Source organism: Suncus etruscus, chromosome 12 (assembly GCF_024139225.1).
Source record: "Suncus etruscus isolate mSunEtr1 chromosome 12, mSunEtr1.pri.cur, whole genome shotgun sequence".
NCBI classification, from domain to species: Eukaryota; Metazoa; Chordata; class Mammalia; order Eulipotyphla; family Soricidae; genus Suncus; species Suncus etruscus.
Genome location: NC_064859.1, coordinates 40,295,069 through 40,847,119, shown reverse-complemented (window position 1 = coordinate 40,847,119; position 552,051 = coordinate 40,295,069). Strand labels below are relative to the sequence as shown.

At 39.7% G+C, this 552,051-nt stretch overlaps 4 protein-coding genes, 5 non-coding genes and 2 pseudogenes across 14 annotated transcripts; 5 read left to right on the top strand and 6 right to left on the bottom strand.

Moving 5' to 3' along the window:
- Positions 1–77,539: 77,539 nt before the first annotated feature.
- LOC126024955 (uncharacterized) lies at positions 77,540–77,728 on the top strand (annotated as a pseudogene).
- An 11,132-nt stretch (positions 77,729–88,860) lies between these two features.
- Positions 88,861–329,572, top strand: VWA3B (von Willebrand factor A domain containing 3B). The gene is made up of 28 exons (XM_049784589.1): positions 88,861–89,056; positions 99,266–99,360; positions 102,117–102,367; positions 115,299–115,458; positions 126,088–126,254; positions 127,648–127,763; positions 174,746–174,871; positions 188,724–188,920; positions 193,102–193,256; positions 204,924–205,062; positions 209,787–209,918; positions 215,541–215,639; positions 220,367–220,549; positions 226,180–226,307; positions 227,024–227,026; positions 231,979–232,136; positions 242,899–243,015; positions 244,135–244,219; positions 244,462–244,609; positions 265,449–265,567; positions 269,861–269,911; positions 289,102–289,303; positions 305,649–305,760; positions 314,158–314,282; positions 315,245–315,382; positions 318,394–318,494; positions 329,060–329,261; positions 329,414–329,572. The coding sequence occupies exons 1-28, from the start codon at positions 88,861–88,863 to the stop codon at positions 329,570–329,572; spliced, it is 3,864 nt and encodes a 1,287-aa protein (XP_049640546.1).
- Positions 95,239–95,300, bottom strand: LOC126025342 (U7 small nuclear RNA). Its single transcript, XR_007501353.1, has one exon. It is a non-coding gene; the product is annotated as a U7 small nuclear RNA (small nuclear RNA).
- On the bottom strand, positions 127,013–127,119 carry LOC126025055 (U6 spliceosomal RNA). The gene has a single exon (XR_007501104.1). It is a non-coding gene; the product is annotated as a U6 spliceosomal RNA (small nuclear RNA).
- LOC126024837 (small nucleolar RNA SNORA51) lies at positions 277,122–277,254 on the bottom strand. The gene has a single exon (XR_007500936.1). It is a non-coding gene; the product is annotated as a small nucleolar RNA SNORA51 (small nucleolar RNA).
- Positions 329,573–360,534: 30,962 nt separating the features above from the next.
- On the top strand, positions 360,535–397,736 carry CNGA3 (cyclic nucleotide gated channel subunit alpha 3). Its single transcript, XM_049784588.1, has 8 exons — positions 360,535–360,635; positions 366,063–366,176; positions 369,060–369,239; positions 372,900–372,950; positions 391,154–391,225; positions 392,355–392,456; positions 394,097–394,203; positions 396,331–397,736. The coding sequence occupies exons 1-8, from the start codon at positions 360,535–360,537 to the stop codon at positions 397,734–397,736; spliced, it is 2,133 nt and encodes a 710-aa protein (XP_049640545.1).
- On the bottom strand, positions 388,787–390,148 carry LOC126024381 (tubulin alpha-1C chain-like; annotated as a pseudogene).
- A 6,185-nt stretch (positions 397,737–403,921) lies between the features above and the next one.
- INPP4A (inositol polyphosphate-4-phosphatase type I A) lies at positions 403,922–542,946 on the top strand. 6 transcript variants are annotated; one of them, XM_049784769.1, is made up of 26 exons: positions 403,922–404,062; positions 464,566–464,636; positions 465,845–466,052; positions 466,520–466,564; positions 493,620–493,738; positions 496,936–497,052; positions 497,515–497,594; positions 498,963–499,074; positions 499,947–500,037; positions 500,459–500,606; positions 503,806–503,936; positions 505,735–505,839; positions 506,298–506,406; positions 508,878–508,895; positions 511,724–511,907; positions 513,370–513,588; positions 514,409–514,547; positions 518,060–518,092; positions 522,720–522,892; positions 523,665–523,788; positions 525,064–525,190; positions 525,464–525,604; positions 528,735–528,832; positions 530,261–530,373; positions 532,686–532,840; positions 537,403–538,303. In XM_049784769.1, the coding sequence occupies exons 3-26, from the start codon at positions 465,947–465,949 to the stop codon at positions 537,581–537,583; spliced, it is 2,868 nt and encodes a 955-aa protein (XP_049640726.1). In that variant the 5' UTR covers positions 403,922–404,062; positions 464,566–464,636; positions 465,845–465,946; the 3' UTR covers positions 537,584–538,303. The 6 variants fall into 6 exon arrangements, with proteins under 6 accessions (XP_049640726.1, XP_049640727.1, XP_049640728.1 ...); XM_049784772.1 differs by lacking the exon at positions 537,403–538,303 and adding an exon at positions 542,409–542,946 and having other exon boundaries at positions 403,923–404,062; XM_049784770.1 differs by lacking the exon at positions 508,878–508,895.
- On the bottom strand, positions 435,691–435,819 carry LOC126024826 (small nucleolar RNA SNORA51). The gene has a single exon (XR_007500925.1). It is a non-coding gene; the product is annotated as a small nucleolar RNA SNORA51 (small nucleolar RNA).
- On the top strand, positions 473,378–473,484 carry LOC126025033 (U6 spliceosomal RNA). Its single transcript, XR_007501084.1, has one exon. It is a non-coding gene; the product is annotated as a U6 spliceosomal RNA (small nuclear RNA).
- A 2,460-nt stretch (positions 542,947–545,406) lies between the features above and the next one.
- Positions 545,407–548,612, bottom strand: LOC126024388 (cytochrome c oxidase assembly factor 5). Its single transcript, XM_049784797.1, has 3 exons — positions 548,396–548,612; positions 547,065–547,148; positions 545,407–545,697 (listed from the first exon to the last, which is right to left on the bottom strand). Exons 1-3 carry the CDS (start codon positions 548,492–548,494, stop codon positions 545,656–545,658), a joined length of 225 nt encoding a protein of 74 aa, XP_049640754.1. The 5' UTR covers positions 548,495–548,612; the 3' UTR covers positions 545,407–545,655.
- Positions 548,613–552,051: the final 3,439 nt, after the last annotated feature.

The following is a 552,051-nucleotide window of genomic DNA, read 5'->3' as shown; positions in this document are numbered from 1 at the left end:
AGAGATTTCTGACTTTGAACTTATTAAAGATATTAAGACCAAGAATATAAGTGACTGAATGCCTAAACTGGTATGCAGGATCAAAAAGTCAGCAATCCTTCCCTCTTACCCAGGTTCAGGACAAACTGCTTGTCCAACCATAAAATATTTTCTTGCATTAGAAATAAACACATCGGGGCCGGGCGGTGGCGCTAAAGGTAAGGTGCCTGCCTTGCCTGCGCTAGCCTTGGACGGACCGCGGTTCGATCCCCCGGTGTCCCATATGGTCCCCCAAGCCAGGAGCAACTTCTGAGCACATAGCCAGGAGTAACCCCTGAGCATTACCGGGTGTGGCCCAAAAAACAAAAAAAAAAAAAAAAAAGAAAAAAGAAATAAACATCTTCTGATTAACCCAGGGCTCAAGAGCCTCATGGGAAATAAATCACCTATGTTTATACTTGGAACTTAGACATATACAGACAAGTCTGATAAAAGATTATTTTCCCATGAAACAAATTTTAGAGGCCTCTTACACAAATTTCTTACAAAGCTTTGTACCCAATAGTGTATTTATAAGCTTATATTCCTATTCTAAACCAACCTGCTCGTCCCACCATATTTGTGTTTGGAGCTTCTATAGCTGAATTTCCCCTGTATCTAATAAACATTCTAAACTGTGTAATCATGAAAGTTTACTTCCAGAAAAGGACTGTGAGATTACAGGGTGGGTTTGGGTGGGGTGGGGGGGTATAAAAGAAGGGTTCTACAGCCAGTGTGATGAACTGCATTGCATAAAAAATTGAAGTGAGCCAATTTCATCTCCTCTCTCCAACACCATTTTGCCTTAAGAAAGAGCTGTTAACTGCACTAACAACTATCATGACAATGGTAATGAGTGAGAGAAATAGAATCCCTCACTGTCTTGAATACGGGCAGGGGTTGGGGAAGGAGGGTGATGGGGACATTGGTGATAGGAAGGTTTCACTGGTGAAGGGTGTGTGTGTTCTTTTCTATAACTAAAACCCAACTACAAACATGTTTGTAATCATGGTGATTAAATAAAGATGCTATTTTTAAAAAGGTTGAAAGACTTATCACTAAGGTCCCTTCAGAAATCTTGATTAGCTGCAATCAGCTGTGATTACCTCTGGTTCACTTTTGAGAATTTAGATACCTGAGTATTTGGCAGGTGGAGGCAGGCTATTTAGTTGCTAGAATCGGGGAAAACATCTAAGCAAGGTTTTCAAAGTGCCATCCCCTGACTAGCATCTGAAAACCTGTTTTAGATTTACATTGGCAGAATACATGCATGCCTGAGGAATCTGTCACCTGGATGAGACTATAAAAAAGTTAGGAAACTATTATACTAAATCACTGTATCTTGTTGGGACCAGAGAGAAAGCACAGCGGTAGGGTGTTTGGCTGTCACAGGGCCAACACAGGACTGACTCAGTGGTTTGATTTCTGGACCCCATATGGTCCTCTTGCACAGAGTAAGAGTAACCCAAGTGCTGCTGAGTGTGACCCAAAAACAAAAACAAAAACAAAAAAAAAAAGATGTTGATAGTCTTTGTCTACTCACTTTGATTGCTACTAAGTTTTACTAGATTAATCTACTATTAAAGGCAGAGTCAAAAGGACTTCAGACAAATTTGGATTTAAGTCCTAGTGTTATCTTTTTGAGTTACTTAATATGAGCAAAACAACCAACTCAGCTACCACTGAGAACCTATATTTTTTAAACGCACAACAAGAGTTCTATAGATCATTGGTTGGCTTATATATATGCAATCCACAAGCTATTTTAGAAATATTACAAGAGGGCCCAGAGAGATAGCACAGTGGTGTTTGCCTTGCAAGCAGCCAATCCAGGACCAAAGGTGGTTGGTTCGAATCTCGGTGTCCCATGTGGTCTCCCATGCCTGCCAGGAGCTATTCCTGAGCAGACAGCCAGGAGTAACCCCAGAGCACCGCCGGGTGTGGCCCAAAAACAAAAAAAAAAAACAACAAAAAAGAAAGATTACAAGAATATTTTTGCTACAGTGGAAATATCGATTAATTAAAATAAGAGACTTGGAAGACCAAGTACTGTTGGAGTCTCCAGGACTTATCTCCCTGATTTTCCAGGCAGATACGTACAGTCTCCTCATGTATATCCCCACTCTTTCATGTCCCAGCTTTATGCCACCATCCACATCTTTAGACACAGGTCTCTGTGTAGGTATATGTATATATAATATAGGCATCTTTATATATATAATGTCTTTATTTAACCACCATGGTTACAAACATGTTCGTAATTAGGTTTCAGCCATAAAATGCACACAACCCCTTCACCAGTGCAACTTTCCCACTACCATTGTCCTCCATTTCTCTCTTCCTTCAACCCCTGCCTGTCAGGCATTCTATTTCTCTATCATTAGTGTAGTTATTTTTCTGTATAAGCATTTTAAACTCACATGAACTCCTCATCTTTTGCCCAGATCTATTTCATCCATAGCATTTTCTAACTATAGGGCAACTCAAATAATTTAGTTGCCCTGCCAAAAAACTAGAAGTCACTTCTTATTCAGCTCCAAGTAAGTCCAGAATTTAACTTCTTGCCATCATTGTAGTACCTGCTACTACAACCCAAATTCCTTTATACTTATGCAAGAGCTTCCCTCTAGATTTCCCTGTTTCCAACTGTAAAAGGAAAAGTTTCCACTTAGAGCTTGCTAAGGATATGCAAAAATGAATGCTGTACCTTGAATGATTGGAACTGATAAAGGACTGTAAACTTCAAGTGACCCTTTGCCAATTAAACCTAACAACACTCATTCCTGTCCAGTGAGCAAGGAGACTTACTCCACCAAACTTCTGTGAAGTTTTGGTTTTCAATCACTGATTAACATAACAAGCACGAACTTCTTTATTCTGCCTTTCTAATGCATGAGTTACTCTGAACTTTTCCACTGGTGTGTTTCCTTGCTAGGCAACTGTATAAACTTAACTTTTTTTTTTTTAATTCAGTTGGTCTTTGCTTTATTTGGGCGTATATATTTGCATAGTTAATAGAGTTTGTCCATACATTAACCAGAAGGATCTTTAAACAATATGACATCTTTGGGAATTGAGTATTTGGCATGTGTATGACCCTGGGTTGATTCCCAGTACTATAAAGAAAAAACAAAGATATCTTGGGACCAAGGTGATAGCTCAAGTAGTAGAGTACATGCCTAGCATGTGCCAGGCCCTGAAACTCCCTCTCCTAGCAATGTTGATGGAGTCCTGGTTGCCCCTATTTAACTGAGTGATCCTGAACACCAGCCATTACGATTGTACATTAGCTGAAAATTGTTGGGAGTGGCCCCAATCACCCCCACCCTCAATTCCCTGATCTGCATTGCTAGGGATAGATCCAGTGAAAAATAGCATTTTATAATCTCTTAAAGGGACTCCCATTTAGGGTTAAAAAAAAAAAAAGAAGAAGAAACAAAAAACAAAACTTGTTATTTCCCCTGACTCTCTATATGATCTGGCTCTCCATAGACTTTGATTTCATTTTCCACTGTACTCCTCCCAACTCAGACTATTTGAGATAAACTCACCACCATTTTGTCCCTATGTATATCTCTAACATTTGTGTCCCAGCTCTTCCTTTCTTTGAACTGCTTGTTTCTCTCCCAGTTCTTTGTTTTACTCACTTTCAATTGACTTAATAATCACCTGTGGGGTAAAGCATACTCTGGTAATTTTACAGCTTTGTGTATTCACCTCCAAGTCCTAGAACTCCTTCTCTTGTTTACTTTTAAATGTTTACCATAAACATATCACTTTCTATAATACTACAATTTATTCATTAAGTGCATTATTGTTTGACTTTCAATACCTCCTGTTTAATTCAATAACATAGGATGGATGGATGGATGTGTAGATCGATGGATAGATGGAGCAAAAACGTAAAGTAGTTCATGATCCTGCCCCCCTCTAAGGTATTTAAAATTAAGTGGGCAGGATATATGTGTGCAAAATAGAAGAGTTATCCAAAAGAGAAAGAGGGTATATTAAATGATAATAACTGGATTTCTACAGTTATTTATTTTATTTAGTCTTTCAGTTTTAGCAATTTTTCATTCAATTTTTCATTTAATGTCTCTTTTCTTCAGTAGGGAGTATAAAGACAACAGAAATCAAGTGAATAAGGACTATGTCATAAACAAACGCAGTCAACTTACAAACTCAAGGCTTTTGTCAGCTGAACTTACTGGCTGAATTGTTGAAACATAATGTAGGACAAATAAACAGCAGATAGCTTCACAATATAAAAGAATAGATCTTGTGAGGTGGTAGACTGAGATTTCTGTGTGAATTCCAACATATACGATATTCTGCTCACTTGTTCCTCAGAAAATTAGATTCCTTTACAGTCTTCAAAATCACTTGTAGCACCTTAACTGCTATAATATATTCTTCTGCATTTAGAAACTAGTATTAACAATGTTGTATTAAGTATTTTCTTTCCATTTTGGGGGTGGGCCACACCCAGTGAGCTCAGGGGTTACCCCTGGCTATGCACTCAGAAATTGCTACTAGCTTGGAGAACAATATGGGATGCCAGGGGATCCAACGAAGGTTCGTCCTGGTCAACCGCGTGTAAGGCAAATGCCCTACCACTGCGTTATGGCTCCAGCCCCTAGTATTTTCTTTTAGAGCTAACACATTCTACAAACTGTAGTTACTCTTTCCAGAATTTTTAAGACATTTTTAAAACAAATAATCCAGTTTGAAATAAACAAAAACTTAATTTTCCTAGTTTCAAATGATCTTCAATAGATCCTAGTAAAAAATAACTCATTCCCACCAACAAGGCCTACTTTTTATATTATAACTCTTTTAAACTTACTATTTATACTATGACTAAAATATTCAATGTGATAGTAGTCTTTCCCATTCAAAGGGGGGGGGGAATAATATTATTGAGAACAGAATATAGTTTTTTCCTTATTTGTCTCAGTGCCTAACCACCATTATTGTCTCTAGAATTCGATATGTACTTTTTACATTAATTTTAGACTGCCTTAAGTTTCTAAAGTTTGATAAACACCAATGTTAAAGAAATCTGCACCAGCTGTCAGTTAGTGGCATTATGTTAAGGGTTGGAGGTAATTAACAGCCTTGGAAAGTCATTCAAAGAAAGATACTGAATGGTTTAAGGAACTTTGAAGTTCTACCTCTCCTATTATGGATTTGTTTATAACTCTAAAAATTCTGATGATAGCTAGAGAAATAGTATATAAGGTAGGGTTTTTGCTTTGCATAAGGTTTACCCAGGTTCATTCCTGAACCACATAAGGAACCCTGACACAGACACACACACACACACACACACACACACACAATCACACAACAGTGTTTTCCATAATGTAAATTCTATGTTTTCTAAAAGTCATTTTTAAAATTTCTGATATTTTCATCATGATTTACATTTAATATTTTAAATCTAGTATTTTAAAATCACATAAGATGGCTGATAAAATGTCAGTAGGATCATATATTACTAAGTTTCATAATTACTATTGAAAGAAAAATGTCAACAAAGATATAGACTCTGCAAGTTGTCAAGGGCATGGTTAGCATAATAGTCTGCCACACTGGCGGTTGCTCAGAAGCCTTCTGGTAGTACAAGGCCAGTGAACATTATTAGAAAAGTCCTTGCTCCTCATAAAATAAATTTTTTTACATGATGAAAATATAATTACAAAAATAAATGAACAATTCTATGTCTGGGCCAGAGTAATAGTACACTGGGTAATGTATTTGCTTTGCAAATGGTCAACCTGGATCCTCTGCATTCCATATGGTCCTCCCAAGCACTGTCAGGAGAGATATGGAGCACGGAGCCAAGAGTAAGCCCTGAGCACTATCAGTTGTGCCAAACACACAAACACGCACACACATGAAAAAAAAGTTCTTTGTCAGACAACATATTTTCTTATTGACAATATGGCTTTGTTGCTGGATAATCAAAAAAAAAAGTTCATAGAAGTCTGGAATATGAAATGGGTCTTATATTTTCAGCTATGTCAAACTTTGAAAGTACCCCCTTTACTCTAGCTACTACCGGGCAACTTACTCAGCCTCTATAAAAGTCAGCTTCCATAGATTCCTGCGTTAGAAAATGATATAAAAAAAATAGCTACTTAGGGCCTGGAGAGATAGCATAGTGGCGTTTGCCTTGCAAGCAGCCGATCCAGGACCAAAGGTGGTTGGTTCGAATCCTGGTGTCCCATATGGTCCCCTGTGCCTGCCAGGAGCTATTTCTGAGCAGACAGCCAGGAGTAACCCCTGAGCACAGCTGGGTGTGGCCCCAAAACAAAAACAAACAAACAAACAAAAAAGCTACTGAAGACTGCTTCTAAGGATTTGAATAAAAAGAGTCCTGTGGAGCTGTTTATGAATAGCAGATGTTCAAGAATGTCACTACTGTAGTAATGATTATTACTATAGAAATGGCAGGACAATAGAACTTGAAAACTGGTCTAGAGAACTGAACTTTATTAAGGAAAGGGAGGGGGTAAGGAATGAAATGGTCGGGGGTGGGGCAGACCCTGAGATTGTGGCTGGAGGAAGCAGACACTCTGGTGGAGGGGGTGATGTTAGAATATTATATGCATGAAACCATATAATTAATAGCGTGATACCCTTCATTAACACTACTGAAAACCACAGTGCCTGAAACGAATAAAAGGGAGAGAGAGAGACAGAGTGAGAGAGAGAGAGAAGAGAGAGAGAGAAAAGAGAGAAGAGAGAGAGAGAAGAAAAATAGAGGCAAGTGGGGAGAGGCAGGTGGGAAACTGGGGACATTGATGGAGAGAAATGTGCACTGGTGAAGGAATGGGTGTTGGAATATAGTATGACTGAAACTCAATCATGAAAACTTTGTAACTGTATACCTCATAGTGATATGATGAAAAAATTAATTAATAAAATTAATTAGAACAATACTAAAATAGTATTGTAATTCACATGTAAAATTTCATTTTACTGTGAAATAAATTGAGATTTAATAAAATGTCAGGATAGAGACATGGCTCCAAGCTCAATGTTTCATTGTTAGATCTACTACACTTAACATAATAGTATGCTTATACTGTTTTATTTGGCAGTATGCTTTAAAATTTAAAAAGATTAATCTTATGTCAAAGCCAAAAGAATTAAAATTACACAATACTATCTCAATGATAGCACAGTTTAATTCAATAAAAACATTAGAAGTTAATCATATGATTCCTCAAGAGGGCTTCACTAAAAAGTTGTTATCTATAGGGTCGGAGGTAGCACAGCAGTAGGACGTTTGCTTTGCATGCAGCTGACCCAGGACAGACATAGGTTCAATCCCTGGCATCCCATGTGGTTCTCCGAGACAGGAGCGATTTCTGAGCAAAGAGCCAAGAGTAACTCCTGAGCACCACTGGGTGTGCCCTCTTCAAATAAAAGTTGTTAGCCATAGTTCTGAACCCTGAATTCACCAACCGAAGTCTAAGTATGAATCCAAGATAATCCAAGACATACTGTAATAACAAGAAATGTCAATATTTCAATGTTTAAAACAACAGATTTGCTTCTCCCAACTACTGCCTGCTTGTTCAAAGGGAAAGAAAAGCTCTGCATTATCTCATACAGCAATGGAATTATCTGTTGGAAATTTCAACACTTACACTTACAACTCATTGGTCAGATAAATTAACTGGACACAGCTCATTTTAGTGGGCTGGGAAGCATTATGCTTCAACACAGTTGGAAGGAAAGAGGATTAGACTATTTAAGACTCATAAACCTAGCCCAGGTTTGAGCTTAATTTCTTGTTAAAAACTAAGAAACAGAGAGCCTGAGAAAAGATGATAGAAACTGTTTTAAATTCCTCTTGAATTATTAAGTCAAAAAGAGCAATGGTAAGTTGCTATCATTTATACTTTTTATCAGTTGGTTTAATGTTTTTATTGAGTGAAGTGCCTAATGAAAGAGAAATGTTTTTAATGTGGGAAATTAATCTTTTAATTTTTAGATTGTGCATCAAAAAGTTGTAGTAGGGATATTTATATAATGACTGTATTACTTATTTGTTTACTTATTTTGGTTTTGGGGCCACACCCAAGGATGCTCAGGACATACTCTTGACTCTGCACTCAGGAACCTACACTCCTGGCAGTGTTCAGGGGACCACATGGAATGTTGGCAATAGAAACCACTTTAGCAACATAAAGGGCAGGTGCCCTACCCATGTGCTATCTCTCCACTTCAGACTGCATTTTTTATTTTTTTGGTCTTTTTTGGGCCACACCCGTTTGATGCTCAGGGGTTACTCCTGGCTAAGTGCTCAGAAATTGCCCCTGGCTTGGGGGGACCACATGTTACACCGGGGGGTCAAACAGCAGTCTTTTCTTGGCTAGCGCTTGCAAGGCAGACACCTTACCTCTAGTGCCACCTCACCGTCCCCAAGACTGCATTTTTATGAGGAATGATCTCAAATGTGATAATGGTTATTATAGATTTTAAAAAATATTTAAATATTAATGACTGAAGTGATTGATGGGATTGCTTCAAAATAATTTATATGGTAAGCATGGGCAATGAGTATACTGTTGATCAAAGATTAGCTATGAATTGGTAATTACTATAACTTAGTCATTGATACATGGGAATTCATTATGCTTGTTTCTCTACTTTTAGATATGTTTGAAATTTTCCATGATAAAATTCTTTTTCTAATGAATAAAGTATTCAGCTATGTTTGCCTTTGATCTACTTTTTCTTGAGATACTAGCAAGGAGTCCTAGACTGTTGAGGCTTGACCAGAGAAACTAGCCCATCAAATCCTGGAAAATATGTCATACAAAGAACTTTTGCATTTGCCAAATACATGAAATAACCAACCTTAATCAAAAATGATTTCAGATAATACCCATGCCTGCAACCTTTGGCTGGATCTCAGAAACAACCTACTTTTGGCTCCTTCAGTGGCTGAGTTCTCAAAACCTTCTGAGACCACTATACTTGTATAGTATACAGAGTCTGGAATCAAACTTCTTTTTTCTGTTTACTCTCCCAATCTAGCAATATGCTATAGTTTTGCTAGTATAGAGATATTAATAACTTTGATATGTGCATAAATGTGAGGAACATGAGCCACACAGAGATGTACAATGTGACAGAAGGTAAATACAATCTCTGGGCTTCATTAACTATTTCTAGACCTATCTGAGGATGATGCCTGGAACACAATTTACCTTTCCTCTGTGGTTACAACTCTCTTGCCCACAGTGGGAGAGCTCTGGCACAGGGATTTATTCGTCAGTCTTCTTTTTCTCTAGCCAAGGCCATTCTAATAAAATTACCTTGAACTTTTTTTTTTTTTTTACTAAGAGCAATGGACATTGAGTTCCAAGTTAGGTAAATGGCAGCACTTACATTTGACCATTGACACATCTTGCTACAGAATTCCCAATGCTGTACTCAGTTCCATTCTCCTTAGGGTCTGTTTACTATTCAACATTTCATTATATCATGAAAGAGAACCTTCTCTTGATCTCTCTCTCACACACACATATGCACAAATATCCTACATAACATATAGAACTAAGGTGTTTAATTTTTTTTTCAATTTAAAAAATAATTTTAAATTGGAGGGAAGGGGAGTCACACCCATCAGTGCTCAGAGGTTACTTCTGGCTCTGAACTCAGGATTTACTCCTTGCAGACTTGGAGGAGCATATTGGATGCCAGGAATTGAACCTAGGTCAGCTGCATGCAAGGCAAGTGCCTTACTCACTGTACTATATAGCTACAGTCCCTAAATTTTTCTAAATTTAATTAAAGAACTTTGATTTATTAAGTTATTGATATTTGAGTTGTAGGCATATAATATTTCAGCTCCAATTCCACCACCAATGTTAACTTTCATCACCAGTGCTCTCGTATTCCATCATCACCCACCCCCAACTACTTTCCATTGCCAATGGCAGGCACATTACAAAGTGTGGTAGTTGCAGTTTAGATCTCATGTTTTTAGTATTGTTGAATCTATACATCTATAAATCTGTAATTTTCTCTTATCACCAATTTAACTGAAGTCCTGATCTTTGTTCCCTCATTACTTTCCTTTCTCATCTTTTTCCTTCCTGCCTTAATTTCCTTCCTTTATTGTCCTTCTCCTTCTTAGGCTCTGGGAACTTTACTACGTTACATTTCCTTATCCAGTTATTCAATATATCACAGATAAAGAAGATTATCCTGTGTTTGTCTTTCTTCTAGCTTACTTTACTGAACATGATATCTTTCAGATCCAATCAGGTTTCAGCAAATGGCATGATGTCATGATTCTTCTATCTTCATAGTATTTCATTGTGTATATGTGCCATATATTCATAATCCACTTGTCTATGGTTGGACATGTATGTTTATTCTATATATTAGCTATTGTACTAATTAAAGCAATGAATAGTGCCATGCAGAGGTCCTTTTGAATAAATGCTTTAAAGGACTAAGTTTCCTTTCTTTTTTGTGTCTTGAGGGAGTGTGGTAAGAAGTCCTTAAGATGCTTTCCAATGATCCTTTTTTTGTTTGTTTGTTTGTTTGTTTTTGGGGGGTCACACTCGGCAGTACTCAGGGATTCCTCCTGGCTCTATGCTCAGAAATCGCTCTTGGCAGGCTCAGAGCCGGAATTTGAACCACCGACATTCTGCATGCAAGGCAAACAAACACCTTACCTACATGCTATCTCTCTGGCCCCTGATCCTTTCTTTTATACATACTTTTCTCATGAGATATGAGTAGCCAAACTTTCCATTTTCTTGCCCTGCAGTTCCTTGCTGCATTCTGGGGAATTTCCTCTCTCCTCAGATCAGATTGAGGTCTGTGGTTTATGAATACAGGAGACAGTACTACAAACTGTCCTGTCTCCTAGATTTCAGTGACCTCCAGGACATCCACCAATGATTTCAGTGTTAATTTTCAAAACTCCACTGGCCCAAAGTTGAGCAGTTGGACTAGATTGTTAAACAATTAACAACAAACACAGGTAAAAAGAAAAAATATCAATAGATGTGACAGTGTATTCTACAAGGCTTATGCTCTAAGTTTCAAAGATATCAAAGCACCAAAGAGAACAAAAGAGTATTCTCCAAGACCTATGCTCTAAGTTTCAAAGATATCAAAGCACAGAAGAGAACAAAAAGAAAGAGCCTTTCTTGGCAGTGTTAAGTGGATACTGAGGGAAGATATCTGTCTCCTTCTGTGGCCAACTTTCTCCTGAGAATAGCAGATACAGATATAAGAATTCCAAATAATGATGTTACAGGTGATACTCATAAAAAAGCTTTTTGGGCCAGTGAGTAAGAAATGGCTGGATGTGGGGGTTTTCAGGCAGAGTGCTGATTGCTCTACCTGCAGAGTCTCCACCCGGCTGTGCTTCTTCTGAGGAAACTGAGGACCTGAAGGGAGCCCTGTCCTACTCTTCTCTGTCTTTCCTGAACTCTGGAAGCTCTCCTCAGAGCCCTGGGAAGCGAACCCCAAAGAAACTACGTTCGGAAGCTACCCAGCGAGCCAGGGAGTGAGTAAGAAATGGCTGGATGTGGGGGTTTCCAGGCAGAGTGCTGATTGCTCTACCTGCAGAGTCTCCACCCGGCTGTGCTTCTTCTGAGGAAACAGAGGACCTGAAGGGAGCCCTGTCCTGTCTTTTCTGAATTCTTGAAGCTCTCCTCAGAGTCCTGGGAAGCGAACCCCAAAAATACAGCATTCTGAAGCTGCCCAGCGAGCGAGTGAAAACTATGCCTGTCCAGTGGGGCCCGACTGTGAAAAACTGTGAGTGCTGCCTATGTGTGTCTCTCTACTATCCTGTTGTATGAACCTCTTGAGAGTGGGCTGAAAAGAGGCTCCAGAAGGCACTTAGCTCCACTTCGCTACGCAGCCGTGCGCTCTTTCTTAAAAAAGAACACCATCACAAGAAGAAAAAAAAAAAAAACCACACTAAGAACTGTGTTGGATCACAGAAGCAAGAATTTCTCTCCAGACTGTCTTCTCTGCTGCGTGCTCGGGCCTAAGATTTGACCCTGTGTGAGGCTTCATCCACGGAGGACTCCCCTACCTTGGAGGCAAGCAGGCCCATCCAGAAAGGGCGGACCCAGAGAAGTGTGCTGCCTGCATCATATAACCAATGAATACTACCACAACACGTAGAAAAACCCACAATATAAGTGTGACAATGGGGAAACAACGCAGGCCAGCATCAGACATAGAGAATGAAGATGACAATTCTGATGACCAGTTAATGACCAACCAACTAATCAACCTCTCAGATAAGGACTTTAGAGTAGCAATATGGAAGATGCTCAAAGACCTCAAAGAAACCATGGATAGAGTGGAACAGAACACTAATAAGAATCAAGAAAATATGAAGACAGAAATCACAAAACTCCAAACTGAAATAACATGTCAACTAACAGGCCTGAAAAAATCAGTAAACGAAGTGAATGACAAAATGGATAAGCTCTGGGACAGGGTATCAGAAGCTGAGAATAGACTTGGTGCTGTGGAAGATGAGATACATAACAATTCCATACAGCAGGAGAGATTGGAAAAAAAAACTTAAAGCAAATGAACAGACAATGGAAAAATTAGTCAAAGAATGGGAACAGATGAAAAAAGCTTTTTGGCCTATTCTTTACTTTTCTCTTTATAGATATTTGTAAACATTTATATCTAATTGAAATTATCTATTTTTATGATGCCAGAAAATGATCTAGGGCTTCAGATATGCAAAATTCATCTCTACAGCTGGATTACAACTTCCAGCTCCTAGAAGTTGGTGTTTTAATAGAAACTTGTGGGACTAATAAAGTAATTTATTTTTCTATATTGAGTTTAGTTATTTTCTTTCTTGTGTCATAAGTTAAAATAATAAATATATTCTAAACTTGGGCCAGAAAGATAGCACAGCATAGGATGTTTGCCTTGCACACAGCCGATCCAGTGCAGTGTGGTTAGTGGTTTGAATCCCAGCATCTCATATGGTCCCCCATGCCTGCCAGGAGTGATTTCTGAGTACAGAGCCAGAAATAAATCCTGAGCGCTGCCAGGTGTGACCCAAACTTACTTTACGTTAAATCTGTTCTTCTTGTCTACCGAAGAGATAATCAGAATATCTCAGAATAACAGGAACATTTAAATAGCCTATTGTTTAATTAATCCCTCAACACATAAAACATAACCACCAGCTTAATCTTGGACCTCAGACTCCTGAGATTTTTGAGTCATTTAAATTACTTTTATAATAGTGTTCATACATGATTATAAACACAAAGACCAGGAGTAATTCTTAGATCTTCTCGTTTCCACCAATGATACTTTTTTTTTTTTTTTTGGTTTTTGGTTTTTGGGCCACACCCAGTGGTGCTCAGGGGTTACTCCTGGCTGTCTGCTCAGAACTAGCTCCTGGCAGGCACTGGGGACCATATGGGACACTGGGATTCGAACCAACCACCTTAGATCCTGGATCAGCTGCTTGCAAGGCAAACACCACTGTGCTATCTCTCCGGGGGGGCCCCCCAGTGATACATTTTGAAGAAACAGTATACTGTTAAAAGTAGAAAACTGAGGGCTGGAGCAATAATATAGCAGGTAGGACCCTTGCCTTGCACATTGCCAATCCAGGTTCAATCCCTGACACCTCATATAATTCCCTAAACTGCCAGGAGTGATCCCTGAATGCAGAACCAGGAATAATACCTGAGTTTTGTTGGGTGTGCAGCCCATCCCCGCTGACACCTTCCCCCTTAGGAAATTGACATTAGAAGAGCCACAGAACTTTTTCAGATTTAACCATTTTTAATGTGTGTATGCTTGTGCATTTGTATTTTTACATGTGTATGCAGTTGATTCCATCTGGTTTTATTACATGCAGATCATTGTGACCACTTTCATGATCAAGATGCAGACTATCCATCATCACTAGGATCTGCACAGTATTCCGCACTAACTGCAGCACTAATTTGTTTTCCACATCTGTGATATTTTAAGTTTCTAAAGTATTATATAAATGGAATCAGACTATCTATACACATTTTTTTTTTCAGTTTTGGTCTACACTGGTAGTGCTCAGAGATTACTTCTTGCTCTGTGCTTAGAAATCACTCCTGAGCAGGCCAGAGATGCCTGGGGTGCCAGGATCAAACGTGGTGGCCATGTGCAAGGCAAACCTGTCCCTGCTATGCTATTGCTCCATCCCCAGTCTATACACTTTTGAGATGAATATTTTCCCTACTCTGCACAAGTCCCTTGAAATGTTTGAGTTTTAATCCTGGCACGTGCTTTGTTTGTACACAGTTCCTGTTGAATCAAGTTTCATCTGATATCAAAGTCTCACTGTCTTGGCTGTGCCATCCTGACTTTCGCATGTGGTTGACAAGAGGCTTTTCAATGAACTGTATTGTCTATTTACCTTTGGAACATTGGAAATTGTCTGGAACCATAAATTTCAAAATCATCTCTCAACATTTTCCTATCAATATAGTTTGAGGAAATGCACTATTTGGAAATGCCAATTAGATAGTTGTGGGTATATTGGTTGTGTCATAATTTTATTCTTTTGTTAATTAATTTTATATGTGTCAAAAGAACACTGTTTTGAATGGATGCTCATTTTTTGCTATTACCTTTTATTTTAATTTGTCTCATTTCATTGCCTCTATTAATACATACTTACAGATGGCATTTACAAATCTTTTCAAGTATTTTGATTTATCCTTTGATTGTGGCAAGGCTCTGAGTATATTTTTGAGAATCAGTTCCCCTGCTGTGCCAGGTGATTTATTATCTGTGTTTATTATGTGTATAGAGCTTTCCACTCTTACTCAAATGTCAACAAAGAGGCCCCCTGACCATCTCTCAAATATCCTCTGTATCCTAGGCATCTTCATTCCTTTTACCTGCTATATTTATCCTCAGAACAACTCTTGCCATTTGATGCATTATTTATTTAAGTATTGCCTCTATGTCTCTCACCTTCAGAACACAATATTTAGTAGAGAAAAGGAGTCCATCCATTCCCTGCTCTGTGCCTGTTACCTAAAGTGACATTTTTGGAATGAATAAGTGAAGGAATGAGTGAACCAATTCTCCCACTGTTCATGAAAGAAGAAAGGGACTATCTTTATCTACAGAGATAGTTAAGTTGAGGAGAAAGAAAGAACACAATATATGTTCAGTGATCTCAAAATGTTATTTTCCAGGGGGTCAGAGAGTTAGTACAGTGGATAGAGTGCTTGCCTTGCAAATGGCAGACCAAAGTTCCATCCCCTGTACCTCAGATGGTCTCCTGAACCCTGACCAAGAAAGAGTCATAAATAATCTCTGAGAACCTCTAGGTGTAGTAAAAACAAACAAGCAAAAACAAACTAACCCACCAACAACTAATAAAAAATGCAAAATGTTATTTTCTTATAACCCAGACAAGTTTCTATTTTGAAATTTTTGTTCTCTAGTCTTGATGGAAGCACTAAGCCACAGCAGAATTGGTCTCCAACCTCCAAATACAGTCATTTGCTGAGAGTTGGACAGTGGGGATGAGCTTCTATTTCTAGAATTGGGATGGGAGGAGCATTTGCATCATTCAAAGATAACAGGACAGGCCTTCTACCCAGCATGAGAGAACATGGCTTACCAGCATGCTAAGTCTCTTCAAATGAATCTTTCTGACTCATTCATCCGTGCTATGAGCAAGTCGTTTCTGTGCCACTGTTCTGCTTTTCAGCCATAACTGTAATTTCTGTTCTCTATTCTGTAACAAGTTTCACTTCTATGTGCTCATTCCCAGTAGAAGACCTTTACTATACTTCTCATGTCAAATGATTTGCTGATAAAATAAGGTCACTTTGCCTGCAGACTCCTATGCTGCCCTTTTCCTGCCTGAATGTTAGAGAAAATTTCCTAAGACATTGCTGAGTTATATCCAGGAGTTTCCTAGATATAACCTAAAATCACACCTATCACCTTCCTCCTGCTACTCAAAGATAAGACCAAAAGAAAGTCAAGACCAAAAATAAAAAAGAGACCCAAGAGATAGCACAGTGGTAGGGCATTTGCCCTGAACACAGCAGATTCAGGCTGGATGGTAGTTTGAATCCTGTATGGTCCCCCATGCCTGCCAGGAGAGATTTCTGAGCTCAGAGCCAGGAGTAACTCCTGAGTGTAGCTGGGTGTGACCCCAAAACAAGCAAACAAACAAAAAGACCAAAGAAAAAGACAAATTACTCCAGATTGGTTGGTGGCAATTTCATCTTTTTTTTTTTTTTGGTGGGTGGGGGGAACAGGAGACATGCATCCAGCAGCATTTAAGTCTTACTCCTGGTTTTGTGCTCAGAGATCACTCCTGGTTGGGTCCAGGGGGCTATAATAGGTGCAAGAGATTCGAATTGGACTAATACTGTCCAATCTCCTGGGGGATTGTATCCACATGACACATGTTCAGGATGGGAGGCACCCTTCTGCTATAAAAAGTGAATTCTTATTCCTAGAAGATAAGATCTTGTTTCTGTGTCTATGGTTTTCCCTTTTTTTACTATGCCCATACAAAAAACGTATGATGTAATACTGTGCTGCTGGTGCTATTCTGGGTAAGGATGACAGGCTGCACACATAGTCTCTATCGTCTGGTTTTGTTCTGAGCTTTTATCCCAGTCAAGGCTTTTTGTACCAAGCAGCACCAAAAATGGTAAGGATAGAGAAAAAATGCATATATTAAAATAGAAAAAATAAATAAAACTGAGTTAAAAAGAAAAGGTATTCGAATAAAACAAGTGGTGGAGGAGGCTACTTGTATATTTAGGAATACACATCTTAAGATGTATTGTTATACAGGTATTGAGCTTCCATAGGCAATATAAGACTCCCAATTAAGTCTTTTGATATATTCTTGTGGGGAGTAAAAGCCAAGGTACTTTTTGATTCAAAGGCCTTGGAATTGAGTTTGAGAGATGCTTTGCTGCATTACGAGACCATATAGTGTCTTTAATCTGGGAGTTTTGCTGAGGCCGATTCCTGTATCGTGCGGGCGCATTTGCACCTATGCAGTTATAAAAATGAATATTAGTAAGAAAAGACACCGCTGCAGGGCGTCCAGTATGAATACAGGAGGAGTTTCCTTCCTCCCCTCTCCCCCCAGAGCCCAGTTGCCAAACCTGACCCTGAAGACCAGTTTGGCATGGGGGGATCTCGGTCTCCAGGACTAACTGGTCAGTCCTGGAGGCCTTTGGCCAGCTGTCTGTCCAGATTCCCAGCCATGTCAGTAGGAGAGGAACAGGAATCCTGGCATGTGGGATCGTCTGGGTCCAGCTTCAGCATCCCTCCCCAGTATGAAAAAGCATAGGGGAGGAGTTTGCCTCCTCCCCATCCCCCAGAGCTCAGATGCCAGACCTGGCCTTAAAAGCCAGCTTGGTGTGGGGGGCTCTCGGTCTCCAGGACTAACTGGTCAGTCCTGGAGGCCTTTGGTCAGCTGTCTATCCAGATTCCCAGCCATGCCAGTAGAAGAGGAGCAGTAATCCTGGCATGTGGGATCTTCTGGGTCCAGCTGCAACCTTCCTCTCCAGTTTGAAAAAGCATGGGATTGAAGTTTCCCTCCTCCCCCCTCCCCCCAGAGCCCAGTTGCCAAATCTGGTCCTGAAGACCAGTTTGGCATGGGGAGATCTCAGTCTCCTGGACTAAGTGGTCAGCCCAGAAGGCCACTGGCCAGCTGTCTGCCCAGATTCCCAGCCATACCCGTAGGAGAGGAGCAGGAATCCTGGCATATAGGATCATCTGGGTCCAGCTGCAGCCTCCCTCCCCAGTATGAAAAAGCATGGGGGAGGAGTTTGCCTCCTCCCTATCCCCCCAGAGCTCAGATGCCAGACCTGGCCTTGAAAGCCATCTTGGCATGGGGGGGCTCTCGGTCTCCAGGACTAACTGAGTCCTGGATGCCTTTGGCCAGCTGTCTGTACAGATTCCTAGCCATGACATAATTTAAAATTTAAAGTACTAGAATCCTCATTTTCCAGATGAGGAGTTGAAGGCTAATTATTTGACCCAAATTATACAAGTGACAGTGGATCAAATACACTACTGAACCTTGGCAATCTCACCCCCAAATATGTATGTATTCCAAATACTAAAGAAATGGTGTACATCAAATTATCTTAAAGACTTGTCTTTTTGCTACTAAATATGGAAGTTTGTATCATGGTGCAGCTTTTCCTTGGCAGCCATCTTCTGAAATAATACATTGCTGACTCAGCAAACACTTATGCAAACACTTGGTTTCTAGCCTTACAGTGTTTGCTGAGGACATCAAGATGAGTCAAATTGATCACTGTCCTCAAGGTGGCAACAGTTCCCATAGGAAGTTACCTGAAGATGACTTATGTAAACACAGGACAGGGCAGTACTGCACATGATGATGTGCACGTTTCTACAGTGTACAAAGGAGCCTCAAAAGATTAAGCCTGTAAAAGGAAGATAGAGAAGGCTTCAGAAGTAAGGGAATATTTCAAAGAAATGTTGAATGATGAATAGTAAAATTCATGTATTTTTGGGTATAAAACACTTCACAGCAGAGTAAATATTGTGCAAGGGATGTATGGGAATGGGTGGAAGAAGAGAAATGTAAAAAGCTAGGAGAGAGAGGAGGATTGGCATTGAAGGGTATCATGAAACAGGTGCTGTAGATCAATGTTCATGGTGCCCAGGGAAAACATATGAAAACATTGTGTTCTTTATTATCTTCTGAATGCATCTTCTAACATGCATGTAAGCATGTTAAAAACTTTGAAAAGTATCTCAGTAAGCCAAAACATTTTTTACAGGTGTGGCTAGGCAATTTCCAACAGTGTTTGAGGGCTCCCAGAGCTATGCCTGCTAGAACTCAGGGGCGATGCAGTGCCAGTGATCAAATTCAAAACCTAGCAGAAGCAAAGCATACACTCTACACTTGAGGCATATATATATGGCCCTGTTCAACTCTTTCTAAACAAGTTATTCATTTCAAATGTTTATAGAATTTTTTTAGATCCAAAACATTTTTACCTTTTTATTTCAAGATTTTTCCCTTTTTCTGAGGAGCCACGGCAATAATGCAGTGGGTAGGGCATTTTCCTTGCGCAGTGCTGACTTGGGTCCAATCTCTGGCATAACATTTGGTCCTCGCACCTGCCAAGAGTAATCCATGAGGCCAGCTCTATAGATGAATTTAATTCTCAAAGGAGAGGCAAATTAAGCCACACACACACACACACACACACACACACACACACACACACACACACACAAAACAGGGTGTACTGGTCTCAGAGCTAATATCTTTGGGATGCCTTGGGAAAAGGGTAAGCCAAATCCCAACCCTGCTAAAACCTCAGCAGCTGCGCATACACCTCACAGCCACTGCCACATCAATGGTCTAACTTCACTGTTTTTCCACTTATTTCTGCAGACACCTAACCACCAAAAACTCCAGGTATGCTGCTGGCTTAGGGGCTAGAACTCTGAGGTCTTCGAATTAGGGTGGGCAGCCTTCCAGTGCCTCTGTATTTCCAGAAGCCTGGGAAGCCTCACCCATGACCCACAGCCACTTCAATGTCAGCTCATTGGTTCAGTTCCACAGATCACAGAACTACCTGAGAATTTAGCTGAAAAACACAGTCACACAATACTTCCATATTTTTCAATACTGACATCTCAGTAGAAACACACCGAAGTAGAAGTGAAATTATCATAGGAAGCTCAACAACCTAAGCTCAACAAATAGAATCAATAAAACAGAATGCTAAACTAACAACAAACAGCATCAGAGAATGACTTGAATACCCAATTTTCACAAATTTTCTTTAATTGACTCTTTTTTTACAATAGTTCATTTACCATTTAGTTGTAACAAGCAACATTAAGTAAATTTTTCATACCTGCCAAGGAGCAGGCTTGGGGAGGGTAAGATACAGGTGACAATGGTGGAAAGAATACTACACTAGTGGTGGGATTAGTGTTGGAACATTGAATGCCAGAACTAGCGGTATAATGAACATCTTTGTAAGCCACAGTGTTTAAATAAAGGCATTTTTATAAAAAAAAAACTTTCGTTTTTATTGTTGCTTTCCATTTTTATGTTGAATTCTTCTATTTGTTTACTTATTTTTTTTAATTGGGTCACACCTAACAGCACTCAGGGGTTACTCCTGGTTCTAAGCTCAGAAATTGCTCCTGGCAGGCTCAGGGGACCATATGGGATGCCGGGATTCAAACCACCGTCCTTCGGCATGCAAGGCAAAAACCCTACCTCCATGCTATCTCTCCGGCCCTATTTGTTCACTTTCTAAGAAAATATTTATCTATAATACTTTAAATAGATGTTGCATTAAAGTATTTTTTGCTAATTCTTTAATTAATTAATTAATTAGTTTGACTAATAATTTAATTGGTTTCTATTAACTACTTTTCAAAAAATTTCTATGGAGCAGTTATCCTATTTCTTTGTGCCTATAGAAATTTTGATTGTTTACTAGACTTGGTGATAATCACAGGTCAGTTAAGAACAGAGATATTGCATGAGATAATGGGTCACGAGGTGATGTCATAGAGGTAATTACACACACCTAAATGAGGTATCTAGTACATATTTAGGATAAATGGCATAGCCTATATGTGGTCCATTGCTGACTGAGACTTTATGGAGTGACATATGACTGTATCACATTCTAGAGCATGTGGCCTGCTGAGGACATTTATCCAACCTGTCTCTGCCTGTCCAGCTTAGCAGCCAACTTGTACTGGCCCTCAGTGCTCATGTGTAGGATGTGTGCCCTTACTTTCTGACTTTTCTCCTGTCTCTCAACTCCTCTCAGTCTTGGACAGGGATCCTCAAACTACAGCCTGCCAAAAGCAGGGCCATAGTTCCCATTGAAATACTGATAAGCTTACTAATTTAATTTTACTTGTTCTTAATTTTAAATGTTGTATTTGTTTCTATTTTGTTTTTTAACCTCAAAATAAGATAAATGCAGTATGCATAGGAATTGTTCATAATTTTATTTAACTACAGTCTAGTCCTCTAGTGGTTTGAGGGACAGTGAACTGGCCTCCTATTTAAAAAGTTTGAGAATCCCTGATTAAGAGTCTCTAGACTCTTCAGATTCTTATTTTTGTGTTTATGAATTAATGAATGATCACTGTGAGCTTATACAGGTTCAATTTTATACCCAGCTCATGCTGATATATAGATGATAGGTATTTTAAAGAGATGTAAACAAGTTCTTTTCATTTTGGCAATGCCAGTTACAACATACTCAAGTAATGTTCAACTTCTAATATCTCAGTGTAACTCTCAAGACCATAATTCTCAACAAATAACTGTCAGATGAGCCTCAGAGGCTTTTCCTGGGTATAGAAAGCCCATCTCCATGTATGCACTCATGAATCTTGCACTTCTATGATCCCCATTTTTTTATATCTCCCTTCTTTATAGTATTCCACCCCACAGATTCTAACTACTTCAACTATACCATTATTTCTAACTTTACAGGTAAAGTAGACCAAACTGCTCTTTTTTTGGGGGGGTGCTTTCCTGGGCTACACCCAGTGATGCTCAGGGGTTACTCCTGGCTATGCGCTCAGAAATCGCTCCTGGCTTGGGGGACCATATGGGACACTGGGATTGAACCATAGTCTGTCCTAGGTTAGAGTGTGCAAGGCAGACACCTACTGCTTGCGCCACCACTCTGGCCCCAAAGTGCTCTTTTTAAAATGTAACTCTCATCTGTGGTTAGTTGACAAACTTTCCCTGGGCAGAAAAGTAATAAATCAAGATGCTCTCCTTGTAAGTTTCCTTTCACCTATTGTCCACTGTTTGGAAATAACTGCCTATATGTTTGTCTATATTGACAAACACAATTATTTATAATTGTGAAAGTAGGGTTAGTCTTGAATCAATTGCCCAACATGGCCAGAAATGGAAAGTCAATATATTAATATGTAGTGCAAGTTACAAACAGCACAAAAACCATACTTTCAGAAATACTATGCTATTTATGTTTAATTTTTATCTCTCACTCTATATTTTTGTTAGAAGAACTCAAATATTCTTGATGATTTATTTGAACTTTCACTTGGATATACAAAAGTTCTCTAAATCAAGTCTTAATTTCCAATAACTTTTTCCATACCTCTTTTTTCCCCAGTATTTGCCATGGAAACAAATGGCAAATTTGCTCACTTAGTTTCTAAGGTTCAAACCATTAGTGTTGATGTTATCATTGACATTTTTATTTCTCTTTCTCCTAACTTACCATTAACGAATCAACAAATTCTGTAGTATTAAAAAGTAAATCTGATCATTTCTCAACATTGGGACACAACTATCACCTCTCATCTGCATGGTTGTAATAGTTCTCAGTTCTCTTTGCTTCTTTTGTAACTTCTTCAGTCTATTTTTCTGGGTGATATAAAAATTAATCCTCTTTTTGTCTTATTGTTTTTTTAAAATTAAATTTATTTAAAAAACATGTATCAAATAGTTGCCAAAATTGATCATATTACATTTGTTTCCAGGTAAATGGGAACGAAATTATTTTAAAAGGGAAAAAATTGGGGCCAGACTGCTGCCCAAGTGGCTTAGGAGGGGAGGAAGGGAGGGAGGGAGAGGGAGAGAGAGAGAGAGAGAGGCCTGAGAGGGGGGCAGAGAGAGAGGGGGGCAGAGAGAAAGGGGCAGAAACTTTGTTGCCTTTTATTTCTACACATTTCCTGAAGTTTGCTGGGTGGGGGTGGGGGAGTAGGGGGATAAAACTAGAGAGAAAGAACCAGGAGGAGGAGGAAGCCTGTTGCTGGGGTGGGGGAGAGGGAATAGGTGAGGGAAAAGGGAGAGAGAGAAGAGAAGGGGGTATGTTGCATAGTGAGCAGCATCTTGCAATGTGTTATCTCATGCCCGGCTCTGCTCTAGTCTTTACCCTAGCCCCCCTCCCCTGCAACTGCCAGACTTTACCTTTTTATACTTAGGGCAGTTGTCTGTTACAGAGGGAAATGTTCTAGTCTAGAGGGGAGTGTCTCAGTTCAACTGCCTTTAGAAGGGAGGCACCCCTTAAAGATACATTGACTAATTTATTTAAAAACACCAACAGTGGGCCCTTCAAATCCCCCTCCCTGCCTGTCTCTAAGGCCTTTGCCAGGAGCTGAGCATATGCCCCACCTGGAGACAAGGAAACCCTTGTGAGTCCAGTGCAAGCAGAGTTGCTAAAATTCCACCTCACTCCTTTACACTCATGGGACATCTTAGTAATGGATTGACCTTTGTCAGGATGTGTCAGCAGGGTCCAGCAGGTAGCTGCAGACCCACCCACACAGTGACCCATAAGCTACACTTTGACTGTTTGCCAATGAAGATTAAATATAACTTGCAGAAATTCCTTAATAAGCAATTATAGAAATGTCTGAAACATACACAAGTAGAAAATATAGTTTTTTAAAAAAGATCCAAATGGAAATTGAATTCTAAACCTAAAAGGATTATCAGCCTAGGGTTTGTTGTTGTTGTTGTTTGATTGTTTTTTGGTTCTTGGGTCACACCTGGTGGTATTCAGGGTTTATTCCTTAGAATGAGCCCAGAAATCACTCCTAGTGGACTGGGGGACCAACAAGGATGTCCAGGATTAAACCCGGGTTGACAGCGTGCAAGGCATATGTATGCCCTTGTACAAAAACTGTACTATTTGTACTATTGCTCCAGTCTCTCAACCTAGTTTTTTTTGTTTGTTTGTTTAAAGTTAACAAACACATTGAATAGAATTAATACCTGAAAATAAAGAGAAATGACTATTTGTTTAAATGATTCAGATTATCACAAAATTGCCCAATCTGCAGGGGACAGAGAAAATACAATGAAGGGAGACTGAAGAGAGTCCAACAAGCTGAGCACATACTTTGCATATGGGAGGCCTAGATTTGATCATTGACACTGTAAAGGCCTCCCAGCACCTCCAGGAACTACTACCAAACACAAATCCAGGGTAGACCCTAAACACTGCTGGGTTAATCCAGAATCAAAATGTTTGGAACTAAAACCAAGCACTTAGGAGAAAATATTTATCTCAGGAACCTGTAGACTTTAATGAAAAAATTTAGTCATATATATGAAGGCTATTTGACAAGAAAAAGAAAAAAAAGTTTTTCTTTTTAGAAGATCACTCAGTTTTGAAGGTGTCATTTATAATTTTTCCAAAAATGGTAACTCTCAGTCATTATTGCTTCAAAATTTTATCTAAACTTTCTTCATGTTTTCTCTTAAAACATAATAGAAAACGAAATGCTTCTTTTTACAAATATACCTTACCAAAATTTATATTATTCAATCTGCTTTTGTATATTTAATATAAAAAAGAATGTCAACTTGCAATAGAAATGACCCTCTGTCACAATACTTATTACCAACATTGTATTTAATTTTTTTAAATATAGGTCATATCAGGGCTTATTCCTGGCTCTTCATCCAGGGATCACTCCTGGCTAAGCTTAGGAGATAATATGCGATGCTGGGTATTGAATTGGATCAGCTGCTTGCAAGGTTAGTGCTCTACGTGCTCCAGTCCTATCATCACTGCCTTTTGTTAGAAGACTTTAAACTGAAAAAAAATTTATAACTTCTGATAGATAATAATACGTATTTTATACTTTACAATAAATTTACGATAGATATGTTAAATGTCCTTACCACAATTACTAATTATTTAAAAATAAGACAAAACATCATCAGCATAGCTGTGTATTATATATGTATGACAGATAATAGCCATGGTCTATATGTATAGAACATAAATCTTACATATGAATTTACAATAGATTGGGAGCCCCCACTCGATATTCTTGCCAACTCAGCAAAAGGTGAGAATATGATGTGGCTTGGGACCTGCAGTTCCTGGATACCTGGACTACCATCATCCACCACCATTCCTTAGCCCCCACCACACCTAGTGGTGTTCTGGGGCCTCCAGAATTGCACCTAGTGAAGCTCATGGGACTATGAGATGTCAGAATCAAATCTAGGCCACATGCATCTTAACAGTTGAACTATCTCAAGACACTTATATTTTTTTTCCATTGGCCATAAACAGACCATACATATTCTGAATAGTAGGGAAAAAAATCAACATATTTAGAAGACTTGGAACCATTCAAAATAAGTTGAAGACAATAGTAGGAGCCAGTAAGAAGTCAGTAGAAAAATTTCTAAATAATTGAATGTAAAATAGCAGAATTCTAAAATATCTCTGGGTAAATGAGGAAGTATTACAGGGAAAATAGATGTATATAACTGAATGAAAATAAAGTTAATATATCAATATTATGGGATTCATCTAAAGTATGTTGAGAAAAAAATATTAAGGCCAGAAGTTAATAAAATTAAGTAATGTCAGCAATGGTGGTAGAGCAAGGATTTGAAAACCTTCATAAAAGCAATAAGAAAGATAGCCAACTCTTTGGAATAAATTCTTTTTAGAACTTTGGAAATTAATCAAAGTTTCTTTTGGCAACTCAGGTGGTGTTTATTAAATTAAAAGTGGTTGAATTGGAGAAGGAACTGTGATTTTTTTTTTTTATCACATAGCATTTAACCTGACTTTTCCCATTTTTGTTCTCTCCTCCCCACTATACTATGACAGCCTTGAAAAATCAAAAGCCCTGTACTCTGGTGTTAATGACATTAAAAATTTATTTTAAATCTGTTCAAAGAATTACAGAAAATCATGTTTACATAGCTAAGTATGACAATGGGAACTTGAGTTATAATACAATGAGGAGGCACTGGCCTTGCATTTTGCCATCAGGTTTGTTCTCTGATACCACAAAGGGCTCGCTGAGCACCACCCAGTTAGTCCAGATAGGCCTGGCCATCACTGAACCCAGATCTCTGTAATCTTCATGGGATAGTGACAGATTGGGTCCCCACCCTGCCAAAGGCCCAGCACTATATTCACCCACCCATGTTGAGCTCCTGTTATAGCCAGAGAATCAGTCCAGCTTCATTACTGACCTCCGAGATACACCAGAAACTGATTGTTCCAGCTCCAATACTCCTGACACACTTGGCCACATATGCAATCATGTGACAGAAACCTCCAAACTTCACAAAGCTAACAGCCCAGTAGAGCACAGAAAATTAAATGGGAAAATTGTGCAAAAGCACACTAAGTTCAATGACTGAAAACAAGAATAGAAGGCTCACCTGGCATTTAACAAATAGATCAGTAAATCTTCAAACAATGATGTTATTGACATCATTACAATATATATGTTGAAGTAAGCTATATAAAGGAAATTATTTTGTGCCTGCTAGGGATCAGGTTGGGGAAGGGAGAAATTGTGAACATTGGTGGTAGGATTGGTCCTGGAACATTGAATACCTGAAACATCTTTATAAATCACGATGTCTAAATAAAGTGTTATATACACACAAAAAAAGGACACGTATATACCCAACTGTTTTTTTTTTTTGGGGGGGGGGGAACATTTGGTAGTACAGGGACAGGGTACTGGGTGGCTTCTGCAGGCAGAGCATACCAAACTTTCACTCAATGGTGACATGGTGATTCTGAGAAAGGCAGTGCCAAGGAGCTCTCCTGGATTTATAAGTGCATAAAACAAGAACCTCTGGGTTAAATTGTGCCTCCCAGCTCCCCGAAGAAAGTTGTGCTAAAAACAGCATTTGGAAATAGTGTCTTTGTAAATATATTCAAGGTAAATTTAGGTTAATAGGATGGGTTCTAATTCAGAAAGTGTTGTGCTATGAAAAGCAGGGTTTTGACACAGCTATGAGGAGACAGAGCTTCAAGAGCCAGGAAGGCTATAATGATGTGCTTGCATGTCCCAGGAACTGCCCAAATACTAGCAGTTATTAAGAAGCAAGGCAAAATCCAGGGAGTTGAGATCTACCAACTGTTACACCCCACTCAGGAAGGGCACACATCAGAAGTGCTTTTTAAACCTTCTTAGGTGTAGTGCACTCCTGAAAAAGAATTATTTGCCAAAAAGGCCCGCTTAGAGTAGTCAAATCAGTTGACCCTTTGCGTGGATTGTTTGGCTATAATTCTAAACGTGGCTGTAACTATCTCTCTCTTTATTTTTGACCATTATTAGAAATCAGGCCTCAGTATTTCTAACAAAGAAAATACAGTTGCCAAAGCCCGCCAAAAGTCTCCTACTGAGCTCCTTAGTGATCTCTCTTTCTCCCCCCATTTCCTTAAAGGTATCTGATTTCCTTTTACCTGTCTCTTCACATGCTAATTCTAGCTCTGATCTCATTGGTTTATCTCCTTTTCCTTTCTCCCTGGCTATGCCCCAAATATCCGTCTATATAAAGGCCCAATAAAGCCTCTGGCCTCTCTCTCTGGCCTCACCTCTTGTTTTCACTATGTAATTCTGTGTGGTCTCATTTATTTCATATTTCATAATTCATATTTCATATTCGCCGTTTCATGCTTCCGCTTGATTCCCAGTGGGAAAAAGAACCCACTAAGGTTTGCTTAGGGACTTTTTATCTTATCAGGATAAAAGGTCCGCAGCAACCAACAATATGATCTTGGATTCTAGACTTGACCAGTATAAGACAATGAACTTCTATGCTTGTGAATCTCCTGTTCTAATAGGATTAGGGTACCTGTGAGAAGAATGACCTAAAACATGCAACTTAAAAGGTTGTTGGGAGTGTATAAAGTTTTGAACCTGTGAGGTTAGGGGACATGGGAAAGTGCAATACTGGTGAGTCTGTGCTTTAGATACTCTCTCCAGCTCTACTACCCTTCTCTATTATCATTACTATTATTATTAATATTAATATTAATATAATAATATTATTATTATATCTAAAGAAACAGGTAAGCGAGCAGGCACAAATGCACAAAGACACATGCAAAAGAGTGGTGAAATCTGAATAAACTGTGTATGCCCCAAAGTAAATTTCCTGGTTTTAATAATATTCAATAAGATGTTAGTTTTGAGATGTCATATAGACAATATAATATTGTACAATATAGAATTTGATCTTCTTTCCTTCCAGGTAATGTTTTTACAATCCCTTCAGGTTGTTATTTATATACGTATCAATAGTTTACTTTTTTTTTTTCTTGGTTTTTGGGCCATACCTGCTGATGCTCAGAGGTTACTCCTGGCTATGTGCTCAGGAATCACTCCAGGCTTGGGGAACCATATGGGATTCTGGGGGAATTTAACTGTGGTCCATCCTAAGTCAGCTGACTTGCAAGGCAAACACCCTGCAGCTGCACCACCGCTCTGGCCCTTAGTTTACTTCTTTTTATTGCTTTTTATTGTGTTCCATTTTTGAGTATGCCACCTTTTATTTAATTACTCACCTTTCTGAAGGGTGTCTAGATTAATCTACTCTGGAACTATCATGAATCAAGCTGCTATGTATAGGTTTTGTGTAAATTTAAGGTCTTATTTCTCCAAAATTTACCTCCTGAATTATGATTGCTAGTAATTGCACATATTTTTATATATTAAAAAAAAAACCTGCCAAACTGTTTTTTCAAACTGGATAAACTATTTTACATTTCTGCCAAAAAATACATGTGTGATCCAATTTCTGTAATTCTTGCCAGCATTGGCAGTTATTTTCATTTTATCTATTCTGGTAAATAGAAGGTAATAGCTCATTTTTATTTTAATTTGCATTTCCATAGTGGCCATTGATATCTAACAGCATTTCTGAGATTAATTTAACTAATTATATGAAAAGATGGGTTAAATTCTAGATAAACCTCTTTTGTCATTCTTATTTGATTTTTTTTTAACTTGTGAATGGGGTTGTGTTTAGGGTCAATCTCAATATTACCTTAAACAGTAACACGAAAGGCTCAGCCCAGTAAATCCCTTAACACCGACTTTTGGTAACACCATGCAGAGATATAGCAATTATTTCAAATTGAGTCTTGTTGATATGTTTTAATAATTCTACAAATAATTTGAATAAATTTGTGCCTGCATTGAGTCAGGCTATGGTGGTAGAAGGGAAATTGAAGACATTGGAGAAGAGAAATTGCTGATATAAATTTTGATAATTCTATAAACAATATAACTAAATTTGTGCCTGCATGGAGTCAGGCTATGGTGGTCAGAGGGAAATAGGAAACATTGGAGAAGAGAAAGTGGTGATATTGGTGTTCGAACATTTAATGGCTGAAATGTAATATGAACCACTTGGTAAATCACTGTGTTATAATAAAATCTTATAAAAACAACAAATGCTTCACTGAGCTCAGGTTCTTGTGTTTTGCTATTATAAAATTTTTTTAGTGATTTAAGTCTGCAATTTTTTTAAAGTTAATTTTTGTATGAGTTTTAAGATTAAGATTTATCTTATTACACATGAGTGTCTAATTGTTCTAATACCATTTACAGAAGACTATTCTTCATCCACTGAATTTCTTTTATATCTTTGGAAAAATAAAACACAGTTGGGGGCCACTACTATACAATGGACAGAGTCCCTGAAGCTAGTAAAGTAGATCAACTGGAAACTTAGAGATGCAATCCAACTCCAACTCAGACCTACTTGATCAGAAATTTTGACATTTAGCACTCACCAGATGTCTCTGTATGTAGTTTGATTTAAGAATCACTGGTTTTCATGGGGCTGGAGAGAGCACGGAGGTAAGGCATTTGCCTTTCCTGCAGAAAGACAGTGGTTCGAATCCAGTATCCCACATGGTTCCCCGAGCCTGCCAGAGCGATTTCTAAGCATTGCGCCAGGAGAAACCCCTGAGCGCTGCCGGGTGTGACCCCCCCCCCCCAAAAAAAAAAAAAGAATTACTGGTTTCCTCCCTCAGACTTTACCATATAGCCTTTATTTATTAATATAGATTTATGGATTTGTTTGTCATATGTGGATGAAACTAGATATTAACTATAAAAACACTCAACTCAATGCCCAGCAAGTAGTGGATTCTATGGTATTCTGGGATGTTGTAATAGAGTAGCAGGTAGGACACTTGTCTTGCACACAGCAAAAAGAAAACTCAATCCCTAGCATCCCACATGGCCCTCTAAGCACCACCAGGAGTGATTCCTGAATGCAGAGCCTGGAGTAACCCCTGAGCATCACTGGGTGTGGTCCGAAAACAAAAATAAATAATAATAATTTATAAAAGTAAAACAACTACTTTGAGTATGCGTGGGATTCTGGGTAGAGTCCATCCTAGGAGAAAATTTCTATCTGTGGGCTTGTGTCATCTAGAAAATAAATTTTCTTCTCATGTTTACTGATGGGACAGCCTAAGAGTAGACAGGAGTCATAGTCAACTGCCATAGGACTGCTGCTATCTGACCTTTGAAATGCAAAATGTCAAGGAGTAGAAGGCAGCAAGTAGGAAAATCATTGCTGCTTTCTAGTTAGTTGATAACTTTTGTGTTCTAAGTCTCCTGTTAATATGTCTAAATAAGGAAACTTAAATCACATGTTTTCTCATTTTTGTCTGTTTTTTTTTTTATAAGTGCTTGAAATGAACTGGGAGTGTACTAATGAAGCATTGATTGTATCAATCTATTGTATATTTGTACAAAAGTTTGTGAATCACAAAATCTTGCTACTTTCCAGTATATTTCTCTGGTTGGTGCATGCTTTTGGTACTGGGTATTCAATTTGTCTATGATAAAGAGTGAATTACACTTTCCTCTCATTTACCTTTGTATTTTTTTTTTTTTTGTTTTGTGGTCACTATGAAGTTACATAATTTATTATTAGGTTTATTTATTGAATAATTAATTTAAATTAATAATAAAATTCTTATATTTTATATTTTAATAACTTTGCCTTTGAACTTCCTGAAACAAATATAATAATAAACAATTAATTTGTTCATAAATAACAAATAATGGATTTGTTCATTATTAAGTTTCAGGCATACATTACTTCAACATTGATCCTTTCACCAATGTTCAATTCTCCCTCCACCAGTACCCCCCTAATTTGCCTCTCACCCACCAGTCTGCTTCTATGAGTTACCTTTTATTTTTTTTTTTTTTTAAGTTTTTGTGATGTGGTCTATAGTACAGTTGCTGATAGAATTTCATGCATAATGCTTTACTACCTTTTAGCATTTCCTCCTCATCCTGGTTGAATTCCAAAATTGTTGAACCCTCTTTGCCCTATCCCCTCAAGTGCAGTGTTTCCTACAAAATATCAGTTTTCATATTCTTTGTTGCCATTATCTTTGAACTTCCTTTTATGACATCATTATGTTTCTTTTTGTGGTTGACATATGAGAGAGACAATGTTGAGTTGGTCTTTCTCCCTCTAAATTTACTCACCGAGTAGTTGCAAATTGCATTACTTTATCTTTTCTTATGGTCAAGTAAAGTTTCATTGTGTATATGTACCATAATTTCTTTATCAGGTTATCTATTCTTTGACATTTAGGTTGTTTCCAGATTTTGTCTATTGTGGAAATTAGAACAAGGATCATAGGGATGCAAATGTCTGTCATTCATTTGGTATGGGGATTCTTGGAGACTATTCTAAAAAGTGAGGTTATTGTGTCAAAAGAAGCTCAATTTCTAAGTATTTTAGAAATGTCCTTATTGTTTTCCAGAAAGACTGGACTGGTTGACATTTCCACTATAGTGAATGAGGGCCATTTTTTTCCTGCATCTGCACTATCTCCAGTTGCTCATTTTTGATGTCTGCCAGTCTGTGGTATGAGATGATAACCTTTGTCTTTTTGACCTTTGCACATTGCAAAGCAATTTGATTTCAGCCTTAGTACATTGTTATTAGTAAGTTCGTGTTTGCAGGTATTTTTATCTGTATATTAGCAAGTAGGTCTTATTTTCTGTAATCAGCTATTATTTATATTTAAAAACGAGAGCCATGGGACCGAAGAGATAGCATGGAGGTAAGGCATTTGCCTTGCATACAGAAGGAATGGTGGGTTTGAATCCTGGCATCCCATATGTCACCCAAGCCTGCCAGGAGCGATTTCTGAGTGTAGAGCTAGGAGTAACCCCTGAGTGCTGCCGTGTGTGACCCAAAAATAAAAACAAAACAAAAACAAACAAACAAACAAACAAACAAAACGAGAGCCAAAGGGCTGGAGAGATAGCACAGTGGTAGGGTATTTGCCTTGCAAGCAGCCAATCCAGGAAGGAAGGTGGTTAGAATCCCGGCATCCCATATGGTCCCCACGCCTGCCAGGGGTGATTTCTGAGTGCAGAGCCAGGAGTAACCCCTGAGTGCCATTGGGTGTGACCCCCCCCAAAAAAGAGAGAGAGAGCAAGCCAATATTTATTTAATTAATTAACTCTTCATCTCAATTATGTTATAGTTTTTGTTTTGATTATTTCTTTTTATTTATTTGTATTTTATTAGTTTTCTTGAAATGGATGCTAACATTCTGATTTCAGTCTTTTATTTCTACATTCTACACATTTAAAGCTATAACTTTCTTGCTAGGCATGGTTTTAGTTTAATGCATATTACACATTTTCATTGTCATCTAACTTTAAATATTTCATCATGGGGGGGGTCACACCCGGCAGCACTCAGGAGTTACTCCTGGCTCTGAGCTCAAAAGTTGCTCCTGGCAGGCTCAGGAGATCATATGGATGCTCTGATTCAAACCGGGGTCTGTCCTGTGTTGGCCTTGTGCAAGGCAAACACCTTACTGCTGTGCTATCGCTCTGGCCCCATATTTAATCATTTTAATCATGATTTCTACTTTTGTTTTATAAGTAATTATTTTTATTATTAATGTTATTTGAAGGCTACACTTGGCTATACTTACACGTGATCTTACTCTGAGCTCTATGCTCAGTTATCATCACTTCCTGGTGGTGCTCAGAGTACCATGTGAGATATCAGGGATCAAATTGGGTCAACTACATTCAAGAAAATTTCCTTACCTTCTGTACTATCTCTCCATCCCTTTTTTTGTGGGGCTGAGGGAGAGGTTGTACTGATGGCGCTCAGGGATTACTCCTGGCTCTGTGCTCAGAAATAGCTCTTGGCAGGCTCAGGGGACTATATAGGATGAAGGAATTTGAACCAACTTTTATCCTGGGAGGCAAAAGCCCTACCGCTGTGCTATTTCTCCAGCCCTCCACCCTTAATTTCTGAGTTATTTTTTAGAATAAGCATATTTTTCTGTTAAATTGATTGTTATTATTAGGAAATGTCTTCTTTTTTATTATGACATTTTCTTTTTTCTTTTCTTTCTTTTTCTTTCTTTCTTTCTTTCTTTCTTCTTTCTTTCTTTTTCTTTCTTTCTTTCTTTCTTTCTTTCTTTCTTTCTTTCTTTCTTTCTTTCTTTCTTTTTTCTTTCTTCTTTCTTTCTTTCTTTCTTTCTTTCTTTCTTTCTTCTTTCTTCTTTCTTTCTTTCTTTCTTTCTTTCTTTCTTTTTCTTTCTTTCTTTCTTTCTTTCTTTCTTTCTTCTTTCTTTCTTTCTTTCTTTCTTTCTTTCTTTCTTTCTTTCTTTCTTTCTTTCTTTCTTTCTTTCTTCTTTTTTTTTTTTTGTGGTTTTTGGGTCACACCCAGCAGTGCTCAGGGGTTAGGGGTTATTCCTGGCTCCAGGCTCAAAAATTGCTCCTGGCAGGCTCGGGGGACCACATGGGACCCCGGGATTCGAACTGATGAACCGTTTGCATGAAAGGCAAACGCCTTACCTCCATGCTTTCTCTCCGGCCCCTTATTATGACATTTTCTAATAGTAGTTCTTGTCCAAAAGTTTGTTTTGATACTATTGTATAGCTATTATTTTAAAGCTATTGTAGTTTATTTAAAAAATAGTCAGTTCTTTTTAGTGAGACATTTTGTATTACAAAAATACTAACAGTATTTTACATTGTAGTGCTACACCAAGCCAGATTCTTAATATTCCTTCACTGGTATCTCAAAGTCTTCTTCCTCCTCTTCTTTGCTTCCACAACACATAGCAGTTGTTTCAGGAATATCTTAGAGTTTGCTTTTATTGGAAATTGTCTATTATCTTGCATAACTTGTTTTTGGTTTACATATTTTTCTACAACTTTAATTTCAACATTCCTAATTTCTTATTTTTAAAATGTCTGTATTTAGCAGTATAAAATTTGTTGTTTTTATTTTTGAATAACTTAATTTTAGTCTCTTCATATTTAATGTAATAAATGATACATTTGTGTTAAATAAATCAACTTCTGATTCATTTTTCTTTTTGTCCTATATTTGTTTCTTTATATTCTTTTTATTTTTCCTTTTTGCTGGGGAGGCCATAACTGTCAGTACTCAGGGGTCACTCCTAGCTTGGTGCTCACAGTAAATTGCAATTCTGGAGGTTGAACCCATGCTTTTCTTTGACTAGACAAAGTTTTTTTTTGAGGAGGGGAGCACAGCCAGTGACGCTCAGGGGTTACTCCCTGCTATGCGCTCAGAAATCGTTCCTGGCTTGAAGGACCATATGGAATGCTGGGGGATCAAACCGCAGTCTGTGCTAGGCTAGCGCTGGCAAGGCAGATGCCTTACCACTCTTGCCATTGCTCTGCTCCACTGCTCTGCACCACCGCTTCGGCCCCTGAGCTAGGCAGAGTTTTAAATTTTTACTGTCACTTCATGTTCCTTTTTTCATTGTTAGTTACATATTCTTTTATCATTCAGTGAACTTTGATATTGTAACATGCTACAGTGACTTTTTAGAATACTCTTAATACTTTTACTACTTTCCAGGCAAATGTTGTCATGTATTTTAATAATATTTTTTAATCTTTTTGTTTGTTTGTTTGTTTGTTTTTGGGTCACACCCGGCAGTGCTCAGGGGTTACTCCTGGCTCTACACTCAGAAATTGCTTCTGGCAGGCTCGGGGACCATATGGGATGCCAGGAATCAAACTACTGCCCTGCATATAAGGCAACGTCATACCTCCATGCTATCTCTCCGGCCCCATATTTTTAATTCTTAAAAATTATTTAAACTTGGGCTCGGAAGAGATAGCACAGCGGTGTTTGCCTTGCAAGCAGTCGATCCAGGACCAAAGGTGGTTGGTTCGAATCCCGGTGTCCCATATGGTCCCCCGTGCCTGCCAGGAGCTATTTCTGAGCAGACAGCCAGGAGTAACCCCTGAGCACCACCAGGTGTGACCCAAAAACCAAAAAAAAAAAATTATTTAAACTTGTAGATTAGCAAAAAAGCTGTCTCCCCTCCCAATTTGTCTTTGGCAAGAGATATTTCACATTTTATGTAAAGGCCACAAAGTTCTTAACATTATATCTACTTGTAAATTTTCTCTGTAAAGGGATCTCCCTTTCTGTATAGAGGAAGATGCAATATTAATTCTTGGTTTTATTTATTTAATTTTTTAATAGTAGTCACACTTAGAAGTGTCAGGGTATATCTGGCTACGAAAGTTATTTGGGCAATGCTCCTGGTAATTCAAGGAACCATACTGTGGCTTTGCTGGGTACTGACAGTATTTAACAAGAAAAAAAAAATCTGGGGCCAGAGTGATGGCACAAAAGGTAAGGTGTCTGCCTTGCTTGTCTAGCCTAGGACGGACCACAGTTTGATCCCCTAGCATCCCATATGGCCCCCAAGCCAAGAGCTATTTCTGAGTACATAGCCAGGAGTAACCCCTGAGCGTCACCAGGTGTAGCCCCCCAAAACTCTAACCCCATCAATAAATGGGAAGAAGAAATGAACAGACATTTCCTCAAAGAAGAAATACAGTAGTCAAAAGACAAATGAAAAATGTTCCACATCAAAATCATCAGAGAGATGCAAATCAAAACAACAATAAGGTATCATCTCACACACTACAGGGAACGACACACATCACAAAGAATAAGAACAACAAGTGCTGATGTGGATGCAGGAGAAAGATATTCTCATTTGCTGCTGATGGGAATGTTGTCTATTCCAGCCTTTCTGAAAAACAATATGGATATTCCTCAAAGAAGTGGAAATTGAGCTTCCTTATTATCCAGCATAACCACTTCTAGGAATATATCATAAGAACAACAACAACAACAAAGCCCCACAATACAAAAATACTGGTTCACATCCATGGGCCATTGCAGAGGCTATTTACAATAGCCAAAATCAGGAAATAACCCCAGGTGCCTAACAACAGATGAGTGGCTAGAAGAAACTGTGGTACATCTATACAACAGAATACTTTTCAGCTGTTAAGAAGAAAAATGAAGTCATGAAATTTGTCTATACATAGATGGACATAGAGATTATTATGTTGAATGAAGAATGAGGTCAGAGAGAGAGGAAAATGACATGAGTCAAAGAGAGAGAAAAGATATAGAAAAATTTCAATCATCTATGGGATATAAGGAAAATAAAAGAGTGTGGTGATAATATCCAGAGACAATAGAGATGAGGATTGGGAGGATCAGTCCGTGGTAGAAAGTTTGCCACAAAGCTTGGGAAAGTGCAGTTAGAGTAGAAAAGGGTCTACTAATAAAGTGATTAGTTGGAACTAATCACTGGGGGACAAGAACTGGATGTTGAATGGGGATAAAGTGGCATGTAGGGTAGCCCCCTTCATTAACAGTAGTGCAATCTACAGTTTTATGAGAAAGAGAGAGCAAGAGAGAGAGAGGGAGAGAGGGGAGAGAGAGAGGGGGAAAGAGAGGAGAGAGAAGAGAGAGGGAGGAGAGAGAAGGGAAAGAAGAGAGAGAGAGAGAGGAGAGGAGGTAAAATGCCTGACACAGGAAGCAGGTGAGGAGGGGTAGAGACGAAGGACATCAAGGAGGGTGAGAAGAAAAGAGTTGACTTTGGTGTGGCACGGGAAATGCATACTGGTGATGGTTGTACATTGTTTAACTGTAACTCAATCATGAATAACTATATCTGTAAAAAAAAAAAACCCTATAGTATTAACAACCTTGTAACCATGGTGTTTGAATTAAAAAATAAGTCATGGGTATTGGTTAAGGGTCTTCTGTAGCTTTTAATGTGATTTGGCAAGTTCTTTTCTGAACAATGGAGATATACAAATTTGCTTCAATTGCATCAAGAAGGGGAGGTCAGGATTATTGTCAGCTGGAAGGCTTGTACTGCAGTTGGGAACTCAGCTTTTCACTGTAGGCAGCTCCTGGGGCTGCTGCAGACACCTTCAGTTTCTGCCTCGTGAGGTTTTTTTTTGCAGAGGTTTGAGTAACCTGGTGTCATAGCTAATGGTTCCTAAGAGCAAGCAGTTCCTGAGAAGAGAAGGCAGGAAGCAGCATGTCTCTTCTGACCTGGTCTTAGAGAGGCTAACACTTAGCCACTATAGAAAACAGAGAGTCCAGCAGCAGTAAAGACCTGGAACAGGGTCTTTGGACAAGTCTGTGGAAGTGGGCTGCTAGAACCTATATGGCCTTGGTTAGTCTGTAAGTCAGTCAATTTCTCTAAGCCCCTGTTCTATCTTATAAAAAACAATAGTACTTATGCCAGGGGGACCCTGGAGAATTAAAAATTTGTACAAATGCTTTGAGTCATTCTAAGGTTCAGCATCCTTGTATACACATTCCTCAGGACTCTGCATAGGAAACAATGGGTCTCATCCCTGACTCTACTCTTCATTCCCATCATTCCCTATTATCCTGTTCTCTGTGCACAGTTGGGAGAATTATTTCACAACTGGTAGGATGAGGTGAGAGTCTCCTGCTTCAAACCTTCATTTTCCCCAAACATTATTGTGTCCTGCTTCAGTCCTCCAAATTCCCCTGGGGAACTGGGCTTTGGAGAATCCAAATTCTAGAAAGAATATTGCTGGTCTTGCTCTCCCCTATCTCATCACACCTTATCTATAGCCAGGGGGGCCACTTGGCTATAGTCCATTTCTTGATAAGAGTCATTGCTTGGTAAGTCTTATTTCAACAAAAGAAAACAAAAAAAGCTTTCATAAAGAGTGATTCCTGTCCTGACTGGCTTCCTGGAGGAAATGACATCAAACACAAATGAGAGTTCTCTGTCCTGGTATTTTATTCAAAGGGATGACTTCAGAAAGCACCGAAAGCTAAAAGATTAGAAAATAAAAACAAACCAACACCAACACATAATAATTTATTTTTTTACAATCCTAGAGCCCAAGATAAGTATTGGCAGGACAAAGGGCAGAACCCAAAGGGAAATTAGTTCTTCCTCTCTTCTAAATTTCTGGCAGTTCCCTGGTTACCTTGTGTTGCTTGTCATGACACAGATTCATATCTGCCTATTTTGTAACATGAAATTCCACACAAACCTGGGTCTTCACATGGTTATTTCACTGTTCCTTTTTTTTGAAGGAGGGGTAGAGAAGAGATTGTCTTCCAAAAGGCCCAAGGCTCCTCTCTGCACTTATCAGTCCAAACTGGTGATTCACCCAGTGGTGTTTGAGGGCTATGTTGTGCTGAAGAATGAACAAGGAGGGTTGAAAGCACCTTAACCTCTATACTGCCTCTCTGACCTAACACTTTTTATACAGTCTACTCCAGTCTGACCCTATCATAACTGTAATCATTTGTAATGACTTTATTTCCATGGAAAGTCTTACTCAAAAGTTCTAGAGGTTCCAGAGGTTAAGACTTCAACAAATGTGTGTGTGTGTGTGTGTGTGTGTGTGTGTGTGTGTGTGTGTAGCAGGGTAAACACAATTTATTTATAATAATGTAAGGAGCAAAGAAGCCCCTGATTAGGCAAGTGCCTCTTGAACTGAACACTCTTTATAAACTTCTATAGGTGTAAGACATTTATGCATCACTCCCCTTCCCCTTACCCCAGTAAGAATGGAATTATTTATGGATGACTTGGGAAGAATTGGTGGGATGGAATCCTAATGTGAAGATAGACGAGGGCCTCTGGGATCTGGGTAACCAGAGCTGGCTACAAACAGTGCTAAGGCTAAAAGGAAAGACACTACCTACCATAAATGGGAATGAAGGAGTCAAAAATTGAGCATGCTTAATCACTCTTTCACTCTTTCATATGGAAACTCTTGGGAAATTGTACTGAAGGGAATAGCAATAACTTGATTTAAGGGCAGGTTGCCCTACTTTGGTACATAACGGTGAGATGAAATTATAGAACACTTTGTGACACCTGGCTTTGTCCTAGGATCTGTTCGAAAACCAAGATCTCTAATTACAAAAGATTGACGTCAACAATTGTGACTAAACAGAACTTTTCCTGGGACCATAAAGAAAGACCTTGGGGTTGGACAACTAGCATGTCTGGAGCCTGTTGTCGGTCTTATGATAGTAGGCTTCATGGGAAGAGACATTCTGTATTTCTTAGGCCAAGGAAATTTTCTTTTTAATTTCCCCAATGTTTACTGGGCCAATGCAAAAAAAAAAAACAAAACAAAAACAAAAACAAAGAAACAAAAAAAACTCTTGCCACATCTCCCCCCTTTTATCTTTTTCTTTTTTAATTTTATTTATATCTTATAGATAGGGGCTCCTGCCTTTTTTATTTCTTTTTTTTTCTTTTTTTTTATTAATTATTTTTTTATTATTTTAATTATGACAACAAAGATGCAAAGAGAGAGGACAGGGTAAAGTTACAGTGGAAGCCCAATCACCCATAAACAGGATTCTCAGTAGTTCCATCGATGATATCCCAGCCTTGAACTTTCAGCCAAAGAACATTAAGAAAAACAAAACTGAACCCATGTACAATACAATTACTTTGTCCCTTAAATCCCCAGTTGTAGTACATATTGTTTCTTAGCAGCACACCATATAATCTAAAGATATTAGACTTATGTAACTCTTTAAACATTGAGGGCAAAGTACATTTATCTAGTTCCATGCACATGCTTTCCTGCCTTTTTTATAGAACATGAATTATTTTTTCTGCCTCACATTTCTTTATCTTCCTACAAATTGAGAAAAGAAAAGAATAAAGTGGATGGGCCTCAGGAGCCAAGTGGTCTCAGGTACATTGAGTGGAAAAAAACTGGTCAGATCTAAATGCCCAAGCCAAAGTCAATGACTGTAGGATCAAGAGACCCAAATTATAATAAGCTAAACACAAAATGGACCTGTTATACTGGTAGACCAAAGGACTATGGGTGGAGGTATGGGTGCATGCTGGGAAATATGGTTGAGGGAAGTCAACATTGGTGGTGGGAATGACACTAATTTACTGTCACTGTATAGCTGAAATACAACTGTATTAACCCCTGGACCCTTAAAGTATTTGCATTCATACAGCAAACCCCAATTCAAATCCCAGTACCACATATGGTACATACCATCTCCACTCCCAGTTCCATCAGGATTGAACCTTGAACATAGAACTAAGAATACAGCTGGGTATAGATTCCCAAACCAATATATAAATAAATAAAAAGGGTTTTTGTTTGTTTTTAAATCCATTTCAATATCATTTGGGAGATGACGGATGTCTCACAGCTACAAACAACTTTGTTAGTGGTGTCTGCTGCCTGTGACTTGCATGATGGCACTTGGGAGCCTGGGAGATGGCTGTTTTGGGTGAACCTTCATATCTGGCCTCATTATGTTCCCAATGGCAGGCTTCAAAGAGGTATGTAGAGTGACATTGGAAAGCCCCAGGATCCAGTGCCCTTTACTGGGACATTTTCAAGTTCTTGGAAAATAATTATTTCAAGAGTGAAAACTTATACTCTTTGGCTAGCCTGACCTCTTTTCCCCCATCTTTCAGTTCCTAATTACCACCATTCTACTACCTGCTTCTGTAATTTCAACATTTTGTTTCTAGATTTCATGTGTAAGTGAAATATAATGCATTTCTCTCTGTCTGACTTAACACCTTTCAAGTTTATCCATGCTATCGTAAATGGCAGAATTTCCTCCTTTCCTCCCATCTTATTATTTCTGATATTTCCTTCCTCTTACCTATCCTTTTTAAAAATCCTTCTTGATTGATATTTATCCTTTGTTATTTCTGTCCAACTTTTTACTAGTAGGATTTGTACCAAATGTACTGGAAATTCCTAGAATTTACTCCCAGGAGTATAAAGCACAACAAAAGAAATATACTAAGATTAATTCATTAGGCTGTAGAAAAAGCACAAAATATTAAACAAAGCTGAGTTGATGTGGTTTTCCTAATTGTTTTTTTCTGGAAAAACTCTATCTTTAAAAACTGTCATAAAATTAGCAGGCAATTAAAAGTGGAAATATGTTTATTCAAGGCCAAAGGTTGTAATTCTGGACACACAGCTTTAGGAAGATACCCTAAAATGTGTTCCAAGGAGGGATAAAGTCAGGTTTTTGCTGTTATAGATTTTTTTTAATAAGAAGAAATGTGGCAGTTTATAAGAATTGACTAATATTAACAGGTTTATGCTATCTAGGCTATACATAATTGGTTAGACTTAGCATCCAGAAAGGATGTAAAGGGAACAGATTGATTCTTTCTGAACCAATTGTTTGCTTGATAGTTTCTTGAAACAATCACATTAGGCTCACTTCAGAGCTCTTTGGTTCAGTTCAAATAATAATTAATGCAATTTCTCTGTAATGGCTTTTCAGCTCTATCAAAAACTGTCTTTATTCACATTGACTTTTTATGTTTAATTTCCCTCATCTATATAATGGGCAAGCTAAGTTTCTCTTCAGAGGTGTTATGAGGCTTAAATGAAGAAAATACATAAAAGTAAATGTTCTGGAGTCAAAGCGATAAGGCAGCAGTAGGCCGTTTGCCTTACATGCAGCTGACCCAGGATGGAAGGTGGTTTGAATCCCAGCATCCATGGTCCCCCAAGCCAGGAGCGTCATAGGGTGTGGCCCAAAAACCAAAAACCAAAAACCAAAAACCAAAAAAAAAAAAAAGTAAACGTTCTGATCTTACACTTTTGAGTCTGGCATTAAGTCAGATGCTAAAACTTGGGACAGAAATTCATCCCACTTTGCTCCCCGTTTAGAGGCAGTGCCAGCCTTGTGCAGTATTTTCATTCAGCTGCTTTTCTTCCAAGTCACCTTTCTTCTCTCACACTCTGCCCCTTTGTTTCTGTGATATCTTTCAGTGGTTTCCACCTGGTTGTCCAGGCTGTGAGCTGGGGGTCAATTCTCATTAAAGGTTCAATCTGCTTAACACTCCACAGGGTACTGAGTGAGATTATGTAACGATGCAATTTGAGTTAATTTTCCATTGCTTTTAGTAGACTGGTGTTATTTACACTTGAGTAAATAACTTTAATGTTTTATTCCAATAAGTAAATCAAATGGGTTTCAAATCAATTGGTTTCAGAACCAATAATTCTCTATTTCCACCAGGAGCAAGTAGAAGGAATATTTATGAACAGTTTGAGGACATTGGGCAACAGTCTTGCACTTAAATCTGGCCTGTCTTTGGAGAGAGGAAACTTGATCTCAGAGACCATGTGTAACCTGAAACGCAGAATCAGTTGGGCTGAGTACTTGGGGAATTTCTGGGCCAAAAGTAGAGCTTGCAGAACCTTAAACTGAATTTGGTCCTAGGACACACATTATTTAGTTTGCTTTGCTTCTTCCTTTTATTTGTAATGTAAACATTTTAGTTAAGCAAGGTCAGCCTATATGGGGCAAAGGAGGCCCCACCCTTCCTATTGTCTGGCCATCTCCTTCCGGGCTGGGTCATTAGTCACTTGCTAATTTTAGAGAGGAGAAATTGATTTGAAGAACTCACCGAAAGGTCAAGTCCTGTGCATGTGCTCAACCAGAATCTACTTTTGCCTTTCAGATCCTTGATCAATTTTTATACCTGTCCAGGTATGTCTTTCTTAAAAAATTTCCATGACTAGTGGATTCCTGCTCTATGATATGAAAATATTAGAGGAGTAGCTAAATATGTAAGTGGGAGATACCAGGACCTATAGGGAAGATAGCCAAGAAAAACTTCTTAAAATGCCATTTCTGGACCCCAATTCCCAGTGCCAGCACCGAATCTTCTCTCAACTGGTGTCCTTCCTTAACAGTCCTCTTTTCCCATATCCCAAACTACTACTATAGCTAATTTACCATGATAACATAATGCTCATATTTTAGATTGTTTCTAGGAAAGGAAATGGGATGCCCCAAGGCCCTCTGGATAATACTCCATGGTATATATTCCGTATATAGTGCTCAATACCATACCACATAGATTTCTAGAATGCTTTATACACAATTCAGTTCAGAAAGCCTTTCCCCAGTAAAGTTTACCCTCACCAACCAGGATTAGTCCAGAAAATGGATTACCTTTGCTGGCTTTAATTTCTTTTCCCTTCTCACTCCCTTTTCATTATTTACTTATTTATTTTTATTTATTTTATTTTATTTTTATTTTATTTTTACAAAGGTCCCCATTTCACCTAGGTCAGCTTTTCTTTTTTTTCATTATTAATGCCTTTATTTATACAATTTGATTACAAACATGATTGTAGTTGGGTTTCAGTCATATAAAGAACTTCCCCCTTCACCAGTGCGACATTCCCATCACGATGCCTGCGTCAGCTTTTCAATGGTAGCCCACTGATTGGTCCTTAGAGTTTGTTGATATATAAGCCTAACTGTATATGTTCGCCATACCAATGGCTGTTAAATGCTCATCTGTAATAGATATAATATCAATATAATATAATGTCATAGTGTAGTCTCCCCATACAGTGCGCATTACCATATCACTTCACTTTTTTTTGAAACTGATTGTTTTTAAGAATCCTCTATTCACAATTTAATCAATGAAACCTTTCTCCTGTCAAGTTCACCCTCACCAACCACGATTAGCCTAAGAAAAAAAGAAAAAAAGAAAAACCTTTACATCAACTTGCCAGCTTTACTTTTTTTTTAATTTCTTCTTTTCTATTTTATTCCCGTTAAGTGTTCTGTCCCATATCACCTGGTTCAGCTTTTCAAATGTAATCAATCCATGGATCAATCCTCTGTGGCTGCCAATGTATGCATATGAGAGCATGTGTTCACCATACCAATGTCTAATGTCGGTCTGTAATAGATATAATGTCTATGTTGCATAGTGTTCTCCCCTGATCATAGATAGGCCACCTTCCCCCCTTTGCTCACCTCCTTACAAAGCCTCTTCTAGCCCTTCATGTTATTTCTTCACATTTAACCCTTTTCACCTCAGTCCTTAATTCCTCACGAAGCAGAACATTCTCCCCAGCCCCGCCAGATGCCAATCAGCTCCCAAGTGAAAAGATAGATACTCAACATGAAAAAGAATCCGACATTCAGCTGCTATTGATTTGCTCTCAGTGGTACCTCTTCTTTCACTTCGCTTCACCATGAACCTTTGGTTGCTACCAGATTCGGGGGCTGAGAAGTCCCCTGTTTGAGGATACTTCCTGATATGTGACTGCTAGGAGCTCTCTTCCATAGACTCCACAAAACCAAGTCACAGGCTGAAGCTTCACTCCAGATCTTACTCTTTCCCTGCCTATTTCAAAAGACTTAAAGAGGACATACAAATCTCCTTTGAATATCTCTTTAGATACATTTCTTTAATAGGCATAACCGTTATTCAATATCTTCTTATGTAGCAGTAATTTCCCCCATCCTCGGGATATGTTTAGTTTGGAATTAGTAGGTAAGTCTCTGTTTAGAGTTCATGTAAGCAAAAGGTTCTGGGGATTGTTGATCTTGATACCTTGGTCCCCACATGCACCAATAACATTTTGTGGCATTATTCTTTTTTGCATAGGCACATTAAAATGGGAAAAGTTTACATATACAAACAAGTTCTTATTTAATAGAGATAAGAACACAACATTTTATACTGCAGTGAGATCTTACATCCTGAACACTTGGCATAGTGGCTTGGCTTAGACTTCAGTTGATCGGACACGGATACCATCTACTGAAGCAAGCAGGGTCTCCTAAACCATTATCAGGAATAAAAATTCTACCAAGGAAGGCTCCACTACTGCCATAGTACTGACTTACTCCAAAGACGGTTCTTATGACACCCTTACAACCTAGAAATAGCAACTGTCTACTTTCAGGGCAGAATTCTCTGCAATGCTACCTAATGGTGAGACCAAACCAGAAGACGCTACACACCACCTGGACTTCAACATAGGACCTGTACAGAAACCAGGATCTATAACTACAGAAACCTGACAGCAACAACTGTGATGGTGAAGAGCTGTTGCTGGGACCACAGAGAATGACTAAGGGGTTGGACAACATCGTATGCCTGGAGCCTGGAGTTGGTCTTATGCCAAAATACTTCAGGGATAAGATCTCCCTGTTTTTAGGCCAAAGGTTGTTCCTTCCAATTTCTTCCATATTTTTCTGGGCCTATGTAAGCAACAATAACTGCCACAAACACACATCATTTTCTTCTTTTGGTGTACCTCCTACTTTAAAAAAAGAACATTCTAAACCTTCTGCTATTCTATTAACAACTTTATTGGTGATACAACAATTTTCATGAATATAACAGCTAATGAACTCTCCTCTTCTTTTTCCAATTCTTTTTTAAGATTTTCTAATTTCTTTCTATTTTTCAATAACTTCGCTTTCTATCATTCTGAAACAAATGTATTATGATCCAGTTATGTCAACTATGTGATACATTTTCTTTAGATAAATAAATTTATTAAAAATTAAAAAAAGAAAAATGAACAAAATGCTATTTCTGCAATGTGTTCAATAAAAAACTTTTTTTTTTTTTTAGTTTTTGAGTCACACCTGGCAGTGCTCAGGGGTTACTCCTGGCTCAGAAATCGCTCCTGGCAGGCTCAGGGGACCATATGGGATGCCGGGATTTGACCCACAGACCTTCTGCATGCAAGACAAACACCTTACCTCCATGCTATCTCTCTGGCCCCTAAAAAACTATTTTTAAGTCAAAATTTCAGTCCAATTTTATATATGGGATATGAAGTGTATACATTTAAATTTTTTAAATTGTTGGTGAGGTCACATGGTTACAATAGTATAACATTTATGGTTTGGATGAACAAAGTTATTGCATCTTTACCACCACTTAAGTGTCTAAGATACCCCCCTACGATCTTCATTTTACTTCTAGTCAACCTCTTCTTTCTTTCTTTCCCTTCTGCAACTGCTTGGTAATCTTAAATTTTGTAGTCCACGCCCAAGGGTTTGTCATTTTTGGATACTATCTTGATTTGCCTCTCTGTTTACACAGATGAGTGAGATCATATGGTATTTATTATGTAACTATGAAGGATCATTTCTCCTAATGCTCAAGGGACAATCAAACAAGAGACTATGGTCTAGAAAGAGCTTTATTAGCAACTTCCACCAGCAGGTGGAAAGATGGCAAACTATTTTCTCTAAACAACAATATTGTATAAATGGTCACAAGAATAGACTAAGATCAGGGAAGAATGGGTGGGCTGAAGAATAAACAATAAAATTCCAAGACATGCTTCAACTTAGCTACAAACCTAAATAAAATAGACTCAGGGCCAGAGCAATAGCACAGTGGTATAGTGTTTGCCTTGCATGTTGCGGACCCAGATGGACCCGGGTTAAATTCCCTGCAACCCATATGGTCCTCTGAGCCTGCCAGGAGCAATTTCTGAACACAGAGCCAGGAATAAATCCTGAGCTCTGCTGGATGTGGCCCAAAAACAAACAAACAAACAAACAAACAAAAAATAAAGATACTCTACAGGAAGAATAAACTGAAGATAATGATTTTCCCCTTATCTTTAGGCTTTGAGGCAAGAATAGCTGTACTTGTCTAATATAATTTTGGCCTAGTTTTACTTCTTCCCTGACTTATTTCACTTAATGTGATGCCTTCTAAATCTATCTAATTTACAGTAAACTGCATGGTTTCTTCATTTGGTATAGCTGTGTAAAATTCCATTGTGATTGAACATCACAACATTTTTATCCATTTATCTGTTGTTGGACATTTGATTTTTTTCCATATCCTGAATATTGTACTTAGTGCTGTGATAGATAGCTGTGCATATATATCCTCACTAGCACTGGCTGTTTCCAGTTTTCTTGATATAGGTCATTTTCACTGATATAATATATTTTGATTTGCATTTTCTGTTAACAAGTAGCAATGAATATTTTTTCATATGCCAATTGGCTGACCTATATCTTTTTTGGGGAAATGTCTGTTCATCTCTACTACCAAATTGTTAATGCAGTTGTTTTTCTGTTGTTGTTGAGCTTTGTGTTGAAGCTTATATATCTAAGTTACTAGTCCTTTATCTGATGTATAGTTTCAAAGTATTTTTTTTTTTTGGTTTTTTGGGCCACACCCCGTGGTGCTCAGGGGTTACTCCTGGCTGTCTGCTCAGAAATAGCTCCTGGCAGGCACGGGGGACCATATGGGACACCGGGATTCGAACCAACCACCTTTGGTCCTGGATCGGCTGCTTGCAGGGCAAACACCGCTGTGCTATCTCTCCGGGCCCAGTTTCAAAGTATTTTCTCCCCCCTTTTTTTATTGTACCCAGTTTCTTTAGCCATGCAAAAGAGTTAATCTAGTTATAGAACACTTATGTATTTGTGTGGTTTTCTCTGTCAATGAATAAAATCAAAGAATAACTAAACATACCTTTGATGTCCATATTCTGGAGAATTCTGACTATGTTTGGTTCAATGTATTTTATGGATTCTGGAATAATCTTGATATCTTTGATTTGAAATTCACTTTTGTGTATGATATAATATAGGGATTGAATCAGGCAAGCAGATAGGGAAGAGCCCCCAAGATAAGGACTTATTCTAGGGAAGTGATAAAACTAATAGCCCTATAACTGCTAAAAATTCACCTTGTGAACACAGGAACTGATTGATGCTTTATAAGATTTAACTGATGCCTTTGCTGACCCAGACCCCTTACTGAGAGTACAAAATTCAGCAGAGACAATGACTGTAACAAGGACATGAAGGATCACAAAAGCTCAAAGTTCTTACTTTATGACAATACCATGATCAACTCATGTAGTTGTAGAAATCTCCAGGCTAAGGCAACCTGAAGAATACCCATATAAAAGTAGTTCCTAAAAGCCTAAAAAAAAAAAAAAAAAAAAAAAAAAAAAGTAGTTCCTAAAAGCCATTCAAGGCTTTCTCTGCCTTTGGAGAGTCCATGTTGAATATGTTGCTCTCTCTCTCTCTCCTCTCTCTCTCTCTCTCTCTCTCTCTCTCTCTCTCTCTCTCTCTCTCTCTTCTCTCTCTCTCCTGTCTTTCTTCTCTTTGTCTCTCTCCTCCCTCTCTCTCTCTCTCTCTCTCTCTCTCTCTCTCTCTCTCTCTCTCTCCCCTCTCTCTCTCTCTCTCTCTCTCTCATCCTTTCCTCAAAATTTGTAAATAAAACCTTTCTTTACTTTACTGTTAGTGATGAACCTAAAAGGCCCGGACAAAGTCTAGGACTGACTGACTTTCTTTTCCTGCAAAGAAAAATTCCTTATTCCAGTCTGAGTTCATGGCTCCCAGAGGAGGTAGGAATTACCCCTGAAGTGCAGAACAAGTGGAAGCTGCTTGACAGATGCCTCATAGGATGTAAAGTGGCTCACTGCAGACTTTATCAGTACTAGACTTCCTCAATTATTCCCTGGGAGGCAAAGGTGGGAAGAAAAAAAACATTCCCTTCTCAAGGTTGCTGGCTCTCTTTTCCCCACTTCATATTAGTCACCCAGGGATTCCCATTGGCATAAGGGGTTTGGTATTTATTTTGCATATAACCATCCAGTTTTCTCAACACCATGTGTTGAAAAAATGACCCTTGCAACAGCAGATTCTTATCTCAGGGACAGGCTCAGGCTGAGACATAGGTCTCCATTTAATGGCCTGACCCTTAGAAGGCAAGCTGGGAACTGATGATTTAAAAGTTCAGTTTCCACCTATGGGGAAGGGAGAGATGGCTATTATTTGGAAAACTTTTTGTTCAACTTCCAACTCTGTGGCCATGCCTGGTTAATGTAACCCAAATATTCACACCTGATGCTAATAAGGGTCTTTGATACTGACAATGACAAGGAGTAATAATATATATATATTATTATAAGATGTTAAATTTAGTGTAATAAATTTTGGCTTTGCTTTTGGGCCACACCCAGTGACGCTTAGGGGTTACTTTTAGCTCTGCACTTGGAAATTCTTGCTGGCAGGCTTGAGAAACCATATGGGATGCTAGAGATAAAACCAAATTGGCCACAAGCTATCACTTTGGCCAGTAATACTATATTTTAACAGCCAACATCATGGTGAAATACTAAGGCCTTCATTTTTAGGAATCAGTACTTGAAGTCTACTGATAGTTTTCCAACTGCTCTTACAATCTAGATAGCTGTAAACAACACAAATTTATTCTATCACATTTGAGGTGATTGGAAGTCAGAAATCTAAGTGTCTCAGGATTAATTTGTTTAGTGGTCCTAAGGGAAAAATTATTTCTAGCCTCCTTCTGGCTTCTGATTGATTGCTAAAAATGCTAACTGTTCTTTGGCTTGTATCAACTTTACTCCAGCCTCTGACTCTGTCCAGCATTCTTTTCAGAAGAAGCATGAATATCTGAATATATCCTTTCTTTTATGAGGATAATAGCTATTGGGTTAGAGCCCACTCAAGTCGAGTATGACATCATTTTAATGGATCATATCTGCAAAGACCATATTTTTAAATAAGACCACATTCTGAATTCTGGTGAACATAAACTTGGGAGGCACTTTGTGAAACTAAACACAGAATAGAGAGGAACCCAGAAAAAAGCCAAGAAATTTTCATCCTTCAGACTCCCATGTTGGGAGGAAGAATATAATTTCAAACTACTTCCTACATCATTTGTAAGGTTTACTGCAAAATTAAAACATAGTAGCTTTGGTTTTAAACGATGAAGTACTTCAAGATGGCACAATCAGAGTATTGCCTAAGAAAGGAAAACTTCTGTGTGTGAGATCCCCTGTAAGTGTGGACTTTTGGAGGCTGGCCCTGATCTCGTCTCTGATCAAGACATTTCAGGAAGAGATGTTGGTGCTGTGTCCACTACTATACCTGTGGAAATGCACCTTGCCTACCTCCCTCACCTCCTTGTTCCATCTCCTCACTTCTCTACTAATTATTAATTTACTGACACACCCCATTCACATTTCTACGTTAGTCTACTTCTAGGAACTGAATGTCAAGCAGGTTGGACCCATAAGTTCTAATGAAATGACCATAAAAACAAAGATCATTGCCACGGCAACCTGGTCTGAATGCGGGGAAGGCTGAGTTTCTGTTCCTTTTCTTATATAAAGAAAAACTATCAAAATTATAAAGCAAACACATGTACCAAGGACTTCTGGGAAGATAAAGAAAATGTACTTTACCCATTTCTGCCATTAAATGCAACAGAAAAACCACTGACATTATATTAAAACAAGAAGACTCTGTAGACTTCCGGCCTCCCAGCTTCTTGAAGGATCTCTTTTCTTCCTGGGAGCCGGGAGTTTAGCAGCATGGGGTTCGGCAGGCCTCTGCCATGCCAGAGGCCTTCTTAACCAGGCCTGGGGGTGGGGGGTTGCAGGACTTGGGTAACCCCAGCACCCCTCTACCGCCTTGCCCCAGATCTCCAGGGCTTCCCCAGGCCACATGCCTGGGAAAGCCAGCGAGTTGGGTCCCTTGGCGGAGCTTGAAGGTACCCTAGGATTTCCCCCATTAGGCTCCTTAGGGAAGGTCTGGGTGGGGCTCTGAACTTCTGGCCTCCCAGCTTCTTGAAGGATCTCTTTCCTTACTAGGAGCCAAGAGTCTAGCAGCATGGAGTTCGGCAGGCCTCCGCCATGCCAGAGGCCTTCTTAACCAGGCCTAGGGGGAGTGCGGGACTTGGGTAACCCCAGAACCCCTCTACCGCCTTGCTCCAGATCTCCAGGGCTTCCCCAGGCCACATGCCTGGGCAAGCCAGCGAGTTGGGTCCCTTGGCGGAGCTTGAAGGTACCCTAGGCTTTCCCCCATTAGGCTCCTTAGGGAGGGTCTGGGTGGGGCTCTGAACTTCCAGGTCTCCCAGCTTCTTGACGCAGTCACTGGTAATCTGTTTCCAGTCTATACTTTCACCAGATACATTTATAGTACTCACTATCATTGAATTATGTTTTTATGTATGCATAATGTCCATTTTGTACTCTGCCCTTTCACACACCCTACAAAAGATCATTTTTCTCTTTAACTCTCTTAACCCCTATCATCATTACTCCTCATTTAACCTTTTTAACTTAAGTACTGTAGAGTCCTAAGTCACAGACCAAAGTGGTGCCCTGGAGTTAACACCCACCCAACTATTCCAAAAGGCACAGAAAGGACACATATGTCTTTTCAACATTTTATGTATTTTTTTTGTTTGTTTGTTTTTTTGTTTTGGTTTTTGGGCCACACCCGGTGACGCTCAGGAGTTACTTCTGGCTATGCGCTCAGAAATCGCTCCTGGCTTGGGGGACCATATGGGACGCCGGGGGATCGAACTGCGGTCCGTCCTAGGCTAGCACAGGCAAGGCAGGCACCTTACCTCTAGCGCCACCGCCCGGCCCCTTATGTGTGTTTTTTGATGGTTATAACTTTTGCTGAATATTCTCTTAGACAGTGATGATCCCCCCTTCTTTTTTATCTTCTCTTTGTGAACTGTTCAATATGGAATTTGGTGTGAAAGAATCCCTCAGTTTAATGCTTATGTTTGAACCAAGTCATGGGTATTGTTAGACGTGTTTTTACGCCCCCATATACTCTGATAATGCCACGTGGCTTTATTTCTTGTTTGCATAGGCACACTAAAACGGGAAAATACTATACATACAAATAAGTTCTTATCTAATAGAGATGGGAACACACAAATCTTGTAGTGCAGTGGGACCTTACACCCTGAACATTGACATAAAGACCTGGCACAGGCCTCAGAAGAATGGGCATTCTCCATTCACCCCTGATCTAGAGAAGACATCTATAAAACATCCAAGGTTGTCTATAACATCACCTGGAGGCAATCCTCTACCGCTGCTCTGACATCGACCTACTCAAAAGAGACTTCCCTTAACACTGAGAAGACTTGATAACAACAATGACCTGCTTACTGGACAGGGCTTTCTGTATTGCCCTTTAATTGTGAGGTAAAACTAGAGGATACTCCACACCAGCCTGACTTCAATGTAGGATGTGCAGATTCCAGGATCTTTAATACAGAAACCTGATGCCAACAATAGGACTGCGTAAAAAATAAAACTGTATTGGCACTACAGACAATGACTTGGATTAAATAAACTAGTTTGCCTGGAGCCTAGAGTTGGTCTTATGCCAGGAAACTTCAGGGGTAGGGGTCTCCTTGTTTTAGACCAAGGCTTTTCCTTTCCATGTCCCCCATATTTAGGTGGGCCTATGCAAACAATATTTGCCACTCTAACACCGTTTTTACTGTGCCCTTTTGACTAACCATTAAAAAAACCCTCTTAAACTTTTGATGTTAACTTAAACTAATATGTATGCGCATGAAAATATAAAAAAATACTATGCCTTTAATGTTTAAGGAGTCACATAAATCTCATGGCTTTAGGTTGCTTTGTGTACTGCTAAGAAATGTTATAATGTACTACAATCTGGGGACTTGTGGACAAAGTAATTGTACGTGGGTTCTGCCTTATTTTTCTTAATGTTCTTTGACTGTAAGTACAATATTTAGGTGTCAGCAAGGGGATTTCTTCTGAGAACTCTGTTTATGGGCAATTGTCCTTTCACTGTAACTTTACCTTGTCCTCTTTGCATCATTTTTCTCATAATTAAAAATAAAAAATTAAAAAAAAAGATGACTGTAAAGCAAAAAAGAGAAGGAGGACTAGTGAGTTTAGACTTAAAGCACAATTGGTGACTTTCTCTTTAAACCTTGAACATTGCTTGCTTGTCTCAATATTTTTATGCTTTCCTATTTCCACTGTAAAAAAGCCCATGTTCGTTCTTAAACATGTACTTCTTCTACCTTTCTCTCCCCTCACATCTTCATAAATGTTTCATAAAAGCTTTCTTGCTTCATCAAAGCATAATAAAATAAATAAAGCAAAATCTGGAAACTTAAAAAATACTTCTAGTGGGACCAGAGTGATAACATACCAGTAGGGCATTTGCCTTGCATGCGGCTGACCTAGGACAAACCTGGTTCAATCCCCAGTATCCCATATGGTCCCTAAGCCAGGAGTGATTTCTGAGCACATAGCCAGGAGTAACTCTTGAGCATCACTGGGTGAGGCCCTCAACCCCCCAATACTTTTAGTGTTGATGCTAATTCATGGGAAGAGAAAGGAAGAAAGTAAAAAAAAATGAAAGGAAGGAAGGAAGAAAAAAAGGAATAAAGAAAAGAAAGAAATTAAGAACCTTAAATTAAGGTTCTTAAGAAAGGCGTTTCATGGAGAGATAGCACAACGATGTTTGCCTTGCAAGCAGCCGATCCAGGACCTAAGGTGGTTGGTTTGAATCCCGGTGTCCCATATGATCCCCCGTGCCTGCCAGGAGCTATTTCTGAGCAGACAGCCAGGAGTAACCCTGAGCACCACCAGGTGTGGCCCAAAAACCAAAAACCAAAAGAAAAAAAAAGGTGTTTATATTTAGAAAGAAATGATAGGATAATAGCATGTGAGACATAAGATTTTTAGACTGCCTTGCTACTAGAGCAAAATGTTTCCACAAAATTACTTGGCACAACTTCCTTTAAGGAAAACTGTGGAGGACCCTTCAAGGTGCTCCACTCTCTTTGCCTAAGTGGTATAGAAGTCTAGTGAAGAGTCAAGCAGAACAATCTGAGGGTAGTACATTATTTTCATCAGAATCTTAGCAGGCCAGAAGAAAGTTTGTAGTATTTTTTGTTGTTGTTGTTGTGGTTTTTGGGTCACACCCGGCAGTGCTCAGGGGTTATTCCTGGCTCCATGCTCAGAAATTGCTCCTGTCAGGCACGGGGGACCATACGGTACACTGGGATTTGAACTGATGACCTTCTGCATGAAAGGCAAAAAATGCCTTATCTCCATGCTATCTCTCCAGCCCCTGTAATATTTTTTTAATGCACTGAAAGTGAAAAATTATTAACCCCAAATACTATATTCAGCAAAAAGTCTTTAAAACTGCAAAAAATCAAGTCTTAAATATTTGTTTTTCTGTTTTGTTTTTGTTTTTGTTTTAGTACCTGGTGTGCTCAGTGTTTATTCCTGGCTCTGTGTTCAGGGATCACTCCTGGTAGGACTCAGGAGACCAAACATTGTTCTGGGATGAAATCTAAGTTGGCTGTGAATGAGGTAGTATTCTACCCACTGTACTATCACTTCAGCTCCCAAGACATTTTTCAGATGAATAAACTCTTTCTTGCCAGCTCTAGTTTAAAAGAATTTTAAAAAGGAAGTTTTTGAAACAACAGAAAACATAAAAGAGGAACTACAGGCACACAGGAAAAGAAACAACCTAGTAAAAACTCAGAATATTTTCTTTTACTTCTTGATTTTCCTAACTTATAATTGATGACAGAAGTCAGAATTATCTATCTGGTATGGTCCTAAATGTATATAGAGAAAATATTAAGATAGTTATATTAGGGGCTGGAATAACAGTACATCAGGTAGGATACTTGCCTTCCATGCAACTGACTTTGGGTTTGATCCTCAGCATACCATATGGTGCTTCTGAGTCCCCTGGGAGTGATTCCTAAGTGCAGATTTAGGAGTAACCCATGAGCATCTCTAAATGTGACCCCAAAACAAAACAAAAAGGTAAATTATACTATTAGGAAAGAGGTACAAGAAAAGAAAGGAAAGAACATTTTCTCTCAAAAGGAATTTATGAATCTATAATATACTACCTAGAAATTTATTGTATTAAATGTCTTGAAGTCAAAAGTCCAAACAAAATTAAGATTTCAGAAGGACTATACTCCCATGAAGCTGCAGGGAAGAAGTGTTACTCTAAGACTCATAGTTTCTGCTAGTTCCTTGGCATATGGCAGCACATTTTCAGTTCATTTGGAGATCAACATATGCAATGACCAACACCAACTTTCCTGCAACAATAATATTCTAAACAAGGTCACATACTGAAGAACTGATGCTTAGAAAAACTGTAACACTTGAGATTACATGCTTCAACCAATAGTCTTTGAGAAGCCTTAATTATAATATATAATATGTATACACACACATATATATATACACATATATATGCTTTATATATAAGTTTTAGATAGAGCAGACTTCAAACTAGAAATTAGAAATAAAACAGTAATAGGAAAATCACTAAATACTTGTAAACTGAAAACAGACTTCTAAATAAATTACATGTGAAAGGACAACTAAAAGAAATAAAAAAAAATACATTAGGGACTGGAGAGATAGAACAGCGGTAGACGCAGAAGGACAGTGGTTCGAATCCCGGCATCCCATATGGTCCCCCGAGCCTGCCAGGAGGATTTCTGAGCTTTGAGCCAGGAGTAACCCCTGAGCGCTGCTGGGTGTGACACCCCCCCAAAAAAAACAAAACAAAAACAAAAACAAACAAAAAATACATTTGATTGAATGAAAATACAACTCAAAACTTATGGGACACAAAGCAGCGCTGTGAAGGAAATTTATAGCACTAAAAACAAACAAGAAAGAAAATAAAATGCCTCAAGTAAGCAATCAAAATAGCACCTATTAATTAACCTAAGTAAAGAAGAGTAACATAAACCTGAAGCATTTAGAAGGATCTAATATATCATAGCAGAAACCAGTGAAATTGAAATAGAAAAAAATAGACAAAAAAATCAATGAAACAAAGATGTTTTTTCAAAAACATTAATAAATTTTAAAGCATCTGACAAGACTTATAAGAGAGATAAGACAAAAAGATAAGACAAATAATATAAGAAATACTATTGAAACCCAGCACATATTTAAATAATGTTAAAAATTATACAAGCAACTCTTCCTACATACATTTGACAAGTTAGATGAAGTGAGCGTATTTCTCAAAATACACTGCCACGGGCCGGAGAGATAGCATGGAGGTAAGGCGTTTGCCTTTCATGCAGAAGGTCATCGGTTCGAATCCCGGCATCCCATATGGTCCCCTGTGCCTGCCAGGAGCAATTTCTGAGCACGGAGCCAGGAAAAACCCCTGAGCACTGCCGGGTGTGACCCAAAAACCACACACAAAAAAAAATACACTGCCACAACTCAGATTTATAAGTCATCTATTTGAAGAGCCTTGAAAATGTCTTGTTTAAAAAATAATAAGAATTTGGGGCTGGAGAGATAGCATGGAGGTAAGGCGTTTGCCTTTCATGCAAGAGGTCATCGGTTCGAATCTGCCAGGAGCAATTTCTGAGCATGGAGCCAGGAGTAACCCCTGAGCACTGCCGGGAGTGACCCAAAAACCACAAAAAAAAAAAAAATAATAATAAGAATTAGGGCCCGGAGAGATAGCACAGCGGCGTTTGCCTTGCAAGTAGCCGATCCAGGACCAAAGGTGGTTGGTTCAAATCCCAGTGTCCCGTATGGTCCCCCATGCCTGCCAGGAGCTATTTCTGAGCAGACAGCCGGGAGTCACCCCTGAGCACCACCAGGTGTGGCCCAAAAACCAATAATAATAATAATAATAATTAATAAAATTTTCATCTAAAGGTATAATTTAAATAATTGTACAAAAATTTTAAATCTTTAAAATGCTAATATTTAACACCAACTCAACCCAATTTATGTAGAGCATGAAAAAAAGGGGGACATTCTTATGGAAATTAGAAAAAGACATACAAACACAAAATTAAAACACATTAAAATAATAGGGTCTATCAGTAAAATGTAAAAGAAATCAGACACCTAAGGTTAAATCCTAGGAACACAAAAACATAATACAAAAATACCTTCTGCACACCTATATTCATTGCAGCACTTTTTACAATAGTCAGAATCTGGAAACAACCTAGTTGCCCTTTAACAGGTGAATGGCTAAAAAAAACTGTGGTACATATACACAATGGAATATTATGTAGCCGCCAGGAGAGATGAAGTCCTGAAATTTTCCTATTCATGAATGGACATGAAAACTATTATGCTGAGTGAAATAAGTCAGAGGGAGAGAGATAGATACAGAATAGTCTCATTCATCTATGGCATTTAAGAAAAATAAAGATATTATTGTAATAATACCCAGAGATAATAAAGACGAGGGCCTGAAGGACTGGCTCACATTATGAAATTCACCACAGAGTGGTGAGTGCAATTAAAGAAATAACTACTAACAACTATCATGACAATGTTAATAAGTGAGAGAAGTAGAATACCTGTCTTAAATACAGACAGGGGGTGATGGAGGGGGGAGATGCGGGCATTGATGGTGGGAATGTTGCACTGGTGAAGGGGTGGTGTTCTTTTTATGACAGAAACCCAACTACAAACATGTTTGTAATCATGGTGCTTAAATAAAGATATTATTTAAAAGAAAAATATTCCAATCCCTTTGGCAAAATAAAATTATAGAACAATGAGTGTTTATTCTCAGGATGTAAGATTGTTTCAATATTTTAAAATAAATTCAAATATCTAGCCCCCAACAAAGAATGTTTTATATGTAGACCTGGACAGGACAAGCTCAGAATAGCCTGAGCTATCTAACCTTACTATGTCCTTTCTGCCCACCTGGGGGTGGTCTCTGTATTCAATAAAAACAGTTTATATATATTTTATATATATATATATATATATATATATATATATATATATAGCATATATATATAAGCTACCTGCCAGAACTGTTTTATTGAATACAGAGACCACACACACACACACACACACACACACACACACACACATATATATATATATATATATATGGTAGAAGATTGCCAAACTACCGTGTTTCAGCCTCAGCCTAGTCTGGATTATTTCATATGCCACCCAGCTTTAGATTTGTTCACTTTGGGTTGGAGATACTGTGCGTGGGTGATTTTACAAACATGAGCTTAGAGAATTCATAGCCAGAGTCTGAAGCCCAAGAACAAAAGGGACCTCAGTTAAACACCTCTGCAAGCATTGTTACAGAAGCAGGAAACAGAATTATACTAGACATAGCCCCTCATCTCCATTACACCCCCCCCCCCATTGGTTGGTGTGATAATGGTGCCCAGGAGTTCTTTAAACTTTAGATTCCAGTAAGGTCTACATTGCTTTACATTCCCACATTCCACATTTCTGGGGATTCCTACTATGGGGAGATAATACAGGGTTGTAAGAACACATGGAGGTTCAATCCCTAGCCCCACATGGCCTCTGAGTATCACCAGGTATAGCCACCAACACTGTGGCCCTGATCTTTTCCTACACTGCAGGGCCTTAGCAGCACCACATCCTCAGGCCCCAGATTAAGAAAGAAGGATAAACTGACCACAGACTCTGAGGAAACAAGGCCCTACGGGAGAAAATAGCTGCTGACCTCTAATCCCCAGAACTGGAAAGAATACATTTTTGTATTGAGACTGTGGTGTTTTGTGCAGACTCACGGAATGAAATTAGGGAATACCTGAATGTCAGGGTTCCTTGGTAGGTGTGGGAGATATAAACGGAAGGCATAAAATTGCTTGCATGACTTTTGGGGACTCATTGCTAAGGAAGTTTTTGCATAGAACAGAATCTGGTTTGAGCCTAATTTACATACCGTCTGATTGTGGGGCTTCAGGGGAAGGAAATAGTAACAGTCACCCACTCTCAACTGGCAGAACCTGGAGATACCAAAATTAGCACTATTTGTTGGGCCTGGTGATTAGCTGTGGTCTGCTGAGAACAGAATGCCTCCCTCTCCACCCTTAACTCAGCAAAAGTGACTCCATCTTAGGAATGTTTCTCTTCCTTCCTCCTTCCTTCCTTCCTTCTTTTCTTCCTTCCTTCTTCCTTCCTTCCTTCCTTCTTCCTTCCTTCCTGTTTCTTTTTCTTTCTTCCTTCCTTCCTTTCTTCTTTTCCTTCCTTCCTTCCTTCCTTCCTTCCTTCCTTCCTTCCTTCCTTCCTTCCTTCCTTCCTTCCTTCCTTCCTTCCTTCCTTCCTTCCTTCCTTCCTTCCTTCCTTCCTTTCTTTCTTTCTTTCTTTCTTTCTTTCTTTCTTTCTCTCTCCCTACCTTCCTTCGTTCCTTCGTTCCTTCGTTCCTTCATTCCTTCGTTCCTTCGTTCCTTTCTTTCTTTCTTTCTTTCTTTCTTTCTTTCTTTCTTTCTTTCTTTCTTTCTTTCTTTCTTTCTTTCTTTCTTTCTTTCTTTCTTTCTTTCTTTCTTTCTTTCTTTCTTTCTTTCTTTCTTTCTTCTTTCTTTCTTCCTTCCTTCCTTCCTTCCTTCCTTCCTTCCTTCCTTCCTTCCTTCCTTCCTTCCTTCCTTCTTTCTTTCTTTCTTTCTTTCTTTCTTTCTTTCTTTCTTTCTTTCTTTCTTTCTTTCTTTCTTTCTTTCTTTCTTTCTTTCTTTCTTTCTTTCTTTCTTTCTTTCTTTCTTTCTTTCTTTCTTTCTTCTTTCTCTTTCTTTCTATCATCTATCTATCTATCTATCATCTATCTATCTATCTATCTATCTATCTATCTATCTATCTATCTATCTATCTATCTATCTATCTATCATCTTTCTTTCTCTCTCTCTCTTTCTTCTTTCTTAATATCTTTATTTTGGCACCATGTTTACAAACATGTTTGTAGTTGGGTTTTAGTCATAAAAATTATACCTCTTTCACCATTGCAATCTTTTCACTACCAATGCCCCCCATCTTCCTCCCTCCCCACCTCCTGCCTGTCTTTGAGACAGGCATTTATTTCTATCACTCAATACCATTGTCATGATAGTTGTTAGTGTAGTTCTTTTTGTTTGTTTGTTTCTGGGTCATACCCAGCAGTGCTCAGGGATTACTCCTGGCTCTACACTCAGAAATCGCTCCTGGCAGGCTCAGGGGACCATATGGGTGTACCCCAATTTGTACTAGAATCCACAGGACTGCTTGTCACCACTAAAAAGAAATCCTTGTCCCCATTAGCAACGACTTTTAACCCTACTCTCCTGATAAGCGCTCATTTCATTTCCTTCCCTCTACATTTGTCTGTGCCTTTCATTTTTGCAGCTCTTTTCCAAATCCATGTTTTTGTTCTACCAAAGTAATACTTCGGGGATGTGTATGTGTGAAGGCTTACCAGGTGGGACATTCTACTTTGAAAGACAATTGATATTGAGCTCTCTTCTATCAAGTATAAATAGAAGCAGAAGGCCACATACACTCAGGAGGTATTGGAAGCTAGAGTTGTGGCTGTAGCTATTATGAAGAATACCCAACTTCTGACTTGGTTTGCTTAAGTCACACATGATATGTTAGCAACATTTTGATAGCCATGGAGAATGTTTGCCAACCTCAGAAATCTTTGTTTCTAATTCCCAGTGAGTTAATGAAGACAGTTGCCAGCTTTTAGTGTAAACTACAATGACCTTAAACGTTCATGAGTGTCTGGAAACTTGACTCTCATTGACACAAACCACTTGGGTTTCATTTTTCCTCACAGCAACTATTTATTAGGATGGGGTGTCCCACAGTCAGGCCCTACGTTCTGAATGGGGGAATGCCATTTTGTAAAGGACCATATGTTGTAGACATCTTGGGCTTCTCTTTTCCAAGCCTAAATCTTCATTAACACTGCACCGAGATACCTATCTCAGTAGCCTATCTGGGAAAGACAGGAGGGAGCTATAGGAAGGTACTGTAGACAACAGCCAATCATCTTAAAAATCATCAGAAGCAAGAACCTCCTTTTCCTCTTCCTATATAAACTGGCTTGTGACTTTGGCCTCCTCCAGGAGGCGGCCCTGGCAGGCTAGCTTGGGACTTGTGATAGATGGAATAAAGTCTTGCTTTGCTTTATTTCAACTGTGCAGTCTAGTGTTTCGGCTTTGGACCCTAACTATTATTACATCAACCTTACAAGATGGAAAGAGATTTTTGTTTGTTTTGTTTTTGTTTTTGGGCCACACCCGGCGGTGCTCAGGGGTTACTCCTGGCTATCTGCTCAGAAATAGCTCCTGGCAGGCACGGGGACCATATGGGACACCAGAGTTTGAACCAACCACCTTAGGTCCTGGATCGGCTGCATGCAAGGCAAACACCGCTGTGCTATCTCTCTGGCCCCGATGGAAAGAGTTTTAAAGAGAGCTTTGGAAGATGCAATTTAGTCTAAAAAAATAGGCATATTCATTTTGCAAAAACATTTTTCTAAAATAATTTATAGTAACAAATCAAATGCTCTTTTAATGTTGAAACTATAATGCATTTTTACATATTTATTGTTTTATTAATTTTATTATTCTATTAGATTTTTGGTTTTGGGGACACATCTCACATCTGATGGTATTCAAGGCTTACTCCTGGCTCTGTCCTCTGTGCTCAGGGATCACTCCTAGTAGAATTCGTGGGGCCACATGTGGTGCTGAGGATTGAATCTGGGTCTGTTTTGTCTAAGATAAATGCCTACTCACTGAACTACCTCTCCTGCCCAAGTGTTTGCTTTGTTTTGTTTTGTGTTTTTTTTTGTTTGTTTTTGGTGATGCTCAGGGGTTACTCCTAGCTATGCACTCAGAAATTGCTCTTGGCTTGGGGGACCATATGGGACACTGGGGATAAACCCAAGTCTGTCCTGGGTCAGCTGCATACAAGGCAAATGCCCTACCACTACACCATCGCTCTGGCCCCAAGTATTTGTTGTTTTAAAATAGAGCTTCAAATAATTTTTTGCAGTTTTTTTTCTTTTGTAAGTGATTAATTTTTTAGCCTGACTGTTTTTTGGGGGGACAAGGAGAATACAAACAGGTTTTGTTCAGAGGTACTGAGAAAGAGGAGGAAGAGGATAAAAAAAAAGAGTAATGTGCTCAAGAGAGAGCATGGGACTTCTCCAAAGGTCAAGAGAGCCCCTGTACGTGTCCCAGAGTTAAAGTAGGAAAGTAAAAAAGTACATGTCATAAGAGGGAAGATGCAGAAGACATGTGCAGTGGGCCTAGGGAACACATGTACCTATCCTGACTTTTAAAAAATTCAATTAGTCCCTTTTTGTTTATACACTCCCATATTATGTCCTCATTATCATCTCAAACTTAGAGCAATATTTACATTTTATATTTCTCAATATTTATCATAAATCTATCATATACATATATACATATCATATACATATCATGTACACATACATATATATACATATGTATATTATATACATATATAATACTATGTATCATAGACATATAAAATAATAGCTTTGTACATGTGTCACTGTTGTCTGAGCACTGGGTGAAGTAGTATCCTGTCATTTTGACTTAGCTCTCCAACCTACAAGCAAGCATGGGCCAAATAATAATGAGTCTTCTATTCCTCTGCCTCTCCTAGTAATGAAATGCCTCTCCATTTTATGAGTTGAGTCTGAGTACAGCAAGGCTATCTAACCTTTTGCCCACATTATCTAAAAATTGAGCCTCTTGAACTGAGATTGGAGGGGACTAGAAATGCTGATAGCTTATTCTTCCCTGAAAGATACTGCATGCCTTGAAAGGGATTTGAGTGAAGAGAAATCTCCACTTTCCTGTCCATTTTCATCTCTGTGACAGGAATTTCTATAAATTAACTAGGGCAGGAAAGAGCAAATAATGATTGACAGGCCACAAACTTATTCTTCTTAACTTATTTGGTAGGTCTGTTGAATACACATATCTTCACTTGATGTATGCCCCCAGGACAACTTTCAAAGAACTTGTATAATTGTTTTATTATAGTTTTTATCTGTTAAGCTGCTATGCCTGGAAGTAGATCTGCAGAGCTCTCAATGTTGTGAATCTTAAAATAGGATTCTCTTTCATCTTCCGTTTTCAATCATTTGACATAAGAAGAAAAACTGTCAGCCCCCAGTTATGTAGCAAAGAGAACAGTATTTCAGTATTTGTAGATAACTGTGGATATTCTTTGATGCACCTAAATCAAATTCTTTTTTTTTGAGAGGGGGTCAACCCCGGTGGCGCTCAGGGGTTACTCCTGGCTCTACGTTCAGAAATTGCTCCTGGCAGGCGTAGTGAACCATATGGGATGCTGGGATTCAAACCTCTGTCCTTCTACAATGCCCTACCTTCATGCTATCTTTCCGGCCCTGATGCACCCAAATTCTATATGTGGTAGTTTGTTATGGGGTTGATGATATGAAATCTAAAACCACAGCAATGAAATTTTTGTTCTCTGCTGTAGTAAATCCACTGGGTCTCTTTGTCATGCATACTTGGCATATTCTTGGTCATTTGGAAAATACCATTATTAAGTATATGGATCTTGACAGTTTAGTATGCAATATTTAAAATGATCACAGCTATTATGTCCCATCAAAAATATTTCAATAAAGAAAAGCTATCAAATTCATGATGATGGAAACTAATTTTCCAAATTCTTATTTTAGTTGAAAGGAAAAACATCATCATAAATAGAAATACTGTCAGTTTTTTCTTATAGTGATAGTCCATCTCCATCATTTTGAGACAATATTTTTCAAGCCTAAAAATCATAATTGTCCTTTCACATTAATGTTTCACGAAAAGATTAGCTAGTTCAGCTAATTCACTATTTAGCAACACAGATATCATAAGAACTTTTCCTTAAAGCTACCATTTTAAGAAAAATAACATTATTTGACAAATAATATTTCAATATTATTGTAAAGATATTTCTGAGCTTGTGTACCCCTTAAAAGAATTTCATCTAAAGAGATAGTATAAAATTTAAGGCATATCCTTGCACGCAGCTAATCCAGGTTCAGTCTCCAACACCATATATGTTTCCCCTGAACACCATCAGGAGTGAAACTGAGCACAGAGCCAAGAGTAAGTACTTAACAATGTTGGGCATACCCTCCCAGCCAAAAGAATTCCAAGAGGGGCTGGATCGAGCAGTGGTGCAGTGGTAGGGCGCCATTTTGCCTTACACACAGCTGACCTAGGGCAGACTGCGGCTTGATCCTCTGTCGTCTCATATGGTTCCCCAAGTCATGAGCAATTTCTGAGCACATTGGCAGGAGTAATCCCTGAGCATCACCAGTGTGGCCCTAAAACAAAACAAAGTGAAAATAACAACAACAAAAAAGAATTCCAAGAACCACTAGGAGAATAAGTATCGCATTTTAAAAACAAATTCTTCCTGAGTGTTATAAGTAAATATAATAAATTACCTGTATAAAATCAACTTTTCTCCAAAACTTGTTTAGCTGTCACTGCTCTAATAATAATTAATAATCAATTCAATTATAAAATGCAAGTTTGATTGGTACAGTCAATAATTTCTAAAGTTTATTCTGATCCTAAAAAGTCAGATTTTAGTATGTTTTCACACAACTGTAATGACTACACATGACTTCAAGCCAGTCTTGATTTTTAGTGTTTTGCTGAAAGTGTAAGAGTTTACTTACCTTACTGACTATAATAGCTCTACAGATGGAAAGTTCAAATAGAGAAATAGGCCAGGTTGCCTAAACAAGAAACTTTCAGAATCCATTTGTTTTCTGAGACATTAAGGATGAGAGCAAATGCATGTAAGTTATTTTTATACTTTTTGTTTGCATTTTATTTTTTACTACAGAGAATATTCATTTCAATCATTTCTTTCTTTGGGTGTACCCCAATTTGTACTAGTAGAAAATTCACATTTAAACTATAAAGTCCTTGTTGCATTATGAAAAAGAATACCTTTGATCTTATGACAAGAGCTTAAAATATGTAAGTATATTGTTCATACCCATGTATAATAAGAATGATAATGACAAGATTATAAGGAGCTAAAATTTTTAGGTATAATAGAATGTTATGCAAGCCATACCTATCTTGAACAGTAACATTTTTAAGGAGGCATAATTCTGAAGTATAAAATATAATTACTGTCATTAAATATTTATCAAAATTGAGAATATTTTTTAGCAGCAAAAAGTGATGAATATAATTCAAGTATAAAAGGAGTCCAAATACATGGTTAATATCTATTAGTTAATAAACTAATAATTTTATTAGTTTCTCAGATTATTCTTATTCTTTCATTACTGGGAAAAAATGATGAGAAAGCCTCCAGTTCCTAGGTTTTTATGTTTTTGTTCAAGAAAGAATTTTAGGATGGCCAGTGTAGATAATAAAAGAGATTTATTTAAAAAGATAGTACACACACTCAACATATGAGTGCAGGTACAACTGAGTTTGGGGCAAGGGTTATTAAGGGGTGCACTACTAATAAAAGTGGGTATCTAGTTAATCTGTAGCCACAGAACAATTTACTAAAGTATTTGGACTAAAGTGTTTTGATTACACCGAGGTCTGAAGGATTAGCAGGGCCAGTTTGTTATTGTTGTTGTTGTTTGTTTTTAATGTTTATCCTCTCTTCTCTCTCCTCTAATTTCTCCTCTGGGTCCATGGCATATGCTGACAAGCACCTGATAAAATTGATGGTTCATGCTCTTAGAAAAATAATGGATGTGCTGACAACAGGGGATGAGTCTTCTTAACTTTATAAAAATAGCTGTCAGTGTAGATTATGATAATAAAAACTGTTCTTTTTTTTTTTTTTTTTTGGTTTTGTTTTTGGGTCACACCTGGTGACGCTCAGGGATTAATTCTGGCTAAGCACTCAGAAATCACTCCTGGCTTGGGGGACCATTTGGGACACTGGGGTATCGAATCGCAGTCCATCCTAGGTTAGCGTGTGCAAGGCAGAAGCCCTACCACTGCATCAGCACTCCAGCCCCTCATAAAAACTATTCTTAAACTGTATTTATGACTATAATTATCACTGAACAGTGAGATACTGTTTAAGGCTTTTTAAATCAATACATTTTACAAAGAATAATGTGACGAATAGTTTTGAGGAATAGACTTAAAGATAGCTTTATTTGTAGCTAAGAAAAAAACTCAAAGGGTTGGCATTCTTGCTTTACATGTTTGTCCCCAAATCTCTCACATCACATGGCCATCTGGTGACCCCCATGTATGACAGGATGGTACACACAAAAATATCCATTGAAAAACTCTAGTGCTCTATATATTGAGGTGATAATATAATAATAATAATATCTGAAAATTAAGTTCAAACGCATTTCCTTCACTCCTTCTCTTTACCTAAGTGAGCCATTGAACTGTAAAGCAAGCAGAATGAACAGGCTGATTGCTTTGTCAACTATAACCCACAGACCACATTAGACTTGATATTTTACCCACAGCAGTCAGGTTCCTAGAAACAGTAGCCATGATATGCTTTTAGAGTGTGCACCCCTATTATATGTTACTAAGTGGATCTTTAGAACCATCATCTTCTTTCACAAGTGTGGTGAGATTCTGTATTGCTTTCTTATTGTGACCTTTACAGTGTGGTGGTGTTTTTATGTGTTGCCGTGTGGTTTACTCACTGAAGAAATGTCACGGCCATTCTACTTTCTTAGCAGCTATGCTTTTCTTGGGTCTCAATGATTTGCGGTGAATATGGTGCTTATGAGTCATAAAAAAATCTTGCTGCCAGTCTATTTGCTTTCATTTCTTGGGACTCCGTAGATGTGCGAAGCCCAGTTTGGGTGTCTGGAAGACCTCTCCTCTTGTCCTGGTGCTTCTCTTTCTCTCTGGGAAGCCTGACTTAGGGTGAAATGACTCTTCCCTTTCTGACTTCCTTCACTTAACATGAAAGCCTCTAGTTCTATCCAAGTTGCAGCAAATTGCATGTTTTCATCATTCTTTGTAGAGTAGAATTACATAGTTTCATTTCCTTGTGCATATATGCTCCTACATCGTTATTCACTCTTCTTTAGTTAGTCACCCAGGTTGTCTCCACAGTCTGTTATGCTCTAAGTGCTGAAATGAACATAGATAAACACAGATATTTGAATGAATATTTTTGCATTTTTTGGTAGATACCATGCAGTGGGATCACCAGATCATATGATAGCTCTACTTGTTTTTTTGATAAATCTCCATAATGTTTTTCATAAGGGCTGGATTTGACAACATTCCCACCACCTCTGAGTGAGTTACCCCCAACCTTTCACCCCTGCTCCCCACCAGCACAGATTCTTCATATATTTTCTGAGAGGTGTCATTCTCAATGATATGATATCTCATTGTTTTAATTTGGACGCTTCTGATAGTAATCATAGCCAGAAATAAATCATAGGTTCGGAGTGATCATAGGTTCATAGGATCATGGTAGTTCCTGGTAGTGCACTGCCACGAACAACCATTCCTCACCCTAACAGTTAGTCAGGTGTAGTTCCTGATCACTGCTGGGTGTGGTCTGCCTTCAACCCTCAAATATTCCTTTTAAAAATTTTTATTGGGGGCTGGAGCAATATAGTACAGCGGTAGGATGTTTTCCTTACATGTGTCTGACCTGGGATGGACCTGGATTCGATTCCCAACATCCATTTTGGTTCCCCGAGCCTGCCAGGAGCAATTTCTGAGAGCAGAGCCAGGAGTAACCCCTGAATGCTACTGAGTGTGGACCCCCAAAAATCTCCAAAATTTTATTGAATCACTGTGAGATACAAATTAAAAAAGTTGTTGATATTGAGTCATACAATGTTCTAATAGTCATCCCTTCACCCATGTTCATTTCCTGCCATCTATACTTCAATTTTCCCAGTTTCCTCCAGACTTCTCTTTTCCCTTTCACTCTTTCTTCCTCTCCTCTGACTTCCTCTTCCTTTCTTTCTCTCTCTATTCCCATTTTTTTTGTTTTGTTTTGTTTGGTTTGGTTTGGTTTTTGGGCCACACCCGGCATTGCTCAGGGGTTACTCCTGGCTGTCTGCTCAGAAATAGCTCCTGGCAGGCACAGGGAACCATATGGGACACCGGGATTCGAACCAATCTCTATCCCCATTTTTTCTTTTAAGCACTGTTGTTAACAATACTGTTACTGAAAGTATATCATATGTAATTATTTACCTCCTGATAAATAATCATATGATAGATCTACTTGTTTTTTTGAGAAATCTCCATAATGTTTTTCATAAGGGCTGGTTCAGAGTAATCATTTTCAACTATTATTGTTATAGTGATATCCCTTCTCTGTCCTAACTTTACCCCCAATTTTCATTGTCTTTAGGTATTATTCTCAGATTGTATTTTTTATATCCCACAAAATATTGTGATTTTTCTATGTCTATCCCTCTCCCTGTGATTCATTTCACTCAGCATGATACTCTCCATATAAGCTAATTTCATGATTTTATTTTTCCTCACACCTGCATAGTATTCCTTTCTGTAGATATACCATACTTTCTTTTTTTTAATTATTTTTTCAATTAATTACTTTATTTAAGCACTGTAGTTTACATAGTTATTCATAATAGAGCCGTTTCTGACATTTAGCATCACATGTCTTTTTTTTTTTTTTTTTGTGGTTTTTTTGGGTCAGGGGTTATTCCTGGCTCCAGGCTCAGAAATTGCTCCTGGCAGGCACGGGGGACCATATGGGGCGCCGGGATTCGAACCGATGACCTCCTGCATGAAAGGCAAATGCCTTACCTCCATGCTATCTCTCCAGCCCCCATACCATACTTTCTTTATCCACTCATCTGTTCTTGGGCACTTGGGTTTTTTCTAGATTCTGCCTATTGTTAAAGGTGCCATGATGAAATAGGAATACAGAAGCCTTTTCTGCATTGTTCTTGAGCTAGTAGGGTATATTCCCAGGAGAGGTATTGCTGGATCAGATAAAAGCTCAATTTCCACTTTTTGGAGAAAAGTTTAGATTGGCCAAAGATTCCTTTAGTTAAAGATAGTAGACAAAAGGACATGTATATAATAACTTCATGAGAATTTTGCTTGAAAGTACTGAAGTTTAAAATAAATAGTTCTAATATTTTTTAGTAATTAGAGAATCTAGTTATTTCCTTGATCCAAAGAAAGCACCAACTGTGAAGCTGATCTCTAACACCAGGGTTCTAGAACTTGGAAGGTGGAAACTTGCATCTGGAGGTGGGGAGAGGTATCTTCTGTGTGGAGCCTGGGAGAAGGAGACTCAGTTTAGCTTGCCCAAAGGAAACATTACTCACTGACATATTCTCTATCTCCAGCAGCTGGGGAACTGGGAAAGAAAGATGGATTGAGCCCTTTCTCCTTCCAACTGAGCTCTAAAATATGTTTGATCATTGCCCATTTTTAGGAGCTGAAGCCCCCTTGTGTGCCTTCTTGCTAACAATTTTTGCTCAGAATCTCTAGAAACCATGCAGTCTCTGGAAGACACTGTGCTCTAAGATTCTAATTTTTTAGAATGAGTTTTTATTTCTTCTCTATGGGACTTATTTAAAAACATAAAGATATATTTAAAGACCTATACCATAGGCTCAACCCATAACATGTCTGACCAAAGTAGATTGTACCTGAGAGCTGAAGGAGGGGAAGTGACTAATGAGATCAGAAAGATAGTCTAGGTCAGTGGTTTTCAATTTTTTTAAATCTACAGACCAGTGAAAATATTTTGTCAACCACTAAGGTAGAAATACACATCATTTTTAAAAAAGTATATATATGTTTAAATTTTTTAAATCTAATTATAAAATGAAGCTCATGTTTTAAATGGCATCAACTTTCTTAGGACCTGGCAGAAAATTTCTGAGGACCTCTATTAGTCAAATATAGCTGGTTGAAAGCTATGGCTCTAGATAAGCATAAAGCACAGCAAAATACACAAATCAAGAAAAAAAATACTATGAACTCAATTAAAGGCACATATTTCCTTAGCACTAAATTCCTAGAGAGTTTTGTTGATCATTGAATCATGGCAATATAGAGCTGTCCTGAGAAGATACTTTGAGAACATATTATCTAAATATGATATTTTATTGGCATTTTACAAAAACATTTGATATACAATTTCATGCACTCTGTCTCTGACATTATTTTTATATTATTTTATTTATAACAAAATAAAAATTTCCCTCTCCTTCTCTTTCCTTCCTCCCTTCCTTACCATTCATTTTTTTTTCTTTCCTGTCTGATACCTTTCATTCAGGAGAAACCCAAATTACCTACAGTACTTACCAGCTGAACTTCTGCCAATTGAGGTGTTATTTCCTATGTGTTATCTGAAACTCTTCAACTCTGCTCATCCCCTTCCAAGAAGCCAGCTTTAGAATCCACGCCAAACACACAAAAGTATTTCCTTTGAAAAAAGAGACAAGTTGTAGTAAATTTCAAGATGTTAAAGTCTGACAATTCTTCTAAATAACAGAACCGATTTTATTTTATTTATTTTTTTGTTTAGTGAATCTATCTGGACCTGGGTTTTTGTTTTTCAAAAGACTTTTGATTACCATTTTAATTTCCTAATACTGATTGGACAGATCAGATATGCTACATCATCCTGATTCAACTGTGGAAGATTACAAGAGTCCAAGAATTTATCCATTTTCCCCAGGTTCTTACATTATGTTGCATAGAGTTTCTCAAAGTATTCTCTGATTACCATTTGAATCTCTATTATTTGTAGTGATCTCCTTTTCATTTTTAATCTCTTTCTTTGTGAGTGTTGCTAGTGGTTTATCAATCTTGTTTATTTTCTCAAATAACCAACTTTCGCTTTTATTGATCTTTTGGATTGTTTTTTGGGTTTCTACTTCATTAATTTCTGTTCTAAGCTTTGTTATTTCCTTCTGCCTACTTATTTTTGGTTTATTTTATTGATCACTTTCTAATTTTATAATCTGTGTCATTAAGCTATTCTTTCCTGATGTGTGCTTGCGAAGCTATAAATTTTCCTTTTAGTACCACTTTTATTGTGTCCCACAAATTCTGATAATTTGTGTCTTCATTGGAATTTGTTTCTAAGAATCTTTTGATTTTCTCTTTAATTTCATCTCTGACCCACTGGTTGTTCAGCAGTGAGCTGTTTAACTTCTAGGTTTAAAGTTTTTCTTCTGTGTCCCTTTGTAGTTCATGTCTAATTCCAATGCCTTGTGATCTGAGAAGGTAGTTTGCACAATTTCTATCCTCTTGATTTTATGGAGGTATGTTTTATGGGCCAGCATGTGGTCTATCCTGAGAATGACTCTGGTGCATTGGAGAAGAATGTGTATCCAGTTTTCTGGAGGAGTGCCCTATATTTATCTATGAGGCCAATTTCTTCTATGTCTCTTTTCAGAGCTAGTATATTCTCATTGGTTTTAAGTTTGGTTGATCTATAAAGAGGTAACAGGGCAGTATTGTGGTTTCCCACTACTATTGTGTTGCTATTGATGTCTTCTTTCAGATTTGTCAAAAACTTTATTAAATATTTTGCTGGTCCCTCTTTGGGTGTGTATATGTTTAGGAGTGTAATTTCTTCTTGTTGTACATACCCCTTGATTATTAGGAAATGTCCATTTTTGTCCCTTATAACTTTTGAGTATAAAGTTTATGTCATCTGATATTAATTTGGCCACTCCAGCTTTTTTAAAAGGTGTTGTTTGCTTGATTGATTGTCCTCCAACCTTTGATTTTGAGTCTATGTTTGTTCTGACTATTCAGGTGTGTTTCTTGTAGGCAGCAGAATGTTGGATTTAGCTTTTTGATCCATTTTCCCACTCTGACTCTTAACTGGTGCATTTAATCCATTGACAGACATTGAGAGAGATAATTGTATTGGGGTTTAGTGTCATCTTGGTGTAGACGTTTGGTGTATCTTTTAATCTATCTTATCTTAAAGTAGACATTTTAGTTTTTATATTAAAGCTGGTTTTGAGTGTGTAAACTTTCTGAGCTGTTGTTTATCTGTGAAGTTATGTATACTTCCTTCAAACCTGAAAGTGAGTCTGGCTAGGTGCAGTATTTTAGGCAAAGCATTGATTTTGTTGAGTTTTGCCACTATATCCCACCACTGCCTTAGGGCCTTGAGGGTTTCTTGTGACAGGTCTGCTGTAAATCTTAAGGATGCTCCTTTGAATGCAATTTCCCTTTTTGATCTTGCTACTTTCAGTATTCTATTCCTATCTATGGGATTTGTCATTGTGACTAGGTTGTGTATTGAGGTGCTTTTTTTCTGACTCTTTTAGCTGGCACTCTTTGGGCATGCAGGATTTGGTTGCATGCAGTCTTTAGCTCTGGGAGTTTCTCTGTAATGATTTCCTTGACTGTTGATTCTTCCTGGGGATTTCTTCATGGGTCTCTGGGACTCCAATTATTCCTGTGTTGTTTCTGTTGAATTGATCAAAGACTTCTATTTTTGCCTGTTCATATTCTTTGAGAATATTTTCATTGTCTGATCATTTGCTTAAAGGCTTTTTTCCAGGCTCTTTTGCTGTATGGAGTTATTCTCCATCTCATCTTCCAGCTCACTGATTATGTTCCCAGCTGCTGTTACTCTGTTGGAGAGGCTTTCTATTGAAGTTTTTATTTAATCTACTGAGTTTTTTAGTCCTGTTATTTGAGTTTTCTATTTCTATCTTTGTGGTCCGTTCATCTTGATCTATGATTTCTTTGAGTTCTATGAATATCCTCCATATTTCTTCTCTAAACTCCTTATCTGAGATGCTAACTAGCTAGTTGATACATTTCGGGTCATCAGAGCTGCCATCATCATTCTCTATGCATGGTTGTCCTGCATTGTTTCCCCATTGACATGCTTGTAGTGTGGTATTTACTACATGTTGTAGGGGTTTCATGGGCTAGAAGATGCACGTGGCTGCGGAGCAAAGTGGAGTGATCACACTCCTCTGGCTCCACCCTTCATGGATAGAGACAGACAACCTTGTGATAAACCCTGAAGAGATTATGTTCACGAAGGCCTTTTTTAACTGCCTCATGCAGGAAAATAGAAAACCAAGCATGGAGCAAAGCAGCAACCCTTTATACTGTCTCTTTTTGTGCCCAAGCACAGAGGAGAAATCAACCTCCAATTTTCGTGGGCAGTGACAGCCTACTCTGTGATGAGACTTGAAGAGATTATATTCACTAGGGCCTTTCTTGGCTGCCTCATGAAGGAAAGCAGGAAACCAGGCAGGGAGCAAAGCAGCAGCCCTTTATACTTTACCTTTTGTGCCCAAGCACACAGGAGGAATCAGCCTCCATCCTTCATGGGTGGAGACAGCCTACTCTGAGATGAACCCAGAAGCGATTATGTTCACTGGGGCCTTCTTTGGCTGCCTCACTCAGGAAAGCAGGAAACCCCTTTCTTACCATTCTTCCCCTCCCTTTTCTTTCCACTTTTAGCTATGATAATTGCTGGGAGAGGGTTGTTACAAACTTGTGTTATGGTATTTGTGTGCACTTTGGGATGCAGTGTTCTGCAGGGTAGCTCTGTCACAGGTATCATACTTAGGCTGAATGTGATTGATCTTGCAGCAGTGCATGTAGTTTACCACTGAGCACATATCCAGGCCCTATGAAAATATTTCCATTTTATCCATAAAATATTTGCATGCATAGCATAGCGGCGTTTGCCTTGCAAGCAGCCGATCCAGGACCAAAGGTGGTTGGTTCAAATCCCGGTGTCCCATATGGTCCCCCGTGCCTGCCAGGAGCTATTTCTGAGCAGACAGCCAGGAGTAACCCCTGAGCACCGCCGGGTGTGGCCCAAAAACCAAAAAAAAAAAAAATTTTTTTTTGCATGCAGAATTAAATCTGTAAAGGAACACTGTATATAAGTTTTCTTTTTTTCTTTTTTTCCCTTCTTCTTCATAAGTTTTCTTTCTGATTTCCACATATCCCACAAATTCTTCCCACTGAGATCCATCAGGTAGTCTATTCCACAGGTGTATGTACTTCCACATATGTATGTATACCACAGTAGAAATAAGAGTGCCTACAACTCTTTCTAGTTATTTTATAAAAGCCTAAATATTGGTGGAGAGGCCAAATTATCATTGTCCAGGAATCATTATGCCCTGCCAAATTCTCCAAATTTTCTTGTTCTTAGTAGCAGTCATATGACTTTCTCTGGGCAAGAATGGCCTGTGAGTAAAAACAAACATGAATATTTCTATATTTTTGGGTATGTCTTTAAAAATAAAAAAATATACTGAACTGGAGAGATAAGTAAGAAGTCTTTGTCTTGCATGCAGCTGACCCAGGTTCTATTCTTAGTTCCATATATGACTCCCCAAATACTACCAGGTGTGATCCCTGAGAATAGAGCCAGAAATAAGCTGGCAGTGGTTGTTATGACAACAATAGTTGGAAATGATCACTCTGAACAAGAACTGAATGCTCAAAGGATATGCACACTGCCCATTCATGAAAAGTGCAAATTACAGTCTCTAAAGTGAAAAAAATGGAGAGAGGAAGAGAGAGAGGTATGAGGAGGGAGAGAGAGGAGAGGAAAGAGAAGTAAAATGGAAAGGAGGGAGGGATAAAAACTGGGGATATTGATGGCAGGAAATGTGCATTGGTGAAGGGTGGTGTACATTGTAAGACTGAAACTCAATTGTGAACAGTTTTGTAGCCAAGGTGTTTAAATAAATAGGGAAAATTAAGATCTTGAAAAGTGAGGACATAACTCTACCAGTGCACATGCTTTGCAGATAGGAGGCCCAGGACAAATCCCTGGTACCACAAGAGTCTATTTGCTAATTTTATGTCTCCTATCTTTGTGGACACTGTTGAATTAGAATTCTTATTTTCAGAGAAGGGGAATGTACTTTCATCAGGCACAAAAATAATACTTTTTTTGGAGCCAGAGAGACAGCATGGAGGCAAGGCATTTGCCTTTCATGCAGAAGGTCATCGGTTCGAATCCCGGCGCCCCATATGGTCCCCCGTGCCTGCCAGGAGCAATTTCTGAGCACGGAGCCAGGAGTAACCCCTGAGCACTGCCAGGTGTGACCCAAAAACCACACAATAAAATAATAATAATAATAATAATACTTTTTTGAACTCAGAATTAAACCTGATCACTTTGAATTCCTCATGTCTGTAAGTTAACAGAAAAATATGTTAACTATATGTACTGAAAAAGCTAACTAACCCTGGTTATAAGATTGTTGTTATATGACTAGGATAGAGTTTGAAATTTGAAAGACCCATTGGAGCATCCTATGGTGCTTCTATTCTGAGTGAATATTAAAGAATAATTGGATGTAGTAACTTTGGCCTGGTGAAGTTATGATAACTCGGGCTTATTCCCTCCAAAGATCTAGACTCTAGATCATTTCAGCAGGCAAGAACTGCAGAGTGGATGAAATACTATTAAGAATGAAGAAATTGGGGCCAAAGAGATAGCATGGAGGTAAGGTGTTTGCCTCGCATGCAGAAGGACCGTGATTCAAATCCTGGCATTCCATGTGGTCCCCTGAGCCTGCCAGAAGCGATTTCTGAGCTTAGAGCCAGGAGTAACCCCTGAGCAAAGCTGGGTGTGACCCAAAAACCAAAAAAAAAAAAAAAAAAAAGAATGAAGAAATATAAAATGGATTCTGGGGGAGTAAGTTAAAGAACATTGATTATGGTCTTGGGAACAGCTAAAGAAACTGGGACTACGGTTTGTTCCACTGATCTTCCCATTTTATTTAGATATTACTGCCTAGCCCTTGAGAGTTATCTATCAATAGAGCCTATCTCAGTGGTATTAGGGCAGATTGTTATAGACATTTATGATGCCTTACATATATATTCTTGATTCATTAGATGTGTTTATATCTAGGATGAAAAAATTCTACTTAGTGTTTCTCTCAATTGTCTTTCAATGATCTGTGGCTAAATGATATGAAAGTATAAAAATCTTAATTTTTTTTGTACAATTGCTAATGAGGATGTTGAGAATAAAAAATTAATATTCAATATCTTAGTGCAGGTCAAACATTACGTAGAAAGATCAATTGAACATTTACATTAAATTTTGTTTGTTTTTCGTAGTGCTCAAGGATTACTCCTGGTTCTGTGCTCAGAAATCACTACTGGGGCTGGAGCCATAGCATAGCAATAGGGTGTTTGCCTTGCACATGACTGACCCAGGACAGACCTAGGTTCGATCTCGAACATCCCATATGGTCCCCCAAGCCAGGAGAGATTTCTGAGCACCTAGCCAGGAGTAATCTCTGAGTGTCACAGGGTATGACTCAAAAACAAAAAAAAAATCACTTCTGGCAGTCATGGGGGACCATATGAGATGTTCGGGATCAAACTCAGGTTAGCTATGTGCAAGGCAAATGCCCTAACAGCTGTGTTATAGCTCCTGCCCCACATTAAATTTTATTTTATTAAAAATGGAACAGGCAGTGGTCCAATCACCACTACCCCTCTCCCACCCCATTTATTGTACTACATGGATTTGTCTTTCCACTGCATAATTGCTGTACCCTGGTTTTTCTCACTAGTACCAGTACACTGAAGAAAAATGTTTATTGGGTCACACTGAGCAAAGCTCAGGGCTTACTCTGCCCTCTGCCCTCAGGAATCACTCCTTACAGGATTCTGGGACCGTACTTGGTGTCCTTGATGCAAGTGCCCTACGACCTGTACTATCCCTCTGGCCCCTGTACATATGCATTCGGGAAAAAAAAAGATTTCACATAATGGTCACATTTCATTTATTAAAAGGAATTGCCATAACATTTGCAACAGTTTTGCAGTTTTGAAATGTAGATTAAGATAAACTCAACAATATCTTAGAACACTATATTATCACAAATAATTGAGACTATACTATAGTTTATCCCATACTGCAAAGCTTGATGATACCATTGTCTTTCTATTGTAAAAATGCTCTTGTATTGTCTTAAACCTCAAAGTGAAATTGCAGGCAAAAAATATGAACTTCGATAAATTATAAAAGTGACTTAAAAGTTTTATATTTAATTTACTGGTGTTCTATGCTAGGATTACCTAGTTTATAATGAGATTAATCAGCGAGAGTGTGCTAATTCTTCTACTGCTATTCCCTTTCCTTCTTTTCTGTCTTTAATTCCTAAAAAAAAAAGCAGACATGCTAATCTCTTTGGATAAGAGCCAAGGATTTGATGCAAGTTGCTGCTTGCAAAGTTATCTACTGGGTTTGGCTCTCCTGTGGGCATTTGGCTCTTTCTAAAATGGTGAGAGAGCAAGTCATACCTTTCTTTCCCCTTACACAGACCAGACCCTCTTTTTCCTCCTTTTCCAGTAAATGCAGCAGTGGTCATACTTGCTCTTTCCAGGCCAACCAGCTTTCTGGGCAAAAGATCTAAGTTCAAAAGGAGAGAAAGGCCCTATCTTGAAATCAAGTCCTGCTCACACAGGCTTACCAGCCACTCTGAAGAGTTGGGGGAACTAAATTAGGAACTTGCAATCCTGACCCTGCCAGGATTCAGGGTGTGTCCTCCTATCTTCAGGAACCACAAGGACCAAGTGACCAAGTGACCAAGCTAGGCAAGTGTCAAACCTGTTTCTAAGTATAACTTTTCATGTGATAGCACCCAAAAACATAAAGCACAAATGGAATGAAGAATATCACGATAAAGAGAAATGTTTGGATATTGCCTTATCTCATTCCCACCTGCTTTTCTGAGGGCAGTCAAAATACCTAGACCAATAGGGCTAATACCTAGATTATAACAGGGCCAGAAACTCTCAAAGCTTAATAGAGAGTGTATACTGATTTACTGCTCCACTCCCTCCCTTTCTTGCTTATTTCTGGAGTGCTTCTGTTTCAATTCCATCTCTGATTTTCTCAGTCATGCCTGTCACATCAAGACTCTTGCCTTATACTTACCTGGCAGGGGAGATACCATGATCACGAAGGTGGTTTCCCCAGGGCAAGGCTCACCCATTGCACTCCGGGTGTGCTGACCCCTGCGATTTCCCCAAATTAAAAAAAAAAAAAGACTCTTGCCTTACCGTTCGATATTCTCAGGGTTAGATTTTTATGGTGAGGAAAAACTGATTTCTCCTCCTCTTATTTTATAAACCCCTTTCTCTCACTTTTACCCTCATATCCAGATTGGAATCATGATCTAAAGTCCAAGGAGTGTCAGTGACAGATTTGCTCAAAGGAAAAAAATACGTTATTCAACCTGCAGCATAACAACACAAAGGTTGAGGAATAATGGAAGTATTGTTGCAAGGCAGTATAACTGCCAGGAGTGTGGCATAGGCCACTTCTACCTGAGTCTGGACAGGTGGAAAGATATTATGGATGTCCAAGTGTCCAGAGGAAACTTAGTGAATAGAGAAGTCTGAGCTGAGTCTGAAGGATTTGAAGAGGAGAGGTTAGATGGTGGACTAGGTTAGGCTTTCTGCTGGAAGGCCTGTGCTATGGAAAATGGGCAAAGAGTTAGAAAATATAATCTAGATCCTGAATGGTAAAATCAGGAAAGATACTGCCTCATCCTGGTTGGCTGTGATACAATGAATGCCAATCAGGGTAGGATACAATAATAAGTAAGATGAAAACAAATTCATCTTACTTTGCTGCAATTATCTAACACAACTCATGCCAAAGATGTTCTTATTTAAGATTAGTCAACAAGCAAAAGTGAGGAAAACCATCCAGTGGCTGGCTGAACTTCAGTCTGTTTTCAGCTCTTAACTTCTTGTAAATGACCTTGAGGGGTCAGAAAAAGAGCTCAATGGACATGAGCTGTTCATGTAAAAAATGAACATGTTGCATATAGAAGCCCTATATTCCACCATCAGCACTGCATGGTCCCTGAAGTGATTCCTGATCTCTGGATTTGGCCGACCCTAGCCACCCCCATGGCCTTAAATACTTGTTCATTTACAACTTTTTTTTTTTTTAGTTTTTGGGCCACACCCAGCGTTGCTCAGGGGTTACTCCTGGCTGTCTGCTCAGAAATAGCTCCTGGCAGGCATGGTGGACCATATGGGACACCGGGATTCAAACCAACCACCTTTGGTCCTGGATTGGCTGCTTGCAAGGCAAACACTGCTGTGCTATCTCTCCGGGCCCTCACTTACAACTTTCAACTTAGGCAATATGGTAAATAATTTTATAAGAACTTAGAAACATATAACTCAAATTGGCAGAAACAGTCACCTGCAGCATCCTGCAGACATAGGCTGAGTGTCCCAAGGAAGGAAGGAAGGAGGCTGTGTAAAATGAAGGTGGGGACAGGAGTGATGTGTATGATGACGTGGGGCCTTAGAATTGGCCCTGGGGATGCTACAAGGTCATCCACATATCTTACACATGTGCCTCATGAGTCATACATTAGTGTGCCAGGTGTGGCAGCAAGGATTAATGTGGAGCAAATATGGGTGTGGCTTGTATCCTCTTCTGATCAGCATCTTGAGTGTGTGTGTGGGGTGTGTGTGTGTGTGTGTGTGTGTGTGTGTGTGTGTGTGTGTGTGTGTGTGTGATTTCTGGACCAATAACCTACAGCCAGGTATTTTTATAGAATGGTTTGTTATGAGTAGAGCTTTCCGTGCATCTGTAAAATGTTATAAAGGCATTAAAAGATTGTGGGAAAATTAGAGGATGAGGTAAAGTGCATACCTGAACACTTGAGACTTGGGTTTGAGCCCCATCACTGAAAAGAGAGGAAAATGCAGAGAGAAAAGAGAAAGGAGAAAGAAATAGACAGAGACAGAGGGGCAGAAAAACAGAAAATACTTTTGGGGATAAAATAATGTATTTTAATGTTAACTGTTATTAGATTTTTAGCTTCAAAATTATCTATTAACTTCTTGAGTTATAAAATCCCTCCCATATGCTAAAAAAAGACTCCTTGTGAATTTTATTATAGATTTGTAGTAAATTTATGGCTAAAAGAAGAGTGGGGGTGGGGGAAATGGGTGAAGGCAGTCAATATATAAAACTTCCAGCTATAAAATAAACAGGATTAGGGATACAATATACAACGTGATAATTATTCAGTTGTCATGGTTGATTGGTATATAAGATCATTTTTAAGAAAGAAGACCCTAGGAGGTCTTTACCACAGAAAGAAACCTTTGCTTTTCTCTTTTCTAATTAAACTTATTATGATAATCATTTTACAATATATAAAAGCCAAATTACACTGTACATCTTAAACTTACACCTCACTGTTCATCACTTATAGTCAATATATCTGATGGGTGGGAGCATTGCTGACCTATTTTAGTAAGAGATACATCATAGGCATATATTTTGAGCTCTTTGCTGACTTGGTGAAACTAAAGGAGGATTAAAATAAAGCTGCATAGAGAAAATAATGCCTACAGGAGTGCTCATACATTATAGATAAAATTGCTTTTGGTTACTACAACCTACCACAGTCTCTGGTCTCAGGACTAAGTGATCTACAACTGCCTCGCTAGTAAGCTTTATTCCTCAAGTGCAAAATGAAAGTTTCTCTATACAACTTTTTTTGGGGGGACGAGGTGTCACAACCGGTGATGCTCAGGGGTTACTCCTGGTTATGGGGCCCATATAGGATGTGGGGGATCCATCCTGGGTCAACCCTATGCAAGGCAAAGGTCCTACTGCTGTGTTATTGCTCCGGCCTCATCTCTACACAACCTTGAGGTGAAAAATTAGGCCAAATGGACCATGATTAAATGCGGTGCAACCTAAAAAAAAATGTAGGCGCAGAAATTAGTTATTAACCTTCCCCACATAACATAGGCTTCGTTCCAATCTTTGCGACTTCCTCAGCAATCTACTGGGCCTCGAACACAGGCTCCTCAGGTTCTTGTTTTCCTAAGCAATGAATTTCCCCCGACGGCAGTGGGGTTAGGGAGCAACAATACCCGGGCCCAATTCCCCAGCCCCGGGCCCTGACTCAGTCATGAGGTCAGAGTGAGTCAGTCAGGTCCCTGGAGACCCGACTCTCGCTCCTCAGGCCCAGCTCCGGAAGCGCCGCCAGCTGAGGCTCTGTGGGCGGGACGGCTCTGCAAGTCGCGCCGTGATTGGCTGTAGCCAGGTAACCTTGACGACGCCGGTCCAAGGACGAGGCCCTGGGATGGCGTTGCGGTCAGAGAGAAGCAACTGTCGGAAGCCTTCGCGCCAAACGCGGGCCTTTCGCTCCTTTCTCCACCGGCCCGATGCTTCCTGGGCCCTCCTGCTCGGGCCGGGCGGGCCCTTGAGGATGGGAGGGCGGCTGCCCACCTGGAACCGCTTTGTAGCTCCTTGACGGATTGCCCAGTAAGTGTGGAACATGCCATCCCTTCGTGTCAGAAGCCTCGCAGAAGGTTTCTTCAACGAGCTGCCTAGGGAAGTCTCTAATTTGACAGTTCATCCTAGCTCCATTGCTCTTTGAGATGCGCATACTGCAGTGCTCAGAAAAGACTTGCTCAGGTTTCTTAGCCACTAGATGCTAGAAACCAGCCACCAGACCTTTCTTTCCTTAGAACTCTTTCCACCACCTTTCCCCTATAATACAAAACAAGACAAAACAAAACAAAAAGTAAGCATTTCTTCCTCCTCACCCCTCTCCCCCTTGCTGACATCCAACCCATGCAAGGCTTGTGTTTGGTAGCCGAGCCACATTCCTGTCCCAGTTCGACATCTACTTCTAAGAAGCAGCGATGCTAGAAACCTACAGTGATTTATTGGCTTGAATGAAAATTTTCAACAGTTTTCTGTTCTGGAAAAGTCTTACTGGTTCTCCCACCTTTTCTCTCATTCCTATATACTTTTTCACCAAAAAAAAAAAAAAAAAAAAAGTTGATTCCCATTTCCCCATTGGTTGATTCCCATTTTCGTTTGCTCTCTTTTATAGGAATGTCCAAATTGAAAGGTGGCTAGATAGAAGAGGTAGAAGCAGAGACAGCTTTGACCAACTGGCGTCTTTATTGGGGAGGCACGCTTCCTGGTGAGGTCTGACAGTCTCCACAGAGGCTGCCAAAGTTGCATCTGCAACTATACCAGGATTACTTATATCTCGTTCCTGGTGGGAAAGAGCATACTTACGTGTTGCATGTCCCTTGTTAGGTTATAAAATTTCTATTGACCCTGCAAACAGGTCAGTTGGGGTCTTGCCACTGTCAGTCCTTGTGACTTAATGGTATGGGTCTTTTTTTCTTGCCTAGTTCCAACCATTATTTGGTGTTATGAATCATGACTGATCCTTCTCTTAGTGGAGGTGGGGACTGCCTGATTTTTAACCCTAGCAAGCCTTACACAAATTAGGTTTATTTTCCACTTGGTAGAGTTTTCTTTTAATCTTTTTGAAGTACTGGTTTCTTCTCAACGTGATTTTTCTCCTAAAGCACCCCAGATATTCCCAGATTTTCTTTTTTTTTCTTGTTCCCCTCTCATATTGATCTTTTCTTGACCCTCCCACCCTTTTTTTTTACCCCGCCCCTCATATAGTATTTCTTTGTTTGACTCTATTGACATTGTTCATTTCCTTCTTCTGACCTCAGCCCAAATTATTTGAGCTGATGGCCACATCCTAGCTTTATTGTGCAAGGGCAGAAGAATGGTAGGAGAAGGGAGCTAAAGGGAGAAAAATACAAATAGCAAGATACACATAAGACTTTATTCTAGCTTGCTTCCTGGAACAGTCATAATTTAAAATTCACATGAATCACATTGCCTACAGTTTTCCCCAGATACAAACAAGAAAACAGAGAGTACTAGATGTTGATAATGTAGCAGTAGAAGTGGATCAAATATTTATATTCAATTAATGTACTCTAAGTCATGCACTTTCCCCTTAACCCTTGACCAAATAAAACCTGCTTAAGTTTCTATTACCCCCTCCCCTTCCCCTCCCTGTCTTCAGGACATTCTACTTCTCTATCATTGTCATGGTCCTTGTCAGTGCAGTTAGTGCTCTAACTGTACTCACTGCTCTTTGTGATAAGCTTCATATCATGGGCTGGACCTTCCGACCCTCCTCTCTATTGTCTCTGGATATATTACTACCATATTATCTTTTACTTTTCTTATATCCCACAGATATAGTTTACATGAATATTTGTCTGAGGATAGAAATGGGTATCTTGGCTGTCCTAGCAATATGGGCTGTACGTGGAATTCCTAGTTTCTTTGGTTGGGATCTTTGGATTTATACCACTTCTTTTTTAAAATCTTTGATAATTTCTTTAAACATTGTGATTACAGATATGTTCTTAGTTGGGTTTCAGTCGTCAAATGTATACTACTCTTTACCAGTGTAACTTTCCACCACCAATGTTCTCCATTCCCCTTGCCTGTCTTCAGGACAGGCATTCTACTACTCTCGTTATCATTGCCATAGTAGTTGTCAGTGCAGTTAGTGCTCTAACTGTGCTCACTATTCTTTGTGATAAGTTTCATATCATGGGCTGGTCCTTCTGATCCTCTTTTTTATTGTCTCAATATTACTACCATACTGTCTTATTTTTCTTATATCCCACAGATGAGTGAGACTATTCTATGTCTATGTCTCTGACTCATTTCACTCAGCATAATAGTCTGATGTCCATCCATGTACAGGTAAATTTCATAATTTAATTTTTCCTAATGGCTGCATAGTATTCCATTGTGTATATGTACCACAGTTTCTTTAGCCACTCATCTGTTGTTGGACATCTGGGTTGTTTCCAGATTCTGGCTATTGTAAATAGTGCTGCAATGGATATAGGAGTGCAGAGGACATTTTTGTGTTCCTAGGGTATATTCCTAGGAGTGGTATTGCTGAATTATAGGGAGCACAATTTCCAGTGCTTTTTTTTTTAATGAATATCCATATTGTTTTTCAGAATGGCTGTATTAGATGACATTCCTACTAGTAGTGAATGAGTTACTTTCTTCCTGCATTCATGCCAGCACCAATTGTTTGTGTTCTTTATGATGTGTGCCAGTCTCTAAGGTATGAGATGATATCTCATTGTTGTTTTGATTTTCATCTCCCTAATGTAATCCCATTTGTTTATCTCTGCTTCCACTTGTTTGAAGAGTGGTGTTTCTTCCTAGAAGATACCTTTAGTCTCAAAGTCATGGAGTGTTTTGCCTACGTCTTCTTCTATATACCTTATAGTTTGGGGTCTGATATCAAGGTCTTTAATCCATTTTGATTTGACCTTTGTGCATGGTGTTATATAGTGATGTGAGTTCACTTTTTTTTGCATATGTATGCCATTTATTCTAGTCTCCTCCCTCATCCCCACACTGTCTGGCCTTGCCTATACTTACTTCCATTTAAAAAATATTTCTATTTTGGCAATCTTCTTATATTTCCCCAAACTTGGACTTTTAGAATAATTTTGAAAATTTAAGGCACTGCTCAACTTGGATTTATTATATTTTTTCAATCTTGCTTTATTTCACAATTTCACCTTCATGAAAGAAAACCTGCATCATAATAGTAAAGCTAATAGCATAACAGTAAAAAAATAAAAAGATCCAGCTTATGACTGGATAAAAGTAATATGTCTATTTCAAAAGAAAGCTATTTTCTGATCTCTGTCTCATTAGAATTTACTAATTTTTTAAATTTGAAAATTCAGGATTTTTTAATACACTACATTTCACTTAACTATAGCATCATATATTAAGAGTTATATCCCCCTGGGGCCGGAGAGATAGCATGGAGGTAAAGCATTTGCCTTTCATGCAGAAGGTCAGTGGTTGAATCCCGGCATCTCATATGGTCCCCTGAGCCTGCCAGGAGCGATTTCTGAGCATAGAGCCAGGAGGAAACCCTGAGCGCTGCTGGGTGTGACCCAAAAATAAAAACAAAACAAAAAAACCCACAAAGAATTATATCCCCCAAAGGGGATTTTGTTGTGATATGAACATCATAGAGTTCACTTGCACAATTTAGATCTTATAGTCTACACATGTAGGCTCTATACAGGGACCACAGTCATATATGCTGTCTGCCACTGACTAAAATGTCATATTAATATGATATCTGATTATAATTTGTAGTGATTGATTCAACTTAGTACCCTTAAAATTCCTGTTCTACATAGTTTGTCTCTGTGGCTATTGAATATTCTTTCAATCTAAAGAGTATAGATGTTCCCTGTCCAAGGCCTCACTAGTGAAGTATCAAAGCAAAAGCCAGGTCTACAGGGAGAGTTGTAAAAGGTTTGGAAAGGATTGAGAGAGGGTAAGAGGGTAAAGAAATGGTCCTTGAAGGGTGTATTACTCAGAATAATTTTCTAAGACCAGCCTGGAGATGGGGAAGTATGTGGCTGCATGGGGAGAGATCATACTGTGAGTAACATTGTACCATGGCGTTGGCAGGATTCTTTCTCTACTAGTGCAGTTTTGTCCTAGTCTACTGAATTGTAAGTGCCTTTATCTCTTTCCTCCCCTTTTTTCCTCTGGATAAGTATATTTTCCATTTGCATTCATTTTTGTGTTTATTTTGGGGTCATACCCAGCAGTGCTCAGGGCTTATTCCTGGCTCTTCATTCAAGAATCACTTCTGGTAAGCTTGGGCAACAATATGGGATGTAGGGATTGAACCTGGGTCAGTTGTGTGCAAAGCAAATGCCCTATCTGCTGTATTGCTGCTCTGGCATTCATTTTTGATAATGTGGGTATTCTCAAGCTAGAGAAGCTTAAAAGTCAGAAACTTGATCATATTTACTTATATAGATTTTAGAGCCAATTGAGCCAATCAGAGTTTTTAAAACATGTAATTGTGTTTATTTTTTTAAGTCAGGTGAATAAAGGGCTGGAGAGAGTATAAGAATTAAGGCCTTGAATGCCTGAGCACCACATGTGCCACCACAAATAGTCATCCTTAGCACACAGAACAAGGAGAAAGTACTGATCATAACAGGGAATGATCTAGGCCTCCCCGTACCCCCAAAAAGTTGAGTGTAAAAGATACTAGGAAATGCAAGTTAGAGGAGCCATTGGTTGTGTTGTTGTGTGTTGTTTTAAATAAAGAACATGTCCCTTTGGCTTAAAAACAAAATTTTTGAATCTTCAGAAAACTTCATTTCTAAAATCCAATTTGGAGATTCTTTTTCCTTTACCAATGCTGAAATGGTGGTATGCAAGGCAAGCGGCCTATATGCTATATTATTGCTCTGTCCCCATTATTTGATACACTTAAATGTTCTTCAGTAGAAAGTCCTACTCAAAAGTTTACAAAAATAAAATTAAAGCTTGCTAGCCTGAATTTTTTTTGTTGTTCACATATTTATTACTTTAAAGTAGAGAAAAAGAGGAACCCAAACTTTGTATCTCAGTATGGCTAGGGATTTATGTATTTAAAGAAGTTGCCTGGCATAAAAATTGTGTATGAAGAATAAACAGTTACAAAAGTCAAATGGCTTTTAAGCAGCTTATTTGTATAGCTATGCCCTTTTCAATGTGCCAAGTGCTTGTTCCCATGTCGCTCATGTATCACCATGTTCACTATTTGCAGTAGCCTTGGGAATTAGGACTCACAGGTGGTGTTACCATTTTAGGGAGGAGGAGTCACATGCCTAAAGTGGAGGAACAAACCTACATAGAGTTTTCATTGTAAACATTCCTACTCCTTTGTCATTCCAAATAATTCTGTCACATCAAATTTAAGCCCTTGTAAACGAAGGTAAGCCCTTCAACCAGATGAGTTTGTGTGCCTTTAGAATTTGTTTCTATAGACACTATGAATTTACATAAAGGAAACATTTCCTTAAAAAAGGAAATGTCCTTAAAACACTAAAAAATGATGTGCTAGGAACTTACTGAGCCTGAGCCCTAAAAATAGAAGTTAGTGTTCTGTCTTCAGTGAGGGCTCCCAAACATGGTGGAAAGTAGTCATACTGGAATGTGGTCTTGTAGGCTGAGGAAGTCTGTTATAATGAGAGTAGGATGATTGAGAAATGACATTTTCTTCTACCATTTAATGACTGGGGGATATGACATGTTCTTCAAATTCTTGAACTTTCAGGTTTCTTAAATGTAAGCTAGGTATTACAAGGGTACAACACATAGTCATAAAAATATTGTGTGATAGCATTTATTAAAAGCTTAGCCCAATGCAAAAGTACCCCTGAAGCCAAAGTTGCAGCTGTTGTGTCATAATAAAGGCTATATACAGATCCTAGAGCATGACAATCTGACTCAGCATTTTAGCTTTATCTCCTTCCAGCTATGTGATTTCAGACAATTTAATTTGTCATTCTCCATTTTGATTTCATTATCTGTAAAATTGAAAAATGTAATACCTCATACTGTAGTAAAAGCTATTAGAAGGATTCTAATATATACTATACAGAATATGCATGAAGTTAAATATGGAATTGTTAATAATACATTTGACTTCTCTGTTCAAAACTCTTTAATTTGGATTTACTTGATTTCTCCATTTGGCTGAATTTTTATTTCTGGACACTGATACTCTCAGCTAAAAATATAGAATTTCTTTTTTTTTTTTTTTTTTTTTTTTGAGGTGTGGGTCACAATTGGCAGTGCTTGGGACTACTCCTGGCTTTATGCTCAGAAATTGCCCCTGACAGACTCGGGGGACCAAAATGAATGCCGGGATTCGAACCACCATCTTTCTGCATGCAAGGCAAACGCCCTACCGCTCTGCTATCCCTCTGACCCAAAAATATAGAATTTCTAAATGTGAAAGGGAGTATTGAGGTTTCTATATTAACAACAATGAAATGGTCATATGAAGCCTTTTATAAACTGAAATGACAAATAATGAAGAGATAACTATTATCATATACACATTTTTTTGAGTGCTTTCAGACCCCTTCCCAATAACCAACCAATCATTTTAAATAGCACAGATAACCTAAACGTTGTAAAAGTAAGAATGCTTTGGTTCACACTCAGTCTATTGAACAGAGCTTGGCTAGGCCTGTCTTTGCTGCATATGCTGATATTACCTCTAGACTGGCCACCTTAAAGTAAGTGGAGTGTTTTCCTCTCTTTGCCTCTCCTATGTTGCAAAAGTGGAAGTCCTTATCACATTTTTGGGTTTTTTTTTGGGGGGTAAAATAGCCACTCAGCTAGGTTTTTCAAAAAATGTGGGTCCCTTATACTTGCAAAAAAGCAAGGAATACCAGTATTTTGGTGGTAAATTGTCTCAGACTATGGAGTTAACATATATGCATTGCACACTTCAGATATAGAAATAAATAGAGCTTTCTTCTCTTTTGCCACAGTATTATAGGTTGTAGAAAGTGGATCAAAACTGCATTAGGAGTTCAATCACTCCTTTCCTCTGTATACTAGTAATATACATGCAAGTCTAGGTATATTTAATATACTGCAGATTGCCTTGAGTCTGGATATCTCAGAGTAAGAATGTTTATGCCCACCTTTAAAGACTTGGAAGATTAAATGTGCACTTGGTGAGTGAATATTGCATCAGGACAGAGCACAGTATGTTCCCATGCTGTCACTAACTCCCTGTTAACCCTCCTGCATGCCAGGAATGTTTCCTTTTAGGGTTTTATCTTCTTTTTTTTCTTGGTTGTGGTGGTGGTGGTGGTGATGATGATGGGTGAAGGTTTTATCTTTTATGGACAAAAAATGTGAGTTGTGATTATAATTTGAATTAAGATGTGTAGGATAGATCTAAAGAGAAATGTTTGATTTCCAAAATGAAAGCACTTTGTGTTTTTATTATTATAAAAATCAATCCTGTTTTATACATCTTTAGTGCAAAAAACAGAAACATCAAGAAAGCATAATTATGTTACTGTCTCCCAGATCCAGAAAAAACAATCCTCAACCTTTGGTGGTTTTTCTGTCTAGGTGTTTGTGTAAATAAAGATATTTACATATAGGTGATGAATTTTAGGATACTTCAGCATACATATGATTATATTATTTATCAGCAAGTAGAAATACTTATAATAATTTTTAACTGATAACAGAAATCCACTTTGTGGGTATACTGTAAGTGCATGCTAAACCAACCTTTTTGATGTTAGATTGTTTCCAAGTTTTTGTTTGACAATTTGGGGGTGGGTGGGCCATGCCTGGCAATGTTCAGGGGTTACTCCTGTCTTTGCTCTCAGGAATGACTCTGGCTATGCTCGGAAGATTATATGGAATGCTAGGGATCAAACCTGGGTCAACCGATGTATGCCTTACCTTCTTACCTTCTGTACTATTATTTGATTGCCCTTAATTGGTAATTGCCCTTTAAATCGTTCCTGTGACTTAGATCCTCCTGCAGAGATGAAAGTGGCTGGTTCACCTCCTACCATCTCTAAGAAGCAGCAGCAGAGTCAAGAGAGACTGAGCAGCACCAAAGCAGACTTGGCCCAGCAGAGTCTCATCTCATCCAATGACTGGCTTCAACTACATGGACTAAAGAGCAACAAATTGACCTTGAATCAGATTTTGTCACACATTGGATTTCCACATTGTGAAGGTACAGTATTTGCAAACAGTGTGGCTGGGAAATACAACTTGTTTATTGGAGACTTCCAGTTTTTTTTTATTAAATATATTTTTTTATTTAAGTAACATGATCATATTTGGGTTACAGTCATAACCAGAACACCCCCCTTCACCAGTGCAACATTACCCCCCTCCCCCCTTCCCATCCCCTACCTGCATTCGAGGCAGGCACTCTACTACAGTAATTTGTTTTTAAGTTCAGTAAATTGTATTTTTTTTCCTTAAAGGATAAGAGTAAATTATATATATAGTAAAGGTGTGATAGTGGCAATCGCCAATGTTTGCATAGGTCCAGAAAAATGGAGAAAATGAAAAAAAAGTCCTTGACCTGATTGAGACTTCCAGTTTTAAAGGCTCCACAGAGCCCCAGAGATCTGAGGTGGATTTGATTTTCCATCCTGAGTGGTAAAAATTGATTATGCAAAGGGGTCAGGAGATCACTCAAGTAGTGGAACTCTTTCATTCTTTCATAGTATGTCCTTGAATTTTATCATGGCCTTTTATGACCCTGCTAGGACTTCCCTGGAAACCTCTTTTCCCCAACTCCTTTAGTTGTGATCAGTATAAAGATATTTTGTACAGAAACCCTTACTATACATGTGTTTTCTAGATATACAGTTGTCACCCCACATATTAAATATTAGTAATGTTTCATTTCATTCTTTTTCAGTGGTAAATGTAAATAAATTTGACTCGTATCCCAGAGGATGTCATACTCCTCCCTAGGGTGGTGCTGTGTCTGTTTAGAAGCCATTAGTTACAACATTAGCTGAATGGAGTTTCAGGAAGAATATCCTGTTTTCCTGGTGTAGCCTGCCTTATGTTCTGGTTTCATTTATTTAAATCTGTAGTTAGAATTTTAATCTCACCAACTCCTAGTCATTCTCTCCTCCACCCCAGCCTGAGGTTGAAAACACATGTGAAGTTTTCCTTGGATGTATTAAATAAGGCTATTAATATATTACTAGGTTAGGGAATTGGGGATACTGATTGTCTTATAATGTATGAGACAGCCTACCTTTCTAGAGCATCTTGTCCAACAAGTTAGTTACACTGATGCTGAGGACATTCAATATACTGTCACAGAGCAAAATATATTGATATACAGGAAATTGAGGTAATGTCTGCTGCAGTAAAAACAAATATTCATTAAACAGCCATTATTACTGTTTTATAGATTTTTTTCTAATTTTTGCTAGTTACCTTTTCATTTCTGTTCCATGCTGGTAATAAGAAAGGTCTGGAGTGTGCACACAGATTTTATAGTGGGCAGGGTGCTTGCTTTGTATGTGGCTATCATGTGTCCCCACCCCTAACCCCTGTGCATGCCTTATGTTCACCTAAACCTTACCAAGAGTGATCCCTGAGTACAGAGCCAGAAGTAAACCCCAAGACACACGGGGTGTGACACCAAAACAACTGAACAAAAACAAACCAAATAAAGATCTTGGGAATGTGGTGGTTAAAAAAATGTATCTGCAACTTCTCTAACTTCATGCCTCTAGCTAAAGTAACTTAATCCTAATTTATCTTTCCATAGGGCTGGCCAAGCCCTTGGGCATCTAAATATCTTGTGAGGGGGTGTCCGGGGTATGTCAGGAAAAAAACTGGAAGAAGTGGTTATATTTTCTATTGTAAATAATTATAAATTATTCATTATTGTTAGCAAAATAGCTATGCCTTACTGATTTGATTATAGAGTTTGCATCATTTCTGTTCTTCAAGACTTTTTCGTTTGTATTTAATAGAAACATTTTGGAATAAAAACCCAGGCATATTGTCCTTTGGTGATTATATGAACATCAACATATATATATATATATATATGTTGTCCTTTGGTGATTAAATAAACATGACATATATATACATATATATATGTCTTGTCCTGATTTACTGTTGTAAAAATATGAGCAAAGGCTAAAAATATTTGGATTGTTGCAAAATGTTTAAAAGTAATGGTATTTAAAATCAACACTTTTAATCATTTTCTCCATCAAAATTGAAGTATATAGTGCTATGAATGAGTCATTTAGCTGGAGGGGTTTTCTTTTGTTCTTTTTCTTTTTGAGGGAGGAAGGTAGTTTTCTATTTTATGGGCTCCACCCCTCCCTTATGGTTATCAACTGCTTTGCTTAAAAGTAGTTTATCAGTTTTTTAGTTCTCTAGCCAAGTCTATTTTATTTAGACACTACTGTACATGAACAGGCTTGTGTATTTGAATATCTTTTTTTGTGCTTAATTTGCTATTTTTCATCTTTTGTGAAATAAATGCTTTTGTGTGTATTGTGATCATTTTCAAATTATGTTAAGTTTTCATTATGGTTGAGTTAAGAGTCCAGTATACATTCTAGATGTGAGCTCTTTCTCATCTAGGTGGTTTGCAGATACATTTTCTATAGGTTGTCTTCTCTACTTTATAGGATTGTTTGTCTGAATACAGAGGAACAATTTGTTAAATTTTTTTCTGTATAGAACTTACTAGCATTATCAAACATTTTTTCTATATTGATTTTTTGTTTTGTTTTGTTTTGGGGTCACACCCAGCAGTGCTCAGGGGTTACTCCTGGCTCTATGCTCAGAAATCACTCCTCGCAGGCTCAGGGGACCATATGGGATGCTGGGATTTGAACCACCATCCTTCTGCATGCAAGGCAAATGCCTAACCTCCATGCTATCTCTCTAGCCCCTATATTGATTTTTTTTAAACATTTTATAATTCACATCTTACATATCTATGATCTAACATTGAATTAGTTTCCTTATCAATTTCGTTCTGTTTTGGGGTGTGTTCAAGACTTAACTCCTGTTTTTATACTCAAGGATCACTTATGGTGGTACTCAGGAGACTGTATAGGTGCCAGGGATCAAACCTAGGTCAGGTGCATGCAAATCAAGTGCCCTGTTCACTGTAATATCTGTTCCTATTGGGTTCATTCTTCACTGTGGTTATCTATTCATTGCTTGAGAACTTTTATTTATTTATTTTCCCCCCAATCCCTTATTTATTTATTTTTAATTCTTCTTTTGAATTACTTTGTTTAAAATAACATGACTGACCAAAGAGAAATTTGGGAAACTTATTTTTAGGTGAAAGAAACAGACAAAACTTAAGCAAATAAACATAATAATTAAATTTACATAGTAAATTTTAAGCTAATATTTTCTATTTTAGAAAAGAAAAAGAAGGGAGCCAGAGAAATAGTACAAAGTGTAGGGTGCTTGCTTTGCATGTGACTTACCACTGGAAAAAATAAAATAAAATTAGTAGAATGGCCAGAGATAGTATAGTGGGCAGGAAGACCTGGGTTTGATTCTTGGCATGCCATATGGCCTCCTGAACTCAGCCAGGAATGATCTCTGAACACAGAGTCAGGTATAAGCCCTGAGATAGACAGGCAACAGGGTCCTCTTTGTGACTCAAAAGCACCATTTTCTCACCAAGGTCAGTGCCTGGAGGAAAAGAGAAGAGCCAGGATGAGAAGAATCTTTGAACCACCCCAACTGGGCTTTACCAGCCATGTGAAACCAGGAAACTGAGGTAGACAGAATGGTAACAGGCTTCTTTTATGACTCAGAGGCACCATTTTCTCACCTAGGATAGAGAACTGGAGAAAAGAGAAGTGCCAGGAGGAGGAGAGGGGTGATTGAACTTACCCCAGCTGGGCTCTGCAGTCCCAAGAATCTGAGACAGACAGACAGACAGGATGGCAGGGATTCAGCAGCACCATTCTCTTACTCAGGTCAGCATCCTGAGAAAAGCGTGGTAGTCCTACTTCACTCTGTGGCCATGTATTTTTTTTTCAAATAACTTAGCCACATTGCAACATAGAATAAACACCTCCAGATTGCAATGACTGTAATGTGAAAGAAACATGGAATCCAATAACTATTAGTGAGTGAAGATGGTAGCTCTTAAGATCCAACAAGTATCAGCCAAATAGAAAACCTCTCAGATAAGGACTTTAGAGAGAAAATATTGAGGATGTTTAAGGAACTCAAAGAAACCATGGAATGGACAGCCAATAAGATACAAGAGGATATGAAAACAGAAATGAGAAAACTTCAAACAGAAATAAAAGAACTGAAAAAATTGGTGAAATGAAAAACTCATTGGAAAGCCTCATAACAGAGTAACAGCTGCTGCAAATAGAATCAGTGAGTTCACGGATGAGCTTCATAGCACCTGCAAACAACAGAGGAAGATGGAAAAAAGTATTACAATAAATAAAAAGCTGACAAGAGAACCTTGGGATGAATTTAAGTGGAACAACATAAGAATAATTGGCATTCCAAAGAGCCAGGAAGACAACCCCTATGAAGAAGCAACAGTCAAAGCTATCATTGCTGAGAAGTTCTTAGAACTGAGAGTGCATATACCTGCATCTTGGTTTCTTGAAAGAGACAGCTAAAATAGATCTAAATAAAAATACTCCAAGATATATCCTAATCAAAATTATGAAAACTCTACATAGAGATAGAATATTGAAAGCAATATATCAAAGAAAGAAATCACATACAAAGATTTGAGATTTACAACAGATTTATCAAAGGAAATCTTTCAGGCCCAAAATCAGTGAAGGGATATAGTGAAAAAAATCAACAAAATAAATACCTCAATAAGAATATTGTACCCAGTCAGTATCATTATAGTACCTGGTATATATATACACACACATATATACATATATGTACATACATGCTATATACATGCATGCATACATATGTATATATATGTGGCCTTTCACTCCCAAAGCTGAATACACATTCTTTTTTTCCCATTTAGATCCCTTATACATTTTTTTCTTTTTTTTTCTTTTGTTTTCTTTTTCTTTTGTTTGGTTTTTGGGTCACACCTGGCAGTGCTCAGGGGTTCCTCCTATCTCACTGTCTCCACGCTCAGAAATCTCTCCTGGCAGGCTCGGGGGACCATATGGAATGCCAGGATTTGAACCACCATCCTTCTGCATGCAAGGCAAATGCCTTACCTGGATGCTATCTCTCCAGCTCCAATATATATTTTTCTTTTTATTTTTTATATAAATCTTTATTTAAGCACCATGATTAAAAGCATGTTCGTAGTTGGGTTTCAGTCATAAACAGAATACCAGTGCAATATTCCCACCACCAATGCCTCCTCTTCTCCCCAACCCCTGCCTCTATCACGACAGGCATTCTACTTCTCTCATTCTTTAACATTGTCATGCTAGTTGTTAGTGTAGTTATTTTCCTAACAGCATTCACCACTCTTTGTGGTGAGCTTCAAATTGTGAGCCAGTCGTTCTGGCCCTTCCAGCCCTCAACTCTATTGTCTCTGGGCCTTATTACAGTAATGTCTTTAATTTTTCTTAAAACCCATAGATGAGTGATACTATTCTGTGTCTATCTCCCTCTGACTTATTTCACTTAACATAATAGATTCCATGTACATCCATGTATAGGAAAATTTCATGACTTCATCTTTCCTGATGGCTGCATAATATTCCATTGTGAATATGTGTCACAGTTTCTTTAGCCATTCCTCTGATGAAGGGCATCTTGGTTGTTTCCAGAGTCTGGTTATTGTAAATAGTGCTGCAATGAATATAGGTATGATGAAGGAATTTTGTATTGTATTTTTGTGTTCCTATGGTATATCCTTAGGATATACCTAGAATACACATTCCCAATGCACATGGGATATTTTCCAAGATAGTTTATATACTGGGTTACAAAATATAACTCCATAAGAGAATAGAAATTGAATCTTATAGAACCATGATGCACTGAAAAATAGAAGTGAATTACAAACAAAAATGGAAAAATAACTCTAATACCTGGAAAATTAAACAGCTCACTACTGAACACTACTGAGAGGAAATCAAAAGCTTTTTAGAAACAAATGAAAATGAGGACATGAGCTACCAGAATTTGTGTGCCACAACAGAAACAATATTAAGAGAAAAATTTTATTCATAAGGATGGAAGAAATAGTCAACATGAATAATGACTACACATTTAAGAAATTGGAAAAGGGGGGCCAGAGAGATAGCATGGAGGTAAGGCAAACGTTTGCCTTGCATACAGAAGGTCGGTGGTTCAAATCCCTGCATCCCATATGGTCCCCGAGCCTGCCAAGAGCAATTTCTTTTTTTTTTTCCTTCCTTTTTTTTTTTAATGGGCCTTCTGGTGGAGACCAGAAAGCCTGCTGGACAAATTCTAAAAGAGCTGTAACACTGCCAAGAGCAATTTCTGAGTGTAGAGCCAGGAGTGACCCCTGAGCGCTGCCAGGTGTGACCCCAAAAACAAAAAATAAAAAAAAAATCAAATAAATTGGAAAAAGATCATTATGCAGATGGAAGGAAATAAAACTTAGAGCAGAAATTAATGAATGGAAACAAGCAAACAAAACAAACCAAAAGATCAACAAATACATTTTTTTGAAAAAATAAACAAGATCGACAAAACATTAACAAAACTCACGAGAGAAACCTAATAAACCATATGAGAAATAAAGGGGGATCCAGAGTAGACACTACAGAAATTCAAAGGATAGAGATTATTTTGAAAATCTTTATGCATGAAATCAATCTTTAAAAAAGGATAGATCCTTGACTCTTATAACCTTATAAAGTTGAAAAATAGGTGATTTGGGATAAATGAAGAGTCCTATCATATTGAGGAAATTAAAGTAGTAATCAAAGGTTTCACCAAAACAAAAGCCCAACCCCAGATGGATTCATTAGTAAATTCTTTCAAATATTTAAAGAGGGCCCATTGCTAATCCTTTTAAGACTTTTCCAGGAAATTGAATAGAAATACTCCCAAATGGTTTCTATGAAGCTAACATCATCCTGACACCCAAACAGACAAAACATCACATGTAAAGAGAATTGCAGGCTGAACACAGATGCAAAGATCCTCAACAAAATGTTAGTAAATAGAATCCAACAATTCATCAAAAAGATCATACACCATGACCAAGGCATGCAAGGTTGGTTTGGCATATACAAGTTAATGGACATAATACACCATATCAATAAAAGAAAATAAAAATGATGTCATCTTATAAATAGATGTAGAGAAAGTATTTGACAAGATCTAGCACCCATTCATGATTGAAAAACTCTTAACAGGATGTGAATTAAAGGAGCTTTCCTCAATATAGTCAAAACCATTTACCTAAGCCCACCATAAATATACTCAGTGGGGGAAAATTGAAAGCCTTTCCTCTAAGATCTGGCACAAAACAAGGCTGTCCACTCTCACCATTGCTATTCAATATAGTACTGGGAATACTTGCCATAGCAATTAGGCAAGAAAAAGATATCAAAGGCATCCAGATAGGAAAGGAAGAAGTCAAATTCTCACTATTTGTGAATGACGTACTATATTTAGAAAATCCTAAAGACTCTGACAAAAATATATTTGTATAGTAAAGTGGCAGGCAACAAAATTAATATGCAAAAAATTCACATCTTTCCTAGATACAAATACCAAGAAAGACATATTATAAAAATAATCTCATTCACAACTGTGCCTCAGAAAATTTAGTACTTTGGGGTCAACTAAAGAGATGAAAGACATAAAAATTATAAAATACTATTTTAAGAAACAAAGAGGACACAAGGAAATGGAAACACACCCCTTGTTTATAGATTGGAAGGATTAATGTTATTGAAATGGCAATACTTCCTAAAGCATTGTACAGACTTAATGTAATCCCTACAAAGATACTCATGATATTTTTCAGAGAAATACTTTTCAAAGAAAGATCAAACATTCCTGAAATTCATATGGAATAATAATAAACATCCACAAATAATTAAAGCAATCCTTGGGACAAAGAAGAGGGAGAGATTCACTTCCCCCATTTTATAATACAGTACTATAGAGCAGCAGTAATTAAAACAGCATGGTATATCCCCTCAGATCAATGGAATAGAGTTGAATATGATAATAACATACAAAGGCAATAGAGATAAGGGTCAGGAAGACTAGTCCTTGGTAGTATGCTTGCCACAACGGGGGATGCATTTAGGGCAGAGAAAGAACCACTACGCACTATGATAGTTGGAAATGATCATTGGGTGCCGAAAGTATGTAAAGTGATATGCATGCTACCCATTTAGTAACAATATTGCAAACCACACTGCCCAAAAATTAAAAAAGGAGGGATCAAGAGGGCGGGAGAGAGGGAGAGATAGATGGAGAGAGAGAGAATGTCTACATGTCTACAGTCTACAATAGAGGCAGTTGGGTTGGGAGAAGGAAAACTAGGGACATTGATGTAGGTAAATGTGCATTGGTGAAGTGACTATTGATGGCAGGAAATGTGCACTGGTGAAGGGATGTGTGTTGGAGTATTGATTCATTCAATCATGAATCACGTGGTGATTCACTTAAAAACTTATTAATTCAGAATGGCTTTAACTTTTCTTTTTTATGTAGATGTTCCTTCACTTCCCTTTGTTATTGTTATGGTATTGGTGATGCACACCACAAGCCTCACACTGGGCTCTGTGTGTGCACACTTTAGTTGCAATGCCTGTTGGGAGCAGTCCCACACTTTAACTGAGGTTCACACAAACTTGGCTGGGTGTGGGTAGAGATCGCACACGTTGTTGTGCCACCAGGATCTCATTCAATACTTTGGGAGGTGCTGGGGTTTGAGCTTACTGACTCACACAGGTTTTCTATCCTCTGAGAAGTCCTCGGCCTCTTTAGTAGTATTTTTAAAATTTAGGTTGAGTAAGGTCCTTTCTATTCCTAGTTTTCTTAGAGTTTTTGTCTCGAATGATCATTAAATTGTTTTTTTGATTGGGCTACACCTAGCTGTGCTTAGGAGCTACTTCTGATAATACTCATATGTAGTGACTTGGTTTTAAACTGGGATTGGCTGTTTACAAGGGAAATTCCTTAACCCCTTCCTCTCAAATGCTTTTCCCATATCAATGGAAAAAATTATGATTTTTCTTCTTAAGCCTGTTAACATGGTTGATTTCAGTTTTCTTTTTTTTTTAAGTCACATATTGTTTGGTGGTGAGGATTGAAGTCAAGGCCTCACACATGCAATGCATATCCTTTACCACTGAGATGCATTCTCAGTCCTCACTGGAGTTTCAGTATTGAACTAGACCTGTATCTCAGATTTCACTTGGACATGCTATATACTTATTTTAACTTTTGTGTTGCTGATTTATAGTAATTGTATTAAGTATTTTCACCTGAATTCATGAAGGATGTTGGTCTAAAGCAGGGGTCCTCAAACTTTTTAAACAGGGGGCCAGTTCACTGTTCCTCAGACCATTGGAGGGTCTGATTATAGTAAAAACAAAACTTATGAACGAATTCTTATGCACACTGCATATATCTTATTTTGCACTGAAGAAACAAAACAGATACAAATACAATATGTGGCCCGCGGCCATAGTTTGAGGACCACTGGTCTAAAGTTTTTACTGCACCCTCTTTTTACTTGTTTTATTTCTATTTTCAGTATCACGTAATAAATACTATAGTCAAAATGATACAGTTTTGTGAAATCTTACCTCACCATCTATCCCACAAGTCATAACTATTCCTTGACTTCTGTTAATTGTTTGAAAAAGCAGAAATATGTTCAGGCAGAAATATGTTTCAAGTACTAGAAATATGTAGTCAGGTACATTTCTAGTACCTCTTTTCTAGTATCTCATTAATACAAATATGGGCAAACACTGTGTATTAGTGCAATTGATGATGAGCAACTCAGCATACAATCTAAAAATAAAAATGTGTGGTTTTGACATTCTGTAAAAAGTCTGGATTTATCATCTGTTTCCTTAATTCACTATCAATCTACCTCTACTTGGGAGAATTATAATCTTTGAGTTTAATTTCTGAAATTTGGAAAACTAAATCTAAGTTGCAGGAAATAAACATGGTCTGTGTTGTCATTTTTATTTAATAATCGTTCTGCACAAAATCAACAGAAAACCAAAAGGAACAATGTTCTTTATATTTATTGAGCTATGAAAATTTACTGTAGATATCATAGTTTATCAGAGAACTAGAAATACTGCATTCTTAAGAACATAGTACAAAGCATCACAATTGTTGGTGTTATTGGGATATAATTGGAATAGTGTTACTGAAAAAGTATTTTGAAATCATAGGATTTGCTGAGGCAACATTTTGTTTGCTTTTATTCCTAACAATGTAGAATATGTGACATCTCTTGGAAGACCTGTGGCTTCCAGGTATGCAGATGGCCTGTTTCCGCAATTCTGTAGAGTGGAAGATGGCAAAAAATTCAATGTAAGTGGAAATTCCCTTCTTTAAAAGTTCCCTTAACACACTACTGAGAGCTGTAAGTGGTCTCAGGAGAAAGACATTCATGCTGCTTTGCATGATATGGGCAACCTTATGGGTCAGGAAGGTTTTCTCTTTCAGTACAGCAATGACAGTGTCTGCTCCAATGTAGGAGGGAAGCTCAAACTGTAATGACTGACTTTGGCTGGCAGAGGACCATGGAGAGTGACTTACTTCTAATGCAGAACCCTTTGTTCTCAGCCTTCAGCCCTGATTCTCTTGTTCTATGCACAGCTTGATCCAGTGCACAAGCACTGTGTGCCCGACATACCTGAGCCAGCATATTGCTTTGTGGGTATCTGTTCATGTTTGGGGACATTCAGGTAACCTTGGACTGTTAGTATTTTAAAATACTTTATTTTTGTCTTCTAATTGGTGTTAAGAAGTTCCTCCTTATGACTTGGGTGGGGTATGCCAGCAATGCTCAGGGCTTACTTCATGTTCTGTGCTCAGTGATCATTATTGCTGGGGTTTTGGAGGGATCATATGGGATACTGGGAATTGAATCTAGGTCAGCCACATGCAAGGTAATTGGTCTACATGCTGTACTATTGTTTCAACCCCCTCCCTGTGATTCTTGGCAAACCAGGCCAAAAGTTTATTGCAAGATTCTGAGGCTGTTTTGGGGGTTCACCTGTGCCACCCCAGTTGATTGAGTCTCTAGGTGGAACCTAAGAGAGGCTCAAGTCACCAGGTGTTGTTAAGGATCAGATAAGAACTGCCCATTCACTTTAACCTCTGTACTATCTCTTTAGCCCCGGTGATATTTTTTCTACTGAGCCTTATCCTAAGTGGTAATATCTGTGCACCTTGTGTTGGTCTCCTAAGTAAGTCTGAACAATGCTCATATCAGTGCAGTGCAGTGGAAAATCTGTTTTCTACATCTAGTTCCACCCCACACCCCCTAGAAACACTCCCAACTTCTTTCTTCATTCCCAGGATTGTAAATGCTGGAGAAGGGGTCAGGAATTCTGCCTTCATGGGCCATGGAAAGTGTAGAAAGTTACGCTATATCTTGAGAAATAAACTCAAAAGATGCAAGCAGATGGAAGAACAGGAATTTAAGGCAGAGGGACATGTACAAGCTAAGAAATGAGCAGGTGGAATTAGCTGGTGTATGCAGAAAACAGTTTTCTTCAGAATTCAATTTTTTTAGGATATGTAAAATTTGTTAGCATTTTTTTTTTTGGTTTTTGGGCCACACCCAGCGATGCTCAGGGATTACTCGTGGCTGTCTACTCAGAAATAGCTCCTGGCAGGCACGGGGGACCAAAATGGACACCGGGATTCGAACCAACCACCTTTGGTCCTGGATCGGCTGCTTGCAAGGCAAACGCCACTGTGCTATCTCTCCGGGCCCTTTTTTTTTTTTTTTTTTGTATTTTTTTAACCACACCCGGCGATGCTCAGGGGGTATTCCTAGCTTTGCTCAGGATGCCTTCCTGGCATGCTCAGAGGGCCATGTGGGATGCCGGTGACCGAACTCAGGTCGAGTGCGTGCAAGGCAAGTGCCCTACCCGCTATTCTATCGCTCCGATCCCTTGTTAGCATTTTTTTGTTTTGTTTTTGGGTCACACCTGGCAGCACTCAGGGGTTACTCCTGGCTCTATGCTCAGAAAATCGACCCTGGCAAGCATGGGGGACCATATGGGATGCCGGGATTCGAACCACTGCCCTTCTGCATGAAAGGCAAATGTCTTACCTCCATGCTATCTCTCCGGCCCGATTGTTAGCATTTTTTTAAAGCACCTCATCTTTTAACTTTTGATTCTTTACAAAAAACATGCTCTATTTTTCTTTTTTCTTTTTGTATCTCTTACCTCCCACACCCTGACAAATTTTTCTTTATTAACAGAATGATGTTCTCTTTTTGTTTATAAGAAGTTGACCACAAGTTACTGTCACATTTTAATATTAGCCCCTCAATTTGGTGGTAATGATTTGGGTCCAGGGGCTCTTATCCCTAGAGAAACAGATTGGAATCAGTGGGGAGACATCCTTGAAGATTGGGTATTATAATTCCCCCCAAAAGTGCCACCTATCATTTTTTTGTTCAAGATAGTCCTATAAATATAAAGATAAAATATACTCTTGTAGGACTGGAAGGAGAGGATCCATGTGTTTGATCCCCATTTAATTCTCAGTGCCCATGTGATCCCCTGAGCACAGAAGTTGCAGTACCATTGATGTGACCCTCAAACAAAACAATCTCCCCTAGGGGCTGGAGAGATAGCATGGAGATAGCGCATTTGCCTTGCATGCACAAAATCTCGGCATTCCATATGGTCCCCCGAGTCTGCCAGGAGTGATTTCTCAGCGTAGAGCCAGGAGTAACCCCTGAGCGCTGCTGGGTGTGACCCCCCCAAAAATACAAAAAACAACAACCTCCCCTAATTAAAAAAATACAATTCAATCTGTATGCACCCTTTTCCTCCTCATGTGCTCTATTTTGAATAGATTACATCATTACCTTTTATACTATGGGGAATCAGCTGAGTATGAAACACTTGAAAGGTTGGAGTGCTTCCTCCTGGATACTACAGGGCTTAAATAATCATGATACAACTATTATCGTGCATGGTGCCTGGGTGGAGGAACCATGTGGCCTTGTCCCCAACTGCACTGTGCTTCAAATTTGTGTTCTGATAGTGGCTCATAACTTCTTTGACCAGTTTTAATTTTTTATGTTTACTTTTATTAAGTTAACAGCAAACTCAGAACTGCTTTCTCAGTTTGTGCAACAACTCACAAAAGCTGTGGAGAGTTACAAGCAACGTATGGACTGGCTCACTAGCAGAAGTAGGCAGATTTTTGGTGTCATCTTGGAGCAATGCATCACCATTGTGCTGGATCTGAGTGGTATGCTGGAGCAGGAGCTTAATCTGTGCCAAGATGCTCTGATAATGGTCCTCCAAGAACAGGTGGCTCACATAGACAAGTTCAATATTATATGGTAAGTTCCCAAGGGAAAGTGCCAGATCACAGAAATTTTATATATAATGTTCATGTATCTAGGAGTTAAGCTATCTATGTGGGGTGGGAGGAGGTCTTATCTTATAATTTTCCAGAATACATAATATATAATTCCAGCAAAATTTTTTACTATAAATAAATTACAGAAAATAATGACCTACTCTGTACCTTGCAGCTTAGTTTTTAACTTAGAAAATAGTAAGTGATAGTAAAGCAGCATGATTTAGATTGAAGACAGACCAGCAGATCAATGGAATAGTCTTGAATATCCTAAGACCTTTAGTTATATGACCAATTAATCTTTGATATTGACAAGAAATATTAAGGAGAAAAAGGAAAGCCTCTTCAATAAGTGGTGTTGGGAATAATTGTCAGCTACATGTAAAAAAAATGAACTTAGGCTGGAGCGGTGGTGCAGTGGTAGGGCATTTGCTGACTTAAGTGGCTGACCTAAAACAGACTACAGTTCAATCATCTGGCATCCCATATGGTTTCCCAAGCCAGGAGCAATTTCTGAGTGCATAGTCAGGAGTAACCTCTGAGCATCACTGTGTGGCCCAAAAACCAAAAACCAAAAAAAAAAAAAAAAAAAAAAGAACTAAAACTTCTTTAATACCATGCATAAAAGTCTAATAAAACCTTGATATCAGGGGCCAGAGAGATAGCATGGAGGTAGGGCATTTGCCTTGCATGCAGAAGGATGAGATGATTTGATCCTGGCATCTCATATGGTCCCCCAAGCCTGCCAGGAACTATTTCTGAGTGTAGAGCCAGGAATAACCCCTGAGCACTGCCGGGTATGACCCCCCCAAAACAAACAAACAAAAAACAAAACAAAACAACAACAAACACCTTGATATCAGGCTTAAAAGTAAAAGGTACATAGAGGAAGCTGTGGGCAGAATTCTCAATAACATTAAAGCTAAAGGCATCTAAAGGAGGAAACACCACTGATCAAGCATTTGGGAGCAACAATAAACAAATGGGACTACATTAAACTAAGAACCTTCTGTACCTCAAAGGAAATGGTGGCCAAGAAACAAAGAATGTCCACAAAATGGGAGAAACTATTAATCTAATACCCATCTGATTAATATCTAAGGCATGGTAGAGCTTAACAAGAAGGAAACATCTAACCCCATCCAAAAATGGGAAGAGATGAACAGACAGTTTCTCAAAGAAGAAATGCAGATAACCAAAAGACACATAAAAATTGCTTCATCGGGCCTGGAGAGATAGCACAGCGGTGTTTGCCTTGCAAGCAGCTGATCCAGGACCAAAGGTGGTTGGTTTGAATCCTGGTGTCCCATATGGTCCCCCGTGCCTGCCAGGAGCTATTTCTGTGCAGAGAGCCAGGAGTAATTCCTGAGTGTGACCCAAAAACCAGAAAAAAAAATGCTTCATGTAAATATCAGGGAGACTTGATTGAAAATAACAATGAGATATCTCATACCATACAGATTGACACAAATAAAAAGAACAAGACCAGTGCTGGTGTTGATTTGGGAGAAAGGGACTCTCATTGACTACTGGAGCAATGTCAACTGGTCCAGCCTTTTGGGAAAACAATATGGACATTCCTCAAAAAAACTAGATATTGAACTCCCATATGACCCAATAATACCACTCCTTGGAATATACCCTCAGGCCCTAAAATCACAATGCAGAAAAGCCCATTGTGTTCCTCTGTTCCTTCCAGCATTATTCACAATATCCAGAATCTGGAAGCAACCCAAGTCCCTGAGAACAGATGAGTGGATAAAGAAGCCATGGTATATCTACACAATGAATGGAATACTAAACAGCTATTATGAAAAATGAAGTCTTTAAATTTGCTTATACATGAATAAGGAGAGTATTGGGCTCAGTGAAATGAGTTAGAGGGAGAGAGATAGACATAGATACTCATTTGTGGGGTGTAAAAAAAGATGGTACTGTAATAATATCTAAAGACAGGGGCAGAGAGATAGCACAGCAGTGCGGCATTTGCCTTGCATGCAGCCAATCCAGGATGGATGGTGGTTCAAATCCCGGCATCCCGGTGGTTCCCCATGCCTGTCAGGAGTGATTTCTGAGCACAGAGCCAGGAGTAATCCCTAAGCACTGCTGAGTGTGACCCAAAAACAAAAACAAAAAATAATATCTAAAAACAATAAAGGCTATTCCATGGTAGGAAGCTTGCCACAAATAGCAAGGGAGTGCAGTTAGGGCAGAGAAGGGATTACTATGACAATGATAGTTGGTAATGATTGCTCTGGACAAAAACTAGGTGCTGAAAAGGGATAACAATATTGTGAACCACAGTGTCTAAAATAAAAAAAGGAAGAGAGAGGGGGGGAGAGAGAGAAAGAGAGAGAGAAGAAAAATGTCTGTTTCAAAGGCAGGCATGGGGGGCTTGGGTAAGGCAAAAGGGAAACTGGGGACATTGGTGGCAGGAAATATATAGTGGTGAAGGAATGTATGTTTCACATTTATGATGGACAACTTGTGACTGTATCTCATGGTTATTCAATTAAAGAATTTATTTTAAAATATAGAAGATGTTTAGGGGCCAGAGTAATAGCACAGCAGTGGGGCATTTGCCTTGCATGCAGCCGATCTAGGACGGACCTTGGTTCAATCCCCCAGCGTCTCATATGATCCCTCGAGCCAGGAAATGAAAATTAGCAATTTTTGAGTGCATAGCCAGGAGTAACCCCTGAGTGTCACCTGGTGTGGCCTAAAAAGAAAAAAAAAGATAAAAAGAAAAAGAAGATATTTAGAAAATTTTTTTTCTTCAATCCATGGCAAGGTATAAAAATATAAATTATATTGAATGTACGCTTATGACCACAGGAACCCTTCACTTATTTTAGATTTTGACTCACATAATGAATGTGAACCTGTCACAAATTTCTGTTCTTCATACTGAGTTTATAATTTAATTGTATGTTGACCCCTTTCTTAAGAACTCATGTGTTTCACTTTATAGGATTTCTTATATTTGAGTTTTTATAAGCATTTATTTATAGATTCTTATATTAAGATAGGTTGGACTTTAGAGTTCACTTTATCATTAAACATTTTTTTTTTATTTCGGGTCACACCCAGCAGCAGCACTCAGGTGTTACTCCTGGCTTTGCGCTCGGGAATTGCTCCTGGGAGGCACGGGGGACCATATGGGATGCCCAGGATTTGAACTACCTTCCGTCCTGGGTCGGCTGCATGCAAGGCAAACACGCTACCACTGTGCTATCTCTCCGACCCATTTAAAATTTTTTTTTACTTTATTTAAACAACTTGGTTTACATAGCTGCTTATAATACATTTGTTTCTACCATGACATGTTCCAATACCAATCCCACCACCACTGTAAAATTCTCTCCATTACTATTTTCAGATTCTCACCCATATCCAAGCCTGTCCCCTTTGCAGGCACAAAATAATTTATCTTATATTGCTTGTTTACAACTGAGTATTAATGAAATTATAGATAAAAACTAGCGCAAAAGAAAATTTGTGGAAATTGTTATATATCTCATAATTGGGTCATCAAGTCATTGTCTGAAGATTTGCTAAGCTGTTTTTGTTTGTTTTTTTTTGCCCGTTGATTTTTCTGTTTTTGATTTGTTTGGTGGCTTCTATGCTATCTTGACATGTAAGTTGGTGTGTTTCTTCTGGGGTGTCAATATTGAAAATTTGGAGGTGTCACATGATTCCGGAATTTCAAGTTTGGAAGCTGATATGTGGCTGTAGGGTGTGTCTATGGCTGCCAGGGCTGCTAGACGTGTGATAAGGCAGGAAGTGGCTGCTCACACTCACTCCAGACAAAACCCTGGAGATCTCAGCTTAAATACTAGCATACCTGGAGTTTTGGTGGGTTGAGCATCTCTGCAGAGATCTGTGGTAAACTGGTGAAGTTGGGCCATTGGCATGGCATTGGTTATGGATTGTGGCTGCAATTGTGAATATCCCTCCTTCTGAGAGTGCCCTGATTTTCAACTGTAAGCCTGGTGTTCCAGGGTTTTTTGTTTGTTTGTTTTTGTTTTTTTGCAGCTTGAAAAAAAAGACAAGAATAAAATGAATTTGGAGCTGGCTGATGAGCAGACATAGTGTTGCCCCTGGGGCATGGCACTAAGATCACTTTCATGTGGATCAGAGACTGCATCTTCCTGTCAGAAAACATCTGGAGTAGTTTTCTTTCAGGGAGACTATCTCCTAAATTTTTCTTTTTAAAATGATTGTCATCTTGGAGTTGGAGCAATAATGCAGCAGTTATGTTGCTTGCCTTGCATATAGCTAATCCAGATTTGATTTGACACCATATATAGTCCCCTGAACCCTTCCAGGAGTGATCCCTGAGCACCTCCAGATGTGACCCTATAACCAAAAGCCAAAACAAAAGTAAACGAAAGATTTTCAGCTAAATGGATATCTTTTTAGCTACTGCCTAATCACATTCTGCTCCAGATGATTTCTTTGGCTAATGAATTTATTAACGAAGGTTTAAGTGCAATACTTTAGCATTCTTGGAAATATAGTGACAGAATTTCAGCTGGATTTTTCTCTCAAATGGCAAACAGGGAGAGACAGAGGGATGCTATAGAAGGGACAAATCGGGCTTGTTCATTTAGTCCATGATTTGCGGGGTCCTGCAAGCCCCCCGGAGGGGCCCGGCCAGCAGGAATCAGTCGAGAGGCTCACGGACGACCGCACCTTTATTTAGCAGGGCTAGAAGAACAACCACACCTGTAAAAATCTAAGAGAGGTTAATAATAATGACCTTTGGCGATCAGACCGTTCAAAGGTGACTTTATTGTGGTCCTGCATCTCTTATATAGAGAAGGAGAAGGGGGCAGGTAAAAGATGGTGTCAATCATACATTTTGGCGCGAAAGCCATGAGACAAAGGCAGTAAATCATCTTCCAGAAGGGAGGGAGAAGCAGTGACAATTTTACAATCATTCCTAAGTCAGCAGTTTTCAAGGAATTGCCCTATGACCCTAAAGTAGGGTTTGAAGACTACTTTCCCGGAACTCTCAGCAGGTTTTATGGTGGGGCAAGTTCTGTTACATAGGGCGATGAGGTTTAGATATTAACTCAGGAATGTAAGTTAAGGGGAGACTTGGCTCCATGGTATCAGGCAGTGTCTTCCTCCCCTAGGCTGAGAAGTTACTTATTACTTGAAGGTTGCCTTTTTCCTGTTGGTATATGGGCTTATAGCAAACAGCACTTAGCACTGAAAAAATGGCAGGGAGTTTTGCAAAAGTAACCACTGAGTCAGTCACGGTAGCCAACAATGATTCATCTCATTCTTATAATTATGAATTTATATATGACTTTTAGGTCAAAGACCTAAAAATACAAACAAAAACCTGCTGATCTTAAAGCTATATATATATATGTGTGTGTATATATGTGATGTGTGTGTATATATATATGTATATATATGTATGTATATACACTGCACTCAGAAATTACTCCTGAATGGCTTGAGTGACCTTACAGAATGCTGGGGATCAAACCTGGATCCACTGCATCCAAGGCAAACACCCTACCCTCTGTGCTATTGCTCTGGGCCCAAAATCAAAATTTTTTGATTCAAAAAAGATAACTGATGATAATATTTCAGGACAATAAAAATGATGTCATAAAAAGTTAGAAATAAAATTTTAGAGATGAAGAGCATAAAAACCGGCTAACCTTTGCAAAAGCTGGCTCCCTGTGTGTGACACCAGGCGGGGAAAATCCGCGAAAGTACACTGGCCCAGTGGGGCTCAGCTGTGAAAGACTGTGAGTGTGACCTGTCTATGTCTGTCTACTGTCCTCTTGCGTGAAACTCTTGCGAGTGGGGCAAAAAGAGGCTCCAGCAGAGCACGGCCGCTCCGCTTCGCTACGCGGCCGTGCACTCTTTCTAAGGAAAGAACTCCATTGCAACAAGAAGGAAAAATCACACTAAGAACGGCGCTATATCACAGAAGCAAACATTTCTCTCTGGACTGTCTTCTCTGTTGCATGCTCGGGCCTAAGATTTGACCCAGTGTGAGGCTTCATCCACGGAGGACACCCCTCCCTTAGAGGCAAGTCAGCCCATCCAGAAAGGGAGGAGCCAGAGGAGTGTGCTGCCTACATCATATAGACAATGAATACCACTACAACACGTAGAAAAACCCACAATACAAGTGTGACAATGGGGAAACAACGCAGGCCAGCATCAGACATAGAGAATGAAGATGACAATTCTGAGGACCAGATAATGACTGAACAACTAATCAACCTCTCAGATAAGGACTTTAGACTAGCAATATGGAAGGTGCTCAACAGACTCCAAGAAACCATGGATCGAGTTGAACAGAACACTAATAAGAACCAAGAAAATATGAAGGCAGAAATGACAAAACTCCAAACTGAAATAACATGTCAACTAACAGGACTGAAAAAGTCAGTAAACGAAGTGAATGACAAAATGGATAAGCTCTGGGACAGGGTATCAGAAGCTGAGAATAGACTTGGTGCTGTGGAAGATGAGATACATAACAATTCCATACAGCAGGAGAGATTGGACAAAAAACTTAAAGCAAATGAGCAGACAATGGAAAAATTAGTCAAAGAATGGGAACAGACGAAAATAGAAGTCTATGATAAGATCAACAGAAACAACTTAAGAATCATTGGAGTCCCAGAGACCCAGGAAGAAAATTTCCAGGAAGAATCAATGGTCAAGAACATCATTAAAGAGAAACTCCCAGAGCTAAAGAATATATGTGATCAAATCCTGCATGCCCGAAGAGTACCAACCAAAAGAGACCCCAGAAAAACCACCCCAAGACACATCCTAGTCACAATGACAAATCCCACAGATAGAGACAAAATTCTGAAAACAGCAAGATCAAAAGGGGAAATCACATTCAAGCAAGCTTCCCTGAGATTTACAGCAGACCTGTCACCAGAAACGCTCAATGCCAGAAAGCAGTGGTGGGATATTGTGACAAGACTGAATGAAATGAATGCTTCACCCAGAATACTATACCCAGCAAAACTCACTTTCCGGTTTGATGGAAGAATACATGGTTTCACAGACAAAAAACAGCTCAGAAACTTCACAGACACAAAACCAGTCTTAAGAGAAAAACTGAAAGACCTAATCTAAGACAAGACTACCCAAAAGACACACCAAATTTTGAAATAAAGATGGCGTTAAATCCCAGGACAATTCTTTCTCTCAATGTCAATGGACTAAATGCACCAGTTAAGAGACACAGAGTGGCTAAATGGATCAAAAAACTCAATCCAACCTTCTGCTGCCTACAAGAAACGCACCTGAATAGTCAGAACAAACATAGACTCAAAATAAAAGGCTGGAGAAAAGTTATCGAAGCAAACAACACCCATAAAAAAGCTGGAGTGGCCATACTAATATCAGATAATGCAAACTTTATACTCAGGAAGGTGGTAAGGGACAAAGACGGACATTTTATATTAATCAAGGGGTACGTAGAGCAGGAAGAATTCACTCTCCTAAACATATATGCACCAAATGAGGGGCAAGCAAAATATTTAATACAACTGTTGACAAATCTGAAAAATAATATCAACAACAACACAATAATTGTGGGGGACCTTAACACGGCTTTGTCAACACTGGATAGGTCAACCAGACTGAAACCCAACAAGAATATACTAGACCTGAGGAGAGAAATGGAAGAAAGAGGCCTAGTGGATATATATAGGACACTCCATCCCCAGAAACCTGGATACACATTCTTCTCCAATGTACATGGGACATTCTCCAGGATAGACTACATGCTGGCACATAAAACATACCTCCATAAGATCAAGAGGATAGAAATTTTGCAGACTACCTTCGCTGACCACAAGGCTCTGAAATTATTTGTGAACTCCAAAGGGACTCAGAAGAAACACTTTAACACCTGGAAGTTAAACAGCCTCATGCTCAATAACCAGTGGGTCCGAGATGAAATCAAGGAGGAAATAAAAAGGTTCCTGGAAACAAATGACAATAAAGACACAAACTATCAGAACTTATGGGACACAGCAAAAGCAGTACTGAGAGGAAAATTTATAGCTTTGCAAGCACACATCAGGAAGGAAGAAGGAGCTTACCTGAGTAGCTTAATGACACAGCTAATAGAACTAGAAAATGCTCAACAAAAGGACCCAAGAATAGGAAGACAGAAGGAAATAACAAAGCTGAGAGCAGAAATCAACGAAGTGGAAACTCAAAAAACAATCCGAAAGATCAACGAAAGCAGAAGTTGGTTCTTTGAAAAAATAAACAAGATTGATAGACCACTGGCAAACCTAACAAAGAAAGAGAGAGAGAGAAACTTGATAACTCGCATCAGGAATGAAAAAGGAGAGATCACTACTGATATGACAGAGATTCAAAGGGTAATCAGAAACTACTTTGAAAAACTCTACGCCACTAAAAATGAGAACCTGGAAGAAATGGATAAATTCTTGGACTCTTATAATCTTCCACGGTTGAAGGAAGAGGATGTAGCATATCTAAACACCCCCATCACCATTGATGAAATTAAAACAGTAATCAAATGTCTGCCGAAAAACAAAAGCCCAGGTCCAGATGGATTCACTAATGAATTCTATCAAACTTTCCAAGAGGAACTACTGCCAATCTTGGCAAGACTCTTTCATGAAATTGAACAAACAGAAACACTTCCAAATAGCTTTTATGAAGCCAACATCACCTTGATACCTAAACCAGACAGAGACGCTACCAAAAAAGAAAATTACAGACCAATATCACTGATGAATGCAGATGCAAAGATCCTCAACAAAATCCTGGCAAATAGGATTCAATGCCTCGTTAAGAAGATCATCCACTACGATCAAGTAGGTTTCATCCCAGGAATGCAAGGCTGGTTTAACATCCGTAAATCTATCAACATAATACACAACATCAATAACAAGAAAAATAAAAACCACATGATCATATCAATAGATGCAGAGAAAGCATTTGATAAGGTCCAACACCCATTCTTGATCAAAACTCTCAGCAAGATGGGAATGGAGGGAACCTTTCTCAATATAGTGAAGGCCATCTACCACAAGCCAGTGGCAAATATTATCCTCAATGGAGAAAAACTGAAAGCCTTCCCTCTAAATTCTGGCACAAGACAAGGCTGTCCTCTCTCACCACTCCTATTCAACATAGCACTGGAAGTACTTGCTATAGCGATTAGGCAAGAAAAGGATATCAAGGGAATCCAGATAGGAAAGGAAGAAGTCAAGCTCTCACTGTTTGCAGATGACATGATACTCTACTTAGAAAACCCTAAAGACTCTATCAAAAAGCTTCTAGAAACAATAGACTCATATAGCAAGGTGGCAGGCTACAAAATTAACACACAAAAATCAATGGCCTTTCTATATACCAATAGTAATAAGGATGAAATGGACATTAAGGAAACAACCCCATTCACAATAGTACCACACAAACTCAAATATCTTGGAATCAACTTGACTAAATATGTGAAGGACCTATACAAAGAAAACTATAAAACTCTGCTCCAAGAAATAAGAGAGGACACACGGAAATGGAAACACATACCCTGCTCATGGATTGGCAGGATTAACATCATCAAAATGTCAATACTCCCCAAGGCATTATACAGATTTAATGCCATCCCTCTAAAGATACCCATGACATTCTTCAAAGAAGTGGATCAGACACTTTTGAAATTCATTTGGAACAATAAACACCCTCGAATAGCTAAAGCAATCATTGGGAAAAAGAATATGGGAGGAATTACTTTTCCCAACTTTAAACTGTACTACAAAGCAACAGTTATCAAAACAGCATGGTATTGGAATAAGGATAGGTCCTCAGATCAGTGGAATAGGCTTGAATACTCAGAAAATGTTCCCCAGAGATACAACCATCTAATTTTTGATAAAGGAGCAGGAAATCCTAAATGGAGCAGGGAAAGCCTCTTCAACAAGTGGTGTTGGCACAATTGGATAGCCACTTGCAAAAAATTAAACTTAGACCCCCAGCTAACATCATGTACAAAGGTAAAATCCAAATGGATTAAAGACCTCGATATCAGCCCCAAAACCATAAGATATATAGAACAGCACATAGGCAAAACACTCCAGGACATTACAGGCATCTTCAAGGAGGAAACTGCACTCTCCAAGCAAGTGAAAGCAGAGATTAACAGATGGGAATATATTAAGCTGAGAAGCTTCTGCACCTCAAAGGAAATAGTGCCCAGGATACAAGAGCCACCCACTGAGTGGGAGAAACTATTCACCCAATACCCATCAGATAAGGGGCTAATCTCCAAAATATACAAGGCACTGACAGAACTTTACAAGAAAAAAACATCTAACCCCATCAAAAAATGGGGAGAAGAAATGAACAGACACTTTGACAAAGAAGAAATACGCATGGCCAAAAGACACATGAAAAAATGCTCCACATCACTAATCATCATGGAGATGCAAATCAAAACAACGATGAGATACCACCTCACACCCCAGAGAATGGCACACATCACAAAGAATGAGAATAAACAGTGTTGGCGGGGATGTGGAGAGAAAGGAACTCTTATCCACTGCTGGTGGGAATGCTGTCTAGTTCAACCTTTATGGAAAGCAATATGGAGATTCCTCCAAAAACTGGAAATCGAGCTCCCATATGATCCAGCTATACCACTCCTAGGAATATACCCTAGGAACACAAAAATACAATACAAAAACCCCTTCCTTACACCTATATTCATTGCAGCTCTATTTACCATAGCAAGACTCTGGAAACAACCAAGATGCCCTTCAACAGACGAATGGCTAAAGAAACTGTGGTACATATACACAATGGAATATTATGCAGCTGTCAGGAGAGATGAAGTCATGAAATTTTCCTATACATGGATGTACATGGAATCTATTATGCTGAGTGAAATAAGTCAGAGAGAGAGAGAAAAACGCAGAATGGTCTCACTCATCTATGGGTTTTAAGAAAAATGAAAGACACCCTTGTAATAATAATTTTCAGACACAAAAGAGAAAAGAGCTGGAAGTTCCAGTTCACCTCAGGAAGCTCACCACAAAGAGTGATGAGTTTAGTTAGAGAAATAACTACATTTTGAACTGTCCTAATATTGAGAATGTATGAGGGAAATGTAGAGCCTGTTTAGGGTACAGGCGGGGGTTGGGTGGGGAGGAGGGAGATTTGGGACTTGGGTGATGGGAATGTTGCACTGGTGATGGGTGGTGTTCCTTTTATGACTGAAACCCAAACACAATCATGTATGTAATCAAGGTGTTTAAATAAAAAAAATTATGCATTAAAAAAAAATTTTAGTGACTGAAAGAAAATTAGGAACTTTGCATGTAACTATCAAGGCAAACCATGGAGGCAGTTGTCTCCTCCACCATCTTCAGTTTCTTTGGAGAAGTTTGTATACTTAAATTAGGATGACAAAAATAAAATTTTATTCAATAAAAAAATAAAAAAATAAAAAAAAATTTTAGAGATGAAAAGTTGCCCATCTTAGTGGTTTTTTGTTTGTTTGTCTGTTTTGTTTTTGGGCTAGACCTGGTGACACGCAGGGGTTACTTCTGGCTATGTGCTCAGAAATTGCTCCTGGCTTGGGGAACCATATGAGATGCCAGGGGATTGAACTACGATTTGCCTTAGGCTAGTGCGTGCAAGGCAGATGCCTTATTGCTTGTGCCATCGCTCTGGCCCCTGTTTTGAATTCTTTTTTAAAAAAAAACACAGTGATTTACAGAGTTACTCATAACAGTTTTGGCATTCAGTATTCCAACACCAATCCCATCATCCATATAACATGCCCTCCACCCTTATCATCAGCTTCCCAATATCCCTGAAGCCTGCCCCTTGGCAGGTATGGATAATTTACTTAGTATTTATTGGTGATGGAATTATAAAAAAATTTCATTAAAAGGAAAATTTATGAAGATTGTCATATCTCACAATGAGATTAGTATGTCATTGTCTGAAGGTTTACTAAGCTGTTTAGCTAGTTGAACATTCTGTTATTGGTTGTACTTGTTGAGCTCATGTGGCTTGTATGATCATTTCATATCTAATTTGGTGTATTCCTACTAGGAAGTCAGTATTAAAATTATGATGGTGTTGCATGGCCATATAAGTGGTTACTGTGGTTCAGGAATCTAAGTATTGAGTTGGGCAGAAAATCTCACATGGTGACAGCAATGGTTCATAGGTGTGGTTGCTGAAACTTATGGAAAGACAGAGGCTCAGGAGGGGCATGGAGGCCACCTATTCTGGCTTCAAACAGTCTCTAGAGATGTTGCCACAAAACCAGCACATCTGGAGTTTTGCCTGCTAGGAATATCTGCAGAGATTTGTGGAAAGTGGGCGAAGCTGGGCTATTGATGTGACAGTTATAGGGTAGATCTGTGTGTGCAGTGGACAGGGCTTCAGTAAGACAGGAAAGTTGCCCTGCTCCCTCTGGAGAGGCTCTAGTATGATTGGCTGTGAGACTGGTAAATCCAAGAATTTTTATTGCTAGTTTTGCCCTTTTTTAGAGTTAGATGAGTTTATGGCAATGGGTGCTTGGGCAAACATGGAGGTCAGCTATGGATTATGGGCATGAGTCAATGTATTGAATTCTTCCAAATTTATTTTTCACATTAGTCAAAGCTAAATTTACTTGTTTTTAGGATCAATGCAATCAATATTTTTAAAGCATCTGTCACTGTGAGATCCATTCATGGGGTCTCTTATTCTCCCTTATTTTCCCGAGTCAGTGCAGTTTATAGAAAGAAAAGGTCTATCTCAGATAGTATGCCACTTTAGCATTTTTTTTGGATGGTGCAGTGTTTATCTTTTGTCAGCTCTGGTGGCAATAGCTGTGTGATGGATACCAGAATGACTGCCCTTATGATTCTTTGCAGGGTTTCTAAGAAGCCTGTGAAATTGCATGAAAATGCCACTCCTGTGACACAACAATCAATAGCTGCTGCCATTAATTGGGTTAAGGAACTGACATTCATGCTGCCAATAGGTCCAACTAGTTGCCTGGATGCTCTACTGGAAGCTGGCAAGGATAGAACAGTGAGTGTGTGTTGGACTAAGCCCTCTGAATCATTCTGCTGCATTCAGTCCTTTCCCATAAATAGCCTTTCCCATTTCCCAGAGGCCCAGTTGTTAGCATCAGAGAACCCCATAATGAGCATTAATCTTTTTTACCTCTGAATTTGGAAGCCTCAGACAAATAGGTAGCTGTAGGTAACAACCCCCTGAGGGGCATCTACATAGCCATGCACATAGCCAACTTAAGTTCCATCCTCCAGCATCCCATATGTTCCTCTAGCATTGCTAGGAGTGATTCCTGAGTGCAGAGCCAGGAGTAGCCCCGAAACATCATTGGATATGGCCCAATAAACATTCCAAGGGGGGGATCACAATGGCCCTATCCACAAATTGGACAAGGAAATGCACTGACACTTTCTGAAGGAAGACATACAAATGTTTAATAGGCATATGAAAAAGTGATAACGTCGGGAATTTCACACGCACTCCTCTAATGACTCCAAGAGGCAGAGACCATGCAAAAGCAAGGTTTTTTTTTTTTTTAATTATACAAGCATGCAGGGGCCCTCTCAGAGAATGAGAGAGCCCCTGAACCAGATTTAACAAGCCTTTATATAGCTTTCAGAGAGTGGAAAATTGCAGTAGGGTGGTTCATTTCAGGTAGGGTGGTCCATTTGACATTTGCTCAGCTACATTTTTGCAAGATTTAGATAACCACAAGTCACAAGGTTTGCAACAGTTAAAATGTATCTTTTGGTCAAGGGCAGGTTCTTGAGATTTAGGAAGAGATGGGGTCCAGGAGATTAAGGGCGAGAACTCGGGAAGCTGCAGAGAAAAATTATTTTATTTCTTTTACCTTTCAAAAGTTCTCATCAAGAGTCATGATTAGGGAAATTAAAATCATCATTGAGATATCATCTCAATGATATGAGATATCAGTGAGAATGGCTCATATCAAAAAGTGTGGATACAGCCCACATTACAAGGGTTCAGGTGAAAAGGAACCCTCATCCACTATTAGAAATGTTCAGCCTCAGAGCCGGGCGGTGGCGCTGGAGGTAAGGTGCCTGCCTTGCCTGCGCTAGCCTAGGACGGACCGCGGTTCGATCCCCCGGCGTCCCATATGGTCCCCCAAGAAGCCAGGAGCAACTTCTGAGCGCATAGGCAGGAGCCAGGAGTAACCCCTGAGCATCACAGGGTGTGGCCCAAAAACAAAAAAACAAACAAACAAAAAGAAATGTTCAGCCTCTGTGGAGATCTCTAAAAAAATAGGTATAGAATTCTCATAATGACCCAGAGATACCACTTCTTAGCATCTCTCTAACGAACACAAAATAATTCATTTGAAAGGATATATGTACACTACAGAGAAACTAAGACAGCATGTAACCAAATCCTGCATGCTCGAAGAGTACCAGCTAAAAGAGACCCGAAGAAAAGCACCCCAAGACACATTATAGTCACAATGACAAATCCCACAGATAAAGACAGAATACTGAAAGCAGCAAGATCAAAAGGATAATTGCATTCAAAGGAACATCCTTAAGATTTACAACAGACCTGTCACAAGAAACCCTCAAAGCCCAAAGGCAGTGGTGGGATATAATGACAAAGCTCAACAAAATGAATGTTTCACCTAAAATACTTCACCCAGCCAGACTCACTTTCAGGTTTAAAGGAAGTATACATAGCTTCGCAGATAAACTAGCAGCTCAGAAACTTTATAGACTCAAAACCAGCCTTAAAATAAAAACTGAAAGGTCTACTTTAAGACAAGACAGACCAACAGACAGAACAAATTTCTACATAAAGATGACACTAAATGCCATGACAATTATCTCTCTTAATGTCAATGGACACAGAATGGCAAAATGGACCAAAAAGCTGAAGCCAACATTGTTGCCTACAAGAAACACATCTAATAGGCAGAATAAATATAGACTCAAAATTAAAGGCTGGAGAAAAATCATCCAAGCAAACAACTCCCTTAAAAAAACTGGAGTGGCTTTTCTTGATCTGGAGGCTAGCTCTAGCTGCCATGGGGTTTGGGGAGACCCCATGTCGAAGGCCCTTCTCCCTAACTTGGGTTGCTGAGGGCCTTGATAGGCCCCCAGCCATCCACTCTTCTGCCCCCGGCCTCCAGGCCTTCCTTCCCTGGGTGCCAGCCCAGACAGCCAGACAAGGTGGGTGTTGGGTGGTCCCTCCTGGATAGGGTCCCAAGCTTTCCCCGCCCTTCTCCCAGCACTAGGTAGGAAGGGCACAGGGTGGAAGGCGGGCAGATCCTGGCTTCCGGCTCTCTACCGAATCCTTTCTTGATCTGGAGGCTAGCTCTAGCCGGCATGGGGTTTAGGGAGACCCCATGTTGAAGGCCCTTCTTCCTATCTTGGGTTGCTGAGGGCCTTGATAGGCCCCCAGCCATCCCCTCTTCTGCCCCCAGCCTCCAGGCCTTCCTTCCCTGGGTCCCAGCCCAGGCGGCCAGACAAGGTGGGTGTCAGGTGGTCCCTCCTGGATGGTGGGTCCTAACTTGGGGTGTGCTGAGATTTGCTCGGTTGCACTAAGGTTGTCACTGGCAATTTCTTACCAGTCTACATGTTCAAAACCGTGCGGGGGCTATTGCCCCTGCATGTGTATATATATATATATATAAAGAGTATTCCCTATCCTAAAAGTTATGTTTTGCATATGTAGAATGTCCATTTTGTATTCTGCCCTTTTGCACACCCCTACAAAGCTCATTTTTACTCCTTAACTTTCTCACACACACCCCACCGTCAGTAACCAACATTACTCTTTTTAACGTCGTTACCACAAAATCCTAATCACAGACCAAAGCCGTGCATTGGAACTAACAACCCCCAACTATTTCAAAAGACATAAAATGGACACGTATGTCTTTTGAATATTTTTGTGTTTTTTTTCTCTGAAAGCTATAAGTCTTACTAAAAATTCTCTTATACAGTGACTATTCTAACAAATTTGTATCTTTTCTTTTCTTTGTGAGCTGTTCAATAAGGAATTTTGGTGAAAGAGTCCCCAGTTTAATGCTTATGATTGAACCATGTCATGGGGATTCTTGGACTTTTTCTTATGGCCCCCATATGTGCCGATAACATCACGTGGCATTGTTTCTTGTTTGCATAGGCACATTAAAATGGGAAAATACTATACATACAAATAAGATCTTATCTAATAGAGATTGGAACACACAAATCTTATAGTGCAAAGGGACCTTACACCCTGAACATTGACATAATGACCTGGAACATGTCTCAGAAGAATGGGCATTCTCCATTTACCCCTGCACCAGGGAAGCCATCCACAAAACATTCAAGTTTGTCTATAACATCACCTGGAAGCAATCCTCTACCAGGGCGGACCCTACCGCTGCTCTGACTTTGACCTGCTCAAAAGAGACTTCCCTTAACACTGAGAAGACTTAACAACAATGACCTGCTTACATGACAGTGCTCTCTGCATTGCCCTTTAATTGTGAGGTGAAACTAGAGGATGCTCCACATCCTGACTTCAATGTAGGATATGCAGATTCCAGGATATTTAATACAGAAACATGATACCAACAACAGAGACAGTGTGAAAAATAAAAGTGTGTTGGTACTACAGACAATTTCTTGGATTGGACAAACTAGCTTGCCTGGAGCCTAGAGTTGGTCTTATGCCAGGAAACTTCAGGGGTAGGATCTCCTTGTATTTATGCCAAGGTTTTTCCTTTCCATGTCCCTCATATTTTGGTGGGCCTATGCAAACAATAATTGCCACTCTAATACCGTTTTTACTGTGCTCCTTTGACTCTAGTCTTTAAAAAAACCCAATTAAACTTTTTAGGCTAACTTAAATTAATATGCGTGTGCATAGAAATGTAAAAAAAATACTATGCCTTTAATGTTTAAGGAGTTATATAAGTTTTATGACTTTAGATTGCTTTGTGTGTTGCTAAGAAATATAATGTATTACAATCTGGGGGCTTGAGGTACAAAGTAATTGTACATGGGTTCTGTTTTATTTATCTTAATGTTCTTTGGCTGAAAGTCCAAAGTTAAGATATCAGTAAGGGGACTTCTTCTGAGAATTCTGTGTTTAGGTGATTATCCTTCCATTGTAACTTTACCTTGTTCTCTTTTTTTGCATCTTTGTTCTCATAATTAAAAAAAACTAGAGTGGCCATATTAATATCAGATGACACAAACTTTAGACTCAGAAAAGTTATAAGGGACAAAGATGGTTATTTCATATTAATAAAGTATATGTACAGCAGGAAGAAAAAAATTCTCTTAATGAGGGACCAACAAAATATTTAATACAATTGTTGACAAACCTGAAAGAAGACATCAATATCAACACCATAATATTGGGAGACCTCAACACTGCCCTGTCATTCCTTGATAGATCAACCAGGCTGAAACTCAACAAGTATATACTAGCTCTGTAAAGAGAAATGAAAGAAAGTGGACTAGTAATCAAAAGTCTTACCAAAAACAGAGGCCGGAGAGATAACATGAAGGTAGGGCATTTGCCTTGCATGCAGAAAGATGGTGGTTCGAATCCTGGCATCCCATATGATCCTCTGAGCCCACCAGGAGCTCTTTCTGAGTGTAGATCCAGGAGTAACCCCTGAACATTGCTGGGTTTGACCCAAAAACCAAAAAATAAAAAAGTCTTCCCAAAACAAAAGCCCAGACCCAGATGTATTCACTAACGAATTCTTTCAAACCTTTCTAGAGAAACTACTCCCAATCCTTTTTAGGCTCTTTAGTGAAATTGAAAAATTAGGATCACTCCCAAATAGTTTTTATGGAGCTAACTTCACCCTGATACCAAATGATATCAAAACCAGACAGAGATGTTGCAAAAAAAAAAATAATAATAGAAAAAAAAAAAAGAAAACTACAGACCAATATCCCTGATGAATACAGATGCAAAGATCCTCAACAATGGGCCCAGAGAGAGAGCACAGCAGCCGATCCAGGACCAAAGGTAGTTGGTTCGAATCCCGGTGTCCCATATGGTCCCCTGTGCCTGCCAGGAGCTATTTCTGAGCAGATAGCCAGGAGTGACCCCTGAGCACTGCTGGGTGTGGCCCAAAAACCAAAAAAAAAAAAAAAGTCCTCAACAAATAGGATCCAATACCTCTCTCTCTCACCACTCCTATTCAACATAGTGCTGGAAGTTCTTGCCATAGCAATTAGGCAAGAAAAACATATCAAGGACATCCAAATAGGAAAGGAAGAAATCAAGCTCTCACTGTTTGCAAATGACATGATACTATATTTAGAAAACCCTAAAGTCTCTACCAAAAAAGCTTCTAGAAACAATAGATTTCTATACCAAAGTGGCAGGCTACAAAATTAACATGCAAAAATCAATGGCCTTCTTATACACCAACAATGATAGAGAAGAAATGACATTTAAAAACAACCCCATTCACATTAGTGTCACAAACTCAGATATCTTGGAGTCAACTTAACTAAAGATCTGAAGGACCTATACAAAGAAAACTACAAAACCATGCTTCAGGAAATAAAAGAGAACACTAGGAAATGGAGAAACATACCCTGTTCATGGATTGGCAGAATTAACATAATTAAATAATTAACATTATTAAATAAACTATTATTTATTATAATATATAATTTATATAATTATATAATAATATAAATACTATTATATATGTTATATAATATAATAATTTGCACAATAAATTATATAATAATTTTATAATTTATAAAATATGATTTATAAATAATTATTAAATAATTAACATGATTAATAATTAACATTATTAACATAATTAAAATGGCAATACTCCCCAAAGCATTGTACAGATTTAATGCAATCCCTCTAAGGATACCCATAATATTCTTCAGAAGTAGTGGATCAAACATTCCTAAAATTCATTTAGAACAATAGACACTCATGAATAGCTAGAGCAACCCTTGGGAAAAGGAGTATGGAAGGTATCATTTTCCCGAACTTCAAATTGTATTACCAAGCTATAGTAATTAAAACAGCATGGTACTGGAATAAAGCCAGATCCTCAGATCAATGGCATAGACTTGAATATTCAGAGAATGTGCCCCAGTTATACAATCAATTAATCTTCGATAAAGGGGCAAGAAATGCAAAATGGAGCAAGGAAAGCCTCTTCAACAAGTGGTGTTGGAGTAATCTAACACCATGCTCAAAGGTCAGATCCAAATGGATTAAGGACCTGGATATTAGATCTGAAACCATAAGGCATATTGAACAACACTTAGATAAAACATTTTATGACATTGAGACTAAAGGCATCTTCAAGGTGGAAACAGCACTCTCCATACAAGTGATAGCAGAGCTAAATAGATGGGACTATATTAAGCCGAGAAGCTTCTGCACCTCAAAGGAAATAGTACATAGGATACAAAAGCCACCCACAGAATGGGAGAAACTATTCACCCAATACCTGTCACACAAGTGGCTAATATCTTTTTTTTTCTCTTTGTTTTTTCTATTTTATAATAGCTTATTTTTATTGAGGATCAGAAGTTAATATACGGTTAACATTATTTCTGCACACATCTTTCCAACAATACCCCCATGGCCTGAGCACTTCTTACCCTAATATCTAAGATATATAAGTTACTGATGGAACTTAACAAGAAAATAACGATCTAACTCCATCAAAAACTGCGGAGAAGAAATGAACGCTTTTTCAAAGAAGAAATACAAATGGCCAAAAGACACATGAAAAAATGTTCCACATCTCTAATTATCAGAGAGATGCAAATCAAAACTACAATGAGGTACTGTCATGCCACAGAGACTGGCACACCTCACAAAGAACAAGAAAAATAAGTTCTGGTGAAGATGTGGGGAGAAAGGAACTCTCATTTACTGCTGATGGGAATGCCATGTAGTCCAACCTTTATGGAAATCAATTAGGAGATTCCTCAAAAAACTGGAAATTGAGCTCCCATATGATCCAGCTATACCACTCCTAGGGATTTACCCTAGAACACAAAATTCAATACAAAAATTCCTTTCTCACACCTGTATTCATTGCAGCACTATTTACAATAGCCAGATGCTGGAAACAACCAAGATACCCTTCAGCAGATGAATGGCTAAAGAAACTGTGATTCATATACACAATTTAATATTTTGCAGCTGTCAGAAGAGATAAAGTCATAAAATTTTCTGATACATGGATGGACATGGAAACTATTATGCTGAATGAAATGAGTCAGAGGGGGAGAGAGACATATAGAATAGTCTCACATATCTATGGGCTCTAAGGAAAATAAACGGCATTATTATATTAGCACTTAGAGATGTGAGCCTGTAGGACCAGATCACGATATGAAGCTTACCTCAAGGGTGGAGGCACTAGTGTCATTTCACTTTCTATCATAGAATTCCTGACAGATTGGATCTAGCACTTCTTTCTTTTAGAAAATATACAGCTCAGGGGCTGGAGCGATAGCACAGTGGTAAGGCATTTGCCTTACATGTGGCAGACCCAAGACAGACCTGGGTTCCATTCCCTGCATCCCATATAGTCCCCTGAGCCTGCCAGAGTGGTTTCTGAGTGCAGAGCCTGGAGTAACCACTGAGCCCTGCTGGTTGTGTCCCAAAAATAATAACAACAACAAAAAGAAAATATACAGCTCAAAGATCAGCTGAACATATCAATAAACTAGTATGCAATAATTTTTATCATACTTAGACAACCTTGCTAGTTTAGAAAATTAACCTCTAAGAAGATATACCTTGAGCCACATTTCTTTTTTTTATTTTATAATTACTTTATTATGAGATAATCTAATGATTGGTCTATTTGTGAGCCGAAGCCGAATGTTACAGATGAAATTGGAATTTTCCCCGTGGCACACCAGACAATATCTCACAGCACATTAGTGTGCTGCAACACAGTGATTGAGAAATGCTGATAGAGAGTGCCAAAGATTGAACCCAGGGCAGCCACATGCAAAGCCTTACCTGCTCTACTGCTCTCACTTCTTTATCTGTATCGAGCCACATTTCATACAAAGAAAGTGGAAGTTTCACAGATTCGTGTGTTTGTGTGTGCATGCATGGATGCACATATGTTCATGTGTGTCACCTCCCTGTTGAACTAACAAGCCTGAAAAATACTCTTCGTCTCTGTTCCCTGTTTTAGCCATGTTGATTTTAGGTTCTAGGAGAAGACAAGCCCATCCTCATGATAAAACTGGGCACTCAAATCTCAAGACTAACAATTAGTCCAGTAAAAGCCCACCAATGCATTTTAAGCTAATTAATGTGTAATTCTGGGAAAATAAATTGGAAGGCATTTCTGGAGGAACAATTCACTGTCCAAAAAATAATCGGCAGAAAACAGTGCCTTCCTTCTTAGTTTCTGCCTTTTGGGTGACTGATGGGAAGGAATGAGCAACATTCTCACAGTAAATAAATTTTAAACATTAGGTGTTTTAATGCCCAGAACTGCATACTACTAGGTACTATACTGCATACTGCACAGTATACATACTGTATTGCACTCTGAACACTACTAGGAGTGATTTCTGAGTGAGCACTGAGCACTGACATGTGTAGACCCACAAAAACTAATGAACACCAAAAATAAATACAATAAATAAAATAAATGTGATCAAAGGCCTAAGAGGAGACAGAGTTGGGTGTTGCTTAGGGGTTTCCTTTGTGAACCCCACTTGGGTAATTGCTATTGTTGGAGTAATATGGTGTCAGCTCCCAGTCTGGCCTGACTCCCTTGGGCTCAGGTGGTCTCAGCCTTCCCCGTGTCCTGGTTCACACCCCAAGTTTGAACACAAAGTGAAGTCACAGACACTTTACTGTCTGCTAATAAGGTTTATGAATAGAACAGAGAGAAACTGATCCCTGGAGAATGGTGATACATTTATCCTCTACAGTACAGCTCAGGGACTTCCTCACCAACTTTATCTCTGAACATAATCTGGGTGTTTACAGTGGCAGGCTGATGTGATACTACTTTTTTCTCAGTGCATGCTTGCTTTCTGTGATACACATAAGTATAAATCATATAAATAAGTATAAGTCATCTGGTTTAAGCTCACTCATGAGGTAAACTGCATTACTTCCCTTTTTACCAGTAATGAAGTAAGTTCACTCACTTGCCAGAGGTGGAAGAAGGTAGTGACAGGTCAGAGGAACACTTTGAAAGACTCTCCTTCAAGCTTGAACAGGGACTCTACTTGAGCTTGGGAGGGTGCCTATTGTTATGGCCCTTGATGTAGGGCAATCTCACTTTCCAGGGGTGTGTTGCCTGTGAGATGAGACCAGAGAATGAATCCCTTTCTGCACTTTATCTATGACTGTTTGCATTGTAGAATCAGGCACCATTCTGGGAATGTTAAGAAGCCTCTTATGCACAGTGGCTCTGCTCCCATTTTCTGCTTTCCTTGAGGTAAATTGAGCCACTGCTGAGTGTGTGATGACTCTGGGCTTACAGGCAGCTGTTCCGCACTGCCTGCCACTACCTTTCGTGCACTACCTGTATCTGAAGTCACTACTTGTAATAATAGTTTTTAGTGTCTCAATTCCTTACTTTGGCCCCACTGTCTGCAATAAGCATTAAACAGAGCTCTGTTTGCAAAGGCCTGTTCTTTTTTTTTAAATTTTTATTTTGACCGTCTTGGTTTACATATCTTTCACAGTAGTATTTTATGTACATATTAACATTGAATCAGGGGAATTCCCATCACCAAATTTGTCCTCCCTCTACCCCCATTCCCTTCCTGCAACTCATATTTCCCACCATCACCCCCCGGGCTTCTAGAATAAGTGGTCCCCTCTGTGTCTAGCTTACTACTAGTGATCATATATCTGTTTGGCCTTGATACCCTCCCTTGTTTCCCCCTTTATTTGAGAGGCGGGGCTAGAAGTTTGAGTTATTTTTTTTTTGAAGGAAAGAAAAGCAATAGAACGGGGTAAAAAATCAAATAAGCTGAAAATGGGTGGGGTCCTTCTAGAGGCTTTCAACCTCAGTTTGAAAGAGGACAGGAAAAAGGTAATTGAAACACTGCAACAATACAGAAAGAAATATCAAATAAAATATCCAGTGAGCACTACAGCAATAAAGACAAGCACCACACAATAGTCTCGGTCCTGAAATCAAACCATGCCGGAGTGCAAAAAGAAAAAGATAAAATAAAATAAAATTGGAGACATCAACGTCCATATCTACACCAAAATAGAAGTAAAATAAAATCAATCAATCAATCAATATATAAGTGGCTAAAAGGATTATTCTGTGCTTTTGTTTCTTTTCCTTCTGTATAAACACAGTAACTATTGGGGACATTATAGAGGGAATTCCCTTGGCCTAGGAGATACAGGGTTTCTCCCCCCTTGAAGTATACCGTCATGGGATTAACTATAGACTCCTTGAATGATCATTTACTCTCCTCTCGGTATTTTTGTGGTGTATGGAAGACTTCTGCTTCATCATGGATGGTAATATCAGACCTCTGTATCTAGAGATCTTAGTGTCCGTACAGCTTAAGGAATGGAGCTTATGGCAAAGGCCTGTTCTTAAAGAGAGTGCTTTGTCCAAAGTTCATTGCCCTCAGAGGAAAGCTTGTCAGGAGGTAAACTTCTGGTGTCACTCTTTTGCAGATTGAAGCCATTTACTACTTTGTGGTGGGGGACGTTCCTGAGGAATCCAGGAATGTTCTTCAAAGTGCTCTGGAGATTCCAGGCCTCGTCTGCACTGTGTCCTTCAACTCCCGAGGAAAAGACACTATAGATTTCTTAAAGGAGCTGAGTGCCAGGACCAATAGCAGGTAGGTAGACTGTGTGTGCCAAAACACAAGTGAGTTCCTGCTTGCACAAGGTCTGTATGTGTCTTGAACTTTCTCTGATCTCCCATCTTTCTTGTAGGATATAGTCTTCGTGTACCTTGCTTCTTAAACTTGAGTCAACCCTCCTCCTCCTCTGGAATTCTGATATTTGACACTTGCTGACCTGAAGGAAGGTCCCTCCTTGTATTAGTTGATTCCAGAGCCCCAAAGACTCTTTCTACAGGCAGGGAAGCTGATTCAGGGACCACTCTTTGGGGGCCAGAATTTAGGATCTACTTTTGGCTCTTAACTCAAGGTCACTCCTAGCAGAGTTTGGGGATTGAACATGGTCCAGCTCTGAGCAAGGCAACCACCTTTTACACTATACTTTCACTCCAGCCCCCTAGACCCATACTCTCAATGGGGTTTTCAAACTCATTTAGACCTAGTAGTCCCCTGGTTTAAGCACCCAGGCCCAGCTAGCACATGATTTGAGACCACCCCACAGCACTCACTGAAATCACTCAAACTAGCACTCCAAAGCCTTTGTGTTTCCTGCAGAATCAACAGTGAAGAATCTTACCCCTGTTTTACTCTTACTCCTGTAGCCTTCTAACCTCCTAGATGCTTCCCTGTGTGTTCTGTGTGCTGTGGCATGCTTCCACCTCTACCACGACAAAATGCCATATACTGGATGACTTAGATAACAGAAATTTGCTTTGGACCATTCTTAGGGCCATAAGTCCTAAATTTTTTTTAAAAAAAATATGGAATGCTTCACGAATTTGTGTGTCATCTTTGTGCAGGGGCTATGCTAATCTTCTCTGTATCATTCCAATTTTAGTATATGTGCTGCCGAAGCAAGCACCATAAGTCCTAAATTAAGTCATCTTTTGATTATGTTCTTGTGAGAGCTCTTATGGCTTCTAGATGTTTATCTTTATATTGTGGAGAAAAGGAGCAGGGTGAGGGCAAAGGGAGGAAAAGTGAGAGAGGGAAAGTCTGAAGGAGGATAAAGGAGAGAGATAAGGAGGAAAGAAGGGGAGAGAAGAGATGGGAAGGGAAAGGTGAGGAGAGAGGAGAAAGGCAGAGTAGGGAAAGGCAGGGGAGAGGTTTTTTTCCCCAGCATAACTTGGTCCCCAAGCACTGAATGTTGTTGAGTATATAGTCCTGGATATCTAGCAGAAAATATAATCACCATGTATTTTTAATTCTCTGTTTATTGCCTGTCTGCTTTGTGCTTTGTGTGAATTGATAAGACTCAGAGAAAAGTGTGAGCCTGACTAAATGCCATTCAGGCATTTTCAGAACAAATCTGTAGTTTTTGGAATGTTAATAGATAGGAGCATAAATACCATATATTAACCTAAACGTGGTCCATCTCTTTCTGTTTTAGATTCCATGCATTTGCAGAGAGAACACAGTGTGTGGAATTTCCTGATGTCTCCATAAAGGATGGTGACCATGTGAGAACTTGGAATGAGAGAAAATTGAAAGGAAAGCTCCCTCCAGGTACTCAGGAGGGAAAAAGCAAGGATGTGGCTTATAAGTTAATAGCCTCATATCATTAAAGAGAAATTTGGATCTTTAGGAAGAAAAAGCAATATGTAGTTTAACCATATCTTTGTATTATTTATGTGATATAAAGATGATTACAAATGTAAATGGTGAATATGTAAGCCTAGCAACCAATTTCATTTCTAGAGAAATGACCTAAATGACATGTTTCCTTAATCAGGAACCTTTTGTAGATGTGGCTCCAGCCTCATGTTAGCTGGACTTAGTTCTCAGCAAAGATTGATGTTCTCCAGCTGGAGCTAACCAGGCCTGCAGTGTGTCCACTGAGTCCAGTGTGAAATTTACTTCCTGTGATGTCATAGCTACAGTGGAGCAAATTGATGCTGAGCAAATGTCCCCATTTAGGCTAGAGATGTGATGAAAGTTTAACAAGTATAGAGAAGGAGACCACAGAATGAGAAAGTCTGGGATTTGGGCAAATAAAGCTGGAAGGTTATTTAGAAATGGGAATCTCTTGCAGGCTGATAAAATCGCTGAGTGACAAAGAGTGAATAAGAAACTCATGTTTGATGGGAAGATGGTGTGGAAGGGTGCTTGGGGCTTGTCAGAAGTTCCAGAAATATTCTCCTGTGCATTTCCAGTAATGGGTAGAGCTTTCTGACTTTAGTACAAGGCAGAAATTGCTCTTGAGGTATAGGTGAGAAGAAGCAGTTGACCATTGCCTGAAAGTTTCCTGTTTTTGTGATGGTATTGCAAAGTTGAGAGATATTGGGATGGATAGGAGGTGGTTCTGTTACTCACCTAGGAGGAAAGTTGGAGATAAAGACAAAAGGAAGAGTAAGAAAGACTTTCCTAAGAAATATGGGGATTTCTCCATAAAGTAGGAAAGAACTCCCATACAACCTAGCAATACACTTCTTGGCATCTCCCCCCACTTCTAACACAAAACCATTCACAGCATTTTGTACAATAGCAAAGATATAGAAACAACCCAAATGCCATATTATGATGAATAGACCAAGATGTGGCATATATACACAACATATGACATACATGGAATATATATACACATGATACTATACAGCTGTAAAAAAGGACAATTATACAATTTTCTGGGACATGGATGTTATCATGCTGAGTAAAGTGAGTCAGAAGAAAAGTGATAGTTACAAAATCATTTCATTCATATGAGGGACCTAAAGGTGCATAGCAAAGTAGCAACAAAGGGTGAGAGTTGTTCCACAGAACTGAGCTCACATGAGGCTGGGGATGCCAGGAGGAAGAGGATTGAAAGGTAGTGTCCTTTGGGATTTTGGTGGGTTTAACAGGTGGTGATGGAAGTATTGAACTTCCATTGACAGTATTGTAAATTATAGTAGCTCAATAAAGATTAAGAATAAAAGAAAGAAGGCCTTTTTACTGACACATATTTTGTAAATTCAGATTCTCGGTGGCCAAAAACAGAGCTCTGGGAACTGAACGTTTTTAAGGAATTTGAGAAAAATTTTAACTATGGTCAGAGATTGATATGAATCTTAGAAAATAATTCAGTTTATAGGTTGTGCTTACTGTTAGTAATTTTCAGCAATAAATCTAGTGTGAAGTGGCACAATATAGCACAGAATGCAAGATGTCACCAACTTCTCAGACATGTCAGTTACTATAAGCAGGATTCAATCCTGGCAGTTATACTCCTTGGCAACAGTTATAAAAAGAAACGTATTTAACTTCATTGTGTACATTTTCAGCAACTACCATATTCTCTGTGACTAATACAAATTAAATTAGAGCTAAAAAAAATTTTCTTAGGTAGAAAAGAAAAAAGAAAAAATTTTTTTTCCTTAGGCTGAAATGCTTCTAGTATTTGTTGTCAATCTAATGCCACTTTGGAAATTATATGTTATGAAATTGGGGAGAGAATCCTAAAGAACTAAAAATGTTATTTTGTCTTCTCTTACTCATCTAAGTATCCCAGACTTGTCAATGACCCATGCCCACACCCTCCTACTCAGATACTACTCAGAAATCCTGGACTGTTCTGGTTTGGGAAATGTATTGTTTCCAGCCCAACCAAGGTCTAAGAAGCAATCTTTCTTATCATCCTCACCAGTTATTTCTCCCCACTGCCTATCTTCTATCTCAACTGATAATCTCAGTTATCGATTTCCTAAGGCCCTTTCTGGTTTGGAAAGGCAATATTCCTCCAGAGCTTTTGCCTCCCATTGTGTAATAAGGGAAACAATAAGTGAGGTCTTTGGGAATTATTGTACCTGAAAATACAAAGAAATTTCCTGTTGCTGTTGATTTTTTTCTTTAATTTTGGATCAGTGTTTTTTATTGGATAACATTCTCTAAAATAGTTGTGTTATCCCTTGCACTAAATCAAAACACATATACACATATGAACACATACATTTATACATCCCACTATATCAAGACAAATGCAAGTTTTAGTAGTTGTAGTAAAAATATATAATGATCATTTTACCCCCTTAAGTGTGGTAGACATTACCCCTTGTGTAATATTCTCTAAAACTCTTTACATCTTGCAAAACAGGAACTCTTTATTACAGGCAAATACCTACTCTGTCTCTCCCTCTGGTATCCACCATTCTATTTTCTATTTCTTTTTTTTAATAATTTTTATTGTGACCAAAAGTGAATAACATCTTTCACAGTAATATTTGTGGTACATAGTGACAATTAATCAGGGCCATTCCCACCACTAGGGTTATCCTCTCTCCACCCCTTTTCCCAGCATGTATCCTATATCTCCCTCCTTTGCCTCATGGAGTGCTAGTGTAACTGTTTCCCTGTGATAGCTTATTGTAGATGGGGTATCAATTCTATTGTTGACTTTGGGTTTGGTGTTTAAATCTGATCATTTTTTTATTTCCACTCAATGTACATATGGCTGTTTGGTCCTGATACTATTCGTTTTTATTTCCCCCCTCAATTTATGAGGCAGAACAAGATGATTCAAGTTGTGTGGTTCTGCTTGGAGAAGACAAAAAAAAAAAGAAAAAAGAAAAAGAAAAAGAAAAACATAACATAAAAAAACAACAAACAACAGTAAAAAAAAAAAAGACAGTAACTACCAAAAAAATAAAAAGCACCCAGCAGCAACAACAAAAAAAGCCAAATTACCAAATAAGAGCCACAAGAGTGAAAAAGAAAGGAAAAAAAGAAGGAAAAAGAGAAAAAGAAAATAAATAAATAAAAAGAAAAACCCAAACCAAAAGAAAACAAAAAACAAAGGAAGGAGTGCTGATGTGGCAAGGTTTTGTGCTTTCCCCCCTTCTTTTTTTTTTTTTTTTGCGTAGGTAGGCACCGTAAGTATTTCTTAAAAGGGAATTCCCTTGGCCTAAGAGATTCAGGGTTTCTCTGCCCTGGAAGCATTCTGCCATGGTAACAACTACTGGCTTCTTACATGCTCATTAACACACCATAAAATCTTTCTTTGATGCCAGGAAACTTTCTGCTCAGTCGTGGATGATAAAATCAGGCCTCTGTAGCTAGAGATCATGGTATTTGCACAGGTCAAAGGACAAAGTCTAGGAAAGAGTCTTTACAGTTCTAGAAGTTCTGTTCCATCATTGTTATTGTAATCAGTTCTGTAATAAGTTGTCTTGGTTTTTGCTCAGAGCCTCGGCCGAAGCCTAGGATAGAGTCTTTATTATGGTTGCAGAAGTTCTGTTCAGTCTTAGCTGTCAAAGTCAGATCTCTGGAATTAGAGATCTTGATTTTTATACAAGTCCTAGGCTAAAGCCTAGGGTAGGCTCTTTCTTATTGGTCCCAGGATAAGTTCTGCCCAGTCATGGTTGTCAGAATCAGCCTTCTGTAGTTACGGCTCTTGATTTTTGTACAGATCAAAGGATGGCATATCTTCTGATTTCATCTTACTGATAGGTGAGGAGATAGGACAACTAGCTCTTAGATCAAAGTTTTGCCATTTCCTCATTGTCAGGATGTCATATCAAAACTGGCACAAGTTGGTTCTAGAGCAGTATTAGGAAATTTCCCAGGGGGGAGTTTGGTTCCTGGTGTTGTAGCAGAGAACTATATTGGTCCTACGTCTGGGTTCTGGGATTCGGGTTGGACGATCACTATCCAATCTCATGGAGTTTAAGTTAGATTCACATGAAACATGTTCAGCGTGGGAGGTGCCCCTGTATTATAAAAACATATGAGTTCTTATCCCTAGAAGATAAAATCTTGTTTCTGTGCATACGGTTCCCCCCTTTTTACTGTGCCTATACAAAAAGCATATGGTGTCATATTATATTGCTGGTGCATTTGGGGGTAAGAATGACAGGCTGCACAATCTATGTACTCTGGTTTTGACCTGAGCTTTTATCCCAGACACAACTTTCTCTTCTCAGTTATTGTACCAAGCAGAACCAAAACAGGTGAAGTAAAAGAAAATATTAATTTATATAAAATATAAGAAATATATAAAAATGAACTTTTAAAAAAGTAATTAAAGAAAAAATGATGGAGGAGGCTGCCTTTATGTTTGGGAATTAACACCCTGAGAGGCATTATTATAGAGATATTAAATATACAAAGGCAATATAGACATCCCTATTAAGTCTTTTGAGATATTCTTGTGGGGGTTGAAATCCAAGGCACATTGTCATTACACACTGTGGTCTTGTTGAGTTTGAAAAATGATTTGCAGCATTATGGGATAATGTGGTGTCCTTGAGCTGGGGGTCCTTCTGAAGCTGAATCTGGTACCATGCAACAGTCCACATTGGAGGGGTGAGAAGGGCCACATAACATGAGTCAGCAGGTATGTTGGTTGAAATTTCTTGCTGGAGAACGAGATGTGGGACTGTGAAGGTGTCTTTTTGTTTTGGGAGCTGGGTGGTGGTTTGTTGGGGCAGGAGGTCTGTATAGGTGCCTAATGAGTTAAGAACTGAGGGTAAGTAGGAATAACGGATCAGTATTGGGGGATGAGAGGATAGAAGGATTTCTGAAGGGGATGGAGGGATAATATATAGGAGGGGCTATATACATATAGACATGGATTGTTTACAGTTTTAGGTTTGGCAATCAGAGAGAAGACCACTGTATACAAACTCATGCACACATATAGACAGACTTTAGAGATCTATTTGAGTTATTGTTGGAGGCCTAACCCTTATAGGTTGGGTCTGAGCTAAGATATAGATTAGGAGAGAAAAAAAGGAAAAACAAGAGGGAAGATAGAAGAGAAAAGAAAGAAGGAAATACAGTACAAATAAGTTAAATTTAAAAAAAATGGGACCGGTGTGTCGGTATTGGAAGGTTTTCCAATATCTAGCCAGTGGTCCTTAAACTATGGCCCGTGGGCCACATATTGTATTTGTATCTGTTTTGTTTCTTTATTGCAAAATAAGATATATGCAGTGTGCATAAGAATTCGTTCATAAGTTTTGTTTTTACTATAGTCAGATCTTCCAATGGTCTGAGGGACAGTGAACTGGCCCCCTGTTTAAAAATTTTGAGGACCCCTGAATTCTAGGCAGTTTGTTCATGACTGGGGTGGGCTTTGCTAAGTGAAGGTTTCAGGGTTAGATAGTGGCTAGAGCATTTTAGTATAGCTTAATTTTCGTGTCTAGAGTACTAAGCAATATGGTAGTAAGGTCTATAAGAGGTGACTACCCTATGTAGTATCATCCACCTCATCTTATGTATCGAGGTTTCTTTCCTAAAGAGAAACTGACAGTGTGCTCTTATTTAGCATAAATTGAATATATGAAGAATCTACTTTCTATTTCTGAATATGACTCCCTCAGCACCTAGTAAGTGGAATTCTACTGTATTTGTCTTTTTTGGCTTGTTGGCTTCACTTATAATGTCCTGAGTCATTGATTTTGTATCACATGCCAGACATTCTTTCCTTTTATGGGTGAATTAAAAATAGGTATAAATGAAATATACATTATGCATATAAACATATTTTGTTAACACATATATCCATTAATGTACCTTTGAATTATTTCTACTGTTTAAGTATTGTGGATAATGCTGCTCTGAACATTGGTGTACAAATAGAGCCTACTTGCCATTATTTTGAATCTATACTCAGAAGTAGAATTCTAGAACACAAGGTCAATTTATTATAAATTTTGAGGATTTTTATATTTTTTCATACTGGCCATACCAAATGTATGTTTATTTTCTTTTAAAATTAATTTATTTAAACACTGTGGTTACAAGGTTGTTGTAATAACAGTAATACAGTTGGTTATTTCCCACAGATATAAAGTTATGATTGAGTTCCAATCATACAATGTACAATTTCTGCCAGCAATGTCCCCAGTTTCTTTCCAGCCCTCACTCCTGCCTGCCTCTGGGGCAGAACATATTTCTTCTCTCTCCCTCTCTCTTTCTCCCTTTTTCTCTTCCATTCTTTAACCACTTTTAGATATGGTAGTGTGCAATATTGTTACTAAGATGACTCATGCTTATCACATTATCCCCATTCAGTACCCATATTTTGTTCAAACTGATCATTTCCAACTATCATTGTCATTGTGGTTTCTTCTCTGCCCTAAATATACTCCCCCCTATTTGTGGCAAACTTTCTATCATGGACTGATCCTCCTGACCTCATCTATAGTGTCTCTGGATATTATTATCACATTCTTTGTATACCACAAATGAGTATGATTGTTCTATATCCCTCTCCCTCTAACTCATTATGCTCAGTATAATACTCTTGCTAGCCATCCATGTATAAGCAAGTTTTATGACTTCATTTTTTCTAACACATGCATAGTATCCATTGTGCAGATGTACTACAGTTTCTTTGTCCACTGATCTATTCTTAGGCACGAGCATTCTTTTGATATTCTGGCTATTGTGAATAGTGCTCTAATGAATATAGGAATACAGAGTACTTTTCTACTTTGTGTTTTTGGGTTCGCTGGTGTATTCCTAGGTGTGGTACTGCTAGGTGTGGTACTCAATTTCTAGTTTATTGAGGGATGTTCATATTCCCAAAGGGTTGGACAGTCAATATTCTCATCACTCCTTTTCTCCCCGCCTCTGTACCGGTATTGGTTGTTATTGTTCTTTTGTGGTATGTGCCAGTCTCTGTGGTGTAAGATGATATCTCATTGTTTTAATTTGTATCTCTCTAATGATTAATGATCTGGAATATTTTTCACATGCCTTTTGCTCTCCTGTATTTCTTCTTTGAGGAAATTTATTTTCTTTTTATTATTTATCTTTATTTATTTATTATATTTATTCCTTCCCATTTTGGATGGGGTTAGATATTTTTTTCTTGTTAAGATCTGTCAGTACCTTGCATATCTTAAGTATTAGCCCCTTATCTGATGGGTATTGGGTGAGTAGTTTCTCCCATTTCATGAGGAATGTCTGTATCCTTTTCACCATTTCTTTTGAGATGCAGAAGTTTTGTAGTTTAATGTAGTCCTCTTTATCTTTGCTTCCATTTGCTTGGCCAGTGTTGTTTCATACTTGAAGATGTCTTTTGCTTCAATATCATGGAGTATTTTGCCTACATTTCCTCCATGTAGCTTATGGTTTCATTTCTGATGTCAAAAAATATTTTAATCCATTTTGATTTGAATTTTGTGCATGGCATTAGAGAAAGGTCTGAGTTCACTATTTCACATGAAATTTACAAGTTTTTATCACACCATATTTTAAGAGGCTTTCTTAGCTCCACTTTATATTTCTTGCCCTTTATCAAAAATTAATTGACCATATACGTGGGGTCAGTCTCAGAATATCCAAGTCTATTTTATTTATCTGATTGTTTTTATTCTAATACTATGCTGCTTTAATGACTACTGCTTTATAGTACAGTATTAGTATGAGAAAGTCTACTTCCCAACTCTTCCCCCAAGCATTCATTGAGCTATTCTAGGAGATTTATTGTTGCATATGAATTTCAGTAGTGTTTGATCTATTTTTTTGAGAAATGTCCTGAGTATCCTTTAAGGGATTACATTAAATTTATACAATGTTTTTGGGAAGTATTGCCATTTTAATGTTAATCCTCCCAATCCATAAGCTGGGGATGTGCTTCCACCTTTTTTTTAATTTTTTTTATTTTTAATTATGAGAACAAGGATGCAAAGAAAGAGTATAAGGTAAAGTTACAGTGGAAGGACAATCACCCATAACATAATTCTCAGAAGTCCCCTTGCTGATATCTTTGAAATTTCAGCCAAAGAACCAAAGAACATTAAGATAAATAAGACAGAATCCATGTACAATTACTTTGTCCCTCAAGTCCCCAGATTGTAACACATTATAATATTTCTTAACAGCATACAAGGCAATCTAAAGCCATAAAACTTACATAACTCCTTAAACATTACAGGCATAGTATTTTTTTACATTTCCATATACATGCATATTAGCTTAAGTTAACCTCAAATTTTAAGTGGGTTCTTTTTAAGGATTAGAGTCAAAGGAGCACAGTAAAAATGGTGTTAGAGTGGCAATTGTTGTTTGCATAGGCCATCAAAATATGAGGAACATGGAAAGAAATAACCTTGGCCTAAATACAAAGAGACCCGACCCCTGAAGTTTCCTGGCACAAGACCAACTTGCTAAGCTCCAGGCAAGCTAGATCGTCCAATCCAAGACATTGTCTGTAGTGCCAACACACATTTATTTTTCACACAGTCTCTGTTGTTGGTATCATGTTTCTGTATTAAAGATCCTGGAATCTGCATATCCTACATTGAAGTCAGGATATGGAGCGTCCTCTCATTTCACCTCACAATCAAAGGGCAATGCAGGGAGCCCTGTCCTGTAAGCAGGTCGTTGTGGTTGTTAAGTCTTCTCAGTGTTAAGGGAAGTCTCTTTTGAGCAGGTCGATGTCTGAGCAGTGTAGGGTCTTCCATGGTAGAGGATTACTTCCAGGTGATGTTATAGACCAGCCTGGATGTTTCGTGGATGGCTTCCCTGGTTCAGAGGTGAATGGAAAATGCCCTTTCTTCTGAGGTCTGTGCCAGGTCAATGTTCAGGGTGTAAGGTCCCCTTGCACTACAAGATTTGTGTGTTCCAATCTCTATTAGATAAGATCTTATTTGTATGTATAGTATTTTCCCATTTTAATGTGCCTATGCAAAAAAGGAGCAATGTCACGTGGTGTTATTGGCACATATGGGGGCCATAGGAACAATTCCAACAATTCCCATGATATGGTTCAATAATAAGCATTAAACTGGGAGACTCCTTCACCAAAATTCCCCGTCAAACAGCTCAAATAGAGAAGACAAAAAGTGGTTAGAATCATCACTGTATAAGACAACATTCAGCAAGAATTATAGTCGTCAGAGAAAAAACACAAAATATTCCAAAGAAATACATGTCCATTTTATGTGTCTTGAAAGAGTTTGGGGTTGTTACACACAATGCATGGGCTTTGGTCTGTGATTAGGATTGTACTCTACTGAAGTTAAAAAGAGTAATGTAGGTTAGTGACGTTTGGGGGGGTTAGAGAGTTAAGGAGTAAAAAAGAGCTTTGTAGGGGTGTGTGAAAGGGCAGAATAAAAAATGAACATTCTAGATATGCAGAACATACTCTCAATAAATGAAGTACATGTGGGGGCTCATGCCCCCGCGCGGTTCTGTAGTTTTTGGATGCATAGGGAGGAATTTCTCATCCCTCCCTCCAGGGCCCGATTAACCAGGCGTGGCCCTGAAGACCCGCCTGGTGTGGGGGGGATCTTGTTCCCCTGGACTAAGTGGTCAGCCCAGGGGGCCTATGGCTAGCTGTCTTGCCCAGAGCCCCCAACATACCAGTCAAACACCCCAGAAATCCTGGCATGTGGAGTGTTCTGAGCCAGCTGAGCCTCTGTAGTTTTTGGATGCATAGGGAGGAATTTCTCATCCCTCCCTCCAGGGCCCGATTAACCAGGCGTGGCCCTGAAGACCCGCCTGGTGTGGGGGGGATCTTGTTCCCCTGGACTAAGTGGTCAGCCCAGGGGGCCTATGGCTAGCTGTCTTGCCCAGAGCCCCCAACATACCAGTCAAACGCCCCAGAAATCCTGGCATGCGGAGTGTTCTGAGCCAGCTGAGCCTCTGTAGTTTTTGGATGCATAGGGAGGAATTTCTCACCCCCTCCCCCCAGGGCCTGATTAGCCAGGCGTGGCCCTGAAGACCCGCCTGGTGTGGGGGGGATCTTGTTCCCCTGGACTAAGTGGTCAGCCCAGGGGGCCTATGGCTAGCTGTCCTGCCCAGAGCCCCCATCATACCAGTCAAAAGCCCACGAAATCCTGGCATGTGGAGTGTTCTGGGCCCAGCCGAGCCTCTGTAATTTTTGGCTGCCTAGGGAGGAATTTCTCACCCCCTCCCCCCAGGGCCCGATTAACCAGGCGTGGCCCTGAAGACCCGCCTGGTGTGGGGGGGATCTTGTTCCCCTGGACTAAGTGGTCAGCCCAGGGGGCCTATGGCTAGCTGTCTTGCCCAGAGCCCCCAACATACCAGTCAAAGGCACCAGAAATCCTGGCATGCGGAGTGTTCTGTTGCTTCCATATTTTTGAGTTCTCTTTTATATCATGAAGCAGTGTTTTAGTTTTCTTTTCTTTTCTTTTCTTTTTTTCAGTTTTCTTTGTATAGGTCTTTCACCTCTTCAGTTAAGTTGACTCCAAGGTATTTGTATTCCTGAGACACAATTATGAATGGTATTAATTTTAATATCTCTTTATTCTCTTTCATTATGGATTTTTACATAATAATTTTGTAGTCTGCAACTTTACTATACATATCTATTGTTTCTAGAAGCTTTTTGGCAGAATCTTTAGGATTTTCAGTATCATGTCATCTGCAAACAGTGAGAGCTTGATGTCTTCCTTTTCTGTCTGGATGCTCTTGATATCTATTTCTTGCTTAATTGTTATAGCAAGTACTTCCAGTATTATACTGTATAGGAGTGGTGAGAAGAAGCAACCTTATCTTGTGCCAGATCTTAGAGGAAAGGCTTATAGATTTTCCTCATTGAATATGATGTTTGCCATGGGCTCATGTAAATGGCTTCGACTATATTGAAGTTCCTTCAATTCCCATCTTGTTGAGAGGTTTTCTTTCTTGGGGGGGGGAATCACATCTGGCAGCTCTCAGGGGTTACTCCTGGCTTTATGCTCAGAAATTGCTCCTGGCAGGCTCAGGGAACCCATATGGGATGCTGGAATTTGAACCACCGTCTTTCTGCTTGCAAGGCAAATGCCTTATCTCCATACTATCTCTCTGGCCCCTTGTTGAGAGTTTTTATCATGAATGGTTCTAGACATTGATAAATGCTTTTTCTGCTTCTATTGCTATGATGATATGAATTTTTTATTGATATTATGTATTATATTGATTGATTTGCATATATTAAGCTATCCTTGCATTCTGGTATGAATCCTAACTTGGTCATGGTGTATAAGCTTCTTGATGAGTTGTTGGATTATATTTTCTTGAGGATCTTTGAACATGTGTTCTTCAAGGATACTGGCCTGTAATTATCTTTTTGCTGGTGTCTCTGCTTTTGGTATCAGGGTAATGTTAATTTTATAAAAACTGTTTGGGAGATCTCAGCTGACAGCCTCTCCAGTCACTGCTGCAGGTTTTGAGGCCTACCCCGCCCAGAAGTGTCTGGGAAGCCACATGATCAGATATAAGCATGTACTGCCATGAAGGGTGAAGCCTGATCACAGCTAACTGCCTCTCAAGCCACGCTGCAAAATGTGGGTACAAATCTTCCCAGAAGTGTTTGCGGAAGCCACGTGTTTGAGGTGAGCTGGTACCACTCAAGAAGTGCGGAGGAAGAGGATCCTGGCAGCTCTGCTTCACTACATGGCTATGCCCATCTCCTAGTCAATGAATCCTAGTACAACACGGAGAAAACATCACACTACAGACGCAAAAATGGGGAAACAATGCAGGCCAACACCATATATAGGGAATGAAGATGGCAACTCTGAAATAAAACTCCTTACTTAGTAGGTAAAATGAAAACCCCACTGGAAAGCCTCTTCAACAAAGTAATAGCAGCTGAGGACAAAATCAGTGAGCTGAAAGATGAGATGTGTAACAACTCCATACAACAAAAGAGAATGGAAAAAGAGTCTTAAAAGAAATTATCAGACAATGGACTAAATCCTCAAAGAATGTGAACAGATAAAAATAGAAGTCTTTGATAAACTCAACAGAAGTAATGTAAGAGTCATTGGAGTCCTAGAGACCCAGGAAGAAAATCCCCAGGAAAATCAATAGTCAAGGAAATCAGTGCAGAGCTAAAGACTGCATGCAACCAAATTCTGCATGCACAAAGAGTACCAGCTAAAAAAGATCTGAAAAAGGCAACCCAAGACACATCAATAATCCCACAGATAGGGATAAAATACTAAAAGCAGCAAGATCAAAAAGGAAAATTACATTCAAAGGAGCATTCTTAAGCTTGACAGCAGACCTAAGACCAGAGAGATAGCATGGAGGTAGGGCATTTGCCTTGCATGCAGAAGGTTGGTAGTTCGAATCCCAGCATCCCATATGGTCCCTGAGCCTGTCAGGAGCGATTTCTGAACATAGAGCCATGAACCTGCCAGGAATGATTTCTGATCATAAAGCCATGAGTAGTCCCTGAGGGCTGCCAGGTGTGACCCAAACAATAACAACAACAAAACAAACAAACAAACAAAGATTTACAGCAGACCAGTTACAAGTAACCCTCAAGACCAAGACAGACCATAAGACACACCAAACTTTTACACAAAGATTGTGCTGTATCCCTTCCCCCAATAGGATTCCATTTTATGTTAATATCAGATCCTCCTATACCTGGGTTGGGACAGTCTATTTTGAAGAAAGAAAAGATAGAGTCTGGCTATGGGAAGGGAAGGTAGAAAAAGAGGCAGAAAGCCATAGGAGGAGAAGCATACAACAGCTTCTTGGAAGAGAGAACTTAGAATAGAAGCCATGAGAAAAAAAAAAAACATATAGTGGTTAGGGCTTAAAATAAAGCAAGCTGATACCAAAGAAACTCTGACTGCTTGTGAATTAATCTCTTAGCCATTACCCTGAAATTTTCAGACACATCTACTGAAGGGGCTAGAGGTGCCATGCCATGCCAAGACCAAACAGTGGGCTTTAGACATTAAATTTTATATTAAAAAAACAAAAGATGGGGCCAGAGAGATAGCATGGAGGTATGGCATTTGCCTTGCATGCAGAAGGACGGCATTCCATATGGCCCCTTGAGCCTGCCAGGAACAATTTCTGAGCATAGAGCCAGGAGTAACCCCTGAGCGCTCTTGGGTGTGACCCCCCCCCCAAAAAAAAGATGTCACTAAATTCCATGACTATTATCTCTCTCAATGTCAATGAACTAAATGTACCAGTTAGAGGCACAGAGTGGCAAAATGGATTTTAAAAAGTTGAATTCAACATTCTGCTGCCTACAAGAAACACATTTGAATAGTCAGAACAAACATAGACTCAAAAATCAAATATCAGAGGACAATCATCCAAAGAAACAACTCCTTAAAAAAATCTGGAACGGCCATATTAATATCAGATTACACAAAATTTAGACTTAGAAAAGTTATGAGACAAAGATGTACATTTTGTAATAATCAAGGTATATGTACAACAGAAAGAAATCACACTCCTAAACATAGATGCACCCATGAGGGACTAGCAAAATATTTAATACAATTGTTGACAAATCTGAAAGAAGACATCAATAGCAACACAATAATAGTGGAAGACCTTAACACTGCCCTGCCATCCCATGATAGGTCAACCAGGCTGAAACCCAACAAGAATATACTAGTTCTGAAAAGAAAAATGGAAGAAAGTGGACTAGTGTGTGTATATATATATCCAGAAAGCTGGATACACATTCTTCTTCAATGCACATGGAGCAGTCTCCTAGCCCATAAAACATACCTCCATAAAATCAAGGTAATAGAAATTGTACAGACTACCTTCTCAGATCACGGGCACTGAAATTAGAAGTCAACAACAAAGATATATAGTAGAAAAACTTTAAACCTGGAATTAAACTACTGAACATGTGCATTAGAGATGAAATCAAAGAGGAAATCAAAAGATTTCTAAAAACAAATGCCAATGAAGACACAACTTATGAAAATTTGTGGGACACAGCTAATGTGCTACTAAGAGCAAAATTTATAGCTTTGCAAGCACACATCAGGAAGGAAGAAAGGGCCTATATAAATAACTTAATGACATAGCTTATAAAGTTAGAAAATGATTGAGAAAAGTAACCAGAAATAAGTAGGAATATGGAAATAACAAAGATTAGAGTAGAAATCAATGAAATAGAAATCAAAAAATTTATCTGAAAAACCAACAAAAGCAAATTTTGGTTCTTTGAAAAAATAAACAAGATTGATAAACCACTGGCAAAACTCACAAAGAAAGTGAGAGAGATAGAAACTTGATAAACTGGATTAGAAGTGAAAAGGGGAAGATCACCTACAGATATTGCAGAGATTCAAAGGGTAATCAGAGACTACTTGAGAAACTCTAGGCCATAAAACCTGAGAACCTGGAAGAAATGGATAAAATCTTGGATTTTTATAAGCTTCCATGGTTGAATAAGGATAAGGTAGTATATCTAAACAACCCCATCGCTATTTAGGTAATTAAAATGGTGATCAAAAATCTTCCACAAAACAAAAGCCCAGGCCCAGATTGGTTTGCTAATGAATTCTTTCAAACCTTTCAAAAGGAATTTCTACCAATCCTTTTCAGGCTCTTTTATAAAATTGAAGAAACAAGAACACTTCCAAATAGTTTCTATGAAAACATCATCACCTTGATACCAAAACTAGGCAGAGATGATACCAAAAAAAAATTACAGACCAATATCTGATGAACACAGATGCAAAGATCCTCAAAAAATCCTGGCAAATAGAATCCAATGCCTCATCAAGAAGATCATTACCACAACCAACTAGGTTTCATCCCAGGAATGCAAGGATGGTTTAACATCAGCAAATCAATCAACATAATTCACCATATCAACAAAAACAAAAATCATATGATCATATCAATAGATGCATTCAATAAGCTCCAACACCCATTCTTGATAAAATTCCTCATCAAGATGGGAATGAAAGAAACTTTTCTCAATATAGTCAAGGCCATCTACCACAAGCCAATGGAAAATATTATCATCAATGGAGATAAACTAAAAGCCTTTCCCCTAAAATCTGGTACAGTACAAGGCTGCCCTCCTTCACTTTTATTCAACATATGGCAAGTAAAGTACTTGCCATAGCGATTAGGCCAAAAAAAATATATCAATGGCATCCAGATAGGTAAGAAAGAAGTCAAGCTCTCAGTCTTTGCAGATGACATGATACTATATTTAGAAAACCCTAAAGACTCTGACAACAAGATTCTATAAATAATAGATTCATATAGCAAAGTGGCAGGCTACAAAATTAACAGGCAAAAGTCAATGGCCTTTTTATACACCAATAATGATAGAGAAGAAATGGACATTAAAAACAATCACTTTTACACTAGTGCCCCACAAACTCTACTATATTGGAATCAATTAAAGAGGTGAAGGACCTATACAAAGAAAAGTACAAAAGCCTGCTTCAAGAAATAAGAGAGGACACAAGGAAATGGAGACACATTCCTTGATAATGGATTGGTAGGATTAATATAATTAAAATGACAATACAACCCAAAGCATTATACATATTTAATGCAATTTCTCTAAAGATGCTCATGACATTCTTCAAAACAGTGGATCAAACACACCTGAAATTCATTTGGAACAATAAACACCACAAATAACTAAAACAATCCCTGGGAAAAGGAATATGGGAGGGATTGCTTTCCCAATTTTAAATGGCATTACAAAGCAATAGTTATCAAAACAGCATGGTATTGGAATAAAGACAGATCCTCAACTCAGTGGAATAGACTTGAGTATTCACAGAATGTTCCCCAGACATTCAATAAACTAATCTTTGATAAAAGGGCAAGAAATCCAAAATGGAGCAAGGAAAGCCTCTTCAACAAATGACGTTGGCACAACTGGTTAGCCTCTTGCAAAAAAGTGAACTCAGACCTCCATCTACCACCATGCACAAAGATCAAATCCAAATGGATTAAAGACCTTGATATCAGGCCTGAAACCATAAGTTATATAAAACAACATGTGGGCAAAACATTATAGGACATTCAGACTACAGGCATCTTCAAGTAGGAAAGAGCATTATCCAAACAAGTGGAAGCTTGTTTGAGATAAACAAATGCAACTATATTAAGCTAAGAAGCTTCTGCACCTCAAAGGAAATAGTGCCTAAAATACAAAAGCAATCCACAGAATGGGAGAAATTATTCACCCAATACCCATCAGACAAGGGGCTTATATCAAAAATATACAAGGTACTGACAGAACATAAGCAAAAACATCTAACCCCATCAGAAACTGTGGAGAAGAAATTAACAGACATTTCCTCAAAGAAGAAATACCAAAGGCCAAAAGACACATGAAAAAATGCTCCACGTCACTAATCATCAGGGAGATGCAAATTATAATAACTATGAGGTACCATCTCACACCACAGAGACTGGCACACATCACAAAGAACAATAACAACAGTGCTGGCTGGGATGTGGGGAGAAAGAAACTCTTATTCACTGCTGATGATAATGCTGTCTACTTCAGCCTTTATGGAAAACAATCTGGGGATTCTTCAAAAAACTGGAAATTAAGCTCCCTTATGATCCAGCTATACCATTCCTAGGGATATACCCTAGAAACACAAAAATACAATTCAAAAATCCCTTCCCCACACCTATATTCATTGCAGTGCTATTTATTATAGTCAGACTTTAGAAACAACCAAGATGACCTTCAATAGATGAATGGCTAGAGAAACTGTGGTACATATACACAATGAAATATTATTCAGCCTGTAGGAGAGATGAAGTCATGAAATTTTTCTATACATGGATGTACATGGAATCTATTATGTTGAGTGAAATAAGTCAGAGGAAGAGAAATAGACACAGAATAGTTTCACTCATCTATGGGTTTTAAGAAAAATTAAAGGCATTATTGTAATAAGGCCCAGAGACAATAGAATTAAGGGCTGGAAAAGCCAGAAAGACTGCTCACAATTTGAAGCTCACCACAGAGTGGTGAATGCTGTTAGGGAAATAACTACACTAACACATAACATGACAATGTTGAAGAATGAGAGAAGTAGAATGTCTGTCACGAATACAGGCAGGGGTGGGGAAGTTGTGGGCCATTGGTGGTGAGAATGTTGCATTGGTGAAGGCGAGTATTCTGTTTATGACTTAAACCCAACTACAACATGCTTTTGATCATGGTGGTTAAATAAAGATTTATTTAAAAAAAACAACAAGAATAAAACATCTAACCTCATCAAAACATGGAGAGAGAAATGAACACTTTCTCAAAGATGAAATACAAATGGCCAAAAAGCACATGAAAAAGTGCTCCACATCACTAATCATCAGGATACTGCATATCAAAATAATGAGGTATCATCTCACACCACAGAAACTGGCACACATCACAAAAAATAAGAACATTCAGTGCTGGTTGGGAAATGGAGAAAAAGGAACTCTCAGTCACTGTTGGTGCAAATGTCATCTAGTCCAGCCTTTACAAAAAATAATTTGGAGATTCCTCAAAAACTGGAAAAAGAGGTACCATATGATCCAGCTATACTACTCCTAGGGATATACCATAGGAACACAAAAACTCAATACAAAATTGCCTTCTGCACACCAATATTCATTGCAGCACTATTTACAATGGTTAGAATCTGGAAACAACCCAGATGCCCAACAACAGATGAGTAGCTAAAGAAACTATGGAACATATACAATAGAATACACATATGCAATAGAATAATTTGCAGCCATCAGGAAAAATAAAGTCATAAAATTTTCCTGTAAATGGATGGCATGGAAACTATTATGCTGAGTGAAATAAGTCAGAGGGAGAGAGATAGATGCAGAATAGTCTCACTCATCTATGGGATTTAAGAAAAATATAAGATATTATTGTAATAATACCCAGAGACAATAGATATGAGGGCTTGAAGGACCAGCCTATGATATAAAGCTTACTACAAATAGTTGTGATTTTAGTTAGAGTAATAACTACACTAACAACTATCATGACAATGGTAGTGAGTGAGAGCAATAGCATGCCTGTCTGGCATACAGGCAGGGGCATGATGGAGGGAGATGGGCAGCATTGGTTGTTGGCATGTTGCACTGGTATTCTTTTCATGACTGAAATCCAACTTCAAACATGTTTGTAATCATGGTGCTTAAATAGATATTAATATTAGAAAAGAAACTGGGAGTGTTTTTGTTTCTTCTATTTTCCAGAAAATTCCTATAAATGATTGGTGAAAGGTCTTCTTTAAAACCTTGAAAAAACTCATTTGTGAATCCATCTGGTCCTGGTCTTTTTTTTTTTTTTTTTTTTAGGAAGCTTTTTTTTTTTTTTTTTTACCATTTAAGTTTCCTCAATAATGATAGTTCTGTCCAGGTATTCCAGATTATTTTGTTTAAACCTTGCAAATTTATAGGAGTCCAAGTTTTATCCATTTATTACAGGTTCTCTTGTTTTGCGACATAAAGATTTTCAAAATAATCTCTGGCATCCTTTTCATTTCTGTAGTATCTGTAGTGATATTATCCCTTTCATTTTGATTCAGTTTATTAAGTTTTCTCTCTTTTAAACTTTACATGATTACAAAATTGTTAATTTTTGGGTTTTATTCATAAAATGTACACCATCCTTCATCTGTAAACCCTTCTAGTCACCAATGTCTCTTGTTTCCTTCCCACCCTGACCCCTGCCTTAGTCTAGTGTAGACAAATTGCTTTTCTCTCTATTTTTGACATTGAGGTTTGCTCAATTGTTAATGGAGGGGTGCCATGCCCATTAATTTCTCTACTTTTAATGCATAGTTCTTGTCCAGAGTGATAAGTTCCATTTGCTATGGTCCTAGTAAACCCTTCTCTACACTAGCTATGTTCACTGCTCTTTCTGGTGAGCTTTCTACCCTGAGCTGGACCTCCTGATTGTCTTGTCTCTTGCCTTTGGGTATTATTACCACACTATCTCTTGTTTTTCTTATTCTCTTTTTCTTTATGAGTCTTGCTAATGGTTTATTGATCTTGTCTATTTTTTTTAAAGAACCAACTCTTGCTTTCATTGATCTTCTTGATTTTTGGGGTGTGTGTCAAGTTCATTAATTTCTGCTCTAAGTTTATTTCCTTCAACCTGCTTGAATTTGGCTCATTTTGTTGATCATTGAATTTCTTAAGCTATGCCATTAAATTATTTATGTAGACCCATTCTTTCTTTCTGAAGAATGCCACAAGCCTATACATTTTCTTCATAGTACTGCTTTTTCTGTGTTCCACAAATTATCATAATTCATGTCTTCATTTTCATTATTTTCAGTAATCTTTTGATTTCTTCTCTACTTGGTAGTGAGCTGTTTAATTTTCAGGTGTTAAAATTATTTCTCCATTTTTGTTAGTAATTTGATTCTATTCTTATGCATTATGGTATGAGAAGATAGTTGACACAATTCTATCCTCTTGATTTTATGAGGTATATTTTATTGCCCAGCATGATCTGTCTTGGATCATGTTTTATTTGCATTGGAGAAGAATGTATATTCAGCATTTGGGAGTGAAAAGCATTATATATCTAAGCCTCTTGCTTCCATTTCTTCCATCCTAGCCAGTATATCCTTTGTGAGTTTTGGCCTGGTTAAATTATCAAGAGATGACGAAATAGTGTTGAAGTCTCCAACTACTACTTTGTTTTTATTGATTCAGTGGTGTTGAGAGAGATTATTGTCATGGGATTTTGTGCCATGTTTTTGTAGAAATTTGGTGTTTGTGGAGTTTTGCCTTAAAGTAGATCCTTAAAGAAGTTATTCTTTTAAATTTGGTTTTGAATCTGTAAAGTTCTTCAGCTGTTGTTTATTCATGAAGCTATATATCCTTTTTTGAAATCTAAATGAAAGTCTGCAGAGTGAAGTATTTGTGGTTAGGTGTTAATTTAACTGATATTTTTCTATATATACCACCACTGTCCTCAGGCCTGGAGGGCGTCTTGTGAAAAAATTTCTGTAAATCTTAAGGATGCTTCTTTGTATGTAATTTACCTTTTTGATCTTGCTATTTTCAGCATCATTGTGATGAGGATGTGCTTTGGCTGCTTTTATTTGGCTCTCTGTTAGCTGGTACTCTTTGGGCATCAAGTATTTGGTTGCAAGCACTCTTTAGCTTTTGGAACTTCTCAGGAATGATATCTTTGACTGTTGCTTCTCATAGGGGTCTTCTCTTGGCTCTTTGGGACCCCAATAATTTTTATGTTGCTCATATTGTAGACCTTTATCCCAAAGGTCTGTTGTTAGTTCACTTATTTTGAGGATCCCCCTCCCATCTTTTGTTCATTTAGTCAAAAGCTTTTTTTCTAACTCTACTGTTATATGGAGGCATTATGCAGCTCATCTTACAGCTCACAGACTTTGTCCTCAGTGGCTGTTACTCTGCTGGTGAAGCCTTCCAATAAGTTTTTCATTTCACCTACCAATCTTTTTAGTCCTTTTATTTATGGTTGACATTTTCTCATTTTCTACTCTCCTATCTTCTTAGTTCATTAATTGTCCATTCCATGGCCTCTCTGAGTTCTTTGAATATCCTCAACATTTCTCTTTAAAGTCCTTATCACAGAGGTTACTGGTATATAGGTGGCTGGTACTAGTTGGGTCTTCAGAAATGTTATTTTTGTTGAGCAAGTGTGGAGGGATTCTGTGTTGTATTCCCATTGTGACCCTTGCACTGTGGTGGTAGTTTATAGGCTTAGTGTTGGCACTCCTTGACTAGAAGAAATGTGCAGCCTTGGAGTAAAGTGGAGAGGTTACACTCTTCTCTGGTTCTTTTGACCCAAAAGCTGCCTAGCTCTGTTGCTCTTGGTCACTAGTCCAGTTTGCTTGTGACCACACTCTTTGAGTACATTAATTTGAGGTAAAATGACTCTTTTTTCCCTCCAATCAAAACCACATAACTTGAACCATCTTGCTCTGCCTCATAAATTGAGGGGGAAATAATGGAGTGTACCAAGACCAAACAGGTGTATTAACATTGAGTAGAAATAAAAAATGATCATACTTAAACACCAAATCCAAAACCAATAACAACAGAATTGAAACTCAATCTACAACAAGCTAGACACAGAGGGGACCACTTATACTAGTATCCCAGGAGTCAAAGGAGGAGGGGATATGAGATGCATGCTGGGAACAGGGGTGGAGGGAGGACAACAGTGGTGGTGGGAATGTCCCTGATTCAAAGTCACTATGTACCTAAAATATTACTGTGAAAGATTTGTAATTCACTTTGGTCAAAATAAAAATTATTTAATTAAAAAAATGACTCAAGATGGATAAAAGAGAAAGGATTTATTTACAGGAACTAAGAGTTCAGGTAACACCTCCAACTCTTGGTTCAAACAAAAGGTCAACTCTATTTTTATATATTCTTCTATGAAAATAAACAAGCAAGCTGTCTTACACAAGTTACATTTCAGTTAAAGCTGATGTGACTTTGAAGAATAAAGGGATTTGCTAAACTATTTTGGTATATTTTCTATGCTCTGATGATTCAGGCCTTTTTGTGCTTGGGATTCTTCATCAGCTTCCTTCACTCATCCTTATGTAGGTAAATCTGCCAGTTTACCTAATATTCCTAGATTTCTATAAATTTTTCTTACAGTCTCCCCATCTTCCCTTAGTTTATATTTTCACTCCCTTATGAGCAGTGAATCGCTGCTTCCTTCTCCCTTCATGGGCCTGTGTCCTGTGTTCTTTAGCTCCTGGTTGCTTCCTTTTCCAAACTTGGATTAACCCTTTCTTGGTACAGGAAGGCCAGCTTTGCCCACATAATCTAGTCACTCCCATAATCAGTCTCTAGGAATTATTAGAAAGTCACTGTACCACATTTAAAAGCATGGTACCATGCTAATTTCTAATTTCTCTAAATTCTTTTTAAAATTAAGGCCAAAGTGAGTAGAGCACTTATTTTGAATGTAGTTGACCAGCTTTGATTCCAGGTACCTTATATGGTCCCCTAAGCCCCACTAGGGGTGACCCCAGAATGTAGAGTCAGAAATAAATTCTGGACACTGGTTGTTATGCCCCTCCAAAAATTGTTCTTAAAAATTATACTGAATTACTCAAAAAAGATCTGGTGTAGACTCCTGATATATTTAATCCAGTGTGCTGTGATTTAGGGCTGAGAGATTCACTACATCTTTATTATTTGAAAGTCAAACATTGTGCTGAGTGCTGGGACACAATGATGAAAAAGGAGGCTCCTCATATCAAAAATCTTATTTTTTGGTACAAAATAATTAAATTCTATAACCAGACCTAAAATATATTCCTAGGAGATTGGTTTCAAAAAGAGGATAAATATAGTTCTATATTCAAGGAAATCCCAATCAGATAGGGAGACAAATGTTCAGTCAGTAGCTGTGAGAGCTTTTCAGAGTTTATAAACCCCTGGTTGTCCTGTATTTGTCTTGTTGTGGCTGCTAAACTCACTGCAGGCAGATTGCAACTAAACTACAGATATGTTTTGCTACTCACCAGAATGTCACATAAGGTTCTGGCTGGGAATATGGCTCTTTAGCCATTATTATCTACATAGCAAAATTATACTCTGGGTGGTTTCTGTCCCAAGAATACAGGGATACTTGAACAGTGTTTCCCAAGGTAATGCTTTCCCCTACCTCAGTGGTGACGGAATGATCCAGGAGACTGGTATTGACCTTGAGTACAATTGGGTGTCACAACTGTGTACAACTTAAGATAAATTCTCTTTTATTTTCTAAAAGGGAAGGGAAGGTCAAGTAAGCCCTGAAAGGAAACTAGAACCAACTATAGTTAACAGATGAGATTGCCTCCATAGATCTCACATTGTGATAATCTGTGAGGCTATCTGGGCAAAAGTTCACTGTGGAAAGAGGGTGTAGGGCTTTGGTGAAAGACTTATGGCTGAATCCTGACAGCCACTTGGCAGATGTGTGACCTTGAAAGAGGTTCTATTTCCTCTGAACCACAGATTTCACATCTTTAACATGGAATGATGATCTCTATGCATGGTATTTGAGAATAAATGAGGCAATAAAACCCTAGTAAAGTGGTTGATGTATGGCAATGAGTTAGTAAATATTAGTTCCCCCTTTTTCTTTTCTGTCTTAGCAGAAAATAGTCACTGTAAATTTATCTAAAATAAAGGACACCTTAGAAACAACAGAAAGTTAGGACACATAACCATAAGTAGGTGTCTAGATGATGTTAGGACTCCTCAGCACTCTGAAGGGGAAAAGATCTTTTGCGGGGCTACACAGGTAGAAACATCATGGTTTGAGAATTTGTCTCCAGAAATCACTGAACTTAAAATTTTTTCTCTAATAATATTTTGAATAGAATTTATTTAGTGCCACTCTCATTTATTAGACAAAATGCAGCAAACATTTGTTGGATCAGACTCACTGAAATGCTTTTTAAAAAATTTAATTATAAAAATTTAATTATGGTATATTACAAAGTTACTCATGATTGAGTTTTAGGCATACAATGTTCTGACACTAATCTTTGCACCAGTGTCCATGTCCCTCCACCAATGTCTTCAGTTGCCTTCCTACTTCCATTTGCCTCAATGACATGCACTTTTTTTTTCTTCTTTTAACGCCCCCTTCTCCTTCATAGTGACCATTTCCCTACACCATTATCCTAATGTTCCCTTCCATGACCAATCCTTCTCCCTCAGTGACAAACTTTCTACTAAGGACCAGTTCTCTGTCTCTTTGTTTCTATTACCTTTGTTATCACCCAACTATGTTTTTTTTTTAACCATGGTATTTAAATAAAGTTTTTTTAAACATAATTTTTATTTTAATGGTAGTGGCTTACATATCGTTCACAGTAATATTCCAGGTACATATTTACATTGAATCAGGGGAATTCCCACCACCAAATTGTCCTCCCACAATCGCTCCCATCCTGCCTCCCATATTCTCCACTCTTCCTCCCAAGGGCTGCTAGAATGTGTGGTCCCCTCTGTGTCTAGTTAATTACTTAGTGGGCTTATAACTGTTTGGTCTTGGTGCCTCCATTATTGCCCCCTCTAGTTGGGAGGCGGGACTAGAAAGATCAAGTTATGTGGATTTGTTTGAGGAAAAGAAAGGTATTATAATGGGGTAAAAATCGACTATGCTGACTATGAGCGGAGTCATTCTAGAGGCTCTTGTCCTTGGTTTGAGAGACGATGGGGAAAAGAAGAAGGTGAAACACCACAGCAGTTCAAAAAGAGGAATCAAATAAGATATTCAGTGAGCACTGAAGCCATAAAAACATGCACCACATAGTTGCCATGGTCTTGAGATAGGAAATATGACAAGGCGCAAGGAGGAAGAAGAGAAAAGAAGAAAGAAAAAGTAAATATACAGTTAAAAAATGAACAAATACTTCAATATTTACCCCAAAACAAAGAATTTGGTCAAAACTAGATAAAAAATAAAAAATTTAAAACATTTTTTAAAAAAGGATTATTTAGTGTTTTTTTCCTCTCCCCCCGCCCCCGCATAGGCACAGTAAATGTTGGGGTCATCCGAAACGGGAATCCCCTTGGCCTAAGAGATACAGGGTTTCCCTACCCTTGGAATATATTGTCATGGGATTATCTATAGACTCCTTTCACGTTCATTTACTCACCCCTTGGTGTTTTTGTGCTGTATGGAAGACTTCTGCTCCGATCTGGATGAAAAAGACAGACCTCTAAATCTAGGGGTCTCAGTCTGTGCACAGGTCAAGGAGTGGAACTTATGATGATGACTTTCTTTGTGATTTTAGAAGTTCTGTTTCCTCAATGTCATTTTAATCTGTCTTCTGTGGTTAGTGGTCTTGGCCCTTGTGCTGAAGCTCGGATGGAGTCTGGGATATCGTCTTTTGTTATGATTCCAGAAGACCCATTCAGTTGCAATTGCCTCAGTCAGGACTCTGGTATTGGAGGTCATGTTTGTTATGTAGGACGTAGACCAGACCCTAGACTAGGGCTTTCTTGTTGGTCCCAGAATACATACTGCCCAGTCATGGTTCTATCAGCCAGTCACCTGTAGATCACATTCTTGGCTTTTGCACAGCCCATAGTGTAGTAAGTCTTCCAATTTGGTTTATCATTAGTTGGTAAGGTAGGATAACCTGTTCTTATGTCCATTTGTTCCCAAGTTTCTCATTGTCAGGATTTCATACTAGAACTGGCACATGTTGGAGATCGAGTAGTATTCAGGATGTCCCAGGTGGGCTTTGGTTCCTGTGGCTGTTGTGAAGAACTGTGTCAATTCTATGTCTGGGGTTCAGGATTGAAGTCTGGATGGTCGGTGTATAATCTTCTGGCGTCTAAGATGGATCCACATGACATATTTTCAAGGTGGGAGATTCCCCTGTATTGTAAATAAGTATGAGTTCTTATCTTTAGTAGATAAGAGCTTGTTTATATACATGGGATTTCCCCTTTTTTAGTGTGACTTTGCAGGAAGAAATGGTGCTTCATTATATTGCCAGTGCATTTGGGGGTGAAAAGAACAGAGAAACAAGTCATGCACTCAAAAAATAGAAATAAAATAGAATATAAATAAATATAAATAAAAGTATATATATAAATATAAATAAAATAAAAATAGAAATAAAAAATATATATTTGCTCACATATGTATAGTGAAAAATGATTGTAAGTAAAATGAAATAAAAATAAAGAGCTAGTGTTATACAGGTCTTATACTTATGATGGAAGTAAATGTTTCCCCATTGCCTTTTGAGATTTTCTTGTGGGGTGTAGGCACCTTTTCATCATACACCCTGCTCTTCCTGAGGTTGGTAAATGATTTGAGGGGGGTCTTGTGTAAAGTTCTTGCAATGGGATTCCTTTTAGGGCTAAGTCTGGTATCCAGCAAGAGTCCACGATAGGATAAGTTGGTAGGGAGAGTCACACAGCATGAGTCAGTTAGGGGTGTTGGTTGTCTTTTCCTACCGGGGACAAGGTGTGGGTTTGAGTGGATGTCCCTTCGCTCGGGTGCTGGGTACTGGTTCGTTGGGGTAGGAGGTCAGTCTTGATGCCTAATAGATTAAGAACTGAGGGTGAAGAGTTTTAATAAATTGGAAAATCTGGATGGGATTGAGGGGTGAAGGGGTAGTCGGATTCCTGGGGGGGGGAATAGGGGAAAGTATTTGGCAGGGACAGAAAGGAAGAAAGAGGAAAATAAGATTAGCTAGGGAATTAAAAAGGAAGAGGGAGTAGTGAGAAGAGAGGTGAAAAGAGTGGGGGCATGTCATTTTGCTTTAATATGTATGATGAGTGGGCCCCTTAGTATAAGTCTGCAGGTCACTGTTGCTGCTTTGGTGGTCTGGCTGGTCACATGCTTCAGGTCCTAAAAGAAGGTATGCCCTAGAGATAAAGGGTGTGTTAAAAAGTTTTGTCCAGACAATTTTGTAACGCAACCTGGGCATGGTATCTCGTGTGGCTTAGCTCTTAGATGCCATCTTAGGTTGTCCATCCTTTGTATCCAAGAACACCTGTGGACAGAAAAGCTGAGAGGTTATTTTGAATATATTAAGCTTAAGGCATTAACACCTATTATTTTGAAATACTTCGGTTGTAGTCAGTGATTTCCATGGTATTCTTTACCTGTAACCTTGTATAAGATCCCTAAGATATTATTATGAGCCTTTGCAGTATCAGGTTGATTACATACCTGTTCACTCTACGCTGCTGTTTCTGCAGATGTTGGTTTCTTTATGGTTTAATGTGTGGTCGAGAGTTTATGATGTTCCTCTTTCATGTGTTCTGGGCACTTCTGCCCAGTATATGTGTGGTATTTCAGTGTTTGGAGTTTCTACCCTGTTAAATCCTGTTATTTGATCTTTGAATATTAGTTGTATATATGGTATAGTTTCTAGGTGATTCAGAATAGTGCTATCATTCTGTGTTTATCTTTCATCTTCTGACTTACTTTGTTTAACATAATATGTTCAAGGTCCATCCATGTTGCTGCAAAGTCTGTGATTGAATCATTTCTTACTGCCATGTAGTATTCCATTGTATATAGATACCACATCTTAATGATCCACTCATCTGTTGTTGGGCATCGAGGTTGGTTCCAAGACTTGGCTATTATACTGAGTGCTGCGATAAATAGTAGGATGCACACATATTTGGGGATGAATGTCCTTCCAGTTTGCGGGTAGATACCCAGGAGAGCAATTGCTGGGTCAAATGGCAGCTCAATTCTGAGTTTCTTGAGCACTCTCCAGACTGTTCTCCATAGGGGTTGGACTAGGGGGCATTCCCACCAGCAGTGGATGAGAGTGCCTTTCATACCACACCCCCGCCAACAGAGATTGTTTCCATTATTTTTTTTTTTTTGGTTTTTGGGCCACACCCGGCGGTGCTCAGGGGTTACTTCTGGCTATCTGCTCAGAAATAGCTCCTGGCAGGCGCGGGGTACCATATGGGACACCGGGATTCGAACCAACCACCTTTGGTCCTGGATTGGCTGCTTGCAAGGCAAACGCCGCTGTGCTATCTCTCCGGGCCCTGTTTCCATTATTTTTAATGTGAGCCATCCTCACTGGTGTAAGGTGGTACCTCATTGTTGTCTTGATTTGGATTTCCCTAATGATGAGTGAAGGTGAACATGTTTTCATGTGTTTGTTGGCCATCTTTTGATCTTCTTCAGTGAAGTGTATTTTCAGTTCATCTCCCCATTTTTTTTTATGGCTTTATTTGGTTTTGTGGAGCTCATCTTTCTGAGTGCTTTGTATATTCTGGATATCAGCCCTTTATCGGACATGTTGAGTGCAAAGATTTTTTTCCCATTCAGTTGCCTGTTTTCTTGTGTTGAGTATGGTTCCTTTTGCCATGCAGAAGCTTTTTAGTTTGGTGTAGTCCCATTTGTTTATGTTTGATGCTAAAGTTCTTGCCATTGGCAATCTATCATCAAAGACTTTTTTGATATATAGGTCTTCGAGTGTTCCACCTATTTTTTTCTCAATAAACTTTGGTTTCGGGTCTGATTTCGAGGTCTTTGATCCATTTTGAGTTGACTCTTGTATATGGGGTGAGGTATGGGTCAATTTTTAATTTCTTACAGGTGGTTTTCCAGTTGTACCAACACCATTTGTTGAAAAGACTTTCTTTGACCCATTTCAAGTTCTTGGCTCTTTTGTCAAATATTAGCTGACTATATGTCTGGGGGCTTATGTCTGGAAATTCTGTTCTAACCCACTGGTCTGAGGCTCTGTCTTTGTACCAGTACCATGCCGTTTTGATCACTATGGCTTTATAGTATAGCTTCAGGTTAGGTAGCGAGATGCCACCCAGCTTCTTGTTTTTTAGTATGTGTTTGGCTATTCTGGGTCTTCTGTGGTTCCAGATGAATTTTATTATTGATTGTTCTAAGTCTTTAAAGAATGATGTCTGAATTTGGATGGGGATTGCAATAAATCTAGATAGGAGTTTGGGTAGGATGGTCATTTTGACTATATTGATTCTACCTACCCATGAGCATGGGATGTTCTTCCATTTCCTTGGATCCTCTTCAATTTCTTTCTGAAGTGTTTTGACGTTTCCCTGGTATAAGTCCATCACTTACCTTGTCAGATTGATCCCTAGGTAATTAATGTTTTTTGTTACTATTTTAAATGGAATTGAATTCTTAATCTCTCTTCTACTTCATTGTTTGTGTAGAGAAATGCTGTTGTCTTTTGTGTTTCACTTTGTAGCCAGCCACTTTGCTGTATTGGTTAATTATTTCTAGGAGTTTTACTGTGGACTCTTTAGGATTTTCTTTTTTTTTTTTTTTTCTTTAGGATTTTCTATGTATATCATCATATCATCTGCAAAGAGGGATAATTTGAGTTCCTCTTTCCTAATTTGGATTCCTTTGATTCCCTTCTCTTGTCGGATTGCTATTGCTAGGACTTCTAAGATTATATTGAATAAGAGTGGAGAGAGTTGACAGCCTTGCCTAGTTCCTGACCTTAGTGGAAATGTTTTCAGTTTTTCGTCATTGAGGATAATGTTGGCTGTGGGCTTTTCATAGATAGCTGTAACTATCTTGAGGAAGGTTCTTTCTAAGCCTATTTTGCTGAGTGTTTTCCACATGAATGGGTGCTGAATTTTGTCAAACGCCTTCTCTGCATAGATTGATATGATCATGTGGTTTTTGTTTTTCTTGTTGTTGATGTGGTGTATAATGTTGATTGATTTACGTATGTTGAACCAACCTTGCATCCCTTGGATGAAACCCACTTGGTCATAGTGTATAATCTTTCTGATGCAGTGCTGGATTCAGTTTGCTAAAATTTTGTTGAGAATTTTTGCATCTATGTTCATTAGGGAGATTGGTCTGTAGTTTTCTTGCTTGGTGCTGTCCTTGCCGTCTTTGGGGATGAGTGTGATATTAGACTCATAAAAGGAGTTGGGGGGGTTTGTCTTTTCTATGGTTTGGAAGAGCCTATGGAAGAGTGGTAGTAAGTCTTCTCGGAATGTTTGATAGAATTCACCTGTAAAACCATCTGGACCTGGACTTTTGTTCTTAGGGAGTTTCTTAATTACCTCTGCGATTTTCTCTGAAGTGATTGGCCTGTTTAGATTTTCTAGATCTTCAGATTCCAGTCTTGGTAGCTGGTATTTTTCCAAGAATCTGTCGATTTCTGCTGGGTTCTCTAGTCTAACTGAGTATAGTTGTTCATAACATGACCTCATGATATGTTGTATTTCTTGGGGTTCTGTTGTAATCTCTCCCCCTTTTATTTGTGATCCTATTAATTTGGGTGGTTTCCCTCTTTTTTTTGGTGAGTCTTGCCAGTGGTTTGTCTATCGTGTTGATTTTTTCAAAAAACCAACTCCTGGACTCATTGCTTTTTTGTATCGTTTTCTTGGTTTCTATGTTGTTTATTTCTGCTCTGGTTTTTATTATTTCTTGACTTCTCGTTGTGGTTGGATTTCTTTGCTGCAGTTGTTCCAGTTCCTTAAGGTGATCCTTTAAATTGTTGATTTTGTTATTTTCCTCTTTTCTGACATAAGCCTGTATTGCTATGAGTTTCCCCCTAATTACTGCTTTTGCTGTGTTCCACAAGTTTTGACAAATTGTCTCTTCATTATCGTTTGTCTCAAGGAATCTTTTTATTTCTTCCTTGAGTTGCTCTTTAATCCAATTATTGTTGAGTAGCATGTTGTTTAATCTCCAGGTGTTTGGTTTTCTCCATTGTTTCTTCTTCCAATCAATTTTGACCTCTGTTGTATAATGATCTGATAGGGTGCTTCTGATAATCCTTACACTTGTGATTTTATATAAGTTAGATTTATATCCTAAAGCATGGTCTATTTTGGAGAAGGTTCCATGTGGGCTGGAGAAGAATGTGTATTCTGATTTTGGGGGGTGGAGGGCCCTATATAAGTCTACTAGCCCTAGATCTTCTAATTTTTCATTTAGGGCTCTTATTACTTTGCTATTTTTCTGCCTGCTGGATCTATCCAGTGGTGATAGTGGAGTATTGAGATCCCCTACTACTATCACATTTTCTTTCATGTGTTTCTCCAGGTTTGTGAGTAATTGCCTCACATGTTTTGCTGAGTCTACATTAGGTGCATAAATATTTACCATGGTTAGTACTTCTTGATTTATTGTTCCCCTGATCAGTATGTAGTGACCTTCCTTGTCTCTGATCACTTTTTTGAGGTTGAATGCAATTTGGTCTGATATTAGCATGGCCGTCACTGCTCTTTTTTTGTTTTCCATTGGCCTGAATAATTGCTTTCCATCCTTTTATGCTAAGTCTGCCTGTCCTGCATTAGTAAATGTGTTTCTTGTAAGCACCAGAAGTCCGGCTTATGTTTTCTAATCCAGTTCTCTAGTATATGTCTTTTATTGGGAGAGTTTAGACCATTAACATTTAGGGAGATTATTGACAGAGAGGGCTGTTGTGTAGTTGTTTTGTGTAGGGTTGTTGTTGCTGTTACAATTGGGGATTTGGATTGTGTAGTTCATCTCTGAGTAGGTAATTTAAGATTGGTTTAGTTTGCGCAAATATTGCTAGATCGTTTTTATTTGAGGATGTTTTTAGTTTTCCTTCCCATATGAATGAGAGTTTTGTTGGGTATTGGACCCTAGGTTGGAAATTTCTTTCATTCAGTGGTTTAAATATGTCGTTCCACTGTCTTCTTGCTTGAATTGTTTCAAATGGGAGATCTGGTTTGATTTTTATGTCCCTTCCTTTGTATTTGAGGGTTTTTTTCTCCCTTATGGCTTTTAAGAGTTCATCTTTCTCTTTGTTTTATGCCAATTGGATTACTATATGTCTTGGTGTTGGCTTATTAGGGTCTATTTTATTAGGGACTCTTTTTACTTCCTGGAGTTGCATCTAGGTCTCTTTCCAGAGGGTTGGAAAATTTTCTGCTATTATTTCCTGGACCACTTGTTCTTCCCCTTTCCCTGTTTCCTCCCCTTCTGGTATACCTTCAATTCTTAGATTATTTCTTTTGTCTTTGTTTATTAAGTACTGGACTTTCTCTTCCAGTGCTTTGCCTTTTATTTCCTTGTTGGTTTCCTGAATGGTTTTTGATTGCAGTTTTTCTTTGAGTTGTTCTATACACTTTTCCAGCTGTGAAATTCTACTCGTATAGCTTTTTACATTATTTATTGTTTCCTTAAATTACATTTGTATGGAATTTCTCATATTCTGTAGCAGTTCCTCTTGGTTGGTTGATTTTTTTCATCCATGGTTTTCTTGTACTTACTGGCTAGTGCTTCTTTCAATACATTTACCATGAGTTGCATTTCTTTTTTCATGGCTGTTTTCAGATCTTCATCTCTTGGATCTGTTCCTTTTGGTGGACTTGAAAGCTTCTTTATGTTTCCATCCATATCTCCAGATTTTAGGGTCTTTCTTGGTTTACCCATATTTCTTTGCAATTCTTGTTGTTGCCTGGTTTGCAGGGCCTTTCGATTAGAGTGTGCTTTTGCCACCTGCGTTGTTTGATTTAGGTATTTCTGGTTTGTTTGATATTTTGTTTCCAATTTTATGGGTTCTTAATTATTTAAGAAATTTGGGTGTTAGGTCTGAGCTGGCTAGACCTATATGTTGTGTTAGGCTATTTTCGCAAGGTCAGCATGGTGAGTGGGGCTTCCCTACCTGAGACAGACAGGAAAAACCCAGCAGGGAGGAGCTAGGGCCGTTCGCACGGTTGGCGTGGTTGGGCGGGGCTTTCCTACTTGAGACAGACAGGAAAAACCTGGCGGGGAGGCCCAACTATGTTTCTTTATAACCCAAGAGAGACCATTCTTGGAATGCCCATTCTCTCTTCTTTTGATTAATATAACTAATAGTGATACTTTCCAGATCCATTCATTCATGTAGCATAAAATTTCATGATTTTGTCTTTTCTTACATCCAAGTAGTATTCCATTATTTAAATGTATCATAGATTCTTTATATAGTCAACTGTTCTTGGGCACTTGGGTTGTTTTCATATTTCTGCATTGTGTTGCAACAAACATAGGAATGCAGATGTCTTTTCTGCATTGTTTTTTTTTTTTTTTTTTTTTACCCTTTGGTCAGTTCCTAAGAGTGGACTTACTGAGTCATATAGAAGTTCAATTTCTATTTTTACAGAATGTCTATATAGGCCAAGACTGGACCCCCAAAGCCTAGACTAGTCCCACTAGCAGAAAATGAAGGTCTCTTCTGAGACAACTACCCCAACACTAGTTGCTCTTATTCTTTTTGATGTGTGCCAGTCTTTCAAGTAAGAGGTGATATCTCATTGCTGTTTTGAATATTAGTCCTTTATTGGATAACTGGTGAGCTAATAATTTCTTCCAGTATCTTTGTATTCTGGTCATCATTTCCTTTGAGGTGAAGATGCTTATTAATTTAATGTAATCCAATTTCACTTGGCACTGAATCCTTAGATGTACCTCTAGTTTCAATGTAATGGAGAGTTTTGCCTATGATTTTATCTATATAACTTAATATTATATGGCTTTATAAAAGCAGAATACATTGATTTTTCCTGAAAATATTCCTGTGGGAGCTATGTTGAATCCTTCTGACCTGGGGCTTAACAGGTCAGACACAGGCCACACTGGCTGGTCCTGTTCTTCAGAGGAGCTCTAGTCCTGGGCAAAGGGCCACAAATGCAGGAGTCTCATATCTGTGGGAGTGGTTTGGATTGTGAATGACCAGGGTGGTATTATTTTTGAATTGCCTTCTCCCAGGATGCCATGGAAATGTCCTGTGAGTGGTGCTACATTGAGAGTCTGTATGATTGTTCCCTACTGCCATTGGGAAGTTAATGTTCTGGTATCTAAAGGGTGATTACTCTTTTGTACCTGATAGTGTTTGATTACCCAGTCCCAAGCTCCAAAGTTCTGATCCTATTAGACGCCTTGGAAGAGTTGCTGGCAAGGTCAATTATAAGGCAGAGCAATTCCTTAGGAAATAATTCATTAGGTGCTAGATAATTCCCTCTTTTCATACCCAGCAGCTCAAGGTTATTCCTAGCTTTGGATTCATTAGTTATGCCTGGGGGTACTGAAGGAACCACTGGTGGTGCCAAGGATTTAACTGAACTTGGACTCATGCAAGGCAAGTGCTTTACTCCTGTCTTTGGTCTGACATTTATTTGTAATAAGGAAAAGTAAAAACAGGATAGAAATGGATAACCTATGGAAAACACTGAACTGGATTCTGTGCTAAGTGCTAGGGAGGATATCAAGAAGAAAAATAAATAAATAAATGCCCTTTTACTGGAAGTGGAAGTGATTGTGAACACAGGACAAAGTCCAGCCATACAAACGAGCAGTAAACCCTGATGGCATTTGATACCACAGGAGTGCTGCAGATCACTGTGTTGGACAGCCAAATGGCCTGAGCTCACTGCTGAGCAGTTGAATCTTGTATACAGCTGCATACTAAAAATAAAGCAACTTGTTTATGAAGGATTAAATTAGACTGGATTCAAATTCCCACAGTAACTCAGCATCACCAACTAAGTCTTCTTTGCATTTTTTGGAATTAGAATTAAGATGCAGTGGGGAATGGTGTGCACGGCTGTTGTGTCTGATGGTGTGACCCAAGAACATATACTACAAGTAGAACGGAGAACCATGGTGGAGTTCCTGATGATGTGTTGTGGGTAGCAGGACAAGGTTGAAGCTGCTGTGAGTGAAGATTGAGGTCCATGTGTATGGTGGAGGGCAAGGAGACCCCCTGGTATGGAGGATTATGGAAGAACAGGGGCCCTAGCGGCAGACTTTGGCAGCATGTTTGTGTTGGTGGCAGGCTACAGTGAACGTTATGTGCCCTGAACTCAAGAGCCAGCTGTTTCCTGCTGTAACACCAGGAAACTACCTGGCATGTCTACTACCTTCTAATCTGCTCAACAAACATTTACTAAATGAAGAGATGCATAAATTTGACTCTGACAACTGGGCTTTTTCCTGTAGGGGAGATATAAAAGGTCAAATGGGAAGGTGGTAATTTGTGTCATGTACTTGGCTTTGCCATAACACAGTGGGATGCGTCTAACTTGGGGTCTCATTCATTTGTTCCACTAGCCTGTCAGAGAAATCAGTGTAGCAGTTTCAGTGACAGCCTTTCCAGCTTTGGTTTCATCTGTGAGCTTTGAAATGGACACCATTGGCGGGTGTTGGAAGAGAGGCATGTGAATCACCCTTTAAGCTTTTCACGTAACTCAGATGTGTCTCTAAGAAAACCTATTCTGCTGGGTGTTGTTCAGGGTAAAGTCCCAGAATCCATCAGTGTTGTTTGGGTTCCTCTTATTTAATCTAGAGAAATTCAGTTTCAGAGCTCAGTGAACTTGGAGATTCCCCGTGTCTTGTCTTCTTTCCTCTTCTGCCTTAGTAAGGCTGATTATTCCCAGCTGAGGCCCTGTAGAGTGACTGACCATGTGAAAATGATGCCTTTCATTTCTTCCTTTCTCACTACCTAAGAAATCACTTGAAAGAAAATCTCCACATTCTAAACTGTAGAATTTAGTACCCTATTTCTTTTTTTCTGACAAGCTGGTAGAGTTTATTGTCACTTAAATAGTTTGGACATTTGATTGTAATGTACTGTTATCACACACCTCGCCATTGCCAAAATACCCACTATGCTCCACCAAGGGTTGTTGTTTGAAAGTCAAACTAGTCAAATGGATAGTTTGAGTTGTTTTGTTTTCTGATTACTAGCTCAAGTATCTAGCTGCCTAATTCCATGACTGAATGTATAGCGATGGTCTAACCTAATTGATATCTGCATGGGAGCCAGTATCAAGTTGTCCTTCCCCTTTAGCACACTCCAGTCTGTAGAGCAAGAACAACCAACTTCCCTTCCCTTGGAAGAATTTCCTTTGCTACCCAACCTGTTAGGATGCTATTGACAAGATCAGGGAAAATGGGAAGCCTCAACTCATGTGAAATTTTATAGAGAGAATTCTGCTACTTTACATTTCTTTGCTGAAACTAGCAGCTGGATTTCTTTAGCAGTCAGAAAATCCCCTGGGCTTACAGTTTGCACTTGGCAGCATTTTGAGATATTTGTGATATTTTTAGAGTCTGACATGGAACTAAGTATACTCACATTTCACCCCTTTGGCTAGATGGCTGCAAAGCTGTGGTGGCCATTTGTCTCTGTCACAGCTTGTCTCTAGTTTCTTCCATCTTCCTGACCTGGCTTACATTGAATTCTGGTGTCTCTTAACTTCTGCCTGGCTCTGCTAAAAGTCAGAAACATGCTAAAAGTCATTAACTGCCCTGATGGCAGTTTTGGAGGCCAAAGGTCAGTCCTTTTACCTCAGTGAGAGTCTCTGGGGACAACCCCTTCAACTACTGGTAGAATCTCATTCTTTTTGACTATGAGGCCTTAAGGACTGTTAGGGAAGCAGGCCTGGTAAGCAGGACTCCAACAGTTGGGGTAGGTATTCAGTATTCTTTATAACCTTCTGTTCTTTCCCTGGAAAGTAGCCAGGCAATAAGGTTTGTGTGACACACTAATATGGATGTCTCTCTTCTCTGCCTTTATTGGTGGGTTGACCCTGGACTTGCTCTGCCTTTTTTACCCATTTGTAAAATGGGGACATGAATTGAATTTGCCTTCAGAGTTGTGGTGAGATATGAGAAAATGTTTGGGAGGCCCAAGCATAAAGCAAAAGATATTTTTTATCACTAGAGAAGTTGTATCCAGTTTACTTTAATAGCATCACCGATATTTTTTGAGCCAGTTGTAATAGCCTAAACAATTGTGTGGTTTGTTTTTGTTGATTGAGTACTACTGGTTCACAGTATTTTACAACACTGAAAATTTCAGGTATACAGATTCTGGCAATATGTCTGGTATATTGTCGCACTATACCCATTATCAAGTATACAATTACCATCTACCACCAACCAATCAACTTCTTTTACCTGTTCAGTCTAAATATTTCCTCTTGCTTTGCTTGATTCATTTATCACTTATGAATGAGATTGCATGGCATTTGTCTTTAAATTTCTTATTTCACTTAATATACTGTCCTTAAGTTTTACTCATATTGCTACAGATGTCAATATTTCATGTGTTGTCAAATTAGTATTTTCATATTGTAAAATAAATACCCAGAGGAGAAACTGCTTGAATCACATGGTAGTTCCTATTTTTAGTTTATTGAGGAGCCTCCATACTGTTTTTCTATCAAAACTGCTCCAATTTACATTCCCACTAAGTTTCTTTTTTCTACACAGTTCTCCAAATTTACTTAGTGTTTCTTGACTTTTTGATAATAGTGAAATCTTAACTGTGGTTTTTTTGGTTTGCATTTCCTAACTGACAATCATTTTTGCATATGTCTGCTGGCCATCTGTAGATCTTCTTTAGTAAAAGGCCTGTTTAGATTCTCTGCCCATTTTTTAATTGGGTTTTTTTTCTTATTGATTTGTTTCTTTGTTTTTGGATATTAACTCCTTGTTTTATATGTGGTTTGAAAATATCCTCTCTTCTTCATTCTGATGCTGTGTGTGTGCATAAGGATCACATTCAGGGGGTACTCAGGTATTTTTTATTTTCAGGGATTTTTAAAAATTTTAGTGCAATCATTCTATGTGTACAGTCATTTATTTTTTCCTCAAATTAATAAAAATTAACTGCTGTATTCAAACATCATGAATACAGGTTGTTCATAATAGTTTTTTTCACAGATACAAAGTTATTCATGATTGAGTTTCAGTCATGCAATATACAATACCCTTCACCTGTGCACATTCCCCACCACCAGTTCCTCAGTTTCCCTCCCATCCTCTTCCGGGGCAGACAGTTTCTCTCTTTCTCTCTCTCTCTCTCTCTCTCTCTCTCTCTCTCTCTCTCTCTCTCTCCTCTCACTTCTCTCTCCCCTCTCTTTCTCTCTCTTTCTTTCTTTCGTTCTCTCTCTCTTTCTCTCTCTCTCTCCCCTCTCTCTCTCTCTCACTCTCACTCTCTCACTCTCCTCCCCCTTTTGGACACTGGGGTTTACAATATTATTACTAAGAGGTATCATGTCTATCCCTCTCCTTTCAGGAACCAATTCTTGTCCAGAGTGATCATTTCCAAATATTGTCACAGTGGTCCCTTCTCTTCCCTAACTGCACACTCCTGATATTTGTGGGAAGCTTTGTACTATGGATTGGTCTGTCAGGGGTCTTGACACTATGTTCAGGGGTTATTCTTGGCAGTGTTCAAAGAGACTATATGGTTCGAGGGACTTGAACTGTGATTAGGAGGGTGGAAAAGCTCACTTGCTCCTATATTTTTATTTTAATGATGTTTCCTTCTGTGCACACATACTTAAATTTGATGTTGCCCCATTTATTTACATTATTTTTTTGCTTCTCATGCTCTTGGAGGTAAGGTCATAAATTATCACTGATGTGAAAGAGCTATTATCTGGGACTGAAGAAATAGTAGAGTGGGCAGATAATGCCTTGCATTTGGCTGATCTGGATTTGATCATTGGCATCCATCTGTTGCCCGATCCCTGCCAGCAGTGTTCTTTGAGCACAGAGGTGGGAGTAAGCCTCAAACTATGCAGAATATGGCTAAAAATAAATAAAAAAAATAAAGAGAGAACTTATCAACTAATGTATTTTCCATGTATTTTATGGTTTCAAATTTTATTCAAAGCTTTATACTTAATTTTTTAATTTATTTTGTTTTTGGGTCACACCTGGCAGTGCTCAAGGGTTACTCCTGGCTCTGCACTCAGAAATTGATTCTGAGAGGCATGGGGGACCATATGGGATTCTGGGATTAAATCACCATCTTTCCTGAATTGGCTGCGTGCAAGGCAAATGCCCTATCACTGTGCTATCTCTCTGGCCCCATATATTCAGATTTTCTATAAAATTGAATGTTGAATGAGTTTTGTATTTTGAGTAAGATAATGGTTTAATTTAAATCTTTTGCATGCACCTATCAATACAGCTCTTCCAATGTCACTTTATTTATTTATTCATTTATTTATTTATTTATTTGTTTAGGTTTTTAGGCCGCGCCTGATGATGATCAGGGTTACTCCTATCTATGTGTTCAGAAATCACTCCTGGCATGCTGGGGGGGGACCATAAGGGATATCCAGGATCAAATCCAGATTGGCCGTCTACAAGGCAAATGCCCTACCCACTGTACTATCGCTCTGGTTCCTCCCAGTGCCATTTATTAAAGTCTTCCCTTGGCTCTTTGTTCATAGATTTTTTATATGTGATTTTATTATTTTTTTAATTTAAAAAATATTAGATGTTTAGTATTTATAAATCACTGGGACCCTCCCTGTTGCAATTCTTTGTCAAATGGGCCTGTGGTTCAGTGATAGGGCCTGAGAAAATTGGTATTACGTGGGCCCTACAGTGCAGGAGTAATCAGTGGTGATCAAAGCCCTCTAGATCTGCATGAAGTGATGTTCAGGGGTCCATGACATGTGGAAAATTGACTCAGGGTCAAAATATGCATATTAATCACTAATCCTTCTTCTATCTCCCCAGACCTATCTGTAGTTTTATTTCTGGGCTCTTTATTCTTTCCCATTCAGCTGTGAGTTGTTTTTTATTCTAATACCAGACTTTTTATAATTATATATTTGCAATGCAGTTTGAAGCTCATAACTTATACCTCAATTTATGATTTTTTCCCCTTGGGATTGTTTAGGCTTTTTTGTATTTTCATTTTGTATTGTTTTGTTTTTTGTTTTTGGGTCACACCCGGCAGCACTCAGAAGTTACTCCTGGCTCTATGCTCAGAAATCGCCCCTGGTAGGCTCAGGGGACCATATGGCATGCCGGGATTTGAACCACCGACCATCTGCACGCAAGGCAAATGCCCTACCTCCATGCTATCTCTCCAGCCCCTTGTTTTGTTGTTTTGTTTTTGGGGTCACACTCAGTGATACTCAGGGGTTACTCTTGCCTATGCGCTCAGAAATTGTTACTGGCTTGGGGACCATATGGGATGCCAGAGATCTAACCATGGTGTATTCTGTGTTAACTGTGCAGCTCCGTGCAAGGCAAACGCCCTACTGCTGCACTATCTCACCAGCCCCTGTTTAGGCTATTTGAAGTTTTTATGTTCTCATACCAATTTCTTAGTTTTTTCTATTTCCAGAAATAATTCTTTGGGGTTTTATTACAGTCTATTGTGTTCTATTAAGTAAAATAATTATTTAGTTTTCATATATAAGATATACAGAAACACAGAGAGCTGGTAAAAGATTAAGATGTTTGTTTTAGATAGAGCCAATCCAGTTTTGATACAAAGAACCCCAGATGGTGCCCTCAGAGCTTCCAGGATCTTCACTTCCTTTGTTTCAATTTACTAGATATTTGGCCAGGGCAGTAATATAGTGGGTAGAGCACTCACCTTGCACACAGATGGCCTATTTTCAATCCCTTGCACCCCATCAAGTCCCCTGAGAATCCCAGGAGTAAACCTTGAACACTGCTCAATGTGACCCCAAAGACAAATAAATAAATAAATAATAAAAATAAATTAATTCACCAATATTTTATTATTTTTGATACAATGCAACTCTATTTCAAGAAAAAATTTTGAATAAAAACTTATAAAAAAAGAGAGATTTTCCACATATAAACACTAGGAATACAATTGCCATATTATTACTTCATGGCATATATCCCCTAAACACAAAAATATTAATTTGTAATAATATATAAATACCTATGTTCATTGCCATCATTAGTACAATTACCAAGATATGAAAACAGCCCAATGACTGAGTCAGACCCAGATTATTATGTCAATAAACTGGTTTATATATATAATACTATTGACTTTTTTATGTTATTTTTTGAAACTTTTTTTCTTTATTTAAAGATCTTGATTACATATATATTGTGATTAGGTTTCAGTTGTGTAAAGAACACCCCCTTCACCAGTGCACCATTCCCACCACCAATGTCCCAAATCTCCCTCCATCCCACCCCAATCCCACCTGTACTCCAGACAGGATTTCCAGTTCCCTCATTCATTCACATGATTATGGTAGTTCTCTGTGTAGTTATTTCTTTTTTCTTTTATTAAGTATTTATTTATTTAAGCAACAGTATTGAAACACTTTCAGTCTGGCTTCTTTTTTTATTTATCTTCATTTTTTTTATTTAACCAACTTTATTACATACATGATTGTGTTTGGGTTTCAGTCATGTAGAGAACACCACCCATCACCAGTGCAACATTCCCATCACCAATGTCCCAAATTTCCCTCCTCCCCACCCAACCCCCGCCTGTACTCTAGACAGGCTTTCTATTTCCCTCATACATTCTCATTATTGGAATAGTTCAAAATGTAGTTATTTCTCTAACTAAACTCATCCCTGTTTGTGGTGAGCTTCCTGAGGTGAGCTGGAACTTCCAGCTCTTTTCTCTTTTGTGTCTGAAAATTATTATTGCAAGAATGTCTTTCATTTTTCTTAAAACCCTTAGATGGGTGAGACCATTCTGCATCTTTCTCTCTCTCTCTGACTTATTTCACTCAGCATAATAGATTCCATGTACATCCATGTATAGGAAAATTTCATGACTTCATCTCTCCTGACAGCTGCATAATATTCCATTGTGTATATGTACCACAGTTTCTTTAGCCATTCATCTGTTGAAGTGTATCTTAGCTGTTTCCAGAGTCTTGCTATGGTAAATAGTGCTGCAATGAATATAGGTGTAAGGAAGGGTTTTTTGTATTGTATTCCTAGGGTATATTGTGTTCCTAGGGTATATTCCTAGGAGTGGTATAGCTGGGTCATATGGGAGCTCGATTTCCAGTTTTTGGAGGAATCTCCATGTTGCTTTCCATGAAGGTTGAACTAGACGGCATTCCCACCAGCAGTGGATAAGAGTTCCTTTCTCTCCACATCCCCGCCAACACTGCTTGTTCTCATTCTTTGTGATGTGTGCCAATCTCTGGGGTGTGAGGTGGTACCTCATAGTTGTTTTGATTTGCATCTCCCTGATGATTAGTGACGTGGAGCATTTTTTTTTATGTGTCTTTTGGCCATTTGTATTTCTTCTTTGTCAAAGTGTCTGTCATTTTTTCTCCCCATTTTTTGATGGGATTAGATGTTTTTTTCTTGTAAATTTCTGTCAGTGCCTTGTATATTTTGGATATTAGCCCCTTATCTGATGGGTATTGGGTGAATAGTTTCTCCCACTCAGTGGTGGGCTTTTGTATCCTGAGCGCTATTTCTTTTGAGGTGCAGAAGTTTCTCAGTTTAATATATTCCCATCTGTTAATTTCTGCTTTCACTTGCTTGCAGAGTACAGTTTCCTCCTTGAAGATGCCTTTAGTCTCAATGTCCTGGAGTGTTTTACCTACGCATTGTTCTATATATCTTTGGTTTCGGGTCTGATATCGAGGTCTTTCATCCATTTGGATTTTACCTTCGTACATATGTTAGCTGGGGGTCTAAGTTCAATTTTTTTGCAAGTGGCTAGCCAGTTGTGCCAATACCACTTGTTGAAGAGGCATTTTTGATCCATTTAGGATTTCTTGCTCCTTTATCAAAAATTAGGTGATTGTATGTCTGGAGAACATTCTCTGAGTATTCAAGCCTATTCCACTGATCTGAGGGCCTGTCCTTATTCCAATATCATGCTGTTTTGATAAGTATTGCTTTGTAGTACAGTTTAAAGTTGGGGAAAGTAATTCCTCCCATATTCTTTTTCCCAATGATTTCTTTAGCTATTCTAGGGTGTTTATTGTTCCAAATGAATTTCAAAAGTCCTTGATCCACTTCTTTGAAGAATGTCATGGGTATCTTTAGAGGTATCTCATTAAATCTGTACAATGCTTTAGAGAGTATTGCCGTTTTAATGATGTTAATCCTGCCAATCTATGAGCAGGGTATGTGTTTCCATTTCCGTGTGTCCTCTCTTATTTCTTGGAGCAGAGTTTTATAGTTTTCCTTGTATAGGTCCTTCACATTTTTAGTCAAGTTGATTCCAAGATATTTGAGTTTGTGTGGCACTATTGTGAATGGATTGTTTTCTTAATGTCCATTTTCTTCCTTATTACTATTGGTGTATAGAAAGGCCATTGATTTTTGTGTGTTAATTTTGTAGCCTGCCACCTTGCTATATGAGTCTATTGTTTCTAGAAGCTTTTTCATAGAGAATTTAGGGTTTTCTAAGTAGAGTATCATGTCATCTGCAAACAATGAGAGCTTTACTTCTTCCTTTCCTGTCTGGATTCCCTTGATATCTTTTTCTTGCCTAATCACTATAGCAAGTACATTCCAGTGCTATGTTGAATAGGAGTGGTGAGAGAGGACAGCCTTGTCTTGTGCCAGAATTTAGAGAAAAGGCTTTCAGTTTTTCTCCATTGAGGACAATATTTGCCTCTGGCTTGTGGTAGATGGCCTTAACTATATTGAGAAAGGTTCCTTCCATTCCCATCTTGCTGAGAGTTTTGATCAAGAATGGGTGTTGGACCTTATCAAATAAATTTTCCTCTCAGTACTGCTTTTGCTGTGTCCATAGGTTCTGATAGTTTGTGTCTCCAGTGTCATTTGTTTTCAGGAAGGTTTTGATTTCCTCTTTGATTTTATCTCAGATCCACTGGTTATTCAGTATTAGGCTGTTTAACTTTCAGGTATTAAAGTTTTTCTTCTGTGTTCCTTTGTAGTTCACATATAATTTCAGGGTCTTGTGGTCAGAAAGGTAGCCTGCAAAATTTTTATCTTCTTGATATTATGGAGGTATGTTTTATATGCTAGCATGTAGTCTATCCTGGAGAATGTACCATGTACATTAAAGAAGAATGTGTATCCAGGCTTCTGGGGGTGGAGTGTCCTGTATATATCTACTAGGCCTCTTTCTTCCATTTCTCTTTTTAGGTCTAGTATATTCTTGCTGGGTTTCAGTCTGGTTGACCTGTCAAGTGTTGACAATGCCATGTTGAGGTCTCCCATAATTATTGTGTTGTTATTTATATTATTTTTCAGATTTGTCAACAATTTTATTAAATATTTTGCTGGCCCCTCATTCGGTTCATATATGTTTAGGAGAGTGATTTCTTCCTGTTGTACGTATCCCCTGATTAATGCAAAATGTCCATCTTTGTTCCTTACAACTTTCCTAATTATAAAGTTTGCATCATCTGATATTAGTATGGCCACTCCAGCTTTTTTATGGGTGTTGTTTGCTTGGATGATTTTCCTCCAGCCTTTTATTTTGAGTCTATGTTTGTTCTGACTATTCAGGTGTGTTTTTTGTAGGCAGCGGAAGATTGGATTGAGTTTTTTGATCCATTTAGCCACTCTGTGTCTCTTACCTGGTGCATTTAGTCCAATGTGAGAGAAAGAATTGTCCTGGTAGTTGGTGCCATCTTTATATTAGAGTTTGGTGTGTCTGTGATCAGTCTGTCTTAAAGTAGGTCATTCAGGTTTTCTTTTAAGAATGGTTTTGAATCTGTAAAGTTTCTGAGCTGTTGTTTGTCTGTGAAACCATGTATTGTTCCTTCAAACCTGAAAGTGAGTTTTGCTGGGTGCAGTATTCTAGGCAAAGCATTTATTTCATTGAGTTTTGTCACTATGTCCCACCACTGCCTTCTGGCCTTGAGTGTTTCCAGTGACAGGTCTGCAGTAAATCTCAAGGATGTTCCCTTGAATGTAATTTCTCTTTTTGATCTTGCTGCTTTCAGAATTCTGTCTCTATCTGTGGTATTCGTCATTGTGAGTAGGATGTGTCTTGGGGTCTCTCTTAGTTGGTACTTTTGGGCATGCAGGATTTGATCGGATGTATTCTTTAGCTCTGGTATTTTCTCTTTAGTGATGTTCTTGACTGTTGATTCTTCCTCGAGCTTTTCTTCCTGGGTCTCTGGGACTCCAATGATTCTTAAGTTTTTTCTGTTGATCTTATCATAGACTTCTATTTTCATCTGTTCCCATTCTTTGAGTAATTTTTCCATTGTTTGATCATTTCCTTTAAGGCTTTTTTCCAATATCTTCTGCTGTATGGAATTGTTATTCATCTCATCTTCCAGTGTACTAATTCTATCCTCAGCTGCTGTTAACCCATGGGAAAGCTCAACCATGTTTTTCTTCAATTCATCTACTGAGTTTTTCAGACCTGTTATTTGACCTGAAATTTCAGTTTGGAGTTTTCTGATTTCTATCTTCATATTCTCTTGATTCTTATTAGTGATCTCTTCTATATTTTCTTTGAGTTCTTTGAACATCTTCCATATTTCGATTCTAAACTCCTTGTCTGAGAGAGTGACTTGTTGGTTGGTCATGTTCAAGTCATCAGAGTTTCCTTCGTCATTCTCTATGTCTGGTGCTGGCCTGCGTTGTTTCCCCACTGTCACACTTGTATTATGGGGTTTTCTACGTGTTGTGGTTGTATTCATTGGCTAAATGATGTGCACAGCCACGAAACGAAGCAGCAGTGCTCCTCTGGCTCCTCCCTTTCTGGGCATGTAGACTCACCTCCACGGAAGGCTCCAGGGAAGGCGGGCCATCCGCGGATGAGCCACACACAGGATGAAATTGGGCCGAAAATGCAGCACAGCACAGAATAGAGGCAGATAGGGGTGCTGGCATCTGAGTTCAAGAAGAGTTCAGTGGCTCCTCCCTTTCTGGGCGTGTAGACTCACCTCCACAGATGGTTCCAGGGAAGGTGGGCACATAGGGGTGCTGGCATCTAAGTTCCTCTGTCTGGCTTCTTTTGTTGGCAATGCACATAAAACCTTCAGGTTGACAGGTCTGATGAAGCAGGATAGTGGTGGAGAAATAATACACCAAGCAGTCAGAAAAGAAATTCATTGGAGTCAGCTTGCTTTATTCCTCATGGCCTTCCTCTGCAGTGAGTCTCTCTGCCACCTGTTTTCTTTGCCAAACTCTCCCTGACCTGTGCTCCTAAGCCATGTCTTTTACCCTGTCCTGCCTGTCCTATGTGTGTGAAGTTATTTCTATAACTGCACTCACCACTCTTTGTGGTGAGCTTCATGAAGTGAGGTGGAAGTTCCAGCCCTCCTCTCATTGTCTCTGAGGATTGTTGCACTATTGACTTTCTAAGGAAGAAACAAATCATGCAATTTGCAACAACATAAAAGGAAGTAAACGATATCATGCTGAATGAAGTTAGTCAGAAGGAAAGAGATAGATACACAATGATTTCTTTCATATGTGGAACTTAAAGATACATCACAAGGTAGCAACGAAGGTCCAAAGCACCATAATGGGAAAACTGGCCTGTGCATACAGCAAGCTCTGGCTGAGATGCATATGGAAATTACTGTAGATTCACCCGAAGTTATAAGAAGCATTACGAGTAATCAGATATACTCATGTATTCCTTTTCCAATTTCCCCTTTCCTATGAAATAAAAATATAGACAATATCATAAGCAGAATTTTGACATTGATACTATGCAGATTCTCCTACAAGAACTTCTTATATTACATGTTTGTAGTCACCGCTCTTTCACTTCTGCTCCTGTGCCCTCCCATCAAACCCCCACCTTCTGGAAATTACTGATATATTTGAACCTGGATTCTGATGAGGGTAGAGACCAGCCTGGGCATATTCTGAAACAGATTTTCATTGATAAATTGATTGTGAGGGGGATATACATTAATTGTGGTATATAATTATTTCAAATGTTTATATAACTAAACCTATTCTTTAGCTTGAACAACAGAGGTTCAGGAAAAGAAACTCATACTTACTATTACATTAAAGGGAAATCAAGATTTGTAAAGGGGTTTTAAAGAAAATCTAAGCTAAAACAGGATAGAATTAGGGTTATTTCCTTTCCTTTATATACCACTAAACTTACCTTCCTATAGTAGTCACCTCAGCTTTTGTTTGGTGCTTTTGCATATTTTTTCTTTCTCTTGTATGAGGATTTTTAATAATTTATCTAAGATATTTGGACTGCTCCAATACCTACTCAAGGATTAATTGCATCTGAAATCTACTCTTAAGATTTGCAGATAACAGCACTTTATTAGGGATTTCTATTCCACTTTCAGTAAAGAAATTAGTGGGGTATGAAATAGAATTTGATGTTCAGAAATGTTTTGTGGGCTGGAGAGATCAAAGGGCCAGAGCACATGTTTTGTATATAGGTAGTCCCACGGTAATTCCTTGCTCTGAATGATCCTCCAATACTGCCAGTAGTGATCATTGAGCTCATTGTTAGGAGTATCTTCTGAGCATCACCTGTTGTTCATCCACAAAACAAAAACAAAGCAACAAAGACAAAAGAAAAAAAAAGTTCCAGTAATGTGCCAGGCCTGTTTGACTCCCAAGTGGTCAAGGTCTGCTACAGCTGCCACTCACACTGCTTTATATTTTTTTTCCACAGGAGCCAAGGTCAGAGAGGATGTGTTTCTCATTTGGAGGGAGATGGAGGAAGCCTGCAGCACCCTAGCCCAGGTTCAGATGCTGGTGTCCAAGTTTCCCAAGTCCAACGTGTCCTTAAAAGACTGTGGTGGGTCTTGTGTCTGTTTGTGGGCACTTATGCCCTCTCACCAGTGGTACTGTTTCCATGTTTCTTACCAAGAAGTGTATTACAGATCAGCTGTGAGTAGTTCCTGAGAAAAACCTGCAGAGCTGTGCTGAGTGTATGTATGTGTGTGTGTGTGTGTTTATGTAAGTGTGTGTGTGAGTTTATGTGCGAGTGTATATGATCATGTATATATATGTGTGTTTGTGAATGCATATGTGTACACGCATGTGGGCCCATGTGTGAAAGAAAAAATAGTAAAAAGAAAAAAATGGAACCTCATAGCAGTTAAAGTAGTGACCAGTGATTTTCTTTAGGTGTGAATACAACGGGAAAGTGTCCCCTGTGTAGAAAAGGACTTAGTTGTGAATGAACTAGATAGGGCGGGATATACAATCAAGGAGAATGGTAGGAGGTTGTGGATAGAAATTACTGAGAAAAAGCAAGGTGGGTGGCTGGGGGTGCTGGTGGATACTGGCTAAACTGACTTAACAGGATTTTTGCTGAAGGCAGGCAGGCACCACCTCAGTGAGTGGTGGTGGTAGTGGTATGAGGTGAGATTAAAGAATTTGATCTGATATCCAGGGTTGGGGAGTCTGGCTAAACTGACTTAGCAGGATTTTTGTGAATATTGATCAATGCAAAGGCATAAATGAATGTCTAAGAGTTGGTATCCAGCTGAGGAGATAATTCAGAGAAGCCTGCACTGGAATGAGAAAGACCTGGTTTTAAATCCTAGCTCCATTGCTTAGTTAATCTCTTTAATTCCTGACTTATTCTTCTGTAAAAATGATTCTAGTAATAGCAATCTCAAGGGATTATAGTAAAGATTAAGTAAAATCATGCATGCTTTGCCCTCAGAAGGTGCTTGATCTACATTAAGTCACTCTTTTCAGATAAGGGAGTTAGTATACTGATTTTCCTATGTAAACTCTGGAGTTAGTAAAGAACTTTTCTCTGAAGGGCATGGAATTCTTTTAAGGTCACCTTGGTGAAAAACAATGCTGAACATATTCTTCTCCTGTTAGGTATAGTTCTAGGTTTTGCACAGCCTTTCATTTATTTATTAATTCCCACACTCTTTAAGACAGGCTCTACTAGTATTTCCTTTCAGGGCAAGACAATGTGCCCAAGGGTATAGAGCTACAAAAAACAAGGAGACAGAGGGTTTAATACTCATACTTTGCATGTAATCAATTACACTTACATCCCCAATATTACATGGTTCCTGAGCATTACCAAATGCTATCCTGTAGGCCTCCCACTCTGCTAGAATGACTGTGGAAGCCCCAGATTAACCCTGCCACCACAGAGGGCCCAAGCAGCACTTTATCCTCAGACTATTGTATTGAATCCCCAGCTTAGTTGACTTAGTATTGTTGGGAGCAGTGCTCAAGTTTTCTGAGCACCACTTGAGAGCCTCCCACCCTTAAATAGGAATAAAAAAGCCAGGATGAAAACCTAGTCAGTCCATAAAAATACCAATACCTTGACCTCTCTGTATTTTATATTATCCTTTTGGATATGATTAGGACAGTGGGTTTTGGAATTCTCTTAGGTGACCCTAATGCAGTTTGGGAGCCTATGTGGGTGGTATTGTCTAGATCCCCTGCCTGTATTATAGAGGTCCTGATGTGAGAGAGGAGCTAGGAGGCTGTGCTGGCTGGGAATTGGGATGCAACAGAAAGAGAGAAAAGAATGAGTTTGCTTTTTGTGGCCTAAAAATTCTTGATGGCAGTGACTTTCTCCTACCACTGACTATCTTGAGGGGCCTGGGTCCAATTATGTAATTATTTTGCCAGGAGCAGTAACCTGAGTTCCTATGGAGGGATGAAATCAGGCTTTAGAGTAATGCTGTATTCCCTGCTTAAAGGCAGGAGTCCCAGTGGTCCTCAAACTTTTTCAACAGGGGGCCAGTTCACTGCCCCTCAGACTGTTGGAGGGCCGGACTATAGTAAAAACAAAAACTATGAACAAATTCTTATGCACACTGCATATATCTTATTTTGAAGTGAAGAAACAAAATGGGAACAAATACAATGTGTGGCCCCTGGCTGTAGTTTGAGGACCTCTGGACAGTCCACTGTCATCTGAGGGAGGGAAAAAGCATGAGTGTGCAGGCTTGTGGGAGCAAAAATGTGACTATTTGCAGATAGTACTTAGGAGGAGTTAAATAGAAGAGGAAGGATGAGGCTCTAACCTTCGAGGACTGGTGTCCTTGTACCAAGAGGACAGAATACCAAAAGCACAGAAGATGAGCCTGATGACCAAACAGGGAAGGACACAAGGACATGGGGGACAAATGATAAGGACACAGGGAGCGGATGGCTGTGTGTAGGCAAGGAGAAAATGCTGCTCCAGACACTAGCTGCCTGGTCCCTTCATCTTAGTCTTCAAGCCCAGATCTGTAAGACAAATGCATTTAGGTTGTTTAAGCCCTTGCTTTGTGGTATTTTGTTATGTCAGCTTGGTCAGCTTAATAAAAAGGAACATTTGAACTAAAAAAAATTATAAATATATAATATTAACAAAAGTTATATTCCTTTGTGAACCAGTAGCACTAGATTATTGTCCATTTGTTTCAGTGTGAACACACATGTTTACTAGTATACACAGCTCACACACTTATATAGATAGTCACAGATTAGTTCACATACACATATTCAAACTCACAGAGATATATAATACATGCTCACAAAGTCACACTCATATACAACTCCTCTATACTCACACACAGACACTCATACTTGGACACACACATAGGCACTCAGATACACACAGACACACACTTATATAAAAAGTTTCAATGATTGCTGCTGCCAATAAATTAAGGGAAACTGTACAAGGGCCATTATAATCAAATTTGTCAAGTAATAAAAATAAGTAATGTAGAGGAAATATTCAAAGCCATCATAATCAATTTTCTCAAATAATAATAATAGTTAATATAGAGAAAATATTCAAAGCAAAGAATAAAGAGTGTCATATATAAAGGAACAAAAATAAGCTTGAGAAAAGTTTTCTTGTTACAAGTGAAAAGATACAGGATTAACATTATTTTTGTTTTCTTTCTCTATCTTCAATTTTTAACCTAGAATACTATATTCCACAAAAATGTCTTTCAAAAGCAAATGACATAGATATTTTCAGACCAACAGAGTTGGAATAATTTATTATCAGCACAGCTGTACTGCAAACAAAAGGACATGTTCAAGCAAGAGAAAAAAACAATCCCCTTAGATAGAAAAATGAATTGAGCTAGAAAGCCACACAAAGGGACAAACAACACTAGAAATAACAACATGGATAATGTGTAATGTCTTTTTACTTAGATATTTTAAGATAATTGAGAAAAATAATAACATTCTTCTATAGAGCCTATTATATGCATATACATAATCAGACACATAATGACAAAACTCAGCAAAGAAAGAGCATTATAGGTCCTGGAACGATAGCATAACAGGTAGGGCATTTGCCTTGCATGTGACCTACCTGGATTTGACCCCTGGCATCACATATGGTCCCCGAGACTGGCAGGAGAAATTTCCGAGTGCAGATCCAGGAGTAATCCCCAAGCACCACTAGGTGTGGACCATCTGCCTCTCAAAAGAAAAAGTAACACTATTCATAATTTCCAAAGATGAAAACAATCCAGATATCTGTTGACAGGCAACTAGATAAGCAAACATGACAGTCACAGTATATCCAAGACATACAATATTTTACCTTAAAAACAAATTAAATTCTCATGTATTTTACAAGATGAATAAGCCTGGAGATAAGCACAGCAAAAGTGATCAGTATTTTTTTAATTTTTAATTTAAACTATTGTAATTTACAAAATTTTTATAGTTGGGTTTTAAACATACAATGTTTTAGGACCAATCCCACCACCAGTATCAACTTCCTTCCCCACTATTCCCAAAGTATATCCCATGCCACCACATTCTGCCCCAGCCTGCAATCATAATAGGCACCATTTTAAGTTTGGTTATTAATGTTTGGGTCCCATGATTTAATTGTTGTGGTGGTGGTTATTTAGTTCTGTCCTTTCTTAACACCACCAATACACTTGAGTCCCTTAGCCCCTGTTCCTTGGCCTTTCATATTTGACTTTCTTCTCCCCCACTCAATTTCTTTTCTTCTCCTCACTATACTCTGGTGCCTAGAGTGTTCTTGGCAACCCCATTTAAACCATTGCATTTATTCATACAGTTATAATACTCAATTGCCTTGTACATGTTTTACAATGTTTGGGAAAATACTGAAAAAAATAAAACCAGGGTTAGAGATGTAGTTCAACAGCGGAGAACATGTGTGTTGCATATGTGAGACTTAGGTTCAATCCCCCCAAAAATGCAAAATCAAAATAAGACAGAAAATACATCTAGTATTTCTTTCTTTCCTTCTTTCCTTCTTTCCTTCCTTCCTTCCTTCCTTCCTTCCTTCCTTCCTTCCTTCCTTCCTTCCTTCCTTCCTTCCTTCCTTTCTTTCTTTCTTTCTTTCTTTCTTTCTTTTTTCTTTCTTTCTTTCTTTCTTTCTTTCTTTCTTTCTTTCTTTCTTTCTTTCCTTCTTCTTTCCTTCTTTCTTTCTTCTTCTTCTTTCTTTCTTTCTTTCTTTCTTTCTTTCTTTCTTTCTTTCTTTCTTTCTTTCTTTCTTTCTTTCTTTCTTTCTTTCTTTCTTTCTTTCTTTCTTTCTTTCTTTCTTTCTCTCTCTTTCTTTCTCTCTTTCTTTCTCTCTCTCTCTCTCTTTCTCTCTCTCTCTCTCTTTCTTTCTTTCTTTCTTTCTTTCTTTCTTTCTTTCTTTCTTTCTTTCTTTCTTTCTTTCTTTCTTTCTTTCTTTCTTTCTTTCTTTCTTTCTTTCTTTCTTTCTTTCTTCCTTCCTTCCTTCCTTTCTCTCTTTCTCTCTCTCTCTTTCTTTCTTTCTTTCTTTATTTCTTTCTCTTTCTTTCTCTTTCTCTCTCTTTCTCTTCTTTATTTCTTTCTCTTTCTTTCTCTTTCTCTCTCTTTCTCTTCTTTCTTTCTTTCTTTCTCTTTCTTTCTTTCTTTCTTTCTTTCTTTCTTTCTTTCTTTCTTTCTTTCTTTCTTTCTTTCTTTCTTCCTTCCTTCCTTCCTTCCTTCCTTTCCTTCCTTCCTTCCTTCCTTCCTTCCTTCCTTCCTTCCTTCCTTCCTTCCTTCCTTCCTTCCTTCCTTCTTTCTTTCTTTCTTTCTTTCTTTCTTTCTTTCTTTCTTTCTTTCTTTCTTCTTTCTTTCTTCTTTCCTTCCTTTCTTTCTTCTTTCCTTTCTTTCTTTCTTTCTTTCTTTCTTTCTTTCTTTCTTTCTTTCTTTCTTTCTTCCTTCCTTCCTTCCTTCCTTCCTTCCTTTTTGCTTTTGGGCCACATCCAGTGGTGCTCAAGTGTTACTCCTGGCTTCAGGGAACAATATAGGATGCCAGGGATTAAACTTGGTTCTGTCCTGGGCCAGCCACATGCAAGGCAAATGCCCTACTTCTGTGCTATCACTCTAGACCCACATCTAGTATTTTTTATTTAAAAGGACATAGGGGAGGCCGGAATGGTGGCTCAGCAGTAGGGCATTTGCCTTGCATGCAGCTGTCCTAGAACATACCATAGTTCAATCCCCCAGCATCCCATACGTCCCCCAAGCCATGAGCAATTTCTGAGCACAGAGCCAGGAGTAACGCCTGAGCATCACTGGGTGTGGCCTCAAAACAAACAAACAAAAAGACATATTGGGAGAAATATGTACTCTATTGGGAACTTCTCATACTCTGTGAAGTTGTTAGACCACAACTAGTTAAAGATGTGTATTATAAACCTAAAATAATTAACAAAAAAGCCAACCAAAGAGTTGATATGGAAATAAAAATCTTTCAGGACAAACAGAGGGACCATAAAGAACATATAGGGTCCAGGGAGATTACTCACACAATAGAAGATACATTGAACAAGTGAGGTCCTGAGTTTCATCCCTGGCATCTCCTGCCTTGGCCCATGCACACAACTGAGAGCCCCTAGGAAATTAAAGAAGTGAGGAACTAGTAGATGAGAGACACTTTCTCACCACACATAAGAAATAACTTGGCACACTTTAAATGTACACAGTTCAGTATATGTTAAGGATGTCTTTATGCATCAGTTACTAAAGGAAAGAGGAGAATGTGAGTCACTCCTGAGACATGAGCTATTCAGAGACATTGGGCAGGTATGTCTGGATATCCTCCATGTAACTCAAATAAGAAGGTGTTTTTGTCACAAAACATTAGAATTAGTCTAAATTTAAGAAGATTTTACCCTTTTCTGGATGCGGCTGAAACTCAGAACATTTAGGAAAACTCTCACATGGAATAACCTTCTCAGCCATTTTATGATTTATGTAACCCAGCAATTCTACTCACAGAACTTAAAAACTTTCCTTCAAAAGGATATATACATACCTTTATTCATTGCTGCAATAAGTAAGGTAGTTAAAATATGGACTCAAGCTAGGTGTCCAACCACAAATGAATGAAGATGTATATATACAAAGCTGCAAGGAACAATGAAGTCATTCCATTTGCTGCAACCTGTTTTGAACTGGAAGATATCATGTTGAGTGAAGTGAACCAGAAGAAGAAAAACAAACATAGGATGATCTAATTTATCTATGGATATAGAAGAAATGGATGAGGAAATGTAATGGAGCAAAGGGGTGATGCCTAGATCACTCATGACCCCAGAGCTTAGGAAGGAGGACAGAGAAGGAAGGAAATCAAAGCACAAAGAAAGAAGATAAAAAAGGAAATTAATGAGAAACCAAGGATCAGGGTTTTCATTATATTGGTGTTGAGGGAGAGTGGTATAACTATAATCCAAAGCACAAACTCAATAATACTGAAAACATGAGATCTAAGATATAACCATCAAACTTTGTAATCTGCCTGCCAGATGGCAGGCAGGGGATGGCTGTATGGGTGGTATATGAGGTTAGATGGGGGATGATAGAGTACTGGGACACTGATGATGGAAGTTGTCACTGGTTGTGAGATTGGTGTTGAAATATTATATGCCTAGAACTCAGCTATCAATAACTTTGTAAATCACATTTTTAACTAAATTAAAAAAATTAAAAAGCAGAAAAAGAAAAAAAGCCAGGATTTTAACAACACAATAAAGAGCTAAACTTGCTCTCCATAAACTAGTCTGTATAAACATCAGTAGGATACATATACATTTTTCTCACATATTTGCAGATTACTTTCCAAAACAAAGTACAGATCAGGCCATAAAACAAGTCTCAACAAATTTTAAAAGTTTTGATAATCCAAAATGATCCCTGTAACTGTAAATACCTATATTAATTTAAAAATATTTAATATTTATTGTCAGTTTCAGCTTAATGTATTAACAAAAAAGGAAAACTAAGGTTAAAAACATGCAGGAGAAAGAAAAAAAACACATACTTGAGAAAAATAAGCAAAAACAAAGAATAGAAAATAATAGGGGCCAGTCAGAATGATGGTAAAGTGAGCCAGGCACTTGGCTTACATTCAGGTGACCTGGGTTCCACACCTTGCACTAGATATGGTTCCCCAGTCTGCTAGGACTGATCCCTGAGGGCTGAACCAGGAAAAATACTGAGAACAGCCAAGTGTGACTCAAAAAGAAAAAAGAAAAGAAAAACAATAGGGATAATTGAAGAAAAATATTGATTATTTTAAAAGATTGTGAAAATTCAAAAAAATTCAAACTAGTCAAAAGAGTTTATATTACTAAAACCAGGAATGGAAAGGGTAGCATCACTATCAATCTTGCAGAAATAAAAGTAACAATAAGGGAATCCTATGAACAATAAACTAGGAAACATAGGCAAAATCCCTTTAAAAAACACTTCACAACTGAAACAGATGCAGGAATAAATGGGAAATTTTACTGGACTTATCATAAGTAAGAATTGAATTAGTTAATTGTTCTGCCACCCTCAAAGAAAGAAACATGACTGGATTACTTAATTTGTGAATGATCAAGTGTTTAAAGAATTTTATGTTTGAAGAATTAACATCTAAGAAAGGACAGAACTAAATATCCAAGCCATAGTCAACAATGGCATCATGAGATCCAAACTTTAACTACCAAAACTTAAAATGGTCCTGTTATGCTGGCAGTTTGTGGGTAGAGAGTGATGGCATGCGTGCACTCTGGAATCACTGATGGAGAGAAAGGTAATACTGGTGGTGGGTGGGACTGGTCCTGAAATATTGCATGTCTGGAACCCAACCATGAAGAACTTTATAAAAGCACAATGGTTCCAATAAAAAATGAAAATAATAAAGAATTAACAACAATTCTTAACAAACTCTTTCAAAACATCATAGTAGTGAGGGAAATACACTCCACTTATTCTATGGGACCAGTTACGTTAGGGACACCAAAACCAGACAAAGACCATGTATGTACATATCTGCTATTGGGTCTATATTTAGAGCTCTAGTTTATTCTGTAGATGATAGTCTTATTATGGCAGAAATGAGATTCCAGATAAGTACTTTTCAGTGAAGAGAGTGAACATCTTAGTCAGGGTTCCTCAGTCAGAGTTTTCTCCTTAGAGAACCAGGAGGGTGTTTTATATGTGCATGGAGGAAGAGACAGCCTGTAAGCAGTGAGAAGGGAGGAAGAGAGGGAGGATGGGGAAAGAGAGAGATTTAAGGAATTGGCTTGCATAACTGTGAGACTAGCAGCCAGTCCAAAACTGTGTAGGACAAGCCAGCAGGCATGATTTTCAGGGAAGAGCTGTATGTAGTGTGGATTTATGAAGGCTGTCTGCAGTCAGAATTTTCTCTTCCTGGAGGGGCACTAACCTTCTGTTATGATCATCATTTGAGAAACTGAAGAGATAGTACAGTGGGCAGGATGCTTGCCTTGCAACTAGCCAACCTAGGTTCTATCCCCACCATCAACTATGGTACCTGAACTCCAAGAGTAAGCCCCAAATGCAGATCCAGGAGTATGCCAGGAGCACCACCCAATGTGGCCCAGTCCCCTCCCCCAAATTATATTATTTGAATGAATAAATCCACTTGAGCAATATGGTTAATAATTTTCTTAAAAAATCTACAGATATAAATATTAATCTCATTCAAAAAATACCACTCCAAAAAGTCACAACGAGTAAAGTTTTACTTTGGTATGCATGATAACAGCAGTACCTATAACTAAAAACAAATAAATTTTTTAGAATATCATCTACCCAAATGTACAGCACAAGAGACTTTTTAAGATCTCTTAAGGTCATTGATTAAGAGGTCCAGGTAATTTCCATAAGTCTTTGACATATTAAAAATAAAAGTCTTTGACATATTGATTAATTTATTCTGGTTTACTTAAATCACTTGTATACAGCTGGATCCCTCATGTCATCAACTCCAGATTCTGAAAACAATACTTGAAAAAAAAAGATTGCATCTCAGACCAGCTGGTTCATTGTAAAATGATATACTAAGGGATTATGCTCAGTAAAAAAAAAAATTAGCCAAATTAGGAGGAAAGAATGTGGCTTTCTCTTGTTTCAAGCCAGAGACTGTTTGTAAATGCCAAGTACTTCAATTAGTTTTCTTTACTTAACATATGCCCCAGGCAAGGAAAACTTTAAGATTATACTAGACTGGTCAGTTAGATTGCAATTGGTTAAGGAGTACCTAAACTTCCAGCTTTTGCTTGTAGAGTGCCTCCTTAGAAAAGCAAACCTTCTTTGGACTCTTCCCCTCCCTTGTTTTCAGATACTAATTGAGACTCAGTCAAGCCCTTAAAATGGCAGCAGTCTAGCTTCTGGTGCTTAGAGTCAAAAGTTCACTTCTTTGTTAGAAGGGCCTTGTCCTGTTTTTTTTTTTTTTTTTTTTTTTTTTTTTTATGAAGTTATTTTATGGCATACCTGAGTTTCTAATTGATAAATAAATATTTTTTAAAGAAGGCAACACAGCAGAAGGACATGATAGTGTATATCATTATAGAAATAACTGAAGGAAAATTTTATTTCCCCAAAAATCTATTTGACAGAAAGGAGGGAGAATAATGTAGGAATAAAGATAAGACAAAGGCTTAAATGTAATTAATACTTGAGGAAAAATAGTCATCCAAAAATTTTCTTCAAGGAGACTGACAGATTTGGTCCCATTCTCCTTCTGCTGCTTCCCTGTAATGCAAGCCAACTTCAGAACAACCTCTGGAATAAGAGCCTTAGAAATTCACTCATTCAAGTTCCCTGGGCTTTGTGAATAGACTAGCTGGTGGTGACAGTGCCCTGGGTGCCTGTGATAGAGGTTGATTTAAGTTCATAAACCAAGAATAAGCTTCTTTGAAAAGTTTGACTCCAAAAGATTTTGGTGTGCAATATTTTAAAAACATTCTATTAACATGTTTTAAAATGTTGGGGATTTTTAAATGCTGGAGATGCTGGGGATTTGTCTGTCCTGGGCCAGCTGCATGCAAGGCAAATGCACTACCAACATGCTACCACTCAGGCTCCAATTTTATTTATTTTTTATTGGAAGATAGGGGTATAGCTTTATATACCTCCTTAGTAAGTCAGCACTCCCAGCCCTAACATTTCAGTGCCATCCCACCACCACAAAGACCCTTCTCATCCCTTCTAGCCCTACCCTGCCCCTGGTAATTAGTAAAATTTGAAGTATATAGTGAATTATTTATTTAAGTTTTTGGGCCATGGCTGATGATCCATAGGGGGTATTCCTGGCTATGAACTCAGAAATTTATCCTGGTGGGGCTCAGGGACCATATGGGATGCTGAGATTGAATCCGGGTAGGCCCTGTGCAAGGCAAATACCTTGCCCACTGTTCTGGCCCGCATAATATTTTTTTTAAATCCTGTGATTTATAATACTTTAAAAAAATAAAAAATTGGACCACCATGAGCTACAAAGTTGTTTATGATTTAGTTTCAGTCATACAATATTCCAACATCCATCCTTCTCCCACCATTTTTTCCAGTTACCTTACATCCCTCCCCCTCTATCTCTCTCTCTCTCCACCCTCTTCCTTTATTTTCTTTTAGAAAGGTGGTTTGTAATATTGTTACTGAAAGGGTATCATGATATATAACCTTACCTCCTTTCAGCACCAAGTTCTTGTCCAGAGTTATCAATACTTTTTTTTACTATTTCGGGTCACACCTGGGACTGCTCAGGGGCCACTGAGCTCAGAAATTGCTCCTGGCTTTGGGATTATATGGGATGCCGGGGTATCGAAACATGGTTCGTCCTGGGTCAGCCATGTGCAAGGCAAACACCCTACCACTGCGCCATCGCTCAGGTCCCCAGAGTTAGCAATACTTTTAATTCTACTTTTCATACATTCATTATTCTAACACCACACCCATCACCAGAGAGCCCAATTCCTTCCGTCAGTGTCCCATGGATTCTTTCCATTCCCTCCATTTTCCTCTGAGACCTCAATTCTAGATATAAAATCTTCAGTTTTGATCTTTGGCCATTTATTATTCTCATACTATAGACATATAGTGTTAATGTTCACATATAGAATTAGATTAATCTAATGTTCATATTTGTAACTATTAATATGTGAATAGTATAATACATTAATGGTTAACATAATTATAATGGACTAATCCTTTATGTATTAATAAGAAGTACTTTTCATTATGGTTTTTTTTTGTTTTTGTTTTTGTTTTTTTTTTGTTTTTGGGCCACACCCGGCGATGCTCAGGGGTTACTCCTGGCTGTCTGCTCAGAAATAGCTTCTGGCAGGCACAGGGGACCATATGGGACACTGAGATTCGAACCAACCACCTTTGGTCCTGGATCGGCTGCTTGCAAGGCAAACACCGCTGTGCTATCTCTCCGGGCCCTCATTATGTTTTATATTTTCAAATCTTGTTCTAATTATACATCCTCTTACATATATAGTAATAGATAAGCATGGATAATATATTTTTCTCTAAACAAAATGTAGTGAGTGATACTTTAAAAAAATTTAAAGCATAACTTTAAAATTACTTAAAGCATAACTGATGTGTTTATCAAGTCATAATTTGTCAAAATTTTCCCATCTTACCTTAATTGTAAGTCTTGACTGCACAGTATAATCACCCAGGAAGCTATTTTGAAAAGTCTTAACAAAATTACTAATGTCCAGACCATTTAGAATCTGAGTTGGCCCCTATCATAAGTATTTTTAAAAATTCCTCAGAGAATTACACTATGCAGGGTGATGACCACTTATCTCAGTAGAAATGAGATCTGTAGGTCTAGTGAACTTGATTTGTGAGAGATTATATTATAAAATGCCATTTCTCAGGGAAGGAGAGATAATATGAGAGTCAAGGCACTAGCTCGGCTTCATTCTCAGCATCATATATAGTCCCCTTGAGCACTGCTGGTATGACCCAAAAAACAAAAGCCAAAGCAAAATGCTTTTTAATTTTTAGCACTCCCTTCAGGTCCTCTGACTCTGCTCATCCCAGTGGAGCTAAAGGTACAAGTCCTTTTATACTTGCCCTCCAGAAGTAGTTAGATAAATGTCTAAAATTTTATTTAAATATTTTACAGTTCCCTGATTTGTGACATCTGCTGATTTTCAAATGCTGAAAATATTTTGTGTGATCACTTCTACAGTACAGATGTTTCTAGGTAGTAGATCAGTAACTGGATGTATATAGTAGAGAGGCACATGGTTCTCTTTCATGAACCAGCTCTAGGCATCAGTGCTGCCTTCTCTGATTCATAGTTATATCTTCCTCCTCTGAGCCTACCTCTCATAGGCAGTAGTGGAAGGTTGAGACTCCTAGACAAATTGCTTAACATTGGTTCATGACAGCTATCTCTCAGTAAAATAAAGTATAAGGAAAGCATGTCCTTGAATAATGTCATTCAATTTAATATGATGGTGATCAATTTTTCTCATCAACATTATAATGAAATGACACTAAACTGAACAACATAATTTGAGCACTTGCTGTACTGTTTTCCATCTGTCATTGCTGAATTCTAGAGAGATTAAGTGGAGCATTTTATCCCAGTTTGAATCACTTTCCCAAACTAGTAAATTATGGAGCCAGGATTTAAACCTGGATTTTCTTTTCTTTTCTTTTCCTTTCTTTTTTTTTCTTTTTTCTTTTTTTCTTTTTTTTTTGTGTGTAAGTGTTTTTGGGGGGTCACACATGGTGGTGCTCTGGGGTTACTCCTGACTCTGCACTCAGAAGTTGTTCCTGAAGGCTCCGGGGACCATATAGGATGCCAGGAATTGAACTGGAGTTCGTCTTGTGTTGACTGCATCCAAGGCAAACACCCTACTGCTCTGCTATGGCTCCAGCCCCTGAACCTGGATTTTTTTGTTTGTTTGTTTGGTTGGTTGGTTTTTGGTTTTTGGGCCACACCCGGCAGTGCTCAAGGGTTACTCCTGGCTGTCTGCTCAGAAATAGCTCCTGGCAGGCATGGGAGACCATATGGGACACCGGGATTTGAACCAACCACCTTTGGTCCTGGATCGACTGCTTGCAAGGCAAACGCTGATGTGCTATTTCTCCAGGCCCTGGTTTTTTTTTTTTATCCCAAATTTAATGTTCTTCTAACATAGTCTGTTTTCCATCTTCATTTATGTAAATGAGGCCTGTCAGTTTGGTGGAGGCTAAAGGGAGATGAAAAGTACAGTAAGATTCCTGCCATCTGTTTTGTGAATTAGTTCTGTGTCAATCCAAAAGCAGGTAAGCATACTTCTTAAAATTTGTGTGGTCTAACAGAGCACACCTTGATAAAAATCAAGGTGGGCAGAACTAGGGTGGTTCATTTAATACAATTGGCTGATGAATTGTGATTCCAAAAATAGAACCAGGAATTGAGTCTGTGGATAACCAGTCAAATGTGGAACACACCTGGGACTCAACACAGTGGCTAAGGAAATACGGCCTGAAAGCACAGAAGCTGTCATTTTATGATGTTCTTGCTGACTGCTCTTTCCGCCATGTTGATGGGATTGTAGATATAAAAGTCAAACCAGACAATGAGTTCCTGTGCACCAGTGCGGTAAGTAGCAAGTTCCTGGTGAGAAGCTTGCTTATCCCTCAATCTCCTGGTTTCATTTAATCCAAGGACAGGACCCAGGATGAAGATAGTATGCAAAGAGGCCTGTGAGGGTTTCCATGAAGAAGGATGCTTCTGTTTCTCATCCTTATATTCCCTAAATGGTACTGAAGGGACTGGAGGCCAAGTCTTGATTCGTTCCTAAATACAATTGAGCTATGCAATAATTACGAACTAGATAGCACTGTAGATAGGGCTGTAGAAGTTTGGGCATTAAGAGTCTCAGATTAGTCAAAATTATGCCACTTGCTGAAATAAACTGCTGATGAATATGCCCCAAACAGGCATTTCTATTGTGCTCTTATCATCTTAAAATGCATTAATCTAAAACTGAAGTTAGCATATAGTAAGTATAAAATTGTATCCTAAGAGCATCAAAAGAATGGACATAGAAAACCTTCTACAACTATGGTTACATTAGTGACAAAGATTCTGAAAGAAATACTTCTCAAAATCCCAACTCTACCTCACTTTGGAAGGATAATGATTTACAACAGAAACACTCAGCTTTAGAATGTTCATGGACCTAGGATTAGGTCTCCTGGACAAAACTTTGCCATTCTCAGATGAGGACACTTTGAGAAACACTGATGTGTAGGACAGGAATTAGAAGACTACTTCACAGATTTAAAATTATAGAAAGATTGCAAAGTATTGCAGGAAGAAGTAAAATTAAGATAATGTCTATTTTAAATATGCAAACAGGAAGGCAAGCTTTTTGGAAAAGCAATATAAACTCAGGTACCTACATGAAGTGAAAATAAAAATATGTGGGGCCGGAGAGATAGCACAGCGGAAGGACATGCATGCAGAAGGACAGTGGTTCAAATCCCGGCATCCCATATGGTCCCTGAGCCTGCCAGGAGTGATTTCTGAGCATAGAGTCAGGAGTAGTCCCTGAACACTACCGGGTATGACCCAAACCCCCCCGCCCCCCCAAAAAAAGAAAGAAAAATATGTATGGCAGAGGAGATGGGTTAGTAGAGGTGAGTGTTACAGGAAATGAAGAGCAATCTCAAATGCATGGTCACTTCATACAGTCTTGTTTTGTTTTGGTTTTTTTTTTTTTGAGTCATACCCAAAAACATACCCTGTGGTGCTCAGGGGTTACTCCTGGCTCTGAGCTCAGAAATCACCCCTTGCAGCTCAGGAGACCATATGGGGTGCCAGAAATTGAACTCAGATTCGTCTTGGATCTGCCTTGTGCAGGGCAAATACTGTACTGCTGTGCTATTTCTCCTGTCCGCTTCCTACATTCTTGAAGGTGCCTATTAAAATCCAAAATAATGTTGACATGCCTTTGGGTCCCACAGGTGAAAACCCCATTCTCTCTCACTCCTTATGCAGTTGGTTAGGTGAGAGAGAGAGAGAGAGAGAGAGAGAGAGAGAGAGAGAGAGAGAGAGAGAGAGAGAGAGAGAGAGGAGAGAGAGAGAGGAGAGAGAGATCAGTGAAAAGAGAGAGCATGTGTGTGTGTGAGAGTGTATGAGAGAAAGAGACAGAGAAAGAGACAGAGAGAAAGAGAGAGAGACAATATGTGTGTTTAAAAGGGCTCTTGAGAAAGTACATTGCTAGGAGATGCTGTTTTTGCTCTCTTGCATCTGTGTTTACAACGAGGACTAGAAATGAGGTAAATTGAGAACTTAAATTAGAAAAATGCAGAATTAACTCAGGATTTGCCTCCTGGCTTATATCCTGAGATGCAGAGTAATTGTCCTAGCACAGGGAAATTCTTATTTCCTCCCCTAGCACAGTTTTCTGGTTCTGTGGTCATTATAAAGTAATGTTATTAGTTCAGGAAATTGTTAATTTAGGAAATAGCTATGGCTTTTTAATGTATTAGATCCCAGATATTTAGAAATGTTTCTTCTTTCCCACTTGGCCATAACTCACTGCTAGCAAGTCACAGTGTTGTCCATACAGCTGCAGTTCTGGTTCTGACACTTTGTTACTCTTTCTTAATCATTTAAAGTATGATTTTGAAGGGCCCATTTGAAATTTTTGTTTGTCAGCGGTAATTTTATCGCAAATATTTTTTTGATACTTCATACATACTAGTAATTTTCACAATTAGACCTCCAATCTCAAGTCCTTCATTGATCTTCACCCTGATACCTGTGTTATTGGATGTCTAGTAGACATCTCAAACCTAATGCATCACGTGTTCAACTTTGACCTCTAATGTTGTAAAGAGCATGATTACAACTCCATTTTGTTTAGTTCTGTGGCCCAAAACTTAAGTCATGACTCCTTTTTTTCTCTCATATTCACATCAGACCTTCCATTAAATCCACTGTTTCATCATCATAATAATTCAATAATTCAGTATCTGCTCATTTGTTACTCATTCTGCAACCAAATCTAACTCACTTCCAACTCTGCTTCTGACATTTGCTATATATTCCCAACAAAACAACTAGTTTTCCTTGAAAAAATATGGTTTTAGAAATGCTGCCTTAAAACTATGAATTGTCATTGCTCTAAGAAAGACAATGTTAAATTCTCAATGGACAAGAAATGTCTAATTACATGTGGCAATTGAAGATTAACAGAATGTATTGGGGTATTATTTTACAATAAATAAAAATACAGAACCATTGTTGTAGTCTTAAAATATTAACAATATCACATGTCAGTTATACCCAATTTACAAAATTGTGCTCTCTTTTTATTTTTTAGTTTTTGGGCTACAGCTGACAGTGCTCAGGGGTTATTCCTGGCTCTGCATTGAGGAATTATTTCTGGTGGGCTTGAGGAACCATATGGGATTCTGGGAATTAAACCTGGGTTGGCTGCATGCAAGGCAAATGCCATGACTGCTGTACTATTGCTCTGCCTAGTATCACCTGTCATGTTGAAGGCTTTGGAAGGCTCCCTTTTCACTGAGAGGAAAAGCCACACTTATTTCCATCTGCTGCCAACTTTATAGAATCTGTTTCCTACTCCTCTACCTCCTTATAGCTGTATTTATTGCTTTCCTCATTGTTTCTGATACACCAACCTTAAAATTCTACAGAGGAGTGTTCCCAAACTTTCTCTAATCTTCTGCATGACCTTGCTCTATTCCTCCAGGTTTTTTCTCAGGTTTCAATTTTCTTTGAGATTCTTCTACATTTTTAGTATCTGGCATTATAGTAATATAATACTTGACAAATTTAGAAATCAGTTGGATTAGTAATAGGTAGTGGTAGATGTTATAAAAGCTCTCTTTTGGAAATTCTTGTCTTTGGACCAGTTCTGAGGGTCCCAGTAGAGGGTGCAGGATGTGGAATGGAGTTCTTGGCTACTCTCCTCATTTAAAGTAAGAAATAATAATGATATGGGGCTGGAGCTATAGCACAGCTGTAGGGCATTTGCCTTGCATGTGGCTGACCCAGGACGACTTTGATCCCATCCCCGGTGTCCCATATGGTCCTCCAAGCCAGGAGTGATTTCTGAGCCAGGAATAACCCCTGAGCATCACGGGGTGTGGCCTCCCCAAAACAAAAAAAAAATACAGAGATAATAATGAAAGATATTTTCTGAGTCTCTAGTTCTACCTCTAGATGATCAACAGACTCTCTAATCCACATGAGCTCACTGTTAGCATAATTTTTGCATATTTATTATTGTCCCTATTCAGCACCCCTGTCAAGAACTCTGCATCACAACTATGTGTGACAGAAAGACAGACAGTCAGATATAATAGGAAGTGAGAGACAGAGTTTACCTGTGGCAAACATTGGCTTCTCTAAAACACTGATAGTATTACATGTTTCTTTCTTACCATTACTATGGTACATGTTTTTATTAATGATTAAAAGTTTTTTATCATGATAATACTAAGAGCTTTATAAATTAGGCAGAGAAATGTCTAGAGACCTTTCATCTTTTTTTTTTTTTTTTTTTTTTGTTTTTTTTTTTGAGCTATACCTAGTGGTGCTCAGGACTAACTCCTGGTTTGGTTCTCAGGGATGACTCCTAGCATGTTCAGGAGACCATTTAGGGTGCTGGAGATTGAATCAAGGTCTGCTAGGCTAGATGTAAAGTCCATGTCCTACCTGCTATACTATTACTACAGTCCTTTTTTCTTTGGAAACTGTCTGACTTCTCTCCTTTTTTTTTTTTTTTTTTGTCTTTTCCTTAGGAAACCAACAAGAAGACAGTTCATGCAAAATATTGCAGTAAATTTGTTCATGCTCCCTGGAAGGATGGGAGTTTGGTTCATGTATGCATAACCAAGGAAAAGTGCACATGGTACACAGAGAGAATTCGTGCAGTTCTGGCCCAGATCCATAGGAGGTTGGTATATTTAAAGAGTGTAAATATGGTGTAGGTATGACTGAAGTTCCCTAGAAATTTATTTCTGCTTGACTTTTGGGTTAAAAAAAAAAGCTCAATGAAGAGCAAAATGGGCAATAAATATTCAGTCAATATCTGTGGTTAGCTTTGTTACTATATATAATATATTATATATCAATATATAAATCTTTATAATTATAAGCTTTGTTATTTGTAACAAAGGAGGATGTTTGGATTTAGTCTAAACTGCTTCCATGCTAGTTGCAGGATTGATAATGCTGACTTACTTTATCACTGGGAGGCTAGAGAACGTTCACTTTATACTTGTGAGCTTAGTGTACAAATGCAAGTTCACATGCTTGTGAGTTTAGAGTACAAATGCTGTGCTGCAACATCACTTTAGGATGGATGATTGACCTTAAAGTACCAGGATGACACTACACAGCTTTAAACCATGAAATTCATCTAGGTATACAGGCTCTTAGGTCAGATAAAATTGGATTTTAATCCCTGCTCTGTCACTTGTGAGGCATGTAGCAAATCTATTTCATATTTCTTGCTCCAATAAAGCTTAAAGGAATGGTAATAGAATTATCAGAAAATAAATAAATAAAAGTCAATTTATGAGTATTGATTGCTGTATGTTTTTAATATTTCTTAATCTAATGTTGGTCAATTTCCCTTGTCCTTTAAAAGAGTTCTTTTAATGCTTCTTGCAAAAACTGCTTTCAAGGCTATGAATTCCCCAAGGTGTTGTCTGTTCAGGAAGCTTTGTACCATTCTTTCTAATCTGAATAACTTTTCTATTATTCTTGGTGAGGTGTTATTTCATTGAGTTTTGTACTAAATCCTTCCATACTCTTTTGAATTTTCCTTGTAAGTAGGTTCCTTTCTTTGATCTTGCTGCTTTCAATATTCTGTCTCTATCTTTGGATTTTGTCATTATGACTATGATGTATCTTGGAGTTGTCCTAGTTGTGTCTATTTTTGCTGGGGCCATTTGGGCCTCTTAGATCTTGGTGACTATGCTGGGAAATTCTTATTGATGATTTCTTTTACTGTTGTTTCTTCATTAAGTTTACATCTTTATTTTTCAGTAACTCTGATGATTCTTACATTGTTCCTCTTAAGCTCATCCCATAGTTCTCTGGTATGCCATATTCATTTCTTGTTTAGTTGTTTTGGGGTCATACCCAGTGGTGCTCAGAACTTACTTGTGGCTCTGTGCTTAGAGATAATACTTAGCAGGGTTTGGCAGACCATATGGGATGCCAAGGATCAAATTGAAGATCAAACTCTGGTCAGCTACACGCAAGACAAGCTATTATGTTCATTCATTTTCATAATATTTTCTACTTTCTATTCCTTTCTATTTCTATTTTTCTACTTTCTGTTCTACTTTCTATTCCTATATAGTAGTCTTCTATTTCTTATTTTAAAGCTCATTGATCTTTTGCCCAATTACTATTATTCTGCTTTTCAGAATGTCTATTGAGTTTTCGATATCATCTACCATGCTCTTCATTTCTTTCATTATACTTGCAGTTTTTTCACTTTGATTTTCATAATTTCTTGTGCATTGCTGACTACCTGTATTATTGTTTCTTTGAGATCATCGATCATCTTCACTCATCATTCAACATTATCCTCAACATCACTAAAGATGTTGTCTGAGGGTTTACTGAGCTGGTTGGTGTTGCTTATATCTTCAGTGATACTATATTTGCTCACTGAGCTTGGTGGGCTTCTGTGTATTTTCTCTTTTGGTTTTCTAGTGTTCTTGCTATACTGGGGTAAGTCTTTGTTGTTAACCTCCCTGGAAAATGCTGAGAGATTTGGTTGGAAGTTGCCCTCTTTCTTCTCTTCTTGTTCTTGCAGCATAACAGAAAGCATAACTGAGAGCAGCTTGTAATTTGTTGTGTAGTTCTGTCATGTGGCCTGCATGCATGCCTCAGGAACTATGGTGTGGCCCCTTACTAGAGTGTAAGTCAGGTGTGGGGTTGCTGGCTCTTACCCGATCACAAGGGACTGTACCTCCTGTTTTGAAATTGCCCAATGATGTCAGTCTTACTTGGGATAGCAGAGAAACAAACACAGGTCAAGTTTAAGAATTTTTGGGTTTTGTTTTTAGGAAGGTTTTTAATTACTAATTAAATTTCTTAAAAACATAAATAAATGATCCTGTCATATTCATTTTCTAATCAGTTTGGCTATCCCATGGAGCCTTTCAAAGAATCTTTTACTGTCACAGGGATTTTTTAAATCCTATATACATACATATATGTATATATACATATATATGTATATATAAAATTATAATTTAAGATGAACATATATATGTATATATACATATTGTTTGAGGGCCACACCTGGCAGTGATCAGGGTTTGCTTTTGGCTCTGCCCTCAGAAATTACTCCTGGCAGGTTGAGGCACCATATGGGATGCTGAGGATCCAATTCAGGTTGGCCATGTGCAAGGCAAAATTTCTCTCCACTGTGCTATCATTTCAGCACCTGTTTTATATATTTTTGAGTGAGTATTGAGGTTTCTTATAGTAGTTGTGTCCTTTTTCTTTCAGTTTTGTAAGTTTTTTTTCTTTAGTTATTTTGAGTTCTATTAGGTCCATGAACATTTAGAATTATTATGTTATGATAAACTGACTTTATTATAACCCTGAAATTTCTGATAATATTAACTCTGTTCTGATATCCACTTAGTCTCATATAAATTAACCTCCTCAACTTACTTTAAATTCTTCTTTTTGGGGGGTCCATACCTGGCAGTGCTTGGGGCTTACTCCTATCTCTGGACTTGGGGGACTATAGGATATGCCATGTCAGCCACATGCAAGGCAAACTCCCTGCCAGCTGTATTCCTGCTTTTGATTTTTTTTCTGTCCTTTTCTGCTTTTACCTATCCTTGTTTTATGATGAAAAGGCCTCCTTTAATTAGTCGTAAGATCACCTATGTTTTATGTGTTTTTTTTCCCCTTTGGATATAAACCTAAGATATTGCTATTTGTATTATATTTGCCTCACTGTTTCTTATGTTAAACACTTTTCTGCCTTTTTTAACTTAAAAACTTTTTTTTCACTTTTTTTTATTTAAACAACTTTATTACATACATGATTGTGTTTGGGTTTCAGTCATGTAAAGAACACCACCCATCACCAGTGCAACATTCCCATCACCAATGTCCCAAATCTTCCTCCTCCCCACCCGACCGCCACCTGTACTCTAGACAGGCTTTCTATTTCCCTTGTACATTCTCATTATTAGGATAGTTCAAAACGTAGTTATTTCTCTAACTAAACTCATCCCTGTTTGTGGTGAGCTTCATGAGGTGAGCTGTTACTTCCAGCTCTTTTCCTTTCATGTCTGAAAGTTGTTATTGCAAAGTATCTTTCATTTTTCTTAAAACCCATAGATGTGTGAGACCATTCTGCGTCTTTCTCTCTCTCTCTGACTTATTTCACTCAGCATAATAGATTCCATGTACATCCATGTATAGAAAAATTTCATGACTTCATCTCTCCTGACAGCTGCATAATATTCCATTGTGTATATGTACCACAGTTTCTTTAGCCATTCATCTGTTGAAGGGTATCTTGGCTGTTTCCAGAGTCTTGCTATGGTAAATAGTGCTGCAATGAATATAGGTGTCAGGAAGGGAATTTTGTATTGTATTTTTGTGTTCCTAAGGTATATTCCTAGGAGTGGTATAGCTGGGTCATATGGGAGCTCAATTTCCAGTTTTTGGAGGAATCTCCATATAGCTTTCCAAAAAGGTTGAACTAGACGGCATTCCCACCAGCAGTGGATAAGAGTTCCTTTCTCCCACATCCCCGCCAACACTGCTTGATCTCATTCTTTGTGATGTGTGCCAATCTCTGGGGTGTGAGGTGGTACCTCATAGTTATTTTGATTTGCATCTCCCAATGATTAGTGATGTGGAGCATTTTTTCATGTGTCTTTTGGCCATTTCTATTTCTTCTTTGTCAAAGTGTCTGTCCATTTCTTCTCCCCATTTTTTGATGGGATTAGATGTTTTTTTCTTGTAAATTTCTGTCAGTGCCTTGTATATTTTGAAGATTAGCCCCTTATCTGATGGGTATTGAGTGAATAGTTTCTCCCACTCAGTGGGGGGCTCTGGTATCATGGACGCTATTTCTTTTGAGGTGCAGAAGCTTCTCAGTTTAATATATTCCCATCTGTTAATCTCTGCTTTCACTTGCTTGGAGAGAGCAGTTTCCTCTTTGAATATGCCTTTAGTCTCAATGTCCTGGAGTGTTTTACCTATGTGTTGTTCTATGTATCTTATGGTTTCAGGTCTGATATCGAGGTCTTTCATCCATTTGGATTTAACCTTCGTACATGATGTTAGCTGGGGTTCTAAGTTCAATTTTTTGCAAGTGGCTAACCAGTTGTGCCAACACCACTTGTTGAAGCGGCTTTCATTGCTCCATTTAGGATTTCTTGCTCCTTTATCAAAAATTAGGTGATTGTATGTCTGGGGAACATTCTCTGAGTATTCAAGCCTATTCCACTGATCTGAGGGCCTGTCCTTATTCCAATACCATGCTGTTTTGATAACTATTGCTTTGTAGTAAAGTTTTAAGTTGGGGAAAGTAATTCCTCCCATTTTCTTTTTCCCAATGATTGCTTTAGCTATTCTAGGGTGTTTATTGTTCCATATGAATTTCAAAAGTGCCTGATCCACTTCTTTGAAGTATGTCATGTGTATCTTTAGAGGGATCACATTAAATCTGTACAATGCTTTGGGGAGTATTGCCATTTTAATGATGTTAATCCTGCCAATCCATGAGCAGGGTATGTGCTTCCATTTCTACATGTCCTCTCTTATTTCTTGGAGCAGAGTTTTATAGTTTTCTTTGTATAGGTCCTTCACATTTTTAGTCAAGTTGATTCCAAGATATTTGAGTTTGTGTGGCACTATTGTGAATGGGGTTGTTTTCTTAATGTCCATTTCTTCCTTATTACTATTGGTGTATAGAAAGGCCATTGATTTTTGTATGTTAATTTTGTAGCCTGCCACCTTGCTATATGAGTCTATTGTTTCTAGAAGCTTTTTGGTAGAGACTTTAAGGTTTTATAGGTAGAGTATCATGTCATCTGCAAACAGCGAGAGCTTGACTTCTTCCTTTCCTATCTGGATTCCCTTGGTATCTCTTTTTGCCTAATTGCTATTAGGAAGTATTTTCAGTGCTATGTTGAATAGGAGTGGTGAGAGAGGACAGCCTTGTCTTGTGCCAGAATTTAGAGAAAAGGCTTTCAGTTTTTCTCCATTGAGGACAATATTTGCCTCTGGCTTGTGGTAGATGGCCTTAACTATATTGAGAAAGGTTCCTTCCATTCCCATCTTGCTGAAAGTTTTGATCAAGAATGGGTGTTGGACCTTATCAAATGCTTTCTCTGCATCTATTGATATGATCATGTGATTTTTATTTTTCTTGTTGTTGATGTTGTGTATTATGTTGATAGATTTACGGATGTTAAACCAGCCTTGCATTCCTGAGATGAAACCTACTTGATCATAGTGGATGATCTTTTTAATGAGGCATTGAATCCTATTTGCCAGGATTTTGTTGAGGATCTTGCATCTGTATTCATTGTTGTGTATGTAAATATTTTAGGGGATTACTATGTTACTCACCCTGAACTGATTGGTGATTGTGCCCTACCCTAGGGTGTGACCTGGCATTCTGCCCCCACCCTAGGGTAGTTCCTGATTCTGCTTCCACCATTGGTTGGTATCTGATCCCACCATGATTCTGGGGAATAAAAACAAGGGTCTGTGGAAGGCCAGGGCTTTTTGCCTGGAACTGAAGCTGAGTCTTGGGACTTCAGTTTTGTCCACCGAATAAAGCGAATATTTCCACGAGCCTGACTGTCTGCGAGCTGTTTACCCGCCATTTCAACTCAGAACCGTGGGCTAGACAGGGTGGCAGACGCGTGCTCCAAGCTGGAAGAAAAAGGCCTCATCCTCCATCAGTCAACCTCTTCAGGGGCTGACTTGCTACATTCATCAGCGATATTGGTCTGTAATTTTCTGTTTTGGTAGCATCTCTGTCTGGTTTAGGTATCAAGGTGATGTTGGCTTCTTAAAAGCTATTTGGAAGTGTTCCTGTTTTTTTGATTCATGAAAAAGTCTTGCCAGGATTGGTAGAAGTTCCTCTTGAAAAGTTTGAAAGAATTCATTAGTAAATCCATCTGGGCCTGGAATTTTGTTTTTGGGCAGACATTTGATTACTGTCTTAATTTCCTCAATAGTGTTGGGTGTGTTTAGAAATGCTGCATCCTCTTCATTCAACTGTGGAAGATTTTAAGAGTCCAAGAATTTATCCATTTCTTCCAAGTTTTCATTTTTAGTAGCATAGAGTTTCTCAAAGTAGTTTCTGATTACCCTTTGGATCTCTACCATATCAGTAGTGATCTCTCCTTTTTCATTCCTAATACGAGTTATCAAGTTTCTCTCTCTCTTTCTTTGTTAGTTTTGTCAGTGGTCTATCAATCTTGTTTATTTTTTCAAAGAACCAACTTCTGCTTTCTTTGATCTTTTCGATTGTTTTTCAGGTTTCCACTTCATTGATTTCTGCTCTCAGATTTGTTATTTCCTTCTGTCTCCCTATTTTTGGGTCCTTTCGTTGAGTACTTTCCAATTCTATGAGCTGCGTCATTAAGTTATTCAGGTTTGCCCCTTCTTCTTTCCTGATGTGTGCTTGCAAAGCTATAAATTTTCCTCTCGGTACTGCTTATGCTGTGTCTCATAGCTTCTGATAGTTTGTTTCTCCATTGTCATTTGTTTCTAGGATTGTTTTGATTTCCTCTTTGATTTCATCTCGGGCCCACTGGTTATTCAGTATGAGGCTGTTTAACTTCCAGGTATTAAAGTTTTTCTTCTGTTTCCCTTTGTAGTTCACATATAATTTCAGGGCCTTGTGGTCAGCAAAGATAGCCTGCAAAATTTTTATCCTCTTGATATTATGGAGGTATGTTTTATGTGGTAGCATGTAGTCTATCCTGGAGAATGTCCATGTACATTAGAGAAGAATGTGTATCCAGGCTTCTGGGGGTGGAGTGTCCTGTATATATCTACTAGGCCTCTTTCTTCTATTTCTCTTTTTAGGTCTAGTATATTCTTGTTGGGTTTCAGTCTGGTTGACCTGTCAAATGTTGACAATGCCGTGTTGAGGTCTCCCACAATTATTGTGTTGTTATTGATATTAGTTTTCAGATTTGTCAACAATTTTATTAAATATTTTGCTGGCCCCTCTTCGGTGCATATATGTTTAGGAGAGTGATTTCTTCCTGCTGTACATATCCCTTGATTAATACAAAATGTCCATCTTTGTCCCTTACAACTTCCATAAGTATAAAGTTTACATCATCTGATATTACTATGGCCACTCCATCTTTTTTATGGGTGTTGTTTGCTTGGATGATTTTCCTCCAGCCTTTTATTTTGAGTCTATGTTTGTTCTGACTATTCGGGTGCATTTCTTGTAGGTAGCAGAAGGTTGGATTGCGTTTTTGGATCCATTTAGCCACTCTATGTTTCTTAACTGGTGCATTTCGTCCATTGACATTGATAGAAAGAATTGTCCTGGGAGTTAGTGCCATCTTTATATCAGAGTTTGCTGTGTCTGTTGGTCAGTCTTGTCTTAAAGTAGGCTGTTCAGTTTTTCTTTTAAGAATGGTTTTGAGTCTGTAAAGTTTCTGAGCTGTTGATTGTCTGTGAAACCATGTATTGTTCCTTCAAACCTGAAAGTGAGTTTTGCTGGGCGCAGTATTCTAGGCAAAGCATTTATTTCATTGAATTTTGTCACTATGTCTCACCATTTCCTTCTGGCCTTGAGTGTTTCCGGTGACAGGTCTGCAGTAAATCTAAAGGATGTTCCCTTGAATGTAATTTCTCTTTTCGATCTTGCTGCTTTCAGAATTCTGTCTCTATCTGTGAGATTCATCATTGTGACTAGGATGTGTCTTGGGGTGTTTTTTCTGGGGTCTCTTTTAGTTGGTACTCTTTGGGCATGCAGAATTTGATTGCATGTATTCATTAGCTCTGGTAGTTTTTCTTTAATGATGTTCTTGACCGTTGTTTCTTCCTGGAGATTTTTTTCCTGGGTCTCCGGGACACCAGTGATTCTTAAGTTGTTTCTGTTGAGCTTATTATAAACTTCTATTTTCATCTGTTCCCATTCTTTGAGTACTTTTTCCATTGTTTGATCATTTGCTTTAAGACTTTTTTTCCAATTTCTTCTGCTGTATGGAGTTGTTATTCATCTCATCTTCCAGTGTACTAATTCTGTCCTCAGCTGCTGTTAACCCATGGGAAAGTTCAACCATGTTTTTCTTTAATTCATTTAATGTTAATCTTTAATTCATCTACTGAATTTTTCAGACCTGAAATTTATTATTTGACCTGAAATTTCAATTTGGAGTTTTCTGATTTCTATCTTCATATTCTCTTGATTCTTATTAGTGTTCTCTTCTATACTTTCTTTGATTTCTTCGAACATCTTCCATATTGCGACTCTAAACTCCTTATCTGAGAGACTGACTAGTTGGTTTGTTATGTTCAAGTCATCAGAGTTGCCATTGTCATTCTCTATGTCTGGCACTGGCCTGCATTGTTTCCCCATTGTTATACTTTTATTGTGGGTTTTTCTACGTGTTGTGGTTGTATTCATTGGCTAAATGATGTGCACGGCCAGGAAGCTAAGCGGAGCAGCTGTGCTCCTCTGGTTCCACCCTTTCTGGGCTTGTAAACTCACCTCCAGGGAAGGTGAGCCGTCCTCAAATGAGCCACACACAGAATGAAATCAGGTCGAAAATGGAGCACAGCACAGAAGACAGGCAGATAGGGGTGCTGGCATCTGAGTTCCAGCAGAGTTCAGTGGTTTCCCCTTTCTGGGCATGTAAGCTCAGCTCCAGGGAAGTCTCCAGGGAAGGCGAGCCTTCCGCAGATGAGCCACACACAGGATGAAATCAGGCCAATAATGGAGTACAGCACAGAGGACAGAGATAAGAGTGCTGGCATCTGAGTTCCTGCAGAGTTCAGCCTCCAGCACAGTTCTTAGTGTAATTTTTTCTTCTTGTTTTAATGGCATTCTTTTGCGGCCGTGCTCTGCTGGAGCCTCTTTTTGGCCCACTCCCAAGAGGTTCAAGCGACAGGACAGGAGACAGACACACACAGGCAGCACTCACAATTTCTCACCGTTGGGCCCCACTGAGCAAGCGTAGTTTCATAGATTTTCCCAGCCTGACGTCACACACAGGGGACCTGACTTTGGCAAAGTACTGCTTATAGAGGAGACAGACACACACAAGCAGCACTCACAATTTCAACTTAAAAACTTTTTATGGTTCCACTTTCTCTATATGACATATGTTACCAGTTTGCTTTGCTTAGGATGGATACTCCTGAGTACATCCCTGGCACCTCTTTATTCTTTGCCCAGCATTGCTATGTGTGATCCTGGTGATTCCTGAACACTTGTCAGTCCCTTACAACCTGGAATGGCAGGATTCCTGGGTACCTACTGGGTATGGCCCCTCTGGGAGTCGGATGGGGGAAAAGGAGAAGACTCTTGGAAGTTTTATTTCCCTTTTCACCATTAGTTTTCTACAGTTTTCTTTTATGTTCACTATAAATCCATCATCCACTAAAATAGATTTAAATATAAACAGATTTAAATTAATTTAATACATTAAAAGATAAATTCTAGTGCAGATTTTTTAATGATTTATCAGCTCTTTTAATCAGAAAAAACTCTATTTTTACTTTATTGGGAGATTTGGATATAAGCCACACTTATAGTACCCAGAGCTTAGTCATGGCTAAGTGCTTAGGTATCATTCCAGGCATTGCTAAGGGGATCATATGGGTGTCAGATATTAAAACTTGGTTGACTACATGGAAATCAAATGTGTTACTATCTCTGTACTATCTCTCAAATCCAATTTACTTTTACTTTTGGAAGCTTTTTTTTTTTTTAAATCTAAGTGTTAGAAGCATAGGTTTATAGTTTAATATCTCACTACAATGAAACTCTTCCTTGTTTTTGCGGCAAGAGAGCTTGTATACATTTTGATAAAAAGTTTCATTTCATTTTATGGTGTCTGGACTTTTCAGATTTTTATCTTTATTGTTGGATTCATTGGCCATCTTATGTGCTTTGATGTGGGTTTAGTCATTTTTTCTGTTTGGATTCTTTGAGTTTGTGAAGGTATCTTGTTTTCAACAAAACTAGAGACATTTGACAAAAATATTCTTCAAACATATTTAAAAATATATTTTTATTCTCAGATTCAAATTTCAAATTAGACTCACTGAGTTGGGTATGGATGTCTGTTTTTGTTCATTGTTTACCTTTTTTCTTTGTGTTTTATTTTGAATTGTCTCCTATTGTGATTTATTTTTCCAAGTCTTTCTAGCTTCTAATTTACTGTTAATACTGTGCTGTGTGTGTGTGTGTGTTTGTGCATTGTATATATGTAGGTAAATGACTTGGAATAACTTTGATTCTTTTTCCTTTTCCTTTTGTTTTGGGGGTCACACCGTGCAATACTCAGGGACTATTTATAGCTTGGTGCTCAGGGGCCACTTTTGGTAGTGCTGGTAGTGCTCAGGTAACCATAGCTATATGCAGTACCAGAAATTGAACCTGGGTCTCCTGCATGCAGAAAGCATTTTCTGCAATCTGCTGAGCTATCTCTTTAGCCACTTGGATTTTTTTTTTAATTATGTTTGCATTGTTCCAGAAAACCCCAAGTTTAAGATTAACTAAGGCAATGCTCTGCTTGATGCTTCAGGTATTAAGGAAGATTTTTCCTACCTAGTTGGAAGAGAAATTATTTCCAGAGATCTGTAAGCTGAGGGGTTGATCTGCCTACTCCTGTTTGGCACTTTTTTCTGACTTCAAAAATCATTTTCATGTGTGCCCTGGTAATTACTTGGTCGAAATCTCCAAGGTACACTTCAGCAGCTCTTCAGATTTCATTGCTCTTAATCCCTTCATCTGTTTCTTTCCACTCTAACTCCTGTGTAGCAAACCCCTCTTCAGTATTTCCCTGTAAATTCTAGTTGCTTAGATCTTGCTGAACTCTGAATATATGGTTGCTCTGCAGCTTTGAAGTTAATTTATATTTGAACATGAATTATAGAAGTAGTCCTAATTATATAGCCACCTGGTGCTTGGTTATTAAAGGGATATGGACTTGATACTGTCCAAACTTTCATTGAAGTTTTAGGAATGTACTGGCTTTACTAACTAAACTTTAGTAATTAGAGCTGGATGAATAAATTAGCTGAAGTCATAACTGAGGCCCTCAATTTATTAGATGACTGGAAGTGATTTACTTTTGAAAATATCGGAGTGGTATTTATGGCATATTGAATTTACTAGTTCTTTTGACTTGAATTGATGATGGATAGTGGAGGAAGGTCGTAACTAAGAGAGCCAAGTTGGATGTAGGAATTTCCATTGAAAACTCTCCGTGAATAATTTAAAAGGTTACAGAACACTGTGTACAAACACTATAGCACAGTTTTGGCTTGCATAGCTGTTTCACTGAGTTTTTAGGAAGGTGAGATCATTAGCACAGATGCTAACCATTTATTATGCAACCCATTTTCTGTCTAGGATAAAATGGTTACAGAATAGGAGTGAAAATCTTTTTGGAAAAGTATGCACTGATTACATCTACATCCTTATTGATACATCGCACTCAATGCAGGGGAAGCTGGATTTGGTGAAGGACAAGATCATCCAGCTTATCCAGGTTAGAGGGGAGTGGCCGGAGTGTTCCTTAGGGGGCACGTATATCAGGAGTGCACCCACTCACCCTCACCTGTATCCCTGAGAGGTATACTCTGAGCATTTCTTTAAAAATCCACAGGGAAGCCATTTTCAGACCCCTCCCTTTTTCAGCTATGGGAACTCCAGTTCTCCTTTGTAGCATGTTCTTCCATGGGTGGTTCATCTTGTAAGGCCTGGTGTGAAGGGAGTTTCTAGATTAGGGTTTTGCTCTCCTGATATCTGTGCACACCTTTGTTCTTTTCTAGATGATCCTCAGCCTAGTGTTTTCATTTTTGCTTCCACTGATAGCAGGAAACAAATTGTTGGGGCTGGTGCATTCTGCTCCAGAATTGATATGTGGAAGGAGCAGAGCCAAGGGGTCCTCTAAGTTGTGTGGACTGAAGCACATCTCCTTCACCTCCTGATTTCTACATTCTATCCAGAATTGAGTATTATTGGATTGTCATGAGCCAGTAGCACTGTTCCAAGTATTAATTAACATGAAAAATAGTTGTGGGGAATGTTTGATATATAATAGAATAGGAATTGTAATTTGGTAAAAGACAGATGAAATGTGTGGTCTGTTACTGAATAGGAGCTTTACCAAAAAGATGACAGTTTTTATTCTTCTCCAATGTACATGGGACATTCTCCAGGATAGACTACATGCTGGCACATAAAACATACCTCCATAATATCAAGAGGATAGAAATTTTGCAGACTACCTTTGCTGACCACAAGGCTCTGAAATTATTTGTGAACTCCAAAGGGACTCAGAAGAAAAACCTTAACACCTGGAAGTTAAACAGCCTCATACTCAATAACCAGTGGGTCCGAGATGAAATCAAGGAGGAAATCAAAAGGTTTCTGGAAACAAATGACAATAAAGACACAAACTATCAGAACTTATGGGACACAGCAAAAGCAGTACTGAGAGGAAAATTTATAGCTTTGCAAGCACACATCAGGAAGGAAGAAGGAGCTTACCTGAGTAGCTTAATGACACAGCTAATAGAACTAGAAAGTGCTCAACAAAAGAGCCAAAAATAGGAAGACAGAAGGATACAACAAAGCTGAGAGCAGAAATCAATGAAGTGGAAACCCAAAAAACAATCCGAAAGATCAACGAAAGCAGAAGTTGGTTCTTTGAAAAAATAAACAAGATTGATAGACCACTGGCAAACCGAACAAAGAAAGAGAGAGAGAGAAACTTGATAACTCAAATTAGGAATGAAAAAGGAGAGATCACTACTGATATGACAGAGATTCAAAGGGTAATCAGAAACTACTTTGAGAAACTCTACGCCACTAAAAATGAGAACCTGGAAGAAATGGATAAATTCTTGGACTCTTATAATCTTCCACGGTTGAAGGAAGAGGATGTAGCATATCTAAACACCCCCATCACCATTGATTAAATTAAAGCGGTAATCAAAGGGCTGCCTAAAAACAAAAGCCCAGGCCCAGATGGATTCACTAATGAATTCTTTCAAACTTTCCAAGAGGAACTACTACCAATCCTGGCAAGACTCTTTCATGAAATTGAACAAACGGAAACACTTCCAAATAGCTTTTATGAAGCCAACATCACCTTGATACCTAAACCAGACAGAGATGCTACAAAAAAAGAAAATTACAGACCAATATCGCTGATGAATGCAGATGCAAAGATCCTCAACAAAATCCTGGCAAATAGGATTCAATGCCTCATTAAGAAGATCATCCACTATGATCAAGTAGGTTTCATCCCAGGAATGCAAGGATGGTTTAACATCCGTAAATCTATCAACATAATACACAACATCAATAACAAGAAAAATAAAAACCACATGATCATATCAATAGATGCAGAGAAAGCATTTGATAAGGTCCAACACCCATTCTTGATCAAAACTCTCAGCAAGATGGGAATGGAGGGAACCTTTCTCAATATAGTGAAGGCCATCTACCACAAGCCAGTGGCAAATATTATCCCCAATGGAGAAAAACTGAAAGCCTTCCCTCTAAATTCTGGCACAAGACAAGGCTGTCCTATCTCACCACTCCTATTCAACATAGCACTGGAAGTACTTGCTATAGCGATTAGGCAAGAAAAAGATATCAAGGGAATCCAGATAGGAAAGGAAGAAGTCAAGCTCTCACTGTTTGCAGATGACATGATACTCTACTTAGAAAACCCTAAAGACTCTCTCAAAAAGCTTCTAGAAACAATAGACTCATATATCAAGGTGGTAGGCTACAAAATTAACACACAAAAATCAATGGCCTTTCTATACACCAACAGTAATAAGGAAGAAATGGACATTAAGAAAACAACCCCATTCACAATAGTGCCACACAAACTCAAATATCTTGGAATCAACTTGACTAAAAATGTGAAGGACCTATACAAAGAAAACTATAAAACTCTGCTCCAAGAAATAAGAGAGGACACGCTGAAATGGAAATGCATACCCTGCTCATGGATTGGCAGGATTAACATCATCAAAATGGCAATACTCCCCAAGGCATTATACAGATTCAACGCTATCCCTCTAAAGATACCCATGACATTCTTCAAAGAAGTGGATCAGACACTTTTGAAATTCATTTGGAACAATAAACACCCTCGAATAGCTAAAGCAATCATTGGGAAAAAGAATATGGGAGGAATTACTTTCCCCAACTTTAAACTTTACTACAAAGCAATAGTTATCAAAACAGCATGGTATTGGAATAAGGACAGGCCCTCAGATCAGTGGAATAGGCTTGAATACTCAGAAAATTTTCCCCAGACATACAATCAACTAATTTTTGATAAAGGAGCAGGAAACCCTAAATGGAGCAGGGAAAGCATCTTCAACAAGTGGTGTTGGCACAATTGGATAGCTGCTTGCAAAAAATTGAACTTAGACCCCCAGCTATCATCATGTACGAAGGTAAAATCCAAATGGATTAAAGACCTCGATATCAGCCCCCAAACCATAAGATATATAGAACAGCACATAGGCAAGACACTCCAGGACATTACAAGCATCTTCAAGGAGGAAACTGCACTCTCCAAGCAAGTGAAAGCAGAGATTAACAGATGGGAATATATTAAGCTGAGAAGCTTCTGCACCTCAAAGGAAATAGTGCCCAGGATACAAGAGCCACCCACTGAGTGGGAGAAACTATTCACCCAATACCCATCAGATAAGGGGCTAATCTCCAAAATATACAAGGCACTGACAGAACTTTACAAGAAATAAACATCTAATCCCATCAAAAAATGGGGAGAAGAAATGAACAGACACTTTGACAAAGAAGAAATAGAAATGGCCAAAAGACACATGAAAAAGTGCTCTACATCACTAATCATCAGGGAGATGCAAATCAAAACAACGATGAGATACCACCTCACACCACAGAGAATGGCACACATCACAAAGAATGAGAATAAACAGTGTTGGCGGGGATGTGGAGAGAAAGGAACTCTTATCCACTGCTGGTGGGAATGCCGTCTAGTTCAACCTTTATGGAAAGCGATATGGAGATTCCTCCAAAAACTTGAAATCGAGCTCCCATCTGATCCAGCTATACCACTCCTAGGAATATACCCTAAGAACACAAAAATACAGTACAAAAACCCCTTCCTTACACCTATATTCATTGCAGCACTATTTACCATAGCAAGACTCTGGAAACAACCAAGATGCCCTTCAACAGATGAATGGCTAAAGAAACTGTGGTACATATACACAATGGAATATTATGCAGCTCTCAGGAGAGATGAAGTCATGAAATTTTCCTATACATGGATGTACACGGAATCTATTATGCTGAGTGAAATAAGCCAGAGAGAGAGAGAAAAATGCAGAATGGTCTCACTCATCTATGGGTTTTAAGAAAAATGAAAGACATTCTTGCAATAATAATTTTTAGACACAAAAGAGAAAAGAGCTGGAAGTTCCAGCTCACCACAGGAAGCTCACCACAAAGAGTGATGAGTTTAATTAGAGAAATAACTACATTTTGAACTTTCCTAATAATGAGAATGTATGAGGGAAATGGAGAGCCTGTTTAGAATACAGGCAGGGGTTAGGTGGGGAGGAGGGATACTTGGGACATTGGTGATGGGAATGTTGCACTGGTGATGGGTGGTGTTCTTTACATGACTGAAACCCAAACACAATCATGTATGTAATCAAGGTGTTTAAATAAAAAAAAAAGAAGGAAAAAAAAAGACAGTGTTTCTTTCTTAATCTTGAAGTCTATTGCATTTAGTGTTTTGTTGTTGTTGTTGTTGTTTTGTTTTGTTTTTGAGATCACATCTGGCAGTGCTAAAGGGTTACTCCTGACTCTGCACTCAGAAATCCATGGCATGGTCAAAGGATCATGGGGATTGAACTCTGGTTGGCCTCATATAAGGCAAATGCCCTATGCACTGTGCTATCACTCTGTCTCCAGTGCTCTTTTCTTAGTGATAATTTATTTATTAAAGGAAATATTCAGTATATATAAATATAGGAATATATTCAGCATACATATATAAAGGTTTAATATTCAAAATGTGTATATATTTTATTTAATATGCTAGATAGCGTCTGTGCTAGAAAAGATTTTATCAAAAATATTTAGCTTCTAGATCTGAAAATATGTGCCATAGTGATTACATTTAATCAAACAGTGACCTGTCTTAACCTTTTCTTACATTTTAGAAGTTTTAAACAATAATTTTTCCTACAGGAACAGCTGCAATACAAAAGGAAATTCAATTTTGTGCAGTTTGATGCTCAAGCAGTTGCTTGGCGGGAAAAACTTGTTGAAATCGATGAAGATAATTTGAAACAGGCTCAGTCCTGGATTAGAGGCATTAAGGTATGATACAAGCATGGACTGAAAGAAGCAGCCTGACTTTATCATCAAGGAGCTTACTCATTGGGATAGAATAGTTGAGAAAGTACTATGCTATAAATCCCAGGCATTTTGGTTCCCAGTAATTCAATCTCATCCTTAATGTCTAGCCTTGGACGTCGATTCCCAAAGGAACTTCAGATCCCATTTCCAGACCTGTCCTTGGCAAAGTCTTTATGAAAACAAATTTTGAAATGTAATATTTTGTACTCAGACATTCTGGCTTATTTATTCTAAACCTTATTGTTGTTTCCAATGATATTGCAACTATTTTTAACAGTGAGCTTTGTTCAAGTGAGTGAACATGCACAGTACAATGTGAGCAGTTAGGACTGAAAGTGGGGGAGTGGATAGGCAGTGGGATGTAGGAGGCTTGGAAACCATTTCTTGGGACTTGTATTGTTTTTGGAAAAACTTTAATGCCAACTTCTTTTTTAATGCAGATTCCTGGGAGGATTTCTTGTTTTCTGTTTTTAAATTTTCTTTTGTCTTGGTCTGATCTTAATTTTTTTAAATTATTATTTTTTTTTTTCATGTGTCGCACCCATTTGATGCTCAGGGGTTACTCCTGGCTATGCACTCAGAAATCGCCCCTGGCATGGGGGAACCATATGGGACACTGGGGGATCAAAACGTGGTTCCTCCTAGGCTAGGGCTTGCAAGGCAGTTGCCTTACCTCTAGCGCCACCTCTCAGACATGACCTTAATTTTAAATGTTCTTATTTCCAGGGCCGAGAAAGAGCACATCAGTAGGGCATTTGCTGTGCAAATAGCTGACCGGGAACAGACAGTTCAATTCCTGGCATTCCAAATGGTTCCCCGAGCCTGCCAGGAGGGATTTCTGAGCACAGAGACAGGAGTAACTTACTCCCCGAGTGCAATGAGGTGTGACCTCCCCCCAAAAAAATAACCCAAAAATGTTCTTATTCCAGTACTACAGAGTCATTGCAGATATTTGAGATACAATGGAGACCAAGGGCTCTTCTTAAGAAAATTAGATATAGATCAAAAGCAATTTAAAAAAATTTTTTTTTCTTTTTTTGGTTTTTGGTTTTTGGTTCACACCCGGCAGCGCTCAGGGTGTGAACTCTGGCTCTATACTCAGAAATTGCTCTTGGCAGGCTCAGGAGACAATCTGGGATGCCGGAATTCGAACCACCATCCTTCTGCATGCAAGGCAAATGCCTTACCTCCATGATATCTCTCCAGACACGACTTTAAAAAAAATTTTTTTTTTTTTTGGTTTTTCAGGCCACACACATTTGATGCTCAGGGGTTACTCCTGGCTAAGGCTCAGAAATTGCCCCTGGCTTGGGGGGACCATATGGGGCATATGAGATGCTGGGGGATCGAACTGCGGTCCTGATCCTTGGCTAGCGCTTGCAAGGCAGACACCTTACCTCTAGCGCCACCTCGCCGGCCCCAACTTTAAAATATTTTTAAGCTTGCATTGAGAGTCTGAGATTTGACAGGAAACCCCCAAGGGACATTAGTGAACATGACTAAGCATTGGCCAAGCTGGAACTATGCTGACCTTGAGATGGACTGGGCTACCCACAGAACTTGGTTCTTTATAAAACAAGATTTGGAGTGAGGGAGATAGAGAATTCAAGTGTTAGAACTTTTTCCTTCCTTCCTTCCTTCCTTCCTTCCTTCCTTCCTTCCTTCCTTCCTTCCTTCCTTCCTTCCTTCCTTCCTTCCTTCCTTCCTTCCTTCCTTCCTTCCTTCCTTCCTTCCTTCCTTCCTTCCTTCCTTCTTCCTGCTCCAACACTCATTCCCTTCTCTTTGTTGATGCCTCATAAATGCTGGGCGGAAATGGACAGTATTGGGCAGGGAGTTGAACTACATAGATTCCTTTCTCAGCTTTGTTTTCTGGGGGAGTCACAAATTGGTGGTCCTCAGTAATCACTCCTGGTGGGTTCAGGGGACCATATGTGGTGCCAGGAAACAATCCTAGGCTAACTGTGTGCAAGACAAATTCTCTACTCACTGCTCTATTGCTCCAGCTGTTTTAAACATTTGAACTCATTAAAAAAAGACCTCGTCTGCATTATGTGTTGTGCTCAGTGGTACTCTCAGCTCAGTACCTGGGAATTGCTCCTGGAAGTGGTCAGAGAATTGAAACCAGGATCTCCTGTATGCAAGGCAAGTGCTTTACCAAGTCAGTGGCAAAACACAACCTAATAGTGTAGTGATTTTTGGGGGGGGGTATTTTTTGTTGCAATTTCCATCTCTCTACTAAAGGATCCACCTGGTCTTGAATGCTGTTCAAATTTGCCATTAGAGACTACAATGCATTAAGTGATTTTTATATTTTGTAAATTTTATGTCCACTAGTTTCAGCATCTGCGTTATATCTCAGTTTGCTTCCAATTAGTACATTTTTTCTGAGAAGTAAATTGTTTATTCTTTCTTTATACTGTGATTTTTGTTGTCAAAAGATGAGCATCATTTGTAGTACATAAGATCTGAGATAAATATTTTTAAAAATAATATCTTTATTTAAGCACAATGATTACAAACATGTTTGCAGTTGAGTTTCAGTCATAAAAAGAACACTTCCCTTTACCAGTGCAACCTTCCTATCTCCAATGCCCCTCAGTTCCCTCCTTACCCACCTCCTGCCTGTATTTGAGACAGGCATTCTACCTCTCTCACTCATTAACATTGTCATGCTAGTATTTCTCTAACTGCACTCACCACTCTTTGTGGTGAGCTACATATCGCGAGCCGGTCCTTCCAGCCCTCATGAAATAAATATTTCCTATGCCCAAAAGTGAACAAATCTCCCTCTTTGTAAATTGGAATATGTAACATTAATCCAATCAGTTTGCATTTAGTTGTTCCTCTGCCTGCAGTGCAGTGTAGTCCTCAGAATTGGCAGCAATGCTTTTTTAGGAGACATGATGCTGGCCATTTGTTTTTCATTCATGTTTTTGGGTTATTTTCATTGTGGGCTCCATTTTCAGCTTTTATTTTGTGTGTGTGTGGGGGGGGGGGAAACTTGGTGCTGTTCAGCATTTACTCCTGATTCTGTATTCAGGAATTACTTCTTGAAGTGCTCAGGGGACATATAGGGACATCAGATGGGTCACATGCAAGGCAATGGTGCTGCTCCAGCCCCAAACATCCTCATTTTTTAACATTCTCTTTACTCTGAACCTTAACGATTGATTGTATTTTGCAAGTTTCTCACTAGTCAGTGTGAAGGGGCAGGAGGGGCTGGTATCTCTGATGAGCCTAAGACTAGTAAGACAGAGCTGAGCTCAGGGTTGTACTTCTCCCTGCTTCTGAGCTGGACACTATCCTTTCCTGATTCTTTTCCACATGAGGGAACTCTTCTCTTTTTTATTCAGAGCTGTCCTAAGTTCTATTGCTTTCAACCCTGTCCTAAGGTCTATTGCCTTTTGAATCCCCCACTACCCCATTTACAGATTAGGACTTTGTTCTGTAGGAGAGAGAGAGTAGATGGTTCCCTGCAGAGTTATTATTAATTTCTCACTCAGTGAGTTCATCGTATTTGCAGCCTTGAGGCCTTAACCCCCCACCAGTACACAGTAGCCCATTACTACCAATTCTCTAGCCCAGCCCCGAACCTCATGTCTGGCTACACTTTGTCCCAGAGAGCCCCTTCAACATCTTACCTGACTGCAAGTACCTCCCTTTGATTGGGAGGTCACTTATCCTATTATCTCAGCTTCCTAATGGGAATGACAAAAGTCAGGTGCCAGCAGTTTGCCCCTTTTTCGTGATAAGTATAGGAGGAACCTTTTTTATTTAATTTATATTATCTTTATTTAAGCACTATGACTACAAATATGTTTGAAGTTTGGTTTCAGTTATAAAAAAGAACACACATCCCTTCAACAGTACAACCTTCCGAACATCAATGCCTCCATCTTCTTCCCCCACCCCTGCCTGTATTCGAGACAGGCATTCTATTTCTTTCACTCATTACCATTGTATGATAGTTGTTAGTGTAGTTATTTCTCTAATTGCACTCACCACTCTTTGTGGTAAGCTTCATATCATGGGCCAGCTCTTCCAGCCCTCATCGTTACTGTCTCTGGGTATTATGAAAATAATGTCTTATTCTTCTTAAATCCCCTAGATGAGTGAGACTATTCTGTATCTGTCTTTTTCTCTCTCTGACTTATTTCACTCTGCATGATAGTTTCTATGCCCATCCATATATAGGAAACTTTTATGACTTCATTTTTCCTGATGGCTGCATAGTATTTCATTGTGTATATGTACTACAGTTTCTCATCTGTTGTTGTAGCCACTCATCTGTTGTCGGGCATCTGGGTTGTTTCCAGATTATGGCTATTGTAAATAGTGCTGCAATGAATATAGGAGTGCATAAGGCAGTTTTGTATTGTGTTTTGTTGTTCCTAGGGTATATCCCTAGGAGCAGTATAGCTAGATTATATGGGAGCTCAATTTTCAGTTTTTTGAGGAATCTCCATATTGTTTTCCATAAAGGTTGGACTAGACTGCATTCCCACCAGCAGTGAATGAGAGTTCCTTTCTCTCCACATCCCCCCAGTACTGTTTGTTATTGGTTTTTAATTTTTGTGATGTGTTCCAGTCTCTGGTGTGAGATGGTACCTCATTATTGTTTGATTTTTATCTCCCTGATGATTAATGATGTGGAGCATTTTTAGGTGCCTTTTGGCCATTTCTATTTATTCTTTGAGGAAGTGTCTATTCATTTTTTCTCCTCATTTTTTGATGGGGTTTGATTTTTTTCTTGTTAAGTTCTGTCAGTACTTTGTATACCTTAGATATTAGCACTTTATCTGATGGGTATTGGGTGAATAGTTTCTCCTCTTCTGTGGGTGGCCTTTTTATCCTAGTCACTATTTCCTTTGAGATTCAGAAGCTTCTAGCTTAATATAGTTCCATTTGTTTATCTCTGCTTTCACTTGTTTGGAGAGTACTGTTTCCTCCTTAAAGATGTCTTTAGTTTCAATGTCATGGAGTGTTTTACTATGTGTTCATCTACATACCTTATGGTTTCGGGTCTGATAGTAAGGTCTTTAATCCATTTGGATTTGGCCTTTGTGTATGGGGTTAGATGGAGGTCCGAGTTATTTTTTGCATGCGGCTGACCAGTTGTGGGAGGGACCTCTGACAATACTCTAGTTACCTTGAAAGACATGGTAGGAGTTTACAAATTGGACATTTTCTTGTCTGTATACCCACAGTAATTATCATGCTGCACTTTAACTCACTGGAAGGTGGTTGTATGAATTAGTGATGGTATGGAGCAAACATGATGCTGTGTAGGCAGATTCAGAGAGCAACATTGACTGCAGAGTGAACAGTGACTGAGTTTGTTGCACACAGAAACATACAAACATAAAAGGCATGAAAGACTCTGTCCGCAAGACTACAAATCCACAACCTACTTCTGCTGGCCCAGAACAGAGGGTTTTGTGGCATATAAGAAATTGACTGCCTTGAATTACTGGGTTATCAATAATGATTTTAATATATTTGCATTTTACACTTTATTTCACATGGACTTTCCTTTTTTCTGAGATTCAAGTTTGTGCTCATCTCTTACTCTTGTTTCCATAGATTGGAAGTTCTACAAACACACTGGATGCTCTGCAAATTGCATTTTCTGACCAAGAAACACAAGTGATCTATCTTTTGACTGATGGGAGGCCAGATCAGGTAATTATCAAATCTGGGGACAGAGAGGGATGCCCTGTTACATCTTAAAAGTAAATGCTGAGTTTGGAAGACTTTGTTATTTACCATCAATGCTGAGTTTGGAGGGCCCTGTTATCAACTGTCAGATGGCTATTTCTTTCATCAGAGATATTTCTTTATTGGAGAACCAGAACTGAGGTGAGAGAACACAGAGCACTTTCTTTGTCTTCTAACACTTTGTGGAGAATTTTTGGAACAGATAGTAGCTTCTGGTGACATGATCCTCATATCCCTAATGTCCTTGGTCTATGAAAGAAGACCCTGAAAGCTGAAAGCTGGTTTATAGTTGATCATAAGCTGAGAGTGAGAAGATTCTTTGGATTTTTTTCCCTTTTGGGGACTCTTAAATCTAAACATGTCACTGCACAAAGTCCTAAGTCTTGTCATAATTCAAATTTAGCATTCACTTAAACAAAAACAAGTCTTTCCTGGGAAATGTTTTTTGTTCTTGTAGCCTGACTAGAAGATATTTTAAGTTTAGTAAAGTCTTATCATCTTGTTTTGAGCTTTGTGAGTGAGAAAATAATGCTCTGTGAACTCAATGTATTGACCCTCAGATTGGCAGACCAATACAGTGTAAATGAACTGCTGAAACGAATTAGTAGTAACTTTTTTCCTTTGTAATAAGATGTTTAAATGTAAACATCTGACAGGCAAATTTTATAACAGATCCTGAAGTGAATGGTTCAGAACTTAAAGAGTGAATTAAACTAATTTTATTGCAGCATGAGATTTATGGCAGAGAGCTTGTATGGAAAGCAAATTTTGTCTTGAATGATTTCCCTATCAAACTCATTATTTCTTTTGTTCAGGAATTAGATGCTGCTTGCCTATGATCCATGTATAGTACCAAGATTTGAAGCTAAGTTGATAGTTCATCTTGCCTAGGAAAGCTTAGGCATTAGGCAATGTGGTAGACTTACTGGTTAACTCTGGTCAAGAAATTAGGTTGCCTGTGCTATAAGATGTGTAAGAGCCCAGACTGTGCTGTTTGGAAAGAAGACCATGGAAGGATACATTGAGGGACAAGGAATTTTCCAACTAATGTCTCAGGTACAGAGGTATGAAAGGAACAGAGGTATGAAAGTATGTAGACTTCTCAAAAACAATGCAAGAGAGAGCAAAGGCAGTAATGAGAGTATAATCATTGAACCTAGAGGTGTGCTTGAAAGAGACTGGCAATGTCCCTGATGGTTACATGGAAGGGGCAGGTCTACCACCTAAGATTCTCAGAGGGACAAGCAAATGTCTCAGTAAGGGCAGGGAAAGTAGATTTTGGTGAAAGCCAGTGGTCCTCCTCAGGCAGGAGCAGCATAAGTACAGAGGAAGGGACTCTTTAGAGATGAGGTCAGAGGAAGAGTCTTGGATGTGTTGGTAGGCAAAATGAGGGTGGGGAGCAAGTGAGGAAGAAGTCAGGATAGTTGATTTGCGGCTTCTTTTTTTTTTCTCTTATAGTTTTGTTTTGATTTGATTTTATTTATTTTTAGGGTTGGTTTTCTGTTAATGTTTATTTGTTTTTGTTTGTTTGTTTGTGGCTCCTAAGTGTTGTGTTGAAAAATTTAAAGTAAAGAAAGCATTGGCACAGTAACTGCTGATGTGAGGAAGCTGAGACCCATAGGCCCTTTAGGACTTGAAGCCCCTAGAGAAATGGATTAAAATTTAGGAGATATAGGGGCTAGGAATTCTGATTTGAGAGCCTTCTGAACAAGGGGCCATTTTCTTTTCAATAGACTTGTTTATTTTATTGTCCATACTATAGATAAAACCAGAAGAAAAAATAAAATCGCTCATAATTCAATCTTGTGTTCTGCTTATGTTCATCTAATATATAAACTTTTCCAAGCACACAGTTTTCTCAGAAACATCATTCTCAATAATGGCATTATTCCAGCATACAGATTTAATAAAGCTTCTAATTTAATATTTAATTTTATTTAGCTTTGAATCATAATGTATTTGCCTGGTATAAGTTTCAAAGGTGCAAAAGAGGTATAGTGGGACTGGAGCTATAGTATAGTGAATGGGGCATTTGCCTTGCACGCAGCTGACCAGGTTCGATCCCTGGCATCCTAGATGGTCCCTTGGCACTACCAGGAGTTCAGAACCATGTGTAACCCTTGAGCATCACTAGATATAGCAGTTCAACATTTAGGAGGTCACAACTGTGCATGCAATAGTCTTTCTTTTAAAAAAAGTTATGGAGATTCTATGATTTACAGTGCAATAATTGTTTCTCATGTACATAATTCCAATATCATTTTTCTTGTGCTCACTCTCTTTAGCTATATGAAATGAGCAAAATGGGTTTGAACTGAGGGCTATAGAGAGAACTGAAGTCCATCTCTTCATTTTAATGACTTTGGGCAAGTGTCTCCTAGGCAAGTTTCTCATCTGTGACCTATACTTAAACAACCCTCTTTTCACAAGTGTTTTTAGGAATAAATAGGATAATGTGCCTATAAATTTAGTCTCCCAAATATTTATTGAACCCCTTTTATATACATTAATGTTGTCACAAGTCTGTGATAAAGTGGTAAGCAAGATGGTTTTATTGTCTGTATTCAGTGATTTTATTTTATGGAGAAAGAACCAATGAACAAATAACTACATTAAATGCTGGCCACATCCTCTCAGGATCAGAACCCACTATGCTTGTACTAAATAAATATTAGTTTATTTTTCTTTCCAATTATCTCAGTTATACATAAAGAAAATTTCTTGCTAAAACTTCTATCATATAAGCAGAATTTAGGTCGCATATCTGCAGTTTAGGACATGAGATAAGGGAGGAAACACACAGGAAATTCCTTCAGTTTGACTATATGAGAGTATGTGAAAGTCTCTGGGAAGTGATGAGTGTAATGATTGTTCTTACCTTGGAAGGCTATTGGGAGGAAGTATGCAAAGAGTCCAAAAGAGCTCTCAATTCTGAAATTACAGAGTGCTCAAAAGGGAACTTAGGTTGAATAAAGAGGAGAGAACAACGAGGGCATTGCTCTGACTTGTAGTGGACAGAGGAACAGAGTCAGCACTTAAGTAGGCTATATTATTCTCTGATAGAAAACCATTTTATGGATTGATGGGTAGAAAGAAGAGCAGAGGAAAAGAGATAGTCAGGGTAGGCTCCTAATTAGAACTAGATACAGAGAGTGAGGCCATCTATAAGTGGTAGCTGAATGATGCCAAAAGTCAGGGAACCACTCAACTGACTACTTTTCTAGGCATATGTGCATGACCCAAGGAAAACTAGAGTGATTCTAGAGTCATCCCTCTCGTAAAAAAAAATAGCATATGAGAAAGGGTACAAGGTCAAAAAAGAATAAGAACTGAAAGTGGAGAGTAGGACTTGATTAAGAGCCAGAAAATTGGCCCAAAGGACGTTGGCTCCCAGAAACACAAAGGAGAAGCAGGAATATTATAGGCAGTTCTTAAGGTTTCCACCTGAGCCATATTAATTGTGATAGTGATGACAAGGGAATGCATCTCTTTTCTGCTAGTTGGTAATGTTTACTGAGCATATGGCCTTAGTAAGAGAGTAAAAAATTGATCTAGCATTGTTTATAATAGCAAATATTAGCTTTGAATTTTAGTCCTACAACTTAAAATCTTGGTGGGTCTGTGAATCCCACTCTGACTGCAAAAGATGGTTACAAATGATCTAGAGGAAAACAAAGATGGACACAATTGATGGGTAGAAAATTCAGACATTTAAATTTCTATGGGTAAGTATTTTAGAGCCTATAGTCTAGGTAGGAGATTATACAACTGCTGAATTTTATCCAAAAAAATCTTGCTTTTTATCTTATTCTCCACAATTTTTGTATTTGACTCCTATATATATAACTCCAGCATCAAATCAGAGTGTCCATTTATTTTAATTAAGGGAGAAAGAAAAACACATTAGCTTTTTCTTGTAGTTGTTTGCTTTTATTGGAGACAGGGAATGTCTTCCTTGGAATCTCATCCTTGTATTTCATTGGTCAGAACTGACTTATATGCCCAACCTAACTGCCAAAAAGTCTCAGAGGTTTAGCTGTATTTGTATGTGTTTTTGTTTTTGTTTTTGTTAATTGAGTACAGTATATATATATATATATATATAAAAGGTTAAGACAACTTTCAAAATCCCTTTGCAAAATGGGTGTGAGGATTAAATTGATTATAATGCCCCTTACTAGTGGACACAGAAAGACCCATAATATACATCTCTTTTCTACACTCTGTTAGAGGCATATTGATCTTGACAAGTCTAAAGCTATAGATTATTATTTTAGAAGAGATATTTGAAAACTAAACCAAGATCCATTGGTTTTACTCTATGTAGTGCCAATAGCCAGGATATTCTATTCTTGGCTTTCACCTACTTATAACCGATCTAAATAGGTCTATAGTGTAAAATCATGGACAATAAGCATATGTACAACTAAAGTTGAGATATTTGTCAAGTCAATGCATTATCCCTGATTATTTTTCCACCAAATTATGAGCTCTCAGAGAATAAGGGCATGTCACTGATTTTTGTATTCTCACTATTTGATTGCTTTTAATGATTGATACTTTTGAAAGAAGACATTCAGGAATTACTAGTTGAGAATTTAGTTATCTATATTTAAAACAAGGGTTTTCATGTTTTTTTCCTTCCCATTTCTTTTTTTATCTTTTCCCTAATCCCTAAATTATCATTTCAGCCACCTGAAGTAGTTATAGACCATATTAAAGTATTTAAGAAAATTCCTATTTATACTATCTCCTTCAATTACTATGATGAGGTTGCAAATGGATTTTTGAAAATGATTTCTTCTATGACTGGAGGAGAGTTCTACTGTTATAACTTTTGCAACAAAGATCCATATCTTCCAAAGAGAGTTCAGGTAAGAGCTTGATGAGCTGAGAATACTATTTCACAAAGACCTTTTGGGCAGAGCCATAGAGTCACAAGAGACATGTGGCATGTGAGTATGGAAACCCCTACTTCATCAGGTAGGAGACCCAGTGCCAAGAGATCAGCAACTACTAAAACTATACAAAAAAATCTTCAAAAGAAGCTTCCATTGGAGTGAAATTCCACAACCATAAGACAAGTCTTGTGTAAAATTTAATCAAGATCATTGACAGCTGAAATTAAAGATTTTTAGTCAGACCAGAGTTTTCTGAAACAGTTGGCAGAATTTCCAGAAAACTGTAAAAGAAAAATCATCAGCATGCCAAGAAATCAAGAAAATCATAACAAAAAGTAGAAAATGCAGTCAGATGATACTCTGTCCTGATCCAGAGAGGATCAGATCTTGAACTTTTCTGAGAAAATTTTATTTTAAAATTTTAGTTTGAAATATTGGGAACAATTTGTGTTGGTGAGTATGTGGTAAAATGGAACTCTTATGCTCTCTAGTGGGAATGTTGTCTGGCCCAAGCCTTATGAAAAATAGTATGAAGGGTTCTCTGTAAACCCAGAATTAAATATGAACAGCAATCTTGCCTTTGAGTACTTATTCCCAGAACTACAACAACAATAACAACAAAAGCCCCACTCATTCAAAAGGATATATGTACACCACTATTCATCATAGCACTCACGACGATAGCTAAGAGTTGGAATCGATCTAGATGTTCAACAACAGACAAGTGGATCATGAAGATGTGACACATATACACAATGGAATACTACATAGTTATAAGAAATGATGCCATCATGTAATTCACTGAAACAGGATGGAACTAGAAGATATTATATTAAATTAAATAAGCCAGAAGGAGGATAAACATAACATACCACTTATATGTAGTATTTAGAATAACTGCATGAAGATACGCAATGGCTTAAATGGAGTTGTAGAGAACACATAGGCCCCAAAATATAATGGAAAAAAATTTAAATATATATCAACCTGCTTTAAAAAAAAATGAAACTTGTCACACTCCTGCCAGAAGATGTGTTGACCACACACACGAAAGAAAGAAAGAAAGAAAGAAAGAAAGAAAGAAAGAAAGAAAGAAAGAAAGAAAGAAAGAAAGAAAGAAGAAAGAAAGAAAGAAAGAAAGAAAGAAAGAAAGAAAGAAAGAAAGAAAGAAAGAAAGAAAGAAAGAAAGAAAGAAAGAAAGAAAGAAAGAAAGAAAGAAAGAAAGAAAGAAAGAAAGAAATTTAATGGGGAAGAAGAAAGACATATGAAATGACAGGAGACAAGGGCAAAGGGGTCTCAGGTACAATGGCAGTGTTAAGAAAGGACAGAACTAAAAAAAAGAAAAAGAAAAAGAAAGGACAGAACTAAATATCTAAGCTAGAGTCAACAATGAAACTTTGAGACCCAAACTTTCAAAACTGAACTTAAAACAGTAACTTTTATGATGGCAGGCTAGGACAGGGGGTGGTGGCATTGACTGGACATAGGGAACATTGTTGGAGGGAGGTTGATATTGGTGATGAGATTGGGCCTAAAGCATTATATGTATAAAATCTAACAATGAATAACTTTGTAAATAACAATGGTTTAAATTAAAAATAAAAGATTAGTTTGATTAAATGTTTTGTTTGTGATCCTGGGGACCAGTCTCATATATGCAGGAAATGCCTTATATTGCTGAGTATTCCAAAAGAATTATAAAGTATTTGTCATAAGACTATTTTAATAATCAAGTAAATTATCAGAAGACACAGAAAATCTCATCAATGAAGTCAAGTCATAAAATTTTTTGGTGGCAGGCCAGAGAGATAGCATGGAGGTAAGGGCATTTGTCTCGCATGCAGAAGGACAGTGGTTCAAATCCCGGCATCCTATATGTTTCCCCTAGCCTGCCAGGAGTGATTTCTGAACATAGAGCTAGGAGTAATCCCTGAGCGCTGCCAGGTGTGACCCAAAAACCAAAAAGAAAAAAAATTTTTTTGGTGGCGTAGAAATTATAGAATTGAAAGATATAATAAGAAATTTGAACTAATTAAATGTGTTCAAGATATCAGTGTGAGGTTCTGGGTTTGATCATCAGCAATGCAGCTCAAATGAAGGAAAAAGTAAAGAAAGGAAAAGGAAAGAAATTAATAGTCTGATCCTTCAATTTCACTAAAAAAAATTGTATTTATAAAGGCCAGAGAGATAGCACAGCAGTAGGGTGTTTGCCTTGTATGCAGCCAACCCAAGACATATCTGAGTTTGATTCCCAGCATCCCATATAATTCCCTGAACCTACCAGGAGAGATTTCTGAGCACAGAGTCAGGAGTAACCTGAGTGCCACTGGATGTGGCTCAAAAACCATAAAAAGAAGAAAAATACCCAAAAATTATATTTGTAAGTCTAATGCTTAATGTCCAAATTTGTTTTATCTCACAAGTGAAAAGTTGCTATAACATTTGAAAATCAGTATGCAATTCCCACTATTAATATAAGCAACATTATAATCATCTCAGCTGTACCTTAACAGAATCCGACATATATCTCTAATAAAAGTTTAACAAAGTATGAATAAGTTGAATTTATACAATCAAATAAATGTTATCTATTAAAAACCTACAACTATACTACACCATATTTTATGGTTAAAGATTATATGTTTTTCTTCTATTATCAAAAATTATAAGGGTGTCTGCTTTTATTACTCCTATTTAACAATGTGATAGAAGTTTTAATTGTTTCAGTTAATGGGACTGAGGGAAGAGAGAAGGCATTCAAATTGAAAAGAGTAATGTGTGGAAGCAGAGATAAACAGACGGGAATATATTAAGCTGAGAAGCTTCTGCGCCTCAAAGGAAATAGTGCCCAGGATACAAGAGCCACCCATTGAGTGGAAGAAACTATTCATCCAATACCCATCAGATAAGGTGCTAATATCCAAAATATACAAGGCACTGACAGAACTTCACAAGGAAAAAACATCTAATCCCATCAAAAAAGGGAGAAGAAACGAACAGACACTTTGACAAAAAAGAAATACAAATGGTCAAAAGGCACATGAAAAAAATGCTCCACATCATTAGTCATAAGGGGGATGCAAATCAAAACAACCATGAGATATCATCTCACACCACAGAGATTGACACACATCACAAAGAATAAGAACAAGCAGTGCTGGTGGGGATGTGAAGAGAAAGGAACTCTTATCCACTGCTGGTGGGAATGCCATCTAGTCCAAGCTTTATGGAAGGCGATATGGAGATTCCTCCAAAAACTGAAATTGAGCTCCCATTTGATCCAGCTACACCACTCCTAGGAATGTACCCTAACAACACAAAAATACAATACAAAAATCCCTTCCTCACACCCATATTCATTGCATCACTATTTACAATAGCCAGACTCTGGGAACAACCAAGATGCCCTTCAACAGATGAATGGCTAAAGAAACTGTGGTACATATACACAATGGGATATTATGCAGCCGTCAGGAGAGATGAAGTCATAAAATTTTCCTATACATGGATGTACTTGGAATCTATTATGCTGAGTGAAATAAGTCAGAGGGAGAATAGTCTCGCTCATCTATGGGTTTTAAGAAAAATAAAAGACATTTTTGCAATAATTTTCTGAGACAAAAGAGAGGATGGCTGGAAGTTCCAGCTCACTACATGAAGCTCACCACAGAGTGATGAGTGCAGAGAAATAACTACATTGGAAACTATCATAACAATGTGAATTAATAGAAAACCTGTCTAGAGTACAGGTGAAGTGGGGTGGGGAGGAGGGGAATTGGGACATTGGTGATGGGAATGTTGCACTGGTGAAGGGAGGTGTTTTTTACATGACTGAATCCCAACCACAATCATGCTTGTAATCAAGGTGTTTAAATAAAAAAAAATATATATATAAAAGAGTAATGTAAGCCTGTCTTTTAATTCATCATGGTAATATATATAATTCAATAGTATACAAAAATACTCCTGTAACTAATAAGTGGATTTACCAAGACTTTAGGATAAAAATAAACTTATTTATAATTGTGCAAAGATTAACCCTTGACATACAATTTACAATACAATAAAAAAATTTAAACATAAGGAAATAATCTGTCAAAATGTGTGAAAAACTTATACACAGAAAAGTACAGGATCATGCTGCCAACCAGGATTTCCGAGATTGTAGATATCTATCACAACCAAGATTGTAGATATACCTCACAGTGCTAAGAGACTTATTATTTTTGAATTGCTCTATATATTTGTAGCAATCAAAACAAAAATTTCAGAAAGATTTATTTTTGGTGAAATTTAACATTCAATTTGATGGAATATAAAGGATTTAGAAAAACCAAAGCAACTTTGAGAAAAAAAAAACAAAGTTGGAAGACCAATACCATCTTATTTCAATACTTAGTATAAACTTATAATAAAATGTATATATTTAGTATAATATAAACAAGAAAAAGTGCTTAAAACATTAGTCAGTAGAGAATTAAAATTAAAAAACAGGATGACAGATACTATTAAGTAGCTCTCAGTGTTTAAAAATGAAAATAACTGATCATACCACATGCTTAAATATGTAAAGGCACTGGGGACAGTGCAATAGCACAGTAATTAAGGCATTTGCCATGCAGGTGTTACCCCGGCATCCCATATAGTCCCATGAGCCTGCCAGGAGTAAATTCTGAGTTCAGAGCCAGAAGTAATCTTTGAATACTACTGGGTGTGGCACCAAAACAAAACCAAAATAGATGTACAGGAACTAATAAAATTAATAATACTGTAAAGTAGTAAACCACTGGGAAAATTCTACTATTTTATTTAAAATATCCACATTGCCACCCACTTGATGCAATAAAAGCAGATGTTCATACAAAGAACTATACTCAAATACTCAGGTTCATAAATTCAAACTTGTAAACAACTCATAATTATGAACAGATAATTTTTTCAATATCCAATAAAATAGCAATAAAAAAGAATGGTCATCTGGCCCACTCCACAACATAAGTGAAGTTAAAAATAATTGAATGAGGGTCTGGAGAGATAGCACAGTGGTACTGCATTTGCAGTGCAGGCAGCTGACCCAGGACCAACAGTGGTTTGATTCACCAGCATCTTATATGGTCCCCTGAGCCTACCAGGGGTGATTTCTGAGTGCAGAGCCAGGACTAACCCCTGAGCATCACTGAGTGTGGTCCAAAAACTAAAAACAAAAAAACAAACAAAAACAAACAAACAAAAAAGACTCAAGGAAGCCTGACAAAAAGTTCCATATGAAGTGTTTGAAAAATTAAATGAAAAGCAAATCAGTAGATGCTTGGAAATATGGAGGATTGTAGAGGAGAGGCAAATTTACAAAGGGAACACAGGAAAATTTGTGGTGTGGTTTTACCCTTGATTACAATGGCAGTTTCAAAGGTATGAATGTCAGAGCTATTTAAGTGCTACATATGACTTGCACTCAGTTGATTGTATGTGAATTACATATCAATAGAATTGTTTAAGCTGGAATAATATGTGAAATACTTTGGGTTCTTTTTCTGGACATTCTTTCTTTTATAATTGTGTTAAATATGAAGCTTATAATTTTTTTTTGCTTCTTTTTTTGGCAGAATGAAGATCTTAAGCTTTTGATTGAAGAAGTGGAGCAGGGACATAAAAACCTGGAGAAGTTGCAAAACCTTTATTCAGAGTCATTGGTGTTGGATTGGTGGCACAACTGCATAAAGGAAAGAGACAGGTGAGTGCTAGCAGATGTTCCACTCACTCCCTTTGGCATGATCCTAAGATATTTTACTTGTGAAAAGCAAAGCCACATAGAATTTTTCTAAACAAAGAGAAATCAAAAGGTACTAATTTAATAATGACTATTTTTAATAGGGGCCATTAAAATGCCCTTAAAAAAGCTGGCATGGCCATACTATTATCAGATGACACAAGCTTTAGACTCAGAAAAGTTGTAAGGGACAAAGATGAACATTTTATACTCATAAAGAGATATGTTCAACAGGAAGAAATAACACTCCTAAACATATATGCACCCTATGAGAGACCAGCAAAGTATTTAATACAAATGTTGACAAACTTGTAAGAAGATATCCATAGAAACACAACAATTGTGGGAGATCTCAACACTTCCCTGTTACCCCTTGATAGGTCAGTTAGACTGAAACCCAACAAAAATATACAAGCTCTGAAAAGAGAAATGAAAGAAAGTGGACTAGTAGATATATATAGGACACTCTATCCTCAGAAACCTGGATACACATGGGTCATTCTCCAGGATAGACCACATGCTGGCCCATAAAACATACCTCCATAAAATCAAAAGGATAGAAATCATGCATACTACCTTTGCTGATCACAAGGCACTGAAATTAGACGTGAACTACAAAGGGACACAGAAGAAAAACTTTTAACAGCTGGAAGTTAAACAGCTTACTACTGAACAACCAGTAAGTCCAAGGTGAAATCAAAGAAGAAATTAAAACATTCTTGGAAACAAATGACAATAAAGACACAAATTATCAGAATTTATGGGACACAGCAAAAACAGTACTGAGAGGAAAATTTATAGCTTTGCAAGCACACATCAGAAAGGAAGAAGGGGCCTACATGAATAGCTTAATGACACAGCATATAAAATTAGAAAATGATCAACAAATGGAACCAAAATAGGTAGGCAGAAGGAAATAACAAAGATTAGAGCAGAAATAAATGAAATGGAAATCCAGAAAACAATTCATAAGATCAACAAAAGCAAAAGTTGGTTCTTTGACAAAATAAACAAGATTGATAAACCACTGGCAAAACTCTCAAAGAAAACTCATGAGAGAGAAACTTGACAAACTATTAGAAATGAAAAGGGCGGGTTCATTACAGATATTGCAGAGATTCAAAGGGTAATCAGTGTCTACTTTGAGAAACTCTATGCCACGAAACATGAGAACCTAGAAGAAATGGATACATTCTTGGAGCCTTATAACCTTCTATTGTTGAATAAGGATGAAGTAACATATCTAAACAGCCCCATCACATTAAGGAAATTAAAATGTTGATCAAAAACTTCGCCAACACAAAAGCCCAGGCCCAATTGGATTCATTAATGAATTATTTCAAACTTTTCGAGAGGAACTACTATCAATCCTTTTCAGGCTTCATAAAATTGAAGAATCAGGAGTACTTCCAAATAGCTTTTATGAAGCTAACATCACCTTGATACCAAAACCAGACAGAGATGTTGCTAAAACAAAAATTATAGACCAATATCCCTGATGAACACAGATGCAAAGATCCTCAACAAAATCCAACGCCTCATCAAGAAAGTCATACACCACGACCAAGTTGGTTTCATCCAGGAATGCAAGGATGGTTTAACATCCATAAATCAATCAACATAATACACTATATCAACAAAAAGAAAAACAAAAATCATGTGACTATATCAATAGATACAGAGAAAACGTTCAATATGGTCCAACACCCATTCTTGATAAAATCCCTCATCAAGATGGGAAAGGAAGAAACTTTTCGTGATATAGTCAAAGCTATCTACCACAAGCCAATGGCAAATATTATTCTTAATGAAGATAAACTAAAAGGCTTTCCCCTAAAGGCCTTGTACAAGAAAAGGCTGCACTTTCTCACCACTCTTATTCAACATAGTGCTGGAATGTCTTGCCAGAGTGATTAGGCAAGGAAAAGATATCAAGGGCATCCAGATAGGTAAGGAAGAAGTCAAGTTCCACTCTTTGCAGATGGCTTGATACTATATTTAGATCAACCCTAAAGACTCTGCCAAAAAGCTTCTAGAAACAGTAGATTCATATAGCAAAGTGGCGGGCTACAAAATAACATGCAAAAGTCAATGGTCTTTTTTATAAACCTATAATGATAAGAAGAAACGGACATTAAAAAAACAATCCCATTCACACTAGTGCCCCATATACTCAAATATCTTGGGGTTAACTAAACTAAATTGGTGAAGGACCTAAACAAAGAAAACTACAAAAGCCTGCTTCAAGAAATGAGAGGACATAAGGAAATAAAGACACATACCTTGCTCATGGATTGGAAAAATTAATATTATTAAAATGACAATACAACCCAAAGCATTGTTAAGATTTAATACAATTCCTCTAAAGATACCCATGACATTCTTCAAAGAATGTCAAACTCTCCTGAAATTCATTTGGAACAATAAACACCCATGAATAGCTAAAGCAATTTTTGGAAAAAGGAATATGGAGGCATTACTTTCCCTAATTTTAAATTGTATTACAAAACAATAGTTATTAAAACAGCATGGTATTGCAATAAAGACAGATCCTCAGATCACTGGAATATACTTGAGTATTCAGAAAATGTTCCCCAGACATAGAATCAACTAATCTTTGATAAAGGGCCAAGAAATCCAAAATGGAGCAAGGAAAGCCTCTTCAACAAGTGGTTTTGGGGCAACTGGTCAGCCGCTTGCAAAAATGTGAACTCAGGGGCTGGAGAGATAGCACAGTGGTAGTATGTTTGCCTTGCAATTAGTCAACCCAGGACCAACAGTGGTTCGAATCCCATATCCCATATGGTCCTGCATGCTTGCCAGGAGCGATTTTTGAGCACAGAGCCAGGAGTAACCCCTGAGTTGCTGGCCCAAAAACAAAAACAAAAAAAAAGTGAACTCAGACCACCATCCAACACCATGCACAAAGATCAAATTCAAATGGATTAAAGACCTTGATATCAGGCCTGAAACCATAAGGTACATATAACAACATGAGGGTAAAACACTATATGACATTGAGACTAAAGGCATCTTCAAGCCTCCTTTAAGCACTCTCCAAGAAAGTGGAAGCAGCAATAAACAGTTGGGACTATATTAAGTTGTGAAGCTTTTGCATCTCAAAGAAAGTAGTGCCTAAGATACAAAAGTCACCCACAGAAAGGGAGAAACTATTCACCCAATACCCATCATACAAGGGGCTATTATCAAAAATATACAAGGTACTGACAGACCTTAATAAGAAAAAAAACATAGCCCCATCAAAAAAATGGGGAGAAGAAATAAACAGACACTTCCTCAAAAAAGAAATACAAATGGCCAAAAGACATATGAAAAAATGCTCCACATCACTAATCATCAGGGAGATTCAAATTAAACTATAATGAGGTACCATCTTATACCACAGAGACTGGCACACATCACAAAGAACAAGAACAATCAGTGCTGGTGGGGGTGTGGAGAGAAAGGAACTTTTATTCACTACTGGTGGGAATGCCACCTAGTCCATCCTTTATAGAAAACAATATAGAGATTTCTCAAAAAACTGGAGGTTGAACTCCCACATGATCCAGCTATATCACTCCCAGGGATATACCCTAGCAACACAAAAATACTATTCAAAAATCCCTTTCTCACACCTGTTTTTATTGCAGCACTATTTACTATAGCCAGACTCTGGAAACAACCAAGATGCCCTTCAACAGATGAATGGCTAAAGAAACTGTGGTACATATGCACAATGGAATATTATGCAGCCAATAAGAGAGATGAAGTCATGAAATTTTCCTATACATGGATGTGCATGGAATCTATTATATTGAGTGAAATAAGTCAGAGGGAGAGAGATAGACACAGAATAGTCTCACTCATCTATGGGTTATAAGAAAAATTAAAGGCATTATTGTAATAAGGCCCAGAGACAATAGAGTTAAGGGCTGGAAGGGCCAGAGAACTGGCTCACAATTTGAAGCTCACCACAGAATGGTGAATGCTGTTAGGGAAATAACTACACTAACAAGTAAGATGACAATATTAAAGAATGAGAGAAGTAGAATACCTGTCACAAATACAGGCGGGGTGGGGAAGTTGTGGGACATTGGTGGTGAAAATGTTGCATTGGTGAAGGGGAATATTCTGTTTCTGACTGAAACCCAACTACAAACATGCTTGTAATCATGGTTGTTAAATAAAAATTTTAAAAAAAAGAAAGAATTTTAAAATGTATTTATTTGTGATTATTTCTACTTTATTGAAACTCTCACTTTTCCTCTTTGCAAATTAAATTTATTATGCCTGAAGACGGCATGGGATCAGTAAAAATGTACTGGACCATCATAAAAAGAGATAGTATTACTTTTTTTAAGTGTTTGTTTTGGAAAACTCACATACATCTTTTTAAATTTAGAGAACTTGAATCTCAGTACACAATTACCAACTGCTTTTTGGAAGCTACCTTAATTATTTGGCTGGCTGAATATGCTGTTGGTAAAGTCATGAGTCGATTCGCCCCTTACCCCCAATCATTCTTGCCCTCTAGAAGAAGGCAGGTTCTAGAATCACTCAGAGCAGTGTTTTAATTAAGGCTTCTCACATGATGTATTACATAAGACAGATTTACTTAGTCTTTCCAATCCTCAGCTTCATCTGTTATAACATGAAAGTTATAGTAGATAAAGGAGGGTTCATGTGAGGGATTGTCAAATACATAAGAACTTTTTTTTTACACCACCCATCACCAGTGCAAATACATAAGAACTTAAAGAATATCAAGACAAGTAAAAAAAAAAGCACCCAACTTTATAGACTTTATGTTTCTCTGTCCTTATAATAAATTTAGAAAAGTTGGTTAACTCACTAAGCTGTAGTGTAAAGTAAATTGTTTTGCTCTAATATTCTACCAAGTGAAAAAAGTCACAGCTCCCAAGTCACCTTTCTGTGCCTTCTTTTCTCAAACACTGCAAATCATACCCCAGGAGACTTGAAGTGTACAAATTTATGGGAGCCTGCTCTATTACTGGATGCAGTAGTGAGGGGGCTGTACAACTGGGGTGAGGGATTCTATGGAGTTAGGCATGAGGGCAAGGGACAACACACTTCACAGTGTTGGCCATTGTTCTGAAAACTCCTTTTTGTGTGTTGTGTTTTGAGCGTCAGATGTGTATCAGATATGCATTTACAGTTATTTCTGGGGCCCCTTGTTCCAAACTTTTGCCACAATATAACTGGAATTCCCATTTTTTTCTGGCTTTTCTAAAAGCTAACTGCTCAATAGGTTAGAGAAACAGATTTCTGCAGTGTTCTTGTTTGCTGCTGCCTCTCTCTCCTGTTAATCAGCTCTGTGCAGTCAGTGCATAGCAAAAGTTTCCTACAGTTTATGGGAGAAAAGAGCCCAGCTAGGGCTGGGCTGGAAGAAAGTGTGGTGTGCGTCATAGCTAATATCAGGCTAAGGTAAAGTTATTTTGTGTGTCAGTAATTTATCCTTACTCACTCTTCTACATGGAATGGAGATAATGACTTTTTCTATATTACCCAAATTGACAGAGATGAGGGCTCACTTCTTTAAATTAGGGACATAAAAGTTTTGTGTTTTCTTTTTCAATTTTTTCCCCCTTGTCTTCCTTTTAAATTAAAACAGGCATGCAAAAGAAATCTCTTCTGTGGTTTTGCCAGCAGAAAATTGTGCACAACACCACTCTGGTGTTGAATCAACGCTACTATCCTCCTTACCTATGACAAAAGTACAAAAGGACCCTTCAGATAAAAAGACTCATAAAAAGAAAGTGCTCCATGCAGGTATCAGTGAACAATGTGTTTGCAATTTTATTAACAGTTTTCCTTCAATGAAACAAAGCAGGAAAAAAAGCCATATGTTATTTTGAAAGAAGACTAAATCTGTATTGTTTTGTGTTTTGGGGTCACATTCAGTGGTGGTCAGTATTTACTCCTGGATCTGTGCTCAGGAATTATCCTGACAGGGTCAGGGTACCACTGGGGTAGAGTGAGACACCACCCATAAAAAAGTGAGACTATTGTGTTTATCTCTCTCCTTCTGACTTATTTCACTCAGCATAATAGTTTCCATGTCCTTGGGGCCGGGTAGGTGGCGCTGGAGGTAAGGTGTCTGCCTTGCAAGCGCTAGCCAAGGAAGGACCGTGGTTCGATCCCCCGGCGTCCCATATGGTCCCCCCAAGCCAGGGGCGATTTCTGAGCACATAGCCAGGAGTAACCCCTGAGCGTCAAACGGGTGTGGCCCAAAAACCAAAAAAAAAAAAAATAGTTTCCATGTCCATTCATGTATAGGGAAAATTCATGACATCATCTCTCCTGATGACTGCATAATATTCCATTGTGTATATGTACCACAGTTTCTATAGCGATTCATCTGTTGAAGGGCTCCTTGGTTGTTTCAGATTCTGGCTATTGTAAATAGCGCTGCAGTGAATATAGGTGAGAGAAAGGCATTTTTGTATTATATTTTTGTGTTCCTTGGGGAATATTCCTAAGAGTGGTAGAGCTGGATCATATGGGAGCTCTATTTCCAGTTTTCTTTTTTAAGGAATCTCCATATTGTTTTCTAGAAAGGCTGGACTATACAGCATTCCCACCAACAGTGAATAAGAGTTCCTTTCTCTCCACATCCCTGCCAGCACTGGTTGTTCTTGTTTTTTTGTGATGTATACCAGTCTCTGTGGTATGAAATGGTACCTCATAATTGTTCTGATTAGCATTTCCCTGATGATTAGTGATGTGGGGCATTTTTTTAAATTTTTATTTAAACACCTTGATTACATACATGATTGTGTTTGGGTTTCAGTCATGTAAATAACGCCACCCATCACCAGTGCAACATTCCCATCACCAATGTCCCAAGTCTCCCTCCTCCCCACCTGACCCCCACCTGTACTCTAAACAGGCTCTTCATTTCCCTCATACATTCCCATTATTAGGACAGTTCAAAATGTAGTTATTTCTCTAACTAAACTCATTACTCTTTGTGGTGAGCTTCCTGAGGTGAGCTGGAACTTCCAGCTCTTTTCTCTTTTGTGTCTGAAAATTATTATTGCAAGAATGTCTTTCATTTTTCTTAAAACCCATAGATGAGTGAGACCATTCTGCGTTTTTCTTTCTCTCTCTGACTTATTTCACTCAGCATAATAGATTCTGTGTACATCCATGTATAGGAAAATTTCATGACTTCATCTCTCCTGAGAGCTGCATAATATTCCATTGTGTATATGTACCACAGTTTCTTTAGCCTTTTGTCTGTTGAAGGGCATCTTGGTTGTTTCCAGAGTCTTGCTACGGTAAATAGTGCTTCAATGAATATAGGTGTAAGGAAGGGGTTTTTGTATTGTATTTTTGTGTTCTTAGGGTATATTCCTAGGAGTGGTATAGCTGGATCGTATGGGAGCTCGATTTCCAGTTTTTGGAGGAATCTCCATATTGCTTTCCATAAAGGTTGAACTAGATGGATGTGGGGCATTTTTATGTGCCTTTTGAACATTTGTATTTCTTCTTTGAGACATTGTTCATTTCTTCTTCTGATTTGTTGATGGGGTTAGATGTAAAGTTTTTTGTATAGTTTCTTGGAAAGTTCTGTCAGTACCTTGTATATCTTTTATATTAACCCCTTTTCTGATGGGTGTTGGGTGAATAGCTTCTTTGAATCTTTGCAGTATCTGAAGTGATCTCCCCTTTTCATTTCTAATCCAGTTTATCAAGTTTATCAATCCAGTTTGTCTCTCTTTTTCTTTGTGAGTTTTGCTAGTGGTTTATCAATCTTGTTTATTTTTCAAAAAAACAACTTTTTATTAAAAATAATTTTTATTTTGACCAAAGTGGATTACAAATCTTTCATAGTAATATTTTAGGTACATTGAATCAGGGGCATTCCCAACACCAATGTTGTCCTCCCACCACCCCTGTTCCCAGCATGCATCCCATATCCCTCTCCTTTGCCCCCCCAGGCTGCTAGTACAAGTGGTCCCTTCTGTGTCTAGCTTGTTGTAGATTGGGTATCAATTCTGTTGTCATTGGCTTTGTATTTGGTATTTAAGTCTGATCATTTTTATTTCTACTCAATGTTCACATGACTATTTGGTCTTGATACCATCCATTATTTCCCCCTCAATTTATGAGGCAGACTAGATGATTCAAGTTATGTGGTTTTGTTTGAAGGAAAAAGAAAAAAGGGGGGAGGTGAAAATCAAACAAGCAACAAGTGGGCGGAGTCCTGCTAGAGGCTATAAATATCAATTTAAAAGAAAGGGAAAAGGAAGAAAAACATAACAATACCAAAAAACCCTACAAAGACCAAAAAAAAAAAAAAAGGAAAATACAACATCCAAACAATAATCTCAATCCTGAAAGAAAAACAAAACAAAGCAAAAAAGAAAAACAAACAACAAACAACAAACAAAAAATGTGTGCCTTTTCTTTGCATAGGCACAGTAAATATTGGGGAGATTAGAAAGGGAATTCCCTTGGCCTAAGTGTTACAAGGTTTCTCCACCCTTGAAGCATACTGTCATGGGAGTAACTACAGGCTTCATACATGCTCTTTTACTCTCTCCTAGGCTTTTTGTGTGTGTGTGTGTGTGTGTGTGTGTGTGTGTGTGTGTGTGTGTGTGGTGTCTGGAAACTTTTCGTTCAGTCGTGGATGATAAAATTAGTCCTCTGTAACTAGAGATCTTGGTATTTGCACAAGTCATAGGATGGAGCCTAAGATGGAGTCTTTCATTACAGTTCTAGAAGTTCTGTTTCATCACTGTTGTTTTAATCAGTCTCCTGTAGTTGGTGGGTCTTGGTTTTTGCACGGATTCTAGGACGAAGCCTAGAATAGCATCTTTCATTATGTTTCCAGAAGTTCTGCTCAGCTGCAGTTGTCTCAGCCAGACCTCTGGAATTAGAGATCTTGGATGTTGTACAGATGATAAGCCAAAGCCTATACTAGGGTCTTTCTTATTGGTCCCAGGATAAATTCTGCTCAGTCATGGTTATCTCAGTCAGTCTTCTGTAGTTAGTGATCTTGGCTTTTGCACAGATCGAAAGATGATGTGTCTTCTGATTTTATCTTATCATTAGGTGGTGAGATAAGACAACCTGCTCTTGGATCAAGCTGTTGCCATTTCCTCATTGTCAGGATGTTATATCAAAACTGGCTCATGTTGGTGTCAGAGCTATTTTCAGAATGTCCCAGAGAGATTTTGGTTACTGAAGCTGTTGCAGATAACTATGTCAGTTCTATGTCTGAGATCTAGGTTTCGGGGGTGGAAGGTCACTGTCTAATCACATAGAGTCTAAGTTGGGACCACACAACATATGTTCAAGGTAAGAGGTGTCCCTGTATTGTAAAATTTATGAGTTCTTATTTCTAGTAGATAAGAGCTTGTTTCTATAAGTAAAAATTTCCCCTTTTTAGTAGGCCTTTGCAAAAAGAAATGGTGCGATATTATATTGCTGGTGCATTTGGGGGTAAGAGTGTCAGGCTCCATCATCTCTATGCCCTGATTTTAACCTGAGCTTTTATCCCAGGCAAGACTTTTTCTTGTAGGTTTTTGTACCAAGTAGAGCCAAAATAAGCTGAAGTTAAAGAAGAGAAGAAAACAAAAACAAGACTATATATACACACATATATAAAGGAAAAAATAAATAAAAATAAATTTAAAAATAATTAAGGGGTTCTTCTGAGGAAACTGAGGACCTGAAGGGAGCCCTGTCCTACTCTTCTCTGTCTTTCCTGAACTCTGGAAGCTCTCCTCAGAGCCCTGGGAAGCGAACCCCAAAGAAACTACATTCGGAAGCTACCCAGCGAGCCAGTGAGTGAGTAAGAAATGGCTGGATGTGGGGGTTTCCAGGCAGAGTGCTGATTGTTCTACCTGCAGAGTCTCCATCAGGCTGTGCTGCTTCTGAGGAAACTGAGGACCTGAAGGGAGCCCTGTCCTACACTTCTCTGTCTTTCCTGAACTCTGGAAGCTCACCTCAGAGCCCTGGGAAGCGAACCTCAAAAAAACTGAAGCTACCCAGCAAGTGAGTGAGTAAGAAATGGCTGGATGTGGGGGTTTCCAGGCAGAGTGCTGATTGCTCTACCTGCAGAGTCTCCACCCGGCTGTGCTTCTTCTGAGGAAACAGAGGACCTGAAGGGAGCCCTGTCCTGTCTTTTCTGAATTCTTGAAGCTCTCCTCAGAGTCCTGGGAAGCGAACCCCCAAAAATACAGCATTCTGAAGCTGCCCAGCGAGCGAGTGAAAACTACGCCTGTCCAGTGGGGCCCGACTTTGAAAAACTGTGAGTGCTTCCTGTGTGTGTCTCTCTACTATCCTGTTGCGTGAACCTCTTGAGAGTGGGCTGAAAAGAGGCTCCAGAAGGCACTTAGCTCCACTTCGCTATGCAGCCGTGCACTCTTTCTTAAAAAAGAACACCATCACAAGAAGAAAAAAAAACACACTAAGAACTGTGTTGGATCACAGAAGCAAGAATTTCTCCCCAGACTGTCTTCTCTGCTGCATGCTCGGGCCTAAGATTTGATCCTGTGTGAGGCTTCATCCACAGAGGACTCCCCTACCTTGGAGGCAAGTCGGCCCATCCAGAAAGGGCGGACCCAGAGAAGTGTGCTGCCTGCATCATATAACCAATGAATACCACCACAACACGTAGAAAAACCCACAATACAAGTGTGACAATGGGGAAACAACGCAGGCCAGCATCAGACATAGAGAATGAAGATGACAATTCTGATGACCAGTTAATGACCAACCAACTAATCAACCTCTCAGATAAGGACTTTAGAGTAGCAATATGGAAGATACTCAAAGAACTCAAAGAAACCATGGATTGAGTTGAACAGAACACTAATAAGAATCAAGAAAATATGAAGACAGAAATCACAAAACTCTAAACTGAAATAACATGTCAACTAACAGGCCTTAAAATATCAGTAAACGAAGTGAATGACAAAATGGATAAGCTCTGGGACAGGATATCAGAAGCTGAGAATAGACTTGGTGCTGTGGAAGATGAGATACATAACAATTCCATACAGCAGGAGAGATTGGAAAAAAAACTTAAAGCAAATGAGCAGACAATGAAAAAATTAGTCAAAGAATGGGAACAGATGAAAATAGAAGTCTATGATAAGATCAACAGAAACAACTTAAGAATCATTGGAGTCCCAGAGACCCAGGAAAAAAATTTCCAGGAAGAATCAACGGTCAAGAACATCATTAAAGAGAAACTTCCAGAGCTAAAGAATATATGTGATCAAATCCTGCATGCTCGAAGAGTACCAACCAAAAGAGACCCAAGAAAAACCACCCCAAGACACATCCTAGTCAAAATGACAAATCCCACAGATAGAGACAGAATTCTGAAAACAGCAAAATCAAAAGGGGAAATTACATTCAAGCAAGCATCCTTGAGATTTACAGCAGACCTGTCACCAGAAACACTCAAGGCCAGAAAGCAGTGGTGGGATATTGTGACAAGACTGAATGAAATGAATGCTTCACCTAGAATACTGTACCCAGCAAAACTCACTTTCCCGTTTGACGGAAGAATACATGGTTTCACAGACAAAAAACAGCTCAGAAACTTTATAGACTCAAAACCAGTCTTAAGAGAAAAACTGAAAGACCTAATTTAAAACAATACTAACCAAAAGACACACCAAATTTCGATATAAAGATGGCATTAAATCCTAGGACAATTCTTTCTCTCAACATCAATGGACTAAATGCACCAGTTAAGAGACACAGAGTGGCTAAATGGATCAAAAAACTCAATCCAACCTTCTGCTGCCTACAAGAAACGCACCTGAATAGTCAGAACAAACATAGACTCAAAATAAAAGGCTGGAGAAAAATTATCCAGGCAAACAACACCCATAAAAATGCTGGAGTGGCCATACTAATATCAGATAATGCAAACTTTATACTCAGGAAGGTTGTAAGGGACAAAGATGGACACTTTATATTAATCAAGGGGTATGTAGAGCAGGAAGAAATAACTCTCCTAAACATATATGCACCGAATGAGGGGCCAGCAAAATATTTAAAACAGCTGTTGACAAATCTGAAAAACAATATCAATAACAACACAATAATTGTGGGGGACCTCAACACTGCTTTGTCAACACTGGATAGGTCAACCACACTGAAACCCAACAAGAATATACTAGACCTGAGGAGAGAAATGGAAGAAAGAGGCCTAGTGGATATATATAGGACACTTCATCCCCAGAAACCTGGGTACACATTCTTCTCCAATGTACATGGGACATTCTCCAGGATAAACTACATGCTGGCACATAAAACATACCTTCATAATATCAAGAGGATAGAAATTTTGCAGACTACCTTTGCTGACCACAAGGCTCTGAAATTATTTGTGAATTCCAAAGTGACTCAGAAGAAAAACTTTAACACCTGGAAGTTAAACAGCCTCATACTCAATAACCAGTGAGTCTGAGATGAAATCAAGGAGGAAATCAAAAGGTTCCTGGAAACAAATGACAATAAAGACACAAACTATCAGAACTTATGGGACACAGCAAAAGCAGTACTGAGAGGAAAATTTATAGCTTTGCAAGCACACATCAGGAAGGAAGAAGGAGCTTACCTGAGTAGCTTAATGACACAGCTAATAGAACTAGAAAGTACTCAACAAAAGGACCCAAAAATAGGAAGACAGAAGGAAATAACAAAGCTGAGAGCAGAAATCAACAAAGTGGAAACCCAAAAAACAATCCGAAAGATCAACGAAAGCAGAAGTTGGTTCTTTGAAAAAATAAACAAGATTGATAGACCACTGGCAAACCTAACAAAGAAAGAGAGAGAGAGAAACTTGATAACTCGTATTAGGAATGAAAAAGGAGAGATCACTACTGATATGACAGAGATTTAAAGGGTAATCAGAAACTACTTTGAAAAACTCTATGCCACTAAAAATGAGAACCTGGAAGAAATGGATAAATTCTTGGACTCTTTTAATCTTCCACGGTTGAAGGAAGAGGATGTAGCATATCTAAAGACCCCCATCACCATTGATGAAATAATAATGGTAATCAAAAGTCTGCCCAAAAACAAAAGCCCAGGCCCAGATGGATTCACTAATGAATTCTTTCAAACTTTCCAAGAGGAACTACTGCCAATCCTGGCAAGACTCTTTCATGAAATTGAACAAACGAAAACACTCCCAAATAGCTTTTATGAAGCCAACATTACCCTGATACCTAAACCAGACAGAGATGCTACGAAAAAAGAAAATTACAGACCAATATTGCTGATGAATGCAGATGCAAAGATCCTCAACAAAATCCTGGCAAATAGGATTCAATACCTCATTAAGAAGATCATCCACTACGATCAAGTAGGTTTCATCCCAGGAATGCAAGGATGGTTTAACATCCATAAGTCTGTCAACATAATACACAACATCAACAACAAGAAAAATAAAAACCACATGATCATATCAATAGATGCAGAGAAAGCATTTGATAAGGTCCAACACCCATTCTTGATCAAAACTCTCAGCAAGATGGGAATGGAAGGAACCTTTCTCAATATAGTTAAGGCCATCTACCACAAGCCAGTGGCAAATATTATCCTCAATGGAGAAAAACTAAAAGCCTTCCCTCTAAATTCTGGCACAAGACAAGGCTGTCCTCTCTCACCACTCCTATTCAACATAGCACTGGAAGTACTTGCTATAGTGATTAGGCAAGAAAAAGATATCAAGGGAATCCCGATAGGAAAGGAAGAAGTCAAGCTCTCACTGTTTGCAGATGACATGATGCTCTACTTAGAAAACCCTAAAGACTCAACCAAAAGGCTTCTAGAAACAATAGACTCATATAGCAATGTGGCAGGCTACAATATTAACACACAAAAATCAATGGCCTTTCTATACACCAACAGTAATAAGGAAGAAATGGACATTAAGAAAACAACCCCATTCACAATAGTGCCACATAAACTCAAATATCTTGGAATCAACTTGACTAAAAATGTGAAGGACCTATACAAAGAAAACTATAAGACTCTGCTCCAAGAAATAAGAGAGGACACGCAGAAATGGAAACACATACCCTGCTCATGGATTGGCAGGATTAACATCATCAAAATGGCAATACTCCCCAAGGCATTATACAGATTCAACGCTATCCCTCTAAAGATACCCATGACATTCTTCAAAGAAGTGGATAAGGCACTTTTGAAATTTGTTTGGAACAATAAACATCCTAGAATAGCTAAAGCAATCATTGGGAAAAAGAATATGGGAGGAATTACTTTCCCCAACTTTAAACTTTACTACAAAGCAATAGTTATCAAAACAGCATGGTATTGGAATAAGGACAGGCCCTCAGATCAGTGGAATAGGCTTGAATACTCAGAAAATGTTCCCCAGACTTACAACCACCTAATTTTTGATAAAGGAGCAGGAAATCCTAAATGGAGCAAGGAAAGCCTCTTCAACAAGTGGTGTTGGCACAACTAGCTAGCCACTTGCAAAAAATTAAACTTATACCCCCAGCTAACATCATGTACGAAGGTAAAATCCAAATGGATTAAAGACCTCGATATCAGACCCCAAACCATAAGATATATAGAACAACACATAGGCAAATCTCTCCAGGACATTGAGACTACAGGCATCTTCAAGGAGGAAACTGCACTCTCCAAGCAAGTGAAAGCAGAGATTAACAGATGGGAATATATTAAGTTGAGAAGCTTCTGCACCTCAAAGGAAATAGTGCCCAGGATACAAAAGCCAACCACTGAGTGGGAGAAACTATTCACCCAATACCCATCAGATAAGGGGCTAATTTCTAAAATATACAAGGCACTGACAGAAATTTAGAAGAAAAAAACATCTAATCCCATCAAAAAATGGGGAGAAGAATTGAACAGACACTTTGACAAAGAAGAAATACAAATGGCCAAAAGACACATAAAAAAAATGCTCCACGTCACTAATCATCAGGGAGATGCAAATCAAAACAACAATGAGATACCACCTCACACCACAGAGAATGGCACACATCACAAAGAATGAGAACAAACAGTGCTGGCGGGGATGTGGGGAGAAAGGAACCCTTATCCACTGCTGGTGGGAATGCCGTCTAGTTCAACCTTTATGGAAAGCAATATGGAGATTCCTCCAAAAACTGGAAATCGAGCTCCCATACGATCCAGCTATACCACTCCTAGGAATATACCCTAAGAACACAAAAATACAATACAAAAATCCCTTCCTTACACCTATATTCATTGCAGCACTATTTACCATAGCAAGACTCTGGAAACAACCAAGATGCCCTTCAACAGACGAATGGCTAAAGAAACTGTGGTACATATACACAATGGAATATTATGCAGCTCTCAGGAGAGATGAAGTCATGAAATTTTCCTATACATGGATGTACACAGAATCTATTATGCTGAGTGAAATAAGTCAGAGAGAGAAAGAAAAACGCAGAATGGTCTCACTCATCTATGGGTTTTAAGAAAAATGAAAGACATTCTTGCAATAATAAATTTCAGACACAAAAGAGTAAAGAACTGGAAGTTCCAGCTCACCTCAGGAAGCTCACCACAAAGAGTTATGTGTTTAGTTAGAGAAATAACTACATTTTGAACTGTCCTAATATTGAGAATGTATGAGGAAAATGCAGAGCATGTTTAGAGTACAGGCGGGGGTCGGGTGGGGAGGAGGGATATTTGGGACATGGGTGATGGGAATGTTGCACTGGTGATGGGTGGCGTTATTTACATGACTGAAACCCAAACACAATCATGTATGTAATCAAGATGTTTAAATAAAACAAAAAAAGAGAAAGTTATTGCCAAGTTAGATTTTAGAATGTTCCAGCAAAAATTCCAAGTCTTGTGGCTATCTACCTGCACCCATGTTCCCCAAATTTATCCCAGACCACCACCCCTCTACCCCATTAAGCCCTTTAATTAATTAATTTATAAAAAATAATTAAGGGAAAAAAGTAGACTGCCTTACATTTGGTGATAGACAGGTTAACAGGTAGTATTATGGAGGTATTAAACATATAAAGGAAATATATGCCACCCCATTGTCTTTTGAGATATTTTGTGGGAGGTGGAATTTAGGGCACATTTTCACCACACACTCTGGTCTTGTGCACCTTTTAAAGCAGTTTTATTTTCAGCTGATGACAGAAGTCAGATATAAATTCTGATGTAATTCAATCTGCCTCTGCTGGCTTGCAGGTGGAGAAGACTGAGTGAATGTCAGTACATTAGGAGCCAAGAGAGGTCTCAGGGAATAAAAAAAAGTAACCTCTGTTCTAAAATTGTAAGGACTTAAATCTTGCCACTACCCTAAACGAATTTAGAACTATATTTATCTCCAAGAATAAATATGGAGCTTTCAAATCAGTTAAAGAACTCATTATCAATGTTCAGTCTCTCTTTCTGGGGTTGGGAAAGCTATATTCTCTTTGTGATACTCTAAAGATATAGTTGTATTTAATGAAGAGTCTTTTTCCATTCCAAATTCCTTTAACTCTTCTCTCTATAATACCAACAGAATCAACCAAAACTAGCATGCTCAGAAGCCAGCTGTCCATGCGCAAGAATTTAGCTGACAGTGCAAGGAATGACAGCTTTTCCAGTTCCAGCAACTGGAGTACTTCAGGTGACAAAGGCAAGACAAAAAGGGCTCTTCCAGGAAGCATGAGCTGACCCTCCTTTCCCAGTATACCTTCTCCTGAAAGAGCTGAATATAGATAGTATGTAGGATGGAGGGGATGGAAAAGGGAGAAAGGAACATCTTAAGTGGGTCCAGATTGAATCCTGTCCCCAAAACGCCTGTAAATCAGGTCTGCCCTCTTTAGTGACCAGTATTTTCTCAGAGCAAGATTTGCATTGTGTTGGGTGTTGAAAACATGCCTGGCTCACAGACGCATCATGATGACAGTAATACTCTCTTCACCCCATGGTTTGAGTTTAAAAAAATCTAGCACTTCATAGTTGTATTACTTTCTTCCCTTTATTCACAGTGTCTCCATTCTGAGAGCCCTTCTCTAGATCATATTATTAGTATTTTGCATGTTAAATATGATGAAAAATACTTTTTAATACTGATGATATTAAATGATAATTTTTGAAAAATTTAATTTTTGTAGTAGTTATCTTACATTTCAAAAAGATTTGAATAAATGATGAACTCACCTAAAAACACATACATACACTTCTTGGTTCTTTAGAAATTATAGATAAGCAATCAAATAATCATCATACACAAGGATATGCACCCAATTCCCTGAATGATGTAAGTACATGAAGATGACATTTGTTATAAGTATTTCTTATGCTTTCTGGAAAATTATTGTATTTCATTTTCTATATAATGTGATCTCTGTATACGTGGGGCAAGGTATAGCACAACAATGATAGAACCATGATTACCTATTGGTCTTTAGTGTCAATTATAAATTACTCTTGCCTGAGAAACCCAATGTGGCAGATTAGTGTTTTGTAAAATATGTCCCACTGGGGCTGTAGTGGTAGTGCAAGTGGCAAGGCATCTGCCTTGCCCACACTAGCCTAGGATGGACTGCGATTTGATCCCCTCACATCCCACATAGTCCCCTAAGTTAGGAACAACTTCTAAGCGCATAGCCAGGAGTAACCCCTGACTGTCACCGGTTGTGGCCCAATCCCCCCACCCAAATATGTCCCACTGACTAGTACTCACCCATTTGCATTTTGATATAAACTACACATATGAGGAAATTATATTCTGTTATTTTCTCTTCTACAGAAATGAGCATTCATCTGACAAATGAATGTTCAGATGACAACTTAAAAACAGTGACTGAAGAAAGGAATCAAAATCATAACCTAATGTGAGTGCTTTAAATTTGCTGGGATGGTTATTGCTTATCTTTCTGATTGTTTGTTGGGCCACACCTGGCATTCTTGGGATCACTCATGTGATCATTCCTGGCAGGGCTTGGGTGGTCAAGCCCTATGGTGCTGGGTATTGATTGAAGTTGGTTCTGCTGAATGCAAGGGAAATGTCCTGCCCTCTGTACTATTACTCCAGCCCTTTTATCAATATTTAAAGGTCAGAATCTTGTGTTCTTAGTTCTTCAGGTATGTCTACAGCAGCCTGGCTCAATATCCATGGCTTAGCTGCCAAGAAACTCACCATTAAAGATGTCTTCTCAGTGCCTCACTGCTCCTCCTATGTTCCCATTCTGGATAAGAGTGTTGTTTCCAAAGTCTTTTATGAGGTAAACTGACTTTTTTCTTAGCCGTGCTTGATATATATATATATAAAATATCCTGTTCTCAACAAAAATAGTCAACTTCTATTTCCTGTACAATTGTAGCAAAGATTTATTTCAATCATTGGGAAAATTTTTTATAACAGCAATTAAAAAGGAAAAAGATTTTTTAAGCATTTTTGTTTCTAGGCTGAGAAACTGGTCTGTTGGACTGTTAGCTTGTGACTAGTCAATGGTCATGTGGAACTGTAGAATTGTCTGAAGATCTTGTTTTCTGGGTGAACACATCAACCAATATCCAAGAACAAAGATAAGTTGTGAGAGGTTAGTTACATTTTCCCTTAGCTTAAATTACTTAATCCATTTTCTTTCCCATCATAAAGTCTCAACAGGAAAAATGTCTGAGTGAGTGTAAAGAGGAGAGATAACATCCAGTTGGGAGCATTTGGGAGGGTAAATGTGGAAAAGGCAAATGAAAACAGAAGACTTAGCACTCAGAAAAGGGAGGAGGCAGATTGCACTTTCTGTATGAACTATGGCAAACTACACTCCTGGCCCTGACAGAACAGCTCAGCTCTGCTACTGAAATCAAATAGTATGAGCAGCTAAATCTTCTCTGATGAGATAGGACGACAGGGTTGAAAACACTAGGACTTCCCTTTTGGAAGGAGACTGGGCCCATAAGTTCCCCATTACCTACCACACCACTGGAAAACCCAGTAACTCCTACCTACTGCCTCCATCTTCTTGGCGAAAAAATGGTCCAACTCCTCCACCAAGCTCAAAAAAAAAAAAAAAATTAAATGACTGCCAGTTCTTCCCAGATAACCAAGTCTGGGCTAATACCTCTGTGGCACTCGCAGAAGGGAAATACAGTGTGTGAAAATTCCCTTCTTTTTCTTTTATTTTCTTTTTTTTTTTTTTTTGGACCACACCTAACAACACTTTGCATCACTGACCTATGCTCTCAGAATCGCTCCTGGCTTGGGGGACCATATGGGATGCCAGGGGATCAAACAGCGATCTGTCCTAGGTTAAGCAGTGCAAGGCAAATGCCCTCCGGCTTCACCATCTCTCCATCCCAGGGGAAGATTCCTCTTTCTCTATGAATGCCTGCAATTCAACACCACCTCCTATAGAAGGCACCCAGTTCCAATACTTACCCTATCAAACTTTCAAGCCAGCAAATCATGCAGCTGCATGCCGCTACATGACACCTCAATATCTTAATGTAGTGTGAGCACAGTAGTATCACAGGAAATATGAGAGGAAAGTTACATAGAAATCTACCAACCTCAGTGAGCCTAAACAGTAACACAGAAGGCTCAACCAGCACTAATCATAGCCAGTAAATCCTTAGACATTGACTTTAGTAACACCATGTGAGATAAAATAATTATTTCAAATGGACTGTGTTTATTTAAGTTTTGATAATTCTATTTGCCTTTATGTAGTAAGAAGCAATGTGAGGTAAATTTGTGTTTACATGGAGGTAGGCTATGGCAGTGAGTGGGAAATTAGGGACACTAGTGAAGGGAAGGTCACACTAGCCATGGGATTGCCTTTGGATATTTAATGCCTGAAATGACTGTATCATAAACAACTTGGTAAATCACCATGTTGTATGCTTAAACATGTTCGATGAGTAGGTCCTATAATATAAGTCCGTGGGTCACAGTTGCCTGCTTCAGTGTTCTGGCTGGTCACATGCTTCAGATCCTAATAGAGGTGATAACCTTGAAGACTACATTGCTCTTCTAAATCACTATGTTGTAATAAAATTTAGAAAAATAGTATTATGGTTTATTCTTTTTAAATTCTTTCATTCATTTATTTTATTTTGGAAGTTTCTGAACTAGGCCAAGGCGCTGTTTTTGGCTTTGTGCTCAGGAGTGACCCCTGGAAGTATCTGGGGGACATGTTATGCAGAGCTCCATTGGGGGTAATCCATATGCAAGGCAAAAATGCCTTATCTCCTGCACTATATTTCTAGTCTTTTTATTTGGTGTTTAAAATAAATAATCCAGCTCATCACATAGAGTGATGAGTGCAGTTGGAGAGATGACTACACTGAAAACTATCATAACAATGTGAATGAATGAGGGAAGTAGAAAGCCTGTCTCGAGTACAGGTGTGGGGGGGTGGGGAGGAGGGAGATCTGGGAAAGTGGTGGTGGGAATGTTGCACTGGTGAAGGGGGTTGTTCTTTACATGACTGTAATCATACAACTATAATCATGTTTGTAATCACGGTGTTTAAATAAAGATAATTATAATAAATAAATAAAATAATCCATTATACACTTCTTGGTTCTTTAGATATTATAGATAGCAATCAAATAAGCATCATACACAAGGATAAAAAAGTAAGTTTATTAAAAACAATTATACTTCCTATGTCATGGAAAAACTGAGGAGCTCATATATATGCTTCAAAATTTGTCACTAAATAGTTTAGTTAAAGCAAAGAACACTGGAAGAAAAAGGGAAATCCAGTTTGAGTGGCTGGGATGGCTCAGAAAAACAAAAGCAAGCAGATTTAACTTCTGTCTGTTTTATTGGAAAGATAAAGAAATTAGTCTCCTAGAAGAATACTAATAATACCCTTAAGAGAAAAGTTTAGATGTAAATATATTTCACAAAAAAATTTACCTTTCCTTAAAATTAATTTTATTTTTCAGGAGCAGATATTTTGCACTTGTTTTGCTTCTCCTTTTAGCCTCTTTATTGACAGTGAATGGATGTGAAAACACTTATGTTGTGTGTTCAAATCATTCTCAATATTCTTAAATTTACTTTTATTTAAATTAGTAAGTTCTACATTATTTGTTAATATTTTTGATGGTATATGCTAGAACACTCAACTCAGTGTATTGGCTTGAGCAATAGGAAAAATATCCTATATATTGATCTGAGAAACTAGCCATGCCACCAGATCTATTTTATTCTATTTCTTTGTTATAACCACTTTTTGGAAAACCATTTCTTTTTATTTTTACATTTTATTTTATTGAAAACATTGTGATCTACAGAGTCATTCATAGCTGAATTTTAGACATACAGTGAGTCAGGGCCATTCCCATCACCAGTGTCAACTTCCCTCCACTAATAAACCCAGAGTGCATCCTATATAACACCACCCTTTGACCCCTGGCCTGCCAGTATAACAGGCCCCTTTATGTTTAGATTGTTAAAGTTTAGGTCTCTTGATTCTATTGTCATTGACTTTGGCGTGAATATTTAGTTCTGTCCTTATTTTTTTCCCAACCAATGCATCTGAGACCACTTGGCATCTGACCCCCAGACGTTTATTTTTTTCCTTTCTTCTTAGTTTTATAAAAAAAAAAGCATAAATATTTGGTAAAACAAAGTAATACGTGTCCCAAGATTCTATGAAAAAATGGGAGCCCCTATTTAAAAGATAACAAATAAAAATACATAAATGATAAAAAAAAAGGGTTTGTGTGTGTGGCAGTTTTTTTGTATTTGTTTTGTTTTGTTTTGTTTTTTGCATAGGCACAGCAAAAGATGGAGAAAATAGAAAGGAAAAACTTTGGCTTAAAAACAAGGAGACCCTACCCATGAAGCATCCTGCCATAAGACCAACTATTTGGCTCTGGGAATACAAAGTTGTCTAACCCCAAGTCTTTCTTTGTGGTCCCAGTAAAAGTTCTTCTCACTCATGGTTGTCGCAGTCAGGTTTCTGTAGTTAGAGATCCAACTTTTTGTACAAATCCTATGTCAAAGTCAGAGTGACATCGAGTGTCTTCTGGTTTCATCTTACCATTAGGTGGCAGTGCAGGGAACCCTGCCCTGAAAACAAGTTGTTGCTGTTACCAAGTCATCAGGATGTCATATGAATCCACTCTGTAGCAAGTCAGTGCCAGGGAAGCATTAGAGCCTTCCTTGGTAGAGGTCCAATTCCTGGTGCTGATGCAGAAAATCATGCTGGTTTCATAGATGGGTCCAAGATTCAGGGGTAAATGATCAATGTCTGATCTTCTGAAGCCTAAGCCAAGTCACTATGACAAATGTTCAGAGTGAAAGGCCCCACTGCAATATAAAATTTATGTGTTCCTATCTTTATTAGATTAAGAACTTTGTTTCCACACACAAGATTTCCACATTTTAATGTGCCTATGGAAAAAGGAACAATGTCACATGGTATTGCTGGTGCATATGGGAATAAAAATAATAAGCTGAATAATCCCAATAACCTGGATCTAACATGAACTTGGAACCCAAGGAAAACTTATCTAGTATAATTTCCTACTAAACAAATCCAAAAAGGGAATGGGGAAAACTGCCTCTACATAAGGAAATAAACAATAAGAATGGTACTATTAAGAAAATACATCTAATGAAACATACAAAGGAGATATACATATCCCTGTTAAGTTCTTTTTTTAATAGTCTGGGGGGAATTGTAAAATCTGGAGCACAGCTTCAGCCTGCAATATGGTCATGTGAGTCTGAAAAATGGCTTTCAGCAGTCACATATCAAGAAATGTCCTCAAGCTGAGGTTTTCTCAAAAAAAAAAAAAACCTGTTGGTAGTGAACAACAGTTCACAGCGAAGGGAGATGGGAGAAACGGGACTGACTGGAGCAAATCAGCAATGGCAGTGGGTAGCAGCTTCTTCTTGAGTTAAGGCAAGTGGGCTGGGAATCTGACTTTTCACTTTGGGAGCTGGTTGCCAGCTGGTTGGGGTGAGAGGAATCTTCCAGTTCCTAACTGAGGGTAAAAGGGGTTAAATGAAGAGAAATAACAGGTTAGGATTGAGAAAGTGAAGGTCTAGAAAAGAAATTTTAAATAATATTTTTATTTAAGCACCTTGATTACGGAAGTCATTGTAGTTCGGTATCAGTTATATAGAGTGCCCCTTAGTGTAACATTCTCACCACCAGTGCCCCCCATTTTCCATCTCTCCCCCCACAGCCTGTATTTAGAAACAGGCTCTCTACTTCTCTCACTCATTGACATTGTTATGGTAGTTGTCAGTGCAGTTATTTCTAATTGTACTCACCACTCTTTTTGGTGAGCTTCAGATTGTGAGCCAGTCCTTCCGGCCCTCCTCTCTATTGTCTCTGGGCATTATTGCAACAATATCTTTTTTCTTTCTATATTTTTTTTTCCAGTTAATCCTAAATTGTAGTGCATCTTTTATACTTTTTCTTTTTTTTTTTTAACACCACCCATCACCAGTGCAACATTCCCATCACCAATGTCCCAAGTCTCCCTCCTCCCCACCCGACCCCCGCCTGTACTCTAAACAGGTTCTCAATTTCCCTCATACATTCTCATTATTAGGACAGTTCAAAATGTAGTTATTTATCCAACTAAACTCATCACTCTTTGTGATGAGCTTCCTGAGGTGAGCTGGAACTTCCATCTCTTTTCTCTTTTGTGTCTGAAAGTTATTATTGCAAGAATGTCTTTCATTTTTCTTAAAACCCATAAATGTGTGAGACCATTCTGCGTTTTTCTCTCTCTCTCTGACTTATTTCACTCAGCATAATAGATTCTGTGTACATCCATGTATAGGAAAATTTCATGACTTCATCTCTCCTGACAGCTGCATAATATTCCATTGTGTATATGTACCACAGTTTCTTTAGCCATTCGTCTGTTGAAGGGCATCTTGGTTGTTTCCAGAGTCTTGCTATGGTAAATAGTGCTGCAATGAATATAGGTGTAAGGAAGGGGTTTTTGTATTGTATTTTTGTGTTCTTAGGGTATATTCCTAGGAGTGGTATAGCTGGATCGTATGGGAGCTCGATTTCCAGTTTTTGGAGGAATCTCCATATCGCTTTCCATAAAGGTTGAACTAGACGGCATTCCCACCAGCAGTGCATAAGAGTTCCTTTCTCCCCACATCCCCGCCAACACTGTTTATTCTCATTCTTTGTGATGTGTGCCATTCTCTGTGGTGTGAGGTGGTATCTCATCGTTGTTTTGATTTGCATCTCCCTGATGATTAGTGATGTGGAGCACTTTTTCATGTGTCTTTTGGCCATCTGTATTTCTTCTTTGTCAAAGTGTCTGTTCATTTCTTCTCCCCATTTTTTGATGGGATTAGATGTTTTTTTCTTGTAAAGTTCTGTCAGTGCCTTGTATATTTTGGAGATTAGCCCCTTATCTGATGGGTATTGGGTGAATAGTTTCTCCCACTCAGTGGGTGGCTCTTGTATCTTGGGCACTATTTCCTTTGAGGTGCAGAAGCTTCTCAGCTTAATATATTCCCATCTGTTAATTTCTGCTTTCACTTGCTTGGAGAGTGCAGTTTCTTCCTTGAAGATGCCTTTAGCCTCAATGTCCTGGAGTGTTTTACCTACGTATTGTTCTATATATCTTATGGTTTTGGGGCTGATATCGAGGTCTTTAATCCATTTGGATTTTACCTTCGTACATGATGTTAGCTGGGGGTCTAAGTTCAATTTTTTGCAAGTGGCTACCCAGTTTTGCCAACACCACTTGTTGAAGAGGCTTTCTTTGTTCCATTTAGGATTTTTTGCTCCTTTATCAAAAATTAGATGATTGTATGTCTGGGGAACATTCTCTGAGTATTCAAGCTTATTCCACTGATCTGAGGGCCTGTCTTTATTCCAATACCATGCTGTTTTGATAACTATTGCTTTGTAGTAAAGTTTAAAGTTGGGGAAAGTAATTCCTCCCATATTCTTTTTCCCAATGATTGCTTTAGCTATTCGAGGGTGTTTATTGTTCCAAATAAATTTCAAAAGTGCCTGGTCACTTCTTTGAAGAATGTCATGGGTATCTTTAGGGGGATCGCATTAAATCTGTACAGTGCTTTGGGGAGTATTGCCATTTTAATGATGTTAATCCTGCCAATCCATGAGCAGGGTATATGCTCATATATATCTTCTTAATGCCTCATTAAGAAGATCATCCACTACGATCAAGTAGGTTTCATTCCAGGAATGCAAGGCTGGTTTAACATCCATAAATCTATCAACATAATACACAACATCAACAGCAAGAAAAATAAAAATCACATGATCATATCAATCGACGCAGAGAAAGCATTTGACAAGGTCCAACACCCATTCTTGATCAAAACTCTCAGCAAGATGGGAATGGAGGGAACCTTTCTCAATATAGTTAAGGCCATCTACCACAAGCCAGAGGCAAATATTGTCCTCAATGGAGAAAAACTGAAAGCCTTTCCTCTAAATTCTGGCACAAGACAAGGCTGTCCTCTCTCACCACTCCTATTCAACATAGCACTGGAAGTACTCGCTATAGCGATTAGGCAAGAAAAGGATATCAAGGGAATCTAGATAGGAAAGGAAGAAGTCAAGCTCTCACTGTTTGCAGATGACATGATACTCTACTTAGAAAACCCCAAAGACTCTATCAAAAAGCTTCTAGAAACAATAGACTCATATAGCAAGGTGGCAGGCTACAAAATTAACACACAAAAATCAATGGCCTTCCTATACACCAATACTAATAAGGAAGAAATGGACATTAAGAAAACAACTCCATTCACTATAGTGTCACACAAACTCAAATATCTTGGAATCAACTTGACTAAAAATGTGAAGGACCTATACAAGGAAAACTATAAAACTCTGCTCCAAGAAATAAGAGGACACGCGGAAATGGAAGCATATACCCTGCTCATGGATTGGCAGAATATCTTTTTTCTTAAAACCCATAGATGAGTGAAACTATTATGTGTCTATCTCTCCCTCTGACTCATTTCACTCAGCAAAATAGATTTAATGTATAGTAGAATTTCATGACTTCATCTCTTCTGATGGCTGCATAATATTTCATTGTGTACATGTACCATAGTTTCTCTAGCCATTAATCTGTTGAAGGGTATCTTGGTTGTTTCTAGAGTTTGGCTATTGTAAATAGCACTGAAATGAATATAGGTGTGAGTAAAGCATTTTTGTATTGTGTTTTTTTTGTTGTTGTTGTTGTTGTTCCTGGGGTATATCCCTAGGAGTAGTATAGCTGGATCATATGGGAGCTCAATTTCCAGTTTTATGAGGAATCTCCATATTGTTTAGGAAAGAATTTGTAAAGTCGTAACTGGGGGGGAGGGGTTACATTTAACAAGGAGAAGGACAATATACAACATAGACAGACTATGTATATTACAGATGAACATTAGACAGACATTGAGGTGGCCAACACATACACATGCTCACACATAGACAGATGCTGAGGATTGATCCATGAGTTACAGTTGAGAAGCTGACCCAGATGGAATGGGTCAGAACCCTTAAAAAATATAAAGCCAACAAGTCAGATGTAAAGGGAAAACCATTGCTTTCTTGAAAACCACTTTACAAGCAGGTTTTCATTTGTGGCAGATCAAAGCTTTTAATTTTCCTCTCTGATTATTCAGGAGTTCTGAATTTAGTAATTGATCTAACTGGGTCACCTGTCCATTCTTGAAACATTGGGAACAAGTTCTGAAATGTTCTTCATAAAAAATAATGTATCATGCAACCTAATTTATGTTTCTAAATTTAAAAAATGGGAAAATGATAAAGAATTCTTTATGATAAAAACTCTTATAAAATATTCAATAACATTTTAATGATTCATTTGCAAAAAACAGCTGAAGCTTATGAAAATTGAAACCAGTGCTTCATGGAAAATATAACAGCAACTTTAGAATTCAAATAGAACTCATTGGGCTTTATACTCTTTGCATGAAATAATGTCTTTAAAAGAACTTATCTCACAGAAATATTTGTAAAGGAACTATACTCTATTTGAGATTTTCTACAAAATAATCCAGATCATGGGAGTAGTGGAGGAAAAGGAGAAGATAAGATTGGCTATAAGTTGTTATTTGTTAAATTTGGATACCTAAGCATTTGGGTGTGTATCTGGAAGAGGCAGATGAATTGGTGAGTGTTTCTTTGGTGGGTTTGTTTTTTGTTTTTGTTTTTTTGGTGATATGCAAGACACATACTGTTGTCTGACACCATGGATGACTCTCACTATAGAGAATGTGTGTGGTCTCAAAACAACATATAAAAGTTCCGTTTTCATCCTAACTCTGATATCACTGTTAGTATTTTTAACATTACACATTTGATGATTCAGAGGATTTGACTATTTCTAATTTACATATTTTCTAAATGCGTATATTTGGTTACCAGAAAAAAATATATAAGCTTGCGGTTTTACCTTTGGCTTTTTCCTTTTCTCCCCAATCCTGGATTTTCAATTAATTTTAATTTTAATTTTTAATTTATTTTTTGTTTATTTCTCCATCCGTGGATCTTTCTCTGTTGTGTTACTCATTTTTTTACATCTTTATAAGATATGTGTATAAGAATGCCTGTATACTAAATACTAACTATACATATCATTGAATTAAATAATCAATAACTAAACACACCATTAAATTAAATATATCCCTGTAAAGAAACATGTTTAACACATTATTCCAAGACTGTGTCATATGTGTTACAGTTATTTTCAGATATCTGCCCTCATTTCACTTTTGTGCAAAATAATTTATTTTATGCCTTAAGCTCCTGGTGCTGGATATAACTTTGTGACTGGCAGATTGTATTTATACCCCCAAATGAATTCAATCTAGTCATATATCAACTTACCATTAAACTTGATTTCCTTCATAAGTGATAGGAAGAAACTGAACACTGCAATGCCTCAGGACATGGTGTTGCTCAGTCCTGTTGTTCCAGAAATTGTGGTCACCACAGTAGTGGTTAGGGGCCATCAGGGCTGCAGCTAGAAAATCCTAGGACCATGTGGTTCTAGGGATAAATCCAGGATTAGTTGCATGCAAAGCATGCACTGTCACCTCTATACTATCTCATCAGCTCCTTAAAATAAACTCAATTTTTTCTCACATTTGGTTATGGACTGTATATGATGTCATTGTGTCAGTTTAAGAAGTCAGGATTAAGTCTAATAGAAACTAAAAAGAAAATAAAAGAGTAAGTTAGTATTTCTAAGGGCATGTTAACAGTTGCAAAGGCAGTGCTGTTGTTCAATATTTCATTTTTATGGTGACAGAATAGGTACTGTTTTAGGAAACAATGAAAAGTCTAAGAGCATTCTGCTCAGAAGACAAGGCCTGAACATACTTAATGAATGGATCAAAGTGCAGGAGACAATAGAAAATACTATTATAATTCTCTGCAAACAACATGAATGTGTCTGAGCAGAGAAGAATTAAACTTTTCCATGAAGTGAGTCAAGATTCAAACATATTTCCTTTTTAGCCCAATCCTCTTTTATTTTTGTTTTTGTTTTTGGGTCACACCCGACAGCGCTCAGGGGTTACTCCTGGTTCAACACTCAGAAATCGCCCCTGGCAGGCTGGGGGGGACCATATGGGATGCCGGGATTCTAACCACCATCCTTCTGCATGCAAGGTAAACACTCTACTTCCATGCTATCTCTCCGGCCCCAGCCCAATCCTCTTCAATTTTTTTTTTTTGTCAATTTAAAAAACTCCTAGGTCTAAATATAAAAAATATATCCCATTAAGTGGGATGTATTTTTAGAAAATTGTTTTTCTGCTTTTCTATTTATAGCTAGAGGTCTCTTCCAGTCAGAAAGAATGTTAATTTATAACAGACAAAAGTGTGCTTTGCCGGCTAAATGAAACTATATACTACATTTCTATCATCATGATAGTTATTGTTCTTACTATCTTTGAAGACAGCCAGCATGCTAAGCAGAGAAATACACATTTACCTTCAGGTCTGTGCTGATATTTTTACAATACTTCAAAAGCACCAAGTACAAAAAAACCAGGTCAGCTGCATGTAAGGCAAGTGCCTTACCTGCTGCACTATCACTCCAGCCACATTGGAAGGCATCATATTAAATGAAGCAAGCCAGAAAAAGAACAACAAACACAGGTGTTCTCACTTCTTTGTGATATCTTGAATAACTGGACAAGGGAATGCAACGTTTTAAAGCGGGGAGGTGGGGTGGGGTGGATAATAAAATCACCCTTGGCCCCAGAGTATAAGGAGGAAAAAGGACAGAGAAAGAGAAATTGATGAGGGAAGAGAAAATAGATGGGAAGAAATGGGGAGTTGCAGTCAAAGGGATACAAATACACTGGTGGTGTAAAGGAGTTGTGAGATTTTTGGAAATTTGGGAGGTTGCTTATGTACTTCTTAGTTTTGTTGTAGTACTTTTTGTTTTCGAAGCACTGTGATTTCCAGTACTGTTTGTGACAGGGTTTTAAGCATGCAGCATTTCAGTACACACCCTCCACCAGAGTGTCCACTTCCCTCCACCATTGTCTTGGTGTTTCCTCTCTCCCTTCCCCCTACCTTGGTAGCTCAGATCTATAAATCAGTTCTCAGAGTCTGTTGCCTTTGGTCTTTTGTTTCTTCCTTACTGTGTTTCTTTCTATATGAGAGAAACCATTCTGTGCATGTCCCTCTTCTTCTGACAGATTTCATTCATCATGATGCCCCTTAGAGATATCCACCTAACATGTCCATATTGTTTTCCAAAGAAAGACCATCCAACATTCCCACAAATAGTAGTGATACTTTAAACATATTTTCTTTATATGGATGCATATATTCCATGATGCGCATTAATCAGTGTCCAGTAAACAGACACAATTGCACACACATTCATCCTATAAAGGAATAAGAAAAAGATAAACAATGGGAAAAAAAATTTCCCCCTTATTCATGTCAGCACCATTGATTTTGCTCTTTTTCCATGTGTGCTTGTCTCACTGGTGTAAAGTGATGTATTATTGTTTTTTAAAAAATTGATTAAAGTACCATGATTTACAAAGTCAGTCATAGTTGGATTTTAGACATACTGTGTTAAAACACCAATCCCACAACCATTGTCCTCTTCCCTCCACTAGAATTCCCAGGTTCTGTGTCCTCTGCCACTTCTCTCCCTCCTCCCCAGCCTGCCACTTTGATAGGCTCATAAGTTTGGTTGTTGAAATTCAGATCTCGTTTTCAGTATTGTTAACTTTTTTTGGATATTTAGCAGTAACATTCCTCAAATAAAAGCTATGAATATTTTGATAAAAGAGAAAATGGAGGAAGAGAGTGCTATGTCTTCATAATTTATGTATTAATAAGCTATCTTGAGTTTTTCTTTATGATTTACCCTTATTTTTTATTTATAATTATTTTGAGATCTTCTAAATATCAGTTATTCTTCAGAATCAATTTAATAAATGTATTCCATGACATAATATAGATATAAGACCTATATATTAATATATTTGGCAGTATTTCTGATGATTTTCCTAGTTATATTTTAGAACATTTACATATGAATTTGCCAGTACAAATTTGCTGGTAACATTCCTTTATTTTAATTCTTTATATCCACTAGATGTGTCCCCCAAAATACAAAACAGAAAGATTAGCACTTGGCCACTGCAAGATGTGTAATAGCCTATCTTTAAATTCAGTTATTCATATAGTATGTACACCCTTTTTTTTGTGCAAATCAAATAGACTTCTCCTTGACCAATTTGGCAACAAGTTCTGGGATAATTATTACAATGTATTTAATTTTTTAAATTTTTATATTTTTGGCTTTTGGCTCACACCTGGTGATGCTCAGGAGTTGCTTCTGGCTATACGCTCAGAAATCACCCCCTGGCCTGATGGACCATATGGAATGTCGGGGATTGAACCGAGGTCCATCCTGGATTGGTCATGTGTAAGACAAAATGCCCTACCGCTGCGCTATTGCCTGGCCCGCAACTTATTTAATTTATTTTTTAAAAAGCAAGCACAGGTAAATTCAGTCAGGACTAAACAATAATCATAAATTCAAGTTTTACAGCATTTTACAGCATTTCCTAATTTTCAAAATGTTGTGTTTCTTTCTTTTTATTAATATCTTCATTTAAACATTTGGATTACAAGTATGACTGTGATTAGGTTTCAGTCATGTAAAGAACACCCCCTTCACCAGTGCAACATTCCCACCACCAATGTCCCAAATCTCCCTCCATCCCACCCCAGCCCCACCTGTACTCTAGATAGGCTTCCAGTTCTCTCATTCATTCACATGGTTATGATAGTTCTCAGTGTAGTTATTTCTATAACTACACTCACCACTCTTTGTGGTGAGCTTCTTGAAGTGAGCTGGAAGTTCCAGCCCTCCTCTCATTGTCTCTGAGGATTGCTGCAAAAATGACTTGTTTTTCTTAAAACCCATAGATGAGTGAGACTATTCTGCGTCTCTCTCTCCTGAAAGGTTTGGCAGTCCAGATACTGCTCCAAAGCAGAGAAATGATGAGATGGTTACTCAGGCAAAAGTTCAAGTGGGGTTCTTTATTCTGGCTGGCCAGGGTTCAGTGCTTGTTCAGAACCGAACAGAGGCAAAGGACCACGTGGCGTTCTACGTTTGTTCTTATATACCATAAGAAGGGGGAGGGGGAAGGAAGGAGTAGTGACGACTTCCTTAAGGGTGGGACATCTGCCAAGGTAATAGAGTTATTGGTGGGGGCAGGGTAGTGATGACCTCCTTAAGGGCGGGAAATCCGCCAGGGTTGGTGGGGGTAGGGTAGTGATGACTTCCATTTTCACTTCTTATGACTTATTTCACTCAGCATGATAGATTCCATGTACATCCATGTATAGGAAAATTTCATGACTTCATCTCTCCTGACGGCTGCATAATATTCCATTGTGTATATATACCACAGTTTCTTTAACCATTCATCTGTTGAAGGGCATCTTGGTTGTTTCCAGAGTCTGGCTATTGTGAATAGTGCTGCAATAAATATAGGTGTGAGGAAGGGGTTTTTGTATTGTATTCTTGTGTTCCTAGGGTATATCCCTAGGAGTGGAATAGCTGGGTCGAATAGAAGCTCAATTTCCAATTTTTGGAGGAATCTCCATATCGCTTTCCATAGAGGTTGGACTAGACGGCATTCCCACCAGCAGTGGATAAGAGTTTCTTTTCTCTCCACATCCCCACCAGCACTGATTGTTCTCATTCTTTGTGATGTGTGCCAATCTCTGTGGTGTGAGATGGTATCTCATCTCATGGTTGTTTTGATTTGCATCTCCCTGATGATTAGTGATGAGGAGCATTTTTTCATTTGCCTTTTGGCCATTTGTATTTCTTTTCTATCAAAGTGTCTATTTCTTCTCCCCTTTTTTTGATGGGATTAGAAGTTTTTTTTCTTGTAAAGTTCTATCGGTGCCCTGTATATTTTGGATATTAGCCCCTTATCTGATGGGTATTGGGTGAACAATTTCTCCCACTCAGTGGGTGGCTCTTGTATTCTGGGCACTATTTCCTTTGAGGTGCAGAAGCTTCTCAGCTTAATGTATTCCGATCTGTTTATCTCTGCTTCCACTTGTTTGGAAAGTGCAGTTTCCTCCCTGAAGATGCCTTTAGTCTCAATGTCATGGAGTGTTTTACCTACGTGTTGTTCTATATACCTTATGGTATCAGGTCTGATATCAAGGTCATAAATTCAAGTTTTACAGCATTTCCTAATTTTCAAAATGTTGTGTTTCTTAATCAAAATGATTGCTTCTCAGCATAGCTCAGATGTTATCAGGTAGTCACATTTGAATGTGAGGTGTTCTCTTCTGTATCCTGCTTCGATCAGCATGTTATTTCTTTATAAAGAGCATTTTTGGATGCATTTTAATGGCTTACTAATACCTAGTGATATGAATTACTACCATTTATTTTCCAGTATATTTGCTAACACTTGAGAATAGTAACATTAAAAAAGTAACTGCATTCAGCTATGTGAAAATGGCTTTAATTTTTTATTCATTTGAGAATAGCTTTTCTTTTGTAAACTAAATATATCACTTAAGATCTTGTTCATATTCATATTCTTAACAACTACCCCTTCAATAACAAGATTAAACGCTTTATAGCATATGCCTTTATGAATGTTATTAAACTATTATTATTTTTTAAGATTATCCTTAAGTGCAGTTATGGCTTAAAGGCTTTTTCTCACCTTTTTCTTCTCTCAGGATAAATTCTTCACACAGAGTGTGATTTTTAGTATCAGCTAAGTAAAACTTCTCAAGAAGGAGAATTGCAGAAGATAAAACTTTGAGGCTTTTTTTAATTATCAAATATTTTAAGGACTCCTCATAAGTTTATTATGTTTGATTTGCATCATAAGAGCCAATAAACTATTTTCAGAAAAGTTATTTATAATAATATTATTGATTATAAAATTATATAATAAATCATTTTATTATTGAATAAATATTAAATAATAAAAATATAATACATGGGTCCGGAGAGATAGCACAGCGGTGTTTGCCTTGCAAGCAGCTGATACAGGACCAAAGGTGGTTGGTTCAAATCCCGGTGTCCCATATGGTCCCTGTGCCTGTCAGGAGCTATTTCTGAGCAGACAGCCAGGAGTAACCCCTGAGCACTGCCAGGTGTGGCCCAAAAACCAAAAAAAAAAACAAAACTTCATAATAAATACAATAAGTGGTATTATTTTCTCTATAAAACTGTCAAGTTCTTTACTAACTACACTCCTTCCCCATTTGCTTCTTTACCATGAGTGTCCATATTTTTGATTGCCGAAGACCCTCTGAGAATGTTCTTTATGACCTCATAGCCACCCCAAGTTTGACATCACAAAGATAATGTCCTCAAATATCTCCATATGCCTACCATGTTTGAAAACTAAGACCACAAACTGAGGTGTTTGAGTAAGACTTTGTCCTCTCCTAAATCTGAGTGAAGAAAGGAACGAGAGTGGATGCAAAAGAACTAAGTCTGAACTAAAACCACACTGAAATGCATTATGGCCATGAAAAGCATCAGATCCAAATCATCAAAAGAGGGAAGTAGAACTTCATATTGTGGGTTTTTTGTAAGTAGGTGCTACAGGTGTCTTGCGTCCCAAAAACTCTAGTGGGGGAAATATCCTTTACAAGAGGGAAGTGGGTGAAACACAAAATGACCGGTGGAAATATTTTTGAAGAAAATAATAACCACACAAAACGAATTGTATGGGGACCCCCATCTTCTGGCAGACATGAGACAAATTTAATCTTTCATGTTGGTAGTATATATACAGGGCAAAACCAGTTTTAGGCGTGAAAGGAATTTCCATGTTGACAAAAGGCATTAGTTCAAGAAAAACATTAACAGTAGGCCCTGATAGTATATACATGACAAAATGGCAGGCTAGGCTGGGTTTAAAAGGAAGATGTTATAACAAAAGATGAGAAACTTAGTTGACTGCAATTTGGGGTCTGGGCCCAGATGGCAGTCTCTGTAAGCTAGCAGTGAAGGTAGAACCTGAAACCAGGATAACAGGTTTTGCAAGCTAGCTGGCTGACTTGGCTTAAAGATGTAAATTTTTCTGACAAATAGAGAGGAAGCTTTTTCTTTGTAATCTTTGGTGCTGGAAGTTCTCTGTGCAAAAAAATTTGATTGAGGTCATATTTCAGTCTGTGATTTTACAAGGGAGAGATAGCTAAATGTGACAGAAATGTAATGTCAGTACCATGGCATGAATCTCAGAAATATTGCCAGTAATCCACGTAAGGGCAACGGACCTGCTGGACAAATATTTCAGGAAAATCTGAGGATACATCTGGTGGGCTTGCTGAATTCCCCTTAAATGGAGGTTCCTTAGGCATGGCATGACAAGTTGGTGTAAGATGAGAAGTTGATCCAGAATGGCATGATTTTTGGTAACTATTTTGTGGTTTTAATGTGCAATTAAATATAATTGGTAAATTTGGAGAGTTAGTATTGATTTTGCAGGGTCCGGAAAACCCTATCTCGAGCCCAGCAATGATGCAAGCAAGTTCTGTATAATATCTGACCGGTCAGAGGTCCGAAACGTACTCGTGGCCGAGTAGAAGTTTACGGACCCTGAAACCTTAAGCCAGTCTTTTTTTATACAGAATTTAGACAGATTAATTCATTCTTATCATCAAAGCACAATCTTAAAAGAAACAGGAATGAGCACTGACATAGGAGAGCTGCACCTGGGGTTGTGATATAAAGGTGATTTCAAATTTCAAGATTTTAGGGTGGGTGGGCCACACAGGAGCAGGAAGCAGGGAGGCCGGGGGGCAGGGTGGCAGCATCTTCAAATCTCAAGGGTGGGTGGGTCATACAGGAGCTCGAGGGCAGGTGGGTCATACAGGAACTCAAGGACGGGTCGGTCACACAGGGGATCGGAAAGCTGCGGGAAGCAGGGAGGCCGCAGGGAGGTTCTGTAACTTGGCAGATAAGAAATATATGCAGGCAGGCAGTTAGGTGAAATGAAACGGGAGAGAAAAACAACTTATGGCTGGAGTTTAATAAATTCATATCATATTTTAAGGCTTTCACTAAAAGTATGTTTTTCACTTCTTTCAATTTCAAAGACACTGATTTTTCAGTAACAATAAAAATGTCTAGATTATTTTGTTGAGGCTAATTTTTAAAAGTATGTGTAGTATTTTGCTCTATTTTGAAAGATGACTTTTCTTCAGGCATTGTTCAGTTAAAGTCCAGACTGCTAACTTTAAATATGCACTATTCTTGCAACTTCCCTTTTATATAGATTGTTTAGGAGACAGATGCTGATAAGTTTTTTGAATCTTTGATTATTGTTTCTTTGGGTCTTGATTTCAAAATCAATTTTCTATGTTCATATATACTCCTGTTTTGGCTTTTGGACCACACCTGGTAATGCTCATGGCTTATTCTAATATCTGTGCTCAAGGGAACATGGAGCAGTATTGGGAATGAGTTGGGGCCAGCTGCATGCAATGCAAACAACTTAACCACTTTACTTTCTGGCCCAATATCTCCCTCCATGACATTCCTGTATGCATTTGTGCTATAAATACTTGCATATTTAAACAACCTAATAATCATTGTAAAAATAATAAATATTATGTATTCATAATATTAATTAAAATAATAAATAGATTATCTAGAAAGTTAATTTCTTCTTAGATGAACTGACATTCTGATTGTTGATATATTAAGCTTATCAGTTATGCATTTTGTTTCATGTACTTTGAAACTTTTATATATTTATTAATTCTAGCAAGATAGTACCATTATTTTCTTCCTCCATCTGCTTTCAATTATGTTTTAAACCTATTTGCGGCCACCTTTATCACTGGCAGTTAGTTTTATAGTGATATTGAAACTATAGAGGCCGACATCAAAGTGATATTAATTAACCACAATTGTGTTAAGTTCAATATACATAAGCAAAATAAAAAGCAGGCAAATAAGCAATTTTGTTTACTACTTACTTGGAAGCCGACATCAGCATCCTAGCTCAGTAGGCATGGTTTACCTTCCAAAATAAAGGATCTCCTACCAAGATTGGCTTTCAGTGCTGAACCTCTTGGGTCTTTGTCTCAAGAGCTCTCATGGCCCCATGCCTTCCAGAGCTGGATTTCTACTGCTGTTATTGGCTGTGGGGTAGTCAGTGGACAGCCTTAGCCCTGATTTCTTTTTTTTTTTTTTTTTGTAGTTATTTTGTTTATTTATTTAAGAGGGGGTTGGGCCATACCCAGCAGCACTCAGGGGTTACTCCTGGCTCTGTACTCAGAAATCGCTCCTGGTAGGCTTGGTGGGGGGGGGGGGGTGGCATATGAGATGCCAGAGATTGTTTGTCCCAGATCTTCCATGTGCAAGGCAAATGCCCTCCTGCTGTGCTAACACTTCAGCCCCAGCCCTGCTTTCTTACTTACAGAATTTATTAAAAGTAAAAGTTCTTCAAAGTAAATCTCCACATTTCCAAATTGCACATATACTCTTGATTGGCTCTCATACAGTTTTGAAATAATAATAGGTATTCTTCTATATTTTTGCTTCAATATTAAAATAAGGAATATATTTTTGTGAAAATACAGTAAATATTTCTTAAGGTTATATTATCTGTCAGGCACTGTTGTAGGTGATAGGAAGATAATAATGAATAAAACAAAGTTTATGTTCTGATGAATTTTACCTATTGAAGCAAGATAAATGATATGGAAACAGAGTTACTATTTTTAATGAAGTTTTTATTTAAGAAACATGATAACAAGCATGATTGTAGTTGGGTTTCTACATGACATTCCTGTATGCATTTGTGCTATAAATACTTGCATATTTAAACAACCTAATAAATAAACAGAATACCTTCCTTCACCAGTGCAAAATTCCCACCACCACTGCCCTTTCCAACCCCTACCTGTATTCGAGACAGGCTTTCTACTTCTCTCACTAATTAACTTTGTCATGCTAGTTGTTAGTGTAGTTATTTCCCTAACTGCACTCACCACTCTTTGTGATGAGCTTCATATTGTGAGCTGGTCTTTCTGGCCCTCATCTCTATTGTCACGGCATTGTTACTATAATGTCTTTATTTTTTCTTAAAACCCATAGTTGAATGGAATTATTCTGTGTCTATCTCTTTCCCCCTGAATTAATTCATTCAGCATAATAGATTCCATGTACATACATGTATAGCAAAATTTCATGACTTACTTTCTCCTGACTGCTGCATAATATTCCATTGTGTATATGTACCACAGTTTCTTTAGCCATTCATCTGTTGAAGGGCATAGGTTGTTTCCAGAGTCAGGCTATTGTAAATAATGCTGCAATAAATATAGGTGTGAGGAAGGGATTTTTGAATAGTATTTTTGTGTTCCTAGAGTATATCCCTAGGAGTGGTATAATTGGATCATATGGAAGCTCAATTAAGAATTACTATTAACAAGGCATGAAATCATAGTCACTGACAAACCCAGATTACTAAGTACAAAGTGGGGCAGGAGAAAAAAACCCTTTCTTTATGGTACTGCAAATTCTCAGAGGATGTAGTTTTATCATTTTATAATTTTTTTGTTTAACATATAGAAGAATCTATTGTAAATCAAGAAAGAAGATGATGGTCCAGAGATAGAGGGCCAGAGGGCCAGAATATGGTAGGAAGCTTGCCACTTTTATTGGGGCTGTGCATTTAGGGCAGAGAAAGGACAACTCTGATAATGATAGTTGGAACTGATCACTCAGTACAATAACTGGGCATTGAATAGATATAAAGTGATAAGCCTGGTCCCCCTTCATTAACAATAGTGCAAACCAGTGTCTAAAAGGGAAAAAATAAAAAGAAAGTGGAGCAAAATGCCCACAACAGAGGCTGGGCAGGAGGGAAGGTGTAGGGGGAAACCAGGGAGATTGGTTGTGAAAATATTTATGGGTGAAAGGTGGAATACATTGTAAGACTGAAACTCAGTCATGAGAAATATTTTAATCATGTGGTTTAAATAAAAACGAATCTTACTACAAAATAAAGGAAGATGATCAAAATGTATTAGTTTTAATCAGATAGTCTCAAGAGAACACCAAATATAAGTATATGGAAAAGATATTTAATCCAACTATTAATTGACAAACAACAATAAGATTCTGGTTTCCTTTATTCTCATAGATCTGACCAAAACAATGATACTCACTTATGACTGGGGTTCTAAAACAGGTTTTCATACATTTAGTTTGATCATTTTTATTTTTGCTTTTTGGCCACACCCAGTGGCACTCAAGGGGTTACTTCTGGCTCTAAGCTCAAAAATTACTCCTGGTAGGTTCGGAACCATATGGGATGCTGGGGATTAATCCCGGATAGGCCACACACAAGGCAAATGCCCTACCTTCTGTGCTATTGCTCTGGCCCCTTATTTTTAAAGTGAGAAGGAAAAGGCTAGTTGTGATGTCTCTTATTGTTTTCTTTTTCCTACAATCTCAACATTGACTTTATATCAGAAGAACTGTAAACTATATATTTTATATAATTATATCTATTATTAGAGGCATCTGTTGGCCCATCAGATGATGGTTTTCTTTTGTGTTGACATGCAGGTATTCCATATGGCACAAGTGTGCAATGACACAAATAAGATGTCATTAATTAACCCACAAGGATTCAAGCTCAGCATCTACAAGCAAAACGTGGAACAGGCTATTAAGTCTTATGAAAGGTGAGTATTACTTCTTGTGGCTCTTTCATAAATGTGTCACTTAGTTTTTTGTTTTGTTTTAATATAATTTTTATTTTGATCATAATGGCTTACATAGTGTTGACAATAATATTTTAGGTACATATTTACATAAAATCAGGGGGGATTCCCATCACCAAATTGTCCTCCCTACACCTCCATTTCTGTCCTACCTCCCATTTCCTCTTCCCTCATCCCAGGTCGGCTTGAATATGTGGTCCCCTCTTTATCTAACCCACAACTTAGTAGTCTTGCACCTGTTTGGTCTTGGTGCCTCCCTTATTTCCCCCTCTAACTGGGAGGCAGGACTAGCTAGTTCAAGTTGTGTGGTTTTGTTTGAAGAAGAGAAAAGTAATAAACTGGGGTAAAAGTCTAATACGCCGAAAATGGGCGGAATCCTTCTAGAGGCTCTCATCATCGATTTTAGAGACAAAGGAGAAAAAGAAGCACTTAGTTTTTATCCTATTAATAATAGTCTCCTTTTTAGCTTAGTTTACTGTCTTTAAAATAATTCTTTTAAAACTTCACAAGGAATAGCAACAGTCACTGTCACAAACCTGGGCACTTCCCCATAATAAGTGCAATTTCTTGAAAATGTTCAACTGAATTTTAGACCATCTCCCTTTTTAAAATCTATAGATTTCCCATGTTACTATGAGATATAGAAAGCTTTCCTTTTATTAGAATGAATTTGGTCATTTGGACGTATAACATTCTATAATATGACTAATCAAATATAATAAACTCACGGAGATCATCTATTTATTATTTAAACAAAGTTTATATAAAATCAAGAAAATAAAAGATGAATACAATGAAAATATCTTCTAAGGAGTCCATGGTCAGATCTGAAATGAGGGCTGGGGAGACCTCTTTTCATAGAAAGGGCACCCAGCCTCACTTGTTTCTGTCTAGTCATCTCATCACCCACCATCTCCAGCTCTTAATTAATCCTTGGTGCACAGCATTTAATTAAACTTGGAGCACATCCAGCTTCTCTAAACAAGTTTGTTCTTGGTTCTGGAAGCTACACAGTGGGACTTAAGTTTACCACCATGTAAATGAAGTGAAAGAAGTACATAGAGGTTAGTGAATATAGCCCAGGGGTCAGAGAAATAATACAGTGGATAGGGAGCACAGTATGGAGTAAGTTCTGAGCACCACTGAGTATCCCCCGCAAAAGAAAGATGTGTCCTACACTGCACCTACATTTTGCTGTATGTCTAGTTTCAGTTTCTGCCAAATAAAGCACAGAACTCTGTCCTAAGTCTAGCTTCCCCACCTCATCCCCTCACATGTCTCTCCCAAAACTACTTCTACCACTCTGCATGAGTTTCTGTTGCTGCCTCCCTCAGTTTCTTTGTTTTTGTTTGTTTTTTTGTGTGTGTATTTATCTGTCTCTTTCCTTCAGAATTAAGGAGGCTGAGCTCTGTCCAGGCATGCTTCCATCTTCCTGGTCTGAGACTTGGCAAAGTACCTCTTCTCAACTTTCCTGCTTCTAGCAGTCCTGACCTTTCTCCCAGCTTTACGGTCTTCCTATTATGTTGCTGCCACAACTGACCACATTAGCCATATCCCTCCCTTGAGAGAGAACTTTGACTTTACCCTAGAGCCCTCTGTGCAAGGGCTCTCACAGATACTATTTCCCTTATTTCCCCTGCAAGGGTCTCAAGGATAGGCCTTGGCACACCCCTTCCTCCTCTTCTCAGCAATAGACTCTCTCTGTAGACATGATTGTTGGACTTTAACTTGAGTTCACTCTAATTGACTCATTAACTTTGTCAATTCAGTGATTCAAAAAATTATTATAGTTTATATTCTAATTGAATTTGCATGAATCAAATATTCAGGTTCTATAATGAACCTTTGTGTGGAAGACTAGTGTAGGATCCCATGAGAGGGCATTAGGATCAGACAGTGCTAGGTTTCTTTTTCGTTTATTTGTTTATTTGTTTCAGTTTTGGGCCACACCTGTCTATACTATGTGCTCAGGGATCACCTTTGATGGATTTTGGGGTACTGGGATCAAACTCTGGTCAGCCTTTTGCAAACTGAGCACCCTACCTACTGTGCTATCTCTCTGGCACCTGAGTTTCTTTATTTGCTCTGACCTCCATGGTAAATTTTGTGAGTTTTAGTTGTCTTATTTATAGAACTCACAGGATGGTGGTGACCATTCATCAAATGAAATACAAAGAGAAATTGATACTAATTGCTCCTATTCTCTGAACCTGATGATCCTAAAATGACATAGTGTGTGATAGTCATGTGGCTCTCCTCACTCTGTGTACCGGCCTAAGGCAGGAAGGAGCTAATAAGGACAAGGATAATCTCCTTTCCTCCTTCCTTTTCTATCTTGATGCCCTTGATATCATTTTCTTGCCAAATAGCAATGGCAAGTACATCCAGTACTATGTTGAATAGGAATGGTGAGAGAGGGCAGCCTTGTCTTGTACCAGATTTTAGAGGAAAGACTTTTAGTTTATCTCCATTGAGAATAATATTTACCATTGGCTGGTGGTAGATGGCCTTGACTATATTGAGAAAAGTTCCTTTCATTCCCATCTTGATGAGAGTTTTATTTTAATCAAGAATAGATTTGGACCTTATCAAATACTTCCTCTGCATCTATTAATATCTTCATATGATTTTTTCTTGATAAGGTGTATTATATTGATTGATTTACAGATGTTAAGCCATCCTTGATTCCTACTTGGTCATGGTGAATGACCTTCTTTGTCTGCATTTTGTTGAGGATCTTTGCATCTGTGTTCATAAGGGATATTGGTCTGTAATTTTCTTTTTTGGCAGCGTCTCTCTCTTGTTTGGGTATCAGGGTGATGTTAGCTTCATAAAAACTAATTGGAAGTATTCCTGATTCTTCAATTTTATGAAAGAGCCTGAAAGGGATTGGTAGTAGTTCCTCTTGTAAGATTTGAAATAATTCATTAGTAAATTCATCTGAGCCTGGGCTTTGTTTTGGGGAAGACTTTTCATTATCATTTTAATTTCCTCAATAGTTATGGGGCTGTTTAAATATGCTATATCATCCTTATTTAACCATGGAAGTTTATGAATTCAAGAATTTGTCCATTTCTTCCAGGTTCTCATGTTTTGTGGCATAATTTCTCAAAGTAGACTCTGATTACCCTTTGAATCTCTGCAATATCGGTAGTAATCTCCCCTTTTCATTTTTTAAAATAATATTTTATTTAAACACCTTGATTATAAACATGATTGTGATTGGGTTTCAGTCATGTAAGAGAATACCCCCCCCCCATCACCAGTGCAACATTCCCATCACCAATGTCCCAAATATCCCTCCTCCCCATCCACCCCCCGGCCTGTACTCTAGACAGGCTTTCTATTTCCCTCATACATTCTCATTGGTATAGCTGGATTGTATGGAAGCTCAATTTCCAGTTTTTGAAGGAATCTCCATATCGCTTTCCATAAAGATTGGACTAGACGGCATTCTCACCAGCAGTGGATAAGAGTTTCTTTCTCTCCACATCCCTCCTTTTTATTTCTAATCCTGTTTATCAAGTTTCTCTCTTTCCCTTTCTTTGTGAGTATTGCCAGTGGTTTATCAATCTTGTTTATTTTTTTTCAAAGAACCAACTTTTGCTTTCATTGATCTTTTAGATTGTTTTTTGGATTTCCGCTTTAATGATTTCTACTCTAAGGTTTGTTATTTCCTTCTGTCTACCTATTTTTGGTTCCATTTGTTGAGCATTTTCTAATTTTATAAGCTCTTTCCATCGTTGAGCAGTCCTTAAGCCAGATACAGTGTTGAGAATGAAGAGATGTCCCCATTCTGCAGACAGGGCACCTACTGTCTTAAAATCTCACAACTGGTACAAAGAAAGTTAAATGAGCTTTGAGCCCAGGAGAACAGATTTTAGTGAATGACTCCTCACAGCCTTGCCAAACCCCATTCTGTCAACTGATCAAAATCAGGTTGGGAGGCCAGGGCCAAATACTAACACTCATGCATGGTCTCCATACCTGTGTTGGTGCTGGGTGCAGTGGTTACTGTTATCACAAAGCCAGAGGCTTCTTTTAGAGATGCTGAGGGAGGCAAACATTTCTATTGGGTCTTGTTATACAAATGACAGTCTCATGGTCCATTGGTGACAAGCACCTGTGTTGGGCTCCTTTTGCAGTGCCCTTTAGAGGAGTCACCTTTGGCCATAAAGTAAAAGTACTGGGGGCTGGGTGGGGGAAAAAAAGTAAAAGTACTAAAGAATTATTGTTGATTTTTTTTAAAAACAGGCGATTGAATCAAATTGTTTGGCGAGCATTATCTCAAGAGGAAAAAGAAAAGTAAGTCACTCTTCCCTTTTTAAAAAAATGTGGTGCAATCTACATAAAGTATTGTTAACCAGGAGTCAGAGAGATAGTACAAGGGTTGCAACACTTACACACAGTGTACCCAGGTTTTATCCTTGGAAGTGCATAGGGCCCCTCGAGGATTACTAGGTGTACACCCTGAACACAGAACCAGATGTAAGCCCTGATCACAGTCTGGTACGACCCCAAAATAAACACAAAAACATATAGTAAACTGCTTTAATGTCTGTAATTCTGTAGCAAGAGTATTCAAATGGTTCTAAAAACTTCCATTTTCCTTTAGTTTCAAAACTTTTCATCTCCTCAGAAAACATGAATTTATTCTAAGTTGCATCATGTAACATGTATCATGTATTATTTCTCCAGTGCTGTATTATGATTTATCATACATACAGATCAGTCTGTTTATGTGTATTTTATACATATATCATAGTTACACTGATGAGCATTCTGTTTGCTTTTGCCTTTTGGTTATTCTGAATATTACTGGTATATACATTCATATAAAAGGTTTATGTGGATATGATTTTTCTTGATTATATACCTAGAAGTAGATTTTATAGTTATAGGGAAATTTTGTATTTAACTTTTTGGAGAAGCTTAAAAGTTTTTGCCACTTTACATGCCATCAGCAATATACAAAGGTTCTTGTTTCTTCATAGCCTTGTATGTGTGCTCCACAATTTTCATTGAGATACTGTGATTTACAATATTATTAATGATAATTTTATGCATATATCATTCCAACTCCATACCACCACCAGTGTCCACTTTCATTTAATAATGCCATAAGATAATCTCTCATTTCTTCCCAAAGTAAATTCAGTTCTGTCCACTAACCTCTCAGATTGCCTTAGCCATTTGCTGTTCCCTTACTTTGTTCCTTGTTTGCATATGAAAAAATGATTTATTTTGTCTTTGTCCCTCTCCTCTGTCTTACTTCACTCAACATCATACAGCAAGTATCATGATTTCATTTTTTTTTAAAACTGAGTAGTATTTCCATTGTGTATTCAGTCACCTGTTCTAGTATATTTAGTTTAATTTTTAGAAGTTGGCTACTATGAATTGTGCTTTAATGAAAATGGTGGAATTGCTGGGTCATATGGAAGCTTAATTCTGATTTTTCTGAAGAAAAAAAAAAGTCTATATTGTTCTCTCAAAAAGTTGTCAGTCAACATTCCCAACAGCAGTGAATCTGGGTTCCTTATTTTTCTCCCGTATGCACACCAATACTAGTTGTTTTTGTTCATCATGATGAATTTCAGTCTAATTGGTGCTAGATGATATATATTGGTGTTTTGATTTGCATTTCCCCAATGATAGTCAATGCAAATCATTTACTATCTTTTGGTAATCTGTATGCCTTCTTTGAAATAGATTTCTTTTCATCTCTTCCTCCCATTTGTCTGGGTTGGTTGTTATGTTTTGTTTGTGTAGTGCTCTTTATATCTTGATATCAAACCTTAATTCAATGAACGGTGGAAAAATATCCTATATCAGTCTATAGGGTGTCTTTTTGTTCTGGCCATCATTTCCTTATCAGTAAGAAGTTTATTCATTTAATATTGTCGCATTTGTTTGTTTCTAATTTCTTAGCCAGTGGTTCTGATTCATTGAATGCTTATCTTCAATGTTATGCCTTTGTTTTTCCCAATGTAACTTATGGGCTCAGGTCTAATATCAAGGTTTTTAATTCATTTTGATTTGACTTTAGTGCATGGTGTTGGAAAGGGATCTGAATTCATTTTTTGGCAAACGACTGACTAATCTTCCTATCACTATTTCTTGAAGAGGCTTTCCTTGTTCCATTTAATATATTTTTACTCCTTTATCAAAGGAGTATATGCTTATGCCTGGGTATCTATCTGTGGACTTTCAATTCTATTCCATTTGTCTGAAATTGTACCATTATTTCCACTTTTTATTGCTACAGCTTTATAGTATAGTTTGAAGTGTGAGAAAGACACTTTCCTTTTTTTATCCTTATTTTGGCTATTCAGGATAAGGAGGGATATTGTTCCATATAAGCTTTATGATTTTTAAAATGGTATAGATATTTTTAGAGATTATACTGATTCTGTATCATATTTTGGACAAGGTTGTCATTTTGTAGTATTAACTCTTTTAATAAGTAAACAAGGAATATATTTTTATTCACTCTTTTATTATTATTTTTTAGTTTTATAGTTTTCTCTATATAGAACATTTTCTTATTTTGTTAAGCTGATTCCCAGGTACTTGATTTTTCTGAGACACAATTTTGAATGGTATTGATTTTGTAATTTTCTCTTTTCTATTAACATTATCTCTGTATATTTATTTTTGTAGCCTGCTACTTACCTGTACAAGTTTATTATTTCTAGGAGCTGTGTTGTGGAGTCTGGGATTTTCTAAGTATAGTAACATGTCTTCTACATATATTAGAATTTAATTTCCTTTTTTCTGATATGATACACTTAATATTGCTTTCTTACCTAATTGTTGTGTCAAGGACTTCCAATATCATATTGAATAGTAGTGGTGAAACTGGGCAAGCTTGTTTCATGAATAATTATAGAGGAAAGACTTTTTTTTTACCATGGAATATGTTTGCTGTGAGTTTGTGGTAAATGGTTTCAATTATGTTGAGGAAATTTTTTGTCAACCTTCATTGAGAATCTTTATCATGAATGCATATTGTATTATGCCAAATGCTTGCTCAGAAGTTAGAATATGACCATATCATTTTTACTTGATATTGTGTGTTAAGTTGGTTGTCATGTATCTATTAAACCATCTTTGCCTCTCCAGGATGATTCCTATTTGTGGTAGAAGACCTTGATGTATTGTTGGAATCAGTTTGCTAATATTTTGTTGAGAATCTTTTATCCATGTTCATCAGAGATAATAGATCTATAGTTTTCTTTTATTGTAGTGTCTTTGTCTGCTTTTGCAAGGTAATGTTTGCCTCATACAAACTATTTGGGAGATTTTATATTTCTTCAATTTTCTAAAAGAGCCCAGAGAGAACTAGTAGTAGTTTTTCTTTAAGGTTTTTCTTTAAAGGTTTGTAAGACTTCACCAGTAAACCAATCTGGGCCTGGTATTTTGTTTTGTTTTGTGGGGGAGACTTTTGATCACCATTTTTATTTCTTCAAGAATAATTGGTCTCTTTAGGTGCTCTGTTTCCTCTTTGCAGTGTTCTATATACACTGTAGCCATATCCTCATTCTCATTTGTTTCAAGGAACTTTTAGTTTACTTTCTAATTTCTCCTCTTACACTTTGTATTTTCAGTAGTGAATTGTTCAATTTCCAAGTATTCCAGATTTTTCCTTATTTATGTTTTTGATTGATTTCATTCTCAACATATCATGGTCTGAAAGGACTGTTGATTAAATTTCTATCCTCTTGATTTTATTGAGGCATGGTTTGTGACCCAATATGTGATCTGTCTTGAAGAATGTCCTATATTCAGTTGAGAGGAATTTGTATTCAAGGAACCAGAGAGACAGCAAGGAGGTAATGCATTTGCCTTGCATGCAGAAGGATGGTGGTTTGAATCCCGGCATTCCATATAGTCCCCCGAGTCTGCCAGGAGCAATTTCTGAACATAGAGCCAGGAGTAACCCCTTCATGCTGCCGGTTGTGACCCAAAAACCAAAAACCAAAAAAAAAGAATTTGTATTCAAATTTTGGGGGATATTATGCCTGTAAATATCTGGTAAATTAATTTCTTCCTTCAAAGCCAGTGCTTCCTTTTTTATTTTTACTTTAGTTGCATTGTTGATGGTCCCTCATTTAGTGCATAAATGTTTAGAATTGTGAGCTCTTCATGATATATGTTTTTTGATCATTAGAAATGATTTTTAAAATTTGAAGTTTATATTGTCTAATGTAAATATACCCTAGCCTTTTAAAAATGATTGCCCAAATTTTGGTGCTTGGTGTCTAATTTTATAGCACTATGAACAACAACAAGAAAATACTTAATATTATTTCAAGTTAATTAAGTATTTATATATATTTTGCATATCAGTCTCTGGTCTATCCTTGAAACATTTAAAAAACAGTAAATTCAGCTTTCTTGAGTCAACATGTACAATAAATATCTATTAACACAATTCTCATTAGTCATGTAAGACTAATTTCTTTATTCTGTTTCGTAGTTCAGTCCATTGTTGTAAGTGAAATGTTAAAAAAAAAGTTCCTACTACTAATACTGGATGATCTTACTCATCTGTGGTATATAAAGAAATAAAACAAGGGTTTGGACAGTATTAAAAAATAACAACCCCTTGACTTTTGAGCACAAAATTGAAATTATTAAGCAATGGAGGTGGGTGAAAGAGGTGAAGTCAGACTACAAGTAACACAGAAATTGTGAAAGAGTGTTTGGGCACTGGTATTGGTGAAGATGTAATAGCCTTGTATAACAAAGCCATAAAAGTTACACTATTGTAACCATGCTACCTTAAACATAATTTTGAAAATTCTTTACTATTATTTGTTAGGGTCCAGAAATTGAAGGACAAGACCACACAAATTTGAACAAAGTTTAAACTTTATTCTGCCTGCCAACGACTCCTAACTGACTGGCCAGGGTTCTCTCCCATGAGGGATAAAAGAACTCTGCCCAAGGTCGTGAATGGGATTATATAGGATAAGGATATAGGGAAGATCTAGCTTTCTGATGACCCTTAAAATAATTGGCTCTAGTCTAGGGGTACCTTTCTACTGCTTTCTTGTCCTTCCCCGATAGGCTACCTGGTATGGCCAGGTAGATTGAGGCGGGGTCTAGGGAAATAGACTTCTGAAGCCCCAGTATGTGGCTCACACCATGTGATCCTTGCAAAATGGTGTTTCTCCCTGCTCAGTACCTAAGAAGAAGCCTGCCATGTGGCTCTTACAAATTGGTGTCCCTCCCTGTTCAGAATTCAGGTCCCAACATTTCCTCCTATTCTTATGGAACTGAATCAAGTCTTTGATTCTCCTTGAAATTCCTCATCCCTGTGCCTACTTATGGGCACATACTGGGACCTTAGCATGAGCATCTTAACCGCACTTATGCGTGCCTGAATAAAGCATGTGAGGAAATTAATTATGCAGGGACCTACTAAGAGGATCATTAAAAAAAAAATGAACAGTGGCTCAGCCAGAGCTGTTATTAGAGAAAATTTCCAGGGTGATTGATCAAACCACTGTTCATACCAGGAGGCAGAACTTTTCTGTTGCCTTTCCCATTCCTGCAAACTAGCCTTCACCTGCTGCAGTGTTTCACGAATGACTCCTGACTTGTTAGCATAGAAACAATACTTCTCCCCCAGCACCATGCATAGCCCTCCTTCCTTCATGAGAAGTAGATCCAGTCCCCACCTGTTCTGGAGAGCAACTTCAGCTAGGGAAGCAACCTATTCTAACATCCTGATAGAAAAATGATATCTTTTCAGATCAACGTCCACTTGTCGGGAGAGCTGTTTAAGTTGTATGTCTCCCTTGACAAGGGAGGCCACTCCCACCCCAGTGGAGCCTACAATACCAGCTGCTACAAGGGTTGGAATAAGAAGGGGGACCATCCTCTTACAACGGGGATGATGACCTTGCTCAATTTGTTCTCACCCACCTTCTCCTGCCAGGTATGACAACTGGTGTAAGAGAATGACCATGATGCAAATTTCATCTGGGTTTGCAAAGGCAGTGGCAAACACAGGTGTCAGTTCCTTGTTGCAAGCAAGCCATGTCCCATTCGGTCCCCAAAGGGGATTACTTCCCCCATGCAGCTAAAGCTACCTCTATAGTCTTATTGCAATTGTCCAGGTAAGGGGAGGAAGCCCTAGTTGCCCCCCCTCAGGGGTGGGTATGAGGCATGTACCTTGTATTCCTTGTATTCCCTGCAGAGTGATCCTCCCCTCAGGCCTGGGGCAGCCAGAACCTGTTGTCTGTACCATTGCCCCATTACTCCCACTCCCATGAAATATGGGTCCAAACATAATCAGCAATCTTTGGCCAGCCCCGGTTGGGTAGCATTGAGAAAATGGTAGGCTGCTTTTATGGTCCTGAGTGCCTCTTCCCCTTTAATTATTGGGCCAAGAAGAGGTATGGGATTAGGGGGCTCAGGTGTCATCTCTGGGGAGGGTAGTGCTGCTGGGCTCAGTGGGGGTGTTGGCCTCCTGGGTGGCTGGGGTATCTGGCAAGTGAAGACACTTTTTCCAGGCCCTATTGCTGGCCCCATTCTAAGTCTGACCACCTTTTGGATGGAAAATTCCATCCCAGAATCATATCCCCCTTGACAGGCCTGGAGACCCCAGGTCTTTCCCCTTTCCCATTCTTCCATGATTCCCACTGCTGGGGACTCAGCATGATGCTGTTGCACCTCCCCACAGTGCAATCTTGGCTGCAGCCTCGTTCCGAGAGCCTGGTCACTTTCAAATTCTTATCACTATTAGGTTTCCAGATGGCCAGGGACTGGCAGTCCCAGAAAGCACAGTGGAAGTCCTAGCTACCCCCACACTCTCCATCTTCTGATCCAGGGCAAATATAGAAGTCCACACTGAGGAGGTTGTACTCTATGCCCCATATACCACACCCAGCCAGGCGGGTACTGACCACTCAATGCCAGTATCCAGAGTTGGTGGTGCCTTGTTGCTTGTCCCCTAATCCCGTGTCTATGTCCTTAACAAGCTGGAACAGGTCTTGGTGAAACCTAGGTGGTCTGGTGGTGGTGTTCACCTGTGCCACCACTCGCCCTATCCTCGGATTTGAATAGATCCACTCACCGGGGGTGGGGAGGTCAAACTGGTGTCCTGCCATCTCCAGTCCTACCAGTATCAGAAACCAAACCAAGGTCACTAATTGTTGTGTTGGACGGAGGTTCCTAGTGGCTTTCTGACCAATCAAAGTTTCAGTTCTTGCAGTGGCTCCGCCTGCCAGGTGTCTTCTTCTGCTGGTGTCGTCTTTAGGTGGGAGACGTGAACCCATGGTTTAACTCTAACTTGGCTGCAGTGGGAGTGGTCAGGATCACTGTCTAGGGCCCCTTCCAGCGGGGTTTGAGAGTTCCGGGGTGGTGTGATCTTAGCAGGACTGCATCACCAAGCTAGAACTTGTCTTCAGCTGTCAAGCTGTGTGCTGTCTCAGCTCCACGCTCTCCTTCATGGGCAGTTCTTTTTTGTTTTGTTTTGTTTTAGTTTAGTTTAGTTTTGTTTTTTTGTCCTCCAATTCACAATACAGACCAGGCAAAGAGCTTGGGTTGAGGTGTATATGGGGTGCATTTTCTGTACCTCCTCTTTCTATACAGTCAGTGTAAAGAACATAGCCTGTGGTAAGAATTGGGAGGCCTTATCTTTTCTTTTCTTTTTTGATTTTTTAATATATATGAACATTATATATATATATATATATATATATATATATATATATATATATATATAATCCTTCACCAGTGCAACATTCCCATGACCAATATTCAAAGTGTCTTTCCTCCCCACCCCACACCAGCCTGTACTCTAGACAGGCTTTCTACTTCCCTCATTCAGTCACATTTTGTTATGATAGTTCTCAGTGTAATTATTTCTGTGACTGCACCACTCCCTGTGGTGAGCTTCATGGGCAGTTCTAATGCTCTGGTGTAGAGTTCTCAAAAACTTGTCAGAGGGCCTGTAAGGACTCGAGGACAGCGTGATCATTCAATGTTGCTATCACGTCCTCCCGTAACCTAGGACACAAAGGGGGCTTTCTTCCAAAAAGAATCCCATAAGGAGTGACAGAACAAATGTAAGGGGTACACTGAGCCCGAAGGAGGGCAAAAAGAAGATCTACCCACTGTCCTCAATTAATTTTGTTAATGTTTTTTTTAGGGTTCGATTCATCCTCTCTACTTGTCCTGAACTCTGAGGCCTATATGCACAGTGCAGCTTCCAATTAGTCCCTAGTGCTCTTGCCATCTCCTGGGAAATGGAACTGGCAAAAGCCGGACCATGGTCAGATTCTATAGCTTCTGGTAACCCAAACTGGGAACAATCTCCTCTAGGATTTTCTTCGCTACCTGACCTGCAGTCTCCCTTTTTGTGGGAAAGGCCTCAACCCAGCCTGAAAATGTGTCCACCATTACCAACAAATATCTATACCTATACTTCCCTGGTCCCAGTTCTGTGAAGTCAACCTCCCAGAATATTCCTGGTTCTTTCCCCCCATGAATGCTTCTCAGGTCTGGCCTTACTTCCTCCTTCATTCACTTTCCTACATATAAGGCATCTGTTGACCTACCATTCCACAAGTTTTCCCACTCTCTCTATGGCATACTTTCCCCTAAGGAGTTCCTTCATCTGTCTGCTCCCCAGATGGGTGCAGCTATGCACCTGCCTGACTAATAGCTCCCCCAGCTTTAGGGGCAAAAAGATCCTTCCCTCTTCATTCTGCACCCAGCCATACTCCCATAACTTCCCCCTTTTTATTAATATAGTACTCATCCTTTACAGTATATTCAGGTTTCTCAGGCAGTGTGGGTGCAGGCAAGGTCAGAAGAGCTTCAGAGGTCTCTCTGGCAGCTGCTCAAGCAACCAGATCATCATGTCAATTCCCAGCTGCAATTGGATCTTTTCCTTTTTGATGACCTGGGCAGTGAATCACTGCCACTACCTTAGGCTCCCACACCACCTGAAGAATCTCTAAAATCTCCTGCTTATTTGGAATTTCCCTCCCTTCAGCAGTTAGAAGCCCTCTTTCCTTATAAATAGCCCTGTGAACATGAATAGTGGCAAATGCATAATGGCTATCTGTGTAGATGTTGATTTTCTTCCCTCTTTCCATGCATAAGGCCTGTCTCAGGGCCACCAATTCAGCCTGTTGGGCAAAGGTGCCTTTCAGTAGAGCTGCTTTTCAGATGATGCCATTGTCGCCCACTGCAGCTGCCCCTGCATATCTCTCCCCATCCTCTATCTAGTTGCTTCCATCTGTGAAATAAGTGGCTTTAGCATCAGGGAGTGTGGTGTCCTTCAGGATGTCTTTCAACCCCATCAGGTGATCCAATACCTCTTCACAGTTGTGGGGGTATTCTTCCAGTCAGTTGGGGAGCAAGATTGCAGGGTTCAGCATGACAGGGGGTACTATAGTGATGAGGGGCTCATTTAGTAGTAGAGACTGGTATCCAGTGATTCTTGCATTGCTGATACATCTACTAGGGCTATTCTCAGGACTTCCTCTATTGCACGGGTGGGCATGAGCTCTACCTGTTGCCCTAGCATGAGTTTTCCTGAGTCTTGAACAAGTGCTGCTGAGGCAGCTACTATGCATAGGCATGATGAAAACCTGGTGGCGACTGGATCTAGTTTTTTGCTTAGGTATGCAACTGGTCGTTGCCAGAGTCCCAATTTTTGGGTCAGAACTCCCTTTGCAAGCCCTGATATCTCAACCACATGGAGTTGGAAGGGCTTTGTCACATCAGGGATAGCTAATGCTGTGGCCTTTAAAAGGACTGCCTGGAGGCTTCTGAAGGCTTGTTCCTGCTGGGGCCCCCAAAGTCTGAACCTCTTGTCAAGTTATATAGGGGTTGTGCCACTTCTGCAAACTGGGGAATCCAGTGTCAGCAAAACCCCAAGTCCCCAGGAATTCTCTCACCTGTCTGCCAGATGTGGGAATGGGATATCTTGTGATGACAGCCTTCCGGGAAGCAGACAAGGTTCTCACACCTCCATGCAGGTGGTAGCCTAAGGTTGAGCCTTCTTTGATAACACCTTATAACCTTTGTCCTGTAATATCTGTAGGAGGGCTCCCATACCCTCAGACAGTCCTCCAAGCTTTCAGCTGTTATTAAGTCATCTACATAATGAAGGAGGGTTACATAAGAGTGTCTCTCCCGGAATTCCCTAAGGTCCTCATGGAGGGCTTCTCCAAATATTGTGGGGGAGTACTTGAACCCATCTGGCAGTCATGTTCAGGTTAACTGCCTGCTATAGCCACCATCAGGATCCACCCACTAGAAAGCAAAAGGGGGCTGAGAGTACTTAGCCAGCAGGATGCAGAAGAATGCATCCTTTAAGTCCAGGACAGCATAGACTGTCCTTTTGGGCCCCAACAGGGAAAGCAAGGTATAGGGGTTGGGGACCACTGAATGAACATCTTCAAGTTCTCTTATTGACTTCTCGCAGATCCTGTACTGGTCTATACTGTCCTGTTTCTGCCTTACTGACAAGTAGTAGGGGGGTGTTCCAGGGTGACTGGCACAGGACTAGGACCCCTGCTTCTCACAGGCAGTTGATGTGTTCCCTTATTCCTTTCTTTGCCTCCAATGGGATGGGGTATTGGTGTACCCAGATGGGAATGCAGAGAGCTTGAGTTGCATCACCACCGGGGGTCGATTTGTCAGCCCAGGTGGTTGTCCTTCAGCCCAGACCTCAGGAAACTCCCTCTGTAGAGTATCAAGGAGGGGGCTTGGGTTTCCTTGGGACAGTGGATCAAACATTAAGTGTTCATCTGCCACTGCCAGTAGCACCTTGACTGCTGGCATTTCTCCAAAAGTTACTGTTACATCATTTTCTAAGAACTGGATCCCAGCCCACAGTTTATGTAGGAGGTCTCTCCCTAATAAGTTATAGGGGGCTGTCGGGAGCCTGATGAACTGATGAGTTACCTGACTTGTTGCCAGATCCAAGGTCCTATGGGTGGTCCACTCGCATAGCTCAGTCCCATTTGCTCCTTAGACCCATATGCTTCTCCCAACTTCTTGCCTCTGTGAAAACTGGGCACTGGTGTCAACTAGAAATTCCACTGGCTGACCCTCCACAGGAATGAGTACCTTAGGTTCAGGGAGGGGTTCCAAACCTCAGCCCTCTTATTCTTATGTAGAGAGGGCCTGAGTCCTTTCCTCAGGACAGTTTCATGTCCAATGTCCCATCTTCCCACAGTTGACACACTGGTCCTTGGCCAGTGGCTCTTGATTGGTTCCCTGCCTCTCGTCCACTGTGGTCTCTGGCCTCTGTGGCCCCCCATCCTGCTCTCATGTAATGCTAGAATCCTAGTTATCTTCTTAGTTTGCCTATCATCTTCCTGCTGATCCCTATTACTAAAAATTCTTTCTGCTATCCCTACTAATTCACTTAATTGTTTTCCTTTAAACTCATCTATCTTCTTTTTACAATTATCCTTATTTAAACACCATGATTACAAATATGATTGTAGTTTTATGATTTCAGTCATGTAAAGAGCACCCCCTTCACCAGTGCAACATTCCCAAGACCAATGTCCCAAATCTCCCTCCTCCCCACCCCACCCACACTTGTACTAGAGATAGGCTTTCTACTTCCCTCATTCATTCACATTGTTAGGATAGCTTCATGTCATGAGCTGGACCTTCCAGCCCTCATATTTTTTTGTCTCTGAGAATTATTAAAAAATGTCTTTCATTTTTCTTAAAACCCATAGCTGAGTGAGACTATTCTGCGTCTATCTCTCTCCCTCTGACTAATTTCACTCAATATAATAGATTCCATGTACATCCATGTATAGGAAAATTTCATAACTTCATCTCTCCTGATGGCTGCATAATAGTTCATTGTGTATTTAGCCACTCATATGTTGAAGGGCATCTTGGTTGTTTCCAGAATCTGGCTATTGTAAATAGCACTGCAATGAAGATAGGTTTGGGGAAGGGATTTTTGTATTGTATTTTTGTGTTCCTCAGTATATCCCTAGGAGTGGATCATATGGGAGCTCAATTTTCAGTTTTTGGAGGAATCTCCATATCGCTTTTCATAAAGGTTGGACTAGATGGTATTCCCACCAGCAGTGAAAAAGTGTTCTTGTCTCTCCACATCCCCGCCAGCACTGTTTGTTCTCAATCTTTGTGATGTGTGCCAATTTCTGTGGCGTGAGGTGGTACCTCATAGTTGTTTTGATTTGCATCTCCCTGACAATTAGTGATGTGAAGCATCTTTTCATGTGCCTTTTGGCCATTTGCATTTCTTCTTTTACAAAGTGTCTGTTCATTTCTTCTCCCCATTTTTTGATGGGGGTTAGATGTTTTTTCCTTGTAAAGTTCTGTCAGTACCTTGTATATTTTGGATATTAGTCCTTTATCTGATGGGTATCGGGTGAATAATTTCTCCCACTCAGATTGGCAGTGGGTGGCTTTTGTATTCTGGGCACTATTTCCTTTGAGGTGCAGAAGCTTCTCAGCTTAATATAGTTTCATCTGTTGGTCTCTGCTTCCACTTATTTGTAGAGTGCTGTTTCCTCCTTAAAGATGCCTTTAGTCTCAATGTCATGGGGTGTTTTACCTATGTGTTGTTCTATATACCTTATAGTTTCAGATCTGATATAAAGGTCTTTAATCCATTTGGATTTTACCTTTGAACATGGTGTTAACTGGGGGTCTGGGTTTGCTTTTTTGCAAGTGGCTAACCAGTTGTGCCAACACCACTTGTTGAGGAGGCTTTCTTTACTCCACTTAGGATTTCTTGCTCCTTTATCAAAAACTTGGTGGTTGTATGTCTGGGGAACATTCTCTGAGTACTCAAACCTATTCCTCTAATCGGAGGGTCTGTCTTTATTCAAATACCATGCTGTTTTGATAACTATTGCTTTGTAATACAGATTAAAATTGGGGAAAGTAATGACTCCCATATTGCTTTTCCCAAGGAGTGCTCTAGCTATTCGAGGGTGTTTATTGTTCCAAATGAATTTCAGAAGTGTTTATTTGAAGAATGTCTTGGGTATCTTTAGAGGAATTGTGTTAAATCTGTACAGTGCTTTTGGAAGTATTGACATGTTAATGATGTTGATCCTCATTGTCCCATTTTAAAGAAACTATAGTATTTATACAGGTTCTCATAGTTTGTCATCTCACCCATATTTTTTGGTGTGTCAGGAATGACTCTAGGTGGTAAAGCCAGCCACGTTCAGTTCTGTTAGCCAAATTCACAGTGTTCTGCAACATGTTTTTACCTTTTAAAATGGAAGTATTAAGGTTGAAATGATAGTACAGCAGAAAGGGTACCTGCTTTATATGCATCCAACCCAGATTCAATCCCTGGCTTTCCATATAGTCCCCTCAGCACAAGGAGTAATTACCAGGAATAATTTTGGAGGAGGGCCAGAAGTAACCCCTGAGCATTGCTGGGTGTGTCCCCTGCAAAATGGAAACATTATGCCCCAAAACAACCATCTCCCACTCCTAGTCCTAACAATTGATACTTTATCTTTTCCTTCCTTTCTTCCTTCCTTCCTTGTTTTTATTTTAATTTTGGGCCACACTTGGTGGTGCTTCTGGCTTATTCTTGGCTTAATGCTCAGAGGTCACTCCTGGTCCAGATCTAGGGTGCCAGGGATTGAACCCTGGTTGGCCAGTTGAAGTATCCTACCTGCATGCTATCACTACAAATCCAGACTGTTAGGTCAATGCAAATAGGCATATGATAAAATACTGTTTGCCACACCATGACATAAGACACCTTCAGATGTATCTGCAGATTTTCCTGGAGCAGTGACTTGATAATCCCCAAGAAATATTTTAGCCAGCAGGCCCGTTGGTAGATGTTAATTATGCCCCCTATGTGGATTGCTGGAAATATTTCTGAAATTTATGACATGATAGTGATATTACAATTTCTTCTTATTTGGCATATTCTCTGCATTGAAAAATTACAGACCAAAATAGGGCCTCTATTAATTTCATTTTTCCAGAGAAATTTCTGCACCAAGACAGCCTTGGTCTCTTTCTGTCAGCCTATTTACTTCTAAAGGCCAACTCAAAATGACTAGTGCTTTGTAGTACAATTTAAAGTTGGGTAAAGTGATTCCTCCAATCTTCTTTTTCATAAGGATTGCTTTAGCTATTCGTGGTGTTTATTGTTCCAAATAAATTTCAGGTGTGTTAGATCTACTTCTTTGAAGAATGTCATGGGTATCTTTAGAAGAATTGCATTAAATTTGTACAATGCTTTGCCATTTTAATTATGTTAATCCTCCCAATCCATGAAAAAAGGGTATGTGTTTCCATTTCCTTGTGTGATCTTTTATTTCTTGAAGCAGGGTTTTGTAGTTTTCTCAGAGGTCTCAAACTTGCGGCCCGTGGGCCACAAACAGCCCTCCATACAACATTTTGTGGCCCTGCCCTAGAGGAATCTTTTTTTGTTTTGTTTTGTTTTTTTAGTTGTTTGGGTCACACCCCCCAATGTTCAAGGCTTACTACTGACTTTGCACTCAAGGATCAACCCGATTTTGCCTCCTGTGGCCCCCAGGTAAATTGAGTTTGAGACCCCTGGTAGGTCCTTCATGTCTTTAGTTAAGCTGACTCCAAGATATTTGAGTTTGTGTAACACTAATGTGAATGAGATTGTTTTTTAATGTCCATTTCTTCTCTATCATTATTTGTGTATAAGAAGACATTGATTTTTGTGTTAATTTTGTAGCCTGCCACTTTGCTATATGAATCTATTGTTTCTAAAAGCTTTTGGATAGTCTTTAGGTTTTCTAAATATAGTATGTCATCTGCAAACAGTGAGAGCTTGACTTCTTCCTTTCATATATGGATTATCTTGATATCTTGCCTAATACCTATGGCAAGAACTTCCAGTACTATGTTAAATAGAAGTGGTGATAGAGAGCAGCTTTACCTTGTTCCAGATTTTAGAGAAAAAGCTTTTAGTTTATCTCCATTGAAAATAGTATTTGCCATTGGCTTATGGTAAATGGCCTTGCTACATTGAGAAAAATTCCTTCTATTCACATCTGGTTGAGTTTTTATCATGAGTGGGTGTTTGACCTTATCAGATGCCTTCTCTGCATCTATTGATATGATCATATCTGTTTTATTGTTAATATGGTATATTATGTTGATTGATTTGCATATGTAAAACCATGCTTGCATCTCTATAATGAAATCTACTTGGTCCATGGTGTATGACCTTCTTCATGAGGCATTGGATAATATTTGCTAGGATTATTTTTAGGATCTTTGCATCTGTTTTCATCAGGTTTATTGTTCTGTAGTGGTTCTTTCTGTTTTTTGTTTGTTTGTTTTTTGGCAGCATTTATGTCTGCTTTTGGTAACAAGATGATGTTAGCTTCATAAAAACTGTTTGGGAGTGTTTCTGTTTTTTTCAATTTCCTGAATGAGCCTGAAAAGGATTGGTAGTAGTTTCTCTTGAAAAGTTGAAAAGAATTCATTAGTGAATTCATCTGGTTCTGCACTTTTGTTTTTTGGAAGACATTTGATGACCATTTTGATTTCCTCAGCAGTGATGGGTCTATTTATATATGCTAGATCATCCTGTTTAGTCGTGGAAGATAAGAGTCTAAGAATTTATTCATTTATTCCAGGTTCTTATTTTTGTGGCTTAGAGTTTCTCAAAGTAGTCTCTGATTACCCTTTGAATATCTGTAGTATCTGTAGTGATCTCCCTTTTTACATTTCTTTTTTTTAATTAATATTTTTATTTAAACACCTTGATTACAAACATGATTGTGGTTGGGTTTAAGTCATGTAAAGAACAGCCTTCTTCACCAGTGCAACATTCCCATCCCCAATGTCCCAATCTCCCTCCTCCCCACCCCACCCCCACCTGTACTCAAGACAGGCTTTCTAATTCCCTCATTCATTCACATTGTTAGGATTATTCTCAATGTAGTTATTTCTCTAACTACACTGATCATTCTTTGTGGTGAGCTTCACGAAGTGAGCTGGAATTCTCAGCCCTCCTCTCTTTTGTCTCTGAAAATTATTGCAAGAATGTCTTTCATTTTTCTTAAAACCCATAGATGAATGAGACTATTCTGTGTCTTTCTCTCTTCCTCTGACTTATTTTACTCAGCATAATAGATTCCATGTACATCATGTATAGGAAAATTTTATGACTTCATCTTTCCTGACAGCTGCATAATATTCCATTGTGTATATGTACCACAGTTTCTTTAATCAAGTTTATTAAGTTTTTCTTTCTTTTGTGAATTTTGCTAGTGGTTTATCAATCTTGTTGATTTATACAAAGAAAACCAACTTTTGCTTTTATTGATCTCTTGAAATGTTTTTTGGATTTTCACTTCAATTTCTTCTCTAAACTTTGTTGTTTCCTTCTGCCTACCTATTTTTTGGTTCCTGTTGTTGATCATTTTCTAATTTTATAAATTGTGTCATTAGGTGTTTATGTATGCCCCTTCTTCATTCCTGATGTGTGCTTGCAAAGCTATAAATTTTCCTCTTAGTACCACTTTTGCCATGTCTTTGCTATCATTTGTTTCCAGGAATCTTTTGATTTACTCTTTGGTTGTTCAGTAGTGAGCTGTTTGATTTTTGGGTGTTAAGGTTTTTCCTCTGTGTCTGTTTATAGTTCGCTTCTGATTTTAGTGCATTATGATCTGAGAAGGTAGTTTTTACAATTTCTATTCTCTTGATTTTATAGAGGTATGGTTTATGGGCCAGTATGTGGTCTATCCTAGAGAATAACCTAGGCACCTAAGAAGAATGTGTATCCAGTTTTCTGGGGGTGGAGAGCTGTATGTATATATACATACATATGTATATGTATATATGTACATATATGTATAAATATGTATACATTTGTATACATGTATATTTGTATATATACATATGTGTATATGTATATGCATACGTATGTATATATACACACATACAGATGTATGTGTATATATATACACTAGGCCATTTTCTTTCATTTCTCCTTTCAGAGCTTTTTCTCCTTTCAGTATATTCTTATTAGATTTCATACAGGGCAATGTTGAGGACTTCCACTATTATTGTGTTATAGTGATGTCTTCTTTCAGATTTGTCAACAGTTATATTAAATAATTTGCCAGTCTTTCATTGGGTGCATATAGTTTAGTAGCATTTTTTTCCTGTTGAACATATCCCTTGATTATTATAAAATGTCTATCTTTGTCCCTTATAACTTTTCTATGCCTAAAGTTGTGTCAACTGATATTCATATGTCCACCTTAGCTTTTTTGAAGGAGTTGTTGCTTGGATGGTTGTCCTGCAGCCTTTGATTTTGAGTCTATGCTTGCTCTGATTATTCAGATGTGTTTCTTGTAGGCAGCAGAATGTTGGATGCAGCTTTATGATCCATTTTGCCACTATGTGTCTCTTAATTGGTGTGATTAGTACATTGTCATTGAGAGAGTTAATTTTCATGGGATTTAATGTCATCTTTGTGTAGAAGTTTGGTGTGTCTGTAGGTTATTCTTGTCTTAAAATAACCTTTCAGTTTTTTGTGGGTTTTTTTTGTGTGTGTGTTTGTTTGTTTTGGGGGCTACACCTGGTGAAGCTCAGGGTTTATTCCTGGTTCTGTGCTCAGAAATTGCTTTTGGCTTGGGGGGGACCATATGGTATGATGGGGGATCAAATCACAGTTTGTTCTATGTCAGCTGCATGCAAGGCAAATGTCCTACTGCTCCAGCCCCTCATATTTTATTTTAAGGCTGGTTTTGAGCCTGTAAAGTTTCTGAGCTGTTTATCTGTGAAGCTATATATGCTTCCTTAAAACCTGAAAGTGAGTCTGGTTGGATGAAGTAGTCTAGGCAAAACATTTTTTCATTAATCTTTACCATTATAACCCACCACTGCCTTGATGGTCTTTTGTGACAAATCTGCTTTAAATCTTTAGGGGGGAGTCATACCTGATGGTGCTCAGGGATTAATCCTGGCTCTTCACTCAGAAATCTCTCCTGGCAGGCTCAGAGGACCATATGGCATGCCAGGATTCTAACCTGGGTCTGTCCTGTGTTGGCCAAGTGGAAGGCAAAGGCCTTACCACTTTGCTATTTTTCTGGTCCCAGATATGCTTTAAATCTTAAGGATTCTCCATTGAATGAAATTTCCCTTTTTGATCTTGCTGCTTTCAGTATTCCATCCCTATCTGCGGGATTTATCATTGTAACTAAGATGTGTCTTGGGGTGCTTTTCTTTTGGATCTTTTTAGCTGGTACACTCTGAGCATGCAGGATTTGTCTGCATGCAGTCTTTATCTCTGGGAGTTTCTCTGCAATGATGTCCTTGATTGATGATTCTTCATGGAGATTTTCGTCCTGGGTCTATGGGACTCAACAGTTTTTATGTTGATTTTGTTGAGTATCAAAGACTTCTATTTTCATCTGTTCACATTCTTTGAAGATTTTTTCCATTATCTGATTATTTGCTTTAAGGCTCTTTTCCAATCTCTTCTGTTATATGGAGTTGTTATGCATCTCATCTTCCAGCTCACTGATTCGGTCCTCAGCTGATGTTACTCTGTTGGAGAGACTTTCCAGTGAGGTTTTCATTTTGCCTACCATGTTTTCCAGTCCTGTTATTTCAGTTTGGAGTTTTATCATTTTATTTTTATATCCTCTTGATTCTTATCTATGACTTAATCAGCTCTAACCATGCTTTCTTTGAGTCCTATTAATATCCTCCATATTTCTTAAATATGGTCATCTGAAGCTGCTAGGACCAAATGAAAAAATGCTCCACATCACTAATCAAATATATAAATCAAATATCAATATCAAATATGTTAATCAGTTAAATCATATTTTATAATGAGGATGGAACCTATTTTAATTCACAAGATGGTTATTTGGGGACAGGAAGGCACACCCATAAGTGCTCAGGGGTCACATCTGGTTCTATGCTCAGAGCTGCTACTAACTCTTTCTCCAGGATCACACTGGTGATGCAGAGGGAACCCTATATAATGCTGGAATTTAAAACATTGTTGCAGCCACATCCACTTGCAAAGGCAAGTGCCTTGGCCCCTTTTCTATTTATATTAAATACCAACATGGTTATTTTATTTTTATTTGTTTATTTTTTGTTTTTATGGTGGGGCACAACCATTGACACTCAGGGGCTACTCCTGGATATGCACTCAGAAATTATCCCTAGCTTGGGGACCATATGGGACTCTGGAAGATCAAACTGTGATCCATCCTGGGTCAGCTGCATGCAAGCCAAATGCCCCACTGCTGCATCAACAAGATGGTTATTCTAAACTTGTTCAGTGTAATCTGTTTATGTTCCTGGTGAGAAATTGTCAGTTTTTCCAATTGATGGCTAGTATTTCTGTTGATTTTGATTTTCTCCTAGGAGGGCATATTGAATATTTATGGAAAACTATCTTAACAAATTTTTCTGCTATAATTACTTTGTAAGTTGTATTATCTCCTCCTTCTATTCCTTTTTCTTATTTTTTTCAGATTAGAGTCAAATAAACCTATTATGTATTTGGAAAACAAAGAAGCTTTAAACCAGGCATTAGAACGATTAAATTGGCCTATTTCATTGCAAGAGTTGTCAATGCTGGAAGATGAAATCCTAGCTGGGAAAATGTACATACAGCAGGCCATGGAACTAGAGGGGGTCATCAAGAAAGAACATGAAAGGAGAACACAAATAGAGGTGGGTGCTTTGGGGCTGTCTGCATTTCCTCTCTCACCTTTCCTAACATTCCCCATCTAACTCATTTCTCTTTTGGGGGTGATGGGGGCTACATCCAGAGGTGGTCAGGCATTACTCCTGGCTCTGTGCTCATAAATTACTCCTAGCAGGCTTGAGGTACCATATGGGTTGCTGGGGATCAAACCCAGGTCAGCCAGTTGCATGCAAGGCAAATGTCCTACTCACTGTGCTATTGTTCCGGCCTCCCAACCTCACTCATTTTAGAAAGTTAGAACAACAACTGGGCCCAGAGAGATAGCACAGTGGCGTTTGCCTTGCAAACAGCTGATCCAGGACCAAAGGTGGTTGGTTTGAATCCCGGTGTCTCATATGGTCCCCCGTGCCTGCCAGGAGCTATTTCTGAGCAGACAGCCAGGAGTAACCCCTGAGCAATGCCGGGTGTGACCCCCCCCAAAAAAAAAAGTTAGAACAACAGAAAGAAAATGACATGTGTTTTTTTCTATGACCTTGGTAAAGGGGTTCCTAGACTCATGTGGTGCTCAGGAGAATGGAGGCCCCATCAGTGATTTCCCACCAACTTAGTGAATCAATGCAAGGGCCTGAGAATATGGTGTTGATGCTTAAGCCCTGGGGTGCTGGGATAACCAAATCAACTCAATAGCCCCAGGGCTGACTTTGCTTTAAAAAATACATCTTTTTCTTGAAAAACCTAAAATATAATGCAGTTATTAAAAAGCTAAACTTTAATGTGAACCAAACCAGGGTCTAACCTCAACCCTGCCACCTAATCCTTGTGGAATCCTTCCCAGTTACTTTGTATGTCCATCTTCCAAACTTTACCAGGGCTTTATCTGCTAAACAGGAACATAATTTGTGTCTACCCTCTTGGTGGTTATGATAATAAAATGAGTGGTTAAAATATATGATATGGGAAGCCCTTCATAAATGTTAGCAACTACTTTTTAATAAAACAAGCTTCCTTAAAAATAAATTTTAATCTAACTGCCTTAGTGCTAGAAGTTTGGATAAAATATACAAACTTATTACTGGATTACTCTTAGGACTTTTTTACTCCTTGAATATTCATGCTTGCATAACAGGAGAGTCCACAATTATTTCCTATTCAGTGTTTTAATTTAGCAACATCTCCATGACTTTTTGAATCTTTGGATTGATTATTTTTACAAGTCTTTCACAGTGTATTTCAATAACATAGTGACAGTAAATTAGGGATGTTCCCACCACCAATATTGACCTCTTTCCACCATAGTTCTCAGCAGGCATTTAATATCTCCACCCGTAGTCCCCTAGACTTCTAGCATAATAGGTCCATTTTGTGTATAACTTACTATAGGTGGGCTTCTTGATTCTACTATCTTTGACATTGGATATTTAGGGATGACCATTCTTTATTTTTTGGATTGATTTTTTTGTGGTAGCATACTATTCCAGCCAAATTTATTAATTCTTCATTGTTTTAAATTTGCATTATTTTACTTTCTATGTCTTCCCAGTGGTGCTCAGGGCTTACTGCTGGCAGTGCACAAGGGGTCATCTATAGAGTCAGGATAGAACCCAGGTCGGCTGTATGCAAGGCCTTAGCCCCTGAACTATTTCTCCAAACCTCTTATATCTTAATGACTTCCATGATGCATATGGTACAATCATTGCAGATTTTATGTCAAAAAACTTTGGGAAAAAGTGGGCACAATCATTATGTGATTTTTTTAACGTTTTTTTTTTTGTTTGTTTGTTTTTGTTTTTGTTTTTGGGCCACACCCAGCGGTGCTCAGGGGTTACTCCTGGCTGTCTGCTCAGAAATAGCTCCTGGCAGGCACGGGGGACTATATGGGATATCGGAATTCGAACCAACCACCTTTGGTGCTGGATTGGCTGCTTGCAAGGCAAATGCCGCTGTACTATCTCTCCGGGCCCACATTTTTGTTTTAATTGTACAATTGAAAAAAATAGAGTATAATTATTGTGTGACTGTAATCTGGCATCATTAAACTCTGCTTTTTTTTTTTTAATTTATTTAAAGAAAATGCATCACATAGTCGACACAATTGATCATAATACATTTGTTTCAGGAAGAACAAAGGCAAAGTTATTTAAAAATAGAAAAACTTAAGAGATGAAAGAGAAAGGAAAGAATAAAAAGTTAGTAGCAAGTATATTTTTGAAAATTATTGAATCACCAATGAACTCATTAAAGCCCTAGCTGAAGGTTTAGTAAGTTCCTTTTTTTTTTAGGATAGGAGTTAAAGAAATACAGTAAAAATGGTGTTTGAGTGACAATTATTATTGTTTGCATGCTTTTAAGATAAATTTTCAAAATGAGATTCTTTAATCAAGCAGCATATTTGGGTTCTAAATATGTGCTTCCACTATCATATCCCCTTTCTGACTGCAATTGCAGGGATATGGTCCTAAACTAGTTTATCCAAAACTTCTGAATTCCACAAAACTTTTCTGTTTTTACTATATGGGAGTTTGAAATAATAGACCCAAATAACTCACCTTTGAAAAACCTCTTCCTGTTTTCAGTTTTAAATACATAATACTAATTTTTCTAAGAGTTGATTCTGTATTTGTTGCTCTAGGTTTTTTATTTTGCTTTTTTTTCTTTAAAGGCATTTTCCTCTGCAAATCACATTTTTTCTTTCAGTGTAGAACTCTTGTTCATATATAGAACTTTTGTCTTAAAGTATCTTAAGCCTATTTAAGTTACTTAAACCAAATGACTTCCTCAGAGTTGTGTAGTATATAACTGTATACTGATTAGAATATGGTTGTATAACTATAATATATAGTTGTCATTTATATTTGTATAGTGTACTGCTGTGTATTTTGTATCATATAAATGCTCATAGTGCATAGTTAAATAGTTTATGGTTTATAGTTGTATAATATATCATTATATAATTATATAGCATATTATAAAGAGTCATTAACCATGTAGTTGCATTGTATAGTTGTATATCCTCCCTTGAGAGGCACTATCCAAAAGGGTCTAAGTCTATAGCCATAGCTCAGTAAAAGTGCTCGCCTTTCTTCTATGAAGTTCTGGGCTATTTCCTAGCACCTCAATAACAGTAATAGCAACAGAGTCACAGATATGTCGCTATATTGGACTTCCTCACCTAGATGGTCCAGAGGCATCCAAAAAATCCAAAACTGTGAGTGAATTAATTCCCTCTCCCTGAAAAATTATCTCCATTAGCACTGCTTTGCCATTCTTCCTTCATTTTAGTGAAATATATGCTTCTCCAAGGGGCCAAGAACTATTCTAGGAACTGTGTGTCCCAAGGACACAGTTACCAATCCCAGCTCTTCTAGGAGGGTAGAGAAAAGAATAGATCCCAAGTGGTGAATATTCCCATGCAGAACTATGGATAAAACACTCTTAGCAGTAAATTTTTCTGGAAATATTATTAGATATATACTATATTAAATGTAAAAGGGAAAATATTGTTAATGGCATATTCAGGGGCCTCTTGTGTCCAGAACAAATAAATTATTCCACTGGACTTGTCAAGAACTCTATTAATCAAAAGCATGTTGTTCAGGGTAGGTAAATTAATTATTCTCTTTCATTATTTTCTATTTAAAAATAGAAATATTGGTAAGTTCTGTAAGTTCTTCAACATTAAATGTGTTCACTATATGCCATGAAGTAGATCCCATGCTCAGCAAAAGCTCTCAGACAGAAAACTGCTTGATATCATTCTTGTCTCTATTTGTCGGGCCTCCCTGTTGGGAACAAAATGAGATTTTGTTAACTATTGAAGACAGAAGCCCTGTCTAGTGAATAAACACTGGAAATGAATGGGTCTGGAGTCAGGCAAAGTGCTACTACTTTCTAACTTTGTGACCTTATTGAGTTCCTGTATAAATCAAGCCTCATTTTTAAAAATTTAAAATTTTAGTTAAGTTCTTAATTTATTTTAAATTTAAGAAAAACAAGTCTCAATTTTTAAAATTTTAGCTAAGTACTTAGCTAAAAAGAGTTGTAAGATAATGCACACAGTATGTTCAGGACAGTGTAAAGCACTAAGTACTCAATATTTACTAATACTCAACATAGAAATGCAGTACATTATGAGGCATCTCAATGTCTTAAGAATGATGCCTGGGAGCCATTTGATTTGGCAAAAGGGAGATGAATAGTGATACTAATGAGAATAAATTCAGTGTCATTAGGGGACTACATGTCAGTCTGAAATGGGTGGCAGGGTGGGTAGAAAAAAAGAAAGTAAATATATTACATGAATACCTTTATTTAAAGATGTTCATAGGTAAGTTAAACAAGAAAAGAAGGTGGGAACTCGAGTCAAACTTGAAGATGTTTTGTTTGTGTACTGGTCTGATGGGCCACTAGAACCTTTATGCTCAGCTTCACTGCCCACTCAGGCCCACAGCTGTTCAGTGGAGTACTTTGTGCTCAGGGTCTTTTTGATCCACAGATGTGTGTGTGTGTGTGTGTGTGTGTGTGTAATAGGTCATTCATACTTGACTGCTTTTATTATAGCCCTGCGCAGTTGATATTTTTACACACTTTTCTTATTATGCTTTTCCTTAACAGGGGTTATATATACTATGAGAAAATTATATTTCCTTTCTATTATGTCCTATTAATTGATTTCATGATCCACTCACAATTCTCCAACATGGACAACATTCATTAGGACCAAATTTACAACCCTTTTAAGATTTTAGGATGTACTATAGGTAGTCTTTACTGATTCATATGTAAGTATATATAATTTTAAATGGTTTTACCCAAAAAGACTTGGGTCAATGATTGTCAATTAGAGAAGGAGAAGTCTCTTATGACTTCAATATGTTATGTGTGGCCAAAAGTGGATCAAAGTCTGGGACGGTTCTAGTCAAAAACACATTTCTATTGAGAAATGAGTGGTCATCATATTTGGCCTGATGTTTGGGGCCCATGTAAGTCAGTTCTATGATATTCTCCTCTGTATTGCATGATCCATCTCCCATGTTTGAGACTACTTTGTAGTTTTCCATAGGAGATGATCAGAGATGAGAGCATTGGCTGCTCAAGAATCCCACTCCAGCCTTTAATGGCAGTGCTTTGTGGTATCAAGAATAAGACTTGAGAACTGTTATCCTTCCTCCTCCATCCAAGCCCCTACGTTGGCCACATTCCATTCCACACTTGCTATGTAACTGCCTCTTCTCCACTTCCATAATACAATAGCTTTGTAATACTCTGAAAACAGGTGCGGACTTACTGGGCTTGATAGAGGTCATGTGAGAGACTCATATTTCCTCCTCCAAAGGGTAAACTTGAAACAGAAAATTTCACTTAGAATCTCATTCCTTAGGCATGAAGTTTACCTGCTAACACAGAGTGTTGGAAATAAAAGCACATCAAATGCTTCCAACTTATTTCTCTGGGTCACTCACTCCATGGTCTGCAGAGGGCTGGGCAGAAGTTTGTCATTCCCAATTCCCGTTTCCCATCAAGGTCTTTTCTTTCAGTCTTTCTAAAGAGAGCTCAGGCTTAAAAGGAAAATGGCCCCTATATATTTTCAAGGTGAAGGAATATCTAATGCTAATTTGAATTTGCACCTTGGGAGGCAAACAGAGGAACTGTCCAAAATTAAGGCCACCTGAGCACTCTTCCTCAATTCAAAGCAATATTCCCCTAGCCCCCCAACTGGTGAGCTATTGTTGATAAAGACATTAAGACCAGTTAGTAAAAGCACATCAACATTTTAACATTCAATATGTACATAAAGATTAGAGGCCAGGTATTTTACATAGGTGCCTGAATATTTTAAAATACAAAGTCCTGACACTTTCCTGTTCAATACCCTGTTCTTTGGTATGTTCTGCAGCTTATCTCTAAAGTCTTCGGCAGGATTATTTTTGCTCATGCTGCCTCTATATCTAAAAGGCACTAAACAATCTTATTCTATGCTTTCCTGCTGCATTTTTTGTAGGTGCAAATAATAATTCTATTTTTTCCTGCTATATTATTCTTATATTATTCTATATTATTCTTTCCTGTTATATTATTCTATATTAAATTATCCTCGGTGAAGATTTACAAATCTTTTTGCATTTTAATACCTAAACTATTTTTCCTTGGGGCATATCACATCCTTGGGCTATTTTGATAGGCTGACAAATTCCCACAGAGAAAACAGCTCCAACTCTTAATGAGGGGAGAGATCATAAAGGTCAGAAAATGCTGCCCTGTGCTCCTAACCAAGGTTTTTTAAGGGTGTTAATTCAAAGGGGTAGTTCTTATCTTATAATTAGGCATCCTGGAGTGTGGAGAGGTCAGAACATGCCTGACACTACATGTATTATCTCGATTGCATCAGTCAGACTTTGGTTGGTTGGTTTTAGAAACAAAAGATGCACAATAAGGAAAGTTGAGTTCTACTGCCTGAGAATTGCATACTTTTAAGTTTTTAATGATTTGGGGCAGAAAAAACATTGACAAATGGTTTTGATTTTGAGCCAAAGACTCATTCTAGTTCAGTTGTAGAAATGTGCTGTGATGTAGAAGGAAGCACATTGTTAAACTAAAGGGAGATTTTTTTTTAATCATTTTTTTATTTAAGCACTATGGTTACTCATAGAATGCACCAGTGCAACTTTCCCACCACCAATGTCCCTCATTTCCTCCACCAGCACTCTTTGCTTATCTCTGGGTCAGGCATTCTGCTTCTCTTTCTCACTATCATTGTCATGGTAGTGGTCAATACAGTTAGTGCTTTGTGATCACTCCTCCTTGTAGTAAGCATCCTATCATGGGCTAGTCCTTACAGGCCCTCATCTATATTGTCTCTGAATATCATTACACACTGTCTTATTTTTTTATATTTAAAGAGAGAACTTTAAAGCACTAAACACCTATTAGTCACTTCACTGTTCCTACTAATGCAAACATCAGAGCAAACCTGAAATTAAGTAATTAAGAAATTAAGCAAGACTTTGAAATTAAGTCCTAAAATAAAAAACGTACCTTTTTGAATTGTGTTCTGCATCATCAGTCAGTTGAATATGGCAAATAAATGAATTGGATTCTCTGAATCTTGCAGACAAGGCAAAATCAAATTGCCAGTGGAACACATTCCAATTGCCTGCATCATTGTTCATCTGCCTTCCTCACCGAGATGTGACATGCAGCTATTCTCATGCACTTCAGCATAAAGATGGTGTCTGTTTATTCATTACAATCATTACTTACTCATTCTCCACCCTTGCCAATTCTCATTACACAGTTTCTTTTTTTAAACTTAATGATGTACTTGTATCTTATCTGTGTATACATGATATGGGGCAGGAATGAAAAGAGACTAGGAATGTTCTTTGGTATGCATTTTGTCTCTAAAGTTTGGCAAGATTAAAAGAAGAGCAAGATTTGGGGAAAGTGCTGTGAGCATTATGGCTGAAGGCATGGATGGCATGTGTAACTGTCCTGATTAGATTGTTTTCCATCCTGAGAAATTGGTGTTGCTTTTCTGTGGAATGAAAAGTTAGCCCCTTAGGTTAGTTTCACTAAGGGCTACTCTCCTCTTCAGTGTATGACTGAGTTAGTTGTGCAGTGGTATGAATGCTGATTGTTCAACTGTAGAACAAATAAATTCCATATAACAAAGTAATTTGATTCCAAACAATGAAACTGGCCTGTCCATGAGATAACTATAGAATCTTAAGGGTGGGCCCGGAGATATAGCACAGCGGCGTTTGCCTTGCAAGCGGCCAATCCAGGACCAAAGGTGGTTGGTTCGAATCCCGGTGTCCCATATGGTCCCCCGTGCCTGCCAGGAGCTATTTCTGAGCAGACAGCCAGGAGTAACCCTGAGCACCGCCGGGTGTGGCCCAAAAACTAAAAAAAAAAAAAAAAGAAAAAAGAATCTTAAAGGTGAATTACCTAGGAAGGTCTCTCCTGAGGTGATTGATATCTCCAGACGTTTGAAAAAAATTTTAGTCTGAAAAACATTCATACCCACTCATTTTGCTTAAACTTCACCAAAAGAATCTCATTATTTATAATGTATTGATTGGTGTTGAAAATTGATACAAAAGACCCTAGAAACATGTTGTATGCTACTTTGATTCATCAAATTAGTAAGTATGTTTATGGTTTCGTGAGTATGTGTGTATTATCATTGTAATACATATTGATTCTTTTTCTGGATAGGGGTTTCATTTGTCTTAAACCTTTGGTGACTTTGTTTAAATGGAGATGCTGGCAATATGATATAAATGATATAAGAGCACATGCCTAATATGTGCAAGGCTTTGAATTTTATTCCCAGCACTGTATACTTCCCCGAGTCCCACTGTGTAGCCCTTGCTGGTATTTCCCTAGCCCTACTCTTTAAAAAAAAGAAAGAAAAATGGAGTCACTCTTGCACAGAAATGAAATGCTCCTTCTATAAATTATAGAAGTAAAATAATCAGAAATGGATTCTTGCCAATAGTAGTAACAGTGGGAAACAAAGCTGAATAAATATGAGGTCTGGGTACAAAGCCCTTTAGTCTAAAATAGGCTTCCAAGTGAACTTCTATGTGAATGACTTATTGAAGAGGGGTAACATTTTACAGTCATTTAGAAAAACATTTTCTTCTGTTTCCATTTTAGTATATTGAAATCAAACCATTACACTCTGTTGCTGCCATTCATTTTTGCTCATCCAGGGAAGATTTTCACAGAGTTCTAATTCTATAATAGATAACTCATATAAATTTATACTAACTGCACAATATGAACTCACAGAAATGTAGAAAATAACCTTATTGGTTAGCTACAGGTTAGGCTAGAGAGAATTGGTATTTGGAGTCTAGAGATCTAAGAGAAATTAATTATCTGATAATATTCCCTTAGTATTTCCAAAAGCAATTTAAGTTTAAAGGAATTTACTTCCTAGAATAACACTGGATATCTTCTTATAGTAATGGGTCATCTAGGTAACTCTGGAGCCTTCTTGTAAGTTGGTCTTTGATGTGAATACAAGGTAGTGTTGAAAATTACATTTTATGTAGAAATGGAGGTTTTAAACAATAGATTTAAGTTAGTGTATTCTATTTCTCAAGATTCTATTTTCTATCAACAGTGAGAATACTTCACATGATATTTTTGTCAGAGCTGACTTATAAACTGTGGTATGGAATTCTCTTTGGAGTATGAATATAAAACTACTACTTGAGTTCACAGTTCTAGTGGTGTAGCCTCCATTTAGCATAAAAGCTACAAACAAGGAATACCATATTCTAAGTCATTGATATCCACAGCCTGACAATTTCAACAGCCATTCAGAATAGGCTAGTAGGTCTAGACTTTCTTGACAGAAATGTGGAATTAGGGAATGTTAGAGAGCATATTGTTTACTCCCTCATTTTACAGAAACTAAACCTTGGGGAAATTGATTGGTCTAAGAGACAGTGTCACTGAGCAGTACTCAGTCCTATTTCTCCTTCCTCCTGGTCAATTTTTCTCCTCCTGAGGCCATTTTAAAGGAGATTACTCATTTTCATGTGTGTCTATGGTCTCATAGACTACCAGTAACGCAGGCCTAAAGACTTGAGAGCATCTTACAATTCTTTCAAGAAATCTTGACCTCCTTTGTTCAATCAGTAACCTATTTCTCTAGCAGGAAATGAGCCATCTTTCCACTTATTTTAATCTACTAAATTCTAGATCCAGGCTAGTTTAAACTTGAATTACTACCCAAGTAAGTGCCGCTCAGACTGACTGCAGTTATGTCAATTATTATAGTCAATTGCATCATAAATGAGAGAATCTCTTAAGGGGATTCTAACAGAATCCATAAAAACGTATTAAAGGATGTACAAAAAAGCAACATCAAAATGAATGTGAAGTGCATAATATTGAGCTTCTATCATGGATATAGGCATTTGATATAGTCTGTAAAAAGGCAACGCTAATAATAGACACTGAGATGAGACCAGTTGCTTTGAGAAACCCAAGAATTAGTGAATTAATTGCTGTGAAAGGAAATCTAGGAGGGAAAATAAACAGCTTCTGCAGTATGACAATATTAAGAAAAATGACTATTTTATTTGTCTTTTGATTTGAATAGATTGAGGTTTCTTTGACCTTTCACTCACTCAGGCTACTATAGGCAAAAGCTGAGCAGTTACTATAGGCAAACCGAACTAAACTGCTGCTTTCAGGGTGTGTGTGTGTGTGTGTGTGTGTGTGTGTGTGTGTGTGTGTGTGTGTGTGTGTGTGTGTGTGTTAAAGGATTTGGCAGGACTGGGGAAATAGCTTAATGCACTGAGCTCATACTTTGTATTCATGAGGTCTGAGTTTAGTCACTAGCATGGAAGATTTCCAGAATATGGAGTAACCCTAGCACAGAGCCAGTAGTAGTCACTGAACACCAACAAGCATGGCAACAACTAAAAATAAAGCAAAACAAAAAAAAATATAGTCAGTAGTTGAAAATTGAGTTTAGGGCCTGGAGAGATAGCAGAGCAGTGTTTGCCTTGCAAGCAGTCGATCCAGGACCTAAGGTGGTTGGTTCGAATCCGGGTGTCCCATATGGTCCCCCGTGCCTGCCAGGAGCTATTTCTGAGCAGATAGCCAGGAGTAACCCCTGAGCACCGCCGGGTGTGGGCCCCCCCAAAAAATTTTGAGTTCAAATCCCAGTACTATATTTCTATTAAACTCCCTCAGTTATATCCCTACCTATTGGTCCCAGGAATTGTGGAATGTGAGCACTGAAATACAGGCTGTCTGTCGCACAGCCCCCATCTCCTGAGCTTGGGAACCCCTATAAAGGATTTATTCATGCATAATTTTGTAATATAAATTTCACTTATTTCTGTTCACTGAAGAAATAGTCATCAACTGTAACCCTAAATCCAGTCTCAGAACATTTCAATAAGTCTCCCAATTTTTAAAAGATTTTAAATTGAATTACCATGAGATACAGTTTCAAAATTGTGTTTGAGTTTCATAGTGTCCAACACCTGACGCTTAAGTGCACATTTTCCTCCCCTCACCTCTATGACAGACATTTTTCTCTCTCCCTCTCCTTACTCTCTCTTTTCTCTTCTTCTTTTTTTTTTTTTTTTTTTTTTTTTTTTTTTTTTGTGGTTTTTGGGTCCACCTGGCAGCGCTCAGGGGTTATTCCTGGCTCCATGTTCAGAAATTGCTCCTGGCAGGCACAGGGGACCATATAGGATGCCGGGATTCGAACCGATGACCTTCTGCATGAAAGGCAAATGCCTTACCTCCATGCTATCTCTTTTTTCTCTTTCTTTTTTCCTTTTAGACACTGTGGTTTGTGATAGTGTTACTGAAGGGGTATCCTGCATACCACTTTACCATCTTTTAGTACCCAGTCCTTACCGAGAGTGATTATTTCCAACTATCATTGTCATTGACCCCTGTTTCCTTGCTGCCGTCCCACTGCCAGCCTTATGGCAGACATATTTATGGAATCCTCCTGGCCCTTGTCTCTATTGCCTACTCTTATTATTACCATGCTCTATGTCAGTGGTCGGCAAGCCATGGCTCGAGAGCCACATGCGGCTCTTTACACTTTTGTTTTGTTTTGTTTTGTTTTTTGGGCCACACCTGGCGGTGCTCAGGAGTTACTCCTGGCTATCTGCTCAGAAATAGCTCCTGGCAGGCACCGGGGACCATATGGGACACCGGGATTCGAACCAACCACCTTAGGTCCTGGATCGGCTGCTTGCAAGGCAAACACCTCTGTGCTTTTTAATGCGGCTCTTCTGTGTGCCAGGCGGCAGCTCCAGGAGTCAGGACTCTGCTCCTAGCCTGTGTCAGTGCACGCCCTGTGTGCAGCCCTGGCGGCCGGTTCCACACAGCTCTGATCAGAACCAAGGCCAATGTTCACATTAGTGTTTGTGACTTTGTCAGTTATTGTCAGGATGTAATTTTCTCCTCATTGTAAGGCAAATTTTACAGAATTTAACGTTATTGATAAATAATAAATAATATCGTTCTAAAGTTTCTGTTGTATTAGTTGTGTTATTTGTACTTGCATGCAGAATATTCTCAATAAAAACTTATTGAAACTAAAAACAGTGTACCATCCTATGTATTTTCGGTTTTAAAAATGTGGCTCTCAAAATAAATTTCAAACGTGTTTTGGCAAGATTTGGCTCAGTTGAAAAAAAAAGGTTGCCCACCACTGCTCTATGTTCATATATATCTCATGAATGAGTGCAATCAATCTATATCTATCGAAGTGTCTAGCCCTCTCTTTAACTTATTTCACTCAGCATAATAATCTCCATATCCATATATAAGCTAATTTCTTGATTTCACTTTTTCTAACAGCTGCATAGTATTGCATTGTGTAGATTACCACAGATTCCAGATTCTTTATCCACTCATCTGTTCCCAGGCACTTGGGTTGTCTCCAGATTCTGGCTATTGTGATTAGTGCTGCAATAAACAATAGGAATGCAGAGGCCTTTTCTATATTGCATTTTTGAGATTCTAGGATATATTCTTGCCAGGTCATATGGAAGCTCAATTTCTAGGGTTTTTGTTTTTTTGTTTTTGTTTTTGTTTTTGTTTTTTTGAGGAATATCCTTGTTGTTCTCCAAAAATTCTGAACCAGTGTATATTCCCATCAGCAATGAAGAAGAGACCTTTTATTCCTTGCATCCAAACCAACACTAATTGTTTCTGTTCTTTGTGATGTGTGACAGTCTCTGTGACATGACATATCTCATTGTTGTTTTCATTTGCATCTTGCTGCTGGTGGTTTTTGATAGAAGCATTTTTCACGTGCCTTTAGACCATCTATTTCTTTGAGAAAACTCATACTTTTTTCTCATTTTTTGATGGGGTTAGATTATTTTTCTTGTTAAGCCTTTCAGGTTTTTCTTGATAAGATCTTCCCCATTATCATATGGATATTGGTAAATAATTTCTCCCATTCTGTGGGTGAGTCTTTGCATCCTATTCACTATTTGCTTTGAGGTGCAGAAGCTAAGCTTCTTTGTTTAATGTAGTTCTATTTGCTTCCACTTGCTTGGTCAGTGGTGTTTCATCCTTGAAAATACTTTTATATTCAATATCATGGAGAGTTTTTTCTATGTCTTATTCTATATTTGTACTTTTACCCACAGGTTAGTCATAAGTCTACTTGTATTTATAAATGTTTTGTTTCTATACATTACATATTAAACAGTAGAATAATAGCTATTTGGATTACATTTTTTGTTTCTCCAGTCCCCACTGTATTCTTTCCATTTTCATTCTTGTGAGTAATGTGGATCTTAGTACCACATGCAGTCTTTATGTGGCATTTCTCTTCACTATATGTTATACTAGTATTTCCAGGATATATGATTTTTGCTTATTTTTTAAAGAGACAAATAACATTAATATATTTCTGGATTTTCAGTACTGTTCCATTAATCCTAAAGCTACCCTTATGTAAATATTAACTTTCTTCATTGTTGAAATTTTTATTATGATGTCTTTTTTAATATCTTTATACAATTTAATTACAAACATGATGTAATTGGGTTTCAGTCATATAAAGAACACCACCCCCTTCACCAGTGCAACATTCCCATCGCCAATGCCCCAAATCTCCTACCTCCCTACCTCCCTGCCTGTATTTGAGACAGGCTTTCTACTTCCCTCATTCATTCACATTGTTATGTTAAGTTGTCAGTGTAGTTATTTCTCTACTTGCACTCACCACTCTATGGTGAGCTTCATATTGTGAGCTGGACTTTCCAGCCCTCATCTCTATTGTCTCTGAGAATTATTACAAAAATGTCTTTTATTTTTCTTAAAATGCATAAATGAGCGAGACTATTCTGTGTCTATCTCTCTCCCTCTGACTTATTTCACTCAGCATAATAGATTTCTGCAACTCTACAACCTCCCGTGGGAGACCCCCGACCCGCGGGGGTGTGGAAATGAAGGTTGCTAGTTATTAGTGGGTTTGCCCGAGCAGAACCGACCTGTAAAGAAGAACTTGAGAAGTTAGTAAGAAGGGCCCTCAAGACAACGCATGCTGTTCAAAAGGGATTTATTGTCGGGGGGAATCAGCTTTTAAGGGCTGAAATACGTCAGAGGGTGTTACAAGTTTTCCACCAATCACAGTTACAGGCATTCATTAGCATAAGCTGGGGCAGGTAATAGGGAGGGGCAAAGAGGTAGAGAGCACGTTTTACCTGAAGGCATAAGATTCAAACAGTTCTATAAATTATACTCAACAAGCATAAATAGAACATCAGCTGTAATCCTTTAGCTAACACAAAGGCAAGTTGCTCTATATTTTTCTTTCTGGCTGGATGTATTGGGCTGCTTTGAATTACTTTAGTATTTGTCTATTTCCTTTGTTCTCAAGGCATGGGCACCTTTGGTCACGTGAGTGACCAGATTAGGAATTATGTTCTAGGTTTCATCAGCTAGGCTCCCCACAGATTTCATGTACATCCATGTATAGGAAAATTTCATGACTTTATCTCATGATGACTGCATAACTTTTGTGGCCCAGTATGTGGTCTATCTTGAAGAATGTCCTATGTGCATTGAAATGTTTGACTTTTGGAGAAAGAACAGCCTTCTATATATCTACTAACCCCTCTTTTACATTTCCTTCTTCAAAGCCAGTATTTCTGTAATGAGTCTTAGCCAGGTTGATCTATCAAGTTGTAATAGAACGATGTTGAAATCTTCATCTATTATGTTGCTATTAATGTCTTTCTTTGCATATTCTTTACAGTGATATGCAGATTTCAGGATCAGACTCTTCAAAGGATCAGTTTCTTCATTTGCACAAAAAAAACCAAGCAAAATTTTTTTGTATTTTTATTGAATTATATTGACACTATATCAGTTTGGAAGCCATGGTTATTAATGCCAGGTCTTCTATGAACATACATTACTCCATTTGTTGGATACTACTTTCTCTCAACAATGTTGTATAGCTTTGAGTGTATAGTTATTTTGTTTATTACTAATTATTCCTCCTCTGTTCTGTTCAAAAGTATCATTTTCAGTTTGTTCATTGCCAATACATATAATTTATTTTTGTTTATTTTGTGAAACCATGCTAAACTTAATTCTGGTAGCTCTGGGATGAAGTACAGAATTTTTGCCTATAAAGGATCAGATTATTTGTGAATAAAGGTGGGTTTTTTTTATTTTGCCTTTATAATTTAGATGCTTTCCTTTTTCTTTTCCTCATATACTGGCTAGAACCTCAAGAATCATGTTGAGGGGCTGGAGAGATAGCATGGAGGTAAGGCATTTGCCTTTCATGCAGGAGGTCATTGGTTCGAATCCCAGCGTCCCATATGGTCCCCCGTGCCTGCCAGGAGCAATTTCTGAGCATGAAGCCAGGAGTAACCCCTGAGCACTGCCGGGTGTGACCCAAAAACTACAAAAAAAAAAAAAAAAGAATCATGTTGAATAGAAGGGGCAAGAGAGCCTTGTCAGGGGCCGAAGCTGTAACACTTCAGTAGGGCATTTGTCTTGAACACAACGGACCTAAGACAGACCGCAGTTTGATCCCCCAATGTCTCATATGGTCCTCCAAGCCAGGAGTGATTTCTGTTTGCACAGCCAGGAGTAACCCCTGAGCATCACCAGGTGTGGCCCAAAAACAAAAGGCAAACAAACAAACAAAAGAGCCTTGTCTTGTTTCATTGTTTGCTGCTTTCTCCACACATTAAAATGCCCCCCAGACCAGTAATTTTTTAATAATTACTATTTTTTCTAAAAATAATAACATGCCATTCATTCAAAATTATTTGCCTATAGCATATAAGTTATATTGATTATAATTGCCATTTTAATCTATACATTCCAACATCTGAGTCTTCTAGGATTATAATATATTCACTATTTTTAACCTTGAAAATTGGTCAGATTTTCTTGCTTTTTACATAATTTTGAATTGTATAATGGAAAAATTGAATATTATGTTTTAAGACTTTGATTCCTGTTTAAATTCTTTAGGAAAATTTGACTCCTTTTCCTGAGACAAAAAGGTTTTTAGAAATTCACTTAGAGAAAACTGAAGAGAAAGAGAAATATATCTTCAAGAGAGAATATGGGTTTTTAAAATTTATTTTCTTAACTATCATTAGCTAAAAATATTTTTTCAAATTTTGTGCTATGGTTCCTACATCTATTCAGTTTTTAAAGCCTGTGCCCAACAACATAGAAAAGTATTCCAGAATACATAGCTAACTAAATGTATATTCCATTCTTCTTCAATAGTGTGGCTTCTCCATAAAGAATCTGAAACTATACTTTATCTGTGATCTTTCCTCTCTGCATTGAGTTTGTCTAAAAATAATTGATTTTTTTAATCTTTTTTAGCAACAGAAATCCACAGTAAATGTATCAAAGAAAAATAAATCAAAAAAACTGGATCCTCTCAAAGGCCAGAAAGTTATTGCACGATGTGATGAAAATGGATTTTATTTTCCAGGTAGATATTTTATTTTCTAATATTCCTTGGTTAAAAATACAGTAGTGTATATCAGAAGTTCTAAAACTGCTTTCCTTAAACATTAACATTTTATTAAAATATTTCACTTCTAATTTAAAATAATAAGGTGATATTATATTTGTAAATCCTCCTGAAAATCATGAAGAAAAATAGAAAAGTATTTACTTTAATGTTTCCTTTGCTTGGTAAACAAATTACTATTTGTCTGCTCTGTTCTAATATGTAACATTACAATAGTATAAAATTCCATAAGATAAAAATTCTTTTCTGTCGTGGAGACTAATAACAACCAAATAAATTATTTAGTGTCTGATACAGTTCTATAAAAAATTCAAATCATAAGGGGAGTCAAGAGTATCAGGAAAAAGGTTGCAGTTTTAAATATATTTATTTTAAAAGATATTTATTTAAGCATCATGGTTACAAAAATTTTCATGGTTGAGTTTTAGTCATGCAATATTCACATTTATGCCACCAGTGTCACTAGTTTTCCTCACAACTTCCCCCCGTCTACCTTTGTGGCAGATATTTTACTTTTCTCTAACACACATTCCTTTTTTCCTTTTTTTTTTCCCTTTTTTTGGTTTTTGGGCCACACTTGGTGGCACTCGGGGTTTACTTCTAACTCTACACTCAGAAATTACTCCTGGCAGGTTTGGGGAACCATATGGGATGCCAGGGATTGAACCTGGGTCTGTTCTCGGTTGTCAGTATGCAAGGTAAACACCCTACCGCTGTACTATTATTCTGGCCATCTTTTTTTTTCTTTTGGCACTGCGGTTTGCACTATTATTAATGAAGGCATATCATGCATATCAATTTAAACCCTTTCAGCATCCAGTTCTTATCCAGAGTGATCAGTTCCAACTTTCATTGTCATAATGGACCCTTTCTACCCTCACTGCATTGCTCCACTACTGTGGCAAGATTCCTACGATGGACTGATCTTCCTGACCTTCATCTCTATTGTCTTTGGATACTATTATCATACTATTCTTTATCTCACAAATGAATGAGATTATTTCATGTCTATCCTCCTTCCTCTGACTCATTTCATTTAGCATGATAATCTCTATATCCATCCATATATAAGCAAATTTCATGACTTTAATTTTTTCTAACAGCTGCATAGTATTCCATTGTGGAGCCATATCACAGATTCATCCACTCCTCGGTTCTCAGGTACTTAGGTTGTTTCCAAATTCTGGAAATTGCAAATAGTATCAATGAACATAGTGATGAAGATGGCTTTTCTGCAAGGTGTTTTTTGGTTCCTAGGGTGTATTCCTAGGGTGGTATTGCTGGGACATATGGGAGCTCAGTTTCTAGGTTTTTGAAGAATATCCATATTGACTTCCAAAATGCTGAACCAGTCTACATTCCCACCAGCAGTGAATGAGAGTCCTACCTCCCCACATCCAAGCCAACACTGTGTACCAGTCTCTGTGGAGTGAGATGTTACTTCATTGTTGTTTTGATATGCATTTCCCTGATGATTAGTGATGTGAAGCATTTATTCATGTACCTTTTTGCCATTTGTTCTTTGACCACTTATTTTTTCTTTGAGGAAATGTCTGTTCATTCTCCCCATTTTTGGATGGAGTTAGATGTTCTTTTCCTGTTAAGTTCTATTGATGCCTTGTATATCTTAGATATTAACCACTTGGATATTAATACCCATTATTTGATGAATAATAGTCGTGTAATAATTGTGTAAATAGTTTCTCCCATTCTGTGGGTAGTCTTTATATCCTAGTAACTGTTTCCTCTGAGGTGCAGAAACTTCTCCATTTAATGTAGTCCCATTTGTTTATCTTTGCTTTCAACACTTGCTTGGCCAGTGTTGTTTCATCTTTGCAGATGGCTTTAACTTAAATATATGGAGTCTTCTGCCTATGTTTTCCTCTGTATACTTTATGGTTTCAGGTTTGATATCAAGATCTTTAATCCTTTTTGTTTTGTTGGGCCACACCCAGCGGCACTCAGGGGTTACTCCTGGCTCTGAGCTCAGAAATCGCTCCAGGCTCAGGGGACCAAATGGGATGCCAGGGATCAAACCCAGGTTCGTCCTGAGTCAGCCATGGGCAAGGCAAACACCCTACTACTGTACTACCACTCTGGCCCCAGTCTTTAATTCATTTTTATTTTACTTTTGTGCATAGCATTAAAGAGAGGTCTGAGTTTACTTTTTTGCATGTAGTTGACCTTTTATTCCAGAACCACTTGTTGAAGACCACTTGCTCCACTTTAGATTTCTTGCCCCTTTATCAAAGATTAATTGACCTGGGAGGCAGTCTCAGAATACTCAAGGCTAAATATGGGTCTATAAAAAGTTTCCAGAGGTGCAAGTTGTTGTATGTTGTATGACTGTAAGTCAATCATGGACAACTTTATCTGTGGAGGGAAAAAACTTTATTAACTTGTAATCATAGTGTTTAAATAAAAAAAATTTAAATAAAAAGAAAAACCTCCCAAGGGGCTAGAGTGCTACTACAGTGGTACAAGCTGGTTCATTCATCAGCATTCCATATGGCACCTGAGCCAGACAAGTGTGATTCCTGAGCAAAAAGAACATTACAGGGTATTCTGTAGAAAAGAAAAGAAGAGAGAGAGAGGGGAGAGAGAAAGAGGAGAGAGAGAGGAGAAGAGAGAGGGTGGAGAGAGAGAAGAGTAGAGAGGGTGGAGAGAGAGAGAGGAGAGACAGAGAGGAGAGAGAAGAGAGAGAGGAGAGAGAGAAAGAAGAGAAAGAAAAGAAAGAAAGAAAGAAAAGGAAAGAAAGAAAGAAAGAAAGAAAGAAAGAAAGAAAGAAAGAAAGAAAGAAAGAAAGAAAGAAAGAAAGAAAGATAAAGAAAGAAAGAAAGAAAGAAAGGAAAGAAAAGAAGAAAGAAAGAAAGAAGAAAAGAAAGAAAGAAGAGAGAGAGAGAGGAAGGAAGGGAAGGGAAGGGAAAGGGAAAGGGGAAGGGGAAGGGGAAGGGGACGGGGACGGGGACGGGGAAGGGGAAGGGGAAGGGGAAGGGGAAGGGGAAAGGAAAGAAAGGAGGAAAGGAAGGAGGAAAGGAAGGAGGAAAGGAAGGAGGAAAGGAAGGAGGAAAGGAAGGAAGGAAAGGAAAGAAGAAAGAAAGGAAGAAAGAAAGAAAGAAAGAAAGAAAGAAAGAAAGAAAGAGAGAGAAAAGAAAGAAAGAAAGAAAGAAGAAAGAAAGAAGAAAAAGAAAGAAAGAAAGAAAGAAGAAAGAAAGAAAGAAAGAAAGAAAGAAAGAGAAAGAAAAAGAAAAGAAAGAAAGAAGAAAAGAAAAAGAAAAAGAAAGAGAAAGAAGAAAGAAAGAAAGAGAAAAAGAAAGACAATAGAAAGGAAGAAAGAACAGAAAGAAAGAAAAAGAAAGAGAAAGGAAAAGCATGTAATAAATCACTTAGAGGAGGACGAACAAACCAAAGGGTACTCTTGAGTGAGAAACTTCTGAACAGATGGAACAGTGGTACAGAGTGGTGAGTCTGGACAGCATATGGACACATTGCCAGTGTGGTTTGATCCATGAAATTTGGCCTAAGGCTTCCTACAGCCTGTGATTTTGAAGAAATAAGCCAGGCAGAATGTAGTCAGCTCTTTAAGAGAGGGTTCTGTACATATCTGACTATACTTTTTTTTCAGTGCACATGGAACATTCTCCAGGATAGACCACATGCTGGGGCATAAGAAATGTACCCATCACATTACAAAATCGAAATTATATCAAATATTTTTCAAACAGCAAAGTCATAAAGGTAGAAATTAATCATCAAAGGAAAGTGAAAAAACTCTGTCTAAAACTGAACAACAGATGGCTAATTATTGAATTAAAGAGGAAGTAAAAAATTAAAATATTCCTTGAAATGAATAAGAATAAAGATAGATACACCAAAGCCAATGGGATATAGCAAAGGGAGTACTAAGGGGGAAGTTCATAGCATAATAAGCTTATGTTAAGGAAGGAGAGAATGTCCAAGTCAGCAACCGAATCTCATAACCGGAAACTCTAAAGAAAGAGTAACAAATTAATTTTAAAGAGGAAAAAAAAGAAAATAATAAGCATTAGAGCAGAAAACCATGAAGGGTTAATGAAATCAGGATCTGGTTTCTTTGAAATCATATACAAAATTTACAAGAGTTTAGTTAGACTTATGAGGGAAAAAAATCAAAGCTCAATTAATGAGATAAGAGATGAGAAAAGAACAATTGATTTCTCAGAAATACAATAACCCTGAGCTTGCTATAAAAAAATTTTTTTTGTTAGAAGTTGTAGTGATAGTACATTAGGCAGGGTGTTTGCCTAGCATGTGGCTTACCCCCACATCCCAGCATCCCAAATGGTTTCCTGAGCTTGCCAGGAGTAATATCTAAGCATCACTAGGTGTGACCCAAAAGCCAAAAAAAATTTTATGATAATATAATGAATAAGTTAGAAGTTATGAACGCATTTTTAGAATCACGAAACCTCCCAATACTGAAAGTAGAAAATCCTAAGAAAATAAATCAAAAGTATGAAAATTAGGGCCAGAGTGATAGCACAGCAGTAGGGTGTTTGCCTTGCATGTGGCTGACCTAGAATGGACCTTGGTTTGATCCTTGGCATCCCATATGGTCCCTCTTGCCAGCAGTGATTTCTGAGTGCATAGCCAGGAGTAACCCCTGGGTGTCACTGAGTGTGGCCCAAAAACCAAAAAATAGTATGAAAATTAGAACAAAATTCAAATTCATCTCAGGTAAAAAGCTCAGGTCTAGACAGATTCACTAGTTCTACCAAACTTTCAAAGATTTATCACCGATACACCTCAAGCTCTTCTAAAGTATTAAAGAAACAGAAGCTCTTCCTAACAACCTTTATGAAGCCAATATTACCTAATATAAAGTAGATAGCGATATTACTAAAAAAGAAAATTATAAGCCAGTACTCCTGATGAATATTAATGCAAAGGCAATGTACAGAATCTTAAACTAATTTTAACTATCAAAAGGCTCATCACTGTAGCCATTAGGGAGAAAAATGAAATCAACTACATTCAAGTTGAAAAGGAAGTTAAACTCTCACTATTTGCAGATAAAATGATGATATATATAGAAGACCCTAAAAATTATACACTCACACACAAACACCAAAATCTTTTAAAAATCTCTTGGAAACAATAAACCAATACAGTGGGGGCAAGAATGATGGCACAAGCGGTAAGGTGTCTGCCTTGCCCACACTAGCCTAGGATGGACCACGGTTCGATCTTCCAGCGTCCCATATAGTTCACCAAGCCAGAGACGATTTCTGAGTGCATAGCCAGGAGTAATCACTGAGTGTCACCGGGTGTGGCCCCAAAAGCAGAAAAACAAACAAATAAAAAAAATAAACCAAAATAGCAAAGTAGTAAACTACAAAAATCAATATACAAAATATGTTGAGCTTTTGTATGAAAATAGCAAACTAGAAAAGAGGAATAAAAGATAAATACATTTAACATATTGTTCACATGTTATGTTATCCTAAGAGCAATGTGATTCTTAGTTTGGATTTTGTTATCTTAAAAATATACAGCTTTCCCCCCCTTTCAAATATTAAAATAGTGTCCAAAAGTACCAACTACCTAGGAATCAATTTAATGAAGAATGTGAAATATTTATACACCAACAATGAAATGATGTTAATAAAGTAAATAAAAAAGAACACTCAAGAATTTAAAAATATGGGGCCGGCAAGGTGGCGCTAAAGGTAAGGTGTCTGCCTTGCAAGTGCTAGCCAAGGAAGGACCGCGGTTCGATCCCCCAGCGTCTCATATGGTCCCCCCAAGCCAGGGGCGATTTCTGAGCACTTAGCCAGAAGTAACCCCTGAGCATCAAATGGGTGTGGCCTGAAAAAACAACAACAAAAAAATTTAAAAATATTTTGGGTTCATAGATTGGAAAAATTAACTTTTCAAAATGACCACTCTTCTCAAAAAATATTAAATAGACTCAATGCAATTCTATCAAAATTCCAATGAAATTTTTATGGAATTATAAAACTCCTGTAATGATCAAATAAACCCTGAGAAATAAAAGCACTGCATTTTCTGACTTTGTTATACTATATAGCTATAGTAATTAAAACTGTATGGTACCAGAATGAAGGTACACTCTGAGACCATTGGAATAGATTGATAACCAGAGATAAATCTTCAGATATATGGATCTATGACAAAAGAGCTGTGTGTCTAAAATATAGAGTAACATTTCAACAAATGTTGATGAGAAATCCAGTCACATACAAAGTATTAAAATTGAATTCCTTGCTTCATACTACAAACAAAAACCAATATAAGCTGAATTAAAGAACTCAATATTGGACGAGAATACATAAGATAAATTGAAGAAAACATAGGTTGACCTCTTCAAGATATGGCTTCAGGAGCCAGAGAAATAGCATAGAGGTAGGGCATTTGCCTTGCATGCAGAAGGACAGTGGTTAGAATCCCGGCATCCTAAATGGTCCCCCGAGCCTGCCAGGAGCGATTTCTGAGCGTAGAACAAGGAGTAACCCGAGTGCTGCCAGGTGTGACCCCAAAACCAAAACAAAAGAACAACAACAAAAAAAGATATGGTTTTCAGAGGTATGTTCAGTGATTTGGCTGTTGGTAAAAACAACAAAAACAAAAATAGACAAATGGAACTGCATCAAACTAAAAAGAATGCATGGGGGAAAATTCTGGATTAAAATTGGAAGTTACTTGGGTTAAAACTAAATAAAATTGAAAGTTACTCTGGATAAAAGTTTTTCTTATTCAGATAAGATTATCTGAATAAAATTTTTCCAGATAAAATTATCTGGAAAAATTTATTCAGTTAAGATTATCTGGATAAAAATTGAATAGGAGAAAATATTTGCACACCATACATACATCAGATAAGGGTCAATATGCAAGCCCTCAAAAAGGCCCAACAGAAAAATATCAATAACCCCATTAAAAATAGGGAGGGGAATGAACACTTCCTTAGAGAGGAACAAAAACAGAATGTCATAAGCACCATCTTCAAGTGTGCGATTCTTGATCAGAAGGATGATAAGGGGAAAATAAGGGGAAGAGGATGAAATACTGATTTTCATGTGTGTGTGTGTGTGTGTGTGTGTGTGTGTGTGTGTTTGAAAACATTTTTCTTCAAGGTCTTTGACAATTTAAGAGCCTTGGAACCAACTTGAAAATTAGAAATACTTCTTGTTTCCATGTATATGCCACTTTGCTAAGGCCAGCAAAGGAGATGGACAGTGTTCTTATGCTGGAGAGCCCAGTTGGAGTGTGGAATATTAACCTGTAAATGTGTCCCAGTAAAATGTGTCCCTGTAAAAAATGTTCCTTAAAATGTATAATACCCTCTGAAAGTGAAACTAAATTTCAGCAAGAATAAATGACTAAATGTATGAACCTTAATGCAGGCCTTCTCTTTTCCTATTATAATAAACACTTTGAGTAGAACAAGAAAACTTCTTGTCTTTTCATTTTTATTTTTAAAAACTGTATGTTCTGGGAGACTGTGGGGTGCATTCAAACCAGTGATTTTTTCATTTGTTGCAATAGTTGATAAAAGCTGATGATGAAAGTTTATTTTCTTTCTACTTTCATAATTTAGCAACTTCAAGTTTTCTCTAAATATTACAACAGGAAACAAGGCATAAGCAAATACCTGCCTCCACATGGCAATCTGTGGGTAGTAAGTGTACAAGAGAGGACATTTCTTTCTGATACAATGATCCCTCAGAATAGTTGCTGGTAAGGCTGAATTGACAGATTTCCCACATTTTCTGGCCTTTCCAGCTCCATACGAGGCATTGCACTTCACCTTGTGAACTGATCTAGTCAGTATCCAAAAACATCTAGTGGAGCAATTAGGAGGGCAGAAAACCTACCACAGAAGCATTTCTGTAAGTAAGGATGATGTTGTAAGAAGCTGAGGAGGACATTGACAAATCCAGGGTAACATCCCCAGCTGACTAATGTGAACTGAATTTAACAGTGTTGTAACTCATCACAGCTAACCAGAATTTGCATGATTTGCCTAATTTTTCTCACACAAAAGAAACAATTTGGGGACACATCCAGCAGTGCTTGGGGCCTACTCCAGGCTCTGCACTCAGGAATTACTCCTGGAAGTGCTCAGAGACCATATGGGATGCCAGAGATCAAATGTAGGTCAGTGTGTGCAAGGCAAGCGCTCTAATTGTTTATTACCACTCCATCCCCAAAACATTTAATTGTTATTGAGGTAGTAGGCCATTATTTTAGGCATACCTCATAACGTATTAATAGCTCTATTTACTAACATTAAGTTCTTGTCTTCTCTAACATTAAGCCTTGTTCTGTCCTTTTTCATTTGTTTCCATACAGGAGTTGTAAAGAAGTGTGTGAGCCCTACTCAGGCACTGGTAGACTTCAGGTATGGTGACACCAAGGTTGTACCCATCTCCTTCATCACACCTGTGGGAGGTGCCATGCCCTGCCCACTGCTCCAGGTACCTGTCCTCTGATTCTTTCTTTGTGAATAAAAGAAACCCCAAAGTGAATGAATGAGGGAAGTGGAAAGCCTGTCTAGAGTACAGTTGGGGGTGGGGGTGGGGGAGAGGGAGATTTGGGACATTGGTGGTGAGACTGTTGCACCATGAAGGGGGGGTTGTTATTTACATGACTGAAACCCAACTACAATCATATTTGTCATCAAGGTGTTTAAATAAAGATATTAAAAAAAAAACCATGAGTCACTGCTGGACACATTGCTGAATATCTGATTAATTTCCTGTGGAGGGCTTTTACTGAGGAAGTTCTGTTCTTGAGATTGCAGTCGACCTTGCATTTCTGGAGATTGATATGAGACTTTAATGTACTTACCATGCATTCCATCACTGATAGAGTCCACTGACTGTGAACTCACCTGATTATAGTTCAATGAGCTATGCTGTATTTGACCCATATGCATACCCTATCCTCTTCCCTGCACCGAGGTCAGAGGGAGAAGTATGGGGCCTTTAGTTATTCCTGTTTCTTGGGAAGTTTGAGAGAGAGCATATCTGTTTACTTTCCTATGACACTAATGTGCTCAAACAAGTGACTCACTGTCTCCAAATGCCCCCCCCCGTAAGATATTCTTTCTTCTGAATAATCATCCTTTTCATTTTTCCTCATGGATTCTAGATATTATTTACTTGGTATCTCTGCTGAGATTGGTCTTGAAGCACTGAAGCAATGCCATTTATATGCTGGAGGCTCTGGAGTGCTAGAACTCTAGCAGGGCAGGGAACTTTGTGCCCCCTCTTGAAGCCCCAATGTTTTAAACCCTAAGGCCTAGTGTGCCCTGGAATTTTATCAGCTTCACATCTTTTCCAAATTAATACAGCTTGAGACATTTTAAAATAAGGTACATGAATGCAAGATACAATGTGCAAGCAAACATTGGTTGTGAATTGTATTCTCATCATAGGTTGGAGATTATGTGTTTGCCAAAATTGTGACTACCAGTGGATTTGACTTCTATGTCCCTGCCATAGTCATAGCACTTCCAAATCAAAATGTGGCTGAAGATAAATTCTACACAGTTCTGAAATGTAACAACCGGAAAGTACGTATATTTCTGTGTAGACAAGTTTCTCCCACTGCAGAAAGTTTCTCTTCGTTTACCCCTGACTTTCTTCTGGGCAAGTCTTGAATGGTTTCACTAACTGTTTCCATTACCCCGTCCCCCCACCCACTTACTCAAGTTTGGCTATTCCAACTGCACAGCACACATCTGCTCTGCTTAGGCCTCAGTTGTCATCTGATTCTTCTAACAGACTTTGGGCGTCAGTCCACAGTGGCAATGGGGGATGCTATCCTACTCCCATTCCTGATGTCATCAGTGTCCTTCCAATTTCTTCCCACACTGATGCTCCCTGCAGACTGTTCCTGCTTTTGACTATTTATTGGTTCTGTTTCTCGTGTATGTGTGTGTGTGTGTGCATTTACATAGGAGGAAATATGTTTCTCCATTTACAAATGTGATGCTATCCCGCCCTAGATTGCCTGATGCCCGTTCCACCCCCACATCTGCTTTTCCCATCAGCCTCATGGAGATACCTCAAGGTGCAGCCTTGATGATCAGACCCACTCTCCCTATATTCTTTCCAAAAATACTTCTGTTACCCCAAAGACTCGGTCCAAATGTGATTTTCTTCTAACTACACACACCCCTCTCCTGCCCAAGGACATTCTCTGCCAACAGTGCAGTACACTCAGTTTCAGTGATGGGAAACAGAGGCCAAGGAGTCAAGTTGGATTCAAGTTCTATTCCGTTTATTCAGAGCAAAATGTGGAATATTTATACTCAATTTCTTGACAAGTCATAATTTTTAGACAAAGCTAATTTATCAAAAAAGGCATAGGGGCAAATTGTTCAAGGCATTTTTCTGATGCAGGACAGTTTCACTTTTGAAGCAGCAAAAAGCTTCTCGGTAGCAAGGTCAATTCAGAATTGTCTTGATTTTATTTATACTGAATTGGGGCCTGAAATGTTAACACTTACTATGACTACATGTAGGCTAATAGCAAAGTTAGATTAGGGGTTGAGTAATACTTCTATAAGACTTAATAAAAATACTTGAATTTATGCAAATGTTCCTCATAGGGTGTGTTTATATAGCTGAGTAATCTTTAAGAGAGGTTCTAGGAAAAGTGAGTAATGATTATTAGATACAGAATATTTCAGCTCATGTAAATGTTAAATATGAGTAATCTTTAGAATACCAGCTGAAATTATGTCTCAATTAAGATTTGTGCTACATCCCCTTATTTCCTGAATGTCTCATGGACAGACAACCAAGGTTTTTTTCAGGGCCCTAATGCCTGTGAGTACAGGTTATTTTTTCAAGTATCTTTTCTTACAGGTTTCATTTTCCATGCTGCTCTCTCCAGCAGAGTACAGGATGCTTTGAAAAAGTTCCTGTACTAGCAGACAGCTTTTTAAAAAAAAATCTCCCCTAGGTAGTTAGGGCCTTTTTTTTTTTTTTTTTTTTTGGTTTTTCAGGCCACATCCATTTGATGCTCAGGAGTTACTCCTGGCTAAGTGCACAGAAATTGCCCCTGGCTTGGGGGGGACCATATGGGATGCCGGGGGATCAAACTGTGGTCCTTTCCTTGGCTAGCGCTTGCAAGGCAGACACCTTACCTCTAGCGCCACCTCGCCGGCCCCATTTAGGGCCTTTTTAAACTTGGTGCCTTCCCAGGTCTAGGGATTTGTTAACACAGGGGATGTAGCACACTGTCCTGTGGCTTTCTTGCCAGGGTACCAGTACATAAAGGCAAAGATTAAGTTATGTTCATCTGTGTATCCCTGGAAAAGAGAAGATTCTCAGTTGCTCTTTAATTTTCTCAAATAAATGATGCTCCTAAAACTTGTGTTGCCTGGTGAACTGTTTTATATGCCAAGAAAATAGTTGTTGGTTGAAAACCAATTGCAAACAAAATAATAGTGATTAAGTTCAGAGTGATAATTCAATGGGTTAGAACACATGTGGGAAGACCTGAATTCGATCTCCAGTACTGCATGATCCCCTGAGCTAGGAACATTCCCAGAATACCAGTAGGTATGACCCCAAAACAAAGTTCCATTGAATACTCAGAATGCATCCATTGAAAAACTTTAAGGGTAGATAACAATCTTATTTTTCATATGAAAGCTAAAACAAAGGTTAAGTTGCACATGTGTTTGCAGTAGGATTAACCTAGATTGTTCTGTGGCAACATGTGAAATTTATATTCCTGTCTGATTACTGTACAGAATAAAATATCAATCTGTTCTTGTAGTCTGAGGTAGACTCATGATGGAGATCTGTGGTCAATGAATCTTAGGATTCAGAATAAAGACTGTCAGGACCAATAAACCCAAAGCACAGAATCTGAATAGAAGAAGAAACACTAGGGAGTCTTACAAGCCCAAGGCATATTCCTGACAATACTGAAGATACCTGGTAACAGTCAAGCAGCAGCCTGAGAAGGCAAGCAGGGGCTGCATTTTGATCTTTTGGATGCTGTCATGTAGTGCGTCATGGTCAGAAAGAGAAAAGAAGCCAAGAATCATTTGAAAAGATGTCCCTGGGTTTGCCACTGGGTGTTAGTACTGAAAATAGTTGGTGCATGATCCCAGATGCAGTGCCTTAGAGTAGGAAAGACCTTGGAATTTACCCTCAGAGACTAGTAGCTGAGGGGATGAATATGAAGTACTAGTGGCAGTTTTAGTAGGAATTCTAAGAGTGTTGGGTAGGGGATGGTAAGTTATATAAGTCAGAGAAAGAGATGACCAAGACTGAAATAAAAGTTAAAAGAAAGGCAGTTTTATGGGGGCTACAGGGGGGCATTGTATGTTCATTTTAATTACATAAACTTAGCAAGCAATGAAGGAGAAATGGCAGGAATTGGCATTTCAGTCATGATGATCTTAAATCATCATATAATGATCAAGTTAGGCCCCAAGTTTATACTGGTTTTTATGTCACTTAAAATAGGACAGTGGCTAGTGTCTTTCCTAGAATGGTGTTATATCTGAGTGGTGAACATTACTGGCTTAAATTGAGTCAACTCTTTTGGCATTATTTACAGGAATTTTGTACTCGGGGTTCACTTATTAAAATTAGCCAAAACAAGTATGCTCTATGTTGTTCTCAGATAAAGTCACCCCTACTTCAGGACTACATGAAACTGTAAGTAGACTCAATTTTTTATTCCCTAAATTTTATTTATTTATTTGCACCTTTAATCTGTTGATGGATGGTCTCTAAATTCTGGGTAGAATAGCAGAGGAGGGTGACTTCCTACTGTGATTGTTGATCCTTCAACATCATGCCTTCTATCTGTTCCTAGTTTTTTTGGTTCTCATATCAAAGCCAACATGATTTTACTGACTGATTAGAAAAGGATTCAAGTCAATGATCAACCAGTGGTGAATCTGAAGGAATTACTTTATTTGTAAGCATTTAAACTTTTTGATGAACACTACAAACAAAAGTGAGGCTAACTTGCAGTTGAAAACAGCCAACCATCTGCCTCTCACCTTGATGGGGGTGAGAATGAGGTTCTGGAATTAGCTTGCCTATGTTCACATAAATGTGTGTGTTAGGGGAAAGGGGGAGGAAAGGGAGTGGTTCTCAGTGATCAAAATGAACAATTTTTTGATAGTATATCGCACTCTGCAGTACTCAGGGGTTACTCCTGGCTTTGTGCTCAGAAATTACTTCTGGCAGGTTCAGGGGCACATATGGGATGCCAGGGAGCAAATCCAGGTGGCTGCATGCAAAGCAAATGCCCCAACTACTGTGCTATCACACAATAAAAATGTTTATTGGAGGCATTTTTATTGGAGGCAATGGGATTGCTAAAAGTGAGAATCTGAGCTAAAGCAAAGTCAAAATCCAAGTCTAGCAAGTCAAAACTCTAATCTGTGGGACCAGCAATGCTCATCTACAAATTTGTAAACCATAGTGTTTAAATAAAGTAAATTTTTTTTGTTTTGGAGCCACATCTGAAGGAAATCAGGGGTTACTCTTGGCTCTGCACTCAGGAATATTCCTGATGGGCATGGAAGACAATATGGGATCTTGGATTGAACCTGTGTTGGCCATATGCAAGAGACATGCCCTACCCATTGTACTATCATTTCAGTCCCCTAAATAAAGTAATTTTTGTTAGAATTATTTATTGGTTTATTTTCTTTTTTATTATCTTTATTAAAACACCTTGATTACAAATATGATTGTAGTTGGGTTTTAGTCATGTAAAGAATACCTCCCTTCACCAGTGCAACATTTCTATCACCAATGTCCCAAATCTCCCTCCTCCCCACCCCATCCCTGCCTGTACTCTAGACAGGCTTTCTACTTCTCTCATTAATTCACATTGTTAGGATAGTTCTCAATGTAGTTATCTCTCTAACTGCACTCATCACTCTTCATGTCGTGAGCTAGACCTTCCAGCCCTCCTCTCTTTTGTCTCTGAGAATTATTACAAAAATGTCTTTTATTTTTCTTAAAACCCATGGATGAGTGAGACTATTCTGCATCTACCTCTCTCTCCCCCTGACTTATTTCACTCACCATAATAGATTCCATGTACATCCATGTATAGGAAAATTTCATGACTTCATCTCTCCTGATGGCTGCATAATATTCCATTATGTATATGTACCACAGTTTTTTTAGCCATTCATCTGTTGAAGGACATCTTGGTTGTTTCCAGAGTCTGGATATTGTAAATAGTGCTGCAATGAATATCGGTGTGAGGAAGGGAATTTTGTATTGTATTTTTGTGTTCCTAGGGTATACCCCTAGGAGTGGTATAGCTGGATCATATGGGAGCTCAATTCCCAGTTTTTAGAGGAATCTCCATATTGCTTTCCATAAAGGTTGGACTAGACGGCATTCCCATCAGCAGTGAATGAGTTCCTTTCTCTCCACATCCCTGCCAGCACTGCTTGTTCTCAATCTTTATGATGTATGTCAATCTTTGTGGTGTGAAATGGTACCTCATAGTTGTTTTGATTTGCGTCTCCCTGATGATTAGTGATGTGGAGCATTTTTTCATGTGCCCTTTGGCCATTTGTATTTCTTCTTTGTCAAAGTGTCTGTTCATTTCTTCTTTCCATTTTTGATGGGATTAGATGCTTTTAATTGTAAAGTTCCATCAGTGCCTTGTATATTTTGGATATTAGCCCCTTATCTGATGTTATTGGGTGAATAGTTTCTCCCACTCAGTGGGTGGCTCTTATATCCTGGGCACTATTTTCTATGAGGTGTAGAAGCTCATCAGCTTAATATATTCCCATCTGTTTATCTCTGCTTCCACTAATTTAGAGAGTGCTGTTTCCTCCTTAAAGAAGCCTTTAGTCTCAATGTCATGGAGTGTTTTACCTACGTGTTGTTCTATATACCTTATGGTTTCAGGTCTGATATAAGGTCTTTAATCCATTTGGATTTTACCTTTGTACATGGTGTTAGCTGGGGTCTGAGTTCTCTTTTTTGCAAGTGGCTAACCAGTTGTGCCAACACCACTTGCTGAAGAGACTTTCCTTGCTCCATTTGGGATTTCTTGCTCCTTTATCAAAAATTAGGTGATTGTATGTCTGGGAAACATTCTCTGAATACTCAAGCCTATTCCACTGAGGGTATGTCTTTATTCCAATACCAAGCTGTTTTAATAACTATTGCTTTGTAATACAGTTTAAAGTTGGGGAATATAATGCCTCCCATATTCTTTTTCCCATTAATTGCTTTGTCTATTTGAGGGTGTTTATTGTTCCAAATGAATTTCAAAAGTGCCTGATCCACTTCTTTGAAGAATGTCACGGGTATCTTTAGAGGGAGCACATTAAATCTTTGGGGAGTATTACCATTTTAATGATGTTAATCCTGCCAATCCATGAGCAGCGTATGTGTTTCCATTTCTGCGTGTCCTTTCTTATTTCTTGGAGCAGGGCTTTATAGTTTTCTTTGTATAGGTCCTTCATGTCTTTGGTCAAGTTGACTCCGAGATATTTGAGTTTGTGTGACACTAATGTGATTGGGATTGTTTTCTTAATGTCCATTTCTTCCCTATCATTATTGGTATATAAAAATACCATTTATTTTTGTGTGTTAATTTTGTAACCTGCCATATTGCTATATGAATCTATTGTTTCTAGAAGCTTTATGGTAGAGTTTTAGGATTTTCTAAGTAGAGTGTCATGTCATCTGCAAACAGTGAGAGCTTGACTTCTTACTTTCCTATCTGAATTCCCTTGATATCTTTTTCTTGCCTAATTGCTATAGCAAGTACTTCCATTACTATGTTGAAGAGGAGTGGTGAGAGAGGACAGCCTTGTCTTGTACCAGAATTTAGAGGAAAGGCTTTTCATTTTTCTCCATTGAGGATATTTGCTATTAGCTTGTGGTAGATGGCCTTAACTATATTGAGAAAGGTTCCTTTTATTCCCATCTTGCTAAGAGTTTTGATCAAGAATGGATGTTGGACCTTATCAAATGCTTTCTCTGAATCTATTGATATGATCATGTGGTTTTTCTTTTTCTTGTTGTTGATGTTGTGTATTATGTTGATAATTTATGGATGCTAAACCATTCTTGCATTCCTGGAATGAAACCTACTTGATCGTAGTGGATGATCTTCTTAATGAGGCATTGGATCCTATTTGCCAGGATTTTGTTGAGTATCTTTGCATCTGTGTTCATCAGGGATATTGGTCTGTAATTTTCTTTTTTGGCAGCATCTCTGTCTGGCTTAGGTATCAAGGTGATGATGGCTTCATAATAGCTATTTGGAAATGTTCCTATTTTTTCAATTTTATAAAAGAGCCTGGCCAAAATTGGTAGTAGTTCCTTTTGAAAGGTTTGAAAGAATTCATTAGCGAACCATTCTGGGCCTGGGCTTTTGTTTGGGGGCAGACATTTGATTACTGTTTTAATTTCCTCAATAGAGATGAGGTGTTTAGATATGCTACATCCTCCTAATTCAAGCATGGAAGTTTATAAGAGTCCAAGAATTTATCCATTTCTTCGAGGTTCTCATATTTAGTGGCATAGAGTTTCTCAAAGCAGTCGCTAATTACCTTTGAATCTCTGCAATATCTATAGTGATCTCCCCTTTTTCATTTCTAATACATGCTACAAAGTTTCTCTCTTTGTGAGTTTTGCCAGTGGTCTATCAATCTTGTTTATTTTTTCAAAGAACCAACTTCTGCTTTTGTTGATCTTTCGGATTGTTTTTTTTTTTTTGGGTTTACACTTCATTGATTTCTACTTTCAGCTTTGTTATTTCCTTCAGTCTCCCTATGTTTGGTTCCTTTTGTTGATCATTTTCTAATTTTATTAAGCTGCATCATTAAGCTGTTCAGTTATGCCCCTTCTTTCTTCCTGATGTGTGCTTGCAAAGCTATAAATTTTACTCTCAGGACTGCTTTTGCTGTGTCTAATAGATTCTGATACTTTGTGTCTTCATTGTCATTTGTTTCCAGGAAAGTTTTGATTTCCTCTTTGATTTCCTCTTGGACCCACTGGTTGTTCAGTAGCAGGCTGTTTAATTTCCAGTTGTTAAAGCTCTTCTTCTGTGTTCCTTTATAGTTAACATCTAATTTCATAGCCCTGTGGTCAGCGAAGGTAGCCTGCAAAATTTCTATTCTCTTAATTTTTTTTTGGTTTTTGGGTCGTACCCAGAAGTGCCCAGGGGTAACTCCTGGCAGGCTCGGAGACCATATGGAGTGCCAGGATTTGAAGCATCATCATTCTGCATGCAAGGCAAATGCCTTACCTCCATGTAATCTCTTCGGTCCCTATCCTCTTGATTTTATGTAGGTATGTTTTATGTGCCAGCATGTGGTCTATCCTGGAGAATGACCCATGTACATTGGAGAAGAATGTATATCCAGGTTTCTGGGGATGGAGTGCCCTATATATATTTACTAGGCCTCTTTCATTTCTCTTTTCAGGGTTAGTATATTTTTGTTGAGTTTCAGTCTGGTTGACCTATCAAGTGGTGACAGGGTCGTGTTGAGGTCTTCCACAATTATTGTGTTATTCCTGAATCCTCTTTCAAATTTGTCAATAATTGTATTAGATATTTTGCTGGTCTTTCATTGGGTGCATATATATTTAGTAGCACAATTTCTACCTGTTGCATATATCCCTTTATTAGTACACAGTGTCCATCTTTGTCCCTTTCAACTTTTCTGAATCTAAAGTTTATGTCATCTGATATTAATATGGCCCCTCCAGCCTTTTTAAGGATGTTGTTTTTACTCAGTCTTTCTTGGCTTTTCTACTTGGGTTCCTCCAGGAGACAGTCTCTGCTGGGTCTTTCCTGGTCCTCTCAGGAGAATTTCAGGAGACAGAAGAGAAGGGCAAAGAAACATGCAAAAGCGACAGTCTCTCCCAGTTGGTAATCTCACATCAGGGCAGACCCTTCCCGCCTGCCTTCACAGACAAAGGAGGTACCTTTCCGCCGGGGCCAAATAAAGTAATTTTTAAAATAAAAATACCCTTATGATAAAGGGTTAATGTCTAACACATCTAGGCACTGGAAGAGCCTAACAAGAAAAAAAATTATCTAACTCCATCCAAAAATTGGGAGAGGAACAGACATCTGTCAACTGGTCCAGTCTTTTTGGAAAACAATATGGATGTTCCTCAAGAAAACTAAAAAAAATTGAACTTTAATATGACCCAGTGATATAACTCCTAGGAATATACTCTAGGAGTTTAAAAAACACAGTGTAGAAAAGCCCTCTGTATTCCTATGTTCATGGCAGCCCTATTCACAATAACCAAAATCTAGAAACAATGCAAGTGCCCAAGAACAGTTGAGTGGCTAAAGAATCATGGTACATTTAACACAATGGAATACTTTGTTGCTACTAGGAAAGATGAAGTTATGAAATTTGCTTATACCTGATTGGATATAGAGAGTTTATGCTGAACAAAGTGAATCAGAGGGAAAATAATACAAAATGATCTCACTCATTTCTAAGATATAAAAAAGATAATATGGTAATAATATCCAAAGACAATACAGACAATTAAGGGACAAAGAGACAAGTCCATAGTAGGAAACTTGCCACAAATAGCAAGGGAATGCAGTTAGAGCAGAGAAAGGCCCACTATGACAATGATCATTGGAAATGATCACTCTGGGAGTTGAAAGGAGATAAATGATATACATGATATCCCTTTAGTAACAATATTGCAAACCACAGTGTCTAAATGAAAAAAGTGGAAGAGAAAGAGAAGAAGAAAAAGAAAAAGGAGGAGGAGGTCTCTATAGTGGCAGGCAGCAGGAGAGGGCAGGGAGGAGGGTGTGAGGGAAACCTGAGATATTTGTCGCAGAAAATGTGCACTGGTGAATAACTGAAATTCAATCATGAAAAAGATTGTAACTGGGAAAAACTGTATTATGAACAATCTTGTAAACCACTGTGTTTAAATCATTAAAAAAAATAAAGGAGTTAGATGTAAATAAAAGGAGGCCCATTATGGCTGTTTGGAGTGATGACCTTGAAGCTAATGGTTAATTTTAAAAAGAATTGGGACACTTTTAGGAAACACCCTCCAATTCCTTTGGAGTCCACAGATAATTTTTAAATTGCAACTTTCATTGTCTCAATATCCTTGGTAGATAAACCTTCAGTCATTCTCTCTTAACATACTCTTTGTCATAGTAATTCTTCTCAATTAAGGTAGATTTTTCCCATCCAAGGTGGCTCTGGAGGCTCATTCCCTCTGCCAGGATCCTAATTATCTTCTTGCCTCTCTCCTTAGCTCCTCACTGTTGAATCCTTTACTGCGGCAAACATGCATCTTCACAACACATATGTGCAAGCACATACGGTAATTCTGATTAAGCAGACCTCCACTGACTCTCCAGTGCCATCCTACAATGGCTTTTGCACCTCTGCTAGGTTCCACATGCATCATAGCTATATGTTTTCCCATTCCTGCCTCCCCTGCATGCTCTAAGCACTGGGCTTTGAGCTCCCCACTCCTCCTCTACAGAAACTCCCCAAAAGTCCCTGCAGGAACTCTCATACACTCATACCAATGAACTCCAGTAATACTGACGTGATATTTTAGTCATATTTGACAGTCAACTTGTCCCTCTTTTCTCATCCCCTCATTCAGACATGCTGCGGTTTCCCTCTCTAAATCTCCCTTGGATGATACGCATCCTTCCCTTCATGTGTTGTATAAAACTGTGGTCAGATATAAGCTGTTATCCTTGACCTGGAAGTCCAGGCTCCTGACTTCATTACAGGAAAAAATTCAAAAGTAAACCAAAAGTAAATTCAAAAGTAAAATGAATAAAGTGCAGAAAACAGTTTATTAAGGCAGAGTACACACTCAAGAATGAACACAGGCATAATATAAAAAAGTATCTTTGTTTCTAAGTCATGCTAATAGTTTACTAAATATACGAGAAGATATTCAGGGTACAGGCATCCTCTAGAAGAGAGTAGCATCTTGCTACACAGATTTCTAGGCTGTGTAGTATAAAAATGGGGTAGGTTAATAAGGAACAGAATATGCGTAGGATGTGAAAGTGGTAATTTCTCAGTGTGAAAGCATCATCCAGATTCTTACCAAATCAGGGTTGACATGGCAACTGCAAACTGTCCTGAATAAAAAACATTTGTGGTTTTTATTGTGCAAATAATTTCACCTTTTGGCACCCAGCTTTTGTAACTCAGTAACTTCATTAACCAAAGCATGCTAGGCTTTCTGGATTTGTGCATATTTAAAAGATGGAAAAGAAAGGTGATGTTGACACATTCAAGGATAAGAGTACAATAGTTACCAGTCCTAGATAAGCATGTAGATGTTTGCTTAAGGGAACAACAGTATGTATTGTTATTTAACTTAACAGTGTCTGTACCAGAGAATATTTTTATGAGAAGAAAAGTTGATTCCTCCCCCTCTCAGTTAGTTGTATACTATATTTACACTTGCAGTTTTCCTGTTTCAACTTCAACTATGTGGTCTTAGGAACAAAATTGTATATATGTCTGTGGTAAGGAAGATTCCCCTTTTCTGGGATTCTTATGTAGTTTGCCTGAGTGTAAATGGGTCCAAATTCCTATTATATAAATTAGCCTCTTTTAATTTTTTAATTTTTTAATTTTTTGGTTTTGGAGTCACACCGGCAGCACTCTGGGGTTACACCTGGCTCTACACTCAGAAATCGCTCCTGGCAGGCTCAGAGGACCATATGTGCTGCTGGAATTCGAACCACCGTCCTTCTGCATACAAGGCAAAGGTCTTACCTCCAGGCTATCTCTTGGCCCAGATTAACCTCTTTTTAATCTCTCCTAGCAGTTTAGTAATTTTCCATTTAACTATTTGGATTTAGAAGTAAATCCCAAAAGAGAAGCTATAATCCTAGCATGTGTACATAAAACCCACGCCCCCAAAATTTTAGGAACCCCTTGTCCTCATCAAACATCTATTTGATGCCTATCCCATATGTCTTCCTTTTCTGTATGTTCTATATGATCTTGTTGTCAGAGAGATTCTTTGAGCAGAATGAGGCCATAGCCAGAATCTGAGCAAGCTGGCAATGATCAAGCAAGTGAAATGACTTCTGATCCAAGGTGACCATAACATGGATGCCCTATCTGTAGAAGCTCCAACACTGTCTTCCCACAGTGGATCCAGCTGTTCCTGAAGAGTCATTGGAAGCACAGTTTCTCTCTCTCTCTCTCTCTCTCTCTCTCTCTCTCTCTCTCTCTCTCACACACACACACACACACACACACACACACACCACAAATATGCATATGCATAGACATACACACAGAAGCATTTACACAGAGTTTTGTGCTATTTTTCTTTGATTTAACCAAACCTGTATCCTAAAACAAAGGGCACTTAATGTAAGTGATATGGGCCATGATAAGGGGCAAAACAAATCATTGCTTAGGCCCTTCTCTAGGCATGTTCACATTGAATGTTCACTGACGGTCTTTCCTGCTCTTCTTTCTGGTCTCCTTACCAAATATTCTTCTGGTTGTGCTTCAGATAGATTTTAGACCATACCTGTATCTCCAAAAGTCTTTACTTCCACTCCTTCCTTGTTACTGCTCTTACAGAGAGGTTGTCGAAAGGAGTGATAATCAAGGCTAACACATAGGTTATAATTGATTTCCTATGAACATTTCCTATTTTTATCCAACTGATAAAATGTCTGATGAAAGAAATCGAATATTCTTCTTAGTCTGCCAGCAGAGAATTTGATATTCATGTGACAAACAATAGTTTTAAAGTGAACAGAACCACTGTGGAAGTTCTTATGTGCTTATAATCTGATTTCTAGATAAATCTCTAAGACTCTGGTCTCACAGAGTTTGCACCACTACATAGGTGCTGGCATCATATTTAAAAAGAATTTTGGGGCCAGAGTGGTAGCATAATGGTACTTAGCTAATCCAGGACAGACGCAGATTCAATTCCCAGCATCCCAAGCCAGGAGCAATATTTCTGAGTGCAGAGCCAGAAGTAACCTCTGAGTGCCACTGAGTGTGGCCCCAAAAAAAAACAAAAAATAAAAAATAATAATTTTGTTTGTAGCATCCAGGAAGCATTTTTCTATTGTTACCACATCCAAGACAAGTGTTCTATCCTCTGTACTATCACTCAGACTACTAGTTCTGATTCTTTTATTTTTCTTTTTGGGTCACACCCTATGATGCTTAGGGGTTACTCCTGGCTATGCACTCAGAAATTACTTCTTGCTTGGGGCACCATATGGGATGCCGAGGGATTGAACTGCAGTCCCATTCTAGGTTAGCACATGAAAGGCAAAAGTCCTAACACTTGCACCAGTGCTCCACCCCCTTTTTTTAGTTCTGATTCTTAAATTTAATGTTTTAATAATTGCCTAGTTATTTTTTGTAGTTATGGTACAATTCCATTTTTTTTGCATGTAGCTGTCCAGTTCTCAAACACTGTTTTATTTTGTTTGTTTTGGTATATTTGTTTGATCTTTTGATAATGCTTAGTGGTCATTTCTAGCTCACTCAGGTGATCATTTGGGATGCCAAGGATTGAATACAGGTGAATTGCATACAAGGCAAACCTACTATACTATTGCTCATGTCCCACCAGTTCTCAAACACTGTCATAAAGGATTCTTTTTTCCATTTGAGTATCTATGGCTCTATTATTGATCATTAGCAGACAATGTAAAAATATTCTAAATTGTAAGTCTAACTCTATGACTTTATTCTCATTTATTAGACTTATCAATTAAATTTTAATAAAGGTTATTGTTTTTGGATTGTGGTATACTTTGCAATAATTAGAAAGACTTGAGTATAGAGCATCATTCCTATTACAGATGTTCTAGTTCAGCACAATTAGGGATGAACTAGGATTGATATGTACAAAATGATAATACAGGAATAGATTGAAGCCAGTGCTTGAGATTTCTTAGCTGTTAATCCTTCTCTGACAAGGTAAGAAACAATATACAAAAAATTAGGTTCCCAGCCAAGTGATGGGCACCTAAGAACAATCTGAGTGGAATAAAGCCCAGTACAAATTATCAGGAGCCCACACAACCCCTGAGCTTCCATTACATAAAAGGAGAGATGGTGGGCAAAGAGCTAAGAAACAACTATGACACTAGCTTAAACATATGTGTAGATAGAGATGTACATTACCAAGATAAGGCTAATTGATCTCTCTCCCTCTTTATCTCTCTTTCTCTGTCCCTTTCTCCCTCTTTATCTTTCTAGAAAGGACACCGACTCAGTTAATTCTACCTTATTAGTATGGCCACTTGAAATTGAATCTAAGAAGTTACAAGAGCTGAAACATGAGAACAATAAAAAGAAGAAAAAGAAATCTACCAAGAGGTTTCCTCTGGAGGAGTCAGTGTCTTTGGACTCCGACAGACATTTGCAAGAAATCAAGTCCAAGAGCTATCACAAGCCCAAAGTAAGAGACAGACATTTTTTTTCAGAACAACCTAAAATCTCTCTCAACAATAGTGCCACTGAGATTATTCCCCAGTTTCCAGGCCAGTTTAGATCACAACACTGCAAAAACACTAATACCTGAAACTAATATTGACATTCACTTCCCCAAAGAAGCTCTTTAGCCCAGGTCCTAGGAGTCAGCCAGCTTTGTCATCACTGTGCCACATCTCCACCTCCAGCTGCCAGCCCTATCGGCATAGAACTATCCATAGCAACAAAGGGCTGAGACCTACAAGAAACTTAAGGCGGTCTAGTGGCAACTTCTTTTAAGCCAGCATTCCTTCAGGGCTGCTCAGACTCAGACTTCAGGCAGCTGATAGACACTATCGAACTAGCCCCTCTGCTATGGGCAGGTAAGACTGCTCTCGCTCCACCCGTGCCTTTCCCATTTGTAAAAAGAGTGAGCACTTTGTCCTCCCCACTCACTTTCCTGGTTTGAAGCTGATTGGCTTCTTCCTGACCATTCTTTATCCTGTTCTCTTCCCTGGCCTCTCAAAACTATGCTCAATTTTCTGGCAAACTCCCCACACCCTGAAGTTTAATCTCACAAATTACTGACAGAGGCTTTTCAGATTTGTTTGTAAGTCAACATAAACATAATATATCTTATTTAATTACATCTTTTCTAAATCAGACATTTTTATTGATGAATGGTAGGTCTAAAATTAAGACTTGTCTAATATCTGCAAAACTGAACATTCCTGAGTTTATTATTTTCTGGCATTGTTACTAAACCCTCTCTGATTATTTTTGTCTATAGTCTTTTGTAGGTACCTCTAGAGCATGGAACCAGAATAAAAACTGACATGGAAAACATTTCAAAGTGATTGGATTGTGTTTTCTTTGAGAACATTTTAGTAATGACATATAAAAATTACTCCCAAAGATGTATAAAAGTTAATTAATTTGTTATTAAAATGGGCTTTCCTAACCAAGTTATCATCTTCTGATAATTAAATCTAAATTCTCTTTTCACTTTTGTTTATTTACATTTTATTCTTGTTTTACTTTATAAGTGTATTTAAATGTATTCTTATCTAACATTTTTGCTTCTCTTACTTTCTTCCCTTTATTATTTGAGAGGTAGTCACAATGACTGGCGGGGGCTCCACACCTACCCACGTGTAGTGCTGGTGGGGGACGCACAGTGGACTGCAGTATATGCATTCTTTTTTTTTTTTTTTTTTTTGGTTTTTCGGGCCACACCAGTTGGATGCTCAGGGGTTACTCCTGGCTAAGCGCTCAGAAATTGTCCCTGGCTTGAGGGGACCATATGGGACGCCGTGGGATTGAACAGCGGTCAGGATCTTTCCTTGGTTAGCACTTGCAAGGCAGACACCTTACCTCTAGCGCCACCTCGCCGGCTCCGGTATATGCATTCTTGCGCATAATGCTTACTGAGCTGTGTGCTCTTTTTTTCTTGTACTATTGCACTCACTGAGGCTTATCTGAAGCACACAAGTTTTCACTGTGATGCTCTCCAGGGTTCTCTGTGCTGCTTGCACATGTACCTATGGAAAGTCACTGTTTCAGGCCATGGAACTTACACATTATTGGGTTTTTTTTCTATGTTCATCTAAAGTTGTACCCTGATGCGCTGTTCAGGTGTGTACCTGACTGTTGTAATTAGAAATCACTGGAGGCACCAGGAATCAGAGAGCAGAGTTGCCATGCTCAAATAGCAGAGCTGCCTGAATTATACTCAGCAGATTTTGAACAAAGAACTCAAACTTGTGGCATACATATGTGTAAGCTCCTGTGTTATTACTTTGTACTCCACTTTAATTTTGTTTTATTTTTACCATTTTTATTGAAGTACCATGATTTATAATACCGTTCATTATATGTTTCTCACATACGTCATTCTAACACATCTATCACCAGAGCCCATTTGCCCCTTGTACCAGTACCTCAAGGGCCCCTTCCAACCAGTCCTTCTCCCAAGTTAAAACAAAATCTAGTTCTGATGACTTTGACCATTTGCTGTTTCTCTGCTGTCTTCTTTATATTTCATAAATGATATACATTTTAAAAAATTTAAAAAGACTTAAAGGGGATACATATTGCCTTTGTATGTGTCTTTAGGAGTATTTTCTTAATAGGTGTAATTTTTATTGTGTATTTCCTTTTGTAGATGTATTTCTCCCCACCCCCTTTTTGGATTTGTTAAGTAAGAAATTCTAGAAAATAAGTGGTAATATAGGATGCACTCTGAGAACATTTTTCAGGAAAGTCAACACTGGTGGTGCTATTGGCCCTATTGTATGTCTGAAATCTAACTATGAAGAATTTGTAAATCACAATGATTTTAATAAAATAAAATTTAAGACAAACATTTTTCTTATTTAGATATATAAATTTAAAAATTAATAGTGTTAGGGGCCAGAGCACTGGCTCTCTCTACATAACCTAACTACAGCAGATAAGGCATTTACCTTGCAGGTGGCCAATCCAGGTTCTATCCCAGGCATCCTAGATGATCCTCATGTACTGCCATAAGTAATTCCTGAGTGTAGAGCCAGGAGTAACCCCTAAGCTTCACTGGGTATGGCCCTAAAACAAGCAAAAAAATAGTGTGAATAATTCTATGCTAATACATTTTAAAATTAACTAAAAAACAGGTAAATTGACTTAGGTACATAATTTAGTAACACTAAGAGAATTAAGAGAAATTTTAGGGAAAATCTAAACAGACCTATAAAAGTGAAAAAGTGTATTTTATCCTAAAAAAGAAATATAAGCTTTATGTTAGAAAACAGTATGCTATAGATAATGCCTAAAATTTATGTTAAAAAGCAAAAGATTGTAATAAGATATCTAAATACAAAAAATACAAAAAAACCATTCAAATAGACATAGGATATTAATAAAAGTGAAACATTAATTCATTATTTAAAAGTTAAAGTTCTTTAGAAAGCTAGGAATAAACAGACCTGTTTTTAAAGTTGCTGAGAAAAATTATGAGTAAATGTCTTAATGGCAAATTGCTGAGAAATTTTTCCTGTCTTTCAGTGAAGTCCCTTTAATACTTGTTGCAAAACTAGTTTCAAGACTATGAATTCCCTAAGCTGATGCCTAATCATGAAGTTTTATATTATTCCTTCAAATATGAATGATAACTTACTGGATAGAATATTCTTGCTGAGGTACTTATTTCATCAAATTTTTAAACCATATCACATCATTCTATTCTGCTCATAGAATTTCATTTGATAGAGCTGCTGTGAATCTTATGGTATTTTTCCTTTTAAGTTGCCTTTTTTGTTTCTTTTTTGTTTGTTTGTTTTGCTTTGGAGCTATATGTGGCAATGCTCAGGAGCTACAACTGGTTCTACTCTCAGAAATCACTCCAGGGACCACATGGGATGCTGGGATCAAACCCAAATAAGCATCATGCAAGACAAGCACCTTGCCTGCCATCTTTATAGCTTTATAAGTTCCTTTTTGATCATGCTGTTCTTAATATTCTGTATCTGTGGTTTCTGATTCTAATGTGTTTTAGTGTTTTTCTATTTAGATCTTCTTCCAATATCTTGACATTCCAAATACATTTTTATGAGTAGCTGATTCCACAAATATTGAATTCATGAATATTAATGATCAGTTGTACCTAGAATATACATAACCAGAAATATTTTAAAACAACAACATAAGAAATGCTTTGAAACACCACAACCAGGTATGTATGAGCATCAGAGCTAAAGCAAAGTCTTCCAACAATGCCAGGTAAAGCTATAAGGTCACTATATCCAGAAACTATGACACAGAGAATTTTAAAACTAGAAGATGCATGAACACAACTAAGGAATATAATCCAGCAAGACATAGTATGCTCAGGGAACACTTCAACCAAGTGAATGAGCACTGCATCTGTTATAAAATGCCTGTCAAGTATCACAACTAAAATTTGTAGCACCACAACCAATCATGACAGAGCAATAATAGGGGGATGTAAAGAGAAGAGAAAAGTTATTTATTATTTTATTAGGGTGTTCAGGGCTTACTCCTGGCACTGCATTCAGGGATAACTCCTGGTGATGCTCATGAGACCATATGTGCTATCTAGGACTGAAACCTAGTTGTATGTATGCAAAACAAGTGCTATTTATGCTGTGTTATCTAGAAATAGTACATAAAATTTAGTTTTTAAATGCAAAAGAGGACATGTGATATAGCTCAGTGGTAGAGTATATGCCTCACATGCAATATCCTAGGTTCAACCCACAGCGCCTCCAAATGCAAAAAGAAAATTTTAGATTGAATATGTACTGGACCAAGTAAAGAGAGAAAAAGAGCCCATGTACTTTGAAGACGTATTCATAAAAATTTATCAATTCAAGAAATATAAGCACTGGACTACTAGGAGACAGAACAAAAAACTATATGGGAAACTAATACAACATATTTCCAAAAGGTTAAATATTTATAGATACTAACCTCCATATCACATTCAAATTACTAAAAGATATCAATAGCAAGAAACCATTAAAATCAGATATGACTATATGTTGTGTAAGTAAATAATGTTAAAACAAATATTTCTTAGCTGAAACTATGAAGGCTGATTGGTAATAGAATAACAAAGCATATAGTAAAACAACAACAAAGAATTGCAAGTTCACTTGCGCTAGCCTTCAAATTTTTAGGATAATATGTTACATACAGAAGGCCCAAGTTTAATCCCCAGCACTAGAGTACCATTTTAAGAAGTTAAGAATAGCTCCAAGGACCTCCAGTGGTGAACCAAAAAAAAAAGAGTTTTTTTATTCTATGTGGTTGAGGAGTAAACTTTTTATATCTATATAATTTTTATTTTGACCATAATGGCTTACATATCTTTCACAGTAATATCCTAGGTACATATTAACATTTAATCAGGGGAGCTTCCATCACCAAATGTGTCCTCTCTCCATTTCTGTTCCCATCCTGCATCCTATATCCCCTACCCTCACCCCCCAGGCTGCTTGAATAAGTGGTCCCCTCTGTGTCTAGCTTTCTACTTAGTGATTATACAGCTGTTTGGTCTTGGTACCCTCCATCATTTCGCCCTCTATTTGAGAGGCAGAACTAGATAGTTCAAGTTATGTGGTTTTGTTTAAAGAAAAGATAAGCAATAAAATGGGGTAAAAATCAAATAAGCCAAAAATGGGCGGAGTCCTTCTGAGGCTCTCAACCTCAGTTTGAGAGAAGAAAGGGAAAAAGGAATTGAAACACCACAACAATACAAAAAGAAATATCAAATAAAATATCCAGTGAGCACTACAGCAATAAAGATAAGCATCACATAATAGCCAGGGTCCTGAAATAAAAACATGACAGCGCAAAAGGATTAAAAAAAAATGGAGACAACAACTTCAATATCCACAGCAAAATAAAGAAGTCAAAATAATAAATAAATAAATAAAAGATTATTTTGTGCCTTTTTTTTTCCTGGATAGGCACAGTAAATATTGGGGACATTAGAAAGGGAATTCCCTTGGTCTAACAGATACAGGGTTTCTTCCTTTGAAGTATACTGTCATAGGAATAACTATAGATTTAGGAGTAAACTCTTAACACATAACTTCTGATAGCTAACTATGAACTCTTTCAGAGACTAAAGAAGAACCAAAAGCAGATATATCCTGATGTAGTAAGATTCATGTTATTGCATATTGGGGGGGGGGAGAGATAGCATGGATGCATTCAGAAGGTTGGTGGTTCAAATCCCGGCATCCCATATGATCCCCTGAGCCTGCCAGGAGCGATTTCTGAGCTTAATGTCAGGAGTAACCCCTGAGCACTGCCAGGTATGACCCAAAACCCAAAAAACAAAAACAAAAAAGAAAACCATATCTTTTGGGAAGCAGACTGAAGCAAGATAAGGTCAGTATCACATGTGGAGGATATAGCCTTACTGAATTGAAAAAAAATCAGAAAACAATTTGGAGAAACTATTCTGCAAAATTTAAAGATAATCCAAACTAGGAAAGAATGAGAGAAAAGAGCTACAAGTTTTGTTTCTGATACCTAGTGGGCAGGTTACAAGCATAGACAGGTTACTAGATAGAATCTGATTTGTTGATAGAGGGAAGCAGTCACTCTGGATGAGGACTGAGGACTGAAAGGTAAAATGATATGATAATATCCTGTCATAACTTGCAAACAACAGTGCACACACACCCTCAAACAAAGAAAAAAAATGTGCCTGCCACAAGATTAAAGAAACTGTGGTAGACAGACAAAGCAGCAGCGGCATCCTCTATATGACTCAGAAGCACCATTTCACACCTAGGTCAATAGATTTAAGACAGTTCCACAGCCACGTGTTTCTTGTTTCTTCCATTCAATAAATCACACCACAACACACAAACACTTCAGACTGTAAAGTTCATAATGAGAAAGCAGTGCAGAAAACAACCATTCAGTGAGCAAAGAGAGTAGTTGAAGAGCCAACCAGTATCAACCAGCTAAATAAAATCTCTGATAAAGGATTTTAGAGAAAAAATGTTGAGGATGTTCAAGGAACTCAAATCATGGAATGGACACTCAAGTCTTGAGGATATGAAAGCAGATGTGAGGAAACATCAAGCAGAAATTACAGAATAGAAAAACTTGGTGGGTGAAATGAAAAACTCATGGGAAGACCTCACCAGCAGAGTCACATTTGCTAAGGGCAAAATCAGCTCGCGGGAGCTGCATAACACCTCCAGAAAACAGAATAGAATGCAGCAGCAGCATATTTTAAAATAAATAAACAAGCTAACAAGAGAATTTTGGGATGAATTAGACGCAGTGGTCCTCAAACTATGGCCCACGGGCCACATATTGTATTTGTATCTGTTTTGTTTCTTCATTGCAAAATAAGATATATGCAATGTGCATAAGAATTTGTTCATAAGTTTTGTTTTTACTATAGTTAGACCCTCCAGTGGTCTGAGGGACAGTGAACTGGCCCCCTGTTTAAAAAGTTTGAGGACCCCTGACTTAGAGGAACAGCATCAGAATTATTGACACCAGAACACCAAGAAGACAACCCCTATGAAGAAGCAACAAAGATACCATTCCTAAGAAGTACCCATAACAGGAGATGCATGTATCCACATTCTGGATGTCTAAAGGGTACTAAGAAACAATCCAATGAAAATACTTCAAGACACATCCTGATCAGAGTAATGAAAACCATAGAAAGAGAGAGAACACTGGAAGAGCAAGATCAAAGAAGAAAATCACATACAAAGAAGCATCCTTAAGATTTACAGCAGATTTATCAAAAGAAACTCCAGGCCTAAATCAAAGGAGATATAGAGAGTAAAAAAAAAATTCAACAAAATAAATGCTTCACTGGCAATGCTTTGCTCTTTTAGATTTGAAGGAACAATACAATACACAGCTTTGTGGAACAACAGCTCAGGAACTTTATAATTCAAAACCAACTTTAAAAGAAAAAAATGGGCCCAGAGAGATAGCACAGCGGTGTTTGCCTTGCAAGGAGCCGATCCAGGACGAAAGGTGGTTGGTTCGAATCCCGGTGTCCCATATGGTCCTCCGTGCCTGCCAGGAGCTATTTCTGAGCAGACAGCCAGGAGTAACCCCTGAGCACCGCCGCGTGTGGCCCAAAAACAAAAAAAAAAAAAAAAAGAAAAGAAAAGAAAAGAAAAAGAAAAAAATGAAGGGGGTGTTTTAAGAAAAGACAAGCCCCACAAACATGCCAAACTTCAACAAAAAAAAAAATGGCACAAATTTCCATGACAATAATCTCTACGTCAAAATATGTCTCTAAGTGCAAAAATTAAGCAAATAGTAAAATGGAGTAGAAAATTGAGACCGAGTGACCTTACCTCAGTGCAACCACCCCTGGGACCCCTGGAGCCCCTGGGACCCCTGGAGCCCCTGGAACCCCTGGGACTACTACTAGGCACATCAGAACCTCCCCTAAGACACTTCACAAGCTAAATCCCTTTAGATAGCAGAAAAAGAAAAAACTCACAGGCAACTTCCTCCCAGGCGCAGGGCTACTTGAAGATATAGGTTGGTAGCCCTAGTTTTACATTTTAGTGGTTTATATTAGACTCCAAATACAGTCCTCAACATGGTAATGCCTTAGAAAAAATATTTTATCTTATCATCTTCCATTTGATTGTGCCTGATATCACAATCTAGTGCTTATATCCACAAAGTCCATTGAAATAGGCAACTGCACATAAACTTTTGTTATAGGCCTCATTCATTGACTATGTTTTTACAATTTGTTTTTTGTTTTTGTTTTTTAAATCAAGATAGCATGGTAATAATATGATTAGGCAATAGAGATTAGAGCCAGGGGACCCCCTAAATATGTCTTTCATAAAGGCTGGCAGTGGAAAGGTAGGGGGGAAACGGGACAATGACAGTGGTAGTTGGAAATGATCACTCTAGGTAAGAACTGGGTGCTGAAAGAAGGTAAAGTGGCATGCAGGTATAACTCTTCAGTAACACTATTGCAAATCACAGTGTCTAAAAGGAAGAAAAGAAGAGAGATAGAAGAAGAGAAGAGAAGAGAAGAGAAGAGAAGAGAAGAGAAGAGAAGAGAAGAGAAGAGAAGAGAAGAGAAGAGGAGGGGAAGGGGGGAAAGTGGAAGGGAGGAGATGGGAGGGGAGAGGAAGGGAAGGGAGAGGGGAGGGGAGAAGAGGAAAGGGGAGGGAAGGAGGGGGGAGGAGAAGGGAAGGGAGCCATATTTATTTATTCTGAGCCATATGAATTTCAAAGAATTACAATATTCCTTTAAATCTAAAACTTTAATAAGTATTTTCTAGAAATAAAAACTTTCTCTTAACCATAGTACAGTTGTCAAAACTAGTAAATTAATACTGATAGCAGACTATGATTCAACTATATATTACATTAAAAGTCAAAAGTCACCATTTGTTTCAAAATATCCTTTACTGCACCAGGAATGAGTATGATTCAATAATCCAAACCAAGAACACATGTTGGCATTTGTATTGGGATTACATAGAATATGAAGGTCAATCTGGGACACAGAGTGGGAGGAATATTAAAAGCACTTACTTTTTTTTTTTTTGTGGTTTTTGGGTCACACCTGGCAGCGCTCAGGGGTTATTTCTGGCTCCAGGCTCAGAAATTGCTCCTGGCAGGCACAGGGGACCATATGGGGTGCCGGGATTTGAACCGATGACCTCCTGCATGAAAGGCAAATGCCTTACCTCCATGCTATCTCTTACTTTTACGTACTAATTTTATGTCCTGAAATAATTTGAAGGATTTTTCTTGGGGGGAAAATTAAGATAAAGTTAAACTTACTTTTATGTACTAATTTTATGTCCTGAAATAATTTGAAGGATTTTTCTTGGGGGGGAAATTAGAGGGGTTGGGCCATACCCAGTTGTACTCAGGAGGTCTTTACTGGTTCTGTACATAATAGTGATCTCCTGGTTGGCATATTGGCAAGATGCAAGTCTAGAGTTTTATCTTCTATTATATTTCTCTGGATGTTCTACAATCTTACTAAATCCATTTCCTCTGAAATTTTGTAAATTTGGGTGTTCTACATAACTATGATATCTTTAGATGACAGCTATCTTCTTGTCTTTATGCCATTTCCCCCTCCTATATCATATTGTCTTGAACTTTCTATGCAATGAGCAATGATGTATTAAAATTGAACATCCCAACCTCCTTCTTATCCTTAGTTTTCAAATTCATCTTGACAGTAACTGTCAAATTTCCTAAGATAATTTTGTCAACTTCCTTTTTTTCTGTTCTTAATTTGCTGAAAGCTTCTCTCCCCCTACATCCCACACCACTCAGACTTATCTCTCTCCCTCCCTCCTTTCCTCTCTCCTTCCCTCCCTCCCTCTTTCTCTCTCTCTCTCTCTAAGCATGAGTATTAAAATATGTGACATACCAGATGACTAAAATCCTAAATATTAGCCTCTTTCCTTTAAGGAAAAGTTTCTGACATCTTCTCTATAAAATTAAGAGAGACCCTCATTTAAAGCATATATCTTGATTTAATTTAAATTAAGAAACAAACTCTACCATAATTTAAATAGGAAATATTTCACATAAAACATAGTTTATATAAATATTATTAAACTTTAATAATAGGGTAAAAACTAGTTGGCATCCCAAGACTGAAGGAGAGTAACTAGGGAAAGGCATATCTGTTCATGAAACCCCTGCCCCAAAGCTAACATTTTGATTATCTTGGATCTGAAAAATCTGCAGTGCAAATTGTTACCATGTTGGCTGAGAAGTTCATCACTCAGTTTAGGCATACTCTGATCTTCTGCTGTAGCATAGCAGAAAATAGCACTGGAGTACAAGTGGGGTCCAGAGAATGCCACTCAGGAGCCTCTGTGTGAGAAGAGGAGCTGTGGTGCTTGTGTCCAGGACTGTGGCAGTAGGAGGCCACAAGAAACAAATATGAGAGAGAAGGCATGGAACAGGCAGTTGAAGCATCCACATTAGCAGAGGGTTGCCACATTCTGTGCTCATGCTGACAGGGCTGCAGAGAGTCCCTGGTCAGACAAATAATATTTGGAAAAAATGTATAATGCTCCTAATCTTCTTTTATATTGCTGTTATTCTTTTGACTGAGAAGCAGGTGAGGGGAAAACAATTCATCATCTTCCTTGCCTGATAAGGAAGCAATCAATTGAACCTTAAGGACAACATTTCAGAGCCAAAAGATGATACAGTGGGTAGGGCACTTTGATCCCTAGCACCCCAATATGAACCCCGAACCATGCCAGGAATGAGTCCTTATCACAGAGCTAAAAATAAGCCCTAAACATCACGTGGTATGCCCCTCCACAAAAGAACATCTTCCCTGGGGCCAGAGTTATAGTATAGTGGATAAGGTGCTTGCCTTGCACACAGCTGACAGGTGATTCACACAGGTGAGTCTTCCAGGAGTGTTCCTTGAGCACAGAGCTAGCAACAAGCCCTAACAGGGTTGTACTAAATAAACAAATAAATAAAATGAAAAAGAACAGCAGTTAAAAAATGTAAAGTGATATACATGATATCCCTTCAGTAACAATATTGCAAGCCACAGTGCCTAAAAGAGGAGGAAGAGGAGGAGGAAGAGTAGAATAAAGAAGAAGAAAGAAAGAAAAGAAAAAGAAAGAAAGAAAGAAAGAAAGAAAGAAAGAAAGAAAGAAAGAAAGAAAGAAAGAAAGAAAGAAAGAAAGAAAGAAAGAAAGAAAGAAAGAAAGAAAGAAGGAAGGAAGGAAGGAAGGAAGGAAGGAAGGAAGGAAGGAAGGAAGGAAGGAAGGAAGGAAGAAAGAAAGAAAGAAAGAAAGAAAGAAAGAAAGAAAGAAAGAAAGAAAGAAAGAAAGAAAGAAGAGAGAGAAGAAGAAGAAGAAGAAGAAGAAGAAGAAAGAAAGAAAGAAGGGAAGAAGAAAAAGAAAATGATGAAGAAGATGACAATAATGATGGGCGGGAGGGAAACTAGAGATATTGGTGGAAGGATCTGTGCACTGGTGAAGGAATAGGCACAGGAACATTGTATGCCTGAAACACAATCTTGAACAATTTTGTAGCAGTGTATCATGATGATTCAATTTAAAAATTTATTAACATCAAAACCCAGCATCTCTACCTCAGAAAACCTTTAACCCAGAAAGTTTGTGCTGAGAGCAGAGAACTCCTGTGGGGTAAATGAATGCATTCTACCTTCTTGAGTGAATCTACCTTGCTATGTATGTTTTATTTTCTAATAGCCATTCCTACAAACTATTTTATTTGCCAACCATCTATACTATCTGCGAAAGCTCTAGCCTTGTCCTTACTGAAAACTGGGCTTATCTGTTTTGCTTTTCTGTTTATCATCTGCTAGTCCAGCTAATCTCCTTATCAGATCGTCTTTACACACAGAACACCATATGTTCCCCTGGATAGAAGTGACTTTTTTTTATTTAAACACCCTGGTTACGAGATTTTTCGTAAAACATTTGTGTTTTTTTCCCACAGATAAATTTGATCATGATTGAGTTACAGTCATACAATATACAGTAACCTTCACAAATTCACATTTCCCACCACCAGTTCCCACTTTCCCTCTCACCCTCCTATGGCCTCTCCCATTCCTATCTCTGGGCATACACTTTTCTTCTCTCTTTATTTTTCTTTCTCTTTCTTCCTTTTCTTTTCCTTTTAGACACTTTGATTTGAAATACAATGCACATTTCCTGACACCTGTGAATAATCAAACTGAATCTTAGCATGTAGGTTTGATGAAAAATCCTCAATACCTCTCTGGTAGTGGGTAAACTGGTTTTATCTGGTTTTCTTAATCCATTACCCCCTCAGTTCCTGACACCAGATTCCATACATTCCCATTTTTCTGATTTTCTTCGTTAGTTCAGACTTAGACAGCAGCAATTTAGGATCTACTGGGCCCTCCCACCTCCCAGTCTCACTTGCCATATCAGAATAAGGCAATGGTGATTTCTCCAGTTCCCTTCTTGTGTTCTCCCCATTCTGATACTTGCTTTGGTTTTTCCTGGATCACTTGGTGCTACAGACTTGAAATTGCCTATTTCTGTCTGGGTCTTGAATCTTAAACATTACTATACTTCAATGTTATGCTATGTGTGCCTGGCTGTACCTCAGCTGAAGTTTGAGCAATAGAACAGGTCCTAGGGCCCTCCTGCACAGAGAAATTATCAAGTCTAAGACCTCTTTTCTGGCATCCCAGGATCTTGCTACTGACTGCTCTTTGCAAGTAAGTTAATAAATATCTTTCTACTTTTTCTCCAAATTCAGTTCATGTGTTTCATTAAGGTTCTTGAGTGACAACTATTGCCACAGACATCATTACCCAAGGGCCAGTAATATGCCTGCATGCTCTGTCTCATTTTATCAAACTTGTGAACTTTTCTATTTCATAGATTAATTGGGGGTGTCATTTCTCAGTAATGTTTGTGGCTTGGTGACCATGGTTTGGGAGTTTGGGCCAATAGTCATCAGAGCTACACAGACAGTGCTGGTAAGGTAGAGACAGGAAGAATGACATGTCATGCCAGGAATAGAAATTGGATTCCAGGATTCCAGCATGCAAACCAGTCATTTGGGCAATTATCTCCAAGATTCTCATTGATTAATTTTTATAAGGTTTGTTTCCCCCATGGAGCTTCACAAAAATAGTCCAAAGAGATTCATTTGTTTTTTAAAATTATGCTCTAAAATGATATCATGATAAACTACTTTGTCTAGTATCAATTGTAAACATTCTTTTTAAGCTCTGAAATGTTTCTAGACAACAGAAAATTAACCATCTGCTTCTAGTCTTACTCAAGGACAAGCCAAGAGGAAACAGCTTTAACATGTACCATAAATTATGAGGATCAGGAGGAAATAAAGGATTTTCTGACAAAGAGCTTTGAAAAGAAAAAGGTTGCACAGGATGGCTGATATAAATTAGAGGTTTTTTTTTTTTTGGATTAAGGGTTCTAAGGGTCTTGGTAAGACACTTTTGAAATTATGGGGATTTTTCATGTTTCTTCACTTCAGGTTTCTCTCAGAAAAATAAATGATAGAATAAGAGCTCTCTATTCCTCTAATTCCCGTGGATTCAAATGTTCGTTGTTGTTGTTTTATTCATTACTTTCATTTCTTTGTCTCCCTGTTATCACAACCCCTAGTAAATGAACCACCATACAGACTTCTTTAAGAATAATCAGCTTTTTAAAAGAGGATGCTTCTTTCTTTTAACTGAGAGTGTATATAATAGACTGTGTGTGAGTCATTCCAAGTTTCTTCTCCAGAGATTTGTAAATTTTTTGAGATTTATATTTTTGTGATTATCTTCAAGTGTTTACTGAGCTCAAAGAGAGAAGCTTCCTGGAGGGAATCTGCTCCCTCATTGTTACCTTTACAAAGAAAATGCCATGGAGAACACGGAGAAGCCTGTTTGTAGGTTGCTGTGAGGTTATGCTCAATAGTTTCTTCCCAACGGGTGTCAACCATAAAGAATTGGGGGGGCCGATCTAGAAGGCTGTGTTCCTTCTTATCTGCTGCAGCCGAACACAAGAAGGTGGAGCTGAGTTTATATCTTAACTGGTAATAGCATAGCATGTTCTTAGACGTGAGGCTTCTCTGGGGGGAGCGAGTTTAGAAGACTTTGGAGGTGATATCAAACAAACTTACCTTGTTCCTTTTGGCGCAATAGAGGGCAATAACTAGTTGAATTCATTGGTGAGTCTTAACTTTGGGGAGTCTGGATGCTGTTGTGAGCCCAGAAAAAAAACACGCTTGCAGAGAGAATGATTGTGCAACAGTCCTGAGATGTTTTCCCGGGCCAAGACTTCACCTGAGTTTAAGGGGACGCGGATACCCACCTTCACGCTGCCAACTCCCGCAAGGCCATCCTCAACCCGTGCGGTTGACACAACACAGCTGGCGACAGGTCCCGGGAGAGACTCCAGGTGACGCCCACGGCCGGTCAGCGCGTCCGGACTCCGAGGCGGCCTGTGCCGAGCGCCTGCTGCTCCGGGTTCGTCCCCAGAGTGGACGGGCCAACTAACTAACCCTGGCACCGCCTTCGAGGCTTCGGGCGTCCCGAATCTGACTGGGCTGAGATCGCGGGACCCTAGCGGGAAGCAAGGACGGAGCGGGACAGAACCCGGGGGACGCGGAGCTGCAGGAGCAACAGGACTTGGGCTAGTGAGTAAGTTTGGGGCGTCTACACGGGGAGCCCAGGGGTTCCAGCTTGTCTGATTCCAGACTTGAGGGTACCGGTGCGCGGGCAGCGACTGGCGCTGTCCTCGGGACAGGTGCTGAAGCTCAGGAGCCGGATGAGGGCAGAGCGAGCCAGACACCTACAGCTGGAACTGCAGCTGGAACGCCCAACTCGACCCCAGCCCGCGCCCCGCAGCGCTCACTCCCATTTCCTCGCGCCGGGCTGAGCCGTCGGGGTGGGCGGCAGGAGCAGCTGGACTGGCTCTCGAGGGGAGAAGAAAGGGGGTTAAGCCCTGAACCCTCCCCTACACACTCCGAAAGACCCCTTGTACTGGAATCCGACCCAGCATCTCGTGCCCCGAAGCAGAATTCCCGGGCTCTTGCCAGGTTGGCCCGGGGGTCACGGGTACTGATGCCAAGTTTGAAGATGAAGTTAAGTTAGGAGTCGCTAATTTGGCTCTTTTCTCTCTCTCTCTCTCTCTCTCTCTCTCTCTCTCTCTCTCTCTCTCTCTCTCTCTCTCTCTCTCTCTCTCTCTCTCTCTCTCTCTCCCTTTCCTTATTTCTTTCCTCTCCGTCCTTCTTTCTCTTCTTTTCTTTCTTTCGTCTTAATCTGCTCTCTCCCATGCTTGGGGCCTCTGGGCTTGGGGTGAAGAGAGGAAGGAGCCGTGCACAACAGGATCAGGGCAAGGGCGCCGTCGGTGGCCCCACTTTGCTCCGTAGCTCGGCTCACTGGCGCCCGCAATCTCCTCCTTTTATCGCCGACCACGTCCCCCAACCCCCATAATTATGGGGAACAAAGGCGCTGCTGTACACTGCAGCGATCCTTTCGTCCTGTCCATTTGGACGGCATCTCCGGTCCAAATGTGCAAGCACCCAGGCACAGGTCACCCAACTCTGCAGCGCAGCACTGGGCTTGCAGATTTTCCCGGTGTGTGTGGGGTAGAGGGTCTCCCCACGCTGCACACCGAGGGCTCGCCCTCCAGATGGGCAACACTATAGCCGGTTGGTGGGCTCAGCCGGCACGATTTCTGGAGGGGAGGAAAGTTACATCACATCCTGGTTCCCTCAACCCTTGGGGCACAGTGTCTTTGTGCCTGGAGTGTAAAACCTCTATAATCCCCACAGAGCATCCACAAGCTCTCATCCACACCCCCACCATTGCCCAACACCCTAAAATGGAGAAGAGTATCATGAAGGGGAAGCACCGGGCCACAGGCACCTTCCTAAGTGAAAACCCGTGGACCTGACACTGCCTCTGCCCTCAGCATCAAGGCTTGGTGAGGAGTCTCGATTCTTGGGAGTATTGCCTTGGTCAGGACACCCGGCGGCGGTGCTAGTGGAGGAGAGAAGGCCCGAATCCCCCTTCCTTTACATAAGTCCCAGTACACACACTTTCCTCTTCATCTTCTCCTCAGACTGTGAAGTCCTTTTTCAGTCGGAGGTGCTGGAAGAGTGTGGCATGTGGCTCTTGCTGTGACTTACCAGCTCTTGAGAGCTCCTGCACATTGGAGCCAGGTGTTGGCCCTAACTGGTCTGCCTTAGTTTATGTATTGTGTGTGATTGTGCGCGTGCGTGCGTGCGTGCGTGCGTGTGCGTGTGTGTGTGTGTGTGTGTGTTTAACGCCTTTTATGCGCCTGTTTTATGCTGTAATGTCTTTTCTCATTCACTCCCTGCCAGCCATGCCTGTGACTGGTTAATGAGTTGCCGTGGCAACCACCTCCTGTAGCCATGGTGTCCTAAAGATTAAACAGTTGGAAGCTGCAGGTTTGCATCCTTCAGCTGCTCACCATATCTTGCACGGGTCAATGGTTTCTTGCAGGGATATGAATTGCAGTCCCAAAGGCAGGCTCTATAAGCTTCTCCTTCAAGCTGAGATGGAGCAGATTTTTTTCCTCCACAACCCAATTACAAAGAGACAGAGTATGGTAAATATTTTTTTTCTCTGACCCACTTCTTTCTGGCTGCACTCTGACTATGCCTGAGTGCAACTCTGAAGACTAAATACCATAGGAGACAAAATTAAATTGCCCTCTGGTTCTCATGGTATAGAACCATCCCTGACACCACTACAGCACACGTCAGCTGGCCTGTGTTCTGGTTTGAAACAAGAGGTGACTGTAGAGCCTTAAGAATAGAGAGAGGGGGGCTGGCAAGGTGGCGCTAGAGGTAAGATGTCTGCCTTGCAAGTGCTAGCCAAGGAAGGACTGCAGTTCAATCCCCCGACGTCCCATATGGTCCCCCCAAGCCAGGGGCAATTTCTGAGTGCTTAGACAGGAGTAACCCCTGAGCATTAAATGAGTGTGACCTGAAAAAAAAAAAAGAAGAAAGAATAGAGAGAGGTATGAGGGATCAGAGTAGAACATTCATTCCATACCCTTTCATTATTTTCTAAACCCCAGGTCTGGGCTGGATTGTAGAGATGAAACTGAAGATGGGGAAACAAGCAAAGGGAATTCAACAACCTCGAGAGACCTGGAAAAATGTAGGGGCAGATTCCAAAGAAGCTAAAAGATACCTCTTTCTTGTTTTATACTAAGCCCCACTTCTTATTAGAGCTCATGGCACTGGATTATCACTAAGACTTTTGAATTCATGAATGAATATGAGGAATAAATAGGAGTTGGTGGCTTAACTGTTTGAGGACTCATTGATTCTGATTTAGGAAACTGAGAAAGAGGTGAAAGATCATACCATTGGATGATCAGTTGACCACCAATTTCCAATTGGTGGCCAGCTCTGATGGATCTTGCCAGAGAAAGAAAAAATGAGTAGCTGGAAGGAGGTGTCACTCTGTATTAGTTAGTTTTATACTAATAAAAAATTGTCTCTAGATAAGTTGCATACTCCTTTCTTGCACTTGGGTTACCTCCAAAAAATCAACTTTTTTCTAGGCTAATCTTTTGACTATTTGAATCGGTCATTGTCTTACTACTTAAATTGTGTTTTATCTCTATGTATCATATTGTTTTGTTTTATGCCTTACTGCAAACAGAAAATTTTGTACTATATCTAATTTTAATATTTGTTTGCACAAATTTGGAGAAATGTATTTTAGAGTTTTTAAAGTTCTCAGCTATCCTGGTGAATGTTTCCCTATTGCTATGTTATATTGTATATCTTACATAATAATTTTATACATATATCTCTGTTGTATTCCTGTTATAGACTTATCAATAATGCTTCTGTAGTAATACAAAAAATGGTGGAGAATGTGGGTATCCCTACCCCAATTCATCTATCCCACCTGAATTCAGAACTGCCCACACCTGGAATGGGCAGGTAGAGGAGTCTGCAGGGGGGAGAGAGAGGGGATAAGAAGGATAGTTAGAGAGAGAAGGAGAAAGAGGGCCATCATCATCAGAGATACAGAATCAGATTCAGCATCAGCAACTCGGTATTGTCAGGGAAGCAGCAGCAGGAACATCACCGGAGGGAGTTGGTCAGCCTGGAAGCCAAAAAGCCTGGAAAAAGCAGCTGAGGGCGAGACAGAAGCTGGAGAGGGCCCAGTAGGAGTAGAGAAGTAGTTGCTAGCTGCTTAGTATAAGAGGCCATGTGAGGAGATGTGCATGATGGTAGGGACTGTGAAATAAAGCTGGCTGACTCCTGGAACTTCATCTGACTGCTTTGTGAATCTCTCCGCCCTCACCCTGCAACCTTCAGACCCACCAGATCATAGGGGTTGCAGGAGCCAGTTCGAGTCCAGTAAGGCCTCACCATCCCTACACCAACTCTAGGATTCTTTAATTTATAATAAGACAACACTCCTTTAGTTGGCTTTACACAATCCATCTTGTTTTATAATGATGCAGCATAGTTATTGTCCCAAACAGGCTCTATATCCAAGGAAGATATCTCAAGAGGTAGAACACAACCCTAGCAAGCCCTAGATCTAGTCCCATGTAACACATGGTCCCCTAAACACCACTGGGCATGAGTACTATAAAAATATAAGGTTGGAGCAGTGGCATAAGTGGTAGGGCATTTGCCTTGCACACAGCTAACCTAGGACGACTGCAGTTCGATCCTCTTGCGTCTCACGTGGTCTCCCAAGCCAGGAGCAATTTCTGAGTGCATAGCCAGGAGTAACCACAGGGAGTGGCCCAAAAAGCATATATATATATAATTTAAATATATATGTGTGTATGTGTGTGTAGTCTTTTGTTCCCCAATTCTACTACTGGGTAAATTATTCAATCTTTGTTGAATAGCGTGGAATAAAATACAATTTCAATTTTAATCTTAATTTCTTTTTTGTGTAACTTGGAAGTAATGATTATATCTGTCCCATGTTGTTGATAAGTAACTGGAATGATTTCACAACACCAAGACTGTCATATAGCAAGTGCTCAAAGTTAAATATGACCACCATACTATTTCTTGTAATGACAGTATATTAATTTTATAATGATATCAAAAAATAATTAAGGAAAGTATACTTTTCCTCCCATGCCCATAGTAAGGCTTTTTTAATAGTTAAAACGTTGTTTTGATAATCAAGTATGCATTGTTTCAACACTCATCTCCACCAGTATTCATTTCCTGCTAGCAATTTCTACAATTTTCTTCCTATCCCCCACATCCAGCCTGTCTCTAAGAAAGGTGGAAGGAAGGAAGGAAGGAAGGAAGGAAGGAAGGAAGGAAGGAAGGAAGGAAGGAAGGAAGGAAGGAAGGAAGGAAGGAAGGAAGGAAGGAAGGAAGGAAGGAAAGGAAGGAAAGGAAGGAAGGAAGGACAGAGGGAAGGAGAAAGGAAGGAGGGAGAGAAGGAGGGAGGAAGGAAGGGAGAAGGAAGGAGGGAGGGAGGGAGAGAATGAATGAGGGAAGGAAGGAGGGAAATGAAGGAAGGAAGGAAGGAACAAAGAAATGAAGGATGGAATAATGAAGGAATGAAGGAGAGAAGGAATGGAGGAGAAAGGAAGGATGAAAGAAAGGAGAGAATGAATGAGGAAAGGAAGGAAGGAAGGAATGAAGGAAATTAGTAAAGGGAGGGAAGATAGGAAAGATGATGGAAGAAAGTTTACTTTGCTTGACTTCGTTGGACTGTATGCATGCAGTGTGTTGGGGTTCAGGGGGAGTTCTGAACAGAGTATCTCTAATTTGGCTACAGAGATCTAGTTTCTGCAGTTATAGCATAATCTGGAAAGTACTATTATCCTCTTGGAATCTCAAACCAAACAGCTGACTCTTATAAATAATAATAATTTTGAAACTTCACTTACAGCTGACAAATCCAGCGTTTCATTAGTTTTTAGTCACGTCTAAAAACCAAACCACTTCATTGACATGAGACAGGCCTCTTTCTGATGATTGAGAAACATAATTAATGACCTCCTTCCAGTTTCAGTATGTTCTATTTCACCCCCAAATCTCCTCCTCTACCTGAAAAAAATGTTCATTTTTCTTTTGAGGCAAGGATTGAAAATCTACATCTGGTATATGCAAGCTTTCCTTTACTTGTATTACAAAACTGCCAGATAAAAGAGAATTTCACTCCATAACCACTCAGAGGTTTCCTTTGGGAAAACAGTCTCAACTATCTTAATCCAAAATTATCTCTGTGCTAGTGAGGGGACATTCCTAAATTAGCTTATACTCCTCTTCACAAAAAGGAAGGACAGAGATTCTGACCTATAGCAAGATCACCTGGGTGCTCAACTCTGAAAACAAAAATATGCATACATGCCTGCAAAGAGTCAGACTGAGTTGCTCTTTTGAACTTTTGTTAAACAGATAAAAGAATCTTTAATACTTACTGGGCCCACAAATCCTTGGAGTGGCAAGGGATTAAATATCTAACTAGATTACCTGCTGTAATCCTTGGCAAAAGAACTATGGACCTGTTTGCTCATCTAAAATAGTAATGTATGGGGCTGGAGCGAAAATACAGAGGCAGGGCATTTGCCAGTTGATTCCTGGCATGCCATATGGTACCTTGACCACAACTAGTAGTAATTCTTGAGTGCAAAGCCATAAGTACCCACTAAGCATAGCTGCATATCACTGCAAACTATAAATAAATAAGTAGATAAATAAGTAAACAAAACAGTGATAAGGCCTGAGATAAAGGCACCTACCTTACATGCAGCCAAAAACAGCAACACATATAGTCCCAGAGCACTGCCAAGAGTGATTTTTGATCACAGATTCATAACCCACCCAGAAGAGCTCCTAAGGGCACAGCAAAGATCTCCTGAGGGCACAAAACCAGTGGCAGGCTGTCTTCACCAAAGGGCAGAGCCTGATTTCTGGCATGTGCTTTGGCAAATGGTAAACATTTAAGAAGATGTGTCCAAACACATCTTCTTACCAATGAACCCAGAACAACACATAGAAAACACCACACTGCCACATGGCAATGGGGAAATGCCACATGGCAATGAGGAAAATGCCACATGGCAATGGGGAAAAATGCAGGCCAACACAAAGCACAGAGAAAGATGACCCAAAAGTGCCAACCACCTATTTAGCCTCTCAGATAAGGAGTTTAGAGAAGAAATATGGATGAGTCCCAGAGCTCTAGGAAGAAAATTCCCAGTAAGAACCAACAATCAAGGATATCGTTGCAGAGAAACTCCCAGAGCAAAAGACTGTATGCAACCAAATCCTGCATGCCCAAAGAGTACCAGATAAAAGAGACCCAAAGAAAAGCAACCCAAGACACATCAGAGTCACAATGACGAATTCACAAATATGGATAGAATACTGAAAGCAGCAACATCAAAAAGATTTTACATTCAAAGGAGCATCCTTAAGAATTACAGCAAACCTGTCACAACAAACCCTAAAGGCCAGAAGGCTGTGGTGGGATATAGTGATAAAACTTAATAAAATGAAAGTTTAACTTAAAATACTTCACCCAGCCAGACTCACTTTCAGGTTTGAAGGACATATACATAGCTTCACTGATAAACAACAGCTCAGAAACTTTACAAACCCAAAACCAGCCTTAAAAGAAAAACTGAAAGGTCTACTTTAAGACAAGACAGACTAACAAGCACACAAACTTTTACACAGAGATTACACTACATCCCATGACAATTATCTCTTTCAATGTCAATGAACTAAATGCACCAGTAAGGAGACACAGAGTGGCAAAATGGATCAAAGAGCTCAATCCGACCTTCTGCTGCCAACAAGAAATACACCTGAATAGTCAGAGCATATCTAAGCAGACCTATCACTATTGAGGAAATTAAAATGGTAATCAAAAGTCTTCCCAAAAATAAAAGCTCAGGCCCAGATGGATTCACAAATGAATTCTTTCAAACCTTTCAAGAGGAAATACTATCAATCCTTTGCAGGCTCTTTCGGGAAATTGAAGAAACAGAAACAATCCCAAACAGTTTTTATAAAGCTAACATCATCCTGATACCCTAAACTGGACAGAGATGTTGCAAAAAAAAAAAAAGAAAAGAAAAAAAGAAAAAGAAAAAGAAAGAAAGAAAAGAAAGAAAGAAAGAAAAAATAAAACTACAGACCAATATCCCTGCTGAACACAGATGCAAAGATCTTCAACAAAATCCTGGCAAATAAGCTCCAATGCTTTATCAAGAAGATCCTACACCATAGCCAAGTAGATTTCATTCCGGGAATGCAAGGATGATTACATAAATACATAAATCAATCAATATAATACACAATATCAACAAAAGGAAAAATAAAAACCTTATGGTCATATCAATATACTGAGAAAGCATTCTATAAGGTACAACACCCACTCTTGATAAAAACTCAACAAGATGAGAATGCAAGACACTTTTCTCAATATAATCAAGGCCATCTACTACAAGCCAATGGCACATATTATTCTCAATGGAGATAAACTAAAAACCTTTCTTCTAATATCTGGTACAAGACAAGGCTGCCCCCTCTCACCATTCCTATTAAACATAGTGCTGGAAGTTCTTGCCATAGCAATTAGGCAAGAAAAAAATATCAAGCATTCAAGATAGGAAACGAAAAAGTTAAGCTCCACTGTTTGCTGATGACATGATACTATATTTAGAAAATCCTAAAGACTCTACCAAAAAGAAGAACAAGAACAATCAGTGCTGGTGGAGGATGTGGAGAGAAAGAAATTTTATTCACTGCTGGTGGGAATGCCATCTAGTCCAGCCTTTATGGAAAACAATATAGAGATTTTCGCACAAAACTGGAAATTGAGCTCTCATATGATCCAGCTATACCACTCCTAGGGATATACCCTAGGAACACAAAAACACAATACAAAAAATGCCTCTGCATACCTATATTCATTGCAGCACTATCATGACACTTGTAATGAGTGAGAGAAGTAAAATGCTTGTCTATAATACAGGGAGGTCAATGGGAGAGGAGGGGGTATGGGAGGCATTGGTATTGGGAAGGTTGCATTTGTGAAGGGTAGTGTTCTTTTTATAACTGAAATCCAACTACAAACATGTTTGTAATCATGGTGTTTAAATAAAGATATTTTTTAAAAAGCACTAATTAAATAAAGTATATAAAACAATGCATTCATAAACATTCACATACAAATTATTATGGGCCTTCCATTTCTCATAGGAACTTCTAGGTTATGTGGTTTGTTTACATTTCGAGAAATTGCCTGTGATTCCAAAGTGCCAAGCGTTTATAGTCACAAAAGTAGTATAGGAAGAATCCAATTTCTCTACATCCTTATCATTGTTTGTCATTGTCTGTTACTCCCCTTTAATTAGGGATCACAGACTATGGAGTTGCCAGGATTATTTCAGAGTATCAGAGTATCACTTAAACTCACAACCTTATGCTTGCCTGAAAGGTTCGTTAAACCACCAAGTTGTCTTCCAGGCCCCTGCTATTCTTTGTCAGTTATTTTCATTTAAAGTCCTTGAAGGAGGGATGGGATGGTGTCTCACTGTGATATTTATTTACATTTCACTGTGAACAAAATGTTAAGGATATTTCCTGTGCTTTTGAGTATTTTCTCAGATAAATGTGTTACAATTTTGTGCCCATATTTAATGTATTTTAATTTAATTTTAAAGTGTTCTGGATATTTTCTGAATATAAGTCCTTTAACAGTATATATATATATATATAATTTTAAATATTTTCTTTTATTCATAGCTTGCCTTTTTGCTTAGTATACAGTATTATATATGGGGACACGAGCAATAGCACAGCGGTAGGGCATTTGCCTTACATGCAGCTGACCAGGATCAAACCTAGGTTTGATCCCCAGCATTGCATATGGTCCCCTGAGCCTGCCAGGATCGATTTCTGATCTCCGAGCCAGACGTAACCCCTAAATACCACTAGGTGTAGCCCAAAAAAAACAAAAAAAAGTTATGTATATAGTATTATAGATATATATGATTATAGAAATAAGTATTATAAATATTATAGAATTATAGTATTATAAAATAATAGCATTATAAGCATTATAGAAATATAAGTATTATAGAAATAGTATTGACGAAGACTTTTTTATTTTGATAAATTTCTATGTCTCCCTCTTATCACATGTTTTGGTTTCATATCTAAGTATGGTCCAAGTTCACATAAACGTCCTCTTATATTTTCTCCTAGAATTATGTAGTATATCCCTTACATGTAAGTCTATGACACATTTTGTGTTATTTTGGGGGATTCTTGTGTGAATATTCTTTGCATATGATTATTTAGTTGTCCTGGCAACATTTGTTGAAAGTCTATCCTTTTTTTCATTTAATTGTTTTATTACTGTGTTAGAAATCAACTGATTGAAGACCAGAGAGACAGCACAGTGGTTAAGGTACTTTTGACAGCCAATTCTAGTTCCATTTCTGGCACCACAAGGTCTTCAGGGCCCCACAAAAGCAATCTCTAAGCACACAGCTGGCACTAGCCCCAATGCACTAAAAGGTGCAAGTCAGCACCCCCACCCAACCAACAAAATAAACTAATTAGAGCTGGGGAGTTTGCGCAAAGGAATAGAGCACATTCTCTGTACCAGGCAGCTTGGGTTCCTTAACCACCACAGTGCCTATCCCCTACTCCAAGTATTAGGAGAGCAGCCCCCAAACAATGAGGTGGAAATTGCTCCCCAAACAAATTAAATTGATAGGGTTCTGGACAATTATATATCCCTGTAGTACTTTTTAAAATTTTTATGGAGTTTGGGCATCATGCCCATCAGTCACTCCTGGCAGTACTCAAGGGAATATATACAATGCCAGGATGAAGCCAGAGTTAGTCACAGTGCAAGGCAAATCAATGCCAATCTCCAACCCTAATCCTTTATATCTATCCTAATGCTAGTAGGAATTAATATCTTAATGACTGTAGCTTTATAATAGGCTTTGAAGTCAGAAAGTGTGAGATTTCATTGTTCTTTCTGTAGGGGTAGGGCTTTATAGTCAGTGCTCCTGGTGATTCTCAGCCAACCGGACTCTGGTTCAATGGGAGGTCCAGCGGATACAGTGCTACTTAGGACCCGTGTATTAAGTTTTATCTGGGCCATTCCAGCACTGTGACGATAGAATAGGGGTCAACTACAAATAAAACATGCACATTAACTCCTGTATATTTCTACACCCTCCAAAGTTGTTCTTTTGCAAGATTTCAAGATCATTTAGGCTATTCAAGGTTCCTTAAATTTCCAGGTAAATTTTAGGATCATTTTGTCAATGCCGAAAATATTTCAGCAGATATACTGAAAAAATTAATATATAGAGATATGCCTTCATTACAATATGAACTCCTCTTTTATACAAAAGCTATTTTATTTAAATTTGCTTTTTTTACTTTATTAAAATACCATGGCTAACACATTTGCTCATAATACATTCTGTGTTCCTGAATGCATTAAACACCAATCTCACAACCAGTGAAACGTTTCCTCTATTTATTATCTCCAATTTTTCATCCCCAAGCCTGTTCCTTTGACAGGCACAAAATAATTTACTATATATTGATACAACTAATGGAATTATGGAAAAGTTTCAGTCACATAAGATCTATAAAAATTGTTATCTCACAATGGGGTCATTAAATCATTGAAGGTTTACTAAGCTGTTCATTGTTTGTGTTGCTGTTTTTGTTTGTTGAACTTACATGACTATTTTTCTTACTCTAATTTGGTGTGTTCCTACTGGAGTGATAGCATTAAGGAATTTGGAGTTTTTGTTAGTTACGTGTTAGAGTTAGTTAGAATTTAGTGGCAGAGTAATGAAGTTGAGCTGTTGGCATGGTGGTGACTGTGGGATGTGGATGCTTCAGCAGGGCTGGGAGTCAGCCTGCCTCCCTTCCAGGGGTGCCCCAGAGTCTTCAGCTGTGAGACTGGTGTACCCATAAATTTTAGTGGTTTGCATCACTTTCTAGAATAATGTGAGTTTATGGAGCTGGCCAATGAACTGACATGGCTGTGGCCATGGTATGTGGGTCCATTTATCTCTATTTAATTTCCTTCAACATTTACAGTATATAGAGCTTTCATTTCCTTTTTTAAAATCATCCCTATTTTTTATTTGTTGTTCCCATCAAATTAGATTTTTTATTGAATTTAGTTATTATATCTTGTTAGCTATATAGAAATACAAATTTTTTGTTGATCTTGTATTGCTAAACATTGTTCAATTATCATATGTTTCAGACATTGTCATATGCAAATGGAAATAATTTTGTTTCTTTTCCAATCTGAATATCTTTATTTTTCTTGTATAATGTTCTGGCTAGCAGTACAAAGTTGTCCTAAGGTGGTATTTCTAAATAGATTTTTTTATCTTGTTCTTAGACTTTTGTATTCTATGTCTTTTCTCAGGTCAAGGATGTGTCCTAGTCCTAATATGTTTATTATTTTTATTATAAAAAGTACACTAAATATTTGAATACTTTACTTGTATGCATTTAAAATATCATGTGCTTTTACTCTGTTCTATCGATATGTAGTATTGTTTTTATTTTGGAAGTTAAGGCAACTTTTCATGCCCATTATAAATTTCATTTGGTAATAGTATAAAATTCTCTTTTGGGAGTAGGGACCTCAGGTCATGCGGTGCTAGGGATCAAACTTGAAGTCCAATGCATGCAATGCATATCTCTGGTCCTTTTAGCTATCTCTTAAAATTTTGTTTTTATGCCCCCAATTTTTTTTTTTTTGGCTAGTCTTTCATTGAGAATCTTTGAATTTTTTTTTTTTTTTGGTTTTTGGGTCACACTAGGCAGTGCTCAGGTGTTACTCCTGGCTTTACATTCAGAAATCGCTCCTGGCAGGCACAGGGGACCATATGGGATGCCGGGATTTGAACCACAGTCCTTGGAAGGCAAATGCCCTTCCTCCATGCCATCTCGCTGGCCCCAGAGGATCTTTGAATTTTAATGTATTGTTCTGCACTCAAGTTCTTATATTAATTAATTAATGCTATTTCCACATATAATATCAAGAAAATATTCATTTCACTTATTTTCCATTCTGTTTTTGAAGCGCTGTGTTATTTTTGTTTAATCTATATATAATCACATTCACATACAAAATATGCAAGTTCCCTCAGTTTAAAATGTCCCATCAAATGGGGCTTTCATTTTCAGTTCTGTTCCACAGAGGTCTGTTAGGTGTTCTGTACACATCAAGAAGTTAGTTTTTATAACTATGTGTTCCATACCATATATTTTAAAACCAAATAAATATGACATTGACATGTCAATACCAAATTCTAATATGCTTAATATCCTGGTCAAAATAATATGCATCACACTGATTACTTATATAAAAGTCATCAACTACTTTCAAAAAATTCACAAATGAATATTACATGCATTGAAGTTTTATGGATGTTTTCATTGACATTAAGTCTCTTTCCAATACTGGAGGAAGAAACTGTTGTCTGTGTCACAATGCTCAAATATCAGACTAAGTAGAGAGGAAAATCCAGCTTTTCTCTCACAACTCTATAGTAAGAGAGGAAAATCCAGCTTTTCTTCCCCATAGTACAGAGTAAGAGGCTGCCAATATTGCCTTTCTAATATCATCTGTCCTAAATTAAAGTTACTTTTCTCAAGGTTTTTAAAAACACTGGAAAGCATACCCCGTGCCACTTAATGTTGTAATGTCTGTTCTGTTCTTTGTGTTTCTTTTGTAATGTCTGTTTGTTCTTTGTGTTTCTGCTCTTTATGTTTCTTTTTTTTGTTTGTTTTGGTTTGGTTTTTGGTTTTTGGGTCACATCCAGTGGCACTCAGGGGCTATTCCTGGCTCTGCACTCAGAAATCGCTCCTGTTTCAGGGACCTTATGGGGTCCTGGGGATCGAACCAAAGTCCATCCTGGGTCAGCTGCATGCAAGGCAAACACCCTACTGCTGTGCTACCACTCCAGCCCCTCTGTTCTTTGTTTTTCTGAGAGCTAGTTAATAGGACTGAGTAAAACAGTGGAATTTATTCACTTCTACCTTAGAGTATTAACCTTTCTATAGGAACCAGAGTGATAGTATATCACATGAGATGCCTGCCTTACACTTGGCGTTTATGGATTCAATTCCCAGAATTTCATATGGTTCCCAAGCCATCCAGGAGTGAATTCTGAGCTCAGGACTAAGAATAGGCCCTGAGAAACAATATGTGGCATCAAAACAAAACCCATCCCTCCCAGAAAAACAAAACAAAACAAACTGAGACTAGTAGATTACAAGAAAAATGAACAAATTTAATGGCATAATGAAGCAAAAGACCTTCCTTTAAAGTAATTGGAGGACATGATGATGGTAAAAGTTAAGAAATTATTAAGGGGCCAAGTAAGATAGCACAGGGTTAGGGCGTTTGCCTTAGACACAGAAGAACAGTAGTTCGAATCCCGGCATCCCACATGGTCCCCTGAGCCTGCCAAGAGCGATTTCTGAGCATAGAGCCATGAGTAATCCCTGAGCCCTGCCGGGTATGACCCAAAAACCAGAAAAGAAATTAAGAACAGATGCTCTGAACTGGTCTTAGCGCAGCGGTTACTTCGCAGTCATAAAGATTTGCTTTGAAACCAATCATCTCTGGTGGTTCGAGACCCGCAAGTGCTTTCCACTTCTTTAAAAAAATAAAGAAAGAAAAAGAAAAAAAGAACAGATGCTCTTCAATCTGATTAAAAAGTTCTTTTTTTTTTTTGAGAAAGTTTTTGTTCATCTCTTCTCCTCATTGTTTAATGGGGTTGTATTTTGTTTTTTTTATGAAATTGTCCCAGTGCCTGATATATCTTAGATATTAACCCATTATCAGATGGTTGGCAGATTTCTCCCAATCCATGAATTGTCTTTGTATCCTACTTATCATTTCTTTTGAAGTGCAGAAATGTCTTAATTTAATGGAGTCCCATTTATCTTTGCTTACACTTGCTTGGTCAGAAGTGATTTTCTTTAAAGATGCCTCTAGCTTCAGTGTCACAAAGAGTTCTTTCTATGTTATTTTTTCTATGTTCATTATAGATTCTAGTATGTTATCAAAGTGTTTAATCCACCTTGATTTTGCTTTAGTGCATGGTATTTGAAAAGTTGAATTTTTTTTGCATGTCACTAACCAGTTTTTTCAGCATCATTGAAGAATCTTTCCTTGCTCTGCTTTTTTGCTCCTTTATTGAAAATTAATTGATCGATATCTGCAAGTCTGTCTCCAGTTTCCTTACATTTCATTGATCTTTGGATCTGTCCTGATTCCAATACAATGTTGTTTTAAAGATTATCATTTTATAGCACAATTTGAAGTTGGGGAGGTATAGCTCCCATTTTATTTCTCCCAAGAATTATTTTGACTATTTGTGGACAAGGGCTTAATGTTCTGTATTAATTTCAGGAGTGTTTGATTTATTTCTTTGAAAAATGTCACAGATATACTATTGGGACTATTTTGAATCTTAATGAGCAGGGGATGTGTTTTCCTTGTGTCCTCTTTCATTTCTTTGAGTAGTGTTTTGTGCTTTTATTTGTATATATCGTTCACCTCTTTAGTTAAGCCAATTTTAGGTACTTGATTTTCTGAGGCACAATTGTAAATGAATTTTTTTAAATATCTTTTTTTATGTTTTCATTATTTTCAAATAGAAAAGCCATGGAATTTTACATGTTTATTTTGTACCCTGCCACTCTACTATAAAAATCTATTGTTTCTATTGCAAACTACGGTGTCAACAGAGGGAGAGAGAAAGAGAGAGTGAGGAGAGTGAAAGAGAAATGTCTGCCATAGAGGCAAATGAGGGGGAGGGTATGAGGGAAACTGGAGACATTGCAGGTGGGAAATATTCACTGGTGAAAGGAGTGATGGACATTGTACAACTGAAACTAAATCATGGGCAACTTTGTTACTATGTACATCATGCTATTCAATTAAAAAATTGTAAAAACAAAACAAAAACTCAATAAAAAATAAAACATTGGATCATTAAAACAAATATTGTTTCTAAGATATTTTGTAGAGTCTAGGTTTTTCTATATATAGAAACATGTTATTTGCAAATAGTGAGAGCATAAATTCTTCCTTTCCTATCTGGATGCCCTTAATACCTTTTACTTCTGTAAGTGCTATGGCAAGTACTCCAAGCACTATATTGAATATAAGAGATGAGAGTGGACAGCCCTATCTTGTGCCTAATCTTAGAGGGAAGGAATTTAGTTCTAATCCATTGAATATAATGTTTATTATGAGTTTGTGCTAAAAGGCTTTAACTATGTTGGAAGAAGTTCTTTCAATTCAATTCCCAGTTTATTGTTTTTATCATAAGTTAATGTTAGATCTTATCAAATGCTTTATTGCATACATTGATATGATTACATCATTTTTCTTGTAATAATATGGGATGTGTTACATTGATTGGCTTGCGTATGTTAAACCATCTTTGTATCCTACAGCTGAATCTCACTTGGTCAGCCTGTATGATCTTTTGGATGAGTTATTGAATTCAATTTGTTAGTATTTTGTTGAAGATCTTTTCATCTGTGTTCATCAGGGATATTGGTCTGTAATTTTCTCCCTTTTTGTGTTTCTCTTTTAACCTTTAGTATTAGGGCAATGTTTCCTTCATAGAAACTGGGCATGCTTCTGTTTTTTTCAGTTTCCTGAAAGAGCCTGAAAAGATTGAATGTAACTTTTCTTTAAATATTTGAAAGAACTCACTAGTGAATCCATCTGAGCCTTTTGATTTGGGAGAGACTTTGGTTTAGACAATGGAATAAAAGATCTTCTCTGTCTTTTAGGCAGAGAAAAAGAGCCCAGAGATACCTAACCTGCATTGCAGCAGTGACATTTAAAGACAATGCAAAGAGTGGCTAGAGAGATATAGCACAGTAGTAAGGCATTTGCCTTGCACATGGCCAACCCACCCAGGACAAACCCGGGTTCAACCTCCAGCATCCCATATGGTACCCTGAGCCTGCCAGGAGCAATTTCTGAGTGCAGAAGTAACCCCTGAGACTGGCCGGGTGCCCCCCTCCCCAAGAAAAAGACAATGCTAAAGGTCATGTCTGCAGGCTCTTGTTTAAGAGACTTGCCTTTGTGTGCAGTGAACTGGGTCTATAGATGCCTCCCATTAGGATGACATAACTGTCTTGTGTCCATCTTCCAGTAGTTACTTTGGGGTCAAATGTGACAAAGCAAGAAGATGGCCAAGATTAGCACCCAATACTCTCACTCCTCCCTAAGAAACCCTCCTGTAAGAAGCAAGGACAGAGATCTTGATCGACTTGAAAATGGCCTCAGCAGGTAAGACGAGCATCTATTTTGGATCTGAGAAGTTAATCCTACATCTCTGATCTATACTTTGGGGAAAGACTGTTTTAGTATTTGTCAGTCACTGATGGGAGGGCATGAGTGACTGATTAGCATAACTTGATGTAACCATCACCAAATTTCTGAAACAGACCACACTTCTAATAGGAAATCCTTCTATAGTTGTTCACTCTTTCTTTCATCTACTTGTCTCAAATCAGGGTATATGATGGCTAGGGCTTCTTCAAGCCTCTGAGGCCTCATAGAAGTCTCAAGCCCTAGAGATAAGAAGCAGGGACAATTTCCATGTCAGTTGCCCTCACACCTCCACATTCTAGCTGGGACCATGGAGACACCCAGTGAATTCAATGTATACATCATTGGAATGTGAAGGAAATCAGGTTAGCAGAAGATCCACATAAACATTGGAAGGATGTTTAGCCTCCTGCTCAGCTTCACCCAGTCCCTGAGACATAGTGGTCTGGATAGGAAGGATTTTTTCTCTTCTCATCAAAGTTACAAAGTTACCACTAAATGACATTGAATAAAATGATATTACTCAAGGACCTGTTGTACATTTAAAAAAAAATAAGGGCCAGAGCAATAGTATAGCAAGAAGGTACTTGCCTTGCATTGGCTGACCTAGGTTCTATCCCTGATATTCACAACAGGAATGACCCTGAGCACAGAGTCAGGCAGGAAGGAGTAAGCCCTGGGTATTGGGGGGAGAGGGGCTGAGTAAAAAAAAAGTTAAGTTTCTGATCATTATTTTAGGAGGAGGAACTGGCATTTGAAAACTCCAGTGATGTCTGTCTTGAAGTGCCAGATCTTTTAGAACAGTTTCAGGAGAAGTAAATGAAAATATGTGTTCTAAGGTCATAAAAGTTTCCTGGTGATCAGGGAGCTTGTGATAGCCTATAGGACCTCTGTGATCCTGAGAGGAAACATTTTCTGTCCACTGAGATATTGCTGCCTCTGAACTGAGGACCACTTTGGAACCCCAGTTTTAGTACCCTTATTAAATGATTGAAATCATTTTCTTACTAAAAAGCAATAAAAAAGATGAAGCACTTCATTGGGAATAAAGCATTATTAAGTCCATAACCTAAGAATACCTGAAATAAAAATATCTTGAATATAAAAATATCTAGAAGATGTTTAAATTATTTTGATCTGTTTGGTGGCTTTGATTATTTAAATGCTGCCTGACATATTTTGAAGAAAGACTTCAGAACTTGTTCAAGGGAATGGCAGCTAAAACCAAGAGCACCTCAAATCCCTGCTGTCAGTCTAGCTGTTTTAGGTGCATTTGAGGGGCATTTGGGCTTGTATCCTGTGGAAGACACAAACCTTGATGCTGCTTCTGAGTGGAATCTAAAAGAATTATCACCAAAGCAACCTGTTTGGTCTCTTGCAGCACAGACTCAGGCATCCTGTCCCACATAGTCAATGGCTCTGGAGACCAATCACTAAAAGTCCTCCTTTAGACATAGGAGAAGGTCCTACAAGATCCTAGTCTCTTCCTTTATTCTTTTTTTTTATTCTTTTTTTAATTAATTAATTTTTTTGGTTTTTGGGCCACACCTGGTGACACTCAGGGTTACTCTTGGCTATGCACTCAGAAATCGATCCTGGCTTGAGGGTCCTTATGGGACATGGGGGGATCGACCCATGATCTGTCCTAGGTCAGCCGCGTGCAAGACAAACACCCTATCACTGCGCCACCACTCTGCCCCACACCTTTATTTTCTTCCTTTATTCTAAAAAAGTCACTTCTGTTTATTCTTGTGACCCAAAGTCACCAGTGGAAGACTCACTGCTTCCAGAGTACAAGTCAATGAGCAGTTATACTTCTCACTTCTCCAGGGACCTGTCCCAGAGACAGAAAACACCTGCAGGATACCCTGAAATTCCTTTTTCTCATTGAACAAGGGAGCAACATAAATTGAATATGGTCCTGACTTTCAAAGCAGTTGCTGTTATGTGGCACTTTGTTTTTGATCCATACTCAGCATGCTCAGGAGTTACTCTGCACTCAGGAATTACTTCTGACTGGACTCTGGAGAACTATAAGGCATGCTTGAGATTGAATTTGGCTATCTGCTTGCTAGGCAAACACCCAACTTACTCTACAATGGCTCAGCCCCAACTAATTACCCATTTCAGGGGCTTCTTCCTCACAAGCACCACCCGTGCCTAGAACCTGAGCTTCATACAAAGGTCCTGACCCAGGTCCAAGATCTGTATCCAGCTGTAATCTAGATGGACCTGGAATCCCAGTTTCTCCTGGCTCCATATTTTCCAGAACATTTAGAGCCCTATTATTACATAGATTGCCAGTAGTTTCTCCATAAACCCTAGGAACTTTAATACTTCAGGGCTCTGCCCTCCTCATCAGCCCACCAGCTCTGCTATCCTGGACATTGATTGCCTTGCTACTAATACAGATGAATCTATCTGGTTTCATTATATGTCTACACATAAAAAGAAACTGGAACAGCTAGGGTTACTAACTGACACCTTGATGCCTGAGGAGCTTCTGGGTATGGAATGGTGGAGGGATACAAAACACTCCACCTTTGGGATTGCTCCAGATCTTCCAGGGACATGTCCTGGCAGATTTCTAACCTAGCACTCAATTCTACCCACATCCCCTTTCATTGGTGATCAACTGGTGGGATCCAGGGGCTGAAGAGATAGACACATCCTCCTCCTATGATTAACCTGTCATGAAGGTTACTTTCACTTTTATTGCATACAGATAATAGAAAAAACATGGAGTTCATAACTTCTGCACTACTGCAGGGTCCTTCTAAATAGATGTCCACATGGTGCCGCTGAGTGTGGATCAGAGCCAGTCATACTGCAGGACTCAGGCCTGTTCTACTCAGCTTTTACTTAAGTCAATGCCATATGTGAAAGTAGTATGGCAGCTCCATAGAATATATGTCAGCAGACTTTAACTAGGATAGAAGAGCATTTAAATCTCAGCTTGACCACTTTATTTGTGTATCCTCAAGCAGGTTTTTTAACTTCTATGAATCTCAATTTTCTTTCATATAGGATTATTATATAGATTATGTGCTAGAGGCAAAGGTCCAAAAGTAGTTAGTATGTGATCTGTGCATTTCATTGGTGGGTGACATAGTCAGAAGGAAAGACCAATGCATCCCAAGGATCCCAAACTATGCATAAGGATAACATCTGATACCTAATTTTATTTTATTTTATTTTTTGGGCCACACTCATTTGATGCTCAGGGGTACTCCTGGCTAAGCGCTCAGAAATTGCCCCTGGCTTGGGGGGACCATATGGGACGCCGGGGGATCGAACTGCGGTCCTTCCTTGGCTAGCGCTCACAAGGCAGACACCTTACCTCTAGCGCCACCTCTCCAGCCTCTGATACCTAATTTTAAAAAGTCATTTGTAATGCACAAAACGAGAGTTTCTGGTTTAGCAACAGTATGCGCTTTAGGACTTTGGCTTGTGCCTCTGGTTGCACAGAAGTCCACAGACATTTCTACAAAGACCTTCTGACCTGGGATCCAGGAGCATTATGGTGGACTTGTCTCCACCCTATCAGAGAAATTGTTCATGGGAGTGCTAAGGTGAGTATAAGGTCCTTGAACTTGAGGTGGGATGAGGTAGGTTGTGCTGGTGATTCCTGCATAAAGCCAGAAGTGGTGCAGACATGTGTGGCCTCATCACTGAAGGCAGGCAGGTTCAGGATGAAGTTGCCTGATTCCATTCAGTTCCAGTAGAAGCAGCCCTGCTGTGAGGAAGTTGAGGAAGGGAGGGGAAAAAATCTACATGTCTTTATTTGTTTTTGTTTTGAGTTATAATCAATAGTATTCAGGGCTTACTACTAGCTCTGTGCTCAGAGACCATATTGGATTTCAGCAATTGAAATCAGGACAAGTGCTCTGAACCCCTTTAAGATGGAGCAATTAGAACCAACTGCTGGTTGTGGAGAAGAGGTTGGCAGTGGCAGCAGCAACTCAGCAGGGGGGAAGCTGATACTAACTTCTAATCCATCTCTAGGGAGAGAGAACTCTTTCCCAGCATTAATACTGGACTCCTCCTTCAATCTTGTAGCCACCTTGTTAAGAGGCTGATTAGACTGAAACAGGTCATGTGAAATAATTCATTTGTCTTGCCTGGACTAGATAGAAGCGCAAAACCCTAGAGGACAATGCCTGGATGGCTTCCAGCCAGGTGAATTGAGTTTTAGAACCTAGTTGTTTGAAAAAGATTTTTAAATAAAAGTAAAGGGGCTGGAGTTATGGTATAGTGGCTAAGGTGTTTGCCTTACATATAGTTGATCCAAGGTTGAACCCTGGTATTTCATATGTTCTCCAGAGTCCTGCCAGAAATGAGCTCTGAGCTCCATCAGATGTGGCCAAAAACAAAAATATTAAAGTAAAGCAAAGAAAAGAGGTATCCAGAGTGATAGTACAGTGGATAGGGCAATTGTCTTGCATGTGGACAATTCAGGTTCAATCTTGGCAAACCATATGCTCCTAGGAGTAATGCTAGGAGTATGCTAGGAGTAATTCATAAGTGCAAAGCCAGGAGTAACTTCTGAGTACTACCAGGTATAGCCCAAAACCCAAATTTGAAAAAAAAAAAAAAAAGATATGAAGCCCAGCACATTAGTCTAGGCAATTCCACAGAGCAAACTCTGCCCATGTGCTGTGCACTCAGTGGAGTTGAGAGCTTTGAGCATGGCCCTGTGTGTGTTCATATTTTTCACCTTGAGCAGTGCAGGTAAATTCACTACTCCAGTTAGGCCTGTGTTGCAGGAAACAGAGTCTAGGGAATGGTCAAATTGCAGAGTAGATATATTTTCATTTGAAAGCACTGAATCAATACACATGGAAGATTAGGGAATTCCAAATAATATTCTGCAACTTTCCTCTGAGCTATACACACTAATAACTCTCTAGCTAAGGAGCCTACAACCAGCCATACAGCAGGCACGAGTCCAGGGAAGATTCTTGAAGACAGTTGCATTTTATCTGGCCTTAGAAGACGAGACCTTAGCATGCAGAAAATCATCCTTGTGCACTCACTGAGCAGGACTAATTACTCTGCTTACGAGGGCAGGTGCCTGAACCTCCCCCATCTTATGCTCTCGTGAGGACCATATCTGCTGGCTTGCTGCCCATGGGCCATCTCAACTGCCCCATGGCAACAGCTGGACACATGCTGCCTTCCAGGTTCATGCTTGCTACAAGGAAAGGCCACGTTTATCCTTAAACTCAGATGTGTGAAGCATGAACTTGAGGGCAGTCCCTGGGCTGAGATTAGTGGCAGCAGCTCTCCTCATTAAGGAAGGCATCTGGCATCTCATTCCTGAGTGTATCCAGAAGGTGGAGGAGCTTAAAATCAATTAATTTCGCTGCATATTTTATTTCCTAGGACCCACCCGTCATGCAAGGAGACATCAGCAGAGCCTCAGCAAAGGATCACCATGGAGACCAGAGGGCTGGCTGAATCCAGGGGAAGCCCCTTCTCAGGCCCAGGACCTGCCAGGTAATGACCTTACCCATCAAGAAGGAAGGGAAGGGGGGAGACTAAAACAGAAAGAAGGTGCTTACCTCCTAGGAAGAAGTTGCCATGGGTGGATGGGAGAACGAAGGGGCAGAATCAGAGCTATGAGGAGTCAGCAAGTCACTTCCTCTGAGCAAGGTGTTCTGAGCTCAGAAAAGTCTAGGAACTACTTTTAATTAAACATTTGTTTGTTTTTGCTCTATACCAGTAACAGCTAGGGGCTATTTGTGACTCAGCGCACAGTGGCCACTCTTAATGGTACGCAGGGGACTCTGTGTGATACCAAGTATTTAAGTAGGTGGTCCTATGCAAAGCAAATGCCTTAACCCCACACTATTTCTCCAGCCCCTAATTGAAATAGTTTCAATAAAAAGTAATAGTTGCTTAGTTCTAGAGCAATTCAAAAACAGGGCAATTAAAAATTCAGAAACTATCAGCCGGTGGGCTACAAAGCACAGTGCACAGAGCGGCATAGTATGCGGCAGCCTCTGCAGATTCTCAGAGGCGTGACTGGAAGGAACAGTGGGGGAGCAATTGCCTGGAAAGGTTAGTCTCTATCTTTCTTCAGAGGACATATGCACTTGACTGCAGCAGCTTCACCCCCTAGAAAAAAGTGACTGTTTTTCCTGGTCTCCTCTAGCAACAGACCTCATGGGCCCTATCTGGACTCCAATCAATGCTCTATAAATACTCAGAATTTCCTTCCACATGATTATTTGGGAAATAGAATAGCTTCGTGTAGTATACAGGAGAAATGACATAGAGAGAAGAGAATCCCTTGAAGTAGAGCAATAATTAAGCTAGGATGTGCCCCTTTCCACCCAATTTCCTAATATATGCTGTTGCCATTCACACCATCATGTGCCCTACAAGTTCAGATTATTGCAAATAATTCTTTTTTCACAGTTCTGTGCTAGAAGAAGATGCTACCATCATTTACTTCACCGGATAAGCTTTTTTTTTTTTTTTTTGGTTTTTGGGCCACACCTGGCGATGCTCAGGGGTCACTCCTGGCTGTCTGCTCAGAAATAGCTCCTGGCAGGCACGGGGGACCATATGGGACACTGGGATTCAAACCAACCACCTTTGGTCCTGGATTGGCTGCTTGCAAGGCAAACGCCACTGTGCTATCTCTCCGGGCCCTGGATAAGCTTTTAAGTAATGTCTGGTATTGTTGTCTTATGAATAAAAATGCTTTCTTGAACTAGAGGGAATTATGCAGGGGCTAAGGCACTTGTATTGCATGTGAACAAGTCTTACTAATCTATGACACTGCACTGAGTACCGTCAAGAGGGTCTCCTTAGCACAGAACTAGGTGTAGCCCCTAATCACTGTCCTCCAAATCCAAAAGAAATCAAATCAAATAATTTGCACTCTTAAGGCTCTTCACAGAGCAGATAACAGGCAGGAGTAATAGTACAGCAAGTTGTGAGCTTGCATTGTACATGGCCAAACAGGGTTCGATCCCTGACACTACAATTGCCTAAGTCTGCCAGGAGTTATCTCCCAGCAGAGCCAGAAGTAACCCGTGAGTATTGCTGGGTGTGCCCCCACCTCCCATCAGAAAAAAATGAAACCAACTTAGATTAGAGAGCTGGCACAGAGCTGTTGCAAGCTAAACTACAAACAATGCATGGAAATGGAGCTGAGGGTTGCTGGTAGGACAGCCATGGGACCTCCTCTGTCTTCTCATTCTCTCCTTCTCTTGGAATTTGATTTTTTTCTTGGCCTTTGATTTTTTTCTGTGTGCCCCTCTGTTTATGACTTTGTCTTCTCAATAGAGACATGGACACTGACTTAAAGTGACCTTCATTCTATGGCCTCAGTTACTTTTCCACCCTCCATTTGGAGCAGTTCAGAGTGGAGTGTTCACCATTCTGTTGTCTGGGGGATGTGGGATGATGGTGGTGAGATGTTTAGCAGAGAGAGGTTGTGACAGCAAGAATATGAATTGACCTCTCCAGCAGTGGCTGGAAGCATCTCTACAATGGATTTTTCTCATTTCCAGTTATTTCCCTATTTCTCTGAGGTTATTAGAGTATGAATAGGGTCAAGGTATGTTCAAGGGGGTTCAGAGTTGGTTTTGTCCAGTGTGTAGATGGGGTTGGCATTCAACAGCAAAAGTCAGATAGGAAACTGGATACACAGAAATAGTTGGATCTTTCTTTCTGAGGTCCTTCTGTAGACAGAAAAGCAGGCAAGAGGCAGAGAGGAGGTCTACCAGGGAAAGCTCCAGCAGACAGGCTTTGGAATGTGGACAGAACTCAGGCTTCAAGTGCCTCACAATGCCTGAGTCTAGGAAAAGGGTCAAGGTAAATTGCAAAGGAACTTTGTGAACCAGGAAGGAAAAAACAGAGCATGTAAAAATTAGACAAGAAACAGAGGCAGAATTCATCTGGTGGTTTCATTTCTTTGCTTGTTGGGGATATTTAGGTCATACTTAGTAATGCTCAGGGACTCTTCCTGATTCAATGCTCAGGGATAACTCATGTCAGGAATTCTTACCATGACTGTCAAGATGCAAGCAAGCATTTAATCCTCTGTATTATCTCACCAGCCCTGGTGCTTGTCCTTTTAGAACTGCTTTAAATGGCGGCATCCTGTTTGGAAATAGCTTAGTTATATTGAAGAGCTCCAACAGGTTCCTGATGGGGAGTAGAAAAACTCACTGCTGCCTCTGAAAGTTTCCAGGTGCTGGCAGAGTGAAGTCACAGTGAAAGTAATAGCCCCAGAGGAAGCTCTGCCCCTGGTTTAATGCCAGTCTTGCGCCTCCAGTGCCCAGTCTTCTGTGTTCTCATCTGTCCCCCGTTCTGGGTTTTCTGTCTCCTTTGGCTCCATGTTTATTGCCCATCTTTTCTCTCCAGGCTGTCTCGCTTCATCATCTCCATGCGTGCATGGGCTGCAAGGCATTTGAACCAAGAGGACCAGAGAGCTGACTCTTTTCTTGACCGTTTCCGTGAAACTGAGCTCAAGGAAGTATCTAGCCAAGAAAGCAATGTCCAACCAAACCTGGGCAGCAACGAGCCCTCAGAAAGAGGGACAAGGTAAGGAACCAGAATGGAGAATAAGCCAAGGACTTTTTCAGTCTAATGGGAAGTAACTTGCGAGTGGTCCTGGACCACTGGCCCATGAGCCAATATTTGAAGGTATCTTGGGGGGTCACTGCATGGTATTATAATCCCACCAAGTCTAAGAAGCAGGGAAGCATGAGGAAACTCTAGCAGAGCCTCTGCCTCATTCAACCACTGTTCGCACCCAACATGGTCTCTCTCTAGTACCACCTGAAATTAGTTCCCTCAGGTTGATATCTGGGAATCTCAACAACATCTCCATCAGTTTATAGAGTACCATGATGCACTTTGCTAAAAGAAAAACAGAATTAAAAAAAAATGAGTTTTCAGAGTAGGGAGCTAGTTGTTGGTAGAACAGATGAACTGTTCACAAGGACCTGAGATGAGTCCTTGGCTCCACATGGGCCTATGCAGCACTGCAGCAGCCACTGTGAGCTCACAACCATCCTGCTCCTGTTTAAGAAGAGGGAATGCCTCTGTTTCCCAGAGGGAAGATTCTGAGGAGAGTCAGTGTCCAGAAGACACACCCCTGGAATCTGACCACAGAACTGAGGTCACCTGAGAGGGAGGGCCATGATAAGGGAGCTGGAAGGAGAGGATGCAGACATTTTGGGGGAGAACATATTGTGACAGTATGGAGCTAAAACATAAACTCATTACACTTGTAAACTATAGTTCTTTTGATAAAGTAAAAATAGACTTAAAAAAATCAATCCACTAACCCCAGGAAGCATTCACGTGATTACACCATCAGCCTCAGGGACCACCCACACATTAGGGTTCCATCCATTCTTCTGGGAAAGGCTGTAGTTGATCAAAATGACTACCCACGTCATCTCATCATTCATCCACTGGATGAGGCTAAGAACCACAATTGGGGGAGGGGCTGGAGATACAGTACAGGAGTTTGGTACTTGACTGCTCCTAGTTCAATATCTGGTACCACTTATAGTCTCCAAAGCCCCACCAGGATTGATCTTTGAGCACAGAGCCAGGAGTAGGTACTGAGCAGCACTGAATGTAGCCAAAAACAAAGAAGAGCCACAATGAGAGTGGCTTTAATCTGAAAGATTAATCGGAGAGTGTTAATCTGACAAGGGAAGGGGTGGATCGAGGCCTCTATGTGCCATTGCCCCAAAAGGAAATAGAGCCATTTGGGATAGACATGCCAGAACATCCCCAACTCTCTCATACTTCACATAGATCTACCTCCCATTCTCTCTTGTCCTAGAGAAGCATGCTGGGGAGGATGTTGTGAAGAGACCTCTGACCCCCACAGGGGGAGGTTGAGGCCTGTTACAGAATAGGAGGGTTGCCTTTAAGATATAATGCCACTGAAGAAGAAGGTCCAAAAGGTGTCTCAAGGACTGGAACACTGTGTTTGCATGTAGAAACTTGGTTTTCGTCACTCAGCACCATTAGGAGCACCTCACAGCACAAAGCAACCCATAGATATGGCCCCAAATGAGAAAACAAAAAAATATATTTGCAAGAGACTCCTACTCTCAGCACGATGAACCATTGGACTACTTTCTCAAAGTTTGCTTTCTTGAAAAGCAACTTGAACAGTTCTTCTGAGTGAATTCTCTACTAGATAGTGCCAAGAGTTCTAAGATATAACAGAGAAATCAGCTTGGTTGCAAGAGAATGGTCTCTGTATTTCTGGGGGGGGGAAATGCTATTAGTTTCTGTATCAAATGAGCTAAAGAAGGCTGAAGTATAGGCACTGCAAAGGGGTACAGGGAGTACTAGGCATGGGGATGTGAAGTTCCTGGGCTATTTTGGAAACAGATAGGTGACTCTTTCATTTTATATCTGGTTAGGGAAGGGGAATATCTTAATTTGTGATTGAAGTGAATATAAGATAAATTAGGTTCTGAGAAACTGCCCTGTAGTGACCATGCTTGGAGTGGACAGTTAAGTCATTTTACTTGTGACCTTGTCAGCCTTTACTCTGCAACTGTAGTGCCATAGGAAGTCCTAGCATTCACAAGGCTGTGAAGGGACCTAAAGGCTCTCTATGCTAACCAGAATGTGTTTGCGACAGCCAGAGACCCAGGCCCAGCATCCTGGACCAAGCTTGAAAGCCCCTGCCTGCAATGCCTGTGCTCTACCTGGTGTTGAGGCAGGAGCCCAGAAGCAGGAAGGTGGAGACTGAAGAGAGGCAGGGAGATTTCTTTACAGTTGGTATACATTGTCTACAGTTCCCCGGGACAAGCTCATAGTCCCTTGATTTGATGGAGCCAATGATCTTGTCCTCTACCACAGACTGTGAGTGATGAGCAGTGGCATCTAATGTCCAACCTCATCAGAAGTAACACTTTATAGGACTCTCCACACCAGGTTCCATCTACAGTAAGAATTTCTCACTAAGGCAGTTCTTAGTGCTCCTTATGTCTGGCCTTGGGAGATGAGCACAATGAACAGTGCACTTCAGGAATCTAGTTTCCTTCACACTTTCAAGGGGATTTAATTGCTCAGAAAATTTTCCTGAAACACATTTCAAGCTGCAATGGAGCAGAGAAGATGGACATGAGCCAACCCAAGTGTCAAAGTGATTCTATGTTCAATATTGGAAAGGAGATCCTCTGAGCATCAGAGTGGCATTGGTTTCCACGGCCTCTAGTAGTGATGGACAATGAAGCCAGTTAGCTTTCTTTTTCATTTATTTATTTTTTTGATCACACCCAGCAGTGCTCAGTTCTTACTCCTAACTCTGTGCTCAGGGATCACTCCTGGAAGTGCTTGATGCTCAGGGACCATTATGGAGCCATGGATTAAACCCAGGTCAGCTACATGCAAGGCAAGTGCCCAACCCACTGTGCTAAAACCAGTTGTGTGCAATGTCCTGGCAGTAACCCATGGGAGACTAAACCATTTCCTTCAAAACAGAGAACCATACAGGTCAGATTTAAGTCAACATACAGCTGAGTGCAAAAGCAGCCCATACCTTCTAGCAGGTTTTCCCACAGATTTAGTGTGCCCCCTAAAGGAAGATTCTTCTGTTTTGTTTTATAGGGGGCTAGAACTTAGAATCTCACATGTTCAAAGTTTATACCTTGCATATCCTAGGGCCCCAGGGCCCTGGGGCTTTAAGATAAATGTGGGGACTAGAGGATAGAGAAGGACAGACTCCAAACTGGGCAATTCTGCCCAGGGTCTGTTTTTGCCCTTCACAGTGAAAACAGTGGCATTTCTAGGGATGCTATCAATCACAGTAGACCAGGGACACAGCTAGGTATCCATTCTGGTGTGGAAGGTGCTGGAATAGCTTCTCCTGAGAGCATGTAGAAGGCAGATGCTATAAGTAGTGTCTTGATCTGTGCACTTCCTAGCACCTGACACCCTGCCAGCCTGTGGTTAAGCAAAGAAATACAGGTGCTCTGAAGCCAGGTTACTGGATGGTGTCTAGAGTTAGTCCACTGATTTAGAAGCCTTCATTTAGCTATGGTTTCATCCTCTCATTTCCTAGAGCTAAATAGCCACACACAGAAAAGCTTTGTCCTTGACCGAAAACACCCCTGGGACTCTCTAACTATGTGGAAAGGCAGGGAGATACGGGGGGGGGGGGGGGGAAGGGGGGTAGTGGGAAGCAACAGGTTCCCAGATTGCTCTCTCTCCACCTCCTTGCAGCAACTGGCCCCTGGCCAGGGCCAATATCAACGCAAGCAACAACTCAGTGGAGTGAGTACCTTGGCACCCGCAGAGCTCTTGTTCTCGAGGATGCTTACCTTACCTCTTCCCTAGCTTCTGCTCCCCTTCTTCCACCACCACTAGACTTTCCTAGAATCCTATTCCTTTCCTCAAAAGGCATTCCCATGACAAACGGGAGAGGGATCATTATCCTTTAGCTCATGCTCACATTTTTCATCCTTAGAAAGCGAAAGCTTTAACATCTGATATCTTGAAGCACTTTAAAGTGCAGCCTTAGAGTTCCTGACAGAGCTGCGGGTTTTCTCCTTCAAGATGAACATGCAATTCTGCCTTATTCATCTATGTGCAGTGAAATGACCTCATCTTAAAGTCAATTTGGGCCAATTTGGAGGATGCAATCAGGTCAATGGAAAGAGGAGATTTAAATATTTCCAGAGAATAGCCTCTTGAAGCCATGACCCAAGGATTCTTTCTATCATCAGATGCTGAACTAGCAGACCAAGTTATATGTGTGAATTGGCAGGTGCTACTGCATAGCCTAGAAGAGAGCGAATGTGTGTGTATGTGTGTGCATGCGCACGTGTGTGTGTGTGTGTGTGTGTGTGTGCAGCATGTGTGCAAAATTCTCCAGTCTTCTTTATGGAATAAATACTAAGAAGTGATGGGTAGGGAGAGTGTTCAGGAGGAGTTTAGAAGAAAATCCGGGGCCGGAGAGATAGCATGGAGGTAAGGCGTTTGCCTTTCATGCGGTAGGTCATCGGTTCGAATCCCGGCATCCCATATGGTCCCTCGTGCCTGCCAGGAGCAATTTCTGAGCCTGGAGCCAGGAATAACCCCTGAGCACTGCCGGGTGTGACCCAAAAACCACACACACACAAAAAAAATCCATGAACCCTAGCAAAAATGCCCATATTTTTTACTTCTAATTGGAAAAGTGCCAGTTTTTTCCTGCCATTTCCCTTTGTTTCCCTGATAGAGTCTCCCCAATCATTTTTCTTCCACAAGCCTTAGTTGCATTTGGCTTAAATAAATTTGGAACATCAAGTCCAGAGATCAATATGCCAACACACAAGAAAAGATGAAATGATTTAATTGCAGAACAATAGCTATCGCAGTACTTGATTTAAAAATCATTGGGCCTGGAGATATAATAGAGCAAGCATCAAGGGTGCCTAGGGGTTGATCTTTTGCATCTCATATAATCCCCTGAGTACTATCAGGAGTAATATAGCCAGTTGTAACCCCTGAGCATTGCTGGGTGTGGCCCAAACCCTGCTCCCTGCAGTAGTCAAGCTTAGTATTAACCCATCTTATAACCCTACTGTTGAGTTCCACAATCAGAGAAAGGAAAAGAATGCTAGAAGTCCTTTGCAGTGATCTAGGGGTCTCTAGGTTTCTTTCTTCATATGAGATATTGGCAGGATTGGGGAGAGAGAGCCAGAGTGATAGTACAGTGAGTAGGGCATTTGCTTTGCATGCTGCCAACCTGGTTCAATCCCTGAAACCTCAGATCGTCTCCAGAGATACACCAGGCTTATTGATCCCTGCGTAGTCAGTAGTAATCCCTGAGCATTAATAGGCATCCCCACATCCCCAAAAGGATAAAAGCAGATGGCTACATCAGGTGGACACTTGTAAACCCTTTCAATTGAGCTCATGAATCCACAGTGCAAGTCCAAAACTGACACATCATTAAGGACAGTCCCAAACAGGACCACTTAAGCAAGAAGTATGGAGATACTTACTATAGCCCCTTTCTTTATTCTACCACATCCCTGCATTTTCATTTTATCCCATGTGTTTTGCATAATTTCTTCCTCTTTGATCAAATGATTTCCAGTCCAAGCCAGCATCATTTCACAGGTCTTTCAGGGAAGTGCTCTGAATTCTGAGATTGTGGGTAGATTCTGAATGGTATTGAGCTTCTCCTAGGTTCTCAGCAGGTTGGTAGACAGGTTGGTAGAAATATTAAGATTTCTAGCCAAGGACCACAAATTCTGAAAGAGCATACTGAGCCTGTAATTAAATGCGAAGCAGGGATAATCAAGCACAATAAGCTTGTGTGCAGTGCCCTCTACTGATGCCTTGGTGTTAAATCCTTAGCCCATATATTACAAAAACCAAAGGATGAATGAGGGCACTTGCTCTTCTCACTGAGTAAGCTTAATAACTTCTGTTTTTACTAATCTAATCCACACATATATGCACTGTCCCAAATTTAGAAAACATAGAAACACACTAAGAACCACACACAAAGTTCTCTTTATGTTGACAATGGAATCATGCCATTATCAGAATTAATTCTTCACAGATTGGCAAATATAACTCCAAGGTCTTTGACGCCATATAACCTGAATAGCTAGATTAGTAAAAGATTATATTTTATATGTGTTTGTTAGAAAATTTAGTGGCCTATTTTGGCCATCAAAGAGCTTGTGAATTTGAGTAAGTTATCTGACCTCCTTGTGCCTCAGTTTACTAAATAGTGTCTCACTATTAGTGTGAAGTTTAAACAAGTAGATATAGGCATATATCTTATATATATACTTATATATATACTTATAGGTATATAAGTATGTATAGGCAAAGTATATAAGTACCTGATACTTAATAAGTACTTGATAGAGATTCTTTTGTGTGGCAAACAGAATACTTTCTCTCTTCTCCCAGAGATCACTTTGTCCTAATTACCCTGAGACCTAAGAGCAGGTTACCTGATATGGTTTTCCTCTAAGACCCCTTTTCCTGGCAGTTTTTTTTTAGAGGAACTACCAAGCAATTCTTGGGGGCTCACTCCTGGAAATATATGGCCTATCAGAACATAGGTCTGAAAACTCAGATCCAGGGCTATAATGATAGCATAGCAGATAGGGCATTTACAAAGAGGAGGAGGAGGAGGAAGCAGCAGCAGCAGCAGCTCAGGTTCAGCTCCTGACACTAGCACAGATAGTCCCTTGAGTAGGGAGTAATCCTGAACACACAGCCAGGAGTAAATCCCAAGTAATGCCAGAGTTGCTTTGGGTTGTTTGATGGTACCTGATCTGATAAATTTGTTTTGGCAGCAATTAAAAACTACAACTACTATTATAAGCACTTGATGTGAACTTGTATCTTGGAAAAAGTAATAACAACATTTCTCCACACCCACCCAATATTCTTACAAATCATTTGAAGTATCTGCTTACAAGTCTATTTGTTTGTTTGTTTATTTGGCTTTTGGGCCACACCAACCAACAGTGCTAAGGGATCACTCCTCATGGACTCAGGGATCATATGGGGTATAAGTTTTGAACCTGGGTCAGCTGCGTGCATAGCAAATGTCCTACCCTCTATGTAATTGGTCCAAACCTCTTATTGGAATTTTTTTTTCTCTTTATTTGGATATCTTGATTACATAAATGATTGTGATAAGGTTTCAGTCCTATAAAGATCACCCCTCTTCACCAGTGCAACATTCCCGCCACCAAAGTCCCAAATCTCCCTCCATCCCACCCCACCCCCACCTGTACTCCAGACAGGCTTTCCAGTTCCCTCATTCATTCACTTGATTATGGTAGTTCTCAGTGTAGTTATTTCTATAACTGTGCTCACCACTCTTGTGGTGAGCTTCATGGAGTGAGCTGGTGTTCCAGCTCTCCTCTAATTGTCTCTGAGGATTGTTACAAAAATGACTTTTATTTTTCTTAAGACCCATAGATGAGTGAGACTATTCTGCGTCTCTCTCTCTCCCTCTGACTTATTTCACTGAGCATGATAGATTCCATGTACATCCATGTATAGGAAAATTTCATGACTTCATCTCTCCTGACGGCTGCATAATATTCCATTGTGTATATGTACCACAATTTCTTTAGCCATTCGTCTGTTGAAGGGCATCTTGGTTGTTTCCAGAGCCTGGCTATTGTGAATAGTGCTGCAATAAATATAGGTGTGAGGAAGGGGTTTTTGTATTGTATTCTTGTGCTCCTAGGGTATATCCCTAGGAGTGGAATAGCTGGGTCGAATGGGAGCTCAATTTCCAGTTTTTGAAGAAACCTCCATATCGCTTTCCATAGAGGCTGTACTAGACGGCATTCCCACCAGCAGTGGATAAGAGTTCCTTTCTCTCCACATCCCCGCCAGCACTGATTGTTCTCATTCTTTGTGATGTGCGCCAATCTCTGTGGTGTGAGGTGGTATCTCATCGTTGTTTTGATTTGCATCTCTCTGATGATTAGTGACGAGGAGCATTTTTTCATGTGTCTTTTGGCCATTTGTATTTCTTTTTTATCAAAGTGTCTGTTCATTTCTTCTCCCCATTTTTTGATGGGATTAGATGTTTTTTTTTTGTAAAGTTCTGTCAGTGCCCTGTATATTTTGGATATTAGCCCCTTATCTGAAGGATGTTGGGTGAATAGTTTCTCCCACTCAGTGGGTGACTCTTGTATCCTGGGCACTATTTCTTTTGAGGTGCAGAAGCTTTTCAGTTTAATGTATTCCCATCTGTTAATCTCTGCTTCCACTTGTTTGGAAAGTGCAGTTTCCTCCTTGAAGATACCTTTAGTCTCAATGTCATGGAGTGTTTTACCGACATGTTGTTCTATATACCTTATGGTATCTGGTCTGATATCAAGGTCTTTAATCCATTTGGATTTTACCTTCGTACATGATGTTAACTGGGGGTCTATGTTCGCTTTTTTGCAAGTCGCTAACCAGTTCTGCCAGCACCACTTGTTGAAGAGATTTTCTCTGCTCCACTTAGGATTTCTTGCTCCTTTGTCAAAAATTAGGTAATTGTATGCCTGGGGAATGTTCTCTGAGAACTCAAGCCTATTCCACTGATCTGAGGGTCTGTCTTTATTCCAATACCATGCTGTTTTAATAACTATTGCTTTGTAGTACAGTTTAAAGTTGGGGAAAGTAATGCCTCCCATTTTCCTTTTCCCTAGGAGTGCTTTAGCTATTCGAGGATGTTTATTGTTCCAGATGAACTTCATAAGTGTTTGATCCACTTCTTTGAAGAATGTCATGGGTATTTTTAAGGGGATCGCATTAAATCTGTATAATGCTTTGGGGAGTATTGCCATTTTAATGATGTTAATCCTGCCAAGCCATGAGCAGGGTAAGTGTTTCCATTTCCGTGTGTCCTCTCTTATTTCTTGGAGCAGGGCTTTATAGTTTTCTTTGTATAGGTCCTTCACGTCTTTGGTCAAGTTGACTCCAAGATATTTGAGTTTGTGTGGCACTATTGTGAATGGGATTGCTTTCCTGACTTCCATCTCCTCCCTATTATTATTGGTGTATAAAAAGGCCATTGATTTCTGTAGGTTGATTTTGTAGCCTGCCACCTTGCTATATGAATCTATTATTTCTAGAAGCTTTTTGGTAGAGTCTTTAGGGTTTTCTAAGTAGAGTATCATATCATCTGCAAACAATGAGAGTTTGACTTCTTCCTTTCCTATCTGAATTCCCTTGATATCTTTTTCTTGCCTGATCGCTATAGCAAGAACTTCCAGTACTATATTGAAGAGGAGTGGTGAGAGAGGACAGCCTTGTCTTGTACCCGAATTTAGAGGAAAGGCTTTTAGTTTTTCTCCATTGAGGATAATATTTGCCATTGGCTTGTGGTAGATGGCTTCAACTAGATTGAGAAAGGTTCCTTCCATTCCCATCTTGCTGAGAGTTTTGATCAAGAATGGGTGTTGGACCTTATCAAATGCTTTCTCTGCATCTATTGATATGATCATGTGATTTTTATTTTTCTTGTTGTTGATGTTGTGTATGATGTTAATAGATTTACGGATGTTAAACCATCCTTGCATTCCTGGGATGAAGCCTACTTGGTCGTAGTGTATGATCTTCTTGATGATGCATTGGATCCTATTTGCCAGGATTTTGTTGAAGATCTTTGCATCAGCATTCATCAGGGATATTGGTCTGTAATTTTCTTTTTTGGCAGCATCTCTGTCTGGTTTTGGTATCAAGGTAATGTTGGCTTCATAAAAGCTGTTTGGGAGAGTTCCCTTTTTTTCAATTTCATGGAAGAGTCTGGCTAGGATTGGTAGTAGCTCCTCTTGAAAGATTTGAAAAAATTCATTAGGAAAACCATCTGGGCCTGGGCTTTTCTTTTTTGGTAGATGTTTGATTACAGTTTCAATTTCCTCAGTAGTGATGGGGGTGTTTAGATATGCTACATCCTCCTTACTTAAATGTGGAAGGTTATAAGTGTCCAAGAATTTTTCCATTTCTTCTAGGTTCTCATGTTTTGTAGCATAAAGTTTCTCAAAGTAGCCTCTGATTATCCTTTGGATCTCTGCAATTTCTGTTGTGATCTCCCCATTTTTATTTCTAATACGGGTTATCAGATTTCTCTCTCTTTCTTTGTGAGTTTTGCCAATGGTCTATCAATCTTGTTTATTTTTTCAAAGAACCAGCTTCTGCTTTCGTTGATCTTTCGGATTGCTTTTTGGTTTTCCACTTCATTGAGTTCCGCTTTCAGCTTTATTATTTCCTTCTGTCTCCCTATTTTTGGTTCATTCTGTTGGTCATTTTCTAATTGTTTAAGCTGCGCCATTAAGTTATTCAGGTATGCTCCTTCTTCCTTCCTGATGTGTGCTTGTAGAGCTATAAATTTTCCTCTCAGGACTGCTTTTGCTGTGTCCCATAGATTCTGGCAGTTTGTGTCTTCATTATCATTTGTTTCCAGGAAAGTTTTGATTTCCTTTTTGATTTCATCTCGGACCCACTGGTTGTTCAGTAGCAGGGTGTTTAATTTCCAATTGTTAAATTTTTTCTTCTGTGTGGCTTTGTAGTTCACATCTAATTTCAGAGCCTTGTGGTCAGCAAAGGTAGCCTGCAAGATTTCTATCCTCTTGATTTTATGGAGGTATGTTTTATGTGTCAGCATGTAGTCTATTCTGGAGAATGACCCATGTACATTGGAAAAGAATGTGTATCCAGGTTTTTTGGGATGGAGTGTCCTGTATATATCTACTAGTCCTCTTTCTTCCATAACACTTTTCAGGGCTAGTATGTTTTTGTTGGGTTTCAGTCTGGTTGACCTATCAAGTGTTGATAGGGCTGTGTTGAAGTCTCCCACAATGATTGTGTTATTATTGATTTCTTCTTTCAGATTTGTCAGTAATTGTATTAGATAATTTGCTGGTCTCTCATTGGGTGCATATATGTTTAATAGTCTGATTTCTTCCTGTTGCACATATCCCTTGATTAGTACATAGTGTCCATCTTTGTCCCTTACCACTTTTCTGAGTATAAAGTTGGTGTCATCTGATATTAATATGGCCACCCCAGCTTTTTTCAGGGTGTTGTTTGCTTGGATAATTTTCTTCCAACCTTTGATTTTGAGTCTATGTTTGTTCTGACTATTCAGATGTGTTTCTTGTAGGCAGCAGAAGGTTGGATTCATCTTTTTGACCCATTTTGCCACTCTGTGTCTTTTAATTGGTGAATTTAGTCCATTGACATTGAGGGAGATGATTGTCATAGGATTTAATGTCATCTTTGTAGATAAGTTTGCTGTGTTTGTTGGTCTCTCTTGTCTTAGAGTAGACCTGTCAGTTTTTCCTTTAAGGCTGGTTTATCTTCTGTGAAGTTTCTGAGCTGTTGTTTATCCGTGAAGCTGTGTATTCTTCCTCCAAACCTGAATGTGAGTCGGGCTGGGTGCAGTATTCTTGGGGAGGCATTCATTTCATTCAATCTTGTCACAATATCCAACCACTGTCTTCTGGCCTTGAGAGTTTCTTGTGACATGTCTGCTGTAAGTCTTAGGGATGCTCCTTTGAATGTAATTTCCCTTTTTGATCTTGCTGCTTTCAGTATTCTATCCCTATCTATGGGATTTGTCATTGTAACGAGGATGTGTCTTGGGGTGTTTTTCTTTGGGTCTCTTTTAGCTGGTATTCTTCGGGCATGCAGTATTTGATTGCATGTAGGCTTTAACTCTGGGAGTATCTCTTTGATGATGTCTTTGACAGTTGATTCTTCTTGGAGATCTCCTTCCTGGGTTTCTGGGACTCCAATGATTCTTATGTTGTTTCTGTTGAGTTTATCAAAGACTTCTATTTTCATCTCTTCGCATGCCTTGAGTACATTTTCCATTGCCTGTTCATTTGTCTTAATGTTCTTTTCCAATTTCTTCTGTTGTGTTGAGCTTTTCTGCATCTCATCTTCCAGTACTCCGATTCTCTCCTCAGCTGCTGATACCCTGTTGGCGAGGCTATCCATTGTGGTTTTCAGTTGAGCAACCGTATTTTTCAGATCTGTTATTTCAGTTTGGAGTTTTCTGATTTCTGTTTTTGTGTTCTCTTCAGATCGATCTATGCTCTTTTTGAGGTCTACAAACATATTCCATATTTCTACTCTAAACTCCTTATCTGAAAGGTTAATCAGGTGGTTGTAATTTATTAGATCAACCGAGCTTTCGTCTTCATTCTCTATGGATGGTGTTTGCCTGCGAGTTTTCCCCATTGTCACGCTTGTAGTGTGGTTTTTCCTGCGTGTTGTGGTGGGGTTCATTGATTAGGAAGAGTTCGCGGCTGCAAAGGGAAGCGAAGCGGCTGAGCGCTTCTGTTGCCTCTAGTTGCAAGTCCTCAGAGTGAACAAAGGCAGGGCAAGGTAGAGCGATCCCGCAGCCCCAGAGTGCAGCTGCTCACCAGCTTCAAAATGCAGTTTTTTAGGGGTGCACTCCCTAGGCCCCTGAGGAAACCTTCGGAAGTTCAGAAGCACAGTTTCAGGCAGACAGAGATAGGAGTTTTCCCCGAAGTCCTCAGAGTAAACAAAGGCAGGGCAGGGCAAAGCGATTCCGCGGCCCCACAATGCAGGCACTCACCAGCTTCAGAATGCAGTGTTTTTGGGGGTGCGCTCCCTAGGCCCCTGAGGAAACCTTCGGAAGTTCAGAAGCACAGTTTCAGGCAGACAGAGATAGGAGTTTTCCCCGAAGTCCTCAGAGTAAACAAAGGCAGGGCAGGGCAAAGCGATTCCGCGGCCCCACAATGCAGGCACTCACCAGCTTCAGAATGCAGTGTTTTTGGGGGTGCGCTCCCTAGGCCCCTGAGGAAACCTTCGGAAGTTCAGAAGCACAGTTTCAGGCAGACAGAGATAGGAGTTTTCCCCGAAGTCCTCAGAGTGAACAAAGGCAGGGCAGGGCAAAGCGATTCCACGGCCCCAGAATGCACGCACTCACCAGCTTCAAAAAAAAAAAAAAAAAAAATCTCTTATTGGAATTTTTAAGGAGCCTTCTACTGTGGGTTAGTTTGTTAGGTCTCTGATAACTATAAAGAATGGCAGTGATGATTTTTAAAAATACTTCTCTTCATTGACATATAATTTACTATATTGTTGATGATGAATACTGGCTTTATGCATACATAATTCCAATCTACCACTCACTTTCCTCCATCAGGTTTCAAAGGCTCCTTCCATTAGATTCCCAAGCCCCCAAAATACAGTGTTTGTGGACCAACCTTCCAGTTGTTTTTGGCTTTTTATTGCTACCTTACTGTGTATCTTTAATCCATGTAGTTGAAGAATGTCATTGGAATTTTAGTGGACACTTAATTGAATCTGTATTATACTTTAGGTAGTAAGGTCATTTAAGGATATTAGTTCTTCCAATCTATGAAAAGGATCTTTCCATTTCCCAGTGTCTTCTATTTCTCTTAGTGATGATTTATAGTTTTTTCTGTGTAAGTCTCTAAGGTCCTTTGTTAAATTGATCCCAGGTATTTGGCATTTGGAAGTGCTATTTTGAAAGAAGTTACCTTTTTTTTTCGGTTTGTTTTTGGGCCACACCTGGTGACACTCAGGGATTACTCCTGGCTATGTACTCAGAAATCACTTCTAGCTTGGAGGACCATATGGGATGCAAAGGGATCGAACCGTGGTCCTTCTTAGGCTAGCTTGGGCAAGCCTTACTGCTTGCACCACTGCTCCAGCCCCAACTTTTTAATTTTTTTTGTTCTAGTTATTTGTATAATAAATGCAATATATTTAATGTATTATATTATCTTATTGTGTTGTATTATCTATTGTTTCTAATGGGCTTTTTGTTGTTGTTGGGGGAGACTACCCAATAATACTCAAGGATTATTCTTGCTGGTTCCTCTGATGGGGACCATATAGAATGGTGGGGGCTGTGCCAAAGTTAACCGAATCCAAGACAAGTGCCCTACTCATTGTACTATCACTCCAATTCTCTAAGAATCTTTTGGTGGAGTCTTTAGCAGTGACACTCAAACTATGGCCCGCGACCACATATTGTATTTGGTCTTATTTTGTTTCTTCACTTCAAAATAAGATATATGTAGTGTACATAGGAATTTGTTCTTAGATCTTGTTTTAACTATAGACCAGCCCTCCAACGGTCTGAGGGACCATGAACTTGCCCCTGTTTAAAAAGTTTGAGGACCACTGTTTTAGAGTGTACAATATATATTTTCATATCATCTTCAAATAATAATAGTTTGATTTCTTTTCTTTTTTTTCTAATTTGGATCACTTTGATATCTTTTATTGTCTTATTGTTGTGGAAAGGACTTCCAAAACTATGTTAAGAGTGATGAAAGTGGAAATTCTTATCTTGTACCTGACTGAGGGGAAAACCTTTAACTAATTCATCACTGAACTCATCTAGACCTGGGCTTTTGTTCTTTTTTGGGGCGGGAGGGCTTTTGTTCTTGATATTTTTGATTGTTGTTTCAATTTCTTTACTAAAGATTGGTCTGTTTGGATTTTTTATTTTTTCTTTTTGGTTCAATCTTTTGCATTTCTGAGGTATCTATTTTAATTTCTCCCTCTATCTTTTCTGAAGTTTGTCTTATCTTCTAAAGGAGTTCCTTTACTGCTTCTGGAAAAACTGGCTTCAAGACTATAAATTTTAGGGCCCGGAGAGATAGCACAGTGGTGTTTGCCTTGCAAGCAGCCGATCCAGGACCAAAGGTGGTTGGTTCAAATTCCAGTGTTCCATATGGTCCCCCGTGCCTGCCAGGAGCTATTTCTGAGCAGACAGCCAGGAGTAACCCCTGAGCACCGCCAGGTGTGGCCCAAAAACCAAAAAACAAAACAAAACAAAACAAAACTATAAATTTTCAAAATCTGTCCATGAAACTCTGTATCATTTCTTCAAATCTGAATAACAATCTAAATAGAGTGTTCTTGGTGAGGTGTTCATCTTATTAAGATGCTTTACTATACCCCTCCATTCTCTTCTAGATTATAAAGTCTCATTTGATAGATATGCTTTGAATCTTGTAGGCCTTCCTTTGTGTGTAAGTTCCTTTTTTGTCTTGCTGCTTTCACTATTCTGTCTGTCTTTAAGATTTTTGTCATTCTAATTATAATGTATCTTGGAATTTTTCTAATTTGGGTCTTTTTTCAATAGGACCTTTCAGGCTTCTTGAATCTCAGTGATTACATTACCTTAACTCTAGATAATTCTTATTTTTTTATTTATTCTTATTTAAACACCCTTGATTACATACATTTGTTTGGGTTTCAGTCATGTAAAGAACACCTATCACCCAACAACAGTGCAACATTCCCATCATAATGTCCCAAATCCACCCTCTTCACCACCCAACCTCCGCTGTACTCTAGACCAGGCTTTCTATCTTCCCTCCTACTTCTCATTATTAGAATAGTTCAAAATGTAGTTATCTTCTTTAACTAAACGCATCCACTGTTGTGGTGAGCTTATGAGGTGAGCTGTAACTTCCAGCCCTTCTATATTTTGTGTCTGAAATTATTATTGCAAGAATGTCTTTCATTTTTCTTAAAACCCATAAATGAGTGAGACCACTCTGCGTTTTTCTCTCTTTCTGACTTATTTCACTCAGCATAATAGGTTCCATGTACATCCATGTATAGGAAAATTTCATGACTTCATCTCTCCTGACAGCTGCATAAGATTCCATTGTGTATATGTACCACAGTTTCTTTAGCCATTCGTCTGTTGAAGGGCATCTTGGTTGTTTCCAGAGTCTTGCTATGGTAAATAGTGCTGCAATGAATATAGGTGTAAGGAAGGGATTTTTGTATTGTATTTTTGTGTTCCTAGGGTATATCCCTAGGAGTGGTGTAGCTGTATTGTATGGGAGCTCGATTTCCATTTTTGGAGGGATCTCCATATTACTTTCCATAAAGGTTGGACTACAACATTCCTACCAGCAGTGGATAAGAGTTCCTTTCTCTCCACATCCCCGCAAACACTGTTTTTTCTCATTCTTTGTGATGTGTGTCAATCTCTGGGGTGTATGGTGGTACCTCATAGTTGTTTTGATTTGCATCTCCCTGATGATTAGTGACATGGAGCATTTTTTACATGTGTCTGTTGGCCATTTGTATTTCTTCTTTGTCAAAGTTTCTGTCCATTTCTTCTCCCCATTTTTTGATGGGATTAGATGGTTTTTTTTTTCTTGTAAAGTTCTGTCAGTGCCTTGTATATTTTGGAGATTAGTCCCTTATCTTATGGGTATTGAGTGAATAGTTTCTCCCATTCAGTGGGTGGCTCTTGTATCCTGGGCGCTATTTCCTTTGAGGTGCAGAAGCTTCTCAGCTTAATATATTCCAACTGTTAATCTCTGCTTTCACTTGCTTGAAGAGTACAGTTTCTCCTTGAATATGCCTGTAGTCTCAATGTTCCTGGAGTGTTTTGCCTACATATTGTTCTATATATCTTATGGCTTTGGGTCTGATATCAAGATCTTTAATCCATTTGGATTTTACCTTCATACATGATGTTAAACTGGTAGTCTAAGTTCAATTTTTTGCAAGTGGCTAGCCAGTTGTGCCAACACCACTTGATGAAGAAGCTTTCTTTGCTCCATTTAGGATTTCTTGCTCCTTTATAAAAAATTAGGTGATTGTATGTCTGGAGAACATTCTCTGAGTATATCAAGCCTTTTCCACTGATCTGAGGGCCTGTCTTATTCCAATACCATGCTGTTTTTGGTAACTATTGTTTTGTAGTACAGTTTAAAGTTGGGGAAAGTAATTCCTCCTATATTCTTTTTCACAATGATTGCTTTAGCTATTCTAGGGTGTTTATTGTTCCAAATGAATTTCAAAAGTGCCTGATCCACTTCTTTGAAGAATGTCACGGGTATCTTTAGAGGGATTGCATTAAATCTGTACAATGCTTTGGGGAGTATTGCCATTTTGATAATGTTAATCCTGCCAATCCATGAGCAGGGTATGTGCTTCCATTTCTGCATGTACTCTCTTATTTCTTGGAGCAGAGTTTTATAGTTTTCTTTGTATAGGTCTTTCACATTTTTAGTCAAGTTGATTCCAAGATATTTGAGTTTGTGTGGCACCATTGTGAATGGAGTTGTTTTATTAATGTCCATTTCTTCCCTATTATTATTGGTGTATAGAAAGGCCATTGATTTTTGTGTGTTAATTTTGTAGGCCTGCCACCTTGATACATGAGTCTATTGTTTCCAGAAGCTTTTTGGTAGAATCTTTCGGTTTTCTAATAGAGTATCATGTCATCGGCAAACAATGAGAGCTTGACTTCTTCCTTTCCTATATGGATTCCCTTGATATCTTTTTCTTGCCTAATCACTATAGCGAGAACTTCCAATGCTATGTTGAATAGGAGTGGTGAGAGAGGACAGCCTTGTCTTGTGCCAGAATTTAGAGGGAAGGCTTTTAGTTTTTCTCCATTGAGGACGATATTTGCCACTGTCTTTGTGGTAGATGGCCTCTACCTATATTGAGAAAGGTTCCTTCCATTCCCATCTTGCTGAGAGTTTTTGATCAAGCATGGGTGTTGGACCTTATCAAATGCTTTCTCTGCATCTGTTGCTATGATTATGTGATTTTTATTTTTCTTGTTGTTGATGTTGTTTATTATGTTGATAGATGTATGGATGTTAAACCATCCTTGCATTCCTGGATGAAACCTACTTGGTAATTAGTGGCTGATCTTCTTAATGAGGCATTAAATCCTATTTGCCAGTATTTTGTTGAGGATCTTTGCCTCTGAATTCATCAGCGATATTGGACTGTAATTTTTTTTTTTCGTAGCATCTCTGTCTGGTTTAGGTATCAAGGTGATGTTGGCTTCATAAAAGCTATTTGGAAGTGTTTCCGTTTGTTCAATTTCATGAAAGAGTCTTGCCAGGATTGGTAGTAAGTTCCTCTTGGAAAGTTTGAAAGAATTCATTAGTGAATCCATCTGGGCTTGGGCTTTTGTTTTTTGGGCAGACATTTGATTTACCGTTTTAAATTTCATCAATAGTGATGGGGGTCTTTAGATATGCTACATCCTCTTCATTCAACCTTGGAAGATTATAAGATTATAAGAATTTATCCATTTCTTCCAGGTTCTCATTTTTAATGGCATAGAGTTTCTCAAAGTAGTTTCTGATTACCCTTGAATCTCTGTCATATCAGTAGTGATCTCTCCTTTTTCATTCCTAATACTAGTTATCAAGTTTCTCTCTCTTTTTCTTTGTTAGTTTTTCTAGATAAATCTTATATAATTTAACTAGTGACTCTTCAGTGAATTTTCCATTCTGTTCTTCAGGGACTCTGATGATTTTTCCATTATTCCTCTTGAACTCAATCCATAGTTTTGTGATGTACTGTTTATTTCTATCAGGCCATTTTCCCATTTCTATTGTTTTTTTAGAAGTTTTTTGCATCTTATATTGAGTTCCTTGGTCTTTTCCTCAGCTGCTGTGGCTCTGCTGCTCAGACCTTCTTTTGAGATTTTAATATAAACAACTTTTTTTTTTTTTTTTGGTTTTGGGTCACATCTGGCAGTGCTCAGGGGTTACTCTTGGCTCTACGGTCAGAAATCGCTCCTGGCAGGCTCGGGGGACCATATGGGATGCCGGGATTCGACCCAATGACCTTCTGCATGAAAGGCAAACACCTTACCTCCATGCCCCTAAACCACCATTTCTGATTGTAGTTTTCTCATTTCTTTTCTCAGACTTTCTTGTGTTTTGCTGGTTATCGGGCTTATTATTTCTTTAAGCTCATTAAACATCCTCAGCATGATGTCACTAGTCACTTTCAGGGATTTTAAAAGAGCTAGATCCTTTTGTGCTGTTATTTTTACTCATTCATCTTGGTAGAGATACTACATGGCTTCTCTATTGTATTTGCTGTTCCTACTTTGCTGAGGGTGAATATTTATAACTAACTCCCCGGGGAATCTTGGAAGGATAGGCTGGATATTGATCTTTTTCCTTTATTTTTTTCTTTCTTTAAATAAAGTTAGTATCTTCTCATTTAATCTGCATGTTGTTGTTCTTTGGGTTTTTATTTGTCTTTTGAGGCCACACATGGTAGTGTTCAGGGCTTTCTCCTGGCTCTGGGCTCAAAGATCACTCCTGGTGAGCTCATATGAACATATATGGTACCAGGGATCAAAACCAGGTTGGCTTTATGCAAGGAAAAACATCCTACCCTGCTTGTACTATCTCTCTAGCCCTTCTCATTTGTTTTGAGGAATCTTTGTATTTCTTCTTTGATACAATTGTTACTTAACAGTATGTTGTTCACTTTCTAAATAGTTAATCTCTTCTCCACTTTTTGTGATTTTGTGACTTTTTGATCTGAGAAGGTACTTGGTATGATTTCTATTTTTTTTTTTATTTTGTAGATGTTTGAGTTGTGTCCCAGCATGTAACATATCTGGGAAATTCCCAGGTGCACTGGAGAAGAATATGTATTCAATTTTGGGGGAAGGCAGACGACCCTGAATATGTCTATTAGTTTCAATTCTTCCAATTCATCATTTAGGGCTCTTGCTTCTTTTTTTTTTTTTTTCAATTAAAACCACACTTTATTAACAGTTAAGTATTAGTGGACAACAAAAGATAATTCAAAACATGAATGTAAAATTGGAAGACAGATTAATATTCTTCATCTTCATCCTCCCCATCAGCACTGTCTGCTCCAACCTCTTCGTAATCCTTCTCAAGGGCAGCCATGTCCTCACGGGCTTCGGAGAACTCTCCCTCCTCCATGCCCTCACCCACATACCAGTGAATAAAGGCACGCTTGGCATACATCAGATCAAACTTGTGGTTCAGGCGAGCCCAGGCCTCAGCAATGGCTGTGGTGTTGCTCAGCATGCACACAGCTCGCTGGACCTTGGCCAGGTCCCCACCAGGAACCACAGTGGGAGGCTGGTAATTAATACCAACCTTGAAGCCAGTGGGACACCAGTCCACAAACTGGATGCTGCGCTTGGTCTTGATGGTGGCAATGGCAGCATTGACATCTTTGGGGACCACGTCACCACGGTATAACAGGCAACAAGCCATGTATTTACCATGGCGAGGGTCGCATTTCACCATCTGGTTGGCTGGCTCAAAGCATGCATTGGTGATCTCTGCAACAGAAAGCTGCTCATGGTAGGCTTTCTCAGCAGAGATGACAGGGGCATATGTGGCCAGAGGGAAATGAATTCGGGGGTAGGGCACCAGGTTGGTCTGGAATTCTGTCAGGTCAACATTCAGGGCGCCATCAAATCGGAGAGAAGCGGTGATGGAGGACACAACCTGGCTAATAAGGCGGTTCAGGTGCTTGTAGGTCGGGCGCTCAATATCAAGATTCCCTACAACATATGTCAAAGATGGCCTCATTGTCCACCATGAAGGCACAATGAGAGTGCTCCAGAGTGGTGTGGGTGGTGAGGATGGAGTTGTAGGGCTCAACCACAGCAGTGGAAACCTTGGGGGACGGGTATACGGAGAACTCGAGCTTGGACATCTTGCCATAATCGACAGAGAGACGTTCCATCAGCAGGGAAGTGAACCCAGAACCGGTTCCCCCCACCAAAGCTGCGGAAACACCAAGAAGCCCTGAAGACCTGTGCATTGGTCAGCTAGTTTACGAATTTGGTCCAAGACAGGGTCAATGATCTCCTTGCCAATAGTGTAGTGCCCACGGGCATAGTTATTGGCGGCATCTTCCTTGCCTGTGATGAGCTGCTCAGGGTGGAAGAGCTGGCAGTAGGTGCCAGTGCGAATTTCATCAATGACTATGGGTTCCAGGTCTACAAATACAGTCCTGGGCACATATTTGCCAGTGCCCGTTTCACGGAAGAAGGTGTTGAAGGAGTCATTTCCTCCCCTGATGGTCTTGTCACTGAGCATCTGGCCATCAGGCTGGATGCCGTGTTCCAGGCAGTAGAGCTCCCAGCAGGCATTGCCGATCTGGACACCAGCCTGGCCAACGTGGATGGAGATGCACTCACGCATGATGAGGGGTTGTGGGTTTCGTGGGACTGGAGAAGTCGAGGGGTCGGCGTCGGATATCTTCCACTAGAGACTGACAAGGAGTCCGGAGAAGATGTAGTGCGGGCTCTTGCTTCTTTAATGATATTTTGTCTGGTTAATCCGCCCACTGACAAAAGCAGTATAATGAAGTCTCCCACCACAATTGTATTGGCAGTGATGAATCATCATTATGAACCGTATATATTTTGAATTATTTCCTGATTATGTGCTGTGCAATGTATACTGGCCTTATTAAGTGGGTTTTAAACCAGAGACACATTTTTCAGGGGCTTGTGGAAGACTGATGGGTGCTCTCTGTCTGGTATAATCTCCCTCAGCTATTCAATAGAAAAGCACAGTGCTTTGCAGGGCAGTTAGAACTATGAAAAGAGAAGCTTTTAAGGGTCCTTAATCATAAAAGGGCCCCAGAAAAAGGGAAATGGAGCTTAGCTGCTTTTATGGTCCCTCCCTGTTTTGCAGATGCAAGGGACTCCACCCTTTGCTTCCAACCCAGCCATGTTTGGACATAACCCTGCTTCTGCCAGTCTTGCCCTACTCCTGCCCCCTGGTTTTCTTCTTAAGGCCAGGTTGCCTCTGAAAACTCCTTCACAACAAGCTCTCCAAAACTCCAAATGAATTTTCTACCTTGTCAGTGGGAGTTGCCTTTTCCTTTCCATGACTTCAAGGTATTTCCAGCATCCAACTTTGTGTGACTTCCCGAGGTTCAGAACATTATCATATATTCCAATGAATCCTCAAACATACTTCTGTGTATGCACTGTCTGCTTCCACAGAATGTTCTGCCTTATACTTGGGAACAATAATTATAATTATCATTGTAATTATAATTTTAAGGAGTCAATGACCTCATGTAACCCCTCTGTGCTGGAAACACTCATTTCCAACACTGTGGCCTCTCCTCACTGTAGTCTAGCCTCTCTGCTATCAGTGTTCTCAGCTTTGAAAACTGTTAAATGTCACCCTAATATCATCCAGTGACGAGGCAAGAAAGGAGAAGAGAGAGAAAAAGGAAGATGAGCAAAAGAAAAACAGTCCCAGACCAGAGGAGTAAGTACTAAGAGATGTTGCCTCCGCAGGGGAGTGGTTAGAGGTCATAGAGATGTGTCCCTTCTCTGGGGATCAGTTTCTTAAGTCTGAGAGTTCTGGAGAGGGAGTGGTCAGAACTCAGAAAATACTCCCCATCAGGAAGTAAGCAGCTTCCAGAGACCTCACAATTGTCTCCTTTTGTAGGAGATGTCCTGACATTGGGCACCTAGGCAAGGCTTAGAGAGGATACTGCTGGCAGTCTGAGGTGATCAATGGGGACTGTCCCTGAGCCCCTACTTGTTCCTGAGTGTCCTTCCACTTTCCTCCAATTGTTTGCCAACCTAAATGGCTGTCCACACACTGGAAAACAGCCCACTCACAAACCTAAACTAAGTCCAATGGTGCCAAGAATCAGAACATTTCAGAGTCTGGCAGAGTTATTGATCTTGCACTTACAGAGACTAAACAAGAAGGAGCTTAGGTGTGGGAACAGACCTGCCCACTGGACCAGTATGTGGGCCCAAGGGGGTCCCACAGCCAGAGAAAGGGGCCATCTCCCGAATGACTGTCAATGTGGATCCAGAATATGTCCTGGCTGCCACTGTCTCCATGCTAATCCAGAATCTTGCTGGCCCTAAGTTCTGCTGGAAGAGTTAGGGTGCAGACTTGGAAAGGAGCTGAGAGCTTGTGCAGAGAGCCTAATGCAGGTCATCTCAAGAGAAAGTCCCAATTCCCAGCACAGTGCTCAGAGGAGTTGCCTCAAACTCCACCATTCATGAATTCAATATCCCGAAGACTAGTCTAGAATGTGCTTGATGGGCCTGAGGATCAGTATTTCCATCAGGTTCCTCTGCCTCCCTGAATCTCCCTATAGCATTATCATCACTGGCATCTGTAGGGTGTGATGAGATCAAGGGGCATTTGGGGAGTTCATGGCCACAGCTTCTGTTTCTTGTGGCTTACTGGGGAGTTGAACTGCAGAAGTCGGGAACCCTCCCAGCTTATCTTTCCATATGGTGTCCAATCTGAGGGGCCATCCCCTGAGACAGTCCTAGAGATGCAGCCCACCATAATATGAGCTAATTCAGGCCCCAATTTGTCCAGTTATCCCGAGGCCCCATGATGTACTCCAGTTGTGTTGTGTTTACAGGAAACCCACCATGGTGTTGGACCCCTCCAGTGATGTGTACTACCGTTGGCTCACCATCATTGCCCTGCCTGTCTTCTACAACTGGTGTCTGCTTGTGTGTAGGTAGGAACAGCCTGCAGGGATCACAGAGGGGGAGGGCAGCCAGGCCCTATGCCAAGTTGAATGCCCTTCAGGAGGCTGGGGTATGGGGCTCCTCCAAGCAACCACTCACTGCCCTGGTGGCTTTTTCCTGAAAGGTTCTGACATGTCTACACATGACACCATGATGGGGAAGAGCCTCAGCTCCCCCATGATGTCATTTTGACTTCAGAGAGAAGATGCAGGGGTAAGATTTTGCTCTTCAGCTTTCTGTGGAGTAAGCAGTAGGAGACTCTGGAACCTTCCCACTATCCTGTAGTAAAGGGCCATGGTCTCTCCTCCATGGCTCCTAGATGCTTTAAGCATTGCCTCTAAAGGTGAGGACGTGTGGGTTTCTGAGTAAGAAGAGGGGAGGCAAGCTTGTGTGCTACTGAGGGTAAATGCGGTGGGTCTTGATTGTCCCAGAAGAGAGCACATTGGTGGTCTGGGTGGGAAGCAAGGCTTAGGAAATATCTAAGAAGCCCTCAGGGTTGGGCAGAAGGCATGTTGCTCCACTCAGGGGGTGGAAGGAATTTGAAATTTCTTAGCAAGGTGTGCTGCAAATAGGCAGGGGCTGTGCTTATGGAGTTTCTGAGGAAGACCTGAGCTCTGGGGGTCCCTGTGTGGCTTTGGACATAGCTGCAAGGTAGGGTGCTGCCCTTCACGAGAGAGGTGCTGATGGGCTGGCGAGGCATTTGGGAAAGCTCCCAGCAAGTTGCTCTGTGAGGCTTTTTCAGGGAAGCTGTGGAGTAACGATGAGGTGCTGCGTAAGCAGGAATGAGCCTGCATAATTCCAAGCATGACTGTGGACAAGGATGCAGGACAAGCTGCTGCTGGGCTGAGGACGGCCTTCAGTGCCCAAAGGATAGAATAACTGGGGGTGGTGGTGGTGGAAAGGAGAGTCTCCAGAGAACAAAATCTTTGGAGAGTTCCTGGGCCTGTCTGCCAGGCAGAGCAGCTGCCCCTGAGTCTCAGCCATTGTCTGGGTTGCTTCTAACCCTTTTGGTGCAGAGGAACCTGCTGCTTGCTCTTCAAGAGTCAGCAGGGTTGGAGATCATCGAGCTGGTGCCACCTGCTCTGCTGAGAGCAAGTAGTAGGGGAGGAAAGCAGGAGAGCTCGAGCCTCTTCTTAACAAGTCTACAGGATATTGGAAACCACAGGCAGCTGCAGGCAGAAGGAAGGGAGGCTTGGGCTAGCAGGAACACAGAATCCACCACTGTTCTCAGAGTGGGTCAAGGATGGGATCTATAGTACAGTGAGTACATAGATGCAGGAAGGACATGTATGTTTGTGTGGTCCTTGTAATCTCAAAAAATCTTATGGGATTTGGAGTCCAGAAAGGGCAGGTGCTGAACCCTTTCCTGATTCCACCCTGTGAGACCACTTCAGAGACCTTCAGGGTCCTCCTGGCTTCTGTGAGACAGCAAGTCCCTCATTTCTTTGAATTTACTCCCAGTTCAGCATCTGCAGGGAAGCAATTTAGTAACAAAGTCTCCTCAGCAAGGTCTGTGAGGACTTGCTGGGCAGGCCCAGCAGGGGACTGTAGAAGAAACACAGATCTGGGCTGGGTCAGGCCTGGGCCCGCCCTGCCCTTGACAACTCTGGCTCCTTCCATGCTGATGCAGGGCCTGCTTTGATGAGCTGCAGTCTGAGCATCTGGTGCTATGGCTGGTCCTAGACTACATGGCAGACGGCCTCTATATCCTGGATGTGGTGGTGCGAGCCCGAACAGGTGAGTGTGCTAGGCCCAGGCACTTCTCTGGTCCTGCCAAAAACCTAGAGCAGGTACCAGGGGCCAGACATGTACAGAGATTTTGTGCAGAATAGTTGGGTGGACATTACCTATCTCTTGTCACATGTGTCTGAGGGTCCTCCAGTGTGGAGTATAACTTAGCAGTGATACATAGACAGGACCTGAGCTGTGGCATGGCTGCTGTGGTATGGTAATGAAAGACGTGAAGCCCTGTGAAATTACTATTTACACACACACACACACCCCATAGGTCCCCCATAGGTAGGTGGGGTTGGAGCTCAGTCAAGTTTTTTGTTTTTGTTTTGTTTCTTGTTCTGCACTCAGGAATTACTCTTGGTGGTGCCCAGGAGACCATATGGGATGCCAGGAATCAAACCCAGGTTGGCTGCATGCAATGCAAATGCCCTACCAAATGCACTATTTCTACAGTCCTGATCTATTAAATTCCGAGACTGCTCTTCATAACCAGTCAGAGATCTGAGACATATTACTCTGCAGCTTTTAGAGGTATTTTAGTCCCTGGAGAGCATAAATCTGCAACAGGTTTCAGTGACTGTCTGTGGCCTTCCTTTAATTCATCTCTGGCTGCACCTGGGGCCATAACTCATGACTGTCAAGATCCGAGCTATGAATCCTGAAGGAACCTCTTTTTCATCCTCATAAAACACATCTCAGAAGATGGGAGAGGCCCTCTTGTCACTTTTGGGATTTTTCATCTATAAGTTATTGTATCATTAATTTAAATCATATCACAGCCAAAAAAAATAAATTCCATGTGGCTTCACAGGGTACACAGTATTACAAGTATACCTTCTCTTCTCTTAGAATTGCTGCATGAAGTAATAAATATATTAAAGAAGAAAGTCCAAGATTTCCACTCAACCCAACGCTATCTAGAGGAGAGGTATCCAGTGGCTAAGTGCTCAAAGTACCCTCAGCCCAGAGTCTGGTTCCTAGAGCCCCTGGATGACTGACTTATCTCAAAAAATAAAAAATTAATCCATTGCCAGCAGAGAAGCCAACGCTGAGATCCCCAGCAAAGGGACTTTTGCCTTATAACCCCTGAAAGTGCTCAGTTCAGAGGGAAGTACTGGGTGTGGAGCTTCCATTACTTAGGCATGATAGCTGACAGGCAGCCACTCTCAGTCTACAGTCCCACCCCTGCCAAAGTTCAAGGATAGAACTTGAATTCCCAGTAGTCCAATCACAAGTCAGGTTCTCTTGGCACTCATCTCCACCCTTAGGTGCTTCTACAAATAATCTCATTCACATAATGAACCAGACCTTTGTCCCTCTCAACACTCACAAAAGGACAAAGGTGTTGGAAACTAAATCAGAGAGCACAGAGCCAGGTGTCATTCCTGGGCACCACCAGGTCTGGCTCCAAAAAAAAAAAAAAAAGAATACAACTTCATTCTCATTCCTTGCTATTATCTAACACCCAAATCACATTTAAATTTACCCAACTGGAAGCAGAGAGATAGTACAATGGGAAGGGCACTTGTCTTGCATACAGCTGACTCAGGTTTAATTTCCAGCATCCTATCCCTTATCCCACCAGTAGAGATTACTGAGTGAAGAGTTAGGAATAACCCAAGCACTGCTGAGTGGATCCCAAAACCAAAATAAAATAAATTACTCAACTGATCTTGATATATTGAATAAAAGAGATTATCTCGCCACTGCACAGAAAATATCAGAGTAATAAATATGGGTCTAAAAAAAAGAGTTTCTCATACTGGGGCCTGAGATATAGCCCAGCGGAAGGGCATTTGCCTTGCATGTGGCTGATCCGGGACAGACCCAGGTTCAATTACCGGCATTCCATATGGTTCCCTGAACCTACCAGGAGCGATTTCTGAGTGCAGAGCCAGGAGTAACCCCTGAGCACCACCAGGCATGTCTCAAAAAAAAAAAAGTTTCTCATACACCTCAACAAAATACCATGAATAGCCACTAAACATTATTTGATGTGACCAAAAAGTCAAGATCAAAATAAAAATATTTTCTATTACATGCATGAAACTCTGTGGTATTACTGATAAAATACCTTTCCATGAACTATGGGCTATCATAGAAAAGTTCTTATTTTTCTCTATTCTTTAGGCTTCCTAGAGCAAGGCTTGATGGTCAAGGATACAGAGAGACTGTGGAAGCATTACACCAAGACCCTGCACTTCAAGCTGGACATGCTATCACTGGTCCCTACAGACCTGGCTTATTTAAAGTTAGGAATGAACTTCCCTGAACTGAGGTTCAACCGCCTACTGCGATTCCCCCGGCTCTTTGAATTCTTTGACCGGACAGAGACAAGGACCAACTACCCCAATATGTTCAGGATTGGGAATCTCGTGTTATACATTTTAATCATCATCCACTGGAATGCCTGTATCTACTTTGCCATTTCTAAGTCCATTGGTTTTGGGACAGATTCCTGGGTTTACCCAAATATCTCAAACCCAGAGTATGGGCGCTTATCCAGGAAGTACATTTATAGTCTCTACTGGTCCACCTTGACCCTCACCACGATTGGGGAAACCCCAGCCCCTGTGAAAGATGAGGAATATCTTTTTGTCGTCATAGACTTCCTGGTGGGAGTCCTGATTTTTGCTACCATCGTGGGCAATGTGGGCTCCATGATCTCCAACATGAATGCTTCCCGGGCTGAGTTTCAGGCTAAAATTGACTCCATTAAACAGTACATGCAGTTTCGTAAGGTGACAAAAGACCTGGAGACACGAGTCATCCGCTGGTTTGACTACTTGTGGGCCAACAGGAAGACAGTAGATGAGAAAGAGGTGCTCAAGAACCTGCCAGACAAACTGAAGGCAGAGATTGCCATCAATGTTCACCTGGACACACTGCGGAAGGTGCGGATCTTCCAGGACTGTGAGGCAGGCCTGCTGGTCGAACTTGTGCTGAAGCTTCGGCCTGCTGTATTCAGCCCTGGGGATTACATTTGCAAGAAGGGGGACATTGGACGAGAAATGTACATCATCAAGGAAGGCAAGCTGGCAGTGGTTGCTGATGATGGCATCACCCAGTTTGTTGTGCTCAGTGATGGGAGCTACTTTGGGGAGATCAGCATCTTAAATATTAAAGGGAGTAAGTCAGGGAACCGTAGGACAGCCAACATCCGGAGCATTGGCTACTCAGACCTGTTCTGCCTTTCCAAGGATGACTTGATGGAAGCTCTCACTGAGTACCCTGATGCTAAGAAGGCCCTCGAGGAGAAGGGAAGGCAGATCTTGATGAAGGACAACCTGATTGATGATGATCTGGCCAGAGCTGGGGAGGACCCTCAGGACATAGAGGAGAAAGTGGAGCATCTGGAATCCTCCTTAGACATACTTCAGACCAGGTTTGCAAGGCTCCTGGCAGAATACAATGCCTCACAGATGAAGGTGAAGCAACGACTTAGCCAGCTGGAAAGCCAGATGAAGATGGGTGTTTGGGAGCTCCACTCTAATGGGGAGGCACCTGCTGCAGAAACAAAGGTCACAGAACAGTGAAAGAGCACATCTAGTTCACCATGACAAGGTCAGCCTGCACAGTGCTGATTGATGTGGCCAAACAGTATGGGAGTTGGCCAGCCTCTTATCTTGGCTCTCTTCATCTTTTGCAAGATTTGTAGCCTAAAGAAAGATGGTTTCCTCTACTAGAGAACAGGACTCACTTAATATCTGTCCCAGTTAAATGGTAAGTTATGTGTGGACTGTGTGAAAGTCTGGATACAGCCAGGCATGGTAAAATGAGGTGCTCTCCTAAGTATGTGCAAGTGTAGGCATGGAACTCTTTTAGGTATTTGACAATTTTAGATTTGGATTTCAGTTTCTCACAGTGGAAGGCAAGTTAGCAATTCCTCTTCCCTTTCCACCCCCATACATCTTCCAATATCTATAGGAAACATAACTTAAGTTGAAAATACAGCATGGTAATTCAAATTTAGCCCTACAAGACACAGATTCTGGGAAGAATTCTGACTCTGGTATCTCTTCATATGCTCTTATGAGCTTCAAGACACCCTGGCTTTGGGACTACTTTCGGTTTGTGGGGAAAATTCAGACTCCACAGTGTGTAGCTCCTGTGGAATATGGTTTCATAGGAAAGAGCATCTCTGAACAAGCGAGAGAGAAAAAGAGAGGGAGAGAGACCTCCTCTCTCACTTTAAGGACTTGGCAGCCTTCTTCGGTCTAAATCCTAGACAAGCTCTTGAACACTTACCGGTATGGGTGTAGGGTGAGAGCTTGCCCAAGGAGACTTTTGCAAGCTGAATGTCAGAATGAGGTTCTAAGTCAAGTGAAGCCACTGAGACTTGTAGAAAGTATGACCTTTTGGTCCTAACTTTTTGCAAATGGCCTCATTCCAGAAGTGAAACTTCTGGTCCTTTGCAGTAACCCCATAAGCAGAGCTCTTAACTAAAATAAAGAATGCCCAATGTACACCTTGCTTTTCCAAATGTAGTAAGAGTCTCATTAATACTTACAAGGTGTTTATATATTTACCTTCTATGGCTGAGAAGGATGTCCAAGATAATCCAGTCTTTGATCACCATTATGTTATAAATCACCCAAAGGGAAGTACATGTTTTCCTTCTTCTTGGTCTTCCTTTCTTTCCTTTTTTTTCCTTCCACTTTCTCTTTCTTCTTCATCCTCCTTTTCTTTCTTCTTCTTCTTCGTGTCTCCTTCTCTAACAAAATGCCTCCCTGGATGTTGTCAGTTTGGGCATGTCTGTGGTCTTTTGCTACATGACTGGGCCCTAATGTAGTTCATACAACAGGTGCTGCATTTCCATCTAAGAGTATTGTATTTATATAAGTCCCTTCTGGTTTTTATTTTTAATCATTTCACCATTTTAATGTTTTAAAAATAATTTAAAGGTTTATTAAAAGAAAACATGATCCAAACTCACAAGAGCAAAATATCATCTAGTAATGTATTCTCAAAGTGCACATATTTAAAAGCCTTAACTATTAATTATGCTTACACTCATATTTTTAGAGAAAAAATAAAGACAGATTAAAAACCACCAAGTGACTCTTGCTTCATATATGTCAAAAGGGAAGAATGGGTTCTAAGGTCTGTCTCTAGAGCCACAAGCCTGGTTTCCTTTCATGGAAGAGGCTGTTCCACACTCATGGGAAACAGAAGCAGGTGACAAAATGCAGCAAAGCTGCAACATTTGTTAGTCTCAGTGAGTCAGAAAATTAAAAGACAGGGAGTATATGTCCAGAGTGTGATGCTAAATCCCACTGTCATTTGTCTGGGGTCATGGGCGTAATATTTGGCAGTTTGGAAGGTATTATTGGGCAAGAGGAGGGGGTAACTGAGATAAATACAGTCTCAGCTTTTCCCAGTGATTATGTCCAGGGAGCATGCATATTAGAATGCAAATTCTGGAAGTCAGAATCTTGTTCTAGACATACTGCTGCAACTTGGGAAAGCTATTTTACCTCTCTGAATATCACTTTTGTCACTTGGAAAATGGAAATGAAAGTCCAAGAAACAGTACAGAGGGAATGTACTTACATTGCATGTGGCTACAGTGGCCTTAATTTTGGTTCAGATCCCTGAGCACCCCTGGGATCAACCTACACAAAACTAGGAATAGCCCCTGTGTACTTCTGAGTCTGACTCACAAACCCAAAAATAGTTAAAGTGGGAATGAAGCTTCTCCTGACATAGAGTTATAAATCAGCTTTCAATAACACTCTGATGGACTGTTATATCATGTGGGTGCAGGAAATACCACAGTAATTTCCTGGAAAAATTAATACAATTTCATCTAGTCCCTATCCAGCTGCTAAGAGTTCTGGGATATCACTTCTCAGGTTGTTTTTATGTCACTGTCTTTAAATCTAAGACTGGGTATGTGATCTTTCAGTCATTGTAAGTAGAGGCATTGCACTTTCAGTCATGTGCTCTGTGTATAAAGTTCTGGAGGGGTGAGAGCTGGATCAGTGGGTAAGGTGCATGGAATATATCTTGAACAACGCTGGTTATATCTCCCCACTTCCAAAAATCCCTGAAAGATGAGAGTTGGGGAGATACCAAACCAGGTAGAGATCAGAGAAGATTTCATTAGAACCCCAGAAAAGTGGAAAGTAGCAAGATCAAAGATAAAGGGTAAAGAACTGAATCTGATCAAACAAGGATGGCAAACGTTTCAGTGCTTGAAGCTTGGGAAGGTTCAACACTGCCAGGCTGTAAGGAACCAGGTAGAATTGGGCCAAGAATACCTAGGTAATAGCTAGTATGAAGTGTCTAAAAGTACACATGAGGGAATGGGATGCATCGAGGGAAGCTTTCTCAGTCCCCTTGAGGTATTGCTTTCAAAGCCCTCTCAGAGTTGAGCAGGACCAGGGATCTAATATCAACCACTCTATTGGGCTAATGTGTTAGGTCCATCTTAGACACTTCTACCACGATTTTATCAATGGAACCCAAAACAGTTTCCTTCTCTAATTAGGAGCTAACCAGGATACCACAAGAAGAAAGAAGTGAGATGCAACTAGTGATGAACAAAATGGTGTGAAATTTGCTTCTTTCTTCTTAATTTATCTTATTTATTTATTTATTTATTTATTTATTTATTTATTTATTTATTTATTTATTGACTTTTAGTCACACACAATAATACTTGGAAGTTACTCCTGACTCTGCACTCATACTCCTGGCATGCTTGAGGAACCATATGGGATGCCAGAAATCAAACCTGGGTCAGCCTCATGCAAGGCAAGCATCCTACCTGGTGTACTCCAAACTATGTGTGTTTTTTTGTTTTTTGTTTTTTTTTTGAGTATGAAGAAGGATTTTGTCCAGTCAAACTGAAGCTGATCTGACTTGAGATTTAATAGCCCTAGTTCAGGCTCCAAGTTGTAGGAAATCCTTCTCACAGGTGTATCAGAAGTAATGACATGTTTACTGTATCATGGATCCTTTTTACTTCATAGAAAGGTGGAAGTAGTGCAGGAGAGATAGTACAGGGGTTAAGATACTTGCCTTGCACATGGCAAGCTCTTGTTTGAATTCTCAGCACTGCAGAGCTGAGCAAAACCAAGGATCACTCCTTAGTAGCTAGGAATAGCCCCTAGGCACTGCTGGATGTGATTCAAAATCACCAAAAACTATTTCATACAAGAATGACTAAATGGTGACAAAATTAGAGAGGATGTAAAACAACAAGTACTATCATTCATTACAGCAGAATCAAAGTGGAATAGTTCCTTCTGAAGACAACAGGGTACATTTTATAAAGTTAACAATACATTAACAAATGATTTTGTAATCATATCCCTAAGCATCTACTCAATAGAATAAAAACATACATTGACACAAGAACCTGTTTTACAATATTTATAGCATCTTTTTATAAACACCAAAACTATGAAACAGCTATGATCCACTGAACAGGTAAATGAATTGAAAAAAACAACAGTATCTGCACAACCATAAATACTATTGAGCAATTAAACTAAACAAACTATTTATTCATACAAAAAAACAAGAGTTGAGAACAATGAAACTCACTGGGATTAATTCTCCTTGATGGTAGGTGGGACAAATAGTGTGTTTTGGGGGACTTGGTCACACCTGTGTCTTCTCCTTATTTCTAAGGCATGGTGAGTTGGTGGCTGCTGTCCATAGTCTGTTCAAGATGTGACTTGAGTGAGAAGGAAACCCTCTTTATGTAAAACCAATGACAACTGATGTAGTCACCTTTCATAAGAAAGTAAAGCCTTTTACTTGCTGTGCCAGCTGACTTCCAGCTCTGCTTCTCTAGAGGTCAGAATCGCTTCCAGAATCGCTTCCTGAGCAACACAAACTCCTGACAGAATTGTGCTGGTTCTGAGATTCCTGCAAAGCTACCCTGGCCATTCCCACATGGAAAAACCTTAGGCCCAGTGGCCCATGGAGTACTGCTCTCCCATGACACGCAGAGGTGACCATACTCTGGAAATAGATTTAGGCAGGACCAAGGGGCTGTCATTTCAAATGGGAAACTGAGACTTACAGATAAGGTATGTATTTTGTGCACACAGTTCTTTTGTTTCTTTGGTGTGATATGATGATGGAGTCAGCACCATTAACTTGTTTGCGCTCTGCCACAAATTTTGTGGTGCCACTGGAAGTCACAAACAGCATTTCCCACTTGGATTGAACTTGGCAGGTCCCACTTGCAATGTCAGGTAATCCCCATACCCCAAATTTAAAAGTTCTATAATTTTTAATCAAAATTTTTCTTTAAAATAAATACTTTAATTGAATCACCATGAGATACACAGTTAATAAAGTTGTTCATGATTGAGTTTCAGTCATACAATGTTCAGCACCCTTCACCTGTAACCATGTCCCACCACCAATGTCCCCAGTTTCCTTTCTGTCCTCCCCTCTCCTCTGCCTGACTTAGTGGCAGACATTTTTTTTCCTTTCTATTTTCTTTTTTCCCCATTTAGACACTGGTTTGTAATATAGTTACTGAATGAGGTATCATGCATATGCGATTTTTAAATTCCAAATAGTCTACATTTAATTTTCAGTGACAAATTAGGGACGAGGCTCCTATATAAATAAGATCAGAGATTCCTTGCTGATTTCTAAATGGCATATTTCCTCTTAAAAGCAAATGTTAAATGCTTACTTTCATATCTGAGAAACGTGACAAGACCCCATTATAGCATTTAGATATGAAGATTTTTGTCAATAAAAAAATTCTAAGACTTTGGGTGGAGAGATATAGTACAGCTACTAAGGCGCCAGTCTTGGGCCGACCCATATAGTCCCCCTGAGCCCAGCCAGGAATGATCCCTGACACAGGGTCAGGAGTAATCTCTAAACACTGCTAGGTGCGGCTTCCAAAACAAACAAAAATTGAAACCTCAAAGATAAAAATATCTTTATTCATTCAACCAATAGTCTGATATTTATCTTTGCTCAAGAGAAGAATTCAAGTCGCATGAACAGTCCTTTCCAACTTTCACAAATCATACAGATCCCAGGGGGGGGAAAACCTGGTGAAACGTAGGAAGCTCATGTTTCGCTAGAGTGCTTAAACTAAACTAGATTTTAAAGGATGAGAACGCTTTCTCCCTTCTTTTTGGCTTACCTGTCATTCCCAAGCGCGATTTAACTTTTAAGCTCCTTTCTGGGCATGAGTTAATCATTCCATTTCCAAAACTAGGGCAAGATGCATGCAAGCATCCGCACCCGGGAAGAGATAGATGTGAGGCAATGGGGGCCAGGGCCGATTTCCCCAAATCCTGGAGCATCATTAAACTGGGACGTGACTGACCTCAGAAGTTCAGCCTATGGGAGAAGGTCAACCACCTCGAGCACGTTTGGTTGATGGCCGAGGGGGTCGCAGGTGAGAGCGACGTCCGACAAGTCAGCCAGAAACGGCAGCAACAGCCAATCAGGATGCAGATCCCAGAGGAGGTGGGCGGGCCGGAGCGAGGCGCCCGGAGGTGCGCGTGCGCATTCGAACGACGGGGGCGGGGCTTGGCGAGCCGGGGCGGGGTGGGGCGGGGCTGTGCGCGCTCTGCAGCGGCAGCGGCGGTAGGTTGTGTGTGTGTGTGAGTGTGTGGCTGCGGCGCCCGCTTACAGCTGTGGGCTCCAGGGCGGGGCTCGCAGGTGGGGCTGAGGCTTCGCGGCTGCAGGTAGGTAGGTCGGGCCGGAGAGACCCGCCTTAGGAGCCCCGCTACAGCCCCCCAACCTTGAGCTCAATTAGGCAGTGGCGCTGCGGAGAGAGAGAAAAGGCGCCGCGGAGCGCGAGGCCCGGGAAGACCGAGGGCAGTCGGCGGGACGGCGGAGCCCCGGAGGCGCTGGCCGGAGTTCGCAGGTAGGTGGGCCGCGCCGACCCAGAGGAACCTGGAGGCCTGGCTGCCCCGGGTTGGGCCTCGGGCCTTGGAATCCCACGCCTGCGGTTGTCATGGAGATGGCCAGCCTGGTCAATGCTTGCTGGACGTCTTCGAGCCTTTGGGAGCCTCCGACCCCGCTCGACCCTTCGACAGACCGAACGCGGGGCTGGAAGTGGTTCCGAAGGTGCTTGCGACTCCTGGGCTGGATGCAGTGACTTCAGATGCTCCGAGGCCCAGCTGTGTTTCGGGTGTAAACAGAAGCGGCTACAAATAAACACGCCTCCCAGACTCTGGGATCTTTTTGGGGGAGCTCCATCCTCTCCGATTGTGTCTTCGACCCTGTTTCGCTCATCCTTCACTTCTTTTCATTTTAATTTCTTTGCTGGTGTAGCTAGCTAGTCAGTTCATGGAGGCTTGAGGAAATTATAGGGGCCCAGGTCCAGCTCCTGGAAAAAAAAACAGTTATAGGCATGTGTAGGCCCGCTGAGATCGACACCCTGCAAATTGTCAAGGTAAAGGTTTGTTTTTCGTGAGCCAAGTGAACCTCGCTGGCCTCCCTGCACCCCAGGACTGTCTCTCCTTTGCTCACCTGCCCCCCTGACATTACATAATGATGTCTTGTCTTCACTGCTGTGAATCCATCCATGGTGGTAGATCCTTCTTTGGGATAAGAAAATAATGTATAGCAGATGTAAAGCTTGTTTCACTCACTGTCTTTTGCTTTGCCCCAGAATGTTCTGTTGTTAAGAGTAGGATTTGACTGTCACCTGTTCTCAGGGCCACAGAAGTGGGGGTTGGAAGTGCTAGTGGTTGGATCTTTGCAGTGAAATTCTCCTGATTCATCTCCATTCACAGGGGTGCGGGTGGAGAGTATGGCATGGCTGTAGGCAAAGCCCCTTGGGTTGTGGGACATAGCAGGCTGATGTCCCTGCTGCGTCCTGGACCTGCTATTTGCTAACTCTGGTTCTCAGTTTTCTCATCTTTCAGAGGTAGCAACAGAACAATTTTGCTGAGTATGTTTAGGAATCTGGATGCTATAGACATTGGTAAGTGGACATAGAGGAACTATAAACTGACCTCAAATTATGTCTGAAGTTTTATTTGATAGAAAACAAGCAGGGATTTTGTCTTTGGGTCTAGGCAAGGTCCCTAATTTGAGAGATTCTCTGCTGAAAGGTTTATTCCTGGAAGATAGTCTCTTTGAAGATAGGTGAATGTTGGTGCGGCATGGCAAGGTCCTTCTGCTGTTCTGTGGGAGTACCCGTGTGTCAGAAGACCATGGTTATGTCCCAGTAGTGACTTTGTTGAGAGTAACAGCCTCCTTGTTTGCACTGTCTTTTAAACAGGCCTCTACAGCAATAAGCCAAAGTTACTACTGGAGGTTGCCCCTGTAGATTGGGCTTAAATGAATAGATGTAAGCAAGACAACTTGCTCTTTTTTACTTTTTAAAATGCTGTACAAATTTAAAGAGGAAGGAGGATTGTATTTCTATGAGCCCAGTGGTGGTCTAGTCTAAATATACTAAGTCTAGAAGTTAATATGCTTATCTATTTTTTTATCTTAGTCTTTATATGCTCAGGAACAAGTTCTCTCTTCTGATTGGCCTCAAAGTTTAGGATAGACCTAATTTATCCCATTGCTTGAAAAACTGGTTAGTTCCTTGTATTGCTGTTGAGCATTAAAAAAAACCTTCAGGATCAGACAATAGTATAGCAGGTAACCTTGCATTCATTAACCTGAGTTCAATCCCCAGGACAACATATGTTCTCCTGAGCCTGCCAGGAATGATCCCAAAGCACAGAGCCAGATGTAAGCCCCGAGCACAGCTGAGTATGGCCCAACGACAAAAATAAAACAAATTAAAAAAATAACTTTAAGGAAAGGGTGAAATAAAATATCATATCATATACTTTTTCCTAACTGTAAGGCACCAGAGAGAGGATGGTATATATGACAGATAACTAGTCACTCTGCAAGTCCTTTTATTCATCTGCCTCCCTAGGAACCTTTTCAGATCTGCAAATGCTCCAGAGTAGTGGAACAGAAAGTTGTATGGGACCTCTGACCACCTCCCTTGTGATTGAATGCCTCAAGATCTAATGAGACAGAATGGTCGAAGGGGAGCCTGGACCACCAAGACTGTTTTATCCTCTATCCTGGTTTCTTATGACCTTTATAGATGATATATTCCAGGCAAATCCCCATACAATTACTAGCTTCTCATAATGTCAAGTAACTTTGGGATTTTTCTGAGGTACAAATAGCACAAATCTGCCTTGAAGAAGGCTTCATTTCATCCTTGATGCTTTTGGAGACTTAATAAGTTCATCTTGAGAGATCCTTCCGGAAGCTTTTTCTGGGGTCTTGAAACAGAAGCCCTGAACAGAGCTTATTCTAGGGAGACCAATATTGACCAAGAAAGATCTTGTTTTATTTTACCTTTGATTTAAAGGAAAAGCCATTATAAACTCAACTCTCTGGAATTGACTTCTGTTTTTGAACCTATGCACTCATTGCGCTCTACATTTTTCTATTTTGATACTATTTTAGATTCACAAAGAAGTTTAAAACATAAATTAGAGAATTCACAAATAATTTTACTACAGTTGCTTTACTGCAGTTGCTTTATTCTCTTATTTGTGTGTGGTTGGTTTTAGGGTGTTATTTTTTGGGGGGGTGCCATTTAAAATTAAGTTACAGACTTTTACTTCTAAATACCTTTCTATTTTCTAAAAATGGAACCATTTTGTGATAACTATCTTGTGATAAAAGGCAATTCTTTAATCCAGAGGTCTTTTCCAGATCTTGCCAGTACTTCCAATAATGCGTTTATGCAAAACCAGATCTAGAATTAGGTGTGTATGACTTGTCATGTCTGTTAGCTTCCTTTAATCGATATCACTTCCTGAATCATCTTTGTACTTGGTGATGTTGACAGTTTTGGAGAACACAGCCTGTTTGCTGGATAAATGACCCTCAGTCTGGATTCTCTTGCAGTTTCCTCATGTTCATGATTAGAGTCTGGTTTTGCCATTGTGCATAGGCTATACCCTATTTCCCTGCCCCCCCTTGATGTTGGTTTTTGCTAAAAAGAATCAGGAATCTTTGGAGAAGTAATTGATTTCAGAGATGGAAAGTACAAGCTGAGTTTGTAAAATTTTGTGCCAGAAAGAAGTCATCTGAAAATGAAGAAGACATGTTAAAAGGTCTTAAAAGTCAGCATGAAGAGGCTTCTTGCAGGCAGGCCAACTCCTCAGCAATTTATGCAACAAAATGAATAATGACAACAAAAGACTCTACTCTGTTTTGCTTTTAAAAAGAGGGGGCAGGAGACATAGTGCAGGACAATGACTCTCTTCATCATGATCTCCCCACCAAACACTAAGAGTAGGAGTTGACCCCTGAGCAGGAGGTCCAGAAGTAGTCCCTAGGCATCATCAGTGTGCTCTCTTCCCCCAGCAAAAATGAGAAAGGAATTCATACACATGAGATAGAAATAAAAATTAAGTATATAAGGAAGAAAGTAAAGTTCCTCATTTTACTGCACTTCCAACTAAGTGTAGACAGAAATATGGAATTAGAGAATCACCATCTGTCAACTATCATAATTGATTCCACTAAGATTCATCAATGGATTCTAAAACTTGTGAATATGAAGAGTAACAGTATGTTTACATAGCCTCAAACTATCTTCCTATGATACACATTTATAGCAATGGCGAAATGGTGACTTCTGTCTGATTGACATTAATTTACTTAATCAAGCAATTCAAGAAAACAAGTGCCAAGAATGGGATCAGAGAATAGCATCTTGAGTCCTCCTGTTGAGCTGCAGTAGAACAATAGCAACATCCCGCTTTTAACCCAGGTTAGAAGGGCAGATAGTGGAGCCAATAGCAGCAGAAGCATGCCTCTTGCCAAAATTCCTCCTTACAGGACAGACACTGGCCACAGAGAAACCCCTCTGGACCCTGTATCTCTGTAGTGACAGCCTTGAAGACTTGACTCTGACATCCTTGGATCAATTTGATCTTATTTAACTTTCATATTTTGCACTAGGAGTGCATTTCCATGATTTCCAAAAGTAGAAGCTACAGTGGGAAAATATAGCAAATTTGGTCTTGACCCTTGCTTGTATCTCCTATATTCCCTACCTGGATACCCTGAAACCATGTGCTGCTTGAGTGGTTTCACATGTCTGTATGTGTGCATAGATTTTTCTCCCACACCCATACTCATATTGCCCATGGCTGTATAGATCTTTTCCCCTTCTTGAAGTTCCTAGTGTTTGCACAGTGAAAGTGGTTTCTCTTTCCTGTGCCCTGCTGCCCAGAGATCTTTTTCTGGGGCTCTGTGATCACTTACTAGGCCGTTTGTGTCTTATGTGGCAATAATGCTCTCCCTTTGGTTGCCTCCTCTATAGCTTTGATGTCAGCAGAGGAGCTAGAGGGAAGAGACTGGAAGTGAGGGGTGGGGGTTTGCAGACTCTAGACTCTTCCCCATTTACCTTTGAGCCCATTTGACTCTGATCTTCTCCTGTGGAAAGTGACTTAGTGCTCTTATTTATACAAACTTCTGGAAATACTTCCCTTGGTTTTACACAGATCTTTGAAAGAAGGTCTTCCCACAACCTGAATGGGAGCTTTGACCCTGCATCAGGAATGGTGATGTGCGGGTGCTGGCCTCTATCTGGCCCACTGTGGACTGAGCTGCAGATGTTGCAGACAAGTATGGGGGCCTCTGCTCCTTGGGTCCCAAGTAGCCCTCGAGAAATCAAGTAAATGTAGCAGGGTGAGAGGATGTGGCCAAAGCTGGCTGGATCTGTGTCTGCCTCTGAGTCCTTACAGCAACATGTTGTGTAGCCAGGAGGTACAGATACCTTTAGCCTGTTTTGTCTGCAGCCTCCAGAGCTGCCAGACTGTCAGCAGAGCTGGTTGTTAGCCATGTGTGTTCAAAGCCCAGGAGGAGAGTGCCAGGGGCTTCTTAGAGTGCAATAGTAGAGTCTGTTCTCATTCATTCCTGGTCTTGGGATCCACAATAGTAGGACTTGGTACCCTACTTTGGTGTGATCCCAAAAGATGGACTTAACAGAGGTGAAGAGTGAGCTGAGATGGCAGTCAGCCTCCTATTCCCCCCCTCCGTCCCCCCCCAGTAGTGCCATGTCTGAGGGGTGCTGAGACACTTCCTCTGGCCATGACTCACTTTGTCCATAGCCTTACCACTGTCCCACCCTGCTGGCCCAGAGCAGATAGTGGGGATCCAATGACCCAGTTTTGCCAAAGGTCAGAATGGGGACAAAGAAGACAGCTCAGAGGGTCTGTAGATAAGCCTGACTTTCTGGAAGTCAGCAGCTTCTTCTTTTAACTTTTTTTCTTTAAAATCTACTTGAGGTTCTTTTTGAGGCTCCTTTGAGTCTTTTGAGATTAAGGGGTGCATGGGTCCTTTTTCTATCTCATGCAGGCTCCTTTTGGGTGGCAGAACTACCCTGGAACTGCTCAAGACAGAAGAGCTGAGGGACCCATAGGCATGCCTCAGGAATAGAGGAAGTGTGACTCAGCCTCTAAAAAGGAAAACTGAATGTGTGTGTGTGTGTGTGTGTGTGTGGCGGGAGAGGGTGTCATTTTTTAACACATGTCTTGCTTGCCCACTAGCCCTGGTGTTGTCTTGTCCTTCTTGCTTGCCTTTTGCTTGTTCTGGGTGGTGGTCTTGACCACTGTTTAGAGAGAAGGGGCTCAGAGTTCTCGGGCAGCCTCCTGAGCACCTTCTGAGAAATATTTATCAATATATTTTATTTATTCATTTATTTATTTATTTATTTATTTGATTATTTATTTTGTTTTTGGGCTACACCCAGCAGTGCTTAGTGACCACTCCTGTCAGACTCAGGGGACCCACATCAGCCATGTGTAAGGTCAATGCCCTTCCCATTGTACTATTTCTCTATTTAAATTTTATTTTGGCTTGTTTTTTGAACTACACTCAGCAATGTTTAGTGGTTATTTCTTACTCTGCACTCAGAAATTACTCCCGGTGATGCTCAGAGGACCATATGGGATGCCAAGGATCAAACCCAGGTCAGCCATGTGCAAGTACCCCTCACAATCTCTTTCTCATAAATGGTCTCTTATGATTCTTTTATGATTGAATTTAGGCCACATCTGTAAATCCAGGGTTTTTTTTATTTAAATATAGATGTCAGAGAGATAGCACAGAGGTAGGGCATTTGCCTTGTACGCAGCAGACCCAGGACACACCTGGGTTCTATTCCCGGCAACCCATTCAGTCCCCCGAGCCAGGAGTGATTTCTGAGCACAGAGCCAGGAGTAATCCCCAAGCTTTGCCAGGTGTGGCCCAAAACAAACAAAATTTTATATAGAGGCCAGAGCAATAGCACATCAATAGGGCATTTGCCTTGCACACTGCTGACCTGGGACAGACCCAGGGTCTATCCCCGGCATTTCACATGGTCCCCCGAACCTACCAGGAGCGATTTCTGAGTGCAGACCCAGGAGTAACCCCTGAGCACTGCCAGGTGTGGCCCACCCCCAATCTTATTTTCCCCAAAGAAAAATGGTAATAGCCAATTGAAAAACTAGTTATTCTTCAGTGCCAATTTCACTTTATTTAAATTTAGAAGCAATAAATTCTAATAATCACTCCCACTCTCAAAATTCGCAGCTTAAGGATTCAATACCAATCTCAGAATTGCTAGTTGGATTACTTCTGTTAAACCTGTGCCATATAAATATTATTCACTCCAAGATCCAGGGATTAGAATGGCTAATATATCTTGGGGGTGGGGGAGAAGAATTTTATTTTACCTGTCACTTTCAGCAGCAGCCTTAATCAGACAGTGGGCCTGGGAATCCCGAGCAAATATTTGGTGGCCAGGCTCTTTTCTCTCCAATTCTTGATAGGAGAGTCTCTTGTGACATTACACTCACACTAGGCAAACAGAAGGCCCCTGGTATTTCTGTGTTATCACATTGTTTTTATTAAAAGATGGGAGCTTCAAGATCAGGCAGCACAGCTGTGCTTCGCTGAGTCTTATGAGTGAATTTGTTTTGCTGTGACCTAGTGTCTTTAGATCTTCAGCTTTCTCACCTTTGCAGTCATAACAGACAACCTGTGGACATGGCAAAAATTGTCTGGGATTAAATGGTGGCATTGTCAGGTGCAGGGTTAGAGCAACAGCCTGTGCACTGGGTCCTTGTTCAGTCTGATTTCCTAGCTCCAGCCTAGGAGAAGTCAGAGGAGCAAGGGCAGGTGACTGGGGAAGTGTTATATTTATAGTGTATCAGGGTTTATAGAATTGATTCATTAATAGGACTTTTATGGAATGGTCACTGTGTTAGAAAGTTTGGTAGTAAAGTATGGCAGACAAAACATACCATTCTTGGCATTGGGTGGGGGTTAGGTGACAGACCCTTGTTTTGTTTGTTTTGGGCCCATGTCTGGCAGTGTTCAGAGGTTGCTTCTAATTCCATGGGAATTAAGCCCAGATCTCTTGCCTTCAAATCATTCCATGGGCCAGAGAGATAGTACGGTAGGGAATGTGCTTTCTTTGCCTGCAGCAGATCCTGATTTGATACCTGGCACTTCATATGGTCCTCGAAGCCTCACTAGGAGTAATCCTAGAATTCAGAGCCAAGAGTAAGCCTTGAACACATGGGATGTTACCATGTGCCCCTCCTCAATCATTACACCATTGTGAACTGGGAATATATAACCTTTGGTATGACTACAAATAGGCTTACAGGCCTGTGTACTTGTATTTGAATATTATGAACAATATTAAGACAATCCGAATCCAGCTCTCATCCACCTCACTTAATGGCCTGTTTGTTTGGTAGTCTCTTGTAGCTCTTGCTTCTGGTCTTTGGATTCCTCTGTCACTCATCAGTCCAATGGCTGACTTCATTGCTCCCTAAAGTCCTTTAGGAGCTGTCAGGGCCCAGAAGACATCGACTCCCTACTGCTTTGTTTGCTAGAGTGGCCTTGTTTAATGCTAGGCAGTTCCAGACTCCCCTGGACTAATTCCGGACTAATGTGTGGGGCAGCAGCTAATGATAGCTGTCTGTATTCCTTTGATGGGGACCCCCATTCTTTATGTTTTCTCTCCTTATCTCACACTAGATATCTTCTAGCAGTCATTGAATAGCTACACCAGACTCCGGAAAAGTGGGGGAAGGGTTTTGCTTCATTTCCCCTGGATGTGCCTCTGTCATACATTCTTTTCCTTCTCCCTCTTCTATTTCCCCCCTGTCTGTTAGCTTGACTTCCCTTGCTGTCTGTTTAATGTCTTTCTCCTCTCCCCATAAACCCACCATAGTGTTACTGGTAGCTAGTATAGTGGCTGACCTCTCCTCAGAGTCCTCCAGCCCAGGAGGGAATATTATTTATTTATTTATTTATTCATTCATTTATTTATTTATTAAGAAATGAAATGAATGGAAGGATGCATGAGTAAGAAACAACGTGCTGAGTAGGAGGCATGCACACTTAACTGAGCAAGGTTTCAAGAGTGAATGAAGCAGCTGACTTTGAGAAATGATTTATCAGCTGCATTGCTTCGTTCACTCTCCAGGGCTTTGAGACTGTGGACAACTTTAATCTGTGGAAATAACAGTGGAACCTTTCCAAGTAAGGAGTGGAGAGTCTTAGACATTCCAACTTTTGCATCTGTATAAGAAAGATGGAGCACTACTTCACTACCCACTTCATCTGGGTAGTGAAGGGGCTCATGGTTCTCATCCTAGACCAGGGGCCTTTCTTTGTCTATGTTCTTTTGTATGTGTGTGTGGTTGAGGGAGTGTTGGGCATACCCAGCAATGCTCAGAGTTTAGATTTTAGAGCTGGGCCCGGAGAGATAGCACAGCAGTGTTTGCCTTGCAAGCAGCCAATCCAGACCAAAGGTGGTTGATTCGAATCCCGGCATCCCATATGGTCCCCCGTGCCTGCCAGGAGCTATTTCTGAGCAGACAGCCAGGAGTATCCCCTGAGCACTGCCGGGTGTGGCCCAAAAAAAAAAAAAACCAAAAAAAACAAACAGACAAAAAAGATTTTAGAGCTGAGCTCAGATGCCTGGCTCTGTATCACTCCTGACAGTGCTTGCAGAACCATATGGGATGCTGAGGGTTTTTTTTGTTTGTTTGTTTGTTTGTTTTTTGTTTTTTTTGGGCCACACCTGGCAGTACTCAGGGGTTACAGAAACAGGATTTCTGTGCTCAGAAATGACTCCTGGCTCAGAGGACCACCTGGGATGTGGGGGATCGAACCCATTTCTGTCCTGCGTAAGCCGTATAAAAGGTAAACACCCTAAAGCTGTGCTACTACTCCGGCCCAGATGCTGAGTACTGGCTCTGGATCAGCTATATGCAAGACAAGCACCCTGTTTGCTGTACTCTTTTTGGCTTTTAAAACATTTAATTATTACAATTTGGTTGAATATGCGTACAGTAGTAATTTTGCTTAGGGGTTTGCTGTACACAGTTACCTCTCCCCCAGCACCCTTATTTCAGTCCAATTCACCTTTCTCCTCACATAGAAGTGTCAGTTCTGTAATCCAAGGCCAAGAGCTTGCTTTCAGTCCCTTCCATCACCTTGCCCTGTTTCTCTGTAGATTACTGATGAGTGGGATCATTTGATGCTTGTTTTGAATTCTTACTTAGCTCAGCCTCATTCCTCTCATCTCTCAGAGGCTGTGAGGATGAAGTTATATGGAAGGTGTAGGTGGCCATATAGCTCAGTTAGTGGTTTGCAAAGGTCTGTAACAAATGGCACTGAGCCTCTTCTCCCTTGTAGACCTCAAATTTGGTAAGACCACAGTAATAGTTATATCTACTTGTTTTTTTGTTTGATATTGGACCAGTGGTGCTCAGGGGCTATACCTGACTAGGTGCCCAGGGGTCACTCCTGGCTGTGATGGAGGACCTGGCCATCAGTGGTGGGATTGAACCATGGCCTCATGCAAGCAGAGCCTATAGTTTATCATATTTACTCTCTCCAACTCTCAGCCATCTCTTCATTTTTATGTTACTGAAGATCATGCCTCCATTATGGGCCTCCCAGTTCCCAGCACAGCATACATGTGGGCCTAGCTGTCACTAGAAATACTATAACTCATTTCCCTGCTGTCCTGTGTCATGGCTGGACCACCTCTTCCTGGACCAGAGAGTTTATATTTCCTGTGTGAAGGACATGCAGGCTTCGCAGCACTACTCTTTTCTTCTTTTGGGCATGAAAGTGGCCATAGATACCAGGTAAACATAAGGATGTGACTGTGATCCAGTAAAACATTATTTTACAAAATAAGTGGTAGATGGTTTGCTCTTGAACTGATTCTTGGCTGAGACGAGACTGTTATTTTAGGCTTCTTCCTCAGGCATCTCTCTTGTCTTCACCCCTCATTACTGGCCTTATTTTTAATTTACTGAGAACAGGTCACAGCAAGACCATTTCTGCAGACCTTCCAGCCAGCACCATTGCATTTACTTGGGCTCCAATTGGCTAATCCCATTCCTTATAGTGCTCAGCTCTGAGGCCTCATGTAGGACCCCTCAGCAGTATTTTATTATGCCCCACACCTACAACTTTCTCCCCATATCTCCCATGTCCCCTGACTAGTTTTCCAGACAAACACTTAGTCTCTTGGCAGTTTTCTTTTCCTGTTTCTGATGCTCTTGGGAGCCAGTCCTGTGGCCCCTTCCCTGGCACTGTTTCTACTCTAGTCTTTTGCCCTCTGTTTGACAATGCCCGGACTTCTCCAGTTTCATCTTCTTGCCTATACTGAAGACTTTTTCATCTGCTTTCTTTCTATTCTTAGGAATAAAATAGCTTTATTTAGAGATGTTGACTTAGAGAACTCTGAGGGGAGAGAAAGTAAAGAAGCTTCTTCAGAGGAGAGATTGTGAGCTGACACATCTCAGATTCCCATTTCCCAAACTTGTTTGGACTGCCCCTCCTCATCACCTACGTAAGGAAGAAACACTCAGTGTTGTGGTATTTGTTCTCTGCTCTTCACCTATCACTTCCCGTGTCTCCTCCAGTAGAAAGTCCTGTACCTCCCTCTTTGGATGGAGAATGTGACTTCTTTCTCACTGACCAAGTTTTTTCTGTCCTTGCACATTCTGCAGGGTGTCTGCTCTTCCTGCTGCTGACCTTGCCCCTGGTTTGACTCTCAGAGCAGCTGTGAGTGCTGAAGGCCTGAAGCTGCAGACTCATTTCTAACAGGAAGCCAGTCCCCACCCCTGCACCTCAGTTTGCCATTATCTAGCTTTACCCACTCTGCTTATTGCCATCACATCAACCCCAGTATAGTGTTGGAAGTCTGTCCTATGATTAGCTTCGGTAGGACTTAACTCAAAGACTGCGGGGGACTCAAGGGCAGAAAGCACCTGCCTTGGGAGCACAAGGCCATGAATTCGATCCTCCTCTGGTGCCACCCACATGGGCTCAATACAGTCTCCATTGCTCTGCTAGTGATAGTAGGTGTGTGATCTCTAGCACACTGTAGTTGAGGGTGTGTGAGTACTCCAACAAGACATCTGACACCCCCCTCAACAAGAATGGCACCAGACACTGCAGCTAACATGTGCCACTCCATGGGAGTGCCATGTACAGGTATCAGTGTGCAGGCACCACAGTAAGTGGGATACCCTGACCATCACAACAGCAAAGGGAAGGGAAAACATTAAAAACAAAGGCATTAAAATTAAAAGTAAAACGAGACATGGCTTTATAAAAAATATTTTATTTCACAAGGGTGCAAACTGCCCCTTGTGATCTCTAGCATTAGGGGTCAGCTGTAAGCCAAATGTCTATCCTGGCATTGGAATAATAGTAGAGGGCAGGGGCCAGAGTGATAGCACAGCGGTAGCACAGTGGTAGGGCATTTACCATGCACAGGGCTGACCCAGGATGGACCATGGTTCGATCCCCGGCGTCCCAAATGGTCCGTCAAGCCAGGAGTGATTTATGAGCGCATAGCCAGGAGTAACCCCTGAGCATCACCAGGTGTGGCCCAAAAAACAAAAACAAAGAAATAGTAGAGGCATAGGGAGAGGGAAATTGAGCCAGGAGTAACCCCTGAGCATCACCAGGTGTGGTCCAAAAAACAAAAACAAAGAAATAGTAGAGGGCATAGGGAGAGGGAAATTGGGTTAAAAATTTTTTCATGAAAACAGATCTACATCAATGATAAAAAAAAAAAGCTTGCCAAATACATTTTTTTAAAATGTGTTGAGCCATTCAAAGCACTGGGCAGGCACAATTATGTCTTCTGCTATTTAATAAAAGCTTCTTTGAGGCTCCTGCAGCCAGTCATTTTTGTGATCAGCTCTGGAGAATTGAAGCTGAAGCTGATTCCAGTCCCTTTCTCAGGGAACTGGGTGGAGGAGGGTTCTCAGTGTCTGGGAGGTTGTTCTTCTTCATTGTGGCCATCAGATAAGGCTGTAGAGGGGACTGTGTGTTTGTTTCTTTCCAGGAGAAGCTTCATAGAGCACAGGGGTAAAGAAGCTTGAGTGGAAATCATCCAGTCCTGAGCCCACAGAATAAAAGCTGGCCTTTTCTTAAGTGGGAGTGTGGAGGTGTGTGGCTCCACCTCAGGAAAGACTAACTTGGTTTTGATCCCAGCACCACATATGGTCCCCTGAGCCTGCCAGGAGTAATCCTTGAGTGCAGTGCCAGAAGTAAGTCCTGAACACCACGGGTGTGGCCCCAAAACCAGAAATTAAAATAAATTAGAATTCTTAGCTGGGAATGTGACATGTGGAAAGAGCCTATGTTGCACCATGCATACTCACAATGCACAAGAATTTTGATAGTTCTTAGAATTTGCATTTTGCTTGTTCAATACCTGATGACCCCAGGTAAGGCATTGTTAAGACACACAGTAGTGCTAATTGCCCTAAGTGGCAAGCTACTGTTAGTGGAAACTAGGACCTAAAGTTTCTTATATTGAGGGCACATTGCCCTGCTTGTCTGCCCTCAGCCATCTCTTAGAAAGCATGGGCTTTAGTGGGCACTTTTCAATGGACCTCTAAGCTATGCTTCCTACTGCAAATTTCTGTGTTCTCTGGAACTTAGATCCCCTTCTCAGTTGTCCTTAGGCTATTGGCTTGGCTTATTGGCTAGGACTCCTGTTTCTAAACTGAGGGAAGAGCACAGGGACTTTGGGGGTATGTTTTAGGGATAGGTGAATTTCATAGTAGTAGAGGTGGCAGGCACTGAGGTAGCATTTCTGAGTACCTGGCACTCTACACAGATGAAGTCATCTTTTCATTTGTCACCCTATGTTAGAGGGAATACTGAGGAACAAAAGCAGAGTGACCTCTTCCCACTCCCCTTTACTGGTCACACAGGATTCTCTTAGGCTGCTTTCTTAGTTGAGAGCGATGGGCCCTATGAACACCCAGGATAGTCCAGTGCATGGCATGAAACTAGAGGGGCATGGCAAGAGGATAGAGGGATAGCCAGTAGGGTAGAGCAAGGCTTCTCAGTTATTCTCTGTCATGCCCCCAGCAAGAAGAAAATATTTTTCGCGCCCCGCCCCCCGTGTGACTGTAAATAGTATCTTTATTAGAAAAAAAAAACTTTAACCTGCAAAACAAAAGTATATAAAATAATTTGAGCTGATTTTTTAATCAGAGGTGATGTCTGGATTAATAGCTACATTGAGCACGTTTTGCACTGCATAGCTTTTAGAAGTGGGGTTTGAAGCAGGACACAGCAACTCTCAGCTCCAGAGACATACAGAGACATAAACACTTTTAGCTTATTATGACAGTGTTTGCCGAGGTCAAACGCGCCCCCCTATATGGGCCCCCCTTTATGGAGCCTCGCGCCTCCCCTTGGGGACGCGCCCCACTATTTGAGAATAACTGCTATAGAGGGAGGGCTAAAGAAGGAAACAAAGTGGGACGGACATTGGTCACAACTACTGTCGGAAATAGGTTGTGAAATGGGCTCTGGAACATCCTGGTGCTTTGTCTGAGCCGCAGAGTGGCACATCCTGGCCATCCATCTGGATTGGAAAACTGTGGCTCCAAAGGTTCCTCCCTGTTAGGAGACCACAGCTGGACAAAGCAGGAGAGGAAAGTAGAGAGGAGGACATTAGAGTCTGCTGGCTGAAGATTTTTATCTCTGGAGGTTGGGACAGTCTCTGGCCCTTGCAGAGGGGAGGGAATGGAGGTGGTGAAATGCCTCTACACCCTGTTGCCAATGACCTGTAATTACCAAGCCTTGATCTCTCCAAGTTTGGTCTGTTCCATGGCCCAGCTGCCTTTGATCTCTCTGAAATAGCAAGTTATTTTGGACATCTCTGCTTGTTAGAGGGCCTTGCATTGGAGGCTAAAATAGAATGTATTTTTTAATTTCTGGGTGTTTCCTTATTCTGTCAGCTCAAGTGTGCTTGAGGTAGTGTCCTCCTTTTCCCGCAAACTACCAGACTCCTGAGTGCTTGGCATCATGGAATCTTCACTAGCCCAACTTTTGCCACCTTCTGTTCCATGTCCCAAGATCTGAGGGACATGTGTTCAGGAGATAAGGCTTTTCAGGATAGAGGCAGTGGAGAGCCTGTTTCACAGTCAGACTGTCAAGTAGTTTTTCCACCAGGCCTTGTTGAGATCCAAGTCAGTGCAGAGAGGGCTGATCACAAGCCAGATTCTGAGTTAAATGTGTATGTGCGCACACACACACATGGACATGCACATGCATATAGCCACGTACACTTAGTTGGACACATGTGTGCATGTACAAAAGATACGCATGTGTTGCATAAAACAGCCCTTTGGATGGGACTTGGATGGTGGTAGATGCTGATGGAGGGATTAGAGGCCTTTCTCCTTCAGCGCAGGACCACGTGTCTCCAACCCCCCTCAGTCAGCGGGTCTGCAGCTTCAGGATACCGGCAGGTAGAAAACTCATTGGCAGTCAGGCTTCAGGAAATATCAGCTTTATTCAGGCCCTGGCCAACATGTGTGGCTTCTCTCATATGTTTGGCTTCTCTCATAACCTTTTGTGCTGGATCCCTATTCAGCCATGCATTGTACCTTGTCCCTCAGCCATCTCTCCTCCTGCTCTTTCTATCCTCCAAAATCTTCTAATCCATCCCCTCTCGCCTTCCGGCCAAACCTTTTGTTACCTACCAAAGAGCCCTCTCGGAAATGGGCAGGTCTTACCCTAAGGTAAAGTAATGTAGAAGATGGGGGTGGGGTGACACACATGTGTATACACAAACGCACAACACATGTGGACACATGCATGCACACACATGGGCACTTAAAGGGAGACAGCATAGCTGCATGGCCCACCTGAGTCCTGGCACCCTCCATGTTCAAGTTTACTCTGTAGACCCTGATGCAGCCCATACCTGGCCTTTGTGCAGTGGTGCTGCTATTCAGAAGGAAGGAGTTTGTGCTGATTGATGTTAGAACTTAATGGAAGACATGGGTTTTACCACTTTATTCTTAGCAGTACCTTGGAGATACCTGGAAGAGAACTCATTGAAGGGCACCAGGGGCCATACCCTTGGCCAAACCTGTGGGGGATGTGGAGGCCAGGCCTTCCTCTGTGCCCCTAGGACCTGCTGCTGTTTCTGGGCCAGGCTTTATGTTGCCTACAGTGCTCATTCTTGTCCTACTCCCCACTCAGGATCTTAGTTTAAACTTGCCCCCTTCTCAGATCTGGGCTGCCCTGCATGGGAGTGAGGGTGGGGGAGTATCTCTCTCATTCCTGTCACATTCAAGTTGGCAGGGGTTCCTTGGGGGAGGGGTGGGCTTTGTTGGGTTTGGCTGATACGTTCCCATGCGAATTCTCATGGTGCCTCTCCTGTCTTGCTGTGAATTGGGCCAGCACAGTCCCACTGTGCTGCTATGATGCTTGCCAGCCTGTTACAATATGCAGATGAAGCCTCAGAAATCAGGGTTCTGGCTGGTGGAGATCTCACTATAAAAGTCACTGGTCTCAACCTGCACATAACAGTTCTGGGGACTAGACTTGTGTACAGCACAGTTGAATCAACAGTGGAGCTCTACCAGAATCTTCTCAAGTATGCCAGAAGGCACAGAGCTCACCTGTGGCCCAGAGTCTGAGATACAGACTCTATCTTGGCAGGTTTGCAGATGTGTCTATGAGTTCCTAAAAGGTTTTTTTTGTTTTATAGAGCACTATTGTGGTGTTCCAATTTCTTCTGAAAGAAAAAAGTTCAAGGATGACTTGTCTTTCTTGCCTTCCCCAAGGTATGGTCATATATGAAGAAGGCCCAGCCCAGCCACCTTGATTCCTGAGGGGCCATGTGAGTTGGGATGTTTCTGTTCTTAGCTATTGAAGGATTGGGCCCCTTCCTGGCTCTTCTATGGCTAGAATCTTCTTCTAGAGCTGCTGTTCAAGACCCTGGTATATTCTTCATAATCTCCCCCTATCTAGGCTGTAGAATTGGACCCCTACATAGTCAGGGCTGCCCCAGAAGAAATCCCAGGAGCAGCTGTGAAACTCGTCTCAGCACCCTGGTTCTGTTCTCTCAGGGTTGCTTCCTGGTTTCTTCTTAGTTGAAAAGTTTCATTTCATCATTGCCTGTTGTATCAAATAATTAAAGATGGGGCTGGATGGAGGTGGATGGCATCCCAGGCCACGTGGCTCTGCAACCCCCATCCAGCCGGTGGGTCCCAGGCCCAGGTGAAAGGTGGAAATTGAACTCACTCACAGGCAGGCATCAGGAAGCATCAACTTTATTCATGCCCTATTCACCACATGTGTGTGGCATACTTATAACCTTTCAAGCACTAGTTATTCTTGGCCCTACATCTTAACTCCTTTCAGCCATCTTCCTTTGACCTCCATCCTGGTCAGAGACCAAAAGAGGCAAAGAACCTAAAGCCAGCCAGCGCAGCAGGGCAGACCCCTAATCCCCTCGCTCAAAGGTTTATCTACCTATTCCAAGACCCCTCCCAGGAATGGGCGGGGTCTTGCAGGTAAGGTCACACCTAATATTTAGTTCCCAAGACCCCTCCCAGAAATGGGCGGGTCTCAGATAGGTACACCTACTTTTGCCTTTTCCTTTCTCTTTATTATAATTCAGCCACTTCCAAAGTTGTTTGGTATCTGCTCTTATTTAAGTAGTTTAACATTGTGTTCTTTAGAAATTAAGAAAGTTTTGGCCCAGAGAGATAGTACAGAGGGTGTGCATTTGGTTTGCACAACTCCAGATCTAGAACTTGGTTCAATCCCTGGCTTCCACCAGGAGTAATTCCTGAGTGCAGGTTCAGGAGTCACCTCTGAGCATCATTAGGTATGGCCCCCAAACAAACAAACACCAACCAAAAAACTGGAAGGAAAAGAAAAGAAATTAGAAAAACTTAAATAAGCAGATGGTGTTGAAGATAGTGGCACTTTTGAAGACAGTGTCACATGCACTCAGGTGATGTGAATGCCCTGTATTTTCTGGTTGTCTATGGGTCAAAATCATCCCAGCAGGACAGTTGGTGCTATTAAAGCTTGCCTTATCTGGTGTGGTTTCACTTATTAATGCAAATCACAAGATTTGTGCCTGGTAGAGCTAGGGCAGTCTTAGTTCAGGGGCATAGGCTTAGTTCAATGATAGGCTAGTAGAAAAGGAAGGTAACACCTCTGGGCAAATGTGACCATCTCTTCTGGAAGGGGGCAGCTGGAGGCAGCTGGGAGGTGAGCTCCCTTGGGCCATCCTGCCTAAGAGCACTTCCTTCTTGTGGTTTTCCCTGAGTGCACTTCCACCCTATATAATCTCCAGCACTGGCAGGAGTTGGTTGTGATAGGATTGTACTCCCATGGAATAACAATACCTGCTATCTGACTTCAGTTCTGGAAAAATTCCCTGAAAGTTACATGGCCATTTTGAGAGAAACAAATCAAAAGCTAAATGAAAATATGCCAAGTAATTATTGGCTGTACTTTATTGTTTTTCATAATTGAAATTTTTATGAAGTGATACTTTAAATTAAAATAATAGAGTAATGTTGACACATAAGATGAAGTTCTTAGTAGTACAATTGAAACTGCATTATGACCACACTCTCTCTTTTCCTGAGGTTACCATTTTCTAGGATTTGATTTTTAATTTCCACCTACTTAATATTTTGTACTTTTGTGACTCACTTTATGTAGTTTTGTATTGGGAGATGAGAAGCAAGTAGCACTTATTGCTTTTTAATTTTAGGTTTCTCTTCCCTAATTCCTTTTCTTCAAAATAGAAGGGTCCATTTAAAGATTTTTCTTTTTTTTCTCCTGGTTGTTCCACAGGGCAATGTAATTGAGTTAAATGATTTGCCTTGTATCTGGAGTGTCTAATAAATTAGGCCAAGTTTTATGGGAATGCTTAGACATAAACCGGGCTAAGAATCAGATGTTCTAGTAATGGTTTGTGAAGGGTCAGAGGTGCTATGGATTCCCTCAGGCACCCAGATTTGATGAGGTTGAAAAATCTGTCTTTTCAGATCAATGCTGCCCTGTTCTCTACCTTCTCTCCTCTTTCTATTTCTCTGCTCTCCTTTTCAGATTTTAACAGCCTGTTGATTCCTTTTCCCTCTGGGATACTTGCATCTAAGATGGCCTAAAAGGTGCAGAAATCACTGACAGTACTATTGAGCTTGAAGTGGTGAGGTTGCTGTGCATGAAAGCATTGGCAGTTTTCTGTGAACAAAATAGTTCAGCTCAGAGCACAACTAGATGATAGGGCTGGACTTCTATCTGTGAGTTAACATGAAAGGATTTTGAATTTGAGGCCAACTTGTAGAAGGATCCAGAACTAAATCTAATGGTTTTAGTTCTAATGGCCCCATCAAAGGGAACTGTTCTATGTCTTGACTTCTGTTGTCCTAAACATACTTCCTTGTGCAGACATCACAAAGCTTGGCAATTAAAACTTTGTTGTTTCTTTCAGCAAACTTCTATGTACTTGTACTAGGAGCAATGACTGGTGTACAGAGTCCCTTGGTAGGCCAAATCCTTGGATCCTTAGTGTCTTCTTTCCACCTTTGATTAATCAGTTTCAATATCTTTGAACAGTTTTTTTCTTGCAACCCTCACAAAGTATGGATGCCTGGTAATTGCCTGCAAAGTTAATGAGTGCTGGGCTCCAAGGGGACCAAGTGTTGAGCGATAACCCCTCTTCTTTGTGTGCTCTACAGTATATTTACATGATATAAATAATGCATACTCATGCCATGACAATTTGTAATTTCTCTGGCAGGGAAGGGAATGTGCCTCACTAGTGGAGTCTTGCCTGTGTGAGGCCCTTGGTTCAGTTCCTGGCATCATCAAAAACTAAACAACCAGGGCTGGAGAGATAGTACAGCTGTAGGGCGTTTGCCTTGCATTCAGCCAACCTGGGAGGGACCTGGTTCAATTCTCAGCATCCCATCTGGTCTGTCACTCAGCCTGCCAGGGGTGATTTCTGAGTACAGAGCCAGGAGTAATCCCTGAGCACTTACTTCCAGGTGTTGTCCCAAAACCAATCAATCAATAAAGTTTAAAAAAAAAAAAACCCAAATCAAGCAACCCTTGAACAGTTACCACAACAAACCCCAAAGAAACCGGATATAGTTGGAATCAGGGTGGTACCTTGACACTGTAAAATCAACAAGCCCCAAGAAACTCCCCACAAACTCCATGCATGCTCTACTCCTTAATTTACTTGTTTTCTGAAATATGAGATCTAACTGAGACACACCTTACCTAGAGAAGGCCCAAGCATCTGGCTCTGTGGTTTGGCCCCCAAGCATCCACTTCTTTCACAATATGTGTCTGCCTGTATTTAATGGCATTGCCTACCTTATAGCATCACTTTTCTTTTCAAGCTACACTGATTCTTTTTTCTTTCTTTCTTAAGCTACACTGATTCTTAAGTTCATACTTATACTTGGTTTTAATAAACTACTTCTGTAGATTTCTCTCTTCCCCTCTTCTCCCTCCCCTTCCTTCCTCTCTCCTCCCCTCTTCTACCCTCCCCTCTCTTTTCCTCTACTCCTTTCCCTTCCCCTTCCCTTTCTTCCCTTCTTCTCCCCTCCCCTCCTTTCCTCTCTTCTCCCCTCTCATCTCCTCCTCTCCGCTCCCCTCCCCTCCTCTCTATTCTTTTTTGTTTTAGGGCCATACTGCTAAGAAATTTACTCCAGGCTTAATCCTGGCAGGTTTGGAAGCCATCTGCTGTGCTGGGGATTGAACCTAGGTCAATTGGGTACAAGGCAAGTGTCATACCATTGTACTATCTCTCCAGCCTCTTGTTTTTGTTTTGTTTTGTTTTGTTTTTGTTTTGTTTTGTTTTTTGACTCACTCTTGAATTCTTTTTGGTAGCAAAGTCAAGAATATAGGAAGGTCATAACTGGTGACTGGATTGGTGTTTGAACATTTCATGCCTGAAACAATTGTACTATGAAGAACTTGGTAAACCATGGTGTTATAATAAAATTTTTTAAAAAGTGTCTGAACTTTAGGACTTTGATTCTGACCAGCTTTTCCTAAAATACTTGAATGATGTGGGATTTCCTGTGGGCTTCTCTGTCCTTTTCCTAAGCAGTTTTAGATTGCTGCTGTCTTTTCCACTCCTCCTATGTGGAACAAACATCTTTGTGGGTTCCATATGAATCCATGTAGTGAAGAGGACAGTCAGGAAAGATTTGGTGTTGACAGAGTTGATTTAGAACCAGAATCAGGAAAATAGTTGGAATATTTTCGGCCTGAGTGAGTGGTCTAATCCTAAAGCCTCTATGTGTGTAGAGGAGGGGGCCACTTGGGGTCTATTTTGTCTGCTTCTGACACCGTTGGCCTGTTTTATCTGTTTTTTACCTTTGATCTGATCCAAGATCACATGTTTTATGCAACTGCAATTTACCCACGTTAAAATAAATTTCTTGCTAATCAAGATATAAGGGAGCAATGCTTTCAGAAAAAAAAAAGTGCTCTTTTAGTTTGGTCCCTTTCTGGCAGTGCAGATGGCTTGGGCATACTTGATGGCACTCAAAGATCACTCCTGAAAGTGTTCATACAGGAGACCTCCGTATGTGCCAGGGGCCACTTGGCCCGGCCTAGGGTAGGGGGGCCCGGACCTGGGTCACCCGACCCCCCTCTCCCCCTTTCCTCCAGATCTCCAGGTGGGTTTCTGGGAGGACCTGATGGGGCACCCTGGGTTTTCCCCACTCCCAGGCCAGCTGCAGAGATTGGCCTAGGGTGGGTCTTGAGCTCTGGTCCTTGGGGCCTGGGAGGGCCTTCCTCCCTTCCTGGGGCAGGATTTTCAGCCAGCACGGGCTGGCTCCTGGCAGACCTCCGTATGTGCCAGGGGCCACTTGGCCCGGCCTAGGGTAGGGGGGCCCGGACCTGGGTCACCCGACCCCCCTCTCCCCCTTTCCTCCGGATCTCCAGGTGGGTTTCTGGGAGGACCTGATGGGGCTCCCTGGGTTTTCCCCACTCCCAGGCCAGCTGCAGAGATTGGCCTAGGGTGGGTCTTGAGCTCTGGTCCTTGGGGCCTGGGAGGGCCTTCCTCCCTTCCTGGGGCAGGATTTTCAGCCGGCATGGGCTGGCTCCTGGCAGACCTCCGTATGTGTCAGGGGCCACTTGGCCCGGCCTAGATTAGGGGGGCCCGGACCTGGGTCACCCGACCCCCCCTCTCCCCCTTTCCTCCGGATCTCCAGGTGGGTTTCTGGGAGGACGTGATGGGGCACCCTGGGTTTTCCCCACTCCCAGGCCAGCTGCAGAGATTGGCCTAGGGTGGGTCTTGAGCTCTGGTCCTTGGGGCCTGGGAGGGCCTTCCTCCCTTCCTGGGGCAGGATTTTCAGCCGGCATGGGCTGGCTCCTGGCAGACCTCCGTATGTGCCAGGGGCCACTTGGCCCGGACTAGGGTAGGGGGGCCCGGACCTGGGTCACCCGACCCCCCTCTCCCCCTTTCCTCCGGATCTCCAGGTGGGTTTCTGGGAGGACGTGATGGGGCACCCTGGGTTTTCCCCACTCCCAGGCCAGCTGCAGAGATTGGCCTAGGGTGGGTCTTGAGCTCCTGAGATTGGCTTGGGGGGTGGTGTTTGAAATTGTGGGGTGGCAGATAGCTGGTCAGTTATAGTCAGGCTGTCACTGGCAATTTCATACTAGTCTCCATGATGCAAACATTTACTCCTCCCAACTATCAGTACCCCAGATTTACCCTTCTTAACTTCAATAATACACAGTTCTAATCTCAGATCAAAGACATACAGTGGATCTAAGAAGCCCAGAACTATTTAGAAGGATATAAATTGAACACATATATCTTTTGAATATTTTATGTATATTTTCTTTAACTGCTGTAACTCTCTCTATATTCTTCTACCATGATGTTTCTATCCACTTTTCAACTTGTCTTTTCTTTGTAAGCTGTTTAATAAGGATTGTTGGTGGAACTGTCCCTCAGTTTAATGCCTATGATTGAACTATGTCATGGAAATTGCTGGTCTTGTTCCTATTGCCTCTAGATGGGCCGATAACGCTTCATGGCATTGATCCTTGTTTGCATAGACAAATTAAAATGGGAAAACACTATACATACAGATAAGTTCTTATCTAATAAATCTCAGTACAATGTACCTTACACCCTGAACATTGATATAATGACCTGGCACAGGCCTCAGAAGAATGGGCATCCTCCATTCACGCCGGAACCAGGCAAGCTATCTACGAAACATCCAAGGTCTTTTATAGCAACAGCTGGAAGCAGTCCTCTACCAGGAAAGACACTACCAAGGGTCTGACATCGACCTCCTAAAAAGAGACTTCCGTTTACACTGAGAAGATGTGACAACAACAATGACCTGCTCTACAGGACATGGTTCTCTCTAGTGCCCCTTAAGTGTGAGGTGAAACGAGAGGATGCTCTGCACCATCCTGACTGCAATATGGGATATGCAGACTCCAGGACCTTTAATACAGAAGCATGATACCAACAACTGAGACTATGTGAGGAATTAAGGTGTATTGCCACTACAGACGATGACTTGAATTGGACAAACTAGTTTGCCTGGAGCCTAGAGTCAGTCCTGTGCCAGGAAACTTCAGGGGTAGGGTCTCCTTGTATTTAGACCATAATTTTTCTTTCCATGTCCCTTATGTTTTGGTGGGCCTATGCAAACAAATGCCACTTTAATACCATTTTTTACTATGTTCCCTTGACTCCAGTCCTTAAGAAAAACAACCCACTAAAACTTTTGAGGTTAACTTAAACTAGTAAGCATGTGCATGGAACTAGATAAATGTACTTTGCCCTCAATGTTTAAGGAGTTACATAAGTCTAATCTCTTTGGATTATATTGTGTGCTGCTAAGAAATAGTATGTAATACAACTGGGGATTTGAGGGACAAATTAATTGTATTGTACATGGGTTCAATTTTGTTTTTCTTAATTTTCTTTGTTTGAAAGATCAAGGCTGGGATATCATCGATGGGACTACCGAGAATTCTGCTTATGGGTGATTGGGCTTCCACTGTAACTTTACCCTGTCCTCTTTCTTTGCATCTTTGCATCTTTGTTGTCATAATTAAAAAGGCCTCCAGGCCTTCTGGGGTGGCAGCCCAGGCGGCCAGAAATGGTTGGTCCTAACTTGGGATTTGCTGAGATTTGCTCAGTTGCGCTATTTGTCACTGGCAATTTCTGACCACTCTGCATATAGAAAACCGCACAGGGGCAGTGTTAAGAGTATTCCTTATCTTTATGATATGTTTTGCGTACCAGAATGTCCATTTTGTATTCTGCCCTTTCTCACACCCCTTCAAAGCTCATTTTTACTCCTTAACTCTCTCACCCGCCCCAAACATCACTAACCCACATTACTCTTTTTAACTTCAGTATTGTACAATCCTAATCACAGACCAAAGCCATGCATTGTGTGTAACAACCCCAAACTGTTTCAAAAGACATAAAATGGACACGTATGTCTTTAGAATAGTTTGTGTTTTTCCCTGACAACTATAAGTCTTACTAAATATTCTCTTATACACTGACGATTCTAACCACTTTTTATCTCCTCTTTATGAGCTGTTCAACAAGAAATTTTGGTGAAAGTGTCCCCCAGTTTAATGCTTATGATTGAACCATGTCATGGGGATTGTAGGACTTGTTCTTATGTCCCCCATATGCACCAATAACGGCACGTGGCATTGCTTCTTTTTTGCATAGGCACATTAAAATGAGAAAATACTATACATACAAATAAGATCCTATCTAATAGAGATTGGAATACACAAATCTTGTAATGCAAAGGGACCTTACACCCTGAACATTGACATAATGACCTTCCACAGGGCTCAGAAGAAAGACCATTTTCCATTTACCCCTAAACCAAGGAAGCCATCCACGAAACATCCAGGTTTGTCTATAACATCACCTGGAAGCAATTCTCTACCACAAAAGACCCTACCACTGCTCAGACATTGACCTGCTCAAAAGAGACTTCCCTTAACACTAAGAAGACTTAACAACAATGACCTGTTTACAGGACAGGACTTCCTGCATTGCCCTTTAATGGTGAGGTGAAACGAGAGGACAGTCCACATCCTGACTTCAATGTAGGATATGCAGATTTAATATAGAAACATGATAGCAACAACAGAGACTGTGTGAAAAGTGTGTTGGCATTATGGACAATGTCTTGGATTGAACGATCTAACTTGCCTGGAGCCTAGAGTTGGTCTTATGCCAGGAAACTTCAGGGGTAGGGTCTCTTTGTATTTAGGCCAAGGTTATTCCTTTCCATGCATCTCATATTTTGGTGGGCCTATGCAAACAACAATTGCCACTCTAACACCATTTTTACTGTGTTCCTTTGACTCTAAATCTTAAAAAAACCCACTTAAAATTTGAGGTTAACTTAAGCTAATATGCATGTACATGGAAATGTAAAAAATACTATGCCTCTAATGTTTAAGGAGTTATGTAAGTTTTATGGCTTTAGATTGCCTTGTGTGCTGTTAAGAAATATTATAATGTGTTACAATCTGGGGTCTTGAGGGACAAAGTAACTGTACATGGAAAAAAAAACAAACAAAAAAAAGAAAGTGTTCATACAGGATGCTGGGGATTGGACCCAGGTTGGCCACATGCAAGACAAGCACCTTACCCATTATACTATCTCTCTGGCACCAATAATGTATTTTAAAGGTACATCTTTGGTTCTGCCATAAGGAAGTTTTCTCATTTGTATAGAATTCATATTCTGTTGGTTAATGGTTTTTCTATATAGAGTATTAGACTGAAAGAAACTGGATTATAATATTTCATTGATTGTTAGAAATTTAACATATATTTTATTGGGACCCATTTCCGGAAAGGTAATATGAATAACTCTGCAGACTTATCCTTTAACAAAACAATTGCTGAAAAGATTTTTACACACAAAACCTTAATTTGAACTGATATATGTACAACCATGATCTTTGTGGCACTTACTATAACAGCCAAGATATAGAAGCAGTCCAAATGCCCAACTTCAGATGAATGGATCAAGAAATTTTGTTATATATTATATATTTATTATTTATTAAGCATTTATTCAAGAAACTCTCACTAGCTTTTATTCATATGATGGAAGCTTTACTCTAAGCTGAGACTACAAGGACCCCTATTGCCTTCAGTTGTCTAGCTGCCCCATGGGGGTAAACGTTTAATCACTGGAGAATTAAGCCAAAATAAAGACCCCATTCCCACCTAGTGCTTTGTTTATGGAGTGTGGGTGTCACTGAGAGAAATCTTAACCCCCCCCTCCAGTGAAGTGATTCTGATTGTGCCAAGACAAAGAGATAGGTCTTAAAAATAAAGCTGAGATACAGTTCAGTTGTAGTTTATTTATGCAGAGAGATTCTGAGGTTAATAGGCCGAAAATTCCCTGAGGTTGATTGTTGTCACTTTAGTCAGAGAGACTAGGCATTGTGCCACAGGACTAGGCTGACTTGTGTGCAGTGGGAGTTGAAGGACCAGAGATCCCTTAGTGCTCCCTCCCTTTCCTTGCTGCTGCTACCTCGGCCACCTGGGAAGTGCGTGAGCCAGGCCTGGGCCAGTCAGCCAAAAATAGCTACATTGTGGAGGCACTGGTGTCTCACCAGTCTGCCATGAACACCTATGTTGCATGGACACTAATGCCCTGCCAGTTCTACAAGGCAGCTGTCAAGCTGGGCCCGAGGCCAGCTTGATCTGTACAGTCCTAGCTACCAGAATTCTTGAGAATCAGTGGACTTGAGCTAGAAAGTCAGTCCTAATCTCTGCTCAGGTTTTCCAGTATCATCATCTTCCCTCATAAGAGAGAAGTTTAGGAGACAAATGGTGAAGTAAAAGAGGTTAATGAGAAGTATGAGGAGGAAGGGATCTAGGAGAAAGGTAGAGAACAAGCCCACTCACTACCTGGATTCTTTATGATATTTCTCATTTCTTATGAAAGACGTTTTAATTTCTGTTGGTGCCCCTTCCTTTTCTGAGGGACTCTCTCCTTGTTTGGTAATGCCTGTTCCTGTATCTCCAAAGATCTCAGTATATGCATTTCAAATGGGTCAGCTGTCTTGCTTCTGGGCAACTTTAGGGCTAGTGACTAGGCAGTTACTTTCATCACATTTTGGTTTTGTCACTAAATTAAGAACTCATTACCTGCCCCTCCCTCCCAGCATAGGGATAGAAGTAGCTAGAAAGAGTCCTCTTGAAATTAGAACAGATCTTGGATATTAACTTCCTGGACTGGTCCCATGAGATAAATCTCATCTTATTTTATAGACCAAAACAAAGTAAGGACAAAACTAGGAACTTGTCCTAATTTTTAGGTTTGGGGATAGAGAGGAGTAAGATAAATATTCTTCTCGCTGAGTTTTCTAATTTCTTTGGACTTGATTTTATTATATCTATTTTATTTATTTATTTTTTGTTTGCTTGGTTTTTTGGGTCACACCTGGCAGCACTCAGGGTTTACTCCTGGCTCTGTGCTCAGAAATTGCTCCTGGCAGGCACAGGGGACCATATGGGATGCCAGCATTTGAACCTCCTTCTGTCCTGGATCGGCTGCCTGCAAGGCAAATGCCCTACCGCTGTGCTATCTCTCTGGCCCCTGGACTTGATTTTATAAGAGCTGGACTATATGCTTTTCATGCACAAATCAGTCTATTTTGTTTGTTTTTGAGCCAAGCATGGCAGTGCTCAGGATTACTCCTGTCTCTGTGCTAAGGGATCACTTTTAAATATTACATAAATAAGTGTGGCTTTGGGGACAAAGTGGAATGCTGTGGCTCAAACCTAGGAAGGCCATGTGCAAGGCAAATGCCCTACTGGCTGAATTTCATTCTGGACCCTGGAACCCTGGGCTTTATTCCCAGCACCATTGTCCCTAGTTTCCCTCCTACTCCCTCAGTTGCCCATTCTAAGTAATTCCACAGGGACTCCTGAGCACGGTGCTAGAAGTAGCCCCAATCCCACCATGTATGGCTCATACTAGAGAAATACAACAGAAAAAAATTTTCCTTCATAAAGTCCTGCAGTTCCTCGGATCAGAATGTGGAGTAAGTGATGTTCTAGGTCATTGTCAAAAACAGTTCAGGAGTCAGCCACAATCATGGGTTATGGAAACAGTTGAGTCTGATAAAATTAGAGACTGGCATTCAGTAGAAGTATTTGGGAAAAGAGAGTCAAAGAGAGCACTGCTCAAGTCATGGACATCCCAGAGAGAATGGCCTAATGGAATGTCTGCCAGGAAATCATCAGAGGCAGCACACTGTAGGAAGTGAGGAGTAATGACACTAGTCCAGTAGTTCACTGGAAAAAGAAAAGTAAGCCCTGCAAGGAAGGTGATCAGTTTTTTTAAAAAAATTTTTAATTGAATTGCCATGAAATACACATTACAAGTTTTTCATGATTGAATTTCAGTCATACAAGCTTCCAAAACCCAACCCTTCCAACACCCCACCAGTGTCCCCAGTTTCCCTCCTGCCCCGCCTGCCATTTCCTTTTCCTTTTAAATACTGTGCTTCGCAATATTGTAACTGAAGGGAAATCATGCATATCACTTTACTTCATTTCAGAATTCAGTTCTTTTTTGAAGTGGTCACTTTCAACTATCATTGTCACTGTGATCCCTTCTCTGCCTAAACATGACCCCCTGCTCTTTGTGGCAAGATTCTTACCATGGACCAGACCTGACCCTTATCTCTATTGTCTTTGGGTATTATTACCATACTATCTTTTTTTTAATATTACATAAATAAATTCAGTCATTCTACGTTTATCCCTCTCACCTGGCTCATTTCATTCAGCATAATCTTCATATAATATTCTCCATGTATAAGCACATTTATGACTTCCTTTTTCCTAGCAACTGCATGCGATTGCATTGTGTAAATGGACCCTGGTTTCTTTATCCACTTAGCTGTTCTTGGGCACTTGGATTGTTTCCAGATTCTGGCTTTTGTGAATAGTGTAATGAACATAGGAATGCAGATGCCTTTTCTGCATTATATTTTTGGCCCCCAAGTTATATTTCAAGAAACTAGGTCATATGGATGCTCAGTTTCTAATTTTTTTGAGGAATGTCCATATTTTCTCAAAAAGGCTGGATCAACCAAGTCTTTATTCCCACCGGCAGTGAATGAAAGTACCTTTCTTCCCACATCTATACCAGCACTAGTGTTCTTGTTCTTTTTTATGTGAACTAATTTTTGTGGTGTGAGTAATGTGAATAATAATATCATTGTCATTTTGATTTGCATTTCCGTGATGATTATTGATGTAGAACTTCTTTTTATGTGCTTTTTGGCCATTTGCGGAAGTTTCTATTCATCTTTTCTCCCCATTTTTGTTAGGGATGGATGCTTTGCTTTTTGTAAGGTTTTACCAGTGCCTTACATATCTTAATGTTTAATGTTGTCAGATGAGTTTTGGGTAAATAATTTCTCCTAGTGCATGACTGGTCTTTGCCTCCTGGTCATCATTTTTTATGAGGTACAGAAGCTTCTTATTTTAAGGTAGTCCCATTGTTTATCTTTGCTTCCATTTGTTTGGTTTGTGGTATTTCATCCTTGAAGATGCCTTTAGCTTCAATGTCATGGAGAGTTCTTCCTGTGTTTTAGTCTATATACCTTATGGTTTCAAGTCTGATATCTAATATCAAGGTCTTTAATCTCTTTTAATTTGATTTTTTTTTTTTTTGGTTTTTGGTTTTTGGTTTTTGGCCCACACCCAGTGATGTTCAGGGGTTGGTTATTCCTGGCTATGTGCTCAGAAATCGCTCCTGACTTGGGAGACCATATGGGACGTCGGGAAATCGAACTGTGGTCCGTCCTAGGTCAGCTGCATGCAAGGCAGGCACCCTACTGCTGCGCTACCACTCTGGCCCCTTGACTTTTGTGTCTGATGTTAAAAAGTGGTCTAAATATATTTTCTTGCACATAGCTGACCAGTTTTCCCAGAACCACTTGTTGAAGAAGCTTTCCTTGCTCCACTTCATATTTCTTGCTTCTTTACCAAAGATTAATTGATTGTATAACTGATAATTAGTCTCCAGTTATTCAAGTTTATTTTCATTGATCTGAAGGTCTATCTTTATTTCAATATTATGCTGTTTTAATTACTACTGCTATGTACAGTCTGAAGTTGGAAAAAGTGGTGCTTCCATCTTTTTTTGCCCCAAGAATTACTTTAGATACTTGTCCAGGGTTGGGGAGTGTTGTGTGTTATTGTTCCATATAAGTTTCAGAAGTGTTAGATTTATTTCTTTGAAAAATGTATGAATATCTATATAAGGACTACATTGAATCTAATTCTCAAAATCCTTGAGTCGGGGATGTGTTTCCATTTCCTTGTCTCCTTTTATATTTCTTGAAGTAATGCTTTGCAGTTTTCTTTATATAGGTCTTTTACCTCTTTACTTAAGTTGATTCCTAGGTACTTGATTTTTTTTTTTTTTGGTTTTTCAGGCCACACTCATTTGATGCTCAGGGGTTACTCCTGGCTAAGTGCTCAGAAATTGCCCCCTGGCTTGGGGGGACGATATGGGACACCGGGGATCGAACCGCGGTCCTTCCTTGGCTAGCACTTGCAAGGCAGACACCTTGCCTCTAGTGCCACCTCGCCAGCCCCGGTACTTGATTTTTTTGAGGCACAATTGTGAATGGGATTTTTGAAAATACATCTATTTTATCTTTCATTTTATATATATACACACATATATGTATACATATATGTATACACACACACACACACACACATATATATATATATATATATATATATATATAAATTCCATGGACTTTTTTTGTATTTTGTAGACTTCCACTTTACTGCAAAATCTTTAGTTTCCAAAAGCTTTTAGGATTTTCTAAATATAGTATTACATCATACTCAAACAGGGAGATTTGACTTCTTTATGTATGTCCTTGATATCTTTTTCTTACCTAATTGCTATGGCAAGTGCCTCATCTATAGTTTTCAAAAGCTATTTTGTAGAGTCTCTAGGATTTTTTAAATATAATATTATGTCATCCTCAAACAGTAAGAATTTGTGTTCTTCATTTTTTATGGATGTCCTTGATTTTTTTTTTCTTACCTACTTGTTGTGACAAGTACCTCCAGTACTAGACTGAATAGAAGTGGGGAGAGTGAGCATCTTTGTCTTATGCCTGATCTTTTAGGGAAGGCTTTTAGCTTTTCCCAATTGAGTAAAATGTTCGCTGTGGGCTTGTGGTAAATGAATTTGATTATAATGAGGATAGTTCTTTCAATTCCCATCTTGTTGACTTTTATCATGTATGGATGCTGGATCTTGTCATGATTTCTCTGCATCTGTCATATGAGCATATGTTTTTTTTTCTCTTATTGAGTTGATATATTATGTTGATTGAGTAGCATATATTAAAACACCCTTGCATGCCAGGATGCATCCTACTTGGTCATTTTATTGATGATTTTTTTTTTTGTGAATCGTTGCATTATATATGCTAGTATTTTTTGATGATCTTTATATGTGTTTTCATCAAAGATTGGTATGTAATCTCTTTTTTGATGTTGTCTGTCTATTTTTGGTGTCGGGATAATGTTAGCTGTGGGGACTGGTTTCTTGGAGGCTGCTGTCTGCAGTCTTCAGTTTGCAGTATTTTCCATATTCGTGCTGACCCTGTAACAGACAGGTCAAGCAGCAGGGACATCACACTAGAAGAAGAGGGAGTCATGGGAGAAAGTGTGTAAGGACCAAGGTGTTGAGCTGCTCTTAGAGCATACTGAGCCAGCCAGCTAAACTGAGCTGCTTCCCTGCCACTTTTATTAGCCAGAGTTAACAGAACAAAGGCAATACACCTGAGAGTCAGGTTGAGGGTTGAGTAGTTAGGGTACTTAAGTTAATTAAACCTACGAGGGCCCTTAATAAAGCCTGAGTGGGTTTTTACATCAAAAAGGGTGTGAGGAAAAAAAGGAAAGCAGGGAGTGACCTAAGAATCAAATATAGCATTAGCTTCATAGATTGGGGGCAGGGGGAAGTGTTTCTATTTTTTTATGTTTCCTGGAATAACCTGAAGAGATTGGCAATTAGGTCTCTTTAAAGGTTTTAAAGAATTCACTAGTGAATCCATTTGGGTCTGGGCTTTTATTTGGGGAATATTTTTTTTTGTCCCCCCATTCACAATACAGACCAGGCAAAGGGCCTGGTTTGAGGTTTATATGGGGAGCATTTATTGTACCTCCTCTTTCTGTACAGTGTAAAGAATACAGCCTGTGGTAAGCATTGGGAGGCCTTTTTTTTCTTTTCTTTTCTTTTTTTTTTTTTTTTGATTTTATATATATAACCCTTCACCAGTGCAACATTACCATCACCAATATCCCAAGTGTCCTTCCTCCCCACCCCACACTGGACTGTATTCTAGATAGGCTTTCTACTTCCCTTATTCAGTCACATTTTGTTATGACAGCACTCAGTGTAATTATTTCTGTGACTGCACTAAATTTTAATTTATTTTTAATTACATCTGTTTCCTCATAGTGATAGGTCTGTTTATGTATTTCTAATTAGGTTTTAGCTTTAGGAGGTCAAATGAGATTTTATCCATTTCTTCTAGTTGCTCTTGTTAGCGTCACAAATTTCTATAAGTAATCTCAGGATTCTTTGAATTTCTGTAGTGTCTGTTGTAATGTTCCTACCTTTTATTTCTGATACAGTTTATTTAGATTTACTCCCTTTTTCTAGAGGTTTATTGATCTTGTTTACTTTTTCAAAGAACCAGTTATTGATTTATTGATTTCATTGATATTTTGGATTTGGAGGAGGTAATTTCCAGTTCATTAATTCTAGTTCATTAATTTCTGCTCAGAATTTTAGTATTTCTTTATTTCTGCCTGCTTGTGGTCATTTTTTATAGTAATTTTCTAGTCTCTTTACTCTTAACTTTCCTCTTACCACCCCTTTTGCCATGCTCCACAGCAAAGTTCTTTATTTTAACACTGTGGTTTACAAAGTTGTTCCTAATACAGTTATTTCTGGCATTTATTGTTCCAACACTAAGCTGCCCATATTGTTCCCAGATCCCCACTATCTCGAAAGCTTTCCTCTTGAAAGATATGAATTATTTACTTAATATTGCTTGTTCCAATTATTGCATATACTCGAGTATATAACTCAGCTTATATTCGGGTCATATAAGTTATTTGATTTGTGGTGTGCAACGAATCAAATGCACTTTAGTCTCCAGTCGTTTTCTGCCATCTGCTGAGGGGAGCTCAGTCCACAAGTTGTGGCTGTGCTGAAGAGGTAGGTGGCTAAACTCAACTGTATGCCATTGAACTATTTAAGCCACAACATTCTGCTCTTTGTATGAGACTGACAGCAATGATAGTGATATCTGCGAACTCAGTGATGATGACAATGTCTATGCTGATACCTTCACATCAGATATAGCTGAAGCTCTGTTTGGACATACAGATGAAGAGGAGGAGAAATTCTGGATTTCACAAAGGATTTTTTTTTTTTTTTTTTTTTGGTTTTTGGGCCACACCCGGCGGTGCTCAGGGGTTACACCCGGCTGTCTGCTCAGAAATAGCTCCTGGCAGGCACGGGGGACCATATGGGACATCAGGATTCGAACCAACCACCTTTGGTCCTGGATCGGCTGCTTGCAAGGCAAAAGCCCCTGTGCTATCTCTCCGGGCCCTGGATTTCACAAAGGATTTTAACCTTTGTGATTTAGCTTGATTATCTGTTAAGCTACATTTTTTTGCACTTTATTTAAAGTTTTAAAGTTATTGTTGCTAGTTTACGTTTTTCTTTAGCAATAAATATTGAAAAATGTTTAACTTTCTTGATTCCTCAATTATCGTAATTGTTTCGGGTATATATTTTTATTTTTGAAATTTACCAGTGGCTGCTGCATTTTCCACTTCGACTTACACTTGAGTCACTAAGTTTTCCCAGTTTTTAGGATAAAATCAGCGTCGTCAACTTATACTCGGGTCAGCTTATACTCAAGTATATACACCAATATAATTATAAAAAATTTCATTAAATGAAAATTTGTGAAGATTGTTATGTATTACAATGGGGCCATCATGTCATTGTCTGAAGGTTTACAAAACTATTGCTAGTTGAGCATTCTGTTATTGGTTTTGTTTGCTGAGCTTTGGTGGAGTCTATGATAATTTCACATTTAATTTGATGCATTCCTACTAGAAGATGGACTTCTATGATCTGTGAAGTTGGGCTGATGACTTGACATGGTGCCTGCTGTAGACTGTGAGAGTAATTGCCAGAACTTCTGAACTGCTGAGGTGCAGAAGGGGAGGCAGACCTCCCAGACTCCAGAGACCCCAAAATCAACATACTTGGAGCTTTTAGTGATTATGTGCCTCTGCAGAGATTAGTAAAAAAACAAAATCGTGAAATTGGGCCATTGGTATGATGATGGTTGCTGGATGTGTGTGTAGCTACCAAGGATTGAGGATGGCAAGGGAATTACCACACTTTTTTCCAGAGGTGCTCCAGTGTCATCAACTGTGAGACTGATATATTCAAGGCTTAGTTTGCCTCTCTTGTTAAATGAGTCTATGGTACTGGCTGAAGGGCAGACATGGCAGCAGCTGTGTATCATGGATATGGCTGTCAGGGTTTCCAAAAATAGGGAGGCACCGGGCAGGTGGGATGTCTTGTGAGTTCTGATATCTCATATATGTCCTTACACTGATTTGTTTCCAGGATTCTTTACTTTCCTCTTTGATTGCCTCTCTGATTCACCTATTGTTCAGGAGTAATTTGTTTAATTTCCAGATGTTAGAGTTATTTGTCCACTTCTGTATGTGATTAAACAAAAATGGAGAAATTAAACTTATATTTTCATGGCCTGAGAAGATAGTTGATAAAATTCTGTCTTCTTTATTTTAGCACGGTATATTTTGTGGCCTACCAAGTGTTCTATGTTAAGGAATGTCCTATGTGCATTGAAGGAGTGTATTTCCTTGCTGAATTTTAGCCTGGCTACTGTATAACAAAGTTACAAAATAATGCTGAAGTTTCCAACCACTATTGTGTTGCTACTAACATCTTCCTTCAAGTTTATTAGCAGTTAAGTTTTAAGTATTTTGTTAGTCCCTCATTGAGTTTATATATGTTTTGGAGTGGGATTTATTCCTGATGTACATATTCTTTGATTATTAAGAAATGTCCTTTCCTTATAACTTTCTCTTATAACTGATTTTAAGCCTGAAGTCTATGTCTGATACTAGTATCAGGGCCAGCCTATCATTTTATGTGGGAGTTGTTTGCTTGAAGAATTGTCTTCCAGGGGGTCAGAGTGGTAGCACATGGTAGAGTGTTTGCCTTACACATAGCTGACCCAGTACAGACACAGGTTCGATCCCCGGCAATTCATATGGTCCTTCGAGCCAGTAGCAATTTCTGAGTGATAAGCCAGGAGTAACCCCTGAGGGCCACCAGGTGTGGCCCCAAAAAACAAAAACAAAAAAAAAACCCCAAAAAACAAAAAATAGTATTGTCTTCCAAACTTTGACTTTGACTCTGGGTTTCCTCTAACTATTCAAATGTGTTTCTTGCAGGCAGAAAAAATTTGCATACAATTTTCGGATCCATTTTGCCACTTTCTTTCTCTTAATTGCTGCATTTAGTTCACTGACATTGAGAGAGATCATTGTCATAGAATTTTGTGCCATCTTTCTGTAGAAGTTTGGTGTGTTTGTTTGTCTTGTCTTGAAGTAGCTCCTTCAGTTCTCTTAGAGTCAATTTTGAATCTGGAATTCCTGAGTTGTTTATCCATGAAATTACATATTGTCCCTTCAAATCTGAATGAGATTCTGGCTGGGTAAAGTATTATTGATGAGGCATTCATTTCATTTAATTTTTTGGAATACATCTCAGAATCATCTCTAGGTCTGGATGGTTTCCATAGGTAAGTCTGCAGTAATTCTTTTTTTTTTTTTTTAAGTAATTCTTAAGAATGCTACTTTGTACATGATTTTCTTCTTTGATCTTGCTTCTTTTGGTATTTTATCTTGATGGTTTTCATGATTCTGATTAGGTCTTTAGTAATGGAAACTTCTTAGCAATGATATCTTTGTTGTTGGTTTTTTTTTTTTATCAAGGTTTTATTCCTGGCTCTTTGGAATACTAATGATTCTTATGTTTTTCCTCATCCCAAAGTTCTCATGTCAGTGGTTGTTTAGATTAATTTATCACATTGTCTATCTTTCACTGTTGTCTGGAGGTGTTATGCAGCTCATCTTCAAGTTTACTGATTATGTCTTCAGTTTCTGTTACTCTGCTGGTGAGGCCTTCCAATGAGTTTTTCATTTAGCCTACCAAGTTTTTCCATTCTGTCATATCTGTTTGAAATTTTCTTTTTTATGCTTCTATTTCTCTTGTGTTTTATTGACTGTCTGTTCTGTTGTTTCTTTTAGTTCCTTGAACAGCCTCAATATTTCTTCACTAAAGTTTTCATTAGAGAGATTATATAGTTATTTTATACTGGGTTGAATATTTGGTCTACCGTCCTTGCTCACTAAGTGTGATAGGATTCTGTGTGGCTTTCCTGTTGCAAATTTTGCAATCTAGAGGTATTTTTTGTGTGTTGTTGCATAACTGCATAACTGAAAAAAATGTGTGGCCATGGGTCTTCTTCCCTTATCCTTGCACTGATCTTGGGGCAAAATGGTGCTCCTGAGTCAAAACGAGGACTCTGATGCCACTTTGACTGCCTCGGTTTCTTGAGCTGTGTGGCTGGGGTGGTGATCATTAAGCAGCATTAAGCAACATTAAGTAGAGGTCAAGACTTACTCCTGGCTTTGTGTTCAGAGGTCATTCCTGGCCATACCAGAGCCCTGACAGTGCTTGGAATCCAAATGGCATTGGCTGCATACAAGTGTCCCTACCTACTGGACTATCTCTCTTTTTCTATCATTTTTTTTTGGGGGGGGGGAATGACTTCCTGTGTTGCTTGAGGGCTACTTTCTGCTGAGTGCTCAGGAACCTCATGTGCAAGTTACACATTTAGCCAATTGAGCTGTCTTTCTGGCCTGAATGTTTTATTATTTTGTTTAACTTTGTGCAGTGTGCAGTGTTTGGGTTCTGTGCTCAGGAGTGACTCCTGCTTGTGCTTGGGGAACCATTATGTCATGTTGGGAATTGAACCTGAGTCTTGCTCCTGCAACATATGTGTTTCAACATATTGAGTTCTCTATCTTGTTCTTAAAAAACCCAAATTTTAACAACAGCAACAACAATAAATGTTAAAAGTATGCAAAGAGGGCTTGAGCTATAATACAGTGGGTAGGATGCTTGCCTTACATGCTGCTAACTCATGTTCTGTCCCCAGCTCTACATTTATTCTCCTGAACACTACCAGGAATAAACCCTAAGTACCAAGGTGTGCGGCACCTAAACAAAAATAAACAATGTTCTAAGCTTGAGGAGCTAGTAGGCTATTTGGCAATACTTGAGTCTGTTAGACAGTTCAGTGCTTCAATCTGGCAATGCAATTTGGGAGTCATCAGCACAGTACGTCTTGGTGCTTAGAGGGTCATGTGCTGTTGGTGCTGAGCTTTGGCCCTTGTACATACCAGGCTTGCATTCCTAAGAGCCACCTCTGCACCCCCTTTTGGTATTCAGCATGGTGTTGGAAGTCTTAGGTAGAGCAATTAAGCAAGTAAAGAAAGAAAAGAGTTTCAAATTGGGAAAGAAGTGAGTCTTATTATTTGCAGGATAATAAAGTATTTACACATTGCTAGAGGTTCCACTAAAAATCTATTAGAAAATATAAACGAATTCCATAAAGTGGCAGGTGACACATTAGTATACAAAAATTGATTTATTTCTATACACAAGGCAGCAAACTTGAGGAAATCAAGAAAAACATTCCTACTTAGGTCAAGAGAATTAAATACCTAATAATAAACTTTAATGAATTGAGTCACTCATAGCAATGCTCAGGAGCTATTCCTATCCCTGGCTTTGTGCTCAGAAGTAACCTGTGGCAGTGTTTGAGGGAATATATTGCAGAAGATCAAATGTGTACAAGGCCTTACCTCCTTTTTCATCTCTCTGCCCTAGGAATAAACTTAACCAAAGAGATGAAATAATTATCCACTGAAAACTGTCACTCACTGACAAAAGTAATAGAAGATTCAAGGACATGGAAAGAGTCTTTATGTTCACAGATTAGAAGAATTAACATCAATAAAATGACTACTCTATTTAATGAGTTATACAAATTAAGGGTAATCTTTTTAAAAAAATTCAGTGATATTTTTTTCAAGGAAACAGAACAAAAGTTATCAAAATTTTTATAACTTCACTGAGAACTATCATAACAATGTCAGTGAGTGAAAGAAATAGAAAGCCTGTCTGGAATAAACGTGCGGGGAGAGGGGAAGAGGATAGGGAGATGGGGACATTGGTGATGGGAATGTTGCACTGGTGAAAGGGGGTATTCTTTTTATGACTGAAATCCAACTACAATCATGTTTGTAATCATGGTGTTTAAATATATGTTATTTAATATTATTTTAAAATGATACTAATATTTAATGTTAAATATTAATGTTAAATGTTAAATATTTAATGTTTAATATTTTTTAAAAGTTACCAAAATTTCTATGGAACCAAAAAAATAAAAAGACCCTAAACAGTAAGACCAATCTTGTGAGGGTCAGTAGGAAAACAGGATGGGGGTCGGGAGAAGAACTGGGAAGGCAGTGTTGCCTTCACAGTCTGCAAACTGTGTTACTAAAGTGTAGTAATGGAGACAGCAGTCATCACTTTGGAATAAAATAAACACAGATTGATGCCTGGAATATAACTCTACTAGTAGAGCACTTGCCTTGAATGTGTGTGACCCTGGACTTGATCATAAGAACTGCAAAAAAAAAAAAAAAAGTAAATACACTTCAGTGAAATAGAATTGGAATCAGGAATAATTATCTTTTATTTGGACTATAATTAATTAACAAACGAGCTTAGCATATACAACAAAGGAAAAATTTCTTCAATGAATGGTAGTGGGGAACTTGAATATTCACAGGAACAGAATGAGCAAAATGAATCAGGATCACTGTCATACCATGAATAAAAGTTAACTGAAATGGATTAAAGTCTTAAATATTCTATCTAAATCCATAAAATACAGCTAAATAAGTTTAGAAGAGTCCTCGCCACAGAATTGGTTTCAGGGATGACTTTGGAGATTGGATTTCAACAAGAAGGCAAACAAAGCAAAATAATTATGCCATTACATCAAACTAAGAAGCCTACTAAACAATGAAATAAAATATTGAAATAGAAACATTCTACTAAATAAGGAAAATATTCATAATATATATCTAACAAAAGACCAATATTGAAGATAAAATAAATTCACAAAGCTTAGTAATAAAAGCTTAGTAATTCTAAAAAATTTGAGAAGTGATCTGACACTTCCTCAGAGACTGTACAAAAGGTCAATAAGCGTATGAAAAATGCTCATTTTCACCTCTTATAGAAATGCAAATCAAAGTTGTAATGAGATACCTCCACAAGCATACCTGTGAAAATGGTCAATCTCCAAAGGCCAGATTGAATAACAGCTGGTGAGGATATCGAGAAAAATTAATTTGTTTTTGGTACATATGTAACTTTAGTCATCTTTTTGTGGAGAATCACTGGAGATTTCTCAAAAAACTAAAAATAGATCTACCATATGACCTAGCAGTTCCATTCCTAGATATCTCTATAAAACACACAGCAAAATGCACCTAATTTGAAAGAACATATGCCCATCTATGTTCACTACAGTCCTTTTTCATAGTGGCTAAGATATACAAGCAGCCCAAGCACTCATTTTACCCAACTGCATAAGGATGTGGCTTATCTACACCACAGAATACTACTCTGTAATACATCCAATCTTATCTTTTTCTGCAATATGGGCTGGAACTAAATGGGGTTCATGCTAAGCAAATTAACTCAGATAAGAAATATAGGATGATCTCATTTAGATGTGGTATATGGAGAAGCAAGCAAGGAAACAAAATCAAATGAAAACCCTTTGACTCTGACCCTGACGAGGAAGTCAGTAAGAGGGGAGGTTTGAAGGGATGGAGGGATGTCTTAGCTTGAAGTGGAAGGATATTGACACATTGTTGGGGTATGTGGTTGTAGTTTTAGTTTTGAGCTACAGAAATTAATTCTGAAATTAATTATGTAAGCCTTACATACATATGTGAACACCCAGCCTGCACCATATAGGCCTCCAAATTTTCCCTTACAATATAGGGTTCCCACATCTTCCTCACTCCACAGCCACTGTTGAGATCACAACCTCCAGGCCAGATAAGCATGAGCTCCGAATGCAAGATTTAAAGTACAGTTGGGACAGAAAGGCACGGATAGCTGAGAGCTCTATCTAGAAAAGATAGATAAAAGCCATGACTTCCAAGATATACTTTATAATAAAGAATAAATTAAAAACACTTTCTCAAAAAAAAATAAAAACTTTCTCCAGACTTGTTGAGGTGCTTAAATGTATATAAAACATATTTTCCGTTTTTTTGCCCCCAGACTATGATATCTTGTTTTGGCAGCTTAGCTAACTCAGTCCTAGCATCTGATGTGGGATCTTGGGGTTTCTTTCTTATCCCTCCCTCTCTTTGGAATAGCCTCTGCCCCACGTGAAGTGGGGAAGTTGCCTCACTGGGATTATAAAGATGTGAACCTGGAAGTTAATCACAGATGATGAAGCTTTAGAGATCGCTTCTTCTTGCCTTCCTTCAGATCTTTCTAGTGACTAACCTGGTGACAGAAGCTGAGTTAGTGACATCCTCTTCCTGTTGGAGGGGCAGTAGGGTCTGGCTAATTGTAGAGGGAAACAGCAGTGTCAGAGTATGGCAGTTAGCCTAGAAATGGCAGGTTTGTGCTGGTTTTCTGTTTTCTCCCTGTTTTTCTACTAAAATGGTGGTGGATATTTTTAGAACTGCTTTGCAATTTCTCTATGCAAGCCTTTCCTTGGGAGTATTTAATCCTCTCATCCAGCTTTGCTTAAGATCTACAGACTGCTATATTTATTTGAAGTTTCAGAGCTCCAAGATATTAGACGAATACAGATCTCTAGAATTTATGCCTTAAGAGGCTTATGTATTTATATGGTTGTAGGTTTTATATGACTTGACTTTCCCCTTTTATTTCTAGATCAGGGCAGGACAGTTAAACACTGCCTCAGAATTGCTGTAGAAAATAAATTTTTTTTCCATAAACTTTTTTAGAGTTATTTTAGGTTTGTAGCCAAATAGAGTAGAGAGAACAGAGTTTCCGCTGACTTTATGTCCCTACACCGTTGTTTGATTGTGCTGCTATAACTTTTCAAGGTCAGAAGAGGAAGATTCTTCTTAGAAGAGTAACAGTTCTACAAGAGCAGTTCTATGCCACCTGTCCAGAGAGGGCAAGATGTCAGTCTGCCCATCTCACTCTGGTCTAAATATCTTTGGACCTGACACTCAACAGTGTCTCTGGGTTTACCCCTGGGCCCAATGGAGCATTAAGCGAAGTCATAGGCAGGCCTGTGCTAATTCCTAGGAAAGACTCACAGTTGACTGCAGCTTTCTTCCAAATGTGTTGCTGGAAAATTTAAACCCTAACTCCCTTTTCAAAACAGTCTTACCCTTTTTTTTCTTTCAACACATCAAATGACCTAGAATTACATAAATTTCAGTTACTAATTTGTGATCCACAAAATCTTTATGCTCATTTTCTTTAAAGATATATTTTAGGAAATTTGAGAGAATATAGTGGGTTAAGGTGCTTGCCTTGTATATGCCTTACTTAGGTTCAATCCTTGACATTACTTATGATCCCCTGAGCATTAATTCAAATCTGAGTAGTAAACTTAAGTCAAAATATTGATTGAAGGGGCCAGCATGGAGGTAAGGCTTTTGCCTTGCATGCAGAAAGTTGGCGGTTTGAATCCCGGCATCCCATGTGGTCCCCTGAGCCTACCAGGGGTGATTTCTGAGCATGAGCCAGGAGTAACCCCTAAGCGCTGCTAGGTGTGACCCCAAAACCTATATATATATATATATATATATATATATATATATATATATATATATATATATATATTGATTTAAGGTTTTTAAAGGAAAAGGTCATGATAGAAATCATGACCCACAGGTGCCTATACTCCTCCAGGATGTTCTCCAGTTTCCACACCAACTCTCTGAGAGGTCTGCAGTGGATGCCAGAGTCTTGCTGCTTTGTCTAGTTGGGGCCAGGTGTTCCTCTTTTCTGAACATTAATGGCTTCATTGAGATAGAAATTTAGGAAATGATAATTCCCCTGTGAGTTGAGGAGCAGTGACAGAACGGAGTAAAGGATGTATGCTGTTTGGGGCTTCTTCAGCAGATCTTGCCTGGAGGGATATCAGAGTTGGCAGTAGAGATATTGAAGGGCCTTGAGTTTGTGATTTTTCTGCGATATGAGAACTGAATAAAACCCAGATGAGACCACAATCCACCAGGTTCTGGCTTTTATGTCAGTTGTGTTTCCATCACTATTATCTGCTTCTCATTTGTGGTTGATGAGCATGCAGATATACCAGGTCTGATGGAGCAGTGCTGGGACAGCGTCTGGCTGCACTGTTGAATGGACTTTGGCCAGCACAGTGTATCTCTGACTTATCCGGAACTTGAACTGTCTTTATATATCAGTCCGGTGCCTGTCCTGTGCTATATTCTATTTTTTTTTAATGAATTTTTTTATTGTGGTTACAATATTCTTTTTTTTTTTTTTTTGGTTACAATATTCTTGAAAATATGGAAGTCCACACCTGCCTTAGCCCATTGAGCAACATCAGACTCAGAATCCTGGTTATAAGTCTAGTGAGACCCAGGGGTACTTTGCTGATGCCTCAGTTCTCCTGTACTGACTGAATTCTTCAGGGAAGAACTTTCCATCTAGTGAAGAATAGAATATTAAAAAAAATCTTTCTGGCTTTCCTGCTTCTCTGGCTGTTCTAGGTTGGCAGGTGTGAAGCTGGATGGTAAGGACCTAAGGGGCCTTAGCCTCTAGTGTTTTGTTTTTCTCTTTTTGTTTTGTTTTGTTTTTTGTTTTTTTTTTAAATCCAACTTTACAGGTCTAATCTGAAAATATACAAACGCACGTACTTTTATTTTTTTTCTTCATCACTCCAGCAACAATCCTGCTGCCTTTGTAATATATGAGTAACAGATGGTCGCCCCACAGCCCAGCACCCCACTACAAATTCATGGCATCTTGTTGTTTTGTTTTTTGGGCCACACTGGCAGTGCTCAAGTTTTACTCCTGGCTCTGCATTCAGAAATCACTTCTGGCAGACTCAGAGGACGTTATAGGATGCTGGGGAATGAACCCAGGTTGGCCACATTCAAGGCAAATGCATACCTACTGTGCACAAACAAGATTCTATTAGTCTTTGTGTCACAGATGTGATATGGGACACATTTATAGGGACCTTTGACTTCAATGTTCTTTCTGTGTCTCCGAACTCAGATGCAGATTTTTGACAAAAAGTAATAAAAGTGATAATAAAAGTGTACCTCCTGACACTTTTCTTCTTACCTAGCTGTCCTGACTGTTGGTCCGCTTTCTGGAAACCAGCACAGCAGCTTCTTTATGATCTTTCAGCACAGACCCCGTACAGGCCTCTCTTTGTACAGACAGTGAGAGACCTTTCTGACAATTTTCCCGAGCAGCCTGACTGTTGCTCAGCTTGAGTGAAGCCCTCTGGGAGGGCCTGCATGGAAGCAACAGACTGCTGTCAGTAATTTGCTGACAGATCTGAAGTTGCTTGGCCACTTCATTTAGCACATGGTTTTAGTTCTGTAGTTGTTGATGCTGCGTTTTCATTTTTATTAAAGAACATTTTCTTCAGTGGTCATGAGCATGTCCTGATACTGGGTTTATTTGTGCTGATGACACTGCCCTTTTCCCACAGACCTGCCCAGGTAAGGTGTGTGGCATTCATGTGTTGACTTATTATTATTGTTTACTTTTTGCTGACTGCCATCTTGGCTCAGCCTGAGTGGGTTTAAACCAAGGCAGGGATTTTCAACATCCTCATCAATAAGTGAATTCAAAAGAATGTCAAAAATCTTTAAATTTATTGGAACAGTTTAAGTTCTGGTGATTTCTTTGTTGCCTAGATATCTGATTTCATGAGGAGTGACTTCTCAGAATTAATCCTATCTTAGCCTTCCAGCATCTTCTTTCTGTCCTTTAGAATATTGGATTTGACTCTTTTGAATCAACTGCACCTCACTTTTGTTTGTTTTGTTTTGTTTTGGGGCCACTCTCAGCAGTGCTCAGGACTTACTCCTGACTCCATGGTCAGGGATCACTCCTGGTTGACTCAGGGAGACCATATGTAGATTAAACCCGAATTGGATGTGTGCCAGGCAGGCTCTTGCTGTAATTGCTTTCAATTCCCTCACCTGTAGTTCTGGAAGTCAGGTTTGTGACCTGTTTCTACATCATCTTTGGGCACATTTAAAGTTTCTACCATTTATCTCGGAGCCTAAGGCAGGTGTTTCATTTTGTGTTGATGATGTCTGACTGTCTCATTTCATCATTACCCTATTTAATCCCTTTCAAGGCCCATTCTGACTACGTGGTGTCCCTTATGAGTGCCTGGGAGTTGCCTGTTGAAGGATGATCAGCTGTGGTGTGGTTGTTTGTTGGCTTTCATGAACATCATCAGAGTGAACTGTATAGGCTGTGGAACCAGGTTGCCAGCTGTGGGAAGAAGCACTCAGAAATGCTTGCTATCCTCTCTTCTTTTCCTTGTGGGTTTGCAGCAGCAGCTCTGTAGAAAGCTATGACCAGCCTACCATGACAGAGGCCTGGAGAGCTACCTGTGAGGAGACTCTTATCCCCAACAGGATGACATTGCAGGCTATCATTGGAGGGACTGATTGAGAACAGTGGTTATTGTAGACCTTATGAAGGACCTGCTCTACCTCTATTTTCCCTCACCCCACCCTCCAGGCTCAGAATGAAAGGAAAGGATTGGAAAGAAGTGACTAGAAAAAAAGAAGGTCTGGTGAGGGATTCTGCCTAATTCTGTTTTGATTGTGTCCTCTTCTATACAATGCCTAGGTGAAATATGGAAAAGGAAGGATTCTTTCCTTTCATCCCTAGTTCTCAGCTCAGTGAGAGGATTGGCTTCCTTGTCTAATTCTGTCACATCATATCTTATGTAAAGACAGCAATAAAGCAAAACCAGTTTTCCCTTTTACCTTCATCTCCCCAAACAAAACAAGACAAAGCAGAACAAAGCAGCTGAATAACTCAACTGAGTAGCAAAGCTCTGCCACCCTCCTTTCAAAGAGGTCACATAAAAATCAATATGCATGCTGTTTAGTTTTAAATGAGTATGTGGCATGGTGACATCCTTCTAGAGTCTTCTTACACCTTCCACCCAACAATGCATGAATTAAAATAGGTATCTATTGGAACCAGAGCAGTGGCGCAAGTGGTAAGGTGTCTGCCTTGCCCACGCTAGCCTAGGACAGACCACAGTTTGATTCCCTGGCATCCCATTTGGTCCCTCAAGCCAGGAGCGATTTCTGAGCTCATAGCCAGGAGTCACCCCTGAGCGTCACCAGGTGTGAGCCAAAAACCAAAAAAAAAAAGGCATCTATTGCCAAGGATGTGGTTCAGTGGAAGAACACTTGACTTACATATACCTGAGACCCTGGGTTCTTTGTCCAGAGCCACATGGAACACAGAAACACACACATAAAAATAAAACCACTAAAGGGGCCGGAGAGATAGTATGAAGATAGGGTATTTGCCTTGCATGCAGAAGGACAGTGGTTCGAATCCCGTTATCCCATTTGGTCCCCCGAGTCTGCCAGGTGTGATTTCTGAGCATAGAGCCAGGAATAACCCCTGAGCGTTGCCGGGTGTAACCTCCTCCCCCCAAAAAAAACAAAAACAAAAACTAAAAACCCCACTAAAATCTCATCTTTGTAGTTAAAAATAATCTGATAATGGAAGAATCTGCTAGAGATGTGCATATATGTGTGTGTGTGTGTGTGTGTGTGTGTGTGTGTGTGTGTGTGTGTGTGTGTGTGTACACACACAAGAAAGATACATAAAACAGCTCCCCCAGTTGGTGTCTTCCACATTGAGAACTGAGCGTTCTTTCTCTCCCTGGTCCTGGTTGGTTGGGGTGGAAGCTAGAAGTAGCAGTTGAGGGCTGCCCGTCTGGAGGCCTTAGGCAGGCATTCATCCACTCCTGGCTCACTGCCTTATTTCAGAAATAACTGTCTTCCCGGCACTTCATTGATTACAGCTTGTTGCTTCACATTTATAGCTCTTTATGGAATTTTGTTGTTACTCTGAAAATTTTATATTTGTTCACAAAGCCAATTTTGACACTGTTGAATTAGAAAACAAATTTGTCTAGTGATGATGAAAATAAAAAGAACCCACTGAACTCCAGTCTCTGAAACAAGAAGTACTCTCACATGACTCTCAGTCCTGCCTCATCAATGTGGTCTGGAAGGAAACACTTTTGAGTGAATCTGCTAGAGCCTCTTCAGGCCTAGGCCCCATCTTGCTGAGGATGGTGAGGATCCAGCTTGGGGGAAGCTGCCATGGTGGAAGGAGCTGAGCTGCTCGCTGCTCTGACTAAATGTGGTTGCTGTTTCTTGTAGCAGGCATAGCTGGAAGCTGTCAGCTCTGGCAGGCCCAAGAAGCCGCATCTTTCTTCCATTTTTTTCAAAGTTCAATTGACTGGAATTTTCAAAGTTGCCTAAATGTTCAGGTACTACTCTGTCCTCTTGTAGCCAGAACCAAAGTATCCCAATTGATTGCTAACTTGGAACAGCTTCCCTTCAGAGGGTGCACTCTACTGATAGGTTTATACAAATACAGGCCAGGTTGTTGTAGCTGAGGCATCACCAAGAGCTTGACCCAGGCTCAGACCTGTGTTTCCTGCCTTTCCCATGCAACCAGCCCCTGACCACATGGATGCTTCATTTCCCCTGCAGCACTTCCCTTGACAGACCAGCTAGCATGTGGTGTTTCTGTAATGAAAAGGTAAAATACCCTTTGAATTTTAGCCTGTGTCACTAGTATATTTTGGAGACAAGGCGATGTCTGTTTTGAAGCACCTTGACATATTCTTCTCCTGGTAAACCAGGAGATTCTGAATGGGTGAAGAAGCCAGTGTGAACAGTAAAGAGAAGGAAACTTAGTGAGCAGCCTCAGACTCCACTCAGGTCCTTCTCAGAGCCTCTTACTACCTTCTCACCCTAAAGATGGCCTTGTGCAGCAGATAGGATTTTTAGATTAGATCCGGGTCTGGGTGCAAACTCCCTCAGTTCAGCTCAGGGACAGTGTCCCTCTTCTTAGGCTGCTACAGCCTTTATAAACTGGTACTTCCCCACCCCACTCCCCAATCCTTGTCTGTAATTGTATTTTGAGTGGGTGAGCAACCAGACTTGGATTGGTAACAAAGCCATTTAAAGGAGCAGAGGAACTGCTACTATCTGGGTTAATGTGTCACCCTGGAAACTGGGTCTTGAGTCATGACTTGCTTGTTCAGGGGTTTGCTATATTTTCCATTTTACTTTCCCACTGAAGTAAACAATTTCTTATCAGTATTTACATGCACCCTCTTTCCACTGTCAGAATTCCAAAGCATTATTTTTTTTACTCTACTAGTTAATGGCATTATAGGACATTACCTAGCAAAGTTTCATCTTTTCATTTGTAGATTCTTTTGTGCTTTTCTTAAAAACTCAAACTTTAAACTTAGGAAAAGGAAATCATACATGAATGATCAAACATAAAAGAGGCTCTCTCCTATCCATGTTATCTTTCTTTAGTAAGATCCTGTTCCTCTATGATATCTATTATTGGTTAATGTGAAAGATGAGGATTGGGTTAGAACCAGTAGGAAGGAAAAGTGGAAAGTTGGTGGATGGCCGTAGAGAGAAAAATGTAATTCAGTGGGTCTTTCAAGCTGAAATATTTTTTCCTAGCCAGTTGTGAAAAGGGAATGAGGGTACAAAAATAATATTATAACAAATGGTGTAAGATTGAAATAATATGTATGCAACCACTTAAAAATGTAATGTAAGGGGCCAAAGTGGGTAGGGTGCTTGCCTTGCATGCAGTTGACCTAGGTTCAATCCCTAACACTGTATATAGCAAACCTGCTAGACAAGAGTAATTCCTAAGTGCAGAGTCAAGAGTAAGTTATGAGTACCACTGGTTGTGGCCTCTCAAAAAGCACAAACAAGGGGCCGGGAAGGTGGCGCTAGAGGTAAGGTGTCTGCCTTACAAGCGCTAGCCAAGGAACGGACCGCGGTTCGATCCCCCGGCGTTCCATATGGTCCCCCCAAGCCAGGGGCAATTTCTGAGCACATAGCCAGGAGTAACCCCTGAGTGTCAAACGGGTGTGGTCCAAAAACCAAAAAAAAAAAAGCACAAACAAGCAAAAAATTAAAAGTGAAAATGAGTGTGTCTTTTGAGTACTTGGTTGCAACTTGAGTTATTGTGTCTTTCCTGTTCAGCTTTTGAAAGAGTACTGGTCTAAGTAAGGCTTGTATTGGGACCCTGACTTCCCTCTGAAGCTCTTGACCTTGAAGGAATCCATCTCTGTTACCACCCAAAAAGAAGGTGTGAGGACCAAGAAGACCAGGAAAGCAATTGCAGGCCAGAGTATTACTGCTCACACTTGTAGCTCCCCTTTGCTCCTCTTCAAGTTTTTGTAAGAAGGAACCTTCCCATAAAGGCCTTCTTTCAGAGATGAGATGCACAAATGTCTAAAGATGGCCAGGACACATAAGTTTTGGTCACAGCCTCTCTTGACTTTTGCCCAAAAAAGAGAAACATGAGAACTTTGATCTTCTCATTGTATGACAGCTGGTAGGAGACCCTGGAGGAACCTACTAAGGTGGATGAGTGATGGTGGGGAGAGATATGAATGCTCTTCCCAGACGGACAAGTATGGACGTCAGCCCCGATTCACAGGCCAACACCCTTAGTAGGGGCTGAGACAGGCCAAAGCTACTGGCATTTTCAGTCTTGCATTTATTTTTATGTTCTAGAAAGCCCAGTTCTATATTTCCTTGTGTTCACCACAGTTCTCTTGATTTCATGCAAAAAAGGCAAAAGACCATAGTATAGTGGCCTGATTTCACAATGTTTAGACTCTTGATTACACTTATGAGGTGTGAAGTATGATTTTTTGGGTTCCTCTGGTTTCTTTGGGAGTAGGAGCTGTGGGCCCCTGTTATTTTACCAAATATCTGCTGAATTGGGAGGTTGTGATTGTGGGCATTTCTGGTCATAGGCCATGGCCAGTGTGGAGTGACAAGGGTTATTGTAGAGGATTCTGAGGCTAGGAATGGTTGTGCTTATTGACAGTTTCTGTACAGTTTCTCCAAGACAAGAGAAAAATGTAAACTTGCTTTCATTTGTGTTGGAATTTTGTTTGTCATTAAATAAAAAATAATATTTTTATTAAATTGCCATGAGATAAAGAATTTAAGAGTTGTCGATAGTTAACTTTTAGATACAATGTTCCAACACCTGTTCCTTTATCAGTTATTTCATTTTTCAGTTACTTTATTTAAACACCATGGCTACATGGTTGTTCATTAGACTGTTGCTTTTTTTTTCATAATTGAAAAGTTGTTTATGATTGAGTTTCAGTCATGCAATATACAATACACCAGTGCACATTTCCTGCCACCAATGTCCCCAGGTTCCCTTCCACCCTCTGTACTGCCTTCATCTGGATATGACATTTTTCTTCTCTCTTTTTTTCTTTAAGTCACTGTGGTTTGCAATATTGTTGCTGAAGGGATATAAAGCAATAATCATTCTATCTCACTTCTTGTCAGAATGATCATTTCCAATATCATTGTCATACTGGCCTCTTTTCTGCACTAACTGCACTCCCCAACAATTTGTGGCAAGCTTTCTTCCATGGTCTGGTGCTCCTAGCCATTGTCTGTTTTGTCTCTGAATACTATTACCATACTATCTTATTTTTTTATAGCCCACAAATAAGTGTCTGTGTTTATCCCTCTCCCTCTAACTCATTTCACTCAGCCTAATACTTTCCATATCCATCCAGGTATAAGCAAATTTCATGACTTCAGTTTTCCTGACAGCTGCTTAGTATTCTTTTGCATAGATGTACCATGGCTTCTTTATCCATTCATCTGTCCTTGAAGACTTGACTTGATTCCAGATTCTGTCTATTATGAATAGTGCTGCGATGAACAGAAGAGTGCAGAGGCTTTTCTTCATTTGGGGGCTTGGGCTAGTACTTATTCCCAGAGGTGGGATTGTTAGGACAAAAAGGAGCTCAATTTCTAATTTTTTTTTGAGGGATTTTCATGTGTGTGTTTTTTTGTTTTTTTGTTTTTTGTTTTGTTTTGTTTTGTTTTTTCAAAAAGGCTTGATCAGTTGACAATTCCACCAGCAGTGAATGAGAGTCCCTTTCTCCCTACATGTATACTAGCACTAGTTGCTCTTGTACTTTTTGATGTGTGCTGACTTTGGTGTGAATGATATTTCATTGTTGTTTTGATTTGCCTCTCCCTGGTGATTAGTGTTGTGGATCATTTTTTATGTGCCTTTTGGCCATCTGTATTTCTTTAAGGAAATTACTATTTATTTCATATCCCCATTTTTTTTTAATATATTTTTTTTCTTTCTGTTAAGCTCTACAGTGCCTTATGTATCTTGGCTATTAACCAGATGGGTGAATCATTTCTCCCATTCTGTGTGAGGGTGGTCTTTGTATTCTGGTAATCATTTCCTTTGAGGTGCAGAAGGTTCTTAAGTTAATGTAGTATACTTAGTTTTGTTTCCACTTGCTTGGTCAGTGGTGTTTCATTGCCTACATAATTATTTCCAACCTTTGACTTTGAATTGGTATTTGCTTTGACTGTTCTCTTGTATTTCTTGAGACCAGTAGATTGTTCGGTTCAGTTTTCTAATCCATTTTGTCACACTTTGTTAATTGGTGCTTTTAGTCCATTGATATTGAGGGGAATTATTGCCATAAAATTTTGAGCCAGTTTTCTATAGAAGTTTGTGAGATTTGTCTTGTCTTAATGTAACCCCTTTAGTTATTCTTATAATGATGTTTTTGAGTCTATGAGTTTTTCTAACATTTATCCATGAAGTTGCATATCATTTTTTTCAAATATGAATGAGAGTCTGGCTGGTAAAGTATTTTTGATGAGTCACTCATTTTATTGAGTTTTTAAAAATATATCCCACAATTGTCTTTCGGTCTGGATGGGTTTATTTGGTAAATTGTTTTAAATCATATGGGTGTTCCTTTGTATGTAATTTCCTTCTTAAACTTTCCTGCTTTCAATATTTAATCTGTAGCTGTGGTTTTCATCATCCAGATGAGGATGTAGCTTGGAGTATTTTTATTTGGGAGTGTTTTTATTTGGTCTCTTTTAGCAGATACCCTTTGGGCCACCAAGATGTGGTGCATGCATTCTCAGCAATGATGTCTGTGACTATTGCTTCTTAATGGTTTTTTTTTTTTCTGGCTCTCTGGGCCCCCAAAATGCTTATGTTTTTTTCTGTTGAATTGGTCACAAAGTTCTTGCCATTTAGTCATTTATTTTGAAACACTTTCCGTCTTTTGTTGTCAGGAGGTTTTCTGCATGTCATCTTCTAGCTCACTGATTTGGTCCCCAGCTGCTCTTACTCTCCTGGTAAGGCCTTTCAATGAATATTTCATTTCACTTACCAACTTTTTCAGTTCTTGCATTTGTTTGTATTTTTCTCATTTCTGCTCCCATATCTTTCTATGTTTGATAGGCAGAATGTTTAAGTTCCTCCAACATCCTAAGCATTTCTGCTCTGAACTATCTTAGAGAAGTTATAATATAATTGGGTCTGCAGGATTGCCATCTTCACCCATGAGGCATGGTTGAGTTTTGTGCTGTTTGACCATGCTCCTTTTGTAGTCTCAGTATGCATCTTTTCTTTGTCACTTTCAGTCTTCCTCACAGCAAAGGATGTCTCAGGGGAGATTTATGTGGCTGGAAGATTATCTTACTGTCCTGTAAAGGGCTGCTGGTTTGGACACTCTGCCCCTGGGTATGGCCTCTGTCCTGTTGGGGCAGGCTGCAAGTCCATTTGTTTTGGCAGATTAAGTAGCTCTGTCTGTGGTCTGTGAATTCTTCCTGGGCATTTGTCAACAATTTTTATCTATTTTAGTTTTATAGTTTGAGCTAAAAAAAAAAAATAAAAAGAGTTTATAGCTAATTTTGTGGGGTTTTTTTGTTGTTGTTATTTTTATTATTTTTTTTTTTTGGACCACATCGAGCAGTGTTCATAGCTTACTCCTGGCTCTGTACTCAGGGCACTTTATGGAGTTCCAGGATCAAATCCAGGTCAGCCACATGCAAGGCATATACTTTACTCACTTTACTATTGCTTTAACCCTTATAGCTAATTTTTATTCTTTGGTGGGGAAGGCAGTTGGAGACACATTCAAGAGGTACTCTGAGACTTCCTCGCTCAGTGCTCTGGTGTGATCCTAGCTGTGCTCTGGGAACCAACTGCGAAGCTGGGATCAAACCAGAACCAATCATGTCGCCTTAACATCCTGTACTAATCTCTCCAGCTATTATGTTATCTGTTTTAAATATTATTTAAATATTAAGTATTTAATTATTGTGTTATTTGTTTTAAACTTTAAAAAAATGGTTGTTCTACAGTAGAGGATATTTGGCATCTAAGTTTTGTTTTAGTTTGATTTTGGTTTTCAGACCATACCTTGCTATGCCCAGGGCTTACTCCTAGCTCTACACTCCTGGTAGTACTTGGCAGTACATTGGGAACCTTATGAAGTGCTGGGGATCTTGCCCAACTTCTTACATTTTATGAAACTCTCTCTATTTTGTCTCTCCATTTGCTCACAGTTATAAATCATTCAGTGTATGGAAATTCTTTCCTCTTCACCAAGCTAGCAGTTTCTGTGGAAGCACATATACAACATGACTCCAAACCTTTAGTCAGAGGCCTGGCTCAGTACAATTCTCAGAGAACCTTCTGGAGAACTGAATTGCAGACCAGAGTGATTCTAGACATTTGGTTTCTCCAGTGGTCAAAGTGGAGAGTTTAAAGTTAAGGGCTCTCAGCTGTCTTTTGTCACCAATGGGGTGGTCCACTTACAGAGAAGGGAAAGTATGGCATGGGTTAAGCAGAGAGGAAGTAAAAGGTAAGATTCATGCCATTGATGGTGCAATCTATGGGCAGCACTGCCACATTCCTCATACAGTTGTGTAGTACTTTTCTAATCCGTCGACCTCATGTTTGCATTCATTTGAATTACAGCATTCATGTCAAATCCAATGTTTCTCCCAGGGAGTGGTAGTGCATAGAATATGTTCTTTCATGCCAGCCTTGTTGTTAAGACTCAAAAGAATGAGGACACCAGGGAATAGAAACTCTTAGGACAGGGTAGGATGACCCCTGTGCCCTCCCTGTGTCTGCCCCAGGCACCAGGATCCTGGGGTGATTGCTGCAGTATGACCAAACCCACTCACTGTTCTCTTGGGTAGCAGGACAGATCAACACCAGACTGAAGGATGAGGATGCAGTATTTAGGGTGGCATCTGCCCCATGTCTGGAGATCAGGACCCTTTCTAGATGGTCAGCTCTGGGTGGGGCAGAGGTATAAACAGGCACAACAAAGCATTTGAGTTTGGCTTTTAGGTGACAGAGGAACAGGAAGAGAAAGAACAGGGTACTTCTAACCCCAGATGGTGTGAGAGTTTTGCTGTCTCTTTTAGAGCCAAGAAGGAAACAAATGCCAGCATCTGCCAGCTTGGGGACAGCACCTGAGCCATCTTATTTGCCTGGTGGACCTTTTATGGGGCCTCACTGTTCACAGAGTTGACTTTGTCCCCATCTCTGTGCCTCTTGCTCTGCAGTGAATGGCATGTCCGCATTGGTGTTGAGAGTGGTGTTTCTCAGTCCTTCAACACACTTGCCTCCCCTGCAGAATGACTTTCAGGCATCACCTCAGATATCATCAAGTTAACAGTGAAGTAAAACTTTAGGCTTGCTGAAGTCCTGGACATCTTTGGAGGCACAGCATTGACACTGGTGTCTTTGTCTGTCATCTTATTAGGCACTTCTGACAATGGGCTGTGGCACTCAATGCACTTTTCCACACAGTTTATGGCATTCTGAGAACTTTGGAATCAAAAGAATAATGAAGCCTGGTACAGAGAAGTGAGAGGAGTGAAATAGAAGAACACTGATTGATTCAGCCCAAGAAAGAGCCTCCAGATTATTAACGTGCCTCCCTTGTCTCCCAGATGTCAGCACCCAAACCAGGCTCTGCACTTGGGTTGCTCACACCAACATTTGAAAGCCTTTTTTCTCTACAACAATATCTTTTCAGACTTGATTCTACCAAAGATCCTCTAAAGATGCAAGGCTCATAGTTAATAAAACATGGACTATACCTCTAAACCAGACTGTCCTCGTCAGCTCTGGGAGCTAGATTTTGGGAGTCAGGAACTGACTTGTTATTTCCTTGGAAGGGCAGCCACACAGAGGGGGGCTGCCTCTGAAGCCAAAAAGGCAGGAGACTGGAGCCACAATGGGATGTAGATGTTGTTGGAAGCAGTCACAGGTCTGACAGAGGATTGTGGGGGAGAGGCAGGAGGGACTGCCTAGAAGCCCAGAGAGTGGCTTGGGGTTCTGGGTGAGGCAGGTTCCATTCCTTCTGCTTCCGCAGGCCCCTCTGGTCAGGCTGCATGAGCCAGAGGAAGGGGAGTCTGGGAAGCCTGCTTTGATTTTATTTTCTTTTTCTTTTTAGTTATTTTATTGTTGGTTATTGAGCCAAACTTATTAATGATTAGGGCTTACTCCTGGCAGGGCTCGGTGGACCATATAGGATGCCAGGGACTGAATGCAGGTGCCTACTCCTTAGAGTATCTCTCTGGTTCTCTGGATAGAGCAAATATGAGATGAAAAACTGTAAGTGGGGAAGATGGGTTTGGGGGAGCCTGGTGAGTCTAAGTTTGTTCATTCAGGGGCTCTCACTCCTGCCTAGGATTAAGTCTCCCCATTGAAGGTGGAGATTGTTTCTTTTTCACCCATGACCACATTCATTCAACTTTCGAGTCAGGCTCATTAAATGGGGTGGACTCATTACCACACTGTCTGTGCAGATCACCATCACAGAGAGCAGGGGTTGGGGATTTGGGAAGTGGGGCAATTGGGGGGAAGGTTGGCTTCTGCTGAGTGAAGGCCCAGCAGGTTGTGCTTGTGGTGTGTGGGAGAACAGACACCTACAACAGGCAGCACACTTCTTGATTTTCTGAGGTACCTTGGTTTTCCTGACTGAAGTGGGAGCAGTGGGCTGCTGTTTTGGATCTACTGTTGGGTTAGATGTTCTCTGAGTCAGAATTCCTAAGAGCAGCCAGGCCCAATGGAGGCATAGGAAGCAGGTGGGGCTGAGAGCTGGCTCAGAGGGCTGAAAAGGCTTCTTTTTTTTCTGCTTTCTCCAGCACCAAGCATACACCCTATGCCTTGTGTGGTTCTCGGGAATGACCAGACCAGAGGCAAGAAGCAGCCACCTTAGGGGATCGTGGCAGCGTCTTCTTCCACACACCCTGCTTGGGTCCTTATTACCAGTAGTCTTAGCAGCTTCTTTCACAGGTGAGAGAAGCACAGAGTAGGTTGCTTATGAACCAGTTTCCCAGGCATCTCCCCCCTCCCACCAGCCCTCATCTCCTTTTACCCCTTCCTCCCTCCTCACAGTCGTCCTTAGGTCTTCCTGGGGTGGTGGGAGAACATGATCACTTTAAATTGAAGCACAGTCTGTGCTGGAGAAATGGCACAGTGATAAGGCTCTTGTTTTGCATGTGGCTCACCGACCTGGCTTTGATGTCAAGCAACCCTGATGGTTCCCTGAGAATTGCTAGGCTGAGCCCAGAACCAGGAGTAAATCCTGAGCATTGCCCAAATTTAACAACAAAACAAAATTGTGGCCCAAAATTAACAAGAAAATAAAAGAAGAAGAAGAAGAAAAAACAAAACCCTAGAGCACAATCATGGGAAATGATCATTAACACTATTGTAAATCACAGAACCTCAAAAACAAAATGTTAAAAATTTAAAAAACAAAGCACAGAACTGAAACAAAGTTTTTTTTTATCTTTATTTAAACACCGTGATTACAAACATGATTATAGTTGTATGATTACAGTCATGTAAAGAGCACCCCCCTTCACCGGTGCAACATTCCCACCACCAATTTCCCAGATCTCCCTCCTCCCCACCCCCCTACACCTGTACTCGAGACAGGCTTTCTACTTCCCTCATTCATTCACATTTTATGATAGTTTTCAGTGTAGTCATCTCTGCAACTGCACTCATCACTCTATGTGATGAGCTGCATGTCCTGAGCTGCACCTACCAGCCCTCATCTCTCTTGTCTCTGAGATATTGTTAAAAATGTCCTTCATTTTTCTTAAAGCCCATAGATGAGTGAAACCATTCTGCGTCTTTCTCTCTCCCTCTGACTTACTTCACTCAGCATAATAGATTCCATGTACATCCATGTATTGGAAAATTTCATGACTTCATCTCTCCTGATGGCTGCATAGTATTCCATTGTGTATATGTACCACAGTGAAACAAAGTTTTAATGGGCAGAGAGTTCTGGTGGTGAAGCTCAGGGCTGAGTGTAAATCAAGATAGGTCTCTTGGGTTTGATCTTGGGCTTGATCCCCTTGTATCATATATGATCTCCTGAGTCCCACCATCAGTGATCTCTAAGCATACCGCCAGGAGAAAGCCCTGGGCATCACTAGATATAAAAGTTTGGGTGAATCTATAAACAGACTTGACTAGAAGAAAGGACAGGCTCTTTGTGCATTTTCTACATTTTTCTTTACACGTGTACTGTGCTGCAGTGGGGTAGGTGGTTTTATTCCTATGTTACAAGTTGTGAAATAGTCCAAAAAAGCTGGCTCACATTTGCACGGTCAGCTGTAGAGGAGGAGGAGGAATCTGAAGTGACATTAACTGAGCAAGTGGTTTTGCTCTCTGGACTTCTGTGGTTGGATCTCAAGGCTCAGCCTGCAGAAGCAGATGCTGAGAGTATAGGGGGCCCATGCCTGCCTGTGCCCATTCCTCAGACCCTTTCAGGTGCTGTCCAGCTTGTTTCTGTTTCTGGGCCTCTGGCCTTTTCTGTCCTGTGACAACTGAGCCTTTTGAGGCAGCAGCATTCCTTGCTTTTTGTGGTAAAGAAATATTTTGACTTTTTTAGAAGACTAAGATCTTTGTTTTTTTACTACACAGTGGTAACATTCAGGATTTCAATCTGAGATCCAATCAGAGATCCAATTCAGAGATCCAATCCTTAAGCGTCTTGACCTGGCCAGACTCCATGGACCAGATGGTTCAACACTTGAACTGTGCAGTATTGGGAGCCATTAGTAGTTATGAGGGTCCATGGTGCTGTGACATGTCCCAGCCTTTTAGACTTTCTCCTAGGATTGGGGATTTTCAAAAGCAAACTTCCTCTTCCTTACTTCTGAAGCAGCCTTTTCCTGTTCCTCTTTCTCACTCCTGAAGCAGCTTCTTCCAGCTTCTGATTCATGTTCTTACTCTCTCCAGCCTTTCATCTCACTTTCTTTCTTGTGCTGCTGGGATTTGGGGATGGTGGAGAATGGAGCCACAGAAAGTTTGGTAGTTGCCTCTTTACTGCCCACAGTGCCAACAGCAGAACAGCATGACCTGAGAGTGGCAGGGAGAATGGCCAGCTTGTGTTGGACTTTTGCACATGGTTGATGTTGGCATTTTATTCTTTCCCTTCATGTACCATTGAGAAAGTTGCCCTGACTGGGCTTTCACGGTCTCAGATGCCCTCCCGCTCCCACCCCTAGCAGGCCCTGACCCTCACTGACGATCCTGGGCTGCCATGCCAGGGTTTAGTGCCAGGGTCTGACTATGCATTGCTGCCTGCTCCCTGCAGTGCTGACTGTACTTCAACCAGCTAGGCAGTTTAGGGAGTACTTGATGTACTTCAGGACTATACTTAATGATGCTTAGTAGAACACATGGTGCAAGGGATTGAACCTATGTCAGGCACTTACCTCCTGGCCCCTGTGCAACTCCTTCTTAAGATAGTTTTGGAAGCAATCAATTCATGAGAAGGATGAAAGAGCTATAATTAGTCCTCCTGAGACATCCAACTCAGCAGCATTCACTTCCTAGAGATTACAGAGTTGCAGGTCCTCCAGGCCTTCTTTTAGGGTCTGAGTTTTCAGCGTTTGTGTGTGTGTGACTGTATGTTGGAGCATCTTCATGGTGCCTCTCTCCCTCTGCCTCCACATGTCTGCATTGGGCAGGAGGAATGTGATGTTGTTGCTGATGACTCTGGTCTCATGAAGTAACAGGCTACAAGTTCCCCTCAGAGTGAGGAGAGGATACCATGCGTTTAAGGAATATTGCCTTTTGTTTGTTTTGGAAGATACATCTAGTGGTGTTCAAGGCTTATTCCTGGCTCTGCACTTAGAGATAACTCCTGGTAGGCCTGGGGGACCATATGTAGAACTGGGGATTGAACTCGGGTCAGACCTGTGCAAGTCAAGTGTCCTACCATTGTACTATTGCGAAGGCCTGAGGAATATTGCTTCATGCTTTCTTTATGTCGTCAAGAAAAAGACTCAAGTTCTAGGACAGTACTCCTGCGCTCTTTTCTTTGGTGTGTCATTTTTCTCTCTCTTATGAGCTCTGTTCTTCAAACAGTGCTCAGAGGCAGAACAGTTACCTAGGGAGCCTGGGAATCCTTGGTGAATTTCTTCAAATTAATGAGATTAATAAAGGAAACCAAGTTACGTTTGTGTAAATTAGCTCCATGTTCTGGGTCTTGGCAACTTAAATTGCAGATACTAATTAAATGCCCCCAAATAACTATGAAAATGTCTCTTTGACCTAAAAACACTTTTGATTTCTAAACTCCATAAAGTGTAAAATTAGCCTGGGATATCACTTTTCAATAATACTGTCCCCAGGATTTCACCCGGCCTGTGGTCAGCTGTCCGCCCAGGGGAGGAGCAGTGTGTGGGTGCCTCCTGTGGGTTGTCAAGATGTGGGGGTGCAGATGTGACCCTCTGTGAAGTGGTAAGTCTCCTTGCAGCCTCCTAAAACAGTGACAGGATATTCCCCTCCTCATGCTGTTCTAGACAAGGGGTACTGAGATCCCAGAAAAGGGCAGAGAAACGCTGCTTCCTCCAGCTTAATTCTTGCCCACTGTCCTGCCCACAGCTCTGCCAGGGTAACTTACCAGGATAACTCAGAACTGGGAGAGAAAAGACTCCCCCAGAGTCACACCCCAAATGTGACCATCTTTTTTTGTGGTCTCTAACAGGCTCTGTGCCTTATCTTTTTTTTATGTTTTATTTGAACTTTTTGCCATACATTATAGTGTCAGGAGGAATCACTCCTGCTGGACTCAAGGGGACACATGGCGTGCCTGCTGGGGATTGAACCCAGATCAGCCACATTCAGAGCAAGTGCCCTATCCACTGTACTCTCTCCATCCCTGTGTCATATCTTTTTAAGTAGGTATAACTTAAGTATAGATGGAATATTTTGTTAAAAAACACTATATAAAAATGACAGAAACATCTTCTGTAGTCTTTATTTATATTTATTATCTTTATCTTGGTGGGTTTTATGGAGAGGGTATCTCAAAATGGTAATTTGCATTTTTGTGAGAGGGAAGGAAATTGAAGAACTTTCCATGTATCTGTTGACTTTATTGCCATGTCAGATGGACCTTCTCTATCTTTTATAATAATGAGATAATTAGCTTTCTTAGCTTTATCTTCCTGGGATTTGTGCCCCCAGGAGATACCTGAGTATCCCCAACAAGAAGGATTGAACAGAGAGATTCTAGAAGGGCTGAGAGTGCTTATCTTGCTGTCATCTACACTGCAGGCCCCTGTTGGAGCCAAGAGGTGTTTGCTGAACTTTTCCAATTCCCTGCGGAGTTTTTCACTGTAACCACACTGGATTGGCACATTTAACATTGCCCGAGACACAGAAAAGCAGAGCCTGAGAGGGGCAACAACTGCCTCCAGAGTGTTCAGAGACTAGAACTCATAAGTAAATTTTTCTTCATTTCCTTAAACACTTCTCAGCTACCAGAGCGATAGCGCAGCAGTAGGGCATTTCCCTTGCACATGGCTGACCCAGGACAGACCTTGGTTCGATCCCTGGAGTCCCATATGGTCCCCAAGCCAGGAGCAATTTCTGAGCATATAGCCAGGAGTAACCCCTGAGAGTCACAAGGTGTGGCCTAAAAAACAACGTCTCAGCTACCTAGTAGGCTTTTAAGAGCTACTCTAAAATCCACTGGATTGCCCCTGGAGAGGGGGAATTGCAATGCCTATTTCCTGTTTTTCATTCTTTCAGGTTTAAGCAGAACTTTGGCTTTGTTTTGGGAGGGGGGGGGGCGCTATAACACCAGCAATGCTTGGGGCACCTTAGTGTTCAGGGGTTATTCCCAGAAGTATTTATATGATGTCAGAGATCATACCTGGGCCTCCTACTCCAGTCAGTTTATTGAGCAGAAATTTTCTTTTGTTTTGTTTTGGTTTGTGTCTATGTCTTGTGGTACTCAGGGATTACTCCTGGTTCTGCACTCAGAAATTACTCCTGGCAGCCTGGCTTTGGGGGACCATATGGAATACTGGGGATTGCACCTGGGCCAGTCATGTGCAATGCAAATACCCTACCTGCTGTACCTGCTCACCCTGCTTCAGTGCTGATAGAGCAGAACTTTTGTTTTCCAGCCAAAATATGGATTGGTTTGTGGAAATCAAAGGAATATGTAGTGACTCTTCGCTTTCTCATACTTCTACACAATGGAATTACAATGTATGCATTATAATGTGTATTCTTGGGAACTTCACATCTGACCTGCTTATTTGTAAATTTCTATTTTTAGATGATGGATTTGGCTGTATTTCTATGAAGACAAGTCATGTGTTTTTACTGCTTCCAAAATCAGTATGTCCAGTAAGTTGCTGAGAGAATTCACCCTGAAGTGGAAGTTCAGGCCCTTTGAACACTGGGATCTTGATAGATTTGGGAGGGATAGCAGTACCTGTGTAGATGCAGACTGTTGTGAGGGATGTTGAAGGTGGCCCATTGCTTGGTCTACAAATTATATAAACTTATAAAGAGTGGTCAAGAGATATACACCTAGAGACAACAGAACTAGTGTGCATTGGATTAGGAAAAGTGAAAGTCATTTATTCAGCTGGTCTGAGGCATGATTGCAATTTATAGACCATGCTGGATTATCTGTGTGATTTAATTTCTGGGGGCACTTTCATTGTCTTTTGTTTCATCAGCACCACCTTGCCCACTGTAGTCACTCAGAATCTTTGTAGGAAAGAAGGCCCAAAACCAGACAGGTGAATTTCTGTCTGTTGGCAAGAAAGAGCATATTGGAAACACGTGCCTTTCTTTAGTCAGTGTTCTGCTATGCTTTTGTGGCTAATGGATGGCATATTTCATGTGTTCTACTCTTTCTGCAGAAATTGTAAAGAATTGATTTACAAGTATAAAGATTCTGTATTTGCCAGTGAAAAACCATAATAAAGCAAACAGTTTCTCAGATCTCCTAATTGATTATTATATTTCAACTGGCATTTAATGTGATATGTATTCATTTAAACAAAGATTATTTTGTGGAGAGATAGAGTAGCCAGGTAAGACACTTACTTGCACTGTAAAATGCTAACCCAGATTCAATCCGATACACTCCATATGGTCGTCCCCCCAAGCCCTATCAAGAGAGATCCCTGTGAGTCAAGAATAAGTCCTGAATATAGCTGTGTCTGAAGAACAAGAGAGGTGTTATTTTTTAATGGGCTACCATGGACTTGTGTGTGTGTGTGTGTATATGTGAGAGAGAGAGAGAGAGAGAGAGGGAGAGAGAGAGAGAGAGAGAGAGAGAGAGAGAGAGAGAGAGAGAGAGAGAGAGAGAGAGAAGGAAGGCAAGGGAAGGGAAGGGAAGGGAAGAAAAAGAGGGGGAGGAAAGAGAAGGGAAAGGAATATTTAGAGCACACCAGAAGCATGATTAAAAGCTGTGGTTCTTGCGCAAGAACTCAGCTTCACTAATATATGTTAGGTCACATATGTCTTCACAAGAGCACATTGTCGAAGGTTACCATTCTCACATTTCTTATCTTTTTTTTTTTTTTTTAACAATTTCATAGGACTATTGCCACCTTAGGGGATTAGGACTTGGTGACAACACTTTCCAGATATCCAGTGTGGTCTGACCCAGGAACAGGAAGCACATTATCACCAATGACATCATGACAGCAAGAGAGCCCAGTCCTCGCCATGGCAGCAAGGCCCGGGCAATGCAACGGGCTTCCACCATTGATGTGACCTCAGACCTGCTTGGCCTCTCTCTGACTGGTGAGTTTCACAGGATCCTGTTGTAGTGAACCTGCCTCCATTGGCACTGAATAAACAACTAAAATGATCTTTATGTGGCTGCCTCAGGCTGGAGGATAGCCTGGTTTGATATCCAAGATTAGAGCATGAAAATCCAGGAAGTCAGAAACCTCATTACTGACTGGTTCCATCCACGGATTATTTAAGGGTTTATTAGCCAGTCAAAAATGTGAAAATGCTGTAGTGCTGTGCATCCTTGTACCTGGCTGTGCTAGACATGCATAGGCTAACCTCAGGAAAGGAGAGTCCAGTCTTGTGGACACAAGATTTTAAACAATTTTCAAAAGAAAAATGTTGATAAAAAGGAAAAAATTGCTTCTTGAAATAGTTTTGGAGGATAAAAGATTGTCTTTTAATACTAAAAGCAAGGACATTTATTGAGGATATAATTTTAAAACCTTTTTAAATAAAATTTATTTTTTATTTAGGAAATATACAAGATCCAGATGAGCCCATTTTAGAATTCAGCTTAGGTAAGTGAATTTTTTGGTTGTGATGGGATGGGGCATCGGGGCCATAATCAAATGTGCACAGAGATTATTTCTTGTATTCTTCTCAGAAGTGACCCCTAAAAGTGCTCAGGAGATAATTTATGTGGTGCCAGTGATTCAAACCAGGATGTCTTACTGCCTACACTTTATCTCTGGTCCTAATTTTTTAGTCTATATTGCATAGAAACAAAACCACTGTCAAATAAAATGTACATCAGGGATGCAAGGATGATTCAACATATGACATATTGGTTTTTGTAATTACCATATCAACAAAAGGAAAGATTAAAAACACACAATTCCATCAGTAAATTCAGGGAAAGAAGACTCTTGCCAAAGTCCAACATTTACTCATGATTTAAGAAAACACCCAATAAAATAGGAATAGAAGAGAGACTGAATCTTCACAAGGATGATGGAGAGAAAGGGCACAGATTGACTTCAGGGTAGAGGTACAGGGTATGGAGAGGTCCTATAGTGAGCCTGCCTGGCACGTGCCTGATGTGGACTTGATCCCCAGCACCCTTTATGTTTGCCTAAGCCATCAGGAGCCTGCCTTGAGCACAGATCCAAGAGTAAACTCTGAGCATCCCTGAACATTCTGGACATGGCCCAAAAACAAAACATTTAAAAAGGTATGCTAAAAACATATCAAAGAACATCATCTAAGGAAATTTAAATATAATAAGCAGTATTTAGAACTAAATAAAAGTAGAAAGATATTTAAGGAAATATCCCAGAAAGTAAATATTTTCTGGCAAAAAAATTTTTTGAAAAAATGGTGAGAAATAACAAATTCAGATTTTATTTAAGAGATTCAACATTTAGAAGAGTAAGTAACAGTATAAGAGATAAATTTATCAGGATAGGGTCTGTCAGAGAGATAGTACAGAAGTTATGGCACTTGCCTTACAAGTGGCTATAGCTGTAAACATGTTTCAAGTCCCAGCATCATATATGACCCTAAACACTGCCAGGCTTTGCTCCTGAGCAGGAAGCCAGGCCTGTCCCTTAAGTATTGCTGCATGTGTCCTCATATCCACAGCCACAAATCACTGTCTTCAAATTACCAAGAAATAATACTAGAATTTTCTCCAAACTGAAAATTGTGTTTCAAAGTTAAGAATGCTTACCAAGCTGGATTCCCTGCTTGGGACATCAGGCGGGGAAAAGACACGAATCTAAGCCTGCGCAGAGGGGCCCAACTGTGAGTGTGAACTGTAAATATCTGTCTACTGTCCTCTTGTGTGAAACTCTTGGGAGTGGGGCAAAAGAGCTCCATCAGAGCACGGCCGCTCCGCTTCGCTACGCGGCCGTGCGCTCCTTCTAAGAAAAGAACACCATTGCAACAATATGAAAAAATCACAATAAGAACTGTGCTATATCAGAGAAGCAAGCATTTCTCTCTGAACTGTCTTCTCTGTTGCATGCTCGGGCCTAAGATTTGACCCAGTGTGAGGCTTCATCCACGGAGGACTCCCCTCCCTTAGAGGCAAGTCAGCCCATCCAGAAAGGGAGGAGCCAGAGGAGTGTGCTGCCTACATCATATAGACAATGAATACCACCACAACACGTAGAAAAACCCACAATACAAGTGTGACAATGGGGAAACAACGCAGGCCAGCATCAGACATAGAGAATGAAGATGACAATTCTGAGGACCAGATAATGACTGAACAACTAATCAACCTCTCAGATAAGGACTTTAGACTAGCAATATGGAAGGTGCTCAACAGACTCCAAGAAACCATGGATCGAGTTGAACAGAACACTAATAAGAACCAAGAAAATATGAAGGCAGAAATGACAAAACTCCAAACTGAAATAACATGTCAACTAACAGGACTGAAAAAGTCAGTAAACGAAGTGAATGACAAAATGGATAAGCTCTGGGACAGGGTATCAGAAGCTGAGAATAGACTTGGTGCTGTGGAAGATGAGATACATAACAATTCCATACAGCAGGAGAGATTGGACAAAAAACTTAAAGCAAATGAGCAGACAACGGAAAAATTAGTCAAAGAATGGGAACAGATGAAAATAGAAGTCTATGATAAGATCAACAGAAACAACTTAAGAATCATTGGCGTCCCAGAGACCCAGGAAGAAAATTCCCAGGAAGAATCAATGGTCAAGAACATCATTAAAGAGAAACTTCCAGAGCTAAAGAATATAGGTGATCAAATCCTGCATGCTCGAAGAGTACCAACCAAAAGAGACCCCAGAAAAACCACCCCAAGACACATCCTAGTCACAATGACAAATCCCACAGATAGAGACAGAATTCTGAAAACAGCAAGATCAAAAGGGGAAATTACACTCAAGCAAGCATCCTTGAGATTTACAGCAGACCTGTCACCAGAAACACTCAATGCCAGAAAGCAGTGGTGGGATATTGTGACAAGACTGAATGAAATGAATGCTTCACCCAGAATACTATACCCAGCAAAACTCACTTTCCGGTTTGACGGAAGAATACATGGTTTCACTGACAAAAAGCAGCTCAGAAACTTTACAGACACAAAACCAGTCTTAAAAGAAAAACTGAAAGACCTAATTTAAGACAAGACTAACCAAAAGACACCAAATTTCGATATAAAGATGGCATTAAATCCCAGGACAATTCTTTCTCTCAACGTCAATGGTCTAAATGCACCAGTCAAGAGACACAGAGTGGCTAAATGGATCAAAAAACTCAATCCAACCTTCTGCTGCCTACAAGAAACACACCTGAATAGTCAGAACAAACATAGACTCAAAATAAAAGGCTGGAGAAAAATCATCCAAGCAAACAACACCCATAAAAAAGCTGGAGTGGCCATACTAATATCAGATAATGCAAACTTTATACTCAGGAAGGTTGTAAGGGACAAAGATGGACATTTTATATTAATCAAGGGGTATATAGAGCAGGAAGAATTCACTCTCCTAAACATATACGCACCAAATGAGGGGCCAGCAAAATATTTAATACAACTGTTGACAAATCTGAAAAATAATATCAATAACAACACAATAATTGTGGGGGACCTTAACACGGCTTTGTCAACACTGGATAGGTCAACCAGACTGAAACCCAACAAGAATATACTAGACCTGAGGAGAGAAATGGAAGAAAGAGGCCTAGTGGATATATATAGGACACTCCACCCCCAGAAACCTGGATACACATTCTTCTCCAATGTACATGGGACATTCTCCAGGATAGACTACATGCTGGCACATAAAACATATCTCCATAATATCAAGAGGATAGAAATTTTGCAGACTACCTTTGCTGACCACAAGGCTCTGAAATTATTTGTGAATTCCAAAGGGACTCAGAAGAAAAACATTAACACCTGGAAGTTAAACAGCCTCATACTCAATAACCAGTGGGTCCGAGATGAAATCAAGGAGGAAATCAAAAGGTTCCTGGAAACAAATGACAATAAAGACACAAACTATCAGAACTTATGGGACACAGCAAAAGCAGTACTGAGAGGAAAATTTATAGCTTTGCAAGCACACATCAGGAAGGAAGAAGGAGCTTACCTGAGTAGCTTAATGACACAGCTAATAGAACTAGAAAGTGCTCAACAAAAGGACCCAAAAATAGGAAGACAGAAGGAAATAACAAAGCTGAGAGCAGAAATCAATGAAGTGGAAACCCAAAAAACAATCCGAAAGATCAACGAAAGCAGAAGTTGGTTCTTTGAAAAAATAAACAAGATTGATAGACCACTGGCAAACCTAACAAAGAAAGAGAGAGAGAGAAACTTGATAACTCGTATTAGGAATGAAAAAGGAGAGATCACTACTGATATGACAGAGATTCAAAGGGTAATCAGAAACTACTTTGAGAAACTCTACGCCACTAAAAATGAGAACCTGGAAGAAATGGATAAATTCTTGGACTCTTATAATCTTCCACGGTTGAAGGAAGAGGATGTAGCATATCTAAACACCCCCATCACCATTGATGAAATCTAAACGGTAATCAAAGGTCTGCCGAAAAACAAAAGCCCAGGCCCAGATGGATTCACTAATGAATTCTTTCAAACTTTCCAAGAGGAACTACTACCAATCCTGGCAAGACTCTTTCATGAAATTGAACAAACGGAAACACTTCCAAATAGCTTTTATGAAGCCAACATCACCTTGATACCTAAACCAGACAGAGATGCTACAAAAAAAGAAAATTACAGACCAATATCGCTGATGAATGCCGATGCAAAGATCTTCAACAAAATCCTGGCAAATAGGATTCAATGCCTCATTAAGAAGATCATCCACTACGATCAAGTAGGTTTCATCCCAGGAATGCAAGGCTGGTTTAACATCCGTAAATCCATCAACATCATACACAACATCAATAACAAGAAAAATAAAAACCACATGATCATATCAATAGATGCAGAGAAAGCATTTGATAAGGTCCAACACCCATTCTTGATCAAAACTCTCAGCAAGATGGGAATGGAAGGAACCTTTCTCAATCTAGTTGAAGCCATCTACCACAAGCCAATGGCAAATATTATCCTCAACGGAGAAAAACTAAAAGCCTTCCCTCTAAATTCTGGTACAAGACAAGGCTGTCCTCTCTCACCACTCCTATTCAACATAGCACTGGAAGTACTTGCTATAGCGATTAGGCAAGAAAAAGATATCAAGGGAATTCAGATAGGAAAGGAAGAAGTCAAGCTCTCACTGTTTGCAGATGACATGATACTCTACTTAGAAAACCCTAAAGACTCTACCAAAAAGCTTCTAGAAACAATAGACTCATATAGCAAGGTGGCAGGCTACAAAATTAACACACAAAAATCAATGGCCTTTCTATACACCAATAGCAATAAGGAAGAAATGGACATTAAGAAAACAATCCCATTCACAATAGTGCCACACAAACTCAAATATCTTGGAATCAACTTGACTAAAAATGTGAAGGACCTATACAAAGAAAACTATAAAACTCTGCTCCAAGAAATAAGAGAGGACACGCGGAAATGGAAACACATACCCTGCTCGTGGATTGGCAGGATTAACATCATCAAAATGGCAATACTCCCCAAGGCATTATACAGATTTAATGCTATCCCTCTAAAGATACCCATGACATTCTTCAAAGAAGTGGATCAGGCACTTTTGAAATTCATTTGGAACAATAAACACCCTAGAATAGCTAAAGCAATCATTGGGAAAAAGAATATGGGAGGAATTACTTTCCCCAACTTTAAACTGTACTACAAAGCAATAGTTATCAAAACAGCATGGTATTGGAATAAGGACAGGCCCTCAGACCAGTGGAATAGACTTGAATACTCAGAAAATGTTCCCCAGACATACAACCACCTAATTTTCGATAAAGGAGCAGGAAACCCTAAATGGAGCAGGGAAAGCCTCTTCAACAAGTGGTGTTGGCACAATTGGATAGCCGCTTGCAAAAAATTGAACGTAGACCCCCAGCTATCATCATGCACGAAGGTGAAATCCAAATGGATTAAAGACCTCGATATCAGCCCCAAAACCATAAGATATATAGAACAGCACATAGGCAAGACACTCCAGGACATTACAGGCATCTTCAAGGAGGAAACTGCACTCTCCAAGCAAGTGAAAGCAGAGATTAACAGATGGGAATATATTAAGCTGAGAAGCTTCTGCACCTCAAAGGAAATAGTGCCCAGGATACAAGAGCCACCCACTGAGTGGGAGAAACTATTCACCCAATACCCATCAGATAAGGGGCTAATCTCCAAAATATACAAGGCACTGACAGAACTTTACAAGAAAAAAACATCTAATCCCATCAAAAAATGGGGAGAAGAAATGAACAGACACTTTGACAAAGAAGAAATACAATTGGCCAAAAGACACATGAAAAAATGCTCCACATCACTAATCATCAGGGAGATGCAAATCAAAACAACGATGAGATACCACCTCACACCACAGAGAATGGCACACATCACAAAGAATGAGAACAAACAGTGTTGGCGGGGATGTGGAAAGAAAGGAACTCTTATCCACTGCTGGTGGGAATGCCGTCTAGTTCAACCTTTATGGAAAGCGATATGGAGATTCCTTCAAAAACTGGAAATCGAGCTTCCATATGATCCAGCTATACCACTCCTAGGAATATACCCTAGGAACACAAAAATACAGTACAAAAACCCCTTCCTTACACCTATATTCATTGCAGCACTATTTACCATAGCAAGACTCTGGAAACAACCAAGATGCCCTTCAACAGATGAATGGCTAAAGAAACTGTGGTACATATACACAATGGAATATTATGCAGCTGTCAGGAGAGATGAAGTCATGAAATTTTCCTATACATGGATGTATACGGAATCTATTATGCTGAGTGAAATAAGTCAGAGAGAGAGAGAAAAACGCAGAATGGTCTCACTCATCTATGGGTTTTAAGAGAAATGAAAGACATTCTTGCAATAATAATTTCCAGACACAAAAGTGAAAAGAGCTGGATGTTCCAGCTCACCATAGGAAGCTCACCACAAAGAGTGATGAGTTTAGTTAGAGAAATAACTACATTTTGAATTTTCCTTATAATGAGAATGTATGAGGGAAATGGAGAGCCTGTTTAGAGTACAGGCGGGGGTTGGGTGGGTAGGAGGGAGACTTGGACATTGGTGATGGGAATGTTGCACTGGTGATGGGTGGTGTTCTTTACATGACTGAAACCCAAAAACAATCATGTATGTAATCAAGGTGTTTAAATAAAAAAATAAAAATAAAAATAAAAGAAATGCAAATCGAAGATGAAAAAAAAAAAAGAATGCTTACCAAGTGCTCGCTTCAGCAGCACATATACTAAAATTGGAACGATACAGAGAAGATTAGCATGGCCCTTGCGCAAGGATGACACGCAAATTTGTGAAGCGTTCCATGTTTTTTTGGTACCCTTCCCCCCTTAAAAGTAGAATGCTTACCAAGAAAGATCCTTTAAGGATCAGGAATATAACTAGCACAGAGATTCTCGACAACCTTGGAAACAGTTTTGTGAGATGACAATTTTAGTCTGAGTGGGCAAGTTTGTCCAGTCTATACTCTGGTCAGCTGGGCTATTAGTCAGATGTAAGGGGAGAAAGAAATCGGTATCATCAATAGTGCCAAATAGATTTAATTATTTTTTTTGGTCTGGAAATGAGTGAAAGGGAAGAGGGGATAAACTGGGACAGAGGAAAGCAGGGGACCAACTAATATGGGTCAACATAGGAGAGAAGGGGAGATGCTTCCTTTAGCTCATTATAATGTTCAGCAATGTAAAAATGTAGATTTAATAAAAACTAAACTATACTGATTAGTATAGAGAGAGGATAGCAGTGTTGATATAATTGAGTTAAAAACCTTTTCCTGTGGGGACAGGAGTCAAGGGAATCAGGTACATTGGTGGTGTTAAGGAAGAACAGAACTAAAAAATAATTTATAGTCTGGGTCACATTGTTCTCCAAACCAATTATTATCTACCAGTTAACTAGTACCAATATTAAGATGAACAGATCTGACAATATAGCCTTGTAATAGCCTATAATCATTTAGTCAGCATTTTTTTTCAGAATTCAATAGTATTTTAGCTGTCATTAAAAAAAAAAGGGAGATACCACCTCACACCCCAGAGAATGGCACACATCACAAAGAATGAGAATAAACAGTGTTGGCGGGGATGTGGAGAGAAAGGAACTCTTATCCACTGCTGGTGGGAATGCTGTCTAGTTCAACCTTTATGGAAAGCGATATGGAGATTCCTCCAAAAACTGGAAATCGAGCTCCCATACGATCCAGCTATACCACTCCTAGGAATATACCCTAGGAACACAAAAATACAATACAAAAACCCCTTCCTTACACCTATATTCATTGCAGCTCTATTTACCATAGCAAGACTCTGGAAACAACCAAGATGCCCTTCAACAGACGAATGGCTAAAGAAACTGTGGTACATATACACAATGGAATATTATGCAGCTGTCAGGAGAGATGAAGTCATGAAATTTTCCTATACATGGATGTACATGGAATCTATTATGCTGAGTGAAATAAGTCAGAGAGAGAGAGAAAAACGCAGAATGGTCTCACTCATCTATGGGTTTTAAGAAAAATGAAAGACACCCTTGTAATAATAATTTTCAGACACAAAAGAGAAAAGAGCTGGAAGTTCCAGCTCACCTCAGGAAGCTCACCACAAAGAGTGATGAGTTTAGTTAGAGAAATAACTACATTTTGAACTGTCCTAATATTGAGAATGTATGAGGGAAATGTAGAGCCTGTTTAGGGTACAGGCGGGGGTTGGGGGGGGAGGAGGGAGATTTGGGACTTGGGTGATGGGAATGTTGCACTGGTGATGGGTGGTGTTCCTTTTATGACTGAAACCCAAACACAATCATGTATGTAATCAAGGTGTTTAAATAAAAAAAATTAAAAAAAAAAGGGAAGAACAGAACAAAATATCCAAACCAGAGAGTTAACAAGACTGAAATATTAAGACCCAAACTTTAGCAAACAAATTTTGGTTTCTGAGAAGCCACTGGCTCAAGGACATTTCCTGATATGTGACTGCTGGGAGCCATTTTTTAGACTCCACAAGATCAAATCACAGGCTGAAGCTGTGCTCCAGATTTTACCCCACTCCTCACAGACTATTTCAAAAGACTTAAAGGGGACATATATATCTCCTTTGAATATTTCCTTTAGATGCATTTTCTTAATAGGTATAACCCTTATTGAATATCTTCTTATGTAGCAATAATTTCTCCCATTTGGGGGATGTTTAGTAGGGAATTCTAGTAGATAAGTTTTAGCGTTCACGTTAGAAGCAGGTTATGGGGATTGTTGGGCTTGTTACCTCTGCTCCCATACCCACCAGTAATACCTTGTGGCATTGTTCCTTTTTGCATAAGCACATTAAAATAGAGAAATATTACATGTGCAAACAAGTTATTATCTAATAGAGATAGGAACATATGCTGGAGAAATAACACTGCGGTAGAGCATTTGCCTTGCACATAGCCAACTCTGGACGGACCCAGGTTCAACCCAAGTGTTGACCCAGCATCCTAAATGGTCCCCCAAGCCTGTCAAGAGAAATTTCTGAGCAAAGAGCCAGGAGTAACCCCTGAGTGCTGACAGGTGTGACCCAAAAACAAACAGAGAGAGAGAGAGAGAGAGAGAGAGAGAGAGAGAGAGAGAGAGAGAGAGAGAGAGATAGGAACACATAAATTTTATACTGCATGGTGACTTGGCTTAGGCTTCAGAAGATCCAACATTGACGCCTGAACCTTGGATCCCATCTATGAAAAGAACCATGGTTTTCTTTACCATTATTAGAAATCAAACTTCTACCAGGGAAGTCCTTACTGCTGCCCTGGCATTGACTTACTCCAGAAGGGTTTATAGAACTTGGTATACAGCACTTGGTAACAGCACAACCTGCTTTCAGGTCAGGGTTCTTTGCATTGTCACCTAATAGTGAGATGAAACCAGTCACCCTGACTTTGACATAGGATCTGTACAGAAACTAGGATCCCTACCTATATAAACCTGACAACAATAACCATTATTGTGAAGAGCTTTGGGGAAAGACTTTGGGGTTGGACTTCAGGCCTAGAGCCTGAAGTTGGTCTTAGGCCAGAATACTTAATGGATAAGGTCTTCCTGTTTTTAGACCAAAGGTTTTTCCTTTCTATTTCTCCCATATTTTGCTGTGCCTATGCAAATAACAACTACTACACACATACCTTTTAATTGTATATTTTTATCTCTTATCTTTAAAAAAAAAGAGCTTACAAAACCTTTTGGCTTTGTATTAGTGACTATTGGAGATACAATAATTTTCACAAATATACTTGCTACTGAACTGTTTCTTTTTTCTTCTTTTTCATTTTATGTTATTTTTCTTTCTATTTTCTTTCTATTTTTCAATACCTTGTCTTTCTATCATCTTGAAACATGTATTAGGATCACTTATGTAAACTATGTGATGCACTTTTTTTTTTGGTTTTTGGTTTTCGGCCACACCCGTTTGATGCTCAGGGGTTACTCCTGGCTATGCGCTCAGAAGTCACTCCTGGCTTGGGGGGGACCATATGGGATGCTGGGGGATCGAACCACGGTCTGTCCTACGCTAGCACTTTCAAGGCAGACAGCTTACCTATAGCGCCACCTTCCCAGCCCCATGATGCATTTTCTTTAAATAAAAAATAATTTAAAAAAACAATAAGAAAAATAAGTGCTGGTGGGGATTTGGGGAGAATGTGTTGGTAGGAATGTGTTCTAGTCAAGCCTTTATGGAAAACAGTATGGAAATTCCTCAAAAAATTGGAAATTGAGCTCCTATACGATCCAGCTATATCTAGGGATATGCCCCAGGAACACAAAAACACAACACAAAAATGCCTCTGCACACCTATTTTTATTGCAGCACTATTTACAATAACCAGAATCTAGAAACAACCAGGTGCCCAACAATACATGAATGACTAAAGAAACTGGTATGTACACAATGGAATACTATGCAGCCATCAGGAGAGATGAAGTCATGAAAGTTTCCTATATATGAATGGACTATTATGCTAAGTGAAATAAGTCAGAGGGAGAGAAATAGACACAGAATAATTTCACTCATCTGTGAGATTAAGAAAAATAAAATTCAGTATTATAATAATGCATAGAGACAGTAGAGATGAGGCCTAGAAAGACTGGCCCATGATCTGAAGCTTACCACAAAGAGACATGAGTGCAGTTAGAGAAATAACTACACTAAAAACTATTATAACCATGGTAATGAGTGAGAGAAGTTCAGTACCTGCCTCAAATACAGCTAGGGGGTGGGGGAGGAAGAAGATGGGAGCATTGGTGGTGGGAATGTTGCACAGGTGAAAGGGAGTGTTCTTTTTATGATTAATGCCCAACTGCAAACATGTTTGTAATTTTGAAGAATAAAATACACACACATACACACACACACACACACAAACACACACACACACGCCAGAGTGTCAGGTCCGTTCATTGGTTCTGCACTACCAAAGAAGAATATATCTCCTTGTTTGTTCATTTTATTGGTAGAATTGAGTTCTTTGTGGTTTTAGGACTGAGATTCACTGTTGTTTGCTCAAGCTAACACTTGAGGCTAGTGTTCAGTTTTTAGAGTCACTTACTTTCCTTGACTCGTGTTCTGCTTTAGTTTCAAAGCCAGCATGCCTTTCATGTCTCAGTCTCTCCTGCTTCTTTCTCCAGTGTTTACATTTTTCTGCCTTGTTTCCCCACCTTCTATCTTTAATTTGTGATTAAATCAAACCCACCCATATAAACAGGAATAATCATCTTATATTAAGATTCATGACTTTAATTCTATCTCTAAAGTCCCTTTATCTGTAAAGTACCATTACATTTTTGCAGACTCCAGGGATTTGGACATAGGCTTTACAGGATGAGACAGGGACCTATTTCTTCCTTTCCTTTCTATTTTTTGGGGTGGGTGGGTGGGATGGGGTGGGCACAGTGCCAAAGATAGAATCCAGGGTCTCATACACGCAAGGCAGTGCACTATGATTAAAAGCCATTTCTGGTCCCTTCAGTTTTTTAAAAATAGGATAAATTAGATTTAACCATAATAAGAAATCATTTTATTTCAAGAAATTGTTTTTTGGCTTTGGGGCCACACGTGGAGTAACTACTGACTCTGCACTCTGAAATCTCTCCTGGGAGACCCAGGGGACCATCTGGGATGCTGGGAATCGAATCTGGATCTGTCCTGGTTCAGCCACGTGCAAGGCAAAATCTCTACCATTGTGCTATTTCTTCGGCCCCCCCAAAATTGTTATTGCCTAGCAACTAATATTAAGAAAATGAATAAGCCACAACTTGAGAAAAAAAATTATTCACAGGTTGAGAAAGAAAGAACCGATTATGAGGAGCTGGAGCAATAGTCCAGCAAGTAGGGTTCTTGTGTTGCACATAACCCACCAGGTTCATCCCTAGTTCATTCTGCACTCTCAAGAGCAGTTCTTAAGCACAGATATAGGAGTAAGCTCTAGCATTATCAGATTTGTCCCTAAAAGCAAAACCAGACACACACACACACACACACACACTCACACAGTCCAGAACTAGACACACACACACACAGACACAGACACACACACACACACACACACACTCTCACATAGTCCAGACTGAATCTAATTAAATTTAAAAAGCATAAACAGAATTAAAAAAAGACAGATTTGGGGATTTATGTCTTGAGTTTAGAGTTTATTCTTTGCCTGTAGAAGTCCCAGGTTCAATCCCCAGTATCTTGTGTACAGTTTCTCAAGCAACACTGAGGATGGTGAAAAATGGAAAAAAAAAAAGCCAAAAAATAAAATGAACAGACTCAAGCAGACTTTGACAAAGAAAGCTATAAAAGCAGGCAATAAATACCTGGCATGAAACTATTAATTTTCATAAAAGTTCAAATTGAAACAGCTATTAGAACAGCAGGAAAAAAATTAACCTATAAAGTCTTCTGGTGAAGATGCAGAGCATCTAACTATAACCTACGATGTTGCTTCTCTGAGATTTCAAAATGATAACAGGCACTTTAGAAAACTCAACTTCTTAAAATTTAATTGAATTAAACTTTTAGGGACATATGTAAAATAAATGAAAACATTCACAAAAGAATATGAGTGCAAACAGTGACACTACTTTTCCACCCTAAAATGTATAGACAAACAGTTTTTATTCTATAGAGTCACAACATTTCTTTGTCTAAAGTAAATGATAGGAACAACCCTTGTTCATTACTGTTCATAAAATGAAATCCCAGGAACACAGAGACACTATGAAACGAATTAAAAAGAAGTCATTCTGTTGCGGAATAAGAAATTTAAATCATAGAATTGTAACATTTTCTCATTATAGGTCATGTAGGCAACTATCTGACATCTACAAACAATGTAGCTACTTAAAAATATGAGTTATTGTGCCCGGAGAGATAGCATATCGGTGTTTGCCTTGCAAGCAGCCGATCCAGGACCTAATGTGGTTGGTTCGAATCCCGGTGTCCCATATGGTCCCCCGTGCCTGCCAGGAGTTATTTCTGAGCAGACAGCCAGGAGTAACCCCTGAGCATAGCCAGGTGTGGCCCAAACCCCCCCCCCCAAAATATATATATATATGAGTTATTACTGATATTGATTCAGACCAACATTTTTGAAATTTAGAGGTTTATTTTTTGGCAAAAAATTTATATTAAACAATAAAGTCATATCATTTTATATTTTGATGTTTGTATTAAATATGGCTATAAATGAGTAAAATTATATTATCTGCATGATATCTAAAATACTTGGAGTTCTGGTATTTATGATGCCATTGAAAAGGTTAATTATTATTGAGTAGGGCATAAAATTACTATCTCCTAAGAATAATTTAAAAAATATAAGTTTATTGAACTGAAGAGTAAGTTAATGATTTAAAGCCTTTTTTTTTTAATCACTGAGATAGAGTTAAAAAGTTGTTGACACCCTTCCCTTCACTAGTGTGTATTTCCCATCACCAGTTTCCCCAGATACCTCCCATTCCCAACCTGCCTGTATGGTAGGCACTTTCGTCTCCTCCTCCCTACTTTTTTCCTTTTAGGCACTGTGATTTGCAGTACTGTTACTAAAGGGGTATCATGCATATCCCTTTACTTTTTTTTAGTTCCAATTTTTTTTTTATTTGAACACCTTGATTACATACATGATTGTGTTTGGGTTTCAGACATGTAAAGAACACCACCCATCACCAGTGCAACATTCCCATCACCAATGTCCCAAGTCTCCCTCCTCCCCACCTGACCCCCGCCTATACTCTAAACAGGCTCTCCGTTTCCCTCATACATTCTCAATATTAGGACAGTTCAAAATGTAGTTATTTCTCTAACTAAACTCATCACTCTTTGTGGTGAGCTTCCTGAGGTGAGCTGGAACTTCCAGCTCTTTTCTCTTTTGTGTCTGAAAGTTATTATTGCAAGAATGTCTTTCATTTTTCTTAAAACCCATAGATGAGTGAGACCATTCTGTGTTTTTCTCTCTCTCTCTGACTTATTTCACTCAGCATAATAGTTACAATGCCCATACATGTATAGGAAAATTTCATGACTTCATCTCTCCTGACAGCTGCATAATATTCCATTGTGTATATGTACCACAGTTTCTTTAGCCATTCGTCTGTTGAAGGGCATCTGGGTTGTTTCTGGAGTCTTGCTATGGTAAATAGTGCTGCAATGAATATAGGTGTAAGGAAGGGATTTTTGTATTGTATTTTTGTGTTCCTAGGGTAGATTTTTAGGAGTGGTATAGCTGGATTGTATGGGAGCTCGATTTCCAGTTTTTGGAGGAATCTCCATATCACTTTCCATAAAGGTTGAACTAGACGGCATTCCCACCAGCAGCAGATAAGAGTTCCTTTCTCTCCACATCCCCGCCAACACTGTTTATTCTTATTCTTTGTGATGTGTGCCATTCTCTGTGGTGTGAGGTGATATCTCATCGTTGTTTTGATTTGTATCTCCCTGATGATTAGTGATGTGGAGCATTTTTTCATGTGTCTTTTGGCCATTTGTATTTCTTCTTTGTCAAAGTGTCTGTTAATTTCTTCTCCCCATTTTTTGATGGGATTAGATGTTTTTTTTTTTCTTGAGAAGTTCTGTCAGTGACTTGTAGTTCCAAATTCTTATCCAAAGTGATCATTTCCAACTATTATTGTCTTAGAGGTCCCTTCTATATACCAAACTTTACTTCCTACCTATCATTTCCATTGTTTTGGAGTATTAGTCTCATACTCGTTTCTTTTTCTTTTTGGATATCCTGCAGATGAGTGTGATCATTTTCTGTATATTCCTATCCCTTTGATTCCTTTCACTCAGCATGATACTCTCCATATCTATTCATGTATAAGCAAATACACCACAATCAAGTAGGATTCATTCCAGGAATGCAAAGATTGGTTTAACATACGTAATCAGGGCTGAAGCAATAGCACAACAGTAAGACTTTTGCCTTGCACGCAACCAACACAGAACGGATGGCAATTCAAATCCTGGCATTCCATATGGTCCTCTGAGCCTGCCAGGGGTGATTTCTGAGCACAGAGCCCTCAGCTGAGTGCCAATGGGTGTGACCCAAAAACAAACAAACAAACAAACAAAAAACAAAAAAACCCAACCAAACAAAAAAAACCATAAATCAATTAATATAATACACCATATCAACAAAAAGAAAAATGAAAAGCATGTGGTCATATCAGTAGATGCAGAGAAAGCATTTGATAAGGTCCAACGCCCATTCTTTTTTTTTAAAGAAAATCTTTTATTTATTGTTAAATTATCTTTATTTAAACACCGTGATTACAAACATGATTGCAGTTGTATGATTACAGTCATGTAAAGAACACCCCTCTTCACCAGTGCAAGATTCCCACCACCAATTTCCCAGATCTCCCTCCTCCCCACCCCACCCACACATGTACTCGAGACAGGCTTTCTACTTCCCTCATTCATTCACATTGTTATGATAGTTCTCATTGTAGTTATTTTCCTAACTGCACTCACTCTATGTGGTGAGCTTCATGTCATGAGCTGCACCTACCAGCCCTCATCTCTCTTGTCTCTGAGATACTGCTAAAAATGTCTTTCATTTTTCTTAAAACCCATAGAGGAGTGAAACTATTCTGTGTCTTTCTCTCTCCCTCTGACTTACTTCACTCAGCATTATAAATTCCATGTACATCCATGTATAGGAAAATTTCATGACTTCATCTCTCCTGATGGCTGCATAGTATTCCATTGTGTATATGTACCACAGTTTCTTTAGCTACTCATCTGTTGAAGGGCATCTTGGTTGTTTCCAGAGTCTGGCTATTGTAAATAGCGCTGCAATGAATATAGGTGTGAGGAAGGGATTTTTGTATTGTATTTTTGTGTTCCTTGGGTATATTCCTAGGAGTGGTATAGCGGGATCATATGGGAGCTCAATTTCCAGTTTCAGCACCCACTCTTGATAAAAAAAAAAAAAACTCTCATGAAGCTGGGAATGGAAGGAACTTTTCTCAATATAGTCAAGGCATCTACCAATTGCCAATGGCAAATATTATTCTCATTGGAGATAAACTAAGCATTTTCTCTAAAATCTGGTAAAAGACAAGGGATGCCTTCTCTCACCACTCATTCAACATAGTGCTAGAAGTTCTTGCCATAGCAATTAGGCAAGAAAAAGATATCAAGGGCATCCAGATAGGAAAGGAAGAAGTCGAGCTCTTACTTTTTGCAGATGACAAGATACTATATTTAGAAAACCCTAACGACTACCCAAAAGCTTCTAGAAACAGTAGATTCATATAACAAAGTGTCAGTCTACAAAATTAACATGCAAAAGTCAATGTCCTTCTATACACCAATAATGATAGAGTAGAAATGGACATTAAAAAAATAATAATCCCATTCACATTAGTCACACAGATTCAATATCTTGGAGTAAACTTAACTAAAGACGTGAAGGACCTATACAAAGAAAACTACAAAACCCTGCTTCAAGATATGAGGACACAAGGAAATGGGGACACATACCCTGCTTATGGATTGGCAGGATTAACATCATTAAAATGTCAATACTCCCCAAAGCATTGTACAGATTTAATGCAATCCCTCTAAGGATACACATGACATTCCTCAAAGAAGTGTATCAAACACTCCTTAAATTCATTTGGAACAATAGACACTCATGAATAGCTAGAGCAATCCTTGGGAAAACGAGTGTGGGAGGCATCACTTTCCCAAACTTAAATTGTATTACAAAGCTATAGTCATTAAAAGAGCTTGGTACTAGGATAAAGACAGATACTTAGATCAGTGGAATAGACTTGAGTATTCAGAGAATGTGCCACAGATATACAATCAATTAATCTTTGATAAAGGGGCAAGAAATGCAAAATGGAACAAGGAAAGCCTCTTCAACAAGTGGTGTTGAAGCAACTGATCAGCCACTTGCATAAAAGTGAACTCAGACTTCCATCTAACACCATGCACAAAGTCAAATGCAAATGGATTAAAGACCTGGATATCAGACCTGAAACCGTAAGGTATATTGAACAACACATAGGTAAAACACTACATATTGATACTAAAGGCATCTTCAAGGCAGAAACAGCACTCTCCATACAAGTGGAAACAGAGATAAACAGATGGGACTGTATTAAGCTACGAAGCTTCTGCACCTCAAAGGAAATAGTGTCTAGGATACAAAAGCCACCCACAGATTGGGAGAAACTATCACCCAATACCTATCAAACAAGGTGCTAATATCTAAGACAGGAGTCTCAAACAACATTTTGTGGCCCAGCCCTAGAGGAATATTTTTTGTTTTGTTTTCTTTTAGTTGTTTGGGCCACACCTCCCAATGTTCAAGGCTTACTACTGACTTTGCACTCAAGGATCACCCCGATTTTGCCTCCTGGAGCCCACAGGTAAATTGAGTTTGAGACCCCTGAACTAAGATATACAAGTTATTAACAGAACTTAACAAGAAAAAAAGCATAGAAGCCCATCAAAAAATGGGGAAAAGAAATGAACAATTTCTCAAAGAAGAAATACAAATGGCCAAAAGGCACATGAAAAAAATGTTCCACATCACATCAAGGAGATGCAAATCAAAACAACTATGATGTACCATCTCACGCCACAGAGACTGGCACACATCACATAGATTAAGAACAATCAGTGCTGGCGGGGATGTAGAGAGAAAGGAACTCTCATTCACAGCTGGTGGGAATGCTGTCTAGTCCAGCATATGGAGATTCCTCCAAAAACTGGAAATTGAGCTCCCATATGATCCAGCTATACCACTCCTAGGGATATTCCCTAGGAACACAAAAATGAAATACAAAAATTCCTTCCTCACACCTATATTCATCACAGCACTATTTACAATAGGCAGACTCTGGAAACAACCAAGATGCCCTTCAACAGATGAATAGCTAAAGAAACTGTGGTACATATACATAATGGAATATTATGCAGCAGTCAGGAGAGATGAAGTCATGAAATTTTCCTATACATGTATGGGCATTGTAACTATTATGCTGAGTGAAATAAGTCAAAGGGGGAAGAGAAACAGAATAGTTTCACTTATCCATGGGTTTTAAGAAAAATAAAAGACATTATTGTAATAATGCCCAGAGATGGGAGCCAGAAGGATCAGCTCATGATATGAAGCTCACCTCAAGGAGGGGTGAGTGCAGTTAGAATACTAACAAGTACTACAATAATGTTAAAGAGTGAGAAAAGAATAATGCCTGTTTCAAATACAGGCAGGGGGTATGGGTGGAGTGATATAGGGTGCATTGGTGGTGGGAATGTTGCACTGGTAAAGGGGGGGTATTCTTTTTGTGATTAAAACCCAACTACAGTCATGTTTGTAATCATGGTGATTAAATTAAAAAAGGGGGGGCTGGCGAGGTGGCACTAGAGGTAAGGTGTCTGCTTTGCAAGCGCTAGCCAAGGAAGGACCGCAGTTCGATCTCCCGGCGTCCCATATGGTCCCCCCAAGCCAGGGGCAGTTTCTGAGTGCTTAGTCGGGAGTAACCCCTGAGCATCAAATGGCCCGAAAAACAAAAACCAAAAAAAAAAAAAAAAAAAAAGGCAGCAGCAAACTGGGGCCAGAGCGGTGGTGCAAGCGATAGGGCATTTGCCTTGCATGCAGTAACCTAGGACGGACTGTGGTTCCATCCCCTGACATCCCATATGGTCCCCTAAGTAAGGAGCAACCCCTAAGCATCACCAGGTGTGGCCCAAAAACAAACAAACAAAAAAGGCAGTAAACTGTGGGGTTATTTTAACACACGTCTTCTTTCCCAGTTTTGTGGTAAACTTCAAAACTACAGCTCTGAAGGTACAGTGAAACCCAGCATCTAAGTAGCCACTGGAGAGGCAGAATAGAGTTGGAGGTCCTGCAAAATCTCACTTTTAGAGACTTACCATCATTTCACGTGGCTGACAACTTCCTGAAAAATCTTATTGCAGTATTTGACTCAATTTATTCCAGGAAAACACTTTTTTTTCTGTGTATGAAAACCAGCGATACCTTTTTAAACATTACAGAGCTTTTCTAAGAGATCCTAAAGGGGAAAACTGGAGCATTAGCTGTCCATAGGACTCCTCTATTCCTTGGCATCTAAAGGTCCAGTGAAAGTCTAGGGCTATGTAAGGCATGTGCCTGCTCAAAAGTCCTGAGAGTGTGCTTAAGGCTCTAAGTACTCAGCATGGCCTGCTCTCTGAATAGGCACATAAGGCTAAGTCAATTATAAAGCACCTGCCTAAAAATATTTAAAGCACAGTACTCAGAAAACTTATCGAAAAAGCTCTGTAGAGCTCTTTAGTCTATGATATTTAAGGAAGTAATTTATGATTATATGTTTGTTAAGCTAATTTAGAAGAGAAGTGTTTGACTGTAGCAAAACAAACTTCATCAGGAAAATCACTCAAATGTTCCACCCAACCCCAGCAGATGTTGGGACCGTATTCTGCCCACCACCTGGCCATTGAGATTTATACCAGTTGCTACCTATTTAAAATCCTTTTAATCCAGGTGTGCATTCTTGGGACCTGGGAACCATCCCCCTCCACTCTGCCCAGTGGAGCAGTGGAGATCTTACCTTTGCCTGGTTGTGCTAACACCAAGGATTAGCATTAGCATCTTTGCAACTGTTGTATTCCACCCACATCACAGGCATTAAGGGCTGTTCAGAAATTACAGGGTCTCACTTCACTGCTAGAACACTTCCAATTAAAGCCCCTGCAACTAAAAGGGAGGCACTAGACCAATCCCTTCGTGTCCTGCTGAAATATCATTATATGGTTGTAGAAGTACAGTAGCAATCTGTTCAGTAAAACGAGACTCAGCTGCTCCGCAGAGGGATATATGTCTAAATAGGTGTGTTTTAAGTTTATCAAAATTATCCTTGATCAAACCTGTTCAAGGAAAACCTCAAATCAGTAGTCAATGACAGTGGAAATGTAAGAAATCACTGGAAGAGAAATTCAGTCAGCTCAAAGAAGAATTTATTAGAGTATGAAAGAATCCATAAACTTGGAATTGAAGGAGTAAAAGAAGACAACAGAATCCACAGCAATGGATTCTGAAAGCAGAAAGTCTTATCAGCAAACAAAACACAAGCCTTATCAGCAGACAAAATGCAAGCCACCAACAATAATGAAGTAGCAAAAGAAAAGAGAAGTAAAAGATGGAAGTATAATATACTTAATGGATAACATCAGGAGAAATAATTACTGAATTATAGGAATATCAGAAAGAGACAAAAAAGAAAGAGATAATAGCTCAGAACTTCCTCTCTCTAGGAGACTTACACAAATTCAATAGGCCCAAGAGTACTGAACAAAACTCAGACAACACAAAGACACAGCATCATCCAAATGATGATGTGAACCAAACAGAACCAAACAAATAGACTACTTAAAACATTGAGAAATAAAACCTCAAATACAAAGAAAATAAAATTAAGAATCACATCATAGCACCCATATGAAACCATACAAGGAAGAAAAAGTAGATGCTATGTTCAAATATAAATGAAAAAAATTATTTTCAGCCTAAATTCCACATCCTGCAAAGCTGTTATTTATGGATATGCTATTTATATCATCTATTATGTCATTTATATCACAATTTTGAAAGGAATAAAAACATTTTCAGACAGAAAAGAGCTGGTAGCATTTGCTTTAACTAAGCCAACTCTTTAAGAATTACTGAAAAATCTGCCTAGAAGGAAAAATAAAAGGCCAATTGCAAAAATAACTAAACCCAACAGCACTGTACTTTATATCAGTAATATCTCTGAATGTCTATATGTTTAATACCTTTATAATAATATCTCCTAGCCTGTTTATTCTCAAATGTAAGATAGCCTCTTACATCACTTTTTTTCTTTTTTAAAATTTATTTTAATTTATTTCTTCTTTTATATATATATGGTGGCAGGTATGACAGTTATAATCGGAATTGATAACTCTGGACAAGAACTGGGTGCTTAAAGGGGATAAAGTGATATGCATGGTACCCCTTTGTTAACAATAGTACAAACCATGGTGTCAAAAAGAAAAAGAAGTAAAATGCCTGCTCCAGAGGTAGTGGGGGGAATAGGATGGGAGGGAAACTGGGGACATTGATGGCAGTGTGCACTAGTACACTAGTGAAGGATATTACATTCTATGACTGAAACTCAGTCACAACCAATTTTGTAACCACAGTGTTTAAATAAAGTAATTATAAAAATATGGTGGCAGTATTCATAGAGATGTGTGCAACTATTGTAACAGTGATCTTAGAATTTGCCACTCTAACTCCTTATATGTGTGGATTTTGGTGTAAGTGCTGGCAGGTAGTTGTACATTCTGTTTTCTGTATTTTATCTTCTTAAATAGTATATTTAACAAGTCAATCTAAAAGGAGGAATCTGAGTATTTGTTTTCTAAATGGGTCTCCTTCAAAATGCTACTAGTGTTGAAGTTAGATTTACTGTACATTGATGGCAGATTTTTTCATGGTTTTTTTTTGCTGTTTTGTTTGGGAGCCACACCTGGTGGTTTTCAGGGTTTACTCCTGGATGTTTTGGGGTACTATATAAGGTGATGGGATTGAACATTGGTTGGTGTGTGCAAAGCAAACATCTAACCTGCTGTAGTATTACTCTGACACCCATTTTTTTTAATGTTTTAATGTCTATTCAGAAAGTGTCTCACTATCAATAGCTTATTACAGTCTGATGGCAGTGGCTTTTTCCCTTTCATGTGTAATTTGCAACAGTCAGAATGTTAAAATCAAGAAATAAATCTTTCCTATGGTTCTTTTTTTTTGGGGGGGGGGGCCACACCCGGCGGTGCTCAGGGGTTACTCCTGGTTGTCTGCTCAGAAATAGCTCCTGGCAGGCACGGGGGACCATATGGGACACCGGGATTCGAACCAACCACCTTTGGTCCTGGATCGGCTGCTTGCGAAGCAAACACCGCTGTGCTATCTCTCCGGGCCCATTCATTTTCTTTTTTTTTTCTTTCTTTTTTTTTTTTTTTTTTTTTTGGTTTTTGGGCCACACCCGGCGGTGCTCAGGGGTTACTCCTGGCTGTCTGCTCAGAAATTGCTCCTGGCAGGCACGGGGGACCATACGGGACACCGGGATTCGAACCAACCACCTTTGGTCCTGGATCGGGCTGCTTGCAAGGCAAACACCGCTGTGCTATCTCTCCGGGGCCGCCCATTCATTTTCTAATTAGAATATTTGAGTCATTTTTGTTTAGTTTTTCTTTTTTTTTTTTTTTTTTACACCACCCATCACCAGTGCAACATTCCCATCACCAATGTCCCAAGTCTCCCTCCTCCCCACCCGAAAAAAAAAAAAAGAAAAACTAAACAAAACAAACAAAACAAAACAAAGACTAGGTCCTGAACATCACTGGGTGTATATATACAGAGACATGTATTATACATACATATATATGTATATATATACACACATATGTATAAATGATTTTACTAGAGGCTATTCTTTACAAATTAGCTAAATGGTGTACTTCAAAAATTCAGTCTGTAGTACTAGTCTTCATATTGAAATGGAAAATATAGATTTTTGTCTGAATTAAGAGCCACACTCAAAAAAAAAAAAAGAAAAAAAAAGAAAAAAAAAATAAAAGTACTAAAAAAAAAAAAAAAAGAATATTTGAGTCATACAATTTGTTTCAAAATGCTTAGTACAATGAATCTTTTAGTTGGAATGGTCCTATTTGTTACCTCAAATTCTGAAGGTATTATTTTCAGTAATCTTGTATTTTATAGGAGTCTTACAAGGAAATCAATGTTCTATACCCCTTTTTAAAGCTAGTTATTTAATGTGCTTCCAACAATCATTCACACAGTAATCCGTGGAGTAACCCAAAGTCTAATGGTGGGCATAATAGAATGCATACAATTGTGTTCTGAATTCACAGACTCTTCTTCCCCTTCTTCTTCTCTTCTTCCCCTTTTTCTTACTCTTTTTTTCTTTCTCCTCTTTCTCTTCTCTTCCTCTAACCCCTCTTATTATTATTCTCTTCCTGGGTCTCTAGGACTCCAGTGATTTCTATGTTGTTTCTGTGAGTTTATCAAAGACATCTATTTTCATCTGTTCACATTCTTTGAGCAGTTTATCTATTGTCTGATCATTTGCTTTGAGGTTCTTTTCCAATCTCTTCTGCTGTACGGAGTTGTTCTGCATCTCATCCTCCAGCTCACTGTCCCCATCCGCAGCTGCTGTTACTCGATTGGGGTTTTCATGTCATCTACCGAGTTTTTCAGACCTGTTATTTCATATAAGGTTTTCTGATTTCTATCTTCATATCCTCTTGATTCTTATTTGTGTTCCATTCAACTCGATCTATGCTTTCTTTGAGCTCCATGAACATCCTCCATATTTCTTCTCCAAACACCTTATCTGAGAGGATACCTAGCTGCTTGGTACTTTTCAGGTCATCAGAACTGCCATCTTCTTTCTCTATGCATAGGGTTGTCCTGCATTGTTTCCCCCATTGCCACGCTTGTAGTGTGGTGTTTGCTATGTGCTGTGGTGGGGTTCATGGATTAGAAGATGTGCACAGCCGCCGAGCAAAGCAGAGCGCTCCTCTGGCTCCACCCTTATTGGGCAGGGAAAACATATAGGGTGCTGGGCCCTGAAGAGATTATGTTCACTGTCATCTTCTTGGCTGCCTCATGTAGAAAAGCAGGCAGGGAACAAGGCAGCAGTCCTTTATAATGGTTTTCTTGTGTCCAAACACACAGCAGGAATCAGCCCCCACCTTTAATGGGCAGGGATGGCTTACTGAGTGTTGGGCCCTGAAGAAATTATATGTTCCCTGTTGTCTTCTTGACTGCCTCACACAGAAAAGCAGGCAGGGAGCAAGGCAGCAATCCTTTATAATGGTGCTCTTGTGCCCAAATACAGGGCAGGAATCAGGCCCCTATATTTGCTAAAATTTTGTTGAGGATCTTTGTATCTGTTCATCAAGGATATCAACCTATAATTCTCTTTTGGTGGTGTCTCTGTCTGTTCTTGATGTCAGGGTGATGTTTAACTTCATAGAAACTATTTGGAAGTGTTTATATTTCTTCAGTTTTATCGAAGAGCCTGAAAGGAGTGACAGTAAGTTCTGGGCCTGGGCTTTTGTTTTTGGAAAGCCTTTTGATTACAATTGCAATTTTTTCAATAGTGCTAGGTTTGGTCAGGTATTCTGCATCATCTTGGTTCAGCCTTGAGAGGTTATAGAAATCCAAGAATATATCCATTTCTATTTGATTCTCTTGTTTTGTGGCATACAGTTTTGTTTTTTTTTTTTTTTTTGGTTTTTCAGGCCACACCCATTTGATGCTCGGGTTACTCCTGGCTAAGCGCTCAGAAATTGCCCCTGGCTTGGGGGGACCATATGGAATGCAAGGGGATCCAACCGCGGTTGCGATCTTTCCTTGGCTAGCACTTGCAAGGCAGACACCTTACCTCTAGCACCATCTCCCCGGCCCCGGCATACAGATTCTTACCTTGGCTAGCACTTGCAAGGCAGACACCTTACCTCTAGCACCACCTCCCCGGCCCCGGCATACAGATTCTTACTGAAATCTCTGATTAGCCTTTGCATTTCTGTAGTATCAGTTGTGACATTCTCCCTTTTGTTTCTAATTCGGTTTATTAAGTTTTTTCATTTCTTTTTGAGTCTTACTAATGGTTTATTGATCTTGTTTATTTTTTCAAAGAACCAGTACTTCACTTGCTTTTTTTTTTTATTGATCTTTGGATTTTGTCTTTGTTGTTTAGTAAATTAATTTCTGCTCTTAATTTTATTATTTCCTTCTGCCTGTCTGCTCTTGGCTCATTTTGTTGATCATTTTCCAATTCATAAAACTGTGCTATTATTTATTTAGGCCCTTCCTTCCTGATGAATTCGTGCAAAGCTGTAAATTTTTCTCTTAATATTGCTCCTGCTTTGCCCCATTAGTTCTGATAATTCATGTCTTCATTCTCATTTGTTTCTAGGAATCATTTTATTTCCTCTTTGATTTCCTCTCACTCACTGGTTGTTGAGCAGTGAGCTGATTAATTTCCAGGTGATAAAATTATTTATTTTTGTCTGTCATTCACTTATATTTTTAGTGCATCATGCTCTGAGAAAATAGTTCATACAATTTCTATCCTCTTGATTTTATGGAGGTATGTTTTGTGGCCCAGCACGTGGTCTATCTTAGAGACTGTCTCATGTATTTTGGAGAAGGATATTTTGCTTTTGGGGGGTGGTGAAAAGCCCTAGATGTATCTCTACTAAGCCTCTGTAGAGAGCACTCCTTATTTTAGCCTTCACCTGCAATTAAAATTCTATTGTCCTGGGGGTGGGGATAGCCCAATGATAATAATAAAGATGTTTCAAATTTGAAATATTACCTTCCTGTTATGACAATATTTCTTTAATTGTGTCCTTTTTGGGGAATGGGAACAGTTTCTTTACTTCTGTTTGAAACAGAACCATGTAGAACTTTATTTTATTTTTTTCTTAATTTTTTTATTTAAAGCATTGTGATTTACTACGTTATTTTAGACGTACAGTATTTTAGTACCAATCCCACTTCCAGTGTCAACCTCTTTCCATTTATATTTCTAAGCCCATCCCATACTCTTTATGCACACATACCCTGCCCATCCCCATCTTAATAGATTCCTTTTTAAGTTTGATAAAGTTTAGATCTCATGGTTTCAGTGTTGTTGACTTTGTGATTTTAATATGGTTCTGTTTTTCCCTAACTCTACCAATATATTTGAATCCCTTTGACCACTGTCCCTCATTGTTTCAGTCCTTTCTTTCTTCACTCCACTCTATTTCTTTCTTTCTTTCTTCTCTCTATATTCTGGGACAAAGAGTATTCAAGGAAACCCCTATTTAAACCATTGCATTCCCTCATGCAGTTATTCTAAAAGCCACATTCACGTGATGTCATCCTGTATTTATCCTTCTAGATTACTTTGTTGAATATGATATCTTGCAGTTCCATCCATGTTGCATCAAATAGCTTGGTTGCATCATTCCTTATAGCTATATAGTAGTCCATTGTACCATATCTTCATGATCCTTTCATCTATTATTGTACATCTAGGTTGATATCATCTCTTAGCTGTGTACTGAGTGTTGCAATGCATACTGGTATGCATACATCCAATAGAAGCTTAGGCTAAGACTAAAAGACAGCTGAGTGGGAGAAAATATTTGCAGTCAACTCATCAGATAAAGGGTTGATATTCAGGATATATACACAAAGTACTCACAAAGATTAACCTCCCCAAACCTAAAAACCCCTTCAACAAATGGAGAAAGGACTGGAATGATGATGGTACAGTATTTGTCTTGCACTCAGCCAACCCGAGTTTGATCTCTGGTATCCTAATGATACCCTGAGCACTGCCATATGTGGCCCCAAAACAAAACAGAAAAAAAAAATTGGGAAAAGGAAATGACATACACCTCTCTAAGGAAGACAAAAAGATGACCAATAAGCATATGAAAAAATGCTCATCATCATTTATCATTAGGAAAATCCAAATCAAGATAACAATATCTTCTTACATCATCACTAGCACATAGGATGACATCATTGGCACATATAAAAAGTACTGGGAGGGTCTGGTGAGATAGTACAGTACGTAAGGTGTTTGTCTTGTACACAGCCAATGCAGGTTTGGGCCTCAGCATCCCCAAGCACTGCCAGGAGTGATTCCTTAGCGCAGAGCGAGGCAAATTTCTGTGCACTACTGGGTGTAGCCCCAAAATAAAACAAAAAATACTGGGAATAATATGTGTCAGCATGGATGCAATGAGAAAGAACTCTCATTCATGTAGAGATGTTGTCTGATTTTACCTCTATGGAAAACAGTATGGAGTGTACTCAGTAAACACAGAATTTGTTTCTTCCCCATCTTGGTTTAATAGCTTGCAGTGAGCTTCATACTCCATCGCTGGATCGAAAACCAAACAGTTTCGTGGCAGTAAGTGTGACCACCCCCCCTCAGGCATTCTGGACAAAGCATGCACAGACGGAGATTATTGAGGTGGGTGTTGCTGCCCTGTCCACACACACACACTGCTGACACACACACACACACACATACACACATTGCTGACACACACACACATACACACACACACACACACACACACTGCTGCCCCCACAGCTACAGTTTGGCTGTAGGTGGATTTTAAGTACATTGGTGTTTTTCATTGTATTTATTCCTGTGTAAGTTTTATTTGCATATTCTTTATAAATAGCCATAAACTGGTATTTTTGAATTATTGTCCTGTGATTGGTTTTTTCAAAGTAGGACAATTTTTTCAAATTGTCATTGCCAAAAGACTACCCCTTATAGAGTATCATGTTCATGAATCAAAGTTTGGAGAGAGTTAGCTACTGACTAATACTCTTTAGGACATACCCCTATGTATAGACCTCTGAGTTCCAATCCTTGCCATAAGATTTTGAATTCCTATGGTTGGAATGGCAGAAATAAACAAAGCTATATGGCTACACCTATCCATATTTTGGCATTTTTCCATAATCCTTAGAGGTATATGTTACGTTTTTAATTTTGGCATTAAATGATACATTTTCACTAAGAAATTTTACAAAATCCTCTAAGAGATTGAGATTATATAAACTATGAAGCTATGTGTAGGAGTTGCTGGTGTGAAATTCTACAGTATTTCATTGGTGATTTAGGTTTTTGAATGAATTGCCCCTTCCCAAGGAGTCTCAAACTTAAGCTGTGTTTCCTCTTCCCCAGTTTCACACACTAGGTTATAGGCAGCCCTGAAAACAAGTTTTAAGACAATGAAAGAGGTACAGAAATAACACGGGGGGCTGGAGAGATAGTATGGAGGTAAGGCATTGCCTTGCATGCAGAAGGACAGTGTTTCAAATCCCAGCATTCCATATGATTTCCCGAGCCTGCCAGGAGTGATTTCTGAGCATAGAGCCAGGATAACCCCTGAGCGCTGCTGGGTGTGACCCCCAGCCCCCCCGAAAAAAATTTTTTAAATGAAAAATAAAAAACTTGTGTCCAAGCTGAGTTTTGTTTTCAAAATATTGAAGTTGGGCCCGGAGAGATAGCACAGCGGCGTTTGCCTTGCAAGCAGCCGATCCAGGACCAAAGGTGGTTGGTTCGAATCCCGGTGTCCCATATGGTCCCCCGTGCCTGCCAGGAGCTACTTCTGAGCAGACAGCCAGGAGTAATCCCTGAGCACTGCCGGGTGTGACCCAAAAACAAAAACAAAAAAAAAACCAAAAAACAAAAACAAAATATTGAAGTTATATCCGGAGCAATGCTTTGGGCTTACTCCTGGCTCTGTTACCAAGGGTCACTCTGGAGGTGTTCAGAGTGCCATTGCAGTGCTGGGAATAGAATCAGAGTTGAATGATGCAAGGCAAGTGCTTTATCCCCTTCATTATATAATATCCAGCCCCAGTAATTTTGTTTTCTAAACATATCTGCCTCTGCATAGGACACAGTGGGTGCGATGGACAGTTGAATTAGAGTATAGTCTCTCTCCCCAGGGAGTTAACCATCTTGTAGGGATGCAGATATGCAATTGGATCCATCTACCCAGCATGATGTAGGAGGTGTTAGTGTAAGGAGATTAGAACAGCACCAGGAGGAAGAAGGTTCCCATCTAGTTCTGAGGATCTGAGGAGGCTTCCTATGGTGGATCTCAGTGAAATTATTTTTTGTATTTTGTTATTTTTTTAAAGCCATACCCAGTGGTACTCAGAAATTATTTCTGGTGAAATAGGGGGAGTCCTATGGGATGCTGAGGATTGAATCCAGGTCAGCTACATGCAAGGCAGCTTACCTGCTATACTCTTTTTTGTTGTTGTTGTTGTTTGTTTTTTGGGCCACACCCGGCAATGCTCAGGGGTTACTCCTGGCTATCTACTCAGGAATAGCACCTGGCAGGCAATGGGGACCATATGGGACGCCGAGATTTGAACCAACCACCTTTGGTCCTGGGACGGCTGCTTGCAAGGCAAACGCCACTGTGCTATCTCTCTGGCCCCACCTGCTGTACTCTTACTCCTGCCCCTTCAATGAAATTCTGACTTAATAGGTCTGGGTTGGGTTGAAGATTTCTTTTGTCACACATTCGCATAAGATGTCCATGCTGCCAGTTTTGGAGACCACACAGTGAAGGAAGGAATTGAAGAATGCCTTTTTCCTGGTCACTGTGTACAAAAGGCAGTGGGACAATAAGAGAGACATAAAGGAAAGGCCAAGGAGTTGACAGTGGGTCAGGGCAAATTTTAATTCAGGGGAGCCCTTTGACCAGGTATGATTTAGTGAAGTTACTAGACCAGAGTATTCAGAGGGCTGATCAGCAGTGACAAGGAATAGAAGTAGTAGTTTATAGGGATGCATGTGAAGACCTTTGGAGGTGGAATCTGCAGAAACCTTTCACTAGATGCTGAAAGGAGGCGCAGTGGTAGATTTTATTACCTCCTTGGAAAAAAGCAGTTATGACCTTCCCCAGAGCATATGGAGGTGGAGTAAGATGGTATTATGACCTAGCAGATCACAAGGTTAGATCTACCAGCTTATTTTTTGTTTGTTTGTTTTTCAGAAAGGACTCTCTTGAAAAAAATCTGAGTTATTCCAGGTCTGAGTTATTCCAAACTCAAGTTTCTAGAAGTGAGAAACAATTTAAGGCATTCATTCTCCTTTCCATGACTCATATATATTTATATTTGTTATATATAATTATATACATATTTATATTTATACACATATTTGGTTTATGGGCCACATCTGGCAGTGCTCTGGTGTTAATCCTGGGGGCCTATATAGGATGCCTGGGATTGAACCCAGGTCAGTCACCTGCAAGACAAATACTCTACTTACTGTTTTATTGCTCTGGCCCCATCTCTTAAGTATCTTAAAGGGATGACCCTGACTATTAGCTCTAAATACATAACTAATGTGAAGTTGTAAGAAGAGTGTACATTGAATTGTTTTCCTTCCAGAAAAACTCTGAATGCAAAGCCTGTATAAGAAGCTTGGTACAGCTTATATGGTGGCCCCTGGCTCTAGAAGATTCTTTGGCCCATTACTTGGTCCCTTTGTAGAGCTGTTTTTTGTTTGTTTCTATTTATATAAGCTTTTATTAGCATTTTGTTGACCCTGGTTGGATGAGAGTGTATCTCATTTTGAAAATATATTTCAAAAACAGTTTATTTGTATTGTTTTTTTTTCTGTTCTAGGGAACCAACAATCCTATCTTTTTAAGCAGTATTGCCTTCTTTCAAGACTCACTTATCAATCAGATGACACAAATCAAACTCTCCGTATATGATGTCAAAGATAGATCTCAGGGAACAGTTAAGTAGCCTGTTGTGAGTGGTGGGGTTTTCTTCCCCCCTTTTAAGTTCTATAATCATTGGAGGGACAAGGGAATATGAGATTGACCTCACCTATAAGGTCACATGTCCAAATCAGTTTTTCTAGGGGAGCTTCTATTTTATTTTATTTTTTTTTTGGTTTTTGATTTGGGAGCTACACTTGGTAGTTTTCAGTGCTCTCTCCTGGCACTGCACTCAGGAATTACTCCTGAATGCTCAGGAGACAATCTGGTCTGCTGAAACTGACATGTGCAAGGCAGACACCATACCTGCTGTACTCTCATTCTGTACCCTTTCTTGGGGAGTTTCTGAGTCTTCCCTATTGGAGTCCTGAGATTTGTGTCAGATATTGTGAGAACTAGCTGACTGGACTTCCTGGGGGCCCAGTATTTGGAGCAGTGGCATAACAATGACATTCATATTCTATTCTTCCTGACTCAGATGTATTTGTTGGGCTCTGGAACTTTCGTTGTCAAAGACCTGCTCCAGGACAGGCATCACAGACTGCATTTAACACTAAGGTTGGTATTTACCTTGGTTTTTCTGAAAGGATTTGGGGGCAAATTCCTGAAAACAGGAAAGTCCTGTTTTCTCTGGGGGAGAGTGCCTTGCCTTGCCTTCTTCAGAAGGCAGCCTCAAGGCAGTGGTTTCTCAGGGAGAAGATACAAGAGCCAACATGACAGAGGGCCCTCCTGGGAATGGGATTCAAATGTCCACAGGAAACTTTCACAACTGTACATGCACTCAGAGTCACACAAACATTTATCTCAGAACATGAAGTTTGTTAGTCTTTTATTTCTCCACTCTGCACAAGCATGTCATCTCCCAGAGAGCAAGGATTCTCATCTATTTGGCATTATTGCTCTTCCCCAAGCCCCTAAAACAGTGCCTTGTGTTCAGGAAAGACCTGTGGGAAGCAGGGAGCAGGGGCTGCTGTGTCCTGCAGGGAAGATGGCAGGCACCATATCATCCTCATTCTCATCAGGGCTAGTCCCCACCATCCCCTGACATAGTGTCCTTTGTTCAGAATAATAAAACACTGGGGGCGAGTTGGCAAATTCCACTTTGACACTCACTCAAGATCAATTTCCTGCCAGACTGTGTCATATGCTGAAGCCTCAAAGTTTCTGGCAGGGGATAGAATGAAAGTTTTGTGCAGACCTTAGTGTGTTTGGAGAAGCAACTCTATATAAAGAAAGGAATGGGTTTGAGGTGGAGACAGGCTGTGGGAGCTTCACATTTCAAAGTTGGGCTCTAGTTGGGTTAGGATTAAATGCAAGAACTGACTGGCATCCTAAAAAGGGTTAAAGGTGTCTAAAGGAAGAACTTCTCCAGACAGGATACCAGAGTAGAGTGATGTGACGCTGTTAAAATTTAGAACCTGCAAAAGCTGACATCTTAGATTAAAAGGAGTGTTTCCACTCACCCTGGGTGATCAGATGGACTTGGCAGTCAGCAGTCACTATGTAGGATCTCAGGTGATGCTCAGTAAATCACTGTAGAAGCAGCACATTAGGATCCAAGGCTTTGAGATCTCAGCTTATGTGAATCCATGCCTGGGCTTTGGGGCTATAACTTGATCCACAGTGTGGGAAGAAGAAAGGGGTGTGGTGTCAAGAGAAGGTGCTGTACAAGTTCTTCTTAGCCTAGGTGCCATTGCTCTGGGACAGAGGCCAGCTGGGGCTACAGTAGCCCTCAGACAGTGTTGTCTCCTTGTCTTGTGTCAGCAGGCATTCATGATGTTCCTTAGTGATCTCTTACAGACACAGGCCTCTCTGCATGTGGGCTTTCCTTCTCCACCTCTTTGTATGACACCAGCTGAGTGATCATCACTGTAAAACAGGAGTATAATAGCAGTGACACTTGTCTGTACATGTTACCTATTGCAGGTCTGCAGAGAATGACCGCGTTGGTAACATCACTGTGATCGGTTGGCATGTGGAAGAAAAGTCAGACCAGCGGGCTCCTGCAACCCGGACTGTGGACACTGTCAATGGGAGGGTGAGATCACCATTTTCCCTCTACTGTACAGATTGACTTCAGTGCTGAGATCAGGAGACAGAAGGCTGGACCTGGTGCTTCATGCTGTCCCACTTCCACCCCCACTCCCCCAGCACTTTCCAAAGTAGGAAGAATGGAATTTTGGGAGCTCTACCTCAGAGCATATCACTGGCTATTTCTGGAAACCTGATGGAGAGTTAGGCAGGGGTGGGGAGGGGTATGGTATGGGAAAGTGGACTGAGACCCAGATTATTTCTACATGATGTGATATCTTCCTCTCATAGACACACTTGTGTTTGACACTTATCTCAGACAGGCCCTCTCCCCAAAATTTGTCTGCAGATCCTCTCCAGCTTCCTTTTCAGCCTTCTTTTCTTCCCCTCATCACTTTCTTCCCCCCCCCTCTCTCTCAGACACACACACACATACACACACACACACACACACACACACACACACACACACACACACACACGCACGCGCGCTCTCAGACCATCGTCATTCTAGTTTAAGAACTATAATACTGACAAACAGTCATAGTCAAGCACAGTGTTATTGCATTGTGCCCAAAATAAGCCCAGAATATCAGCTCTGGAGATAATTTCTCTGTTGTACACACACTAAAACACAAGGTGGAGTGACTTAGTCTCAAGACACCTGTTCTAGAAAACCATGCGTGGAATGTAGAGGTTAACTGAGGTGACTGGGGCCATATATTTCATATAGAAGTATAACGATATTACTCTATGTTGGTTATAAATATGATTACTGGTGGATGTGATTGTTGAGATCTCATACATTGTAGCCACTATTTCTCCTCAATGCTTTGGAACCATTCGAGTCTCAGTTTTACTATTTTTGTATGTCATTAGATGGTTCTGCCTGTTGATGAAAGTTTGACAGAGGCATTGGGAATTCGATCCAAGTATGCTTCTTTGCGAAAAGATACCTTACTGAAATCAGGTAAAGAACATCTTCCCTTGGTCCTCAGCCACTTGTGTGTCTACTTGAGCTCACGTCACCTTTCCTACCCAGCCAAACGGGCCATTCTTTGGCCAGCATAGAGAGAGAGAGATACTCCAGGAATGAGCCTTTCTTTTCTGTTTCTTTCACTTAATTTGTAGTAGAGCCCTCTAGTCCTCACACCCCATTCATTGAAGTCAGGCATTTGGAAGCAAGTAGATTGCTTTTGGGACAGGGACACACTTAGGTTAGACACCTGGTATTTTGGAGGGGTTTCATGTTTTCCATTTCTTTGCAACAAGCAGCAGAATGACTTGAGGGTGTCAGCACTATTGAGGTTCTGTAGAGGCATAGACTACCTGGCAGGCCTAGACGACAGCCGCTCTCACACAGCCTCTGTCTCCCCCACTACCCACTTCAGTGTTCGGCGGTGCCATCTGCCGCATGTATCGCTTCCCCACCACCGACGGGAACCACCTGCGGATCCTGGAGCAGATGGCAGAGAGTGCCCTCTCCTTGCACGTGCCCCGCCAGTTTGTGAAGCTCCTGCTAGAGGAAGATGCAGCCAGGTGAGGCCCCTTCACTCACTCTCAGAAAACCGGCAAGTGTGTGGGCTAGAGCCCCGGCATCAAGGAGGCCAGGCTCACCCCACCTTTGCCACTTGCCTGCTCTGGCCAGAGTTTGTCATGCTTCTGTTTTTGGGGTTGATGACAGGACTTTGAGAGTTCCAGAAGTACCCACTCTGTGCCTGACTCTCAGGCTCTGTGCCCTAATCATTCCTTTATCACTTCTCCTCTCACTTGACCTAGGAACTTAGAAATCACTGTTGGTTTCCTGCTCATGTCTTCATGGGTAAATGGCCAGTGGTCTTCCATATCCCTCAGTTCAGCACATGTTTTTCTCAGGCCAGAGAAGCTGCAGAGTAATTCAGGCACTGTGGAGTATTTTTTCCTATCTACTAGGAAATCATCATTTCTACCTGACACACAAAATAGAATCTCTGCCTGCCCTTCATCCACCACACACACTGGCATCAAATCACAATACACAGCACAGAGCCGGGGAGATAGCATGGCGGTAGGACTTTTGCCTTGCACGTGACCAACCTGGGATGGATCCAGGTTCAGTTCCCCCCATCCCCTATGGTCCCTCAAGCCTGCCAAGAGTGATTTCTGAGTGCAGAGCCAGAAGTAACCCCTGAGCACCACCAGATGTGGCCCAAAACCAAAATAAAACAAACAAACAAAAAAAAAACAAAGCACAGTATTTTATCAGGAAATAAATTTGAACGTATAGAAAAATGGAAAAAAATAACGAACTGCTTTCTCCATTAGGTACATTTTATAGAAATATCCTAATGAAAGAATTTCCTTTCAGCTTTGCATATTTGTTACGTAGCTGTAATATACCCTTCCATAGATAGATCTTCAGTTTGTATATTGTAATTTAAAATATGGAATCATTTCCCAGAATTTAGTGTCATCTAACTGAAGAATCCATTCATTTTTGGGCTAGAGAAAGTGTACAACAGGTAGGGCACTTGCCTTGCATGTGGCCAGCATACAGTATGGGCCCCTGAGACCTACCAAGAGTGACCCCTGAGCACAGTGTTAAGAGTTAGCCCAGAACACAGCTGGACATGGCCCAAAATCAAAAAACAAAGTCCATTCATTAAAAACTGCTTTGGTATATGGTAGGTTTATTTGTTGTTTTAACACCAGCCAGGAGGCATGAGCTGTTCTCCGTAGGGCAGGATTTTGTGAGCCAGATGGTGGGAGACAGGGAAGAAAACTGGGCCACAAAGCCCCAGATGATGAGACAGTGACACAAAACTGGGTCACACACCCCAGAAGGTAGGAGAGAGTGACAAACAATTGGGCCACACAGCCCCAGATGATGAGGGACAGTGACACAGAACTGGGCCATACAGCCCCAGACGGTAGGAGACAATGAAGAGAATGGGGCCACACGGCCCCAGATGTGATGAGGTTGTGAGGTGGGAGCAGTTCAGAGATGTGGCTCAGAGATGCAGACACCAAGTAAACAAAGCGAATGGTGGAGTAGGGCTGCTCTGTGCGCCAGGCAGTCCCATAGCTGTCACTGTGGCCGTCACTGGCTGTCCTTCACCTCAGCTTTGCTAATTTACTAATAATATCATGACACTTTAATTTTATTGGCATTAGACAGTTTACTAGATCTCAAAAAGTATTTCTGAAATGATAAAATGGTTGTATATATAATCTTTTAAAAATTTAAGCACCAAGAAAAAAAAAAGAATTTAAGCACCATGATTTACAAAGCTGCTAATAACAGATTTCAGGCAGTCAGTTTCCACAGACCTACATCTAGTGTCAGTTTCTATCCACCTATGAGCCCACATTCCCTCCCTCTCACCACTTACCTCCTTTAGCAAACTCATTTTTAAAAAATTTTTACTTTGGAGTCTTGCTAAAAGTGCTTCCTGAACACAACCAGGTGTGAGCCCTGAGCAAAGTACCTGGAATAAAACCTGAGCACCTTTGGGTGTGGCCCCAAAACCAAAACAAGTGATCTGACAAACAGAAATAGTTTGGATCACATGCTTGTACTATAGCGTTGGCTTTTATAGTATTGACTCTTTTGATGTTAAAAAAAACTTGTATTTTTGTTATTCTGATTATGTAGCTATTATTTATTGCCAAGCCAAAAAAGTTTGTATAGTTATTTCAGTTGTTTTGTTTTTTTTTTTAAATGGGGACTCAGGCTTACTCCTCATTTACTTTTTTTTTTCCTTTTTGGATTTTTGGGCTACGCCTGGTGACTCCTCGCTATGCACTCAGATCACTCCTGGCTTGGGGGACCATATGGGACACTGAGGGATCAAACCACAGTCCATCCTAGGCTAGTACAGGCAAGGCAGACTTCTTACTGCTTGCGCCACTGCTCTGGCCCCAAGTGGCTGAATTACTTTTTGTGGGGTTAGGGGACCCAGTGCAGCTGGGGAAAGGGATTGAAGCAGGTTAGCTAAATACAAATCAAGCACCTTCCCCTGTACTGTGTCTCCAGTCCTATATTTTCAGTTCTAATTAACAATTTCATTTTTCTGGAGATAACAGATTCTCACGCTTGTCTTTCTCTCCACTCTTGCCTGTGCCATTATTAGAGTTAGGCAGGCTATTTTTCAGCTGGATAGCAAAAGGAAGACACTGTGAGGCCTCAGCTCCCATGGTCCTTATCCCGTATGCAGTATAGGTGCTAATGGGCCAGAAGGGCCTTTTGCTGGGGAGCAGGTGTGGGCTCCCCAGAGCCATCTCTTGGGCAGCTTTACAGGAGGGAGCTCTGAGAGTAGAAAGAGAGATGAGAGGCTCCAGAGGTGGGGGGTGCACCTCTGTTGGCAGGCTCCAGTACTCTATTGGCCATATGTCCTAGGCTGTGCAAGCTCCGGTAGGCTGCAGTCAGTGTAGCCCGGCCTAGGAACATCTGTGTAAGGATTCGAGCCCTGAAGCTGCTCCTTTCCCTGCCTCCACTTCCTGTTCTTTCAGAATTTGAGTGTCTCAGAGAAGCTTCTCCATTTTCTCATGGGCCAGTGGTCTGCCCGTCGAACAGCTGCTTCTCCTGGAACTGGCCCTGGCCCTGGGAGACTGCAGTGTCACCATCTCCCCAGCCTCCCTGTGCATCATGACACCCCCATGAATACTTTGTCTTTGTTTCTATTGGTTGGGCTGTTAGTATCTCCCTCAAAAGTGAATGAGTTATCTGGTGTGATGCACATGTGTGTCTCCATTGCAGAGTGTGTGAACTGGAGGAGTTGGGAGAGCTGTCCCCATGCTGGGAGAGCCTCCGGCGCCAGATCATCACGCAATACCAGACCATCATCCTCACCTACCAGGAGAACTTGACAGACCTTCATCAGTACAAAGGTGGGCACATGGCCCACACACACCTGGGCTTTTTTTTTTTTCTGGCAAGAAGTCCTGCACCCTCTCTTGCTCAGTGGCTCTCACTGACAGATGTTCTGTTAGACTTTTAAAAACAGAGTCTCACGTAGGTGTGAATTCTTTCAAACTGGGTTTTTCAGGTCTAAATTAAGGAGAAAAGTCTATGAATTGCATTGAGAATTTCTCCTATGATGTCATCTGCCAAAGCAGCCACTGGAGAGAACACTTAGGCAAGATAAGCTCTTGTGCTATTCTTCTATTTTGTCTTATTGTAGCATCTGTGACATGCCCAGAGACATGTCCTTTGCTTTCTGGATTTTTCAGAAAAGTTGTCCTGAACATATGACTAAGTGTAACTCTCCATTTTAAAGCTAAAAAAAGTAGAAATACCTGCTTTGAATGACTTGACTTTGGAAACACTTTGGGAATAGTTTAAGACTTCATTTGTTTCCTTTCCCAAATGGAGAACTTACTTGTTGTTTTTATATACTTTATCACTCTCTTTAGTCTTCTCTCCTTCCCTATTTCAAGTAAAATTTAGGCTTTAATAGGTTTTCCTTTAAATCCTTCTTTTTCAACCAAACAATTGTAGTCTTCCACTTATTTGTTTAAAGAATTTTATTATTACACTGTGATTTACAAAATTATTTGTAGCTGAGTTTCAGACATACAGTGTTTCAACATCAATTCCTCCTCCAGTGTTTCAGGTTCTCTCCACTCTGCAGCCTCCATTTAAACACCCACCTTTTAAGTATGGTTATAGTTTGGACTACTGTTTTCAGTATTGTTGGCTCTGCAGAAGCAAGAAACTTAGAGACCAGCAAGTAAGATACATGTTCAAGGGAGAACACAGGTTTAAAGGAGCAAGTCCCATATGGCTTTGGGGAGGAACTTTTGAACAATTCTTCCAAAATGTTTTTTCCCATGGGCCTTTGCATGCATAAAAGTTAATCTGAGCATTATTATATGAATAAATTGTACGGTTCTCAATTCTCATTCATCCTTTGCACTGTTGATGTCCCTTCGTAATCTCATCCCTTGTACTGTTGATGATCTTTTCATAATTTAATATATTCCTTCATATCTTTCACTTTTCTGAGAGCTCCAGACTTTTCTAGGTAGGGTCTTATATTTCTATATCTGGGTAGTGCTTCAGTTTCTCCTCTCCAAAGAACTCAGAATTTTTATTTAAAGGGATTTAATATTGATAATTTGGACTACTTAAGGGCTGGACAATCTCTTTAATTAATTTTTATTATTTTCTAAAAGAATATTAGCAGGTTTTCCTCATCCTTTTGCACCACTCCCCGCACCACCACACACACATTCATAATTGAAATGGTGTCTACTGCTGACCTGTGTTCTTATATCTTCACGGATGGCAGTGGAGTATTGAAATGGGCATTGCCTTGCTTGGCCCATGTGCTTTTTATAGAAGTGTTGTTGCTGAGATGTTGGACAAATCATGTATTTGTGTATAATCTCCCTATAGAGAACCAAGTTGTGGGAAGGCCTGGTATTTTGCTACAGCCTTCAAAGCTAGTTCTGCATGGCTCCACTTCCCACCCAGCACTTAGCACCAATATTTTGGCCAGGGAGCTGCTCTCCTTCAGCATTTCTCCTACCTTTTTGGAAGTGAGATGTGTTCCTGGGTAGCTCAGAATGTCTAAGATCGCTGCTGCCCCAGACTTCTTCTTTACATTTCCTTCCTTTCTGCTCACCCTTTGTCAGTACAGGCTACCACTTGCTGATCTTTGTTTTTTCATATTATGTTTCTTAGGTCCCTCGTTTAAAGCAAGCAGTTTGAAAGCAGATAAAAAATTAGAATTTGTTCCTACAAATTTGCACATACAGAGGATGAGAGTTCAAGATGATGGAGGATCAGGTAACTAAATTTCTGTCTCACTTCTTGGATCTTATCTAACTTTCTCTGGATTTGACCCCTTCTCTCTATGTTTGGGAAACCTGTAGGAGAAGAGGCTTGTCACTATCTAGCTCCCTTCTAAGGGTTCTCAGAACCCTTAGAACTCAGCTGCTTCCTCTCAGCTCTCCTCAGAGAAAGGTCATTCCAAAGGGATGATGCAAATTGAGTTGCTGGGCAGTTGCATGGGCCACAGTGACACCCTCCTACCTCTTCCCCAGGCATTAGAACCTCTTTTTGATGAAATTGTAGTGTGGGCCCCAGAGACTCTTGGCTTACCCAGTTATTCTTGGCTTACCCTTGGAATCCAGGGAGCCCTGAGCTGTTCAGCTTTGAACCCCAGAGCTGTGTGCTTTTCCCTGTAGTTGGCTTGTCCACAGGTCTGAACCCAGAGTAACGGATGAGAGGTTTTTGTCATTCAGATCAGAACTATGATGTTGTCACCATTGGAGCACCTGCTGCTCATTGCCAAGGCTTTAAGTCAGGAGGTCTTCGCAAAAAGCTGCACAAATTTGAAGAAACCAAGAAACAGTAAGTAGTGTTCGTGATCCTTGTAGGATAGCCTATGCTTACTCGATTACAGAAAAAAAAAAAAAAAACACAGAAGTATGACTGCACAACCATCCAGCCGTGTGGTCTGCTTTTGCGTGGCTGGAGGCGCTGCCCATGGCTCCTGTGCTACTGTCTGTGTATGCAGCTGAGCTGGGTTGGTGAGAGTGCCCGTTAGTTGTGCGTCCCTGTGACATGGCCATGAAATTGAAAAATACCTTGAGATTGAGACTCCCAGCAACTGCCCAAGGCTGATTCCCTTTAGCTTGGCTGTCAGTGGAAAGGAGCTAGCATCTTCCTCCAAAGGACTATAGGGTTCTGTATCCCCTTATAAAGACTCGGGAGACTATAGTTTCCTGTGTAGGAAGCAGGTTGGAGAAGGGCAACGCAAGCAGGGAAGCAGGATGCTTCTGGGAGAGAAGGATTTCTGTCCTTCAGGGCAGCTTGATGTATGCAGGACTTATGCCTGAGCAGTGGTACCAGGCTGACATTTTATTCGGACCCAAAGGAGATCTCAACTTGTCTGGATACTCAAATACACATTATTTGGGGTTAGTGGTGTCAGACTTGGAAACATACATAGGACACTGAATTCTGAAGAAAGAGAGCTTTGGAGAAAACATTGAGAGTGTTCAGAATGGCAACTGGAAGGTTTAGATCAGGGGTCTCAAACTCAATTTACCTGGGGGCTGCAGGAGGCAAAGTCAGGGTGATCCTTGAGTGCAAAATCAGTAGTAAGCCTTGAACATTGGGGGTGTGTGACCTAAACAACTAAAACAAAACAAAACAAAAAAGATTTCTCTAGGGCAGGGCCACAAAATGTATGGAGGGCCATTTGCGCGGGCCGCGAGTTTGAGACCCCTGGTTTAGATAGATCTCAGGATGTGAGTAGAAGAAGCAGAAGCAGTGAGTTTAGGTGATCACATAAGATCCATGAATGGTGAGGTTGAGGAACTAGCATTAAAGCCTGAGGTCTGGGCCAGAGACATAGTACTGTGGGTACTTCACTTGTCTTGCACACTGCCGACCCAGTAATAACTCCCAGCATCAGAAGTGATCTGTTAGTACAGAGCCAGGATTAAGCATGAATACCATCAGATGTGGCCCCTGAAAGAAAACAAAACAAAAAAATGCCTTGTGTCTGAGGAGAATTAATATGATAAGAGTCTGTCCAGTCTGATAGAGGAAATAAAAAAGAGTGAGGCAAGACAGAACAGAACTAAATGGAATAAAGTGCTAGAGCAGATGGGCAGAAGTGGGATAGGTCTGGAAGGGAGAGGAGAGAAGATGGGATTGTAGGGACTGATTTTAGGTAAGAAGGCACCAGCTAAAAATACATAAAATAGTCTCTGGCTGGGGCTGAGAATATCAGCTGTATTCATTGAGAATGAAATGGGTTGAGGGAAAAAAAGTATAGACCAAGAAAGCACAGTCCATCTGTCAAAGAGGTCAGGTGCAGTGTAGGCACCAGCCCTGAGCTGGAAGATCATCACCTTCACTCTGCTGTGACAGGGATTAGGACATGAATGAAAGGAAGTAATCTTGGAGTATATCAGAGAGTAGGTGAAAGGCTACAGGAAGTGCAGAGAGTAAGACTGATAAGGGGGAGCTTATCAGCATGATCAAGTACACCATGGTGTATGGACTGCCTATAGCTAAGGGAGCCTCAAGACCGGAGGAGGAAGAGCAAAATAGGCTCAGGATCCTGAGTGCAAATCCAGGAGTCACTCAAGCACCATTTAGTGTGACCCAAAATTATTTTTAAAAAAATTACAAAAGAAAGGCCCAGGTGATGAAAGGGCTTCCACTTTCAAGGCCAGCCTCCTTAATCTTTATGAGTACCCAGCAAGGCTCCTCCTGGCAAACCAGGGAGTTAGCCCAGTTGAGGGCTCCCCCAAATCCCTTTTCCTCCAAGAATTAAAGATGCAGCTTCCTGTACTCACCGTGGCTCTGCACAGCCAGCTAGCAATAAATTGTGTGTCTGTTGCTTCATTGCATGTGGCTGTGTGGAGTTTGAGGGAGGTTGAAGAGGGCCTTGGAGCAGAAAGCCAGTAAAGAGGGATGCCAACTCACTGTTCTGTGCTGGACTCTTGATATTGAAGACCTCACATGTTCATTTCCAAAATCCTTATTCTCCAAATATCCGTAGTAGTTTTCCAAAATATAATCACATCTATTTAGTTTTCTCCTAATACAATTTCACTGCAAAAATGATTTCCTCATTCAGTTTCTCCTGCCCTTCAGTGACATGTCTTCTAGGGCCTGAGCTCAAGTCCCAATGTCGCCATCATATATCAACATGGTGGGCTGTTTCATTCACTCCATCCTTAGTGTCAGCACCTCAACATAACTGAACTTATTTTGACAGGGAAAACTTGGCCTTTTTATTTGGGGTGTTACATTTGATATGTTCTAACAAATTGTTAATACTTTATTTTGGTTCTTTTCTTTAGCAGTTTTGAGGAGTGTTGGTGAGTTTTCTGTCTGTTGAGAGCGTGTCTGTTGGGGTCTTGCTCTTGTGCAGGAAAAGCCTGTGCTGTCTCCTTCCCTTGCGGTGCTTTTCCCTCAGTGACACTGGGGCTTCTAGTTACAACTTCACAAGCACAGTTCTCTTCCAACTGCAGCATTCTTTGGTAATGAATAGCCCTTTCCCCTTATACCTCCCAAACCTGGCAGTGGTTCATGCTGCCTTCACTGAACTGGCTGGAGCAATAGTACAGTGGGTAAGGTACTTGCTTTACATGTGACCCATCGACTTTAGAATGTTGGCATCTCATGTGGCCTTTTGAGCCCTGCCAGAAGTGATCCCTAAGCACCATCAAGTGAGACCCAATTTCATCCCCACCCCGGAAAAAAAAAAATCACTGAATGAGGACCTGGCCACACCACTTTCCATGCTGGGAATCCAGGTTAATTCACTAGTGTGATTGGAAATCCCTCTCGGCCTGCTTGCAGAAAAAAGAAACTTTGGCATCACCCTGGTTTGAATCTTGGCACTGAATATGGTTCCTCTAACACTTCCAGGGATCACTCTTGAGCCAGGAATAGCCCCGAGCACTACCAGATACCCAAAAAGGTTGGGAGGAAACTTTGAACTCTTTCTTTTCGTTTCTATTTCACCTATTGCAGGAATGAAGCTAGTTTTCACTTTTATGAGATATAATTATCTCATAAAACAATGTTAAAAACAATGTTACTTTGCAGTGCCAGATAATGTCTCAGAGCTAGGGACACTACGGGATCATGTCAAGGCTCTGTTCTAGGTATCCTCAGGGCTCTGCACAGGACGTGGACAATGACAATTGTGATCACAGTCCTCCCATGCTCCTAGTTGACATTTCTTTTCAAGATTTGTGGTTGAGAACATATGCTTCTAGACTCCTGATCCCCTACACAACAGCTCTCTGAATTTAATGATTCCATATATGTCTCCCCATGGTACCTTGTAAATCCCACCTTATCATTATTAGGATGTGGCCCAAAAGACACGAGGTGAGACAGAGGAGGGGTAAATATTTGCTTAAGTGCCCCTCAGACTATATAGTATAGCAGCAGCACACAACATACTGTATACAACTGTGCTCTCAGTCTTGACCCTGGGAAGGACTGCATTTCATACGTCCTGGTTTGCAGGTTCTTTTTTTGAGGATGGAATCATCTGAAAGGGCAACTATTCATTTGGAAAAGTGCTTGCAGATTGGAACATTGTCCTGTGTACTCTGTTGTGGAATGACTTGTCTCAGGCCACACAGGCCTCATCACAGTCTGCTGCATGGGCTTCTGGCAGATTCATTGTCTCTATTGTGTGTGGGCTTGGGCTTTGCATTTTCTTTCCAGGGTGCTTTAGCTTTACATTTTTGCATGCTTGTCCATGTTCCATGATAAGAAGGAGTGGACAGCTCCTTGGCAGACCCCTTCCAAAGAGCCCATGGGATTGTGTGCCACCCTGACTCTGCAGCCCTTCTGTCAGAGGAAATGGTGGCCGGTGAGTTCTTCCTCCACCTTCTCCCACTTTCCCCTGGAGTAGCTCTTGGAGGAGACCAGCCAACAATTTTATTTCCCAAAGACTGAGATACTCCTGGGGACCCACAGGCTCATATTTTGAGATCACAGATGTCTCCTACTAGATGAGGACAGACTAGCACCTGTGGGTGCTAGTCTTCAGCTTCCAAACACCCACTCTGGGGCAGGGAGACCCAGGACTCCTCCGGGTAGGAGAAGTTTCAGTTTCAATACATTTATGCAGAGGAAGTACATCCACAAGATTTCTTCAGTCATATTTCTTCAGTCACAGAAAACCACACCATGGGTTCACAGGAAACCAGGGAAGGCCCACAGTCACATGTGAAGTTAGAAAGCCAGCAGTCAATGTGTGTGGCCTAATACCCTATCCCCACTTCTGCAGAGAATGAGTGAGCTAGCAAAGGAGCAAGCAGGGAAGCTGTAGCTATACCTTTAAGTTGGATGGGGCAGAATTGCCCAATTATCCTGAGTCTCAGTCTGAGAGACCCCTTGGAAGATTTGACTTCTCCCTGCATCCCTTTAATATCTGCAGGTGCTCTGAAAAATTCATTTTTAGTATTGGATTGATGTAGGATTTCACCTGCAAGATGAGCAATTTCTCATCTCCAACCAGCAGAGCTAGACCCCCCTTACAGTGAAACTTGGGGGAAGGGGTGCTCTGGATCCTGCTGTGTGTTTCAGGTGGGGCTACAGTTCTGACACCAGGTCCCATGCTGTACGTGCTGCTGGATGCCTTCTCAACCTCTGCATCAGATGGAGCTTTATTTCTCAAAGTCAGTATGTTCTGGAACAGAGGCAAGGGGATGGAGCCCAGCTGGGGAAGAACACGTTGATAGAGGTGGAAGGGAAAAGCCTGTGTACATGTGCACAGAAAGTTCCCGGTCCCAGTGGCTGAGTGAACAGCACAGAGTCCGTAGGCTGAGTCTAGCATGCAGGATAGTCCCCCTCACTGAAATAGACCACACCCCCTTGAGATTAGCAGATTAGCAGATCTGATCTGCACCTCAGTACTGTTTAGAAGTTGGCATAGTTGGCATGGTTGGGTAGTGACTGGATTCAGTCTTTATACATACACATGATACAGGTATAGACACACATACACATAGGAAAGCTTTTGCATCAGAATCTTCTGCCCCAGAGAGATAAAGGCTCTCCCAAGACTTCCTTTAGTCCTGAGACTCATGCTTTGTTCTGTTTTGGTTGTCAGGTGGGATAAGGGCAATGTTGTTGTTCTCACTTTGAGACTCCCTTTGAATCTTCTCCTGTCCTTTTTTAGCACATCATCCGGCTGCCAGTCTATAATCTACATCCCACAGGACATTGTCCGAGCCAAGGAAATTATTGCCCAGATCAACACCCTAAAAACCCAAGTGAGTTACTATGCAGAGAGGCTCTCAAGGGCAGCCAAAGACAGGTCTGCCACTGGCCTGGAAAGAACGCTCGCCATCTTGGCAGACAAGGTAGGAGGGACTGTGTGGCTGTGTATATATGTTTGGGGGAAAGGTAGGAAGGGGAAATAAATGCACTTGGATTTCTAGAAATCCCAGGATCTCTTTATTTGCCTTGAGCTGCCCATTCCATGGGTGGTATTGGGATGATATTGAAGTCCCACCTTCCGATTTATTTTCCACAAAGACCTAAAAGAGATTTGGTGACTCCCAGACTGCTTCATGGAGATGTGGAGATTGGGCCTGTTGTAGGCCTCTATTACTGCCTTCTCTGCACATTTCTGTTGTACTTGAGATTCAAAAAAAAGAAACTGAGTTATACAGAAATAAAATGCAGATAATATAGTTGTACTGATTTTATCAGCAACCTAGGTTTAACTATACTTTGATCCTGATTAAGAATAATAAGGAGGGGCTGGTGAGGTAGCGCTAGAGGTAAGGTGTCTGCCTTGTGAGCGCTAGCCAAGGAAGGACCACGGTTCGATCCACCGGTGTCCCATATGGTCCCCCCAAGCTAGGGGCAATTTCTGAGCACTTAGCCAAGAGTAACCCCTGAGCATCAAACGGGTGTGCCCCCCCCCCAAAAAAAAGAAGAATAAGGACTGGAGAGAAAGCTTAAAGGGTTGGAGTGCATGCTAGCATGCAAATTTGATCCCTGAATACCACCAGGTGTGGCCCTGACAGCTTCCTCCACTTTAAACTACATGTGGGCTGGAGAAATAATACAGTAGCCATGCTCTTGATTTATATGCAACTGTTCTGGGCTTGATCTCTGGTATTAAATATGATCTCTCAGCCCTGTCCTGAGTTATACTAAAGCACAGAGCCAGGAGTAAGTAAGTCCTGAGCACTTGAGCATGGCCAGGCATGACTCCAAACAAACAAAAAGCAAACCCTAAATAGGAAACAAAGTATTGGTTCAGACTGAGAGAATGGATATATTAGATCAAATTAGTTTCTTTCTCTCCACACATAAACACACTACACTGGGGCAAATGTTCTGATCAGAACATGTCATGTTTTTTATCTATGTGTTACAGAAGTGGGAATTAGATCTACTTTGAGGTAAGGTATTGTCAGAACTGAAAGGATGAGCCTCTCAGACCTCTGAAGCATGTGGATTTCCACATAGCCATCCCAAAAGAATTCTCCACAGAATTCCTCTGTACAAGGGAACTCATGGCTCTTTAGCTATTAGATGCTGAAATGCAAAAATATGAAGATGTCTCAGCAACTGCAATAAAGCTTTGTATCAAGACTATACAGGGAACCCCCCAGGGAACCAGTGAGGGCAAGTAGGCTCCTCCCCCTAGTTTGGCTCAGAAATGATGTATCTGCCTCTACCTCAGAGGTCTGCAGCCTGTGACTGTGTGTGCTGTGGAGAAGGCAGAAATGCCAGTTCTGAGCTATCAGAGAAGACAGACCTTGCACTCCTGGGCTGGAGTCTCAGTACCTATGTCTGCTGTGTCCACAGACCCGGCAACTGGTCACGGTTTGTGACTGCAAGCTTCTGGCTAACTCCATCCATGGACTGAATGCAGCGCGCCCTGACTATATTGCTTCCAAGGCCTCACCCACCTCAACAGAGGAGGAACAGGTGATGCTCAGAAACGATCAGGACACCCTCATGGCCAGGTGGACAGGCAGGAACAGCCGCTCTTCTCTGCAGGTAGACTGGCACGAGGAAGAGTGGGTGAGTCCGCTGGCCTGACATCTACTGCTGAGTCTGGGTGGAAAAATACTTTGACTCTTTCCAGCATCTCCCCCTCAGAGGTGGCTTCAGGTCTAGCAAATTTGCATCCCAGGTCCTGCTCTGTGAGAGAGAGTTCTAGACTACCTGTTGTGAGACAGAGGCTGTGTCCACATAATTTATCCTTTTAAAGAGTTGAGCCAGACTCAGAGCTGATTGGGCAGCCAGAGGAAAAGGCTGCCTCTATGGGCCCATGGTCCTTCTTCCTGAATTAAAATATTCCAGGATAGTCCCAGGCAGACATCTCCCAGAGTGTCAAAACAGTGACCGGGGTATTCTAAAAGCCAAGAAAGGGCCAACGGCTGGAGCACATCCCTGGGAAGCAAGAGGCCCTCATTTTTCTTCAGTCTAACACTCTCCCAACTAAGTTATTTCGGCTCCAGAAGGAGGCCCTCATTTTTATCTGCTAACTGGGTGTTCCCATGGGCACTTCTGGGTGTGGTCCTTGTTGTCCCAGCATTGCTATGCCCTGGCAGCACCACCAAGCCTGGCCCAATCTTGAACATTCTGGTCCTCAGAGTCAAACTAAAGATCTCTGGGTGTGGCTCTCAAGCCCCCTAAACACTTACTCAGCACGCCCTCACCAGAGAAGCAGATGATAATGTAAAAGGGAAACACATTGATCCTTAAAAATCTTTTTTTGTAAATCTTATGGTGGTTTAGGAACTTGTTTGCTGAGATGAAGCCCTGGGGGTGGTTTGGTTTGCTTTCTGTGTCTTTCTCTGGGGAGAGCTGACCCAGCTGGGCCATGTGGGTTTGGCAGGAAAAAGTGTGGCTGAATGTGGACAAGAGCCTTGAGTGCATCATTCAGCGGGTGGACAAGCTGCTGCAGAAGGAGCGTTTGCAGGGGGAGGACTGCAACGATGTCTTCCCCCCAGCTGGTAGCTGTACCAGCAAGAAAGGTAACCAAGGCAGCCGTGCCTACTGGATCCACCCGGAGAATGCCTGCTGCGACAACCCCTCCTCGCCATGTCCCTTCGCCATTCCCTCTACTGCATGCCATCCTCACCCGACCACATGTGCGTATGTGTTTACCCTATCCATCCTGCCATATCCATCTGTTTGTGTGTCTGACTCCATGCATCCTTCCTCCCCATACAGACTGCAGGGAGGGTCTGCAGGTAGGGAAGGGTATTGCAATGTTCAGTGCAGCAGGCAGTGAGTGAGTTGGTGCCCGTCAACCCCTGCCATGGGAGTCTGCATGTGAAGTTGCAGTTCTGGCAGCCAATGGTTCTCAGAATTCCAGGATCACAGGCATGGCAGTGAGACAAGCCTGAGCTTGTCTGCTTTGTCAGACAAATCTACAAACCTAGAATTCAGATGGTTTGGGAATGATTTGGGCTATTGTATTCATTATTGGCCATTGAGCATGACCAGCCCAAGAAAGGGTGACATAGGCAGGGACATAGCTGGCGACAACTCTCAACAGATCCTGCAGTTCTGCCTCTGGGATGGTGGTCATTGTGTAGGAGAATGTCCATCCAGCAGAGGCCCAATGCCTTGGAGCTTATTGGTAGTTTTGATGACAGAGTCCACTTTTGTCTCTGAAGATGCTGAGTTAGGTTCCCCACTGGGATGCCAACCTCCACGTGGGACTATTAGATGGTGGGACATTGTCTATTCCAGAAACCATTTTCTCTGCCTCGCCCAGAGTCTTCTCACACTGAAACTTGCTCTTGGAACAAGCAGATCTTTGTTCCCTGCAGCTCAGGACTCTCTACCTTTTATTGTGATCTGGGGTGGTTATTGACCTAAATGCTGAGACTAACTCCTGTCTCCTCTGTGCTATCCTTTGTGGGTATCACACTATAACAACTAAGGCCTGGAGGTACCAGGCTAGCCTTCATACAGTCAAGATCTTTAAATTCTGAGCCTTTCTTCAAGAGTCGTTTTCCTTTATCAGAGCCTCTCAGTCACTACTTCTTTGTGTGGAAAGTGCCCTTCACATCTCTACTCTGCCTGCAGTCTGTTCCAAGGCGCGATTCCACTCAGGCTGTTGATCTGTGTTCACATCTTTCACTTCCTGTCTTTGACAATATCACTTTTGTTCCTCACTCCCCTGATTGACTCACAGAGTTCTTTCGTCTCTGTTCATGTTCTCATTTTTAAGTGTGCATTGTTACTTTTTCAAACTTCCAGAAAGTTTATTTCTCATTTCTCTTTAATGTTGTCTTGTAATTTAACTTTTTCTCTGCAGTTGTAGCCATTTGTTAGATCTATTTTTTAATTCAGGAGATAGTATGTTTAATCAGATATACTAATATAATCCTAAGTTAAATGTCTTTTTTAGCCCTTTATGTATTGTTCAAAATGCAGACAAATTTAAATGCAAATTTAAAGTGATTCATGAGGACATGTAATTGTGTAAGCCAGACAAATAAGCTCTGATGTGGAAATGAAGTGTGTGGCATACATTTGAGAGAGCCTAACTCTGCTGACCAGTATAATGAAATGAATGAAACCATATGCCAACATGAACTGTGGGGGAACTTAGGAATCTGAGCACAGGCCAGCATAGGCCAGCCCTACCATCCCTGCTTCACTAGTATGAGTTTCTGGCTGGGAGCCCAGCACCAAACAAAAATATCATCTTGAGCAGCAGATCTAGGAAGCTACTTAGCCCCCCGCTCAATCAGAGACTGAAAGGCTCAGTAAGAGCCACTGGCTTCCGTCACTTGTCCTCAAGGGCCAGTTCAGGTTTCATTGTTGTGACTCTTTATATTCTATAAGCAGTTGTTTGATATGTATATTGTAATGAGTAGCCTCTTTATAATATGCTAACAATCCTGTTCCTCTTAACTGGACAACTTTAGAACAAAAGTCAGTTTCTGATACATTTCTCTGCTTTGTTCTGAGTTCTTGGAGTTTCTGTGCCTCTTGGTTTACCCTTCACAGAACTGTTCTGGGGGTAAACATCAGCTGGGGCTGAATCCTGCCAACTGAAGTAGGGAGACTCCTTAAACCCCTCTCCTCTCCCTCTTTCTGCTGGACTTGGTGGCTTCTATTACCTTCATACATACATTCTCCTATTCTCCTCAGCTCCAAGAGGCATTCAGAACTCAGGACAGTGTTTCTTTAACTGCCATTTCTGGTTTTACTCCAGGCATATGTTCCTAACTTTGTGTGCTCCTGGAGAGAAAGCCGTATTGGCCATCATATCTCCAGGGATACCAGCCCTAAAACAAGTAATAAACTGCTGCTGAGGAATAAAAGTCCCGGAAAGACCCCTTCTTTCTCCCCCCCCCTTTTTTTTTGGAAGATGAATTTATTTAGCCAGGTTTGAATTCATAGGAATGATTTCAACTCTACTATGTGTGATCATCACTCCAGGATACCATAAAAACAGGCTCTCAGGCCTCCTCATTGGAGCCCTGGAACAAAAACTTGATTCATTTCAAGGCCTGGCATAATTTCACTCAGCTCCATTCAGTGCCTCCCCCTCCTGCCACACCACTGTCTATTTCATTCCTAGACTGATGGTCTCAAACTCTCTGGGCACTAAGAATAAGAGTTTTTGACTCACCAAGGTCTTTGAATTTTACTCCATTTTTATCCCCCTTGACTTAAGAAGTCATCCAAAGATGATTAGTGAGGATGGGTACCTAACAGGGATTGGACAATCCTAGTTGTAAAAATCTCCATAAAGTGGTTTACACTAGCCTTGAGGATCAGAGCAACCCTTTCACCCAAAGACATTCTTTGTACAGAGAGTTTAAACATAAAAATAAACCTTTACCTCAAATGATCTCTTTCCCAACTTGTTTAAAGTGGCACACCCCACACCCTGTAAACAGACAGTTTTAGAGTTTTTAAGGGAAATGTGAAGTTGAAATGAGTACTTCCTGGCATGTGAAACAGAATTAGAACTGGTTTTCTTTCTGAATTCTAAACTTCTCCCAAATCCTCAAAAGCATGGTTTCAGTTCTGAAGATTGCCATTGTTTGGCTCTTCTTGGTCTATTGGTTTCATTACTAATCCTCATTTTGGGGGTTTTGGGCCTGGATCCCTGGGTTGGCAGGGCAATGGCCTCCTCAGTGTACTGGTCAGTGTCTCTCATTCCAAGTATGCTTACACATGGAAGGTGGTGTGGGGCCTCACAGGTGCAATGTGAATGGTGTGGGTGTGATATCACATTGTGGCCCATTAGTCTGCCCATCCTATTAAGCATTTGATGTGAAGTCTCAGCCACATGAATCTTCACACTGTGAAGCAGGCACAAAGTCCCCCAGCAGGATGGACTGTGGCTGGTGCTCTCATGTGGCTTCTGCAGAAGATGCTGACACGCCCCAGCCTCTTGGCTTCCATCCAGCCACCTTACTGCAAGCTGCTGAAGCAGTTGCTCTAAGCATTGAATTGTTGCGTTTGAACCATGTGCTACTCCTTAATCATCCGTGTCGCCTCCATTTCTGTGCAGATTGCAGCCCCCCACCTGAAGAGTCCAGCCCAGGTACGTGGTTTCCACTCCAGCCTTCCACATTTCTGGCTCCTTCTGACATTCAGGTAGCATTTGTATCTGAATGGTCAGCAGCTCCTTTGTGCTCCTGGAATTAGGACAGTGTTTTGGGGGTTTCTTTTTTTGTGAGGTAGTAAAGGAATATATTTATGGAATATCAACAAAAAGTATTGTTACTTCTAATTCACATTTCTCAGAAGCTGTTTGCTGGGGCCCTTGGACTGGGAATGGGCTGCCAGAGGATGTTCCTCAATCTCTTGTCTTTAACTCTGCTCTGATGATTGATGATTTGCCTGTTAGTGGAGAGAGGAGACCTCCAAGAACTACATGGGAAGCCCCACGGAAGGTCACGGACACTCCCACCTCACCACCTCCTACTGGAGTCAGTCAGCAGCTTTAGTGTCTGTCTTTCTTTTTATATTTTTGTAGGCTTGTAGCGAGCAGGTCTGTGGGGCCTGTTGCCACTCCAGCAAGGCTTGGTTTTCTGAGAACTGGGTTCCTGAGGGATACCATGGGTTGCAGGGACTCAAACTCTGGGCCTTCAGTAAGCTTTGCAAGTGTTTTTCATCTTGAGCTACCTCCCCAGTCCTTAGGCCTGCTACAGGTTTTAGCTAGATGAAGTGAGTTGTTGTTCTGTATTTAAATATAAAACTCAGAGTACCGGGAGTGGTTCTAGGGTGGTAAACAGCAGCCCTGAGCTGAATCTTCTCTAGTCCCTACTCCTCTAACTGCTTTACTGGAAACAAGCTGGGCCCCATTCACCCACATAATGTTTACTGCTGCCTTTGTGGGCCAGTGCCAAGGTTGGGTAGTCAAAACAAACCATCCCTCCATCCCCACCCCATTTTATAATTTTATAAAATTTATAATTCTATAATCTTAAAATATTTCTTCCCTCACCTTTTACAGAAAACACTGAGCTGCCCCTGCTGTAGTTCATACTAATTCCTTGATGTGTGGTTTCCCAGAGCAAGCTTGAGTACCCCAACCCCTGCACTAATATAAATTCAGTTCTTTTTCTTTCTATTCCTTTTCTTTCTCTTTATCTTGGATTATTTTTGTTTTGGGAGCTACACTTACCTATGCTCAGTGTGGCTAATTCCTGGTAGAGCTCCAGGAATCTTATGGGATGTTCTGGGTGGGGATCAAACCCAAGTCAGCTGCTTGCAAGGCAAGCACCTTTCCTAATATATTGTCTCTTTAACTCCCTGGAGTTTTTTTCTCATGCTTTAAAAAGAAGCTATGATTACATCCGATGATTACATTTTCCTAACTGGATATAAATATGTGAGCAGGCCACCTGCTTTCTATCTGGAGTCTAGCAAACTAGTGATTGTGGGACTTACTAAATTGATCCTATCCACTTGTTTTAGGAAAATCTTCTATTTTCAGAGAGGGTATCAGAATTCAACTGTGTACATTGTGGTGACGCTTGTCAGTGCACCTTGAACCCCACTCACTTGGCTCACCAGTGGCATGTAATATGGAGTACTCCTTACTCCCCTTTTGTTTCAACCCTCTATCAGTTTTTCTTTCTCAGGAAATTGAGTGTAGGGTCTCTAACATACGCCAACAAACCCTGAGGATCTCTGAGGTCTGTAGATACAGATGACCAACCTTGGTCTTCTTTCCTTTGCTGTTCCTGGCCCATGGCTTGCTCTCTGTGTCTCCAGCTCTCTGCCTTCCTCAGCTCTCAGCTCCCCTCCACAGCTGCCCAGTGCTCCATAGGACCAAACCCATAGACCTACGCCACAGAGCTCATAGGTTGTTCTCTCACTTTAGGGTTCCTGAGGTTTCTAGAACTAGTGGGACAACATCTGGTCTTGTCCTACTCCTTTTTCCTCCCCCTCACTTCGTCCCCTCTCCCCTTCCTGCCTGCCTTTCAGTTCCCCCTATTAGAAAAATAAATGCCAAATTAAGCAGGGTATAGATTTGAAGGTATTCTTCAAACTTAGGGAGTGTTGTGTGGTTCATGGATTGACCATATGTGAGCACCAGATTGGTGTTCAAGAAGGGAGATCTCTGCCCAAAGGGAATCAGCTACATCATAGAGAACACTGTTTAGTTGAGCAGAAGATTTTTTAGTAGCACTTTTTCAACTAAAGGAAGTAGAATAATCTCTTCACTGGTCCTAGAACCCCAAACACTTTGATTTAACTAAATCAAAGTTAGGTGCTGATTGAAAGCCTGTTACTATCTGTAGGTGCTGGTAGTAATTTCATTTTGCTTGTAAGGGGTTATTTTATTATTAAATTTTACTCATTGGCCAAAACTGTTCCTGTCTAGCCTTTCTCTTTACTCAGCAAAAGCAGCTTAAGGAAGTAGATATGACAAGAGTTTTGCAGTCTGTCACTGTATAGATTTTTATTTTTATTTTATTTTATTTTATTTTTTGTAGCTAGGAAAGCACGTAACTCTGAGCAAATAGTTCCCAGTAAAGCACTAATAGGCATTGCAGAAATGGTGGCTGATGCTTACTGAACCCTGGAACCATACTAACATGCCTGAGCCCTTTGTAGGCTCATGACTGATGGATAAATTCCCTCAGCTCTAATTCCATGTCTTCTCAAAACAACTCCTCTTACTGGAAATGTGTGTTCTATATTCCGGCCCATACTGCCCACAACCCCCACTCAAACTAGCAGTGTATCAGAGGACTATGTTACACTAAGCAGCTGTTGTAGATCCTGATAATTTCCATTTTAATGAGATATAGGTATGCATCTTAAATGGAAAAACAAAGTATAAGTGACAACATATGCTCTGAGACCAGTTACTTCTCTGAAGAATAGTCCTAATAATTGTTATCTTTCTCCAAATAATTCACCTATAACTTAATTGCCCTTGACCCTTTTTTATTTGCATAACTCCACAGAGCTCTGCAAAGAAAAGTATGGGTCCACATTTTAAAGACAGACAGACTGGGCTTTAGACCCAGTTTGGTGTTAATCTCAGATATTATTCCATTCACTAAGAAGAACAAACATCGAATAAGAGGAAACAAATCAAGGAATCAGAGGCAGACCGTGTCCACCCCCTACTAATGCCCCCTTGCTTATGCCCCCCCCCCCACGCCCTCCTTTTCTGTACTGTGGAGCCACAGCTTGGGACACCTACTTCCTACTCCTTGGTTCATTTCTGTCACCATGGTTTATTTTCTGATATCTGCCTTTCTGCCCCAGATTTTTGAAATTTAAGCTTTCCCCCCCCCCTCTGTTCACACAGTATGTGCCTGCATCTAGTCAGATTATTTCCAGAGTTTGAATTGCTACCTAGCCTTAAAAATCTGTAGATCTAATCTCTGGGTATTGGGAAGTTTCCTTGTAAGCTCAAGGAATTTCTCAAAAACTGTTTCTTGGTAGACTGCCAACGTGCAGTTTAGGAGCACAGAGTCTCGTCTCCCTCCTCTCTGCTTTGTACATTCTGCATGGCTCTTTTGGTAATTTGATTCCTCCTAATATGGCGCCACCTAGGGGTGTGTATGACTTGTGCCCTGCTCCTTAGGACTGGGGGTACTAGCCACTTCACTCTGTTGCCTCAGGTGAGTTACTTTGGGGCTCACCCAGAAAGCAAGGTAAATACCTGATTCTGGATTTAACAACCTGCTAAAAGTATAATTTATGATGTCATGTCTTCTCTCTTTAGAATAGTCTAATAGGAAGAAAAGAAAGAGCCAATACAAAATTTACCTTTCTCTTTGTTTTTCTGTTAAGACTTTTACTTTTAAATATAGAGTAAGAGTTTGGCATAGGGTCAAAGTTTCCTTACGTATGACTAAGCCAGGAAGCAGTTCGATTGTCATCAGACTGGCGGGTGGAGTTGAGGAAGAAAGTAGAAGTAGAAGCAGGCAAGTGTAGGAAGCTGGAAGGGTGGTTTTTTCCTCCACAAGGAAAGATAATTCAGTGTAGCTGCACATGGGTGCAGCAGGTGGTGCTCTCCTGTCCCTCAAAGAACAGTTCTCTGTCTGAATACCTGGGTTTAGAGTTGCTGGTTATCACATCACTTTTCTGGGGAGCCTTCTCTCCCTGTGTAGGGAGTGGGGGAGACTCTAGAAGGCAATCATCCTCTGTAGGCAAAATTTTCTTGCTTGGGTATTATTTGCAAAGCTTTTGTGGGCTTTATTGGTTTTTACCCAGGAAGTAGCTGCAGGGTGAGTTGCAGTAGTTTTGGGAGTCCCAGCATGTCTCAGTGGTCCTCAAATTATAGCCCACGGGCCACATATTGTATTTGTATCTGTTTTGTTTCTTCATTGCAAAATAAGATATATGCAGTGTGCATAAGAATTCATTCATAGGTTTTGTTTTTACTATAGTCAGACCCTTCAGTGGTCTGAGGGACAGTGAACTGGCCCCCTGTTTAAAAAGTTTGAGGACCCCTGCCTCACACAGTTGGGCTGGGTTTCCTGCAGAAGCTGAAAACTTGAAGAATAGTGGCTGGGTTACTTCCTAAAAATCTTATTAGTGCCAGTTCTGGGCAGGATGGGGCAAAATGGCAGCTTCAGAGGGATGATAGAAAGGAGGGGAGGTCAGTGGAAGTTGGGGTGGTTGGGGGCAGTTTGTTGAACTCCTAAAGCCTTGTTCTTAAAAACCTGCCTTCTGAGATGATCTCCCTATGGTTGCAGGTGAGTGGAGTGAGGCCCTCTATCCGCTGCTGACCACTCTCACAGATTGTGTGGCCATGATGAGCGACAAGGCCAAGAAGGCCATGGTGTTCCTGCTGATGCAGGACAGCGCACCCACCATCGCCAGCTACCTGAGTCTGCAGTACCGCCGTGACGTGGTCTTCTGCCAGACCGTAAGCCCCCAGTACCCTGCTTAAGAACATGCCCAAAGAGGACTGTTTCCTTCACCTCTGTCCTTGATAGTTGGCATCCTGCAATAGAGCAAAGTGACTCTTCCAGGCTGTGTATGGAAGACCTGATTCCTCACTGGTTCTCCCTGGAGAGCCATGCTGAGAGATGGCACAGTGGCTGTTCTATGTTCAGCAGGTGTGGGGCCGAAGGTGGCACAAAGGTCATCTTTACTACCCTCATTTTTCCCTACAGAGGTGCCTCATAACTCCTCTTGAACTTGGCTGTCAGTGAAAATGGTATTAGCCCTGTTCGTGAAACTGCAGGTGCCTTGTTGTACATGTGGTAGGCACATGATTATGTAGAATATGCTGCTGTCCTCAAGGAAGCTCCAGGAATGACCAGATTTGCTCTCACTTCTCTTTTTATAATGAGTAGCTTAGTCTCCCACTGTTTGTGAGGTTGTGGACCTTTTCACTGTGTTACTTAATTCTGGCTTCTGGAAGGTTTTTGCCTAGGAGTAACCTAAGGTAGGTCAGACTAGAAACTACACAAACAGAACCTTCCTCAGGGAGCATCAGGAGAGCAGCCTTTGGTGCTGTGAATCTTCTGTGTTTCTGTTCTGCGGGATCCCTCCAGAAATACTGAATGCTACTGGGAGCAGAGGAAAGAGCACAAGGGCCTGCTGACTGAGTGTGAAACTGAAAGCCATCAGGACAGAGGAGCAGGTACAGAAGTCACTTGAGGTGAGTATACTCACATGTGTCTCCCTCACAGCTGACAGCTCTCATCTGTGGCTTCATCATCAAACTCCGGAACTGCCTACATGATGATGGCTTCTTGCGGCAACTCTATACCATCGGACTGCTGGCCCAGTTTGAGAGCCTGCTGAGCACCTATGGTGAGAGGGTCCTGCATGTGGGGTTGGTCATCCAAGAGTTTCTCCTCCCTCTAAACACTAGTTAAATAAATCTAAACATTATCTGCATGTAACCAAGAACTACATGATAGTTCTCTGTAGTTACACACACACACACACACACACACACACACACTATTTTTTACAGCAATTTGTTGGTGGCAGACATTGAGGGAGCCTCCAAAGAAGTGTTTAGGGGACACAAGGCCCCTCCTGGCCATTCTCATTTGACCAGACCCAGTTGGTTCCATCCCAACGCCTAAGGATCAGCTCAGGGATTCTCTGGCCACTCTAATGGTATTCAGAACATCCAGGCTGCATCCTGCAGTGCTTGGGGAACTGTAATGCTCAGTAGACACTGCTGTTCTGGGGGTTGTTTCTGGGTTGGCATTATGCAGGGAGATGCCTGCACCCCCCCCCCTGCTCTCCTCTGGCCCCCATGACAAATCTTGAAAAACTCTAATGAGGTCAGATGATAATTAGACAGACAGGAGCAGCCTCAGGACCCCGGGTCTCATTCTACAGCCACTGTTTGAAGGTTTTTCCATCAAAGGGCAGAGGTATTTTTTTTTTAATTTTTAAAAATAATTTATTTGAGCACCATGGTTATAGACATGTTCATAATTGGATTTCAGCCATAAAATGCTCATTCCCCTTCACCAGAGCAACTTTTCTGCCACCGATGTCCCCCATTTCCCTCCTTTTCATTCCCTGTTTGTTATTTCCCTATCTGCACTTACCATTCTTTGTGGTAAGCTTCATATCATGGTCTGGTCCTTCTGGCCCTCATCTCTGTTGTTTCTCAAATGTCATAGAAGTTTTCAGATTTTGTCTAAAGAAAGGCTTTCTTCATTTCACTGTACTTTTCTGCTTTTTTTTTTTTTCACAGAAGTTAAAATTGGGTAACTTTGAAGCATGTGGTTTGGGGCCGTATGTTGCTCAGGACTAGTCCTGAAATGGATAACTTTTAAAAGTGTTTCTTTGAAATCATTAGGAATCAAGTTAGTGTCAAATTCTGGATAATGAAAAGTTCTATTGGCAGGATCCCACTTTAAACCATTTCCTTCTCTAAGGAGCTGACTTGTCCATCTGAGGTCCAATGCATTTCCATTTCCCTTTACCAGAGTGGCTAATTGCCAGGTAAAGAGGACTGGAGGGGCCACTGCCCTCTTGTGCCCCCTTTCTTCCCCTTCTGTCTGCTCCCAGCTATAACCATGAGTCAGTCCTGCCTGACAATCCTTTTCCCCCTATATCCAGGAGAGGAGTTGGCTATGCTAGAGGACATGAGCCTCGGCATCATGGATTTAAGGAATGTCACCTTCAAAGTCACACAGGCAACTTCGAACGCATCAACTGACATGCTTCCCGTCATTACTGGAAATCGGTAGGAGCCTTCTCCATATGTGCAGCCCAACACAGTGTCCACCCTGATGTAGAGCTTATGGAATGACCTCTTACTTTTTTCTTTTTCCTATTGAATCTTTGCACTTTACATCACGTGTGCCCTCTTTTTGCATTATTGCATGGCAGTTTAGTAGTCCTGGGCTAGGTTCATCCTCTCAATGAAGATTTGATTTTCCTTCCCTCATGTGGTTTCTCCTGCTATTCCTATGCCATATGCCTAGACCAGCCTCTTCCTCTCTCCACTGTTATGCAGTGATGGGTTTAATGTGCGGATCCCTCTGCCTGGCCCCCTCTTTGACTCCCTGCCCCGAGAGATCCAGAGCGGCATGCTACTGCGGGTACAGCCTGTCCTCTTCAACGTGGGCATCAATGAGCAGCAGACACTGGCTGAGAGGTGAGTCCTGCCCTTAGAGAACAGGAGACAGAGTGGTCACGGGGAGGCTACAGAAAATGCCAGGAGCCTTCTGTAGGTTCTAACTGCAGTGCAGGCTTCCATCTCCTTCCTAGGGCCAGTTGGCCTTCAGTGCAGCCGTATACCTGTTTCTCCTTTGGGGGGAGCACACACATACACACACACACACACATACACACACACACACACACACACACACACACTAACACCAGAGGATCTCAAGAGACTCAAATTGATGGGGGAGAGGTGTGTGTGTGCAAGGAAGATGGATACAGGATACCATGAAGATGGGTGTGTGGGCATAAAGATGAACATAGAGTCAGGCCCTGAGAAAAGTTCAGAGGGTCTGAGAGGACTGCCCACATGATGATAACTGCAGTGGGTTTGGGAAGGATGCTGAATTTACTCCCATGCCAACACCCACATTGTTCCTCTGATGAGGTGGAGGAGAGACTTGTTTCTAAGGCTGAGTTCTCAGCAAATACAGGCAATGAGAAAGCACATGAAGTCTGAAGCCGAGATGCTGGACTGATATCAATGCCTTCATCCTAGAACCTGTGCCTTAAAAACTGCCTCAGAGGGCTAGAGCAGTAGTGCAGTGGTAAGGCGCTTGCCTTGCACACGGCTGACCCAGGATGGACCTCTGTTCAATCCCCGGCATCCCATATAATCCTCAAGCCAGGAGCAATTTCTGAGTGCATAGCCAGGAGTAACCTCTGAGCATCACCAGCTATGCCCCTCCAAAGAAAAACCTCCCCCAGATGACCAGAAAAAGTTCTAATGTGCATGTGTGTTGGGGAAGAAGATAATCTTCAGTGATACGTGTGTTTGAGTATAAAAGGGTCTATAGGACGAAACAACCAATTGTTCTGAGCCTCTGGACTACATAGTCAGTGTATCCCCAACAGCCTTGTGGGACTGGTGGGAGGTTGAGAGAACATCGATATCCAGGCTGTGAGCTGATTGACAGCCTAAGAAGATCCCTTGCCAGATGTTGGGATATGTGAGGGACAAGTGTTATGGAGATACTTCTGGAAAGCAACCTGGATCAGACAAGGATTCTGTAGACAAGAAATGTGAGACTAGAATGTTTTCAGTGGAAACAGTTTGTTGCCACTTGGTGGATGAAATGGAGGCTAAGGGGCAAGAATGATGGGTAGACACAGTGGGTGGTACATTTCCTGACTCAGGAGCCAGAGGATGCTCATGCCTAGGAGTCTGGAGAGCTGGGCCTGGGCAGGAGCAACCAGGTCAGGAGCCCCATGAGGTGCAAGCAGAGTGAGTAGTGTCAATGTTGTAGGGATGGATACTGGGAGGTTTTCATTTCTCACATTTGACAACTTCTGTATCTGACGACTCTGCAAGGTTTCTGGAAGGAAGTGAGGTAAGGTCAGACTCCAGTGAGCAGAGTCAAATTGGGGAGGGGAAGACCAAAGTTTGCTGAGTCAGTTGTGGCCCTGCTGGGGTGCTCTAAACACCCTCCTCTAAAATTATAAACAAATTCCATTTGTCAATCACGCCCTGGGGGTGATCTCAGGGGAGAATTTCTTTGAGGAATAGTCCTAGAAACATCAGGAATACACAGGACATAGGAGTTTCAGAAGAGAGGGCACCTTGCTTTCTGAGGATGAAGGGACTGAGGAACAAAGGTAAGAACAATGGATGGAGGAAGGGAGATAGTGGGACTGGTAGAGTACTGACTGTACTAAGACTACATTTTTGTACAGTCTTAGTCTTTCATGAGAATCCAGAGTAAGGAAGGAGCTGGTGCCATGCTCAGTCCCAAAGGTGTGTTAAGGCAGCAGGCTGACAGCCAGGATTTGATGTGGACTGTTCTCCCACCCCCCGCCAACCCTTCTCCTAAGTACTCTTGGTTGCAAAACTCAGGAGTCCCAGCAGACAGCAAGAGTAGAGAAGCTCCACTGGGGCATGAGGACCTGTTACTGATTGATTTTCACTGACATTCTCAGGGCTGCCCATAATGGGCATCCCAGCCATCTCACAGCCTCAACCCAGGCAGCCCTGAGACTCTGTGAGTGAGGGGACCAGGGAACAGACAGGAACCTCATATGCCCGGGAAAGCGGGGAGAAAGCATGTGGGAGATGCCATCTCACCGCCTCGGCCCAGGTGGCTCTGGGGACACTTGAGTGTAGGAACCAGGGAACAAGCAGGAACCACACTTCCATGTCTGGGAACACCCCTCCCCTTCCTGCTGAACCCACAAAACACTCAGACCCGCCTAACTTACACCATATAGAGCTAGTCAGCCCATAACCTACACCCAATTTCCTCAGCTATTCCACAGCCCATAAAACAGGACAGCAAAACACTGAAGCAGCTTGTAATATCCCTATTGTAATATCCTTAGACAAGCCACCTGGATAGGAAAAATAAACTCTAAATCGAATATACCCTCAAGCACCTCTAATACAATCAGTACAGCAGACCACTTTGTTAAACAACCTGAAAACACAACATTTAAAACCACCAAATACAAAGAAATATGGGATAACTAAGGAAGACGCTAGCAGCTGGGGAAATGGAGAGAAACCCTATCAAGTTTCCAAGCCCACCAAATAGCTGACAACCTAAAAGTGATAATGAATGTCTTAGCAGTGGAAATCAAGGAAACACTAGCCTCCGAAATTAAGAAATCCATAGATGAATAATCTATAGATGAACAATTCAACCAACTCAAAGAAGAACTTTTACAGAAGATGAAAGAATCCATACAACTGGAACTAAGGGAAATAAAAAACATGTTAGCAAGCTATAATAGCAGAATCACACAGTTAGAAGAATGCATAGAGGAATTTGAAGAAAAACTACAAAACAACAGTGACAAAGAAGTTAATAAGAAAGCAGGAAACAAAACATTGGAGGAAAAAGTTAGGTACCATAATAAGCATTCCTGGTTCCTATATCAAGGTAGGATTTAGCTTGTGATCCACTTGATAGAGGTGATTTCATGCCCGAAGGGAAAGAAGGTGACTGAGAATTCAGGTGCACACAGTAAATGTTTGAGAAGATAAACTTTTTGGTTCACAACTGTTTTCAAGTTTGAAAAATGTGACATTAGTCAACAGATGGGTTTCTCTATGATCTCCAAAGGTTCGGGGACACATCTTTGCAAGAAGTTATCAATGTGGAGAGTTTGGTGCGGTTAAATTCCTACTTTGAGCAGTTTAAGGAAGTTTTGCCGGAGGATTGTAAGTATTTCTTCATATCTGTGGTAGGTTTGGCCTGTGGTCTTGAGGCACTTGAGTGTTTGAGCCCCTGCCACTGCATATGTGCTGTCCCTTGCTTCCCTCTCCCATCCCCCTTTCTTTTCAGCCTTTCTTGTATGATCCTCTATCTGGGAACTTTCCTTCCAGCTGCAGCCCTTGTTCATCTTCTGGATTGTTCTCTTCCTGCTGCTGTGAAGTGAGACTTTCTCATCACTCTCTTATTCTCTGTTATTCATTCCTGCCTTTGGTGACAGGCCCCGTGTATCTGCTAGAATTAGAGCTAGAGTCACAAAAGTAGGACCCCCTCTTGGATGGGAGCTGCCTTCCTCCCCCCAGAGATGTGAGCTCCCTGTGCCCCCGCGAGCAAGTACCTACCTCGGGGTCCCTATCCAGGTGTCCCAGGAGTTCAAGAGTTGTTGAAAGCCATGTTATTTATTGCCACACAGCCCAGTGAGGTGCTGCTAGTGCCTATAAAAGACAGGAATCTGTGTTCACTGTCCCATCTGATAGGGAAATCACATTCTGAATTCTGTCTGGTTCCTAGTCATTGAACTCCTGCTTTACCTAAGGACCTAGAAGGCTGTGGTAGCTCTCACAAGGGACCACACATAGGAGTTCTGCCACGAGGCAGCACAGGGCGAGGCAGGCAGAGCACACAGCCCGACAACCAAGTGTTTGTGAATGATCCTGGTCACGGCTGCTGCAGTAATAAGATGAGGGACTGTCCCCTAATTGGCTGGGACTGGTGACACATCTGGAATATAAAGTTATTAACCTAGTTTTATGCACACCAGATGAGAGATGTGCTGGTGATGAGATGTCATTTCATCCCAGAATGAGGCTCTTTGGTGGTCATCAAGCTCCCTTGCTCTTTTTTTTTTTGACCTAGCCTTGAGACTCTTCCCCCTGATAATCTCAGTGTGTGAAAAAAAGCCAGATTTCTAAGATGAGATCATCTGGCAGATTTTGTAGACCCTGGCAGTCACAGTTAAAATGGGAAGCAGTTAGAGAACATAGGAAGTTGCAAAGAGATTCAGAAATGTTTCCTAAAGTGTGATCCAAGGCCCTTACCAAGACCAGCTACCTTGAGCTTCCCATTATGATAAAATTTGAATTTTCACTGCATCTCCCATGTTTTTCTCACTCAGCCATTCTAGGTCCACACTTCAGCCCTTTGGATGAGCTGGAAGGAGATCAAGTGATTGTCCTTCGCAGGTGGAACAGATATAATAGTGGAGGAAATGAAATACCATTCCCGTCTCCAGAGCCAGTTCCCAAACATAGCCCTCAACTCTTCCCTGGCGTCATTACTTTTCCATGATGGAGGGGCTGGCAGAGGACTGGGGGTGCTTCATGGGCTGGCAAGTTCAGTTGCAACTCCAGTTTCCACAGATGATAACTCTCTTCCAGGCCTACCTCGATCTCGGAGCCAGACATGCCTCCCAGAGCTGCTTCGATTCTTGGGTCAAAATGTTCATGCCAGGAAGAATAAGAATGTGGACATTCTCTGGCAAGCTGCTGAGGTACTTGTTTCAGGGAAGGGAAGAATGTTCTTGTTGCATCTCTTGCTAATATAATGAAAACAAATCTCTGCAGGAGTAGAGAGCACATCTCTTCCTACAGTCCCCTGGGGTATTTAATAGGCTAATGACCATTGCCACTTTTAGAAGCCAATGAAGTATCAGCTAAAACAGAATGCTGCATCTTTTACTAGGTTCAGAGGGAGACTGTGATGATCTTTACTGTCTCTCGGAAAAAGCTTATGTTGTTTTCTCAAATACTTACAGGCCAGATGTTTTATCAGAAAGTACTTGTAGAAGTCCAGGGTATACTGCTGGTATCAAAGTCCTTTATAGCTCATCACTCAATTCTGATGAGGGCACGGGGTAACTTATCTCCAACATCAGCATTGGAGACATCCACAGAGACACTAAGGAGAACAAATGACCCCCTATATGGCATATGCTGTATTACCTGAACAGAGAGGAAGGGTGAACACAGGTCACTATGCTCCTGTGGTAATGGAAACTTCCCTTACCGTGCCACCCCTCCCCACACACACATTGGCCATTGTCCTGCCATCTATAGTATAGTAGGAGATAGGGACCTTGCTGCCCAGTTTTCTTGAACAATTCTTGTGCTTGTTTGCCTTCCTTGTTATGTCTTTCTTAGGATGAAAAGATAGCATAGGGGTTGTGGCACTTTTCTTCAGCATGACTGGCCCTGGTTTGATCCCTGATATAGGGTTCCTCAGATACAACCAGGAGTGATCTCTGAACACTGTTGGATGTGGCAAAAAAAAAAAAAAAAAAAAAGGAAAAGAAGAAATGTGTTTCTTTCTACCTCAAGTTTTTTTCAGCAGTAAATGGTCTCAGTTGGCTGTGTTGCTTGCTGGCCCATTAGAATTCTTTAGTGTTGTGTGAGAATGTCTTCACCATACCTTGTCTCACTGTGTCCACCTCGAATAGTGTGTTGAATGGTGATGCCCATGTTATCTCTGGACTGATAGAAGCTTTGACAAGTGAACATCCCTCTTCTGCCTATTCCTCTCATTCAGTCTTGCAGGTGCTCCAGCTAGTAAGACTAGATGCTCTTGAGAAGGATGGCATGGAACAGTCAGGATTTCCTTTCTCTGGCCCCTACTTAATGCCTTTGGATCTTTTCGTTTTAATAGAAGACTTTGGAACACCAAGTGACAGGAATCTGGGGTGCTTATAAGTCTCATATTTAAAGTGTCCTCTGGTTTTGGAGCTTCATCTACCTTTGTTTCCCTCAGGGTGGCCCTCAAAAATGGGGAGTATAAGGGCCAGGGAGATAACACAGTGGTAGGGTGTTTGCCTTGCATGCAGCCGATACAGGACAGACAGTGATTCAAATCCCAGCAACCCATATGGTCCCCCATGCCTGTTAGGAGTGATTTCTGAGCACAGAACCTGAAGTAACCCTTGAGCACCACCAGGTGTGACCCTAAAAACCAAAAAAAAAAAAAAATGAAATAAGGAGTGTAAGGCCAGACTATTGCCTGTAGGTTATCTCAGGTTTTTCTCTGTCTACTTTGGGGGTGGGAGGTGCTACTAATACTCCTTAGCCAACTATGGCAAATCTTCCACACAGGTTTTTTGTTTTGGGGGCCACACCCAGCTGTGCTCAGGGGCTACTCCTGGCTCTGCACTCAGGAATCACTTCTGGAGGAGGGCTCATGGAATCATAAGGGGTATCAGGATTGAACTCAGGTTGACCTTATGCAAGGCAAGCTCCCTACACAGTCTTCATAGGTTTTTAAACAAACACCACAGTTTTCCCCCATGACACAATGAAGTCATGACACAATCTGACCCTGCTGTAGAGGGCAGGTGCACACCAAATGGCTCTTATAGTGCCGTGATAGTGTTCTGGGCTAGAGCACTCCAGGGGCTCCAGGCCCACCTGGTGGGAACCCCACTTCTGTCTCCTATTCACAGTAGGAGTGAGTAACACAGCTTGTGACAGATCAAAACCAGCCATCAACAGAGGTCCCAAGACTGGAAGAGAAACCAGTAGGATAGTGTCAGACACCTAAGTTATGTCAGTTCTCAGTGTGCATCAGAGGGTTCCTTAGAGAACAAGTGGGCCTTTATGTGTATGTGAGTGCATATGTATGTGAGTATATATATGTTCCATGTGTTTGTGTGTGTATACATATCAGAAAGAAGAGGTAGAGGACAATGTTGTCAGGAGGCAGCTAAAGGGAGCTGGACCATCCTTCATCTTGGGCTGAGGATCGCAGAGATCTGGCCTGTGCTCTGGCATGGTGCAGGGTGTCTCCCCTCTAAGCATCACCTGTTTCCCTTGATAGATTTGCCGCCGCCTTAACGGGGTTCGGTTTACCAGCTGCAAGAGTGCCAAGGACCGCACAGCCATGTCTGTGACATTGGAGCAGTGCCTCATCCTGCAGCACGAGCACGGCATGGCCCCACAGGTGTTCACGCAGGCACTGGAGTGCATGCGCAGGTGAGTTCCGCTGCCAGCTGTCATTCCCTGGGCTCCGTGTAAACTGCAGATGAGCCAGGCCTGTGGCTGCTTTCTAAAACCTGGGCACAAATTCCCAGTCTCCAGCTGTTATTCTAGTTTGACTGGTGCAAATACAGTAAACCATGGACCCTGTCCAATTGAAATAGTGTCCTCTTTGAAGTCAACTCAGAAAGGATGGAGCCAAGCTTTTGGTCTTTGACCAGGACTGCACTGAAAATGGGCAGCCTGGGGGTGGTCTTAGGAATCTGGAATACAGCCACGTGTCATGCCTGGCACGTGGCCATCCCTCATTTACCTTGATTTGGGCCACACTCGCCTTATCAGTGCTTTGCACTGATCTTTTCAAACTAGCACAGAGAAAATGCGTCTGCAGGTTGCACTGGTGGCTCCGCTTCTCTCCCCGCAGACACGATTTGCTTCAATGAGCAAAGTGTCCGTGAGTGTTTCTTGGGCAGGGCCGCAGCTGCCTACCTGCCTGTCCTTGTGCTGTGGCCACCTCCCCTTAACGATGTTCTGATTCTGAGGCAGCAGGTGTGTTTGCGGAATGAACCCTGGGACTAAAACTCTGTCTTCTGTTGACCGATGCCTTGTTGCGAGCCCCAGGGAGCACCTTACTCACATACCGAAAGAAAGGATAAGAAACTAGTTTTCCTGTCGCCTTCAGTGTAGTCACCAATGCTGTCTAGTCTCGTTCCTACAGTCACTTCTACTGAATGTTCTGTATCATTTGTCCTCTCACCAAATTATTTAAATTGTTCAATTCTCTTATCCTTTCTGTATGTTTCTGCCATTTGACCTTCTCATGTTAATACCCCAAAGTGATGCCTGAGCATTTGCCTATTGATAGTAGCATTTGAGGACAACAGAACTGTTTTTCCCCTGTTTTGTCTTTTCGTGGATTACCTAAACCTCTTGCCTATTACCCTAGGAGCAGCTCTTAGTGTACTCCTAAAAACCTGATCCCTGTCCAGGGAGCCATGGGGTCACAGAGGCTGGGGCAGCCTGGGTGAGGGCCCTGTCCCCAGAGTACAGTCAGTCATTCCTCAGGTTCAGTGTGTCCTATAACTGTTATGGCAGGGTCTGGGCTCCAGTGACATCTATGCCCAGCTTGCTTGAGGTGGTGGGAGGAGGGATGCTATGTGGAGATACAGATCCACATTTGCTAAATAATGAGAAGTGTGGGAGAGACGATGATCAGTAGCAGGCCCCTTGGGTTTGCTGGCCCAAGTCAGGCATTCTCTGATCCAGAGACCCTGTACCTGTCTCTGGAGCTTCAACAGCCATTTGTTCTTACTGGAGCCAGTGGACACAAGACACCAAGGAGAAAGTGGCTCCTCAGCACCCTGCTGAGCCCTGTCTTCTGGGTGGCCCCCGACACTGGCTTTTGACCCTCCCTGGGTGACAGCATAAAGTCATCATAGTTACTGGGATTGTATGTGGCAGTGCGCTTAGTGCAGGATTTAGTTTCTCACCAGTTTTCATTGTTGGCTAACAACATTGTCACATCTGTGAACTATAGTTCATCCCTCAGTTTTATGTGAAACCAAACCAGAGCACTTCTTACAATTTTAATCACTGGAGTAGTCATTGATATAGGAAAGCTAGGAAATGCAGATAAGCCATGAAATCATGAAATTAGTTGTGTCCTTGTGCACATATAAACGCACCACCACAAAATCCTCCTCTTCCGGCTGTTGAAAATGAGCAGTGCTGGAGCCAGGGCTGTGGCTCTGTGGGGAACACATGCCTTGATGTATGAAGTCCTGGGCTCCAATCCCGACCCCTCTCCACCTGAAGTGGCAGTGCTACTGGGCCACTGCATGTTCTTTAGAGACAGACACATAAATGTTTGAGTATGTCCAGTCCACACATCAGTTATTCATGCATAACATGTAGAACAAACAAACACAGCATACAAATGCAGCTAAATCTGCCTATTGCTTTATACTACTTATTTTTTACCCAATTGTCTCAGGTTAATAAAGAACTTAATAATATTTTTGGCACACCATAATTTATCCAGTTTGTCATCACTAAATATTTTACTTGTATAGTTGGGGGAGAGGCTACACTCAGGGAAGCTCAGAACTTACTCCTAAACCTGCTCTTAAGGTTCTCTCTTGATGGGGCTCAGGTAATGGATAGAACCAAGGTTGACACATGCAAGACATGTATACCTAGCCCCATGTATACCTTTTTTTCAGCCTCTTTCTTTTTTGTTGACATTTCCAGGGATGGACTCTGGGACCTCTCATGCATATAAGACATAAGTTTTACATTCCCATTTATTTTCCCCCTGTATTTGCATTTTAAACATGTTGTAGGAAATATCCTTTACCCCATTGGTTCTTTTGGTTAGGATTATAAAAACTGGGTCTGGGGTAGTAGTACAGCAGGTAGGGTTTTTTCTTTGCACACAACCAACTCAGATTTAACCCCTGGCATCCCATATGGTCCCCTGAGCACAACCAGGAGCAATCCCTGAGCACTGAGTCAGGAGTAAGTCCTGAGCACCCCTGTGTGTGGGGCTTCCCTCCCCCGCAAAAAAATCATGCACTTTTGGATCAGGGAGATACTAAAGCACATGCCTTGACTGTACCGGATTCAGTCCTGGCACTCATAGCATCCAGTACTGCCAGATATGCTCTTACTTAAAAGAATTAACTGGGGCCGGAGAGATGGCATGGATATAAGGCATTTGCCTTACATGCACAAGGACGGTGGTTTGAATCCCAGCATCCCATATGGTCCCCCATGCCTGCCAGGGACGATTTCTGAGCATAGAGCCAGGAGTAACTCCTGAGCACTGCCGGGTGTGACCCAAAAACCAAAAAAAAAAAAGAACTTTGTGAGGAATCATAATACAAATTTAACAGTTGTCTACTGACCAGCCACACTCACACATTCCACATCATTTTCATAGAAACTCAAGCCCATATCACCTTTATCACCCCAGAGTCCATCTCGAGCTAGCCCTGAGCTCTGAGTATTCTGAATATTGCCTTGAATATTGCCTTTGCAGCCTTACAGCGCTTGCTAAATTGCTTCAGGTGACCCTATGGCACCTGCCACTGTTCTCTGGATCATCCCGCTGAGACAGGCACTCATCTACTCACAGACAATGCCTAAAGTGACCAGGCCATGAACCAGCAACTCTGAATAGTGATGGCCAGGCCACAAGTGCATTGAGAGGGTGCAGAAGGAACAGTCAGTATTGTCGTGCCCTTGAAGGCAGGAGTGCATTTTGTTACTTCACAGAGGAGTAATATATGTAGGAGGGATGTGGGGGTGGAGTGTGAGAGGATAAAGGGAAACAGAGCTGACAGCCAGGCTTCTTTCTCCCAGTAGTCCAAGCAAAGCAGAAGTCAGTGCTGTGCTAGCTAATACCTAAAGGTTTTCTCAGAACACAAAACTCTGAGCTATGGTGGCTCACGGTTCTTGTGGCTTAAATGCTTCCCCAAGTCTAAGACCAGTCCCCAATACGCCATTGAACTTGATGTTGGGAGTCTAGAGACCTATTAAAGCCATTAAAACTCTCCTGGCTCACTACTGCCCCTCTGAAACCAGACTGAGGCAGAAACCCTATTCAAGGAACCTCCCAAGGGCTAGCTGATCTGCCCCATTGAGAAATGGAACAGGACACAGGGAGCACCTAGAATGGCCCAGAATGCTGCTCAGGATCCCAGACTGGTTAGGAAAGCCCAGGAGAACCAGCTAGATGCTGCTTCCTCCTCCCCATGTGGATCTTTCAGGTTGTCTGCTGAGTCCAGACACCTCTGGTGTCCTTGGCCCTTGAGCACAGAGCATGTGGCCTTCTTCTGCCTTTCTATACTTTCATATTTCCTCACCCCTCAAAAGTGAGAGGGGGGTCCAAAGTGGCCACCTGATCAGATCCCATTGGGGGGTGGGAACCTGTTCTTGCACAAGAACTAAGACAGATGGAGACCCCTGGAGCTTGTATCTAGCTGCTGTCAAGCCTGACAGCCAAAGTAAGCTTCAGGAGGGCCCTGTCTGTGGCTGGCTGGCACTTGAGGGCAATGGCTGACCAAGAAGCATCTATGGCAGAGCTCCTATGCTAGCCCCTGCTCAGGCATCTGTGAGAAGGTCAAACCTCAATGGTTCTTCATGTTCCGCTTGCTTCTCTGAGACCACAGCATGTGCGCATGGCGGGGCAGCATGAATTTGTGCTTGGCCAGCCAAGAGAGAGTGGACATGGAAAACCATTCAATCAAACCGACATGTATTTGTTTTCAGTAGACAAAGTATTTGTCCTTATTTTTACTTCTCTTTCTCTCCTTTTTTTTTTCTTGTAACTGTGCTGCTTTTTTTTTTTTTTTTTCGGTATTTCTTCCACTCCCTTTTCTGCATATCATCCTCCCTGCCACCCGCCCCATATGGCGCCATTGCTTTTTTTAAGTTGTATTTTTTGGCTCTTCTCTTTTTCCATGCTTTTGATAAAATCCATTGCTCATGTCACTCTCTTTTCTTTATTTCCTTTTCCCTTTTTCTTTTCCTTTCTCCCAAACTTTCTCCTTTCACAGCATTGGAACACGGGAGGTGGTCACGCAGAAGAACTTGAGCGGCCTGGTGCCCATCCGAGACTTAAGACTAGACCCCAGCCTCCTCTGTTCCATCCCTCTGTTAGCTCTGAGCCCCAATCTACTGATTGTGTGGCTCTTTCTGAGCATAGCATATCTGCTGTCCAAATTGCGTTGCAAATGAGTATCATGATGACAAATTATCAATAAGTCACAAGCAAAGCAAAAGCCAGAATATGTCCAGCCTCCATGTACCTAACTGAACAGAAGGAATCTGTCAAAGAGTGATCTGCCTTACAATTTGGTATTTTGTTGTTTTGAACTGTAACTCTCTGCCAAATTATTTCACCAAGAGGACTTGCTGATTTAAAGTCTGTAGTTCTCAGTGCTTGTAACATGTTTTCACAGTGCACTGTCGCCACATTGTCGAGCTCATCTGGAATTACTTGTACTGAAGCTCTTACTTTCTGATGTAAAACTTGATTACGTGTATTTTTCATGTGCCCTGTTTCTGAGAGGAAGGATTTCTGTCTGAAAAGCATTTGTATATTTGATACTATTCTTTCTTTAAATGTACTGCTAACCTATTCTTTCCTTTTGAAAAGAGACGAAAAGGATAGATACTTTCTAACTGGCTCATGTAGATAAACCTATTTAATAGGACAGGTACTTTCTGCTTTCATTTCAAAGCTTAATCCGCTAAATTACAGTGGCAAACAGCTTGCAAAATCACATTTCCTTGCTTATTTTTTTTGATTTGTATTGACACAAAGCTGTGATTATGATAGCACATTGTACCAAATCAGGCACATAAAAAGAACTACTGCATGTGACATTAGATGCACTCTTTTAACTTTATAAAGATATTAAAATTATTCCAGAAAATAATGTACTTATAGCAAAAGGCTATTAAAATGACATGTTTTCTTAAAATAGCATTTTTCTTCTTAAAAGTTACATCTTTAATTTCAGACTAAGGTTCAAGTATCTTTTTTTTCTCTCTTAGGAAAAACTATAAAAATAGGCAAAATATCGGGGGCCAGAGCATTGGCGCAGTGGTAGGGCATTTGCCTTGCATGTGGCTGATCTAGGACGGACCTCGGTTCGATCCCCCAAATCCATATGGTCCCCTGAGCCAGGAGCGATTTCTGAGCACATAGCCAGGAATAACCCCTGAGCGTCACTGGGTTTGGCCTAAACACCCCCCCCCAAAAAAAAAAAAGAAAAGAAAAATTTAAATTAAAAAAAAATAGGCAGGATATCTAAGAAAAGTTATTCCAAAAGTGAGATCTAACTTTGGGGCAGTTGAGCTAGATGAATGAAGTTTCTTAATTTGGCTTTCGCTCTTAATTTATTAATAATGAGCCTGACTATAAAAAGGGATGATTTGAACCTATAACATTTATGTTATTCAGGAGAGTCATTGTATAGCTACAAACATAAAAGAAATTAGCGGTAAATTATATAGACTTTGTATAAGAAATAATTTTTTTTTCATTTAAAATTTCTTGCCCTACTATTTTTGCCCTTTAGCTCCCCATACATTGCATTTCATGAAAATGGATTTCTTTCTAGCACTTTAAAGAAATTAGAGTGACTTTACAGAAGCAGACATTTCCAGAAACTTTATGTCCACACACATACATAAACTCACTCTATCACAGAACCTGGCCACTTGTGACTCAGATGTAGAACACAGGCCTTGCAGATGTGAGACCATAGCCAGGTTTAATTCCTGCACTGAAGTCTTACCATCACTACCCATCCCCTACCATCTCCAAAGACTTAGAACTTACTCTGGGATTTCTCTACTTTGACATCAGATCCAAATATAGGTAAAATATGAATGGTAATGTAAATTCTAAATTTCAATTAGACTTTAAATCCAAAAATGGAGGACTGTTTGCTTGCCATCCCTAGAAATGAACCTCAGGTTCCCCTGAACCTCTTGAGCATTTCAGGAGATAGTATCATTGCTTTAAGTAAACTCATTCTTATTTGTGCAAGTGGCCATGTTTCTCTTAATAATTGAGGTGGCAGGTACATAGTCCAGTACCTAGAAACCATGATGGCCAGCCTGGCCCTCAATCCCAAGGTTTTGTCTGTAGTTCCAGAGAATTGTGTGGGTCCTTTGCCCTCCTTTGTGTCAATTTACTCACTGTAGTTCTCTAGACCATTTCACTTAAATAAAAGAAAGAGAAATCCACACACCATGCAGTTTTCATCCCAGCTGCCCACAGCATGCTCTGGGCTCAGAGCTCCGGACACCCCACAATGATGGCACACTTAATGCCTGTTCATAGATGAGGAGGCATTTCTGGCAGAGATAGTGTTCATTTTCTCCAAATCTGGGATGTTTTTGTGGTACTCACCTCAAACTCCTTTAGGAACCACACTACAGAGGGGAGCAGAGAAGAGCATGCCAGCTCAGCTTCCTGAGCTCATAGATGCCTAATCTCTCCTAGGCCAGCCTGGAATATTTATTGTTTTTCTGCAGAATATCTGAGAAAGGAAACTCAATGTTTTCCTTTTATGCTGTTTTAATAGCAGTAAAACTTTTCCTCATGAAACATGGCGTGCATGCTCTCCCCACCCTCTCTCTCTCTCTCTCTCTCTCTCCATACACACATAAACACACACATATTTCCTGCGTTAGTGAAAAAAAGGAAAGATGAAACAGAGATAGGGATCCTCAGTGGAAAAGAATACCCAAAGATATCCCTTTTTTGTTATTTGCCATTTCCACTCTTAATTTTCCACATTAAAAACTAATGTTCTGCGGTAGGGCATTTGCCTTGCATGCAGCCAATCCAGGACGAATGGTGGTTCAAATTCCAGCATCCCATATGGTCCCCCAAGCCTGCCAGGGCGATTCCTGAGCACAGAGCTAGGAAGAACCCCTGAGCACCACTGGTTATGACTCAAAAACAAACAAACTAAAAACAAAAAAAAAAACCTCAAAAACAAATGCTCTTAAATTCATTTATTAAAATCAGTTTTTAAAATCATATGGCTGTTAAACAATTCAGTCTTTCTTTTATCGAAGTCCTCAGTGTTATGTTAGTGTCTCCCAGTAGCAGTTAGCCAGCATGATGAGTGAAGACTGAGTTCTTCCTTTGTAGCAGGGCGTGCTGGTCCCCAAGACACACACTCCCCTTCACATATACCTTAGTGCAAGGCACTAGGGTCAGAACTTGTCTTAATGTACCCTTGCTGTGAAAGTCACTATCCACAAGTCCTGCCACCCTCATCAGATTGTATAAATCATGAACATTTGACAAAGTAAATATAATATTTATTAAAAACTACATTGAAATAGAAGTATAACCTTATTTATAATTTCATAGATATCATAGCCAGATAAACTAAAAATTAGTTTCTGTAGTAATAAGTAAATAAGAGCCACTGTTGAAGACTGCAAATTTTTCTTTGCTCCTCAATGTAGTTTGAGGTGTATGAGTGGTAGCTGATTTGGGGCATATTCCCTTTATAAATGGAGAAGCCATATTGAGAATAGTATTCTAGTATAAGTGTTTTTAGATAGACAAGACTGTGTATAGAAACCTATACCTTCTGCTTTTGGTAGAATTATATTTTTACCAGATTATTGAATGTTACACAGATGTGACTGTCACTTACTGTAGGGGCTTCCTGCTCATGTGTCCGGGACATTTCAGCCTCACTAACATGCTGGTGACAGGAATGTAGCTGAGTTACCAAATAAGTTGACAACAAACAGATAGATACTTTTCTAAACTTCCTAAGCTTTTGAATAAAATTACTGTCTTATCAAAACTATTTTACATTTTCTTGATAATGAGACTGTCATTTTCTCTTTAAAAGGCTTGAACAATTCCTAATGATATATTTTTTAATTGCATGACATAATGGTCTTCATACAGTTTGAAATATTTTTTTAAATCATGGTTTCTTGATAACCGTAAATTTTACATCTCATAAAGAGGATTTTTGTATTCAATTTGATAACTAGATTTTATTGCCAATCTTCAGAAACTATCAAACTATAAAAAGTTCCACAGTGTCAGGGTCTGAGCGATAACATAGCAGGTAAATTATTTGCCTTGCACACAGCCAACCCCTGATTCAATCTCCACATAACATATGGTCCCCTGTGCCTGCCAGGAGTAATTCTGAGTGCCACCAGATGTGGCCGAAGAAAACAAACAAAATTCCAGTGTCTTTGTAAGTCATTTACATTTCAAACTGCTTCTGTCAGGTGCGTCCATCCCAGTTCATTTTCCAGAGAACTCCTGATTCTCTCACCTGGGAATGAACCAGGGATGACTTTGCCTACTGGGTTACCATGATAACCCTCCATGCAGTGTTGCAGGGGGAGAGCTGGCAGCCTTTTCTTCTCTGCCCCTTCACAGTGTGTCTGCCCTGCTAACCATGCAGCCATCTCAGGGTCATTGAATTATTTAATGTCATGAATCATTTTGCACTACTTGGTGGGTCTCCTAGATGGGGATAAACTTGTTGGAGCAGTCTTCTCTGCCAAGTAGAGTTGCTGCCTTTTGGATTCTGCAAGGAGAATCAGTATTTTGAATTTAAGGTCACTAACTGCTGCATGTACAGAAAAATGCAGCTTTTTAAAAGTTTGTTAAAAGTAGCTCTTGTTCTTTCCCTACTGATTTGCCATGTAACAGAATCTTAGGAGAACGAGTTACGCTAGAACTTTCAAATAACTGGACAGGAGGTAGATGAAACCACTACCCTAAATATAAGTTTGCTGCCACTTAAGATACGATGCTGCTTTTGGAAAAGCAAATTTCTGTCCCACAGCATGTGTCCATCTCTGTGCTTCTTAATTGCCTTGTTCAGGAACTCGCCATCTGACATGTGTATTGTAAACGAGTCCAGCACCCATTTAAATTAATCAGCCTTTTTATTTTAATGCTACAAAAGTAATCAATTCATTTCATCTTAGTTTTAAGTCTTTTCTTTTTCCTTTTTTACTGCTGTCATTTCTTGTGCTTGTTTTTCCCCAGTGAGGGTTGTCGAAGAGAAAATACAATGAAGAATGTTGGAAGTCGCAAATATGCATTTAATTCCCTGCAGCTGAAGGCTTTCCCCAAGCATTACAGGCCTCCTGAAGGGACTTACGGAAAAGTTGAAACATGAATACACACGGTTTTCTCTCATTAGCTGTTATATAATAAATGTGGGACCCAATAGTGTCATATATGAATTCTTCAAGAAGACCTGAAGGATTGGTTTTTATTTTTGTTTTAAAAATACTTCTCTAAAGAGTCTATGAAGCATGTTTTCTTTTCCATTGGAACCAGTAGGAGGTAATGTTGGCTCAATAATGTGGATAGTAACAACTGCCCATTTAGATAGTCCTCAGCTATCACCACACCAACCATCAGTAGTTGCCCACATGAACCAAGTTAGGCATGTCTGAAATGCTGGAAGACTCTGAAACACCCACTTAGGTTGCTGCTCACCTGTTTTTCTATGGAATAACTCAAAACTGAACATTGGGTTATGATCTACTTTTTAAAGTTATGAGTGTAAAACAATAAATACTATGTTAAATAATTGGATCCTGGGCAGAATGAGAAATGTTAATTGTTAACTCAAGTTTTGGGGAAAGAATAGGAAGCAAATGGTTCTGATAAATTACCCAATCTCTAAGACAACAGTAAAATCAGAGATGGAAGTGAAGGTTAAGTTTAAGCAGGTGGCTGCATCTCTTCTGCACTATAGAACAAGTAATCTGCTCACCTAACTCCCTGTCAACTGTCACCCTTCCATTCTTTATATATTGAGCTGTCTCTGTAGGGTCACCCATGTGGTACAGCTGATGTCTCAGACACCAGTGGGCACTTTGCCTGTAGATAGTAGAAGCCTGAATTCTTCAGAACAGAGGGTTTCCAAATTAATCATAGTTATAGACAATGTAATCATGTCTGAATATTTGATGGAAATGTCATTTAGGTTTGTAATAATTGTTACTACTCTCTTCTCATTCTGTTATGTAACATGGCTATTGAGAGAGTTGAAATTATTTCCTCAAATGAGATTTTGAAAGGAACTAATGGGCCCTAAAACTTAGGAACTTCATAGAAAATTGTCTTGTCATCTATTATAAGGTGATAATGAGTCTTTTCTGCACATAGCAGAGGTCCCCCCCTTATTTCATATTTTATCAATTCTGTTGTTCATGATTATACTGTTTACATGTTATTTAAAAGGTTGTAAAAGAAATATGACATTTTTTAATGATGTTGATCCTAATGCATTGTGAACCTTTGGGGAAATTCTGTATCTACACTTTAGATATAATTCTTTGGGCCCCTTTAGAAAAGCCACTTAGGAACATGTAAAAGATTGGACCTGGGGAGATGAGCCATAAACAGGTCCATCTTTTGGCAGGGCCACAGAGGGAGCAGGCCCAGGAAAGAATGAGTTCAGTGACCTTCCAGATCCTTCTAATTTCCCAGAAGCCAATGTAGATGAAGCTGCTGTCATAATTCTCAGCGGGACAGTTCCCATGGGTTACTGTGACCTTGTGTGGAGCAGACACCACTGTGAGCTGCAGCTCACAAGCTTCCTATTAAACCTGCACTCACTCTAGAGCAGTGTTTCTCAACAAGGGCAACATTTAGTCTTCCAGACTAATCCAGGGTGGACCCAGGAAAGTTGTATTGGTGGGGACTATAGCATGAGACTCAGGGCCAACCAGTAGGTCAGGAGGGTCAAAGTAAGGGAAGGACTGGAAAATGATACTCTTGAGGACAGGGCAGAGAACACCACAAAACCACCATGGTGGTAACAGCTGTGGTAACAGGGTCTCCTGATGTCTCAGTCCCTGTTCAGAGACAGTTTCCGATCTGGCTGACTTGATCTTTCATCTCTTCACCACTTCATTTGTGATATTTTTTCCTAGTACTACATAATTCCATATTTTCTTATTTAACATCACTACCTTTCAAAAACTGTTCTTGTTTTTTTTTAAACTGAAAGATTACCTACAATGGTTTCCAAAATTTATTTTTGGTCTAAAGTACATAAATATCTGCATTTATCAAAAGGGAGTATAGCAAATGTGAAGCCTCCCAAGAGCAGTCTTACATGTGGCACCTTTATTGCTTTGTGTTCCCAATTTTAGTTTCACATAAAACCTTAAGTCTCAGCTAACCATGTACATGATTTTCAGGCTACAGCATTCTCACAAACATTCCTGCCAGGCTTGTTCCCATGGCACAGTTTACATCGGCCACCTGATAAAAGGACAGGTGTTAGTGGCTGGCAGCTTCTGAGCTAATGTAAGGATTTGGAGGTTTTGGTTGCTAAAGGCAGTTTCACAGGTTGCCACCATATAGAGGTTCTGTTCCTTATCAGGCTCCTATTTAAGAAGAAATGTTGGGACAGACTGCACCTGGATGTGACATGGATTCTATCAAAGCACCTGCAGCAAAGTTGCCTTTGGTTTCCTTTAAAAATATATAAATATTGTACAATAGTTTTCTCCCAATATAATTGTATCCGCCACACTTAGTGCATTAAAAGTACTTTTATTTATTTGTTTTGGACAGTATTAATATATGTAAACATATAGTTACTGTTTTATATATACTTAGCTCATTTAAAGCCATGTATGCTGTAAATGTGCTAGTCTTCAGAATAACCAATAAACAACTGACAAGAACATTAAGCTTAGTCTTGACTGATTCCTTGCATTCCATGAATCCCCACCCCAGTCTGAGATAATACTAGATGAGTATTAAGTTTATTTTTATTTACTTTTGTTTTGGGGTTACACTTGGTGGTACTCAGGGCCTACTCCTGGCTCTGTGCTCAAGGAACATTCCTGGTGAAGCACTGAAGACCATATGTGGTGGTGGGGTGTGAAATAAGACTGGCCAGTGCAGGGCCAGAACTCAGCCTGTTATACTATCTCTCTGGCCCCACAACAAACATTTGCTCTGTATTATGGATTATAACTGTCCTGACTGTTCTATCCATGAGGAGGATTCAAGCTTGAAAACAATCATCTTTTTATTCTCTGTGATTAAGAACAATTCTCAATATACATTTATTTAGCTACCATTCTCATAAATGCTCAATTTAAATTTACTTTCAAAAACAGAACTCATCTACTTTCTTTAGGATTCAGTGGAGCAGAAAAATAGATCCAGTTGATACAGAAAATATTTCTTATGTTGATTTCTCTGTTTTTGACCACAGAAAATGCTTTGTTGACTTTATCTTGGTTTCAACATATTAGGATCAATATCCTTTTCTTCCTCTGAATCTTGATCTTGCATCCAACTGAAAACAAATAAATAGTGAAATAAAATTTTGAAAAATATAGCTATAAACATATATGTTTATATGTATGGGTATCACTACACAAAATCAGTGAAATCATTTAGTATAATCAAAATAGCAAGGAAAAAAACAAAGATGACATTAAAACATTTCTATTTAAGGTCACAATAAAGATATTCTTTTCAAGTAGAATTTAAATTATATGTATCATTCTAACTAAACTTAAAATGTTCACTTTCTGGCAAACAACTTTCTAAATTATTTGGGCTAATATTTTGATTTTTGTTGTTTTGGGATTACATCTAACTCTGCTCATGGATCACTCTTGACAGGCTCAAAGGACATATATGCAGTGTTGGGGATGAAACTCACATGCAAGGCAAACACCTTACTTGCAAACACCTTACTATCTCTGACCCCAAAAACTTCTTTAAATAAAACAACACTTTAATTGACAGAAAAATTTGGCAAAGAACTGTGCCACTTGAGAAAGAAAAGCACAGCCAACTAAGTCTCATTTTATACCTCCTTGATATGATTTGTCAGCAGAAAAGCTCAGGTACTTTGTTTGATTTCCCATAATAAATATTCTGTACCTAGAGTGCCCTGAGCACAAAGCCCAGAGTAAGCCCTAAGCATAGCCAGATATGGCTCAAAACACAGTAAGTATCCTGTGCCCTCCACTTCACATGAAGAAATTTGCAAAGTAAGTTATAAACAAAAGCCCATTAGTTAATTTATTTTTGGCCACACCCAGCTGTATTCAGTGCTTACTCCTGACTCTACACTCAAGTCACTCCTGGAGGGTTTCAGGGGACTATATGGATGCTGGGGATAAAACCCAGGATGGATGCATGTGAGGCAGGTGCCCTACCTGCTGAACTATTGCTCCCACCCCTCTATAGGTATTTTTAAGATGAAAAAAGCCAGAGTGGGCGTTCTATTTATGTCCCTTCTGCTCTTTCCAAATCCAATCACTCCAAAAGCTCAAACCCTAACTCTCAACATCTCTTCCTAATAGCATCCTTATTACAGTATTGCTCATCCCCACCAGACCCCGCATCAGATAAGCATTTGACAAATGACCTAATTCACAGTAAGCAGCATCAACTTATACCTCTTTTGCTGGAAGACTTAATTCTCATACTTCCAGAGATTCAACAGCTAAGTCAAAAAGAGACAGAGTCATGGGGAAACTAGCTCTGAATGCTACCTTCTATTAACTCACTTCATTAACTATTATCATATACAGACATCTTCCTTACTGATATCATAGCAACTAATACTTAGAACTACTTAAGTACTAAGAAACTACTAAGTTTCTATCTAGAAATCTTTTGGAGTTTTAAAAATACTGAACTACTTACCATTGATCTTTTACATTCAAAAAATGAGTATTTCAGAGCTTTGCAGTTTCCTTCTTTCAAACACTGCCGAGGGGATTTTCCTTCCTAGAATATAAAAAAAAAATGTAAATACCTGGGAAATGTTCATAAGTAGAAAACTGTTTTTCTTAAAACTTTTTTTGGGGGTGGGCTGGAGTGTTTGCACAAGAGATTAATCACAGGCCCACACACATCATCTTCCTGGAAGAAAAATGACCTCTCTCCTCTACCAATCTCGAAAGGAAAGTAAGGGTTGTGGATAAATGTGACATTCTCAGAAGACCTGGCAGGCAGATTCCCCTTTTTGCATGACCCAGAGTAGCCAGCTCCTTGTCTTAATCTTATCAAGCTGCCAAGATACCACATTTATTTCAGATGTATAAATTCTGAACCCTGGTCCTCAAAATTATATGGTGTCAATCCAGAAGTATCTATCACAAGAACTATGATGGGAAAGTTACTTAGAAGTCTACTAAGCTCAGTGAGCCTAAATAATAAAACAAGGCTCCACTAGCAACAACTCCTACAATCCAGTAAATCAGTAGATACTGATTGGTAGTTAAACATTTGATGCCTGGAGGGACTTACTATGAACAACTTGGTAAGTTATGGTATTATAATTAAAAAAAAAAAAAGAGGTCAAGCACGTGCCTTGCATGTTCCTGCTTCATGCAAGGAGACCCTGCTTTGAATCCCCCAGCATCAAGTATGGTTCCCTGAGGAAAGAGGCAGCAACTGGATACACCCATTCCCCCAGTCTCCAGTTGAAGCTATTAATGCAGTGGAAAGGTGTTTATGCAAATATTTGTAGCATAGAGAAAGTACCTCTCTACTTTCCCCCTGAGTGACAGGGAAAAGGAAAAGTGCCAGAGGGAGAACACAGAAAGGTTTGCAAAGGTTCCAAAGAGTTTGGTTTCTAGAAATGTAAACATATAAAACATCTAGAAAAAAGTAGAATGAACGAATTTCTTTAATCATTTGAAGTTTTGACACCTATGATTTGAAATCAATGGGAGGGTAATTAAAACCACACATTATTATTGCATACTATTATAACGATATGCATAAAAATATTATAAATTATTAAAGAAATGAGTAAACATTATTAGCATTATGCCAGGCTGGAGAGAAGGCTCAAACCACGTGTGTAACAAAGCATAAACTGATGCGCCCCCTAATCTAAATGTCATGTTTTCGCAAGCTTTCAGCCTATCAGCCAACAGCCCCTGAGCCACGCCCCGTTCGCCGGCCCCTCTTTCCTTCGTTTCCGGTGTCCGATCTACCCCCAAGGCCGGCTGGTAGGACCGAGCTACCTGCAGCACGCAGTCGGACTGCAGCAGGCAGATGCCCAGATCCTCCTTCACGCCCGCGCACGCGCCTTCCTCTGGCTTGTCCTCATAATACCGGGGCATAGCTGCCTCCCGCCCGCGGAGGCCCAGAGCCGCTTCCTCTACAACTGCAGCAACCCAGCTAAGCCCGCCACGAAAGCCCCCAGAAAAGTGACAGCAGCAACCCGCAGCGAGCCCGAGAGCTGGTGTTGACGCGGCGGAAGTGGGCGCCGCCAATACGCGTCACTTTCGGAGCGCCGGTCACTCTCTTGTACGGAAGTACTTCCCAGTGGCTGTTGGACGCCATGTAGGGTCAGTGTGGACTCTCATGGAACCGCCCAGTGTTTCACTTGTCCAGTGGAGCTCCAGCGGCATCTCCGCATTTCATTTGATTAGCATTTTCCATTGTTCTGTTCTCTAATCTTTATTATTTGCTTTCTTCTAACTTGGGGCATAAGGCACATAGGCTATTTATTTAGGTTCTTAGTGATGATATTTATGACTATGAACCCCTCTTAGAATTATTGTAATTAATGGAGCTGGAGAGATAGTACAGTAAGACGTCTGCCTTGCACACAGTCGATCCAGGCACGATCCTCAGTGTCCTATATAGTCCCCAGAGCCCACCAGGAGTAATCACTGAGTAACATAGGGTGTGGCCCAAAAAATATACAAACAAAAATAATTACTGTAGTTACATCCTGTACGTTTTGATCTGTTTTCATTAACATTGATTTCAAGAAAAAAATTATACATAAATAATTCAATCATGAGACACATAATTACAAAATAGTTCACATTGAGTTTCAGACATGCATGTTTCCTGTTTTCCTGCCACCAGTGCGCTCTGTGTCTCTGTGTCTCTCCTCCTCCTCCTCCTCATCTTCCTCCTCCCCCTCCTCTTCCCCCCCTCTCTTCTCTCCACTCTCCTCTCTCCTCTCCTCTTCTCTCCCTCAAATTGCCTCCCAGGTTTGGCTGGGTTCTCCAATGGATTTTCTCAGCCAGAAATAATGTGGGATTCTGTAATTAACTCAGTATGTTCTTGGTATTTGTGCTAATGGAATGTACTCAGACTGCTATATTCCCATACATTATTATTTAGCCATTATGTTCTCCACTAAGTTTGTTTCTTAGTAAAGAAGCAATCCATGTTTTGGTTTGGTTTGGTTTGGTTTGGTTTGCTCTGGTTTAGTCTTTTTTATTGGCCACTACTAGTAACACTTGGGGTTACTCCTGCTGCCTCTGAGCTTGGAAATCACTCCTGGCAAGCTCAGGGGACCAGATGAAATGCTGGGGATCTGAACCCAGGTTAGCCCTATACAAGGCAAGAACCCTACCTGCTCACTTTGGCACTACAAATCCTTGTTTTAATTTAGGATTTCCTTACAGCCATTAGGGGGAAAATTAAAATAATCACTTTACAACCCCAATAAACAAGCTTAATAAACAAGCTTTGTGTTTGTTGGAGATGCTTGATTTTATTTAACTGTCCTCCTTTTTTCTGTTCTCTTGATATCACTAATATATTAAAATTTACTTTATCTTTTCCATCACCACCCATTCATTCAAGCTGTTGAGATGTTTTCCATATTTACAGTTATTATGACTTTTCAGATGCATGAAATTTAGTCTCTTGGTTGGTCTATTTTATTTTTTCTAAACAGTCCACTTATTTGTAAAATTCAAAATTATTAAATAATATCTTCATTAATTATCCTCTACACATAATTATCTTTTGAATGGGAATGTTTTTGTTTTTTTTAGTTTGATTTTGGGGCCACACTCAGTAGTGCTCAGGAATTACTCCTGGCTCGACTCTCAGAAATTACTCCTGACAGGTTCGAGGAATATATGGGATGCCATGGATTGAACTGGGGTTGGCTGAATATAAGGAAAATGCCATCTCTGTTGTGCTATCACTCAAGACCCTGGAATGTTTCCTTTATGATGGAATAATTTTAATTTTGTTCTACGTACTATCAGTGATACTCCAATCTTCTGGTAGTAATGTTGGACAGTATGAGTAGTAATGAAAAATGACCAAAAAAGAGCATGGTAGGTGATATAAAAATTAAGGTCTAAACAGCAGAATAACAGCAACTGAGCAATAATAATAATAATAATAATAATAATAATAATAATAATAGCACCAAGATGAGACAGGAGAAATAGGTAGGAAACAAAAGAAGGGGGGAAATAGTTTGGGAAAAACAAAAAGCTTACCAGAGAACTATGGGATGAATTCAAGAGAAACAATATACAACTCATTGGAGTCCCTGATGAACAGGAAGGCAAATATGATGAAAAACATAAAAAAAAATCATGGGGGCCGGAGAGATGGCATGGAGGTAGGGCATTTGCCTTGCATGCAGAAGGACGGTGGTTCGAATCCCAGCATCCCATATGGTCCCCTGAGCCTGCCATTAGCAATTTCTGAGTGTGGAGCCAGGAGTGACCCCTGATCACTGCTGAGTGTGATCCTCCCAAAAAAATTTTAAATAAATTATTGATAAGAATTTCCCAGAACAAAGGCACAGAGACCCAATAGGCCTAAAGGGTCCCACTGAAAATAGATCCAACTAGGAAAACTCCAAGGCACAGTATATTCAAAGTGACAAAATCCAAAGATAGAGACAGAATAGAGAAAGAAGCAAGAACAAAAAAGGAACTTAACATATTAAAGGGCAACAATTCTTAGCCTTGAAACCAGTTTTGAAGTCATTAAAAGATCCTTTTAAGGGGCTGAAGCAATAGCACAGTGGGCAAGGTGTTTGCCTTGCACGCAACTGACCCCAGATTGACTCCAGTTCAATCCATGGCATTCCATATGGTCCCCCAAGCCTGCCAGGAGCAATTTCTGAGCACAGAATCAGGAGTAAGCCCTGAGCGGCACTGGATGTGGCCACAAACAAACAAATAAAACAAAACAAACAAACAAAATGATCACTTTAAGGGACTAGAGCAATAATACAGTGTCTCTGGCATCTCCAGTGGTCCTCAATCACACCAGGAGTGATTTCTTAGTGCAGAGCCAGGAATAACTCTTGAGCACTGTATGCTCAAGTGTATGGCTCCTTCTAAAACAAACTTCCCAACATGTGGCACTGAGTATTGTACTCACTAATGATACATATGGTTACCTGCTACTATATTAATATAAGTTAAAAAATAGCAATAGGGTGTTTGACTTGCACACAGCAGATCCCGGACAGGCCTGGTTTGATCTCCAGCATCCCATATGGTCCCCCCCTAGCCAGGAGTAACCCCTGAGCATCACCAGGTGTGCCCCCCTCAAAAAAATAATATATCAATCAATTATCACAAATTGAGTTTTATTGGTTTATTTTCTTTTTTTTCACAAACTATAAGAATTTATTATTTTTTATATATTAAAGGGTATACATTCTTTTTTTAATTTATTTAAACACCTTAATTACATACATGATTGTGTTTGGGTTTCAGTCATGTAAAGAACACCTCCCATCACCAGTGCAACATTCCCATCACCAATGTCCCAAGTCTCCCTTCTCCCCACCTGACCCCCGCCTGTACTCTAGACAGGCTCTCCATTTTCCTCATACATTCTCGTTATTAGGACAGTTCAAAATGTAGTTATTTCCCTAACTAAACTCATCACTCTT

Excerpts from the sequence above, each read along its gene's own strand:
- INPP4A (XM_049784769.1), top strand. The coding sequence starts at position 465,947 with ATGACAGCAAGAGAGCCCAGTCCTCGCCATGGCAGCAAGGCCCGGGCA. Across the intron at positions 497,595-498,962 it reads AGACTGCATTTAACACTAAG|GTCTGCAGAGAATGACCGCG; the intron begins GTTGGTATTTAC and ends TACCTATTGCAG. Across the intron at positions 528,833-530,260 it reads GGAAGTTTTGCCGGAGGATT|GCCTACCTCGATCTCGGAGC; the intron begins GTAAGTATTTCT and ends ACTCTCTTCCAG.
- VWA3B (XM_049784589.1), top strand. The coding sequence starts at position 88,861 with ATGAAAGTGGCTGGTTCACCTCCTACCATCTCTAAGAAGCAGCAGCAG. Across the intron at positions 89,057-99,265 it reads TGGATTTCCACATTGTGAAG|AATATGTGACATCTCTTGGA; the intron begins GTACAGTATTTG and ends CTAACAATGTAG. Across the intron at positions 205,063-209,786 it reads AGATCATCCAGCTTATCCAG|GAACAGCTGCAATACAAAAG; the intron begins GTTAGAGGGGAG and ends TTTTTCCTACAG.
- LOC126024388 (XM_049784797.1), bottom strand. The coding sequence starts at position 548,494 with ATGCCCCGGTATTATGAGGACAAGCCAGAGGAAGGCGCGTGCGCGGGC. Across the intron at positions 547,149-548,395 it reads AGTCCGACTGCGTGCTGCAG|GAAGGAAAATCCCCTCGGCA; the intron begins GTAGCTCGGTCC and ends TTTATATTCTAG. Across the intron at positions 545,698-547,064 it reads TTGAATGTAAAAGATCAATG|TTGGATGCAAGATCAAGATT; the intron begins GTAAGTAGTTCA and ends ATTTGTTTTCAG.
- CNGA3 (XM_049784588.1), top strand. The coding sequence starts at position 360,535 with ATGGCCAAGATTAGCACCCAATACTCTCACTCCTCCCTAAGAAACCCT. Across the intron at positions 360,636-366,062 it reads CTTGAAAATGGCCTCAGCAG|GACCCACCCGTCATGCAAGG; the intron begins GTAAGACGAGCA and ends TTTATTTCCTAG. Across the intron at positions 394,204-396,330 it reads GGTGGTGCGAGCCCGAACAG|GCTTCCTAGAGCAAGGCTTG; the intron begins GTGAGTGTGCTA and ends TCTATTCTTTAG.